We start from the raw sequence: 498,473 nt of genomic DNA, 5'->3' as shown, positions 1-498,473 counted from the left end.
GTTTCACAATAGACCTAATGGCAATGAGAACATTTTACAAAACGAGTAAAGAGATGGAATCTAAAAAATATCCTCTTGAGGTATGAGGAAAATGAGGCTTGCCATTACTTGAAAAGAAAAAAAAAATATACAATGTTCTTGGTCTATCCATGCAACTCTCGTTGCAAAAGTAAGGAACATGAGCAGATGATGGTATGAGTAATTCCAGAATGCATAACCTTTTGATTGTTACAGGGAAAAGGGATGTCAAAAACCTTGTCCACAGAGAATAACACATTTAAAAAATGAGAACTTATGAAGTGAGGCCAAGTAATGAAGTAGGCCAAAAGGGAACTTAGGAAAATCTTTAAATGAGAAAATGCAACCTTCAGCACTTCCAAAATAGTGAGGTACCAGGAGGAAAATTACAGAAATCCAGCACTGAGGGAATGGGCACGCCCAGGTGAACCTCATAGGCTCTTCCCATCTGAAAATGTTGTGCGTGATAAATCAAGGACAGTTCTTGAGCCAAAGCCTATGATTTCAACCTAGATTATAAAAGGTTATTTTATATAGTAAGAAAATTGTGATATCTTGGAAAAGTTCGGGTGAGCAAGGAACATGGAGCCTAATTAGATTGAGTTTATTTGCTGAGGGGAGGAAAAAAGCACATGTAGTTTAAAATATGCCCAAATATTTCAGCAAAGCAGATCTAGGAACATTAAATGTCTTTGGCAAATGAGACAGATTAACACCTTGCATCATGAGCTTGGGCATATCCTTATGTTTTCACTGATGATAATTTTCTTTTAATCTCTGGCTAGTGAAAGTTGCATGTTGACTAGCAACACAAGGAAAAGCTGAAAGGCAGGCCACTGTCTTCCTTCTTGTTGGGCAAGTCCAACTTCTAGCTGTCCTGCAGGTTGGGGCCAACACCAGCCCTGTCACCTTTGATTCAGACTGGACCTGAGCATATAATTTGCCAACCCACAGACAAGGGAAAGACAATACATAACCTTTACTCATCTCCAGGCCAATGACCATAGCATTACAAAATACTTTTAAGTAGTATTTGGTTGGGTAATTTCAGTGCAAAAACTAGTTTTTGCTTCAAAACTCTGTCATATGTTCATGAAAACAGATTAAAAAAAAAAAAGCAAATAACTTGCTGTATTCCTTGGGCCAATTCCTAGCAATAATGAAACTAGAGTATGCCTACGGGTGTTTCCAGTGAGAGGAGGCAGCGTTCCAACTAGCTCTGAGTCATCCCTACTTCCAAGATGAACAGGGAATCTGAGAGCTACTGATAGTTAAATCATATGCTAACAGATCTGATATTGAAATGCTATATTCCAAAACTCAGAAATGATGATTGGAGAAGTGAAAAAGGAGAAAGAGATCATTTTTCCCCCCACCCCATGCAAAGATAATACTTCGTAGCAATTCAAATGTAATTTTTTTCATGTTGTCTAATGCATTTGATTAGGAATCATAAAATCAGGAAGAAATTTAAGGGAACTTTGAAGAAATTCTTGAATAAATAATTTTTATTTCGTATATGTTCATATAGAATAAGTTGGTGCTTTTAACATGATGATAATTTTAAATCTTCTCTTATAAGAACTTGAAATCTCATCATTTATATATTCTTTTCCATGAATCCCTGGTCATTTATCATGAATTAGTATTATAATCTATAATCATACACATTTTTCAAGGTGACCTAAATTTAAACTATAGTGAAATAAGATTACTTTGGTAGAAGAGACCAAAAAAATCTAGCTAGTTCACATCAAAATAGTGACTGTGGAATACATTTCTGTGTGTGATTGAAGTTAACATTCATTTTTGTTCTTATCATGATATATTTTTGTGTCATAATCCAAGATCAGAACTGAAAGTAGTGGCAAAAATAAATGTGTTCATAAAACATCAGATAATAACAGGGTCAACTTGAGACTATTTAAAAATTCTGAACGTGGTAAAAACAGTAAGAGATGCTGAGTTAACCCTTGAACAACACAGGAGTTAGGGATTCCAACCCCCATACAGCGAAAATTCACATATAACTTTTGACTTTCAAAAATTTAACTACTAACAGCCCACTGTTGACAGGAAGCCTTACTGATCACATAAATAGTCGATTAACACAGATTTCATATGTGGTATTCTTATAATATGTAAGAAAGAGAAAGGAAAATGTAATTAAGAAAATCATAAGGAAGAGAAAATACATTTATAGTCCTGTAAAAAAATCCATATATAAGTGGATCCATGCAGTTCAAACCTGTGTTATTCAAGGGTCAATTGTATTTGAAAGCTTATTAAAACAAGACAATTTTTTTTTACAAGATAAACTGATAACATGCCAGGGAAAGACACTTTGGGCTATGAATTTTACTCTTTGGAAAATATACATTTAAACCCAGGGAACATAGAGCAATGTCAATCCTTAATCATCTCTGTCTGTTGACATGTAATCCATTAGGAGTTATTTGCTATTATTTTGCTTTTCAGTGATTTTTGGCAAAATGAAGAATTGGAAGGGGCAGCATGACCATACGAAATGCTATTTTTTTAAAGATTTTTATTTATTTATTTTGACATAGATCACAAGTAGCAGAGAGGCAGGCAGAGAGAGAGAGGAGGAAGCAGACTCCCTGCGGAGCAGAGAGCCCAGTGTGGGGCTCGATCCCAGGACCCTGGGATCATGACCTGAGCGGAAGGCAGAGGCTTTAACCCACTGAGCCACCCAGGTACCCCACAAATGCTATTTTTAAGAGGAATGAAATGATGTGAACAAAACTATGATGTACACCAATATACAGTAAGTGATTTACAGTAATTATGCAGTCTCTGTGGGGGTGAACTATCAGACAAAGCACAAGGAAGACCCTGAAGAAAACCAAGTTAAAGTGAGATATTAAATTAAAAATTGTGGCAACCTGGGGCGCCTGGGTGGCTCAGTGGATTGGGGTTTCTGCCTTCGGCTGGGGTCATGATTCCGGGGTCCTGTGATCGAGCCCCGCTTCGGGCTCTCTGCTCAGCAGGAGCCTGCTTCCCCCTCTCTCTGCCTGCCTCTCTGCCTCCTTGTGATCTCTGTCTGTCGAATAAATAAATAAAATCTTTGGGGGGAAAAAAATTGTGGCAACCTTCAAATCAACTGCAGACTGATATCCTAAAGTCCCTGAGGCATTGCTTAGGGTAACATTACTATCCTACTTAAGAGAGGCCTGTTATGAGAGACGCTTTGTACAGGAAGGCGTATTAAATCCTGCATTTAATTAAGCTTGATTTTGTGCTCTTTGTGGATCACAGTCACTGACAGAGGGAAGGTATCAAGAATGGCTATAATAGCTAATATGTAATAGCTCTTTACCATGTGACAGTAGTATACATCTTACATGTAAATCTCATTCAATTCTCCAATGATCATTTTGGGTAGATACTATTATTATCCCCACAATTTGTCCAAGTTTACACAAATAGAAAGTGGCCGAACCTGGGATTAAACCAAAACATGCCTCATTAAAGACTCATAAACACTACTCTGCAAAGACTCCCCCCCACCACATCTACTATGGAATTGTTTTAGGATAAAATGTACTATTAAACCTGATATGTGAATGGAAGCTATAATTGTGTCTATTTGAATTCTATTGTTTAAAGGCTACTAATTTTTTTTGTTTGTTTTCCTTTCTCTAAAGAGGAAATTTCTAGGGGGGCCCCTGGGTGGCTCAGCAGGTTAAGCCTCTGCCTTCGGCTCAGGTCATGATCTCAGGGTCCTGGGATCCAGCACCGCGTCGGGTTCTCTGCTCAGCAGGGAGCCTGCTTCCCCCTCTCTCTCTCTGCCTACTTATGATTTCTCTCTGTCAAATACAAAAATTTTTTAAAAAGAGGAAAATTCTAGAATCATATTAGAAGTCTTGGAGTAATTGATATGAATGAGAATATTGACATTAATTTTTTTGTAATGCCAACAGGGTTGTATTTTTAGATCATTTTGTCTTACATAACTGATCTCAAATAGCTGAGAGGTTTCTTTTCTTTTTTCCTTTCTTTTCTTTTTTTTCCAAATAACTGAGAGTTTTCTGTATAATAGACCAATTGCCTTAATTCCTTGAGTCCTGGCTTAGTAAATTAATTACTATATATTTTGTTCGGGACCTTATTTTGTGCTTAGTTCTTCAATGAAGATTTTGCATAATTTTAATATCTTCCAGATATTTCCCAAAATTTCCAGATTTCCACAAAGTTGTGAATATGGTAAGTTCATTAAATCAATTTGTTGCTTAGTGAAATCTCTCAAATTATTAGTCAAAATATCTATAGTATGTTCTAAATATCTTAATAACCATCCATAATTATATTACAATATGATCATATACTATAGTATGATATGTGAAGCAAGGTTAAATTCTAAGGTCCCAAATTCAGAGTATCCTATTCTTTATTAGACTAAAGCAAATCCCAGCATTGCCACCAACTAGCTGCATAGTCTTGACAAGTTTAGTTAACCTTTCCCTCACTTAGTTTCTTATCATCTGTAAAATGAGAATAATGATGACTCCTCCCTCATTGGATGGTTGTGAGATTGTGTAATAAATGTGATATAGAAACTTGAAGCACCATTAGTATTGTTTACCCTCATTATTACATTCCAGAAAGATTTTATCAAATTATACATAGATAGTAGGGTGTGAGTATACATGTCCCACCACACCCAAACTGAATGTCTTCCCTCAAAAAAAAAAAAATTTAATCTGCATTTCTTTGTTTACTAGTGGAGTTGAATGTTTTTAATGTTTATTGTCTGCAGGTGTTCCTTCGTGGTATTAACTCTCCACATTTTTATAATAATACTTGAGGCTTTTTTGTTTTTTTATAATTGACAAAGCAGACTCATCTATTAAGGATACTAATTTTTATCAGACTGTATAACATTGTTAAGTTCTCTTTATGATCATCTATCTTTGAAAGTTGAGGAAAGAAGAGCATATGTTACTCTTCGCATGAGGATTTTAAAATGTAGGTAATCAATTATTACTCTTATTTTGAGAAGAGAAAAAATAAGTCTTTGTTTCGTACATATCCTACCACATCCATTAAATAAATCTGTATCTCTTGTTATATGCCTAGAGATAAGAGTGTATCATCATGTTCAACTTTGAACATGAGCTAAGGAAACTTTTTTTCCTTCTGGAGTTTTCCATCTGTTTTTATTGGAACCCCCACGAACAATCTTCCATTTACATTGTGAATCTTGTTCACCAGTTTTGTGATATCATTTACCTTTATTTGATACGTGCTGTGCTAAAATTATATTTTTTAGGAAGAGCAATTTTTTATGCAACTCTGCATTCTCAATACGCCGTATTCAGCAAATGTTTATTTAATGTTAAATAAATATGATAGTTTAGATTATGTGCAATTTTGGTTCATAGTTAAGGTCATGATTAAAGTATTCATTTGCAGAGTCATTCTTCAAGTTTCTGATTGTAATAGAGAGGTTGGTTAGTTCCACCATGTGCTTGTCCATCTCCTAGCTCCCATCAGATGCATAATCGCCATCCAAGTTATAAGCCTGTTGGATTAATTGTTTTCCCTCAATCCTTTCTGACCCAGTTCCTTTATTTTTAAAAAAAATTTGGATCACAGATGCTTATCTTTTTAACCCATTTTCAGCTGTTTTTACAATGGCCTCCTGGGTAATCCCTCTTCTAGTTCCAAGAATCTTTATCATTAATTCACACTTTCCTAGGAAATCTTAACATCTCTCATTCCAACTTAACTTTACTGAATTCTCCCTCAATAAACTCAGGAAAAAACAAAGTAGTTCATTCCCCTAATCACTAAAATCTCAGATCTAGGAAAAGGGATGATATTTTACATGGTCTGTTTACAGACACATGAATACAACTTTCAGCAATCCATCCCACCAAAAATTCAATTCATGCTGATCTAAACAATAGGTTGAGGTCTAGAGCTGGGTTAGGCTTGGGTTCATCCAGTGGCTTCAGGATGTCCTCAGTGACTCAGGTTGTGCCCTATTATGACCCTGGCTGGCTTTGAAGTCTGGTTCTCCTCATGGCTGAAGGATGGGTGCCACTACTTTTCAGTGCTCTCTTGGGTGCTCATGGAGGTAGTTTCTTCCAGAAAAGAAAGCAAAGAGCTTCCCCAGAATCTTTCTCCCAACCCTACCCCCATCACCCCTAAAATCTTGAGTCTCATTGTCCATAATTGTACATCAGAGCATTCCAGAACCAGTCACCAGCAAAGGTCATGTCATTATGTTGATTGCTTAGACTGACCAGGCCCCACACCTGAAGCTGGGATGTACTCAGCTTCTCCTGGGTGAACAGGGCTCTGACAGATACAAATGTCTGAACAAAATCAGTCCCCTTTGGGAAAAGAACAGGTTGTAATTAATTGACTGCTTACTGTGTTCCAGAAGCTGTGTTAAGCTTTAAATGTATTTTAGTCATTTACTAATGAAAACAACTCTAGGAGGTAGGTATTATTATTGTCATCATCTTTGTTTTACTGAGACCTAGAGAGTTTGAGTGACTTGCTCAAGGTTTTGGGGTTTGTAAGAGGCAACACTGAGATTCATACTTGGACATTTAGCTTTAGAGACTCTGTTCTTAACCACTAAGCCAAACAAACTATCTTTATGCTATCTACTACATCATTTTTTTTTTTTGGAAGTCCCTGGTGAAGACTAAGACTTCATAGTTAATATAGTTCCTGAACTAAATCACAGCTCCTTTATATACCAGCTAGGCAATCTTGCGGGGAATGGAAAAAAAAATTTCACCTTTCCAAATATTAATTTTTGTACCTGTAAAATGAGCAAATAATGACTCCTCACAATGACTGTGTGAAGAATAATAAAATAATGCTTATTTCTCTGACACATAGGAAGTATTTAATAAATGACAGCTCTTGTTTTACTCTAAGGAGACTTATCTTAGGGGTTTTGTAAATGTAAAATGTAATACAATCCTAAAATTTTGAGTTATTCTATAAATCATACAATATGTAATCCCTGTTAAAATGCTATGAAATAAAATTCTTTTAAAATGTTTTTCCGAGGAGGGGCACCTGGGCGGCTCAGTGGGTTAAACCCCTGCCTTCGGCTCAGGTCATGATCCCAGGGTTCTGGGATTGAGTCCTGCATGGGGTGGGGTGGGGGGGGTTCTTCCTCAGCAGGGAGCCTGGTTCTCCCTCTTTTTGCTGCTCCCCCCTGCTTGTGCTCTGTCGAATAAATAAATAAAATCTTAAAAAAATTAAATAAAATGTTTTCCCTAAAATCTGACCGACATCAATAAATATGGATAAAACTAAATACTGTGTGCACTATTTCTCAAAAGTGCTGTTTTTCAGTTAAATAGTCTAAAAGAACATTGTAGATTAAAGTGCCTCAACCATTAGATTTCTTTTTGATTTTCTCATTGTTATGAAATTTAACCTGCCCCCGAATGTTGGCATAAAACCAGGTTTTCAAATTAATGTGAGTCATGCCAAAATACTAAGAAATACAAGCCTACAAATCTGGACAACAATCTGGCAGCACTTATGCCCCAGCAAAACCTCTTTCCTGGGAGCCTCTTCCACAGGTTGATCCTGGAAGGTTTGGTGCAGCTTTGTCTGGGGACCAGGGGCTTATGGGAAACCTAGGTGTTCATCTCCAGGAGAGAGAAGGAAAGTGTGGTAGAATTGCCTGTGGGGTCTGCAGTGGACAAAAGCAATGATCCACATATACCTATAGTATATAGCAGGGCTCAAAGCCACACATAGAGGTGAAAAATAACCATAAGCTTATCTGTAGCAGAATACCATTTTTTAAATAAAACCACATACATTCATAAAATAACATACATTTTTCAAGTGTGTAATGTGTGTCTGTGTGTGTGCATGTGTGTGTGTATCCAAAAATATTTATTAAATGCATTAGATCAGGTGACTATGGAAGGAAAGAAATGGCAGAGGGGAGTGGAAATAAAAACAAAAACAGAAACATGAAGGAGGAGGAAGGGAAAAGAAGACAAAAGGAATTGCACAAATTAATGATGATGTTGTATCATGAACCAAGGATTATGATTAATTCAATTCTCTGTTTCCAATGAAAATAGAAGAGAAAAAGAAAAGAAAAGAAAAATAGAATATGGACGACAAGAAATGAAGAGAAGGGGAATGGAGTGGAACGAAGGGGAGGGGAGTCTTGGAAGAGGAAAGAAAAAACCACAGGGAAGACTCACTTCATGCATATCCATTTAACAACTTCTCTTTTAATCTTTTCATAGTAGTTCTAATTCAATTTGCATGCCTGCATATCACTAAAGCATATTTCCCAAAGATGACTGCATTAATTATACCTACTTACAGTAGATTCATATAATGACTACAGAGACATTTAGGTATTAAATTGATTGATTTAATCCATACTTAAATTAAAACCAGGAAAAGCAAAGAGGCTCTCTACCTGACTTTGTCCTCTATTAAGTCTGCTGCACATTTGCTATGAGAGGATAGTTTCATTAGCTATTACCAGTTCTATTTTTCACAGCCAGAGAGAGATCCTAAAAATTATAGAAATTATTTCTCTTTGTTAATTTTTCTACTATGGGTTAGTATAGCTAAATAAAAGGCACACAAAAAACATTAAGAGAAGCTGAGGAAGAAAGAACACAGACATACAGAGTATCCCTCCAGGAGGTAGAGATACCCTAAGCCTCTAAGATCCACTGTAGACCCTGGAGGATTTGGGGGGAAGGGTGAAAGGAGAGAGAATTGCCAAGGTAGAGAATTGGATTCCACACAAATAATGTAAAAGTTAACACTGAACACTGTACCAAGACTTCCTAAATTATCTAACCCTAGTATCCAGCACAGGTATTGGGAAAGAAGTATGGGCATACATCATTTTACTGTGCTTCACAGATAGCTTATTCTCTACTGATTGAAAGTCTGTGGCAACCCTGCACCGAACAAGTCTTTTGGTGCCATTTTTCCAATAGCATTTGCTCATCTCATAGCTCTGCATCAATTTTGATAATTCTCCCATATTTCAAACTTTTTCATTATGACTCGCTGGAAACTCAGATCGTGGTTGGCATTTTTTTGCAATAACGCATTTTTTAATTAAGGTGTGTAGTTTTGTTTTTTTTTTTAAGAAACAATGCTATTGCTCACTTAATGGACTACAGTATATTGTAGACGTAACTTTTATATGCACTGGGAAATAAAAAAATTATTTGACTTTCATTATCATGATACTCACTTTATCACAATGATCTGGAACCAAACTCGCATTATCTCCAAGGTACGTGTGTATTCGGTAAATGATGTTAGGAAAATCACTTGCATATTTGCAATAGAAGTCATTCCAGTTTTGACCAATCTCCATTTGCTTGGGTAAGTCCCACTTGTATTAAATAACTAAATATTGAAATTTCTGGAAATCACTCTGAAAAAAACTAAAGAAAAATCTTATAGGTTTGGCTACATTACTTTTAAAACTTCTGGATATTAATAATAAAATAAAGCAAAAGTAAGTAATAAGTACGCAGGTTATATCTTTAAAAAAATTATTAAATTCCTAACAAAGAAATGAGCAAAGAGCATTTACAGGAAGGACATACAAATAACTAGGAAATAAACAAAAAGGTTGATTTCATTAAGTCAAACACATGCTAAATAGAGGAGCAACAAGGGAATAATATATACCTAACGAATTAACAAAGGTTAATTTGTGACTGAGGATAGATGTCTAGATACCTATGTGTGTTTGTATGTGCAAAGGCCTATGTATTACATCTGTGTGTTCATAGTGAATTTCACATTCCCCGTTGTGGAAAAATATTGCCTTCTTTGAGGATATAAGAATTACTTTGATAAGTTTAATTTTTATCCAAAATTTTATGTAGGCTACACAATGAAAAAGAATCTAATCCACCTACACATATGTGGTCACGTGATTTATTACTAAGTTTACCCTACAGTATGATAGGAAAGGGTGGTCAAGCAAATATGGAGAAGCAAATATCCTGGGCAAGACTAATAGGTGTTTCAAATGCTAGGGGACAGCCCATTTGTGACTCAGTATACCTCAGGGATTGAGAACACAGACTGAGAGCCAGACCACCTGTATTAGTGTCCTAGGACTGTCCCAAGAAACTACCATAAACTGGGTGATTTACAACAGAAGTGTATTTTCTCACAGTTCTGAAGACAGGAAGTCTGAAATCAAAGTGTGGGCAGGATCTGAAGTCTGAAGTCTCTAGGGCAGTTTTCTTCCTTGGTTCTCCCAGATGTGGTAACTTCAGGCAATCCTGGGCTGTGGCTCTACCATGCCAACCTCTGCCTCCATAGTCCCATTGCCTCCTCCTCTTCTCTGTCTTTTCTCTGTGTGTTTCTTAAAAGGACACTGTCATTAGAATTAGGGCCCACCTGTACAATCCAGATAGCCTCATCTCAAGAGGTGTGTGTGTGTGTGTGTGTTTGTGTGTGTTGTTATGAAAATCATTTATTTGAAATACATCAGCAGAGTAAAGTGGAACATTTAAACATGAAACTTATTTCAAGTATTTAACTCTATAGAGTAAATAACTTTGGACCTAATTTCTTTTTATAATTTTGGGCCTAATTTCTAGGGGATTTTTCATCTTTTAATAATATGATATTAAACAAATTTAAAAATCATAGTATAAAAATAATTATGGTTTTCAAAATATTCAATATCTTATATATGGGTAATATTATTTTTATTTTTTCAACATTATGTTGTCTATCAGAGTTGGGTTTTTTTAATGTATTTTTTTATGTTTCAAGTTTTTATTTAATTTCTAGTTAGTTAACATATAGCATAGCATTAGTTTCAGGAACAGAATCTAGCAATTCATCACTTACATACAACACCCGGTGCTCATCACATGCGCCCTCCTTAATGCCCATCCCCCATTTGGCCCACGCCCTACCCACTTCCCCTCATTTCAAGATCCTTAGTTTAAGTACCTTTGCAAACCACCCCCCCTTTATTTTCCAAATAAGGTCATATTTGGAAAGCTTCTGGGTGTTAGGTGTGGATATATATTTTTTGCAAGCCACCATTCAACCATTGTATCACCTTTTTTTTTTTTAAGATTTTATTTATTTATTTGACAGAGATCACAAGTAGGCAGAGTAGCAGGCAGAGAAAGAGGGGGAAGCAGGCTCCCTGCTGAGCAGAGCAGAGAGCCCAATGTGGGGCTTGATCCCAGAACCCTGGGGTCATGACCTGAGCAGAAGGGAGAGGCTTAACACACTGAGCCTCCCAGGCACCCCACCACCTTTTTTTTTCCTTTTTAAAAAGATTTTATTTATTTATTTGAGAGAGAGAGAGAGAGTGCATGTGTGTGTGTGTGAGAGAGAGAGAGAGAGAGATCACAAGGGCAGGGGTAGAAGGAGAAGCACACTCCCTGCTAAGCAGGAACAACCCCCTCCCACAATGTGGGTCTCAATCCCAGGACCCTGGGATTATTACCTGAACTGAAGGCAGAGACTTAACTGACTGAGCCACCCAGGTGCCCTATACCACCTCTTTTTAAATCATGGTTCGGCCATTTCCTAACTATGTCCTGGGGCAGGTCACTTCACTTCCATGTGCCTTATTTTGTTCATACGTAACACAGGGGTTTGTGAGAAGGATATTAGTTGAGTTAGTATATATGTAAAGTGCCTGGCTAATTGTTCTTCTTATGTAACTATTAGTTATTACTCAGTTGTGACAAGAGATGTGGACACCCTTTACAATGGGGAAAACGACATATAAGGGCAAGGTATTACTAAAATACACCTTTCTTCTCTTTTGCAATGGTTTACCTGGACCTCTTGTATTACTTCTGATGACACCCAAACTCTGGGCTTGACCACAGTAAAACATTCTCAAAAAGGCATGGATGGTCATACATCTGCAAAGTGTGTAGTTTTTGTTTTGTCATTTAAAAAGCACTATTATAAAGGCCTCTCTTCTCAAAAAGTGTTCCTTATCAAACAGGTAATCTAAGGATTATTATACATTTGTCTTTTTTATTTTACCAGAGCAACAACAACAGAACTCTCTAGTAAACATCCCAAGGAAAGAAAAAGAGGAGTGGAAAAGCTTTGTAAAGGATTTGTAAGGAAGCATAATATTTACAAACATTAAGTAGTTTTGTCCTAATCTAAATCTGACTTCATTTAAGCCCTGCCATGTGGTTCATTGTCTAGGGAAACATGTATCATCTAAGGTGACAAGAGAGTGGGAATATTTTCAAACTCCCTTGGAAATAAATCCTCAGGACTTGAAACGGCAACCTCCCCTCCCTAGTTTTCCTCTGATTCTGTGCAGTATGAAATGGAGTTAGAGGTGCTCCAAGTGAGAGTTCACAAAAAATCAGATGAGTAGAGAGTTGATAGTGACTGCTACAGAGCAGAATAGGTGACCCTGGGACAGAAACCGCACGGCAGACATGGGGTGGGGTGGACTGAGCATGAACTGTTCTATTTTTTTTTTTTTAAGATTTCATTTATTTATTTGACAGACAGAGATCACAAGTAGGCAGAGAGGCAGGCAGAGAGAGAGCCCGAAATGGGGCTCTATCCCAGGACCCTGGGATCATGACCTGAGCCGAAGGCAGAGGCTTGAACCCACTGAGTCACCCAGGCGCCCCTGTTCTGACTATTTTTAACACTAAAAGGAGCAGAGCCAGAGGGAGGAACATCAAGCCCGAGGATGGCCAATCATTTGGGCTTTTCCTGGGACAGGGCATTTTCGGTTTTAAAACTGGGACAACCCTGAAAAACCCAGAATGAGTTGGTCACCCTACAAGGCTTTAGCTGCGCTAAAATTAGGCCTCAAGAGCCACAGACTCAGGTTTCAATGGCGGGTACCAGCATCATACCCAGAGGGTACCTATGAATCTGAGGCCTATACCCTGCTCTATTTTAACTTGACCTCATAAACTTGATCTCAGAGAGAGATGCCATCTTTGGTAAAAGGAGGAGTGAAGGGAACACTCCCGGGGTGGGGATGGGTTGATGAAGAAACTCTTACTAAACAAAAGCATTTACCTAAAAGACATTAATTTTACCACCCCCACCCCCCACCCAAGATAGTCTATACCAAAAGAAGGTACTTTCCGTGGACAAGCTTACATCCTTCCTCCTTTCAGCGTTGTGTGAGCCAGGCTCAGGAGCAGGAATTCAACTGTAGAACATGGAGGAGCTACAATCTCATGCATCTCTAAGACGGGGTGTATACAGCTTTAAACACTCACCCTGGTGTGGTGGCTTTACCGTGTGTCAATTTAGCTAGGCTGGATTACTGTTTTGAGAATTCCTTTCCCTGCATGGGTCTGCATTAGGCTGGGCCACGAGTGTAACTTGTGCAAACTTTGGAAGGCGGCCATACTTCTGCCGGGAAGTCTCCTGCAGGCTCCCAGGCTGGTGCAGCTCCCCCATGGTGTCCTGGATCTGCTGGCTCAGCTTGTTCACAGCAACAGCTCAGGATCCACAGCTACAGCAGTTCTCACCCCATCCTGTACTGGGCTCCCTGGTTCTGGGATAGTTTCAGGCACCACTCTGTGGCCACTGCTGAACATCATCAAAGGTAGAGGCATAGAGACAGTGAAACATGGATACCAGTGCCAGCGACAGGCAGAAGCAGGGCCCAGGGTGGCCTCATGGACTCCAGCTCATCTCCCTAGGCTCCTTTTTGTCCTTGCTCCCCACACTTCATGTCCCTCTTCCCTTTGCTCTTGGCCTTGCCCATACAGGCACAACTCCAGACACAGGAGCAACACACTCGAACCAACTGCCCAGTCAGCTGCCAAAATCACACGAGGTCTAATCCCTGTAATAAATGTGTTCTAGTTCCCCAGAGTGGATCAGTTTCTGTGTGATCACCTATCCTGGTACTTGATAACAATGTTTCTTTTAATTTTTCCATTGAAGGCATTAACTGACCTTAAATCATGTCACTCCTAAGGGGCATTCTGGGACTTAAGCCCAGGTTTCTCAGGTCCTATAGCGCTCATTCTTTCCTAGTTGGCTTTTATCGATCATTTTGGTCCCTGGACAATCACTTGATCACGTTAGTCATTGCCTATTTATCTGGCAGAATAAAGCAAGGAACTTAGAATAGTGGAGAGTGAGTGCCTCTAGGGATGGCAGGCAAGTTGGAAAACCATGGGGAGGGATTCTGGTTGCCTGAGCCTGAAGGCCCTACTACTAATGTTAACGGTGATAATGGGTTATAACACTTACCCTGAGTCAGGCTTTCCCTAAGTGCTTTACCCTTATTTAAATCATTTAATCCTTATGGCCATTGTAACAGGTAAGTTTTACCATTAATCCCTTTTTACAGATGGACAAGATCACTCAGCTGGCATAGAGCAGGATTCATACTCAGAAAGCTGGCCTAACCAAATTGGATTTTTCTGAACAAAATGGAGCAGATTCCACGAGGGGTGAAGGTTGCTTTTGGAGAGTTTTAGGCTTCACTGAAGAGTAATTTTATCTACTTCACAATTTCGTTGTGTTAACAACCCATCTCAGAAAAATAAAAGCTTCTTCTTCTTCTTTTTTTTTTTTTTTTTGGAGAAAGAAAGAGAAAGCCTGAGTGAAGGTGAGATAGAGGAAAAGGGAGAGAGAGAGAGAATCTTAAGCAGGCTCCATGCCCAGTGTGGAGCCCAATGCAGGGCTTGATCTCATGACCATGAGATCATGACCTGAGATGAAATCAGGAGTCAAACTCTTAACCAAATAAGCCACACAGGCACTCCAAATTTTGTCATTAAAAAAAAAAAAAAGATACAGAAAATCAATAACAAAGTAAAACTTAAGGATTTTCCTCAGATAACAATCTCACACTGTTTACATGATACTAAATTGCTAACAAAGACAAAGTTTTGAGCAATAAAATGCTGAAACCACTATTATTATTTAGCACTACAGTAAATTTTATTAAAGTGATATTCAGGAGAATGAATAGTTTGCATAAGCTGTGGATTGTCCGAAATTCCCCACGTGGGGCACCTGGGTGGCTCTGTTGTTTAAGTGTCTGCCTTTGGCTCAGGTCATGATTCCAGGTTCCTGGGATCGAGCCCCATGTCAGGCTCCCTGCTTCCCCATCTCTCTTTGCCCTCCCCCTACTTGTGCTCTATCTGTCTCTCTAATAAATAATAAATAAATAAATAAATAAATAAATAAATAAAATCTTTTAAAAAGAAAGATAGAAATTCCCTAGATGTCCACAGAAAACTTTTCCACTACCATAGAATTTTTGTCTAGTGGCTTTCTGTAATAAATGATTGATTTTCATGCCTTCCAGTAAATCCATTTAATTATAATTAATTTTGAAAAATTATATCTATAAGAATAAAAGAAAGGTCTTTACTGTTCATCTAGTATCATTAACAGGAGGGAAAAGTGAAGCATGAAGTATTAAGAGGAAGCCAGCTATAAACACAAAGAAAGAAATATGAGGGAGGAAAAAAAAAAAAAGGACATCAGAGGATTTCCAGAGTGTTTACTTTAATTCTTGGAATTAGGACTTTGAAATGAAGTTTAAATATCATTCCATTAGAATGCAATTGGCTCACCCCAAGGCTAAGCCAAGCATCCTAAAGGATCTGTGAAGAGAATTACAATAAGTGTTACTGCTTGACATAGGCACAAGATGTCTTCCTAAAAGTCAGGGGAAATGATCCCACATGTCCTCTGAAAAGCAAAATAGAAAAGGAAGCTAAAGATCAATATTTCTGAACGACAAACATTAATTTGATCTCATTTTGGCTCTTGTTTTTCAAGAGGGGTCACAGGGATGACATTAGAAATAATGTAAACGCTGTTTACATGATACTAAATTGCTAACAAAGACAAAGTTTTGAGCAATTAAATGCTGAAACCACTATTATTATTAAGCACTAAAGTAAATTTTATTACAGTGATATTCAGGAGAATGAATCGTTTGCATAAACTACAAGCTTGTGCAAGCTACGCAGGGGTCACATTAGAAATATGAAATGAGCAAGTGAAAAAAGCTTAAAAAACAAAAAAAATTAATATGTGACTCAAAAATGAATAAATTGCTCTCATTACATTATACTCAATAGCCTTTTATAGATTGAGAACAATGATTTTTTTAAAATTTCTCTAGGACATCAGTGTTAATAAAAACATATTCACATCCTTTATGTCTTTGATCTTTTCTCACATCAACTCCTTGAGGAAGAACAGATATTATTATCAGTCCTGTACAGATGAAAAACCTGAGTCTCAGAACTTTCAATGAATTGTCCAAAGTCAGAGGCTAGAATAAGAACCTTGATCAACTAATTTGAAGATTCGTATGGATTTTTTCTACATTTAAACTATTTAGCTGTTGTCCTTCTTAGTTTTGAAAAGGTTAGCAACAAGAATTGTTGCTTTTTACTTCTTAAACGTCTTTTCAAACTTGAGATTAAACACAAAATATATTTTCAATTACACTTTATAATATCCATAGACCCTACATACAGGTCAACTGAATAAATAAAACCCTTCTTTTTCTCACCATATATTGCACTTTATTTATTTTTTTAAAGATCTTATTCATTTATTTGAGAGAGAGACAGTGAGAGAGAGCATGAGAGGGGAGAAAGTCAGAGGGAAAAGCAGACTCCCTGCTGAGCAGGGAGCCCAATATGGGACTTGATCCCTGGACTCTGGGATCATGACCTGAGCTGAAGGCAGTTGCTTAACCAACTGAGCCACCCAGGCATCCCTCAGCATAATATTTTAAAAACCTTTTCCTCAACATCCAGGTCCTTCTCTAAAATAAGTGCTATGTAAAAAAAAGTCAGCTCAATGGGATAGAAAATTTCAGTGAGAAAATAATTAACTTTTGTTTAATAAAATATACATTTTCTTAATTTAACTCACTCTATAAAAGCTTGCATGAAGATGGAGATTTTTGTCTACTTTTTGCTCTCTGTTGTAACTCTGATGCCCAAAATAGTATCTACCATATGGTAGATGATCTACAAATATTTGTTGAATGAATAAAAGAAATTAATAAACGACATTTTAGTAGGAAAATCAGTTTTCCAACTTCTTTTAAATAACAGGGATATATGTAGGTAGGATTTGGGTTACCAATATACCTTATATAAAATTGATTCCTTATTTTATTCTTCACCCCAACCTTCAACTCTAATGCCTCTACTTATTTGGCCTAATCCTTCTGTCTGCATTCTCAGCAATGTTGGCAAAGTGGGAACAAAGGGTTAAAACCGGTGAAGTAGCCAAGGATGGAATCCTGCCTTGTCCATAGTCTTTCATCTTTTACTTAACTTCCATTTATATTTCTCCACCTCCAATTTTAACTGTCCTCCACTAATCAGATAAATGCTACCATTGACACCTTATTGACTACACACTTACTCTATTACCTTGTACAATAAGTTGGAGCCCCGGTTGGCACAGATCTCTGGAATAACTGCTGATCAAGTTAGTGGCAGTCTTGAGAAAGTTGCAAGGAAATCATCTAAACAGTAAACGATCATAAAATTTGAAAATGAAAAACAATGTGTAACAAAATATTAATCATAAGAAAATGCTTATGACTAAACTTCACATCAACATTTCTTGCTAGCTCTTAGTAATCCCACTTGGTTTAATTTTATCCAACAAATTGTCAAAAATTAATTCCGGCTTTCCTGAAAAATTCTCTTTTCATGTGTATGTTAAAGCCTGCTTCCTGATGAACTTTGGTGTCTAAGTCGCCATAGGTTTTACTCTACTGATAAACTGTAGATATGCACTTCTCCAAATTAATGTTTCCTTAGTTTTTTTCAATGTCTAAATGAATTATGGAAATTTAAAAGAGAAAGAAATTGGTTAAATAGTCACATTAAAATGTGCATTTTAAGCCTTTTTGGGTAAACGTATTTTACATATCTTAACATTCAGAAAATAATCCACTAGAGTAGTTTTAACAGGATAAGTTTTTTTGTCCATTGACTCATAAAATTTCTCAAAGTTAATTGTTCTGTGTTTATTATGGTTGGCAGTATTCAGCCTGAGTTTAGATCCTAATCTAAAAACACTGTCTGAAGTAGATTTACAATAAAGAACCCTTTGAGGGGAGATTTTACTACCACCTCTTTTTCGAATAGATTGCTTTGAGGTGTACACTAATTAATAGCACAATTTTTCTGTGTTGGCATTAAATAGTACTTAAATTTCCATAACTGATGATAATAAAAACAAAATATCAATATCATTATCTATTTGGAAATACATTCCTTTGTTTTATTCTCCAGCTCCAGCATGAACTTTCCTTTCTCTGCCCATGACCTCTGCGTTTTACATCTTTTTCCACCTGCTATATCTGATCACACGGACACAGATTCCTTCCCCCCACCTTTTTTTTTTTTTTTTTAAGATTTTATGTATTTGACAGACAGAGATCACAAGTAGGCAGAAAAGCAGGCAGAGAGAGGAGGGAGCAGGCTCCCTGCTGAGCAGAGAGCCCAATGTGGGGCTTGATCCCAGAACACTGGGATCATGACCTGAGCCAAAGGCAGAGGCTTTAACCCACTGAACCACCCAGGTGCCCACCCCCCGTCTTTTTCAAAGATGTGTTTACTTATTTGAGAGAGAGAGAACAGAGGGGAAGGGCAGAGGAAGAGAGAGAATCCTGAAGTGGACTCCTCTCTGAGCATGGAGCCCTACATGGGGCTCGATCTTATGACCCTGAGATCGTGACCCGAGCTGAAATCAAAAGTTGGTAGTTCAACCAACTGAACCACCCAGGTGCCCCTGTTTTCCTTTACAAATCAATCAATGTGATAGAACAAATTAATATGAGAAGAAAGAAGAACCACATGGCCCTCTCAATCGATGCAGAAAAAGCATTTGACAAAATCCAGCATCCGTTCCAGATTAAAACGCTTCAAAGTATAGGGATAGAGGGAACATTCCTGAACTTCATCAAATCTATCTGTGAAAGACCCACAGCAAATATCACCCTCAATGGGAAAAAGCTTGCAGCCTTCCCGTTGAGATCAGGAACATGACATGGATGCCTACTCTCACCACTCTTGTTCAACATAGTATTAGAAGTCCTAGCAACAGCAATCAGACAGCAAAGAGAAATAAAAGGTATCCAAATTGGCAATGAAGAAGTCAAACTCTCTCTCTTCGCAGATGACATGAGTCTTTATATGGAAAACCCAAAAGACTCCACCCCCAAACTACTAGAACTCACACAGCAATTCAGCAACGTGGCAGGATACAAAGTCAATGTGCAGAAATCAGTGGCCTTCTTATACACTAACAATGAAAATACAGAAAGGGAAATTAGACAATTGATCCCATTTACTATAGCACCAAGAACCATAAGATACCTGGGAATAAACCTAACCAAAGAGGTAAAGGATCTGTATTCAATGAACTACAGAACACTCATGAAAGAAATTGAAGAAGACACAAAAAGATGGAAGACCATTCCATGCTCTTGGACTGGAAAAATAAACATTGTTAAAATGTCTATACTGCCTAGAGCAATCTATACTTTTAATGCCATTCCGATCAAAATTCCACTGGTATTTTTCAAAGAGCTGGAGCAAATAATCCCTTTACTTTCTAAAAGGAGTCATCACTTCCTATGTTATAGTAGACTAATTTAATTTTATAACAGTCATTAATTTTCTCCATTTCTAAAATTCCACTTTAAAATTATGTTTTTAATCAACCTTGCAAACATCCCTAAATAAATCACATCTTAATAAATGCTTAATGTGTTTATTAAAACCAAGAAAATCAACCCAGTGTCCATGATATTTCATATAGCAGAAATAAAATTTCAAATATCTATCAGATGTAAAATAGCAGAGTGAAGGAAATTATAGAGGAATAAGTATTTCAGTCTAATTGAAGAAATTACACAATGAGAGAGCTAGCCTTATAAATAGGAGTTTTTATTTCTTTACTAAATAAGTAAAAAATGTTTTTTGGAGTAAAGTTAAATACAGATAACTTTAGCTATGTGAAGTATTAATCATGACAAAGAATTTTGTTAAATTCATGATCTGACATTATATATTTCGATAACTGTGTTATATTTTCAGTATGCCAATGTCAATTCAAGAAAAATCTGAACTGTATTTCATAATGGTGTTTTATTATTTTAAAACTATCTTATAATGGAATGTGTTGTCACTACTGGTGACTAAAAGGCTTTAAGGAAGTTATGATATTAACATCTTCCATTTATTAGATGTTAGCACTGTGCTAAATATCTTAATATACATTTTTCTCATTATTTAGATGAGGATATTTACCACCAGGTCACATTTACTACCCATATTTCACACTCCTATATTGACAATATAACATGGATTCTTGAAGACAGTTGATGCTGCGATTTGAAACCAAACCTGTCTGTTTCTATACTGCTTATTATCATGAAATATCTCATCTGTTATAAATCTTCTGAGGGTAAGATAAAATATATCTCATTTAATTTTATATATTAAAAAGTGAGCAATGTGTACAGGATTGAACAATAATTAGTTGAACTAGAGAAAAAACTGTATTTCAATATTGGTGCTAAAGCAGTAAAATTTGATATCTCAAGTTACTTAAATAAGGATCTTGCTTATTCTATTTGAAACAATGAGGCTAACTCCTCAAACTCCAGAAGAACAAATTGAACTTACCACTAATCAATTACTAAAGATAAATTAGTAAGACTTTGTTAATCTCCATAGGAATGGTACTTTCAAAGGTCGTCAAAGACCTCCACGTTGGTAAATCCAAAGACCAATTCTCATTCATCATCTTCTTTTTTTGGTTTATCAGCAGCATTTGACTCAGTGTGTCGTGGCTCCCAGGACCACGTACTAACCCAATTTTCTTTCCAACAAGAGTCACCCCTTGCAGCCTCTCCTGTGTTAGTTTCTTCTCTTCTTCCTAATTTCAGTGGGGGAGTGCCCCAGATCTCATTCCTTTAAGTACCAGTTACCTGCCAAAGACAGCCACAGTCTGTCTCTCCCTCCATCTCCAAGATCTCCAGTTGGATATCTGATGGATTTTTCAAGCTCGTATCAGAACTGAGTTCCTTATTTTCTCACCTAAATCTGCTCTATTCCTAACTTTAACTTCATCCTTGTAATTGCTCAGGCTAAAAACCATATACTCATTTTTGATCTCTCTCTCTCTCTCATACTCATTTTAAATACTTCAGAAATCCTGTTGTGCATAGCATACAAATATATTCATAATCAGCCATTTCTCATTATTGCCACAGTTGCCGGTCTGATTTGAGCCCCATTACCTTTCATCCAAATTGCTGTATGCTTCTTCTGAGCATAGCATAATTATATAATTTTATTCTACAGAAGGGATGTTCAGTTCATCATTTTTTTACCTAATGGCTTTTGAAAAGTTATTAACACTTTCTGGACAATAATTCCATATATACTTTTTCTTTTTCTCTCAAACATATACTACATATGTTATAATATGTTATGTTCACCATTTCACATAAAACAAAGACTGTAATTCGGAACAAATTTGGATTGTATGTCATATTTGGATGAACCTAAAAGGTTTTACTTCGCAAATGTACACCAGCAAAGGGGATGAAGAGAGACCATCCTCTACAACTTCTCAGTTTGACTGCATGCTATTTCCATGCTATTTTCCATGTAGGGTTGTTATCAAGCACATGGCATTTATCTTGAAGACCTGCTGAGAGAAGTCAGTTACTTCTGAAGGATGACTCTTCTGAAGGATGACTCCTCTGAAACCCTTTTCCACGAATTCCACCAACCTTAAACCACCACCAAGTATTCCTTTCTTTGGTGAATAAAATAAACTTCAATTACCTTACTTTTGGTGTACAAAATGTATTATTTACATTCAAATTATTTTTAATTTGTATAAATTTATTTTCATTCAACTGACACATTATACTATATATAAGAACTGTTTGAGTACCTTGTGTGGGATGGGATATCCACTAATATTCCCCATTAGGATTAATGGGAATGTTTCTTCATTTAATAACTTTTCACCTAGCAGAAGAGTTTCAGGAACTAATTAAAATTATTAAGCCAAAGATAGGTGTATTTGTATACAGAGCTTGTTTGGAAATAAATGCATAAAAACATGTCCATGTTATTTTAAATGTTACTGCCTGGGTCTGGTTTTCCACTGTTGTTCTCAAATAGTGGTTTAATGTTGTTCAACTTTAATTTAGAATTTTAATGCAGATGTAATTAAGAAAAATGCACTTTTTTTTTTTCAAAATTAAATGGAATGCCTTGGTTTTCATTACACATTATACTCATTTCTCTTTATGGATACCATTATATTCTGTAAATTCATGTATGAGCATGCATTGGATCTATGCCTGGATTACCACTAAAAATATATACCTCTATAGGCATACCAAAATGGGGCTACTGATAGGGTTGAGTCTTAGAATAACTGGCTAATATTTATTTCTTGGCTACTTGTATACTAAGAAGTAAAAGTTAATGATAATAATGCCCAACTGTGGGGTGCCTGTGTGGCTCAGTGGGTTGAAGCCTCTACCTTCAGCTCTGGTCATGGTCTCAAGGTCCTGGGATCGAGCTCTGCATTGGGCTCTCTGCTCAGCAGGAAGCCTGCTTCCCCCTCTCTCTCTGCCTGCCTCTCTGCCCACGTGTGATCTCTGTCTGTCAAATAAATAAGTAAAATCTTTAAAAAAAGTAATGCTCAACTGTATCTGTAAAATATGTTCACTTGTATAGAAAGCATTAAATTAGTTATAGCAGCATGTTAGATTTTATAAATCTGACTTTAAACCTTAACCTTTTTTTTTCTGATGAGTTAGTTTAGGGATTTTAAAAATAGCGACTCTTTAGATAAGAACTTATGGAGTTTATTATTTACCCAGTTTGCTTCAGTTTCCATTAAAAAAGCTCTTCCTTCTTCCCGCATACTTCTATATGTATGTTTATTTTTGAAGCTTAGGATATGTTCTTTCTATCTATCTATATGTTCTTTCTATCTAAATCTGTGTTGAATTTATATTTCCCCATGCCAACTGACAGTTTTGGTAAATATAAAAATGAAGTTGGTTAAGTGGAAAACATCTAAAATTCTTAACTTTAGAGGAAAAACAGAACTGGGCTTATGCCTCAAATGCAGATGATTTTAACAGTCTAATTCCAAAGTAGATGATTCTTCTTATTGATTGCATGTTAATTATAAGTTACTCAGAACATTCAAAAATAGTTTACCCTCTTAGATTATTTCAGTTACTTCTATGCCAATATAGTATCAATCAATCAACATTACAGAGTATGACCTTTTACTAGTACATGGTCATAAAAGTTATTGTTGAATGTATGCCCTAGAATAGCAGTATCAATTATGATCCAATCACGTATACACGGAAAACTGTCTGTGTTAGTGGTAGAGCAATAGTTGGAAATTAAAGTTGGGAATGGAAAACAAGATTGGTACCTAATGAGCTACATATTATTTTGGTATGAGTTATTCAGGGCCTATGTTTTTCATTTATTAATTTCTGAGAAATACCCACCATATTACTTGGCACATAGTAGATACTAAATAAATACTTTTTCCCTTTTTTTAGTACTTGGGGCAAAAACATTGAGGTCTGAATTTACTTCAGTAGAATGTGTTTCAGAAAAGAGGGGAAAAGAAGCTAAGTTAGCAATTCTGGTTTGGCAATGTGAATGCTCCTGGAATCTTGGTATGGAGACATGGATATTTGACTCTGATTCAAAAGTTTTAGGTAAGAAATGAGGCATCAAATAGCTAGATTAAAAGTTGTCAATAAAAATAAATTACTACATTACTACTTAATGATAGATCAGAAACCCTACCAAGATGGCCATGTATGCATGCCTAAAAATGTACTTAACAACATAGATATTTTAAAGAACTTTTTTAAAAAAAGCTTTAAAGAATAATTTATTTTAATCTAGTATTCTTACTGCAGATGACTTGTGGCAGTGAGTGACTATCATTTCTTTCTCTCCTTCTCCCAGCTAGTATGGAAAAACAAATTGCTTGCTATATAAAATAGAGGTTATCAGCAATACTGCTAATTGATGGTGTAGCTGCCAAATACCAAGTCACATTCTGACAAAGAATATGACCTAATGTTACTTAATAACATTTCATCAATCACAAGTCAGAAAATAACCAACAGTCAGTATTTTCTTTGGCTCAGGCATGCAACTTAATAGTGGCAGTTAGCATAATTAAAGGCCAGTAACCAGATTAAAAAAGTCTTAGTTTGTAATTTTTTTTTACTAAGAAAGGATAAGTATTAAATGATGTTTGAATTGAATCCAAAGTATGGGGAAAATCCCACCAATATGATTAAAAAGTTCTCAATGAGTATTTAATGAGTACCTACCCATTGCCCAGTGAAGGACACTCAAGGGGATATAATGGTAGAGGATACAATTTTTGCTACCCATGAATTTACAATATGATTGGGTAAAGAAAGTGAGCAGATTTAAGACAAAAAGCAAAAGCTCAATGGCTAAAAATGAAATGCTATAGGGAATCTGAGAATAAGAACTGTGTGATTTAGAATGATCAGAAAATAATATTGTAGAGAAGGTAAATTTTGAGGGGATGTGCAAAAGGACGGCATTTCCATGGTCCTTCTTGTCCCTACAAACTGATTTCCATACACACCTAGCTAAATAGCCACATAAAAAGGCAACAGCATACCCCACCAATGGTTTAGAACACAAAAGTTTAATGTAATGAAAAGTGATATTAGGTAGTCATGCATTTTGCAGCCATTGGCACTCAAATAGAAGCTGAAATCATGAACATGCAGAAGCTTGTACTGCCTGTAGAGGCAAAAACCAAGAACCAAAGATGGAATCATATGTAAAGTACAGTAATTGAGCTTGACAGATGGAAGAAAATTCTTCATCTTAGACACAAAGAATAGTGAATAAGTAGTTAACAATATCAAGATAGCTTGAGTGAGATAGGAAATTAACATTGGATTAGCAAGAAGTAAGTCATTGGTACCATTTGAAAAAAGGAAACAATGACCAGAATGAGTGGATTCATTGAATAAAAAGCATCATCAATCTATGGAAAAGTTGGATGGGGAAAAGAGAGAGAGAGAGAAGTTTTCATACCATCTAGAACATTCTGAAAGCACTCAACATTATAATCTTTAAAAAATGGTATTTAAAAATATTGATTTAGTTACTATTTTGATGTATCATAATAGAAAAAAAACCCTCCAAAAATTAGAAATACTTTTTCTCCTATTAAAAACTAAAGTTGAACACTAAATATGAGCAATAGGAAACTAGCTGTTTAGCCTTATATAGACTAACAACACATATTCTGATAGTGTTCTTTCATACCATGGGATAGTGTGATGGACGACTAATTTGGTTTGTCAGAACAGAGTGACTCTTCAATGTTAAAAAGAACTTAGGATATCATGTGTTTGTTTTACTGCAACATTTCGGCAAGCAGTCAAACAGTACTCATCCCCCTTGCTAACCTTGTTCTAAAATGAAAAGTTAAAGTTTCTCATAATATTTTAAATAAAGTTCATTTCTAATTTAATGTTGTCATATAAACTATTTCAAGAAAATGAAGAAGCTCTAATTTCTAGAACATGTATGCATTGCTAAGGCAGTCTCTCTGTAGTTAGCTTGAGAGAACTACAAAGGCATTGTACATAATTACATACATACAAGTAAATAAACTGCAAAAAAATATTCGATAAATGGAAATAAAAAATCAGGCTACCTTTGGGAACTCCTACCCAACATTCTTGTTCCCTAGTTCCTACCAGGAGGCTCTTTAAATAATAGAATATAAACCCCTCTATCAGCTCCTTGGAATTCTTGTCTATGATGATCAGTCTGCAACAGGCTCCTGAAGGATATGTCAAGGGGATGAGATGCAACCCAGTAAATCTGCTAGTTCTGGATTTGCTCATCCTAGTACCACCTGTAGAGCTTAAAGGACACACATGCCACCCTTGAGAGACCCTGAGCAAGGCTCCTTGCTGCTCTTTTGTTTGCGTGACAGGCTAGTGATCATAAAATTTATCATCCAAATCAGGACACATTTAAAAGAGAAAAGGGGTGCTATTTAACCATGATAAGGCAACTGGTGTCAACCAAGACTTTTGGGTCTACTGGAAAGTATGGTGATCCTGCCATGGCCCAACCCAGGGTTCATCTGGCCATTCAAGGGCTTAGGAAATCAATATCTCACAGCACATTTGCTGTATTTAAGTCGAAAGTTCAACTCATACTGAAACAGAAAAATTGAGTAAAAGTTGAAAAATAATGGTGAAGCTTTAAGAACAGTGTAGTTCAACATTCACATCACTATAACTGCTTACCTCCTTCCTCTCCCAACTTATGGTGGTAATAGCCTGCACACAACTCAATCACTGTCTGAGAAATCTATCCATTGATGAGTTTTATCCTCATATATACAGAACTTTCAATTAATTTCTTAATATCACCTTTTAAATATTTTGAGTAGATAGGAAAGGTTTCTAGACATTTGCAAATAGATTTTCATATAAAATGTAGAAAGTGACACAAGGAGAAAAAGAGAATATTAGAAGAAACATGAACAAAGCAGGAAACAGGAAAATCATCCACTACAGATATGGTCAGAAGGATAAAATACTTTGTATACTTGAAACAAGAGCATGATGCCTAAAAAGGGGCCTTGAAAGAGAAGGGAACATGCAGAAACAAGCTAGAGTGTGGCTAAAAATAGGATAGCAGAAATAAAATGTCAATGGAGGTGTTGGAAAATAAAGCAGAAGTAATCAGAAAGGACAAGAAATGAGACGTGGAAAATGGCTGGAAAGCAGACAATCAGATATTAAATCAGGAGGTTCCACAGCTTTAACAAAATTAAAAAAAGAGAAAGCAGGGAAGAGAAACTTTTATGAAAGAAATAATACAAGAAAATTTCCTAGGATGGAACAAATGTGAGCCTGGAGATATCACTGAAAGTGCAATGAATGAAAAACAATGACACCATGAGGAATTTCAGGAAAGGAGAGGAAAAAACAGTGACTCTAAAAGCTTACAGAAAGGGAATAAAAACTGGTTACCTGGACAGGATTGGGAATTATCATGGCTTTGGACTTGCCACAATACCAGAAGCTTAAAGATCGTAGAATAATGCTTTCAAAATGCTGAGGGAAAATTATTTCTCAGCTAGAAGTCTATAAATACATGTGGGGGTAGGACGAAGACTTTTTCAGAGTAGGAAGATTCTCAAAGAATTTATCTTCCACATGTGCATTCTTTGGAAGCTACTGTAAGGAGGCATCCCACCAAAATCAGTGAGTGAATAGAGAAACACTTGTTCTCTGTTGCAGGCTGGGGTAAAGGGAACAGCCATGGGTAAGTGGGAGAAGCCCAGAGGCACCTGGGTGAGTCAGTTGGTTAAGCGTCTGCCTTTCCCTCAGGTCATGATCTCAGGGTTGTGAGATGGAGCCCTGACCCACTGGGCTCCCTGCTCAGAGGGGAGCCTGCTTCTCCCTCTGCTTGTTCTCTCTCTCTCTCTCTCTCTTTTCTCTCAAATAAATAAACAACATTAAAAAAAAAAAAAAAAAAAAGGAGAAAAGCCCAGGGGGTTCTCAGGGCAGCTGTGCTTTAGGACAGCAGTGTATTTGAATTCCAGAAGGAAATATCTTTGCTTAAACAACAACAACAAACTGGGACTGGAAGATAATTTCATGTGGGACCATGGGGAATGTAGCGCTTACAGGGTTTGAGAGTTCTGCTGGACAATTTCTGAAGAACTGATCAGAAGGGAATAACAAAAATAAGCAGACAATTTTTAACTCCAAAAACAAAGGTGCTGGGGCACAAGAAAGAAGAGGTGTGTCTATGGTCTCTACAGGAAATAACATTAACATAACTGTCATAAGTTAAATCCTGAATATCAAGTTAACCTAAGAGGTTAAGAGAGTAAAAAGAGAAAACTGGGGAAGGGGAATGTTCAAATACTAAATTCATCTATTTCTTATAAAAAGGTCATTAGATAATACCTGAGATAGAGCTTGTATAAATATCTTTCGTAAACTTTAGAGAAAATGCAGAAGAAAAAGCTAAAGAATTTAAAAGCATTGTGTTTAGGGTGTGGGATTTGATAATGCTGTGACGGGGGTTCCTACTATTAATTATAAGTTTCCCAGAAGTATTTCTTTTTTTTTTTTTAATTAAGAACTCATGTTATTTTGATATAAATGAAAGTAATCCCAATGAATATGGAAGCCATTAGATGGTTATGAATGAGGGAAATATGGTGATTTTAAGTCTGGTTTAGATTTTAAACGTCAATAATATATTACATAGGAAAAAAAAATCAGACCATAAAGGCATATGTACAGAAAGATCTCTTGGAGGATGTACAAAATTGTAGTTAACAGCAGTTAACTCTGGGTGGTAGAATTTTGAGTGATTTAAAAAATAATAATGTATTGTAGTTTATAGTTTTTCACTAACGGACTTTTACTACTTATCAAATATCTGGAAGAAAATGCGTGGAAATCAGAGATCCCCAGACAAGAACTGACCAAACATTGCTTACATTCTGGGGCCATTTATTTGCCTGAAGTGGGCATTTTGATTCATGGTTTTGTTTTCTTTTGCTTAAACAACCCTTATCCCTACACATTGTATAAACTGTACGCCACACAAAACCTAGATCTGCCCCTTAGACATAAGTTCAAATTCCATCTCTGCTACTTACTACTCTGTGATCTCAGGCTCATAACGTAGACAACCTCTTTATCATTTCCTTATTTGGAACATGAACATGTTACACTTCTGATTCAGAGTCATTGCAAGGATTAGATTACATGCTAAAAATAAAGTGACTTTTACTGGGCCTGGCATATCATAGAAACTCTAAATGTTATTTCCTCTCTGTTTAACATAAATTAAAATAACCCAGTTTGAAGATAAATTGTATGTTCCTTGTGATAGCAGAGCAAGCATCAACTCGCTCCTGAAAGCCAAATCAGTGTTTTGTCCTGGACTTCGCAGAAGTCTTTAGTGTCGCTACTCTAGCAGGCTTCAATGGATGGCCTCATGATTCATTTATGCTTCGCTTCTAATTGTATATATTTGGTTTGTTTTGATAGTATTCATGTACTTGGCCTTCTTTATCCATGAATGAGAAAATCTGGTCATCTGTAAAAACCTTATATAACTGCATTAGTTTCTTAGGGCCACTGCAGCAGAGTACCACAAACTGTGTGCCTTTATTTATTTTTATTTATTATTATTTTTAAAATTAACATATAATGTATTATTTGTTTCAAGGGTACAGGTCTGTGAATCCTCAGTCTTACACAATTCACAGCGCTCACCCGTAACACATACCTCCCCAATGTCCAATATCCATCACCCAGCCACCCCATCCCTCCCATCCTCCTCCCCTTCGGCAACCCTCGGTTTATTTCCTAAGATTAAGAGTTCTCTTATGGTTTGTCTCCTTCCCTGGTTTCATCTTGTTCATATTTTCGTCTCTTCTCCTATAGCCCTCTCCTTGTTTCTTAAATCCACATATCAGTGAGATCATAGGATAATTGTCTTTCTCTGATTGACCTATTTCGCTTAGCCTAATACCCTCTAGTTCCATTCACGTCATTGTAAGTGGCAAGATTTCTTTTTTGATGGCTGCCTAATATTCCAGTGTGTGTGTGTGTGTGTGTGTGTGTGTGTGTGTGTGCGCGTGCATACCCCATCTTCTTTATCCATTCATCTGTCAGTGGACATCTAGGCTCTTTCCCCAGTTTGGCTATTGTGGACATTGCTGCTATAAACAATGGGGTCCACGTGCCCCTTCAGATCACTACATTTGTACTTTTGGGGTAAATACCCAGTGTGTCTTTTTACAGTGAAATTTATTCTCTCAGTCTTGGAGGCTGGAAGTCCTGTCAGCAGGGCTGTGCTCTCTCCAAAAGCTCTTGGGAAGAACCCTGCCTGCTTCTTCCTAGCTCCTTGTGGCAGGAGTCATCCTTGGCGAGCCATGGCTCATAGCTGTCACTCTATTTTTTCCCTCCATGATTATCACATGACCTTTTCCTCTGTTGGTGTGTGTCTGTGTCCAAATGTCTCTTTCTCTCTCTCTCTATTTTTTTTTTTTTTTTTACAAAATAACCAGTCAAATTTAGGACTCAGCCTAACTCTGGATGACCTCAACTGAACTTGATTACACCTGCGAACACCCTGTATTTCCAAATCAGTGCACATTCACAGGTGCCTGGTGCTGGGACTTCAGTATATCTTTGGAGGCTACACAATTCACCCAGAATGCATACCAACAATTTTAATCATTTAGTAGATCTTAAATTAGAAGTGCAATGTTCATATTTGATGTTACACTGTTGCACTGAAAACCATGTTACACTGAATAGTCCCTTACGTAATTCAACAATATTTTGTCCCAGATTACCTAAGTAATTGCCTATGGATTTATATCTCTGTTTTACTCTTTAGAACCTCAAAGGAAAAAATAGATATTTTTACGCATATATTCTTTCTGATTTTCAATTTTATATCAATTAACTGCTAGGTGCATGCTTCAAATATAACTAGTATTTATAATTTTTTATCTGTAAAAACACTAAATATCTCCTAATTACCAAATTGAGACATTTTAATCATAATATATTTGGTTGCTCAAAAACTAATCATGTACTGTATGGTGACTAACATAACATAATAAAAAAAATTTAAAAAACTAATAAATATAGGGCCCTCAACCCTTATTTTGCTTTGAATGCCAAGTAGAGGTTAGGATTTCACAAGAAAGGTTTAAGCTCATTGACAGCAGGCACTGCGACCTATTTGTGTCTTCATGCTGAGCATGGTCTGGCACATAGTAGATGGCTGGCGAATATTTTTTTGGTTGAAGGAAAGACCCTGGCATGGTGATAGTGCAATGTTTGCCTGCAGCTGCAAAACACCCTCTTAATTCAGTGAGTTTAGAGTAGAGGTGGGGAGTGGAGGATGTATCTTCTGAGGCATGTACAGACTTGTTCAGAAATGCCCTTGACATGAATTTTAAACCCAGAGTCACCTAGGTACTGCACTACTTTATTTTTTTTTTAAAGATTTTATGTATTATTTGAGAGAAAGAGAGATTGAGCACACAAGCAGGGTTGAGGGGCAGAGGGAGAAGCAGACTCCCTGCTGAGCAGGGAGCCTGATGTGGGGCTCGTACTGGGACTCCAAGATCATGACCCGAGCTGAAGGCAGATGCCCAACGGACTGAGCTGCCCAGATGCCAGGTGCTATAATACTTTAAATATGAAACAATTCTCTTTCAGTCAGGGTCCAGGCAGAAACAAATGGTATATTCCCATGAGGTGATTGGGACAGTTTCCTGAAGAAAGTACTTAGAAAGGTGTGGGCCGCATTGGGAGAATGGAGCAAGGTATGGTGGCTGGGGGTAGGGAGAGGACCACCACCACCTCTAGGCCTCTAAGCAACAATCCCCCAAACCCCAGCAAGCTTTCCAGGGAGGAGCATGGTGCCTTGAACCTGCCCAAAGCGACAGAGTCAGAGAGTCAGGTGAACCAACACCTGGCTTCCATTCCTCCTGGTTCCAGATCTCCTATGTGTGCCTTTCTGGGCCAGCACCAAGGGGAAGCCTGAGGACAAGCCATCAACAAAGGGTCCCCTAACAGGGCGGAAAGGGGAAGAAGGTGAGTCTGGAGAGACAAAGGGTGAAGACCTAGCAGTGTTTTCTTGTTCATTTTATTGTTTGACATAGAGACGAAGCTAAACAATAAAGAAATACTTGTTGGGCACCGCGTACAGGGTATTTATTTAGTGAGCATAGCAGAGGTCTAAAACTTCCCACGGGAGACAGCTTGGCTATTTTCCAGCCTAGAACATATGAAACTGATATTCTCAATAATCCACCCGTTCACTCCTCCCATGGAGAGCGGAAGGCAGGCACTAGGTACTGTGCTGGCCGTCAAAGGACAGGCAGGACATCTGGGCCACTGCCTCTGGGAAGCTCACATTTCAGAGGCTGTGGACAATTGTAACTGGACAGGAAGCAGGAGAATTACAGGTTATCAGGGTCACAAAGCAGATAAATAAGGAAAGAAGATGGGAGAATGACTGAGCCACTTGTGAAGACAACAGGGGAACCTCTGAGATACCCAAAGGCAAAGCAGGACCTTTCCAGTTGATTCAAAGCCTGGAGAGTTGACAAGTGTCCAAACACTGGCAAGAGTGATTTAATGGGTCCAAAACAGCATTTTCTTGTGTATAAGGAGATTACGACTGGTCAGAGTGCCTCACCTGTAGTAAGTGAGAGAGGGCTGGTTCTGTGAAAATCTGCTTTCAGTCACCTGTGCGCCTGCCGTGTACGCATGCCGGGACTTGGATGTAAAACATATTTCTAATGTGGCTCACAGTCCAATGCCGCAGAGGATGATGGGACCCAACCTGTAATCCATCTCCACCCCCCTGATCTCTTCCCTTGCGCCCTTTGGTAATATTTTTTCCTGAACGTTTTCCTTTCTTATCCTCAAGGAATGCTGGCATCTCCTATAGCCCCGGACACCAGGCAAAGCTCAGGAGTGGAAAGTGTTTGTCTTCCCTTCCCTCCACAGACCTCAGGGCTCAGCAAAGGGGAAGGTTCTGTGTGTATCTTTCTTGCTCCCCAATGCTGCTTCCAACTGTCTGCATCCTTCTCATTAAATACGCCAGGCCCTTTGAAGTTTATGCCAACAGACTTCCTCAATTGTTGCCCCTCCTGCTGAGGGTCCTGTGCTGACCTCTGGCCTCTTCCCTTCCATTCAGGACTTTAGTTGTTGCTCCCTTTCTTCTTCACCAGTTCCTCTGGGACAGTTCCTGCTGGCTCCATATCTGCTGGTATTTCTCTCTTCTACCTTGGTTTCTTCTTCTTCTTTTTTTTTTTTTTCAGCATAACAGTATCATTATTTTTGCACCACACCCAGTGCTCCATGCAATCAGTGCCCTCTATAATACCCACCACCTGGTACCCCGACCCCCCCCCCTCCTTCACAACCCTCAGATTGTTTTTCAGAGTCCATAGTCTCTCATGGTTCACCTCCCCTTCCAATTTCCCCCAACTCCCTTCTCCTATCTCCCCATGACCTCCATGCTATTTGTTATGCTCCACAAATAAGTGAAACCATATGACAATTGACTCTCTCTGCTTGACTTATTTCACTCAGCATAATCTCTTCCAGTCCCATCCATGTTGCTACAAAAGTTGGGTATTCATCCGTTCTGATGGAGGCATAGTACTCTACAGTGTATATGGACCACATCTTCCTTATCCATTTGCCCATTGAAGGGCATCTTGGTTCTTTCCACAGTTTGGTGACCGTGGCCATTGCTGCTATAAACAGTGGGGTACAGATGGCCCTTCTTTACACGACATCTGTATCTTTGGGGTAAATACCCAGGAGTGCAATGGCAGGGTCATAAGGAAGTTCTATTTTTAATTTCTTGAGGAATCTCCACACTGTTCTCCAAAGAGGCTGCACCAACTTGCATTCCCACCAACAGTATAAGAGGGTTCCCCTTTCTCCACATCCTCTCCAACACATGTTGTTTCCTGTCTTGCTAATTTTGGTCATTATAACTGGTGTAAGGTGATATCTCAATGTAATTTTAATTTGAATCTCCCTGATGGCTAGTGATGATGAACATTTTTTCATGTGTCTGATAGCCATTTGTATGTCTTTATTGGAGAAGTGTCTGTCCATATCTTCTGCCCATTTTTTGATATGATTGTCTGTTTTGTGTGTGTTGAGTTTGAGGAGTTCATTATAGATCCTGGATATCAACCTTTTGTCTGTACTGTCATTTGCAAATATCTTCTCCCATTCCGTGGGTTGCCTCTTTGTTTTCTTGACTGTTTCCTTGGCTGTGCAGAAGCTCCTACCTTGGTTTCTTAATTTTTTGGTCTCACTTTTTTTTTTTTTTCACTCTCGCACCTCATCTTGTTTACCAACACCCATGGTCTTACCTTTGACATTTATAATAATTAAATATCAATCAAATGTTGCCACAACTTCTGTAATAATCTTGAGAACAACCACTGCCTCCCACCCACTTAACTTACTTATTCTAGTTCTTTTACTCTAGTAATTCTTTGCCCTCTTTGAGACCTCTTATTCTTCACTGTTCTTTTTTTTTCTCTATCAACCATATCCCTCTAATTCTCATTGTTCATGGTTATACAACTTAGATTTTCCAGCCAGTAACTAAAACACTTTCTAAACAAACAAACAAACAAACAAACAATACCTTCTCAATAATTCTATAGCTCCCTCCTTCCTTTGATTCCTGCTCAGGAAGACTCCAAGTCAGGTAAATCCCAGATTTTTCCCTATCAATACTCGAGCAAATTAATGTTGCTGGAAAAACCACAACTGTAGCAGCTGGTCTCAGCTTATGTTCATGACCGCAAGTCTCACGTGAGGATTCATCATGGCCAGGAATCTTACAAACTACTCTAATAAAATGTTTGCTCCCTATTCTCTGAAACAATGATTTCAAACTGCCTTCCTTAGGGCTCCAACACTCCACCTTCTTTCCTTACTCTTAGGTAATGTCCTCAAGGAGAAACTAGGGTCAGGCATGAACTCCCACACTTTTCTATACCCAAATCTACCACTCCCCTAGCATTTGTCCCAGCATCCTGTGCTGATTGTCCTGCTAATAGATGAGGTGTCCCCACTCAACCTGGTCTCACTCTTCCCCTCCTTCCCTTCTCACTCCCATCTCCTAACCCTGTGTCAGGAACCCAACTCCTACGCCACACCTGCGACTATCTCCTCTCTCTCTGGCTGCATTGGTCTCACTGTCTGTAGTGTTTCACTGTTTCATTCTCACAGACACAGGATCACATTGTAGGAATTTGAGTCTTCAGCTCCTCCAGCCTGTTTCTGGTCTTCTTAACAACAGAAACTTGAAAGAATTGTACCAGTCTAATTCCTTCCTTCATTCAAATCATGTCTTATTTTTGCCTCAACTTGCCCCAGTAAGGTTCCTGCCTCCATCACCATCCTGGCACTGATCCTGGCAATGTATCCAAGTCTCCCTCCTCACCAAACCCAAAGGCCTTACCCACGTCCTCATCTTGCTCAACTTCCCAAACTATTCAACATTGTTAAATACTCCTCCCTCCTTGAAACCCTGTCTTCTGGTGGCTTCTGAAATGTCACACTCTGGTGTTTTCCTTCTACTATACTGTCATTCTTTCTCAGTTTTCTTTTTTTTTTTTTTTTTTCTGACTTTTCTCTTTCTCTTAATCTTTAACTGAATTCTTCTACCTATGCTTTTGTCTAGGTAGTATCTTGCAGCTTAAAATGTAACACTACCTGGGCCCCTGGGTGGCTCAGTGGGTTAAGCCGCTGCCTTCGGCTCAGGTCATGATCTCAGGGTCCTGGGATGGAGTCCCGCATCGGGCTCTCTGCTCAGCAGGGAGCCTGCTTCCTCCTCTCTCTCTCTGCCTGCCTCTCTGCCTACTTGTGATCTGTCTCTGTCAAATAAATAAATAAAATCTTAAAAAAAAAAAAAGGTAACACTACCTACACAATAATTAACACCAAATTTATATCTTCACCCCAGGTGGCTCTCCTGGACTGCAGACTCAAATATCTAACTGCCCACAAGCCATATCCACCTGGATGTCCAACAGGCATCTCAAGTTCAGAATCATCAAAACAGAAGCTCTAAATTCACCCCACCAAACCCCACATTTATTACAGTCATACCCATCTCAGAAAATTGCTTCTTCGTCAATTTAATTACTTAATCCCCAAACCTAGAAATCATTCTTGCTCTCTTTTTCTTCCTCCCTCTCATTAGCAAGTCTTCTCCCTATCTCCAAATGTTTTATTTCTTACATTAACATTATTACTAGGCTGGCAGTAGAAGCTTTTCTTCTCCTCTTGAGGTATTTCAGGTTATTAGTGCCCTGGTTTCCTTGCTTTCTTCTTTTTTCACTACAATCAGTTTTGCAAGTGAAAGGGATTTTTCATTTCTTAAATCAGAGGCTATCATTGGCTTACTTAATAATCTTTAGTGACTTATGATTGAATTTAAAATAAAATTCCAAATCTTTAACCTCAAGAAAGGTCCTCCTTCATCTGGCCCCTGCTTCCTCCTCTTTGTGGCCTCTTACTCATCTTGCTTTTCTCACTGAGCTCCAATCATCCGGACCTCTCTGAGTCTTTGACATGCTGTTATGTAATGTTTTTCCTCCTTCAAGTTCAGCTTCAAAGTTTCCTCCCATATCTCCACCATTTTTTCTTGTCACTAAGATCTTAGCTTAGTTACTATCTCCTTATAGAGGCCTTCTCCGAACCCCAATCCAGATTAGTCCCCAAGATACACTTTACTGTGTCCCTTTGATTTACTGCACTGTAGTTTAATTCCTATCTGCTGTTGTTTATTTGTGTTATTTACCTTTTGCATTAAGCTTTTGGCTTCATGAAAATAGCCTGCATTTTTAGTCCTTGCCCTTCAGCTCCCTGAATCGTCACCATATCTCCCATGCTATAATCCCGTAATGCATTTTGATGCATCAGTGAATGAGTCAGGACTCCCTCCGTTCAGTGTGTTCCATTGCTCTCTTCATGGCTTTCTTTGCTTCTTTCTTCCATACAGCAGGTTCACCAGAGAAACTCCCAAGTATAAATTCAAAGGCTAGAAATCCCTTGTTCTATTTCTTTCTTTCTCTATTCAGTCAAATTCTAAACCAGCAGATGGGATGCTTGTTCGTTCACCTTGAATCAGGTAAGCACTCTGGTCTATGGAGCCATAATCAGGAGTGCAGTTACAGGCATCCTTCATAAATATGGCTTCTGGGGGACCGACTAGTATGGGCGGAACTGTCAAGGGAGGGAGATGTTGTTAAAGGGTCCATTGTGAACCAGATAGTTCAAAATTATCTTTGCAACCCAAGCTGAATTCCTTCATGCCTCGTGTCTTTACATCTCTTGTTTTATGTGTCTGGTTTGCCTCTGCTTGACACCACTGCTTCCTTTCCAACTTTGTCCCTACAGTCCTTGTCTGTCCTTAATGACTGATTTCTAACATTCTCACTGAGTCTTATTTGTGTTAGTTGTTCCTATTTCTGGGCCCCCTCTGTAAGCTGTATATACCTAATCATGAGACTAATGGCTTTGCTACAGAATTTTGTTAACATGCTAGTCTTCCCAACTAAACATATTGTGCTTTAAGCTATAGGTCATGGCATAATTTTTGCATAGCCATGGATGGGCAGGGTGCAAGGCCCTAGTTAGCACAATTTCTACGTGTGTGGCAGAGCAAGTAGGCAGGCAGAAAATTAAATTCTAAGTAAGTTTGGTAGAAGTGAATGGAACAGTAGCACCAAGGATGAAATATAAAAGAGGGTGAAGAAAAGGAAGTTTTTGATTTGGGCATGAAAAGATTTGGGGAGCATGACATTGGAACAGAGACTTCATGAGCCAGAAAGAGAAAGAATAAGCTGGATTTACTGAGAGAAGAAAGGGGCATACTGGGGACACAGACATCTTTCTGGCCTGGCAATTCTCTTTCAATATCTCCCCAAAACATCTGAGAGGAAAAAATGTCAGAAATGTGATTAATTTATAAAACTATATGAAATCAGTAATGTAAATTGAGAATTATGTATCATTGTTTTATGTGTTCTTTTCAGTGGAAATAGTTATAAATTATCAACTTATATATGCAACAATGCTCTCATAGAGGCTGAAGGTGAGTTTTTACTACTGACAATGGACAAACTTTCATTTGAAATTTAATGAAAGATATTTTAGAATGAAAAGAAATAAAGATATGTTAATTAAAATAAACAAATAAAATATTTTTAAAAAACAAAGAAAAAAGAAAAAGAGTGTGATCTATATTACCAGCCCCACATGGTCCAATCTTTTAATGCTTTTGGCATGGTGTTTAATGGCTTTGAATCTGGCTGTGACACTTCCTACATGTGAACTGGGATAATTTACTCAACCTTCCTAAGCCTCTCATTTGTAAAATTAGGTTTTTGAGAGGATTAAGTGAGAAAAATTCATCTAAAGATTGTTTTAGGCAAATCTGTTGGGTTGCAAGAAATTCAACAAAAATTAGCCCAATCCAAAAAGGAAAGAAAACACACTGACTCATGTAACTGTAAAGTCCAAGCAGAGCTAGAAAACAATATTACATGGGTTTTTCTATGGGCTTAAATCTCAAGCAGCTTTTTCTGTGTACACAGAGAGGGATGCTGGGAGCCACCACCTTGTACTCTTATACCTTACAACCCAAAAGGAGCTGAGATTCTCTCTTGTAGTTTCCAGAAAGACTCTGATTACCTCAGCCTGGGTCACATGCCTGTGCATATACTAATCACTATATCCCGCGGAGCAGGGAACTGTGGGTGAAGGGCGGTCTTAGAGACATCTCTAGGAATGGGTGAGGCAACATGATTGACAGACCCACCAGCAACATGTGCAGACAGAAAAGATGGCTCCCTGAAGAAAGGAATAAGGGTACACAAAAGCACAGCCCTCGCCACTGATTAAATCACCTTATCTGTGAGAAAAGGCTTGTAAAGATATATAGAGTAAGCAGACAGAAAACGTTACCATTCTTCTCCCTGTCTCCTCTTTCCTTTCTTCCCTCTATTTTACTCTCCAAATTTTCTCTTAATGACTTGAGTCAAACTGCATTTTACTTAGAAATCGTTTTAATTCTGTGTCTCTCTCTGAGGCTGAAACTTCAAAGCCATTCTCATTATGAAGTTATGTGGTGTGATGACTTTCTGTGGTGCATTATCATCTTTGTGTTGGGCAAACAGAAATTAAGTTGTAGGAGCCAAAGTTTAATAAATGGGATTCCTTCTCACAAGAGTCATGGTGTCAATATTTATGAATATTCCTGTTCCAGTGCCATAGGGAGGTGGCAAAACAGAATAATTTATTTCATCTAAAATATTTAGAGACTATTTAGTCTAAAAGACAAAAATAAGAGAAGTGGAAACTGGGACTTGTTCTCTCCTTACTGGTCTAACAGCATGCTATGTGAATTAAGTTAGGCGCCTTCAGTGTGGACCCCAACTGGTAGAATATTAATTGGGGACTTTTTAAACCAAGCAGTAAACTTTCCATTGCACACCCTTCAACCCTTAATTTTAAATCTTTGTAATATGAGCATATATGATAATGTTAAAACGTTTTTCTTGCAGTGTTCCTTTCAAGACAGATTCCCATCATGTTTTATAAACACTAGCTCATTAACTTTCACAAAAGCCCTTTGAGGTAGGCTTTCACATTTTTTTTTCTTGTTGCTTCAACTTTCACATTTTCCCCCAAACTTGAAGAACATTGTTTTCATTTTTTTGTAGGGATTTTTTGAATGAAATATCCTTAAAATAGCCCTTTTAATACAATAAGATGTTAGATGTAGAATTATTTCCTCTACTAAATGGAGGCATGTTTTGGGTATTTTGAAAGATCAGCATGTAGTTTCTTCTAATATTTAAAGAGAAAATAGTGGCAGCTAATGAGAAGAAGGAATTCTAATCTTAAATTTATGTGTGTAGCTGGATGAGACTGGAGTTGGTGGAGGTACAGATGTGTTGTAGGTGACCAGTAAGCACATTGATTTCTTTCTCTTAACCTCCTCTTTAAAAAGACAGACACTGGGGGTGCCTGGGTGGCTCAGTGGGTTAAGCTGCTGCCTTCGGCTCAGGTCGTGATCTCAGGGTCCTGGGATCGAGTCCCGCATCGGGCTCTCTGCTCAGCAGGGAGCCTGCTTCCCTATCTCTCTCTCTCTGGCTGCCTCTCCATCTACTTGTGATTTCTCTCTGTCAAATTAATAAATAAAATCTAAAAAAAAAAAAAAAGACAGACACTGGCAGCCACAAGAAAGAGCCTTAAAATCGAAGGTACGTCAGGGAGAAATGACATATTATATATTATATTATTTTTATTTGCAAATTCTTCCCCATTGTCTCAGTTTAGGTGGGGAACCAGAAAAAGATAATAATAAAAATAAAACCAGCATCACCTCACTCCCTTAGATGGGCAATCTTCACAAAACCTTGTCAGGTGAGGTTTGTGCAAATAAAACCTCCCTGGGACAAGGTTATGAGGTATATTATTTTAATACGGGAATATTACCACAAAATTAGAGAAATATAGCATATAGTTACATGAAAAATTCTGACATTTTAAAAGCACTGTATATAAAAAAGTTAAAGTGCATGATATGGACAACGTTTAAGAAACAGTGTGATTTAATTCGAAATGCATATGACTGGAGCTATGAGCTGGGTAAATCTGACTAACAGGTCTTTAACTCAGGGCAAGTCAAGGCAAACACCTGAAGTGGTCTTTTTCTACAAAGTAAGTGGGTAGCTGTCATGATCCAAGGATGTGCTCTAGCTCCAATATGGGTGGAAAGTTCTAGTGGGCAGATGACTTAGGCTATCCTCTGCGTCTTCATTTGTGAAATGGTGGCCTGAACTGCCGTAAGTGTCTCCCATACTTATTATACAATTAAATAGAGTTATGCATATGAATATCTTTCACAAAAAAGAAATCCATTCAAACTGAAGTTATCATTATTATTAAAGATGAGTGCAATAGATGATTACTCAGAGGGTCACATGCTGGTCTTAGAATGCCTAAGAAACCCACCACTGGGAGTCATCATGTGGAAGTTCATCATATGGAGTATCAGCCACATTCTGTCATTATTGCTTTATCTCTCTGCTCTTAGATTTATCTGCAGTACTTTCTAACTTCTCTACTTTGTACTCTACTGCCCATTCCTTCACTTTTTATCTAGTTACCTATTAGATATCTATCCACTCATTTTTTTTTAAAGCCAATACATCCTGAGCCCTTTCTCTGTGACTGGTAGTATATCCTTTTGTATACTTTGTGTCCACATGAAGCTTTAGGTGTGATCTCTGCAAACTGTTCGTCATATTCACACATTCAAATTTCCATTCTTTCTTCTAATTTTCCATAGTTAATGCTGTTGTGCTCAAGCTATTCTCAACTGAGGCTACCATTTTTCCCTTTCATGTGTTTTCTCTTCATTTCTTTAATTCCTTATGTCTTTTTCTTGTAATCCACTAGATAGATCAAAACATATTTACTGGGTCACCTGGGAGGCTCAGTGGGTTAAAGCCTCTGCCTTCGGCTCAGGTCATGACTCCAGGGTCCTGGGATCAAGCCCCGCATCCGGCTCTCTGCTCAGCAGGGAGCCTGCTTCCTCCTTGCTCTCTGCCTGCCTCTCTGACCACTTGTGATCTCTGTCAATAAATTAAGAAAACAAAAACAAAAACACATTTACCAAGCAACCTACTAAAAGGCTAAGTGTTAACGGCTGGGATGAGAATCCTTGGAGAGCTTCCTCTTTACTCCCTTTGGAGAGCTTACTGGGGATAAGTAAGACAATTCTGATCTATAGCAAAACATAATCAGGCTTTGATAAAAGTGTACTTTAGGTGCAGCAGAAACACAGTGGAACATCAACTCAGTCAGACACATAGATGAAGAGGAGGGTCCTGAAGACAGATACATAAGCTAAGGTTTGAAGGCTGACTAGCATTTGTCAAAACAAGTATGATGGTAAAGGCATTCTAGGGAATTGCAAGTAAAGGCAAAGAACAGTGTCATTCCTTTGAAGGATACACGAGTAGATCAATTAATATAGCCAGGGGGAAATAGGCCAATTTAGGGGGAATATGGGATATGAGTTTCTGGGTGCAAAAACAGCTGGCTTCTTGTGTCCTCACCTAGTCTCTCTCTCTGGGAGGTGCAGACAAGGAGAGAAAGAGCTCTGGTGTTTTTTCCCCTTAGAAGAACACTAGTCCAGCCAGATTAGAGCTCCATCCTTATGACCCATATTTCATCTCAGGTACTCCTTTAAAGACCTTTTTTTCCAAATATAGTTACACTGGGGTTTAGGCCTTCAAGATGTAAATTAGGGGTACACAATTTAGTCACTAACACACAGGATGGCATTAATAGCTCCAAAGAAATCAAAATTATGTAGGTATAGTACTTGCCCTTTTCATTAATAAAGTGGCTGTCTTCTACTCTGCCACATTTAAAAGAGAAGGAAATTCCAAAGACAGAGCTTTATATTGGAAAATCTTTTGGATCACATTGGGGTCCCAGTTTCAACTGGAGGCCCTTGGTAGACTGGTAGAAGACTGATAGCCATATACAAGAGCATGGGGGCAGGGGGAGCTGGTAGAACTTCCCTTGCCATACCTCTACCTCAGTTCTTTCCTATCTCAGTAACATCTTTTTGGCCATCTCTAAGGAGATACTTCCTTGATCATGACACTCACAAGAGCAGTGATTCTTTGTTTGCCTATTCCGATGAGGGTTAAGCATGACAATCACCATGCTATAAACCACACTAAAACGTTAAGGCTCTCCCACTGAGGCAAACAAGAGACCTCTACCTCAAACTTGTTCATACACTTGAAGCTCAGGCTCACTGCTTCTCTGGTACTTGCATAATTCACAAAGCACTTTTATGGACATTATCATTTGAAGCTCATATTATTTCTGTGAGATACATAGAAAAAAAAACCAATTTTTACAAAGAATAAAGAGTTTTCCTAATTAGTGGAGTCAGAATCTAAACCCAGTTCTTCTAATTATAACCTTGGTACTTCTTAGAACTCACTTATGGATATTCTACTGATGCTTTCATTCAGAAGCTTGTTGTTTTTCAATTCCTTTTAACTTTCTACCTAACTCTAAAGGAAAAAAAAATACCATCAAAGGAAAAACAAACACCAGAGAGGTTTTTAAAAATTATAATTATTTAAAAAATAATTGTTATTTATTTTCTAGAAGAAAAGGGGATTCCCAAAATTGAGATCCAGAATTCAGCCAGTCTTCAAGGAGCCTTAATATTCTGACTAACTTTATAGTAACCTTGATAAAATTTCAGGTTTATGGAAATTCTCTGCTTAAAATACTCCTGTGTTGGGCTTCTGGGTGCTCAGTGGGTTAGGCCTCTGCCTTCGGCTCAGGTCATGATTTCAGGGTCCTGGGATTGAGTCCCACATCGGGCTCTCTGCTCAGCAGGGAACCTGCTTCCTCCCCTCTCTCTCTGCCTGCCTCTCTGCCTACTTGTGATCTCGCTCTGTCAAATAAATAAATAAAATATTTAAAATGAAATGAAATAAAATAAAATACTCCTGTGTTTACCCTATATCTACATCTAAAATACAATTCATTCTTATTAGAATGCTAAGCAAAGTGTGACTTTTTTGAGCTCTAACTTTGATGTTATTCTTCAAAGCCAACATGCCTTTTTTTTTTTTTTTTTTTTTTTTAAATATCCCAATACCTATTCATCCTCCAGGAATCAATTCTAACATCACCGTCATTTGAGAAATTCATCCTTGGGTACTTCAAAAGAATTGAATTGTGTTTTCCTCCCTATCCACTTAACACTTTTTTCCTCTCTCACCATGTGAAAAGGCCCATGAGGCTAGACATTCTGTTCTCTGTATTTTTATATTCCAACGCCTTACTTCAGATATGGAGTGATGTTAGTTAAACCAAGGAATGGATGACCTTAACACAGTGATGCAAGTGGGTGTACAGAGGCAACATATTGTCGAGATGTAAAAGAACAGGCTTTAGAACTAGATCTAGATTTGAATCTCACTTTTGATACTGATTAGCTAATACTAACCATGGAAAAATGACCTTACCTGTGTCTGTTTCAGCATCTGTGTCATAGGGATATGCAGGGGAGTCTAAAATGCTAGGCACTGTGCAGAGCACATTAAGTATCCAACATATGTCAGGCACTGTTTCCATTTTAATGACACTGTATTTATTGATAGAATAGTTAACAGAGTACAGTTGGTATACAGCAACTCTTAGCAAGGAGGCTGGACCAAAGACATTCCTTAAGAGCATAGAGTAGGAAGTTTCACGTGGTGTGCCATACTAGAACCCTTTGGGGAACTGGGTCCCAGCAGGCGACCTAGGCTTAATGATGGATGAGGTGGTGGCAGAAAGACCTGAAGTGAAACCAAGCAGCAAATGAAATTGGATTTGTTTTTTAAAAAATGCTATTAATCAGCTCTAATCCAAATCAAAGGGAGACCTGGATAGGATAGCCTTATAGCTGTTGGTCACCTAACGAGCTTTGTCGTTACAACAGCCAACAAAGCTAGTGACTGCAGCTGTTTTATTCTTTCAAACACAAAGTATACAGAGTATTTATTAAGTAAGCGCTCCCCACTCATTCTTTATCATCACTCTCTTATTCACAAAAACCAGTCAGTGAGCCTCTGTCTAGAGGGGAGGGGGGGGATCTATGGAGGATTGTACCCTTTACTAAAGAGTAAGATTTTTTGGAAAGAAAATGAAACACCTCTGAAAGGATATGTAGAGCTGCTTTGTATTTGTCTTTTCTCACTTCCGTTTTACAGAATTAAAATTATTGCTATCAGTGCTAAATAATGTCTTTCATAGTGTTTAAATCTTAGCAATGTAAATACAACACAACTGTCATACAGTTTGTAGTAATTTATGATTGTGGCTCGACTAGTTTTTAACAAACCTTAGCATTTTACTCTTTAAATTTGCTAGCAAACTAATATTACAAATCAAGTATCAGGTTGGAAATCAGACATATTTAAGAGGAGATTGTTCACTAAAGGACACTTGAAATATTCACATATATGATATGTAGTCAGGGGCCATAAACTACATCCCCATCTTCTCAGTATCAGCCTTTGATTACTTTCTGTTCTACTTGGAAAAGCTATTAGACAAACACACCCAGTTAATATCCAGTCTTGGGAAAACAAAATACACAGTTGTACACCTGAAACAGGTGAAATACTTTTTGCACTTTAGATATTATCAGAAAAAAAAATAAAAAACTAAAGTGAATGCTTTTATTTTTATTTAGGTGTTTTTTAAATTGACATATAGTTGACACAAGGTTATATTAGTTTCAGGTGTACAACATAGTGATTCTACAACTCTATACATTGTCCTATGCTCACCAGAAATAATTTGAAGTTATTTGTGGCAGAGACACATTTTAGAGGGCAAGTGGTGTGGAAAAAGAAAGAGAGAAAAGAAAGAAAAAAATTCAATCTCTTGACCTGTTTTAAATAAACTTCCACCCTATTGAAACTGTGCAAAATGGATGTTTATTCATAATGAGAGGTAATATCTAAGTTGTTCTGCCCTCCCTATCAAGGAAAGGATTCCTAACTGCACTCTCACATGTGATTATTTTCCAAGGGGGTGGAATCCCTGATCTGAGGGATCATTCAGCCATGAGTGCTGGCAAGCGGCCTGGTTGGGGGTTCTGAGTGCCTTGCTTGGGTACCCTAAGGCCCTGGAAGTCACTTTGCCCCAAGAACTCCCCTCTCCTTGTCCTTGAAGTGGTTTCTGGACTGTCTCTTCTGTGTGCGTGCATGTGTGTGTGTGTGTGTGTGTATGCTTGTGTGTACACATGTGTATGTATGTAGCTGGAGGTGGCAGATCTCCTTGGCGGGCTCAGACCAGAGCAGCTTTCAGCCCCAGCATATTCCCCACAGGACCTCTTACACAACCAGGCGCCCGGATGCTGGGCAGCTGGGGTATGTGCGGTGGAAAGAAAAAGACAGATGTACACTCCAGTGAATCAACCCAGGTTACTGGTCCGCCTGATTCCTGGTCACAGTTTAAAGGTAAGTGAGAAGACAGCGATGAGTTTGAGATAAGGCTTTTATAACTGGAATAAATTAGAAATCACTGAGAGTTTCTTTAAAAAGGCAAATGACAGTAATAAATCAAGCTTAGAGGGAATGAAGGGGGAACAAAGAGAAAATTAATTCTGATTTGAAGCTCATTTGAAGCTTCTAAAATTGTCAGTTTAAATGTTACTTCACTTTTTAAAATCTCCTTTAAGGACAAGTTACTATATAAGAAACTAGCCTTCCCTGCATTTCTTTTGAAATGGAGATCTTCAGTGGAGTCCTCCCAGGGCTTCGGAGGGCTGATTGGTGGGCTGGGCGGAATGGGGGCAGGGGCTGGGGAAAGCTGGACTCAGCAGGACTCCATCTTACTGGAGTCAGAACCACCACACTTACATGCTTTCTCTGTTGAACTTCCCAGTCAATTTCTGAGGAAAAGGTTACCTGGACAAGAGAAAAAAAGCTGAGTCCAAAGCTGCTATAGGTGTCAGAGAGATGACTCAGATTCGATTAAAAGGTAGATCCCACTACACATTTAAAAAACCTATGAAGCTAAAGAAAGGACTAGGGCAAAATTCATAAAATTAGCAATCCAGGGGCCTTATGAACACTAAAAAGGATCTATATTTGTGGTACTCAGATAGCATACCATGTCATGGTCAAGCATTTTTTAAATACACAATTCAGGAGGAGGAGTCAAGATGGCGGAGAAGTAGCAGGCTGAGACTACTTCAGCTAGCAGGAGATCAGCTAGAGAGCTTATCTAAAGATTGCAAACACCTGCAAATCCATCGGCAGATCGAAGAGAAGAAGAACAGCAATTCTGGAAACAGAAAAACAACCACTTTCTGAAAGGTAGGACTGGCGGAGAAGTGAATCCAAAGCGACGGGAAGATAGACCCCGGGGGGAGGGGCCAGCTCCCGGCAAGCGGCGGAGCAACGGAGCACAAAATCAGGATTTTTAAAAGCCTGTTCCGCTGAGGGACATCGCTCCGGAGGCTAAACCGGGGCCAAGCCCACACGGGGTCGGCGTGACCTCAGGTCTGGCAGGGTCACAGAAGGATCGTGGGTGTCTGAGTGTCTCAGAGCTTGCGGGTATTGGAATGGGAAGCCAGCTACAGAGACAGAGCCGACAGTACGCTCGCAGCTCAGGGTTACCTTGAACCGGCCGCAGGCTCGGTGAGCTCGGAGCGCGGCCGGAGGTCAGGCAGATAAGAATTACTGGGCGCTGTTCTCTGAGGGCGCACTGGGGAGTGGGGCCCCGGCTCTCGGCTCCTCCAGACCGGAGACCAGGAGGCCGCCATTTGTATTCCCGTCCTCTGGAACTCTACGGAAAGCGCTCAGGGAACAAAAGCTCTTGAAAGCAAACCCGAGTGGATTACTCAGCCCGGTCCATGGTAAGGGCAGTGCAATTCTGCCTGGGGCAAAGACACTTGAGAATCACTACACCAGGCCCCTCCCCCAGAAGATCAACAAGAAATCGAGCCAAGACCAAGTTCACCTACCAAGGAGTGCAGTTTCAATACCAAGGAGAGCAGCAGAATTCCAGAGGAGGAGAAAACAAACCACGGAACTCATGGCTTTCTCCCTGTGATTTTTTTAGTCTTGCAGTTAATTTAATATTTTTCTTTTTCATTTTTTTTCTCTTCTTCTGCTAAAATTTTTTTTAACTTTTACCCTTTTCTTTTTTAACGTTTTTTAACTAGTTTATCTAATATATATATTTTCCTTTTTATATTTTTCTTTATTAGTTTTCTTTTTTTAAATTCTTTTCTTTTCTTTTTTTTCTTTCTCTCTTTTTGAACCTCTATTTATCCCCTTTCTCCCCCCTCACGATTTGGGATCTCTTCTGATTTGGTTAAAGCATATTTTCCTGGGGTTGTTGCCACTCTTTTAGTATTTTACTTGCTCCTTCATATACTCTTATCTGGACAAAATGACAAGGCGGAAAAATTCACCACAAAAAAAAGAACAAGAGGCAGTACCGAAGGCCAGGGACCTAATCAATACGGACATTGGTAATATGTCAGATCTAGAGTTCAGAATGACAATTCTCAAGGTTCTAGCCGGGCTCGAAAAAGGCATAGAAGATATTAGAGAAACCCTCTCGGGAGATATAAAAGCCCTCTCTGGAGAAATAAAAGAATTAAAATCTAACCAAGTTGAAATCAAAAAAGCTATTAATGAGGTGCAATAAAAAATGGAGGCTCTCACTGCTAGGATAAATGAGGCAGAAGAAAGAATTAGTGATATAGAAGACCAAATGACAGAGAATAAAGAAGCTGAGCAAAAGAGGGACAAACAGCTACTGGACCGTGAGGAGAGAATTCGAGAGATAAGTGACACCATAAGATGAAACAACATTAGAGTAATTGGGATTCCAGAAGAAGAAGAAAGAGAGAGGGGAGCAGAAGGTATACTGGAGAGAATTATTGGGGAAAATTTCCCCCAATATGGCAAAGGGAACGAACATCAAAATTCAGGAGGCTCAGAGAACGCCCCTCAAAATCAGTAAGAATAGGCCCATACCCCATCACCTAATAGTAAAATTTACAAGTCTTAGTGACAAAGAGAAAATCCTGAAAGCAGCCCGGGAAAAGAAGTCTATAACATACAATGGTAAAAATATTAGATTGGCAGCTGACTTATCCACAGAGACCTGGCAGGCCAGAAAGAGCTGGCATGATATTTTCAGAGCACTAAACGAGAAAAACATGCAGCCAAGAATACTATATCCAACTAGGTTATCATTGAAAATAGAAGGAGAGATAAAAAGCTTCCAGGGGAGGTGAACCATGAGACTATGGACTCTGAAAAACAATCTGAGGGGTTTGAAGTGACGGGGGGGTGGGAGGTTGGGGTACCAGGTGGTGGGTATTATAGAGGGCACAGCTTGCATGGAGCACTGGGTGTGGTGAAAAAATAATGAATACTGTTTTTCTGAAAATAAATAAATTGGGAAAAAATAAAAGCTTCCAGGACAAACAAAAACTGAAAGAATTTGCAAACACCAAACCAGCTCTACAGGAAATATTGAAAGGGGTCCTCTAAGCAAAGAGAGAGCCTACAAGTGGTAGATCAGTAAGGAACAGAGACAATATACAGTAACAGTCACCTTACAGGCAATACAATGGCACTAAATTCATATCTCTCAATAGTTACCCTGAATGTTAATGGGCTAAATGCCCCAATCAAAAGACACAGGGTATCAGAATGGATAAAAAAACAAAACCCATCTATATGTTGCCTCCAAGAAACTCATTTTAAGCCCGAAGACACCTCCAGATTTAAAGTGAGGGGGTGGAAAAGAATTTACCATGCTAATGGACATCAGAAGAAAGCAGGAGTGGCAATCCTTATATCAGATCAATTAGATTTTAAGCCAAAGACTATAATAAGAGAAGAGGAAGGAAACTATATCGTACTCAAAGGGTCTGTCCAACAAGAAGATCTAACAATTTTAAATATCTATGCCCCCAACATGGGAGCAGCCAACTATATAAACCAAGTAATAACAAAATCAAAGAAACACATCAACAATAATACAATAATAGTAGGGGACTTTAACACTCCCCTCACTGAAATGGACAGATCATCCAAGCAAAAGATCAGCAAGGAAATAAAGGCCTTAAACGACACACTGGACCAGATGGACATCACAGATATATTTAGAACATTTCTCCCAAAGCAACAGAATACACATTCTTCTCTAGTGCACATGGAACATTCTCCAGAATAGATCAAATCCTCGGTCCTAAATCAGGACTCAACCGGTATCAAAAGATTGGGATCATTCCCTGCATATTTTCAGACCACAATGCTCTGAAGCTAGAACTCAACCACAAGAGGAAGTTTGGAAAGAACCCAAATACATGGAGACTAAACAGCATCCTTCTAAAGAATGAATGGGTCAACTGGGAAATTAAAGAAGAATTGAAAAAAATCATGGAAACAAATGATAATGAAAATACAACGGTTCAAAATCTGTGGGACACAACAAAAGCAGTCCTGAGAGGAAAATATATAGTGGTACAAGCCTTTCTCAAGAAACAAGAAAGGTCTCAGGTACACAACCTAACCCTACACCTAAAAGAGCTGGAGAAAGAACAACAAAGAAACCCTAAGCCCAGCAGGAGAAGAGAAATCATAAAGATCAGAGCAGAAATCAATGAAATAGAACAAAAAAAATATAGAGCAAATCAACGAAACTAGGAGCTGGTTCTTTGAAAGAATTAATAAAATTGATAAACCCCTGGCCAGACTTATCAAAAAGAAAAGAGAAAGGACCCAAATAAATAGAATCATGAATGAAAGAGGAGAGATCACAACTAACACCAAAGAAATACAAACTATTATAAGAACATACTATGAGCAACTCTACGCCAACAAATTTGACAATCTGGAAGAAATGGATGCATTCCTAGAAACATATAAACTACGACAACTGAACCAGGGAGAAATAGAAAGCCTGAACAGACCCATAACCAGTAAGGAGATTGAAATAGTCATCAAAAATCTCCAAACAAACAAAAGCCCAGGGCCAGACGGCTTCCTGGGGGAATTCTACCAAACATTTAAAGAAGAACTAATTCCTATTCTCCTGAAACAGTTCCAAAAAATAGAAATGGAAGGAAAACTCCCAAACTCATCTTATGAGGCCAGCATCACCTTGATCCCAAAACCAGACAAGGATCCCATCAAAAAAGAGAGCTATAGACCAATATCCTTGATGAACACAGATGCGAAAATTCTCACCAAAATACTAGCAATAGGATTCAACAGTACATTAAAAGGATTATTCACCACGACCAAGTTGGATTTATTCCAGGGCTGCAAGGTTGGTTCAACATCCGCAAATCAGTCAATGTGATACAACACATCAATAAAAGAAAGAACAAGAACCATATGATACTCTCAATAGATGCTGAAAAAGCATTTGACAAAGTACAGCATCCCTTCCTGATCAAAACTCTTCAAAGTGTAGGGATAGAGGGCACATACCTCAATATCATCAAAGCCGTCTATGAAAAACCCACCGCAAATATCATTCTCAATGGAGAAAAACTGAAAGCTTTTCCACTAAGGTCAGGAACACGGCAGGGATGTCCATTATCAACACTGCTATTCAACATAGTACTAGAAGTCCTAGCCTCAGCAATCAGACAACAAAAGGAAATTAAAGGCATCCAAATCGGCAAAGAAGAAGTCAAACGATCACTCTTTGCAGATGATATGATACTATATGTGGAAAAGCCAAAAGACTCCACTCCAAAACTGCTAGAACTTGTACAGGAATTCAGTAAAGTGTCAGGATATAAAATCAATGCACAGAAATCAGTTGCATTTCTCTACACCAACAACAAGACAGAAGAAAGAGAAAATAAGTGGTCAATCCCATTTACAATTGCACCCCAAACCATAAGATACCTAGGATAAACCTAACCAAAGAGGCTAAGAATCTATACTCAGAAAACTATAAAGTACTCATGAAAGAAATTGAGGAAGACACAAAGAAATGGAAAAATGTTCCATGCTCCTGGATTGGAAGAATAAATATTGTGACAATGTCTATGCTACCTAAAGCAATCTACACATTTAATGCAATTCCTATTAAAGTACCATCCATCTTTTTCAAAGAAATGGAACAAATAATTCTAAAATTTATATGGAACCAGAAAAGACCTCGAATAGCCAAAGGGATATTGAAAAAGAAAGCCAATGTTGGTGGCATCACAATTCCAGACTTCAAGCTCTATTACAAAGCTGTCATCATCAAGACAGCATGGTACTGGCACAAAAACAGACACATAGATCAATGGAATAGAATAGAGAGCCCAGAAATAGACACTCAACTCTATGGTCAACTAATCTTCGACAAAGCAGGAAAGAATGTCCAATGGAAAAAAGACAGCCTCTTCAACAAATGGTGTTGGGAAAACTGGACAGCCACATGCAGAAAAATGAAACTGGACCATTTCCTTACACCACACACAAAAATAGACTCAAAATGGATGAAGGACCTCAGTGTGAGAAAGGAATCCATTCAAATCCTTGGGGAGAACACAGGCAGCAACCTCTTCAACCTCAGCCACAGCAGCTTCTTCCTAGGAACATCACCAAAGGCAAGGGAAGCAAGGGCAAAAATGAACTATTGGGATTTCATCAAGATCAAAAGCTTTTGCACGGCAAAGGAAATAGTTAACAAAATCAAAAGGCAACTGACAGAATGGGAGAAGATATTTGCAAATATCAGCAATTCAGGAAATGACAGATGCTGGCGAGGATGCGGAGAAAGGGGAATCCTCCTACACTGTTGGTGGGAATGCAAGCTGGTGCAACCACTCTGGAAAACAGCATGGAGGTTCCTCAAAATGTTGAAAATAGACCTGCTCTATGACCCAGCAATTGCACTACTGGGTATTTACCCTAAAGATACAAACGTAGTGATCCAAAGGGGCACGTGCACCCGAATGTTTATAGCAGCAATGTCCACAATAGCCAAACTATGGAAAGAACCTAGATGTCCATCAACAGATGAATGGATCAAGAAGATGTGGTATATATACACAGTGGAATACTATGCAGCCATCAAAAGAAATGAAATCTTGCCATTTGCGACAACATGGATGGAACTAGAGCGTATCATCCTTAGCGAAATAAGTCAAACAGAGAAAGACAACTACCATATGATCTCCCTGATATGAGGAAGTGGTGATGCAACATGGGGGCTTAAGTGGGTAGGAGAAGAATAAATGAAACAATGGGACTGGGAGGGAGACAAACCATAAGTGACTTTAATCTCACAAAACAAACTGCAGGTTGCTGGGGGGAGGGGGGTTGGGAGAAGGGGGGTTGAGTTATGGACATTGGGGAGGGTATGTGCTTTGGTGAGTGCTTGAAGTGTGTAAACCTGGCGATTCACAGACCTGTACCCCTGGGGATAAAAATATATGTTTATAAAAAATAAAAAATTAAAAAAAATACACAATTCAGAGCTATGTCTGTAGGTAGAAGATTAAGTATTTGAAGATTTAAGGGAAAAATGGGATTAGAAATTATTATTCCTTTTATATATCCAAGTGTATTTTTTTAAATCTTTATTTTTTTATCTTTTCCCACAGTGGTGTCCTTAGAGAAGTACTCTTTATTTGAAACCTAAAATGTTCCCATCTAAGCCATACTCAACTTTCAATGATTATTTTTAATAAAAATGTTATTAAGAGTATAAAGAAAATGAAGAAGACAAGGAGAGGAAATGCAGCTTCAAGAAAAAAACTGTCTTCTAAAAATAATCATCTGTGGCACCGGAAGCAGTTCTGTTGGAAGTCCTACTTCCCACCTAATGTGTTGTAAGCCTCCTCCATTTCTTCATCTGTGAACTAAGGTTAATGATAACATTTAACATGAATGCCAGGTGCTTTTCTAAGCACATAGTATTTATTAATTCAACTCTCACACAACCCCACAAGCTGGTTGTTATTATTACCTCTAGTAGAGGCCCTGTCCATTAAGTAGCTCATCCAAAGTCACACAGCTGATGAATGGGAAAGCTGGGGTCCGAGCCAAACAGCCTGACACGAAGACCACACTTGACAGCTGCCCTGTCTTGGCTGTCTGAGATGCTGAGCCCGCACCCTGTAGGATACAGAATCTTGGCTCTTTACCCTGAGGTCAGTCTCTTATCTAATCGTTCATTCTACAGATGTTTATTTGCATCTATTACAGGTCAGCAACTCTCCTACGTGAAGAAGATAGAGCTGGGAAAAAAAAAAAAGAAGGCAAGCAAAATGGTAACTCTCATGATGCTTCTGCTATGGGTGGGGGTGGGGAAGGGGACAGAACAATCAAACAAAATCTCTATCATGGGAGTGATAATAAGTGTTAAGAAAAATAACTTGGGAAAAGGGACTGGAATGACAGGAGCAGTTCTTATTTAGATAGGTTTATGTAGATAAGGCCTTGATCTCAAAGACTTACTTGACAAGGTGAGGTTTGAACAGAGAAAGGACTAAAATGAGTACCTTTTTTGGAGAGATTATGTGGATTGCATAGGTAAATACCTAAAGTAGGTAAAATACCTAAGAATAGGTAAAATAGGTAAAATACCTAGGACAGTGCCAGCCACATAACAGGGACTGGCTAAATCATACTTTCTTCTCCCCCGAGAGTTAAGAGAGTGAGAGCAGGAAACTGATCCCAGTAGGGAAGAGAACATGTTGAGGAGGAACTTGTTTATTCACACTTTTTTTTTTTACCAACAAAAGAAAGTAAACATGATCACAAGATCCTGAACTTTCTTGAGCATTCAAATGTATAAAAACAAAGGTATTGCTAAAGGAGACAAGAAGTGCCAACCCTGTCTAGCACATGTGTGAGAGAGAAGAAAGACACAGAGAGATCGTGTAAAAGGAATGAAGAAAAGTTGATAGGGACATTCAAAGATTTCAGCAGAAAGTGCTGACAGACTTGTGAGTATTTCAGAGCATGAAGCATGTAATGTGCTAATAAATAATGTTTCTGGCAGGTCCAAATTCCCCACTTCTGTGCAGAGATGGGAAGATGAGTATTTGACTGCTCTGGATTCCATCCAGCTCCATTAATGGCATGTATATCATATGGCTCACCCAGATCCATAAATCACAGGTAAAACTACCACTGTTTTTTTTTTTTTCAATGGTGCCAGGCCTATCACAGTGCCATGCAGAGAAACGGATTCCTTTGGGAAAGTTAGGCGAACACTAAATTTCATAATGACTAACTGGAGCATAAACATGGAAATCGGATAGCTCTAAGCTTCTTTTGATAATATATAACTATATCATATCAAAGCATCTAACTTGCCTGAGTTCACATAGTACATTCAGGGGGACTTCATTTCACGGTTTTGGTATTCAATTAAAGTGAAATTTATAAAAAGGTTCACCCGAAATTTAATACAGACTCCAGGTGCAGGGGTTGTAAAATGGTCTTCATTTTGGCATTCTCAGCATGGATAGGTAGAGGGCTCAGGTTAGTGTGCCCTGATGCTACAGCACTGCCGTTGGTTACACTTTGTGGCCACTTCCCGGCATTCACACCCATCCTGTTGAATCTGGAAATATGTAGTCAACAGATACAATGCAGAGAGGTTTGAGTAATGGAAGTTGATGGATACAAATGTGCTTTTTGTTCCTCAAATGGTAACAAAAGTTCTTTGTAGGAGGCAACAGCTAGGAAACTCTAAGCCTGGAGACTGCTGGCTGTTCCATTTACTTCAGAATCTGATAAAGCTTCTGGCTTCCCCAGTGGTGTTTCTCGCCAGGAAATGGGGAGCTGCAGTGAGACCGCACCCTCCAAGGTCCTGCTCGCTCACCTCTGCCATCTAGTCCTTTCCTTCACACTATATTTTCATCCTTGCTTTTGCAAACCTTCACATGTCATCCACTTCAGCCCAAGCCAAGGTGCTGCTCCAGACCGTTGCTCAGATTATTTTCTCTAGGAAAGGAATTCCCCAAGTTTAAAGTCACATGGCATCTGACATTTTGGTTGAGAACTCTATCTTTCAGTCTGACTTCGTGCCACAGCCATTTAAAATAGATCAGATTAGTGTTGGGACACTGGAAAATGTCAGGAGTGGCATGACAGTCATTTCAGTGCAGAAGCCCCTATTCCTCATCTCCTCTGTGGATTTCTCTAGAAACCAGACCTACATTTGTTTTTGAAAGAGGTGGGAAATACAATGTCCTAGATGGTATTCTGCATAATTACAGAATGGTTTCAGTTTTTGGAAGCATGGTGTCATTTTACTTACTAGGTTAGTAGCAAAATAAAATACAAATAATAAACATAGTCCCTCAATTCTAGCTCTTTAGAACTGATAATTTCTCTGAGAATAGATCCAGCCATGTCTATTTCCAAAAGATGCGATGGCAGGAGACTTGAAAGCAACATGTCTTTCTCATTAACAGAAAAAGTGTAGTAGATGTGGCAGCTTTATTCTTAAAGATACTATTTGGCTTTACATGAATTTCATGCTTCCATAACCAAGTAACATAAAAAAGAGAGTGGCTTAGTGCACCATGCATGATACGGGTGATGGTATTGTAACCATAGAAACAACTTTTGATCAAAAATATTAGTGAGATGCAGAACTTTCCATGAGCATTGTATTCTGTGTTCACACGTTTTCTAGGTGTGGTATGACTTGTTTTCAGTCCTGAAAAATTTGCATGCTAAATATAAATAATGCATACTATGCACATACCACATAGTCTACACTGAAACAGATGGATAGTTGGAATTTCAGGAAGCCACGTCTCTGATTTTAGAGCTGTGGATCCCTAATCCACTGAAGCTATGGGTCACTAATATATTTCAATCATATCTTAACCCTCAAAGGAAACTTATTGAACATCCTATCATAAAACTCAAAAGGGACAATTTATTATTATTCTAAATTCTTTCCTTTATGGTGGTGACTTAAGCCTACAAATTTGACTCAACTAAAGTTTATCTCCACTGATATTCACTGTAATTTTGGAGGTATGAACCTAAGTCTCATAGGCTTTTGTCGAGGGAGATACTCGGCAAGTACGTGAATTTGAATGTGCTATAGAAGTGACTTTGTTGTATTTTCAGACTCTGGATCCATTTCCAGATTTCCTCCTAATCTATTAATTTATCAGTACAGTTGCATTTTGAGGAATCAGCTCCACATGGGAAAAGCAAAACTCCCTGTGCACAATAAAACGTATGTGATGAAATAGAATCAAGTTTAACATTTGTTACATGATACATGATACAATTGGAAAGGGCTAAAAGGATTCACAGGAGGAAACAGGCTGCAAAAATCCTCAGAGACTTCAAGACCTCCTGCTCTTGATGAGTGGGCAAAGAGTGAGGGAGGAAAAGAAGAAAGAAATTTCAGGAGAAAGAGAATGAGCTCAGGGAAAAGGTAGACCTGGTTGAGCATATTCTCCAGAAATGGAAGAGATTGTCCTGACCAGAATTTAATGGAAAATAAATTTAGATTATCTTGAGCAAGGGTACATAATAAAGGACGTCAAAATTCTCAGCTTCTTACAGTGAATTTTTGTGGAATTTTCAGCAGGTACATGGAAACTGAGAGATTTGGACACGATGGATCAGAATGGAGAGAAAATGAGGCCATGGGACCTCAAATCATGTAGAAGATTGTTTCCCCTAATTTTCAGGTAATAACTATAGCAATGTATTAGCTGCCTGTGGATAAATTAGTTGGGAAGCTGTCAAAAGGAAAAGATGGTTATTCTGAACTAATAGTTACAGACTAATGGAAGCATTAAAAAGATCTGCAAAGAGGTGCCTGGATGGCTCAGCCAATTGAGTATCTGATTTAGGCTTGGGTCGGGATCTTGGGCTCCTGGGATTGAGCCCTGAGTGGACTCCCTGCTCAGGGGAGAGTCTGCCTCTCCCTCTCCTTCTCCCTCTGCTGCTCCTCCTGCATGTGCTATCTTGCTCTCTCTCTCTGTATTAAAAAAAAAAAAAAATCTGTAAAGTTTATTAGACCAGCCAGGGAAATGTACAACTTGTCTCCCAGCTGTGGCCCGACTACTTGTTAGCACTACACTGAGGACCCACAGCCCCACGGAGCGCTATTTTGCCTGGAATGCACTTCCTCTTCCTTGCTAACTAGAGCAAGAACACCTGCTATTGACAGAGGGTTTCATACTGCTGACTTTGTGACATGGTTAACTGTGTTGTAAAGTTGGGACTAGAATTAAATTTAAAAAAATAAAAATTTAAAAAAATACAGTTGGGACCAGAAGAAAGCAGTTTATCCATTACATAATCTGAAATAAGATACATGTCATTTAATACCAATTCTAGCCTTTGAGGTCTCACACTGCTGCAAAAAGTAGCCTTCGATGAACCAAAGGATACTATAAAATAGGGAGCTCAACCACGAAATGATTCCTAGGACTTGCTCTTGGATACTGGTGGCTATTCCTAGCTTGACGACAACCCGTCAAATTACGCATGAAGCTCTGTTGAATCTCCGTCCTTTTGTTCAGTCTTTCCTGAAGCAGATTTACGATTTCTACACCTTGCATCTTCCCACTGTGTACGGATAGAAAATTCCCTCATTTCCTCTTTGGCTCTATGCTTGGAGACAAGCACAGTTGAATGACCTCTCAGGGGGTCTAAAATTTGGCTTGAATTTGTGCTGTTTGCACACAGATTCTGTTTTCTGGGCAGAACGCCCAGTTTCATTTACGTTTTTGTTTATTATTTGTTCAGCATTCCACATGCTCTTCAGCCATTTGCTTTGTGAATATGATCACATTTGGCTTGCTGTTCTGTAAAAGGCACAATGTCATTTTAAGACATGGGATGGACCTATATCTGCAATGGGATGAAATTTGTTCAGTCTGAGCCTTTTATGCTGTCCCATTCATCTGCCTATGAGGACATTTCCTGATGGTTCTGGGGTTGCCCTGAGGAAAGGGGCCTTTCTAAGGTTCACACATTGTTATCTTGGCAACACCTTAGAAAAACAAAAATATGGGGAAAATGAGAAAAACGGAATGTCTGGGCAAGCATAACACTAAGCTAGTTATTAACAAGGTTTCAGTTCAATTGGTTTTTTTCAATAATTTGTTGGTAGTGGAATTTGGGGCATGTTTTATATCCTGCTAACATGTTTCCTGTAATAGTCTGAAGTATTGCAGGGGGAGTGATGGGGGGTCCCTTCCATGGTTGTATATACATTACGTAAATAAAAATATGAATTCGGTCCTAAGTGTACAGGGAAAATCTCATGGAACAGTCCCTCTTAGACAAAAGCATCCTCTCTACACTGTGAGAGACACTCCTATGGATGCCAAGATTGGTAGAAGTTCAGTCAGGGCAGGAGGAGATAGGGAGTGACAGTCATGGCGAGCTCACTCTACAGCTGTCATTAAAGCTACACGCACTGGGAAACAGGGGTCTCGTGCTTCTGCGGAGGAGTGGAGAACGGAGAGAGCAGAGACTGATGAAAGTCATAAGCGGGGCACAAACAAGGGAGCATATGGTATGCTATGTAAAAACATTTAGAGACTATTCCGGTCAGTTCTATGTGGGGGTGTGACAGAATGAACCTGTTTCCCCCTCTCAAATTCATACGTTGAAACGTTGCCGCTCTTGGGATGGTTATTAGGCTGTGGGGCCTTGGTGAGGTAATTAGGATTAGCTGAAGCCACACAGCCCTCCTGAGTGGGAAATATGCCCTGTGGGGCTTGGGAGAGAGCTTGCTCCTCTCTGGGCTCTTGCCACGTGAGGATAGAGGGAGAAGTCGGCAGTCTGCCTCCCTGAAGAGGGCTCTCACCAGAACGGGAGCGTAAGGGCCCCCTGAGCTGGGCCTTCCCGCATCCAGAACTGGGAGAAATACAGTTCTATTGTGTGTAAGCCGCCCAGTCCGTGGGGCTTTGTGACAGCAGCCTGAACGAACACAGGCACTGGCACCAAGGTGGCGTTGTAACAGATACCTAAATCTGTGGGGGCAGAGGCTAGGAGAGCTCTGAGGCCCATACTAGAAAAAGCCGACATTGCCACAAACTGTCGGGGACCGCCTCCGGCCGGGAAAGTCCCCACCATTACACGATGGTGCTTGGCTCACTGCCAGCAAAATACGCTGCAAGTGAACACCAAACTTTCTGGTGAAGCCCACCTGAAGGAGGACATAGTCATTGGCTGTTTCAAATTTAATCAGCATAGTAACAGGACTCTCATTGGCTCTCCCCATTGTTTGGCCCCTTATTGGTCACCCTGACACATATAAGCTAAGAAAGTTGTCGAAATAAAGAGACGAAGCATTAACACCATGCCAGGCTGGTTGTCGTTCTTGCGGGCCGAGGGCGACCAATGGTGCCGAGACCCGGGAATAGTTAACGAGTAAGTAAACCTTGCAAGGAGAAAAACCGCAGGTAAGCGGTGAAGGAACCACAATTAAAGTGGTGGCAATCTTGTACAAGACCGCAATAAGAAGCGGGTGGCCATAGAGCCAGGATTTTCTTAAGGGACCACGGTTAAAGTGGTGGCAATCTTGTACAAGACCGCAATAAGAAGCGGGGCGGCCATAGAGCTGGGATTTTCTTCCGCGGTAAAGCGGGGAGTAAAGGTCGACTGAAGTATATGCGTGTAAAAAGTCAATGTGTTGGTTAGTGTCTTTAACGTCTGCGTCTGTTGTCTTTGTGTTCATAATGGGATCTGAAGTATCTAAAGAGTGGTCTTCTTGTGCCTCAGAGGGGGGTAGTTCTAGTGAAGAGGAAGAAGAAATGTCAGGGGAAAAGTTAGACCGTAAAATGTACTCCAAGTTTGAACAGTTGAAACTGTCGACTCCAGCAACGCCTAGTGCCCCTCCGCCATATAATCCTATGGCGTGCCAAGGAGCTTGTAGCTGCTGCACCACATGCGGTAGTGGCAGGGCTTCGAGCTGGAGAGATCATGACCTGACCTCTGCCTTTCCGGTTTTAGAGGACCAAAACAACCAGCGGTATCATCAGCCTCTTGATTTTAAACTAGTTAAGCAATTAAAGGAAGCAGTCATGCAGTATGGCCCTCAGGCAGCCTTTACAGTATCTTTGTTGGAGACCATAGCGGGAATGAACTTAGTCCCTGAAGACTGGGGTAATCTAGCCCGCGCAACCTTGTCAGGAGGGCAATATCTAGTATGGAAAACAGCCTGGCAAGAATACTCACAGGACGCTGCCCGCTGTAATGCAGCGGCTGGAAATCCTCAGTGGGACCTAGATATGTTAATGGGAATGGGACCTTACATGGGAAAGCAGGCCCAAATACAATACAACCCTGCAGTGTATCTGCAAATAGCTGCGGCGGCCACTAAAGCATGGAAAACCATTCAAGGCAGTGGGGATTTACAGGGTCAGCTGTCTAAGGTAATACAAGGACCAAATGAGGCATATGCTGATTTTGTAGCGAGGCTGATGCAAACAGCTGGTCGAATATTTGGGGAGGTAGAGGCAGCCATGCCTTTGATAAAACAGCTGGCTTATGAGCAAGCTAATAAGTGGTGTAAAGAAGCCATCAGACCTTGGAAAAGCAAAGACTTGAGTACATATATTAAAGTTTGCAGGGATATCAATGACAGTGTTATTCAAGGGCAGGTTATGGCTGCAGCTATCACTCAAGGTTTACAAGGATTACAGGGAGCTCAACAATATAAACATAGGGATACTCCTGGAGTTTGTTATTACTGCAAGGAGCCAGGACACCTTAAGCGTGAGTGCCCAGAGATAAAGGTGTCTTATCAGGAGCCTAAAAAACCAGGTATCGATGTTAAAGATTGTTTCTTTTCCATCCCATTGCACCCCGAGGACACCCAATGTTTTGCTTTCACAGTACCTACCATTAATCATTCTAGTCTGGATCAACGCTATGAATGGGTGGTATTGCCTCAGGGCATGGCCAACAGCCCTACAATGTGCCAATTATATGTAGATCAAGCCCTGAAGGAGGTGAGAACACAATTTCCCCCACTCATTGTGTATCATTATATGGATGATATTTTGCTGTGCCATAAAGAAGAACAGTATATTGAGAAGGCCCTTTCCTTTCTTTTCAAACATTTTGAGAGATTCAGATTACACATAGCACCAGAAAAGGTCCAAATGACGCCCATTAAAGAGTATTTGGGAACTAGGTTAGAGAATACTAAAGTCAGACCTTTAAAGATAACCCTGCGGACAGATCACCTAAACACATTAAATGATTTTCAAAAATTGTTAGGAGATATCAATTGGATCAGGCCCTACCTAAAACTCACTGATCAGGAATTGTCACCCTTATTTGAGACACTTAAAGGAGACCCTAACCTCACCTCTCCTCGTCAGTTGACTGAGGGGGCAAAAGCAGCCATCAGTTTGATCCAGAAAAGGCTGGAAGCTGCTCAGATAGACAGAATTGACTATTCCAAACCTTTGCTATTTTGTGTCCTTGCCGAAAAACGAGCTCCCACTGCAGTTTTTTGGCAATCTGGCCCCATATCATGGGTTAGTTTGGCCCACTCTCCAAGGAAGGTCTTGCCTTGGTACCCAAGCGCCGTTGCGCAAATTATACTTAAAGGGATTAAACTTAGTATAGCAGCGTTTGGTAAACAACCAGATACTATAATAACACCATATACGCAGGAACAAATAAAGTGCCTAGCAGCCTGTGATGATGACTGGGCCATTTTGATAACTATAACATGCGCTCAATTTGATAACCACTACCCATCACATCCATGGCTACAGTTCAGTTTATCCAATCCAATCATATACCCTAGGATCACTCACCATAAACCCCTCAGTAATGTAAGGCTTATATTCACTGATGGATCTAAGCAAGGAGTAGGAGCTATAGTTACCAAAGAAGAGAGTTGGACTTTCCTATTTCAAAGCTCCTCTCCCCAAGAAACCGAGCTGCTCACAGTGATAAAAGCATTTCAAATGTTTCATCAAGAACCCTTCAACCTTTTATCAGATAGTAGATATGTGGTGCAAGCTGTCTCTATCATTGAAAATGTGGGTTCTATTAATGCCAGGTCTACTATCTCTAAGGCATTACAAGAAATCCAAACATTAGTTTGGGACAGGAAGGTTCCATTTTATGTTGGCCACATAAGAGCTCATACAACCTTACCAGGCCCCCTGACACAAGGTAATCGGTTAGCAGACTCCTTAACCAGAGGAGAATTTGTCTTTGCCATTGAGGACCCGGTGCAACAGGCGAGACATTATCATAAGCTGTTCCATGTGAATGCTTTAACTCTTCACCTCAAATTTAACATAACAAAAGCACAGGCACGGGACATAGTAGTCTCCTGCAGAAATTGCGTGACTTTACTTCCTGCACCGTCTTTGGGGGTTAATCCTAAGGGTCTGTTACCTAATCATATATGGCAAATGGATGTCACACATGTTTCAGAATTTGGAAAGTTAAGATATGTTCATGTCTCTGTAGATACCTGCTCTGGAATAATTTTTGCCTCAGTGCATACCGGGGGAAAAATCCAGAGATGTTATCACCCATTGCCTACAGGCTTTCGCGGCATGGGGAAAGCCACGCCAGTTAAAGACAGATAATGGTCCAGCCTACACCTCACAACCCTTTAAAGCCTTCCTACAACAACTTGACATTCACTTGATACATGGAATACCCTATAACCCACAAGGACAGAGTGTTGTGGAGCGCGCGCATCTTACAATAAAAGATGCGCTTTATAAACAAAAAGGGGGAATAGGGGACACCTTCAGGTCCCCTAAAGATAAGCTCAACACCATTCTCTTTATTTTGAATTTTTTAACGTTGGACAAAACAGGTAAATCAGCTGAAGACAGACATGCAAGTGCTGTTGCTGCTCCCCCTAAGCCTTTAGTACTTTGGAAGGACATCCTCACAGGAAAGTGGAATGGACCAGATCCAGTGTTAGTATGGAGTAGGGGGTCTGTATGTGTTTTTCCACAGGAAAAAGAGGCTCCAATTTGGATCCCAGAGCGGCTGGTGCGTGCAGCCTTGCCTCCGAACACCAGTCATGATGCTGAAGATGCTGATGATAACGCTGGGGATGCTACACCTCCTGTGGCAGACTCAAGCCAGAGAGCTGTGAGCAGTGGTTAAAGCATGGCTATATCCTTTACCAGTGACTAATTCTTTTCTCATATTCCCTCCTCTCCCTTTGATGCATGGCAGGTCTGTAACTTGTTAGGAGCATGTACTGATATCTCAGCAGTGTCCATGTTAAATGGTGGCAAATTCCTCAGCTGTTCTTATAAACAAAATGACTCTGGTACCTTTGAGACAACAGTTAATGTGTCTTGTCCCAATAATATTATTTAATTGCTATCTTTCCCAGTGCTGGAATGTCACGGCCTTCAAGCTGGCTGTGATTATGCGTATCCCTACCCATGTTCCTATCCCAGTTTTCATTCCAGAGGACAAGTTACTGGTGGTGCTATCCAGAAAGAAGAGAGACCCCCTGTGACAGCATTGGCTATATCTACAGCAGCTGCCACGGCAGCAGCAGTCTCGCTTGCTGCAACTATACCCACTGCGGAAGCTGTGAACACCCTTGCAGCAGGAACGGCAGCAGCCCTTCAAACACAGACCCGGATCAATGCACATCTGCAAGCAGGAATCCTGATAGTCAACCAGAGAGTGGATTTGGTTCAAGAACAAGTGGACATATTGGGGGCCCTATTGGGACTGGGATGTATAGCACCCTTCCTGGCAATTTGTGTAACTCCCATAGCCTATGCTAATATGAGTAACTTACAGAATGTCTCCCGACAGCTCTCCCAGTATTTGCAGGGTGCTTGGTCTGACGATTTTCTGACGATTTTCAAAATTTCACACGAGTACGCGTGTGCAACCAGCTTCCCTCCCAGAGCTATTTCAAACATTCAGCAATATGTTCCAGTTTACCAAACAATGGGCTGGCACAATTGGTCTTCTTGTCCACCTTCTTAATGGCATTCTGCTTCTATTCAGAAAAGTTCGCCAATGGAGAACACAGCAGCGAGAGCAGAGCCGAGCTATAGTACAAGCCCTTTTGTCAATAGAGGCTGGGACATCTCCCTAGATGTGGCTAAGCATGCTAGATCGCTAGTCAAAGACGGGTAAGATCAGTAGAGAAACATACCAACCTAAGACAGGACAGAGATCATCGATATCTTGTGTCTGATGACGGGTAAGGATGTTTTCTGCTACTGACGACCTAAGACAGGCACGATCTCTGCCATAAAACAAAAAAGGGGGAGATGTCGGGGACCGCCTCCGGCCGGGAAAGTCCCCACCATTACACGATGGTGCTTGGCTCACTGCCAGCAAAATACGCTGCAAGTGAACACCAAACTTTCTGGTGAAGCCCACCTGAAGGAGGACATAGTCATTGGCTGTTTCAAATTTAATCAGCATAGTAACAGGACTCTCATTGGCTCTCCCCATTGTTTGGCCCCTTATTGGTCACCCTGACACATATAAGCTAAGAAAGTTGTCGAAATAAAGAGACGAAGCATTAACACCATGCCAGGCTGGTTGTCGTTCTTGCGGGCCGAGGGCGACAACAAACAAAGCTGTAAGGGAGATTCGGAAAGAAAAGAGGAGGACGGCAGAGAAAGCCTCCCTCTTCTCAGAGAATCTCTAAGTAAGCCGAACAGAATATTGGCAGCAATATGGATGGTGAAGGCCATGTTCAGGAGAACTCAGACAGACGTAAGGACCAGGCTATTGGAAACTGGAGGAAAGGAGATCCTGGTTATGAAGTGGCATAGAACTTGGCAGAACTGTGTTCATGTGTCTGTGTTCCATGGAAGGTAGCACTAGCGAGTGACGAAATTGGATATTTAGATGAAGAAATTTCTAAAAGTGTTGCAGGTGCAATTTGGCTTCTGACTACTTAGAGTAAAACGCAAGAAGAGAGAAAGGGCTTCCAGATGGAATTGTTAAGCATGAAGAAAACAGACCTAAAAGGTTTGTAATTCTCAGCTTACTCCTTTTGCTCAAAATGAGAAAGTATGTTCATAAAAGAACACTAAAGGTGTGGCCAAGCATCTCTTTGATAAGATTAGTATGCATGGGCACAATGGACTTAATCAGCTACTCCAGCAGCAAACTGCTGGTTTGAACTACAGAGGGAGCCAGGAATGTATGAAGGAAGGCTGTTGGACTCCTTGGATTTCACAGGGCAAGTTCATAGAGCTCTTCCCTCTGAACTTGCACTATTCTTTAAGACGATTGAAGAACGACTGACCTTAAAGGCAATTAGAAGACCTGCAAGGCTCCCTCCTTTGACTTCAAAATAGGGACACTATTTCCTCAATGTCAGTAAGCCTTGAGGGCAGGGCCACATGACAGAGCCTCAGCGGTGCAAAGCTGCTAGGATGGGACAGTCACCCCAGTAGGCCTGGAAAGCAGAGCATCAGGCCCAAGACTATGATTTCTAATCGATCTAATTAGGTCTAATATAGTTTGCCCTGTGGCTTACTTTTCTATCTCCCCTTCCTGCTTTCTCAAGAATATCCATCCTATGCCAGTCCCACCATGGTATCTTGGAAGAACATAACCTGTTTGGTTTTACAGGTTCATAGCTGGAGAGGAATTTTGCCTCAGGGTGAATGTACCTTGAGTCTCATCCTTGTCTGATTTAAATGAGATTTTTGAACTTCAGACTTTAGAATTGATGCTGGAATGACTCAAAACTTTTGGGGGTTGTTAGGATGGAATGAGTATATTTGCTTGTGGGAAGGACATGGGTTTGGGGGACCAGAGATAGAATATTATGGACTAAATGTCTGTGTCTCCCCAAAATTCAAATGTTGAAACCTTACCTCCAACGTGCTGGTATTAGAGGGTGGGGCCTTTGGGAAGTAGGAAGTTGGGATTAGATGAGAAAGGTAGAACCTTTGTGAAAGGGGTTAGTGCTCTATAAGGGTCTTTCAAGGGCCTGCATCCTCTCTTTGCTCTTGTGAGGTGAGGACAATGAGGGTTCAGTAGTCCGCAACCCTAGGAGGGCTCTCACCAGAACCTGAGCATAATGGCATCCTCATCTTGGACTTTCAGCCTCTAGAAATAAATTTTGGTTGTTTATTACCCTCCCAGTCTATAGCACTTTGTTACAGGAACCTGAACTAAGATGGGGGTAACCATGCTAAACTTCTTATTTAGACCCAGACCATGGTGTTTTGGTTTCTGCATCTTCTTCTCTTCCCCATACCCCACCAACTCTGAAATCATGAGTGGAAGTAGTAGGCAACCCCCTGAATGCTGCCTTTACGGGCAGTCTCACAGTTTGTAAGATGGGGTTCCAGTGCTTAACCACTTCAATTCGTGCATGGATATAATTGACTTTTTTATGCAACAAGATTTCAAACTCCTGGATTCTCAGTCACTTTAGACTGCAGTCCACACACAGTATCTTTCTTAACAAAGCTGTATTACCTTTTGTTTCTGCCTGCAGGCTAATTTATTTTAACATGACTCTACTGCAGATATCTCTCTCTCTCTCTTTTTTTTTTCCCTTTGAGAGAGAGCATGTGCATGCACGCAAGAATGAGGGGGTGTTGGGAAGGGCAAAGGGGGCCCCAACGTGGGGTTCGACTGAGCCACTCAGGCAACCCTACTGCAGAATTTTTTTTAAATAAAATTTTGGGTGCGCCTGGGTGACTTAGTCGTTAAGTGTCTGCCTTCGGCTCAGATCATGATCCCAGGGTCCTGGGATTGAGTCCCACAACAGGCTTTCTGCTCGTCAGGAAGCTTGATTTCTCCCTCTCCCACTCCCCCTGCTTGTGTTCCCTCTCTCCGTATGTCTCTCTCTGTCAAATAAATAAATAAAATCTAAAAAATAAATTTAAAAAATTGTTTACTGGAATTATCAAGAAATAGGCAACACACAACCACACTTTGTTCCCCCCCCCCACTTATTTACTTCTTGACTGGAACTTGACCCACCTTCCAAAGTACAGTAGGCAACATTTTGACCAAATGCTTTGCCATTTCTTAACAAGAGTTAGCGGTTTCCAAAGTCCAATATCTAGATCCTCTCTACCATAGGGGCAAAACATGCTTTAGTTTAATTGGGCACTATAGATCAAGATTGATATTTCATATATTTTGATATGGTAATAATATGAATGAAAATCATTTTAAGAAATAATAAACAAAGTAAAAACAGTGGACATGATTTGTGTTTTATGTAAGAGGCAATTCAATGTTAAAATGCAAAAAAAAAGGATGAAAAAATTAGGACCCATCTCTATTCAATGTGATATTATATAACAAAATAGGAAGACTAAGTTGCCACATGAAGCTCATTATACAGTATTCAGTATAAAACGTCAAAATATAAAATTACATGTGTACAATGATTGCAAACAAGTTGAGTAATGTATGAAAAATTATTAGATGGGATTATAACAAAATGATTGTTGTTGTTCTGTTGGGTGGTGAGATCATGTCGTTCTCCTACAATTTCCAATGTTTTGTCCAGGGAAAATCCCCAAAGATTTATGGTCAATGAACTGACATGACTTACCTTTAAAACATAATGAGGTGAATCTATGTTATTTAATAGATCAATATGGTCATATTGCTGCAATTTGGTGGGTGAAATTCCACATGACATACTATTTTGTTTGTGTTGGGCTTTATACAGAACAGCTCTTTTTATCCCTTTATCCTATAATTGTTTTCTATGATTTACTTATTTAGACCTTTACACGAACTGCCAATAATTCATTTTTTAAAGAAAGGCTTATTAAATTAATTCTTAGCAAATCTCCTCTGCAAGTGTTCAGAATACAGTTTAAAATTTTGTTTCTTTAAAGGTACACACAATCCATAATATTTCTGTAAGTTCTTATAAAATGGTTTTCCATTTAAAATTTTTCCATTTTTAAATTTTTATTTTAAAAACTTTATTTTTCTTATGCTAGATGGCTTCTGTTTCCATAATTCTGCCAAACTACATCTGGAGTATTTAAAAAATCTTTTTTTAACATGTTCACAAGATGGCTTTTTTTTATTGGTAGTGGGAGAGAATGTCAATATGAATTTTGTAGGTAGAAAATCAAAAGCAGAGTGGGTAAAAGAAAAAAAAAAGGCATTTTTGAAACCCACGTATTAATAAATTCCCCTGGTTTGAGACCTATGACCTGAGTGAGTTAGGTCCACAGTCTTATTTTTTCCCCTCTGCACCCTCCGGTATCCACTATATGAGCTTAGTCTTCTCCATCTTCATGTTTTAATAAAAATAATTGTAATTTTTTATGGTGACGCCTGTGTGCCACGAATACTTCTCCTTCCAACTATGTACCTCAAGATAATTTCTTTTTCCCTTGGAATGACTTATACTAGCTTTCCTGGAGGAAGGTCGCCTTTGGTAATTTTGCATGGTAGATTTGGGATTATTTTCTAATAGTTTTTGTAGCTTTCTCAGGAATAACTGTGTTACTTGAGTTCATCTGTCTTTTTCTTCTATCACCCAGAGAGCTTGTTGTCTTTTAGCCACTGATCATCATTGTTACTTGGGTTTTTAGTTAATTTGTTTTGTTTATAAATTTTCCTTCATCCCAGATCTATCTATCACCACTATATTCTCTTATGTGTAATTTTCAGCATCCATACCCACTTTTATCACTGTTTCTGCTCCTTGATCAGGGTCCTTTTCTCTTAAATTAGGGTGTCAATCTGGTTTAAAAACATTGGTAGTACTCTGAATCTTTAGGATACTGGTCCTTTTTTCCTTGTACTGCAATATTGCAAGGTCATTATATGTCTGTAATATTTTTAAACTCATTTTTGGCGTCATAGAGATCATCCAAAAACATGATGTAGGCAAATAACTACAGTCGGTGATTTGCTCTGTTTATTTGGTTTGTGTGGGCTCTTTTATCCTTTAGGTGATGATCACAACTACTCAGATATATTTCTTCTTGATGTGTTTAGTTCCAATCTCCAAACCCAATATCTAATTCAGATCTGAGGACTGAATTGGGAACAAATTGTAATTACTCAACCTGTTACTTTGACATGAAACCAAAGGAAAAAAATGTATTTTAAAAAACTAGCCACTCTTTAAAACATTTCCACATTTTTCTGACATCTACTCTTTCTGCATAATATAACTATGAGGATTCTATTTCCAAAGTTGCAATGTGACATCGCCAATCTCCTTCCTTCTTACCAGTCTCCCTTCAATGACATCACTTCTCTCCACCAAACCCACAAATCAGTCCCCACCACTCCACCCCACCATAGACTTTCTATCAAATACTTTTAGAATTTTAAATCCCTGACTTAATATTGCAAGAAAAGGGAAAATTTAAGGGATGGGAGGAATATAGCACTCAAGAATTAGCACCTAAGAAAACAAAGGTTGTGGCTTACTTTTCTAGTTTATCACTCCACAATTCTTTATTCAACAAATTCTTTATTCAACAAATATTTATTAAGCTTACTTTTCTAGTTTTCACTCCACAATTCTTTATTCAACAAAAATTTATTAAGCTCCTCTATATGCCTTGAGCTAAGGTATGGAAATAGAGTGGTGAGAAAGACCAAACAAATAAATAAATACAAACTATGATCTTTGCATTCATGAACCTAACAGTTTAGGGAGATAAGAATGAATAATCAACATCCATTTTTCTATTCCCCTGGCTTTCTTTTATCTTTAAAGATAAATTGTGGTAAATTTGATGAAGGGAACGTCTGAAGTAAGTTTAGAAAATTGAGTGTTATACAGATAGTAGTTCAGAGGATGATTCTCTGAGGACTGAAGGGCGAAAAGGAGTTAAATATGTGATGAGCATATATGCAATTGTCAGGTGAGAGCAGGTTGGTGAGCAGGAAGAGGAAACACAGCCTGCCAATGTCCTGAGAGAAAAGAACCTGGCACAGATCTCCTTTGTGTGAAATACAACCATGCCATGAAGGAGATATGAAGCATGACTCCCTGTAAATGAACCCGATACATATTGTAGAACCTACAGATAGTAGGTTCTTTTTTTAATGTTATTGAGGAGTTTTTAATCTGTAACAGCATATTTTTAAGTGTTTTTGTTGGTAGACGGCAGAATTTGCAGGAGAGTTTGCTAACCAGCTGATATTTTAAGCATCTATCAAGTGCTCAAACATTCCCCAAAGCGCAGCATGGTGGTAAGAGAACCACAAGTATGAGTACTGAAATTGCCAGGTTGTCTTGCCACCTTTCCATAGATTTGGCCAGTAAGGAGTCAACAATCTCAAACAGATTCAGTTTACAACTTATACAAAAGCAAAGTAAGATCAGCAAGGAGCTAGCTCCCCATATCCCTAGCCCCACATTATGACATTAAACCAGAAGTTCAGATGACAGATGACACAGGTGAAGGGTCACTCTGTCAGCCTCTCAACCACAACTACATAGTTTTATACACTTACATAGAAATCTGAAGCTATACTCTAATGGATGAGGTGAGTTAGACACTCAACTGAAAAGAGGGAGATGGATGGGAATCAGCTTTGTGGTACTGTTCCACAAAGACTGGGATGAGAAACTGCCTCATGGAAATTTCTTACAAGGCTTACCTCTCATCTCTCCTTGCTTCACAGGGAGCCAGAGGACTCTCCAACAAGGCTTGGGTTAGACTATGGTCAAGGTTGAACACAAGGACCATGGTAGTCATGTAAGATCACCAGGGCACCAGAGCAGAGCCATTTCCCCATAGAATGACCACTTATTTTTAATGTTGTTCTAAAATGTGTCCCTGAATCCTTTAAAATCATCAAAAGAAGTCTACTTTCCTGGCTTAGAGGAAAATAGTGTAGACCACTATCATACCAGGCTAAAATGTCAGCTCCCTTTTTCTATAAATAAGCATGTATAAAAAACATTTACTCTAAGTGTTGGTTATTTAAAATGATTAATATGGATCTCTGTCCTCTTATTTAGGAGATGGGAATGATGCCTAAATAATTTTAAGGTTACAGAGTAATATACAGGCAGGAATTATAGAGATTTTCTCCAATATCTATAGCCTAGAGAAGAGAGTCCTTAGCCCTGAGGGAATCAGGAAAATCTTCTAGAAAAATATAATTAAAGAATAGACAAATAGGTCAAAACTCTAGAATATACAACCCAGAGAGAGACCCACATAGATACAGATACCTGATTTATGCAAAAGTTAGCACTTTAGAGAAATGGGGGAAAGAATGGTCTTTCTGATAAAGAGTGTTGAATCAATTGCACAGCTATATCGGCGGGGGGGATGGGATTTCATCATGCCCTATTAAAAATTTTTTTCCAGACATATTTTTAGCTTTTAGACATAAATATGAAAATTAAAACAATGATAAAGATAACAGGAGAATATCTTCATGAGTACTGATTCAAAAACATCTTTTTTAAAAATAAAGCAGAAGTTTCAATCATAAATTCATTAAACTACTTCAAAGTTAAGTAATCTTTATCAAAATACAGCATGTAGGAAAGTTTAAAAAAAAACAAGCTGTGGAGTGGGAGAAGAATGATATTTATATCATTTCATCTATAACACCATCTAAAAATAATATAAAAATCTCCTACCAATTAATGATGATAAAACAGTCCAGCATAGGAAAAAAGGGCAAAAGACCTGAACACACATGTCACAAAAGAATCTCAAGGGTCAATGAACATGTGAAAAGCTATTGGTAATACCAAGGCTTTGCATAGGAAACTAGAAGTCACGTTGTGTATTTTAGGTATGAAGGGCTTTAATACAGAGAATCAGAAACTTCTACAAACTTGTAAACATCTGGGGGAGTAAAGCTCAGAGAAGCTCCCACCGTTTCTCAGGCTGCATCTGGAAAGTGCGTGGTGATCAAAGAACCAACCAAGAAACTACTGACAATACCTAGCTGTCTGTCAGGCTAGCCACAACCTCTTCTAGAGAATATGATCTTTCTTTCCCTTCTTAGAACTACCCCTCAATGTCAGACTCTGACTCAGAATCAAGCTGAGAGGAAGTTCTTGGAAATGTAATCTGGTTTCTCTGTGATGCATAAAATATCTTGGCAGTGATGCCAGCTTGACAACAGATAGTTTAGAGCCATGTCCAACATCATTCCCTCCAGATCCGGAAAATAATACTTATATTTGCAGATGAGTTTTCTAAACACCCACCAGATGGCTAGAAATAAAGAGTGGCAATTCTAAGTGTCAACAAGTAGTGGAGTGACAGCACTTTTCACACATTGTCCATGTAAGTGTACATTGGTTAAAACCACATTGGAAACCCATTTGGCATTGTTTATGAAGTTGAGCATATGAATATCATGTGACTCATTCCACTCCTAAGTGGAAGAAGTTTTCACATGTAAAAGTGTACAAAAAATTTACAGAGGGCCACGTCCAATAATTTCTACAGGTGTATCATTTGTAGTGGGCCAAAACTAAGAACAATTCCATTGTTTATCAACAGTAACATGGCTAAATGATGGTCCATTCAAACACAAACTATTGAATGTCATATAAAGTAAAACAAGCTATACTTATATGCAGCAAGAGGGTGAATTTCACAAATTCTATGTTGCTTTATGGTGCTATGAAATGTTATGCTGTCTAAAAGAAAGCAGAGAGGGGGAGGAGTCAAAATGGCAGAGAAGTAACAGGCTGAGATGACACCATGTAGCAGGAGATCAGCTAGATAGTTTATCAAACCATTGTGAACACCTACAAATCCAACAGGAGATCGAAGAGAAGAGCAACAATTCTAGAAACAAAATTGACAACTTTCTTAAAGGTAGGACTGGCGGAGAAGAGAATCCAAAGCAATGGGAAGATAGACCATGAAGGGAGGGGCCAACTCCCAGCAAGTGGCGGAGCAATGGAGCACAAAATCAGGATTTTTAAAAGTTGGCTCCACTGAGGGACATCACTCCAGAGGCTAAACTGGGGTGAAGCCCACGCGGGGTCAGCGTGGCCCCAAGTCCTGCGGGGTCACAGAAGGATCGGGGTTGTCTGAGTGTCACAGAGCTCTCAGGTATTAGAGAGGGGAAGCCAGCTACAGAGACAGAGCTGAGGAGTGAGGTCTCAACTCGGGGTTACCTTGAACACCAGTCACAGGCTGGGTAAGCTTGAAGCGTAGCTGGAGATGGGAGATGGGAGTGATTGAGCGCTTTTCTCTGAAAGCGCACTGAGGAGTGAGGCCCCGAGCTCTTGGCTCTTCCAGCCGGAGACTGGGAGGCCGCCATTTTCTTTCCCATCCTCCAGAACTCTATGAAAAGCGTTCAGGGAACAAAAGCTCCCAAAAATGAACCCGAGCAGATTACTTAACCTGGCCCCTGGTAAGGGCGGTGCAATTCCACCTTGGGCAAAGACACTTGAGAATCACTACAACAGGCGCCTCCCCCAGAAGATCAACAAGAAATCCACCTAAGACCAAGTTCACTTACCAAGGAGAACAGTGGAATTCCAGAGGAGGAGAAAGCAAAGCATAGATTTCATGGCTTTCTCCCCGTGATTCTTTATTCCTGCAGTTAATTAATTTTTTTCTCTCTTCTACTTAATTTTTTTAAACTTTTACACTTTCCTCTTTTAACTTTTTTTAAACTAGTTTATCTTAACAATACCTTTCATAAAAAAAATAATCTTTTTTGAAACCTCATTATTATAGTCATATTTTATCCTTCATTGTATCTAACTTTATTTTTTGTATACACATAGGGTTTTTCTTCTAAAAAATTTGGGGTACAACTTCTTCTAATAGATCAAAATATACCCTCAATCTAGCTCTGGGCTTGTTGTAGTCTCCAGCCAGAGCAAATTCTCTCCACTTTCTTTTTCTTTATTTTCCCAACCAACTTACTTTATCAACTCCTTTTTTAGAAATTAAAAAAATTTTTTTCATCTTTATAGATATATTCCATTCCTTCATTGTGTTTACCCTTATATATGTTTTTCATTCTTTAAAATTTGGGGAGGTAGTTTCTTCTAAGAGACGAAAATACTCCCCAAATTAAGTGGGTGACCCTGTTCTAGTCACCAGTCTAATTATATATATATATATATTTTTCCTTTTTTATATATTTTTTCTTATTTGTTTTCCTTTTTTATTTTTATTTTTTTTCTGAACTTCTTTTTATCCCCTTTCTCCCTCCCATGATTTGGGGTTTCTTCTGATTTGGTTAAAGCACATTTTCCTGGGGTCTTTGCCACCCTTTTAGTATTTTACTTGCTCCTTCATATATTCTTATCTGAACAAAATGACAAGGCGGAAAAACTCACCACAAAAAAAAGAACAAGAGGCAGTACCAAAGGCTAGGGATCTAATCAATATGGACATTGGTAATATGTCAGATATAGAGTTCAGAATGATGATTCTCAAGGTTCTAGTCAGGCTCAAAAAAAAAAAAAAAAGACATGGAAGATATTAGAGAAACCCTCTCTGGAGAGATAAAAGCCCTTTCTGGAGAAATAAAAGAACTAAACTCTAACCAAACTGAACTAAAAAAAGCTATTAATGAAGTGCAACAAAAAAAAAATGGAGGCTCTTACTGCTAGGATAAATGAAGCAGAAGAAAGAATTAGTGATATAGAAGACCAAATGACAGAGAATAAAGAAGCTGAGCAAAAGAGAGACAAACAAACACTGGACCATGAGGGGAGAATTCAAGAGATAAGTGACACCATAAGATGAAACAACATTAGAATAACTGGGATTTCAGAAGAAGAAGAAAGAGAGGGGAGCAGAAGGTATATTGGAGAAAATTATTGTAGAGAATTTCCCTAATATGGCAAAGGGAACAAGCATCAAAATCCAGGAGGTGCAGAGAACCCCCCTCAAAATCAATAAGAATAGCTACACACCCCGTCACCCAATAGTAACATTTACAAGTCTTAACAACAAAGAGAAAATCCTGAAAGCAGCCAAGGAAAAGAAGTCTGTAACGTACAATGGTAAAAATATTAGATTGGCAGCAGACTTATCCACAGAGACCCGGCAGACCAGAAAGAACTGGCATGATATATTCAGAGCACTAAATGAGAAAAACATGCAACCAAGAATACTATATCCAGCTAGGCTATCATTGAAAATAGAAGGAGAGATAAAAAGTTTCCAGGACAAACCAAAACTGAAAGAATTTGCAAACACCAAACCAGCTCTACAGGAAATACTGAAAGGGGTCCTCTAAGCAAAGGGAGAACCTAAAAGTAGTAGATCAGAAAGGAACAGAGACAATATACAGTCACCTTACAGGCAATACAATGGCACTAAATTCATGTCTCTCAATAGTTACCCTGAATGTAAATGGGCTAAATGCCCCAATCAAAAGACACAGGGTATCAGAATGGATAAAAAAATAAAACCCATCAATATGCTTCCTACAAGAAACTCATTTTAGACTTGAAGACACCACCATATTTAAAGTGAGGGGTTGGAAAACAATGTACCATGTTAACGGACATCAGAAGAAAGCTGGGGTGGCAATCCTTATATCAAATCAATTAGATTTTAAGCCAAAGACTATAATAAGAGAAGAGGAAGGAAACTATATCGTACTCAAAGGGTCTGTCCAACAAGAAGATCTAACAATTTTAAATATCTATGCCCCTAACATGGGAGCAGCCAACTATATAAACCAATTAATAACAAAATCAAAGAAACACATTGACAGTAATACAATAATAGTAGGGGACTTTAACACTCCCCTCACTGAAATGGACAGATCATCCAAGCAAAAGATCAACAAGGAAATAAAGCCCTTAAATGACACACTGGACCAGATGGACATCACAGATATATTCAGAAGATTCCATCCCAAAGCAACAGAATACACATTCTTCTCTAGTGCACATGGAACATTCTCCAGAATAGATCACATCCTGGGTCATAAATCAGGTTTCAACCAGTATCAAAAGATTGGGATCATTCCCTGCATATTTTCAGACTAGAATGCTCTGAAGCTAGAATTCAATCACAAGAGGAAGTTTGGAAAGAACCCAAATACATGGAGACTAAACAGCATCTTCCTAAAGAATGAATGGGTCAACCGGGAAATTAAAGAAGAACTGAAATAATTAATGGAAGCAAATGATAATAAAAACACAACTGTTCAAAATCTGTGGGACACAGCAAAGGCAGTCCTGAGAGGAAAATATATAGCGGTACAAGCCTTTCTCAAGAAACAAGAAAGGTCTCAGGTACACAACCTAACCCTACACCTAAAGGAGCTGGAGAAAGAACAACAAAGAAAGCCTAAACCCAGCAGGAGAAGAGAAATCATAAAGATCAGAGCAGAAATCAATGAAATAGAAACCAAAAAAACAATAGAATAAATCAACTAAACTAGGAGATGGTTCTTTGAAAGAATTAATAAGATTGATAAACCTCTGCCCAGACTTATCAAAAAGAAAAGAGAAAGGACCCAAATAAATAAAATCATGAATGAAAGAGGAGAGATCACAACCAACACCAAAGAAATACAAACAATTATAAGAACATACTATGAGCAACTCTATGCCAACAAATTTGACCGTCTGGAAGAAATGGATGCATTCCTAGAGACATATAAACTACCACAACTGAACCAGGAAGAAATAGAAAACCTGAACAGACCCATAACCAGTAAGGAGATTGAAATAGTCATCAAAAATCTCCAAAGAAACAAAAGCCCAGGGCCAGATGGCTTCCCAGGGGGATTCTACCAAACATTTAAGGAAGAATTAATTCCTATTCTCCTGAACTGTTCCAAAAAATAGAAATGGAAGGAAAACTTCCAAACTCATTTTATGAGGCCAGCATCACCTTGATCCCAAAACCAGACAAGGATCCTATCAAAAAAGAGAACTACAGACCAATATCCTTGATGAACACAGATGCAAAAATTCTTACCAAAATACTAGCCAATAGGATCCAACAGTACATTAAAAGGATTATTCACCATGACCCAGTGGGATTTATTCCTGGACTGCAAGTTTGGTTCAACATCCACAAATCAATCAATGTGATATAATACATTAATAAAAGAAAGAATAAGAACCATAAGATACTCTCAAGAGATGCTGAAAGTACAGCATCCTTTCCTGATCAAAACTCTTCAAAGTGTAGAGACAGAGGGCACATACCTCAATATTATCAAAGACATCTATGAAAAACCCACCACAAATATCATTCTCAATGGAGAAAAAACTGAAAGCATTTCCGCTAAGGTCAGGAACATGACAGGGATGTCCATTATCACCAGTGCTATTCAACATAGTACTAGAAGTCCTAGCCTCAGCAATCAGACAACAAAAAGAAATTAAAGGCATCCAAATTGGCAAAGAAGAAGTCAAACTATCACTCTTTGCAGATGATATGATATTATATGTGGAAAACCCAAAAGATTCCACTCCAAATCTGCTAGAACTTGTACAGGAATTCACTAAAGTGTCAGGATATAAAATCATTGCACAGAAATCAGTTGCATTTCTTTACACCAAAAACAAGACAGAAGAAAGAGAAAATAAGGAGTCAATCCCATTTACAATTGCACCCCAAACCATAAGATACCTAGGAATAAACCTAACCAAAGTGGCAAAGAATCTATACTCAGAAAACTATAAAGTATTCATGAAGGAAATTGAGGGACACAAAGAAATGGAAAAATGTTCCATGCTCCTGGATTGGAAGAACAAATATCGTGAAAATGTCTATGCTACCTAAAGCAATCTATACATCTAATGCAATCCTTATCAAAATCCCATCCATTTTTTTTCAAAGAAATAGAACAAATAATCCTAAAATTTACATAGAACCAGAAAAGACCTCAAATATCCAGAGGAATATTGAAAAAGAAAGCCAAAGTTGGTAGCATCACAATTTCAGACTTCAAGCTCTATTACAAAGCTGTCATCATCAAGACAGTATAGTACTGACACAAAAACAGACACATAGATCAATGGAACAGAATAGAGAGCCCAGAAATAGACTCTCAACTCTATGATCAACTAATCTTTGACAAAGCAGGAAAGAATGTCCAATGGAAAAAAGACAGTCTCTTCAACAAATGGTGTTGGGAAAATCAGCCACATGCAGAAAAATGAAATTTGACCATTTCCTTATACCACACACAAAAATAGACTCAAAATGGATGAAGTACCGCAATGTGAGAAAGGAATCCATCAAAATCCTTGAGGAGAACACAGGCAGCAACCTCTTTGACCTCAGCCGCAGCAACTTCTTCCTAGGAACATTGCCAAAGGCAAGGGAAGCAGGGACAAAAATGAACTATTGGGATTTCATCAGGATCAAAAGTTTTTGCACAGCAAAGGGAACAGTTAACAAAACTAAAAGACAACTGACAGAATAGGAGAAGATATTTTCAAATGACATATCCGATAAAGGGCTAGTATCCAAAATCTATAAAAAGCTTATCAAACTCAACCCCCAAAGAACAAATAATCCAATCAAGATATGGGCAGAGGACATGAACAGATATTTCTGCAAAGAAGACATCCAGATGACCAACAGACACATGAAAAAGTGCTCCACATCACTTGGCATCAGGGAAATACCACAAAACCACAATGAGATACCACTTCACACCAGTATGAATGGCTAAAATTAACAAGGCAGGAAATGACAGATGCTGGCAAGGATGCAGAGAACGGGGAACCCTCCTACACTGTTGGTGGGAATGCAAGCTGGTGCAACCACTCTGGAAAACAGCATGGAGGTTCCTCAAAAAGTTGAAAATAGAGCTGCCCTACGACCCAGCAATTGCATTACTGGGTATTTACCCTAAAGACACAAATGTAGTGATCTGAAGGGGCACGTGCACCCGAATGTTTATAGCAGCAATGTCCACAATAGCCAAACTATGGAAAGAACCTAGATGTCTATCAACAGATGAATGGATAAAGAAGAGGTGGTATATATATACAATGGAATACTATGCAGTCATCAAAGGAAATGAAATCTTGCCATTTGCAATGATGTGGATAGAACTAGAGGGTATTATGTTTAGTGAAATAAGTCATTAAGAGAAAGAAAATATGATCTCCCTCATATGAGGAAGTGGAGATGCAGCGTTGGGGGTTTGGGGGGTAGGAAAAGAATAAATGAAACAAGATGGGATCGGGAGGGAGAAAAACTATCAGAGATTCTTAATCTCACAAAACAAAGTGAGGGTTGCTGGGGGGAGAGAGGTCAGGAGAGGGTGGTGGAGTTATGGACATTGGGGAGGGTAAGTGCTATAGTGAGTGCTGTGAAGTGTGTAAACCTGGCGATTCACAGACCTGTACTCTGGGGCTAAATATACATTATATGTTTATAAAAAAATTTAAAAATAAAAAAAAATAAAAGAAAGCAGAGAAAGTACATATCCTACTATTTCATTCATATAATGTTTAAAAGCAGGCCCAGGTAAACTATTATGTTAGGAGTCAGTATACTGGTTATCCTTTGGAAAGAGTAAGGGATAGTAATCAAAACAAGGAGGAAAAGTACTTCTGGCTCCTGAAAATCATCTGTCTTGGGGGGAAATTATTGACGTGGCAATAAATCAAGAAGTTGTACAATTATATGCTGGGTGTTCCCCATTCCTTATATATCATAATAAAGGTAAAAATCAAAAAGCAAAAGTGCAAACAAACCAACAAACAAAACACAAAATTAGAGGAAAAAAACCCTGCCCAGTGGAAGGGTACGATTAACTATCATTTTTCAAAATGTAATAAAAATTAACAAAATGCTCTCCCATGACTTGGTACAGTTTCTAAACTTATGTAGATTGCCACCCCTCAAGTGTAGTATCAGAAGTCTGAGAAAACTGAGAATTCTTCCTTACATGCTGCAATTTGAAGAGAAGTGGAGTCAGGAGGAAAGTAGGCAGCTTGGAGGAAAACCAATAGAAAACACTTAAATGCCAAAGTTCATACTTACCATTGTTGCACCCTTGCAGAGACAGAGAAATACCTTCCAGGCTCAGTATCTTTAGGGCTTCATGGTGAACTTGAGGAAAGGAAGAGAAAACAGAAAGGAAAAATCCAATTAATGATCTAAGGAAAACATTGAATGTCTTGAAAACAAAGTAGATAAATAGGTTTCCAAAGGATAATTGTTTTTTTTTTTAAACAGAAAACCTCTAAATAAAATGTATTTGAAGATATAAAAAATTCTTTGATATAGGACCTGAATTCATTTCTTAAAAGTTTACATAAAAGATGGAAATATCGAGATATGTCTAAGTTGGAACGTCAAAAATAAATAATTTTTCAGGCTTGAAAGGAGAGACCAAGCTGCTCTCCAATGGTAGTCAGTATCAAGAGATAACAATCATGTTTAATATGTCTTGATGGAAAGAATATCATGTCCAGCCGTTTTTCTGTTTAATGAGCAAGTGTTCTTTGAACATGCTTTAAATTCTCAAAGAATATGGCATTCAGGATCCGTTCCTTCTTGAAAGAAAACCCAACGACTGAAAAATTAAAGCCTGTGAATCAAAAGATGATTGGGAAACAGAAAGGAAAAAGAGAAATGTACTACCTAAAAGGGAGAGGTCTACAGCTTTCAGGTAAAAAGAAAAAAAAATAAAAATTTAAAAAAAATATATATATATATAATCAGTAACTGTTTACCCAGTTATGAGATAAGTTTCTCAAACTTGCAGCAGTTCAGGGAGACCGATCTTTCAAACTGGTCTTGTGAGAAGAAAAGAATCTTACTCATTACTGAAATCTGTGGAAGGTATAATTCCAAGATGGCTCCTGGGATTCCTGGCACAAACCTGTTTCCAGTTATTCAATTAAACACCAGTCTAGGCACTGCTGTGAAGAACTTTTGCAGACATAAGTAAGTTTCCAAATCAGTTGATCTTTAAAGGGGGAAATTATCCAGGTAGGTCAGACCTAATCATACGAACCTTTAAAAATAGCACTTTTTTCCCCAAACAGATTGCAGAATAAAAAAAGTCAGAGATGTGTAGCATGAAAAGAATTTAGTGCAACATTTCTGGCTTGCAGATGGAGGGGGGCACATGGCAAGGAAGGCAAGCAGCTGTCTCCAGTTGATATTTAGCAAGTAAACAGGGACTTAAGTCCTACAACTGTATACAGTTGTATATAGCAAGTCCTGGACATGTTTAGAAGATGGAGCCCTCAAGATTTGTTCGTAGTCTGGATGTGCACTGAGGGAAAAAGAGAGGGCTCAGAAAGACTCCAATTTCCGTGGGCTAAGTGACTGGAATTACAGAGTTACCCACAACCAAGATGGACAAGATTGTGGAAGGAGAAGGTTTTCAGGTCCTAGAGAGCTGGTTGTTGGATGTATGGAGTTTGAGAGGTTTTTTAGGAATTGAAATAGTTACAGAATAGAGTATAAATGATATAAATCTTCTTAATGTAATAAAAACAAAACAAACAAACAAAACCACAAGCATATTAAGTGGTTAGCTATATGGAAGAACAGGAGGCTGGTGGTGGGAGAAATAATTTGAATGTTCATTTCCTCATCTTTATATAAGCACTCAGTTACTACTGCCTGCAACTGAGATATTTGGTTTTTAAAAGGTTTATTATTTATTTTAAAGAGAGAGTGGGGAAGGGCAGAGGCAGAGGGAGAGAGAAACCTTAGCAGACTTGGTGCTGAGCATGGAGCCCAACTCCAAGATCTATCTCAAAACCCTGAGATCAGGCCCTGAGCCAAAACCTAGAGTCAACTGCTTAATTGACTGCAGCACCCAGGAACTCCCTGAGCTATTTAGTTTTTTAAATGATATAACACCTGTAAGTTTTCATGACTATTTTAAATTTCGTTTAGAAAAACATTTTAGATCATAGCATCTTTTTTGATAAACAATACCAAACCTTTAACAATCCATTTAGGTTTTCTTTCTTTCTTTCTTTCTTTTCTTTCTTTCCTTCCTTCCTTCTTCTTTCCTTCCTTCCTTTTCAATTTAGGTAAAAAAATAGAATAAAAAGAATGTAATAATTTTGAAAATGAAAGAAATAAGGGCAGTTCCATTTTAATATTATTATTTTGGTCTCAATCAAGTTATCTGTACTGCCATGTATACGTATGAATAAAGAAATGTCTAGAATTCAGGTCACTGAAAATTTAATAATCATTATTTCTAGGTGATGGAATAGTTAGGTGTTTTTTTAAACTTTATTTTTTATGCCAAATGGCTTGGGTGTCTTTTAAACATGCAGGTTTTATAATCAAATAAATATATTGTTATTATATTTAAGGGTAACAAAGAACAAATTATGAAAGTGTTTTCTACTTCTTCTATGTTAACAAAAGAATTGCATAATAGCAAGCAAATGTCTGAAAGTACTTCTGGGAAACTCATCTCCCAACCAGACTCATGACGGGGCATGCCTATATGTACTACGTTGATGGTGGTAACCTTATAAATAAACACCTCTGTCTACGATGATTAACAGACTATTTTGTTTGAGAAAGTAAGAAGTGCTATAATCACTTTTATGGATGGTAGCTCATCACATTTAATAATGAGACTGGATTATTCATTAGCAGAATGTTTGACATCAAAAAACATCCACAGGTAAGACATAAAATGACCAACTAGTCGTCCATTTGGGGAGCACCTAATTCAGTGTCTTTATTCTTTCTGACCCTGGGGAGCTGAATTGCTTCAGTCAGTTTCACTCTTTCTCCTTCATTAATATTTACCAAGTAATTAGTGGCCCTTTGGCTATTTGAATAGGTAGTCTATAGCTTTGAGCTGTGATGTCCAACATAGCTGCTAGTCACATGAGACTATTTTAATTTGAAAATTTTTTAATTAAATAAAACAGAATTCAGTTTCTCTTTGGACTGGTCCCACTTGCAGTGAATGACTGGTGGGTATGCTTTTGTACAGTGCAGACACTGACTACTTCCATTGTCTCAGAGTGTTCTAAAGGACAGGACTAGTCTAATTTTGTTCCACGAGGAAAGTTTTTTTGAGATATTTCTCTAAAATATTTGTATTATCTATCTTTGGGTCTCTAGGTCAGTTTTTAAAGTCACCTTGTCAAAAAAGAAAGCAAGATAAATTCTGCATTATCCAGTGATTTAACTAATGTAAGAACAGAGAACAAAATAAAAAAATAACTTGTTTTGAGTAGAGATGAAAGTCAACTTCCAAATGATGATGTCATTGTAGACAGAGCTCTGGTCTCAGGGCTGACAAGGATCTGGACTAATCTTCAAATCTTAGTCTTTGAATGAACAAGTGTTAGCCACAGATTTAATTTATAGAGTTAGTTTAACAACAAAGAATCATGTAAGTTCCAATTCAACATAAATGCAAAACCTTTTTTTATTACTTAGATCTGTTTATGAGGCATTTTACAGAGCTTCCAAAAATCTTTATTGGATATGTTGGGATTTCATTCTCAGAAATGTTGGGTCACTTTTTCTGTTTCTGGGAATTTAAATGGTACCTGCATCAACTACCTTTACTGTACCAGGAAGGATGACTTTTTCTTTGGACAAACTTTTCCCTTTAGCAACCCAGGATCTGAGCTAATAATGGCATTGAGCCAACAAATCTCATGGATTAGTGTAAAATATCTCTTGCTTACTAAGCAAAATGTCAAGGCCCTAGATATTAGAGTTTACTTAATTTAATTTCCTCTGCCTAAGAATAATCAACACCTCTTCCCATAACTGGGGAAAAGCATTTATATTAACGAGTTACCCAGTTGATACCCATGTAATACCACTGATTTATATTAATTGCTTTTCAAAAATAATAGTATTTGTGGCTTCTGGTACCACACACAAATCTTATTCAACAGCACTTAAAATGGATTATTGTATGAACTTGGGACTGTTTTCTGCAAACATTCCATGACCTTGTGATGGGATGCATGCTGCAACTAACTATGCTTTATATATTTTGGTTCGGACTGATTCCCTTTCTTCTGCATCATTTCAAGTGTTTGGTTCCATAGCTTTACCAAGTTTTATCATACGTGCTTCTTGAACCTTCTTCTTGAACCATAAAGGATAAAGAGAAATTTTTATGTTGTATGAATGGAAATAAAACTTTCAGTATATTTCTGAAGTTAAGTATTTTCTTAATGTTGTTTATAGATTAAACAAACCATTCATAAAATACAAAAAAATAAATTCAGGGTGTATTAAAAATTAATATTCTCAATTACTGGGTCAAAATATTTGATTGAATGAATACTGCTTTTATTTTCATCATTATGAAGTTTTATGTACACATTTTCTGTCTCTCTTGGTATTTTGAATATTTAATAAATAATAGTTGGCATAAATATTGCATTTATATAATTCTCACCTTAATAGAAATTTAGCACAAAAAGAAAAAAAATCAAGATTTCTTAAAGATCAATGTTCTGCATATTTATGGTTCCTCTTTTTCCAAAGACGTCTTAGAAATTGTGGAGTAAAGTCAGTATGAGATAAGGGTGTTTGCAAGTGCACATGGGTTGTTTAACCTTGGTGGGATTCATGTGTTCTTGAAATTTTGGGGCCCCCAAGGATCAATAATAACCCAGTGGAGGAGGTCTTCTGTGAATTATTATCTCCAACAAGGCCTAAGTGAGGACGGAGCTGAAGACTGAAAGTCTTGGAGTGGACCAGCTCCTCTGTGGAAGTCTTAGGTTAAATCTCCCACTCAGCCCAGTGAATTAGTTCCTCAGCATATTGGAGTATCTGCCTCTATTCTCTAGCTGCCCTAAGCCTAATTATACTGGCCACTTTCAAAAGAACCTATTCTACTGAGCTTAACAGCCATTTCTTTATAAGTTGGGAGATCTATATGCTTGGCAAAAACATAATTGCAATTATCTATATGAAAAAGCATTATGTAAGCAACGTTTAAAAGGAAATAATTGACTAAAAATAGATATGTGACAACATAGAAGAGAAAGAAACAGAATATTCTATCTTGACTATAAGGAAATGACAAAACACAATAGCAAAATAGGGAAAATTTTTAACATCTGCAAAGAGAAAATGCAAGTAACCAAAAACATGGAAAGTTTGCTTATCTTAACTCTGAAGCAGTGGAATGCAAATGAAAACAACTGCCAGATATCTTTTTGATTTTACCAGATTGAGAAAACTTTGGTCATATCCAATGTTGATGAAGAGTTTGAGAAATGAATATTTTCAGAACTGTTGGTTAATTTAAGTGGCTTCTTCTTTAAAACATCTTGTCAGTATTATAGTTATAAATACTAATAATGCTTATTATTAAATATAAATCATAAGTATACATATAATATAAATAAAATTCTGATATTCCTTTGGGAATCTACCCCATTTTTATTGGATAAAATTTTGTTGAAACTACCAAGGTACCACCCTTTCCCAGGGCAAAGAATTAGCATGTGAGTTAAGTAAGGCAGGTCAGGGCCATTCTTGGAATTAGAATCCTGATTAAAAGTACATCAGGACCTAAAATCATTGGAGTGTTAAGAAAGTTGTCCATTTCTAGATTTCTTCAGTCTATAATGCCAGCCACTCAAGATACATCACTTTTAAACAGGTACCTGATTCATAGCTAATGCTTTCTTTCCACTTAGATTTTTTAGATTTAGTAAATGAGATGCTTTACATGTAGTTACAAATACATCTTTGTCACATATAACTCCTGCACTTACAAAGAAAAATTTAAGTAAAATAAATTGACTAAGGTGTACTTAAATCATTTTCATTTTATGACCACTTTTGACTCAGAACCTTCTTGTAAATCACTTTTTGGCTCAGAGTTCTCAGGGTTCTTGAGTCTCTGGGCTAAAGGAGGGTAATTGATGGAGCCCTTTTTAGTCTCAGTATTTTCTTCCCAGTGGCTGATAATCATTGTGCAAATATGGTACTTAGAGCGGTTTCTTCAACAATGAATATTAACTTCACTAATACAAAACTCAGGCACTGCTGCTGCTTTCATACCTTTTGGCATACACAGTAAATTTTAGGTAAATAACTTAGTATAATCAAGATAATTTTAAATGTTATTAAACCAAATATGTGTGGTGCCAACCATGCTCATTACTTAACTGTTGTGAGGACCATATTAACATCACAGTCAAGCTTTCACAGGCTCAGACAAGGTCATCTACTTTAAAAATAGCTCTGCCCAACCACATTCATGAGACTCCATTTTAAAGATGTTAAATTATGAAAAAATGCATAGCTTGGAAACTATTAAATATGATCATTCCAACATAGATAGCTAGTGATGTCATAGTCTCTGTGATTTCTGAGACTTGATTGTTCAGGTCTTCCTTTACTTAGCATTTATTGTATGTTCAGTCACTCTCCTAAGTGCCTTACTTGGATTATCTAATTGGATTTAAGGACACACCATAAGGAGTAACTACTCTGTGTGTGTGTTATGTAATAGTGCATATAAAAAATAAAAAGAATATGTACACACTATAAAAAGCATGTACAAGATTATGTGAAATATAAATTTAGAAATAATCTAAATATGTTCTAGTAAAGTTAAGATTAAACTTTAAAGATTTTGGCATATTAAAAAACTAAATGTTTAAAGTTGCTTGTAGTAAGTCAAAATCTTTATGAAGTAGCTTTCCTTAGTATAAGGTAATGGGCAGCCTGGGGGAAATGTGTACAATGGGAATGCTCATCAAATGCCTTTAGGGGCAGGAAACTAGTTAGTAGTTAAGAAGAGTATGGGTTTGTAGCAACCTTACTAGCTGATGTTCTTTACAAAGGGAGGATGTTTTCAACTCTAGCTGATTATTTCCATGTAGCTTATGACCCATTGTTTCCAGATCTGTCACATTTTCAAGAAAAGCCTTATATCCAATATTTTACAAGAAATTGACAACTTGTGGGGCACCTGGGTGGCTCAGTGGTTTAGGCCTCTGCCTTTGGCTCAGGTCATGATCTCAGGGTCCTGGGATCGAGCTCCACATCGGGCTCTCTGCTCAGCGGGGACCCTGCTTCTCCCCCTCTCTCTCTGCCTGCCTTCTGCCTACTTGTGATCTCTGTCTATCAAATAAATAAATAAAAATCTTAAAAAAAAAAAAAAATTGACAACTTGTGAAAAAGTTTAACAATGCAGGCCAAACAAACATTAGATGCAGGCCAACTCTGGGCTTGGGTAAGGCAGTAAAAGGTCAGATAAAACAGTAAAGCTCTGCCTTCATTTTAGGGTACATGGCCCTCAAAGGAAAAAAGACATTTACCAGCTTCTCTAGGAAGAAGATGAATTTTTATCATCTGGTAGATTTCAGGAAACTTCATTAAAAACAGCTAGGGGGCACCTAGGTGGCTCAGTCTGTTAAATGTCTGACTTTTAATTTTTGGCTCTGGTCATGATCTCAGGGTCTTGAGCTTGAGCGCTGCTCCCTCTTGCACTGGGACGGGAGCCAGCTTAAGATTCCCCCTCTTCCCTCCCCTCCACGTGCCTGCATTCTCTACCTCTTAAACAGACAAACAAAAGAGACAAACAAAAAAAGAGCTGGAACCCTTGTCCTCTTCTTTTTTGCTCCTTTATCCATTTTACTTCCTGGAACTCTCTTAGACCTAGAATGAAGGGCCACAACTTAAGGATAGCAGACTGATAAACTGGAAGTGGCCTAAATTCTTGAAGACTTTGTGGAACAAAACTTACTAAAAGAGCCCTCCACTGCTAACCGCCAGACTTTTCAGGGGAAAGATTATATTCTACATTGTTTAAACCAAAGGTATCTGTGGCTAAAGCTAGTCTTATTTTGAGAAACCAAACTGAAAATCCCAAGTCAGAAGACTGAGAGAACTGTTGGGCTTTAGGAAATAGCTCCTTAAACTGCCTCCTATAGCATCTTAAGTAAAGTGGCTAAGTTTTACGCTACTGAGTAGGAAAATGTCAGAATGAAGCCAAGTGTTGGCTGCCTCTTGGGTTTTTCAGAGGATCTGTACAAGAAAGAGATAAACCTTATTCTGAGCTGTTTTAAGTGAAAACAGAACGGAAAGACCATATGTCCTTGTTTAGCCATTCTTTCAGCCTGTGGCCAGAAACTCGAAAGAGATGAAGATCAGATAATCCTGTTACTCAGTTTGTGAATGGCAAGAACAAAATTATTTGCCTAGTGAAGATTTCGGCAAGCAAAAGTGGAGAGATGAAACAGTGGTGGTAAGTCATAAAAATAGAAATTAGGAGGAACCGTAGAAACTATGTATTACATACAGGAAATGCACTTGAAATATAAAGATGTAAATTGGTAAAAATAAATAAATAAAATGATTCAAGAAGGTATACTATGCAAAAACTAATAAAAAAACTGAGGTGGCTATATTAAGTGTGAGAAAACATAAACTTTAAACAAGGAATATGTCCAGAGATATTAAAGGATATTTTATAAAACTTAAAGGATCCAGTTATCAAAAATATATAAAATCTTAATTGTATGCACCTAATAACTGTGCTTCAAAATATACAAACAAAAACTGTTAGAATTGGAAGAAGTATCTAAATTCATAATTATAATCAAATATTTCAACATTTCTCTTTTAGTAAATCATAGAGCAAGAAAGAAGTTTGGCAGGAAGGTAGAAGACTAGAACAAGACTATCAACCAACTTGTTCAGTGACATTTGTAGAGCATGCTACAATGAAACAGCAGAATACATGTTTATGTCAAATGCACATGGAATATTCACCAAGATGGACCAATGCTAGATTGTCAAATAAGTCTCAATAAATTTGAAGACTGAAATCAACAGAGACCACTGCAATCATAAGTTAATATAAATTTTAAAAAGATACTTAAAAACTTTACAAGTTTGGAAATTGAACAAAGCATTTTTAAGTAACTCATAGTTCAAAGAAATCACAACACAAGTTTGAAATATTTAATCTAAATGACAGTGAAAGTATTTCCTTTTTTAACATTTCTTGAAATGTGGCTGTTGTCTTACTTTGTATGTTGTTTTGGAGAAGACTGAAGTCTAATCCTCTCTTCTTTGTACGTTAATTCCTTAAGAGAAAGTGTGAGGATCGTTTTCTTCACTTATAAAGTTTAGTATTTTTTACCAGATTATGTCTTGGAGTTGGTCATTCCTAGTCCATTTTCTGTACCTGCTGTGTGTTTTCAATGCAAAGATTTAGATTTTCTTTTATTTCTGAAAACTGTTATAGTTTATATATTAATTCTATTATATGGTTTTAATTTTCTTCTACAGAGACACCAGCTGTATGTATGTTGAACATTCTTTTTTTTTTTTTTAAAGATTTTATTTTATTTATTTGAGAGAGAGAGACAGTGAGAGAGAGAATGAGTGAGGAGAAGGTCAGAGAGCAAAGCAGACTCCCCATGGAGCTGGGAGCCTGATGTGGGACTCGATCCCAGGACTCCAGGATCACGCCCTGAGCTGGAGGCAGTCGTTCAACCAACTGCCCCATCCAGGCGTCCCTATGTTGAACATTCTTTGTTTACCATTTTAACCACTTCACTGACAGTACTTTTCTTTTGATGCCTTTTATTTTTTTCTTCATCTCATTTGCACGCTCTTGGTTATTCTACTTTCCTTCAATTACTTTTACTTATTCATAATTTTTAGTAGACTCAGTTCTACCTTCACCCTATGTTGTATTTTATTCTTCATCTATGATATGATTTTTGTCATTGTCTTCTGTTTCTTTGCTAAATTCAATCAATTCTCACTTCAATCTTCCTGTTTTTTCCCCCTCATATCTCCTCTTAATATTTATATTCAGATTCAAGGTACTTTTTTTATATCCTTAACAAAGAGGAATGTTTTGTGTTTTATTTCTTCTATGTTCAGGAGAACTAGGAAACAGTGAGAATAAAATAGTCCTTGAGGTTGATTACCTGGGAAAAGTTAGGTTGTAAATATACTGGTTCAGGAGTAAAATAAATGTTAACAAATAATTTTGCAAAACCGCTTCTCTAGGAAACATCTTTTCAAAAACAGTTTAAAAGATTACCAAATAATTTATAGTATGGTATAACCTTTTAAAGCTTTCGCTATTCCAAATACTAACACAAAGTGTTAACTGTATTAAACCCAAGTTGTTCAGGTGATTTATTTATTGGAGTTATTGCTCCAAGAAGAGAAGCATAAATTGAAGCCCAAGTGGTTTTTGTAGTAACCTGAATAATGGCCCCCCAAATCTCAGATCCTAAACTCTGTAATCCAAATTTGCATTTGTATATGTTAATTTATATGGCAAAGTGGGCCTTCAATACAATCACATGTATCCTTACAAGACGGAGGTAGAAGGAGATCTGACTACAAACAGAAGAGGAAAGGTGATGTAACCATTGGAGGCAGAGACTGGAATGATAAGGACAAAAGCCAAGGAATACAATCAGCTACCAAACTGGAAAGGCAAGGAACAATTCTCTATTAGAACCACCAGAGAGAGGACAGCCCTGGCAGGGCTATGATTTCAGTTCACTGATACTGATTTAGAACTTCTGGCCTCCAGAACTTGAGAGAATAAATTCCTGTTTTGTTTTTTTTCTTAAGCCTCCAAGCTTGGGTAATTTGTTATAGCAGCCACAGGAAACTTACTGTTATCAAAAGGAATAAAGCGATATCAATTTTACCACCTAAGAGATTATGCATTAGAAATCATCTAATGAGCTATTACATTACATGTGGCCTACAAGTATTTATTTCCTGGATACCACTGTTATGGGAGAAGATAAACAGAAATTCACTATGAAAACTAAAATAAGTCTGTATGTAACTTCGTATCTGTTCTAAAACTTTTGAATGAACTTATAGATAATGATTAAAAATCCAACCAAATCCAACCAAATCTGGTAGATTCTTTAAAAAATTAATGAGAAAATATATTTTAAAGGCTTTAAATGGTCTGCATTCCAATATTCAAGTGTGGCACTAAGTGTCCTTCAGCTCATGAGAAGTGTATGGTTTCCATTACTTACCTCTCCACTCTCTTCTGATTTTATGGGTCTGCTTCATAAACCAGGAGAGTCTAATCTCCCATCTTTAAAATTTCCTTTATGAATAGCAATTGCAGGATTTTCTGTTTTAGTTTTTTTAAGTGACTGTGTATTTAAATCACTTATTTACAATTAGAGAAATCCCATAGGAACTCTTCAGAACCCTAAATTCTTTAAAAGTATTATCAGAAGATTTGGGTGAATGAAAGCAATCCAAGGAATAATCGACAAGATGACATTTTCCATAGCAGATTCTAAAGAATGAGCAAAAAGGATTAGCTACTCAGGAACCAAGCCTGAAGGACAACTTGATGTAGAAGCAGATGGACCAGGCTGGAGATTAGAGAGCTTCCTTTTTCTACTTTGGGTACAAACATGTGAAGCAACTCTGATTTGGGGTTTGTCCACCCACCTGGCATTTTATGCCTCTCTAGTGTGGTCACCCAAACCAAATTTTCCTGAGTGCCTGGAGACAGACCGTGTCATGGGAAGAAAAGGAGATGTAACCAAGTTGGTTCTGCTTGTCTTGAAGAGTCATCCCTGATACAAACATTGTTAGATTAATTGGAAGTTTAAAAAAAGAAGAAGAAGAAGTAACGGAAAAGAAAGGAAGAAAAAACAAGAAACTCAATCAGATTCTTAGTGAGAAACTATTTTAGGGCCTTGGAAAGGTCACATTCCTTTTTTGATCATTAATGAACTGAGATTTTTGTACAGTCCTGCAGTAGCCTTGAGGTACAATTCCTCTGGCTGAGGAGTGTTTGATTATGCTAAATAAACAGAAAAATACATTCATTGTTAATCCTGGGGATAGATTCTTTCCTTGGGGGGTGGCAATAAGAGAGAACAGAATGATTTTTTTTTTAAACTTAGATAATAAAAACAGTATTATAAAAATAGTGTGTCTATTTTTCTTCTGTTCTGCAACTGAAGCCCAGAACGAACTTGTTTGTCAATTAGGGCTTAGCACACAGACTGTTAGGATCAACCATGTTGTTTAGGGTGAGATGGAAATACTCTTTATATGATATATGTGGAATCCAACTGAATAATTAAGGGGAGAAATAATGATTTTCTCTTTTGTTTAATATTAATATTATAGATTTTAGGATTTTAGGATGCAGATTGGAAAAAATTTCTTCATCTGCATCATTTAATAGTAGAGTGGTTGAGCTAGTGATTATTTGTGCCAGCTCCTTCTTATTACAGTGAATAAAGGTTAAACCCATAAGACTCGTGTAGCCAACGCATCATCACTAGATCTGACCCTCAAATTTATGGTTTAAGACTCCTAGTAAATTATTTTTTTCACAGAGCTCCTGTGTTTCCCAAGATTTCTCAAATGGTAAAATCCTTCACAAACTGAACCGCTTGGAATATTCCATTTCATAACCGATTAGCGATTTCTATAATATACATTCCAAAATAGAATTATTTAAAGAAAAAAAAGGCATTTCTGCTCAAATCAGAGAAAGTCATGAATATGTAGAATCAATAGTGTCTCTTATGCCAAAATGCCAATCAGTAAATCTTTTTTGAGAGCTGGTTTGCTCAGTTAGTAGGGTAAATAATCTCTCTGGAGACAGAAACTGTTTATTTTAGCAATTTGCCTCTTTACTGTCCTGAGTACTTTAATTCCACAGGAGAAGAGCTGAAGTGAATAGAATAGAACTGCATCTATAATATTTACGCATGTTGCAAACAAAATATTTTAAATATTCAAGTTTTGCTTTATGCTCTTCATCAGACCTGTTTTAATCATTTCATTCTTTCTTCTGTATGATGGCCACTTTGGACTGTTACCTAGTGCCTTCTAATACTTCTTATCATGGCCACCGAAACTTTATGTATGACCATTTCCTAACCCTGTAACTCCAGCCAAAGAGGATTGTCTTTCCATTTCTTTAAAGCTGTAAGCTTCTCAAATTATTTCAAGTTAGGGTGTAAAAAAACATGGTGTGCTATTCTTGACACATATATTTGCATTTAACTCTTGAGTCTTAAGCCACTATTTCTCGACCTGAGGCTGTTCAAAGAAGCTGTTTCTTACACATTCTGAGAATTCTCAAGGACAATTTAAAACTCTTGATCACTTGATGATTACCTTTGGATGGGTATCTTAAAAATAACATAAACGTGTTCTGATCTTCTCAATGACCCCTGAAGAGCTTAATTATTCCCATCATTTTGGTCCTGGAGTTCATGTTGTATTGGTGTCAAGTAGCACTATTTTATTGTCACTGGCTAATAAGAAATAAGCAGACGTGCACTCCATGGTAAGTGATAAGTGTGCACTAAGTGATACCCAAATGTCAGCATCACTGACCAAAAGGCTTCACAGTAATTAGGATTGAGATGCGATAGGAGAATTCAGTCATCTGGTACAGGGCTGAGAGCGGCAAATTAACTTTGGCAAAGCAACATCCATGATCATATTAAATCAATGGTTAATTTCAATATTGCTAGTCTTGCAGCTTTGTCTAATTTTAAGCTGGCTTTGTTATGAGCTTTATGGACAAGAAGTTTATAACTAATTTTATGTTGTATATATTTAGGTACATTTTAATAATAATTACAGTCCCCCTGGATAACTTGTGATTGTTTGGTTGACTTGTTTGGTTTCAGCTGTGCTTTCCTCGAGTTTCAGGACACAAGACCAATAGAGATAATAATGTAAAAATCTAAAATCTTTCAGACAGATGGTCCTTTGGGCAATTCTCAAATCACATGGTACCAGCAATTGTCTTCTCAATATTTGACTCTGGAAATAGCAAATACCTAAGCAGTTAATCAATTGATCACTGTTTTTTGAGCACAGCAGATTGAGGAGGGAAGTGTTAATTTATCTCATTAAAAAATATTCGTTTGACCATGTTCTCAAAAGCAGTCTGAAATCTCTTCATCTATAAACCACAAAAAGGTAGAGAAACTTTTGAGCACTCTGATTTAGTTCTGCTTCCTTAAGGAAGTCATTTTAGCTTTATGAAGATATTTCATACTTTTACTTTACTTCAACAGCTTATATCATGCATTAATCTGTCCTCCTCCAGACATTTTATTATTTTTGCTAGTCATGGGTTTAAGCAATATAAGCATAATATAAATGCTGTTATAAAAATCCAATGCAAATATCTAAACACACTCACAACCATTTCTGAAACTATTTGAAAGCATCAGTTAATTTGTAAGAAAAACAGCTAAACCTGAAACCAGTAAATGCCACTTAACTTTTTACACTTCTTTTACTCACCATATCCAATCGACTTATGAGTTCTCTTGATTTGGTCAATTATGTACCTTTAAAATCTGTCCACTTTTCTTTATTTTTCTCCACCACAAGATTTTGGGCCACCATCCTTTCTCACCTGGATTTTTCTATGTCCTTTTGCAAAATTCCTTATGCAAGAACTAGATGACTGAAGTATGAGGGAGACCTGGGGCAGCACCAACTTGCCCACAAGTCCCCACTGATAGGCAATCTCTAACAGGTGAGAGCCAGCCTCAAGCACGTGAGAAAGCCCAGTTCACAGTAGCAAAGCCATATACCTGACCTGCTGCTGACCCAGGTGTGTGAGTAGTTAATATTTATTGCTATATGCCACTGAGGGATTGTGGGTATTTCTGTAGCAATACAGTGGCAATAAATACCATAGTTCACTTAAAATTCTCTGGGTGTCTTTAGTACTTAATTAGTGCATGCCCCTCCCCATTGATGAATTGGATTCATAGCCTGTGCGAATAAACTTTCCTAATGAATTCTGAAATCCCTTGGGAGTGTGTAACTATACACATTGTTCTCTCTTAGCAATAATGAAAAAAGTGTGAGACCACTTGGCAATGGTGACCCTTCACTTTCATCATTGGGAATGGTATACATTTAAAATGTAAAAAAAGAAAGATTTCCATGCCCACGGGCCTTTCCTCCTATTTTACACTCAGCTACGGCACTCAGTTCAGCTAAATCAGCTCCACCTGATCAGGGAGGAAGTAACTTTCAGCAGAACGTGCATGTGAAACTCTGTGCTCCCTATAAGGAGAGCAATGCAGTTCCCCAATCTAGGAGTTTTAGAGCCCCTCTAAACTGCATGTATCCATTGAAAAGTAATGGTGGTCCTAGTCTCAGTAATCAGACAACAAAAATAAATTAAAGGCATCCAAATCAGCAAAGAAGAAGTAAAACTATCACTCTTTGCAGATGATATGATACTATATATGGAAAACCCAAAAGATTCCACTCCAAATCTGCTAGAACTTGTACAGGAATTCAGTAAAGTGTCAGGATATAAAATCAATGCACAGAAATCAGTTGCATTTCTTTACACCAACAAGACAGAAGAAAGAGAAATTAAGGAGTCAATCCCATTTACAATTGAACCCCAAACCATAAGATACCTAGGAATAAACCTAACCAAAGAGGCAAAGAATCTATACTCAGAAAACTATAAAGTACTTATGAAGGAAATTGAGGAAGATGCAAAGAAATGGGAACATGTTCCATGCTCCTGGATTGGAAGAGCAAATATAGTGAAAATGTCTATGCTACCTAAAGCAATCTATACATCTAATGCAATCCCTATCAAAATCCCAACTATTTTTTTCCAAAGAAATGGAACAAATAATCCAAAAATTTACATAGAACCAGAAAAGACCTCAAATATCCAGAGGAATATTGAAAAAGAAAGCCAAAACTGGTGGCATCACAACTTCAGACTTCAAGCTCTATTACAAAGCTGTCATCATCAAGACAGTATGGTACTGGCACAAAAACAGACACATAGATCAATGGAATAGAATAGAGAGCCCAGAAATAGACCCTCAACTTTATGGTCAACTAATCTTCAACAAAGCAGGAAAGAATGTCCAATGGAAAAAAGACAGCCTCTTCAATAAATGGTGTTGGGAAAACTGGACAGCCACATGCAGAAAAATGAAACTGGACCATTTCCTTACACCACACACAAAAATAGACTCAAAATGGATGAAGGACCTCAGTGTGAGAAAGGAATCCATTCAAATCCTTGGGGAGAACACAGGCAGCAACCTCTTCAACCTCAGCCACAGCGGCTTCTTCCTAGGAACATCACCAAAGGCAAGGGAAGCAAGGGCAAAAATGAACTATTGGGATTTCATCAAGATCAAAAGCTTTTGCACAGCAAAGGAAACAGCCAACAACACCAAAAGACAACAGACAGAATAGGAGAAGATATTTGCAAACAACATAGCAGATAGAGGGCTAGTATCCAAAATCTATAAAGAACTTATCAAACTCAACATCCAAGGAACAAATAATCCAAACAAGAAATGGGCAGAAGACATGAACAGACATTTCTGCAAAGAAGACATCCAGATGGCCAACAGACACATGAAAAAGTGCTCCACATCACTCGGCATCAGGGAGATACAAATCAAAACCACAATGAGATACCACCTCACACCAGTCAGAATAGCTAAAATTAACAAGGCAGGAAATGACAGATGCTGGCAAGGATGCGGAGAAAGGGGAACCCTCCTACACTGTTGGTGGGAATGCAAGCTGGTGCAACCACTCTGGAAAACAGCATGGAGGTTCCTCAAAAAGTTGAAAATAGAGCTGCCCTACGACCCAGCAATTGCATTACTGGGTATTTACCCTAAAGACACAAATGTAGTGATCTGAAGGGGCACGTGCACCCAAATGTTTATAGCAGCAATGTCCACAATAGCCAAACTATGGAAAGAACCTAGATGTCTATCAACAGATGAATGGATAAAGAAGAGGTGGTATAGATATACAATGGAATACATTGCAGCCATCAAAAGAAATGAAATCTTGCCTTTTGCAACTGCGTGGATGGAACTAGAGGGTATTATGCTTAGCGAAATAAGTCAATAAGAGAAAGACAACTGTCATATGATGTGTCATATATGTCCCTGATATAAGGAAGTGGAGATGCAATGTTGGGGGGCTTGGGGGTAGGAAAGAATAAATGAAACAAGATGGGATTGAGGGGGAGACAAACCATAAGAGACTCTGAATCTCACAAAACAAACTGAGGCTTGCCAGGGTGAAGGGGATAGGGAGAGGGTGTTGGGGTTATGGACATTGGGGAGGGTATATGCTATGGTAAGTGCTGTGAAGTGTGTAAACATGACAATTCACAGACCTATACCCCTGGGGCTAATAATACATTATATGTTAATTTAAAAAATTTAAAAAAAAAAGAAAAGTAATGGTGGGAAGGGAGACTTAAGATTTATTGGGCGATTATTATATGTTGGGTATTTTAAGTCTGTTATCTTTTTTTTTTAAGATTTTATTTATTTATTTGACGGACAGAGATCACAGGTAGTCAGAGAGAGAGGAAGAAGCAGGCTCCCTGCTGAGCAGAGAGCCAGATGCAAAGCTCAATCCCAGGACCCTGGGGTCACGACCTGAGCTGAAGGCAGAGGCTTTAACCCATTGAGCCACCCAGACGCCCCCTATTATCTTCTTAAATTTGTATAAATTGACTAGAACTTTAAGAGGAAGTGGAATGGAAAACATTTTTACTATCTAACACTCTTTGGTGGTGGCACCTGCTGACCTTTCTTCACCACACATGGTTCTGGTCCCCCTCCTTGTGTCACCGTGTATTTGCCAACTTCCAGTAATCTAGAAGGGTAGACAGGAGGCCCAAGATGGCTAAATAAAATACACCAAACTCCCAGGGAGAGTCTGAGTCTTTAATGAGATTTGGAAATGTCAGAAAGAGTCTCTATTCCTTTTGGACCACTGACATGGAAGGCGTAAATGGTCAGCATCCAGGATTCCTGCCCCGAGATTAGAAGCATATGCAGAGATGCAGAATCAACAGATAGAGAGTGTTCCCTGGAAACATTATTTAAGTCCTTCTAGCAAGTCCATCTTGTAGGTCCCACTATTTGAGCCAATAAACTCCTTTTTCCCCTTCTGTTTATTTGAGTTGAGTGTCTATCAGTTGAATTGAAAGAATTACGAATGTCTGAGGAGTGTTATCCTCATTTTATGGAAGAGGAAACTTTGCCTCCAAATACCACATTACTTGTCCAAAGTCTCACAAGTGATAACAGATAGAGTTAGAATTTGATCACAAGTCTATCCAATGGCCACGATCCTTTCATAACTGCATTTTTGAAAGTTTAAAAAAAATGTCCATACAGTAAAACTTATATGCTGTAGAGTTTTAACAAATGCATAGATTTGGGTCCCTCCCACTCTTGCCATGGCCTCTAAGAGTTCCCTGACGCTATTCCTAAGTAGTCAGATTCTCTCCCTACTCCTGCTGCTTGGCAACTACGAACCTGTTCTCTGTCTCTGGAGTTTCACTTTTCCCAGAATGTCATATAGATGGAATCCACAAACCTTTTGAAGCTGACTTCTTTCACTTAACACAGTACATTTGAGATTAACTTACTTTGTTGTATGTTGTCAACATGAATGTTTTCTGAAAGTATCCTTACAGCAGCATTTCAGTCATATCCTCATTAGTGTGAGTGGAACATATACAGGTTTTAAAAAGGGAAAAGGAGAAGAATACAGGGTTGCATAACACACTCCTAAGATTTATATCCACCTGGAATCTGTGGCTGTGGTCTGACTTGGATATAGGGACTTTGCAGATGTCATGGAGTTCAGATGAGGCCACGCTGGATTAGGGTCTGGACCTACTCCCATGGCTAACATTCTTAGAAGAAGAAAGAAATCTGGACACAGAGTCACTCAAGAAGAACTCCAGTTGACAATGGAAGCAGAGATGGTGAGATGCAGCTGTAAGCCAAGGAATGCCAAGGACTGCCTGCAACCGTGAGAAACTAGGAGAGAGGCACAGAGCAGATTCTCCCTCAGAGCCAACCGTGCCGGCACCTTGATTTCAGACTTCTAGCTTCCAGAAGTGTGACAGCATAGACTTCTGTTGTTTGAAGCCACGTAATCGTGGTTATGTGTTATGACAGCCCCAGGAAACTATTATAACTAAACCAATGAAGTATTCAGCACTGTTTTCAAGACAGCTTCAATCAAAACAAAGGGGCCTTACTCAGGAGATAGGATAAGTGAAGGCCCAGTTCTTCATCTCACAATTTTGCCTTAGGATGAGCTTGACTCAAATCTACAACCAAATTCGTAATAGCATCATAGGCACTGGTATATGTTACCCCACGTATCAAATTTGTTATTAGTAGCTAAAAAGTGAAACCTGTTTTTAAGATATTATAAAAATGTAGAAAAGTAATCTTGGCCTCCCATCAACTAATTTTAAAGTCATCTCATCCAAAACCACTTTGTTTCTATTCTAAAAAAAAAGTTCAAGTTGTGGAGGGGACACCTTTCATCAATCTTTTTATTAACAACCTTCAGAAGATTATAGACTCAGGAAATTAAGTATTAAAATTTAATTAAGTCACCAAGTGACATGAGAAAAAAAAAAGAGCAAAGGAAATCCACATTCCTTTGGAGAAGAAATCTAAAGTACATTTCAGTCTGCTGCTTGGATTTCAGATATAAATAAATTGGGATATTTTTATTAGACTAAAAGTGTATATAGCATTTTGATACTTAAGATATGTAAATCAAGATAAGAAATTCAGTCATTGGTAAATTAGCATTTCAGAGAGGCCAAGAAAATGTATTTTTTTTCCTTAAGGATCCTTAAAGTATGTACATATGATGTTGCTCTTGTTGACTCGGTTAAAAATATTAGTTAATATAGCTTGTAGTAATCATCAAAGTCTTTGATTCTCAAATCTGGCTCCCTACCAGATACTCCTGAACAACCTAAAATGATACAGATTCCTGTTCCTCACTTTCCAAATTCTGATTTGGTAAGTCTGGACTGGGACCCAGAGACTCTATTTTACTTTTTAAAATTCTCCAGGTGATCCTGATGGGCATCCAGGTTTGAGAACCACTAACATGGAAAACACTCTCACAGAAAGAAGCTTTGATCTCCCAAAGCCTGTGGAATTAGAGCTAGGGCCAATCCAAGGTCAAATACCAAAAGCAAAATATTAGAATGGAAGTAATCTAATACTTAGGACCAAGAAACAGAGTCAGGGTCCAAAAGGGAAACCAGGATCCGGGGTGGAAGAAAATTTCATGAAACAGGAAGGGAGGTTGGAATGCCAAAGATAAATCATAATCAGATCATGGAAGATTGTTAAGGCAGAACACAGGGAGCCCTGGGATTCAGAAGTTTGGGCTTAGTCCAAATCAGGATTCGGAGAAGGCTTTACCTGTACCAGACCTGTCTGTAGAGTCACGCTTTTTTTTTTTTTCCAATTTATTTATTTTCAGAAAAACAGTATTCATTATTTTTTCACCACACCCAGTGCTCCATGCAAGCCGTGCCCTCTATAATACCCACACCTGGTACCCCAACCTCCCACCCCCCCGCCACTTCAAACCCCTCAGACTGTTTTTCAGAGTCCATAGTCTCTCATGGTTCACCTCCCCTTCCAATTTAGAGTCACGCTTTTATGTGAATTCTTCTATTAGAAAACCAGCTCTTTCAAGGTTGAACTAGCTGCTGCTGCTTCTCCTTCTCTTTCTCCTTTTCCTGCTTCTTGAGCATTTAGCAGTTTGCTCTAGTGTCTAGCATTAGACTGAATGATATTTACTGAGATCTTCAAAATTGAAGTTTTCCACCAGGTAATCTTATTTTAATGAAATAACGCCGGTGTGTGTTCACATGTGCACACAGGCAAGCTCAAGTGTGTGTCTCTTTACATCCGTATATTTTTTGCAGAATCTTTCAAACAATTAACTGTTGCTTAAGAAGTAATATTTATTCTGTGCTATTGAACTTATAAAGAAACCTTCTAAAAATGAATTTTCAACTTTAGGTAAATTGAAAGGACAGTTATTATTTCTTGGGTAACAGTAAGACATTTATTTCTTTATAATTTGTTTTCATTCATAAAAAGGACAAAGCACAGTCCTATACTACTCCATTGAAAAAATGATAAAAAATAACTAAAAAAATCAATTCAATATTTATCAGTATCAAATAAAATTACTACCACCTTTCCTGAATTACAAAGAAACAACAGATATGTCTATATCTATATAAAGTTTAATCAAGAATCTTGCGTCTTAAGCAGATGATACATTAGTTAGTTTGACAACAGTTGAAAACTGATGGTCCCAGTCAAATTTGTACAATTGTATGAGGAAATGAAAAGCTTGAGTTATCAGTGTATGAGAGATTTTAATCTACCTTATCTCCGTCACAAATTTAAAATTAAACAACCAACCTCCAAAGTCTGTTTTCTTCTTACCTTTCAGAACCATTTCATGCAAAATCTAACCAGGTTTGCTCTTTATTGCACTACATTAGAAAATAAAAGGCGAGCATGCATTTGGCAAAAGATTTAGTTGTTGTCGATTATATAAAAATGCCCAACATGGGTCACATTGCAAAAGGAAAACCCCAAAGTGTAACAATGAAAACACAAACATTTGTACAGAAGGCTTACAGCATATTCGTTTCCCTAAAGTACGAAGAGATTTTGTTTCCTTTTCAAATAATTAGGTATTTTATGAAATCTGGTAATGATTTTAAGACTGTTGACATACTTCCACTGGGAAATCATCCATTTCACTTATTTTTAAAAAGTTTCATTTTATAACAAAGAGTTGAATGTAAACTAATGAAATATTTATTGATATTTTCATAATGAAAACTCTAAACATTTACACATAGATATATAGTACAAAAATTATACAAATTAAAGAAAGGAGGGGTAAAGTAGTAATAGATCTATTTTGCTTCCTGTAAATATTTTTTTATGAACCTATAAGGTATCCTTTCTAAAAAGATAAACTCTATCTCTAATTAGCTAGCAAGGTTGTGCTAATAAAATAGGATTACACCTCCTGAATCATCAGACATTGCACTATTTCATGAGCCAGCTAATCCTTTATTACTCCATTTCTTTCACATCCACACTCAAATACATTTGCTTACACACCATGGAGAATGAAGAAATGTGCGTCTTCCTTTTTACAACTTATAAAAACCTGAAGCACCAACTCTTGGGAGACACCATTGGACAGACACATTACCTGTCTCCTCCTGGTCTTCCAGTACGCATACTTTCAAGGTACCATTAGTAATATATTGATTTGGTATTTTTAGCCAGTTTTCAGTATTGCATTGAAGTGGGAAATGAGCTTAAAACTAAATTAAAAAAAATAAGGTATATTGTGTTTTTTTTCTGACCTCCAGGTGATTTCTTGAGATCTTCAATAATGCAAGGTTTTACTTAGAAATGAAGCACAGAAACAAAGATACTAGAATATTATTAGATCACACTGATATTCACTTAACTGTCGTTTATTCCTAGCTGTGCAAAGACTGTCACATCTCAATTAAAAAATGGAAGCACTCTACTTTTCAAAATTCATCATCCCATGTATGAATAAATACAGCAATAGGATGATTCTCTAGATAAGAGCTGTGATTTTTGAGGTTTGAAATTGACAAGAAAAGCATAAAATAACTTCAGAACATAATATCAAAGTAAAGAAAAATCTTCATATGGTATGTTAACTTTACTACTAAACAACTAACTTAAAAGTATTACTGATTCTAAAAGACAAATATTTAGAAAACTACTTTCTTCCAAAATAAGAATACTGATAACAAGTTGTAGAATTGGTTTTCAATATTCAGAATCTTTTAACTCATCCAGTAAAATGATCTGGTCATGGAATTTATGTCAAAATGTTTCAGTTATAATCTATCTTTTGTTAAGACAACTCAAAATATCATGAATGATAGGGGCCATTCAAAAATATGCAGGACCCAAAACAGAGAATAGTACAAGAGACTGTATTACTCTTAACATTTACCACATACGATCAACATTTCAACCTCTATTATATTTCACAACTTGTTATTAAGTTTAAAGCACCTGTGTACGGTGATTTTTACTTTCACTCTACAGCCTATAGTATTGAATTGAACACTGTAACTTGTCCCATTGGATTAAATCATGCAACTGTCACAGAATCAGGTTAAGTGGTTTATAAGGCATATTGGAACGAGTTAAAAATTATTTTATATCCATTTAAAAGTTTATTCTTTTGGATGAAAGTGTTCCTGAATGCCTCAGTCATGACGTGTGTTGTAAATCAGTTGGATAGTTTGTTAAAGTGTAATTTATTTGGCTTTGGGCAGAGCCACAGGAATTGGAAGGAACTGTAGTCATCATAGGGATGGAGATGTCCTCTGAGCTGGGCCGGGAACAGCAGCTGTCACACCACGTTCAGATTGCCAAGTAGACAACGATGCCAAGGGCAGGCAGCAGGAAGCCGAGAAGACTTGGTGATAGAGCAGACACGCCTGCAGAGTAAACCAAAAACGGGCATATTATTTCACTGAGAATGGCGCTATTTCTCCTTTACTGCTTGGGGAAAGCCAGAGTAGGCAGGCCTGAAAAACAAATGGTTCCTTTAAAAAAAAAAAAAAAATCTCTGTACATCAGTGATTTAAAGAAAACAAAAACACTTGATCAAGAATTTGATGCATGAGAGCAAGTGGCTGTTTCTATAACACGCTCCTATAAATCATTTCTGATAAAATCACAAGTGTTTATGTTTTCCTGCCAGAAAGTGTTGTCAAGAAACATATGTAAATAAGCAAACAAACAAATGGAAAAAACTCCCACATATGTAAGGTGTTAAAAAATAAGATAAAAAGATATGCTAAAGATACTAATAATGTACCTGGGATAAAAATATCATGGGTATACCGGATAGATTTTGCAAAATTTAATATCCAATGATTTTAAGACATTTAGGTGCTTACACACAATGATTTGAGGAATATATTCTTGATAATAGTAAATCATCTATTCAGATTTTTATCTAAGCAAAAGTTGTCCTGAGATATTGTGTTATGAATTAAAATTAAATATGATGTAATGTACTATGGATTTATATTACATCTTGGGCTAATTACAGCTAGAAGGGCTCCTCCTGTGGTCAAGTTTATGGGTGCAGATCTTGCCCTCACTGGAATTCTTGAGAAAAGGTTAAAAAATGGGATCAAGAAGGCAAACTCTTCCTTTCCACTCCCCACATCTCTTAGGCTTCCTTTAAAGAACACACTGCTGGAACGAATGCTGAGCTAAAAAATACAATCAGCAGCTCGTAAATATAGTAGATCTGTGTCAAGTTGTAGAAGTTAATTTGAAACCTTCAAACCTTATTATCTACCATGTTAACAGTGGCCCCCAAGAGCCCTTTGGATTTCTCTTATACTGGGAAGAGTCAGGGTATTTCTCTTGCATCTCAAGTCATTAAAAGCACATTCATGTTCCGCATGGGGGAAAGACAATCATATCTATTTGCACACCGGTATCTCTCTAGTGCCCTGTCAGCAGCTCTGAGTGCTGCATGGAAACATAAGAGAAGTATGATCATAACCCAGATAAAGAAATAAGCAGCACAGCAAGGGTGGAAAAGTGAAGGCAGAGCAACAAGGGCAATATAAATGGCCCTCAAGAAGCTGCTGATAGAGCACGAATACCACTGCTGCCTAAGAACGTGAGGAAGAGCAATGTTAACACCAATAGAGACTATGGAAGCTACTACTTACCACTCTACAGGCATGAGACAGACACTCTGCTGGACTTTCATATACCTTATGACACTAACCCAACAGCCAATGATGGTGGATCTTAATATCCTGATTTTATAGATTACATAACTCCGATTCGGGTAAGATGACTTGCTTAAAGCCAATGGCCAGTAGAGGGCAGAGCCAGGATTCCATTGCCTATCCACCAGGCTCCAAACGCCAGACTCTTTATCTTTTTGGCACTTTGTATAGACCGCTTTGGAAAAGGACCAGTTCTAGAAATGCATAAGGATACTCCACTCCACACTTACAAAGGCACAGAAAGAAAATTAATGACCTATGAGAAAGCACAGCACCTAAGTTGTTTCAAAAAGAGTCCTTTGTATGCACGTAGTATTTTTTCATTCTCTTTTTCTACATAGATATTTTAAAAATATGCCACAGCCCACATGTTATTTTATTCCGATAAGGTGACCAATAATAAACCTCAATAGCACAGAAAAAGATTAGTTTTCAATATTTGACCTAAGTTAAATGATCTGTCCTGAAGACTTTTGTCTGAGAATGACTGCAGGGTCTGTGCGTGGCTCTGTCCTCTAACCACAAATTACATCAGGGGCGGATACACGTTCATGTACTTGCCTGAATGTGTGGGTTGGCGCATACAAACTGTGGCTGCAGAAAGAAGTTTAGTCAATTGTGGATGCCATTTTGAAGTTTTGGTGTTAGTATGAAAACCAAACCCAATTTCATAATGTGTGGCTTCAACATCAGGATATTTGATTTATTTTAAATAAACTCTTCATGTTTATGTGTGTTATATTTAATTTCTCTAATGGCTCAAGCTTATGTAATTGTGGTCTTCATCTTCAATTCTCTTTCACATTCCAAGCCCAAATTAGAGACCTGACTGAATTACTATTTAAAGTCATTTAAAATGTGGGATCCCTATATTCTTGAAGCATTTTCAATATATATTGGTTTTATATCTAACAAAATGTATACCATAATACTGCTATCAAGTATAATGTCAGTAATGATACGGTATGCAGTAAACAAATTTTGCTCTCACATATTTACTGCACGTCAAACATGAACAAGTCATCAATCTTGAATCATTTTTCCCGACCAGAACAAAGGTAATGCCTATTTAGAATACTATAGCTTTTGCATTGAATTTTCTTGATTTTTTTTAACCTCAACTACCCTGATTTATTATTTCTGTCAGGAAGGATTCCTGCTGGAGAGAGTTATATATTGAGAAGTGAAATCCTAATTAAAAGTTAAATAGTGCTTAACAATCTTTGCAAGTTTTATGATAAGTAGAAAACCATTCTAATCACTTTTTAATACAAATTTCTCTCTCTTTTTAAAAAAAGATTTTATTTATTTATTTGACAGAGAGAGGGAGGGAGAGAGAGAGATCACAAGTAGGCAGAGAGGCAGGCAGAGAGAGAGGAGGGGAAGCAGGCTCCCCACTAAGCAGAGAGCCGGATGCGGGGCTCGATCCCAGGACCCTGAGACCATGACCTGAGCCGAAGGCAGAGGCTTAACCCACTGAGCCACCCAGGTGCCCCACAAATCTCTTTTCTGATGCTTAAATTTGGACACCATGGTCCAATCCAAATTGCTACTGCTGATGATGCTTTAAGACAGAGAGTTCCTTCCTGTGGTGTCACTTTTTGTTTTCACAGTTGTTAATATCTCTAGGTTCTGAACAACTTCAGGACAAGGAATATATCCAAATTGTATTTTCAGCTGTGTTGACAAATACCAAGTGCAGTATATAGTGAGTACTTGACCCATAATGTTATAAATAATTCTTTCAGATTTAAGCCCTGAACCTTTTCTGATGAAGAGCAGAAGATGGGAGAGATAGCAAAAGGGCAGAACAAAGGATAAGTTTTAAGGAAGAAAGCAAAGGAGAACACATGACCTGTAGTGGAACCCTTGGTATTTCTTTATATTTTATGTCCTCTCTGTTGCATAATCTCTCTAACTTTTAGGCACCTGGGGAAAGGAAGGGGGTTGCCCATTCCCATTAATGCTTTTCCTCAGGAAATCACTTTTTCCCCTATTGGAGAGATGATATTAAAAACACATATCAGGGGCGCCTGGATGGCTCAGTCAGTTAAGTGTCTGCCTTCAGTTCAAGTCATGATCTTCAGGTCCTGGGATGGAGCCCTGCATCAGGCTTCCTGCTCAGCAGGGGGTCTGCTTCTCTCTCACACTCTCTCTCTCTCTCTCAAAAAAAAGAAAATCTTAAAAAAAAAAAAAAAACAAAACCCCACATATCAAAAAAGCATTTATTGGGGTGCCTGGCTGGCTCAGTCAGTAGAGCATGTGACTCTTGATCTCAGGGTTGTGAGTTCGAGCCTCACCTTAGGTGTAGAGATGATGTAAAAGTAAAAAATATATATATATTCTTAAAAGGCACTTATTTTACTGTTCTGTCCAGAGATCCTCCAATTTGTCTTTCACTCTTATAATTTGCCCTGGGCTTTGGGAAGGCAAGATGGTTGATTCCCCACTGCCTAGAGGCATGCTTAATATATACTCAGTGTATTAGGTACATGTCAGTAGATGTTTGCTGTTGAAAAGTGTTGAGTTCAACAGAACTGCTGGGATAGCAGCAAGCTTAGAGAAGTGAAAGGGTATAAGTCTATCTGGGACTGAGAGTGAAAAGTCAGCTTGGATGGAAGAACAAAACCACACGTCTTTATTCAGGTTGGTATGACAAATAGAGATAGTGCCAGCTGTAAGCTTAACTGGAGATAAGGTTACGCCACAGCTATAAAACGCCATAATGACCCCCTCATTGAGTGGCGAGTGCTGCGTCACCAGAGATGCCCAGGACTTCACATTCCATCTATAACTGGGAATACTCAGTTGCTCAATCATCCTCCCTTCATGATGGCCCCCAACCTTAGTTAATCCCTGCTTCTCCTCCCTCTGTCAGCCTCATAAAGAGAAGATACACAACTGATCACTATTTCCCTTAAAAGCGCGTCTGAAGTCTGAGCAGGCACTTAAACCTTATGTCAAGAAGGTTCTCTTTCCGGGGCGCCTGGATGGCTCAGAGGGTTAAGGCCGCTGCCTTCGGCTCGGGTCGTGGTCTCGGGGTCCTGGGATCGAGTCCCGCATCGGCCTCTCTGCTCGGCGGGGAGCCTGCTTCCCTCTCTCTCTCTGCCTGCCTCTCTGCCTACTTGTGATCTCTGTCTGTCAAATAGATAAATAAAATCTTTGGGAAAAAAAAAAAAAGAAGAAGAAGAAGGTTCTCTTTCCCACTTGAGTGGTGTTCCACAACTGCTCTAGCCTGTTTCTGGCTGCAGGTTTGTACTTGGTCTTCAGCTGTTCTGGTTTCCACAGCATGAAGAGGCAAACCTGAGGATCAGTGAGCAGGTCACTGTCCTGGTAGGAGCCATGAGTGTACTGGAACAGTAGTGTGTGGCAGTTAACAGTAAGGCCTCTAGGGCCAAGCAAAGTCCAAATCCTGCCTCTGCCTTTCATTGGCTAGGCAATCTTGAGCACATTATTTAATCTTTTAAAGTCTTAGTTCCTTCATTATAAAATGGGCATAATAATATGTCTCATGGCTGTATTCTGAGAACTGAGAAGATGCCTACCGATAGTTTTTAAGTATTTTTAGCAGCATAACCTTTCTTTAGAAACAATCCTACGAAGGGGTGACTGGGTGGCTCAGTTGTTAGGCGTCTGCCTTCATCTCAGGTCATGATCCCAGGGTCCTGAACTCAAACCCCGCATTGGGCTCTCTGCTCAGTGGGAATCCTGCTTCTCCCTCTCCCACTCCCCCTGCTTGTGTTCCCTCTGTGCTGTCTCTCTCTCTCTCTCTCTCACTCTCTCTCTCTGTGTCAAATAAATTTACAAAACCTTAAAAAAAGAAAAAAGGAAAAAAAAGAAACGATTGTATGTAGAAGTTCATTACTGAAGTAGGAGGGAAAGGGATGCCTTTTTCAAAGATGTGAATTTCAGCAGCAGTGATAATTACATAAAGGATGAGCTAAGAAATTTAATAAGCCACTACGGTTGGGTCTATGGAAGATTAGCATTTCTGACCTTATTTATTTGTACCCTCTGGAGCAGACTACCAGCTTTCCCTCCTCCACGTTCATGCTGGTACCTTTACTTCCTCAAGTCCGTCACTCCATACAACATGTGGGGGTCTACTTATCACAGTTTGAAAACAGCTGCCTTATGTAAAGCAGAAAATGCACAGCTAATAGAAAACTCCTGTTTATTATACTATATATGATATATATTATAAATATCACATTATTCTATATTATTATATATGATTATTATATATAATTATTATATTATATTATTTATTCCTATTTTAGTAATTCATACTAAATTTGATGTTTATTTCTTGGTATTGATATCTTGCATTGTATTTTTGGAACAGCAGATCAGTGGAAGGCAAAGCAAAACAATACAAAAAGCAGGTGTCCCCTGCATATAACTTATATTTGAGACACATGTCCACTTGTTATTCCCTAATCACACACATGTCCTTTTAGAGCACAAATATCCTAGAATGTCCTTCCACCTGTCAAGACTGGGCATATTGAACTTTCTTGCAGTGGACCAGCTCAAGTGTTATCTCCTCTGTGGCACTGTAGTTTGGATCTTTGGCTTCAAGTAACAGGAACCCAACTAAAAAGCCAGTGTCATACCGCTTTGGAACAACTAAACCACAGATGTGAACCCCTGTGTCTTCCATGTTTCTGACTTTCATCTCTTCTTCCTTTGCATGTTGTCTCAAATTCTGAGACAGATTTCTCCTCAAGCTAGACAAGAGCTCCAAGCTCACAGCCTTATATTCTCAAGAGCAAAAAAGATGACACCTTTTTACCCAAACTGTAGTGAGAAAACTTTCAAAGAACAATTCTTATTTTTTTCATGGTTTGATGTGCTGTTTGTCCTAGTTAAAATATTTACATTTCATTTTTTTGTTTGTTTGTTTTAAATTAATTATTTTTTTTTCTCACCATAGCACTTACCCTCTCCAGTGCTAACCCGGCAATTGCACTACTGGATATTTACCCTAAAGATACAAATGTAGTGATCCGAAGGGCCACGTGCACCCCGATGTTTATAGCAGCAATGTCCACATAGTCAAACTATGGAAAGAGCCTGGATGTCCTTCAACAGACGAATCAATAAAGGCGATGTGATATATATATATATATATATATATATATATATATATTTATAGATCTCCATCAAAAAGCCAAAACCTTGCCATTTGCAATGATGTGGATGGAACTAGAAGGTATTGTGCTAAGCAAAATAAGTCCATCAGAGAAAGACAATTATCACATGATCTCACTGGTATGAGGAATTTGAGAATCAAGGAAAGATTCAGATTTGCATAGCCTGGGTCACATACCCTCCCCTAGACCAATTACTGTGGCTGAATTAGTGCATTTCTGTGATAGAACTAGCCAGGGAAGCAAGGAGACTTAAATGTCAATGTTCCTTCTGATCTTAGGAGGATTACTACTTACCCCAGTACTGTGGGGATCAAGAAGTAAAGCAGAACCGTAGAAAGCGCTATGGGGATCAAGAAGTAAAGCAGGAGTTCTGACAAAAACAATACACCTCAACTAAAAACTTCAAATGCACACGGAGTCACCAAAAGCAAAATAGAATAATCCTTATCTTCTCCATTTGTTGACTACATAATCTTTTTGTCAAGAAACATGCCACAAGAGTAATATTCTGTCCATAATTTTGGAAAACGTGTTTTGTGGTAATGGGAAAAATATGTTTCAGCCAATTGCTCCCCTCTCTAAACTGCCTTCCTCAACTTTCACATATTTTTCTAATTGCTTGAGGCTAATCAAGATAAGAAAAGCAAGTGATCTATTTAGCTACTGAAGACTTAAGGATCATTTATTTCTGTAAACTAGTGATAGTACAGGAGGCATTTTTATGAGTAATCATTGAAAGCCACTCAGGATAGGTGCAGCATTAGACACTGTAAGCCTGGAAGCTTTTTTTTTTTTTTTGAGGGTTGGAGTACACAATTACATATGGTTATATTTACTTTAAGATCTGGAATTTCAGCAGCGGTGATAATTACATGAAGAATGAGCTAAGAAATTTAATAAACCACTATGGCTGGGTCTTTGTAAGATCACCACTTCTGACCTTAATTTATTTGTACAGGAAGACCTAGAAGGAGTTTGTCGTGTTACAAATTCAATCAACCATAAGGATTTAGTCTGGTTAAGTAGTGGTGAAGCATTTTGTTTTCGGTTAGCCTAACCAGCTAGGAATTCTTCATCTATCTTGTACTAACTATAGACCCTTTAGTTAACTATTTAATAGTATCTGTTTCTCCACTGGATTATCATATAAGGTTGGAAAGTGATGCTTATTTTTTTTAAATTTGTGGCAGAAATGGGTGAAAACAAAGGTTAAAGGAGGAAGAGCTGTTTCTGACTTTGAGATACGGAAATATAACTTAAAGTATAGATGAGTTTTCTTACAAAGATAATTAACACAAAATTTAAGCAACCTAATTTTCTTGTAGGACTGAACACCTGAGCAATATGAAGCCACTGAGGCAAAAGCAAATCATTTCAAAATTTGTCTTGAACATTGATTGGGATTTTATGAAAATTTTGGTTGATTCATTTCTTGAAACTCCACCCTATTTTTCCTTCCTTTTTCTTTTCCTGATTCCCTTATCCCACCACCTTAGGCTCCCACTCTATTCTTCATCTTTTTTTTTTTAAGATTTTTATTTATTTATGTGACAGATCACAAGTAGGCAGAGAGGCAGGCAGAGAGAGAGAGAGAGAGGAGGAAGCAGGCTCCTCGCTGAGCAGAGAGTCCGATCCGGGGCTCAATCCCAGGACCCTGGGATCATGACCCAAGCAGAAAGCAGAGGCTTTAACCCACTGAGCCACCCAGGCGCCCCCCTATTCTTCATCTTGTTTAAACACTATCAATAATGAGAATCTAGAATAGAGCTGAGCTATACCACTGAAATACTTATAGAGCAGGAACGTTTTACTTGCCTGGAAACTGGCATAAAATTTGCAATAAAATGCCTGCAAATTAGTGAGGTTAATATTAAAATTTCCTTAAGGCCGTCTACAAAAATCATTTTTATAAATTGTCTTGTGCTTATTAAAATTAGAGGAGGTGGCTTTTTAGAAAGGTACTTAGTTGGGTTTGCTTCAAATAGGTCTCTGGAGGAAAATGTGAAGACATTTCTCAATTTTAAACCAATTATTTAAGCATTAACTATCTGCCTTTGACAAAATGAAGTAATGGATATTTACCCCAGTTGGTTTTAAGAGTTCCTGGGAAAGAAAATGAAAGAGAAATCAGAAAATAAAACAAAACAGAATTTTTCCACATTTTTTTCATCATTTTCTTTCCTTTAGAGATCTAATTTTTTTATGGTATCTGTGTATATCAGCTTACTTATTTTGCTTTAGATAATTTTCTTTATGTCCCTTTGGACTGGTAAATACTAAGTTATGTGGAGAAGGAGAAAGACAGCCCAAGGCTTACTTCTGTCAATAGCCAGTTGCATAACTTTAGGCAAAATAATATTTGGACTCAAGATGTGGCTCTGAGGTTGGTGTGATCTTTGGCTATTTTACTTGTCAAGGATGTGGATTTTCCTTCTGGAAAATGATAGGGTTCAATGTTATAAGTCCTAAGGTTGCTACTATGGTCATGAGCCTATGATTCTAAGCAAACCATAATATATTTAAGAATATCAAGCAATGAGCCATAAAATTTGCAAACATATTTGACATATTTCCCCTCATTTATAGTAATCAAAGTTGATATTAGTTTATAAAGACACATTAAAATTTTGATCATGTAAGTGATAGTGGTTTTGATGGGTTTTTTCAAACTCATGCAACCTACTAATCTTGCTGCTCCTACTTGTTTGGCAATTTTAAACCCAGATGCCAAGCAAAGTAAGATTTTTTTTTTTTTTTTTTTTGGCATGGGTACATGGTTTGCTGGCAGCTTATCCTGCCAGTGTATTCTTTCCTTACTGTTGACTCTGGCCCTTTTCAGTCAGAATGTTAGATTGCCAGGATGCATTTCCTCTTTGAGAGAGAAACACACATATCCAATACAGCAATGACCAATTCTTTGCTGGGAAATGTAAGAGTAACTTCTAACTGCCTATTGATCAACAAAGATATGTTCAAATAACCAAATAATTTTGGGGCAAGATGAGACTATGAGGATCTTTTAAATTAGCTTACTGACTTCTTTAGAAATGCAAGGTGTTGTTTTCACCAGAGCATGAGACTCTGCATTAGAAAGAACTTTATTGGAGTATATTTGCCCTCAGTGCCCCATTTGAATATATTTGAATTTATTTGCCCGCACAAAGTACTTAAGTGCTCAGAGTCTCCAGTTCCTTATTTGCAAAATAGGAAGTGTAATACATAGCAGGGTATTTGTGCTAATTAAGTGAAAAAAAATGCTAAAAATGCATAGTAAAAGTCATCTGATAATTGTAAATTTGAAATACAAAATATAATTTGTTCATTAAAACAATTCTTTTTTCACGAATTTTTTAATTAATTAATTAGTTTAGAGAGTGGGGGAGGAGCAGAGGAAGAGAAAGAGAATGTCAAGCTGACTCTGTGCTGAGTGTGGAGCCAGATGTGGGTTAGATCTCATGACCTTGAGATCATGACCTGAGCTGAAATCAAGAGTCTGACACTTAACCTACTGAGCCACCCAGGTTCCCCTCATGAATTTTTCATGAGAATATACTGAGCCTGGGGTGAGACAGAGGAGACCAAGACCTCAGTATTTTGGTCCCATTCTACCAAGTGTGCAACATGTGTATAATGGATTTCATGGGTTTATTTTTTTTCAATTTGTATAAAACCTTTAACAAATAGCATTTGAAGTCTTTATTTGTGATTAACTCACAACCAGAGTCAGCTTGTTAGATGATCTTTATGTTTGTCTTTGGAAATAGCTAATAGAACATTCTTGCATGGGTAGCCCTGGTGTTGTGGAAAGTGTTAAACTATTATAAGAATCAGTTTTTCTCGAACTTGATTAAAGTAGAGTCGGCTGCTTAACCGACTAAGTCATCCAGGTGCCCTGAGACTGGGGACTTTAAATGGCTATTTTATTTTGCCATACTCATCAAAACAAATACTAAGTTATCTCCTCCTCTGCCCTGACCTCTCCTTAATCAGTTTTTGAGATAAAAGGACAGAAAGTAAAGTCAGAAAGTGTAAGAATTTGTGTGTGCTCCTTGCCAAGGCTGTTGGTTCCTCTTTAATGGTAGGCTTGGGGAACCCCTTGAGTACATCTGTGGCTAAAACTTTGCAGACACGTTCAGGAATTACAGAAACATGCCTATTGGTTTACTTACAGGGAAAGGAAGGCCCCACAGAAACAGTTGCTTATTCTATAGCTCTGCCTCTTTATGCTTTTGGAAGACCAGCTAGCATTTTGGCTTATTGACGATAAAGAGTAAGGATAAAACCTACTGGTCCATGACAGTCAATTTTCCTTAAACTTATAATTGTATCCAGTCAAAATCCAAACTAAGGGAAGCAGGCAGATATGTCTTCCCATAAAGCCCCCAGAGTTCTTCACAGTTCCTCCTTTACATAAATTTGAGTAAATGATCTGCTGATTTTAATACTCATGTTCAAGGTCAGGGTGAGACACAGTATTTTTTTTTTTTTTTACGTGAGACAATGGAACCCAAAAGTCTTACTCTTATCATGCGGCAGGATGTCATGACTATTCATGCAGTGTCACTTTGTATAGGCATCCCTAAAATTGTGGCAAATATGACATATTTCTAGGAGAAACGCATTTGCATGCCTATTTCAGTACTGATATTTGTGCAACAAATCATTCACCGGTTGTAGGAAAGGCTAGGTATACAGTCTTTTAAATTTGCTTATGATAGCAGGTCCTTCAAAAAGATGAGCACTATGAGGATAACACAGAACACACTCTGTCAGTTCGGGCTATGAGCCCCCAAATGGGAGTTGTGTTCAGTCTCATGTAACTCCTTTGTGGGTCCCTAATTAGTAGCAGTCAGTCAAGTGGTTGGCCTGCCTGGGGATAATTTCCATTTTACCTGGCTAGTTTTATTAATGTATAGGTGCAGATTAATTTCTATTTAAATTTTAGCTCTGCTTTTCTTTTCAATGAAATCATCTAACAATGAGGAAAACTCCAAAATTTAAATCTACAGATAGTGGTGATATGAGAATAAAAAGGAGATTTATTTAATATTATCTCACTGATACCTACATTTTCTGGATAGTCTAGCCCATAACATATTGTCAACAAATAGCCATTCAAAGGATTGTTTTTGTTTTTTATAGTTTATTATGAGCCAGCTTGGTTTGGGGAAGTTTGTAACAGGTTATTTTGCTTAATTCATAGAATACACAGTTGAAGTATGCAATCACCATCCACATCTACAGATAATGGACCTAAGACTCAGAATTGCCCACTTAGTAAAAGTAAAATTGGGTAGTGAACTGACACCTGATTCTAACTCCATTGCTGTTTTCCCCATCCCCTGGATGCTTCACGACTATCTCTTACTGTGGCTAGAGAGTACAGTGATCCAGCCTCCCTAATGTAATATAATGAGCTGAGATTATATGAGTTGGAGATTAATGAGTTGGAGATTAATGAGTTGGAGATCACCACCAATACCTAAACAGCTCCACTGCAAAAATGGTCAAGGATCCTAGTTCTACACTGGTTTCACGTGGTGATTCAGAGATACAACTATCCTGGAAGCTTTTCCAGGGTAAAACTGTGACCAACGTCTGTTTGGTCTTTATTGATTCATCTTTGCTTTGGGGCTATGACAAATAAGCAACTGACCTATTTGAGTTAATACTTTGGTATTTAAGATTCTCTGCCCTAATATGAACCTGAACTCATTTGTTGGTCCAACCTTGGGGCCTCACTGCAGGATTCAATGTCATCCATCTATTAGCAAGGACTAATTGGTGCCTCTCTGTTTTCCACATGCACATCAAGCTCTTCTAAGAAACTGTCAAATTCATTGACTCCCTTCAACTATTACAAGGATTACAGCCAGCCGAGTATTCTCTTAGCACTTCCACAGGAGAAGCAATTCTCAGCTGTTTTATCAGTCTGAAACATAGAAGGAATTACTGGCTGAAACTTACCACTGATGAAAATATTTCTGTTTGTGCTTATTTAGCTTCTCATCCAGAATATATAAAATAATCCAATCACTTTGGATGGTATCTGCATGGATTTTTCATTTTGTTAATACATTTTTCAGAATCCTTTCTCTTTCTGGAAAGCTCATTCTTAGTCTTACTTTCAAGTGCTAAACTCTGAAATTTTAAGTTCTTTTCAAATTCTTTAAGTTCAAAAAAGTGGAAGGAAAAAAGATAGGCTTTCATCACTTCCACAGGGAGTTTATTTTAAAAATCAGCAGAATAGTTACTCCTTGCTAACCACCAGGAATTCTGGGAAATTCTTTAAGAAACCATTTTGTTTCTATTGAACAAGCCAAATTCCCACACAGTGAGTGGAAATTGAAATTCTTTCAACATCTGTTGGTATTCCTACCAGTAGTGCCTATTTTCTTCTAGTCATTTCATTATAAAATTTTTGGAATTATTACTGTCTTTCTTCCCTTAAGACTTGTGCCTTGTGACTTTAAGCCTCTTGACAGCATATTTTATACAGAGGGACTTTTAGACATTGGTTGATAATATACTAATATGTATGGAGTAACACATAATTAATTTTCTTGGTATTGAGACGAATATTATAAAATCTAGAAATAAGTCTGAGACTTATGATTTGCTTTGAAGTAGTATGTCTTACTTTTTTTCACCTGACCTGGTTTTTCCATGTTAGAGTTCTTCAGAGTTTGTCACAGAACTACTTCTCTCTATATATATTCTCACTGTTCCATCATTGTCATTATTCTTATAAAATGTACTTATCCTTCTGAATTTCTGAATTACTTAGCTCAGTCAGTGATGTTGCTATGCATTTATTACTTATAATAGAAAACATAGAGTCATTTATAAAACCCTTTTGCCCTCAATTTGCAATACATCAAGATGGTGTAGTAAAATTAATTGTACAAGTACAATTAATTCTATCTCCAGTACAACTCTAGAAACTCTCTGCTCTGCTCTTTCTACTGCCTCTGCCTTAGGAATTCAGGACCTCATCACCTCTTATTTAAACACAAGAAAAAGTAAAATGTGAAAAAAATAAACCCCACATATTCAATCTGCCCCTTTTTCTTAGTCTGAATATAACCTATACTCCAACTATTTCTACCTTAGCATCCTTTTTGAATGTCACATCCCAGGATGCACTGAAGAGGATATCATTTTTATGTGTTCTCAGGGCCAACATTTGTTTCCTTGGACTGGAACCCCCTTTTAAGCCTGGAAAATTCCCACTAATAAAATAAGATTCATCAAAGGCACATTCTGCTGGGCTATATTTCAAAGATAGTTGCTCAAATGTCAGAGAAGTTATTAACTCAGGAAAATAGTCACAACAGGAACATTTGCTACATGAAATGATGCCTAATATTTGGTTTTAAAACTTGCAATGTTGCATGTATTTAATAAAAATGGCTGAGGACAAGCCATAAAAGACATACTGTTCACTGACTATACAACATATCGGTATAGAAAATGCAATAAACGATGGAGACCAAGTATTTTTAAATTAACACACATAAATGGGAATTTATCAAATTTGCAAAAAGTATCCCATGGTTTGACACTCTCTAAATTGTATACATATACATAAGTACATCTAGAAACTAAAAAATGAGTTTTTTAAATATAACATGGTAATTGATAATAACATAATGTGAAGACATTATACTGTGGGAAGCAAATTATTCATATACTAGCTTGTAGCATTCATTAGTAGCTGCTGCTGATTAAATAAAAAAATTGAGTAACTGCTATGTGCTATTATTAAGTACTATTGCATATATATCAATAGGTTGATTATAAAGACAGAAAGTTTGTTCAAATAAAGTAAGGAAAGAATAACTATTTCTTTCCTTGCCAAAACAGAGACCGTCTCTGATCATAGCCTCACTGTGATTTTTCCATCTTTTGTCTAGCTTTGTCTGATGTTCTGAAAACATATATAATCTAAAATACTAGACATTAATGGCAATTCTTAATTTATAGAAAAATTCTTAAATCAAATATGCCTTAAGAAATACTTATAATTCTGAGTTTAATATTGTCTGTTATATATATTTTTTATTTTTCTTTTAATATCAATGCTGTAACTGCTGGCATTTATTACTTATAAATTATAATTTATATTTCTTAATCTTCAATTTTAGTAAAATAAATAAATAAAATAAAATAAATCTTGCAGGAAGAACAGTAAAGAGATTTTAAAATAATAAATAATTTCAAATAACCACACTATAATAAAAAGCATCCTAATTTGCATTTTATTTTCTTTGAAAACACAATATAGCTTTTCCCCACTCTCAGGAAAGGGAATTAATATATATAACTCAAATATAGAATTATTCCTTTTTTTATTTCCTTTATTTGGTCATAATATATTGATTTTTTAAAATCTCTGAATATGTTTAATGGTTGGTATAGAAAACATTCCTTAAATAATTAGAGAGTAGTAAGACAATAGAGTTATTGGGGCTCTTACCTTAGTGATAAATTATGTTCATTTGAAAATTGAGCAAAAAATGATAAAAATCTGAATAAGAAAATTCTAAGTTAAATTATTACCTTATTTCTTTACCTGAACTTAAAGTTCTATGAAAGTGGTAACTCAACAGATATGAGATACCATCTTTTTTGTAATGATTTTTTAGAAAGACATAAAAAATAGTATATGGCAAAAAAGATTCTGCATTTTTTGAAAAAAAAAAAAGATTTCAACCATTAAAATCATCCTCACAAAGGGCAAAGTAATTAACAAAATCATAAAATAACCAGTGTTCCTAGAAATAAGCAATCTTCTAAAAGACCAACTCTGTGTTATTGGCCGAAAAATATATTGAGTGAAAACAAGAGACAGAAGCTAAATAAATTTTATCTGTGTAGGACTTTATTCTCTATATCAAATCCATGTCAGGTATCAGGTACCCATGACAGTATATTTATATGTTTGGTGGTTAAGCAGCCACTTATAATGACTATATAAAAAGACAGAGTGTCTTTTCATTTATAAAAACCAAAGCTCTCTCCAAAACCTCAGAATATATAAAGTTACTACATTACTTGAGGTATTTGAAAGAATATATATAAGAATTATGATAGCTATATATTTCATATATGGTGGCACCATTTTTTCTATTTCCAGTCTTTCTCTATTAAATTGGTTTGCCTTATGTTTTAGGTTCCTCCTTGGATCATAATTTCTTGGTAATCTTAGAATCATATTGCCAGTTCTACCATGAAAATTATCATACTAAATACATAAGCACTTTTTAATTGTATCAATTTTTCATTTTTAACATTTTCTCTAGATTTTGTTATCACATTTTAGAATATTTTTATTTTATTATTTTTAATTTTTATTTATTACTTTATCTATATATTTCTTTATTACTTTATTTATTTATTTTTATTACTTTCTAAATAGTAATAAAAATAATAACTTTCATTATTTTATTACTTTCTACATTTAAAGAATTCTTTTTACTTTTATTTTAATCATAATGTATATGTTAGAAATTTGATACATGTGTTTTATAGTTCTTGAAGGTCAATACACGCTCTTAAGTCATTTATGATCTGAGTTTTTGAGACATTTTAACACATCATTATTTACTTAGATAACTTTTTTTTGCTAGTTTAGCTGAGAACATAAATATTGAGTCAAATTCCTTTGTCAGGTTTTTTGGAGACTAAAATAAAAATATTTACTTAAAAGTTATAAGCTACCTCATTCTAAAAAGGTTTAAGATAGTTTATGAAGACACATAAATTATGCTGAAGGAAAAATAAGGAAATTGAGAAGAAGGAAAATAAGTTAAGGAAAAATTAGACTAGCTAAGAAGTAATGATACCAAAATAGCAACAACACGCACAATACTACTACTAATACTATGAATATTTAGAAGGAGCTATCTAAAAAGCACTTAATTATAAGCTATATTAAGGTAAGATATAGTTATATATCTCTAACTAAAATATACAATGGTCTATATACTTTGCTAGAAGTTATGTCAGAAATATGGTTCTAAGCTTTGGCCAGGCAACAGAGAACTAGATCTGTCATTAAGTTTGTTATCCAAAAGATTAAAAAACAGGCAATGTGCTCAAGAAAAGCTCTTCTACTTCTGGTCCTGAAACCAGAGGATGAACACAGGTTAAAGGACAGTCCAGCTAGGCAGGTACCTGGGATAGCACACCATCAAGGATGCTTACACAGACTGGAAATGCAACAAATTAGGAAATTATATTTACCAGAGTGGTTGGTTTTCTTCTCCCCTCCCCCACTCCAAGACATTTTCATGGATTGTACTGAAGGAAGATATTGATATTTAGAGTGTGTATGGATAGAACATAAAATTTCTAATAAACATGCTCTAATAAGTAGTATCTAAGTTTCCTACAGAAGAGAATGGATTATTTAACATTATGTATTTTTCTTTTTTGAGTGTATGTTGTGTATGTCAGGGAGGGGGAGTGATGTTGAAGAGATGAATTTTTCTAGAATTTAGACAACAGTAGTCCTCTTTCACATCCATCCTCTAATTAGATCTCACCCTCTCCATTAAATACTGTATAAAGTTTTCAAGATTACTAATTTAATGTTAAATATTAAATTATCTTATTTAAATATTTATTTTTTAGCCTGGCTCAGGTACTCACTCCTCTAGGTTCAGCCCTACCTGAGAACATTTTTAATCACATTTCCCTAAAAGGAGGACACACTGTTTAGCACAGCAAAACATATCCTCTACAATACCATAGTAGATTTTGTGTAATTGCTTTTTGTTTTTGTTTTTTTCTATAATGTTCCTCAGTGTAAGCCAATAGCAAAATACTAAAATACAATTCAATAAAAATTAATCCTATGAAGTACAAAACAATGTCTTCAAAAAACACAATTTACTAAAATTTTGGATTGATGAATTAAAAAAATGAATGCATCTCTTGGGAATGGAAGGAAGGAGGCATCTTCATAGAGCATGCATTATCCACAGGGACAGTATGGTCCCTATGGAGGTGAAAATAATCTTGTGGGGTGAAAAGAACTGAGATATTACAATGGTTTTTGCATCTCCAAGGGACTACTCTACATAAACAGGTATGCAGGATAGCTGTGGTATTAAAATATCATGAGTGGCAACAGTTTCTAGGAAAAAAGGGGCTTATTAGGCAGTAATAGAAAAAGGTTGAGGGGCGCCCAGGTGGTTCAGTCGTTAAGTGTCTGCTCAGGTCATGAAACCAGGGTCCTGGGATCGAGCCCCTTATTGGGCTCCCTGCTAAGCAGGAAGCCTGCTTCTCTCACTCCCACTCTCCCTGCTTGTGTTCTCTCTATGTCTCAAATAAATAAATAAAATCTAAAAAAAAAAAAAACAAAAGAAAAAAACGTTTGAAAAACACTGATACGGAAGATTGTCTCTACCAATCATGCTTTTTTTTTGAAATTGGGTGGCAAAAGTTTAAGGCATGAGAAAACAGGTTTTGCTGTATTCATTTATCACTCGCAGCAATAGTAAGAACCTATTTATCATTTACTATCCACAGTAATGGGTGGTAACACTTTATTCATTACTTATTACTCATATAAAAGGTAGGCATTAAATCCCATTCTACAGATAAAGAATAGACTATGCCTTTGTTAAATAATCTATGCTTATAAGTAATACAAATATATACAAATATATTGGGATATTACTGGCATCTTGATTAGAGGAGTCAATTTTTGCAAGGTATTGGAAAACCAATTAAGAATCTCCCAGAAATAGATTTATGCTTCATGAGCTAGGGACTTAATGGTAATGGCCAAGCTTCACAGAGGTCAGACAAATTACAAATATGAACATGACCTAGATCCATTCTAAGATGTAAAGTCACTGTTTATACATAGGTAAGAGCTGGCATATGTGAAAATGATCACTATGGTCATTCTATTGAGAATAAATTATAGGTTGCTAGCTAAGCACAAAGCACAGAACAGAGATGTCTAGTACAATAATACTGGAGAGAAAGCATGATCACTGAACCATGATGGTGGCAGCAGACTTGGAGGTTTCTAGATCTATTTTAGTGGTAAAACCAATAGGATTTCTTGATGAAATGAATGTTGTATGTAAGAGAAAAAAAGTCAAAGTTGACTTCAAGTATGATTGGAGATATTTTGTAGAGATGGGTAAAAATATAGGAAAAGGCAATACAGTGGGGCAGAGAGAGGTTTACTTTAGATATCTACCTGGAGATAGTGGCTAGTGATTAGGCAGTTGAGTAAATTAGAGACTTCTATTTGAGAGCTTTCAGCATTCAAAGCCTTGAAACTGTATAAGATTACTAAGGGACTAAGAGAGATTATAACTACTGAAGTACTGAATTCTGGGACATTTTAAGTTCAAAAGTTGGGAAGATGATCAGGAGCCAGTAAGGAAACTGAGGACAGCAGCTTGTGAGGAAGGAGGAAAATCAAGAGAAACTGGTGCCCAGCAAGCCAAGGAGGAGAAAGTGATCAACCATATTGATGCCGCTAAGAGATTACATAAGGACTCACTCCGGGAATGAAAACATGAAAGACATCAGTGACCTTGACAAGACCTTTTTGATAGAGTATTGGGATGAAAACCTGATTGAAGCAAATTCAAGACAGAATTTGAAATGGTGAAGATGAACAAATTATTACATTTTGTGCTAAGAAAATCCTAGAAACACACAATAGCTACAAGGAGAGATTTTCCTTTTTTTTTTTTCCCTTAAAGATGGGCACTATTGCTGAATACTTGTATAGTGAGGCAAATTAAAAAAAAAGTCAAGTAGAAAAAAGGAAAATGATGATGAAACAGAAAAAGAAAGAATGGTTGAGGCAAAACTCTTGAATTAACAAGAAGTGTTGGAATCTGGCTCACATGTGGAGAGTGGCTCTTAGATAACAACATGGAGTTCAGGGGCGCCTGGATATCTCAGTGGGTTAAGCGTCTGCCTTCAGCTCAGATCATGGTCTCAGGGTCCTGGGATTGAGCCCTACATTGGGCTCTCTGCTGAGCAGGGAGCCAGTTTATCCCTCTTTCTCTGCTTGCCTCTCTGCCTACTTGTGATCTCTGTCAAATAAATAAATAAAATCTTAAAAAAAAAAAAGAACATGGAGTTCATTCAGGTTATTAGGAAGTACATATTTAGGTGTTGGCTGCTTCTGATTTCTTTAATTTTCTCAGAAAACAGAAGAAAGTTAGTGACGAAAGAAGGAAGATAGGAAAGATATGTTGGAAATTTAAGGAAGGAGAAGAGCAAAATAGCTGTCAAGAAGAGAAAAGTGAAAAGGTATTAGTGGAATGGTCCAACAGCACTGCAGTCCTTCTTGAAGTGAGTGGTCATGAATTCAAGATGGTGTAACCAATCTTAATGCTGGGTATTTTTCTCTACCCACCTTTAGCTTTGAGAGTGTAGGCATAGATGTACGTGGACAGTTGGACTTAACCCATGGTATATCCAAATGAGTGCAATGAAGTAAGATAAGCAAAGAAAATGGGGGTTCTATATACAGGAGTAATAATAAGTAGCTGTCAGATTTAAGCTAGATATGAAGAAATCAAGAAAGAAACAGAAATAGTGGTAACATCAATGGTTTCTCATGGGTCAAAAAAATTTTAGGAATTGGAGTACTAAAAAAAATATTAGAGAAAAGATAGGTGGTTGTCTGAGACTACAGTCTTTGATATTATAAAAAGAGCAATCATGGGGAACCTGGGTGGCTCAGCGGGTTAAAGTCTCTGCCTTCAGCTCAGGTCATGATCCCAGGGTCCTGGGATCGAGCCTCGCGTTGGGCTCTCTGCTCAGCGGGGAGCCTGCTTCCTTCTCTTTCTCTCTGCTTGCCTCTCTGCCTACTTGTGATCTCTGTCTGTCAAATAAATAAATAAAATCTTAAAAAACCCAGCAATAATAAGGTTAAAATAGAACCATAGGAAGGACAACATGAATGAGCCGTGTTTCAAGGAACTGAGAGGACAGGGTAATGTTAGGGTCATCTATATGTATACTGAAGTCAACAAAATATAGACAGAAGTAGTTGTGGAGAAACTGACAGTCACCTGGGCCCTTAACTCCTCAAGGAATGAGTAGAAATGATATAGAAGATTGGTAGAGAACTTTAAAAAGGGAAATGAATGAGAGAGACTGATGATAGGACATTCTAAGCGGGGCTTTTGGGGGCAAGAAAGGAGGAGAATACTATGGAGGCAATAAGAAACTAGAAGGACAACTACCCTACCACCATGTCCAGTGTCCAGGGGTTCTGAACAAACTGCAGGAGAAGCAATAGAGCAAGGTTTCAGATGAATTAAGAAGGGGAAGGAGGGGTGTCTGGGTGGCTCAGTCAGTTAAGTGTTTACCTTCAGCTTAGGTCATGATCCCAGGGTTTTGGGATTGAGCCCCACGTCATGCTCCCTGCTCAGCATGGAATCTGCTTCTCCTTCTGCCCTTCCTCCCCACTTGTGTTGTCTCTCTCTATCTCTCTCAAATAAGTAATAAAATATTTAAAAAAAGAAAGGTAAGGGAATATTCAGTGCAGAGATGGACATTATTGGAGATTTTGCTGATGTCTGGCAATGAATTCTAGAGGGCAGAGTGGGAAGGTTTTTTGAGTTAAGTATTGATAGAAATGGAGTTAGAAAATGGAGCACCCAGAACTGTATTAATCAGGGATTCCTGGACTTCTTTTGGTTAGTGCCATAAATGAGACTTCTGGGCATGATTGCACCTGAGGGTCTGTAGGAAAATAGTGTTGGGGAATGGGTAAATATTAGGGATGGAGATGGGAATGCATAGAGAAATCTTGGCAGGAGCACATAGAGTTCTGCTTGTATTCATGCACATAGTAAAACAGAAATCTGCACTTAGTCTGAGTTGGGACCTGGCCAGGTGAGGAGCATAAAGGGAGAATGAGGCTAAGTATAGATAAGGAAGTAGTTTTAATTATGGGCTGTGGACCTAAGCTATTTAAGGAGGAAACTGAGGACAGGAGTGGAATGAAGGATAAACAAGCAATAGGGGGAATGGAAGGTCTGGGTAGGAGAAGGTAAAAGAAATGGTAGAGCTTGGAGGAGATCTGAAGCAATAAACTAGAAAAATAAGAGTTAGTGGTCAGAAAATACATGTTTAAAATTAAAATTTTATTTTTTGCAGTTATTAGTCATATCAAGAATTGTAAGGATGCTAAGCCTCTTTGTTTATTAAAAATTTGTTCATCTACCTGTTCATAAACACTTTGGCAGACTATAGATCTCTGAGAAAGTTGCAAATAATGCTTTCATATACATAAAATGTAATATATAGAAGTATAATATATAGAATTAAAGGAAAACCAAATGTATTGAAATACACTTATAAAAATATCAAGGAGGTAAATATATGCTTATTAATACATTAAAGTAGTGTGCTTATTAGCCCATTAAAAACAAGAACTAAGATCAGGTCTAATGCCATATTTTTGAAGAAGTGCTATGGTAACAGCTGAGATATTATGAGAATATCTGTGGATGTTATTGGTGATAGTGATTTATTGCTTAAATTCAAATTTGAAGGAATAATGAATTTGATTTAGAAATTAGTGAAAATTACCATGTTATTTTTTTTTCTCATTCAAACTTCAGGGACCACTCAGGTTCTAATTCACATTCAAGTCTGTGAACCCCTCTCTGGGCTGTGATCATCAACAGGTGACAAGATCATCAAGACAGAGGAGCTAAGAGGCCAGGGCATTGAAAGGATCATCTATCTACACAGATGCTGATATCCAAAGAATTCACAACTTTCGGGCACATCTGGACTTTGAAGCATCACGTATGGGTTAAGGGTCTCCAAGAGCTAGTCCTCTTTAACACTCTTCCTGCTTCTATGGCCAGGTGACTAAGGCTGGTGATTTGCTTTAGAGCTGAGAGTCAACTATACAGGCCTGAACTGGTAGGTTATTGAAGAAAGAACTTGGTGGAGAAGTTCCTACTTTTGGAACATGTTTTAAATGATTTAATTCTTCTTGGTATAGCTCATTTTGCAGAAGGTGACTGTAAAAAGTACCTCTGGAATGTCTTTTGCTTCATTGCATTGCTCTCATACTGTGAATAATTTACCAAGGGGCCTGGCTTCTAGCTTTACCTAACTTTGGGAAGTACTTTGAGACCTAAACATTCCTTTCAAAAATCACTAAAGCTGGTCCCTAAGGTAGTATCAAATGGACCATTTTAATATGGTGATATATCACTTTCCAGGTTAAATGCTTTATATTCCTTTTTATTATAGCATTAAAGGTTTCCAGTTCTATTTGTGAGAGATTTCAAGGGATCTGTTTTAACAATGACATACTCACTTTTTGTAAATAGTTTTAAAATTTGTGTTACTGTGGGCAAATATCAAACCTCCAGAGCAAATTTTAAAACTCAACTCTCTTTCTCAGCATAATTATCTTTATATTTACCCAAGAGGTTTTCAAATTTCAATATAGCCTATAATGTTCCAAAGGAAAATTAAATTTGAAATTATGTTTTGATGGTTGATGTGTATATCATTAAAGATAATATAATTATTTTAATTCATTTATTTGTTCTTTTATTTAAGGAGAAAATGTAAAACAATATCCCATGATTTGAGGGGACGTACATCTGTCCTAATATTCCTTCCTTAGGATTATAGAATATTTCTTTCCATTTGTGTGTAGAGAACAGATATCTTAATGTAATTTTTATGCCACTAATGTATCAACATTCAAATGTGCAAAACTGAGCTTACTAATGGCTAAAGGTATACATATAAGATATGCCATTACATAAGATTATTCATTTTCTCATTATCAAGTTATTGATGCACAATATTATGACCCATCATAAAATTTGTTGAAACTTTATATTTCACAAAGCTTGGAATTATGTCAACAAGATGAAAAAATAGATTACTATTTAGTAAAACCAGAATTTTGTTCATATCCAAAATTCAGAAAAATAAAGCTTTTCTTTGAATGAAGGTATCTCTCTTAGAACCATCAGTTCATTTTCTGAAACTTCTCCCGTGTAATTACATCCTTCAAAATTGATAAATTCTTTTCTCCATGAACCCTCAGTTTGTTCTCTATCACTGAGTCTGGGTGGGGGATGGGCTAGATGAGTGATGGATATTAGGAAGCCACTTGTTATAATGAGCATTGGGTGTTGTAAGAGATGAATCACTGAATTCTACTCCTGAAGCCAATATTGAACTGTACATTAACTAATTAGAGTTTAAATAAAAATTTGAAGAAAAAAATGATAGATGAATTCCTTTATTTTTCAACTCTTCTTTTCTAGAGCACTTAACTTTATATAGGAGTCCCTTTTCATGCTAGGTTCCATTAACAATACTCTTTCCAGATTCTACACTCTTAGTATAACTTTCTAAATTTAGAAAACACTACCAAATGCAGCCTTTGAGGGAAAGATTTGAGTATTATGGAGCATCTAACCTAAATACAAAACAAAGCAAAAACATTTAAGTTTTTCCATGATAGTAATTACTTAAACTGTTCCTTAAACATTTCTATTTATCTATTTAAATATTCTTCAACAGTGGTAGTGTTAACTATATATGTTTTTTTTCCCTTTTTAACTATATATATTTAATGATAAACCTGTGTTTACTGACTTTGCATCAGCGTTCCCTCAACGATATAATCCTTGGTAATTGGTTCAACATTATTAATCCTGTTTTAATCTCAAAATCCACATTGATTACCATTCCTTATTCAATAAAAAAAAAACCTGCTAAAATTGTCTGCTCTTGAAGCTAACTCTGTATCTTTCCTGTAACTTTTCATCCCTCTTCTGTACTTTTATGAAGCTGTTCTTTGATTGTTTCCCCTTCTTCATTTTCCCATTTATTTATTTACCTTATTATTCACCTTGTTACATAACTTTTGATATTAAGTAGAAATATTGATATTAAGTAGAAATTGTTTCCTCTTTCCTTGCCAATACACTCTCCAGCTTTTGCTCAGGTGTTCACTCCCCAAAGAAAGTTTTACCAACGCCAGACCTAAACGCCAGACCTAAAATAAATCTTAATCACTTTGAGCAACTATAGAAATGACATTTTACTAGTTTAGTAAACCCAATTCTAAACAACACAGAAAAGATTTTCTGAGAGTCTCTAGTAAAGGTCCTTCATTTTAAGATAAAGCTTGAACAGAGACAGTCCCTTTCTTCCTTGGACATTATAAGGTCTGCATGCAATAACTTCTAGCTCTGCTGTAGCCATATTAGAACCACAGAGAGGATGAGTCTTAAATGAACTTGATTCTGAGACATCTCAGAGTAGAGATGCAGGGGCTTGGGAGGAAGTTCTTGAGATGTTGACTTCACTAAGGCCTAAAGGCCACCTATTTCTTTCCTTCTTTTTTTTTTTTTTAAGATTTTATTTATTTGACAGACAGAGATCACAAGTAGGCAGAGAGGCAGGCAGAGAGAGAGGGGGAAGCAGCCTCCCTGCAGAGCAGAGCAGAGAGCCTGATGCAGGGCTCGATCCCAGGACTCTGGGATCATGACCTGAGCCGAAGGCAGAGGCTTTAACACAGTGAGCCACCCAGGTGCCCTAAGGCCTCCTATTTCTTAAGCAATTTTGAATTGAGGATTTGTTACTGACAGCTGAAAATATTTTATTCGATACAAACTCTCCACTCAGCTATTTTAATTATTCTTTAACTGGAAGTAAAGAATCCTTGTTTTCCTTGATCTCCTATATTAACCGCATAAGCTGCCAACTTGGGGCAACATCAACAACCATCTGCTATTTCTATATCCAGGCTGGTATGAACTGCAGATAGTTACATAATTATGCTACTTGGTTTTCTGACAAATTTGTTATCTGACCTCAGCTGGTTTCAGTTTTGCTAGATGATGATTCTTCTTTTTTTAAATCTATCTCCACCTGGATGACTAATGGACGTAGCATGAACTAGCACGTCAAAATTTGAACTCCACTTCTTATTTTCTCCAATCATCTATTTTTAGTAGGTGATTCTATTAAAATAGATGATTCTGTTGGCCATTTCAGTAGATGATTCTGTTGGTTAATCTAAATTCTTTGAATTATGCCAAGTCCTCTTTCACTATCAAATTATCAGAAAATATTATTGGGTCTTGTTCCGAACAAATCCTGACTATAATTCTCACTTCTACTGTGACCACACTAGTCAAAGCTGACTTCATCTCCTGCTTGGACTGTCACCTTTGGCTTCTAACCACTCTCCCTGTTTCTAGAAATTCATAGAGGTTTTTCTTCCCCCACCATTCATGAGATTTCTACTTCTTACCGATGAATAGATAAAGTAAGACTTATAAAATATAAATCTGATCATGCCATTTCCCATCTTAAAATGCTTCAGTGGCTTCTCATCACATTTAGACTAAAATCCATGTGAGAAAGTAAATTCTATTGTTTGACCACCCAGTCTGTGGTACTTTAGCCATGATCTATAAACTGTGTGATGATTCAGGTTCCATCTATTTCTCTACCCTAATTGTCTCTACTCTCCCCCTGCCTTGCTCAACCCCAGTAACACTGGTCTCCTTGCTGCTCCTTGAACATCTAAACATACTCCTAGAATAGGGTTTTGTATTATTCTAATAGGAGCACTTGTCCTAATAAGAGCACTTGCATGGACCAATCACTCACTTCATTTGATTCTCTTTTCTAGGGTCGTCACATCAGACCAAGCCATTCCTCCCATTTATATTGAAAACAGCCCTGTTCTCTTCCATCACTACTTACTTACCTCCCTTTGCTTTACCTTCTTCTTCAGATAGTTGTTATATATTGAGTAATTGATCTTGCCCCCTCTCTTTAGAATGTAAACTCTATGAGGTTGGCTTAGAAAAATGGGACTTCTACCCACACTCTTTGATGAAGTTTTTCTCTTGAAATTACCAATAACTTTGTTATGGGCTGAATTTAGTCCCTTCAAAATTCTCATGTGGAAGCCCAAACCCCAGTACCTTAGAAGGTTACTGTATTTAGAGATAGTCATTAAAGAGGTAATTAAATTAAAATAAGGTCATTAGGGTCAGCTCTAATCCAGTGTGACTGTTGTACTTATAGGAAGAAAAAATTTGGACACAAACACACACTGAGTAAGGACAGGGAGAAGATGGCCATCTATAATCCAAGGAAAAAGGCCTCAGAAGAAGCCAACCTTACTGACATCTTGATCTCAGACTTCTAACCTCCAGAAATGTGAGAAAGTAAATTCTATTGTTTGACCACCCAGTCTGTGGTACTTCATTATGGTAGCTCTAGCAAGCTAATAGACAGCTGTAAAGTACCCAATACAGCTGTAAAGCTGTACTGAATTTGGTAAAGTACCAAATTCAATAAACTTTCTTACTCCTCAGCTTTTTCAACCCCCTTTTAACTTTTGCAACCTTGAAATAAGTTATATAAATTAGTACCTTAAAAACTATTATATAAATCAACAACCACTACTACAGAACACCAGCCTACTTAGCAGCCAACTAAAGGAATAACATTGTTACCACCTTATGGGCCTTTTTCTGATTGCCCTTTGCCCTCCTCTCAAGGTAATACTGTATGGAATTTTGTGTTAATTACTCTCCTTTTTGAAAAGAATATGTCTTTCATGTCAGAGAACAGAAAACATGTCATATATATACCCCTTGAAACATTGCCTTATTATTTTCTGCTTTGGGACTTCATATAAGCGGACTTAAATTATATCTATTATCCTATGACTTGTTTACGTGCAATAAATATAAGAAGTGTTTTGTAATGAGAATTCATTATTTTACATAAAAATGAACTTTGTTGCTCTAGCATCAACATTGAAATTAAAACTTGAAAAAAATTTGCTGCAAATATGGCATGGCAATGTTAATAACCTTGCTTTATAAAATGATCATAAAATGTTAAGGAAAATTACCAATATTAAACAGAGAAAAGACCATAAGCAGAACTTCAAGACATGAACATATTAGTAGTATTAAATATATTAATATACTCATCTCAATAGTAATTAAAATAATAAAAATTATGAGAGAGTATATTTACCTAATTAACAAAGAATTTTTGAATACCACAATGTTAAAAATTCTTTAATGATAAAATATGGGCATTGCTGTTTGGATACTAATTTGGCAATTACCAAATATGTGCCAAGTCTTTGAAAGGTTTTGTCTTGTAATCCAGTAATTTTACTTCTAGGAAACTTTTCTAAAAAAATTGGAAATTCTGAGAAAAGATTTTATACACTGTTGTCCTTCATGATGTTGTCATAACCCTGAAAAAGAAAATGTGGAGAGTAACTAAATATAGTAGCCACATTGTTATCTGTGATTATTGGTGATCAAGAGTATTAATCATTATTTTCTGTATCTTGGGTAAATCTCCCTTTCAGATATTTTTGTGATATAGCTTCAAGAGTTACAGGTTTTCTTGTCCTGTTACTTTAATGGTGTTTCTAATAATCTGAATTTCTGTGTCATGAAATCATTTTGAAAGTCAAGAGCTATTTTACTAATTTTCTTTAACTTCTTCTAACATTTCTAAAAATCCAGGTTTGGCTGGGTTTTCTTGTTAGTTTTGAAAGCTTCATGTAAACATACTTATTTTTGGAGAAAGTATGCTACATTTCTTCTGGGAATTTCAGCAGCATTTCTTGAGCTTTCACTGTTCTTTTTTCTGTCTCTGAGGTAAAAGGGTGAAAACTATTTCCTAGATGCTCTTGCTATTGAGAGTCAGGGTGGGGAACTAGAAAGGCTTGGAAATGCAGAAGCCACTGCTGCTCTTGAAGTTGGGGACAGGGCTCTGAGTCTATGGGTGTCCCAGGTCCTGGGGGTACCAGTGCCCTCAGGGCTTCTCCTGTGGTCCCTCCACATGGGAGCTGCAAGTAGATGGACCATGGCGGGGGGTGGGTCTTTTCCACTGCAATTTCTAGTTTTTGTAAAAGCCAGCAGACATTCACTCTAGCAATCCTTAAAAAAGGCTTTGTTTTCTCTTTTAAGAATCTAATTCAATACTTGATTAAACTATCTAGATATGTTTCATCTTTCCTGAATGAATGATCTTTCAATGAAAGAGGAGAGAAAAGGAAGAACTTTAGAGAAAGCTATCGGTTGATCCTATGAGCTAGATTTTATCAGAAACTAGTTCAATCACTCCAGAATTGGTCAGTGATCCATAATATATTGACTATTGATAAACCTAAGGGCTACTAGTACAATGGTGAATTCACTCCCCATCACAGACAGTGTTTAAACTGAGGTTGAGAGAACATACGCCATGAATGTCCTGCAGGGAAGTCCAACCTTGGAAAGGAGTCAAACAAAATGATCTAGACATTTTTCTCCAGCAACTTTATTAGTTTGCTTTCCCAATTAATTTTATTACTAAATCTTACATATTTCCATAATTTGTATAAGAAACGTTCCACAATGTATATTTTTCTCTCAGAAGTGTATAAAACGTCTCCCTATCCATTCTTAGTCTTTAGTCCTTGAAAAGGCCTAGTAATTTACTTTGCACATCAGAGCAGTAAAAAACTTAAATTATTCCATAAATAGATCCTTTCTGGAAAGGAACCTGCTCATTCTGATAGGTTCTCCGACTTGCTCTCTTCTTACCAACTCCCCTTTTCCCCACACCAGTGAATTGTCTACACTACACCAAAAATGATTTTCAATTAGGTTGCATCACTCATCCCTGAAAGAATGCTGATGCTTTAGTTCCATCCATGTTGTCGCAAATGGCATTCCCACAGAATGAAGTACAGAGTTCCAATGGAATTCTTCAAGGATGGGGTTAGGGAGAAAGTCGAATGAGAGCGGATAGAATGAAATGAGTCTGAGATGCAATCAGGGCCAGGCCTTTCATGGTTTTCCCCCCTCTCTGCTATCTCCAATGCATCCTGTACCACTATATACTAGTTGCCCTGGCCTCCTTTCAGATTCTTGAACATGATGGGCTCTTTCCTGCACTCCCTGTTCTTATGACTATCATCGCTGCTACTTTTGTGGTAAGGCTGGTTCCTTTCCTTTAAATTTCAGTCCAGACATTGCATACTTAGAGGTTTGACCTGATCATTCTAGTCAAATCAGTCTACTTCTTTTATTCTCTATATTAGCCACTTGCTTTTTTCTTTAATCCTTAAGCCTACTCCTAAAGAGATTTTATTATTTGATGTTAGTTCTTTATTTTTCTGATATTCCCTAGAATGCAAACTTCAGGAGGGTTTGCCGATTTTCCCAATTATTATTTGTAATTAATTATTTGTACATTCTAATACTAAGGTACATCTTCATAGACAAAGATTGTATTTCATAAACTAAAATTATTTTGGTAGTAAGGAAACCTTGGAGGATTACTTTTAATTTTTCCTTCTATTCTTATAATGTATTTCACTGAGAAATTTCCCAATCTAATTGTTTCTGAGTCTAAATAGATGGGATTGTTGGGACTGTTGTGTTAATTTACTAGTAACTAAAAGAATCCTCAGAAAAGATCTAGGTAACCCAAGTTAGTTTAGATGCAGAGGTGCTATCTTTAAGTCAAACTCAGAGATGCACAAAATATTATTTTGTTCAGATAATTTCTCCATGCTTGTTACAAAACTGGAAGTGTTACGTACAGCATTAATGTTGGAAAAGATTTTAAGTGGATAGTCATACTTCAAAGTTAATGAAAGGAATTATATATTTTAGAGGTAATTTTATTTTATTATCTTTATTATTTTAGAAAGGGAGACAGGGAGGGTGGGGAGGGGCAGAGAAGAGAGAATCTTCAGCAGGCTCCATGCCCAAAGGAGAGCCCACTGTGGAGCTCGATCTTACAACCCTGAGATTATGACCTGAGCAGAAATCAAGAGCTGGATACTTAACTCACTGAGCCACCCAAGTACCCCTAGAGATAATTTTAAATGTAAGCTGTTTGTCAGCCTAGAAATATCAGGCTAAATTCATCCACTTGAACTCTCAAATTGATCCCACACAGAACATAGCAAAAGAAAACAAACTATTTGATTACTTCAAAATAGTTGGAGAGGTAACATTTCCTAAATAATAATACTTGATTGTTCCATAATCACAAATACATGTTTTTTAAAAATTATGATGATGGACTTATAAGAATGAGTTAGTATACAAGATTAGATGCTCAAAATAATTTCAGTTTTTGAAATGCTTACAGAGGAAGTATCTGCAAATGTGATGATGTCAATAGAGCATTTTGATGTTATAATGTATGAATTAAATCCAAGCAACCCAACTATCCTCTTGGTCCTTTTATACTGTATTAATTACTTAGGTACTAGAGAAGGGAGCCTGTAAGTAATGGAGTAAACATCTAAGCTTGCACCTAGCAAATCGCTTCCTAGCCCTTTCTCTCCTGCTACGGGGAAGAAAAGGACAGAGTGAAAACATAAAATGTGTTTTTCGCCAGTGTTTAGGTCAGTGGCTTTGGTTATATAGTCTAACTTAATAACCTGGAGTTACCAAAAGTAGTAGGTTAAATGATGAAATTACATCATCTATGGTAACATCGGAATAAATTACAGATTTATTAGAAGCTACAAAATAGACACAATGAATATATAGCAACTTTAAATCAAATGGAAAAGATGTATTCTTCTTTTAGGACCCACCCGAGACTTTACCAATGCCCTCTTTCCAGTCCAGACCATCACTATCTTTTAATCATCCTATAATAATAACCTTGTAGTTCACCTACTTACATCTTTTTCCCTGCTATATATATTTTCCACAATCACCAAAGTGATTTTTCAAGTGCAAACATCTGATCATGTTACTCCTATCACCTTTAAGTTTTCAAATGATTAGGACTTGCCCTAAGAAAGAAGTTTGGCCTCTAAAATGCCCTTAAAAGTCTTCCTTGATTTGACCAAGATATCTGTTGTCTGTTTAAAACTAGAAAGAAAAATAAAAACTCAAAATATGCACATGTATACAAATAATGAACTGCCTGCTTCTTTGTGGATATTTAGTTATGATCACAGATCCTTGATAGTCTAAATTCTAAAATTTGTAGTAATAAGGTAAACTAGCTTATTAAAACTGATATTCAAAATATTTTGTAGTTATTTGTACTTTCTTAATTTAGCTCACATTAATGAATAAAAACAAAAGATTCTTAGAAGACAGTACAGAATTTCTTAGATAGTATATTTCTGATGAAACATTTGCGGTGTTACATTTGCCTAGATGTGAGCTGTAAACATCTGATACCAAATGCTATACTAAGACAGCAGTAATAGTGTTCAGGTCAGAGAAGGATGGAGAGGCAAATTACCACGTCTAATAATTTTCTAGACTATCTCTCATATGAAGTTTCAAGCTTTGTAAGAATCAAATTGTGGATTAGCACGTGGCATAATACAACCCATATGCCTAATGGGGAAGTATATCAACATTCTAGATATATAAACTGTAATTTAAGTTACCCAAACTTTTCTTATAACTAAATTTTATTCCATGCAGAAATCATAACTTCATTTAACAGTTATTTGTTTAAATACTATTGTGTGCCAAATATGTTCACTAGGTATCGGAGATTCAAAGGTTAAAGAAGTCAGACAAGAGCTTGTTCCCATGTAGCTTCTGTTCAAGTTCAAGTAAGGGTGGAGATAGACGATAAGCAGTATAAATTAATAAATAAGATCATTTTGAATAGTTAGAAATATTATGAATAAAATAAAAGAGTGACATAGAATAGGGGGCTTTTTAAAATTGGTGTTCATAAATATCTTCTCTGAGGAGGTGACTTCAGAGCAGAATCAAAAATGACAAGAAGGAATCTGCTATGCCAAAATTCAGAAAATTCTAGGCAGCAGCAAGAACAAGTACAAATAGTTAAAGGTAAGGATAACATTGGTGCATGTTCAAGAAGAGAAGGAAAGTCAATGAACAAAGATGAAATGACTTAATTGAAATAAGAGAGTTAGGCTAAATTACTATAGAGCACTCTAGGCCATGTTAAGGAAATTAGATTTTATCTTATGGGATGTCTTTCTAAGAGGAGAATTGCATGCTTTGATTGATGTATAACAAGATCCCTTTGGCTGCTGCACAGTGAATAGATTGTAGGAGGCCAAAACTAGAAGCCAAGAGAATCATTAGAATTACAGTAGGGCCAGCAAGGGGTAATAGCAATGTGGAGTAGGAGGGATGTGGAAATTTAGGCATTTAATGTACATTTATTGAATGAATAAATAAATAAGCAAATAAATGAACAGCATGATGCTTATTAACATTAAAATTTAGCAATGTACTCTCTTCCTGACTACATATTTAGTTATGAAAATGGAAATAAAGGGAAGTATTAAGTCTTTTAAATTTACAAGGGAGCCTAAAATTTGTTTGCATTTACATGTCTCTCTCATTAAAAATAATTTAAACAATTTGCAAATAAACCCAAGTTAAGAAAATTTTAGAATGGTACTATCCCCTTAACATGTGACCTTTCCTAATGTTAATTGTATAGTTTCTTTGCACAGTCACGGTTAGAATAAGAAATAAGTAATAGAAATTCTGTCTTTGAACAGACATTTCTGCAAAGAAGACATCCAGATGGCCAACAGACACATGAAAAAGTGCTCCACATCACTCAGCATCAGGGAAATACAAATCAAAATCACAATGAGATACCACCTCACACAGTCAGAATGGCTAAAATTAACAAGGCAGGAAATGACAGATGTTGGAGAGGTTGCAGAGAAAGGGGAACCCTCCTACACTGTTGGTGGGAATACAAGCTGGTGCAGCCACTCTGGAAAACAGCATGCAGGTTCCTTAAAAAATTGAAAATTGAATTACCCTATGACCCAGCAATCGCATTACTGGGTATTTATCCTAAAGATACAAATGTAGTGATCCAAAGGGGCATGTGCACCCAAATGTTTATAGCAGCAATGTCCACAATAGCCAAATTATGGAAAGAACCCAGATGTCCATCAACAGATGAATGGATCAAGAAAATGTGGTATACATACACAATGGAATACTATGTAGCCACCAAAAGAAATGAAATCTTGCCATTTGTGATGATGTGGATAGAACTAGAGGGTATTATCCTTAGTGAAATAAGTCAATCAGAGAAAGACAATTATCATATGATCTCTCTGATATGAGGAAGTTGAGAGGCAACATGGGGGGTTTGAGCAGTAGAAAAGAATAAATGAAACAAGATGGGATCAGGAGGGAGACAAACCATAAAAGACTCTTAATGTCACAAAACAAACTGAGGGTTGCTGGGGGGGAAGTGGGGGAGGGACATTGGGGTTATGGACATTGGGGAGGGTATGTACTATGGTGAGTGCTGTGAAGTGTGTAAGCCTGATGATTCACAGACCTGTACCCCTGGGGCTAATAATACATTATATGTTAATAAAAAATTTTTTTAAAATATGTCTTAATAAGAATGTTGTCCATTAGTTGGCAAAAAGGGAACTATTTTGAGTATATTTGAGGTTTCTAAAACAAGCATACTCTGTGCCTTCTGTACACGGGCTATTTCCACTGGGATGTCAGAGGATAATTGTGGTGCTGCAGGTGGTCCCTTCTACCTCCCAACAGCCAACTGCTAATTTTTTTAAGGAAATTTATGAACAAGTTGTTAAAAATCACTGTTACTGAAAGTGAAATTATATAAAATTATTAATTAATGAGGAAGATTAAAACAAAGGCAGAAAATTCTGAAAACTCATCACTTCCTAACTATTTTACTGTGTTTTAATGTTATCAATGCTCTTAAGGTTATGCCTACAACACACCATTACTGCATTAATGTTGTGTTACCCAGCATCTGTTCTTAGCTCCACATTGAGAGACGTCATGTGTGAAGTTTGAAATCAGATATGATGGAAATAGTTACACCACAGAAATTGGCAAATGAAGCCAGGGTTCCCTCTACCCCAGGAGAGTCTATTGTTTCACATTAACTGGCATGTCATTAGTTATACCGATGCGGATGCTCCTGTCACAGATTTGGCATCTCTAGCTACAAACTTCTGAGTCTAAACCCCAGAAACTGGGTTCTGCTCTGTAGTAGGGATGATAAATGAAGATCAAGGAAATCAAGAGAGCAACAGTGGGCAATGACAGACTTCTCGACAGGAAAGTTTTGTTTTCAAAAGCAATTTACTAGGTTATTTTGCACCTCACTGCCCTTGAATTAATGTCCACATTTCCCTCCAATTTCCTTTAGTGGAAGAGCCTAAGTTAAGTGTGTAACTACTGAAAGTGTGTGTTATGAAAGTTCAGAATGTAGAAATTGTTTTAAAAAACATAAAGATGGGGGTGCCTGGGTGGCTCAGTGGGTTAAACCGCTGCCTTCGGCTCAGGTCATGATCTCAGGGTCCTGGGATTGAGCCCCGCATCGGGCTCTCTGCTCAGCAGGGAGCCTGCTTCCCTCTCTCTCTCTGCCTGCCTCTCCATCTACTTGTGATTTCTCTCTGTCAAATAAATAAATAAAATCTTAAAAAAAAACCAAAAAAACATAAAGATGCCATTTTCTTCTATCAAATTAGTAATGGCTAAAAAGAACGAGACTAACATCTGAGTGGTGCAAGTGGAAGGTTAATTTATAAAAAAGTATATTCAAAATAATATTTTATTATAGTGAAAACTGAAATGGGTAGGTAAATTTTGTACATTTGTTTAAGAGAGTAGTCTGTATAATTTTAAATGAAATTCATAAAATTTTGAATGACATGGGGACTGTTCATGGAACATGATTCATGAAAGTGGGATATAACATGATATATTCAATAGAAAAAAAATCAAATTATACATGTATATAAGAGAACTAGAAGTAAATTCCACTGACCATTAATTGTAGCTTATTTAGGATATTTAGAATATGACTGATTTATTTCCTTTCAAATTTTGGTAATTTCCAAATTTTCTAACAAGACATAATAATAATGTCTAAATTAAAAAAAAAAGTAAGATAAATTTATGGGAAAATCTATTTAAACAATTTACAAATAAACCCAAACTTAAATTAAAAAATTCTAGAATGGTGTTATTCACCAAATATTTGACACTTCCTAATGTTAATTCTATAATTTCTTTGTGCAGTTGTGGTCAGACTAAAAATTTTAACATTAAAGAATTAATTATTAGTTAAATATATAATATTTTCATCTATTTGGCTATAAATTAGCATTGTATTATAAATCTGTTATTTTTGTCTTTAATTCAGCATCTCGTAGTATTTCAGAGTCTCATAAAACTCTCAAATTAACATCAATTTTAATTCATTATAGTTAAACTATATCATGTAGGATGAGAAAAAAGTATCAAATTTAAATAATAGAGTTCTATAAATGCCAAAAAGAGAGGAGGTCACTGCTTCAAGTATTTATTTTGGATTTAACCAATGCTATGAAAAATAAAGTTTGCAGAAAAAGAACACATATGCTGAGACACAGAGAGAGATGGTAAAGGAGGGAGCTATCATCTAGTGTTTTTCTATTTTATTACTATATTAATATGTGTAGGACAAAGAAAGGAAGTTAAATGAGTATTAATAGTAGTCCATGAATTTCTTTTTGTTATAAAAGAAGTTTGGGTATTATTACCTAATGGTCTAGTATTATGTAAAACTATAATGCATTATGATATTTTTTAAAAATTTTATTAATTTGAGAGAGAGAAATGGAGAGCAGGAGCATGGGGAGAGATGCAGAGGCAGAGGGAGAAGCAGACTCCCCACTGAGCAGGAAACCTGCTGTGGGGCTTGATCCCAGGACCCTGAGATCATGACCGAGCCAAAGGTAGATGCCTAACCTACTGAGTCACCCAGGTGCCCCCATTATGGTATTTTTAAAATTGAAGTATAGTTGACATACAATGTTACAAGTGTACTACATGGTGATTCAACAAGCGTATGGGTTATGCTATGCTCACCATAAGTATAGCTACTATCTGTTACCATACACTGCTATTACCATACCTGCATCATGGTATTTTAATAATGCTTTGTCATCCAGATAATAAACAAAAAGCATAAGGTATGGTGCAAAGTTACTTTTGTGTCTCATAAGGGAAGAAATACCAAGTTTCAGGACATTCTTAATGTTTCAAGTTTACCTAGGAAAACACTGACATTGGTGTGCATATTGATCCTACCTTACTCTCAGGAGTCTACATTGCCTAAAAACTTACAAGTACTTAATGGAAACGTGTCTCAAATGACTGACTTACCTGAAATTTTGACTTGAGACACTACTCCATCTCCTCCATCACTGTGTGCACGAACCTCTACAACATACTCTCCATCCCTGGGGATGGGGACTTCTATGGAGTGTTTATGAGTGGAATACAGCTTGCCATCGTGCTGGCCATCAGGTCTATAGAGTACCTGAAAAAGTACCAAAATATGTATGTTTAATAAAGTTGACTAATGAGCCAATTCCAAAACACTAAAACTATAATAAAAATTCTTTAGACTTTTATTAATAATAATAAAAAAATTCTAGGAAGCTATGTGTAACACTAGCTGGAAAATTCATGTTATTTTTAATTCACAAAAGTTGATTTCACCTATTTTTTAGGGTGATCCAAGGGACAGTTTCTTAAGCCTTTGACTTTTTTTAAAATATCCTAAAATAAAGAGAGGGAAAAATGTTTGTTTTTTCTTATGGAATAGGTGTAAAATGAGGGCTCTTTCAACATATTGAAGTCATCTTAAAACATTGTCTCACAATTTAATTTTTTCTCATTATTCCTAAAAGTTGGCATCCAATAAAATGTGTGTGATATAGAGATATGGAAATAATCTTTTTTCCTTCTTATGTTCATTTATGGAACATAACTCAATGTATCAGTTTGCCACGCATTAGGCAACACTATCTTAATCATTGCCAAACAAAAATGGATTCTTCCTCCTATTTATGCACTGATCACTTTAACAACTCTATTCCTTAAAGCAGTTATTCTACCTATCTTGTGCACTCGACATAGCATTTTTGCAGGATTCACTCAAGATCCTTTTGCATTTCAAAATTTAACATGTACTATGTCATTTGATTCTAGTGTACAGCTAGAATAAGAAAGCTTAATGGGTTTTGGTGCAACAAATGTCAATCAAGTCCAAATATCAATCACTCTTTGTAAGAATAAAGCCCATGTCTGGAAAAATCCAGTAATCTGTTACATACCTTATATCCTGTCACTGTTGATTCATTTGATAGTGCGACCACATGATCCCAGGTGATTATATAGCGGGAACCAGACCTTACGGAACTGATGATCCTTGGTGGCTGACTTGGAGCTGTGGAAAGTAATAATATGCAAGTGACAGCCACCATATCTGACTTCAGTTCTGCAAACTGCTTCAAGTCAGTGAAAATGATGTGACAACAAGAGCTAATTTTGCCATGCACTAAACTAAGCACTTTATATCCTTAGGCTCATTAATGTACCCATGGCCCTCTGTGATACATAACTATCTTTTATTCTCTTGTCATTATTCCTTATTTGGGTTATTTTTTCATCAGCTTTTTGTAACTGCTATTTTCAAGGTCATCAATCACCTCCAGTTGGCTAAATCTAATGTTACATTTTATTCTTTTCAGATTTAATACCTTTGCAGCATTCCATAAAGTTGACCTTCTAATCACTTTCTGAATCTTGTTCTTTTCTTAAATTCATGTTCTTTTAATATCTGGGTTTCCTCCTGCCTCTCTGGCCACTCTGTCTCATTAACCATGTGGTGATGGTTCCATGTCCTTTGTCTAATTTCTAGATGTTGACATGACCTAGGACTTGATCCTAAGTATCCTTCTTTCCTCTATTTATGAATTTTCTCTAAATCCTGCATCTGGGCCCTTGGCATTAAGAACTTACAACTTTATCTCAGGTCTAATCTTTCTCTTGATTTCTAGATGAATGTGTCCAAGTGCCTCTCTCTACTTAAATGTCTAAATGGCTCCTCAAATGTAATCAAGACGGAACATTTGCCATGTACTCCCAAATCTTCCTCTCGATGGTTCTTTCCCATCTTTGGTAAATGATACAGTTGAATTCCCAGTTTCTGAATAAAAAATCTGATACTTAGTCTTCATTCCACCCATCCCAACATCTAAACCAGCACCTAGATGTCAACTCTTTCTGCAGAAAATTTTCTCTCTCTATCCATTATCCCTTAATTCCAACCACCATCTAAAATCATCCCCCTTTGACTCTTTTATTTTTACTCTTACTCCATCACCACCCATTGTCCATCCAGAACCCAGAATTATTTTTTAAAAAACATGAATTAGATAATCACTCTTTGCCTTAAAATCTTCCAATAGCTCTTATGAGACTTAGAAAAAACTCTAACTCCTAACACGACTGACAACTATGAGACCCTTCATATCTCAGTCTCAGCACACTTCCTCCATCTCACCTCCAGTCTACACCCTGGCCCCACTGCCCTTCTACACTTAAGGCATACCAAATGACTCCCACCTTAAGGTTTTACACTACTTATTTTCCCTACCTGAAATAGTCCTCTTCCTGCCAATCGTCACTCATATCTCATATACTCATATATATGACTCGGATAGTATCTTCTCAAAGAGGCTTTTGCTGACCACTTAATTGGGGTTGAGCTCCCATCCAAGTCATTTTCAATTTTATTATCTATCTATTTATTTTGTTGCCCTGTCATCTGACATTATCATACACACTTATTTGTCAGGTTTTTTCCCTCTGTCCTTCCATTAGATTGTAAATCCTATGAGAAGAAGCTCTGGGTCTTGCTTGATCCCTTCTGTGTCCTCAACCACTAGAATAGTGATGGGGACATAGTATACTTCTGATGAATGAATAAATAGAAAAAGAACATAGGAACGAATGTCCCAGGAATGAATGCTCCTTTTACAAATTAGAAAACAAGTTTAAAGGTGAGAGGTAATTTGTCTATCATCACACATTTAGTAAGTGGCAAAAACAGATCTGAAATCCATGACCGACATCAGAGTCTGGAATCTTACCGCCGTGTTTAGTCGCATTTCCCCCAAGTGGTTTCATAAATTGTCAAACCTAATAGTACTCATGTCTTTAAATTCTTCTAAAACTCCCTAGAGCCTCAAATATAAATCTCTTCTTCTGTACATTCAGTGTGGTTTCAAGAAGGAGATATCAAAGTGAAGCTAGAGAGGCAAGAATGCCTGGAAATTCTAAGCAGGGTAGACAGTCTTGTTATATACTGTTTATATATGTTATATATTTATATATTGTGTATATATGTTACATAAACAATGAGAATATATGGTAATAAGAGAGCAAATAGAATGCTACAACATTTAACTTGCATTTGCACTGTGCAATGACAAAGGCTTACAAAAAAAGAAAATAAGCAGAATTTCAATTTTCTCATGCTATTAATCCAGTCCTATAAAAACAGTATAAAAATAATAACAGAGAGGACAAATTAATTATCTAATGATACAAAGTTTGGGGGTAGTCTTTATGAAGAGAGGTTCTGTAACTGTATTTCTATAGTAGAACATTAAATGCATGAAGGCATTCTGCACATCTTTTCATCATATACAATAACTAACAATGTTTGTTTGTTTGTTTTTATCTCAGGTGATTGTAAAGGACAAAATTGAAAACTGAATGTGCTAAGACTGCCAGGTAGTAAGTTTCTCTCAGATATATCTGCGCCATGATCGAATCAAATTGGTATTTTTTGACAAGTCTAAAACTCACGTGCTTTCTTGGTGAAGGTCTCAATCATGTCACTGGGTGGTCCACACCCTGCACTATTGCAGGCTCTGACTTCTACAAAGTATTGGGTGTCGGGAAGAAGGTTCTCTAGCCTGGCTGAGTACTCTTGACTGGTGACTTGAACTCTGTGTGCCGCCGCTTCTTTGTCATGGGCAGCCCAGTACCGAATCTGCAAACATTTAAACCAAGTGAGATTCTTTCATGATTCAGTTATTTCAATTGTGAAAACCCTTTTCATTTGGTTCTGACACCAGTGATGCTGGCTGAGCGTCATATACTCAAGCCTTACTTATTGCTACTTATACTTCTATTAGTCAGAATACAGCAAGGCACAGAATGTAGATTGATTAAAGATGTCAAAGACAAATCAAAGGCTCACCTCATGGCCTGAAATAGTCTCACACTAATAAGAAAAGAAAAAAACAAAAACAAAAAAACTGCACATGATTTACCTTCAAAATATAACACAGGTCTCTGTTTGGAAGTATTTCCACAATAATTTTTATCATTTATTTCCTGCTTTATTTCTGTTGATATGATACCAAACTTGTTATGAGTCATTGTTAAACAGTTTGACAGGAATAAACCTTGTTTGACAGAAACAGATATTACGTGGCCTGGAACAGGTCAGTGTAATAACTTTCTACTAGGTCATTTTAGAAGTATATATGCAAAATTATTTCCTTTGAACCTATATTGATGCCAGATATCAAAGAAAAATTATGCTTAATAATTAGTTGAGGAACTTATTTATCCTGAAAATAAATTCACTTTTAAAAATGTTATCCATGTTGTGATTAGAATTGATCACTTTTACTGGTATATCAATGATAGCCTTCCTTGTCTCTTAAAGTTTAAGTGAAGGTTGTAAATTATGATTTTCACCCTTCTAATAAGGCTGTTTTGTTGGTCAGAAATCTGTATCTCTAAGGTGTAGATGAAAAGAAGAGGATTGCTTATAAATATACTGGTATTTAATATATTTTAGATTCCCTGTTTATAAAGTAATGGAAATTTAATTTCATAATTAAACAAAGTGCTTAGACAATAATATCTAATATTTATATAATCTTGAATGATTCATTTACATAAAACAAATTAAACCATTATAAAATGGAACTAGATGGCTTGAATTCACTTGTTAAAAAAGTAAGGTTTATATGTAGAATTAGCACATTTCAGAATAAAGGCTAATTACTAAATTGTTAATTGGTTTTCTTCACAATGTTTTTATTTTGTTTACTGGTATTCATTTTTCTCATGTCAAGAATACTCTTCATAATGGTCTTGATAGGATTTCCTTGGCATTCCTTTCATTTGACCAGAAGGATGGCCTCAGAACCAAGGAAGTGGAATTGCACCAAATGTCTCCAGAGGCAGATCTCAGTTGCAGACAAAAGACTTTCAAAGGACGGGAGCCTCTTCGAGAAGGAATGTTTCTGGGTTCTAAAAGTATTCAGGCAGTGAGTACAGTCATCTGAGAAGGAGGTGGCCTACATTTTAGTGGGCATTTGAAATAGATAATACATAGGTCTCTTCTATTGCTTGAATAAAATGAACATTTATATTCTAATGAAATGCCATGCACTAAAGTAGTATTACCCACCCATTATCTTCACAACGAATCTAGAATGTATTATAGCAATCAAAACCGAACTCCTTGAAGTTCATGCACTTTTATATGTATGCTTGTTGACTGAGATATATACCACATTTTAAAATCTTTATTCCAAAAAATAAAATAAAATAAAATCTTTATTCCACTCTAACAACTTTTCTATCCAGTTTAAATAAGTTTTAAACAAGATTAATATAATAAAGACTATTTCTAGAAGGTGCTTTGTACTAAAACGAGGAATTAAAGTGAGAAAACTTTTCTACCTTCTCACTCAAATTTCCATGAGGCATTTTTTGGCAATATGAAAGAAAAGAACAAAGCTTTCCTTAATTTACTATTTGCAGCTATATCTGAAATGAGAAATGACTTTATTCGTCTAAGTTTAGCAAGGATGGTATGGTCAGTCTCAAATAAAATTCACAACAAATCAAAGCAGTGACTTAGCTATGCCTTTGTGACTAGGGAGCAAAAAAGAATGATTATGTGTGCCAAACAGATTTCCTTATTTTAGAATATGAGAGTTTGAAAATTTTCACAGTATAGTTACTCTTTACAAATGAAAGCATCCGAGACAAAATGATTTAGCAATCTGTCCCTCTTTAAAGTATATGTTTACATATAGCTTACAATGTTTTCAAAGTATACTAAAATAAACAGTGGATACATATACGTAATATATGGCATCATCTTTTTTTCCCTGAACTAGCCACTGGTCATGAACTTCATTTCCAAATAGATAATAAATGTGGGCTGTTGTATCTTGATGATCTCACTGAGTTTCTCAATGTGTTGAAAGGCTGACAATAATCTGTGAGAAAATCTCTCAGAGTGAAGGGTACAACCTGTAGTCATGGAGCAGAACACATGTGTTTCTTTTGACTAATCACTAAGGAGACCAAAAGAGAGCCTGGATGAATGAGTAGAAATGGATTATCATGACTAGAAAAGATATACATCCACACATCCAAACAGCAAGTCCTGCTTTATGGATAGTAAACCACTAATTCCTCTTCATCTGTTACAGTAACATACAGTGTATTTATTTCCATTTAATGTTGTGGCATTTTATAATTTTCACTCTTTCTCTACATGTTTCTAAAATTCCCACAGCATCCTTTGTCTATTGTAAACCTGTCATAGTGCTTATTAAACAATTATGAAACTACCTCATGACTTGGCTTTCTCTCCTCCTACTAATTTATTTGAAGACAGGCATGCATCACTTATTTTCAACACTGCGAGCATAGGAATGCATTTGATATATGCTACTCGTTCACTCATTGAACAAATAGTTATCAGGTACCCACTTTGTACCAGTTTATTGGGCTAGGTGCTGGAAACGCAAGGACGACCTAAGCTGACTAATGAGATGCTGACATTAAAAAAAACAAAACAAAACAAAAAAAAACCTCAATGTCTGAAAATATATTGTATAAAAACTATATTATCCAAATCCCAGACTATTTTGATTATTAGCAGAGTCCATGGGAAAGGAATATCAATAATATAAATCATTTAAATAAGTATCCTTACACCTTTTGGGAACTATTCAAAAGTCTTTTATTTTCACCACTGGTGTTGGGACCAACCAATTCTATGTAGGTTTCAATTAGCTTGTTGTAAGGGTTTGCCAAAAAGATAAATCATCTTTGTATCTGAGCTTCCTCTTTTCCTATTCACTCTGCTTTTTCTTCATACTTGTTCCCTGGGATCATATTAAAACAAACCAACAAATAACAACAATAAGACATCACCTTTTCCCACACCCGTGTGTCAGACAATGCTTTGGGGAGATCCAGATGAAGACAGACGCTTTCATCAGAATAAGAAAATGAAGCATTTCCTAAGTATCAGTTTATGCTCACCAAAATGAATTAACCTTTAAAAACATCTGAGTAGATTACTCAGAACTGATAATCTTTTTTTTTTTAAAGATTTTATTTATTTATTTGACACACCGAGAGAGATCACAAGTAGGCAGAGAGAGGGAGGGAAGCAGGCTCCCCACTGAGCAGAGAGTCCCCAGGACCCTGAGATCATGACCCGAGCCGAAGGCAGAGGCTTAACCCACTGAGCCACCCAGGTGCCCCAGGACTGATAATCTTTTAAGACAATGTGAAACCAATCATGAGCATGAATCTCTAATTCAGCTGCTAAGAGTTTTCGCATTCATTATTCCTGATAGCGTATTTCGCTTGTTTTCATGAAGTTAAGTGAATGTTACCTGCTGGGTGAGCACTTCTTACACTCTTCTAGTTCCTCTACACTGCAGGGAAACTTAGTAGTATTAAGGTTAGAAGTGGGGAGCTCTTTAACTAGGCGAGAGGAAAAAAATGAGTAAAACTTAAACACTCTACTGAGATATATTTTAAAACCACAAGGGAAGAGATTATTTTTAAGCTCAATTGCCTACAGTTCTCACTTGAAATATCAGGAAATTAACCTTGAGATGGAGTCAGTCACATAGGAGCTGGGCTTCTCCAGCTTTTTATTTTATTTTCTTAATGTGTTACTTTTCCCTCCCTCTTTTTCTTTGTAACTTAGACCCTGAGTACATTTTTTATAGGAAGTGCACTGGGATATTAGTTTTCTCAATCATCTATCTTGTTAAACGGCCGGCTTCTCCCATCATATTTTAAAATAGAAACAATAACCACATTATACTCAGTTAAGGAATACCCCTCTCCCTTACAGGGGCATTTTCTTAAAGGAGAATAAATGTTACGGATATTTTCTTTTAAGCTTTCATGCTTGTCTCGTCGATATTCAAGGTTCTGTTTCAAAGGCTCAAAAGGTTTTTAAGAAAGAACAAATTGAAACAATAATTTTGTGATTTACTTCCAATATTTTTAATTTATTTGGAGAGCCAGGACCTAGGCTCGAATCTAATTATGCCAATTATTACCCACACAAATGTTTCTAAACTTCAAATTCTTTATCTTTAAAACAGGGATAATAGTAGTGTTGATTCCCTAGGACCATGTAGATTCAATGCAATAAGCTTAACTGTTTATCATAGTAAGGGCTCAACAAATGTTATTATTCTTATCACTAATATTATCATCATTTTCATTACTGTCATAATCACCACTGTCTTCAAATATCCAATGACATAGAATAGGGAAAAGTAGTAAATGCTTTCATTTCATTCCACACAACAGTTCTGTGAGGCATGATTACTCTCTTTCCAGCTTTCCAGGTAAGAAAACCAAAGCTCAGAAATTTCAAATAAGTTTTGCACCAAATTCCTCAGTGATAGAGCTGAGATATCAACCTGTATCTGCTTGGCGAAAGAGCTCAAAAATTTCTACTTACTGCGGAGTTGCAAAATGTCAGCTATCTGTGAAACTAAATTCCTCAATGGCATACATTTTTTTCCTTGAAAATTACCATTTAAGAAAATATTATCTGCTAAAGATTTTTTGCTATCTAATTGAAAATCCTTACTTGATGCTTACTTCCAATAAAAAAAGAGCTGTATTTTGGTTATTATCATTGCTTCCTACCTCATATTTCCTTTGTCCTCTGCTTGTTGGAAGTTATAAAATTGCCAATACACAATTCTTAGACAAAGACAAGGTTTTTTAAAAAAGCAAAACATACATTTATTGTTTTGATTCATGAGTGAGTTATCTATCAAATAATCCTTTTTTCTCTTTTTTATTACTTAAAAATGAATAATATGAAATAAGAAAAAAATACTATGGTCTAAAGGATGACTTTCAAGCTCCAAAATCTGATGTCTTCTCCCAAGAAACCTGGAACTTGTTTATTATAGGGGCTTGTAACAGCTAGTGAATTTCTCTATTTTTCCCATTCTTTTACTACTAGCTGTAAATGTAATTATCAATTAATAACTTATGAATATTGGGTCTTTCCAGTTCATTCTTACCATTCCACTTTTTTCATAATAACTTCACCTTGCAAAGATTATCTGAAGACACTTTAAAATGTACCCAAATCATAACCTACAGTACAAAAAAAAAACGAGCTTCCTGATATTTTACATGTTTAAAACTGAAAACCTTGGGTTGGTTATGTGGTCATATCTCAGAAACATGGCTTTGAGAAGGCCAGATTGTAACACTAGATTTGATCATATTTGAGTATCACTATCAGCCTTCAGTGAGTATCTGTTCAGTGTTTACTCTGGGCCCAGCCCTGTTCTTGGCACTGAAAGGAAAGCAGACAAAATCCTGCCCTAGAGGAGCTAATATTTCATGGACAGATGAAGAAGGGAGAGCACCAGAATTGAGAAGGCTAGCTGATCGGGCCTGCAGCTCACTGCCTGTGGCTTCAGAAGGGCCCTCACTGTCCATTCACTGCCTGAAACAGAGCAGTCTGTGGTTTGGCATAAAGCCCTAAACTGTGAACCAGAAGAGCTGAGTTTTCGGTACTCCTCTGACACTCAGTTTGTGGTGGGGCAAGTCACTGGTTCTCTGGCATCCATTTGCTCATCTGCAAAGATAAGCTGCTGCCAATTTCTCTTAATATTCACTCTTTGTGCTTAAAAATACGAGATGATTTCACTGTCTCTGCATAATCACATCTAAATTTTGCTAGCATCATATTAAAGACCCCTACAATGATCACAGCTTCAGTTTTCCAGGCCTTTTTCCCTTTACTTAACACAAAACTTCCCCCTTCTATCTGGCTATTCCCACTGGTCTTTAAAGACTCAAATCAAGGGAAGTTTTCTTTGGGATATTTTGAACGTTCCCAATTTTCTACCTATAGATCACATATTTGTGATCTTATGAAAGATCCCTTATAAAAATATGTGTCTGTTTTATGAGACACATGTTTGGCCTATCTTATAGTTATTTCTTTTATAGGGACTTTTAGAAATGGAACTATTGAGATAAACAGAATAAACATTGTAAGGATGCTTTCATAAATTACCAAACTGATTTTCAAAATAACTTAAAATTCACTGGCATTTTATGAGAATGTCTGAAGATCTTGTTTAACCATGAGTGTTATTACCCTACTTTTTATTTCAGCTGTTTGTGAATGCATGGGACTCTACAGCTCTCCTAGATAAGCCAGTTGGGAACCTCTACCTTATTCTTGACAATTAGTTCATAAGTGCCTCACATATTAAACACAAGGATTGGATTACAGTATTAGTTGCCACATAAATCAATGGCCAAAGAACACTGAAAACTACAACCTATTTAAAAACCTATACCAATATACTTATGAATAAATGTATGTAGTCTGATAAAAATTAAACTCACCTGATAGCTTTCCACTATTTTTTCTACAACATGCTCCCAATGAACAGATATCTCAGAAGATGATAAGACTTTTACACCTACTTCTGTCGGGGCTTCACTGGGAGCTGAAATTTGATGAGAACATTATATTTTTATGTAAGATGCTTATATAACAAAATTCACAAAGCACCATTTGCTGAATGAATGGATTAAAACTGTATTTTAATATTTTCAAGTAATTTTCATATTGGTAAAATAAAATAAGTCCAATAATTTTATTATCTTTTTCTTTGGTTTTACTAATATTACTTTTTTCATGATTATCAATGATATATGAACACACACAGTCATCTACACATGAATGTTAACATAGACTTATACACATATACATATACACATAATTTTGAAAAATATGGGAGGCTTCGTGGATTTCTCCAGTTATCTGTGAGTAAGAACTGTGTTCTTTTCTGCATTTCTCCCAACTAATCTGCTTAAGAAAGCCCATGGATGCAGATTAAATTATTATATTTAGTTTATCAACATTAAATCATCAAAAATAGGAAATTTGGTATTTATTATGAAACATTGTTTATCACAATTTTCAATTGAAAAGAAATTGAAAGGAAATTTTCAATTTTCCTTTACTTTGTATTTACACAAACTAAAGATACTAGTTAGAGACACTTTCTTCTTTCTCTTTTATGTGTAAGGTTTTTTTTTTTTAAGATCCTTTGAAACAAGTTGTGACATCCACTGCTTCTTGGGCTCAGGAAAGCTTTTATAAGTCTAATCTTCCAACTGGGCATCAAGTCAAGTATGTATCAAAAAGGCCTCTGTTTGGTGAAAAAAAAGTAATTCACATCCCTTTTGAAAATTATACCAAGAAACTAAGGAAATCTTTAAGCAAGAATGATCAATTTTTATTGTCTTTTATTAACAAGCCATAATCCTCTTTTATGTTAAAAATGTCCTGCACAAGAACAGTGTTGCCTTTCTGAATCATGGTAAATGTGTAGCACTATGATTGATTTCTTAGCAGTAAAAGAAAAGATGAACACTTATACAAGTTTCAGCACATGCAAGTTTTATGAGACCCATGAAACATTTAGGAAAGAAATATAATTAAATGCAGATGGCCATGACTAAAGAGATGACAATCATGGCCTTTTGCCTGACTACTTTAGCATCAAATAAAGCAATAAAAAATTGATATTGGGTGAGAAGATAACTTGTAAAATGCTTTTTTACTTTCATTTCCTCTGTGAGATGTACTCATATTGTTCAAACTGGCAACACTGAGTCAAGTTATCATATTTCGGCTGAATCAGAACAAGCACAGAGAATCTAAGATTTATTACTGGGTACTAAAACGTCCTGAACTGATTATAAACTTAAATAATTTCTATTTTTTATTCTTTCTATGTATTTAGTTAACCAACTTAAAAAAGGTGTATATGTACTTACACACATATATATTTATATATATATATCTATGATTCCTTTCATGTTTGCATTGTCAGTAAAGATCATCGAATGACTTGAATTCATACTAAATATTTTTTTAATTTTTAAAAATTTTTTATAAACATATAATGTATTATTAGCCCCAAGGGTACAGGTCTGTGAATAGCCAGGTTTATACACTTCATAGCACTCACCATAACACATACCCTCCCCAATGTCTATAACCCCACCACCCTCTCCCTAACCCCCTCCCCCTGGCCACCCTCAGTTTGTTTTGTGACATTAAGAGTTTCTTAGGGTTTGTCTCTCTCCTGATCCCATCTTGTTTCACTTATTCTTTTCCTACCCCCCAACCCCCCACGTTGCATCTCCACTTCCTCATATCAGGGAGATCATATGATAGTTGTCTTTCTCTGATTGACTTATTTTGCTCAGCATAATACCCTCTAGTTCCATTGGACGCAAATGGCAAGATTTCATTTCTTTTGATGGCTGCATTGTGCATACTAAATTTTTAACAAATATGAAAACTAGTAACTCTATGACTGAAGAGCATTTATGAGTTCTATGGGGCAGCTAATTATTTATTTTGAAGTAAAAATAGTACAAACTATGTAAACAAATAGAGTGTTTTTCCTCTAAGAGATCAGAGGGATATCTTCTAGTTTTAAGTATTTACCCTCTTCCATTTGTGCTTCCGTATATGCGAAAAGAGAACTTGGTAAAGGACAAATGTGTTGGGTTAGAAGCCAATGAAATCCGTATTTGCTTTTCTAGCCAATAATAATTACATAGTGCCTATGATTAGGGAGTTAAAACAAGGAGATCTTTAAAAAAATAAGAAGGCCTAATCTTTCTTCAATTAGGAAAATCATAATAAAAAGTATGGTAGCTTAAATAGGAAATCAGAAATCAATGTCTTTATGTGTAATATAAAATTATATATTTAGCATACCTATAGAGTCCTTTATGAGCATACTCAGATCAGTTAATGTTTCTAGAAAAACAAAGAGAGCCAGTATCTATATATTTATCCCCTAAGTAGTCTTCCAGACAAATTTTTCCTTTCCCAGGAAAGAAGTTCAAGTGCTTTTCTGACTGCTTTGTCATAGAATCATGCTTCGATTTCCTTTAATAAAATTTTAGCACTCTATCATAATGACAGAAAAGTTACACAAATGCTATAATTACACAATTTGGGGGTTAAAAAGGGGCAATTTTACTCCCCCCAAAATATGTTCAGTAATTTATAAGCAGTAAATGTTATGAATATCGACTTACCAAGGTTCCAATCAAGTATAGAGAATTTCTGACCTCAAAATTAGAAGCAAGAGGCCAGGAATAGGGGTCTAACCTGATTATTTTAGTGGGGATTTCCTAACTATCATGGACATGATCTAAAGGATGAAAATGATTTTGGAGGCGTTCTTGTATTTAAGTGGATAGAATGACATTTTAATCTGGATCAAAGTAATACTCATTTACTAAATGCCTAGTACTATGAAAAAAATCTCCCCTCCTTCACCATATTAGTAAGGTCTTTCTTTTACTTACCGTCTTGTGCTGAATTAATGACTGCAGTGAGGCTGTATGGTCCATCTCCTTTGTTGTTAAAGGCCTTAACTTTAACTTGAAATGCAGTGGACGGGCGCATGGTCTCATCTTTATGGACATAGCGGCCAGTATCTGGATTAGTAACTGTAACTTTTTTCCATTCTTCCCCATCAAAGGGCTTAAATGCCACTATGTAACCAAAATTGTTGCCATAGTGGTATTCTCTTGACAGAGGCTACATAGAAATTGAAATATTAAATAGGTTTAAACAATACAGTTAATGGGGGAAAATTCAATGCAAATAACAATAACAATACACAGGGAAGAATGTTCTTTGTAATAATGTACTGAAAAAAAACATGTTCATAAGTTAGTGTTGCCTGAAAATGCCAGGGCAAAAACATGTTCCATGTTCAAACAAGCAATGACTTCACTTACCAAGGATGCTCTTCCTGGAATATCTCAGGGTGGGTGGTGGGGCTCCCACTCTGAGCCTTTTTACATTCAATTCCTTCTGCCTAGGATGCTCTTTCATACAACAGAAGGCCCCTTCCCTCACTTATTGAGGTAAAGATACCTTACTTGTAGTCTGCCCTGGCCACAGAATCTGCCATTTCAGGACTCTTTCCATAATACCTCTAGCCCACCTCCCTGATTTATTTTCTCCTCTTTAACACTACCATGATTGACACTGTACCCTTGACTTATTTATCCACGTCATTTTCTCTCTCAATTATTAGAATGTAAGTTTCATGAGGGCAGAGTTTCTATGAATTTCATTTATCTTTATCCCTAGAACCTAAGAAAAGAGCCTCAAGAAATATTTAAAGAATGAGTAAATTAATTTCTTTAGAGTTGAAAGGCAATGGTAAGAGAGTACGAGACTCCAGATATCTGCCTTATAATCAAACAGTGGAAACTGGACAGAAGGAAAAAGAGAGAAGGTGAAGAAAGAGATGCTACTGCCCTCATCTGTAGGAGGCTGACTATGGGCCCCTGTCTGACACAATATTGAAGAAAGTGCTCTGTCTGGCATTATTTTCTGACTTTCTTATTATCATACATGCCAACTGCCCAATAAAAAAGTTCATGTCAGCTTTAACAATTCATTATTTTTAAATAATGGCAAAGCTAATTCTAATAAATACTCATCATTTGATCTTTTTAGTCAAAAAGATAAATATGCAAGTTGTATATTTACTTTTTCACTGTAAGAATCAAAGTTAAGTTGTCTTGAGGAAAAACCTTGAAGTTAATATACCACAGCTGCTTGAATATACTTATGTTAAACATGATGGCTAGAACTGTAAATCCTAAAGCATGATCTCGAGGATGTACAAACTTACTGTTTTTACATTATTTGAAAATATAATATTTCTACACTCGTTTAAACATTTTTCTTATTAGATAGTTATCTCCCTAGTTTTGGCAATTTACAATATGCCAGAATCAGCTACAAAGTTTTCACATCCTAACAAAAATGGAAAACCTTTTTCAAATTAAAAAACAAAAAGCTCAGTAAAACTGGGGGAAAAAAATAATGATTCTCAGGCTGTATCCCCAGAGACTTGATTTAAAAATTTTTAAGAATAAACTTTCTATCATGAATTTTTGATAAGCTTCCCATCTTATTCTGAAAGATACCCACGGTGTTAAAAAAAAATCAAGCTACATATAAAAGAGTAAAATATTCTAATTTTTCCTAATAGCTATACTTATATATGTTATACTGACACTAAAGCTTATAAATCAAATAACTTGAGATTCAACATCTTATTCCTAAATCTTACTTAAGAATGTAACTTAAATGCCAAGAATAAAATATGACTACACTGCACTGAATGGAGTCAATTTTTGCTGAATATCCACTTATAGAAACCAATTTATTGTTTGCAGAGATTAAAACCTGATATTTTTTCTGCACTTCTCAAAATCCTTTGGAGCCTAGGTTCTGCTCTTTGACTGTCTGCAGTAATTAAACACTAAAAATATTTAATGGGTACGTGGATATATATAAACATGTAACCTACATAAATGTTACCTGCCTAATTCAGACAACTTTGTACTATCACAGCTTTCTCCACCACCAATATCTCTCACTTCAAATATCCTGTTGAAATGCAGTGTTTTTCAGATATTAGTCTCTGATACAGAACTCTTCTACGGGTCATAAAAAATTAACAAAATATTTTGAATGTATCAATAACAAGTCCCTTGAATGATTTCTGAGACAGATTTATCATAACGCATTACACTAGTGATCAAAGTAAGTTTCAAGAGCAAAAGCAAACTCCAATTAAAAAAAAAAATACAGGTACTGAGGGTTTGGGTGGCTCAGATGGTCTGCTGAACCACCAACTCATGATTTCAGTTCAGGTCATGATCTCAGGCTCATGAGATGGAACTGGCAATGGGCTCTGTGCTGGGTGTGGAGCCTGCTTAAGATTCCCTCTCTTTCTCTACCCCTCCCCACCCCCAGCTCCACTCTGCTCTTGCACATTCAGGCATGTGTGTACTCTCTCTCTAAAAAAATAAAAAATAAAAAATAAAATCAGGTGCTCATACAAAAGGTTTTTGTTGTTTTTTTTTTAAGTGTTTGGGGTTTGAATGTCCAGAGAAAATGTTATAAATTAAAATTGGGTTACCATACCACACTGAGTTCAAAATATTTCTGGAATTAGATAGCTGAATATTTGTTTAATCTTTTAGGCCAATGGATCCCGTAACATCCAGGATCTATTTTTGCATAGGAACTGCTTACTAAGCCATAGTAGGCCAGGTAAAATCTGACAGTCATTTTAAAAAAAAATAATTTTGGTAATTTATTATTGCTTGTGCTTTGGGCTTTGATTTTATTCTCTTTCTTTTTCTTTTTTTTTTTTTTTTGCCTTAGGTAAAGTTACATTTTGGATAGAGGATTGTGAAATGAACAATTTCCATAGAAGAAGTCATTATAAGCTTGGCATATACTCCAGAAATAGATGTCTATTAGAAGTGCAAGTTGGATAAAGCTTGCAGTTAAAATTTGTCTTTTGAAAATCAATTACAGATGTCATGAAAATATGTTGAAATGAAAATTAATGTTGTCATATTCCATGCAAACAAAAAATGATAAAATATATTATAATATATAAAATATAACTTAAATAAAAATAATAAAATCTCAAGGAGTCTTTCAAAATTATATGTAAAATAATATTAAATTTAAAAATGCATTATACAAATTTTATGACTTTATACATAGAAGACTAGAAAGACTGCCCCAAAATGTCAAATTGGGTGATTTCTGGGTTGTGTGATCATGGGTAATTTTGTTTACTTTATATTTTAACATTGGAGCTACCAATAAAAATCTGCTGTTTTCTAACTTAAAAAATTATTTTTACAAAAAAAAATTATTTTTACAAAACAAAAAAATAATACTTCTGTGGTAGAGATATTACCACAATAGTGGAAATAGTATTTTGACTCACTGATAATACGCTACTAATGTTAAATAGAAAAGGACTAACTCATCACTTCAGTGTATTGGACAAAAGCAATGCTGAAGAACATTCAGATTCCTTTTGGATAAACCTTTCCCAATTGAATATCCAATTATCTAGTACGTTCCACTGAAAAATGTTTCTTTTCTCCCATTGTATTGCTTTGGTACCTTTTTGAAAATTAGTTGTTTATTTGCGTGTGAGTCTATTTCTGAGCTCACTATTTCATTGATATTTATCAGTCTTTATGCCAGTATCACATTGTCTTAATTGATGTAGGTTTAGAAAGTTTTGAATTCATGTAGTGTAATTCTTGCAACTTTGTTTTTTTTGTTTTGGTTTTAAGTTTTATTAGCAGCAAACCAGTAAATATAAAAGAACAATTGGCTTTAGAATATTGACCAGGTATCCTGCAACATTTTAAAATGTGCTTATTCGCTCTAATAGTTGCTTATAGATTCCCTAGAATTTTGTGTACAAACACACATTGTGCTCTTTATTTCATTTTCTTGACCCATTTCACTGGCTAGGGCCTCCATTACAACATTAAGAGGGATATCTTTGCCCTATGCCCAAACTTAGAAGGAAAATATTAAGCCTGTCATCACTGAGCATTATTATTAACTGTAAGATTTCCACAAATATCCTTTATCAGGTATAAGAAATTCCCTTCTATTTCTATGTACTTAGCCTTTTAAAATCATGAATATGTTTTAATTATGAATGTTGATCTATTGAGATGATCCTATGATTTCATTCCTTTATTCTGCCAATATAATGAGTAATACTGATTGATTTGTTAATGTGAAACCAACTCTGCATTTCTGGGATAAACTCTACTTCATCACAGTGTATCATTCTTTTAGTATTTTGCCGGATTTAATTTGCCAACATTTTTTTAAGTTTTGCATCTATGGTTATAAAGGGTATTCTTCTGTAATTTTCTTTTAAAAAATAAAGTTCACATTTCACTTAGATTAGAATACATTGCAAAAAATTTGTTTCACCAAAAACAACAAAAATGTTTATATTATTCCAACATAAGCCACAAAATTCCCACTTTTCTCCAGGTAGTTATAAAATCAAGAAAAGGTGGAAGATATGGTAATCCAAAGAAAACGAACAACCAATATCTTTGGCTTCTGTTTCTATCTTGACCATGAATAAAAGTGGTCAATGTACACTCATTCACTAGAAAGCTTTTGACTCAGTTAAGATATAAATCAATAAGTGAATGTAAATAACAATCATATGTAGAATAAGAGTAGATTACTTTCCACTTAAACTTCAGTTTCTCTTTACAGTCACTTAAGGAAGAAAAAAAATGTACAATTGGAATCTTTGGTGAACTCACAGTTTCTTCTGCTTGTTGATAATTTCCCTAATGGTCCATTAGAATTTTTCTTATTATATTTAAACAAAACAAAATAAAACATAAACAGTTCATCCTGGGCCATGTCTTTTGTTTCGATTTATTTTGGGAAACAAAATCAATTTGAGATTAAGGGTAGGTAAAGCAGCCTCTGATATATACAACTTATTAATACTTACTACCCATGTTATGGTCAGCTCCCTGTTGCTTCCACCCCCACCTCCGACATCTGAAGGAGCCACGTTAGGCGCTGAAACAAACAAACAAATGAAACAATGAAAAAATGAGGTTATGTAATTTTTTTCAGGCACTAGAGTTCTTATTCACTACAAAAACCATGAATTTTTACTTTCACTAGGAAAGACAAGTTGTATACATGATCTACTCAATTATAATAACAATGCCTCATAGTAACTGTAATACATATCTAATCTATTTTACTGCCAAGACAAACATTGATTTAGTGGCATAGGAAAGTAGGGGTTTTCTTCAGCCAGAGGTAACAAAGCAAATTTGCCCTCCCCCCACACACAGCTGTTTTTTTTTTTTCTCTGTCCTTTTATTTAATATGAATTTGAAAGATTACATCCACTTGGTTGGGAAAATATTTCACAGCTCTTATTTTAAACCCTATGACCTTCTAATAATTTACTGTTGTCATGTTAGTTTTATGCTTTAATCTACAAAGAGCTGTTAAAGAGTGCCTATCCACTAATATCGGATAATGTTACCCCAAAATATCTGGAAATATTAGAAATCTAAAACTGTTTCTGGTACTCTCACTACCCAGTTTCTAAATCTCTTCTAGAATCTTGCCCCATCAGGGACTCCAACTCTCCCACACTCTTATCTTCTTACATCATCCTTCAGTTTTCAATTACTCTATTGGATTAGACTCCGCAGTCTCTCCATCTTTAAAAATTATCTGTAATATTGCCTTCCACTTACTCTCCTTGCCATCAACACTTGTCACTGAACAGCAAAGAACTGATATATGGCTTTTTTTGTACTTCACTCTATAACCTCTTTTTAACAACCCATAACCCCCCTTTTTTTTTATATTACTGAAATCGCTCTCTCAAAAATCACAAAATTGCTTCTAACTGCCAAGTCCAATGGCCTCTTCTTTGGTTTTCTCCCAGTTATTCTCTCTCCCTGAAAGTCCTTTAGGATCATTGCTCTATCATACAATTTATTTTTATTTTATTTATTTATTTGACAGAGAGAGAGGGATCACAATCAGGCAGAGAGGCGGTGGGCGGGGCGGGGGAATGCAGGTTCCCCACCCAGCAGAGAGCCTAATGCAGGGCTCAATCCCAAGACCCTGGGGTCATGACCTGAGCCAAAGGCAGAGGCTCAACCCACTGAGCCACCCAGGTGCTCCTGCATCCTGAATCTTATTGTATGGTATGTCTTCTTGGATTTGCATGTACCTGGAGTTGAACAGGTACACAAAGCCTAGTCTGTCATGCACTGGAGGCACTTAGAGATCAGCTGCTCAGCTACATGGACAGTCTGTTTTTACATAGAACTGCTGTGGTTCAGTCTGAGGCACCATTCCCAGATCTGTCAACATTTTAAAGAACATATGAAAGATGAGTTATTCCTTGAGTCCCCAGATCTTTCCTGGTGGGAAATAGTCACACCTTCCTCAGAGGGCTCAAAGCAATGCATCCGTTTACTAAGCTGCAGATCCCAACAAATAATTGTGATTCAAAATAAATACTTCACAACTTCCCCTATGTTAACCGTGTAAATTCTTTGTTGAATAATGCACATTAATTGCACAGAAACAAACAACATGTATGGTTTTCTTTATGTCTATAGACCACATGATGATTTCCATTTCTGATTAGGAATTAATATATTTGAGAGATTTTATTCTACTATTCAACTGTCACCACATAAGTATTAGAAATAAAAACTGAGTGCACAGAAGTGTTAAAAGATAATTGTAGCACTTTAGATAAAATACATATTGAAGGCGGGATATTAAAATAACTCTTGGAAACCCTTTAAGCCCCATAATTCATATTCTGAAGTTAAAACTCTATATGCTACAAGAAACAAGAAACAAAGAACATGCTGTTTTAAATCAATGAATAAATCAAATTTTGTGTGTTTAACTCTAAGTACAAGTATTGTTGTCACAGGCAAATAATTTCAAAAATAACCTTAGAATAATTTATTATACTGTAATTTGTTGAATCAAATATTGCTTTCATCAGGTCAAGTACTATTTGCCAAAACATTTCACTGTGATCCTTTTTATTATAATCAATATTAGCCTCTTTGTTTAGAATAGAGCTAAAAATGGAATATGTTTATGTTAGATTGAATTTTTTTCCATTTCATAAGGTTTATTTTAAGCTCTTTTAACATGCTTCAATAAGTAAGTCGAGATTGACTTGCTTTTCAAAGATTACTCACTGAGCTCATGGTACTAAAATAAAAGACAGTAATAAAGGTACTGTACCTTCTAACAGAATGTTTTGTATCTTGGGTTGATTATAGACTTAATGTCCTCCATTTAGCTTTCAATGTTCAGTTGTAGCTTTAGGAGCTATGGGACATTTTTTCACAGGTGGCGTTGAAATATAACATACCTATCTGACAAGAATATGAACACCTAGGTCCCCTTCTTCTGCCTTCAACCTTGTGTGAACAGCAATATTTGTGCAAATCATGATTCCTTTCAGGGAAGTAAATCACTCTAAGCACAAGGCAGCTTATTCAACTTTTGGATCCAAAGTAATTTAAGAGTGAACAAACAAAACTTTCTTTTAATATAAATCATTTAAAAGATTTTAATAAACTATTTAGGAAAAAATAGAAAATTATTGAATTAATCATGAATAAACAATATATTATTTTACCATAAAAGGTTAAGAATAGTGAGTTTTTATATTTGTCCTTCTGCCATTCTGTCCTTCTTCAAGTCTAAGTGATTCCTTGAAGAGGTTTAGAAGAGTGCTTCTGTTTTACCAAAATGAATCCTGCTTCAGTTAACTGATCACATGGATGAATCCTGGACCTCTCAAGTTTCCTCCCCCCGGTGGAATGGGGTGCGGGTCTGCGCGCTAACTGTTAGGGTCACTGCAGCGTCCTGCCCTCTAGGCATGAGAACAAGTGAACGCAGCCGCTAGAGCCAGGTTCATTTCCAGCGGTCACACAGTCTGGTCCCTGCCAGCAGGACTCCCCTGCCAGGAGAGAGATGGAAAGAGAGAGCAGGAAGACTGGATAGGGGGCTGGGAGGTCAGACTGAATCTGGTTTTCCCGGTGACCGAGAAGGAAGGGGTTGGTCTGGCTGAGGGTTTGGTGCTACAGTCGGAAGATTTGCAAATGCTAACACATTCCTGTGTGAGGCACATCACCATTTGTCAGTTGTTGTGAATATATGTATTTTAAGCAATAAGATTCCACTGGTCAGACTTTTCTGGGCAGTCTCCGTGATGCATTTCCTGTGCTGTGATTGTTCTGAAGACAGACTGGCTGTAACCACTGTGAGAAGCCCAAATAAAATCGATCCCCTGCCCACCCCCCCCAAAAGAGTGTTTCAATCACAGGACTAAAAATTATTTAAAAAGAAAATTAAGCTGATGTCATAATTATCTTTCAGTTTATTAAAAACAAACTAATGTTGCCAATTTTACTTTTAGATTTTGGAAGCTTAGATAATTTGCATGTAAGTACCTATTTGAGCTTTGGTGTTTTATTTAACAGTATAAAAATTGGTTTACAACTAATCCTAAACTGTGAAAATCATGGAGTATAGGAAGACAGGCCCCTGACTCAAAATAGACTGTTGACTACTTAGTTCTTCTTAATTACTGCTTAACTTGTAGAGCCAGTTTTACAGAAATAATGTTACCATGAGTGTAACTTTCCACTTTAATTTGCATCAAAATCTCATTGTGATTTAAAACTAAGTTTTTTAGGAAGAGATTCAAATGGTTATAAATGTAATGCTCTAGAATCTAGAACACCAAAGGAATTAAAGTACAGATTAACATTTTACCTCTGCTTTTATTCTACTTCTAAATATATATTCTTTCTGATTAGCTGTTAACAAAATCAAATGAATTGTACAATATTTGGATATTCAAACGAGAGTAGTTACTTGTAACTCTTATGATCGATCTCCTGTTCTGCTGGTGGAGCAGACTGCTAACATTCCTAATGCATCTACCCTGTTAAACTGATGTCCTTTCCATAGTCAGTAAAAACAATACAGGGTCTGAGATAGTTCATAAAAATATTAATGTTTTAGGATCTTATCAAGCTGAAATTACAGGCTGTTTATTAATCTAGGCTTTGATCTTAAACAGGAATTTTACACAGGTGGTGCAGAGTAAATTTGTTAATTGCTCAACAGAATGATAATCTAAAAATAAGTCATTGGAGAAAATGCTGGAGGGGAAAAAAGAATGCTACAAACTGAAGTCATCAGAATGCACAGTAAGATTATTATGAAGAACACAAACCAAATATGCACTATTTAAGTTAAGCAAAAGAATTAAAATTCCTAGTTTCTCTCTGTGTATTAAGAACAAAAGCATCTAATGCACATGTGAATTTTGTTTTCAAACAAAACAAATTACAATCGATAATGGGTTCTTCTGAATCGTAGTGTGCTGATATCACCGTGGCTTTGATTGCTTTTTTTCTTGTCTTCCTCTATCAACTTGCAACTGCCAGAACTAGTGTTATGGTTCTTGTTCCTTCCTTTTTCTTCTACAAATACTTTTGTAGCACTAATGATAACAACATAAATAGAATCCGATTCTAGCCTGAAGACGCATTTTCTTTACTATAGTAACAAGTATATATGTACAACCAGTTTTAATCCAATGTGTTATGTATCCACATTTTTTTTTGGTGACAGTTTGCTGAATGAATGAAGGAGCTCTGCTTAATAAAAGATTCATCTAGAACACAGAAATAATTTTTACATACTGTACTTAACTGGATACTCGGATCAGCACTGAGAAATATGTATACAGAGAAGTAACATTATCTTCTTTTTTTTTTTTTTAAGATTTTATTTATTTATTTGACAGAGAGAGATCACGGGCAGGCAGAGAGGCAGGGGGAACTAGGCTCCCTGCTTGGCAGAGAGCCCAATCAGGGACTTGATCCCAGGACCCTGAGATCATGACCTGAGCTGAAGGCAAAAGGTTAACCCACTGAGCCACCCAGGCACCCTGCGTTATCCTCTTTTGACAGGAAAGGCAAATGAATCCCAAAGTTACTGAGCTAGCCAGGTCACACTGCTTACAAATACAGAAGCTATAGCTTTAACACAGGCCTCCTCGTGGCTAAAAAATCTATACATTTTGCTACTTTTTAAAAAAGATTTATTCTTTTATTACTGATGATAGCAACTAAATTTAACAGTACCTTGCTAGCTACAAAATATGTTCTTAGCACCATTTCTCACTTTATCAAATACAGCTAAAAATTAAAAATAAAACTAAATAAAAGAGCAGAGTAGCTTCATTAGTCATGAAATTAAAGCTCTATACAAAGGATGAAAGTGCTGATTCTTGTATTTGTTTTTTTTTTCTCTTTTCCTTCTTAGGTTGATCTGGCATCAGTGAATGCCAAAGCTGTCAAAACAAACCCAAATGCACTGTTTTAGGATATCAACTCACCCACTGCACCTGCAGATCCATTAGCTATGGGGGTATGTCTTAGAATGACACATTACTTTGAAGGATGCTTTTGTTATCTCTTTCTTACAGTCGAAATTAAATGGGCTCCAATGAATTACAAACACATCTTCTAATTCTTCATTTGGGACCATCCATTTTATAATGCACTTGTCTGAATTCAAAGAATATGGGCAACTGTGCAATGCAAACTTAACATTAAGTAATTGGACAGATAAGGGCATGTGCTGCATTAGATAATGTTGTGTCTTTCAATCAGCATAATGAGGAGCAGGGGTAACCTTTCCATCAAATGGGAACCAGCCTTTATTCCACATAACATATGCTGGCATCTCTTACAGAGTTGTTATAATGGTACATGACAAGACAAACATCCCCCTGTTTTAAAAAGTATTTTTATTCTTTTGTAAGAATGAACAATGTAAATGTCCAATTTTATGCCTATCAAATTTTTAAAAAGCAGGATGAAAAGAAAAACAGCATTTGAAGAATTTCCATTGAATTTTATTATTTAATATAATAAATTTAATATAATTCTCCCTCTAAGGTGATGAGAAATTACATGAAATTATGATTCTCTAGGCTTATAAAAAATGGAAATATATTGCCAAGCGATCAATTGCAGAGTAGACAATATTTTCTTACAAGCATACTAAAGTTTAAAATGAGAATTACTAGCGTGATAAATAAATTTTATTCAGGAAATATGCACAAGATAGAACTAACTGCTTTCCTTACATGTTTTTAAATCATAGAATAAATGATTTCCATTTAGAAATGAGAAAACCAAGGCTCAGAGAGGTTAAATAACCTGTCTCTAATCAAAGTACCAAAATTTTACTGAAAGAGTTCTCAACTTTAGTACTGTACACTGTCCTTTTAAGAAGTGGCTTAGGAGCAGAGCTTTCGGAATTAGAAAGTCCTGGATGTGAAGCCAGTTCTGCTTCACATTAGCTAGGTTGTAACATTAACTTCCTTGTCTGTAAAATCAGGAATAATAATACCAGTTTCATAAAGTTACTGGGGAAATTAAGTGGAGCAACGCAAATAGAAAGCTTAGCACCCTGTTTGAAAATACACAGCAAGTGCTAAAAGACTGATAACCATAAAAGTTGATTAACACAAGACCCTACGGTTTTTCTTATGGAAGATTAATGAATGTGTTCGAGGTTGTAGGGGTTATTTTTTCACAATGGAAAGGACTGAATTCTCTCGTATCACTAGAGGGCCGTACCTGGTGGCATTGGGACCAAGACTCTTACTACTTTGTAGATCTCTTTGTTTGTTTTGGCTCTGAAGGCTTTCAAAGGAAGTTATTTTCTAAGCCTGCTAGAGAATTAATTCATTTACAAAATGTCACTTGAGTAAATACAACATAAAAGGCAATGCTTACAAAAGGTGATGTCAAAAATTTGTTAGTTGAACAATCCTTCCAAAATTTTAGGTTTGATACCTAAAGCAAGTTTTTCCCAGCATTTCTAAGGCTGAGAAGACCCTGAGGTTGAAAAGTCTTCAGAGTTACAGGCAAACTTTTGGTGATAATTATATCAAAAGGATCCTGATCTTCTAAATATGATATTAAATATAAATTATATTCATAGACTGAGATTCAAAAATCAGACTGAAATCTTTCTCTTAGACAGTTTTTTTGTTATTCCTAAAAGCATATTTAATCATTTCTACTTTGAGATTTAAAAAAGAAAAAAAGATCTTGAAATTATCTTGAAATAATTCTTTTCAGATGATCAAACTATATATCCCAAATCAGTCACTTTCTGAGATTAAAAAATTAAGATATTGTTTGTATCCGAATTCCTGAGGAGGAGTGGAGAAGGTCTACATCTACCACCAATGCCAGAGTGAGCATTTTCCCTCCCCTATGAAGACTTCTGTACTTCAAAAAATGTGTTCAGATGAAGTCTTAGTTCTAAATCGTGTTAGTTGAGAGATCATGGAAAGCTAATCAAACTCAATGAGGTTTTTAAAAAGGCCTATAGGGTACCTGGGTGACTCAGTCTGTTAAGCGTCTGCCTTCTGCTCAGGTCGTGATCCCAGGGTCTTGGGATCGAGTCCCACATGGAGTTTCCTACTCCGTGGGAAGCCTGCTTCTTCCTCTGCCTCTCATTCTCTCTGTCTCTCATGAATAAATGAATAAAATCTTTTAAAAAATATATTTTAAAAGCCTGTAAGAATGTTATGATTTTTTAACTGAAATAAGTTTACTTAGGCATAGACTTAATCATTAATTTTATTTTTACAATTTTATTTTGAAAATGAATACTTGTTAAATCAAATCAAGTGCAAATCTCTCAGCATGAAATTTTGTAGTTAAAACCACCAGTCAGATCATGACCATGTTCCTTTCTATTTTTGTCTTTCAAGAAAGGGCAACTGTGTTCAGTCCATCATACAGAAGTTTCTATTAAAAACATAAGCGGCTCTAGGGACTAATAATAAAAACTAAACACAAGAATCCTTGCTATCTGGTATGTGTGTTCTATAAAGCCTCAACTTATATTACCTCCTTTTCCTAATGATATTCCTGTGAGGTAGAGAAAAAAGCACAGTTATGTTCATTTGGTGGATGGATATACCAAAGCAAAACAAAACAAAAATTCGTATTTAGTCATATCTGGTTTCATAGTTAAGGAACTATGCTAGAACATATATATAAAGTTTTATATAACTATACATAGTTATATAAAGTTATATATATATAAATATATATCTATATATAATAATTATATGTAACTATACATAGTAACATAAAGTTTTATATAAATAGGCATTATAGAGTCCTGCTTGAGACACCACCTGTACTAGAGAAAGCTCAATATATGACAAGTATCAAACAGATGTGGATTTGAACTAAGTCTCATGAGTAGTTAACATTCATTCAACACTATTTACTGTCTCTGAGTCTACTGCCCATTAATGAGTACTGACTCGTATTACCTACACTAAAATATTATTATAAGAATTAACTGAAATATGTGTGAAAATACTCAGTGCAGACCAGTACTTCAGCATTTATTTTCTTCCTTTATTACAGAATCATCATTTGTACCTGGTAAATAATGTAGTAAACCACACGGAACTTTAAGAGAGCTTATTAATGGCGGTCCTGTAAATAACTTGGCTTTAAAAATGAAGACATTAGAGTTCATCATTCTATTCAGATGTTAGGGCAAGAAATTGAAGATGCCAGAAATGTGGATTAGCGATATTAAGACATCATAGTAGAATTTTAACAGCAGTCTGTCATTCTTTTAAAATCTTTTCTCCCAAATAAAGCGCTGAACTTTGGCAAGGCATAATAAAAACAAACTCAGAGAGTCTACAAAACATTTTCTTTTTCATAGACAAGGAATAATAGTAAAAAAAGAGCTATTATTAGAATCAGAACAATATTTTTGCCTGTTAATGCAGGGGAAAATGAAAATAGAGCTGAGTACTTCTCCTACTAAATACTATTTAAATAGACTTGGTATTTAGCATAAAAATGTGAATCTAAATTAGAAGACCACCCATGGCTGAGCTATGATCAAAGAGCGTGTTTAGAGTCGTACCTCATATTAAAAGAACACATTACAGCTATTTCTTAGAGATGCTATGATTCCCCCAGTGGCAGAGATCTGAGAAGTTCTCATCCCATTCTCTCAACTCCCTACTCACCGTACCTTCCCTGGCCATATCCCATGGCCACTCAGTTATAAATGTCTTTGAGGGACATGCAAAATTGTGAACCTTCTAGATCACAGGACCTGTTTCATTAAGAGTCTGCCTGGTTAACATTCAGAATTTACATGAGAGTTTATATTCTAAATACCAACTTCATTGTAGGGGTCCCTAGTGGAATACGTAGTGAATTCTATTTACCACTCTCCTTACATTAATTATGTAAAAATATTCTCAAACTTCATATTTCCTTTTTGTTTTGTTTTGTTTTTGACTGTCTTGACACAGAGTACGCACACCTGTGTGAAATATATATATATACACATTTTTAGATGAATCACTTACCTCAGAGCATTTTTTAATTCAAAATATATTTGACTATATATTAAACTGTCATTGTATTTATAAACCTCTTAAATTTTAAAAAGTTTCTTCAACATACCAGCACCATCTGTTTTAATTTTGTTTGACGGTATACTGGGCTCTCCTATACCCAATGTATTGGTTGCTACCACACGAAATTCATACTCCATCCATGGGATTAAATCCACTGCTCTTGCTGCCTCCATATTTCCTTCAATGATTGGGGGATCTAAACAAAATAAATATTAAAAAGAGAATATTAGTTGGACAACATCGGTTTTATAATCCTCCATTTTTATTTTACTATTCTGAGAAAATGGCACCTATTCCATTGAGTTGAAACAAAAATACAAACTAGAAATGACGAAATGTTAAACTCAAGGGAGTAAGCAGAAAGCTCATAAATAAATAATAAACTAGAAAAAGTGATATGCATATGAATCATCTATTTCATAAGCCTAGGGTCAGAAGAGTGAAATTCTGCACTTCTTTCAAGCTCCTATGTCATGCTTTTGCTGATAACCCCTGGGCTCCACCTTGAATAGCAAAAGCTATATTCTAAAAGTAGAATCTAGAAAGATTTCCTGAGGCAAGGGAATTGTAATTGGGGCAGCTGAAAATTTTGTGTACTGCCACTGATGTTGTATATGGGTAGTGAATGATTTACTACTAATGTACCTATATGCTTATACCCTTTTTTAGTTGGTTTTGTACATTTTTACCCAAATTGTTTGGGGCAATGATAATACATGTCATGATAGTTTATTAAGATTTATTAAGTACTTCTCAGAATTCATGCTGCTAAGTAATAAAAAGATTATAAATTATAGGTAGGATATGATCCAAGATTGCTTATTGCATTGAGAGATGATAAAACATACAAGGAAGGCAGAACTATCCAGTATTTTAAGCTCTCTTAAAATAACTCCACATGTGTTTTTAATAACTAACCTACACATACATATGCGTGTAAATACTTGCACATCACTTATTTGGAAAATTTGTTCCTTCAGGCTTGCCTATGACTCATCACCTTATTATTTAGGGAATTTTTATCTGTCAGTGTAGACCATGAATATATAGCTTTTCAAGATGCTATACCCATCTCCACAATAATTGCTAAGCGTCTCAGTGTCTAGTTCCTGTCTTTGGACAAATTCCTGTGTGGCTCAGACCATGCCTTACCTCACCCTACCATAATTTTAACTCTCCCGGACACTAATCTTGCCATCTATTCTCTTACTTTGTTATGAACTTGTTCTCTACATTTGACAAATATTTTTGAGTTTCTGATTAAAAGTTAGGTTTTGCCTTCTCATATTTTGATTCTGCCCCTTTATTTCCTAATTCTTCTACCCTTCCCTCGCACCAAATCAGAATTTGCCTTACTTCATATGCTGAGGCACTTCTTTTAAGTAGTTGTAGGAGTGAAAGTGACGTTTTGGTTTGTAAAGGGCTCTTCATAAAGAAAAGGGGAAAACGCAGCTGGATGTTGTGACACTGGGTAGGGTGGCCCCTCTTCCCTTCTAGACACCTTCGAATAATTCCGGGCCTCTTATGAGAAGAGAAGCTTTTAGAGTAGTGGATTGAATTGTGCCTACCAAAAAGTTTTATATGTGCCCACATTACTAGAACCTGCCAATGTAACTTATTGGAAAAACAGTTTTTGTATATAACTTTTCAAGTTTAAGACTGGAATTGTGTTAACGATCTTGGGTTAAAATCATGCTGGATTATCTAGGTGTGCCCCAAATCCAGTGACAAGTGTACTTATAAGAGAAACACAGAAAATAAATATATGTAGCATTTGAGGCTGCAATGTGACCCTAGAGGCAGAAGTTGAAGTGTTGTGGTTGCAAGCCAAGGTACATCTGGAGCCACTGTAAGCTGGGAGAGATAAGGAATGAAATGTTCTCTAGAGCCTTTGGAGAGGGTAGAGACTTGCCAACATCTTGATTCTGGATTCTGGCCTCCAGAACTATGAAAGACTAAATTAAGAAACCAATTTGTTACAGCAGCCCTAGGAAACTAATATAGTATTTTAAAATCAGAAGCTGACAGAACTATTTATGAGTTTGTGACATGAGGTTGGAGGCCTAAGTAAAAACATATGGTAGAAGGCTCAAGGAGGCAGTCCAATCTCTCCCTTCTTTCCTATGCTGCAAAATCCCAGCCCTGTTTAAATGTCTGAAGAATGGAAAGGCTGGAAGCACTCCGAAGGGTCTCTCTTGACAAGGGTGTGGTATTCTCATGATGGTCAAGGCTACCTCAGGCTTTTCCAAGTAGCTTGGCAGTCAACAGGTATGGGCAAGCGTAGGCTGGGTCAAAGCAAGAAGAGCCAAATGGATGTACAGTGGAAGCTGCAGCTGATAGACTGATGTGGAGCCCAAGTAAGGATCCAATATGAAAATAGCCCCAACAAATGGAACCAACAAATGGAAGACCAGGGGTATGTTCAAAGACTAGAAAGTCGTAACTGACCACAGAAAATATTTGGAGGAATTGTGAATGGTAAAGAAGGAGAAATCAAAAGGGATCCTTTGGTGGTGGGCTTTGGATTGCAGGTGATGTTGTCAGGCCCTTGATTTTAATGACTGAGATGAAAAGGAAGAAAGTCATTTATCTAATGACTCAGATAAAGACTGAGATGAAGAATAAGCAAAAACCCTTGGAGTCACTATCATTAGGTAAATGCCAGTGAGAAACCGTTGGCTCAGGGATGCAAACAACTCTGTCAAAGGGGAAGCAAGAAGTGGATGTGGAGAGATGGACTTCTAGAATGTACCTTCTGAATGGTTAGGGAAGAATTTGAAACTGGTAAGTTAAGGATAGAATTCTCTATCAGGATTGCTAAAGGCATGGAAAGTGCTCTTTTTAGAACAAAACCAATTATAATCATTCTTGTTAATATACATTAACATCAGAACTTGTGAGAAAATAAATTTCCAAAACAAATATGTTTAGGTATATATTTATAATACCCTCTAAAGAAAACCACCTATGTAAGAAGTAGGACAGACTTAGCAGAAAAAAAAAAAAGATTAACATTTTCATTTTAGAAAAATGTGTCTAGAATCAAAAGTGGCTCTTCTATCTGGCTTGTTTCACCACATAAAGAGAATAGGATTTAAAAGCTTGCTTTCTCATTAACTTTTTTCCCAGATCCATTGTCAATATAGTCAGCCCACATGAAAAATATTTCTTCTGCCTCCCACTTGCTTGTTCATCTGTGGACATACACATGTTTCTTCTACTTCTTACACATGTTTTGGACTTCCTTGGGTCTAGTACACCTAGCATAGTATTTTGAAAATAGTACTACTTATTAAATATTTGTAACAAACATAAATACAAAAGTTCTGCTTATTTAGAGTAGACAACATCTCAATGCAAGAAGCACAGTCTTGTGTATCACAATCACTTTATAGTCTTCTTCTGAAGACTATATGATATCTCTGAATCATGTGGGCTACTGGTGAAAGATAAGGAGGGCCTTCCTTTACCTTGCCCCACCACAAAATACCCAATACTCTACGGCTTTCATGCCTATATTCAGCCCATAAATTATCTTGTCAGAAAATACACCTTGTCTCAACCCACTTAATCCCTTTCCCACTCTGTGAGTTGATCCTTTCTGCTCCACTGCTACTATTTTATCTCAATTATACATTTTTTATCTGCTTTATTTGGGCACTAAATATCTTTATAAATGGATTTTTACCCCATGCCATCTCCCCCCCTGGTAGGAAGTACTGGATATATTTATTTTTCTAAAACCACCCACACAGAGAATTTGGGAACAGAGTTCAGCTTTGCTTTGGAAGCAGATTCATGCCCAAGCCAAATGGAGAACAGTCTGGAGCAGAGGGACTTTGTGTCCTCTCTCTTCAGCCAAGTTCTCTGCAACCCATTTATTATTCCTAGAGTCAGAAAGAGAGGAGTGCACTTTGCACCACAGAGGCAAGTGCTAGGAATCAGGACTGGGGTCTCAAGTTCCTGAATTTTAAGTGGGTCAGTTTGGAGTCAGGACATTTTTTCTAAAGATAATTTCAATATGGAAAATCAAGTCTTAACTGTAGAAAGGCTGTCAGAGGCTACTCTCTGTCAAACAAACAAACAAACAATATACTGAGGCTCAACCTGATCGTTATTTAAATCTTAGCTTTACTGATGAGTATAAATCTCAATCAAAGGGATATAGAGCAGGAGATGTGCTCCTTACTTTAAATACTCAGATCAAAAGACCCTCTTGAGATGGTCTTATTTTAACAACCAGCCATAAACAGTAATCCATAGATTTATTTGCAAATACTTTGAGTTCATAAGCCTCAGAAAAAAACAATTCTGACTATTCTTTGGAGGAAAAGAGAAGCAAGCCTCATGTATATTCTAAGGCCAATAATTCATACTGCTTTAGTTGCCTGGCAACCATGCTGATGGCATTTTGCCTTCAGACCACAGGGACTAGCTGTTTGAAAAGCTTCAGAAATAGCCAGAACGACCTCAGGACAAAAACAAAACAAAACAAAGCAAGAAACAAACAAAAAAACAAAAACCAACAGAAATTGTTTCAAGAAAACCTGTAGGCAGTGTAATCCTACCTGTTCTAGATTGTTTGAAGTTTCCTAGTAAATCCTGGTATTTCCTTAGAATTAAAATACAGAACCTTTAGCTTCTTCCCTCTCAATCCAAAACCCAAGTACTTAACATTATCCAGAACCCACTCAGAGGTTCTAACTGATAAAGCAGCTCTGTGTTTGAGAATAGAAAAGGGCATTTAAAGACTTCTCACTGGTTCTGTGTTACCTTAGCATCTCTAGACCCAACCCACAGGTCTTCTGGCAGAACTTTGCAAGATGCCATAGATTTGGCAAAGTTCTCTGCCACAAAAGAATCTGGGATCTCTTCTGGCATCCCAGAAGATATGACTCATTGATTCTTCTCTAAGGAAAATTTGAATGTAGCCTCATGAAAACCCAGAAATTCATATTTGAAATAAGAACAACAAAAACTGAAGCTATAGAAAGGCAAAAAAGAAAATAGGGAATTCTAAAAAGTAAGTACTCTACAATGAGCCTGGTGGGGGGTTTTCCCCATTTTTTTAAACCTATCAATGTGGAAAAGAATTTTAAAAATACTAAATAATAAGTAAAGATAGGATAGAAGAGATATTCATATACTAGTGGCAGGATTAAAAACTCTTTCTACCTTTCCACAAGGTAATTTTTTAGTATAGCTAATGGGTTTAAGCATGTTTACACTAAGTAATTATTCTAAAATGTCTATTCTAAGGAAATAATCTGAAGTCCAGAGAAAAACTTATGTGCTAAGATGTTAATTTGTAATTCTAGGCTTCCACACAACAGAATTTTAAATATAAAACCATTTTTCTTCTTCGGTTTAGAGACCATATCCCAACTGATTTCATAGCATGGTTTGTAGCTCTCTTTTTGTTCATTCCCCTTCCATACACATAACCTGCCACCAACAATATTCTATAATTTACCTTCTCTAAGTAGCAGCATATAATCAAACACAACATTCTAAATGTTATCTGTGTATCTTGCAGAACCCTGAGAATGGTATCAAATTTTGGCTGCCTATCCCCTATAAATTCCTAGAGAAGTAATATTTATAGTAGATTGTTTTAAAGCTATACAGTCTATTCTTTCATCTCATTATTCTAAATGTAATCCTTGTACTGCTGAAACTTTATATCTTTTGAAAAATATTTATTGAACACCTTAAATAATTACCTTCATAAAAAGGAGTTTAGTTCCACACTTTCCATTTATAGTAGACACCACTAGAAATAAAGATTGCATTTATTGCAAAAAGTATTTTTCACTTCCACTTAGGATACTGACACAAGAGAACTTTACTTACATAACTAATAAAAAGAACAGGTAAGGCAATCTACAAAATAATCATTTTTCAAAGCCTGTCAGAGAGCTGAGTTTGTGAAGAGATCTAATGAACTAAATTCATCATAGGTAGAGCAATGGGGAGAGGAGGAAATAATCATTCATGTTCATAAGAAGAAAACACTTAAACTTCTCACAGATATTTAAAGACAAAGTATAGGTTGTCATGGCTGCATTGAATTCCCCGGGAACCCCCAAATCAAGGAGCATCTGTACACATGAGCCAATTCTTTCTGGTAGGACTTCACCAAGAGTACTCAAAAAAGTTGCGGACAAGACAAGAGAGCCAAGAGAGACCTCTCTCTGAGGCACAGACATCGCAGATCTGCTCAAGTCTCAGAGCAAAGCAGGAAAATGGAGATCCTGCTTCATGCACTCCAGACCTTCTACTGAATAAGCATGTGAGCATGCGTGGCTAGGTGAGTGGCAGGACAGCAAAGACAGACTGGCTTCCCCTGAGAAAGACGAGTGCTTTGGGTCTGCTGAAGTCTGACTGAACACAGGAGAACTGAGAACATCTCCCACTCCCAAGAACTCTGGGTTTTAGACTAGTTATCAGACAGCAGCTGTCTGGGGCAAAAGAAGGGAAGCTGAAAGAACGAACCCTCCCTGAGAGCCAGGCTAGAAGAGCAAGCTGAAGTCTGATGGTGAGGCTGGAAAACTTACAGATGTAAGATGGTTTTGATCTTGCACTCAAATTTACTCAGCCTCTACTGAACTGAATCTAACCGCAAAGCTCAGATCACTTCAACTACAGATTATATTGACAAAATGACATGCATTTTCCTGGGCATAAGTAATATCCAATTTAGGCTCTACTATTCTTTTTTACACAATGTATATAAAAACATTATCAGGACATGAGAAAACAAAGAAATGCGAATTGTTTTTAACAAAGGAAAAAAAAAGTCAATAGAGCCAGACTTAAAGATGGCCCAGGTGTTAAATGATCAGACAGGGATTACAGAATAACTACTATAAATATGTAAAAGTATCAAGTGGGAAAGATGCACAACTTGTATAAATAAATAAGAAATTTTTATGGAATACCATGTAAACAATATTAAAAGGAACCTACTGTTAGAACAAACAAACAAAAATCCTGGAAATAGAAAGAAACACAAAATCAAAATCATTTAATGAGATTTTCAGCAAACTGAATGTAGTGGAGAAAAGAATCTATGAAAGTGAAAACAGGTCATTAGACACTACCCAAACAGAAATACACATACGCAATAGCCATGATCCGTGGAACACATCAAACAATCTAACATGCATGGCAATAGAGACCAAGAAGAGAAAGAGAATGAGACAGAAGAAATATGAAGATACAATGGCAGAGAATTTCCAAAGTTGAGGAAGATATCAGTTCAAAGGTCCAACTTGCCAGGAAACCCCCATCAGGATAAATATATTTTCATCAAGATGAGAAGCAAAAATGAAAAGAAATCTTGAAAGCAGCTAGAGAAATGGACACATTAAATAAATGTAGGAATAGAAGGTAAAAACAATAATTGACTTCTTATCAGAAACAATGAAAGCAAAAAGATGAAGAAATAATATTTTTTAAAATGCTCAAAAACAACTTAGAACTTATATTAAAAAATTATTACAAATATGAAATGAAAGATATCTAATATACAAGGGCTGAAGGTTTTGGACTCCAGCAACCCGAACACTCAGAACCATTTAAAAGTTTTCTTAGGAAAATTATACTAGATGGAAATTCAGTTGAAATTAAAAAATGGAGAACCCATTCCAAAAAGGAACTAAGTCCTCACTTGCACTTAATCTCTCTTCTTTCTCCAGTAAGTGTTTCTATATTCTACCCAGATGTTAGAGCCAAAATCCCATGAATCATCCTCAATTCTGCCCTTTCCCTCAATCTCCATACCTGATTTGTTATAAAGTTCTGTTTTCCCTTCAAAAATACAGCTCAAACTCACCCACTCCTCTCCATTCCCACTGCTATGCCAGCCAGTAGTCCCAGCCAGTGACATCTCCCACCTGGACATCTTTCACCTGCCATAGGCTCCAACTGTTCTCCATGTTTCTCATTTTGACCCTCCAGAAATTCATTCTCCATACATTAGTGAGTGATTTTTCCCCCCTTCAAATTAGAAGTCAGATTACTGTTCCTTTGTTTAAAAACTCCTTATAGGACCTACAAACCCCTGCACATCTTATCATCCACTACTGCTATTTGCATAATGAACTACAAAATTTGGTGGCTGATATCAACTATCATTTTACTCTGCCTCATGATTTTTATACATAAAATTATTTTTACATGTATTTTATGTATAAAATAAAAAATTTATTGGGCTTACAGCATATAGAAATGTAGAATATTTGATAATATCTAAGCAGACAGATAAAAGCAAAACTGTATTAGAGTAAAGATGATAACTCAAATTCACAGGAACAAATAAGGAGGACCAAAAATGGTAAAGAAAAAGGTTAATATAGGAACATCTATAAATATGTACTTGCTTTCCTTTCTTCTTATAGCTTCTTCAGAAGACATTAACAGAAGAGTAACAGGTTTATAATATATATATGTAATATGTATAAAAATGACACATACCACAAAAGAAGAGATAAGATGCAAAAGAGCTATCTAGGAGTAACATTTCTTTTTTTTTTTTTTTTAATTTTTTTTTAAAGATTTTATTTATTTATTTGAGAGCGACACAGTGAGAGAGAACATGATCGAGGAGAAGGTTAGAGAGAAGCAGACTCCCCATGGAGCTGGGAGCCCGATGCGGGACTCGATCCCGGGACTCCAGGATCACGCCCTGAGCCGAAGGCAGTCGTCCAACCAACCGAGCCACCCAGGCGTCCCTAGGAGTAACATTTCTATATCTCACTGAAATTAAGTTACTAAAATATTAATTATATTCTAAGAAGTCCATACATATCTGGCAAATGCAGGAGTAACCATCAAATAAATAAATATATATTTAAAATTCATTTTATGTATAATATATATAGTAACCATTAACTATATATATATACATTTTTTAATATTAAAATATTACACTAGAAAATATTCACTTAATCCAAAAGAAAACAATAAAGGAGGAATAAAGGAACAAAAACAAGTAAAACATTTAGTAAGCAAAAATACAATGGATGGTTACCACAGGGGAGCTAGGTCGGGGGATGGGTGAAATAGGTGGTAGGGATTAAGGAGTGCTTTCATCATGATGAGCACAGGTGATGTATGGAAGTGCTGAATCACTACATTGTACACCTGAAACTAATATTATACTGTATGTCAACTAACTGGAATTTACATAAAAAATTTTAAAAATTAAAAATTGGAAAAAAATATAATGGCAGATATAAATCCAACTATAAAAATAATAATTCTAAATGTTAATGAATTAAAGAATCCAATCTAAAAGCAGTGGTTGTAAGACTGGATTAAAAAATAAGGTGCAACTATACATTTCAACAGAAAACATACTTTAGATTCAAAGATACAAATAGGCTGAAAAAGATACAATATGTGAACAGGAGCCATGACAAAGTTGGGATGACTATACTAATATCAGAAGCACACTTCCTTTTTTTTTTTTTTTTTTTTAAAGATTTTATTTATTTATTTGACAGAGATCACAAGTAGGCAGAGAGGCAGGCAGAGAGAAAAGGGAGAAGCCGACTCCCTGCTGAGCAGAGAACCCCATGTGGGGCTCAATCCCAGGGTCCTGGGATCATGACCTGAGACAAAGGCAGAGCTTTAACCCACTGAGCCACCCAGATGCCCCAGAAGCACACTTTTTTTTTTTTTTAAGATTTTATTTATTTATTTGACAGAGATCACAAGTAGGCAGAGAGGCAGGCAGAGAGAGAGGAGGAAGCAAGCTCCCTGCGGAGCAGAGAGCCCGATGTGGGGCTCGATCCCAGGACCCTGGGACCATGACCTGAGCCAAAGGCAGAGGCTTTAACCTGCTGAGCCACCCAGGCGCCCAGGAGCACCCTTTCTAAAATGCAATTCCTGCAGCCTAATTCTACTTCTCTAATGTTTCTCTTTAGCACTAATCACCAAAAGACTTACTACACATTTTATTTATTTTTCTTCTTTTCTTTTTTAAATTTTATCTTATTTAAATTCAATTAACATATAGTGTATTATTAGTTTCAGAGGTAGAGTTCAGTGATTCATTATTTGTTCATCATCATCTTTATACTGGAATGTAAATGCTTCAAGGGCAGGATTCGTTGGTGTGTGTGTGTGTGTGTGTGTGTGTTTCTTCTCTCTGTTTTGTTTATGGATGGTCAGGTGTATATCCAGCATCCAGGACTGGTTCTGGCATACAATGGAGGCTCAATGAATATGTGTTTAATAAATGAGCATTAACGGCCCTGATCTAGGAGCTAGGGATAGAGTAGTGAATAAAACAAAATCTCCATCCTCGGGGCGCCTGGGTGGCTTGTGGTTAAGCGTCTGCCTTTGGCTTGGGTCCTGATCCCAGGGTCCTGGGTTAGAGCCCTGCATCCATTGGGCTCCCTGCTCAGCAGGAGGCCTGCTTCTTCCTCTCCCACTCCCCCTGCTTGTGTTCCCTCTCTTGATGTGTCTCTCTGTCAAATAAATAAATAAAATCTTTAAAAAATCTTCATCCTCATGGAATTACTTTCCAGTGGAATATATATGTATTTATTTATGATTTTTAAAATGTGTTCATTTCAGAAAGAAAGAGAGAGAAAAAGAGCATGAGAAGTGGTAGTATTATTAGAAGGAGAAGCAGGATCTCTGCTGAGCAGGGAGCCTGATGCAGGACTTGATCCTGGAATCCCAGGATCACGACCTGAGCCATCCAGGTGCCATATAATGTATATTTTAATGAGAAGTATATTTAATTGAGCTACCAGTAAGCATATATTACATAATTAATGGAAATGATTACAATTATTATTCCTTTATCAAAGCAAAGAAAAATTTTAAATGTGTTTATCACATTTTGTTCTCTAGTATCTATAATCAGTGTCAATTTGTTTAGATATCCAATGTTATTTATAGATTGATCATTATCATTCATTTTCATTGTCTTCAGAGAAATAGAAACTTCCCACCCTTTAGGTTTGTCAAACATCTAAATGGCTTTTTTAGGTAAATTTTCAAATGGTCTGTTTTGCCAAGCATATTTATAGATAATAACTCTTACACTCACCAATATAATATAATAGAAATATTTTACCTATTTCTAACTCATGTGTATTTTATACACTTATGTAGAGAGTCAATTAATACTGGAATATATGTAAGCCCTCATAATAGGCTTCAAGTTTATATTTGGTTCATTTTCCATGAAAACGAAATCTAAATTAAAACCTTTCAGTGATCAATACAAATAAACCCCATTACCTTAAAACACAGCAAAAATGAGAGCAGTTTTGGGATATGCTGGGATTAATCCTTTTTCATTTTTTAAAAAGCATAAATAGGGGCACTTGGGTGACTAAGTCAATTATAAGCTGCTGCCTTTGGCTAAGGTCTTGATTCCAGGATCCCGGGATCAAATCCCACACCTGGCTCCGTGCTCAGCGGGGAGCCTGCTTCTCCCTCTCCCTCTGTCTACCACTCTGCATAATTGCACTCTCTCTCTCTCTCTCAAATAAATAAATAAATAAAATCTTTAAAAAAATAAAAACCATAAACATTTTATTCACTTTTGTCTTTTTTTTCTCCCCTCTGGTGACAACTGAGCACATATTTATATGTCTTCATTATGTATCTAAAAGAAACTCAAGGAACTATAAGCTTGTTTAAAAATAATCTCAAAATGACAAACAGAAGTGGGTTATTTTATCAAAAGGATCACCTATCTTCTTTGATGTTATAAAAGATAAACTGCTATATGATGTTATAGGCTAGTTATGACAAAGGAAAATGGTAATAATTACAGACACAGGAAGGCACTCACTTACTCATTTGTTTTTTTCCTGATCAAATTTTAGAATATCTTAATATAAAAAAAATTAAAATCAAAACTTCCTTGACGATCTATTTTGAGGAGATTTAAAGCAGGTAAGATCAGTTTTTGAAAGTAAGGGTTACAGTAATAAGAACTGGGTGCTTAAATTAATATTTATAATTAAAGTGGCTTTTTAAAAATGCAGAATTATAATACCTGTATAATTGTAAAAAAAAAGGAGATGGTAATAAATAATAAGCTATAGATGTCATTTGCCAAAAAGAGAAGATTTCCTGAAGTTTTTTTTTTCCCCTAATAAATCTTAGAATTGTACAGAGCTCAAATTAGAAAGCCAGGAGGCCTCTCTTTGCTTTCCCATTATAGATACAGACCTGCTGCTTCTTCCCCTGAAGTTTTAAAACATCTAAATTCCTTGTGGTTTCCTTCACTACTAATACACTGGAATACTTAAAAAAAAAAAAGTCTAAAAATAGAAAAGCACTTTAAGGTAGAGGATGAAATCCTTAAGAAGTCCAGATACTCATTTTTGATAAAAGAATTCATTTAAAAATCTGCGCAGATTAATCAGACAAATGAAACTCACCCGTCTTTGCATCTTTCCAGTCATCCGAAAGAATAGTCTTGGTCTGAATGGTATATTTAGATATAGGACTATGATTGTCTGAACCACGGCTCCACGTAAGAGCCACAGAAGTGGCTCGGATATCTTCTATTCGTAGACCGCCTGGAGGGCCTGGAGGGCCTGGAATGAGAATTTTGGTAATGAATCAGTGAATCTCAATTAGTGAATTAAGTGCACATTAGAATACAAAGCATCCTCTTTGAAATTAATCTAAAGAACATTTATACAACATGATCACTGTTACCATGTTCCTTTTAAATATAAACTATAAGAGGTGATAATAAGAGTCTTTATGGTCTTCACTAAATGATTTCATGGTATCTCTTTTTAAGTAAAGAGATAAATACTATCATTTAAAAATGGCATTATTATTCAAGATACATATGACAACTTTGGCTCATAAAATGGATATGCATGAAAATCTTTGACTTATAAAATGTAATTGGCATTAACAGGACCTAGCAGATTGTGGCACAGTGTGGTTTAATAAATGCTTGCCGAATGCATAAATCAGATATGGTAGCACAATTCAGTCCAGATACGAGAATAGTTAGTCACATACTTCACTGTGCCTCCCACAAATGGAACAAATGCTTTTTTATATCCCTCGATGGTTATAGGTAATTTATTTTACTTGGAGTAGAAAATACATATAATCTGGGAATGATTGTATGTATCATTTTGAATGATATATTTCATGTCAGTTATAGTAACAGGGATAAATGATATTAAAAGAAACATTTCTACCTCTATAAAATATAGAAAACATTGTCAACTCGAGGTATACCAGAAATGTTCTGAACCATCAAATAATATATTGAAGAGCCTTAGGACAGAAAATAATGTGTTGCAGAACATAAAACAATGTTAAAAATATGTTTTCATAGACGTTTCCTAACTCAGCATCAATATTATTCAATGAGAGAGCATTGTACCTGATGGTAGAAATAAAAAGAAAAATGAGACATAACTTTTGGGATTTGAAGAGCTCTTTGTCTTGAAAAGGATGAAATGGACCAGAAAATAAATAACTATAATTGGAAGCAATAAATGCCACGATAAAGGCATATGAGATATTTATACTTGGCATCACAGTTTCTTGTTTTCAAGAAGAAAAAAATGTGCTTTAAGTGGTACAGTGGCATCCACTGCTTACAATGCTAAAGAAGTTTCCCAGTTAATAGAGACATCCTTTAAAAGACATGTCAGAAAATACTATCACTTGTTTTCTTTACACCAGAAAGGGTCCATCCCCAATTTAATTAGGCGTATTAAATATAATTACAACTTTGTTAAAATGATATCTTTAGTTTTTCATATTGAATATGTAGTACTAAATAGGACATTTGTTGTTTTTTTTTTCTTTTAGCTAAAAATAAATGCCTTACTATCTAACGATCAAATCAGATGTTCAGCCTACACGGCATCATGGCTTTTTTCCCCTCCAACTGTGTTTTGGTCTTTGCAAAGGTATAGACAGTTGCCTTATGGTTGGTCCCGAGGGGGAAAAGGTGTAGGTAGAGTCACACAACTCTGTTACTGCTAATACTAAAATAACACAAGACACAGCCTATTGATGGTAGTAAATTTTATTATTTGGAGGTATATAACATATAAATAGAAAGATAAATAAATTTTTAAAAATGTATAATTTGTAATAGTGTACTTATACTTCTTGATGTTAATTAAAAGTAAAAAATACATCATCCAGAATAAATGAAAATAGACACATAAGTAATATAGAACACATGCAATATTCAAGGAGAAAAAAACTGCATTTTTCATTACTTCATTACTTCACATAAAGCATCATCCCAAGTTAATGACTAAATTGAATATTTCAGAGTATTAAAATTTAAAAATAGAGGTGAAAAATAAAGGAAATTATTTTTAAAAGGAAGAGACAGTCATGCATTCAGATACTTTTTCTGAGCACAAAGGAATGAAGAAAATGTTAAAGGGAGTTTAGGACAAAAGTGCCATAGGTTAGGTTTTAACCATGCAAGTGTAAATTATTTGCCTGCTGTTACTCTGTGAAGTTCTTGGAGTGGCAAATGAGTACTATTTTAAAAGGTCAGACTAGAGTTTAATGTTATGAACATATTGGTTGGAATACTATATGCATAATAATTTCACTCAGTCATCCATTCAGGGAAGAGTCACATTGTTGAGCAAAACACTGTAATTTCCTTTGTCTCTTTTTTCCCTTTGATATACGCCTGGCCTCTAACGGGTTCTTAATAAGTATTTTGGTGAGTACATAAATGAATTTATCACAATTGAACTTCAGATAGTTCTATAAACATACATGCTCCCTCCTTCCACAATACAAGCTCCTTTCTTCCATTTGCCTTGACTAACAGGATAAAGAGATACGAGAACAAATGGAAAAGTGTTTGCTGATATCCTCCAAACCCTGGTGTGGCAATGTTACTTAGTAATGTGGAGTAGGCCTATCAATCTAGTAATGACTCCAAACAGCTCCTGGGAAATACCTGAGAGAAAAATACTATAAAAGGCAGAAGATATTAGAGTTGAAAATAGGCTTGACTTAAAATTCTGAGGCCTGATTCATCTTGGGCAAGTTTTTCAAGTGTATTAAGTTTCCATTTTCTTATCTGTAAAATGTGAGTAATAAAAATTGATCATATAGCGGTGCCTGGGTGGCTCAGTGGGTTAAAGCCTCTGCCTTCAGCTTAGATCATGATCCCACGGTTCTGGGATAGAGCCCTACATCGGGCTCTCTGCTTAGCGGGGAGCCTGCTTCCTCCTCCCTCTCTCTGCCTACTTTTGATCTCTGTCAAATAAATAAATTAAAATCTTAAAAAAAATGAATAAAATGTTTTAAAAAATTGATCATAGGGGTGCCTGGGTGGCTCAGTGGGTTAAAGCCTCTGCCTTCGGCTCAGGTCATGATCTCAGGGTCCTGGGATCGAGCCCCACATCGGGCTTTCTGCTCAGCAGGGAGCCTGCTTCCTCCTCTCTCTCTGCCTGCCTCTCTGCCTGCTTGTGATCTCTGTCTGTCAAGTAAATAAATAAAATCTTAAAAAAAATGATCATATAGAATTGTTTTTTAGGATTGAAACAGTATCTCTAAAGAATGTAGTGGTAGAAAGCTTTCAGTAAACTTTAGCTACTGAAAGTATTATTGTTATTCCTGCAAGAGATTTCTGGGCATCTGAGCCCAGGAGTAATTATTAGTATTTGTTAATAATTGGGAGAGATCTGTTTGTCTGATTGTTCATTTACCACTTGTTCTGACCAAAAAATAAAGTGTTTTCTGATCAATTTGTTGAAGGTGAGGAAAAATTGGGAATGTGAAGTCCCTTCATTTGCACTAAGAAATCAGGATGTAGCAAAAAACAGAAAAGTGGTACTAAACAGACAAACTTGCACAGCCTGGTAGTTCAACTCAGGGCCTGTCCTGTACTGTCTCTAGGAGGATTTTGAAAGCAGTGTAGCTCATAATGCTTGTTCAATTTTTCTGTTCAAAATGGAGAAAAAAGTGTTATGGTAGAAAATAAAATAATGCAACTACTTGTTCCTCAGCACACACACAAAAAGGCATTAGGAACTGGTCACCCTTGGTAATTCTTCATCAATGGGGAAAAAAAAGCAATATGCATTCTGACTCTAAGAGTTTCTTATTCTTTCCTCCCTCCCTTTCTGCCTTTCTCTCTTTATCTTCTTTCTTTCTTGCTCTTTCTTTTTCTCTGCCTCCTCTTTCCCTCTTTTTCTCTTTTTTTCTGCCTCCTCTCTCCCTCTCTTTAAACTCCTACTGTGGTACAAACACTCCCAAGAAACCTATAAGAATTGAAGCCAGGAAAAATGTAAGCAAATAGACTGTTTCATCCAGCTTATTTCATTATTACTCTATTAATATGTGTTTCCTTTTTCTTAGGTCGTCCTCAGACAGATAGCTAATGGTTCCTAAGAATGTTATTTATACCAAATTTTAATTATAATGAAACAGAGACATTGGTTAGATAAAAAAGGACCTTTGGAATTTGACATGAGTTTTAAATGTCTGGATACATTTGATTAGAAGTTATTTTAGCCTTCCATTTTCTTTCATTCTTTTGTTTTTAATCACTAAAAATTGCAGGTGGGGGTATGGAGAAACAGAGGGATATTTCTCTGACTAGTGCTGACAAAAGTTTTCTTTTGATTTTTCTCACTACCATTGACATTGGCAAGGGTATGTGCTATGGTGAGTGCCGTGAAATGGGTAAGCCTGATGATTCACAGACCTATACCCCTGGGGCAAATAATACATCCGATGTTAATAAAAATAATTTTAAAAATGTAGGAAGCTGGAAAGAGAAGGAAATGAGGGAAAAAATGAGAAAGATTCAGGGGAGGAGAAACAAAGCTATTTAAAGCATACTTCCTGTTTTTGTTTTTTGTAAAGATAGTCTGACCAAATTCTCCTTTTCTAGAATTAATAGTACGAACTTCAGTGTTGATACTCTGCACCTCTTTTTCCTATCACAATCATAGTGCTCTATCACTATCTTTCCAAGAGCTACGTTTCTATACTTCTCCCCATAGAGGCTGCCACTATACTCTTCCTTTGCTAGTTACATTACCCTCTCTCTTACTGTTCTTGTTTTTCACTTACTATGTTTTTTCCCTCTGGCTTAAAATATCCTTCTCAGAGATTTGCTTGTTGAGAAAGCTCCATAAAATCTCACCTACAGGGCATAATTAGCGGTCTACCAAGGTCCTTGTTAGTGTTCTGTTTCTACATTGTAGGTTCTTCAAAGTCAGGCAGGAGTCTACAATTACTGAAATTTGTTTCTATCTTTTTTTTTTTTTTAAGCCTACTGAAAGACTGTAGATATAGCCAGAATGGTCCCCTATCATCTATGGTTCAATGCAGCGTCAGTTTGTAACATCTATATTCTTTCCCTAAATTTCTCTAACTTCTCAATGGTTTAACTATGAAATTATTGATTGCAGGCAAATTCAATATGTAATATAGATCACATACATTTTAGAGCTCACGTAAGCCACTATCTGCACATTTACCAAAGGATGCTGAAATCTAGAAGGGCCATGGCCAGAATCACACGACTAGTCTACAACAGAGTGCAGAATGAATCAGGACAAGAGACTGGGTTTCCCAGAATAACCCACATGAAATGAGAAAGAGCCCATTTGAAAGTTAGATCTGGCTGCCTAATTGTGCCTGTCTACAAAAGACCTCCAAAGAACTACCTGAACACTGACAAGTTTACCCTGTTGTTTTCCTGGACTTGTCTATAATTTTTAAACAAGAATTCATAACAACACCAAATTTACATGACATAAAATGTTATTGAATAAATCTTTTAAAATTTATTTATTTATTTATTTATTTGTCAGAGAAAGAGAGAGAGGAAGAGAGAAGCAGGCAGAGGGAAAAGGAGAAGCAGGCTCCCCGCTGAGCAGAGAGCCTAATGTAGAGCTTGATACCAGGACGTTGGGATCATGGCATGAACTAAAGTCAGATTTTTAACTGACTGAACCACCCAGGTGCCCCAGTGAGTAAAAATTTCATATTGTATATTTTAATAAAAATATTTTTCTTAGTCCTTATCATATTGAAGTAATTGCCAAATCTTTCATAATTCTTACCAATAACCTAATGATGTAGGTGCCATTATTTTCCCTATTTCACAGATGAGGAAACAGAGACATGGATAGATTAAATGACCATAGTCATCCAACTAGCAAATGACAAAGCTAGGATGTAAACCCAACCAATTTGCTAGGAGACCAATTTTTCAATAACTTCAGTACAATTATTTAAAATGGCATTATCAGAGTCAAATTAAAAAATGGTACTGAGCTTTCCATTGGAGACCTTTCTTATTGGGAATCATATGAATTCTTAGGCACAGTTGTATACTGTAGAAAAATGACAAAAATGGTAATACATTGGCCATAACTTTTTAAATCTTTGCTTGATCTCTTAACTCAGATAAATGAAGATAAACATATTACCCAGCTATAAATTCATACTTAGTATATTCCCAATTTTTCTTGATCACCCTAAAGGCATTTGTTACTCTTTCCTGAATTTTGCCAGTGTCTTTAGGAAAAAATATCTACATATGAACAAAATACAGATGTGATTTCCACTCAGCTCTTATTCATATGTAAAGTAACCAGAGGAAAAAATGGGCAAGAACACAATTATTTACCATTTCTGTCATTTCTTCTTTAGGAATGTAGTAACATTCAATGAAAAAGAGGAAAAATAGCAAAAAAAATACTTTCAAAATGATTATTCTCACACTATAGTCTGACCATATTTTCTCAGTCAGTAATTGACATTCTGATAAGTCAAATGGGATAGAAGATTTGAGAGCCTCCAGAATTAAACAAGAGGCATAGCAGGCATGACAACAGCCCAGGCATCACTTGAGCCTATGCTAATACTTAGGCAACACTAAATACAAATGTACTTTCTTCCTCTTAAACCCTGATTTCTAAACAATTGGACCCAAAAGCTCTTGGTCTTTTTGGGACTCCCTTCCACATGCCACATACATTTAATAGAAACCTTCACGTTCCAGAGCAGCCGCAAGCATGAAAGATATCTAGTATCATTCTCTTTCCAGTAAGTAATTAAAGCAAACACCACATGCAAATATTCTGTGGTTCATTGTTTATTTTTAATAAAATAGCAAATTTTAATGAAGAGTTTGAATGTTAAGGAAACAAAAATTTTTCAGAACAAATTATCTCCTCTTTTAAAACAAAATAATCTTAAAATGGCATTACTGAAAGAACATGAGTTATATTAGGACAGGCAACTTCTTCTCTACTAGAATATGTCAGCTGAAGTCCCTTTATTGTTATAGACCTATTTCTATTCTCAAAATTAGTTAAGACAATGGCTCTACCATAAGGTTATGAAATACAGTTCAGTGTTATGTGGTTTTGAAATACAGTTCAGTGTTATGTGGTTTTGTCAATGTTTAAAGCTGTCCCAGGATGACGCTGAAAAGTAAATATCCCTACCATTTAATAGTATGGTAATTTTTTAACCTCTAACATTTATAAAAGTGAGCTTAGATCCATTAGTAATGAGAATAAGGTGAAAAGAAGAGCAATGAATTTGTAGACTCTCTACTTGTCATCAATGCAGTTTATTTAAACAAGAATATTCTCCCTTTCCTGGCTCCAGGAAAGGCATACTTGTCATGTGATTTCCTTCCTAATTTTTAAATTCTTTTCAAAACTATATCCTCATGTGGTCTTGGTGGTATACTTTTAGTTATGAACTATGGAAGAAGATGCCCACAATAATGATTCATGCACATATTTCCAAGATAATATTTATAGGTCCATGAGAATCTAAAATTAATTTTAAATATCTTAGGAACATGGCAATTGATCTGGATCTCTAAACTCTAAGACAGTTCCATCTGTGACAATGACTGAGATGAGAAAATTTTAAAAAATTAAAAAGATGGAAATTAAGCAACATCTTGAGCCAGAGACACTTATTCCTTTATGATGACTAATGAATTATTTTAAAAAGAACACTACATATGTATTTAGGAGTCATATCCATATCCCTCAAAGCTTTCCTGAGAGTTCTTCCAACAACAGATGGAGTTGCTTGAGTTACTAAATGAGAAGTTCATATAATACCCTATACCTAAATAGAAACCTGTTTAAGAGCAAAACTATTTCTGGTGAAACAACAAGAATTTTAAGCATATCTCTTTGCCCAAAGGGGGAAAGTGAAAGTATTTTCAAACAATGAAATTTAAGCAGTTCTAGAAAAAATTATATACACTTCCTTTTTATCCTTCACTTCTGCACAAGTGCTTCCAGTAAAAGTCTCCAACTTCCTGCCCAAATTAAAGATCCAAGAAGGCTGACAGTAGGAGTTAATAAAATTAAATATGCATGCATGTTGTTAATGGCTTGGTATCTTCACTTAAACCTTGCTACAGAGATGACAATTTTCTCCACATGCTGTCCATTTTCACTTCCCAATCCTAGGAATTCTTCCAAAAACCCTACAGAGCCATGGACAGTCTTGAGTTGTTTATTGCTGCTTTTCATCCATTCTAATCAAAGAATATATACAGGATACAAAAGACTACTGGAGTAATGCCCCTTAGCATGTATCCTAATTAAGATGACTCCGTAGTGAATTTGACAATACTGTTCATTACCTGCTTGGCTAAATCACACAGTCCATTTAATGGCAATACTCCTGTATTATAATTCACCAGTTCTTCATATTTTTTTTCAGATAATGAGCTAATTTCTGAGATACGTAATTTCAAAGAAAAACAGGACATGAAAACACAGAAATTTCACTTGGCCATTATAAGATGCACTAGGTTAGTTCACTAGCCATTTTTCATATTAGAGAAGCTATATAATTATATTTTAAAATATCTTTCTGCTCAGAAGTATGTTTAGAAGTTTCAAAGGGGAAAATCCTCTAAGAACTAGATTGGAAGGGAAAGCTGCAGAGACTACAAGATTGAGTTAATTAGTAAAAATCTAGTGTAATACGTTAAAAAAGGAAAAAAAAAAGGCTTTCACACAAATGGTGAGTGTCAACGATCACCAGGTTGGAGGCAGGCTTGCACAGACGGGGAGAAAATGATCCACCATGTTTTTCTCTCCATCTTTTCTGTTTTTACCTGCAAGAGGAAAGATCAGGCTGAAGGGGCAGTGTGGATGCCCAGGTAGGGGCAGGAAGCCATGTATTTTGGGGATTTGCCATGAGTCCTTGATGGGGAAGTTGAAATAAGAGCAAAGAAAAACATCTCCTAGACACTGGAGATGGGAGTCCAAAAGAAAAAGGCTAAAGTGACAAGCTCTGGCCCAATCCAACCTCCCGTCCCCAGTAAGTGACTGCCTTTCTAAACAGCAGGAGCTCCACCTGGATCCCTCCACCCCACCCACCTTAAACAAACAAACAAACACTAGACCACTTCTAATTTCATGCCATATGGTGTAAGTCTACGTACTCAAACATATGCTTAAAGGCTTCTAACTAAGAAAAAAATACAGAGGGTAAATTTAGCAATGATTCCAAAAAAAATAATCAGTGTTTAGGAAAGGGATGTCACAGGAACTTGTGTTATGAGTAATATGGTATTTATTTATTTATTTATTTATTGCATATATATATATATATATATACAATAATAGCACAGGAGGAGGAGGTAAAGGAAGATACTTATAAAAAGTCTCCATGGTCATTGTGTGGATTCTAACTATCATTATTCTCTTTCATAAATGTGGAATCTGAAGCTTATGATGATGAACAGACTAGGTTAAAACCACAGCTTAATCAGTAGGTGAAGCGACTTTTTTTTTTTTTTTTAAGATTTTGTTTATTTATATGACAGAGAGAGACAGTGAGAGAAGGAACACAAGCAAGGGGCAGAGGGAGAGGGAGAAGTAAGCTCTCTGCTGAGCAGGAAGCCTGATTTGAAACTCGATCTCAGGACCCTGGAATCCTAAGAACTGAAAGCAGACACTTAACCAACTGAGCCACCCAGGTGTCCCTGAAGTGGCTTTCCAAGGTATGTTTGCCTAATGCCAAAAGCCATACCTTTTCTATTGTACCATATAGACCTTTTAATGACTGTCTGTGTATATTAAATATATTATTAGAGAAAATCATGGATGATATAATAAGATCATAAGATGATCATCTGCCTCTTTCCCCTAACCGTAACTAAGGATAATTTGATTATTAGAGTTAAACCACTTTATAAACACTATTATATCCCTGGTGATAGCTATTTAAATATGAAAAACAATATCTATGGATATCTATGGATTCTGCTGACTACTTATTGTGAATTTTGTCATTAGGTCACCAAACTCGCCTGTCACTTTAAACACATGAGATTTCTAAGTTTTCAATGAGAAGTGAAATTAATAATTTTGGAATCATTCCATCCATGCCTACCCCGTCCACCTTTAAGTAGTTTCAGTAGTTTCTGCTATATTACCAGAGTTTGCTTCTCTGAAACCTGATGTTTTAAGTCTGGCAAGAGGGTACAACTCACAGTTACACAGTGAGTCTCCCTAAAATGCTGCACTATGGAGTCTCATTTCCTTGATGTAGGCACCTTATCCATCAGCTCACCCAAGAACATATCAGACTGTGGTCTTCCAAGTTGTTTAAAACCAACATCAGACAGATCTGACATACTCCTGTCGTTAATGGTCCCTTGCTCCTGGAGAAATTCTCAGAAATGTGTGGAGCTGCTCAAGCTCTGTTTGTTGACAGCCAGTCAGACCGTCAGGAGCCGAAGCTCGGACGCGTGGTCTTCGGTATGACAGACCCTCGATGACTGAGTGACCCTCACACAAGGGATCACTACATCTTGGCGTATCACCAGTTGCTTGCTACTGATAAATCTGTCCATGACTCCTGTTCTAAAATGAAGTGGATTCAAGGTTGTCCCTGCAATATGTTAACTCTTGTCCACCTGCACTTTCCAACAAAGGACTTGGCACTCCCCCGCTACCCTGGGAAACACACATAAACCACAGCCAACTTCCTCACCTTCTCTTGTGTCCACAGAGTAACCATTACTAACTATGACTATTGGGTAATGAGAAATTAAAATAGAGTTTCTCTTTTAAGGGGAAAAAAAAGCCTTGGGATTTACGCCAGAATGTGCATTGACTTGTGAGTGTATTGTGCAGCCAAACGTGATAATGGAAAGGTGCTGTAGCAGAGGTAAGACAGAACTCACTGCCGTGCTCCTGTAATGGTATGTCCTAAGTCACCTTTAGATAGCACAGGGGGGTTCTGTCACACAAGAACAGGGAAATCTTAGTCACCCTCAAGAGGAAGTGGGGAGGGTGCGAGCAATAGTACGGCTGGGTTTATAGGATACGGGGAGAGTCTAGAGAGTCAGAGAACACTCTTCACATTTCTTCCTTTCTCTTTGAGTATGTCTTAATGAATCCCAGGGATGATGGTAGTGTAAAGGAGCTCTGTGACATGAATTCAAAAGCACTAAAATCTCCTCCCTGCAACTTCTTAAACTGATCATTGGTTTAGAGAGTAAAGCCTTTTTTTTTTTTTTTAAGTTTCTTTTGTTATCATTTGTTTAAGTGTGAAATAAAACCTGTGACGTAATCAAACTCTCAAGGACAGGCCTGGTAAGGTTGGCTGGTGGCAGACAGATGTTGGTGACAGGAAGCCAGTCTGCAAAAGCACTGTCAAGAAAGAATTGGATGTTCCAGAATCTTGAAATGGCAGATTCCACAGAAATTATATGTAAGAATATTGTTCTGCTTAAATGGGATTTTACACCATTAAGTCTTTCCTTGGTCATGTTTTCAGCAATGAAGCTAAGGTGGTTTTGTCTTCTTTTGTTTGATAAAATGAACCCCAATGGGAAGATTTCAAAGTCTAGTTTCAAATACTTAAAAATGTTACTCTACTCTCTAACTTAGAATTATCATCAATGTATCACAGTAATTTGGGTGGGGAATTCAATTAATTTGATAAAATAAACTGAATGCCATCAGTGAAACAGATGTAAAATAAAAATTGTATGATCTGGTTTTTATATTTTGGGAATCAAACATTAAGGAGTAGTAAGAAAAATAAGTAATATAATATATTTGGAGCACTAGTATCTGGCCGCATTCTGACTTTATAAGATGAGAGCTAAAGATGATTTCTCTTGCCCTGTTAAATTTACTTATGAAGTGGGATTACCAGTTCTTACACTGGTAATTGCCTCACAGCAATTTTGTTAAGATGACATGATAAAATTTACATGAAAGTCTTATAGGCATATACATTATAATGTAAAACATTTAAACATTTTGAATGAAATAATTTTAAAGCTAAAGAGCACATTTTAAAATTAAGCTTTAAAACCATGTATTATATTTGTTTTTGCTATTAAAATTATGCAATGTTGAGTAGCTAAAATACACACATTTTAAATTACTATAATTTCCCCTGTTATTAGGCCAGCTGGGCAAAAATATAAGAGCAAAATGTGCATTTGTGACTTTCTACAGAATAAATATTTTTTTCCAATGAAGAAAGAGGCCTACTTTTTAATTTTTCCACATTGACTACTTTATCTCATTAAATATATCAAAATTAGTGTTTGGTTATCTTGTGCTCTGACAATGAGCTTGGATGTTACATCTGGAGTCAGACTGCTTGGATCAAGTCTTGTTCTTCTACTTAGTAGCTGTATGACCTTGGGCTAGTAACTTAGCCTCACTTGGACTTAACTTTCTTATGTGTAAACTGGGGGTAATAATTATATCCATCTCTTAAAATGGTACTTGGTAAGTAATAAGCCTTTAATAAATATTATCTATCTTTGTATGGTATAAAATATAAAATATATGTTATGTAATATGCATTTTTATAATATATATCTGTAATATTTTATTATGTCCTCTATTATACATTGAATTATATAATTATGTATCTTCATTTTTTATTTTATATTCATAATACACATCTTTTCACAGCAGAAAGATTGGACTTGTAAACATGTAATATTTTGCCAATATAAATTGAAATTACTTTTAAAATATGAACTAATTGCCATTTACTTATGCTTATAGAGACTTTTAGATAGCACTATCTGTACTGCTATTGTAATCAGATATAACAGGCATCACTGTTAGATGAATATGGCATTACTGGTAAATACACCAGATGTAGAAAACCTGTAATATAGCACTGCAGTGGAGTGTCTAAAAGCCTACCATGGCTATTAAGTTCTGAAAAGACTCCTCCTTTCTCTCCAGGAATCAGAGTGAGGAGCAGCAAATTGGCTGCTTATTTTTTAAAGGAGCCATGGATACAGACAGACTGCATAGAAAAGGTAAAGTTCTAGTTTACCCAAAGCTGACCAGTTTGATTATGAGACAAGGAGAGGCACGAGCAATTAATTGAAGAAGAGGAGAAGAAATATTCCAAGGAAACTTCTCTCCCTGTACTCCAGTGAGGAAAGAGAAAAAATAATCTAAATTTACATTAATGTATGATTTATCATGTTTCTCATCTACCAGTTTATTATCCTCACAGTTTTAAGTTTTGAATTTATAAAACAAACTGTTAAACTAGATCATTCTCAGGACCCATCTCAAAGCTTAAGATAGGCGACTTATTCTGAATGAATTATGTACTTTGCTGATCTATTTGAAAATTACCTGGAGTTTACATCCATTTACATTGAACTTATATTGATAAATACAATTTCAAATCACTGGTGTACTTTATAACTTCACTAGTAATTGGAAAAGTTGTTATTTTTACTAAAGCTTTAAAAAATAGAAGTACTAATGAGTTCTAACTTTGAAATAATCAAGCTACTTTTTAAATTCTGTATTTGTTAAAAACAGATACACATTCCAGCCGATTATTTCAGCATTAGCATGCCTGTAACAGTTACGGAGAACTGCCCCCAGCAGCTTTTTTAATGTGTTGATCTCAATGGAAAGGAGAAGGCTCACTTTCTGGGTAGGATTCACTATTAATAGCTGTATCCCTGTGGGTTAGTGCCAAGTGGGGTTGAGATACCCCAGGATGGCGCCCAGTCAGTCATTGTTCCAGCCAGTGTGGGCAGCAACGGCCATTTTCCTGTCTCAGTCCTGCGAGGGCTGATGAGATGGAATCTTTAGTCTGTCTCTGTGGCAAACTTTCTTGGACCATGCTAGCGGAAAGTAGAGGCAATTATCCAAGTATCTGAGGTAAATGTGTGTTTTTCTGACCCAAATACTTGAAAAACTACCTCAACTCTTCTTTTTGGTTTGACTATGATGATCTGGACACATCTTTCTGCCTATATAAATGTATCTCTTTTCTGGATCTCTTCACATAAGTCCATGAAATTTGGGGGGGGTGGTAAGGTGTGTGTGTATTGGTATGCCTGTCTAACTTGGTACGTATACTACAGGAAGTTTTTTTTTGTCTGTTCTTCCTAATTTTATGACTAAATTGATTAATTTCAAAGTTTTCTTGAATTCATTCCGACATATCATGTCTTAATAATTTTGAATATAAATCCACAGTTGTGTATTTAATAACAATTTGAATTTTGGACTTTTTAAACACAATGGGAATATCTATGCCAGATACCATGGAACTCTAAATTGCAATTTAACATTAGAAGTTCCACAAATTTTAACACGATGACAGACTTTCTTTCCTTTTGCTTTCACTAATACTCAAGTTCTCTGAGTTAGCCATACAAGTCAAACTCTAAATTATCCAGAAATTAGTAATTTAATCTCTTTTTAGTAACTGTTTATGGCTTTATCTTTTTCCACAATGTTTTAAAACTGTAACTACTTTCCTGGTTCCATACAAATTTTAGGATTGTTTGTTCCAGCACTTTGAAAAACACCAAGAATTGGGGTAAATTCGAGGGGGAGATGAATCATGAGAGACTGTGGACTCTGAGAAAGAAACTGAGGGTTTTGGAGGGGACAGAGGTGGGGGGATGGGTGATCCTGGTGCTGGGTATTAAGGAGGACACATAATTGCATAGAGTACTGGGTCTGGTGCATAAACACGGAAACACTGGAACACGGAAAAATAAAATAAAATTTAAAAAATAAATAAATAAATAAACCTGTAACTACTATTAGCATGTGCCAGACAGTGGAAAGGGAAAGAGAGACGAGCAGAAGCTGCAAGCAGTAAGTTTTACTACTTAGTTCCAGCAGTTCTAGAATGGACTTAATAATCTTTCTGGTACTATATACGAAATTAACTACAGAAAGTTTAAGTGTATTAAAGTGTTAGCTATAGAAGTTTTAGAAATTAACTATCAACTTTATTTATTCATATTTTCTGGGAGAAGCCTAATACAGCGAGAAAACTGGACAGAGTTTCCAAGATGGTTATCACTAAGTACATGGGTAATACGGAGCAAGTCACTCTGACTCCAACTTTACAAAACGAAGAGATAGGAATTATCTAGATAACTTCTTGGGATTAATTCTATATTTAAAATTGTATATTCAAACTTGAACATAAATGCAGAGATTTTGTATAGCTATTGTGAAGAAGTAAGGAGGACACAAGATGCAACTAATGCATGACTTGACAATAATAGGACCAATGAAACCTTTTTATCTTAAAATGCTAATCAATTCCATATTTTTAAAAGAGTATAATTAACCTGGAACAATGATTTCTGAATGGATGCATCAGAACCAATTTTGTCTGGACAGCAGAGAGATGTATGCTCTGGATATGAACTCTGCTAATACACAACAGGTGGGAGTAATAAATACATTTCCTGTAGAAAAGACCACTAGCCAACCATCGATGATTTAAAATATAGCAATATTTTCAGACTTAAATGTATATTGACAGCTTGCATCAGATTATTTACTTGACTGTGTTAAGTTACGCAGCACAGGTATTAAAACTGGGTTAGTCATCAACCAAAATGATCTCTTTAAGAAATAGAGTCTGGTAGCCATGTCATTAGGCTAAGAAAAACTTCAGTGGATTACATCAAAGAAAAATGGCATCTAACTGACATCCATTTCCATTCTGCAACTGTATTTTGGCTTTAGGAATAAAGTGCAAAGCTTCACACACACACACACACACACACACACACCTCATCTAAATAAAAATCTACATAAAACAATATGAATATAAGCTTCTGATAGAAACAGTTCAAACTTGATTTGTGATACAATGATTTGTACAGCTTTTGTGCTACCTGTTCTAATTTCAGCTACTCTCTTTCCAAAATGTTTCCAAATTTCATGTAGCATTTGTTAGGGTTTGAAAATCAGACCAAAAGCAATTTTCAGATAGTGAAAATCTTTTTTTCTTTTTTTTCTAAATTTCAGATTTATATAAAGAAATTTTGTTTAATATGACATATAAGATAAAAAAAGGGGGAGGAAGCATCTGAAATGTTTAGTCTTGATTGTATTTTCTATTTTGGCAATTTTAGTGGCAAACATTCTGTTCAGCTGGTTGTTAGGAAGGTCTTCCCAATAGCTGGTAGCAATGCCAAGAATATTTATAATGCAGCAGAAATACCACAGAAAGTGGTAAAACACGGATGTCAAAGCCTAATTTCTTGCTTTTGTGACCTAATTTTATGGTCCATTTTTGAATGTTGTCCAAAAGTGTACTCATGGAAGAGAATTTAGGTTTGGCAAGCTGCAGAAATATTCCCACAAGTGCTGCCGAATAAATCCTGGAAAACCTTTCCCTCTAAAGGACACTCTTCTAGCTGAAGAGCTTAAGTTCTCCAGAAATGTCTTTTGTTAAAGAACATTCGCACAAGGCTCTTCATGTGTGCCAAAGCTTGCTTGATGAAGCAACATGAAATATGTTTTTATGGGACCTAAGATGTAAAACATTTATTATAACAGTAACAAAAAGGACATTTATATCAATTCTCTTAGTTCGCATTTTTTTAAAGAAGCCTAAAAACAGGGCGCCTGGGTGGCTCCGTGGGTTAAGCCTCTGCTTTCGGCTCAGGTCATGATCTCAGGGTCCCGGGATCGAGCCCTTCATGGGGCCCTCTTGAAAAACTACCTTGAAAAACTACCTCAACTCTTCTTTTTGGTTTGACTATGATGATCTGGACACATCTTTCTGCCTATATAAATGTATCTCTTTTCTGGATCTCTTCACATAAGTCCATGAAATTTGGAGGGGTGGTAAGGTGTGTGTGTATTGGTATGCCTGTCTAACTTGGTACGTATACTACAGGAAGTTTTTTTTTGTCTGTTCTTCCTAATTTTATGACTAAATTGATTAATTTCAAAGTTTTCTTGAATTCATTCCGACATATCATGTCTTAATAATTTTGAATATAAATCCACAGTTGTGTATTTAATAACAATTTGAATTTTGGACTTTTTAAACACAATGGGAATATCTATGCCAGATACCATGGAACTCTAAATTGCAATTTAACATTAGAAGTTCCACAAATTTTAACACGATGACAGACTTTCTTTCCTTTTGCTTTCACTAATACTCAAGTTCTCTGAGTTAGCCATACAAGTCAAACTCTAAATTATCAGGGAGCCTGCTTCCCCTCCTCTCTCTCTGCCTACTTGTGATATGTCTTTCTATCAAATGAATAAATAAAATCTTTTATTAAGAAAAAAAGTCTAAAAACATTTGAAGTTTAATAACTGGTTCTTTTTTTGGAATTAGAATAGTTTTAAATTATAAAGTTTTTTTAGATATAAGGCAATTTACCGTTGTTTGAGTTCTAAATCCTTTTGGCCATATTATACACACATCTATTTTAAAAGGTTAATTCTGAAGATACCTCCTTTACTAATAAACAATATTATTTTTAGTTGAGTTTATATATATGCTCTCTTGGTAGAAAAAAAAACAATCTTTCCCTAAAACCTTCTGTAAGCAATTTTAAATATCCTAATACCAAGAATGGCATTATAATCTCTTGTAAGGTTATCTTAATTTTTATATTAGTGCTTTAGTTGGGGAATGTTTCATTGTATTATGTTTTTGTTTTTTCTTACTGTTGCTACATAGTCATATTGAGTCGCTCTATGACAAACTGTAGAGGTTTTGAAGCTTAATTATCTTACTTTGTGGGACTCAAGCTTTAAGTTCAGCTGTGCTAGAATGATGATGAAGGGGAGGGAAAAACTCATGGACTTAGCTCTTGTCCCCAACTGGGCTGTTTCCCATTCCCATAACACTCATGGGCTTTATATCAGAGCTCCTTTCTGTGGTTTCTGGCAAAACATTAATATCAATTTTTTAATTGTCTGCTGATTGACTTCTATTTGGTTTTGTAGGACATTGGAGGAAAAGAGGATCTTACTATCTTATGAAACATATTTCTAAAGTAATTTATCTCCAAAATACATTTAATAAATAAAACAATATCACTTGCAAACTCTTTTCCATGGATTCCCTAGAACGATAATTCCAAACAATGGTTATAGACCACTTCATTGCAGTCATCTTGGGGCCTTATTAAAAACAAAGATTGGCCAAACCAAACCAGGCTTGAACATTTTGTTATTTTGTAATGTCATATTAATTTTATGTCCTCCATAATCATACTAGAAAAAATATATTTAGTATTTATTTAAAAGAAAGATAGAAATGCATAGGAAAAGAGAGAGAAGATGGGTTCTGGGGAAAAAAGCAGGACACACACACTGCCCTCTGCTGCCTTCAGTAATTCAGCTCTGGTCCCAAAGCTACAAGCTCCACTTGGTTTTTTCCAGGTCTGGATATTAACTGAACCCACTGTCTTAGAAGCTAGTTTGTGGCCATCACTTGCTCAAACATTATCTCTGGCTGTGCTCCGCTTCTTCTTTAATTATACTATTCTCGAAAAAAAGAGCCTGTAAGTACTTTTAAAAAATATTTTTAGTGTATTATATGTTCAGTGATATTTTTAAAACTTTCTGTTTTGAGATAACTGTAGATTCACATGCAATTGTGAAAAATAATGCAGGAAGATCATGTATCTCCTTGACTCATACCTCACCATAACATTTTGTATCACTGAAGTACAACAGCACAATCAGAAAATTTACTTGCTATAATCCATCCACTTTTTTCAGATTTCACTAGTTTTACATGCCTTTGTTTGTGTCTGAATGTTTGTTTAGTCTGTGCAACTTTTAGTTTCATCCATCACAGTCAGAGAATAATTTCATCATAAGGAACCCCTGTGGTATCCTTTCATGGTCACATTTTCTTCCCTTCCTCTGCCCTCTCTAACCCACAACAACTATTAATCTATTTCCCTTCTCTATAATTTTGTCATTTCAAGACTGCTACGCAAATGGAATCATACAGTATCTAACCTTTCAGATTGGCTTTTTTATTTTTTCACTCAGCCTAATTTCCTAGAGATACGTCTAAGTTGTATCAACAGATCATTTATCCTTTATTGCACAGTTGTATTCCATGGTACTGATGTACCACAGTTGAACCATTCACTTATTGAAGGGCATGTTTTTTTTTCCAGGTTTTGGTTATTATGAATATAGCTGCTATGAACATTTAGATACATATTTTTATGTGAACAGATATTCTTACATCTCTGAGATAAATGCCCAAGGTTTTTATCATATGATAAACACAGGATTAAAAACTGCCACATTCATTTCCAGAGTGGCTGTCTCGTTTTACATTTTCATCAGTAGCGTGTGAATGACTCACTTTCTCCACATCACTACTTTTTTTAAAATTTTGGTAATTCTGATAGGTGTATAATGCTATATCATTGTGGTTTTAAATGGTACTTTTCCCTAATTGCCTAGTGATGTTGAACATCATTTATACGTTTATTTCCCATTTGTTTATCTTCTTCATTGAAATTTCTGTTCATGTCTTCTACCATTTGTCATATTGGATTGTTTTAGAGTTTGGGGGATTCTTTATGTATTCTATTCATAAATCTCTTGTTGAACGTGAGGTTTACAAATACTTCCTTCCAGTCTGCAGTCTGTCTCTTCATCATCTTTGCAGAGACTCACAAAGCAAAGTTTCTAATTTTGATGAGGTCCAGTTTATTATTTTTTCATCTTATACATTATGCTTATGGTACCAAGTTTACAAACTCTTATCCTTCTGTCTCCAACCCCAGAGGTAACCACTCTTCTATATTTTATGATTATCATTTTCACACATTACATTTAACCATATAAAATACACACACATGCATATACAAACATATTCAGAGACATATGTCTAACTTGTTATTTTACTAGAAGTCTGAAGTAAAAGTAACTACCAACTTGATCAGAAGGCAAATTATAATTCTCATCAGCCTTCAAATTCAGACCACAGCATAACCTGAAGTCTGGTTTGGCTCAGTTTAGCTTAGGTTAACCCACATGTTTACTAGTTTCTTTGTTCACCATGCTTTCTGACATCTCAGAACTTAATTCTGGGATTATTTTCTCTCTTCCTGAATTTTACCCACTAGACATTCCTTTATACATAACAGTTTCTTGAGGGACAAACCCTGTTACCATTTGTCCAAATATAACTTTATTTTTCCCCATTATGGATGATAATTTGCCTGGATAAACACTTTCGGATGGACAGGTGCCTTTCCTTTAGCATACTGAAGACATTATTACATGGCTGTAGTAGTATCTATGGTTATATAACAAAGTAGACCAAAACCCAGTGGCTTAACACAATAAAAATAATCTTACAGTTTTTGTGGAGTAAGAATTCTTGAATGGCTTAGCTGGAGAGTTCTTGATTTTGGCCAAGGTTACAGTCACATGAAATCTGCTCTCTAGGTGGCTTACTTGAATGACTGGGAAACTGACACTGGTTATCAGAAGGTTGTCTTATCTCCTCATGTAGGCTTCTCTACAAAACTGCTGAAATGCCCTCATGACATGACAGCTAGCTTCCTCCAGACTGAAAGTTCCAAGACCCAAGGGAGCAAAAGTGATGTGACTTAATAACAGTATTCAGCAGTGTTACTTCTGTTGGCACAAATAGCAACTCCCAGTGTAAAAAGGGATTATTCAAGGGTTGTTATACCAGAAAGTAAGATGAGAGGGGGCCATTGTGAAGTCTGGCTCTCCCAGTTACTTTTAGACTTTTTTTTTTTTTAACTTTGTGACTCTTTATTGCTAATGATGAGTAGTCTGTGGTCAGTGTATTGCTGTGCCTTTGCAAAAAAATAGTTTTCCCTTTGCTCTCTCAATAGCAAGCCTAAACCAGTCCCTTCAGGATTCCAACAAATTTAGATAAACTTCTATTGGTTTTTAATGTTCTACAGTTTTATTTTAATTAATTGTCGTGTTTCATTGTGATTTTTAAAAATGAGACACCATATTTTCATTAATTTTCCAAAATTTATAGTCATTATCTTTTTGAAAACTTTTTCTTCTCCTACTTTATCTAATATTTATTCTGGTAACCTGATTTGACAAATACTGTTTTTTTTTCATTAGATCCTTAATATAATTCTCTCATTTTCATAATTTGTCTTTGTTTCTCCATGAGGAAGTATGTTTATTTCCTCATATACTATCTCCTAGATCCCTTATCATTTTCTAATCTGTCTCTAATTGTTGTTTAACCTATTTATTGATTTTTTATTTTCAATAATAGTGTTTATCATTTATAGGTATTACTCTTGTTTTTTTTTCTTCCAAACACTCATTTTTATATCTTATTTACAATTCATTTTTACCACTTTCTCTTTTATTTATTTAAAGATTTGGGCAAGAATATTCTCATTCTTATTCCAATGATTAGAATACACATAGTGCCCTGAACTCAATCACTGCTGTTGTCTATCAATCTAACTCCTGGTTCTCTTTCATTTCAGCTTGTCATTTTGGCATAATTTCATATTTGACTTATTTAAATTTGTTGGAATCCTAAAGGGGATGATTTGAAGTCTTGCTATTTAGAGAGGGTAGGTTTTTTTTGCCTATGAGGAAGAACGTATATTGATTTATCCAAAAATTGTGGTGATTTTAGCGAAAGAGTTTTAGAACAGTGTGAATGGACATATGGCCAGTAAAGTAAACAGTTTTGATTTCTTCCAATCAGTGCAACCTGAATGTTATGTATAGAGCTTCCAGGATAATACTGCTTGAATAAAAATTAATTTTGCAAAAATAATCTCTATACTGTACAAAGATTAGCAGAAATATATAAAAAATGAAGGGATAGAAATAACATTAAAGGCAGCTTTGGAAATCTAAAGTGAAAATTACATGGCCAATATGACTCCAGGATTTGAAATTGTTTACATTATTGGAGGAATGGACAATATGTACCACTTCTATGGTCTAATCCTTGAGCACCTGTGGACTGAATTAGTGGGTAAAAAAATTGAAGTGCTATAGATTTTTAAACATAAACATTTATGGTTGCTACAAATGCAATGACTTATAAATGATTATTGGACGATTTTTTGTAAACTGTTTTTAGTTGACAACATTTGCTATTCTGTTCCTTATTTCTCAATTCTATCACAAATTAAACAGATAAAAGGTGGGAGTTGAGTTTTCTCTGGCTAAAAAGCTCCATGAAATCAGATCCAATATTACATTTTCCTTTGGGTATATTTTTCCTATATTTAATTTCAGTTTTATGTTTAGAAGCACCCAGATTTAACTAATTCCCTGCCTCTATTCTAAACTCAATTTAAAATGATGATGAAAGATATAAGCCTAAAATACACTTTTCTCTCATACAAATCACTTTTATCAAACTTTACACAAATACTCACACTTACCAATCCATGATTATTAACACACACACACACACACAAATGGATAGCAGCAATAATTTTCATTATGTATTCATTCCCTTCAAGATAACATAGGCTAAAAAAAGCCACATTGTCTAAGTTATATCTGAATATTTCCACTTTGATTTCATAGGGTGTGATAGTTTATGCACTAAATTAGTTCTATTGCCCAGAAAGTTTCTCAGTGATCATCAGGAAATTACTTTCCTCTCTAATCTGTTCACTGTCCCACTCGTAGCTCTAATTTCAGAACCTGCCATTTAGGTCACTGACATCTGAATATAAACTAGAATTATTTCATTTCAAATCGGGGAAGTTCTTATAGATATCTAATGTTTAATATGTAACATATTAAATATGTTTTAAGTCAGATATATTCTTGAAAGGCTGAGTGCAAATTGAATTTTTCACAAGCAATTCATAATCTAAATGAGTTATTAGACTTCACTATATAGAACTTATTAGTTTTTTTATTATTACTAGCATGAAATGAATAATAATACTCTAGCTTCTCTCTCTAGAGAGTCTTGATCTAGATGAGGGAAAGAAAAAAAAAGGTTAAGTTTCTTGGCCTTTGGGTCAATTGCTGGCTTTGTGAATCTCATGAAAATTATAAAACCTCTTCTCAGGGTAATGCCCCAAGCACACAAAATTTTGCATACAATTTTAGGAAGTCCATGAACTCCCAGACTGCCCAAGGAACAGATTATGATTTCCTGGACTAGATGAAAAAACAGTTAAGTAGATAAATGGACCAATAATAATATTACTTGAGGTATGCTATATTTTCTTATGTACTACTCATAATTACTATAATAAATACAGAAAATTATTTAAAATTATATCCTATGACTTAAGTATATATAGCATATTTGAAGGTCTAATTTATATACATTTTTGACATAAGCTATGCATATATGTATTTGACTATTTTAATTGCAAATTTCTCTTGACATAAAAGAAATACCTTTTAGATTATTAGAAATAAAGTTTGGAGAATGATTACAACTTGTAGGCTTTTAACGGGGCTTAGTAACACTTTTCATCTACCTGTATAGTTTTTTTTTTAATATCCTGCTATAGTGTAAGGACTTAAAATGTTATACTATAGTTCTACTGAGTACACTTGTCAGGTGACATTGTTTTATAATATTTTTCCTGAAAGTAAAAAGCTTAAAGAAGACATTTAATATTTCCATACAATTCCTCCAATAGTTTCTTTTATTGGTTTTACTTCTGTAAAGAAAAATATGCATTATGATGACTGGTAATTACCTATGTATGTGTGGGTAATACCAATGATGTTCTTTGACTGTGTTTCTCTAACTTTCTCTTCCCTCTGAATACTGGGAATTTACCACATTGTAATTACATGAAAACGCTGCTGTACAAGCATTGTAACATAACCCCTATTGCCTGTTTTTGTTTTGTTTTGTTTTTAGAGAGGGAGAGAGAGAGGGAGAGGACAGGGGATGGGGGGGAGGGAGAGAAAGAATCTTAAGCAGACTCCACACACAGTGCAGAGTCCAACAAGAGGGATTCTATTTCACAACCCCAAGATCATGACCCCAGCTGAAATCAAGGGTTGGGCACTTAACTGACTGAGCCACCCAGGCATCCTAAACATAACCCCTATTGTAACATTAATGTAAATTTTTAAAATATGCAAACAATTTTAATTTAATATATGCATAGGCTATTTCAGAAAATGGCTTAACAGCTAGTAGTCTAATTAGCCAAAAACAGTGAAATAATCCCTCTCTCTGATGACTCTTGAATATAACAGATGTCCCAGATCATAATATACTTTTAATGAAAATATAGAACTTAAATTAACTTTATTCAGTTTAGCATAAGGGATATATGGAATGAATGTCTAGTTGTTCACTTGGATAAAGAAACTTCAGCTGGACCTTTATTACCCTGTTGGAGAATATGTTCAGCTAGAATAAAGGGCTTTTTAGTATTTCCCCAGATGGACGCTTAAGGACTCCATATTACCACTGCTCTAGAGGCAACTGCAGGAGATAAATGAGGTTGGATGAAATTATATTGATTCAGAGGGGTATGAAGATGAACCACAGATATCATCTCATTTACTAATTATTTAACTGTGCAAAAACTGGCTGAAAAACTGTGCAATAAATAAAATCCAGTAAATATTTCTAGTAGATGAAATGTGAAAAAACAAAAATTTTTACATGAAAAAAAGAACAAAATAAAAATTTTAATAGGACATGAAGTGATAGAGCTCTGAAACTACAGAATAGAATTCTTCAGCTCATTTAGGGATTCATAAAAAATGCATATGTGAATTTCACAATCTAGTAGGGAAGGTAACTCATATGCACAGATTGCTATAAAACACATTAAAGAAAGTATTAACTGTTAATAATGTTTCGAAGAAAGGGACACCTATTTAGGACCTCAGGAAAGCACTGATGAATTTGGCAATACTTGAGCCTAGCCTTGAAGGATAGCTAAAGATCTGGGCGACAAACAATGACGATAGGACATGGAAGTAATGCTGTGATTCAAGGAACAGAGACGGAAACCTCAGGATGTCTTTGTGGACTGGCTGGGCAGTGAAGTTGGTTACATGGAATGGTAAAAGATTAAATTTAGACAGGATGAAGTCGATACATGGAGCTTTTCGCTACTTAACTAAAAGGAGTGCTCTTTACTCTGTAGGCAGTGAGTGAAGAGCCAATGAATGATGTTTGGAGCTGGCCACACAGCTACAGAACACAGGTCAGTATCAAGGGGGCTGTACTTCCAATAAGGGGGTATTACAGCTTGACCTCAATTATATGTAAGAAAAAAAGCCCGAGTCTAAAAACCAGCAACAAATAAAAACACGATACATGTATACATTTTTTATTCTAAAATGATAGTGATAAATATGTAACATTTCAAGTTACAGTAAATAGCATCAGTATGTTTTTTCCATGCCAAAAAAAAAAATAAAAAAAATAAAAAGTACAAAAAGAAACAACACTATCCTCAGCACATGAAAAGTATTAGCAGACACTGAGAACTTCTGGTAAATACTAAGTTTAAAAGCACATTTAGTAGGAGGTATGTGGTATAAGTTTCTAGAAGATATGTAGTTAGTAAAACAAACAAAATCAGTGTTGTTTACTACTTGTCTGGCATAAAATCATTCTTGGGCAGGGAGGAGGAGCTGTTCTCAAGGACCAAGACACTAAATATATAAGAATTCATACCAGAGTTACCAGAAGATTATACAATAGTTAGGCAAGTCAAATACCTCTGGTTTCATAATTTTAAAATGTTGAAACTCTTACCTCGAACAACAAGGTCAGCTGAAGCTGAAGAATTGTCCACAATTGTCTGAGCAGTACACGTGTATCTACCAGCATGCTTCAGCTGGGCGTTTCGGATAAGCAGTTCCCCATTGGAATCCAGCTGTTAGCAAAAAGAGCAATCATTCACATCACTACAATCTTTATCAATTATATGGCATTTAGGATACAAGAGGTAAATTTTTCCCCTAACAAAATGAGCACCATTAAAAGGCATTTCCTTTAGACACGTTAATTCTGTCCTGACTTAGGTTACTTCAAGTCTGTCTTTAGTATCTCAAGCAAAAAGTAAAGTGAATGACTTAATTAAGAACCTTTTCAGCTCAAATATCTTTAACGTCCTATTACTTCTATTGTCAGAGGGTCATACAGAGATATACTAAAGGATAAAACTATCTCATCGATAGCTCTTAAAGATAAATGGCAAGGTCTAAAACTCTTCATGCTAAATGTCAATGAGGATAAATAAATGGTATATGGCTAGGAAGGATTTGGTTTTGCAAAGCCAATCTAATTGATTAATTTCAAGACATACTACAGTTAATTAAACAAAGATACTAAAAGTGTGAGAAACTGTCAAAATGGACAATTTTCTGTTTTGGTCAAAACGCAAGCTCCATGTAAGCAAGGATTTTTGTTTTGTTCCCTGTTCTATTCCCAGAGTTTGTTCAATACATGTATTTTTGAAGAAGGCTTGAGGGACTCTTGTTTGTGAGAGATAATGTACCATCTCAATGCAATTTCTAAAAATAACTAATATTTATTGAATGCCTACTCTGAACCAGGCTCTGGGCTATGCAAGTGTGTGTGTGAGTGTGTGTTTGTGTTTGTGTGTGTGTATAATCTCATTCTCTTCTGACAACAGTCCTATAAGATAGGTCCTATTCTGTCCATTTTATTAAAGATAAAAGTGAGATTTAGAATAGCTAAATGATTGAACTAAGCTCATTGAGCTCGTTTGTGAGAGCATCCGAAGTCCATGCTCATTACCTCCAATCTATTCATTTAGAGAAAAATTTGGAAAATTTATTTATTTATTTATTTAAGAACCTGAGAATGAGTGGCAGGGGAAAAGGAGAGGGAGAGAGAATCTCCAGCAGACTCCCCACTGATCATGGAGCCTGAGGCAAAGCTCAATCCAGTGACCCTCAAGATCACAACCTGAGCCAAAACCAAGAGTAGATGCTTAACACAACCACTCAGGCATCCCTGGAAAACTCAATTTTTAAGCAGACATTTTGTTTTCTTTTTTTTTAAAAAGATTTTATTTATTTATTTGACAGACAGAGATCACAAGTAGGCAGAGAGGCAGTCAGAGAGAGAGGAGGAAGCAGGCTCCCTGCTGAGCAGAGAGCCCGATGCAGGGCTCGATCCCAGGACCCCGAGATCATGACCTGAGCCGAAGGCAGCGGCTTAACCCACTGAGCCAGCCAGGCTCCCCCAGACATTTTGTTTTCTTGACAACTAAATATACTGATTTACTATTTTAATCACATATATCCAGCTATATTAAAAGATGAAAAATTAATGGTTAGGTTAATATTTTACATAATAGATGAAGATATTGTTTATGTAATATAATAGACTTACACATTTTTAAATTTTGATTTTTTAACCACTGCATGTGGATTGAATGCTCTGCTTTACCATAGGTTTTGCCAGTGACCCCTTCATATATTAAATTTCCTGCTGGTTTTGCAAAGTGTTCAGGTTTGCCATATTTTTTTAATTAATGTGCTTAAGAATATAGGCATACCTTGAAGATACCATGGGTACAGTTACTGATCACCACAATAGAGCAAGTCAAATCAATTTGTTTTAATTTCCCAGGGCATATAAAAGTTATGTTTGCACCATTATTATAGTCTGCAATGACATTACACTATATTAAAGTATTCAATGGCATTATGCCTAAAAAAGCAATGCACAGGGACTCCTGGGTAGGGAAGTCAGTTGAGCATCTGACTCTTGGTTTTGGCTGAGGTCATGATCTCAGGGTCATGAGATTGAGACCCACATGGGCCTCCCCCTCAGCTTGGAGTCTGCTTTGGATTCTCTCTCCCTCTGCCTCTCCCACTCATGTGCTCACTCTCTCTCTTTCAAATAAAGAAATAAAGCTTTTTTTTTTTTAAAAAAAGCATTGTACATACCTCAATTTAAAAATACTTTATTGCTAAAATATGTTAACCATCATATGAGCTTTTAGCAAGTCAGAATTGTTTGCTGCTGAAGGGCCTTGCCTTGGTGTTGATGGCTATTGGAGATGCGTATGGTGGTTGTTGAAGGCTGAGGTATCTGTGGCAGTTTCTTAAAATAAGACAACAATGAAGCTTGCCCCATTCATTGACTCTTCTTTTCATGAAAGACTTCTCTGTAGCATATGAGGCTGTTTGACAGCATTTTACCCACAACTGAACTTTCAAAATTGGAGTCAATCCTCACAAACCCTGCTGCTGCTTTATCTACTGAGAGGATGTAATATTCTAAATCTTTTGTTGTCACTTCAACAGTCTTCACAGCATCTTCGCCAAGAGCAGATTCCATCCTGAGAAACGACTTTCTTTGCTCATCCATAGGAAGCATCTCTTGATGTGTTCACATTTCATCATGAGATAGCAGCAATCCAAACACATCTTCATATTCCACTTTCAATTCTATTTCTCCTATTATTTTCACTACATTTGCAGTTACTTCCTCTGCTGCAATCTAAACCCCTCACAGTCATCCGTGAAGGTTGGAATCAAATTCTTTTAAATTCCTGTTCATGTTGATATTTTGGACTCCTCTCATGAATCACGAATGTTCCTCATGGCATCTAAAACTGGGAATACTTCCCAGAAATTTTTCAATGTTCCTTGCCCAGATCCATTGGAGAAATCACTATCTATGGCAGCTATAACCTTATGAAATATAATTCTTAAATAATAGGACTTGAGGTGAAAACACTAATTTGAAAAGAAATATTTATCCCCATGTTTATCACAGCTTTCTTTACCGTAGCCACAATATGACAGCAATGCAAGTGTCCATCAACAGACAAATGGATAAGGAACATGTGATACACATATTATACACACACAATGAAAAATTAGACATAAAAATGAAGGAAATATTGCTATTTACTACAGCTTGGATATATTATTTGAGGTGAAATAAGTCACATGGAGAAAGACAAATACCATATAAATTACTGATATATAAAATCTAAAAAACAAAATGAATGAAAAAATTCAACAAAGAAACAGACTTTTAAATACAGAGACCAGTCTGGTGGTTGTCGGAGGGGAGGTTGGAGGGGGAATGGGCAAAATAGAAAAGGGATTTAGAGATACAAATTCCCAGTTACAAAATAAATAAGTCATGGAGATGAAAAGTACTGCATAGAGAATACAGACAATAATATTGTAATAATGTTGTATGGTGACAGGTGGTGACTACATTCACTGTGGTGAACATTGAGTAATGTATAGAATGTGTTGAGTTACTATGTTGTACACCTGAAACTAATATAATATTGTATGTCAGTTGTATTCCAATAATAAATGTAAAACAATAATAAGGCTTGAAAGTTGAAATTCCTCTTTGATCCATGGGCTAGAGAATGGGTGTTTTGTTAGCAGGCATGAAAACAACCTTACTCTAGTTGTACATCTCCATCAGAGCCGTTTAGTGACCAGGTGCATTGTCAACGGACAGCAGTATTTTGAAAGAAATCACTTTTTTCCTGAGCAATAGGTCTCAACAGTAGGCTTAAAATATTTAACAACATTGAATACTTTAAAATGTCTTCAACAGACGTACTGTCATCCAGGCTTTGCTGTTCCATTTATAGAGCACTGACAGAGTAGATTTTGAATAACTGTTAACAGCCCTGGGATTTTCAGAATGGTAAATGAGCATTGGCTTCAACTTAAATTCACCAGCTGCATTAACCCCAAACAAGAAAGCCAGGCAGTCCTTTGAAGTTGTGGAGCCTTGTGTGTGTGTGTGTGTGTGTGTGTGTGTAGACTTAAATAGCTTTGAAAGTCCTAGATAATATCTTCTAATAAAAGATTGGTTTGTCTACTTTGAAAAATCCGTTGTTTCGCATGCCCACCTTCATTAATGATCTCAGCTAGATCTTTTGGGTAACTTGCTACAGCTTCTCCATCAACACTTGCTACTTCACCTTGCGCTGTTATGCTATGGAGACGACTTCTTCCCTTAGACCTCATGGATCAACCTCTGGAAGCCTCACACTTTTCTTCTGCAGCCTCCTCACCCTCTAAGGCTTCATGGAATTGAATAGAGTCAGGGCCTTCCTCTGGATTAGGCTCTGGCTGAAGGGGATGTTTTGGCTGGTTTGATCTTCTATCCAGACCACGAAAACTTTCTCCATACCAGCAATAAGGCTGTTTTGCTTTCTTATTATTCTTCTGTTCACTGGAGTAGCATTTTAATTTCCTTCAAGAATTTTTCCTTTGTATTCATAACTTGGCTAACTGTTCAGTTTAAGAGTCCGAGCTTCAGGCCTATCTTGGCTTTCAACATGCCTTCCTTTCTAAGCGTAATTATTTCTAGCATTTGATTTAAAATGAGAGACGTGAAACTCTTTCTTATACTGGATCACTCTGAGGCCATCATAAGGTTATTGGCCTGATTTCAATATTGTTGTATTTCAGGGAATAGGGAGGGCCAAGGAGAGGAAGAAAGTCAGCAGAGCCGGTCAGTGGAGCAGTGAGAACCCACACAGCATTTATTAGGTTTGCTGTTTCATATGGGTACAGTTCTCGGCACCCGAGAGCAATGACAATAGTAACATCAAAGATCACAGATCTAACAAATATAATAATAATGAAAATTTAAAATATTATAGGAATTACCAAAATATGATCCAGAGACACCAAACAAGTAAATGCTGTTGGAAAAACGGTGCTAATATACTTGCTCAACAATGGGTTGGTAGAAACCTTCAATTTGTAAAAACATATTATCTGCAAAGAGCCATAAAGTGAAATGCAGTAAAACAAGGTATGCCTGTAATTGCTAGTTATAATCTGAGTAGATGGATCCAGTTGGTTGTAATAGAATGCTACCATCTCCATATAAAGAACTGGTCCACGGCCACACATATTGTTCCTTGATATTAACTAGTCTTAGTAAAAATGTAGCTAGAGGTTATACAATTTAATATCAATTGGAGGTCTTCCTGTACCTTGAGGACTAGATTGACTAAAAAATCTGGTTTCCAAGATTTCTACAGATTCCTTGGGTAGGAGAATACCTTCCTTCTGTTCCAATGGTCAGTTATTTCTTTGTCACACAAGTACCAGACAAGAAGGTCAGCCCTTTCCCTGTTTTGTCATAAACCTAATAAGATGAAGTCCTCCCTAGTAAGGTTTACTGAATGGAGGATGATGGAATTGGCTGTATCCCACTAGGCAAGGAAAATCACCATTGAGAATTACCATTCACTGAATATCTTTATTCTTAAATTTCTGTTGGACATATTTATACTAGGGATTTCTCAGTGACTTTTACCTTTCCCAGGGCCCTTCCTGGTACCAGCTCCCATCTCCTACTTCTCTCTGCTCTTCTCGTCTTGCTCTTAGAAACAAAGAACTATTATTATTATTATTATTATTATTATTATTTCCTCATGTTAAGCTGTTTAATTCTATGATGGTTGTTTGGATCAGGTAATAGCTATTCTTCAAAACCTGACTTTCTGTTCTTAGATATATATATTATTCCACTTCTTTATCTCTTACTCCTCAATTCATTTTAATCTGTTCCCGGACCCTTCTTCAACTTATTTTACTTGACTTCTGATAGGATTTGACCTTTTCCCACTTATCCAACTTTATAATTATCTATGACAACATACTTCCCAGAAACTTTGAGGACATTCTCAACCTTCTTATTCTTCTTCTTCAAGCTCCTTATAATTCCATCATAAATTCTTGAATTTATCTATTCCTTCCATCACTCCTGTCTCTTTCCTTTTCTAAGCTACTAACATCCCTCACTGAACTACTATTCTCTATTTGGTCACAACTTCCACCCCTGTTCTACTCTATTCTTTTCTCTACTTAGCATCCAGGGTGACCTTTTAAAAATGCCAATATGACCAAATCACCCCACTTTATAAAAATAAAACTTACTGAAAGCTTTAAAAATTTTCCTCTTCCTGGAACATGGCCAATCTGGCTCCATTTTCTAGATTCTGTTCAATATTCCAACTCAGCTAGTGCCATATCATTTACTTGGCTCTTCAGGAGAACATTCCCGTTATAGGACCTTAAATGTATCTGTTCTCTCCCATCTCTGGTTAACCATGGTATTCCCTCTCCTGGAATGTGATCTCCTTGTATTCTCACACTCTTATCACATTTACCTAAGTAAACACTGTTCACTCACCCATACCAACTCATTTCCTCCAGCAAAACTTTCCATTTTCTCTTGTTATATTTTGTCACTGCACCTTTTACCTTATGTCATATAATATATCTCAGCTGCAATAAAATATTTGACCGCTTATAGGATTAAAGTTGGTCTTCCTAGAGGACTCTAAATTTTATGTGAGGAGGAAACATGCCTGCTTTGTTTATCATTGTATCCCTGTTTTATATGTGTATATAAAGTCGTCTACTAGACTAATTTTTTGAGGAAGGAACTAGGTTTTATTTATTATTACATACAAATTACTTATTGTAATATTGGACATACAGGAGGAATTCAGCAAATAAACATTACACAAGTGAATTAATAAATACCTATTATCTAGAATGTCTATTAATTTCTTTTAGTAATTTTGTATGATTTTTTCAGGTAAGATAATGACAATGTTGTAAGATAAAATAACTGAATTGCGAACAACTATTGGTATCTATATACATGAGATAAACTGCCAATAATAATAAATTTTAAACTATTTATGAACTAATTTCATGAGGAAATAAAAGTTTCAGCAATAATGTGTAAATTTCTAGAAAAAAATACAGTGAACATATAAAAGAATGAAAACCTCTTAAGTTTTCCAGCCACCTGTAATATGTGTTGTAAAGAATTTGACTTTGCCCCAAGAGAGGTCTGTTATTTCCTCAGCTTCTGGAAGATAATCTAAAGTGTGTTTCTTTGCCTGGGTATTGTGGGTCATATTGGATAGTCTAACAACATGATTTAAAGACACTTGTATAGTTTTAGACTTAGGGTCTGAAACCATATAGTGACTTAGGGTAGGGGCTTTGGGTCATGTGGTATCAGTCACTCTAGAGACTGACATTAACCATTTGGGCAATCAATTAATCATGCCTACATGATTAAGCTCCAATAAACTCTTTGAACAACAAAGCTCAGGTTTGAGCTTTCCTGGTTTCCAGTACTCTGCACACATTGCCACACCTAAGCTGATAAAGTAACGCATCTTGACTCTACAGAGACCGAACAATGAAAGCTCTGTATTTGGTACTTCTCCTGGATTCTGCCCTATACACTTCTTTTGCTGGCTGATTTCAATCTGTATGTTTTTCCTGTTGTAAACTGTAACCATAAATATAATAGCTTCCAGGGAGTTCTGAAGTCCCTTCCAGCAAATCAAAACTGAGGGTGGTTTTGGCAACTCCTGAAACTTGTAGTTCATTTCAGAATTGAAGATGGTCTTGGGAATGGTGCCCCTTTGTAGTTGGCCTAACTCCTCATACTGCCTTACTTAATAGAATTCACCCAAGGGAGGTGGTAAAGAAATATTATTTTATTATTTATAACTATTTTTAAAAAATATTTGAGGCAAGGAGAGAATAAATGTGTGTATATGGTGAAGGTAATAATAATTTTTCTTGAGCTGTCATAAAGGCTAATTAGCACATATTTCTGAGTAATTTTCTAGTGAGAAAAAATAAAATAATTTAAACACTGTATATTTTTAAAACACACTGCTTTTAATGTGTCTTCACCTTCTTAATTAGCACTGCATTGTGACACTAAATATTCAGTAATGGAAAGATACTAAGTAAAATCTTTTGAAGTTATTATGACAAAGATAATAAGTTATATTTGAGGAAAATAATGTTTGCATAGAAGTAAAAAGCACTTAGTTCTATTATATGCTTTCATTATGTGAACTCACTTTTTTGGTTGCTTCCTATGTCTAAGTGAAAGATAATCCTGTTGCTAAACTCACACTATTTTAAGGAGTCATGTGATTAGACTGAAATTAAAAAAATAAAACACTTTAGAAATTTAAAATGTTTTTTTAATTCAACTCCTCACAAAAAAAATAATTGAGGGCAGAAAAATAATATAAAAATAAGCAAGTTGTGAGACTGTAATTGCCTTTTATAAAATATCTGCATTCTATACACCTAATATTCTTTTTTCTTAATAAAATTGGTAACTTTCCCCCCCAGACTCTCAGTTTGAAACACATTGCTGTTTACATATTCACTTATTTTATTCTCAGAGGAATAATGTGGTCATGATTTTTATACTTTTCACATGTAATGAAAAACACAAATTATTTTGTCTTAAAATATTATATTAAATTTATACTTATTGAATCTTCCAAATAAACTCTGTAAACTTTTAATTAAACTAGTATAAAAGTTCACTGCTAAAGTACTTTTAAATGTCAGTTCTGCTTTAAACATTAGGACTTAGGTAGGTAATGATGGACTACTTGTGTAAAGTAATAATAAGCAACTTTAACCCTTATTTTCATTTGCTCTATATTTAGTAAAGGTGACACTGAAATATCTCAAGAAGGGAAGCAAAGGAAAAACATACTATATTATTTCCAATAAAGTTGTGTACATATAAAGGCTTTCCTGAAATTTTTATAAATGGTAATAGCTCTTTCCATACCTCAGGAGAAGCTGAGGTTCTCAGTGGTCGACAGAACGCTTACAAAGCAAGTAAAGATCATGGACCTCAGCACATTCTAGCCACAAATTAGATACGAATGCTCTCTATATTTTCACTAAAAAAACCACAGTTTGGCTGAATTACAAAACGCTTCCCTTCATGTGAGGAGAGTTGAATCACATACTGGAAATTGTGATAGCACAGCTCAGGGATGTTCCAAAGTATAGATGTGGTTTACCACTTAGAAATTTCCCAAATTTAAATCAAAAGACTTCCAAAATCTAAATGCCCCTTCCTTTATTCCCCCTCCCCCATGAACTAACTCTACAAATTCATCCCTGCAGTATCAATGGATCTGACTTACCAAGCTGTATTAACAAACTGAATGAATCATAATGAGCAAAGAAATATGTCAGATGCTACATACAAGGTCAAGCTAAAGCTTATGGCTCATAATAGCTATCTATCAACAAAAACTTCTCTTTTGTTCCATTGAAGCTCAGAAGGAAGGGCCAGATATAGAAGGTTGAAGGAAAGAACATCTTACAAAGAAAATATTCTAGAAACTTAGAAGCAAAAGCTATTAAATATGATTGATACATGTTATAACTATGAAAAACAATTTTTTTTTTTTACTTTTGCTTTGTTGGATTAAAGAAGGAATAACTGCAAACTTCACCACCAGCATCACCAACACGATTTACAGCAAATACTTAGCGAGGGTTTCAGAGGTACCAGGGACTATTATAAATAAATATTCTACATGTGCAGACTCACTTGTTCTTAACTGCAGCTCTGCGAGCTAGCTCTGAATCTTATTTTAGGGAGGAGGATGCACTACTACTATTAACAGCAGCCACCCCTGCTGCTAATACTGTTGCTGTTGACAGACTACTTCTGCTGCTAGTAATACTACTATGAAAACTGCTTCTGCTACTTGCATTATTGCTGCTGCCACTGTGGCCACTACTCCCAAACTCCTGGGAATACCTGATCTAATTTATTAGGTTTCTTTTAGATGTCTGGCAATGTGCTAGCTACTTTACCTACATTTTCTTATTCAACTTTTATAATGCTCAGGGAGATACTACTTACGTTTCCCTTTTATTGCATTTTTTATAGATGTATTTATTTATTTGAGAGTAAAGAGAATGCGTGCATGCGAGAGGGGGGAGAGGGAGAACAAGAGGGAGAGAATCTCAAGCAGACTCCTCCCTGGTGTGGAGCCCTCCATATCCCATGACCCTGACCATGACTACATGACCCTGAGATCATGCCCTGACCTTAAATCCAGAATGGGAAGCTCAGCTGACAGGGCCACCCAGCCATCACTGTGTTTCCATTGGAAAGACAAGGAATTGGAGATTTTCAGTGAAGTGGCTGCTGGAAGGCTCCATAGTCAGCACATATTACTGGTTTAACCAGGTTGAACTGTTTCCAAGATACTGTTTCATGAAACAGACAATGGGATTTAAGTTCACAGTTTGGTAGGTAAAGATGGGTAGCTTCTCATAGCAGAAAGAATGCAATGTTATCATTTTACATATCTAATTATTAAATTTGTGATCTATTTAGAGGTTTAAACATAAGAAAATGGGAAAAATAGTAGAATAGTATGGTCACCTGAATAACAGGCATTAGATTAAAAATTTGTAAATTTACCCAGTTTGCTGTATCTAATTAGCTAGCTAGTTAGCTCTATCCTTCCTTGTCTCTATATACAATATGCCCATCTATTATTGAATCCTAGAAAAACAAATTATTGATATTATCATACTTTATTCCTCAAATATTAGAATCTCCCAAAAAGTCCATTCTCTAACATAATCACAAAACCATTTTCACATGTAATGTAATTAACACTAATTTCCCAATATTACCTAATATTCAAGTTAGTGTTATTTTAAGTTATGTTTCAGCATTAAGATTGCCTGAATGTGAAAAATATTTTTAAATGTACAACTCAAAAATATTTTGAAAATGAAGTAATATCATCATAAATATGAAAACTTGGGTAAATTAAGAAAGTGGCCTAGAATTATTATTAAGAGATCACCAAGTATTTGTAGAATCAAAGGAAAAGTTGAATATTCTTAAATTTGGCTATTTTGATGGCTGAGGAGTCCAATTTTGATCATTTGGACAATTTTAAATTAAAGTTCAAAAAGAAGAACATTTTCTGTAATCATTCTGACTGATGGACAAAAACATCAAAGCCTTGGATTTAGAACCAATATTTTAGAATTGAAAGTAAACTTGGATATTAATTCATATGGTTTTTACACGGGTTCCCATTAGCCTTGGGGTTTTGAAGATCTTCAGGGATCACTTGTAAGAGGAAGGGATCAGATGGGAAGTTTTGTGGAACAGGAAGAAACGAGAGGCCTCATAACGGAACACTGGAGTCTCTTACCCATACACACACACACACACACACACACAATTTCTTTACTCGGAGCAACCTCACCTTTTTTACTTATTGGGTTTCTGATTTAAATTCTCTTTGAAGAATGGATTCTGCTGCTAAAATATTGTTCTTTTTATTTTAAAACTTCTGATGTAGCCCAACTTCCTCATATGGTATATGAGAAGCCTAAGCTCAGAATGACTGTCCTGATCAAGGTCATATAATTCATTAAAGGCCAAACCAGAACAATACTCCAGATGTTTAGCTAATGTTCTACTCTTAAAAGCAAAGTGAAAAAATTAGATAGATTTTTTGGAGTATGCCAGCTCATGATGAAATCGTGTATTTCTAGTGATATCATAAATAAAACACCAAAGTCCACATGTAAAATTATAAAATTCTTAAGATACTAAAAGATTACATGTTTATTTTTCCCACTTCTTATTTTAAATATGTCTCATATTTTGCCACAATAATTACTGCAGTGATGTTTGAGTATGGAAGGAGTTCTAGGTACAACAAAGGGGACTTTAACTTTGAATGAATTTTTGGAGATTCTTCCAAACCAATTCATTTCTGAAGAACAAAGACTTGCTGTTCTATGTCCTAATCCATTTACTATCACTGACATCAACGGATGCTTACGTATTATGCTGGATACTTGGGTATTACGCTAGAGAAGAGCCCTTACTGACGTGGTCTGCACATAGGAAGTATGATGATCTAAAAGAAGTCAACAATCAATTACTCATAAGAGAAGAGAAAGGATTTGGCAACAGGTAGAATGCCTTTGTGAGTTTTGTGGAGATCACAGAACTATGCCAGGGGACTCTATATGTTTTACATATTTCTTTCTTCTTCCACTGCCCACCACAATTTGAATCTTAAATTCACAAAACACATGATATCTATCATCCTCTACTACTCACACTATTTTGGAAAATGTTTTAGCCAGCCTCTTAAAAAATTTTTTTTATTGTTGTTCTAAGCACTCTCATCTGCTCAAAACAATGTAATTCCTCTTTGTTTCTAACACATCATGCTTAAAACCTTTCAGTAGCCCGTCTCTTTATTCCCGAGTCTCTCTTTTTTCACCTTCCTTGAGAGTAGCCTTTCTCAACCTTGGTACCATTGACAATGAGGACCAGGTAATCCTCTGTTTGGGGGAACTATCCTCAGCTTCACAGGACGTTTAGCTGCACTTGTGCTAAACAGATGTCCATAATACATAGCCCTCCCCCCACCTCCCCATAGTGGGGAGCAGTCAAACCTGTCTCCACAAATGCCTAAGTCCCCTGGGGAGAAAAGTTGCTCCCAGTTTAGAACCACCATTTTAGGGCTCACATCAACTCACTGTGCTGCTGGTCTTCTGTTCTACTTCCTTAACTCCAATTTGATCCTTGCCTTTGCCTGGATTATGGCCTGAACTTCCTTTTCTTTTCCAACCTCTACTCTATAATTCTGGGCAATCTTCACCTTCTTACTCAGCAGTAACAGAGATCCAATAACATTTTTAGTATTAATAATTTAGTATTATTGTTCCCTCTCCACTCTCTCTCTCATCCTGTCCCTCTACTCTCTCCCTCTGGATGTGCAGAAGCAAACTTTCTGTTCAAATTCCTAATATATTCTAATATGAAATATATATGTCTCAAATTTAAGCACAATTTTGTGATGCATTCCATATAATTACTATTTTATTTTAAAAAGAAAGCCTTAGGGTAAGAGATCTGTCTTCCTTTGTTTTGAATGGTGTTTTCTGTATAGGCAGAACAAAGCATTTCCATGCACCTGCAAACACACACATACGCCTACCCACCTAAAAGAGATCATAAAGAATTTCCTAGAACTAAAGACCACCTGAAACTATGCAGACTTGATTTATAATGTATTGCAAAACTTGCTAATAGTATAAGGAGAATGAAGTAATTTGGACAACCTTGAGTGAACGTAAAAAGTACGTTAAACAAAATAATAGAATAAATTAGGAGTTGAACAGTAGGGTCTTAGAGTGCTTTAAACAATGGGAGGGGGATTATTTAAGCAGACACAGACAGGAGTGCTAACCAGTGCACTAGAAACTAGAGTGGCGAAGGCCTCAGGGTCTGCAGTCAGCCACCTTGGTTTCAAATCTTCCCTGTCACCAACAAGTGGTACTACTACTTTTGGCAAATTACTTAACCTTTCTAACCTTTATTTTCTTCACTTTGAAAATTGAGAAAAATCACTATAACGTGTGTTCTTTAGAAGACTGCTGTGAAGATCAACTGAGAAACACAGGAAAAACATGTAGTCTAATGTTGGCCAAACAGAAAGCACTTAATAAATGTTGACTATCATTACCTCTCCCATTGCTCCTGGCAAGGGAAGACTGGAAATTTTTGTTTCAGATTAGGTACCCAGTGTAGCAGCAGTGCAAGAATTAAAGAAAATTGAGATCTGTAAGCAGAAAAAAAACCAAACCAAACCAAACCAAACCAAACAAAAAACCTATATGCAATAGCCTCTAGAAACTTCAATTGGGAATGATTGCTCTATTATACACCATATTAATAATAACTGCTTACAATCTGCCAGAACTTGTGCCAAGTACTTTATAAGCATTCTCTACTGAATCCTCACCCAAATACTATGAAGCAAGCAGTTTCGCAAACCCAGTGAATCAACCTGAATGAAGTAAGTGAATTATTAATAAAATATTAGAGAGGGAAATCTGAAGTTTAGAAAGGCATAATCACTGGCTCAGTCTCAAAGAAGAAGTGACAAAATGCAGCCCAGAGCCCAGGACTGGTTGTGGCAGAGCCTCTGAACAATTCAGATGCTATTTATGAATTCAAAACCGACACATAAGAACTTCTTTCTCAATTACAATGTTAACATTTGTGTGTGTCAAGATAAAAGGAAAAAAGATATTATAGTGGCAATAATCAGAATTGGAAAGTTTAACTCCTCGTTAACTAAGATAATGGCTCTGACAGGGAGATTGTTATTAAATAGTTGGAAGAAAATGACTCAAAGGAGATGTGAAAAGTTAGTTGGCCACTGAAAAAAAGTAATTTCCACAGATCAGGCATCACCATGGAAGAGGCATAAAATAGTATATTACAAATCTGTAATTTTTGGTGGATAGTCCTAAATCCTATTCAGAATAAAAGGAGTTATAAATTAAATTGATAATTTAAATGATTCTGTCTTTAGTATTGACTCTAAGAAAGTAAAAACCTATCGAGCCAGAAAATCAAAATATAAGCTATTTTGTAGTTGGACTTTAAACCTACTTACTTGAGATAGGAAGAGTTGCTCCTTCTTAGTATTTGCCCCATAACTTTGAGAGATTAAAAGAATGCCAGAAAAACTGCTTATAAGCTTATTGTATCAAAGCTTCAAATTTTAAAATTTATGATGCATATTTATTTATATATATTCTTAATATCCTCCTATGCATAAGTTCAAGTTCAAATGAAACAATTCCTGAAACTGTTTACATAATAATATAACATTAAGTGAATGTTTTTTGACAAAATGGAAGAATAAATGACATAACAGGTAAATTAGATAATTAACTTACTTTTTTCTATAATCAGTATTAAGTGTTTACACATAGATTTAAAATTAGTATCTGCATATTTTTAAGTGATTCATTCAAAAGAGTTTTTTATTAAGGATCACTAAATATAATGACAATACTTTGGGGGAGCTAACTATAAGTCCTTAAAAGAAATGTACCTCTTCGAAAAATATAGTTAGTTTTTTCCTGAAAATTATATGAATAAAATTGAAAAATTAAAAAGTGGAAATTTTTAAGTCACCTATAATCACATATCTTAGACCTAACTATGGGAAAATCTATTTATTTAATTTCATAAAGCTTCCAGTGCCAAGAAGGCCATGCTGTGAAATTTGAAGTCTTATGCAAGGTTGCCACCTGGTGGTCAAAGTCAAGAGTAGCAAGCTAAGATCAAAGCACACCTGACATTGAATAAAATTCATCATTGAAACTAAACTGGAAAACCGAACTTACTTTGTTGAAATGAAAAGCTTGAAAGTTTGATTTATATACTTTTTCTTCATTAATTAGAGCTTCTATTAACTTTTATCAGCTAAACTTATTAAAACCAATGATGATAATGATATCAGTTTTAATAGTTATCAAATTATTTACGTTTGAATTTTATTTTTTTTTAATTTTTTTAAAGATTTTATTTATTTATTTGAGTGAGAGACAGTGAGAGAGCATGAGAGGGGAGAAAGTCAGAGGGAGAAGCAGACTCTCCAAGGAGCAGGGAGCCCGGTGTGGGACTGGATCCCAGGACCCTAGGATCATGACCTGAGCTGAAGGCAGTCGCTTAACCAACTGAGCCACCCAGGCGCCCAACATTTGAATTTCAAAGTCACACAGGACCTCTACTGTGTTCTGGATCAGTGCCTGTGTTTATCTTATTCAGTGTTTTATTCACCCTAGTGCCCGTCACTGTTCCTGCTTGTACTATATGCTCAGTACAATATTTTTAAGATTTTATTGATTTATTTGACAGACAGAGATCACAAGTAGGCAGAGAGGCAGGCAGAGAGAGAGGAGGAAGCAGGCTCCCCGCTGAGCAGAGAGCCCGATGCGGGGCTTAATCCCAAGACCTCGAGATCATGACCTGAGCCAAAGGCAGAGGCTTAACCCTCTGAGCCACCTAGGTACCCCTCAGTACAATATTTTTAAATGAACAAATGATACTCATTAATTGAAATGTTGTCAGGATCAAATAAAATATCAAAACATTATTTAAGAAGTTCCCCCAAATTATGTACTGACACATTTGTCCATGCAATCTGAATAATAGACAAATGAAGTCAGTAATATTCCTTCCTTTGCATTTGCTGTCCTCAGTGCCTGACATTCTCATTGTTTGGATTCATTAAGCTTGAGGTGGGAAGATTTGCTCCTTCTGAGAGAGTGATCTGTTAATGACCCCAACATCAATTATTACTCATTAGGATGATCTACCAAAAGATGGATCAAACACATCCTTTTACTCGAAATTCATGTGGTGCATTTAGCAGTGAAGTCTGACTTTGAAGTTTGCTTTGAAAGAGAAGGAAGATATAAGAGAAGGCTTCAGAGGTCTGAGGTTCAAAAGACAGAATTAAGTTTAATAATATATTTTAAAATAAATTTTTTTCTAGGTTTTTTTTTAACTATTTAGAGAACTGAATCGACTTGTCCATCTAATGTGCTACAAATGTGCATTTGATATTTTTAGTCAATTAAGTTACATATCTAGCCAGTGAGCATGATTTCTACTGCTGATCATTACTTGTTGGACTGAAGCTGAAATGTGAGTTCATGAGGTCAGAGCATGGGCCTGCAATTAGGTTCTGCACTGGATTAGCTGAGGGGCAACTACAGGAACCTCTGGATCTACCAACAGCAAAAGGAGTCCAGTAAGTAATCACCGAAGTCTTTTATGTTTTTTATGACCAATTCAGAAGGGAGGGGCTGGGGGTTGGGTGAGCCTGGTGATACGTATTAAGGAGGCAAGGATTGCACGGAGCACTGGGTGTTACAGGCCGACAATGAGTCATGGAACATTAGATCAAAAACTAATGATGTACTGTATGGTGACTAACATAACATAATAAAAAAGATCCAATTTATTATTTACTTCTTAATTATTATTCCAGTATTTCTTTATTTTCCTCTCTTTTTAAACCATGGGGCTCTTCTTCCTTCTTTTTTTTCCCCCCTCCTTTCCTCCTTTCCTTTTTCTCTCTCTTCCTTTCTTAATTTCTTTCTTTCTTTTTTTTTGGGGGGGGAAATGTTTATTTACATCAACAGATATAACGTAACGATTGTTTTGAAGAACATAAGCTCCACATACGAAGTTTCAAATTAATTTAGGACAATTTATACCCCTAAATCTATTTACATAGACTTTACTGCAGCTGTTAAGTAGCTATTGTATGAACTATGGTTGTGATAATTTTGAAATTACTCAATATATAACACCAAGAAACTAAGCAAATTCAAAAGTCCATTTTTTAAGTACGATCTTTAGCTCAGCTTTCCTTAAAATGAGTAAAAATTAAGTAGTATTTGCTTTACTTGTAAAACAAAACACAATTTGAAGAAATTATTAAAGATACCAGTGTCCATTTTACTAATGTGGGGAACACTTATGATTAAGCATATCAAAATATTTTCAGACATATAAGGAAAAATATCACAGGGTATAATGTTAAAATAGTTCCCTGCCAGTTCTCAGTTGTTATTTTTTTTAAGTGTAAGTTTGGTTTAGAAACTGAAAGATGGTCTAAGGCCATACCACCCTGAATGCGCCCGATTTCGTCTGATCTCGGAAGCTAAGCAGGGTTGGGCCTGGTTAGTACTTGGATGGGAGAAACTGAAAGATGGGGGGACCTGGGTGGCTCAGTTGTTAAGCATCTGCCTTCAGCTCAGATCATGATCCCAGGGTCCTGGGATTGAGTCCCGCATCGGGCTCTCTGCTCAGCGGGGAACCTACTTCTCCCTCTCCCTCTGTCCCCTGCTCATGCTTGCTCTCTCACTCTCTCTCTATCTCAAATAAATAAATAAGATCTTTAAAAAAAAAATGGAAAAACAATCAGCAGATTTGCTGTAAATTTATAGCTATAGCTACATCTGTTAGATTAAAATGAAAGGAACTGAATTTATAGTTAACATGTATAAGGATAAACATTCATTACTGCATGGGTAGTTGTTTTATTGAACTAATAAAAATGTAACAAGAAATGTTTCTATCTAGTTAAAATCAGTCTCACTCAACCTGACTGAAAGCTTATTTTGCCTTTTCAAGCATATAATTCTAGAAAAAAAAAATTAAAGAGCTAGACAATTTGAAAGGATATGATTATTATAGGTACAAATCAATCTTCAGATTTCATAGACTTTAAATATCCTAAATATTCTACTATACTACTATTTTACTGAGTTAATTCAAACTTTTATTTCTATACTAATAATTGACTTCTAAAATTAAAATTAGTTTTCTTCAATAAGCATATGCTCTCAGGTTCCTAACCAATGGCCTTTCTAGAGAACAGGCAGGTAGGAACAGTGGCCAATTTGCCTTTTAAATACAACTAACCCTTGAACAATACAGAGTTTAGGGGCACAGATTCCCTACACAGTTGAAAATGCACTTACAACTTTTGACTCCCCCAAAACTTAACTACTAAGAGCCGTTCTTTTGGAAATTTTAATAATAGTTAAATAGTCAATAAAGACATATTTTGTAAGTTGTATGTACCATACACTGTATTCTTATAAAATATAGCCATTTATGCATTCTAAAAATCACATGGACTAGTTCTCCAAACCCTCCCATATAGGTATTTTGTCTCTTTCTGAACCTCAAAGAATAAGAAAAATGCCTTAAAGTCATCATTATAACAAAGGATAAGTCCTATGCTCTTACCTTATTTAAAATGAATAAGTAGGCACTAGCACCTAGAGTACAGATACAATGAGGGATAGTACACATCAACATAAAAATTATATTATAATTAAGGGAAAAGTAGACCTAAAGCTCAACAAATATTTACTGATTTATATCTCTACCAGAATCCTTATAACGTGCCATTTTTAAAAAGGTTTAGAAGTGCTATGATTGATAAAAGGAAATCCATGAAAAGCTTTTGTGCCTTTTTTTCAGTATCATAAATGATTATAGTAATAGGAGCTGCAGTCACATAGGGTCACTGGAATGTCAATAAGATGAAACTTAAAACACATACCATAAAATTCCGCTGGTAATGAATGTTCTCTTTGTTAAAATCGATCACGTAGCCATTGAAGGACCAAATAAAGGTGAGATCCAGAGCGGGATCAAAGGAAGCAGCACATTGCATGGTGGCATTTTCTCCAACAGTAATATCAGCATTAATTGGGGCCAGTATAATTCTTGTGGGATCTATACAATTAAAAAAAAAGGAAGAAAGCACAATTCAAGGAAATATTAGATACCATATTATCTAGCACGTTACAAGAATAAAAATCAATATGTATTTTTATTTCTCTGAGCAAAGGGAAAAAAAGCTATTCAGACTCAAATTCCAGGAATGATTTCATGAAGCAAGAGATTTGCCCCACAGGCTTTTGAAATGTAAACTTATCCGTATATGAACTGTCTTAGAAGCTTAGTGGTGAATCATATCCTATAGTATATTAGAAACTAAGCACGATTAAACTAGAAAATAACAATATTGATCAAGGCGTTTCTTACCTGTAATAACAAGGGTGCCGGTGTTATTAGCCCTCCCTCTGTTATTTTCTGCAAAGCACGTGTAGATACCGCCATCATTCCTTGTGATGTTATTTATTTCCAAACTGCCATCTTCCCAAATGAGTATTCTATTCAAGTGAAAGAAATACATTCCTCACAAAATTAATCTAGTGAAACATTTTAGTGTTCTTCAGAGTTCAAACACTATCTTTTGATTGTTAAGTTTTACACAAATTACTTGACCATAAGATTTTTTTTAAGATGAAACATCCTAAAGAAAAAAAAAGAGAGAGAGAAAAAGAAAAAAAAAAAAAAGAGGAAGAAAAAAGAAACATCCTGGCCTTGTTTATAATAATTTTTTTTCCCAGCATTGACAAATTGTTTTAGAAAGCCACCTTCACCTTTTTCTTGGTCTACAGCAGTATTTTTTTTTTTTTAAGAGAGAATCTTTTTTTTTTTTTCAAGATTTTATTTATTTATTTGACAGAGATCACAAGGAGGCAGAGAGGCAGGCAGAGAGAGAGGGGAAAGCAGGCTCCCCACTGAGCAGAAAGCCCAATGTGGGGCTCGATCCCAGGACCCTGAGATCATGACCTGAGTCGAAGGCAGAAGAGGCTTAACCCACCGAGCCACCCAGGCGCCCTACTGCAGTAGTTTTTAACTGGCCTCCTGCTTCACCCTTGCCTGTCTATAGTCTCTTTTCTACATAGCAGCCAAACATGAAGACCTAAGTGACATAAGTTACACCATAAGTGTAACAGCTCTCCAGCTGTGACATCAGCTCTCCAGCTCAACTCCCTCCAGGAACTTTCCATTTCACTCAGAGTGAGAGCCACAGTCCTTTGATTCCCTTGGAGGCTGGAAAATTTCACAGGGTTTTGCACCTTCAGCAAAGAGTTGCTAGATAATTCTGGTTAGTATCGTATGCATCCGTGCACACATGTGCACACACAAGGCACAGTGGCTGTCTTGCCACCCTCCACCCCACCCAGCTTCCATGATTTTCTTCCCTAATATGCATTCCATCAGACATACTTTGGTTTTATGGACTAGCCTATCCTTCCATCTTATTTGTTAACTGTGAAAGCATACTAACTCCAGAGAAGAAAAGAATTTTGGAGATACTCTCACATAAAGGGCACAGATAAAGATCACTTCAGAACTGATAATAGACCATTGAATATCAAATGAACAACTACAAAGACATTCTGTTGTAGAAAGTGTATCATTTAGCTCAAAGTAAAATCATACGATTGAGAACCCAATTACAATTCAAGGTTTATGTTTCCTCTCTACTGATTGGAAAAATCGCAAAACCATTTTACAAGGCAATCAAGTGCTTATAGTAACTTTGTGATGCGGAACCATTTTTTTTGTACTTACATTAATCAGAATGAGACTGTAGTCAGGCTTAAAAAGACAGTTATTCAGGTTACTCCTTGGATATTAGTTTTAAACAGAAATATTTTATTTCTCTAAAAATAATTTATTTGTTGAACTTTTCTTTATGTATGCTATTTTACAACATTTAACTTTATTTTTACATGAAATACCATATCTATTATAAAGTGGTGCTTATACGGGTGCCTGGGTGGCTCAGTGGGTTAAGCCTCTGCCTTCAGCTCAGATCGTGATCTCGGGGTCCTGAGATTGAGCCCCATATCCGGCTCTCTGCACAGCAGGGAGCCTGCTTCCCCCTCTCTCTCTGCCTGCCTCTCTGCCTCCTTGTGATCTCTCTCTGTCAAGTAAATAAATAAAAATCTTTAAAAAAATAAATAAAGTGGTTCTTAGAATCTGAATATTAGTGGATTAAAGTAGGGAACAAAAACTGGATTTATAGACTCTTTTGTCAAGAAGTAATGCAATTTGATTCAAAGACTAAAAATATTCTGACAGGATTAAAATAGTAAGATTTTAGGTGCTAAACCTTTCTTTTCCTTTTTTGAACACATGTTGATATTTAGGAAAAACAAGTCCATGAAACATGGTTCTGAGAAAACCCTTGGCTGGAGAGGCTCCTAGCATTCATTGGTCCTCATCAGAGTCAGGGAAGGATTTTATTTTTATTTTTTCATTTAGGGGAGAGAGTTAATGGTGGTGCTAAGGGGGAATGCTGTGCCACAATTTTCTTGCAGGAGTAAGTACCTAGAAATGGGAATACCTTTTGATCATATCTTTGCATTGCTTATTGTCTGATTATTAATGTCTCATCAGAAAATCAAACAAATTAATTCTTCCTTTAACACTGATTCTTCTAGCAACATGTTGCTGATGTCTTAAAAACTTAGTCAAGCATATTCCCTGTAAAAGTTAATCTGTTCAGGGAAATAACTGCTGTTCCTGTGTACTCCCTCTCCCAACCTGTCTTTGTCCAATACACAGCCATACTTGGGATCCACCTAATAAGAGAACCATGTTGGGTTGGGTTCATTCCACAAGTTCAAGGTTCAGTTTGGAGATTATCAATATACTGTCAGAAGGCTACTTTAACCTTTCTAACTTTTAAATACATCCAAATAAAGATGATAATACCTATCTTACCTACTTTTTTGGATTGTTGTGAAGAATATCTCTTACATGCTTGAGCTAGAATATACCTTTAATAGGCAAAATCTACATTTTCCTCCTTTATTTACACCTTTAGACCGATTCCATTACTCAAAGATGAGGTTAAAGCCCCCTAGCAAAAAACATTATTAATGATCTGGATTATTATGTCTCATCCCTTAAAACTCTTCTCCATTCTCCATTCTCCTCTAAGGACAAACCATACTGATTTTAGGTCTTATATTCTTCACCATCCTATATTCTCTGCACCAGGCCCTTTGTACATGCTTCTATCACTGCCTGGAATATTTCCTTCTCCCTCACATTCACATCCCATTTCCTATCCTGACTTTCTTTTCTCCATACTTTAGCATTTTAGTACTATTACCATATCTTCTAAGAAATTTAAAGAAACCATTTGGTGTGGCTTTTAAATAAATACTATACATGTCACATGTTTTATGTTTTATCTTAAAACTACCAATGGTCTACTTGTTAGGAAGTAGTTTAATATTTTATCTCGTGAGGGACGTCAGTTTTATGTTTTATCTTAAAGCGGTTAATGGTGTACTTATTAGAAAGATGAGAAATTCCTGTTAATTTAAAAAGATGGGAAGGAATGATTTATTCTTAAAGTCACCTGTATTAAGTTTTTTCCTATTGAAATACTTAATAGGCTAACTGCATAAAATTAAAACAAATATAAATGGATACAGAAGGCTGGTGGGGTTAATGTAGAGCATAAAATCAACCATAATACCTGGCTTGCTAAATGTAACACAGAGGCTGTGGGGGCGAAGGAAGGTTTCGGAGGAGGGCACGGGTCTTTGGAATGCCAGGCCTGTGTGATCACTCTGCCCTTGGAATGCCTCAGGGAGTTGCCTTTCCTTAGGTTTTCTTAGCCCAAACAGCAGCCCTGTGATCTAAGATGCCCCGTGATCTAAGAGATGTATGAATTGTTTCTTAGGCTACATTTAGCAGAACATGCAGATTAACATATCTTATCTTTCCTGTAAGCAGATCCTCCTAGTTTCAGTAAAACCCCTTGTTGCACATCAAGTGCTTGAGAAATAGTGATAAGGATTTGTGATTATCCAGATAGATCAGTAAAAGCAGAAGCAAAGAAGAGCGAGGGACCTTTCTGAGCTTTGACCCCTGTGCCTTCTCCTCTCATTCACAGCAACTTTCAGACTCATCTTTCATCCATCTGTACAGGGATTGCTGGCCATTGCCAGCAGAATGCCTTGCTGCGAGGGGAGAAGTCAGAGATCATATTTTTTTTCTTAAGATTTTATTATTTATTTAGTTAGTTAGTTGACAGACAGAGATCACAAGTAGGCAGAGAAACAGGCAGAGAGAGAGGGGGAAGCAGGCTCCCTGCTGAGCAGAAAGCCTGATGCAGGACTGGATCCCAGGACCATGAGATCATGACCTGAGCAGAAGGCAGAGGCTTTAACCCACTGAGCCACCCAGGCACCCCCAGAGATCATATTTTATTTGCCATTGTTCATTTTTTTCCTGAGGACTTTGGCAATTTACCAAAAATTTCTGAGTCTCAATTTTCTAAATTCCTTATAAATTACAGAAGCTTAGAAATTGAACCCTGATGATAACAGATAATAAGAGTAAAGGGTAAGCACCTCTGTTTATCTTAGAATTATGATATTTTCTGTGGAGAAAAGTTAGGACAACCAACATTTTCATCAGTCCTCTTAAAACGAATTTTGCTGAACAGTAAATTGCAATCAGATTCCTAGTTTTTGAACTGACCTGCTGCTATTGACAAGCCACTCTGTCCCTTTACTCCATGAAAATTTGGGTTTAGGTGCCGCTTTAGGTTTGCATTCAATTATGACCCTTCCTCCTTTAGCAGCCAAGATCTTCTTCTTCATAGGATTCATTTCAAAAGTTGGAGCCAAAGCTAAAAGGAAATAAATTATTATTCCTCTCTTTTACTAAAAAGGAAAAAAAAATTCTTCTATAGCACCTTTTATTCTTTTGATTAATAATCAACAGAAAAGATTAATCTCACCAAATAGTATCAGATATACTGATAGACATTCCCTACCTAGTATCAATATATTTTCCTTTTATTTAATAACATTATTGATGTATATTTTACTTATAAAATTCACATTTTTAATGTACGAATCTTAGTAATAACGGATTCTAAATTTTAGTTAAAATCAATGCTATATATATATTTACCTTGAGGGTAACATCTAATTTAATTGTTTTGACTCAATTGCACAAGGGAAGTTAAGGGAAATACTGAAGGAATTTGAGCACCATTATTAATACTGACAGATATTCATAATCAATACTTTCAACCACGCTTTCAGTGAACTGTCCCCAGTATACAAATGTGAGAACTGATATCTGTTATGATTATATAATTTGCCAAAGGTACCATGGCAGTATCAGGTAGGATTCACAATTGAATCAATTTTCTTCTGATTTGTAAGCATGCTCTCTTCATTAAACAAAGATTCCTCCTTCACCATGCAATATTTATTGAGCACCAACTGTGTGCAGACACTGAAATACCAAAATAAAAAGATTTCTGCCTTCAGACCTACCTGCAAACAGCTAGGGCAGTGATGGATGCAAATCACTGAGGGAAACAGGCTACCGCTAGAGCTTCCCCTTACATCAAAGCACAGAGCAATAGGTATGAGAATAAGATACAGAGTCTCATAAAAGATTACTTCATTGATGACACACTCTATCTTTCTTAAGGTCTCCTACACCTGCCTCATTTCATAACCTCCTTCTATTTTAGCAGGCTTCAGGGGGAATCCCATCCATTTATGTTTGCACGTCCAATCGTCAGTGTGTAACTGTGTCCTTTGGGGAGGCTTTTCTAGGCTCAAGTGCGTCTTCATCCAGATGTTGACTCTTAATCCTCTAGCCTGTGATTCTCAAATTCTGTTTGTGCATAAAAATAATCGGATGATCTGGATAAAATGTTGATTAAGTAGGCGTGGGATGAACCTGAGATTCAGCACTTCTAACAAGCTCCCAGGTGTTGCTTTTGCTGCTGCTGCTGCTCTGTGGGACACACTTTTTAATGGCAAGGATTTAATTTATCCCATTGTTCCTTTATTCCGAGTTTTGCTGACAACAAATAAATACATAACCAACCAACTTGTGTTGTACACCTAACACAGTGTGTGGTATTTTGTATAGTCTTAATAGATACTTTGGGTGACATACTCCCCATCAAATATGAGAGAAAATCTAATGGGATTTTTTTTTAAATCTAAATTCATCTAGAAATGAGAATTTTTCTTGAGCCAGTTAAGTTTTAATGAAATACCTGATCTGGTACAGTTGTTTAAATGACTTCATACTTAACTAATATTTGAATTTATAGTGACAGAATCTAGACCATGTTCTTACATATTTTAGAAGCAGTAAAAAATAAGGGAATATTTTCCTCCCAACTAAGAAGAGGACATGAATTTTTTTATTTCTTTCATCCTTTACTGTGCCTATTCAAATAATAGTATCTGGTGTAGAAAGTTCCCCAAAAATACTTGGTGGATGAATAAATGAATTATCTAGATAACTTATGAATGAATAACTTATGATGAATAAATGAATTATCTAGATAAATTATCTAGATATCTAAAGAAAAGAGAGAGCGATCAACACTCTTTCTAATGGTAGTAAACAAAAATAGATGGAAACAAATATAAAGATGCCCAGAAACATTGCTCTCAGGCTGAAAATACTGTTTGTTTAATTACTACAGTAATAGTCATTAACTGACTACAAGATTTTATGCTTGAATATGGAGAGATCTTTCAGCCTAAGCAATTTAATTTTTATGTAATTTTTTAATGTATGATGATAAATTTTTATAAAAAACAGAATGTTAATATTGGGGGAAGCATTTAAAGTCACCTAATATCTTGTATGAGTCAAAATGATTTTGTTGCACCTCATACCAAAGTAATATGGCATGAAGCCTAAACCTGAATGTTTGCTTGATACCCAAATAAACTAGGTTAAATATATTAGCAAGGAATATTTACTTTGCGGGGAAGAAATGGAATATGATCCTCAACATTATAATAAGAGGCAGGGAAAATCAAAATTAAGAAGGCCTCAGCTCTCTTTTTATTTTTATTTATTTACTTACAGAGAGAGAGAGAGAGAGAGAGACAGAACTAGCAGGGAGGGGCAGAGGGAGTAGGAAAGAGAATCTCAAGCAGACTCCATATTCAGTGCAGAGCCTGACATGGGGTATGATGTCAGGGCCCTGAGATCATGATCTGGGCAGAAATGAAGAGTCTGACGCCTAACCCAATGATCCACCCAGGTTGCCCCAGCCTTAACTTTTTTCAAAGGTGATTTTTTTTTTAATTTTTTATTTATTTTTAATTTATTTGACAGACAGAGATCACAAGTAGGCAGTGAGGGAGGCAGAGAGAGAGAGAGAAAGCAGGCTCCCTGCTGAGCAGAGATCCCAATGTGGGGCTCGATCCCAGGACCCTGAGATCACGACCTGAGCCGAAGGCAGAGGCCTTAACCCACTGAGCCACCCAGGCGCCCCCTCAAAGGTGATTTTTAAAATATTTTCTTGCAATTATCTCATTCCTTTCATATTCTTTTAGCGGCACTCAGTTTGTAGTGGTAACAATGTTCTAAAGAATTCCCCTTTGGTGTAGCAATAATAAAACAGGCCATACTAAGTCACTGCTTTATCTTTTTTGGTAACATTTTTGGTTGTAAAAGAGAAAGCCTGGGTACCTAGATTCATAGGACTAAAGCTGATGACAGCTACTTTAAATAAAATGAAAGCAACATAATACAGTAAGACCTTAATTAAAGCAGGTGTAATGAAAGTAAGGAGGATGTGAGATTTGTGGAGTAACACTGAGAAATTAGATGTGATAGGAAGAAAGGATGCAGTGTATTCTGTCATTCTATAGAACAGAATTTTTCAGGAGGCCATGTGAATGCGGACGAAAAAGAATGCATTTAGCTTCAGGCTCACTAAACATGGGTTATCTGTGAGGTTACCCAATGAAGATTTCTATTAGGAAGCTTTATGTTGAGCTTAAAGCTGAGGATAAAAACCTGGGCCAGTGATATAAATTAAGGAATCCTTGATAGTTAATGGGAGAAGAAGAAATTATCCAGGATTTTTAAAAATTTGAAAATAATAATAATTTAGGAATAATAATAATATAGAATATGTGAAAAGGGGAGGAAGAGGATAGAATGGAACCAGAGCAGGAACTCTGCAAGAGAGCAAGATTTCTAACTGAGCAGAGGAAGGGATAAAGAGGAGAAAATGACAGTGATTGAGAATAAATCATCTGGGAAGTGTGAAAGCATGGAATCACCAAAGACAAAGGTGCAGAGAATTCAAGAATAAAACATGAAGAAGAAGCAGCATGAGAAATACGAACGCATGTATGCCCATGGAGAAAAGATTCCTGTTCATATCAAGTGAGCGCAAGGGAGAAGAGATGAAGATGGGGCAGAGATAAAGGGGTTACAGGCATCCCTCAAGATATTGTAGGTTAGGTTCCAGACCACCCCCGTAAACGAATATCACAATAAATGAGTAAAATGAGGTTTTTGTTTTTTGTGTTTTTTTGTTGTTTACCAGTACCTGTAAAAGTTATGTTTACACTACTATATAGCCTATTAAGTGTGCAGTGGCTTTATGTCTAAAAAAACCCAACTTACCTACCTTAATTTAAAAATGCTTTACTGCTTAAAAATGTTAACCATCATACGAGATTTCAGCGAGTCATCACTTTTTTGCTGGTAGACGATCTTGCCTCCATGCTGGTGGCTGCTGACTGATCGGGGTGGTGGTAGCTGAAGGTTGGGGTGTCTGTGGCCATTTCTTAAACTAAGATGACTTTGAAGTTTTCCCCATTGATGGATGATTCCTTTCATTAAAGATTTCTCTGCAGCATTTTACCCACAATTGAACTTCTTTCAAAATTGGAGTCGATCCTCCCAAACCCTACTGCTATTTTATAACCGAACTTGATGTGATATTTTAATTCCTTTGTTGTCATTTCAATATCTTGTCATTTCAAAATCTTCACCAAGAATTATGCTACATTTAATCCTCCCATGCTCTGAATGTTTTGTTGCCATCCAGCAAAGCCTGGACAACAGCACATCTGTTGACAACATAGTTCACTGAGTATTTTAAGCCCTCTGTTGAGAAAAACTGCTCAGGAAAAAAAACGCTTTCTTTCAAAATATTCCTGCTCCTTGACACGGCTCCTGGTCACCCAAGAACTCTGACGGAGCCGTGCATGAGATTAATGTTCTTTTCATGGCTGCTAACACAACATTCATTCTGAAACCCATGGATCAAGGAGCAATTTCGACTTTCAAGTTTTATTATTTAAGAACTACATTTCATAAGGCTCTAGGTGTCACAGATGTTGAATTTTGTAATGCATCCAAGCAAAGTAAATTGAAAAACTTCTGAAAATGATTCACTCTTCTAAATACCACTAAGAACATTCATGATTCATGGGAAGATGTGAAAATATGAACATAGGCAGGAATTTCAAAGTGGATTCCAACCCTCATAGATGACTTTGAGGGGTTCAAGTCTTCTGTGGAGGAAGTAACGATAGATTTGGTGGAAATAGCAAGAAAACTAGAATTAGAAGTGGAGCGTGAGGATGTGACTGACTTTCATAAAATTAAAATTAAGAAGGCCTCAGTTATCTTTTGATTTTTATTTATTTTCTTTTAGAGAGAGAGAGAAAGAGAGAGAGAGAGAGAGCCAGCACTAGCAGAAAGATACAGAGTGAGTAGGAAGAATAATTGTCTAAGATTTTATTTATTTAGTTGACAGAGAGCTCACAAGTAGGCAGAGAGGCAGGCAGAGAGAGAGGGGAAGCAGGCTCCCCACTGAGCAAAGAGCCCGATGTGGGGTTTGATCCCTGGACCCTGAGATCATGACCTGAGTGGAAGGCAGAGGCTTAACCCACTGAGTCACCCAGGTGCCCCAGGAAAGAGAATCTTAAGCAGAGTCCACATTCAGAGGGCTTAAAATACTCAGTAAACTGTTGTCAACAGGTGTGCTGTCCTCCAGGCTTTGCTGGATGGCAACAAAACATTCAGAGCACAGGCAGATTAAATGTAGCATAATTCTTAATGGCCCTAGGATTTTCAGAATGGCGAATGAGCACTGGCTTCAACTTAAAGTCACCAGCTGCATTAGCCCCCAACAAGAGCATTAGCCTTTTCTTCTACAGCTTTCTTACCCCTCTCAGCCTTCGCGGAGTTAGAGTTAGAGCCTTGCTTTGGATTAAGCTCTGGTTTAAGGGAATGCTGTGGCTGGACTGATCTCCTCAGACCACTAAACTTTCTCCATATCAGCAGTAAGACTGTTCTGCTTTCTTATCATTCATGTGTTCCCTGGAATAACACTTTAATCCCAAGAACTGTACTTTTGCATTCACAACTTGGCTAACTGGTTACTACCAGGGGCCTAGATTTCAGCCTCTCTAAGCTTTTGATATTCCTTCCTCACTAGCTTAATCATTTCTAGCTTTTGCGTGAGAGTGAGAGATGTCTCTTTCACTTGAACACTTAGAGGGCATTGGACTAAAGTCAATACTGTTGTGCCTCAGAGAACAGGGAGGACCAAGGTGAGGTAGAGAGATGGGGGAAAGGCCGGTTGGTGGGGCAATCAGAACACACACATTTATTGATTAAGTTCACAATCTTATACAAGTGTGGTTCATGGTGACTGAAAACAATTATAGTAATATCAAAGACCAAGGATCATATCAACATACCAAATATGGTAATGAAAACATTTGAAATCTTGTGACACAGAGACACAAGTAAGCAAATGCTGTTGGATATACAGCCTCAATAGACTAGCTTGATGCAGGGTTGGAACAAACTTTTAATTTGTAAAAATGCGGTTCTTTAAAGTGCTGTCATAGGAGGTACGCCTATTTTTGGAAAGGAAATGCTTATTCCTCTGGATGGAGAATATGAAAGGACAAGTGTAGTAAAGATTCAGATACTTGGGAATGAGGGGTGGGAAATTGAAGTATTTTATTTCAAAGGGTTTCAATTTTCATGGAGGAGTAAGAAAGCAATACCAAAGTGGGAGTCGGGTTGGAGTAGAAAGCTTGAGGAAAACTAAATTAAAATTAAAGATTTTAAATAGCAATTTCAGGCCATGAGATCCAAAGAATACGAAAACTGGCAAGTGTTCAAGATCCATCTGAGCCTGGGTCATACGCATTGTGGAAGCATCAATCATGGCAACGTGATTTTCAAGCAGTATTTAAGAGCTCCGACATAGGAGAAACAAGACTTGTAAAAACTGGCATGTGTAAAGTTTGCTTAAAATTTTTTTGAGACTATCGCACTCCATGTTGCCTCTAATTTGTTTGCTGTTCTCTAATGAAAGAAAAAAAAATATATAAAACAGTAATATCATCCCGTCCCAAACCCCATTTCGAAAGTTTTTAACTTTAGTAATTCAAGAAATAATCAAATATGATCTTCAGAAACCCTACGATCATGGTTGAAGGTGTTGCTTTCCTTGTGGAAGTTAACAGAAACTAGGAAGGATACTGACCCAAGATCTTCAGCTCCGCGTTTGCATAAATGGCTCCATGTGTGTTTTCAGCTATGCACTGGTACATGCCAGCATTTTCAAAAGTCACATCATACAGTCTCAATTCCCCTTTATGATACTGAAAAGAACACAAAGTAAAATACATTTCCTTGATACACTTTAATATAAACACTTTATTTAGGTTTGTCCTCATTTGACTTTTCATTTAGATACATTATTTGGCCCCCACTGTTAACTAAGTTGAAGACAGTAGGCTTTTCACGGCATGGGAAAGTAAAACCCACTTACCATGCCCAGTGGCTCTTGTTCTAGTCATCCTACTGAGTTGAGAGTCCACTGTTTCCCTCCTGGCCCAGCTGGGAGATTACAGAGGGAAGGTAGAGAAAGGGCCCACTGCTGCTACTTGTCCCCAGGGCTAAAGGTAGAACCTTCCCTCTTACCTCTGTTTCTGTGGGGTCAGGGAAACAGTGGCCAAAAAAAAGAGGACAATATCAGGTAGTAGAGATGGATGAGTAGGAAGAAGGGTAAAATGTGGAACAAAGGGGAAAATAAGGAGAGAGAAAGAGAGAGAGAAGGTAGACATAAGATCGCAGAAAGTTGATTAAGCTGAAGATAGTTTAACGTGCACTTTTTTGTTTGCCTTCTTCAGAGACTTTTTTTTTTTTTTTTAAATTTCAGGGACCAGGTACCCTTACTCTGTTGAATTTATCCCAGGACCCCTGGAAATGTTGCCTGAACACGGATTTAAGAACTGCACAACAGCCGAACATACATACCGCATATCCATTTTTCAGCCATCGGATCGTAGGGATGGGCTTCCCTGTGGCCACACAAGGCCAGTAGAGATCACTGCCTATATCCACCTCTGTGTCATTGATATGTTCTACCCACTCAGGAAATGCTGAAAAGTAAAGGATATTGTAAATGTCAAATGAAAACCTCAACACTCAAAATAATCTCAAGAATACAAATATTACATTTAGCCGACCTTCTGGAGAATACATCAGATATCACATACGCCATAAAATCAGTATTAGAGCCGAGGTCTGCAGGTAAACTTTATCCTACACTGTTATAACATGAAGTAACTATAACTCAATTCAAAACTTTTTTCTTTGTAAACCATGTTTGTTAGTTAATTCATGAATAACAAAAAAATAATTGATCTTTTTCTTATAACTTAAATTTTCAAAATGACAATTAAGGTTTTGAAGAATTATGTCTTCATTGACTATGACACTATGTCTTCCCCTTTGAATAAAGAATCACATTTTTTTTTCCATTCCCTCAGGTATCCTCCTTTTGATAGAACTTTCATCTAGCAGCCACTGTCACATCTTACTGTAGGATTAGAAAAATGACTTGATCACTTAAGTATTCTTTCAGTATTAGAAACTACATACAGTAGTGTAATTGCTGAAATCTATTGCTTGAGTGAAATCGATAACCTGATTTTCTGGTACCTAAAGAAAAATGCTAGGTATTTCCCAAAAGAAAATATATTTCTGGAGAGCAAGCAAATGAACAATGTGATAATCTTTCTGAGCATTTAAGTTATTTAAGTTAAAATCTTTAAATAAATGCAGGCAAACAAATTAACATAAAATAAAGAAGGAGGTAGGAGGAGAGAATCCTGAGTAGAGGGAGTATTTTATTTTCTTTGAAAAAGAAAACTTTGATATATACGTTTTATGATAAAATAACATATATAACATAGAAAGTAGTGCATATAAATAAAAAGAACATAAAACATTTCTATGATCTCACTGAACCCCATCAACATATGTATATACATACTCATAGTACTATAATCTGATATAGTATATTCTCAGTTATCATTACATTTTTGTAACATGTAGATAGTTATAAAAATTAAATATTGATATGAATACTATGTTAATTGATAGAGGTTTTATTATGTACACAATCTTGGCAATAAAACAGGAATATGAGCACCTTCCCAGCCTTGGCCTCAGGTGACACAAAATATCACATTGAAAAATACAATGAGAAGTCTAAATAATTGAATCCATTTGATACATTCTATCTATGATTTAATGATGCAAACTTCTGGGAGTTTGATTAGACCAAAAGAGAAAAAGTAAGCGCCCTTGATTAGTAAAGGAGAAATAATAGCTCCCTTAATAATATTCCCTTATAAATATCTGCTCTGTCACCTTGTTTCTTCTAAGGAATTAGATATTAGATATTGTTTCTTCTAAGGAATTAGATATTAGATATAGTTTGGAATTCTGTTAAGAACCTGGAATGCAGTTTTCTTAAGATGTATGAATAAAAACAGATTTGTAAGCTCTAGAAACCTGGTAGAGTGACAGCTTTATCTAACAAATGTAAGAGTCTAACCAAAATTTTCCTCACGTAAGGAGGCCATTCATGCATATTCTATATGTACCAAGTGAATTCTATTGGTGTACCTAATGCACTAGTCTGGAGTTCAGAGGAGATGCCTGAGTCAGAATTTTTAGGGTATAGAGCCTAGTTAAAGCCTGGATGATGAATGAAATCCTAAAAGTTGTGAATTAAATCAAGAAGACTTTCAGAGACAAACCCTGATTGTTCCCATGTTTGGAGGGCATGGAATGAGGAGGAAAATGCAAGCAGTATACAAGGACATTAGCAAAGCGTAGGTTCCAGATACCAAGCACAGAAGGTGAATGGTGGAGGAGTACATGGTCCACGGTGGTGACTGCCGCTGTTGGATCAAGTAAGATACAGCTGAGAAGTGCCATCCACTTCAGGATCATGATGTTATTGGGGGTCATGGGAAGAAAGATTCCAGCAGAGAAGTAGGGATGAAAATTAAATAAGAGTGCTTTTAAAAAAGAAGAAAAATGGAAAACAACACTTCTAGAAAGTATAGGTTAAATCTGTCAATATTTCTATTACCTTTTGGGGAGATAAAAAGAAGGGAAATGGAGCAGCAGGCAGAGTTAAGAAGGAAGAACAAGGGCCACTGTACACTGATGGAAATGATCCAGTGAAGAAAAAAGATTGCTTTTGCTGTCAAGACAGGGAATCGCTGGAACAACAGTAAGTGGGAGGGTATAATCAAGCAGAGTGGAGGTGTTGACCTCAGACAGCAGCTGAATCCATAGCAATAAGAGACAGGGTTAAAGATGCCAGTATTGGGATGCCTGGGTGGCGCAGTTGGTTAAACGACTGCCTCCGGCTCAGGGCGTGATCATGGAGTCCCGGGATCGAGTCCCACATCAGGCTCCCAGCTCCATGGGGAGTCTGCTTCGCTCTCTGACCTTCTCCTCGCTCATTCTCTCTCTCACTGTCTCTCTCTCTCAAATAAATAAAATAAATAAATAAATAAATAAAAATAAAAAAATAAAAAAAGATGCCAGTATTGGGTAGATGTGGGGTGGGAGCTTGTGGAAGTTCTAATTTGAACTTTCGTTTTCTCTGTGAAAGAAGAAGCTATGTTATCAGCTGAGCATAAGATTGGAGGTGGAGGTATTAAGGGTTGAACGGAAATTGTGAAAGCATGAGAAGATCATCCAAAAGAGTGGGATCAGTGGACCTAAGTGGACCTTGGGAACTGTAGTATAATTCCTGGGCAACACTAAAGACCCACTTGAAGTTAATGATCATTAATTTAAAATGAACTAATCAGTGTACTAGTGTTTATCTCAAGTCATACTCAAGTTCCTGGGTTCAGGCACTGCTAGGCAGAGAGCTAGATTTTTCCAGGGTTAGCCTTTTACAAAGGTAGTAAGACAAAGTAGAGGCACTGGGATGGTGTGCAGGGGAATAGTAATGACTGATCAGATTTAGAGAAGAGACGAGTAGGGGTCAGTGGACGTGAAGGAAAGTTAAACCATTGGTAGATTAATTGATCTTAGTTCCTGGTAGTCTCAGGGTATTAGAGAAACTGAACTAGAAAGAGAAGAGGTAGAGGTTAGTGAAGAAATATGTGAGATTGAGATTCTAAAGGGATTCTACTTCTTGGTAACAATGAGGTCTAAAGTGTGGTGGTGGGAGCGGGCTGCTGAGGCAGACTGAGGTATCAAGATCCTTAGAGAAGAGGAGAGGCAAAACTACTACTAATGAATACTGTTTTTCTGAAAATAAATAAATTGGAAAAAAAAAACTACTACTAAAAAAATCATAGTCTCAGTTGATTCTGATGTCACGAAGAATGTCAAGAGTAATGTTTTAGTTTGTAAGACCCGCCAAGAGTAAAAACTTTAAAGAAACAAGGGGCGTGGTCCGGATAGATTTTTCACCGGATATTTAAAGGAAAGAAGGTAGATAGCCTAGAAATGGCATGAGGAACAAGAAAAGCCGTTATCTTATAAGCAAAAGGGGATGAGAGCTGTGGAAGAAAAATTAATGACTACTTGAGAGGAAGCATTGTCTCTAAGGGAGAACCATGTTTTAGTTAAGGTGAGAAGTTCAGAGTAGAAGTTATGTAGAAGTGAAGAATATAGGGGATTGTGACAGTGCAAAGGTTTCAGAAATTGGGGATGGGGAAGAGATGGAGACAGAGCAGGACACATGCAGAGCTGTGTGGGTGTTAAAGTCCAGGCAAGGAGGGAGGCCCAGAGGCCGTGTCTTTCTATGCCAAAAGAAACAAACAGGGAAAAGGCGAGATGAGCCTAATCCTGCTGGATACTATGAAATGATGGTGGTGAGGTTGCATCTTGTAGGCCGCTGGAGGCACTTCTTTCCTCCCTGTGTAGACAGAGGCCTGGGCGGCGGCCATAAACTGTCTCCTCATTCTGGTATTCCAGTTTGGCTAGGCATCACCTCCCATTTTTCCTATCATCCATCTTCTCAGTGTGGCTAAAGTATCCCTCACCACTTACTGATATCCTGTGTAAATTTCCATAGTACATTCCCAATTTCTTTATTACTATGTATGTTTGTGTGTGTGCATATGCATGTGTGCGAAAGTGTATCTCATTTCCTGTGTATGCTTGTATAAATTTGGAGGTTTTGTGTAGAGTATGAATACAGTATGAATACCTCAAGGACAGAAAGAATGTTTCTCTTATCTGCTTCTCCTTGTTCCAGTCATAGTGTGTGCCTCTAAGTTGACACTCAGTGTATGCGTAGCCTTTGAATGAATGGTCTTATTGAAACCTTGGACATTTACTCAATTGTGATCTGTAAGTTTTATATTGTGGAACATTATAAAAATTATTTCAGTCTGAAAGGTTTCAAGTATTCCCTGAAAAACAACATTCCACTCTCCTAAATATAAGTTTATTTCAACATGTCTGAGCCAAATATTTGTGTTAAGAAAATTGTGTCCAAAAAAAAAAAAAAAAGTTTCCTTAGAGTGGTGGTTCTCAGAACGTGGATCCTGGTCTGGTAGCATTAGGATCTCCTAGGACCTTATTAGAAATAAAAATCTTGGACCCCAAATAGAATTTGTAACTCAGAAACTCTGGGAACCAACCATCTGTGTTTTAACAAGTCCTCCAGGTGATTTTGAGACACATACAAGTTTGCAAGCCAGTGGCTTGGACCAACTCATAATGCATAGTTTCTTCTACAGATAAAAAGGTATTGAGGGAAAAAAAAAAGAAGAATGAAGGGAATATGCAAGTTACATTAACAGTATTTTCTGAAAATTATCAAGGACACTCCAACAATCCATTGATGCTAGTATGATGGTAATAGTATAAGCCATATTTGAGACTTAATTAGACATAAGATAGATATTTTTTTGTATAATGTACTATACGTCACTGTTTTTAAACTATTATTCATTATATACTCACCTTTCAAGTAATGAAATGGCTACAAGTAAGATACTGATGCAATGTATAAAAATGGAAACAACATGTCTACCTTGAACATAAATTCTTGCCTGGTGTTTATCCTTTCCTCTGTTGTTCTCAGCCTCACATTCATATGTGCCTTCATCTTCCAGCTGAATGTTGAAGATCTTGAGGACAGCCCCAGAGGTGCTGATCTCAGCAGTACTTGGCATTGGTTCTAGGACCTTCCGCCAACGGATATCAGGAACAGGACTTTAAATAGGAAATAACAAAAGCTAAGTGTCCACATTTCAAAGTCAATTACTTTGTTAGTATACGCCTAAACAATTACATCATTTATTTCTTAAAATGGTACAAAAATTAATATATTTCTACATATACTAATAAAAGTATAAGTATACTTACTTGCCAAGTGCAAAACACTCTAATGTCACATTTTGGCCCATCAGTGCATATATGTCCTTGAACTGAACTACGATATCAGCAGGATATGGTTTTGTTGTTCCTAATATTAAGAAAAATACAACCATCCACTAATGATTAGGCAGAATAAATAGAGTTTTTTAAAAATAGTGTGACTTTTATAGAATTACTTCAGTATGCAAAGCATTTCTCTGTATAAGCACTGGAAAATACCTAGTCATAACACAATGCACAGATTTGCTTATGCACAGTATGTATATAGGATAAATTTCATCAAGCATTTCCAATCATATTGGCTCATTCTGACAGTTCTGTAACTAATCTGACTCAATACACCAAAAAAATCCAAGATGTCTCTAGAGAGCATCAAACATGTGTAAAACATTGTGCCAGGTGCTACATGGGACTCAGGATGGAAGAGAAACAAGAAAGCAAATGAGGGAGAAGAAATGAAGGAAGAGAGAAGAGTGGAAAAGAAAGAGGACAGGCAAGAAAAGAAGGAGAATAGAAGATAGATGTGCCTGTGGAAGCACATGCAAAAGGGAAATGAGTTGAAAAGAGGGGAAGAGAAAGGGAAAGAAGAGTGCTTATTCAGACATTACTGGGCTCATCAGTATAGTTCCTTTATTGAGTTCATTGAGCACATCTCTGCTGCAAGGTCTATTTCTCCCTTAATCTTATAGGGGGAAAACGGGCACAGAAAGGTGAAATACATTAAGATTACAGCATGAATAGGTACTTTATACTGTATGATACCTGAGAGACAAATAGATACACCATGTCCTAAAATACAAGCCAAAATGGAAATAAATAGTCTTAAAGAGTGGCAGCTAAGAAAGACTACTGAATATGCAGGGGCTATGGGAATTTCAGGCAAAAAGGGCATGTGACTTTACCAGACCAGCTCAGGCTGAGAAAACAGTATATTATGACAAAGCTCCAGAAGCATGAAGGGGATTTTTTTTTAGGTCTAGGAATTTAAGTGATGTCAAAGTATATGTAGTTGAAGATGACTTGAACCTATTATCTAGAAGGCTTGAAACTATGACATCAAACATTTTGAGGCTGATTTTCTCAGTGAGTAACCACTGGTGGGTTTTGGTAAGAGAAGTAATATGAATATCACCTTTGGTTTAAGTAGAAAGACTTGTCAGAAGTTTCAGAGAATGGGGCATGGAGAAGAGAAATACAGAAGAAAGTCTAAGGGAAGCTAGGTCATTACTTCTTGCAAAGCAGGTGGAGGCTTTGAGCAGTAGGAACAAAAAGGAAAGAACCGATCCAAGTTGACTTTGAGAGGCAGAATCAGCAAGACTGTCCATTGGGTCAATGTTTTCTTGAGGGGTAGATCAAAGATCCAATTCATCAGAATCACCTGGGATGGTTGCTGAACCTACAAATTCCTGGGTCACATTACAGACCGGCTGAATCAGTGTTTCTGGGTTCCAAATTTCTGCAAATTTCCCAAATGCTTAAATACTAACTGGGGACCACTGGATTAGCTGTCTGGAGGATGAGGAGAAGAGAGTATATGATTAAAAATGCTATCCTGAGTTAGAAACATGACAGTATCACCAAATGAGACAAAGAACACCAGAAGTTTTAGAGATGACAGATGTGTCTGGAACATCTTGAGCTTAACATCCTGAGCACCTTCTGTATGACAAGTCCCAGAGGTAGACAGAATTAAGTCTTAAAGAGAAAAGTTTTGGAGATAAGAATGTGGAGTCATCTCCACAGGGATACTGTTGAAAAGGTTTAAGTTGGTGAGAATATCTGGAAAAGGATTAGAGAGAAATATAAGAAGGAAGAAGATGTGGGGAAGGATCCTGAGGCAGGTGGGAGATAAGGGAATGGTAGGAGTTGGGAAAATTAGGAAAAGAAAGAAGAGTTCAAGAGAGGAAGAGGAGATCAACAGTGTCAAAGTTTATAGAGAATCAGAACTGAAAATTGTTCTTTGGATTTAGCAAATAAGAAGTCATCAAGATTGTTTGTATCGAATACAAAAGAATACACAGAGGGAAAGTTATGGAGGAGAGTTTAAAGATTCAGGAAAAAAAGCAGAAAATAAATGATATAGGGAAGTCCATAAATCTATCAAATGTTAAATGAACCAGTGCAACTACAGGAATTAGCTAGAATACGAGGAGAAACTCTGCCTTCACAGAGAAAATAGTAAAAAATAAATAGAAGAGATGAATTTCTCGGGTAGAGTAGGAAAGAAACTTGAGGAAGTTTTACATGATGACTCCCTGTAATTCTATAAAGTAGTGGATGAGAGCATCTCCCAAGGTTGTGGAGAGACAAAAGAGCCAGAAGTCAAAAAATATTTATTGAATTCCAACCACATGACCATAATCGAGGAGAGTAGTAAAAATGGAATCACGGTGGTACGATGACATTTTCCCCACTGTAATCACCTACTTAGAGTGGAGGCAGGAACCAAACCTAACTCTGTGAACAACAAAGCCCAGTATTTCTTCAGTAGCCTGAACCCATTGATGTGAGTGGTAACAGCACTGGCCTCTTGTGATAAAAACAATGTGAAGTAAGCAAATATATTGAAATCTGATTCTCTTAGGAAGAGAATGCATTTAAAAAGGAATGTAGTTCAATTGGAATCTTGGAAGCCATTCAGGCCCGCCAGCGGCCATCAGATATGTTAGCTAACAACATAATAAAAAAAAGATAATAATAAAAAATAAATATAATGAAATAAAACATCTACATAAATGTATAAATAAAAGAATCCTATGAAATACAAAACAAATATGGTACCTATGCTACTTACTCATAGTAGAAAGGCAATTTATATACTTATTTGCTTCATATAAATAGTTCCTTAAAAATATCAAAAGAATACAACTGCATGTGTTTCCCCAATTCTGTAATCACTATAGTTTCTATTGATCTAATCATTTGTTCTCTTTCATGAAGTTACTTTGGATATGGAAAAAAGCAGAGGCCAGTGATTCCCCCTGTAACTAATATATGGATATTTGGCTAATAAATCAGAACCTTATGTATTCTCTGAACTAGAGGAAACCAGTCCAAACTCAACCAACTTGGGTGCTTTTATCATGTAAATCTCTATCAGAAAAAGTAAGGAATGACCAAGACTTTCAAAGTGGATGTCTTCTGTTTGCCCTGACTTAAAAGCTAGCTAGTTTTTCCTCTGGATATTTCTTTTCCTCACTATAAGTGCTCCATGAGCAGACAACCTGCAAAAACACTGTGTAACAAACAAGATACTTACGTTCAGGTAGTGGAATGAGTGGGATAAATTTGCTGAACACGCTCTTTGTAATAGAAGGACTGGATACAAAGCAGGAATAATTGCCTTTGTCTGATGCCTCAACATTTGCAATGTAGAGATTTCCATTTGTCTGAGACACAAATCTTCGTTTATCCATTGTGATAAATACAGGAAATTCATTTAGAAGCCAGCGGTAGCTAAGATCATCTGGGAGGAAACATTGTCTTCTAAATATTAAATTCTTCTTCAAAAGCAAAAAATTTTATTTTCTAGGAACAAGCTAGGGCATAATCTAATCTAGGCTATTGTAGAACAAATGTTGGAAGTAGACCAAGACAAATAGTGCAAATGTTCCAAAAGCTACCATATTTTGAGTAAATATAAGCATGGTGCTAAGCAATTATATTTATCTTTCTCTCTCAATTATTTTATGACCTATTAATATTCTAAATTCCATTTCATTGATAAAACTCAGAGCAGTCAAATGTTTTGCTTAGAATTTTATAATTGGTAAGTAGAATTGGGATTTTTACTCTAGGTCTGATAATTCCCAAACTCATGATCCATTTTCCTTACTGCATTAAAAAAAAAAAAAAAAAAGTTTGCTAGCCACAGTATCTTTATATCTTTTTTCCTTTTATACTCCTATTTTGAATTATAGATTTAGAATTTCCCCAAAGTCTTTCATTAAAACACTAGCCAGACCCATCTTTCCATAACTTAAGCAATGTCGTGTGACTCCTTCTTGTCAAAGCCCTCCAAAGTAAATCTCACTGAAGTTAAAGCCAGTGTAATTACTACGAAATATAAAGCCCTATGTGATATAGCTCTTGGAACTCTCCAGTTTCATTTTCTATTACCTTCTGTCTTATGCACTCTATTCCAGCCCCTCTAGCTCCCTTGGTCTTCCTTGGTAGTTGCATTTCATGCCTTTGTTGCATCTGCCTGCTACGTCTTCCCCTCACACGTCTGCGCTGTTAGTGTCTTCTTTTCCTTCAGGCCTTTATTCAAAGTTACCTTCACAGCTTTGTCCTTGATAAAAGTTCAACCAGCCCTTAACATTGACTCTTCCCCCTTCCCTGCACAAGTTTTTCTTCCTAGTGCTTATCTACCAATATCTAGGCATAATATACCTGTTACCTATGTATCTTGTATATTGGCTGTCTCTGCCAGTAGCAAATCTCTGAGGGCAGGTGGATCTTGTGTATCACTCACTGAGGTATTCTTGTGATACAGACAGTGCTTAATTGGGTAACAAGTGCTCGCAAGAAAATTGTTGAATGAATGAGCGATGAAATGAAGCCCATCTTCATCAAATGGGCTCTGAAGCCCATTTCCTTAGTCTCATTTCCTTTATGTATATTTCTTGAATGTAGTCAAATGTGGTCATCGGCTATTTATGATCATTTATTTCATTTGTGGGAAATGCTGTGGAGATGAGGTGATCTTTCCCCCATAGTTTTAGCAGTTCTTCAAAGAAAAAGACTATTCTCTCACTGAGATGTTGTTGCATCATTTTGAATTCTATGCTTCTCCTATACTTACCATTGAATAGTCCTTCTCCTGTTTTATTGGAGAGAAAATTACTGACATTTGATATATAAACAACCAGAATTTATATACATATAATTTGGAATAGAATACATATAGATGTATGTATATAATTATATACATAAGCATATATTTTATGATATGCATTATACATTTACATATGTTCACCTCTATATATATCATCAATATATTCCATACAAAATGATTTGTAACATCCTGTTCTTTATGGGGTCTTTAAAGTCAAATTTATGACATAATATTAGAACCCTAAGAATATAAAACATTATTTTTTCATTGTGAAAAGTAGTATTTACATATTATTTCAAGAAGATATTTGATAAAACAAGTGAAAATTAATGAACATATATAAGGTGCTTTTTTTTTTAAAAAAGATTTTATCCATTTATCTGACAGACAGAGATCACAAGTAGGCAGAGAGGCAGGCAGAGAGAGAGGAGGAAGGCTCCCTGCTGAGCAGAGAGCCCCATTCCAGAACCCCAGGGCCATGACCTGAGCTGAAGGCAGAGGCTTTAAGGCACTGAGCCACCCAGGCACCCCAGGTACTTATCTTTTAATTAGCACTTCAGTGGCATTTATTTTAGCCATATCAAATTACAGGAAACATATTCAAAGGTGGAACCTTGCTACAGATCACACTTAATTTAACCCCTTTCTAAACTGGATGATTATTCTTGTAGCTAGATGCTCCTAAATAGATTAATAATATATTATGTCTTTATCTTTTTCTAGCATTTTTATAATTCACAGAATATTGTAGGTGTAATAATTTTAATGAAATGATGGACTAATTATATATCACTTCTTGGCACTGTTGTATTCTAAAAATAATTTGTAAAAAATCTATCATATTTTCTCCTGTATAAGAGGAATGTTAATGAGGACACAATCTAACATATATGTTGTTTATAAACCAAAATGATTACAGATTTTTGGAATTAGGGCCAAGTGACTAAAGAGCCTGGAAGTGTCTCTAACCATTTGAAAGCAGTGCGTTACAAGGTTTAAGCAAATCTCGAGTCTTATTTCATCATAAATGTACCATTATTGTTAAGAAAATTAAAATGTAGCCATTCGTTGAATAAATGCATATAGTCACAGAGGAACTTAAATTTACCTGGAAAATGGTATGGAGGATCGCAGAGAAGCACCATTCCCTTCCCTTCCTTCACCCTGACCTCAGGACGCTCCTCAGGTGGGAAAGGGTCAAGATCTAATACGAAGGCCAAAAGGAAAATATTCACTTTCTAGTCAATAGAAAAAGATTTTCATTAAATTTTATCTTTCATCTACTAACTCCCTTTTGGATGTGACACTTCTCAGCTGGTTTGGTGGAACCTATGACAATCAATTCCCTATTTTCACATGGTGACATTTGCATGTACTCCAGGACTTCTGTGGTAAACGCCCCCGATGGATATCGGTAGCAGCCTGCATAAGTATTCTGACAACCTTAAAAATTACAATATCCTCAACGTTTTCTTCAGGTTTAGGAGGAATCTCAGTAAGGGTATCTGGAAATACAATGGGATTAGGCAAAACCAGGAATCTACCAAAGAAGAAAGTAGAGAGGATTGACTGGAGGAACAGACTCATTTGAAAAGTATATTTCTCTTCCTGAGGAATGACTCGAATGTGGTGAAAGAATAAGGATGCAAAGTAGGATCTGACTTTTTTGGGGTGAATATCACCAATTTTTTTCTTCTTTTCAAATTCTGAGTTTTCCTTAGTCTCATTTCCTTTATTCTTGTCTGTTTATTTAGAATTCACTTTTTGCTTGGTTTCATGATACTCTACTATTTGATTCTTCATTTGCTTCACTGGTGCTCACTCTGCTTCAACCCTGCCTTACCTCCTAACTCTTCTCTGTGATCAGTACTCAAATTATAGAATCAGATTTTTACTTCTTTCAATATACTTATATCTCTGAAAAGTCATCATTCTAATTGTTACCTTTTTGCAGAGAGCTTTTCAGATCTCCATCTCTAATCCTGATGCTTCGCTTGAACACCACCCCATACCCAAATACTTGGCTGACATTTCAACAACAATAACTTAATGTCATCATAACCTCTGCATGTGAAGACATCATTTCAGTGCTTCCTCCCAACCTTGAAATTGGTTTTATTTGCTCCCATTCCATTTTTAAAGAGAGCAGAATGTTTCTGCTCTTTCATTCAACTTTCCTTTAAAAAATACTTAGGACCTTTTTTTTTCCTCAGTGCAATGTAATCTATTATTTCTTCAAGGATTGTGTATATTTATTTACATTCACATTGTCACCACATTAATTGAATCTGACTGCTCACTCCTTGCTGGTAATCACTGCCACATGGGTTCTCTTAAAACATCGATTTCATCCTGTAATTCATTTTGCAAAAGATTTAAGTGCTGACTTATAAAATTGCATACGGGAGATCGTCTAGTCCAACTCCTCTTTCAATGCACAATGTTCTTCTAGAATAGCTTCTAACTTTAAGTTTAGCACAAGATTTCTGAAAAAAATTTTTTTAAAGATTTTTATTTATTTATTTGTGAGAGAGAGAGAGAGCGAGAGAGAGGTCACAAGCACACAGAGGCAGAGGGAGAAGCAGGCTCCCACTGAGCAGAGAGCCCAATGTGGGACTTGATCCCAGGACACTGGGATCATGACCTGAGCCAAAGGCAGTGGCTTAACCAACTGAGCCACCCAGGCGTCCCTGGAAAAAAAAAAAAAAAAATATATATATATATATATATATATAGAGAGAGAGAGAGAGAGAGAGAGAGAGAGTCCTGTTTGGGTTCCCAGCTCCGTGGGGAGTCTGCTTCTCCCTCTGACCTTCTCCTCTCTCATGCTTTCTCTCTCACTCTCCCTCAAATAAATAAATAAAATCTTAAAAAAATAAATGCAATTTTATTAGCATTCTCATTATTTTGAGGGTCAACACAAGATAATAAGAGCTTCAAGACTGATAAGTAGAAGGTAAAGTTCCCTGTTGTAACTTTCAGGGTATTGCCATGAATAAGAAATTATCACAGAACATGCCATAAATATATATATATTTTTTTTGACAGCCTTCATAAAAAGAAATTTTAACTTAATTTAAATTTAAAGTAATTTGATTAATTTAATTTATTCCCAATAAGGTAAATTACATACTACGGAGTAAGATTCTGTCAGGTAGAGTCAAGCTCTAGAGATCACAACTGTAATGTTATAATAAAAGAAAAAAGAGAGAGAGAGAGAATGCATGGCTTAGCACTTCCACTGATGCTACTTATTCAAGACCCTTCAGACATGGCCTTAGTTTATTTCCCAATACCCCTCAGGATGCTTTGCTCTCTTGAAATTTTTTCTCCATACAGTTAAGGCCCACTGATCATATAGGACCCACTCCATCTATGGACCTTTTCGCTCGTTTTCTTTTCATCTTGCTTTTTCTTCTTGTTGAATTCTTATGATAACATTTAATTTTTACTTCACTTAGAAACACTGGACCTCTTCAAAGTTACAGTTACTTACATCCAAAGCTCAGAGTTGCTTCCGTGCTTCTGACCATCCCATAGTTATTTGATGCTAAGCAGTAATATATTCCAGCATCTTTCTGTTTGTCAGGATTGTTGATCACAAGGTTTCCACCCACCATGCTGTACCGATCACTGGTCAGATCAATATCCCCATTATTCATTCTCCATCTATGAAAAAGAAAAACAAATGTCATATCAAAGGTCATAGGCCTGCAAGCAGCAATACTGGCCTAATATTATTCTAATATGGGTACAGCTCCATGTGAAATCAGATGATTAAGTAGATGACTCAGTGTGGTATTTCTTCACACCCTATAATTCTGTGTCTCTGGGCTCATGATTTTAATTTAGTTCACGCACAGAAAGGTAAATGTTCAAGTGCATGAAATGTGTTCTCTTTATTCATGAGGCATCGGAAGGGACAAATATTTTGTTGAATTTTGCTACATTGTTTTCTTAGCAGATATACATAGATTATAAATGTATATTTTAGCAGATATACATAGATTATAAATTATAAAACTATGTAAGTACTAGCTAGATTCATGCATATCTAGATGTGTTGCACAATATATTAAAAGCACCACTCTAGCAAAAGTAAAATATAAAATATCAGTACCTGATTTTAAATATCAAAATAAATTCCCAATAAAACTAATTGAAACGAGGATTCTACTCAGTAAATGTCACACTCTGACCACTAGAGGTCGATCACACAATTTGAAAATTCTAACAATAAATTGGATCCTTTGTTTCCATGCCTGCAATATAATGTTGCAGGTATATTTAGAGGGATTATGTTATAAACAAACTGACTAAAAACAGGACAGGAACTTTCTTGCTGAGATAATAAGAAGGATAAATGTAGAAAATAGTTTTCAGTTAAGCTGACCATGTATGTATTATACTCATTCTCTTATCAGGATTCATGTCTTCAGCAATGTTATAGGCAAGAGCCATGATCAAATAGTGGGCTGTGGCCTCATGGTTCATGGCCTTGCACACTTATGATCAGGGTCAGAATCTTACCAAAAGAAGCCTAATGATTTTAGAATATCTTTTATTAAATCAAATTACTGGAACATTTTTAGTTTTAATTTTTATACTATAGGAGGAAATTTAAAAGCAAACACAGAAACTATGCTTTTGCATTTTGAAAACCTACCAAATTCCAATTCCAATGAGTATATCTTCCCCCTTCCCAAATTGATGGCAATATTGGCTCTGCTCAAACAATCCAATGTCAAGTTGCTTAGCATTTGCCAAGGCAATGGGTTTCCCTGTTGAGCAATACCAATTGTTACGTTTTTTTCCCCATTATATTGACTCCAAATTTTTATTTATTGCATTATCTCCTCTCTAGTGGATTTGAGTCTGCCTTTGATGTCATATGATTGAAATTTTGCTGTGTTGGGGTAAGTTCACTGGTTTACTTTGTTTTCAGGAATGTATACCATTGTTGTTACTCCTCTCAGACAGTTTTAAAGGCAATTTTAGTGGCGCCTGGGTGGCTCCGTTGGTTAAGCCACTGCCTTCAGCTCAGGTCATGATCCTAGAGTCCCGGGATCGGGTCCTGTTTGGGCTCCCAGTTCCGTGGGGAGTCTGCTTCTTTTTCTGACCTTCTCCTCTCTCATGCTTTCTCTCTCACTCTCTCTCAAATAAATAAATAAAATCTTAAAAAAATAAATGCAATTTTATTAGCATTCTCATTATTTTAAGGGTCAACACAAGATAATAAAAGCTTCAAGACTGATAAGTAGAAGGTAAAGTTCTCTGTTGTAACTTTCAGGGTATTGCCATGAATAAGAAATTATCACAGAACATGCCATAAATATAAAACTACTGTGTGAATGACACATTGCATGATTACCAAGGTTAGTATGACTTGCTCTGAATATTAAGTAAAGTTTTAAAACTTCAAATGTTCTTTTCCATCAGACAAGCTGCATCATGAGCTGAATTTTTTCCCTTTTTATTTTTTCATCTGTCAAATGCAGATGCCTTCATAACAGAATTAAACATCTACTTCTCCTTTCCAGCTCTGTACATTAATGTGTAGATAGTCAGGCCACCATCTTAGGGACTTCATTGCTGGTTCAACCTATGGGAGGGAGTTAGTGAATGTATTTGTTGGTCAAAGTTTTGCCTTCTTATTTTACATTTTAAATTTTGGTAAGAACACTTAATATGAGAGCACTTATATGAGGTATCTAAAAGAGTCAAACTGTAGAAGCAAAGAATGCAATGATGGTTGCCAGGGACTGGAGAAAAAAGGAAAAAGGGAGCTGCTAATTAATGTGTATAAAATTATAATCATGCAAAACTTTGCTTCTTAATGATTCTGTGGGGTAGATGTCAGGTAGGCACAGCAAGAACATCATTTCTAAAACACTATCTGAAAATAGTCTCTTCTGTTTTGCTGCCTCCATTCCAGGCTGTAGACTGATCTGCTGTTTCCATGTATGAATGTCAAGGGCAAGGTGTCACAAAATAAGTGAGATCACTGAAATAGCTTTTGAGATGTTATCAAGCTATATAGATAGATACAACCTGAAAAAATTACATGTTTCTTTGAAAGCCATAAAACCTGTGCTATGTTTCAGTCCTGGATCTATGATTTACTAACTCTAGAGCAAGTCAATTTCCTTATTCATTATTCAGCTTCCTCTCCTATAAAATTATGTGCTTAGATTAGATCTCCTCCACAAACCCTATTAGTTATACTATCCCATATCCATAACTATGTATATAAATGCCCATACTGTGTGGCTTCAGGGTAGAAACAAGTCCAGCCTAACAAATATTTTCAAAATAAATGTGTTAACTTATAATTAATAAAATATCTACTTATTTTGCATTCCCATGCATGAAACTGAAACAATAAAAATAACTTCAAAGGCACAATGTTTTTATATCTAAATTCATATTTTATTTTAAGAATAATTTTGTAATTTAGCCCAGAGACTCATGAGAGTCTCTTGAACTCAAGAGAAAATGAGTTCGATTAGGATTAAATTTATATATATTATTATAACTTCTTATAAAAATAGAAAGTTGTTTTTCTTTTGAGAAAAAAACACTATGAAAATCAATCTTGTTGAATGACAACCTTCAATTAAGTTAGCTGACATTGACACACTAGAGCTCCAATTTCCCCATCAATCACTTGTGTTGTCTTCATGGAACCATTTCACAGGTGAAATTCAAATTCGTTGGTGTTTGGTTAATTTTTTAATCTTATTCTTTGTATCAGACTAGAAATAGTTAGTATACTTTTCTGAACCATCTGAAGCAGAAAAACCCACTGTTACCTTAAAAGTTATATTTTATATCGTAAATTCCCCAAATAAAACATAACATAAAAAAACACATAAATCCCACAAAAAACTAGAAAGAGATATATTGATATAGATTACCTAATTTTAAGAAATTTGCTATATTACCTGGAATATAGATTTGAGACCACTGGAAAAAAGTGGTGCTTTCTAGAATTATGTATGCAAGCTCTCTGAATGTAGTTGATAGAGGAATATTATCTATAATATGTGAGTATGAGTTATCCAGATTGCTGCATATAAGAACATTTTATCTTCAAATGTATATATTTAAATTGTGCATGATTTTCATATAGCCTTATACATGCTTAATAGCATGATCACTTGTCATTGGACAATTGACCAATTGTCATTGGACAATTTTAAGTAGATAATATGAAATGGCATTGGCATTGTCTGTGCAGGAAAGAGGGAGTGGATTATTTGCATATATTTAAGAAAACTTACTACCAATTTGGACATTAAACAACTCTATTTTAATAACTTACATGCCAATATTTTGTTAACATTCCTGCATTTTGTTAATAACCTTATATTAGAGAATTCTCTATCAGTACAGGGTCACAGATGCTCATCTATAATCTAGTTTGATACTCCATTGTAATAAAAGAGCAGTGAAGTACATTACTTGTAAACTGGGAAAGGGCTGGCTCGTGCCCTACAGTTTAGTGAAACTTTTCCTTCTGGTGATTCCTCTGGATAAATGGTATTGATTGGCTGCTCTTCAAAAATTGGTCCAAATCCTTTATCTTCCTCAGAAACTACAAGAAAAATAAAATTATTTTACAATGTACTCTTTTATAAGTCAAAGAAAATTTGGACACATTTAAAAAGGTTTTGGGAAAATGTTAGAAACATCAAATCTCCATTTCCATTTGAAATAAAGATATTTGCCTCCATAATCCTGAGGAAAACATTCAGGTGCTTTACTCAAAATTCTTTTCTGTCCATCTCTCATTATTTCTCCCAAGGCACCCAGTGTTGTCATGCTTAACTACTTATACACCCTCAAACAAGTCAGGCCTTCATGTCCCTGAGACTTCACAACATAATTTTTCCCCTTTCTGGAATCACCATCTCATTTTTCTTCTCCTCTCAAAGCTCAGTGTTTATGACTCAGCCATGGCTAGATTCTTCAGAAAGCTTCCTCTCACCCCTCCTCACTTTAGCTGGTCCTCATTTGTGTTCTCACGACTTCTCACACAGCTTAGGGTACTTAGCACACCTTCTGGGATTCTTGGTATAATCGTCTGTTCCATGAGACTGTAAGTGCTTGGAACAGGTGGCTGTGTCCATAACCTCCCAGCTAGCTGCCAAGCAGTCTGCAGCACAATAGGTGCTTAATGAGTTTTTTATAAGAGAATGGATGAATTTCTAGAAGCTCTGGGAAATTAGTCTCTTGTTTGTTTTATTTTTTCTAAACATGTAACCGGCATCTGTACTCAGTAACATCTAGGACAGTCAATAAACAAATTATTGGGATCTGACCAACTGGTTCAGAATACATCACAAGCAAACCCAAGTTGGGAAGCAGCTGTTTCTCTGGAAAGGAACAGTGATGCTTCGCAGCGGGATGCAGAGAAGAGAATCACTCGTAGGATATCAGCGCAGCAGCATTTACAGAGAAGAGCTTAGAGCCATATGCCCCACATGAATTAATACTAGCATGTGTGGCTAGGAAGGAGGATATTCCTAATAAGATCATTAAACTGTCTCTGCTATACGTGGTTCACTCCTCCACGTATTTTTTAGGAGAGAGTTCAAGGCAAACACCACAGACGTTTTGTCTGCTCCGACACAACCTTGAAGATGAGAGCTTTGTTTCAGCTTCTATTAATGAACAGTTTCATTATACCATTTAAATCTTGCCTCCGTACTGTTTACAAGGCCTTTGGAAAAATTATTTAACTCTCTAGACCTCAATATCACCCTTTACAAAGTGAGAATAATAATAAAATCTAACCCATTAGACACTGTGAGAATTATTTTGAGGCAATGCATATAAGACGGTAGTGTACCTGGCTCACAGTCAGCATTCAGTAAGTACTGACTATGTCAATGTTCTTTGGAACTTGCCGATCCTTTCAAAATTTGATTTATGTATCTTAAGCCTATCTTATCATATGTATGTATATGTATATTTATATGTATATGTGTATCAACTCATAAAATTTCTAAAAGGAAGAGGCCATGTTTTACTCACTTTTGTTGTTCTGGTGTTATTAGTGTTGTATCGACCCATATTTGTATACATGCAGGTGATCAGTAAAATCCTCAAGTTAGTTTCTTCTAGTACGAAGCATTGATTTTTCTAAACTTGTCTGAAATATTTCAAGGGGAGATGCCTCATTTTTAGTTTGGAATTTGCTGATATTGCCATTCAAGAATTTACAGACCTCAGTTCCTTCCCTATTACCGCCCTATTTCAAAGAGCAAATTGCTGGATCAAAGTCAAAGGAACTGGAGAAACAGATTTAGTTTCACCAATGCACTTCCCCTAACTATTGTTTTATGCAAGCCATTTGTTCTATGTGGAGTCAACATCTAAAAAAAGAAAGGAGCAGGCACACATGCCCTAAGGGCCCACAAGCCCAAGACCACCATAAATAAGATAAAAAATTCGAGGTGTTCACAGAAGCCCTCTGCTAAGGATTTTGAACGTCCTGCTGTGAGCAGTGTCTAGTTCCGTATCCTTCTCAAAATGCATAAAATGTTTTCTGCTTCACTTCTAATAATTTTCCTGATGATGCCCAATATTTCCTGGCCTTTTAAGGATATAACCGCACACCAGGGGAAATGAAGAATGAATCCCAAATCACGGACAACTATAGACTTTCACTTGGATGTCAGCTCTAGATTTTCAATCTCTGAAGGAAATGACCTTGTCCTTATCTATGATAAAAATCATATGCCATTTTTCTTCCCATTTGAACAACTTTATAAGCTCTTCCTTGAGTCTCTCCCAATTGCACAGCTTTTCTGATTGGAACAATTTAGTAACACCTGCTAATCTGGAGATTCTGTTGTTTCTTCCCAATTCACAGGAAAATGTTTAAAAAGACAAGCAGAGAAGTGCAATTTTATCAAAATATTTAGATTCTCTTCTTGAAGACAAGATGACATCTATTCCAACTCTAACCCTGATCAATAACAATGTTAGTGTGAAATTTTTCAATTTTTAAAAACTTAAGTAGACCAGGTATTTAGAGGGTAAAAAACAAATATTATTTAGAGAAGCTTTAAGCTCATAAGTGTCTTCTGAGTACATTGTATTTATATAAAAATCCTGATGATGAGTTCTTAGACACAATACAAAAAGTATGATCCACTAAAGAAAAAAAAGCTGGATTTTATTAAAATCAAAAAATTATGTTCTGTGAAAGACACACTCAAAAGAATCTCAGGTGTTCAAGTTTAGGGGTTTTCCTTTGGGTTATTTCCAACTTGTATTCCACAAGCAGCAAGTTGGAGAGACTTGTAGCTAACAAAATCCCTGTTTTATTTAGTAATAGGGATTTATTAGAGATTGCACACTATTTACAAAATTTGCCCTCATCTCAAAGGTGCAGGGTTGTGTTAGTTAGAACCTCTTTAACATTATTGTATTTCCAATGTAGAAATAGCCAGTCCCAGGATGTCTAGCATCTGCTTCCACAGTGCCCTCTGGCAGTGCCATTAGAGAAGTTGTAATAACCCTAAATTCACAATTTATTATTTCATTAGCTTTCATGAAACAACTACTTTTTTTTTATAAGATTTTGTTTATTTATTTGACACAGAGTTCACAAGTAGGCAGAGAGGCAGGCAGAGAGAGAGAGAGAGAGAGAGAGAGAGGAATAAGTATTATACTGCTCTCTGAGCAGAGAGCCTGATGCAGGGTTCCATCCCAGCACCCTGGGATCATGACCTGAGCTGAAGGAAGAGGCTTTACCCCACTGAGCCACCCAGGCGCCCCAGAAACAACTACTTTTATCACTCTGAAGTAGTTATGTTCATACAAATTGGCCTCATTATTTAAAGTACTGTATTGCACCTTCAAATTCAATGAAGACATAAGCAGACATCTACTTAAGGGTTGAGATTAGATCAGTAAATTTGCATATTTTAATTAAATGTATAGTCTTAAATATTTCATTTCATGGGGTGTCTTTTAATTTTAAGGCATATGCTTTTAAGACAAATGTTGGTCAGCTTTTAGAAGACTGAGGGTGTTTTAAGTAGCTTCTTCAACTTAATCATATGCATTAAAAATAATTTAATTTTTTCTAGAAAAGATAACAGCAATGAAATTTGCCATTGAAAATAATGGAATGTCACATAATAATAATAATGAGACTATATCTTTTGCCAAGCAATACCTCAGGGGGCATATGTAAAGACTTTGTGGGTGCACTGCGTTGACATTTATATGCCAAACTGGGTAATATTAGTGCCCCATGTTATTTTTGTTTCTTATGACAAAAAGTCTTTATAAATTATATGTATATACTTCTTCATACTCCACTTCCATCTGGCCTTTATAGGAACAGACAGTGAAACATTCGGGGGATAAAAATATGAAGCTAATTTCCACCAAAATACTGGATTTATTTTTCACATTGAGAGGACATTGCACTTAAGATAGTTCCCCTGGATCATTCTCTTGGTCAAAAAAGTGGAATAGGACACACTTCACATTACAGTAGTACTTCTCGTTTTATTTCACAAATATGTGTTTTATGCTTTTGTAAAATGGTCTGGCCTAAATAAAACAATGTATTCCATTAGATGGTTTAGCACTTACTCTATATATTTTATTTGGGGAATGTATTTGGACCCTTGAAAGATAAACGACTCAAAAACAAGCATCTGAATTGCATGGGTATGCTCAGTGAACCTCTGAATGTTACCCTCATAACCCCCTTGAAGAGTATCTGAGCTCATCACTCTGTTCTCCGAGCTAGGGCACTCGGGTGAGGGGAAAATAAATTTCTGGGAGAATACAAGGCTCAGAAAAGGATGCATTAATGCAAGCATTATGCTCTCAGCCAAGAGAAAATATATCCTTCTTACTGCTTTTTTCTACAGCTGTGGAAGTAATTAGGTGATAAATTATGGTGCTTTGGATGTATTATGGGGTTACAGGGCACACGAAACAAAAAAATAGGTATTATGCTTCAGAAAAATAAGATTACTTTTTAAATACGTGCCCTTTTTCTTACTGGGTAGATTCTTCTAAAAAGGAGCACAAAATTATAGATGGCTTCTCCAGCTAATTAAAGGCAGCATTTCAAATCACTCTTTCTTTTGATCTGCTTTTAATGCCAATTCACCAGTTTTCTACCACATAATGGTAATCTTTTGGAGATGTAAGTTCATTTCTTAAATTTGATCATGAAGATTAACAAGAAAGGATGAAATCGTATAGGATTATTTGTTGTTAAATTTACAAATGTAAACAATAGGCAAAAACTACTGCTTTTTTCTGTACCATTCTCAATTCCATCAGTAACATAATCAGTTTTATTATTTAAAATTTATTATTTAAAATTATTATGGTATTACTTCACCTTTCACTATGTGGAGATGGTCCACTGTAATCTTGCTATTCTATTTTATTTTTGAAAATTGAAAGTATACTTATGACTTGTACTTGAGAGATTTTTTTATTCATTTTATATCTATTTTGAAACAAATTCTATTTCTCATTCTGTAACATGTCATCTCAATCTGTTATGTTATAAAAACATTATTCTGCATAAGGATGTTATAAGAGTCATCTCAGGAAAAAAACTATTAGAAAAAAACAACAAAAAATTTGAATGGAGTTTAATACTGGGATTTTTACAATATTTACAATGTTACAATAATTATGGGATAGTGAGTGTTAAAAGTCTCTTGAAACACAATAAATTCTCTAAGTCAGACACTATTTAAATTGTCTCAAAGGATCATTTTTCCTCCTGTCTTCTCTGTCAACCATTCCCCACTAATAAGGGAACAGGATGTTTAGGGCTTGGACGTTGAATACACATGTGTTGTGATCCTTTAGGGTCTTGGGTAATAATACATGATTCTGCAGTAATTTTCCATAACTAAAACACAAAGGAATTGGTTTGAAGAACTCATAGCAATCAAATTTCTAGAACAAAAACTGGGGTCATGTTAGCAGAAAGACTGACTACATTTACCCTTGCATGGCTTTACCTGCCCAAGAGCCTATCATCTAGTGGCAGCAACTTCCTTGCCAGAAGGTCCACAGCTAGAGCCTCCAAACACTGTGTTTTCTTTAACTGTCAGGCATCTTGCCACACCGACTTCATGTATACCCCACTATGTGGCATACTCCACTTGAAGGGCCTACTTTTATCACTTCACCTTCTAGGCTATCTCTAGACTCTTTTAATTGATAACAGTGACTGTATCACAAAATAATGATAAGCTAGTGAATGCTATAAAATCATAATTAGAGATAGAAAAATGCTATATGAATGAAAATAATGCTAAGTAATTGAAGGGATCCTAACTGAAAAAAATATCGTGAAAATCTGGGTAAAGTACTATAAGGACACAGGAAATTCTGTATCTGCTCTCTCTTCAGAATTTTAGTTTTCCTTGGTATTTGCTTGAAATATTAGAGTCATATGATAATCCCATTCTATCAATTAATGATTATTTCATCCCCTAATTCCCATAGAATAAGTATTATACTGCTATTTTATCTCTTCCCCTTGTTTTTGTCACTAAATTACAAAGGAATTAAAGAGATATTTTTTTCATTTTAGGTTAGGCTAGGTAAAAATTGGTACTGAGATAGCTGTATCTTATTATTAAAATAAGAAAGACCATAATTGAGAAAACTTCTAAAATAGATATTTACTATCACATACTTAGTTACTAATTAAATACCTGAACATTACATGTTCACTATATGGAACTTAGTTGTATTCATTCTTTTATCTCAATAGGACACAAGTTGATTTCATACAATCCAAAAAATAAAAAAGGAAGAAATTTTTAAGAGACATGGAAAAGAGTTGAGTTAAGGTTTGATGATTTTTTTTAATAATCCTTGGTGTACTTTATTTTTAAAATAAAAATATCTATGTATTTTTAATGCATATATTTTATTTAAAAGCTAGTCACATAGGCTATTATGATTATTCTATAGTAATAGTTAAAAACTATTATATATCCAAGATAATATATTAGATAGAATTCTCCCATGCATAAGTGGGGAAAAAACCCAAAACCTCAATTCCCACTCACTTATGTGATGTGGCAAATACTGTTGCTTGACTCACCAGTGCCAGTCCTCCCCTTCCACCCTGATGATAAAGGTCAGATATGCTCAAGGATCAAAACCTCCCTCACATGACTCAGAAGTACAGGTTGACAGTCATTAATGCCACTATATTACTCCTTCCTATGACAAGCTTGGTGGTAAATTTGCAAGCCAACTCTGGACATTGAGGTGTTCAGAGGTCTATTAAGGAGGTCTCTTGCTTTTAAAAAGAAATAGATATGAGAAAAACATACACCTCTTTTACCTGTAGATGTTATGTCTACACATAATATCTGCAACTACAGCATGATTTGCAATGGGTTGAGTAAAGAGCCTGAGAGTTGACCGCTGGGTTCACAATAGGCACATCACGGTGACATGGACAAGGCATTTTGGTTGAAGGTTGATGTGAAAGTTTGATTGCAGTAGGGTTCAAAGGAAAATATGAGTCAGAGAATTTGAAGACAGAAAGAATAGTCTATTTTGGGGGGAGGTGGTAATACTAATGAAAAGAAGAATAGATAAGAAGGATATTAACTATAAGGTATGGGGTTTGCAGAGAAATGATTTTTTAAATGAGAGAGAATACTAGAGAATGTTTGCATGTTGACAGCAATAATCCAGTAGAGGGAGAATCTGATGATGAGAAGACACAGGGGACAATTGCTGGGGCAATGAACTTAAATAAACCAGATGGGAGAGGATAAGTGTACAAGTATAGGGTTTAGTATGGTGACATCATATATGAAACAAGCAGGAAGACAGAGTGTATGGGCATAGATGTAGGAGGAGAGTAAATGTGGTCGTGTCAACTTATGGAAATTATCTTCAAGTTGTCTCTCATACCTTTGTGTAATAGGAAGCAAAGTAAAGAGGGCAAGAAGCTGTTGGAGTTTTAAAGGGAGGGAAGCAACTATAACATGATCTAGGAAAATGAGAAAATGAATTCACTGGGGAAGTGGATTATATTTGCTGGGAAGTACCAGCTGCTCATTTGAAGTTAGCAGTTATGAATTTAACTTGATGTCAGTCAGCATACATGAGTTTCTTTGTTTTTTGTTTTTTCTTAGTAACAATTAGCTGGGTGGTCAAAAAGTTTTGGAATATTTAGATATTTTAAAACTCTTCTCTCATCAGAGATTCACAATACTTTTCTCTTGGTGTAATATAGTTGTTTGGAATTGTGCCCCCACAAAAAGATATGTTGAAGTCCTAATCCTTGGCAAATCAGAATGGGACATTTGGAAATAGGATGTTTATAGAAGCAATCAAGTTAAAATGAGGTCATAAGTGGGCCCTAATCCAATATGACTGGCAACTTCAAAAAGAGGTAAATTCAGACACAGAGGCAGACATGGGAGGAAAACATACACATGAAGACAGAGGTAGATGTTGGAGTCATGCTGCCGCAAGCCAAGGAATGTCCGAGGCTACTCAAAGCTGGGAGAGGCAAGGAAGAAGCCTTCTCCTACCAGTTACCGAGGCAGCAAGACTTCCTAACACCTTGCTATAGACTTCTAGCTTCCACAACTATGATATAATTCAATTTCTGTTGTTATAAGCCACCCAGTTTGAGGTCCTTTATTCAGCAGTCCAAGGAAGTAATACATGTATTACACTTACTAAATGAGTAGTATAAATACTTATCCCTTAAAGTTAATAATAAGCTATTAAACTTTTATGAATTAGCCTTTCCCAAATTTATTTGACAATAAAGTCCTTTTTAACGTAAATCCTACTAATATCCTGTAGAAGCATTTACTGAAATGCTTGGAGAAATACTGACTTAATACAGCCCACATTTCCTTACCTCTTTACTTTTATTTGTTCCACTTCTTTTATTTGGAAGTAGCTCCATTTCTAAGTTTTTGAAATACTTCAGAACTTCCTTCCTACTACTCCCAACATTAACTATTCCTTAGTTGCTCAAAGTAAATCTTTTAAAATGCTCAGTATATGTTTTCTTATAAATTCGTTGCCTACTTATTTCCTAGTATATGGTAAGCTTCTTGAAGTCAAAGAACCTATCTTTATATAGTGTACGTGCAGTGATCCATAACTCATAGGTGGAAACAGAAGTGGCTTTGGTGGAATTCATGCTAAGACTTTCCTTTCCCATAATCCTCATGGCAACCTAAAAATGGAAATTCTTCTGACCCACACTAGCATGAAGACCCCTGATTTGGCACACAAGTTGTAGCCCTGGTTGCTCAGTAATTCTTTTCAATTTTGCATTCTCCTATTACCCTGCAGTGGCTTTTGTAAGTTTCGAGTCTTAGTATGTTCACTAAGTACCTGTGACATAAATGACTGTTCTAGAAACTCTCATATTCTTTTTTTTTTAGTTCTCACAAGGATCTTGTAATTTTTACATATGGGGAAGTCGAGGCTCATAAAAGGTGAATAATTTGTACAAGATCGCATCACTAGTGAATACCAGGTTGACTATGCAAATCCCAGCTGTTCTTACTCTAGACTATTTTCTCCAGTATCCCATGCTTCCTCTATTTCTGGCAAGAAATGTTCAGTGGTTGAAGTAGAATCTAAATGAGCAGAATTAAGTTATATTTAATAAATCATAAACAATAAATTCTGCAACATCTTTGGAGTCCTAATTAAACTGAATCTTAAGGTTCTGAGGTCACTAAATTTAGATCTATCTTTTCAGCAAAGCAAGAGACATTCAAAATTAAGTTAGGTGTTTACAGTACTTAAAATATTGCTTCAAAATTTAATAGCATAGAATTGTTACAAAGCATGCAAGGAAAAAAATACAGGCCACATGGAATATTTTCTATTGGCTACGATCCTTTAATAACATATTTGTTTGTGGTATATCCACTCAGTTCACTTGGGCAGTCAAACAAGTTGTCTTGTGACCCCAGATAAACCATCTCACAAAATCCCCAAGTGATCTAACATTAACCATTTGCCTTTAAGTTTAGAGAGTTAATAGCTTAAAAGAGAGGTGAAATATGTTTCATTTGAGAAAAGCTATTTTTAAAAACTTACCCTTTCATCAACTTACCTCCATGACCATATCTTCTGTACCACGTAAACTCTAAAAATAAAAGATAAAGCAATTTTAATCCCAAAGCAACTTTCAAGTTGTGGTTTCAAACATTAATCAAATAACTGAGATACTAGTTAATGAAATGACATTAGTGGACCTTTACTATTACAGTTGTTGTATCATCACATGTTTGCAAGTACTTATTTCATGTCTTTGCATCTTATAGTTGCATTAAAATTTGTGGTCTATATATAAATATGCATGTAACTGTGTGGATAATTCCTGTGGCTATAGCAATGTCATTAAAATTCTCAAGCATTGATGAAAATTTATATTTTATGAATTCTGAAGTCATAATAATAAAAAATATTCCCCCCCCAAAAATAGCAATTTTATTGCCTTAATAATAAACAGGAAATGCAGTAGGATGCCTAGCAGGTTCATCACTGAAACAATCAATGAGGACTGATAAATGAAGGATAAAATCCATCTACATCTTGAACTTCATTAACAGCTCAACAAGTATTTACTGAGTTAAGGTTATTGAGATGAAAGTATTAGAAAAATTGATTGTTGAAAACATGCTGCTTCCAGATAAAAATATAATGCATCTCTCCCTGTAAGAAATATTTCTGAATCCTTACTTATCTTTGAAAGATAGAGTTATAGTATTTGTCCTAAAACTAGAGCACTTTCAAAACTGCTTTGTTGTCTTTAATGCCCTTAACACACTGTAGATTATCTTAAAACTGTTTTTCACAAGACTGACCAACAAGTAATGAAAATTAAATTTTATTAACTTATAAATAAATAAATTAAAAACAAAGATAACAAATGTTTAAAACTCATTACTTTCTAATTATTTTACTACATTCTACTTTTATTTATGCTCTTGAGGTTACTTCAATTTACTGTATGTATATGGTGAAAATACAATATAATGGTGAGCTGTTGTATACCTTTTCCAATAGCACATTAAATTATGTTAATTTTTCAAGGTTGGCCATAGTGGGGATATTTACTCCCCAGCAACTGAAGAATGCTACACAGTAGGGTTATTTTTCTCTCCCAGAGGCCCACATTTTAAACATTTACCAGCTTACCACTAAATAAGACTGATTAAATCTTGTGAAATTTTACTTGAAAATAAAAAGAAAAACAGGGTTAACTTTAATATATATTTACACATCTGACACAGATGTCAAAAACATTAATTTTAACTTCATGTATCAGATTTAATAAAGTGAATACACACATATTGATTATATTGACATAATTTATGAGACTACATAAAGGATATTTCTTTTTTTAAAAAACATCTTAATTTCATGTTTTCAGCGTTCCAAGATTCATTGTTTATGCACCACACCCAGTGCTCCATGCAATACATGCCCTCCATAATACCCACCACCAGGCTCCCCAACACCCCACCCCCTTCTCCTCCAAAACCCTGTTTGTTTCTCGGAGTCCAGTCTCTTATGCTTTGTCTTCCCCTCTGATTTACCCCAATTCACTTTTCCTTTCCTTCTCCTAATGTCCTCCATGTTATTCCCAAAGGATATTTCTTACCTGCTAAACAAGCTGTAAAAGATAGTATCACAAGGTGACTGACCAGCAACCACATTTTCATCTTGTATGTATAAATATTTGTTTTTATTTTCTAGAAAAGCTTTAGCTTTATGGTAGCTGGATAATAAACACCTGCATCAAAAACAGAAGAAAAGGGGTGGGGAAAGGAAAGGAAAAGGATAGGATAGAAAGAAAAAAAAAAAAGGAAATGTAAATGCTCATCATTTGGGGTCAACAATATTATCGATTTCATTTTATTTTATGTTTTTTGTTTATAGAATAAGTTTTAGTTTATTTAAATATATTTGTAAGCACATGTTTTATGAAGCAAGTAGACTTGGTATCAGAGGGTTATCACCTGACCCCAGGGTTGACACTGTAGGAACATGAGCAAGTCACTCAATTGGTGTCTTCTACTTTTTAACTCTAACAATTGAGCCTAACAGTACTTTTTGTACAAATGGCATAGTTGTAAACATTTCCAAATCAACCAATTTAATTTGAAGATCAAATTTAACTGAAGGACTGGTAGGAAGAATCAATTAAAGATATTATGGTTGTTTTTCTTTCAAATATTATTACAATTAGTGATAAATTACTAATGTACTAAATAATGAACATCATGTTTTTTTTTAAGATTTTATTTATTTATTTGACAGAGAAAGATCACAAGTAGGCAGAGAGGCAGGCAGAGAGAGAGGAGGAAGCAGGCTCCCTGCTGAGCAGAGAGCCTGATGCAGGGCTCGATCCCACGACCCTGAGATCACAACCCGAGCCAAAGGCAGCGGCTTAACCACTGAGCCACTCAGGCGCCCCACATCATGGTTTTTTGTAGTGGTTCTTCATTTTGTCAAAGTTTTCACAAACAGCACATATAGAAATACCCTGGGTACTTGTCATGAAATGTTTCCCCATTAATGGCAACACTTATACTATCCCAACCATTTTAAAGTGTACATACAGTTCCCTGGTATTGTGTAAATTCATATTGTTGAACCACCATTACCACCACCCAACACCATAGGTTTTTACATCTTTCAAAACTGAATCTCTGTACCTATTATACAATAACTCATCAGATTTCCTCCTCTAAGCCCAATATCTCCTCCTCCAAGTCCCTGGCAACCGACAGTCCGCTCAATTTTTTACCTCCTCTTTTTCCCACATCCCAGCATCTGATAACCTCCATTCTACTCTCTGTTATTATGACTTCAAATTTTCTCATCCATTCTTCAGCTTGCAACTTATGGCAAGTTATTCAATCTCTGACCCTAGTTTCCTTCATGTGTAAAATACGGAAAGAACGACTATTTCATAAGACTATTCTAAGACTTGTGTAATATTGCGCATGTGAAATATTTACTATGAAAACTATTTAATAAATATTAATTTTTTATTCTGCAAGGCCATAAGCCCATAAGGTCAGGGGACATGTCTCTTGTTCATTGTTGCTTTTATAATGCCTGGCACATAGAAGTTCTCGATATACATTTACTGAACTGAATAAATGAAGGAATGAATGGACTACCCAATAACTATTCCAAAGCATTTGCCATAAAAAAACCGAAATTTAACTTTAATTCCTTAAAATAAGGGTAGGATGGTGAAAATAAATAACAAGGAATGCCTTTTATTAGAGTTTTGTTCTTTGTTAGGGATTATTGCTACTTATAAACATAGTCTAAATATAGTTGTCTAACTAGCAATATTTTAAAGCATTTTTTAATATGCACTTCACTGAGTGTCAGAAGTCTGTCTTCTAATCTGAATATTCACGCTTGAGTCAGAAGGAAAAGTTTTCATTATTTTGAGCTTGTCTGTGTCATACCATGCTATCTTTTCCTTCACTCCAAAATATTGCCTATTTCAATAGGACACTGAGTCATCAGCCTGACAGCATGTAATTTATTTCATTTAATGGGTTTCTTGCTGTTCAAATATAAAAGCATCTTTCAGATCTTGTCCACACATTTGTTTTCTGTTAGAGACTTGTTCTATTGTGTCACCAGTTATCCTATCATTTGTGACTCCCTGATCACATCCCCTCAGCAGCGCTGCAGAGGAGAGAGGCAGAGAGGCTGAAACCCACTCCTGCTAATGCAGAAGAAACTGCTCTTCTTCCTTCTCTGGAGGACATACCATTCCGTCATTCACAGCTCACTCCCCAGCCCCCACAGGCCTGAAAGTGCTGCAGCAAATGAAAAAAACAAACAACTCTGACAAAGACGTGCCACTTACAGGAGCAGACCTTTTTCTTCTCAGTGGCTGAAAATACATAATGCTTAAAAGCAGGAACCAAGGGTGCATTCCTGTCCTGAGGCCACACTGTGCTGGCCAGCTCCCTGAACTTGCTGGCCTTGAGCTCTGTGGCTTCTCTACTCGGCAGCAGCATCCCCCAAACCATCACAGATCTCTAGGTGTCTAGTGACTGCTGTAACCCTGACATGGATTAGCACTTCCCTAATTTCCAAGGAAATTCAATTTCTTTTCTCCCCCATCCTTTATTAAATGTCTTAGTCACACATTAAAACAACATGTTACCATAAGACAACACAGTGTGGCACACTATATTCCTTCCTTGCTTTTCCTTCTTTTTTCCCACACTTGTCTTGTTCCCTACTTCTCCCTTTCTAATTTAGACAATGCTAGTGTTCTCCTTTGAGTATTTTGGTCCATATCCAGATATTCAGTTTTCTGTTGTACAGACACTATCTAGCTCTTATGTTTAGTTCTGGCATAGACTAATCCACATGTTATTTTAAAAAGCTTCAACAATACATTGGCAAGCATTTAGCCAACAACAATTATGTGCGAAGTATTCAGTACTGTTATATAATTAAAGGATTATATAATTAAGGTCAATGCAACTAATATTTCATTCAACTGATGGTCATACAATCATTTACTTTGACAGAGAACAAGATTTTACAAATACTGATAAAATATTAACATATATAATCAAATGGTCACATCTCTATTTTAGAAAGGAAAAAAGACATCTTGATCTACCCTCAACACAGTTTATGAAAAGCCATGTCAGGGTGCCTGGGTGGCTCAGTGGGTTAAAGCCTCTGCTTTCAGCTCAGGTCATGATCCCAGGGTCATGGGATGGAGCCCCCAACCTCCAATAGGGCTTTTTGCTCAGCAGGGAGTCTGCTTCCTCCCCTCTCCCTGCTTGCCTCTCTGCCTACTTATGATCACTGTTAAATAAATAAACAAAACAAACAAACAAACAAAAACAAAACAACAAAAAAAAAGAAAAGCCATGTCAAAAAGAATATTTACTTATGGCGTTCATATTATTTCTGAGAAACATTTGCTATAAAGCATTATTTTCAGAAAACAGTTAGATGAACCATGAGAGACTATGGACTCTGAAAAACAGTCTGAGGGGTTTGAAGTGGCGGGGGGGGGGGGTGGGAGGTTGGGGTACCAGGTGGTGGGTATTATAGAGGGCACAACTTGCATGGAGCACTGGGTGTGGTGAAAAAATAATGAATACTGTTTTTCTGAAAATAAATAAATTGGAAAAAAAAAAAGAAAACAGTTAAATGAAGCTTATTGGAATTGAATGCAGATTAATATAAGTGAAAAGACACCAATATCTCCTACTCTACGTTATAAGAGCAGGGGACATTTTATCCTCAGACTCATTTTCTGAAATTCTGCTTCTGCTATACAAGTCACTTAATCTCCCTGAGGAGTCAGTCACCCAGTCTGTATAATGGAAACCCGAGTTTCTTCTTCACAAGATTGTGAATACTAACACGTATATGGCTATGGATACGTGTGTGCATGTACGTGTGTGCGTAAGTAAAAACCCTACAACATATGTACAAAACACAAGTAAATATTAAAGTGGAATAAATTAAATTTTCCAGAAATAAAATTAGCTTTTGAATCTAAAAGACTAAAAGACACCACCCCTTTAGAAAGGGGATATTATATATCTAAAATTTAAGTCCATTAAACATCTTCGTGTCAATATTCTCTATCTCCAATTAATTTTCAGATGAAATCTAACTTAAACATCGGTGACACATCTCCCGCTCACTGAATAACTGCATACTTTAGCCGTTCATCTCCAGCCTCACACTGACTTCTTTAAACTCTGTCATCAAGTTAATATTATCTTCAACAGTTTTCCTGCAAAGTCAGGAACAATATTGTAGCAGCTTCCTGCTATGATCAAATATACTTAGCAAAACTTTCTGAAGAACTTGCTGTTCAAAGCCAAAGACGGAAAGCACGCACTCAAGGAAAATACCCCATTTTCTGAAAATGAAAAGGAAAGAGTACCCTTTCTCAGAACAGTCGTCTATTGTTCCACCAGCAGGTAGGACATAATAGTCTTTACACTGCAACCATCTTAGTCCCTGAAACAGCCCACCACTCGATTTTGTGTGAAGTATATGGAAAAGGAGGAGCGATACAGTAGATTTCAAAACATTTCAATAAATGTAACATCACCAGATTGTGAAACATGACTGAGAGGCTTCTGAGAAAAAAAAAATTTTTTAATTGCTTTGAAGATACAGGTATTAATTGAGTGCTGACAGCACAACCTGCATTGTATAGAACAATTGACTACTCACATTTTTAGATAATTAGATTTATGATTAAGCTAATTATCCATTTATTTTTAAAATCATGTAATACATGCAGAGAGACTTAAAAATAGTCTTAGAACCCCTGCTTGTGATATTTATAGCACATTATTTTTCACAGGCTAATTTAAGCCAACGATGTCATACAAGACTATAATTGACGAAGTCACAGTTATTCATAGAGGTAGTTTCAGGAAATCATCGCTTTTAGGTAGTAAATAGAAAGTCCTACGTATATTTTGTCCCACATTTTAGGAGTGTATGTATATAAGGTTAGGTATCTCTTGAAATCTGAGAAAATGCAGAGAGGCCTTGCTGATTCCAAACTATCCCCCGCCTACCATCCCATGAAAATGACATGGTGCCAATTCTACCCAATTATTTTGCTTGAAATTAGAAGATTGAGATACTAATGGAAAATGGAAATAGTTATCATAAGCAAATCAGGCAATATGATTTTTTAAGTATTTGCAATTCCAGGAATTACTGATTCAGTCAATGAACAAGGGAGGAGCTGTTTTATCAAGCAAGATTTAAAACTCAAACATATATTTATGAGATTCCATTCAACTTCTTTCCTATCAGTGTATTAATAAGAATCTGTTTATTAATCAAGGGCAAATATATATTTTATTATACTTTGAATATAGTGCTACTTTTGGCAAAGAATTACTACTCACAAAAACAGGTGAAAATCAAATAAAAGGTAAAATATTACAGGTGAGTTTTGGTGCAAGTTTGGAAGGATACTGGGAAACAGAACTGATAATTGCTGTGTTGTCGATGATCTGCATAAAGATCAGTGAAAGCAACTGAATGGATCCAAATAATGAGTAGGGATGTTGAAGATAACAAGGAAACCTCAGCTAATGGGTTAGTGCTTCCCAAAATACAGGCTAGGACCTACCTACCTTAACAGCACTTGGATGTACTTGTTAAGAAAATACAATTCTGAGAAACTCCCAAGAGAGTTAGAGTCTCTGGGGAAATAACCCAAGTATTTACATTTTAATCAAGCTTCGCAGGTAATGTGTAGGCACACAAAGTTCAAAAACTATTATAGTAAGTATATTAAGTGAAGGTCAAAATATTTCCAACACTTAAAGAGAACAATCAAAAAAAAAAAAAAGAGAGTGAGAGAGAGAGAGAAAACAATCAAATGTGTGCTGAATTCATTGGGCCACATCTTTAACCAGTCCACTCTAAAAATCAGAAGGTATGCAACATTCAGCAACTCACCTCCTGAAATTATGTCTGCATGGTACTTTGTGTGCCATTTGCTCTGGGTGAGAATGGAATATCCTGTATGTCTACATCTGATTTACTTTATCATGCCATAATGAAAGAGGCATTTTGATATATCTCTTTGACTAATACCTGGAAGTTTTCCTACTAAATGAGAACCTGTTGGACTACAATGACATGACTGAATGCGCTGTTAACTTCTCTTGTTGCCCAACGGCAGTTCAAACTGATCTGAGATAGCTGTACTACTACAAAGAAATGTGTTCCATGATACCTTCCCTGTGATTCATATCTAACAATCCAGAACAGAATTTAAAAAGTCTTTGAGAGCAGAAAAAAAAAAAATTCCCATGCCAGCAAGACAGAACTTTCAAACTTCTTTGCTTTTTGCTCTTAGACATTCACAAAAGAGCAAAACCTGGGAAGGAACCATACCAGATTGAAACACTCACTCAACTTACACTGGGAGTTTTAAAGACTTCCTGGGCTGTAATCTCTCCTTTGTATGACTTTATTCCTTTATAGAGATGGTCATGTCTAATAAAAAGGATTCACTGCTACTGCCACTCAGCTTTCTGAAGCTCCACGTGAAGCCTTTCTCCGTAATGCAGCTGCAAAGGTTCAGTATGTCAGCAGCTGCTTCTTGCTACACAGTATCTGTATGTATTGCATGTAAAAGAGCAGGTATTTATTCTATCCCACCAGTCTAAAGGCACATAAAATTTCCAACTATCTTCTGGCAAGAGTCCCACCCATGATTAAAGAACAAGGCTAATGATCTTATATCTCCTATTAGCTGTTGTTCAGGTTAAGAGAGATATCACACAGAAGGAAAGAGTAGGATAGAACCTTTGACATTCCATTTTTTTAAATAGGAGAGAAGAGTCACTAGCTATAGGTATTGTGTCAGTACTTAAATTGATGAGTGACTCCTACCAAAATAATTTAGGTTCCTATAGGTAGAAACAACATAAGATAGTAATTTTTTAAATGCACTTCATTTCTAGTAAAATTCTAGTAAAACAATTCTAGTAAAACAATTCAACAAGTATTCATTTTTGAAACACATGTAAGAGGGTATGCGAGAATATTTGTGCTATTTAATCAGACATCAGTTTTTATTGCATGCTATTCAAAGACCAAGAAATGTGTTTCATTTTCTTTGAAGATTGTAAAATAATGTAATCAGAAAGATAGCTGGATGGTAATTTTTAATTATTCATTCACCCCATACATATTTATGAAGCACCTACCACGTTGCAACATTTTGTAGCAGCCGCAAACATAGTAATAGTAAATCAAAGATGTACATACAATGAGAGACTTTCTATATTTAAATGTCTCAACAGCAGTTTGGCTCATTCCACTTTCTATACCCTATCTGCCTAATGCAAAGCCTTACACATTGAAGGCACTCATTTAATGTCTGTTGAATACATTTATGGAGTAATTACTAAAAGCAAAGCATTGGTAGATATTTGATAGGCAGATCTATGCAAGGAGAAGAAAGTGGCAATAGTAAAAGCATGAAGGAGGAAAGTAAAGGTTAAATTCAGACAACTCTGTAGAGTTTGATATGACCAGAGCATGAACTCATGGAAGACAGCATTAGAAAAAATAAGTGGGAAGAAGAGTGTAATCAAATTATGGAACCTTAAATGCCAAGTGCTGAACTTTTGGTTCCTTCCACAGCAGTGAGTGAGTTTTCCTTGCTGAATTGTTCTGCAAGAAAATATCATCATTCTCTTTAGTCCCAAGTGCTTTGGTTGATGAGCACTCTGTTCTTGTCTACTTTCCATGGTTCTATTGACAGAAGAGTTACTGGGGAAGAAGCTCCCTGACTCCTACATTTTGATGACCTTATGTGGAGGTTTCAGATTTACAACAGCAACACGGTCTTGAGCTGTACAAAGCACCTTATCCCTTTTTACTCAAATTTTTATTAAATATTAATGTATTAAATATTAATTAAGTTTCCAATAAGATAAGAGTGGATACATCCTTCCATTTATATGTAATTTCAGAACAAATATGTGGCTGATGCGAAAACTGAAATCTAAAAGAAAGGGATTCCATAGTTTCTGTTAATAACTTCAGTCTCTCACAATATAAGTAGTTATTTCTTTGTATCGAACATAAGTCTTATCAAAAAGTATCTATTGAGCACCTACTATATGAAAGAGCCAAGACGAACCCCAGCTGGCAATAGAAATGGAAGCAAATTCTCAAACTTCAGAAACTTAAAGACTAGTTAGGCACAAGGATCAGAGCACTCTCACTGAATCTATACCCAATCCCTGTTACCAGGACTAACCTGTGCCATAAGTTTATTTTTTTAATGAACATGTATACATATATCTGAAGCTCAGTGAATAATACAAAATTTAATTTGATCTTCAAAAAAGTTAACTCTCTTGTACTCTCTGCCTTAAAATTTGTCAATAATACACCATCATTTCATAATTCATTCAACAAATATCTATGGAGTATTTTATATGTTATACTATCTATTATACTAGGTTATAGAAATTACAATTATTATATTGTATATTTTATACTTTATAATAATATCATATATTCTATAATTACCACTAGAAATATCATAGAAATTAAAAATTAATTAAATAGTCTTTAGTTTAATAGTTAACAGAAAAACACACTCCATCATCTCTCAACTGGAAAGCCAGGCTCTGTTCTAGAAGCTTAAGTATTAAGTAATATTCATATGAACCAATCATGTAGTTATTATTATTAACCTCAGTTTATGGAGGAGAAAACAAATCTCTTCTATATTTCAAGACGTAGATCAAGATTTATCTTTATAGGAAAGTCTATCCTCTGGTAAACTCATATGAGGTTTTCCCCATTTTCTAAAATCATTAAGTGAGGGGTCCCTGGGTGGCTCAATCAGTTATGTATCTGCCTTTGACTCAGGTTGTGATCCCAGAGTCCTGGATCGGGTACTGCATCGGGCCCCCTGCTAGGTGGGGAGCCTGGTTCTCCCTCTGCCTGCTCTGCCTGTTTGTGTTCCCTCTCTTGTGCTCTTTCTCTCTGTCAAATAAGTAAAGAAAATTCTTAAAAATAAATAAATAAAATCAAGGAGTGATTTGTTTGACTCACTCATGGATTCCTTATTAAAAGGTTCTTGCTTATCTTTCAAATGCAAAGCCAATTTCAACTGAATATAGGGACACTTTATTACAAAACGTGTTTGAAGACAATTTCAGGGGTTTGGAAAAAAATTATTTTGGAGACTTGGTTTCTTTGCCAAAATTTGGTATTTTGACAGGTCTTGATGGCTTATGAGGGAAAGTACAGCAGAACATCTGATTATAAAACTGTCCTGGAAAGTCTGGGTCTGGGCATATGGTAAGAGCATTTTAAGATATTTATATTATCAAAAGGCAATGAGATTAAAATACAAAAGTCTAGATGTAGTCAGAATTCTTTCATATGACTATTTCATTTGGCAAGTTATCTCTGCAATTGGCAAATGGGAATACTAATATGTACTTGTAAGAATTATATGAAAAATGTACACAAGACACCTGTATTAGTTCTTTTTTTTTTTTAAGATTTTATTTATTTGACAGACAGACATCACAGGTAAGCAGAGAGGCAGGCAGAGAGAGCAAGGGAAGCAGGCTTTCTGCTTCACAGAGAGCCCGATGCAGGGCTCGATCCCAGGACCCTGGGACCATAACCTGAGCCGACGGCAGAGGCTTTAACCCACTGAGCCACCCAGGCGCCCTGTATTAGTTCTTCTTCACCCCTATCTAGATTAGAAGTTATTGAGGAAAAAGAACATGACTTATACATATTTTCATATTTCTATGGGGGTTTAAATACTTTGCACCCTATATGATCAATAAATACATGTGTGTGCATGTGAGTGGGGGTATATGTACTTAATCCCATGGAAGATATGTCATAGAAAAAAATTGATAATTAAAAGAAAAAGCACCACATCTGTGAAAGGCTATGTAACTGCCTTCAGTTAGAAGCCTTTAAGCACAAGATTCACTATTAAACAGTTAACACTGGTTTAGCATAATTCCATGCATTTCTGCAAATAGGAGAAATGATACAACACCATTTCTCTTCAAAGATCTAATGGATTCTCTAACATTCTGCAGTTGCCAGTAGAATTTGCACTATAGATACATAAAATGAGTAATTTAGTTAGCAAACGTAGAAACGGTTATATAGTAAATTTCATTTGTTTAAAAATATTTAAGGGTCTATCTTATACCCTGTGTTAGGTCCTTAGAGATTCAACAAACCCAAGATCTATGGTTCTTAGTTTCAAGGGGACTCTGGACCTGTGAGGAATAAACTCTGCTTGAAAACTGGAGGGGAGGAAAAGGAGGGAGGTCAGGGCTGAGTTCTCACCTCTTGGCTTGCCCATTGCCCATTTGGAAGACACTGCCACTTGGCAAAGGGGAAGCAGGGTTTTGGTGAAAAAGCAAGTTGACTAGAGATTTAGTTTTGAATATATAATAGGTTTCAGTTTCCTATTATGTATCCAAGCAGAGCTACCAAGTAAACATCTGAAAAAATGAGACCAGAATATGGAAGGTGTTGGGGTTGGGAATAGGTATCTGAAAGCCTGCATAGAGATAGCATTTGAAGCTTGGTAACAGGTGTAACTCCCAAGTCAGTTTGTTTTATGCAATGGAAAAATGAAAAGGAAATTTAAAAAAAATAGCATAAATACAAACCTGAAATGATTTTTCCCCTATCATGGTCCGCTCACTAACTAAAAACCTAAAACAAGGGAAGAAAGCAGTGACAGCTGTATCTATTGGCAGGGGCCCTGCAGACTTTTGCTTAATTGCCAGAATTATTTACTTTATTCAAGTTTCTATGAGTTTAGAAGAAATACTTTTGGCTTTTGCTCAAAAATTCTTGCTGAATTAAAACAAATTTTTAAAAATCTTGCTTGGTGTTTCAAAGATTTAAGGACTATCACTACTGTAGTTTCAGTTTCTTAAAGTTGTTAGAAAGTCATAGGTTTGAGAATGCAGTAACTCAGCCTCTCTTATTTTTATGAGCTAATTTTGAATGCATAAGACTTATTAAGGTTATTAAAAGACTTTTAGTCTTATTCAATAAAGTATCAGGGTTGAATTCAATACATCCATATTTCTATCCCCAAATCCTAAATCATCATTGATATTTTAAGCAATTTTTATTTAGCTTGAAAATTAAATTCCTTTCATGACTATACAGAAATGATATAAAGACCTCCACAGTTGGGGCGCCTGGGTGGCTCAGCGGGTTAATAAGTCTCTGCCTTCAGCTCAGGTCATGATCTCAGGGTCCTGGGATCGAGCCCTGCATTGGCTCTTTGCTTGGCAGGGAGCCTGCTTCCTCCTCTCTCTGCTTGCCTGCTTGTGATCTCGCTATCTCTCTCTCAAATAAATAAATAAAATCTTAAAAAAAAAAAAAAAAGGTTAGGCAATTAATTACCCCCTCCCTTCTGTAACCCTCAGTTTGTTTCCAGGAAACATATATATTATTTTATAAAGCTGAAAACCCCCATTGATCACAGCATCTTTAGGGCATACATAGTGGCATAGTTTTTTTAACCTATAAGCTCAGCTACATTGTAGTTATGTCCTTCCTGCCACCTTCTACTAATTGCATCTGTCTAATCTTTGCATCCTTTATCTTCAGACAGGCCTAATGCGAAGAGGCAACTTCTCAGTGTTACATCTTTAACTTTATCAGCCAGCTGGTTTTTTGACTAGGACTAAGCAGCAGATAGAGGACAAACTCTTGAGATATGGCTACGGTATGGAAGAGTTCAATTTATTCTTTCATTAAACAAGTATTTTAGCAAATTTTCTTTTTTTAAAGATCTTATTTATTTATTTGAGAGGGAGAGAGGATGAGTTGGGGGAGAGGCAGAGGAAGAGGGAGAAGCAGACTCACTGCTGACAGTGAGCCCGACGTGGGGCTCGATCCCAGCACCTGGGATCATGACCTGAGCCGAAGGCAAACATTTAACTGACAGAGCCACCCAAACATCTTTAGCAAATTTTCATGCAAAGCTGAAAAGGTAGAAGATTCAACATTGTCAAGATACCAGTTCTTCCCAACTTGATCAATAGATTCAATACAATCCCAATCAAATTCCCAGCAAGTTATCTATGTTATTTTGTTGTTGACAAAGCGTTTCTAAAGTTTAGATGGAGAGGTAACAGAACCAGAATCAACAACACAATATTAAAGGAGAATAACAAAGGCAGAGGGCTGACACTACTTGACTTCAAGACTTACTATAATGCTATAGTAAACAAGATAGAGTGAATTTGGCAAAAGAAAAATAGATCAATGGAACAGAATAGAGAGCTCAAAAATAGATCTACTTAAATATAGTCAACTGATCTTTGACAAAGGAGCAAAGGCAGTACAATGGAGCAAAGATCATCTTTTCAACAAATGTTCCTGGAACAAATATGACTTTAGACATGGGCTTTACACTCTTCAGAAAATAGATCACAAATCTAAATGTAATGTAAAACTACAAAACTAGAAAGTAATATAGGAAAAACCTAGGTGACATTGTGTACATACAACACCAAAAGTATAAAGGCACATTCCGTGGAGAAAATAATTCATAAACTGGACTTCATTAAAATTAAAAGCTCCTGCTCTGCAAAGACTGTATCAAGAAAACTAAAAAGCAAGTCACAGAATGGGAGAAAACATCTGCAAAAGATATATTTGAGGGACACCTGGGTGGCTCAGTGGGTTAAGCCGCTGCCTTCAGCTCAGGTCATGATCTCAGGGTCCTGGGATCGAGTCCCGCATCGGGCTCTCTGCTCAGTGGGGAGCCCGCTTTTCTCTCTCTCTCTCTGCCTGCCTCTCTGCCTACTTGTGATCTTTCTCTGTCAAATAAATAAATAAAATCTTAAAAAAAAAGATATATTTGATAAAGAACTAGTATCTAAAATATACAAAAAACTCTTAAAACTCAACAAGAAAACAACCCAATTAAAAAACGGCAAAAGATGTGAATAGACACATCGTCAATGAAGATATACAGATGGCAAATAAGCATATGAAAAGACGTTCAACATCACATGTCACTGGGGAATTGCAAACCAAAACAAAAAATATCACTGCACATCTATTAGAATGGCTCAAATCCAGAACACTGGCAACACCAAACGCTGGTGAGGAGCCTGGAACAACTGGAAATCTTCTTCAGTACTCGTGGGAATGCAAAAATGGTAGAGCTACTTCCAAAGACAGGTTGATAATTTCTTACAAAATTAAACATACCTATAGCATCTGATCCAGCCATCACTCTCCTAACAAATGACTTCAGGATTAGTCCGGGATCTTTATCACTCTTAGAATTTACAATGGATATATTTGTATTTGACTTTTATTGATAATTTTTGTGAAGTTTTAGGGGTTGATATCCTGTGAGTAGTACTCCCATAAAAGAAATTACTTATTTGTTGAACACCTACTACATTCCAGATACTGGACAGATATATTTTACCTTCAAAATAACCAGAGGTAACTGTTTTTCATCTCAATCAACAAATCAAGAAAATGAAGTTAAGCAGTTAACACTACTTGCCAATGATAATTTATGATGGTCCTTGGATCATTGGTCCATTGGTCATTGGAATATACGTATAACAGTTCAACTCTGCCAGGGTATCTGTCAAGCTCTTTTCATGAATTCCCTCTCCTAATACCGTCATAACGCACTGCAATGGTTAATATAATTATCCACGTGAGGGCATATTTTCAGAGAGATTGAGTATATTTCTTTTGTTATTGTGGTAAAATATGTACATCACAATATTTACCATTTTAACCATTTTTAACTTCATAGTTCCGTGGCATTAAGAATACTCACATTGTTGTGCAATCATCACCACTATTCATCTCAGATCTTTTCAATATTCCCAAACTGAAGTTACAGTGCCTTTTAATATTAGGAATATGATATGGTCCTCCTCTATTTATGGCCAACTAAATTTAAAATAATAATAATAATAATAAAATGTGTTATTATGGTCCACAAGGTTCTGCTTTGTCTAATTCCTGCTTGCCTATCACATGCTTTTCTATGTCTGACTCATGTATTTCTCAGAGTGGAACCTAAACATTCCTTAGAGAAGCTGTCTCTCAATCCACAAGTGAAATAATGATTTTCCTATTGCACTTTCATAGTTCCCTGTGCCTTTCCTTCATTGTAAGTATTTCATTTTATGGTTAAATAATTATCAATGCATGATGCCCCCATTGGTCTTTAAGCTTCAAAAGGGAAAACTCCAGAATCTATCACATGCATTTATACAGGAAATGTTGAATGAACACTTTTTAAATCCTTGAATGGATAAATTAACAAATGCCTTGAGAGTATAATTATTTCATTGACCTAAAAATAATAATTATGTAATATTGTACCATACATGAAGAGATAAACTGAAGAGACTGAATAAAGAAGGAAGAACATACCTGTTGCCCTGTTCCCTTTCCTCAGTCACATTCTAATTGTACAGTCATATTTAACTGTCTTGGTAATTTCATTTTGTTTTAAATCACTCATGGCATCCACTATCTGTCTTTTCCTCTTCACATTGTGACTAAAATCCACTCAATGAGGTCAGTGATTCTAATTACAAGTCTAGCCACTTCTCACCAACTTTTTAACCAATTTTTAAAGAATTTCCCTAGTTTATTTGTAAATAAATTACGTGAACAGATGGAAAGTGAATTTGCTGAGATAGCAGATTGAACCTTTACAGATAATAACTTGAGAAGGGAATGTTCAATGCTTTAAGTTTTTACAGCTCCATTCAAAATACTTTTAGGGATTTGCAATGACTGGCTCCATGAAGCAACTACTTTGCTGCTCCAGGACTGTATACTTACAGGCATGCTATTGTGGGGTAAAGTGAGAGGCAGTTGGGGGAGTGAGGCTTGTTGTTTGTCCACAAGAGTGGGCATCTCTCACATTGTTCAACTTTGCTTTGTTTGTACAGAGCTAGCCATCTGGCCAGACTCCTACTCTGTATACTGAACTGATAAAGTGCTCCTGTAGACATTGTACTTGCTGTCTTCCCTAACAGTAAAGAAATAGAAATGTGCAAAGAAAATTGCTGGCAAAAGAACAAATAAACAAACATACACAAGCATATTTGTTTATTTTTCATTTAAGCACATTTCTTTAAATATCTAATCTTTAGTCTACAATAAATAATCACAAGTTAAGATAGCAAACCATGACCCAATCTATTCCTATGTTTCTTAGAAACCATGGATGACTAAGTTGCAACTTGAATTGTGTCTTCAATATTGTCTTTTAACACTCAAAATACTGTTTTCTAAAACTTAAACTAATGTATCTATAAAGAGTCTTTTTTTATAATGTGTAGTTATTTAACAGATTCCTATGGAAAAGTAATAACTGATTTTTTTGAATGTGGATTCTTTTAAAAATATGAATACATTAAGGAAATTGATAAAACAACCACATTGTTTTCAAATATAAAAAGTCTATAATAGAGAATAAAAACATTTAAGTCATTATGAAGTAAAGTTAATCAGAATATAAATAAGGCTTAAATTTGTCACCACGAATTGGGACTGATGATTCCAACCTTTTATGGCTATAAACTCTTTCTGATAATCTAATGAAAGCTATTTAACATCGTCTCCAAATAATGCAAACTCACACACAACATTTGATAGATACTATGTGAAGACTATGAACTAGTTTTAAAGTTCTGTATGGACAGTGCCCATGGCTGTGCCGTCCCAGTTTATCAAGTGCTTATCAAGTGCTTTCCATGGAACCTGAAATATGGAAAACAGCCACCAAATATCTCTTAAATACACAAATTCAGCATTACTCTGGAGGCTTAAGTAAATACAGTACAAAATGAAATAAAAACTCAGATTTTAAACAATTAGGAAAGAGGAGGCAAAACTATTATAAGCTTACTATGTGGTTATATACAAGAATAGGAAAGAAAATGGATTTAAATAAAATATGAGAATTAAGAGCAAAGTGGCTATACAGAAGATAAATATAAACCAAAACAATGGTTTTCTTGTGTATTAACAATAAATACTTAAAAATAAGAAAAATAAAGCCCTTATGTACAACATTAAACACAATTGCTGAGTAGTACTCTGAATAGTGTGAAAAAATTTTTTAAACTTTAATTATTTACTGATATATCTAAAAGCAGAATTGAAAAATTGGAGAAATACAGCTTTTTCCTTGGTAAAAAGACTCAATATTATTAATTTTTCAAAGCATCATACTTGCAATCAAAATAGAAATGTGATCTCTCTAAACTTGACAGAATAGGTCTCAATTTCATTTGAGGATAAAAATTGGTGAAAATGACATTAAGAACATTTTGAAACAAATAATAGCTCATGATAGCAACACACTTATCACTAACTACTTTACATGTATTTAATCCTCACAGTAAACCTCTGAGCCAAATGACATAAATATCTCAATTTTATAGATAAATTAAAAAACAAATATGTAAAGCAATTTTACCCAAGGTCATATAGTTAATTAGTTTGGATGCTGAGATTTATACCCAAACAGTTCAGCGCTAGAGTTCAGGTGCTTGAATACTGTGCCAAATTCTTTTTTTTTTTTTTCAATTTATTTATTTTCAGAAAAACAGTATTCATTATTTTTTCACCACACCCAGTGCTCCATGCAAGCCGTGCCCTCTATAATACCCACCACCTGGTACCCCAACCTCCCACCTCCCGCCACTTCAAACCCCTCAGATTGTTTTTCAGAGTCCATAGTCTCTCGTGGTTCACCTCCCCACTGTGCCAAATTCTTTCCCAAGACTAATAAAATGAGAAAAATCCCAGAAGATAGAAAACTATAAAATAAAGCTCCATAAATTAAAGTGTGATGCTTGGGGCACCTGGGTGGCTCAGTCATTAGGCATCTGCCTTTGACTCAGGTCATGATCCCAGGATTCTGGGATCCAACTGCATCAGGCTCCCTGCTCAGCAGGAAGCCTGCTTCTCCTTCTCCCACTCCCTCTGCTTGGGTTCGCTCTCTCGCTGGGTCTCTCTCTGTCAAGTAAATAAATAAGATCTTTCCAAAAATAAATAAAGTGTGATGTTCTTCCAAGAATAAACAGATTCAATAATAGGTAACATTTCCTGGGCATTTACTATGTGTCATACACTTCAGATATATATTATGTTGTTTACCCCTCACAATTATCCTGTGATACAGACTCTTTCTTTGTGTTCATTTCAGAAATGACATAACTGAGGCACATAGATTAAGCAACTTGCCAAAGATAAGGATGTTATTACAAAGGGGAGCTAAGATTTGAACCCAATCAATATAAACTGAGATGAATTAAAGGTTGAAATGTAAAAAATCAAACCCACTAAAGAAAAACAAATAGGAAAAGGAAAAAACATAAACCAATCTTTGAATAAAAGAAAACACAAAGGAGAATTTTTAAATTGCATATCCTAAAAATTATTAGTGAATTTAAAATTTAAAATATAAACTGGGGAAACTTCAAAAAGATTATAGACATAGCTATACAGAGCTTGGAGCAACAGATGTGAAGAAATACTAAGATCACAATAGATAAATTGATAAAAGACATGATTAGATACATGAAAGAAAAAAATTAATGATTAAAAAATAAACCAAAAAATGCAAGTTTTAAGAAATACTTAAGAAATTTTAACAAAATAGCATTTTAAGAAATGGTATTGATTTTTACAGCATTAAAATTAATATTCATTGCCAGTATGGATGCAATGATTAATATTTTCTAATATCACTACAAGTAGCAGTAACCAAGACAATCTTTTGAGAAAATAATTTGGTAATATGTATTAGAGGTTTTTAAAAAGCTCAGATATTTTGATACAGTGATTCTCCATAAGAATGCTATTCTAATAAAATAACTGTAGTTATTTATATTATAATTAAGTAAAATAAAAAATTATCAGGGAGGCTTTAATATTATGCATCATAATAATCAAAATCATAATCACAAAAAACTTTACTTTTATGTAAAAAAGCAGGACTAAATATAATAGACTATAACCTCAAAAATGCAAGGTATACAATAGGTTCTCAACTGAATAGAAGGTAGGAAGGGATAGAGAAGAGGGAAAAAAATATTGGCAGTAAAACTTTAAGACAAAGTTTTAGAAATACATCAAGGTTTACAATAAATTACAATAAATATAAATGGGTCAAACTAATTTATCTTCTAGAGGACAGAATTTCAGAACTGAAAAAAAAAAACTTTACAAATTTTTAGGTATCATTACTGAGTATTTAGAAGAAATAAAATTGTGAAGTAATAATACCAAATTATTATTTGGTATAGATTTGGTAAATATATTTGGTAAATATAGATTATTTCTGTGTGGCATTATGGGTGATCTCTGTTATCTTCTTTATATTTTCTATAATCCAAATTGTCCTGTGATTAAAGATACATTAATAGAAAGTAATTAAAGCAAAAATTAAGATGATTTTATTTTTATGTTTTTGTGTATTTTATAAAGTGATTATTTTGACAAAATATCATTATAGGTTTACAATTTTATCCTTGCCAAAATAAATAACAGAATATGTAGAAGTATCAGTGCAACATAAATAAAGCTGTTTTTAAAATTAAACTCTATAAGTGACCCAATAACAGATTACCTTTGGGTAAAGCTTTAATAGATTATTTCCTATTTTCTACATCAGAACATGCTACTGCTACACTTTTTTGTTGCAGGATAGAAGATAGCTTTGTAGGGGATTTCATCCTCAAACCGTGTTTCACAGTGGCATCCTTAAAGCCAGAGTATTTTTTTGTATCTGTGGAGAATGCTTAAAAACATCTTTCTTCACTTGTGAAGAAACAGTGTGAATTGGGCCAGCAGGCAGTTGCAAAGGAAGAAAAGGAATATCAATTCTATAATCACTAGAATTCTCTTATTTGCTTTGGAACACTATGATGTCTATGCTTTAAGTTTGGGGAAATGTATTTGCATTTTTTTCAGTCATATGATTTCAGTAATACTTTTAATTGTCAAGATTTGAACTGGAAAAGAACAGATACTATAACTGTATCATCCTTATTTTCTCAAGACCAGAAATAATTAGCAAGTGAATCTAAGAATACCTCTAACTTAGAAGATCAGACTTCTCATTAGATGAGTCATTCTCTACCTTGATGAAAATACCTGGACTCTTTTAAAACACACCCATGTCCAGGTTGAAAACCCCAGTTATTCTGTCTGGAGTGATGATTAAAAACTCCTCAGGTGATGGTAACTTATGGCCTGAATTGAAAACCATTGCATTGTTAGTGTTCCCTGTACTATCTTTGTTTCCCTCACAGTATTGTAGCAAGTATGCAGTAAGTGATAGCTAAAGTTTCTGGAATAAATTAATAAAAGATGATCTTCAGGAATATCTTTTTTTAAAAAGATTTTATTTATTTATTTGACACAAGGAGAGAGATTACAAGTAGGCAAGAGAGGCAGGCAGGGAGAGGGGAGGAAGAAGGCTCTCCGCGGAGCAGAGAGCCCGATGTGGGGCTCGATCCCAGGACCCTGGGATCATGACCTGAGCCGAAGGCAGAGGCTTTAACCCACTGAGCCACCCAGGGGCCCCAATCTTCAGGAATATCTTAAATATACTAATTTATATATCAGTTTGCTATAATGAGTCAAATGTAAAGTTTAAATAATGATACCATACAAACCCAAAATGAAAAGTCAAAACCTTTAAAATGAATTTTACTATAAACTATGGTACTTATACTAAATAATGACTTTGTTAAAAAGGATTTTATATGTACAGGTGTGTTGATATTTATATTTCCTTCAGAAAGGTGTGTATATCACATGGGCTTATTGAAGGCAGAATACTATTTTGAGCTATAACATACCATGAAAGTGACACAGACCTGAAGGGTGAGCAACAGGTAAAAAAAATCACATAAGTATGTGTCCTTTAAAAGGGCTGTCCCTATGGTCATAGAAGAGGGAATAAATAGTTTTCATATCACTCAGTTTTCTGTGTTACACATTCCAGACAGTATATAAAGAATTCTCTGAGATCCAAAAGCAAAAATAATCTCGGACATATACCATCTATTTTCAGTCTTCACAGCTTTCCAATTATCTACTTTAATTATTCTTAATGACATGATTCTTCTTGTCTGTAATGTCTTCATTGTTTTTTGTTTAAAGATTTTATTTATTTGAGGGGTGCCTGGGTGGCTCAGTTGGTTAAGCGACTGCCTTCAGCTCAGGTCATGATCCTGGAGTCCCAGGATCCAATCCCGCATCAGGCTCCTAGCTCCATTGGGAATCTGCGTCTCCCTCTGACCTTCTCCTCGCTCATGTTGTCTTTCACAGTCTCTCTCTCAAACAAATAAATAAAATCTTAAAAAAAAGATTTTATTTATTTGAGAGATTAAAGATTTTATTTATTTATTTGAGAGGGAGCACAGAGGCAGAGTGAGATAGAGTAGCAAACTCCCTGCTATGTAGGGAAGCCCGATGCCAGGCTCCGTCTCAGGAGCCTGAGACCATGACCAGAGCTGAAGGCAGATACTTAACTGACTGAGCCACCCAGGCACCCTCTGTGTAACAGTCTTTGAATCAAATTTTAAAAAGGCACAAATAAACTGATGAGATTCATCTAACCCATATGTCTAAAGTAATCAGAACGAATCACTAATAGAATTTAAATTATTTCAAAATGCTTGCTTGTTCAACTTTTTCTGTAAGTATCTGTCTGTATGTCTACTTGCCTGATACTTAGTTCTTTTGTTACTTATCCAATCATAATCAAGGTTAATTCTTGGAAAGTTGAGAAGTGATCCAAATTTATCTTGGAAATGTTTATCTTATTTTTGCTCTACTTATATGTATCTTTCTTGTCCCTGTGCCCTTTCTCTCTTACCACCCAATGCCAATTGTAATAAGTCTCCTATCTCCTATCTTTCTCTCCCCCCCAAATTATTTTATAATCATTCACAGTAAGTTATAAATGCCATAAAAATCATTTTACAGAGCGGTGTGAACAAGAAGGGGCAAGAATGTCCCCTGACCAGCTAAAGCCCATGCACCACTGCACAACCCGTCCAGGGCTTAAGTCCTGCTGCTGTTGCCCAAGAGTAAGGCTGAAGGGGATGCTAAAGGAGGTAAAACTAAGATGAAGGATGAGCCATTAAGAAGATCTGCAAGGTTATCTGCTAAACATGTTCCTCCAAAGCAAAAGTCCTGCAAAGAAGGGTGAGAAGGCACCCAAAGGGAGAAAGGGGAAAGTTGATGCTGGCGAGGATGGGAATAACCCTGCAGGAAACAGAGATGCCACAACAGACCAAGCAGAGAAAGCTGAAGGAGCTGAAGGTGCTGGAGATGCCAAGTGAAGTGTGTGCATTTTTGATAACTGTGTACTTCTGGTGACTGTATACTTCAAAATACTGTTTTTAATCATTTATAATCATTTATAAAAAATGCAGAATTTTGCTTTACTTCTTTTTAAGGTATGTTTCTTAGCACACAGAGTACTTCATTGTTTTGGGGGAAATGGCGTATGTCACTAATAGAACATTTTCAAAGCTAGAATGATACAAGGGAAAAATACCTTTCCCTTCTAGTTTTGAGAAACTTCCTCTTGGTTCTCAGGAGGAGGGATTCCTTAGCTACCTTGGCACAAACACTTTGGTGGTGTGGAAAAACTAAAATTCATTTTTATATATCCTCTTTTCTCTGCCTTCAACAGAGACTTGACTCCCTTAAACCCAAAGGCCTGCTGGAGCCTGATCCCAAGAAATAGTTCCCAGTATGTCAGGCAATCTGGACTTTACAGAGTCACCACTGAGATGGTGTTTCTCAAAAGAGTTCCTTTTTTAGCTCGTGGATTTTCAGATTGATAATTCTGCCATTTTCATTTCATTTCCTGAAAGCCAGAGTCAGGTCATGAAAGGTTGTTAAACAACAGGCTAAATGTGAAATATCAACCCTCACTCTAAACTTCTCCCTGTTCAGAGCACCACATGAAGACTTCATTGGGTTTTATACCAGCTTTCTAATGTTGGTAGTCCATTGAAGAAGGGAGTTTGAGTGTTGTATGCTGTTAACAATCATCTGCCCATGTACTGCCTAAAATACCATGATTGTTTATGAAAAGTATCTTTAAAAAGCTAGATACAGTTTGGCTCGGGAAAAAATCATTTCACATATCCAAAAATAAATAACATTTTACAAAGGAGGCAAATGGTCTAAATTGAATATACAGAACACAATTCCATTTTTCCCCAACTACAAATGCCTGATATGTGAAATTAGGTTCCTCAAATTTTATTTTCAGATCAAACCCCATTAATCAGAATTCAAATTGGGCAAAATTTGGACAACATGGTATATAATAATCACCTACACAAGATCTATATGAATGAATGTGGTAACATCTATACACAATGCTACCAAACTAGTAACTGTGAAATTCTTAGTTATTTTTGATTTTCTGATTACCCTTTTTAAAAAAATTAACATACAATGTATTATTTGTTCCAGGGGTACAGGACTGTGATTCATCAGTCTTACATAATTCACAGCACTCACCATAGCACATACCTTCCCCAATGTCCATCACCTGGCCACCTCGTCTCTCCCACCCTCTTCACCTCCAGCAAACCTCAGTTTGTTCCCTCAGATTAAGTCTCTTACTATTCGTCTCCCTCTCTGGTTTCATCTTGTTTCATTTTTCCCTCCCTTCCCCTAGGATCCTCTGTCTTATTTCTTAAATTCCTCATATCAGTGCAATCATATGATAATTGTGTTTCTCTAACTTATTTCACTTAGCATAATACCCTCTAGTTCCATCCACATTATTGCAAAGGGCAAGATTTCATTTTTTGATGGCTGCATAGCATTCCATTGTGTATATATACCTCATCTTCTTTATCTACTCATCTGTTGATGGACATCTAGGCTCTTACCATAGTTGGACTATTGTGGACATTGCTGCTATAAACATTCAGGTGCACGTGCCCTTTTGGACCACTACATTTGTATCTTTAGGGTAAATACCCAGCAGTGCAACTGCTGGGTGGTAGGATAGCTCTATTAATGACCCATTTTTGTAAGAAAATGGCTATAGCCATGGTTTACAAAATAGAGGTCCCATAGGGTGTTTAAAAATGTATAAGTGAAACCCAACCACATTATTTCTCAGACTTAAGTACATATTAAATAGATCTGTTAGGTATTTACTTTGGTGTAGGGGTGCCATGAATAAAACTGACTGAGATATTAAGGGTGATATAATTTGAAAAAGTTTGGGAACCTCTGGGCCATAGTATAACTCTAAATCATGTGTAACCATGAAAATATCTAATACTGAAATAGCTAATGGATCATCAAGCTCATCATCATCATCATCATCATCATCATCACCAACAACAACAACAACAATAGCTAATTAATCAACAAGTTCTACCAAGTTAAAAATTGAAAAAAATTGTTCTTTCCATTTCAATTTATATAGATCAAGTTCATACAATTTATAGCTACAGTATTTGGTCTTCCTGTCACCAGGCTTTCTTTCTTCCAATCCATTTCTATACTGCTGTCATATAACAATCTTAAATAAATGTTTGGATTGATTTTATCTTCCAAAACCCACATTGCACTTGGTGTACTCTGTCTTTCTTTCTCTCCACATAATACAAAAAAATTTCATTTGGAAAACAACCCTTCATCAGTTCTTATTTATATGGATATGGGGAATAATACATAGGTTCTATGCCCAGCCAGTCATAAATTTAAATTATTGAATTATTTTATCAATAAGAGTTATGATTCAGGGATAGATTTATGATCCACACCTGATAAATCTGTATAATTTTTTTAGCCACATAATTGGCTCAATTTCAAGCACAAAATATAGTACCATTATTTGGAATCAACAGAAATTTGTCTCTTTTTTCCTGGACATAATCCTAGGAGGATATAAGCCTAGAACTGAGGGAAAGTAACATATGGAGCCTAGGATTAAAAACAGAGTTCAGAGGAAGATAAAAACCAATTCCTTATATCATTTGTACTCCTGAGATATTCCCAAAGCCCTCTTTACTAAACTTTTCAGTGATTACTTTCTTCAGTCAGCAATAGTTGGGCTATCTGAAAATGATCAGCAAAGGAGTTTTTAAGTGAGGCACAATCTTTCACTATGTCATTTACTTGCTTAAGAGTAAATTCTTTTTTGCCCAGAACACCAATTGCAAATATCCTGTCTAGTGACTAAAATCTGTCTTTTCCAAAACTTTCACTTCTATATCATTTAAACAAAAATCTGTTTGTACCCTACATTCAAACCAGGAGATTTAACACTACTGAGAAGATGGCTGTGCTTTACTTAATAAATTTATTTGTTTCTACTTAGGAAGAAAGGAAGAAATCTATCTATCCATAGAAACTCAGCAAAAGAGAATCCTCTTTCTAAAAAAAAAAACTTAAATCATTGAACTCACAATGACCTTTCAACCTCTAAAGAACTTGTTTGTACTAGATTTCTTGATACTCAATAAAGAGCTACTGAATGAATACGTATTCTTAGTATGTATCAGCTAAATAATTAGCCTTTTCTTTATTGCTACTCTGTCATATTTCTGTTTATAATATTTTGTTTATATTTATCACCCCAAGCAAACTGTCCCCAAAAGAACACTTTGTATTATAATACTCTGTAGAGTAATATATTCCTTATAACAATCAACACAAAATTCCCTTAAACAAAGTATTATTATAGATATTTTTGTAATTTATATTTAGCTTACTCAATGTTAATTATTTTCATATAGCATATGATTATCATTAAGAACTACTTGCTTCTAAAGAGTTACCTATTTTTTACTTGCCACAAATCTGTAAGTGTACAACAAACTATGAAATAAAGTTGTACTCAATCTAAAAGTCACAATATATGTAGGATTGATTATAGTGAAAAACTTATGTATCTCTATGATCTTCTTATCCTCTCTTATTACAGAAGATTGGATTTTACTCCTATACATTGGAAATCAAGAACAAGACTAGGAGGATTTTCTTATTCCAGACTTCAGTAAGTTTTTCAATTTCCTTCCTTGTTTCCTGACATGTCTTGCTATTTTTGTGGTGATAATATTAGTCCCTTCTTCAATCCTAATATTCTCACTTCTTTCCTGATTTCACTCTTGTTCCTAACCTCTATCACTTGATTCATTTTGCATAGTACGTAAGAAAGGACAGAGAAAAAAATGACCATTTTGGGTTCAGTTTAAAATGCTTCTATTAATTTCTTCTTGGGACTCACATGTCTTGTATTTCTTCAAGCAGCAAGATCTTTGTTGTTTTCTGATTTTTTTTTAAACTAAGTTAAGGGATTCTAGAGAACATATACCAAAGAAATGGACTTTGCTTTATTATAGGAAGGATATAGGAAAGTCTTCTGGAGTACTAGTAAATAAAATACTGATTAGATAATTACTCTTCCAAAAGAGATGCTGATGAATATTCTGTAAGGAAAAGACAAAGTGGGCTGTGTATAATATGTGATAAATGATTTAATATATGTAATTGAGGTCATCATAATACTCAAAATCTCAACTTGAAGAACCATGACATTGATTTAGCTCTTGCACATGATCCACCTCCAAGGCACAGCTTAGTTACTAATCAATCTCTTAATAAACCAAGGCAGGGAGATCTGACCTCACTGCCCTTCAGACTCCCCAGTCATGTTGACTTTATTTGCATAATATTATTAATTTTACATGGAATTCAAAAATTAGTCCAAAACATCTCACGAGAATCTAAAGAGTATAAACAAATCTAATTAACACTTGGAAAGTGCACTAAGCATGTCAACCTCCTGAAGATTAAGATGATCCTTTCCATTGAAAAGAAACATTTTCAAATATGTTTAGGTTCCTAACTTTGATTCTTTCACACACACAAAAATTCTGGAGCAAAGACCAATGTTAAATGAAATTTTACTTAAAAAATTACTACAAGATGTTGTGGATACATTTGTTAATTCACCATGAGCCTATGTAATTGACCATACATACCATTTGGGGTGTTAACCTAGAACAATTATTGAATGCACAGTAGCAATTGCAAAACTCAAGGTATAAACTTTAAAAGTTGATGTAGAAAATGCTTACTAAATATCCCTGACAGAAGAGATAAGATGGCAGAGGAGTATTTGTCTTGTCACCCAAATATAGCTAGATAATTATCAAAGCAATGGTTTGAGAATCCCTCTGGTTCATAAGAACAGATTGTGTCTAAATGCTGCACTGTTCCCAAGAATAGGAGCATGGAAGATGGCTGGTAACAGTAAGTCTAGGTGCCAGCTTTTTGCTCTGTTGCCATAAACTGAGAACTGCTGTGGGGTTGTGCAACTGCTTTGCTAGGAGGGGTTCGACAAATATCAGAAGCATGGTGAGACACTCCCTGGTAGGAAAGGTGGGGGTCCATGCTACCGCAGTCCCTAAAATTTGGAATTTTAAAACTCAGTCATGTGCCTGACATAAAAAAGCTAGAACATGGGCAGGATTAATACAGGGTTCTGATAGAAACTGGGGAGACAAGAGTGATTGAATGCTCTTCTGTGAAGACTCACTGAAGAATGGAGGGCACAAACTTTCAGCTCCAGGGCCAGAGAGAAGGATACAGCCATATTCATCCCATCCATCAGTGTTAAAAGCTTTCAGGGAGCAACCTAGTGGAATCCAGAGCCATTTATACCAAACCTGCTTCCCTGTACACTGGAGGCACATATCCACTAGAGCAGATCCTTCCCCCAGACCAGCACAAACAACTCACTTGCACCAAGTTTATTAACCAGAGAGGGCTACAAAGCTTTAGCTCTAGGAGAGAATAGTAGCTAACATCCTTTGTACTTTTATTCTTTATTTTTTATTATTTTTTCTTCACTTTCTTTTTTTCAATTTTTTATTGTTTTTTAAAATTTTTATTTTTTATACATTTTAATTTTTATTATAAATATATGTATATATATGTAATTTTTTTTCCTTTCTTTCTTATTTTGGGATCTGTTTTTTTTTTTAAAACAAGCAGACCAAAACACACCTGGGATCTAATTTTTTGTTGTTGCTGTTATTATTGTCATTGTTATTGGTTTTTTGTTTGTTTTCTTTTTCTTTCTTCTTTTCTTTTCTGGACAAAATAACAAGATGGAGAAATTCATCCAAAACAAAATATAGAAGACAGTACTCTCAGCGATGGATTTAATCAATACAGATATAAGTGAGATGTATGACTAGAATTTAGAACCCAATTTTAAAGACACTAGCTGGTCTTGAAAAAGCATAGAATACTTTAGAGAATCATTTGCTGTAGAAAGAAAAGAACTAAAATCTAGTCAGACCAAAATTAAACATGCTACAATCAAGAGGCAGTTCCAAGGAGGCCACAAAAATGAGGATGGATAAAGCCAAGGAGTGAATCAGTGGTATAAAAGATAAAATTATGTAAAATAATGTAAAAATTATGTAAAATAATGAAGCTGAAAAGAAGAAGTAAAGAAAGTTATTAGAACACAAAGGTAGACTTAGGGAAATCTGAGATTCCATACAAAGAAATAATATCCGAATCATAGGAGTCCCAGAAGACGAAGAGCAGGAAAAGGGGGCAGAAGGTTTATTTTAACAAATAATAGGTAAGAATTCCCTAATCTGGGAACGGAAACAGACATTCAAGTACAAGAGGCAGAGAGAACGCCCCTCAAAATCAACAAAAACAGGTCAACATCGTGACATAACATAGTGAAACTTGAAAAATACAAAGATAAAGAGAGAATTCTGAAAGCATCTCAGGAGAAAAGGTGTTTAACCTGAAAGGGTAGACACATAAGGCTAGCAGCAGACATGTCTACAGAGACCTGGCAGGCCACACAGGACTGGCATGATATAGTCAACACACTAAATGGGAAAAACATGCATCTAAGAAGACTTTACCCAGCAAGGTTATCATTCAGAATAGAAGGAGAGATAGAGAGTTTCTAAGACAAACAAAAACGGAAGTTGTTCATAAACACTAAAACTCTTTACAAGAAATATTGACTTTGAGCAGAAAGTGTGGCCAAAAGTAACAAAGACTAGAAAGAAAGAGAGACGATATACGGAAACAGTGACTTCACAGGCAATACAATGGTAGTAAATTCATATCCTTCAATAATTACTCTGAATGTTAATGGACTAAATGCTCCAATCAAAAGACATAAGACATCAGAATGGATTAAAAAAAAAAAAAAGAAGACCCACTGATATGCTACCTAAAAAAGACTCATTTTAGACCCAAAGACACCTCCAGACTAAAAGTGAGGGAGAGGTGAAGAACAACTTATCATGCTAATGGACATCAAAAGACAACCGGAGTAGCCATCCTTACATCAGACAAACTAGATATTATAAAATAGACACTATAATAAGAGATGAAGGAGGAATTATATCACAATAAAGGGGTCTATCTAACAAGAAGAGCCAACAATTTTAAGTATTTATGACCCTAATTTGGAAGCAGCCAAATTTATAAATCAGTTAATAACAAAATTAAAGAAACTCTTTGATAATATTACAATAATAGGAGGGGACTTTAACACTCCACTCATAGCAATAGACAGATCATCTAAACAGAAGATCAAGGAAATAAGGGCTTTGAATTACACACTGGACCAGATGTACTTAACAGAAATATTCAGAGCATTTCATCTGAAAGCAGCAGAAAGGACATTCTTTTGAAGTGCATATGGAACATTCTCCAGAAGAGATCACATACTGGTTCACAAATCAGGACTCAACTGGTACAAAAAGACTGAGATCATACCATGCATATTTTCAGACCACAATATTATGAAACTTGAAGTCAACCACAAGAAAATATTTAGGAGGACCATAAATACAAGGAGGTTAAAGAATATCCTACTAAAGAATGAATGGGTCACCAGGAAACTAAAGAAGAATTTAAAAAACATATGGAAGCAAATGAAAATGAAAACACAATAGTCCGAAACCTTTGGGATGTAGCAAAGGTAGTCCTAAGAGGGGCCATACAACCTCAAAAAGCAAGAAAATTCTCAAATACTGAACCTAATCTTATACCTAAAGAGCTGGAAAAAGAACAGTAAATAAAGACTAAATCCAGCAAAAAAAGGGAAATAATAAAGAGTAGTACAAAATTCAATGATGCAGAAATTTTTAAAAAAGGTAAAACAGATAAACAAAACTAGTAGCTGGTTCTTTGAAATAATTAACAAGACTGATAACCTCCTAGTCAAACTTATCAAAAAGAAAAAAGAAAGGACCTGATAAATAAAATCATGAATGAAAGAGATCACAACCAACATTGCAGAAATATAATTATAAGAAAATTATTATGAGCAATTATATGCCAACAAATTAGGAAAACTGGGAAGAAATGTATAAATTCCTAGAAATATATAAACTACCAAAACTGAAACAGGAAGAAACAGAAAATCTGCACAGGCCCATAACCAGCAAAGAAATTGAAGCTGTAATCAAAAATCTCCCAGCAAAGAGTCCAGGGCTGGATGGCTTCTCAGAAGAATTCTACCAAACATTTTTTTTTAAAATAAAGATTTTATTTTTGTATTTGTCAGAGAGAGTAAGAGAGCACAAGCAGGGAAAATGGTAGGCAGAGGGAGAAGCGGGCTTCTTGCTCCATAGCCCCAATGCAGAACTTGATGCCAGGGTCCTGGCATCATGACCTGAGCCAACGGCAGACACTTAACTGACTAAGCTACCCAGGCATCCCAACTACAAAACATTTAAATAAGAAATAGTGTCTCTTCTGAAATTGTTCCAAAATCAGAAATGGAAGAAAAACTTACAAACTCATTCTATGAGGCCAGCATTACCTTGATTCTCAAACCAGACAGACACCATTAAAAACAAGAATTACAGGTCACAGATGCAAAAATTCTCAACAACACACTAGATAATCGAATCCAACAGTATAGTAAAAGGATCACTGGGGTGTCTGTGTGGCTCAGTTGAGCATCTGCCTTTGGCTCAGGTCATGATTGCCAGGTTCTGGGATCGAGCGCCATGTTGGGCTCCCAGCTCAGCAGGGAGTCTGCTTCTCCCTCTTCCTCTGCCTCTCCCCCCACTTGTGTATTCTCTTTCTTTCTAATAAACATATAAAGTCTTTAAAAAAATAAAAGGATTATTTACAACAACCACATGGGATTTATTCCTCAGCTACAAATGTAGTTCAGCATCTGTAAATCAATCAACATGATACATCACATTAATAAAAGAAAGGATAAGAACCATATGACCCTCTCAATAGATGCATAAAAAGCATTTGACAAAAAAATCAGTCTTTCTTGATAAAAACCCCCAACAAAGTAGGAGTAGAGGGAACATATTTCAATATCCAAAAGGCATATAGGGAAGACACACAGGTAAGATGATCCTCAGTGGGGAAAAACAGACATTTTCCCCTAAGATCAGGAACATGAAAGGGATGTACATTCTTACCACTGTTGTTCAACATAGTACTGGAAGTTCTAGCTCAACAATCAGAACCCCCCCAAAAGAAAAAGAATAGAGAAAAAGAAAAAGAAAAAAAGAGGCATCTAAAACAGCAAAGAAGTCAAACTTTCATTCTTCACAGACAACATGATACTCTATGTAGAAAACCCAAAAGACTCCACTGAAAAATGGCTAGAATTGATACAAAAATTCAGCAAAGTATCAGGATATAAAATCAACACACAGAAGTCTGTTGTATTTCTATACACTGATAATAAAGCAACAGAAAGAGAAATCAAGTAATGAATCCCATTTACAATTGCATCGAAATCCATAAGATACCTAAAAATAAACCTAACCAAAAAGGTAAAAGACCTGTACTCTGGAAACTATAAATACCTTATGAAAGAAGTTGAAGAGGACACAAATGGAAAAACATTCCATACTCATGGATTGGAAGAAAAAATATTGTTAAAATGTCTATACTACCCAAAAAAACCTACATATTCCAAGTAATCCTTATCAAAATACCACCAGCGCTTTCCACAGAGCTAGAGAAAACAATCCTGAAATTTGTGTGGAACCACAAAAGTCTCCAAATAGCCAAAGCAATTCTGAAAAAGCAAAGCTGAAGGCATCACAATTCCAGACTTCAAGCTACATTTCAAAGCTGTAGTCCTCAAGACAATAGGTACTCTCACAAAAACAGACACATAGATCAATGGAACAGAATAGAGAGCCCAGAAATGGACCCTCAACTCTATGGTCAGCTAATCTTCCACAAAGCAGGAAAGAATATCCAATGGAAAAAAGACAGCCTCTTCAACAAATAGTGTTGGGAAAATTGGACAGCTACATGCAGAAGAATGGAACTAGACCACTTTCTTATATCATACAGAAAAATAAATTCAAAATGCATGAAAGACCTAAATGTGAGACAGGAATCCATCAAAATTCTAGAGAAGGACACAGGCAACAACCTTTGTGACCTTGGCCACAGCACCTTCTTGATAGACACATTTCCAGAAGCAAGGGAAACAAAAGCAAAAATGAACTATTGGGATTTCATCAGGATAAAAGGCTTCTGCACAGCAAAGGAAAGAGTCAACAAAACTAAAAGGCAACCTTTGGAATGGGAGAAATATTTGCAAATGACATATCTGTAAAGAGTTAATATATAAAATCTGTAAAGAATTTATTAAACTCAACACTCCAAAAATAAAAAATCCAATTAAGAAATGGGCAGAATACATGAGCAGACATTTCTTCAAAGAAAACATCCAAATGGCCAACAGACACATAAGAAAAATACTCAACATCACTCAGCATCAGAGAAAAACAAGTCAAAACCACAATGAGTTATTAACTCATACCTGTCAGAATGCCTAAAATAACAACATGGGGAACAACAGATGTTGGCAAGGATGCAGAGAAAGGTGAACGCTCTTACACTGTTGGTGGGAATGAAAACTAATGCAGGCACTCTGTAAAACAGTATGGAGGCTCTTCAAAAAATTAAAAATAAAACTACTCTGTGATCTAGCAATAGCACTACTAGGTATTTATCCAAAGCATATAAAGATAGTGATTCAAAGGGACACATGCACCCCAATGTTTATAGTAGCAATGTCCACAATAGCCAAAGTATGGAAAGAGCCCAGATGTCCATTAATGGATGAATAGATAATGAAGATATGGTATACATATGTATATCCACAATGGAATATTACTCAGCCATCAAAAAGACTAAAATCTTGCCACTTGCAGTGACATGAATAGAACTGAAGTATATTATGCTAAGCGAAATAAGTCAGTCAGAGAAAGAAAAATACCATATGATTTCACTCATATGTAGAATTTTAGAAACAAAACAGATGAATATAGGTGAAGGGAAGGAAAAATAAAGTAAAATAAAAACAAAAGGGAGGAAAACCATAAGAGACTTTTAACTATAGGGAACAAACAGTGTTACTGGAGGGGTATGGAGTCGGGGGATGGAGTAACTGGGTAATGGAGCAACTGGGCATTAAGGAATGAGTAATGAGCAGTGGGTATTATACACTACTGATGAATCACTAAATTCTAGCCCGAAAATAATAATACACTATACGTTAACTAACTTGAATTTAATAAAGTAAAACAAAATGAAACAAATAAAATAATAAAATAAAAATCCCTGAACTTCAGTGAGTCCACTGTGGGAGAATTACATGTAAGTGTTATGCTAGACATAATGACAGATTGGCAGTGGTGAAGGCTGTTGAAGAGAAAACATGCCAAGATGTTCAGAGAAGAAGGTCACAAAGTAAGAAAGCTCACATTCACAATTATTTTGGTGAAATTCAGTTTTTACAGCAAATCAAAAGCAGATGACTAATCATGATAGAAAATGAAAGCACACTTGAATTTTAGGTTTCAAAACATTTTACACAGTTCAAATTTATCCAGGCTAAATTTTAAAGAAAATAATGGATAGAGGCAAACATATTGGATTTACAAGTTCCTTTATAAATATACTAAACTCATGAAAATGATATTATCATAAAGGTCTTTTATCAGAATTTGTTAAAAGAAGAAAATGATATGTATCCTACAGCTATACAATTATACTCCTGTCTTGAGGAAGCAGAAAAATCTCTCATTGCAGCAGGTGGGAAAAAAGAAAAGCTGATAACTAACATGTTCAGCATACATAGTGAATAGAAAATATTTTGGTATACAAATAAACTTAAAATATAATAATAACCATATTGGAGTTTTTTTACTTCTGTGATGATAATTATATTTGCCTTACAAAAGCATTATGCAGTGTTAAAAAACTTTGAAAATAAAGGTGGCCACATTGATAGTTTAGTTCCACTTCTAGTAAAGAAGACACATTATTCTAGGATGTGAATATCATTCAATACTAGTTAATTAAAATTTCCATGACATTCTATAAAGTTTAAATGTAACTTTACATCCAGTTTACTCTACAAAGTGGCTTTTTTTTTTCAAAACACTTTTGTTACTTTGATTTCAAGTCAATGGACCTATCATTACTAAAATATACTTTTTAAAATTTGGTTCCAGAAGACTACAAAAATGCTTAAGCATTAGAGTTTTTTTTTTTCCCCTTTCACGTGCTGTGTCTAAAAAACAAAGCTAATAAAATGGATGCATAGTGCAATCAATCTTAGAAAACTTGTATGCATCGAAGATTAGAAAACCTTAAACAATAAGTTTGTTTTTGTGAAATAATGTTAGCAATATTTAACTGCGGCTATTTCATGTTTTCCAAAGTCTTAGTAATAACATTCATATCGTCAATAACATCAATAACAAGTGACACCTCGGTGGCTCTGCTGATTGTGTCTGCCTTTGACTTAAGTCATGATCCCAGGGTCCTGGGATTGAGTCCCTATTCTGGCTCCTTGCTCAGCACGGAGTCTGCTTCTCCCTCTGCCTGCTGCTTCCCCTGCTTGTGCTCTCTCTCTCTCTCTGACAAATAAATAAAATAAAACCTTTAAAAAAGAAATAAAGAAGGAACTTTTACACCCAAAATTAAAAATTTGGTGATAAAAATCATCACTAGCCTAAAAAAATATGTATTTTTACCCCGAGAGAGACATTTTTACCTTCAAGTTCGATCATAGGAAGAGGTATTGTTAACATAATTTCCTTAAAATTCAAGAATAAGAATGTCTGCTTCTACTCTTTCTATTCAATATTATACTTGAACCCTGTACAACAAGGTCGGAAAAATTAATATAAAGAACAGAAAAATTTCACTATGAAATTTCACAGACAATATGATTGCCTAAACAGAAAACATAAAAGACAAATCACAAATTAAAGCTATTAATAGCACAGCAATTTTCTTCATATAAGGAACACCTGGGTGACTCAGTCAGTTAAGCCTCAATCTGCTGTCAGCTCAGATCATGACCCCAGGATCCTGGAATCAAGCCCGGTCGGTATCAGGCTCCCTGTTCAGTGAGAGTCTGCTTCTCTCTCTGCCTGCCACTCACTCTGCTTGTGTTCTCTCTTTCTCTCTCTGAAAAATAAATAAATAAAAATCTTAGGGCACCTGGGTGGCTCAGACCTCTGCCTTCAGCTCAGGTCATGATCTCAGGGTCCTGATATCGAGGCCTACATCGGGCTCTCTGCTTGGCAGGTAGCCTGCTTCCCCCTCTCTCTCTGCCTGCCTCTCTGCCTACTTGTGATCTCTCTCTCTCTGTCAAATAAATAAATAAAATCTTTTTAAAAATCTTTATTAAAATTTTTTCCTCATATAAGATTAATTCTAAAAATCAGTTGCAGTCCTACAACAAGGAGAAAACAGTTAAAATATGATTTTAAAAATATCTACATTAGCAACAAAACTATTAGACATTTAGGAAAATTTTTCATAAAAGTAGTACGAAACCCTTCTGAAGAAAATTGCAAAATTTATAAGACTTTGAAGAACTGCTAATTAAATTAAGATATATTGTTAAATGTCCAAGAATAAGAAAACTCAATATATTAAAGATTTCAGTTTGCTCCCAAATTGATCTATAAACCAATACAATTCCTGTCAAAATACCAACAGAGTTTGATAGGGAATTTAATAAGATGATTTTAAAACTTATGCTGAAGAGCAAATAACCAAGAATAATCAAGACAATTTAAAAAAAGAAATAGGTGGGGTCCTTACTTCAGCAGATCCATGATTTATTATAATATTACAATAATGAAGACAGTTTAATAACAATGCAGGTTGGAACAACAAATCACTGGATCAATATAGAAAGTCTAGAAACAGACCCACCATACAAGGAGACCAGATAAATGATAGAAATAGCCCTGTAAGTACTAGGGGAGGATCGATTATTTAATAAGTGGAAGCTGGAACAACTGATTATCCAACCAGAAATGACTCTGCCCTCACATTAATTTTAAGTTTAGTAAAGAAAATAATTTGTGGCCCAAAACTTTTAGAAAAAAAAAGAAATATATTTATGGCATCATTATGGGAAATAATTTCTTCAAAAAATAAAAGCACAAATTACAATGGGAAGGGTTTACAAATTTGGCTATATTTTAAAAAACCTTCTTATTCATCAAAAGACACCATAAACAAAGTAAAACATCAAACTACAACTCAAGGGAACCTATTTGTGATTCACATAACTACCAAAGTTTTATGTCCAGAATATGATGAAAAAAAGCCACACTAGTCAATAAAGAAAAAGACGAAAGAGGAAAAAATTAGAAAAGTAAGCAGAGATTTTGACCAGGCAACTGAAAGATGGAAAGTTCAAGGTCGATCAATGTTTAGAAAGTTGATTAATCTCCCTGGTAAATAGGAACAAGTAAAACAAAACCATAATAAAATGTCCTTAAACACCCATCAATTTGCAAACATTTAAAGATTTTTAAAATACTAAGTGATGGTGAGAAAAGAGCAACACACTCACTTAGGAAACTAAATTGTTCCTGATTTTATAAGCCAGTTTGCCAAAAATCTGTTGAAGTTGAAAATTCATATGCCGTATGTCCTAGAACTGCCACTCCTTGGTATAAACCCTAGCACTATGATACTTAAATTATAAGGGCTCTAAAAATACAGGAAGTTAAAAAACTAAACATGCAACTACAATATGACCCAGCAGTTGCCTTCCTGGACATATGTCCCAGAGAAATACAAACACAATTTCAAACAAACACTTAAAAATAAATATTCATAGCAGTTTTATATGTAATAGCCAAAAAAGTGGAAATAGTCAAAATATCCTTCTGCAGGTGAATTATGAAGCAAACTGTGGTACATCTATACCATGAAATATCACTAGCGATAAAAAGGAACAAACTATTTATACATACAACTTAGATGAATCTTCAGAGAATTATGCTAAATGAAAAAAGTCAATCCCCTAAATTTACATACCATAGAAGTCCATTTACATAATATTCTTGAAATGACAAAATTATAAAAATGGAAAAGAGATTAGTGATTGCCAGAGTTTGAGAAGAGAATCAGTGGGAGGGAAATGGATGTGGGTATAGGAGGAATCCTTGTGGTGATGGAAATGTTCTGTATCTTGACTATATTAATGTTGATCCTGGTTGTGGTATTGTATTATGGTTTTGCAAGACATTATCACTGGGAGAAAATGGGTAAATGGGACTGCTCTGTATTATTTTTTGCAACTGCATGTCAATTTAAAATCGCCTCAAGGGCGCCTGGGTGGCTCAGTGGGTTAAGCCGCTACCTTCGGCTCAGGTCATGATCTCAGGGTCCTGGGATCGAGTCCCGCATCGGGCTCTCATCGGGCTCTCTGCTCAGCAGGGAGCCTGCTTCCTCCTCTCTCTCTCTGCCTGCCTCTCTGCCTACTTGTGATCTCTCTCTGTCAAATAGATAAATAAAATCTTTTTTTAAAAAATCGCCTCAAAATAAAAAGTTTAATTAAAAACAAGATTGGGGTGCCTGGGTTGTTCAGTTGCCTAAGCACATTTGTAGAGGACAGAGAAGAGTAGAAAAATTTGAAGGACTAAATTTAGGTTTTAGTTTTGTACAGGCATAGCATTTAAAAACATACTGGTATATTTTTAAATTGTATTATGTTTTTAAAGCTAGAGTCTTGGCCAAATATCCTAGAATCCACAAAGATAGAGTGATTTATATAATCATATAGGTCCTTTGACCTAAAACACCAAAATTTAGCATGGATGTTTGGTAGCAGCAAGGACAAACTGCTAAGTTTTCTGTGTTCTGGTTTAAAAAATATTCTTAGAATCAAGCCAAATTAGAGAGTTTGCAACATATTTTAAAGTACATGCATTATAATGGAAGCTTAACCAAGAAAAGTCCTATCAAAGTTGCGTTTAATAAATTAGAGGATTCTAGTAATCTAGATGTTAGGTAACACTTGGAAATTTATCTTCCCTCTCAGAGTAAGTTTATGCATCTGTTAAAAAGAGACAACAGTACCAGACTCATAAAGTTGTTGAGAGGATGCATTAAGACAATGCATATAAAATCCCTAGTGCACATAACATTAACTATATTATATTATTATTACCATTATTATTTCCTAACTGCCTACTAAACATCAGATAAATTTCACCAATATCACTAAGACGTCTGTATAATCGGAAATACTCAAGATAGAACAAAAGAGTCATAATGGATGATATCTGAGGTAACTTCAAGAAATGGCCCCAGACAAACTGAAGATACTTTTTCACTATTCCATCTCAAAAAGTATCCAACCATAATCAGTGATGGACAAAGAACAAACACAAATACACAATACAAAAAAAGAAAAATACTTTTTATCTATAGGAAGTCCCTCATTAAACCATATTTTTTCTATGTCTGAATTTTTGCTCCTCCTGGGTGGCAAAAGAAATGCTTGAAATTTCTGTGTTAATCCACCATCAACAACCCCCAGGCAAAAAAAATAGTGGATGAGCATTCGGATTATTTTAGAACGATGTAAGTTGGTCTGACTCCGTCCATTAAACTCAATCATTTTCACCAAACTGATTCTATTCTGTTTTGGCAATATAAAATGTAAAACATCACCTTAAAATTTTACATAAAATATTTTAACTTCTCACTCCTCCCTTATTGGGGATCACTCATAGAATGGAATTATCATTCACTCAGTTGATCAAACATAAAAACTAGAGATTATTATTGATTACCTCCCACTCTTTGATATTTTCTCTCCAAGTCTTCAGACTCTAGCTTCAGAATATCCTAAATACAACATTTTGCCCCTTATCTTCTGCTAAGATCCTTATCCAACTCCCTCCCTTAACTGGCTCCCCTGTGGTTACTCTCCATAATATTGCTAGGGTAATCTTTTCAAAAAAGGTAAGCAAAGGGGCACCTGGGTGGCTCAGTCATTAATTAAGTGTTTGCCTTTGGCTCAGGGTCCTGAGATCTATCCCTGCATTGGGCTCTCTGCTCTGTGGGAAGCCTGCTTCTTCCTCTCCCACTCCCCCTACTTGTCTTCCCTCTCTGTCAAATAAATAAATAAAATCGAGAAAGAAAAAAAAAAGGTAAGCAAAAATTAACTAATTAATTAGCTAATTAATTAATTTTAAAAGGTAAGCTGTATTCCTCCCTCCCTAGAATCAGACAACAAATGTTCATCTCAACTAGGCTTCCTATAAGGCTCAGAGGATTCAACCTATCTTAGCTCTAATCTATTCCCAGAACAGATCACTTAACATCTTCCCCTGTGTCCTTATGCTCCAGCTTCTCTTCCTCCCTTGGACAGATCCAAGTGCTTCCTTAGGGTCTTCCCACTAGTATGTAACCTACTCCTAGTAAAGAATTGTCTTTTATGGTAACAAGTAGAAATATGAGTGAAGATTAATCAGTCAAGACTATAAACGATTGTGAGACCTTGCTTTATGCTTTGTGGCTTCCCAGGATCCTTGCTTTACTACTTCCCCCTGAGAGACTGACCACAAATTTTAGGTGTGCCTCAGTAAGTGGTTGTGCATCTACTCACCTGGACCCTTAGCTGCTTGTTTGCTAGTTCTGTGTAACCTAACACAAAAATATCCCTAAACCCAGAATGTCATAGTTCTCTTTATGCATTCGACTCAGAACAACCCCTTATAATCTGACCAAGCTCAATGATATTAAGCTGTTTACTTATGTTTGTGTGTGGGTGTATCATCTATACCACCAGCTAATGAGCTTTTTTGGATCAGGAATTGTGTCTCAAAAACTCAGGCATTCTTTCACCCGTTGTATCCCTGCTATAGCCTCCATCACAGTATGTTCTCAATACATACTGACAAAAATTTGATTTATTAATTTACTACCCTTCAAAAATGATGCCCAGAATCTAGAAATACTAGTTTTACAAATGCCCATCTATGATCTTTCGAATTGATTGTGGAACAATAATTACCTTACACCTACCTACATGACAAAGAATCAAAAACCCAGACTGCCTTGAGAAATGGAAGTTGAAAGACATTTCAACATTTCATGATTGGAGGGCCAACCTTAAGAACTTCAACTAATTCCAAATTCTTTTAGACTGAAAATTAAATCAATGTGCATATTACACTATTATGCTCTAAGAATTGAGAAAAGAATCTCTAGTGAAGTAGCATGTTAGACAAAGTGTAATCATTTTTGCTATAATAAAGGGATTCTGCCTTGTATAGTTCCTTCTGTCTGTAATGTTGTCATTTTATTTTAATTTCTTTTTGTTTTATTCCTTGGATAATTACAATGGAATATGAATATTTTATATGAGAAAAAAATAACCATTGTCTTCAAAGCATATATTAGTATTTGCAGTTCAAGATAATGACCTTTCCATTCCAGTATCTTCCCTAAGGAACAAAATAATTAGTGGTAATTCATTTTTATTAAGTTTGAAAACCATGATAACAGTATGAAATGAATAACCAGTATAGGTTTTTCAATAGTTTAGAATAATAATAAACATCACTAATTAAGAAACTATACAAAATATTTTCTAGAAATATATTTCTATGATTCATTCTGATTAATTATAATAATGTAAGTATATGCAAATGCAATGCAATGGTAGATTTAATTTTAATATTCTCTTATTAGATTTTTTCAATATTTGAATGTCCCAAGATCAAATCTTATAGAATGTCACTTAAATTATGCATTATATAAAATACTCATAAAATCAGCAGGGAGCCTGGTTCCCTCTCTCTCTGCCTGCCTGTCTACTTGTGATCTCTCTCTGTAAAATAAATAAATAAAATCTTTAAAAAATACTCATAAAATATAACATCATATTCAAAATTATCTAAAATCATAAATTTAATCAGAAAGCTTTTTGATTAACCAGTCAATCAGTCAATCAAGGGTTTTTTTTTTTTTAACATAATATGTACCTTAATGTTTTTGGGAGGAATCTAAAATAAACAATGATACATTAGTAGTAAAACCTCTAAATAATAAGTAATCTCAAGATCTACAACCAAACAAAACTGTGAATTGGTTTGAGTTTTTTTCATTTGGCAACTTTTTCTTTTGTTAAATATTTTGTCTCTTTATTTCAGGAAGAGAAAGAGTACAAGCAGAGGGGAGAAGCAGGCTCCCCACAGAGCAAGGGGCCCTACACAGGATTCGATCCCCGGACCCCAAGATCACGACCCAGGCCGAAGGTAAACTCTTAACTGACTGAGCCACCCAGGTATCGCTTGGCAACTTTTTCTTAAGCATTCCAAAATAAAACTAGTAGTGGACGTTCATGAGATTCCAGCTGCTGGTAAAAGACAACACATTTGCTCTCAATCCATATGGAATCTATAATCTACTGAGATGTACAGACAGATAAATGACAACAACCAACACCACATGTGTAGGCTACAAGGCATGAAATGCAGCCAGTGGAGACCAGTGGCAGCATAAAAATAAAACAGACAAGAACATGTACAAAAGCATCACAAGAAGCAAAGTACACAAATTATAGGGAGGTGAAAATAGTTCCAAGAGGGTGACTCAGAGTGCAGTCCTGGTAGGGACTGGAGATGAGGAGTAGAGATGCTACCCCAGAGGTCAGTGCTTGTTTTCAGCATCTTTATACTACCCTTTTTGTGGGTTTTATACAAAGTGTCATGGTCATTGTACTTTAGGCAGTCTGGGTTTTTGATTCTTTGTCATGTAGGTAGGTATCCATTCAACTTAAACATCTGCTATCATTTTTCAGTATTGTCCAACTGCACAGTGATTTCCAACCTATGGAATGTGGGCCATGAGAGTAACAGAGATAACTGTAATACAACCAAGACTCAACATGAATATCAAACTGTACTATAAACTAAAGAAATAAAAGTAAAATTTTCATCATAAAAGTAGGCTTAAACTTTTCTTCATATGGCCAAAGAATTTATGTCACTGTTTTTCTCTTCCCTGTATACTCATTTCTAATGAAAATATAATGATTTATGTTCCATTCTTCAGAACTTGTGGGGATGCAGGCTAGTACTCACCTGTGCTCTTGTGATAACAGATCATGATGGTTTCAATGACTATTATTTCCACTTGGCATCTTAAGATTTGAACAGAGGTTTTCAAGACAAAATTACTTAACTAAAAACAGTGACCTAGTAAATGTGAAATTGGAACACAGCTAAAGATATATGGGAGACACAATAACCTAAAACAAAAACTCTATTAAGTAAATGGCTACCTTTTTATTCTGCCATAGCTTATAAAACTTTTTAAGGTCAGATATGGCCATTCATATGGGTAGATCCCTCATACCTAGCATAGTGCTTTATGCAAAGAGACTCAAAGAATCAATTAATAGGTCCGATTATAAACAGCCAATGACATAATTCCAGTTAGATAAATTATTTTATAATTCACTTACTATCTTTTTGAGAATTCACTAGTACTAATAATAAACATTCACTAAGATCCAAGTTTTCTACATAATTCACTTTTTTAAAAAGATTTTATTTATTTATTTTTCAGAGATTTTATTTATTTTTCAGATTTTATTTATTTATTTTTATTTATTTATTATAAATAAATACATACTTATTTATTTATTTAAAATTTATTTTTATTCTCTCTCTATCAGAGAGATAGAGAGAGTACAAGCAGGCAGAGTGGCAGGTGGAGGCAGAGGGAGAAGCAGGATCCCTGTGGAGCAAGGAGCCCAATGTGGGACTCGATCCCAGGACCCTGAGATCATGACCTGAGCTGAAGGCAGCTGCTTAACCCACTGAGCCACCCAGGCATCCTCATAATTAACTTTCTTAATCCTTACAACAAATGAACAAGAAAGAGAGTATGATCCTTTAGAAGATATTAATGCTGGGGATAAAGGGATAACAAAACATTTGCTCTAGAAGCATGTAACAAATAATACAAACCAGAGAAAAGTCAAAAAGTCTAACCAGTAAAAATACATGAATATATTTATAATTTCATTGACATTTCTTAATTTGATAGATTTTAAAAAATTCTACTGAAAGTAATGACATGCTCCATGTAGTTGGTTACTCAGTCCTCACACTTGGGTTTTCACTTATACAACATTTCCATTCTCCCTGAATTTTACTTTACCCTGATATATTTTAGAAATTAGATTTAAACCATCAATTTTTTAAAAGCAGGTCAATTTTTGGCTACTTGAATACCCTCTGGCCTATTAATTATATGAATTAAATCATAGATTTCTCGGGGAGATGAACCATGAGAGACTATGGACTCTGAAAAACAATCTGAGGGGTTTGAAGTGGCGGGGGGGTGGGAGGTTGGGGTACCAGGTGGTGGGTATTATAGAGGGCACAGCTTGCATGGAGCACTGGGTGTGGTGAAAAAATAATGAATACTGTTTTTCTGAAAATAAATAAATTGAAAAAAAAATCATAGATTTCTCAATATTGATTTATTCTTCCTAACTTTAAGAAATAAATTTGAATTAGATGTGGTTAGAAATGGTCCACATATTCTGTTTTGATTGACTGATATGTGGACATATCTCCACGTGTACTGGCATATTTATGAGTCAAAGCACAGAAAATATTGAATCAGTTGAATTGTTTTAAAATATTTAGAGAGAGATGGTATCTGTCCATTTGGGCTGCTGTAACAATAGCATAGAGTAGTTAGCTTTTATTTTATTTTATTATTTTTTAAAATTTTTTTAAAAGATTTTATTTATTTTACTTGACAGGCAGATATTATAAGAGAGGCAGGCAGAGAGGGAGGGGAAAGCAGGCTCCCTGCTGAGCAGAGAGCCCAATGTGGGATTTGATTCCAGGACCCTAGAATCATGAACTGAACTGAAGGCAGAGGCTTTAACCCACTGAGCCACCCAGGGGCCCCAACTAGTTAGCTTTTAAACAATAGAGATATACTTCTCATAATTCTGGAGGATGGAAAGTCCAATATTGGAGCACTGGAAGATTTGGTGTCTAGTGAAGGACCATTTCCTGGTTCATCGATATAGGTCTTAGTGTGTCCTCACATGGGAGAAGGGTGAAGTAAGTTTTCTGAGGCCTCTTTTCTATGGGCATTAATCCCATAAGGGCCCTAACACTGAAACCTAATAATCTACCAAAGGCCCCACCTCCAAATACCATCACATTGGGCGTTAGATTTTTTTTTTTTTTTAAAGATTTTATTTATTTATTTGACAGAGAGAAATCACAAGTAGATGGAGAGGCAGGCAGAGAGAGAGAGGGAAGCAGGCTCCCCGTTGAGCAGAGAGCCCGATGTGGGACTCGATCCCAGGACCCTGAGATCATGACCTGAGCTGAAGGCAGCGGCTTAACCCACTGAGCCACCCAGGCGCCCCTGGGCGTTAGATTTTAACATACGAATTTTGAAAGGAAACAAACATTCAGTCGATAGCAGATAGATTATCACATGAGAGAAAAGGAAAGGTTTTAAAAAGATACCTTAACTTTTCCATATATAAGTTACATACTCTACACAAAGGAAATACAATTTCTAATTGATTTTTTCATGGCTCAGCATGTCAGCAATAGTTGCTAAAGCCTATATAGCCTTGTGATAATAGAGATTAAAAAACATTTATGTCAGTAAGCACCTGCGTATAATCAGGGGGCTCTAAGTAAGACATTACTATGAGAGGAAGTTGGGGTAGGTAACTTTTAACATTCTTTCAAAGAGCAGTAATCATAGAAATAGACATACTTATAATCCTGTTTCATAAACTGGATCACAAGCAGGGTGCCTGGGTGGTTCAGTCAATTAAACATCTCACTCTTGATTTCAGCTCAGGTCATGATCAGTGTCTTGAGGTCCAGCCCAGAGTCAAGCTCTCCACTCAGCGTGAAGTCTGCTTGAGATTCCCTCTCTTCCTCTGCCTCTTCCCTTCCCCCACTGCTTGCAATAAATAAATAAATAAAATATTTTTTTTTAAAAAAGCAGAATCATAGGCTTTGTTTTGAAACATACTTATAGATTGCAAATGTCTGTCCCAATTAAAATCCTCATGGCTTCTGTATTAAGGAAAGTTAGCATTCAAATCGCAACCTAGTTCTAATAAAAACAATTTCCATGGGGATGATTACTTTCATTTATTGAGATAAAGATCTTATGTACTATGAGAAAGGAATCACATGAGACATGAAAACAAAGAGGAGCCATTGTTGCAAGAAGAAATAGAATCTAAAAAAAATCTTAGTAAGTTGTGGCTTTTTATCAATGAAACTTTTAATTTCTCAAAGCAAATGTTTTTTCCAATAGTTTTCAACAAAAGCAAAATTACAAATTATAACAGGTCCCATAGTAATATCCAAAGCTAAGATGTAATTTAAAGGTGTTTTCATTCATACTAAAGCAAACATAAAAGTACCACCAAAGATATCACCAAAAAAAAAAAATTATAATAAATAAATAAAAAATGAATCCAGAAAGCCCAATTCTATTCTTCTCTCCCTTTACATAAAGGAACAAGCAGTCATCAATTTTATATTTTAAATATTTAACAAAGTAAAGAACAATCATATAAATTAGAAGAAAATAAATCCTGAGTATACTGATCTTAAGTACTAGCTAACTCTTGATCCTTTTAAAACCTATATTTCCATAGGCTCTAATCAAGGTGACCTGGGAAATTCATGTAAGGCTTACAGGGTAATTATAATTAGATGCATGGAATTGCTGTTGGGTATAGGTCGTTTATACTGTTCAGTCAAAGACCTCATCCATGCAGGAATAAAATTTAAAATAAAATTTAGCTTGATTTATTGTTTTTAAATCTATGTATAATTCTTTTCACTCTGGAAGGCCATTATTCCTTCTCTTTCTAGCAAAGCAGGATTCATGTGTCATTCCCTTTGACTCTGAGAATTAAGATCTGAACTTCTGTGACTGCCCAAGGCAGAGTTAAACACTGTTCCTCCTTGTATCCCTCTAGTGTTTTGGTAACAGCATACAGAGTACATTGCCTTCTGATTATTCACAATTTTGTATCCAGTATGTCTTTGTTTTCTAAGTTTTTCTACTATTCTAAGCACATCACATGCATTGAATACATATTATTTGAATAAAAGCATTAATAACTGAATAGATCAGAAAGCCAGCATTGGTTGACAGTGCCAGGATATGAAAGGCAGCTTTGGTAAAATAGTAGATTCATATTGATTTTATTATTATGAAATATTTTAATGATTGGCAGAAACTAAAGGTGTTGTCTTTCTGCTCTTCTGCATTTATAAGGTTGGAGCCTTACGACTGCTCGAGCCAATGGCATGTGGATAGAAATGGCAGAAGGCATTTTTCTAAGGCTGACCCTTAAAATTCTCCAGCCACCTCTTTCCAGTACAGTAGCTTTGTAGGCTACACATTCCAAATGGCAACGCCACAGATGTGATGGGAAGAAACTAGCCGTGCAAGCTATAAGGCCCTATGAAAAGCACAAGTGGCCTCTGGGACCTGACAGTAAGCAATAAAATGGGGACCTTGGTCCTTAGTGGCAAAGAACTGAATTCTGCCAACAACCAGAAGAGAATCCCAAGCTCCAGAAAGAAAGACGGCCAGCTGAACTTGACCGAAGTCTAATGAGTCTCTGAACTGAGGACCCAACTGAGGACCCAACTGAATCTGAGATAATCAGGTTTAAGATTAAATTAAAATTAAATTTAAGACACTAAATATGCAGTGGTTTGTATGCATAACAGAAAAAAGTAATATTCCGTTACCACCACAAAAGACAGGAAAACAAAACAACCCACAAAGGATCTCTTTGAGCCAGGGAGCAGGGAGTCTGGCTATATCATTTATGATTACGAATTACATCAGGAACTGAAGAGACCTGTATCTACAGAGCTCAGGCTTTTGTACCTGAAACTCAGTAGTGACTAACATTTTTGTTCTTTATATAAATGCATGAGATTTACCCATTTGGAATAGTTGGATTCATCAAATTTATACTATTTTGCTTTAAGGCTTCAGAGTTCTGATTTTATGTTTTCTACAGTAAGCAACTCCAGATCATTATTAGAGGAATACCATGGCTCTGCCTACTTTCTGTGACCTCATCTGCTTTCAGATCATTAATTACCTGTGAATGATTTAAATATATAAATGTTTCTAGCCCCAGGCCTGCTTCCCCATCAACTTTCCGTAAGGACTCACATGGCGTTTCCAGCGTGAACAAATTGCTCCAAGCCATAATGTAATAAAAAGAAATGTATGAAATTCTTTTCCACTAGAAGAAGTAGTACTTCTCCACATTCCCTCCATTATTTTCTACAGCTATAACAATCTCTTAAAATGGGTCACTGAATGAGCAAGTTTGGAATATACAGTCATGCAGTTCTTTAGAAAATTTACATAGATTAGTCATTAATTTTTTTCTCTAAGACTATCACTGCAATGATATCATATCGTATGTTACCCAGCATCTAGATTTACAATCATCCTGCCTCAATCTCTGCTCTTAATTTCAAATACTTCATTTCAGTGGTCTTCAAACAAAGTTTTTGCCTATGAATTCCCTAAAATAAGTTAGAAAAAGCAATATAACCAATTATATATTTTTAATTGGTATCTCAGCTTTTATTGAAATATATATATTTTGAAAGAATATCATTTTTGGTGTATCTAATGTATATTTTATAGTTGCTTTAAACATATTTTTTAAACCTTGGAAACCATCAACAAAATAAAAATGCAATCTACTGAATGGGAGAAGATATTTGCAAGTGATCAACTGATAAGGGGCTAATATCCAAAATTATGATACTAATCAAACAAGAATAATAAATACAATGTGGTATTCTGCATTGGCTCCTAAAACAGAAAAAGGACATGTGTGGGTAAACGGGTAAACTCTGAATAAAATCAGTAATATAGATAATACATATAATATTTATTATTAATATATATTTATAAAATATATATTTATTATATATTATATGATATATACATATGTGTGTATATATATAATCATACATATATGTCATATGATGTGTATATATATATCATATAATTTAATATCAAAGAAACAAACAATTCAATTAAGATGATGGGCATAAGGCCTGAAGACATATTTCCCCAAAGAAGACATACAAATAGCCAATAGACACATGAAAAGATGCTCAGCACCACTAATCATCAGGGAAATTCAAATCAAAACCACAATGAAATATCACCTCACACTTGTCCCAATGGCTAGTATCAAAAAGATAAGAAAGTGCTGGTAAGAATGCAGAGAAAAGAGAAACTTTGCGAGTTGTTAGTGGGAATGCAAAAATGGTGCAGCCACTATGGAAGTAAGGAGATTCCTCAGAAAATTAAAAATAGAACTACCACACGATCCAGTAATTCCACTCTGAGTATTTATCTGAAGAAAACAAAAACACTAGTTAAAAAAAAAATACATGTATCTTCACTGCAGCATTATTTACAATAGTCAAGATATGGAAGCAACCTTAGTGTCTATCAATAGATAAACGGATAAAGAAGATGTGATACACACATACATACATGCATGCACACACACATACACATAATGGAATATCAATCAGTCATAAAAAAGAATGAATTCTTGGGGCACCTGGGTGGCTCAGTAGGTTAAAGCCTCTGCCTTCAGCTCAGGTCATGATCCCGGGGTCCTGGGATCAAGCCCCACATCGGGCTCTCTGCTCGGCAGGGAGCCTGCTTCCTCCTCTCTCTCTGCCTGCCTTTCTGCCTACTTGTGATCTCTGTCTGTCAAATAAATAAATAAAATATTTTAAAAAAAGAATGAATTCTTGCCATTTGTAACAACATGGATGGACCAAAATGGTATTGTGCTGAGTGATATTATTAAAATGGTATTATTCCTTCAGAGGAAGCCAAATACCATGATTTCAGTTATTTGAGGAATCTAAGAAACAAAACAGCAAACAAAACAAAATGTAAACAGCAAAAACCAGCAAACAAAACAAAATGTAAACAGACTCATAGATGCAGAAAACAATCTGGTGGTTACCAGAGGGGAGGGTCTAGGGCTATAGGCAAAATAGGGGGAAGGTGATTGAAAAGCACAAACTTCCAGTAACAAAATAAATAAGGCACAGAGATGCAACGTACAGCATAGGGAATATAGTTAATAATATTGTAACAACATTGCCTGGTGACAGATGGTAGCTAGATTTATTGTGGGCATCACTTCATAATATATAAATGTTGAATCACTATGTTGTATACCTAAAACTAATATTTTATTTCAACTATTCTTCAATTAAAAAAATGTTGGAGAAAGATTAAATACTTGGCTAGATTAGAATGTTCTATAAACTTGTCTCCTGAATGAAATAACATGCCACCCTGATTATTTCTTATGGTAAGTAATCTCAAGAAATTCTTCCTTATGAACTATGTATTCTTACATTATCTTGGATATGTGTTGCCTTAAAGTTACTCTAGGAGCAACTCCCAGGCCTCCTGCCTCTAGGGTTTTCTCAAGTTCATCTGCATCCCTAACATACTTTGACAGGTCTCCCTGTACAATTAAATGTACAATTGGCTCTTGAATAACATAGATTTAAACTGCACAGGTTCACCTAATGCCAATTACTTTTCATAAATACAGTACACTGATGTAAATGGATTTTCTTTTCCTTATGCTTTGCCTAATAACATTTTCTTTTCTCTTGCTTACTTTAGTATGAGTATAACATATAATATATATACAAAGTCTGTGTGAATCAACTGTCTACATTATTGGTAAAGCCTCCAGTCAACATTTGGCTATTAGTAATTAATTTTGGAAGGGGAGTTAAAAGTTATACATAACTGACAGTGAGAGGGGTCAGCACCTCAACCCCCACAATGTCCTAGGGTCAACTCTATATTCCTTTTTCTGCATATACTTTTACTTTATTCTTTCTAGAGAAGTGAAGCTACTTTCTCAAGTCATCAATTCTATTCTTTTTTTTTTTTTTTTGATCTCAACATAACAAAGGCTTTTTTCCCCTCATGTAACTCCCCTCAGTAGATGTGTAGGTCAATGGAGCTGAGCTCTCCTCTACCTGGAATCTTCCATCTTAATAATTCACATCCATCCCATATCCCTCAAAACCAACTTCCTGAAATTATCATGAAAAGCCCTCAGCCTATGCCTTGTCTGTACCTTCACACTGGTGGCTAATGACGTTTAAAAAAAAAAAAATTACACAGTTTTGCTGATCAGTGACCTATAAACTTGTTATCTCCAGTTATCAGACAATTTGTTTCATGTTTCTCTGGTCAATTCTCCTCCATGCTCTATAGGAATTTTTTTTTTTAAGATTTTATTTATTTATTTGACAGGGGGAGACACAGCAAGAGGGAACACAACCAGAGGAAGTGGGAGAGGGAGAAGCAGTCTTCCAGCTGAGCAGGGACCCTGATGTGGGGCTTGATTCCAGGACTCTGGGATCATGACCTGAGCTGAAGGCAGATGCTTAATGACTGAGCCACCCAGACGCCACTTTATAGGAATATTTTAAATGTACTCCACCTTCTCAAATTGTAGAAATTCTACATATGCACTGAATCCAATATACCACCAAAACTTACTGATTTTTTTCCACCTCATCTTTCTATTTGTTCCTATTGCTTTTTTCTTTTTTCCACAACCACTATTACTGCCCTAATCTAGGTTAGTAGTCTTTAAACTGTATATACATATTCTTGAGAGTACAAAACAAAAACACAATTCTATTTTTTAAAGATTTTATTTATTTATTTGACAGAGAGAGAGAGCACAAGCAGGGGGAGAGGCATAGGGAAAGGGAGAAGCAGGCTCCCTGCAGAGCAGGGGAAGCCTGACATGGGACTTGATACCAGGACTCTGGGATCATGACCTGAGCAAAAGGCAGTGGCTTTTTGACCAATTGACCCACCCAGGTGCCCCCAAAACACAATTCTTACCCATCCAGAATTTTGTTCATTAACACAGCATGTAAATCTTCTAGAGGCACCAAACAAAAGGACACCAGAAGTCAGTGTTAAGAAGTACTAGTGTTACTATTGAGAAAATAAATGACTGGCAAAGAAATTATCTGGTAAATCCAATTTTTTGTGTTCCACAAAATTAATGGATTGCCAAAGATAAATTTTGGTAATGGATCACCATGTAATTCTCTACAAATAATCAGAAAGAGTTCAGAATTGAATGGCCCTGTTATAACTTGACTCTTCATCTCTAGTTCACATCTATAAAAGTGAAAAGTCAAAATAGAATTAATACTAAATTCTCTTATTTTGGCAATAAGTAACATTGTTCCAAAAGTAGAGGAATTAAAAGAAGTCCATCTGTCACATTCAACACTGCATTTCTAATAAAGCTGAATTTTTTATCACTAACAATTTTTTCAAAATTTGAATACAGATACATAGTTTTGGCCAATTGTGCATTAGTAAAAACCATGTTGACTAATTCTAGAAGGAAAAAAATTAACCTTTAAACCTTACAGCTATAAGAACTTGAGAAATCAAATTATAAGTTTATTTTATAACTAAAAATATGATAGGGTAATGAATTAAATACTTCCAAGCATAAGTTATATAATAATAGGATAAATTTCCATGGGAATACAAATATGAATTCAAAAGAAATAAGAATGACATAAAAATTTTTAAAGTTCAGGGTGCCTGGGTGGCTCAGTGGGTTAAAGCCTCTCTCATGATCTCTGGATCCTGGGATCAGTCAAGCCCCTGCATTGGGCTCTCTGCACAGCAGGGAGCCTGCTTCCTCCTCTCTCTGCCTGCCTCTCTACCTACTTGTGATCTCTCTCAAATAAATAAAATCTTTTTTAAAAATTTTTTTAAAGTTCTACAGAAGCTATTTCAAATATTTTTAAGTGGATAACAATGACCATGGAATCTCAATACTATTCAGACTCTAAAGGATATATTTAACAGTTATATAACAGATGTATTTAAAATGTCAAAATGTGCAATATGCTGAAAACTACATCATTTGCAGCTATTTAAAATTTTGATGAATTTGTATGTCGATTCATAAGTATATATGAGGATATGCAATTTTTAAAAATTCTTTTGGAGATTTTTAAGAAAAAGTGTTTGAAAACTACTAGTTTAGGCCATCATCTTCTCTCACAGTTACTGTAATACCTTCTATATTCTTCCCGCTTGGCATTCATGCCCTACTCAAAAATGTTTTCAGAACTGCTGCCAGAGTGATCTTTCTTAAATGCAAAAATTCCTTCGAGTCTCTTCTCTACTTAATATAAAGCAATGGCTTCTCATTGTCTTTCCTTGTGTACCTTTCCATCAACTGTTGTCATGGTTGGTCTTTATCACCATTCCATGGAAACTGAGCTACAACACTTTCTAGCCTCATGCCTCTGAGCCTTTACTCAAGTTTCTCTCCCTTTCTGTCTCATCCTCACTGCCCCCCTCCAGTTCTCCTTCCACCATCTGCCCTTCTAATTAGCTTTTACTCATCACTCAGGCCTCAATTCTGAAGGCCATTGTTTCAGAAATATCCCTTGGCCCTCCAATTCAAGTTAGAAATCCCCTGAATTTATGTGGTCATAGCACATTACTTCAGATTTAGAAACATAAATTATAGGGGAAACTGAAAGCTTTCTCTTTTTTTAAGATTTTATTTATTTATTTGAGAGAGAGAGAGAGGGCAAGAGCAGAAGCAGGTAAGTGTTAGAGGGAGAGAGAGAAGCAAACTCCCTGCTGAGCAGGGATCCTGATGCAGGACTTGATCCCAGGACCCCGGGATCCTGGCCTGGGCCAAAGGCAGTCGCTTAACCAACTGAGCCACCCAGGCACCCCTGGAAGCAAAAAGATTTCTTGTGACTCATCCTGCTTTGGCTCCTTGACTCCTCATATTTTAAATGGTTAGATGCTTGCATGACAGTCTTTTTTGTTTTCTTATTTCTCCAGCTAATTTATGATCCAGGTTTATAGGTATATAAACAAGTAATTTACATTTTCATAGAACAAGATGAAATATGTAAATCTAGAAATATGGGATGAGGAGAAACTACTTTCTGAGTATTTCCTTGTGCTCTTAGATAAATCTTTATCCTTCAGGATTCAAAATAAACCATACTTCCACCAAGAGTCTTTCTACCGTCCTACAAATTAGCTCTCACTCACTTTCACCTGACATGGAAATTCGATACTTCTATAAACTCCTTCTTAGTATTTATAACAAGCTGACGATCTAAAAACAGATCGTATATCTATTGTTTACCATTGACCTTCCAATGCCCAACATAGCATCTCACGTATGACAAGCATTCAATAAATAGATGCTGAACGAGTGAATGAAACTATACCAAGACAATAAACAAATGAGTAGCTGTTTGACTAATTATTAAAAATAGTTTTGATGTCATTGGTCTAATATAAATGGGTCTTGCATTGAGACTTCCCATGAGTTTCCCACTAACCTTTACTCATGACAAGGATCCGGCCTCAGTTTCCTGTTCTATACTTTAATTTGCCACACAAAATGGAGCCATTCTTTCGAGCTTAAATGAACATAATCCTTTGGAATGCTATCTATCTCTGCATTTCCCTTAACTCTTAGGGTCAATGGTTTGGAGAGTTTAATTTTTTTCAACTTCAACTTTCACTTTGTTCAAGTCCTGTCATCCCAGGTTAAAAACAAACAAACAAACAAACAAACAAACAAATAAAACCTGCACAAGTTAAGGCAAAGGTAGGAGAGTTCATCGAGAAGTTCTAAAACTCAATTTTTCACATATATTTTTTTTCATTAAGTTGAAAAAGTACTGGGGAGATGTCATGAAATATAGGTAAGTTTGAAGACAGAGTAATGTTTACATTAAAACAATGCAGAAAAGATGCACCAATAAACCAGGTTGTTATTGAAACACTTCAGTAACTATTTAGTAAGAACATTGAAAAACTCATAGATATTAGATAAAATTCCCTCAGAAAACTATACAATGAAAATTATCTTCTTAGGAGGAAACGAACTTCAAAAAAGACGTTTATGAGATTAGGAAAGTTAATAAAGGGAGATTTGCCAGTGGTTTGAGGCAATTATAAGAACAGAAATAATGAAATAGGATTTTAATCCTTACATAAAGTTTACATATAAAAGCAGAGAATTTTTTCCAGGGAGAAGAGAATTCAAAGATATATATCAATGTAATAAATTTTCTTTTTTTTTTAAAAAGATTTTATTTATTTATTTGACAGACAGAAATCATAAGTAGGCAGAGAGGCAGGCACAGAGAGAGGAGGAAGCAGGCTCCCCGCTGAGCAGAGAGCCCGATGCGGGGCTCGATCCCAGAACCCTGGGATCATGACCTGAGCCGAAGGCAGAGGCTTTAACCCACTGAGCCACCCAGGCATCCCTCAATGTAATAAATATTCTAAACATAGGGATGGAATGTGTGCCTTCTCAGTTCTATTACTTTTGTTTTATCAATTTAATTTCAGATTTATAAAAATGTCATTGTGGCATTAATTTTTGTGACATCTTAATTTTAATAACATTAAATTGAGGGAATTTTGCAATTTAGAATGGAAAAAATATGCTGCTAAAAAAAGAAGACAAATGTAATTCATAAAATATTAATAATTTTGGATAAATAATATGAAATCTAAGGAATCTGGTAAAAAGCTTGAAAGCAAAGCCACAATCATATCATGTACAGAAAGAACAAGGGTCCCAGAGAGAGTTAGTCTAGATTAAAATTAAGTATTGCTGCTCAACCTGTTGGTGAAATTTGACATGGAGCCAAATTTTCTGAATCTTGCCTCATTTATAAAATGGTAATAGAAATATCTTTCATACTATCCTTAAGAATAAGAAATTATTATGGGAGGGTAAGTTGTTTAACAACTTTGCAAATTAATGTTTGATTTACAAAAAAAAAAAGCATATAGTTCTATAGCAGGATTAATTCAAGAGAGCCCAAAATGTGAATGGTTGAAAGATCCCAGGGGGCTCCCAAAATGTTGATGGAACTTCCTCTTTGACTCTATATCTCATATGAAATATCTATTCCTTTGTGAAATATGATTTAAAGCACAGGGGCATGCATGCACGTGTATATAAGCACATACATATGTATCCATATTTAACCTATATACATACATACACATATTTAGCCACGGCTTTCATTTTTAATGTACTAGAAAAAAACCAAAAACCAAAAAACAAAGAGCACAAGAAAGAAAACATGAAAAAAAATACTCAGACTAAAGACAGAGTCCTCCTTACTCCTAAGGTCTGTTTTTACTAAAGTACTTTTTGATCCTCTGAGCACATGGGGGAGTTCAGTCAATATCTGTGATGAAGAACACGATCCCAAGAGTCCCCATTTCCACCAGAAGTCTACTCGAAGGCTATGGAAAAGACTTTGTAGCAAATCAAAGATTCATGCATGGCAATAGAATCCCAAACTGAATCCCAGCAGGAATATTTCCATTTTATGTGCTAAACTCTAAAAGCGATGTACATGAATAATCTAGATTTTTTTTTTAAAGAACTAAATGGACAAAATCATTAACACTGATCATTTTATCATCCTTATGGCAAAAAATGGGGGGTATTTTCATCCTCAAAATGAAAAAGAATAAAATGGAGTCTGCATATTTCATAATTGGTTTAGGTTTAGTATGATAATAATTGCACAGATGAGGAAATAGCCTCATTTACAACTCCCATTAATAATTTAAAAAACAGTCTCGAATCAATTGGTATGCATCTGAACCAACCAAAATCTCAGAGACAGCTGAAGAATACAAAAGCGATCTATGCTTATTCATCTAGACATGCATGTCACTCAAGACTAGCTCATATTTTGATATCATCACTTTGGATAATTTTGATTATGTCAGCTGAAATAGGAACAATAATGGACTCAAACTCTGGCTGCAGCTTCTGAAAGCTTTTTCTAAAATTCAAAGCATGATCAAGAAATAGGCTGGAGGCTTTAACAATTCCATTTTGTTTTATGGCAAGGAACAAAGTTTTCAGTAACTGCTCACTCCTCTTACTCCGCTCCTTCTGGATAGCCCCCACAGGACATTGTTTGGAATGCATCTAACAGAGCAGTTGAAACGTAATGAATAAATTCATACTCTTGTCTGAAAAATCAAGAAAAAGAAAAATAATAATTTTGGCCCAATCCTTCGAAGATCCAGGCTAAATGACTGCAAACTGACTGCTCAAAAATGTGAAGTGAACAAAATCGGATTTTTTATGAGGTAATTTCATAATGAACAATATAGATATATTTGCAAGGTATAATCTGTTGTAAGAGAGTTCAGAAAAAATAAACAAATTGTCAGGTGTATAAAACACGATTTAATTTAAATAGAAATCTACAAGCAGTTCTTTTAATGCTAAAGATATAAGCATTAACAAATATATTATTTAAATATCATAATCTCAAGAGTTGATTAATTGAGTGGTTCTTTACTGGATTCATATATATCTCTCACTAAGGTAGTATTCTGTGTCTCACAGGGAAAAAAATAAAGAAGCTTTTCCTAATTTGAGTTTATTTTGTTTTAGCTGCATGTGACATGGCTAAGAAATTGTTTGAAAATATTTTAATAATACCAACCAATATTAGATATTAACAATTTTTACAAAAGTACCATAGAAGGTGTTGTTAGCATTCTATATTTTGTGAATACTCAGTCTCCCTAGTAGAAATTCTTCAGAATACAGGAGAATAAATCAATGATTCTAGAATAATGTCTAGCACTGGTTAATTCTGTTTCTCCACATGTTTCTCCACTGTTTCCGAACCAAGTTTCATTATTTGGAACAAGAGAATAGATGGAGAGATTGGATTGGAGCACAATTGTTTGGGTCAGTTTTGCAGAAAATGGTTCAAAGACTGTTAGTTTTGGGGTTAATCATTAATACAGTTTTTGCATTGTTCATGTTTTACTTTCCCTGAATGAATGACTTTCTTTCATTTGTTCATTCATTTATTCTTTGTTTCTATTTATACATGATATAAAATTTACCTTTTTAATCAAGATATGATGGTTGAACTGTTCATATTAATATTTTTTTTCTTTTTTTAAGTCTTTATACCTTTTTTCAGAGGTGTAAATGTTATTAATGGTTCCATGAATGCTTTATCTGTACTTCACAAGCAGTTTGAGAGTTGGTGAAGTCAGATATTACTAATCCTCGTTTTAAAGATTAGTAACCTGAAGCTTAAAGGGCTTAAGCCATTTGTCTAAAATCTCAAGGGATAAATCTCAAAGTTTTCTGCTTCTTAGTTCAGTAGTTTGATGACACTACTCCACTAATATTTATTGATCTTTCTAATTGTGTAAGTATGTTTTATTTTGATACTTCATTATGTATTGCTTAGGAATATGAATCTATTATGAAACTATTATACATTCTATCACATTACAGTTCTATATTATATTAGATTATTTTGTCTAAGAAGGCAATTCATGGAGCAAGAAGTGACATTTCTCCTTTATAATCTTAATGCCTTTTTTTTTCCCAATAAAAAAGTTGATGGTTTAGGTTCCATCTGTACTAAACCGTATAATGTATCATTCCACAAAGTGTAACTTCAGTAGGAGTTTCATCTTTGAGAAGGCCTAAAGACTAGGCTCCAGCTGCCAGACATATGGCAAACATTCTTGAAAGGCCTTGAAAAAATCATTAAACAGGATAGCTTTAGAAGTATCATTTCTCCATTTTATTGTATCTGCATTTCTTTTTTTTTTTCAATTTATTTATTTTCAGAAAAACAGTATTCATTATGTATCTGCATTTCTTTTTTTTTTTTAAAGATTTTATTTATTTATTTGAGAGAGAGAGAGACAGTGAGAGAGAGCACGAGCGAGGAGAAGGTCAGAGAGCGAAGCAGACTCCCCATGGAGCTGGGAGCCTGATGCGGGACTCGATCCCGGGGCTCCAGGATCACGCCCTGAGCCGAAGGCAGTCGTCCAACCAACTGCGCCACCCAGGCGTCCCTGTATCTGCATTTCTTTTAGAGATAAATGGATGTGGTCAAATTAGTGTTTATCATAAATACAAAATAGCATTTGATCTTTTGACTCATCAAAACGGGTGATGGTCTAGAAGGTAACTCAAATTATTCACCTATTTGTTTGTTCATTATATACACTAATACTTCCAAAAAGAATTTGTGACAGCTTACATCATCAATAAAGCTTTCGACATAGTGATGAAAGAATGAGACTCCAGCATGAAGGGGACCAAGTAACCTAGCGTAGGGCACATTACTTATTAATTGAATAGAAAATCTAACTGTCTATGTAAAGTAAAATAAAGGGCAATAAATTATATAGCTCATATTGAATAAAAGAGATCAGAATAATTTTAATTAAATTAAAACATTTTCCCAGAATTAAACACTAAGAGAAATTTTGAATTTAGATAAATGTCACTGGGAAAAAAAACCAATTTAAAGGAAAGATTCAAATGAATATCAGGTGTATTCTTCACAAATTCTTGTGTTAATTCTGATATCAAATTGTAGCCTTTACAATCTGTTCTATGTAGGCATAAAGTTTACTGTTCCTACAACAATGTATGTATAACAGTTTAGAAACTCTAGAGGAACAACTCACTCCTTCCTGCTGAACTAACACTATTGCCCCTTATTTCAGCATGTGCCTGTTAATAACTAGTAGGATATAGTTCCAAATGCTATCCACATTATCAATTCATTGCTTTCCAGCTTTTCTCTTAAGATCTTTGAAAATAATAAAATTCAAATACTTTTCAGCTCACATTTTTTGTTGTCATAAATAGGCCAGACAATGTTTGAAAGTGACACAAATTGAAAGAAGGAGTAACCATTAGGGAATTCAATTCTTTTCTCTGAAACATGCATGTAAAAAAAAATAGCTCTGGCTAATTTGAGTCACTTTGTTACAGATACTGGAAAAGAAAAACTGCTCTATGGGTGATGATGCATAGGAAAAAATGAAATGAATACTTAGGTGTGCAGGAGACTTCATGGAAACATTTGAGTTCTTAATACTCTGACTTCCCCCACACCCCCCACCATGACCAACGATGCCATCTTTTTTTTCTCAATTACAGATAGATTTGCTCTAGGGTGCCTGGTTGGCTCAGTTGGTTAAGTATCTGACCCTTGATTTCCAGGTCACTGTTTCGGGATTGTGGGATTGAGCCCCAACTCTGGCTCTGCCCTGGGCCTGGAGTGATTCAGGATTCTCTCTCCCTCTCCTTCTACACCTCCAGTACCACACCCCAATTTCACACTCTCTCTTTCTTACAAAAAAAAGAAGAAGAAGAAGAAGAAGGAAAAATTTTGCTCTATTTCTTTTCATATCAATTGTCTATATGAGTTTACTGTTTGTCTCTAACATTTACTGAAATGCCATTGCTAAAGTAATTTTTCCTATCACGTATAAATTGAAACTTTTTCATTTATTTGTTTGCTGAATTTGTTTTATTTTTTTTAAATTTTATTTATTTATTTAAGATATATATAGAGAGAGAGCAAGCAAGAGAACAGGAGAAGAGGAGCAGAGGGAAAGGGAGAAGCAGGCTCCCCACCGAGCAGGGAGCCCTCCATCCCAGGACCCCGAGATCATGACCTGAGCTGACAGCAGATACTTAACAAACTGAGCCATCCTGGTGCCTCTTGCTGAATTCATTTTAGATCAGGATCTAAAGTCACCACATGATTCTGTTTCCCCAATTTACTCAATCTGCATATAATCATCTTTACAGCCTAGATGAAATATTTAATTTTCATTCTACTTATATGCATTTTTTTACTCATATGCATTTTTCTTATTTTTCTTTATAGCTTGAACTTAATCAGTCCATTCTTAAGTAAATAATGAACAAATAGAAGGCTATATTTCCTTGTAATTGATCTCATATGCAATTATAAAATGATTTATAAAGACTAAGTACTAAATTATCTTTAAATAAGTAATCACATATATGATGCATATATGTCAAAAATATCATTTCCTAGACAAAATTAATATATTAAGTTTTATTAACACAATAAAACATGTTTATTGTTACTCCAGCAACAGCATTTAAATAAATTTGCAAAACAGTTACACTGCCTAGCACAAAGTATAAAATGAATAAATGTTGGTGTACCCATTTCTACCTTTAAATAGTGGTTTATTATGTCAACAAAACAGAGTAATTTTGCTGTGACACAGATAATAACATCTTTGGACAATTAATTTAATTCCTATTATTCATTATCTTTATTTTATCAATTGCTAGGCAGTATAATCATCATAGTTCTTCTGTAGTATCTATTGTATATCTACACTTTGTTGCACTGTTTTAATCCTAATCAGTCTTCCATATGAGAAACAGAGATTTATACAACCTCCTCCATTTAATCTTTAATACTCTGTTTCTTTCTAAATTACAAGCTACTGAAATTTTTTATATATATATAACCAAAGTGTTTATTTTTAGAATGTTGATTGACACATGACTAGCTCTTTTAAAGAAGAACTAAGTTTATACTGACACTAAGTATGTCTAAATTAGTACCCATTTCCAATACCATGCTCATGAGTTTCTTCTAACATTATACTTCTGTAGTTAAAATCTAAGAATTTTACATGTTTTGAATCCCAGAGGAATGATTTTCTTTCATTGAAGTTTCTTTTCTCTTCTTAAGAATTTCTCAAAACAGATAATTTAGAGAAGCAAAAGAGTTCATTAAAGAACATTTTCCCTTAAACTAAGAAATTAATTATATGAAGAACATTAAATCTCAATCAAGAATCTTACAGTTAAGGAAAAAATTACTGCAATTTTTATATTATTATTCAACTTCTAACAAGTATGCTTTGAAACTTCTTTTCTGTATGTAGGTATGCCTAAATAGTAGATCCTTAGATAATAAGCCTCAATCATCAGAAACTCTGATTCCACATGTAAAAATTAAAGATTAGTCACATTTTTATATGACACCTTCCAACTCTAAGATATCATTTTATTCTTGATGAGGGACTAGATAGACAAATTCTAAAAAATCTTTCTCTTGGATTACCAAAAATATTTTTCTCACTACTGTATGAAACATCAGTTTAAGTTCAATTTAAATGAAAGGAGAGGTTCACTTAAAGGCACTAATATTTCTGTGAGTGGGAACCACATGCTATAGCAATGAAGAACACAGAAAATCATCATATTTGTATATTATATGATATTTCATAACCTCAAAACAGTCATGGTGCCAAAGAATTTTCTTTTTTCCTACAAAGTGATTTATTTAAAAATCAACAATATTTGGCACTTATGCTCCCCTGCAAAGGTCTCATCCAAATATATCTTTGTACACAGTTGGCTATGTTTCTTCTCTTCTAATTGAGTATTCTGGCACAAATAATCATGTCTTTCAATAACTTTATTATTATTTATGGTTATTTCTACTCCCATCATGAATGTAACATCTTCAATAAGTTTCAAAGACACAATGTACTATTTCAAGTCATCCTCAACAACATGAGACAACCCCAGACTCAATAAGACACGTTCTTTATGGCCTAGATCTCTGTTTATCTTGCAGGCCATTTATTCCTGAACATATTGTTTTATATAATTTGTCATTTAGCTATGACTAGGTCGCAGTAGGCAATATATTCACCATTTTTAATACTTTCCTAACAATGTTACTGCCTCATTGTGATCTATGTGATTATAACTAGTATGAATTGATTACACAAGCCAACAAGACCTTATTATCATAAATTGATGACAAATATTTACCAACTATATACAATATATCAAGCAATGTGCTAAATGCTGAAGATATGTACAAAAACAGAATGATAATTGTGCCTATGTAGTCTGAAAGCATTTTGAATGTTACTTAAAATAGTTGAATTATTTTCATTTCTGCTATTAACATAACTTCTACCTAACACATGGTTTTTCTTTATTAAAATATCCACAATATTTTCTGGATAGAATATCTACTTGCATTTCAAATCACCAAATCCTTTACATTAATTTTCTAATCAATAATGTAAAAAAAAACAAAAAACCACACTGTATATTCATCTCAATCACCTGAACTTGCCATTTACAACATAATCCTTGTGAAAACTCTCACAAAATATACTTATGGGTCAAGGTGGTAGGAAAGAGGGTTCTTCAAGACAGAAAGATATCTAAATCTTGGTTGCCAAGCATTTTCCATAAAGCAGAGCAAAGTTTGTGCTCATTGAGATTGAAGACCACACTCATAAAGAAACTAATATTGTTGACTTGATATTCAGATGTCCAGGTACAGGTGTACATTAGATCAAAATAGATTTTTGTTGTTAAAAAAAAAATCCTACTACAAGATTCATTTTACATTTGGTATGTACATTTACATAATAACTGTGCTCACCAAAGTCTATTAATTTAATGGTGTGACTTAAAATTAATGTCTTCAAATTAATAAAATATGATAACATTAGTTCATGTGACCATTCACTTTTCACATATTTATTGAACACCTACTTTGCTCACGGCATTGTTTTAGACACTGGCAATGCAATGATAAATAAAACAAAAATGATACTCTATTATTCAATTATATGTAGGAAACTTGCCTGGTTAATATCACATTTTCTCCTTGAAGGGGTTAAGAAGGAAAAAAGCTTCTAAAAGTACCTTCTCAGGGAAAAGCACTATAAAATTATTCTTATCACTAATTCACATTTTAGAGGAAACAGTAATAAACTCATTAACATAAATTTGTTGAAAACTCATTACCCATCAATCTACTCAATGATATTTAAGCTGGTCCATATATTGGACATCTTGTTAAATGTATTTCCTCATGTGTCATTTTGTTCCTTATCCATCAGTCAAACTTTCCACACTTGAGCAAAGTGACCTTTTATTTTTAGAGGATGTTTATGGATGGTTAATTTTTCAAATCATACTTGACTTTCTTCTAATTACAAATCTCTTAATAAAAATTAACTTGTAACTTTGCACATTTTTCATTATATGCATTTTAGTTAAATAAATGATAGATGAACAAACCTATGAACATTGCAGTCCAAGATCTCATTGAATTATCATGCTTTGATATTTGAAGTTTCTTGCAAAATGCCAAAAAAAAAAAAAGAAAGAAAGAAAGAAAAAATACTAACCTTATGGGGATATAGCAGAGAGATTTTAATTTCCTAATCCTGGACCTAGAGTTTTAGTAACAGTATAAACTTAATCTCAGTTTTCTAATTTTTAAAGTGAAAATCTCATAGTCTTCTAAAAAGGATTAAAAGAATATGCATTAAAGCAATTATCTCAGCATCAAACACAAAACTTGCCTCCTTTATCCTTTCAAGCTGTGTTCATTAACCACCTTTTTTTAGTGTGAGCCTCTAAGTTTTCTAGTGAACACCATTTATTTTATAACTATATTTAATGAACCATTATACAACTATTTAAAAACCATTGTAACTATCCTTTGATTGCTGCCTCCAAGAAATTATTCTTGATGCTTTCCCCTACTTTTGGCTAAAGCCCAATTTATATGCACTTATTGTACCTGGTTTACATCTTGTCAAAAATTATCTTTGTCCAATAAACTTTCTGTTTGCTCCAGTCTCTTTTTCAAGAGACTGAACTTCCTAAACTTCCCCTTGCATAGCCATTATGCAGAGAAGGGGCTTAATAAACATTTCCTGAATTAACAAATTAGTATGTTCCATGACCTCAAGAGAGTCACAACTATGTAGGGTAGTATACTAATCTTTTATCCATGGATATAACATCATTTCCTCTATTAAACTGTGCTATAGTATTTAGTGTATATAAATCTGTTTATTCCACTAGAATATAAACTCTTTGATGGAAAGATTCATGTTTTATTCATTCTGTATCCCCAAAGTCTGGCACAGTGTCTGGCATATGTGTAGCATTTGCCAAATATGGTTCCCCAACTCAAGAGAATTACTTAGAACTTGGAAGCTATTGCTGCTAGCCTTGTGTTCAAAAGTTTAATCCAGAGGATTAAAATTGCAACTACACACATCACTTGAAAATAATAGTCAAACATCCCAGATAAACATGACAGATCATCCTAGCTTCTGTTATGTGGGATTAATTGAAATGCAGATATTTTATTTTTTTAAAGTCAGCTCTATGCCCAACATGGAGCTTGAACTCATGACCCTGACATCAAGAGTCGATGCTCTACCGACTGAGTCAGCCAGGTGCTCCAGAATGCAGATATTTTAGAAGTGATCACACTGGCAATAAAGATCAAAGTTTCAGGCAGTTTGGCACAAGGAGGTTGGCTAGCAAAGTAGATAGAAATGGACAGACCTGAGAAATATTGTTGTTGTATCAAAAAAAATATGTTTATAGTTTAGATGGGAGAACAAAACAAAGAGTGGTATTAAATCTAAGTTTATATATGGGACAAATAGAAGTTAGAACCCACATATCTATCTGAAGGTGAATCAGAATAGCCATAAAGCTGGAGGGCCTGGGTGGCTCAGTTGGCTGAGTTGGACTCTTGGTTTCAGCTCAGGTCATGATCTTATGGGTCATGGGATCATGTTCTAAACTTAGTAGGGAGTCTGCTTGAAGATTATCTCCCTCTGACCCTCTCCCCTACATTCCCCACCATGTGCATGCCTACTTTCTCTCCCTAAAATAAATAAAACTTTTTAAAAATATGGCCATAAAGCCAGCACCTCCATACAAACATTACTCTGCCTGGCACGTTTTTTATGATGACAATTATCATGCAAAAAGTACTTAACTATGTTAAATAATTCTACTTAATGTTTGGAAGCATAAATAATTATCTAAGAAATAGTAATTTAAAGGTAGGTAAGTCTGAAGACAGGAGAAAGACTAGAAGACTTGTAATCGTCTGTATGTTTACTGAGGCACTGCTATCACCACTTTTAACAGATAATACAATATAAGAAATTTTTCTAAAGAGACAATTATATTCAAATTTTCCATAGACTGGCAAATTTTCTTTTTGGTAGGGGTTAAAGTTCTTATTCTCTACTTATATTATTCCTCGGTATTATTTTTCATCCAAATCCTCAAATATTAGCTAAGCCTGGGCCAGAATTCAAATATAGAAAACATAAAATTAGGAAATAAAAATACATTTCCTGCTCATGATCATTTTACAGAATAAAATTCCTCAGCGGTATGTGCCTTTGAATTTTCTACTAAAATTTTCCCTCCGTAGATCATCACTATGGATCATAATTTCAAAGCACTTTAAAAAATCATTAACAAAAGTCATTCCCTAGGTTCACGTAAAGGCAAAAATTGCAGTTGTTTTCCACTATTCTTGCCTATTTCTTCTGTAACTTGGGTGCCCTCATACTGACCTATTTTGTTTATTACTGGTCTATCCAATTCACCTCTTGGCTGCTTACTCATCCAGTTCTTCAAGAGATACTCCTGTTTGTCACCCAGCTTTTCTTTTTGCCAACTAATATATCATCTTCCATCTGTTTAAATTCCTATGTTCTTTCTGGCACAGTTCTGCCTCCAGATTCCCTCTCAGCCACCTACCTTGCTGCCCTTCCATCTGCTAGCATGACTAGTGTCTTTTCTAACCTATTCTCCATCTAAATCATCTTCAATTTTCCCCTTGAATTTCTTTCTCAAAAGTTCATGTCTTAAAGGGCTACTGTGATTGCATTCATTACATATACAATCTTGGTGTAGAAAGGGAAGTTAAAAACCATTAAGTTCAAACATGCATTTAATTTTTTAATTCTTCTACACTTCAAAGTCATTTACAGTTCTCTATTTCTTTCAGTGATGGTGTTTTGAAACAATACAGTGTACTACTGAAAGATATCAATGCTGTCTTTTTGTATATATACTTCACAGCACTACCTCTGTGTGGCTCAATTCTTGTTAGTCTTGTGGTTATGTTAGGTTCATTGTTCCAATATTTGGCATTTGTTGATTAGCAACAACCTTTTCTTGGACACCACATTTTTAAGACAATTCAATTCAATTTTGTAGACTTAATGTAGCAGAAATATTTCTTAATTAGGACGTGTGCTGCTTACTGGATACCAAAGACATTATATAAACAAACAAAGCTAGCATTTGTTAATTACATTTTCAGTATTTGATATTTTAGGAGCATAAGGTGGCATTTTCCCTTGACATTGATGTAGATGCTTGTTTTTATAAAGCAGATATGCTACAAGTTAAAACAGACTCAGAAAAAATGATTAAACTTTAGACCTATGTAGCTTGCCATTATACTGAAAACTTCTAATTGTCCATTCATATTTCTGGAGGATATACCCTCCCTCCCTCTACTAACCACAACTTAGGAAAGAGTTAAGCTTATGTTTATAAGAGGTTCACTTAGGATTTACCCTTAAATCTGAATATAGCTGTTCAATAAAACAGTAATGATTTTTTAAAAAAGACTTGACTGATTTATTTTAAATACTGGGAATATTATTAACCTTTCCATTGATGTTAATTGGTGTTAAAGATATTAAGACCTTCTCATGTTTGTTTTAATATAGGTTTTATTATTATATAGGTTTCATCATTATTATGGTATGGTAAAGCCAATAGATCTGATGATGTCTGCCATTGAAAAGGCAGTTGTTACACTCGCAGATCCTAAGAGAAGGGGACATACAATGACTGGGGCCACACAGGGAATTTGGGGGATCTATGGCCAATCAGGAGGTAGAAGGAGGGAGAAAAGTATGAGCAAAAGCCTTTATGATGCTTTTCTCAGGAAGGAGGCAGAATAAGTGGATTTAGAATTGGCTAGTTTGAATTACTTCAGGAAGCTCTGGGGGCACTGGAGCTGTCCCTAGTTGTCTGGTACTTGTCCCTGGGGTGATGAGGGTAAGAAGAAATTGGCCAGAGCATAAGAACACTGATAAAGAAGGAAGTTTAAGGTGCGGGCTCCTGGTTGCTTGCTTTGCATTTGAAAAGTGAATTCAAGGGTAATTAGTTCACTAAGTCTAGTAATTGGCTATACTCGGGAGGGGCAGTCCCTCCAGGGGCAGCAAAGCAAAGCATGAGAATACAGACTAAGAGGCAAGATTATTATAATAATTAATATCAAACTAACAATCACCAAAAAATGTTCAGCATTCATCTGATTCAAGGGTCCGAAAATTTTTGAGCCTTAAATTTTCCTCCAAAGGAATTAAATAACATATGTGAGTGTCCAATGACTATAGAACCAAGTCTAAATTCTTACCTGCTCCCACCCTATTTATTCTCAACTATCCCTATCCAATTCCTCTATTTCAGTCCTGACACTAGAATATAAAGTATTAAGTTTAGGTTCCATGCCTTTATGTATGTATATTCTTCTGTTGGACTTCATTCAAAATTTTTGAATATGGTTTATTGTCTTATGATTATTAAACTTTTTATACCAAATATTTTGAATGCTGCTATATTGTACTTTTTTCCTACATTGGATTATTTGTTCTATGGAAAGCACTTCCCCTTATCTTTTTTCTTATCTAGGAAGCCAGAATACCTAGCAAAAGCACACAGGAAGATCCTTAAATCAGTATTTCTTCATTATACTGAATTGTCTTAGGAGAGGAAAGTGATTAAAAACAATGAAAAACAGAGTGAAATTTATATTTATAATCAGAGGAAAGAGATTGCTGAAACATGTATGAAGCTGTGTTAAAATGAAACAACCTCAGAGTCAAATTTTAGGAGCATTTTTGAAAGGAAAATATTTCAAAAACTAATTTCTTAGGGAATATATTTTAAGGTGGAACTAATTTTATTATTTTTTCCTATGACAGAAAAGAGAAGATGTAATTTCTTGGTATCATTCTTCAGTATAAATTCATATTTGAAAAGCTTTCTGTGAATCTTACAAAGCTTATAACTCATCAGAACTATTTACTAAAAAATACAGCAGACGGATGTAGCCTGGGTGGCTCCGTCAGTTAAGTATCCAACAACTTGGTTTCAGCTCAGGTCATGATCTCAGAGTCCTGAGACTGAGCCCAGTGTGGGGCTCCATGCTTAACAGGCCTGCTTGAGACTCTCTCTTCCTCTCTCACTGCCCTTCCCCCCCCACACCTTCTCTCTCTCTCAAATAAATAAATCTTAAAAAAAATACAGGGGAGACGTCCTTGTCCTAAAAATATAAACTCAGATTTAATCAATTTGTATGTATGTTTCAAGTTTGGAAAATGGACATACTATCTCTCTTCAAATGCTTTTACTCCTTACTCTTCCAATAAATGACTCCTAACTTTTTTATAATCTTAGTTTATGGCTAATGCTGAAAACAGGACATATAGAGATATACAGAGTTTTACATATAGATAGGTTTCTACTTAGATTCATTATCACATAGGTGCTAACATTAATATAAATATTTATACTAAAAAGAAAATTGATGGCTTACCATTTTAAAATGTTCAACTGATTTCTCACTCTATTAAGTCACCTTTAAAATTCATGTTTAAATTAAATTACTAAGCTTTATCTTAGTGAATCATAATATTTCAGAATTCTTAGAAATTGATTTTAAGGTACATTAATAATATGTATCAACTATTCATTAAGTACATTTTTCTTTCAAAATCCCATGTTTAATATTTCACTGCTATATGGGTTTCTCATTCCATTTCCTCTTTTCTTTTGTTATATTCTTTTTTGGATCTTCAGTCTCCTTCCTAACTGCATCTAATACGACTATGCTTTGCCATAATAATCATTATCTAACTTCATTTTGGTGTCTCACCTCATATATTGTGGTTAATATTCAAATATCCTCATTAATCTCTTGTTAATTTCTCCCAACTGACGATCTATAAAAATTAATTACAACTACTGTGGGAATTGGGAACTGAGAGCATCTCATTCCAGATTTCCCTCACCTGATCCTGGAAATATTCCTTCACCATCACGTATTTTCAGTGGTATTGAGAAGTGGCTCGGGTTAAGTTTGAGACTAGAACGATGGCAGAGAGGAAGAACAAGTACAGTATTATGTAGACCCCTTTGTTCATACAGTCTCACCATGTTAACTTATTAATTTTACTGCTCTGATCTTGTCATCAGCATGGGGGGCTTTTCTTCTCCTACTGTCACTTCAGCCAGTCCAGTGAGTAGAGCTGCGATTATACTCATTGTACTCAGAATTTAGTATGCGGCTAAGCAATAAATATCTTTAAGTTTCTGCCCCTTCCATTCTTTTCCATTTTCCTTCCAATTCCATTTTACCAGCTGTTAAGGGGCCACCTCAGCCAGGAGGTATTTGAGCAGAACTGAACACCATGACTCAGCATCAGGAGAACTTGAACGTGTATAGGCAGTTACTTCTCCTTCCTATCCTCTCCCCCGCCCCCCAGGAAAAACACAACGTGTGAGTTTCCTCCTTTAGCTAAACTAGCTCAGTTTTGCAGATTCAAACATGTTCTACAGTGTGAGTTCTGTGCCATCATACTACTAGGCAGCTGAAAGGAAACTCGATAGAATAATATTGCAGCAGAATTGAAATACATTGTGAAATGTTTGAAAAGTAGTTTTCCTGTGCTCTTATTATCATTGTTCGATATTTCTTTCCCTTTTTCTTTTAATACGTGATACCTATTTCAGAAAGCATACTTATCATTATCTATTACTGGTTCTTGATAGATTATTTAACAAACACTTAAAAAAACTTAGCATCATACTTGAGGACGTACATATACATACATGTTATATTACACATATTATATTTTGCAAATTACATATTATAATGTATATAGGTGTGTATAAACATGTGTACATATATGCATGTGTGTATATATACTAATAGTGTATACATATATTAATAGTATATATTTACTGTTTAAAATCATCTTTGAAACACTTTACTATATCAAATTTCTTACTAAATGTTTTTTAATGCTATTTTCCCACCCTAAAGAGAGGTTGAGGAATTCATATCATACTGCATATCATTTACATATTTATTAGCTATTTGCCATGATATTGAAGCAAGCAGCTTTAATTCACAAAGACTGGCAAATATAGTAATATATTATTATTACTACTTTTCACTTTTTCAGAGTTTTTGTGAATTTTGTTCGGCTTTTATACAGTAGGTTCTACAATTATACAAACTTAATTTTTAAAACATCAAGAAAAATAAAACTTTTTTTGGTGTAAATTTCAGGATATAACATCTATCCACTCTTTTTTTTGTAGTAAGTCACACTGGACAGGAGGAAAGAAAACAAAACACTCCAGGTAGAATTCAAACTGCTTTCTGACAACAAGGTCTTCCTTCAAGGACACACTATTCCAAATTATTTCAATTCCATCTGTTCAATTTGTATGCAACACAGTATTTGAATTTGAGTACCTCAGTGCTATCCTCTACTTCTGGAAAAAGAACTAAACATTTTGGGTGTCTACCAACATCTTTCACCATAACCTGAAAATGTTGACATAAAGGAAATAATCTGAGCCAAAGGAATACCACAGCCCTGCTCAAACTTCTCCAGAAGATGATAATTCTTTTATTGATTCAGCTCACGCTCAGTGCTGCCCCTCCCCAATTTGCAGGCTCTATCTATCCATAACACATACATCTAAGCTCTTGTACATTCTTGAAAAGCTTTTGCATGCAAATAAAATACCTTATGGTACCACACTGTCAAAAATATAAAAAAAAAAAATCACCTTTCAATTAACAAAACAATTCAGAACCCTGACGCTGCATCGCAATACTGAGGTCTGAGTCAACCTTACTAATACTGACTGCATCACCGTTATCCTAACTCAGCACATTCTCACTTACAATGACCTAACCCAGAGAAAAACCTTGCACTTACCTGATATGCTGAGTTGTCTGTTGTTCTGAGTATTGTATTTATTGCAAAATGTCCATTTCAACAAATGCAGCGATAGTTATACCACAACACGCCTCTCTCCTGCAGCAGAAAGCAAGTTAAAAGGACTTCAAGCTGTGACCTCAGAGGCAGGCACAGCCGCTCCCATCCTTCAGCCAACCTTCTGGGGAGAGCAGGTTAGATGACAGTGAAGCTGGCTCCCTACATAGCAATACTTTCAAATAAAGCATTCTGTGCTGGGAGCTGGGGGATTTACATCTTCCAAATTCGGCTGGCCCGAGTCAATGCTGCTTCTATGCCTGAAAATATTAAGCATTTCACTGCAGTCACTTAATGCAAGAAACTATCTGAGGCGACTTCACAAACCCTGTCATTCTGTTCGGAGACTAAAGAATGAGCACGGCATGCATAATTCATGCATTAAAATCTTCAATGCACTTCCTGTAGCCGCTGTTCTATCCAGTAATGGGCTATTGATCACCTCATCGCTAAAACAATTGAAGCTTTGCAATTGGTTTATTTCCACAAATAAAATTACAACCTAAATCACAGGCAGAAGGCTCCAACCCTGCAACATCCACGCGGGTAAAAGACTCACATAGATGAGATAACATTTGCATGCTGCAGAATGTTTAAACTGGACTCTCTGGCAGAAACACTGTAGTATCTGTCTTCTTTTATTCAAAAGACATACTTTTGAAGATTTAGACTGAATATTTTACATTATAAGTGAGATATACGGAGTTCGTTTTTTTCCCTGCCTTTTTCTGAAAAATCAACAGGCTAAACTGAAAATTAAGAAAAAAATAAATAAATAAAGAGAGAGATGTGTGCTACAAATCATAGGAGGTTTTTACCCGGATTCATATGGACAATCTTTCTAGAAGATTTTAATTAATTTTTCATTTGACTAATGTGGAAGAGATTTTTTTAAACATCATATGTTCATCATTGTTAAGTATTTTGGATGGTAAGCACCTTTTTTTTCTGGGAGTGTCAGTAATTCTGAGGGTCCTTTCTTTTAGGATTTAAGCTTCTAAGAACATACTATGGTTTGTTTCTGTTACTCTTTTTTCACTGCCTCAAAAAAGTGGGCTTTAAAACAAAATATGCAATTCATTATGCTAGAGGGATAACACAGGTAGCATTTTAAAATGTTGTAATAATTTCTGTAAAAAATACCAAGGTGGGAAAGCCATGTAAGATGGCAAATGTATATAAATTCTTGTCTATTTCCCAAAGTATCTTCAGGGTAAAAATTAACTAAGCTTTATTTATCCACCAAAAGAGGACTAAATACAATGTTATCAAGGTCATTTAGAAACTAATATTGTGTCTTTCCAAAGCCTCTTTTCATATCCATATAGGTACCACATACATTCACACACACAGTTATCATAGTTCTATGTTGTCACACCTGACTATTTATAAGACCCAAGTGAAACCTTCAAGTTCATAGCTTGGGGCTATACTTGAGAAAATCTGTCAGAATATAGCCCAGGTTTCCAACGGTTATACTGTACAGGGAGCAATTCAGCCTTGGAGGAAGCATGATTACAGTAACTTCCAGTCAATAAACCAGTAGCAAGTGAGATCAGCCTGAGAGGGTAATAGAGGAGTGCTGACGACAACAGGGATGGAGCTCAGGGATGTTCAGAGAAATATTTCTTCTTTACAAAGCTTGGAAGAGTATGCCTCTAGGTCATAGAGGAGATAATTTCATTTACTTGATCAAGATTATGCTAAAATATTCTAAATAGCCATTTGAGAAATTAACCATTCAATTACTATATATATTATATATCAATTATATATATTATATATTCAATTGAATATATATTATATATATTCAATTACTATATATATTATATATATTCCATAATATTTTGTTCTACCCTGTGAAGATTCTATTTGAACATTTGTATATATTGCCTCTAACTTAATATAATTCAAGTGAACTACATAGACCTTATTTTATAATATTTATCTGAGTAATGTTCTTTTTTTTTTAAGATTTTATGTATTTATGTATTTATCTGACAGATATCACAAGCAGGCAGAGAGGCAGGTGGCGGGGGCTGCGGGGGACAAGGCTCCCCGCTCAGCAGAGAACCCAATGGGGGCTCGATCCCAGGACCCTGAGATCATGACTGAGCCGAAGCCAGAGGCTCAACCCACTGAGCCACCCAGGTGCCCCCCTGAGTAATATTGTTTATTCTTTAAACAGAAGATTGAGGACCTCAAACATTTAAAAAATTACAGAAGTTATAGCTAAGGATTAATATCCTGCCAAGAGTTTTATCAGTTTAGTCATCTACAATAGCAATTTTACATGAAGATAACACCTCATTTAAAAATAGAAAATACGAAAACATTACAATGTTACTTATCAGGTGTGGGCATATAGAGTACAATCATTAGGATATAAATTGTTGACATAAACTAAAATAATGATACTTATAAACATTAGAAATTTAACCTCTCTGAAATGATATGATTGAATAATGCATAACGAGGTGGATAGGAAGAACTTAATTTAACTATCCTGCAGTGAGTAAGAAATCACTATCTTTTCTTTGATACAAATATCTCAGACCCAAGTCTAAAATGAAGATAGCAACTTTGTATCTACTTGGTGAATTTTTAAATTCAATTGTCTTAAAGATGCGGATAAACATGAGAAACACACACAAACACCTCATGGACCTAAGGTCTGCAAAAAAATATGGTATAAGAAAAGCTGTAGGGGTGGTAAATCCCTAAAACATCAGAGAGGAAGCTGCAAGCAAGCCTTGAATGGGAACAACTGGGGGGAAAGTAGTCAATTATACTCTTAGGTAAAACAAAGCCAAAGACTATAATAAGAACCAATTTCTACTTTCCAGAAGCCTGGCTATGCCTAAGAAACACACTTAACCGATCTTTTCAAATGGATGGAAAACAGAGATGGTGATTTTAGATGAATTTGATCTCTTTGCAGATAAAGAGGTTTTTCCAATATTTTGAATTTATAATTCATGTAGAATATGAAGTAAACTCTGTAATGTACAATGGGGTCAATAAAATGAATCCAAATTTGCAAATAAATCAAAGCATATTTAGTCGGCTAAATTTGTGATATCTATTAAGATATATAACTAGACTATCTGACTACTGCCATTTGGAAAAATGCATAATTTATATCCATTATAAGAAAACATAATGCCGAGGTGCCTGGGTGGCTCAGTGGATTAAGCCACTGCCTTAAGCTCAGGTCATGATCCCAGGGTCCTGGGATGGAGCCCCGCATCGGGCTCTCTGCTCTGCGGGGAGCCTGCTTCCTCCTCTCTCTCTGCCTGCTCTCACCGACTTGTGATCTCTGTCAAATAAATAAATAAAATAAATCTTTAAAAAAAAAAAGAAAAGAAAACATAATGCCATGTAGCCTTAGGAAAATAATTCAGCCTTCCAAAGTTTCTATTCTGAACTCAAGGGATGTAGGAGGAGACTGCTTTTGTTCTCTAAGACTCAAGACATCCCTTCTTCTTTTCTTGCTCTGTCCTACTAATACTATAATCATCCCATAATCATAACACATTTATTTAATTAAACACATTTATTATATACCTTCTACAAGAAAGAAATTTTGCTAGATGCTAGGAAAATAAATATGTACTGATCAGTGGCTGCCTCCAAAGTAGTCATACTTTAGTGGTGAAAACAGGTAAACACATAGACACAGAGTGATGAATATAAACAATTTGATATATAGTAAGATATGCAAATGAGATAATTACTAAAGGGCACTATGCCTCTATGCCAAATGACTTATAGGTAAGTATTAATTCTTACTTTTACTCCACTAAATGAGGCATAGTAAGAAAAAATACTGGCATTACCAACTGCCCATAGTGTATTTAGGAAATGATTCATGGAGGTGATATTTAAGAAACTGAGTGGTATGATGGAACTAATATGGTTTTTAATTGATAAATTTGAAAATAAATTCAGGCTTCACTGAATTTATATAACCTTGGCGTGTGTTATCCACACTCCATGAATATCAGCTTTATATCATCTGGATAATATAGAAATCAAATTAAGTATCTTTCTCTAGCTTCCTGTGAGAATTAAATAAATAATTTAGAGCACAATGGTTACAGGATAGTTTTTGTAGTCATCCAGATGAGAGTTTAAACTCTGCCTTAATTTCCTCACCTTTAAAATGGGGATGATATGAACATCTTAGAATTATTAGGAAATTCAAATATTACAATGCCTTTATATCACTTAACAGAGTTCTTGACACAGTAAGAACCTTAGAAACATTAATTCATTCCTTCCCAAAGCTCAATCTTGAAGAAAAGTCTTGAAGGAAAAGTCATTTTGAGTAACAAGAATAATGTGCATTTGTAGGGAAGCAGGATATCACATAATACGCTTGAGAAACTAAATTTTGTGTATTATGAGAATTTGGATAAATAGACACTTTGTCAGGGGATAGGGAAAAGTTATATAAAATCTGATTTACATAAGAAATGTAAAATTTTTAAAAACTTTTAAGAATTCTGTTCAAATTCTGATTCTATAGAACATTTTTTACACTGTTAAGGAGTCTGAAGCTATTCTATACAGCGAGATATTTTAAAATTTCCCCAAGAGAATCCTATAACTAGATTTGGTAGCTGAAAGACAGACTGGGAGCAGTAAACAAATGAAAAAAATAAGTTTAATAGAAGACCATTTGTAATCCACCAGAAGAGATGAGGACCTAAACAAGGCAGACATAGGGATGTGGATATATGGGAAATATTCTAGAGATATTTAAACATTAGAGTCAGTAGGACTAAGTAGTATGACGAGGTTGGGAGGAATCATGGAGGACTTCAGGACTTGGTAATTCAGTGTTCTTCTATCACTCCTATCCAAAGGAAGAAAGAACTATTGATATTAAAAGAAGATGGTGAGTTGAGATTATAATACTGCACACAGCAAGGGAGGGGTTGGTAAAGAATTGGATATTTACAGAATTTCCAAAAGACATTTTGATAATGTAGCTGTAACACACTTAGGTGTTTGGAGAGTGACCAGAATTATTTAAGGTATGGAAGTCAAAGAAGTGACTCAGGTTGAAAGAGTGTAACGAAAAGTAGATGGAGGATGAAACCCCGAGATGTAGATAACAAAATGAACTGAAAACACTGTCTCAACTAGCTATCTTGATGTCATTTATAAATTGATTGCAAAATGTAAAACTTCTAATGTATATTAGAACATATATTTACTTTAATCTTCAAGAAATAAATTCAGTGACATAAGGAGGAAGAAAAAAGCTATAGGGAATAGGTATCCTAATATGTCCCAAAAACTTGAGGTACTTCTACATTGTCCCTGTAACATTAGATTCCTGAGTTCCATTAAAATATCCACCATTCTCTCAATAATCAGCTTACAGATATCAGTATACTGCCATGACTTCCCAGGTATCATAAAAATGACCCAATTGTAGTTCAGTATCTATATAAAAGGAAGATACTAAGAATCCTACTAATGGTTATCAATATAATTGAAAAATATAATTTAAAGCTTTTTAAGTTTATGAAGGAATTATTTTAATCCTTACCTAATCCTAATGTACTTTTAGTTATTTTAAGAGAAGCCTGTGTTTTTGAAGTTTTTATTTAAGTTCTAATTAGTTAACATACAGTGTATTAATAGTTTCAGGTGTACAACGTAGTGACTCAACACATGCATACATCACCTGGGGCTCATCACAAGTGCATTCCTTTATCCCCATCATATGTTGATGGTAGTTTTTCTTTTTAAGTGACTAAATGCTCTTGAAGGAAGGCATTTTTAACTTCAAGTCAATAGATATCAGCAACCAGGGCGCCTGGGTGGCTCAGTGGGTTGGGCCGCTGCCTTCGGCTCAGGTCATGATCTCAGGGTCCTGGGATCAAGTCCTGCATCGGGCTCTGTGCTCAGCAGGGAGCCTGCTTCTTCCTCTCTCTCTCTCTGCCTGCCTCTCTGCCTACTTGTGATCTCTCTCTGTCGAATAAATAAATAAAATCTTTAAAAAAAAAAAAAGATATCAGCAACCAGTTCTACCCCATGAAATTCACTGAACAGCTCTAGGTATATGCTGATCTGTCTCTAGATACACATTAGGAAAGAGTTTAAAAATTATATCCCGCTTGTCTTCTCTAGTAACAAATTTAAATATTTGCAAAACAGTTTGCTCCAAATATATTTCTGGCCTCAAGATAATTTAGGCTTGCCTCACTATGTCTCAATTTTTTTTTTTTTTTTATTGAACAGAAGTTTGTACCTTCTTAGGTCTTTTAGGATTTTTAAGCTTTTGAAAAGAATGATTCAACCCATGATTCACTTCTTCAATAAGCTTTAATGGGGAAACAAAGATTTATCATATGAACTTACGAATGAATAAATGCCAACAACAAAATAGAGGATACATTAATTACCATATTTGATTGCATAATGCCTTAAAAGTACAAACACCTTTTACAGACTTTATACAAGTGTTAGCCTCACTACCACTAAAAAGGCACTTAATTAAAAACTTCTAAATACATGTATTTTTAAAATAACCACATCAGGATTATAGGGCACAAGTACATATTATGTGCATTTATGTGGGATGTGCATATGTGCACAAATATTTTAACATTTTGAATTATACAATATTTCACTTTAGGGTACAGAGTAACTATACAACTTGCTGAATTTCCACAAACTGACACAGCTATGCCACCGGCACCCTGATCAACAGACAATATATTATTAGAGGCCCAGAGGCCCTGTATTCTCTCCTCCATCCCCCACCACCCACCCAAAGCCACTGTTCTGACTGCTAACAACATAAATTAGATTTTTTTTTTTTACACAACCAACTTGTGGTGTTGCAGAATTCTACAGATACAGAACTATTTCAAAAATAAATTTGCACAAGCATTTCCTATTCACATGTTCTCATTCGTATTTGGCCACAGTTTCAACATGTAAAATCTGTTATACTTTCATTTAACAAAGCAATTTTGTGCAAGTTCTTTTTGAGATGAATACTTTAGAACACATTTTATTTTCTACCAAAAGCTAGGTCTTAAAGCAGGATATTAATGTACGACCTTTTGTGAAAAATTTGTTTTTGAGGAGTTATTATATAAGGCAATCAACTTTGCTTTTTCATAAGGAGTTTTATCTTTAAATTTGCAACAGTAATTTCCTGGATAAGATTTCATCACAGATGTTTGTCCTGTGAAATTAAAGAGCCACTCATAAAAGGAGGTGGAAGTAGGGATCTTAAGGAAAAAAAGTGATACTTTACTGAAATGCATGATGATTTAAATTAAAAATAGATAAGTGATTTAAAGTAGGGACTACAAGCTCAAATTCATAAGGATAACATATGATCTAGACTGCCTTCTTAGTGCAGAACTATCAGATGCAAAACTCTTGGTTACGGAGCCCAGATTAGCCAGTAATAATTATGTTTGGAAAATAATCCCAATTAGTGACACAAAGGAAAACAGGTTTATGAAATGGAGGGGATAGAAAAATGAGTTCGAAGCATGCAAGTGTGAATGAAAAAAAATACCTGGTTTTCTTCTGATCCAGCTGATATTGACTTGAGCCCTTTCTTTTCACAAACATTCACTGATGTGGACTATGGATCAAAATCCAGCTTAGTACTGGGAATTTAACTGTCCTTATCCCAAAAGGTTTGAATCAGTGGTCTATTGAAGCTAGCCCATCTGAGCTTTTAAAAGTCTATTTTAATTTTCAAGAAATTTTCAAGCCAATTATTAAACACAGTTATTATTTATAATTAGATCATATGAATTTACATTTAAAGAAATTACATTTTAAAAAGACAAATACTAAAAATACATTTCCTATACAATTTACTATTATCAATGTTTAAGAGATTGTTTATACCTATTCTGTCTGTATGGTGGAAATGCTATATAATAGTGTGCTACTGAGCCCCTCTACCTCCATATTCAATAAAATCATTTACTAGCTTGAAACCAACCATGGTGAAAATAGTTACAGGGCCAAAATCAGCAAATGTGAAAAACCAAGGCCTTTTCTTTTCCCCTGGACAGCCAGTTGTTAAGCATTTACCAGCATACCCCAGCTTGGATTTCAATGTCTAGAAAGTGGTAAAAGCAATTAACCTTAACCAATTCCAACAACACGGTTTTCCAATTTTTATTTTAGCACTATTCCCTCAAAATTCCAACTAATGTTACCAGTATGGACAGGCAAAAGTTGAGTTGTAGCAAATTCTCTTGGCCTGTGAACAATGATTGAACTCAAAGTAATGTCTGAGAATATTTATCCTAAAAATCTGTACTTTTTGTCTATTAAGAACAAAGGAAAGGAGCACCCGGGTGGCTCAGTTGGTTACACATCTGCCTTCAGCTTGGGTCATGATTCCAGGGTCCTGGGATCAAGTTCCCCTGGGCTCCCTGCTCAGCGGGGAGCCTGCTTCTTCCTCTCCTTCTGCCGCTCCTCTTGCTTGTGTTTTCTTACTCTCTCTCTCTCTTAAATAAATAAGTAAATAAAATCTTAAAAGAAAAAAGAACTGGGAAAAAAAGTCATGATATCTTCAGAGGCGGACAAATCATCCAGGTAAATAGAGGTTAGAAAAAAATATTGAGGTTAACATCCCTTCATCATATCATAGAAAAATGTTATGTAGCATTAGCTATAAATATGTTTTTAACTATCTTATTGTCCTTCCTTCTTCCACAAAAATATTAAAAGAATTTTTAAATGGTAAAGCAATTACAAATATACAGTCAGTCCCAGGTGTGCATTTTTGCTATAGTTGAATAGGTTAGTAAGGTGACCACCTAAAAATATAGAACAATAATTTAAGAATAATGCAATGGTTTAAGAGAGTAAGATAGAAAGTAAGTATTACAGATTCCACTTGAAAAAAAATACAGGAACATAGAATGATAATGAGATTCTGCCAATATATGAGAAGGATGCTGGGAGATCTACTCCTAGTCACTCTTATTTAGGATCTTCAAATCCCTCCAAATTTGGAACACCAATAGGACTACCTCAGAATCTTTAAAATCAATAGGCTTTGATTTGGGTGCAGCAGAAAGCTTCAACTTGAGAAGAGGGTGCTACTAGCTTTTGGACATACTAGAACCATCCTTAGGTTTTCTTAAGCTAGCTCTTTGAAAATGTCTAACATCTGAGCTCTGTTGGAGCTCTGTATACTCCTATCTTATGTGCTACTAAAGTTAGTCTTCTTCTTACCCTTTAAAACATCTGAAATTAGTTGTGAATTAGACTTCCTCCAGATCTACTTTAAATCACATTGACTCAGATGTCCAGACTAAAAGAAGGAGCATGCTTTATTCTGGTGATAAATATTATTACTTTAGTCTCTATTGTCCTTTCACACACAATCTACTGTGTACAACAAAAAAATACTGCAGGATATGAAAAAGAACAAGAAACTGTATCCCATATCAAGAGCATAAATAGTAAATAGAAACAGATCCGATAATACATGGACAAAGATATTTTAGGACTGGACAATATCTGAGGAGATGAGGCTTTAAAATGTATATTGTAGTCACCTAAAACGTAGGGAGGTGGTGTTTGACTGGCTTACTCAGTAAAGTATGTGGTTCTTGATCTCCAGGTCCAGAGTTCAAGACCCACACTGGGAGTAGAGGTTACTTAAATAAATAAATATTTATGTATACTGTAGTCAAATGGTGAAAAAAAACAGACTCTGAAAGGAGAAATTGATCGTAAGCATAAAGAGGCAAGAAGAGATCAAAGAGTTTTCTGAGGTAGAATTGATAAGTATGTGGGGGATAGTAGAACCATTGTTTGCAATACCAAGATTTCTACCTTGAAAAATCAGTGATGGTGACAACAACAACTAAAACCAATTATCTAAAAGTTAGAATAAATATAAAATGATAGAAGACAGTGAACTGTTTATGTCTACTTCACCTACTCTTTCTTGACTTTTCAGTGTTCTCTCCAAACTCTAATAGCCAGAACATTTATTTATTTGAATCCTGAGATACTCTCCTGGTTACTTCCTTGCTTCTCTGGCATTTCTCACTTGTAACAGCTCATTTGTTTTATTTCCACTTAAATATCTGTAATCCTAAAGATTTCTCTCTCTTGTCCCATCCTGCCCTCTCCTATCCTCTCTTTTTCTCACTTTGTGCTAAATACTCTCATCCACTCTCATAACTCAACAGATTACATGTAATGAATTTAAACTTGTATCTCTAATTAAGATACTCCTTCTGAACTCCAGATCCATCATCCCTCATATGCTTAATGTTTATACTTTGGTATCTCACAAGCATCTCAAACTCAGGCAGCTCACAAATGAACTCAACTTATTTCTGCCTAAATTTGGTTTTCCTCTTTACCTCTCTATGCTAGGTAATAGTACCCTTATCCATTCAACTGCTCATGCCAGAAGCTAAGATATCATCTTGTATACTTGAAAGATCATATATACACTCATGAACTCAAACTTATTCTCTAGGCAAGATCTCTTTTCTGAAGTCTAGACATATCAACTTCATACTCCCACTTAGTGATCTCACTTTGAGATAACTGAATTCTCAATATTTTTCCCCCTTCACTCCCTCCTATCTTGGTGAATGGCACCACCTACACCATGTATTCATGCCTAAAGTCTAGGTCTATGAATCTCTTTTCTATCTCCTAATTACATAATGAATTTATCTGCTTTTTTCTATCTTTACTGTCAATAACCAAAATTCAAGCTCTCATCATCTCTAGCTTAGACTACTGAAATAGCTTTATAGGTGATCTCTCCAGATCCACTCTTGTGCCTGCTATTCCATACAAAATACCATATGAGAACACCTAAAAGAATCTTTTAAAAATGCAAATGCCGTTATATTGTTTACTGGCATAAAAATGTTCAGTGTTTTTCCACTACAATTAAGATAATAGTAAAAATCTTCAACATTGCATATAATGTCCTATAGTCCCCAAACGAATGCTCTAGCTTCACTGTGTTCCAGCCACACTGGTCAGCACTCTGTTTCTTCCTATCTTTAAGTTAGGAATGCTTTTTTTCCAAATATTTGGTTTGCTAATTGACTCATCTTTCAGGTTCTATTCTTTATTTAACCCCTTGCAAACTGGGGTAGTTCTTTCTGTGATTCATTCTCAAAATACTCAGTAACTTTCCTTTACAGCTGATCCAAATTGTAATTAATTATTCATTGAATCCCTAACTTTCCACTATAGTGTAATTTTCACTACAGCAGAGACCATATTTGTCTATTTGCCTTTCATTTATTATAGGTCTGGTCTTTATCACTGTGACTGGCACATAGATGATATTTGCTGAATGCATGGACAAATGAATCAATGGCACACTGTGTGCTTGTATCAGAAGATCTGATACTTTAGGTTTAAATTATCAGTCACTGTGATAGAGTTGACCAGATAGAACTGAGCTGCCTGCCTTTGAATAAATGGTTCAATTCCAAACTTCAGACCTTTGGCTAAGAATAGCTGTGTATCAAGCGTTCCTCAAAAAATCACTACTTGTCTCTGTCTCAGGATATTCCCTCCCTAGCTTGTCAAACCTCTACAGGTCGGTAGACTTTGACCTGTTGTTATCCGTGCTAGACAATCTGCTCTGATTCTGGGTCCAAACTCATTTATTCTTAAGTGGGAAAGTTTTATTCTCTCCACAACCCTACCTATACCCTGACCTACTTGAATTCTCAGTTGTCTTATATTCCCACTTAGGTTCAGTCTAAGACAGAACACTGATTAACTGTTATTAATTCTAATAACTCTAGCTATTATCTTCACTTGGCTTTCTCTGGGGAGATTCTCTTCAGCACTTTGAGAATTTTCCTAACTGTTTCCTAAATTTCCAGCAGTTTAAAGCTAATGCGTTCAAATCTGGTGTGGAGATGATTGCCAGAGATGTTGCAAAGACCTGATGTCTTTAACTTTTCTAACTTCTGGTTTCCAGGGTGTGATCTATTTATGTACTTTCAATAATTAAACTGTCACTTTCCTTCTTCATCAAAAGCAGGAAACCTCAATTGGTAAATAAGCTTTTAGTAATTTTTTAAATATAATAATTTCACAAATAATGCTTAACAGTATTAAGGGTATTTTTCTCCTAACTCTATTCATATTTCCAGTTATATCTTCCTTGACTTCCCAATGAATTATTAAGACAGAGAGGCAGTGTATCTAACAGGTGAAAGAATAAGTTTTCATTTCTTACATCCTGGTGTTTAGTATTTGTCTTACACTACTATTTGTCCATAACCAAATTACTTAACCTCCTAAAATCTAAATATCTTTTTAAAGTGGAAATATTAGTAACAATAATAATACTTTCATCATAAAAATACTGTGAGGACTGATTAAATGCAAGAACGTGAAAAAAAAAAAAAAACCACAAACTTACTTGGCATGGGGCCTTAACATGGTGAGAGTTAAAAATTACTAGCTACTATTATTTCATGCACTCCCTGAAAGCTAACACCATGCTTTATGCTGCTGGGTCATATATTCTAGCACAGGGCTTGCATAAAATAGGTTTATAATAAATGTTTATTGGTTGATCAATAAATTCAACCAGATTTTCTGAGTACTTTTGTTTTGCCAGGTCTTAATGAGTCAGAAAATACCACCTCCCACTAGGAAAATCATTCATAGTAACACAAGTGTTACTTTCTGCCAGAAAATGACACAAACACATTTTTTAAGTGTTTGTTGATTTAAAGCAGATTTTGTTTGTTTGTTTGTTTTTTACTAACTCCTTAAGACTCAGGGAAAAAAACCTTCTCAGCAGGGATTTAAAGTAATTTAAATATTGAACATAGTATGACCCTATTTTAATACTCCAGCATGGCAAAACAAATCTTAATTTAAATTCTAAGGAATAGATTTTATTATACATAGGTTATTAAGTAACTATAGAACAATAGATTTAATGTGTATACAAATACCAATTATTTATAAGACATCAAATAATAGATCTTATTACAGGTAACAGATTTGATTATATATTCATTATCAAATAACAATAGCTTACAAACACTGACATTTACTTGTGCCAGGCATTTTCTCAAGTACTTTATGTGATTTATCAAATCTAGTAATTCCTACAACCAGCCCCCATGGACTTCTTATAATAATACTCCAATAACCTCAGACATACATTAATTTAATTTACTGATACTTATTTATAAACACATAAAAAGTTAGAAAGTAGGTTAGAATGACACTTGGGTTTATGTTCATATACTGTTTTCAGCTGCTGATTTGAAAGTACTATGGATAGAATGTGGGCTTTAGTATTCTGGGCTTCTGCACTGCACAGCTCCAGTGAACACCATCTGGTAACATTTGCCTTCTGCCTGAAGAACTTCCTAGCCATTATTTATGGTGCAGGTCTAATAGCAATAAATCTCTTTAGCTTTAGATTATTTGAAGAAAAGTATTAATCTGCATTTTTGAGAGATTTTTTTGCTAGGTATAGAATTTTAGATTAATAGGGATTTTCCCCCGTTTTCTTTCAGTATTTTAAAGCTGCTAAAGATGCAGGTTTTATGTGGGAGTTAGAGAGATGTTAAAAATGATACTGAGGAGGGCACCTGGGTGGCTCAGTGGGTTGAAGCCTTTGGCTCGGGTCATGATCCCAGGACCCTGGGATCAAGCCCCGCATTGGGCTCTCTGCTCAGTGGGAAGCCTGCTTCTCCCTCTCCCACTCCCCCTGCTTGTGTTCCCTCTCTGGCTGTGTCCTTCTGTCAAATAAATAAATAAATGAAATCTTTAAAAAGAAAAAAAGAATGACACTGAGGTTTCTGACTTCAAAAATTATCGGTAGGTGTGGATAGAATAATTGAAATTAACTAAAAAAGTACAATCAATATACAAAAATAGAGGATAGAGAATTGGTCAGTCCCTTGCACTTCATTCTTTTTAGCACATTGGCTCTCTGTCACACACTTACTGATTCCTAACTCAGACATTTTTCCATCTTGTTTCTGGGACACAAATTTATTGCCTTTGCCTCTTGCTTCTCTCTTCATTCCTTTTCAGTCTCCCTTGCCAGTGCAACATTTTTATTATCATCTTTAAAAGATTAAAATATAACAAATCTCTTCCCCTTTGATTCTCTCCTCCTAGGTATTTTTATACCCTCTAATAACTTGATCTATCATGTATAATGATTCCAAACTTACATCTTCAGGCAAAATGTCTTTTCTGAGTTCCAGACCATCAGTCTAATGCTATACCCTAAATTTACACTTAGGTAACTAACAGGCATCTCAAACTCAGGCAGTCCACAATTGAATTCATGACTTTTCTCTCAAAATTTATTTCCTCCAATTTTCCCTCTTCTGGTTAATGGTACCAGTCTCTATGTACACCAGAAACCTAGATGTGATATCTTATATTTTCTTCTTCTACGACCACTAGTTTATTGGTCTGTACTTGAAAAATATACACTGAATATATCTATTCCTTTCTCTCGTCACTGCCATTAACCTAATCCAAACCATCATGATCCCTTTCTTGATGTTTTACAGTAACTTCCTAAACAGATTTCCTTACATAATCCCTATCAAATGCCCTAGAAGGATATTTTTTTAGTGAAATTGTCATCCTATTATTTACAGGTTTAAAATCCTCCAGGGTTTTCCCACTTCAACCAGGATGCTATTCTGTATCTTCAACAGGGACATAGCAGCTCTGTCTCATCTCATATTATTCTGCCTTCATTCACTACATTCTAGTCACTCTGGTCCCCTTCCTGTTCTGTCTTAATGTACACACTCTGCACAGACTGCTCTCTTGGGCTAGAATGTTTTTCCCCCACCTCTTCACCAACTTCATCTCATCTTTGAGGTTGTACCTTAAAATGTACTTCCCTGGGAAATGTTCCTCTGGGAAATCATCCTCCTAACCCTCCTCCTTTCAGGCGAGGTTAGGTACCTTGTGATTCATTCTCATAATACCTGCACTTTTTCTGGGTAGCATGTATGGCAATCATAATTACTTACTTGTATAATTGCTTATTTAATGCCTAACTCTCCTGATGTCAGAGATCACATTTCTCTCACATTTTATCTCTGCTTATTTATCATTATATTTGGCATATAGAGGATACAAAAAATATTTTTTGAAATGATGAATGAATGAATCAGTGACACAATTTGTGACTGTATTAGCTACTAATTAATTGTACTAGCTATTAAGACCTGATTCTTTAGGATGGAGGATTGGCAAATATTATAAGGTTGGCCAAATATATCTGGTCTTCCCTCTTCCAAATAGTTTATATTCAACTTCATACCTTTGACTATGGATTCTTACATCTTTAGTTTCTCTCTAAAATAAGCTGTTCCTTTGTCCCAGTATTTTCCCCTCCTTGCCTTACCAAGTCTGCCCTAATCTTTCATTCTACTTTGATTCTTGATGTTTATCATCCTGACCTCTTTCACTAATGTTATGTCACCTGTTCTGGCTTTGTGTCCAAACACATCTTCACTTGAAGGAGAGCTTCATCTTCTCCATGTCCCTACTTAAATTCTTTCCCTCCTGAATTTATTTTTGTCTCAGATACTCATCATGCATCTGAGCCCAAGTCAGAACATTAATCAGCCATTATTAATTCTAATTAATTCTAGCTTGATTTCTTCATTCTACTTTCCTGGAGAAGCTTACCTCGGCATCACAAAACTCTTCCTTGATGGTCTCTGTTGCTGTAGTGCAGTTCTTTTCAAACTTTACATGACATGGATGTCTTGGAAAGCTCTTTTATTATTTTTTTTAATTTTTATTTATTTATTTGACAGAGAGATCACAAGTAGGCAGAGAGAGAGGGGGAAGCAGGCTCGCCGCTGAGCAGAGAGCCCGACGCGGGGCCGAAACCATGACCTGAGCCAAAGGTAGAGGCTTTAACCCACTGAGCCACCCAGGCGACTCTTGGAAAGCTCTTTTAAAACACAGTCTCCAGGTCCCACTTGAGAAATTCTGATATATAAAATATGGGGTAAAGCCCCCAAATTTGCATTTCTAGCAAGCTACTAGGTCATGCAGATGCTGGGAGTCTTGGAATCAAACTTTGAATAACACTACTGTAATAGTGTGAGACAAGTTTGTTAAAATCTGGTGGAAGTTGCCCGTCAGGTTTTGAAAACGCCATGATTGCTTTAACTTTTCTGCAATCTGATTATCACCATCTAAGCTGCCTTTCTACATTTACTGTTTAAGCCAACAGCCTCCTTCTACAACTCATGAATGCTCCTCTGTTTAAAGAGTTTTTCTATAACAAACATAACTGTTTGTTATCTTTTATGAGTAATTAAAAGCACAGTTTTATTCTGTTCGCTGATCATTGACCACAGTCAAATTGCTTTATGTTAGAAGATATGCATTTTAGTGACCTAATATACAATGTTTCATGTACTGCAGCCTGGGGTTTGGATGTGGGCCTCACATTTAATAGCTAAAATTTCAGTTTATTCATCTGTCAAATTAGAAATATAGTAATAGCCACACTAATAATACCTATCTCAGAGGAATGTTGCATTGATCAGCTAAATGAAATAATTTGGGGGAAAAAAAACCCCGCACAATTGCATGCCTCACAAGAGCACAGAAAAATCACTAAAACTGGCATTATGTTTTATGCTTTGTTTTACTCCATAGCATGTAGCAAAAACCTGGCATAAATTGGTGTTCAATAAAAGCTTAAAATTATAAGACTTAATGAGTGCCACAAAAGCTATAAACCCAGGTTGTTTAAAAATTTTAGTAACTCCTGATTCAATCAGGGTGCTCCAGAGAAACAAAAGTACCAAATATATATATGTGTATATATATACATATATGTACACACCTACACATACATATGTATGACATGTGTGTATGTACAACATACAGTATATGATATGACATATAAACTCATATGTATAATATATAGAATATGTGTATGTATGTACATTTAAAGAGATTTATTTTAAGGAATTGGCTCACATGATTATGGGTGTAGAGTAGGCAAGTAAGAAACCCCTAGGGTAGGCCAGAAGGCTAGAAACTTGGCAGGAGTTGATTCTGCAGACATAAAACAGAATTTTTTCTCTGGGAAACTTCAATGTTTTTTTCTTAAGACCTTAAAACTGATTGGATAAAATCTCTGACATTAGGATGGTAATCTGCTTTACTTAAAGTTAACTGATTTTAGATGCTAACCACATCTATAAAACACCTTCTCAACAACACATAGATTAGTATTTGATTAGGTAACTGGGCACTACAGCTTAGTCAATTGACACATAAAAAATAACCATTACAACTCCTTTCTATCTATAGAAAAAAATATTCTCTCTTGGTAGTTAGGGATTTCCATGATCTAATCCATTTCTCTCTTCAAATTCCTCCCTCCTCATTTGTGAGACTCATTTTTCAAGTTCCATCATTTTGTGAAGCCAATTATTCATCTCCATGGGAAGTACTTTCTCTTCCCTGTTCTCATAGTCATTGTAACTTTCCTGTATCCTTCTGTATCATAATCCTCTATACATGAAATAATTTTTCTGTTTGTTAAGAGCGCCTTGATTATGGGCATTATGCTTTCTTTTTATTTTTATCCCCCATGGAGACTTTTCATATGGTACTCAAAAGATGAGTGTTGCATTTATTAAATTATCTCCCAGCAAAAACTTTCAAATAGGCTTTATCAATGATGTAAAATTTAATTCACTTCATCTGAAGGAACAACATTTTAATAGTGTAACACACCAGCACACTGTGCATTCCCATTTTAAATAATGTCATGATTTATTAAAAAGTAAAACATTCTATAGATATGACATTTAATATTTTGGTAATATATCATGAGGATAAAATACCAGGTGGATATATTTTTTAATGACAATATTATGAGTTCAATTTAATTTAAATTATATATTTTCTCACTCTCCATTCAAGAAAAAAAAGGCAGTTATTCATTTTCAAATTCAAGGGGCAGAGTATAAAACAGCAGGAACTCAGGCAATTCAGCAATCCATCTATCTTGAGAGGAATAAAACACTATTCCACTCTGTACTGGCTGGCACAACTCTTCACCAACAATCCCCCATTTAGATATAAAAACAAACTGGCCTTTGTATTTGGTTTATGCTGTCACCGGGGCATTGCTCTCAAAGCACTTCAGCAATACAAACATAATGTCGCTGTCTCTCACAGGCAAAGCTAAAAAATACTCATAAACAGTGCTGCTCAAAGAGCATATTTATTTCCGTTGATTTTTTGATTGTTCAGTGATACAGATATGAAACTAAATTGTTTATTTTTGTCAAGACACTGAATATTTTTCTCATTTTACGTACCTCTAGGCAAAATCCTGAATTGCAGAATAGTTATTAGATATGTATAAGGGAAATTATCTAAATTTACCCACATGAAGGTACTCCTTCCCCTTCCCCCTTTCAGTATTTAAATTGCTAAGCTAGTAAAGGAGAGATGTGAACAGAAGCAATAATGTAGTATAGGTGCAATGATAAGAATAAGTACTGAGTTCAGAGGAAGCAGAAAAGAGAAACTAGTATAATCCACTTGAGGAGGTAGGGAGGAAGAAGCTCAGGAAAGATTTCATTCAGTTGAGCACAGGGACAAGAGTAGGTATTTCCAAATGGATAAGATGGAGGACAGAGGAGTTATTCCAGGAAGAGGAGGTCACTGAAAAGCATTAAGGAATGACACAGTGTGGCTCACGCTGTTTAAAGTACCACTGAGCATGGCGTATTCCTGAGAGTGGATTTGATACTGAGCCCATCAGTATCAAAATTTGATGTCCAGGGGTGCCTGGGTGGCTCAGTGGGTTAAAGCCTCTGTCTCTGCCTTCAGCTCAGGTCATGATCCCAGGGTCCTGGGATTGAGCCCGCATCAGGCTCTCTGCTCGGCAGGGAGCCTGCTTCCTCCTCTCTCTCTCTCTCTCTCTCTCTGCCTGCTTCTCTGCCTGCTTGTGATCTCTGTGTGTCAAATGGATGGATGAAATCTTTTAAAAAAAATTTGATGTCCAAGTCCAACATGCTTCATGATCTGGTTTCATGTTATCTATACAACCTGAATCTATTCACACAGTAGGTGCTGAATAAATATTTACTTAATGAATATACCAATGAATAACATTTTCTAAGGATCAATAAGCAAGAAACTTTGCCAAAGTTTATGGAGAATAAAAACAAACAACTACAACTGAAAAAAATAGCAAAAAACGTGGTCAAGACCTCATAGTAAGAAATATGACAATTCAAAAATGACAATGACAAAATCAATATAGTTTCATAGGTAAGCCTGTTTCCCCAATGCTGTCAGTGCTTATGCTGTTCATGCCTACTTTGTGCTTTGGTTCACAGTATTTCCCTTCTCTGCCTTCTTGAATACTTCCAAGTTCCTTCCTTTACATATCCACATCTTAGCTATCTCAAAGAAAAGAGGAAAAACAGAAATAATAGTGATTGAATGTGTTTTTTTCTTCATTGCCAAGCATTCTAAGTGTTTTATATAAAACATCTTATTTAATCCTCACAGCTTTTGAAGTGAGTAGACATGGTCTCCTTGTTTCAGCATGATAGATAACCAATGCATAATTCAAACAGGTTAAGTAATATGCCCCCCAAAATATAAAGAGTGAGTGGAGGGGCTAAGAGCTGAGCCCGGCTGTATCTCCTCTTTCAAAAACTCGTCTCACCTGTAATTTTCTGGAGGAATCACTCTCTTAGGACACATCCTCTGAACTCCGTAGGTCAGCATGCTGTTACACCCTAACTGTTAATGTTTTTCTAATTAATTCTTCAGGTTAATTCTATTCCCGTCTATGGATTATAAGATCTTGATGAACTGAACCACATTTTATGTTCTTATGCATCACCGGTGAAGCTCCAACAGTGCTGATCCCATAGCAAATGACTTGCAGTATCTGAGGGTTGATGAGGCTGCATATTCGGGGGTTTTATCCCTTATGTCACGTTAAGTACAACCCTCCCCTTCCCATAATGACTCATCAACTATTGCCTGTGCTCAGTGGGGAGATACAGGTAGGTCATTTTCTGATATGTAGTGTTCCATCAGTCAATTCTTGTATATCTTAACAAAGTGATTTCTGTATTACCTTATAGTTTTGGTACTAATGCTCTATTAGCCTGCACAAGCTACCTATTTCACAAGGATTTTGTGAAGATAAAGAATGATTGTGTGTGTAAATAAATGCTACAGACTTTAGAGTAATGAAATACAGGTTTATGTTTATAATACTTAAGGAAATAATCTATTTGTGTTTCTTAGTTCTTATCAAATTTATCCCTGAATTAATATGATAATTGAATCAATGTCCATTTCAAATGAAAAGCAAACCAACAACAACAACAAAACATTTATGGTAAAACAAGAGATTTATACTGCCCTCTCCTCCTCTGTTGTGTCTGGGGGCAGGAGAGGTAGACAGAAAATCCTGAGATTTGCAAGTGATTTTGAATGTGAGATGATGGTTCTGCTCTTCTGCTTACAGGTTACTGAGCAGCAAAATCCCAGCTATTTCCAGTGCTGCCAGGGCCTGTGGACTGACCTGCTGTGAGATGGCCAAGAGGCACAAATAAGGGAGAAAAGGGCAAAGTCTGCTCTGGTTTTCTATGGGAATTAGAGATGCACAGAGAGAATGGTGAGTTTTGGGTTAGGTTAGGTAGTCCACAGACCATGACTGGAAGCTCTAACTAGGGATCAAATCTTATAAAAGGCATCCTGGCAGAATGAAGGGATAGCACTGTAATGTAATAGCAGCTCACTTGACAAAAGAAGGGAATGTGGCCTCCTATCCAGTAAGACTGTCTTCCTCAAAAAGCTGCGAGGGAGACTCCCTAGCTTGACCATGACTCTTAGAGGATCATGTTCCCTGTGACCCTTAGAGGCAGCAAAGGGCGTCAGCTGGATGTCAAGTGCCAAAGACAAACCAAATGTGGGCCTCAACAGCAGAAACCATACGTGTTGTACGAGTCTTTTCATGAACTCTATTTCCAGCTATGAAAGAACCTCAGAAACAAGGTGAGAAAAATGCCATTCCTATTTTGTTTTTTGAACACAATGTGATACCAGCTTCCTTAGCAGCTGATGCCCTGTGGTAGCGTGTGTAACACTTCCCAAACATACAACTGGTGTCCAGTCAGATCATTACCACCCAAATTTATAGAATTGTATTTTCAAGTGTAAATGAGGACATTTTGTATTTATTTCTTTGAAATTTTTTACCTTGTTGGTTTGAGCTCAGCGTGATCATTGTAATGAGCTTGAATGCTGATTCTGCCATCTAAAATATTAGCTACTATTATATTATCACATTGTATCATCACAATTTCTTGTTACATTTAACTTTCCCTTTCCCAGGTTTGCACTGCCCTCTGTAGGAGCCACTGAGCTACCATTGCCATTGTATAAAGTACAGCTCTGACACCGAATCTAACAAAGGACAAAAAGGAAAAAATACAGATGTAGTCATAGGCGCTAAATAAATAAAACCCTAGCAACTCCAGCTCCAAAATGACTTAACTTAATGGTCTTTTGGGTAAAAGGATGAATCAATGTTAGGAAATCTATGGATGCGATTAAAGTGCACCATGGAGCAGAGAGAACAATTAAGCTGAGTACTGGGTGGGTCACGCATACAGTAGACTCATGCAATAGATAAAATATGTGCTACTGACAACAGCCTTGGGAAGCACTCAAGGGTGAACCTCCCCAAAATATTAGCTGCATACAAGTCATGGGTGTGTAGAGGTATCTCAGGTTTAGATGGATCTAGAAATGTTAAGGTAGAAAATATCAAGGGTATAAATATAAAAAGTAAGAATCTCATTAAGTTTTCATAGTTTATATTCTGGGAAAATATACACAAATGTGGGAATAGTACAAAGCTATTGCAATAAACATTATTTCTAAATGAAACATTAGAAAAATAACTTATGTAGCCATGAGAATTGGCCAAATTATAAAAGGTATGACTTTAAAATAATGTTTTTGAAAAATCTGTGACATGGAAAGTTTCAAAATTAACACAATGTAAGATGTAGTGTTAAAATTATGTATATATGACTTCAAAATATCTAAAGACGTTAATAAAGCTTATTTCGGAGATGCAAGATTATGAGTTCTCTTGTTTTTCAATTTTTTCAAAGTAAATGAATTCTTTAACTTAAAGCACTCCTATTATAGACATATTTTCTGTAATTGTTATAAAAATCTTTTCATTATCTCTTTTGTCATATGAGGAGCATAAATGGCTTGACTATACTCTTACAGGTGTCAGTGGAGACCTAAAATTCAAATTTAAGTTTCTTTAGGTTTTGGGCGATACATACAAATGCATTCTTGCCTCACCATTTCTGAGAAGGAAACCCATCATTTCAAGTGTTTATGAAAATTTCTAAGCAATTTAAGTATTATTGACTGATAGGTGATTCAGTAATCAAAATGCAAATATATAGATTAGAATTTTATCTCCTCTCTTTGCCAATCTTCTGCTCAAAATGATATTAGTATGATAGCAGAAAATCATACCAGGATATTTTAAAAGCAGATTATGTTATCTACATATGGAAAAATTAATCTTAATCACTAAATCAATAATTATATAGCAACTGATATTTATCTATAGGGCATTATGCTGAATAATCTGTGGAGGTTTGAAAGATGCAAAAGACAGAACTCTCTTACCTTATAGGTTTTATAATCTCACTTGGGATACACACACACACACACACATATATATATATCCTATATATATGAAATATATATCCTATATCATATGATTATATATAATATATCATATATATGAAAAAGAAAATAATAAAGGTTTAGAATAAAATTAAGAATACAGGACAAAAGGGGAAATTAAAATGTATTAAGTCTGTACTAGGCAGTGGGTACTGATCAGTGATTCATATGTGTCACTCTGATGAGGCAGAACCTAAAAGGAAGAGGAGAAGCTTCTCTAGTGAACTTAAAAAGTCATCTAGAAAGAACTTCTTTTTATTTTTTTATTTCTTTTATTGGCATATATTATTTGTTTCAGAGGTACAGATCTGTGATTCATCAGTCTTACACAATTCACAGTGCTCCACCATAGCACACAGAGAGAGTCATTTCATTTGTCTATCCTAACCTAGTAGGCACCTATTTCCCTAAGGAAGGATAACAATAGCACCTTTTATGACCTGCTGAGCAGATTTTCTAAGAGGTAATTTGGGGTCAGAGAATGATCCTTTTGTTACTTAAGGTTATTGGAACCTCTTTGAAGGATTTCTGTTCTTGGCTGAGGTTGTTGGCAGGAGAGGATACCAGGAGCCTCAAAGGGATCACCATGAGGCAAGGGAGAGCATGGCCATAACCCAAGCTCAGAACCATGGTTTAGAGAATCCCAAGGAAAAGCTGAGGCTAGCAGTCTTTCTCCCGTCCTGGCCCACAGTATGACAGTGGACATTACGGGAACAATGGATGAGCATCATCTAGATGACAGATGGAATTACGAAGCCCACAAGTGTGCAGGGATTTATTTTAATCAGGACATTCCAGTAGCAGTGCAAAATCATCAGTTAGTATGTGCTGGGGAACCAGTTTTCCACAGTAGCTCCATGTGTACTGACAGAAAGCAACAGATGGACTTCCTTCTGTCTGCTTGGGATTTAGGAAGCGGGTAGCCCATATCTGAAGGAATAGGCCTCTGGGAATCTTGGGCAATGAAAGTGGACATAGAGAAAACTTCAAGATAGAAACTTTGGTTTCCTGCTAATACAGGCATGCTAATTCAAAGTTATATTAAAAAAAAAAAAGAAAGAAAGAAAGAAAAGAAAAGAAAGGAAGAAAGAAAGAAACTGCAGTTGAATTCCAGTTGTTTTTATTTTTTTATGGTGAGTAAAAGCTCAGAGATTTATGCATTGTCTGAGGAAATGTAGCTGGTATTGCAAAGCAAGGATTCAAACCAATTCTGTTTGACACTAATATTCTATCTCTACAAAAGAGATGTCACAAGAAAATTATATATTTTCCAGATAAAATTATATATATAGTAAGACCTAGTAAATTATTATTCACTAATAATTAGTAAAATGTTTTCTTAAACTCCAGATAAATATCACTGTGCAACTCTGAAAGAATATAAAGCTTATTTCATTATGGAAAGTTACAGTCATTTTATTTTATTCTTCACTGAATCTCAGACAGTAAATCCCCTGTGCTGTCTTGGATTCCCTTTTATTGAATAAGGAATTCTTGTTCTGATGAAATGGAATAAAAAGTCATGAGATTTTCTTACATTAGTCATGCCTGAAAAAGAAAGCAATAGCTTTTAATATTTATTCTATAATTCATTCTAATTGATGAGGAACTCAACTTATTAAACATCCAAAATAATTCAATTATGTAACAGAAATAACAAGAGTTTGCCAAGACTTACTATCATAAATAGGCTTTAATGACACTGCAAGATACACTAGGTCTGTAATGCTTTTCCCAGTGTTTGGAAAGTGCCAAACAGAATAGTGAGCACAAATTTGGTGCTAAACAAATTACTTTTATTTGATGATAGCTGCCAAGTCCTATATAAACTGTAGCATTTAGGAGAGTCCATGGAATTATTGAAAAAGTCATATAAGATACAAGTTACAGAGATATAAAGGTTTTTAAGTGACAAACAAATGAGAGATGTCATCTTACAAATAAGATTAAAGGTATGACATTAGGGAGGGTATGTGCTATAGTGAGTGCTGTGAAATGTGTAAGCCTGATGATTCACAGACCTATACCCCTGGGGCAAATAATACATTATATGTGAATGAAAAAAAAAAGATTAAAGGTTGACTACACTTACAAATTCCAACTGATGAAAGAATGATATAAATAGATACCAATACAGAAGAATAGTTTTTTTATATATCCCCAATGCCTGGAATACAATGTGGGGTATATTGAACAACACGGTGAACTGACAATGGTTATTTGCTAAATAAATAGATACTTAAATATATTATACATTTACTTATGTTCATATTTGTAAGATATTAGAAATGTCACATTGTATTTAAAAGTTGAGTGAAAAAAATACAAATAAGACCTTCACAATAATGCATAATCAGAAGAGAAAAGTGAGTGGAATGAGGTAGAAGCTATTGACAGAGAAAGGGAATCTTCCAGATAGATCCCATATCCCCAAAACTTCTGGCTTCTATTTGAGATATTTAGAAGTCAACCATTAATCTAATTGCCCTTAGCAGAGCAGAGTCTTATTTTTCTAGCTTCTGCCAGTTCCTTATTATTGGGATTCTGCAGTTTCATTTTTATGTGTTTGGATGTAATTTTCTTGTAATTTATCCTGTTTCCGTTTCCTTGTCTACCAGGATATGACAATTAGGTATTTTTCAACAATTCTAGAAAATTCTCTGCAATTACTTCTTCAAATATTTCCTTATTTCTATTTTCTCCATTTAGAACACTAATTGCACACATTATATCTTCATTCTGTTCATCTGTTCCTTGATCCATCCATATTTTCTCTGGTAATTTCTACTTTTTTTTCTCCCTATGATGTATCTCTCTTTGATGCCTATTTCTTTGGATCACAAATTATCTCTTTAGCTGGGTCAATTCTACTAAACTGTCCTTTAAGTTTGTAGTTTTGATTGTGATATGTTTCATCTCTATTAGATTCTTTTCCAAAACTTCTCATTTTTACACTCCCTAGTTCCTTGCTCATATTTTCAAACTTTTTTTCTTTAAATATATTTGGGTAGTTAGAATAATGCCCCCCCATCCTCCTCACTCACCCACCCCACCCCCCACAGGATGCCTATTACCTAATCTTCCAAATCTGTGAGTATGTTACTTAACAAAGCAAATAGGACTTCAGAGATGTGATCAAGGTAAGCTCACTTGAGATGGTGAGATTATCCTGCATTGTCTGGATGGGCCCTGTCTAATCACATGAGTTCTTAAAAACAGAAGAGAAAGGCAGAAGAATGCGATAGTGAGATGAAATGTAAAAAGAACTGGACTACTCTTGTTGGCTTTAGAAAGAGAAGGATGGGGCCATGAGCCAAGAAATGCAGCAGGCTCTAAGCTCTGAGAACAAACTCCAGTTTATAGTCAGCAAGAAAATGGAGACTCCAGTCCTTAACAACCATAAGAAATTGAACTCAGTCAATAATTTGAATAAGCAGGAAACTGATACTCCCTTGGAGCATCCAGAAAGGATATAATCTGCAACTCTTAGTTTTAGTCTGATGTTAATGATACTGGAATTGTAATCTATAGAACTGTAAAATAATAATTTTGTATGGTTTTAAACTATTCAGTTTATAACAATTTATTAGCAGCAGTGGAAAACTGTTCTTCAGTATCAGAAGTGAGCTGTTGCTGTAACAAATATCTACAAATTAGAATTGATTTTGCTATTAGGCAGCAGGCATAGACTAGAATTCTGAGAAACATGAAAAAAAGTCAAGATTTCTTTGAATAGACTGTTAACAGAAATATGGGTGTTAAAGACTGTCCAAGAGCGCTCTGAAGGAAATGAGAACATGTTATTGGAAACCAGAAGAAAAGGGATTTTTTTTTTTAATAGTGGCAGAAAACTTAGCAGGACTGTGTCATGCAATTATGTGGAAAGCAAGGCTTGTAAGCAATGAATCTCACTATTTAGCTGAAAAGATATCCAAGGAAAAAAAGGTACAGACTGATTTTTTCTTTCTCCTTAGAGTAAAATGTGAGAGAAGAGAGATAAATTGATGAAGGAGCTGTTAAACAAAAAGAAACAAGGACTTGATGATTTTGGAAATTCTTAACCTACCTGTATTACAAAGAGGCTAAAATTAAGAAATTATTTTGAATTTAATTTTTATTTAAAATTAAGAGATTAGTTTTCTAAGACTCTTCAGAAAGATCAAAAGATCAGAGTGTTTAGTAGCAAAAAAGACTCTTTGAAGAGATTAAGGAAGGGATCCTAGATCTTAGATCCCCTTAGCCACCTCAGCAGAAGCCAAAAATAGTGTGGAAACTTCTTTGGAAAGATCTCTTGGTGAGCCTCCTATCTGATGGAGTGAATCTTGTGACATCCATGGAAGACCTACAGAGTTCTTAAGAATTTTCTACAACCAGAGATACTGCTAACTTGAACTGGAAGGGGTCAGAGAGGTATGATGTGAGAAAGCCTGCAATTGCTGCTTTGAAGTGGGGCAGGGTAGAGTGGGAGGAACAAAAGCCAAGGCATGTGGTAGCCAACTGGAAGCTAGAAGAAATCCTTAGCTTAGAGCCAGCAACAAAGCAAGGAAACAGTCCTACAACCGTAAGGAACTGAGTTCTTCCCAGAGGCCAAATGAATAGGAAACTGATCCAATTCTCCTCTGGAGTCTCCAGAATGAAATGTATCCTACCAGCAACTTGACTGTATCTCGTGACACTTGTACTATTACTAACCAATAGAAAGGTAAGGTGATATATCCAGTTGTTTTACAACACTAAGTATGTGGTAATTCACTACAGAACAATAGAAAATTAATACAATATTAAACATACTTCTTTTTTTCCAAATCTGATCATTCCAGTATAATATACCTTTGTAAAACTATATTTCCTATCCTTTTTCCAGCCTTCTTTTAAGTCCATTTTTATCTATATGCTTTGTAATTTTTGAATTAACTAATTTAGTTCAAAATTTATCTTCAAAACATTGAATTTAGATTCATACAGCAACTTATTTCTTTTGCTCCTTCCCACTAACTGTGAATCTGGATCCATTCTAAATAAATGGATGGAGTGTGTTGGATCAGATGAATTCTACAACCAAATCTCAATGAAGGCTGGCCCAAAGTTCTGAACTGAAAGAGCAAATCTGTGTCACTTCACTCAGTGTCAAAGTCTAGATAAGCATGCTTTCTGATACACCTTCATAGTGGCAGGTTTATTTCTTGGACACCCTTACTCTTAGAATGTTGTCCTTAAGGATCCTGGTTTTCTGAGACATTCTTCTATTAGACTTGGGCTAGTCCTAGGCTTTGCCTTCTGTCTCCAGCTTTGGCCTTTGTTACTTCTCAGATTTGCTGCTTTTGCTTCATTTTTATCTTCTTTAGAGTCTTTATTTTCCTACCATCTCAGAAATGCATTTAAAAAGAATTGTTTTATAGTCATGTTTTTAGTTTTTCATTCAACAACTGCAAGGAAAGGAACTCTCTCTATATTCTTTAAAACCCACCTAAATTTATTTTTATAAATTAAAATAATACATTTCATTGCCTGTATAACATTGGTTTTATTACCTTAAGTAAAACTGTTAACAAAGTGATAGGTTTTCTAATCAACTTCTTAATATATTTAACAAGTAACATTCTTTTTTTCCCTAAAGATTTTATTTATTTATTTGAAGGAGAGAAAGAGGGCAAGGAGGAAGGGCAGAGAAGGAGACTCTCCACGGAGCAGGGAACTCACCATCAGGCTCCCATGAGTTGGGGGAGGCCCAATCTCAGGACCCTGGGATCATGACCTGAGCAGAAGGCAGACACCTAACCAACTGAGCTACCCAGGCACCTCAATAAGTGATATTCTTGATGGTACTGATGTCAGATAAATGGCAAATCAGAGTCAATATGTTTCAAATTTTGAATTCTTACTTGCTAAAAATAGATTGATAGCACATTATGTGAAGACCCTCCTCCAGACTCAAAATGAAGAAAAAAAAATCACATCTTTTGAGAATCAAATTCTGAGAAATCTAAAGCCTACTGTTAGTCTTTGTACTAACTTTATATTTTTCAAAAATACTAATTAAGCTTAAATCTAAATTTAGAAAGTATATCTTCTTTTAGGTTTATAAAGATCTGTATTCCCTTATTGATATTTATGAGCAGTCCTGATCCACTGAATCAGAAGTAATCCTATACTTTGTGCTTCTACAGCAAGTAATTATACTACGCTATAATAACTTGTTTACACATTTTTTAACTAGACTATGATCCTCTTGAAAAGAAAAACTGTATCTATTAAAAATATTGTGGTAGGTCCAGAATTTAGCACTGAATTATGTACTGAATAAATATCTGACGAATTTAATTTGAATGAAAATGTTTAGCAAAAGCAAGAAGTTTATAATCCTGTGGTACACATCATTTCAACTTGTACTTTTTTAACTAATTCTAAGACAAAACTCTTACAGTATTATAAAAAATATTATAGTATTATAAGCCAGCCTTAATGGGACATTGCTCCAAATGAATTAACTGGGGAGTTTCCTTTCTTTCTTTCTCCACCTGTTTGTCATCTAATTCATGTGTTTTATTACACAAGGAATGAAGTTTCTATTCTGAAATAAAAAGTGATTTTAAATTGTATTTTATCTGAAACATTGTTAACAAGATAATACCCAATAAAAGAAGATCAGTATTTTCAGCATTTAAAATAAATGTTTTATAGAGGTGAGTTTAAAGCAATTTGCATTTACTTTCCTTAAAAAAAAACTTAAGATTATATTGACAAAGAAATAAATCTCAAACAAACAAAAACTTTGAGAGTTTAGAGAATTTGGGAAGTTTAGAGAGACTACTATTCAGGTTGCATCATCTTACATACATTTTTCAGGCTTCCATAACTATATTTTATTTTTAAAATGTTTAACTAAAAATGGTGTTTCAAATATGAGCCCCTAAAAGGCAACCAAATTGGTAAGTGAGAAGTAAAACTTTCACTCTTTGTCAATAACACAATACTATATTTATAAAATCCTAAAGACTCCACCAAAAAACTACTAGAACATCAGTAAAATGAATTCAGTAAAATCTCAGGCTACAAAATCAATGTACAGAAATCTGTTGCAGGACTATACACTATTAGCAGAAGCAGCAGAAAGAGAAATTAAGAAAATCACATTCAAAATTGCACCAAGAAAATAAAATGCTAAGAAATAAATTTAACCAATCTCTACTCTCAAAATTATGAAACACTAATGAAAGAAATTGAAAATGACAGAAAAAAATAGAAAGACATTCCATGCTCATGGATTAGAAGACCAAATATTGTTAAAATGTCTATGATACCCAAAGCAACCTACACATTTAACGTAATCACTATCAAAATACCAAAAGCATTCTTCACAGAACTAGAACAAACAATCCTAAAACTTGTATAGAACCACAAAAGACCTTGAATAGTCAAAGCAATCCTGAAAAGGAAAAGCAAAACTGGAGGCATCACAATTCCAGATTTTAAGTTATATTACAAATCTGTAGTAAGCAAAACAGACACAAAAACAAACACATAGATCAGTGGAACAGAATAGAAAACCCAGAAATATTAATTATATGGTCAATTAATTTTTGATAAAAAAGGAAAAAATATTCAATAGGAGAAAGTCTCTTCAACAAGTACTGTTGGGAAAACTGGACGGCTACATGCAAAAGAATGAAATTGGACCACTTTCTTACACCACACACAAAAATAAGTTCAAAGTGGGTTAAAGACCTAAATATGAGACTTGAACCCAAAACAGCCCTAGAAGAGAGCACAGGCAGTAATTTCTCTGACATCAGCCTGAGCAACTTTTTTCTAGATCTCTCCTGAGGCAAAGAAAATAAAAGCTAAATAAAGTTATTGGAACAACATCTAAATAAACAGCTTCTGCCAACAAAGGAAACAATCAACAAAACTAAAAGGCAACTTATGGAATGGGAGAAGATATTTTCAAATGACATATCTCACAAAGTACTAGTATCCAAAATACACAAAGAACTTACACAACTCAAAACCAAAAAAAAAAAAAAACCAAAAAACAAAAAAAAAAACCAACAAAACAAAAAAACCAAAACCCAAATAATCCAAATAAAACTGGGCAGAAGACATGAACAGACATTTTTCCAAAGAAGACATATAGATATCTGGCCAAAAGACCCATGAAAAGATGTTCATCAGGGAAACACAAATCAAAACTACAGTAAGATGTCACTTCACACCTGTCAGAATGGCTAAAATAAAAAATACATAACAATCAAAAATGCATAACAATCAAAAAGACATAACAAGTGTTGGAAAGAATGTGGAGAAAAAGGAACCCTCATTCACTATGGTAGAAATATAAACTGGAGCAACCACTGTGGAAACAGTATGAAGGTTCCTGAAAGAGCTAAAAATAAAACTACCCTATGATCCAATAATAGCAGTACTAGTTTTTCACCCCCAAAACACAAAAACATGAATTCAAAGGGATACATGGCACCCCTATGTTTATTGCACATTATTTACAATACACAAATTATGGAAGCAGCCCAAGTGTCCATCGATAGATGAATAGATAAAGAAGATATATAATGGAATATTATTTTTTTATAATGGAATATTATTCCATAAAAGAGTTTTATTTATTTATTTTATTCCATAAAAAAGAATGCAATCTTACCATTTGCGAGGACATGGATGGAAGTAGATGGAGTAGTTGCTAAGTGAAGTCAGTCAGTCAGAGAAAGATAAATGCCACATTATTTCACTCACACGCAGAATTTCAGAAACAAATCAAACAAGCAATGGAAAAAAAAGGGAAAAATAGAAAACAAAACAAAACAAAACAAGAAACACTCCTAACTATAGAGAACAAACCAAGGGTTACTAGGTGTGGGGGCAGGGAATGGGTAAAATAGGTGATGGAGAGTAAGAGTATATTTATCATGGTTAGTCCTGAATACTGTATAGAATTCTTGAATCATATATTGTACACCTGAAACTAATATAATGCTGTATATTAACCATACTGGAATTAAAATTAAAAACTTAAAAAAAAAGAAAAAATTTTAAAAAACACCCCATGTGCTTCTATTTTTATACTAATCCTTCCATTGTTATCACACCCTCTAAAGACTTTTTTAAAAATACATTTAATGAAATTGGAGCCCAATCTTCAACTTTTTTCTTCATGTAAGCTTTTATGTCCTATAAGGTATGTGAATGTGGGGCCTCATTGATATTTCAGGTGCAAAAAAGAAAAACCAAACTTACTCTGTTCTCTAATAATATTCCCCTTTCATCAGTTTTGCAATTTTCTTTTTTGCTGTAAGAATAAACTTGAAACCATCTCTGCTCTTCCTTCCCCTTTATTTTTTTATCTAACCTATCATGAGACCTGTCATATTTGTTTGCTTTCATGTCTTCTTGTAATAGCATGCCTCTCTATTTCCACTGCCTCTATGAGGATTAGGTAGTCATTTCATGCCTTGAAAGGACTACATAATTTTCCATGATCCCTCCTAATTCTAGGATTTTATTGCTAATTGTTCTTTTTTTAACTTGTTACTCTGACCAGATTATGGATTATTGTACTCAACTACAACAGTAAAAATCCAGCTTAGTATTTTTTAACTAGAGGACAATAGAGATGAAACTGGAATAATCACTTAGTATTATCCACCAAAATAGGTCTATAACCTCCATCTGCTCTGGCTGCACAACTTTTATTACATTTTCCTCAAATACTCTTCATTCCAACTTGTCACTTGAGCATAGTGTATATCTAGATCATCTTTCACAATTTTGTTAAGTGGTCTCAATACTGCAAAAAATCCCCTTCTCATTGTCCTATCAATCCAAAATTCACAAAATGCTGTTTAACTCTTACATTCTCTAGGCATTTTATATAGTGGGAGGAAACCAAAACTTGGTGTTGGATAGACCTCAGCTCGTGACCATGCCACTCACTATCACATGACTTTAGATAGGCCTTAGGTTTCTCATTATAAAATGAGATTTATAATAATGACAAGAATAATAATACTTTGGCTACAAGAATTTGTGAGGATTGTATAACATAAAGCATTTCATAAAGTGTTTAGTAGAGTGCCTAGACTATAATGCTAAGTAAACAGTATTATTATTGTTGTTATTATTATTAACTCCATGATATGTCCCCATTACTCAGCTCACATTTGATAACTCATTCCAACATCTGTTAACTCAGCAACATTGAGCACTACACTATTTGGTATTAATTTTTCTCTAATTGTTTTGTATGTTTGCACAGTGATTTACTCATATGGGTATTAGCAGAAAGGACATTTATTAAGTAGTCATCAAGCAATTTATCATATGTTTTGATGTTTTTTAATTTCAATTAATTCAATTTAACTAATTTCAGTTAGTTAACATATAGTGTAATATTGGTTTCGGAGTAGAACTTAGTGATTCATCACTTACATATAATATCCAGGGCGCATCACAACTGCCCTCTTTAATACCCATCACCGATATTTCCGTCCTCTGCCTCCAGCAACCTCAGTTTGTTCTCTATAGTTAAAAGTCTCCTATGGTATGTCTCCCTCTCTTTCTTTTTTCTTTTTTTTTTTAATTTTTTAAAATTGAGAAATATTACAGAAAGTTAAAACAGAACCAATATCATTATCAATATCATTATTTTTATTCTTTAAAACACACACACACACACACACATACATACTCTAAACAGCTTACCTTAAGATTGCTCTGAATTCAGCTTCAGAAATGATCCCAGTTGGATATCTATAAATCAATAATTATGAAATTACAGTTAATTAGCTTGAAGGTAAAGATATTTTTACCTTATATAATTTTTAACATTTTTAACAAAAAAAATAGATGCCTTTAATCCTCTACAAGTTTTTGTTTGTTGCTTTGACCAGTGCAGTCAAGTTTTAGCATATTTGTAAAATACATTTATAGAATCAGCAAACACTTTTAACTGAAAGGGATTCAAATTTTGTTATTGTTTGCAAAGCCAATTGATAGTTCATAGCCAAAATATCCTCTTATTCACCATTACTAAACTGAACTAAAAATTAACATTTTAAATAAAACAGAGTAAGAACTGCTGAATTGGTCCCACTTTATTATACTAAACACTAAACTGGAATTTATTTTGGAGAAGCCTGTATATATACCATATCCAACATACATATACTGTGTATGTGTGTAATGTATATCTCATAATATGTATACATATTGGTAGATGGCACACTAATACTTATACAAACACAAATTTAAGGAGAAAAAACAGGTATAGCTAAACATTTCATTGAGGAAGCTTAGTACCTGGGTAAAATCAAATGGATTAAATCCAACCTAGCTTGGGTTTTAAATAAACTGATGTTTTGGTTATTTTAATAAAAGTAATAGCAACAAAAGTTGTGTGTTAAGTTTGATAGTTTATAGAATACTTTTTCACATTCTTGTTCAGGTCTTTTGTTGTTGTTGTTCTTTTTTTTTTTAATTTTTGTTCAGGTCTTTAATAACCCTCATATAATAACTCAATACATAACTGTATACCATATTAAATGTCATGAAGAAGGCTCATATGGTACTTTGAGTGCAATGGAGATCCTGAATTAGTCTGAGGGAATAAGGAGAGGAATAAAATTTGAGCTGAGAATCACTGGGTAAGACGGAGCAGGCAGAGGAGAGAATTTCCACTTAGAAGGACTGGCAACTGCAAGGTGCTGATGCAGGAAGGGGTGTGGCACTATTGAGAAGCAGGAAGAAGGCTCTAAGATTAAAACACAGAAATGGAATGTTGTGTAGGTGTGTGTAAAGCTGGTGAGGTTAGGCAGGGCCATAGCAGGTTAAGGAAGGTTATTTTTTATCTTATACATTACGGGAGGTTAATGCAAGGTTTATGCAGAGCAATGAGGTAGTTAGATCTCCTTGATGGTAGCTCTGGTGAGGAAAGAGAAAGTAGAGGAAGAATATAGGAACCCAGCCAGGGGCTATTGCTCTAGTTCAAGAAGGAAGGATAGTGGCTTTGACTAGGTTATTTGCAAAAGAAATTGACAAAATTGGTTTGCTTCAGTAAGTTTTGGAAGATAGCTTATAATCAGCCTCTCTCACTTGATGGTAAGCTACAGGAGGGAAGAGTTTTAATGCATGTTTTAATGATCATTCCCACAATACTTTGCACGCAGTAAATACTCCAAAAAAGTTTTTTTTTTTCATGAATGGATGGTAGGAAAAGAAGAAGAAATTGGTAAGTGTAAGAAAATTCATGAAGGGGCACTATTTACTATGATAAGAATTACTAGACAGGATCATGTTTGCAAGTGAAATCATGTGTTTAGTTTTGACAAATTGTATTTAGATTGCTTATTAGATATACAAGTGGAGATATGACTTAGGAAATTATAATGGTCTAAAGTTCAGAACAGATACCTTGAGTAGAGATATAAATTTGGAAGAAATATCGATAACATAGATGCAGTATCTACTCCCATGGCATCAATGTGAGTAGATGGGGAAAAATAGCTTAATAATGATAACTAAATTTTTACAGACTCTATGTATCAGTCACTGTTCTAATCATTTTATATGTTGCAATCCAGTTAATTCTTACAATAACCCCATAAAGAGTACTGTTTATTATCTCACTTTAAAGATGAGAAAACCAAGGCACAAAGAAATTATATAATTTGCCCAAACTCACACACCTAGTAAATGCCAGAACTAGGGTATGGAAGGCAGAATTCGAAGAAGGCCTCCAACATGTCTAACTCCTGGTGTTCACACCTTGTATAATCCCTCTTCTGTGGGGGGGAACCTGTAAATGTGATGGGAAAGAACTCCCATGGTTTAGTTTTTAATAAGTTGACTTTGAACTATTCAAAATCAAAAGGGAGATCCTTGTGGACCTGGCCTAATCAATTGACCCCTTTGATGGAGATTGGGCCCTCCCTGACATCGATTAAGACTGAAAGTGTGAGAAGGCCTAGGCAGAGGCCCACATGGTAGAGCATTGAGAGCAGCTTCTAAGAGTTGAAAATAGTCGTTGGCCAATAGCCATCAAGAAAATGAGGAATTCAGTCCTACAACCACAAGCTGAATCCTGCCAACACCAGTGAGATTAGAAGAGGACCTCAAGCCTCAAGTGAGACTTCAGTCCTAGCTGACAGCCTGATCTCAGCCTGTTGAGACCCTGAGCAGAGGACCCAGATGAAATTCACCCAGACTTCTGACCTAACAGAACTGTGACATACTAATGAGTATTGTCTTAATTTCCCTAAGTTTGTGGTAATTTGTTACACAGCGATAGAAAACTAATAACACATAGCCTGCACTGCTAAAGTCTGGGTTAAATTGCAGAAGGCAAAGGGGTGGGAAAATGAGAAGAGAGACTAATAACGACAGAACCCTGAGGAACATAGGCATTTAAGAAATGGGCTGTGGAAAATGAACCAATGGGGGAGACAAAGACTTTGTCTTTGAAGACAAAGAAACCAGGAAGGTCCAAGAGAGTATGGTGTTAGAGAAGCCAAGAAGAAGGATTGTGTGGAAGGAGAGAGACTAAGTGTACAGTGCAAATCAGATGAGGACTGGAGAACATTCACCAGATTCAGTAAGATGGAAGAGGAGAATACTGGCTTTCCTCTGGTCAATTAAAAAAGCAGAGTTGGCATTTTAGAACCCCTTTCGTTTTTTGTTTTTGTTTTTGTTGTTGTTGTTGTTGTTTTTAATTAAGGAGGAAAACCATGTGAAGGGCTGGGGAGAAAAAAAGTGTTTTCCAGACATATTTTTATTGTTCAATATTTTCATGCAGAAGCATTATAAACCTCTTCCTCAAGGATTAGACATATTTTGTTAATTGCAGCAGGCTTGAAAAGTAAATCAATTAAGATGTTTTGTCACAAAGTTGAACTTCAAGGATTAATAATTTCTTAAGTGACAAGGCAAAATTGTACCCAAGTAGTATTCTAAAGAATATTTAATCTCATGAGATGATTAATGAAAAATAGTAGAAAGAGATCACAAAAGCAAGCATTCAATTTCCAAAACTCATTTATTTTAATCATTTGTACCACTACTCTACCATTTATACTATACTATTACACCATTTATACCACTATTCTAAGGGAAATTTATTCTTTTCTCTAAAAAAATATGAAATCAGATGAAGAAGCCAAAATGTAAGTAGGCATTAAACAAATCAATAAAGATCCATTTTTGACTATAAGAGAGTACAACTGAGAAGACAATGTGTACACACAGAGATAATTAAATTTATGACTTTTTATGCTGCTATATTTACCCATTGATGTTGCTTTTGGGTTCTCTTGTACCAGTACTTCACTTTGGTGACAAATTTTATGGGAGGCAGGAATAACAATGACAACCCTCCCCTTATCCCATATAAAATAACAAAATAACAAAATTCAAACTACCTTGTTATTTCTATATAGGGGTATATACTTGTCTCCAGTGGCACCCTCAGGAAAGGAAAGGAGAGTTTATCCAGGATCTCTGACACATAGTCAACAAAGTAATGCATCGATATTCAATGGCTCAGTCTGAACTGAGATTTAAATTTTCTGTTTTGAATAATCAAGACAGATGTACAATGGGATAGAGACCCAAGTGTGGGAGTATAGTTTTAGTGTGTCTTTTGGTAGCTTACGTGAAATTTTTCCTCCCTTTGTTTCATCCGAGGCTTTTATCCCAGATATGGTTGTGAATTCACCTGTTCTTAACACTTTACTCATGTACTGGCCTAAGAGGCCTAATACAGTCATTGCTTATATCTCAAAGTTACTATTTGCTTTTCTGTTCCCTTTACATTTTAAGAATCTTGAATTTGTTTCACATCCAACTTATTTTCATGTATTTGGCCCCTACCTTTAATTGTTTATGAACAAGCCAGCTCTTAATAACAGAGGTAACCTTACTAGTGAGCATATGATTGTTTTCTAGTGTAAGATAAAGCTTGATTCCTTAATGAGTCACACCATTTCATAAAGAAAAGTGACTTTTATTATTCTGGCATAAAATTCTTTAAAAAAGAAAATTTCACTCATATGTGGAATTTAAGGAACAAAACAAATGAGCAAAGGGGGGAAAAAAAAGAAAGAGGCAAACCAAGAAACAGATTATTAATTATAGAGAACAAACTGATAATTACCAGAGCAAAGGTCAGTGGAGGAATGGGTTAAATAGGTGATGGGAATTAAGGAGTACACGTGTGATAGGGTATTATGTAGGGTATTACATTGAAGTGTTGAATCACACGTTGTATACCTGAAACTGATATTAAACTGTATGTTAACTAACTGGAATTTAAATAAGAATGTTAAGAAGAAAAGAAAAGTCTACCCATTAGTGTGATCAATCAGTCATTCCAGGAAGTAGGTCACATATTCCTAATCTATGAGTCCTGAACCTCTAAGCAAAACAAGAAGCTTGAATAGAGTGCTTATTTTCTTTACGGCCCTTCTCTTTCAATTCATGGAATTTTGAGATGAACGTTAAAATGAGGATTGGTCATTATTTTTCTCAAAAAATGAAACAAAACACCACTCTCAATGAAAATATAAGACAAAGATAAATATGAGAAATCTTCTCAAGTTCTACTTTATATGTTGGTTATCTTAGAATCATATTGTAGTTTCCCACAGAATTGAGAACTAAATAAATTCTTGGCTAATATTTCAGAATTTTCATCTCAAACATTTCAAATCCCTAGTGGCCTTAAACTTCAAAGCCTAATTATTCAGTTGATTCATTATCACTTTTCCCAACTGAATGTGCATGCAACAAATCCTTCCAGTAGTTCCGTCTTACACAAACTGTGAGATAAGTGGCTCCTCATGATCTTGTCCAACCCTCACTTCCTATAATTTTTCCCAAACCATGTTTTTCAAATCAGGCTATATTTACTCTATGTAAGTACCCCACCCTAGCTTCCAATTACTTCAAATTCTTTATGTATGTATATATATATATATAGAGAGAGAGAGAGAGAGAGAGAGATTCTACTAGATACTTTTTTTTTTTAAGATTTTATTTTATTTATTTACTTGAGAGAGAGGGAACAAGCAAGGGGAACAGCAGGCAGAGGGAGAAGCAGACTTCCCCCTGAGCAGGGAGACTGATATGGACTTGATCCCAGGATCCTGGGATCATGACCTGAGCCAAAGGCAGAGGCAGACACTCAACCACTGAGCCACCAGGTGTCCCTACTTCAAATTCTGGTATACTTGAATATGCCATTCGTTTTGGTGAGCAGAGCTCCTGGTATAATAAGAGTACAGAGCATCTCTTGTACTGATATCCATGTCCCTGTACTGATAAACAATAGTCCCCAGAGTAAGTAACTTTAAAGCTTCACAAGATTATGGGTCTACAATAGGATATAAAATGCAGACTACACTTTCATCTGAAGCCTTTTCAGAAGAAAGATATATGATCCAGATTTGAGGAATCCAGACAAAATTCTAACTTTAAACTCCTTATATTTGATCCAAAACTACAATGACTTTAGGGAGATTTAGATTTCTAGTTAAAATAAGCCCTCATAACAATGACAGGGGCAGAAACCAGAACTAGATTGCTTTAAACTATGCTTGTATCCTGTTGTACTTTGATTGTAGTTCTGTTTTGATATCAATGGAAATGATACATTTTAAAATCAGTTTCTGGGGCACCTGGGTGGCTCAGTGGGTTAAAGCCTCTGTTTTCAGCTCAGGTCATGATCCCAGGGTCCTGGGATCGAGCCCCACATCGGGCTCTCTGCTCAGCGGGGAGCCTGCTTCTTCCTCTCTCTGCCTGCCTCTCTGCCTACTTCTGATCTCTCTCTGTCAAATAAATAAATAAAATCTTTAAAAAAAAACTTTTAAAATCAGTTTCTTCTTCTAAAAAGGGATTTCACTTCTGCTCCCATTTTCACTTAACTTTGGGGATCTACTGTATTGGATCCCAAAGAATTTCTTAACTGCTTCACCATTAATAATAATGGAAAAACTTAACTTTCATGACTTGACTTTAAAACATTACAGGGCCACCAGGGCGACTCAGTCAGTTAAGTGTCTGCCTTCAGCTCGGTTCATGATCCCTGAGTCCTGGGATAGAGCCCCACATTAGGCTTCTTGGTGGGGAGCCTGCTCCTCCCTCTTCCTCTGCTTGCTGCTCACCCTACTTGTGCATTCTCTCTCTCAAATAAATAAATAAAATATTTTTAAAAAAATAAAACACATTACAAAGAATGTCTTGAGAGATGGCAAACTTCTTAGAGAATGTACTTATAATTGAGGTCCAATCCATAGCTATTGGTATTAAGGACATCGGAAACCTTGACCAAAAAAAACATAATAAATTTCTAAAACGTTGCTATATATTTTTGTGTTTCATAAATAATTATACCTTCACTTATGTCTACATATCCAAACACCACCAGACAACTAGCTTTTAAATTGTAAATCTCCTTGGTGGAATTCTTTTAAGTGGCAGGTGAAAAAGGTGAGGAGGGTTAAATTTTTATTCATTTTAAAGAATGAGAAGTAACACACAGAAGGAATTAAGTAATTTAAAAGAAACAGGTGGGAAATTGAGTATTAAATAGAATTTCTGAAGGATAAGTTGAATTAATTTGATATATTTTAATTAATGAACTTAATCTTTATAATAAAAGTGAGAGCTACTATTAATTGAGAAACACTTACTTACCAACTTTTTAACATACATTATTACATCAGGAATATTGCAAAATAGGGATTATTTTCCCATGTGAAAGGTATGGTTTCAACCACTTGCTTTAATGAAAATAGGTACGAATAGAATTCCCCAGTTCCAATCCAAATTTGTTTTCGACAAGAAACTGAGTCACTATGTCATCGAGTAGATGGTTCTTCTAACTATTAAATGGGATTTTCCCCACCATCACATTTTGATGTCAAAAGAAGGGAAAAGATCAGTTCTTAAAAGCTTACTTCTTACAGGAAACATTTTCTAGGTAATGCCAGTAAAATCTGGTGAAAATGAACAGGCTGTTTTGCCTTAGGGTTTTTTCATTTGTCTTGTTTTGTCTTTAATAAAAACCTAAGGAACTGTATGTGTTTAAGGCAGTATACTGCAAGTAGCTTCATTAATAAAATGTTCATTGTTCATTAATAAAAGATATTTTGGAAGAAAAAATAAGACTCACCATACTCCAGATCAATACAATCTTTGTTGTTTTTTTTCTATGAATAGAATTGAGCAAAGTGGGAGTTCAAGTGAATTAATATTTTACAATGTTGAAAAGGCAGGGGTCAGAAAACTTTATCTGTAAAGGGCCAGATGGTAAATATCTTATGCTTGATGGACCAATAGGTGTCTGACAACTACACAATTCTACCATTAGTCGGTAGATTGGGAAAGCAGCCTAGAAAGTACATAAATGAGTGAGTATGGCTGTGTCCCAATAAAACTTTATTTACAAAAACTGTACCTGGACTGGACATGGCCCAGTCTAGTAGTTTGCTAACTCTGAAACAGGAGAATAATAAAATATAATCATAACATGGAAATAGTGAAGTCCAGACATTTTCTCATAGTGAGTTAAAAGCCTTCTCCTGTTTTAACCAAATAGCTAGCAGCAACATTCAGATATAAACATTAGGTTCTAGGTTAGACCTTTAGATTGGAAAAATAGGGCAACTATTCCTTTAGTTCTTTTGGAATATTCTCAATGAAATATTCTCAAAGACAATTTTTTAAAATTAATTTATTTATTTGACAGAAATCACAAATAGGCAGAGAGGCAGGCAGAGAGAGAGGGAAGCAGGCTCCCTGCTGAGCAGAGAGCCCAATGTGTGGCTCGATCCCAGGACCCTGAGATCATGACCTGAGCCGAAGGCAGAGGCTTTACTCCAGGCACCCCCCAAAGACAAAATTTTTAATGACTTATAGTAAGCTGTTAAAACCAACAGTATTTTCATCTCCTCTTTAGTGTAAAGAATTTCACAATCTGGCATCTTATAAACTATGCAAGCCTTTGAAGGAACAGACTTAGAACAAATGCAGGTAAATTTGAAGTTTCTAATTATATATAATTTTTCCATACTTACCCTTGCTAAAAACTCTCTGAAAGAGATGGTGTTATAAGTCACCTTTTATAGGTCATGGATATGAAGTTTAAGGTGATGTGGTATATTACCAAGGTTATACAGATACCAAACTGTAAGGCCAGGATTTGAACACTGTATCATATATCTAGAGCTATTATTCATGGCTGTGCAATTTATGTGCCCCTTAAAACATATAAGAGCATAGATAGTATAAATTTGTATGTTTATTATAGAAATTTTACACAGGTAACAGTAAATTTTGTCTTACAAAATCAGTATTGTGACTCTTTAATGAAAGGATATATATTTTGGAAGCAACTTTTTGTAATTCACAATGATGTGCCGTATATGAAAGCTCCAATCCTAGGTTGACTCTAAAGACCTTGTTTGTTTACATTATACCAAAGAAGTCTGTGCCAGGACAGCCACCTGGAACATTACAAAGGTCTTGAGGGAACTCTGTGCTCCTATGCTGCATATGTAACGTTAGCCATTTCTCTGCATTTAAGTCCTGGGAATAGTTTATTACCATGATAATAAATATAGAGAATGAAAAAGGAGATAGGAATTAAAGACACTCTGAATATTAGAGCATGACTGACTAGATGTATCAATATATTATTGATTAAGATTGGGAGATAGTGTCTGGGGGAAGAAGGGAGATTACTTATTTTTAAGGTTCAAAGGATACAGATGATGGAGAAATCAAAAAGGAGCCGAAAATATGTCCCCAAAGCTAAGAGAGTGGTCAAAGCTAGAGTTAGGGATTTGGATGTCATTTCTACGGAGATGTAAGAGCTAAAGCCAAGAGAATGAGAGAATATACAGGTGGGAAGAATCTAGGACTGGGAGAAGTGGAAACTACAAGATGAGCCAAAATTTAAAAGATAGAAAACTTGTGATCAGAGAAGGGATAATGATATGTTAAAAACAGGATCACTAAAGCCAAAAACAAATAAAACATGTGTTAATGAAGAGTTTCATAAGAGTGTCTCCTACTTCTGGGGTGTCTGGGGGGCTCAGGCAGTTAAATGCTTGTCTTCAGCTTGGGTCATTATTCCAGGGTCCTAGAATCAAGCCCTGAGTTGGGCTCCCTGCTCAGGGGGGAACCTGCTTCTCCCTCTGCTTCCCTCTCCCTGCTTGTGTGCTCTCTCTCTCTCTGTGAAATAAATCAATAAAATCTTTTTTAAAAATTTAAAAATAAAAAAAGGAATGTCTCCTATTTCAAAGAGTTTCAGGAAGATAAGAACTGTGCAGAAATCACTTCGGCTGGCAATTCAAGAGTAACAGGTGAATTCTGCAAAGTAAGTCTCAACCCAGTAGTAAAGGAAGGGGCTAGAATAGGTGCAGGGACAAAGATGTAGAAATAGAGTGTATAGACTATTTTTTTAAATCTAAACTCTAGAAGAAAGCAGAAAAAGAAGAAGAAAGGACAAAAACTTGTTTCATTTTTTTTTTAAATAATGGAAGCTCATTGGAAATTTTTGAAGTTGGGAAATATAAAAGTTGGGGGATAAATAAGTGACACCATGGTATGTTACAGAAGACCCAAGAGTCCCAAGTCACAAATCACTAGTGACTGCAAGTAAAATCCTGTCCTGGTTCTATCTATTTTTTTAAGCAGCTTTACTGAGATACAGTTTATATGCCATAATATTGACCCATTTAAAGTGTAAATTCAATGATTTGTAGTATATTTGCAGAGATTTTGATCTCACATGTCTAGTAATTGACATATCATAAGAATGCTTAGTCTTATCTGTCTTAGAGTGTTGTAAGAACACAGAACCTATCATAAGGATAGAAATATAGGGGCGCCTGGGTGGCTTAGTGGGTTAAGCCTCTGCCTTCGGCTCAGGTTATGATCTCAGGGTCCTGGGATCTAGCCCTGCGTCAGGCTTTCTGCTCAGCAGGGAGCCTGCTTACCCCTCTGTTCTCTGCCTGCCTCTCTGCCTACTTGTGCTTTCTCTCTCTGTCAAATAAATAATAAAAATCTTTATTAAAATAAAGAATAGAAATATAAAACAAAATAATACAGAAACATCAGTGTGATGAGCTGAAATAAGATTATAGCTCATCATGCAGAATGAGGCAAATGCCCTAAATAGTTGCTTTTGTAGCCTTTACAATAGATAATTAATAGGCCACATTCTATGAATCAAGTAAGCTTTTGTTTTATAACATTAAGAATCTATCTAGATTCATACTTGACTCATAAAGTAACTATGTAGCAATATATTACTTATAGTACATTTTTACCTCATATTGACCTCTAAGATTTTTTTTAAATTTGCTCACTTGCTTGTTTTTGGTCATACCTCCCAAAGCAATTTCATACCATTTAAAGTAGCCATTCTGTTAGTTCTTTGTGTTTAACCTCATTCTTGGGTTATGAAAACTTGCCTACAAATAACAAACATCATGTAACGATCTCTTTCTGTAGTCTTTTGTGATATTCATGAATTTAGATATTTGCACACTTGGTTTCTGAATGATTTCCAGACTTACAGCATATTCATGTTTTACCTAAATTGAGAGAAAAGGCTCTTCAAATATGTAAAAAGTAAACAGTACATAAATGAAGATTAACCCTGGTTCATTCATAACATACTTACATACGTTACCCCTCATCAGGATATCAGATTATAGAGATGTAATATATACTTATTTTAATTAAAAATGTAACAGAAAAAAAAAATTGCAGAGCTGAATCGAAACTGCCCAAGTTTCTAAGTAATTATACCTCCCACCTAAAAACTACCCCAAGGTAATAGAGATCCAAAGGGGCACATGTACCTGAATATTTATAGCAGCAATGTCCACAATAGCCAAACCGTGGAAAGAACCTAGATGTCCATCAACAGATGAATGGATAGAGAAGATGTGGTATATATATATACACAATGGAATACTATGCAGCCATCAAAAGAAATGAATTCTTGCCATTTGTAACGACATGAATGGAACTAGAGGGTATTTCATGGAGCAAAATAAGACAATCAGAGAAAGACAATTATAATCTCTCTGATATGAGGAATTTGAGAGGCAGGGCTGGGGGTTGCAGGAGGTAAGGAAGGAAAAAATGAAACAAGATGGGATTGGGAGGGAGACAAACCATAAAAGACTCTTAATCTCACAAAACAAACTGAGGGCTGCTAAAGGGGTAGGGGGGTAGGGATAGGGTGGCTGGTTATGGACATTGGGGAGGGTATGTACTATGGTGAGTGCTATGAAACGTGTAAGCCTGATGATTCCAGACCTGTACCCTGGGGCAAATAATACATTATAAGTTAATAAAAATTTAAAAATAAATAAATAAAAATTTCCCCAAGTTAAGATCTAGAGAAGGAAACCTACCTAAAGAAATATATATTATAATTATAAAATTATTATAATTATAATTATAATATAAAATCATAACTTAATATAATAATACATATTATTAAACCATTCAATTGAATCCTTCATTTGAATGAAGGAATGAATGTTAGCCCTTTTTCAAAAATAGTATGTAAAGTTATTAAAATAAATCTCTCCTTCATATAGTAGACAGTCCATAGTAGACAATGTTCATATAGTAGACAAAGAAAAATAACCACTTTCTATTAAATATTAGAAAGAAATACGTAAGACTCACTTTGCCTTAACCTGTTTCTCATAAATTTTAGTAAACATTGATTTTTTAAAAAAGCTAAAGAAAGGTTAAAAAGGAAAGCTTAAAACTAGGAAAGTATAAATCTAATTTAAATGTTTCTATAACAAAAAATTAAATAATAACTAAATTATATGTTGAGATGGACTGAAATGTGTGATTTCTGTAAGTATTCATGAAATTAAGCTAGGTAGGAAGAGGTGAAGTACTTTTTCAAAGCACTGATTTTACCACCTTTTAGTTTCTGTAAAAATTTTCACAGGAGCTGACAATCACCATTAGTTTTTTCCTCCATGGAAGGAGATTATTACTAGCTCAAATGCATTTTCTGTAATCATTATTCCACTATATGCTGTCCTGTGAGATTGCAGATTTTCCCAGGGACGATAAAACTACTGACAGATCCATTTCTTCCCTTAATCATCCAAAAATGAATTCTGGTCTTTGAAATTCTCCTGACACAATAACCATTAATACCTTCTCACAGTGCCATTCTAACCACACAAAGCCCATACTACCTTGGACTCTTTCAAACAACCCTTTCAAAAGTAATCTCACTTCCATCAACAATCCTCACTTTCAGATATAGTTTCGAAGGAAATTATCCCATGTCCAAGTTGTTTTCTACTCACCTCTTTTTACTGATCAACTCAACCCACCTACATCAGTCAAGTGATTTGTCTTACAGTTCTACTGGTTTGCAATTCTGTGGTTTTGCTCATGAGACTCTTGCTGCCTTCTGTAAAGTAATATCAACTACTAGTTTTCAATTACATTCATACAGGATAGGGAGGTCATGGTTTTAAAATCAAGCAAAGAAAAAACAAAAATATGCAAATCTCAATTGATCAAGTTGACTATGAGTCAACACTAAGGAGAGAGATGAAAGGAGAATGCACAATAAAATGTCATCAGTAACGACAGAATAAGAATTTATGTTACAGATAATAAAAATCATTTACAGAAGTTTATTCAGCTCATTCTATGTTCCAGACACTTCTGGGTATTGCAAATACAGTGATAACCAATAAGAACACATCAAACACATCTTTGTTCCCATTGATCTTAAATTTTAGGGAAAGGAGATATGAAATGTGCTGATAAAAATAAGTGCTCTGGGTGGCTCAGTTGGTTAAGCATTTGCCTTCTGCTCAAGTCTTGATACCGATGAAGTCCTATATCGTGCTTCTTGCTTAGCGGGGATCCTGCTTCTCTCTCTGCCTCTGGGTGCCACTCTGCCTGCTCTCTCTCTCTCTGACAAACAAACAAGCAAATAAATAAATAAAATCTTAAAAAAAATAAGTGTTATGAAGATTGCCTTTGATCAGGACCATATCTGGAGTCCAGTGTCCAATACTGGACACATGCTTCTGACAATTACATTGTAAGGGCCTATTCAGCCAGAGCAGCCCCACCCCAGTTGAACTGCCATTTTGCTGTAAAGCTCAAATTGACCTTGCCCCCCTCCCCCAGGGGAACTTATTTAAAAGCCAGTCCGGGAAACCAGTCCCAGGTAACAAAGTCCAAATACAAGGGTGGGTCAGGCCAGGTGGAGGTATTCAATCAGTGGGGGCACACACTATCTCCTAGCTACCAAGAAGTGTGGGTGCCGCCCTTTAGGCACCTTTTGGGCGCCAATTCTGAACTAGGTGTTAGGCTGGTTCAAATGTCTACTAGGGTAAATTGTAATTCAATTGGTCACCTAGCATCACTGTGGAGTTTCCTGTGTGTGTTACAATCTCATTGGCCACCTGTTTGTGGCCAGACCCAGCCACATGGTCTTTGCTCTATAAAAGTTAGTCTGGAAAGCAGAGAGGGGTTGTCCTCTCTGTAGGGGCGGCCCCTATCGGTCTGTTTGACAGTCGGTCTGATTCCTGATGCTTGGAGCGAATTAAAGCTTTGCTTGACCTTCGCTTTGTATCAGTCTCGCTCCTTTAATCACGGACCCTTATTGGAGTACCCAATTTTGGGGGGATCCAACAATATATAAAATATAAATCATGTAACCTAATATCTGCTGATAAGTAATTATTTGAATTTGTTTGATATTGTAATTGTTCTCTTTCTTGGGGGCACAATTTGTTTCTTGAGAATTTGGAAGGGGAGACAAACCATGAGAGACTGTGGACTCTGAGAAACAAACTGAGGGTTTTGGAGGGGAGAGAGGTGGGGGGGATGGGTGAGCCTGATGGTAGGAATTATGGAGGGCATGTATTGCATGGAGCACTGGGTGTGGTGCATAAACAATGAATCTTGGAACACTAAAAAGAAATAAAATAAAATGGGGGGAAAAAAAGAAATGGGATAAAAAAAGAACAGAGATCTGTGTCTAACACCACAAAGTACTTAGAACAGCAACATCAATAGAGCAGAGGTCAGAAAAAAAAAAAATTTTTTTTTTTAAATAAAGAGTCCAGAGAACTATCATAAAGCAACCATCTTTTGTTTCATTTTCATTTCAATTTTGGTTTTCAAAGTCTATGTAGCTTCCCACTATGCACAACAGCACATTTTTTTAAGGGAGAGTTGTTAACTTTATTATGGACATTATTTCACAAATATATATGTGTATTAAATTGTTACATGGGACACCTTGAACTCACACAATGTTATATGTTAACTGTCTCTCAATAAAGACAGGAATAATAATTTCAAGATGATAACAGCAGAGCCTAAAACCAAACATGGGCTTTTCTGAGCAAATGACTTTGTGTGATCACACTGATGTCACACTTGTGAAGCTGGCCCTGGTTTTACCTACAAAAACAAATCTGAAATCTGACCACCTGTCACCACCTCCTCTAACAACCTGGCCTGTGCTAATACCTGGGTTACTACAATAGGCTTTCAAGTGAAATCCCAGCACAAACTTAACTTTCTGAAAGTCAATAAAGTATATAATAAAATTATTTTCTAGGTTTAACATATATTCTTATCTTTTAAACAAATACAGCTTTTCGGCATGTGAAAGGATGGAAAAATATCTGAATCACCACTGTTCCAAGGGATGAATTTAAAAGGAAAAATTAAGCACACTTATCCGTACTACCATTTTTTCTCACATAGCAAGTGCCAAGTCAGTCACTATCAAAAGGAAATAGGCTACAAGTTTACATAGTGTTTTATCAGAAGTTTGTTTCATGTAAGTCTGGAAATCAGTTTTCTTAAATTCAGGTATTAATTTTCATGGAGTGAAATTTTTACTTTATATAAACATTAATATCAGAGTCAAGAGATACGGTGGCTGTAAGGACCTATTTAGCCAGAGTGCTTCCACATCCCTTAAACAATAACCTTGTTGTTTAACCTTTAAACTGTCCCTGCTCCTCTTCCCCAGGGGACTTAATTAAAAACAAGTCCTGGAAACCAGCCCCAGGTAACAAAGCCCAAACACAAGGGTGGGTCAGGCCAGGTGGAGACATCCAATCAGTGTGTGTGGGGGGGTGCATACTGTCTCCCTAGTTACCAAGGAGTATGGGCCCTGCCCTTTGGGAGCCTTTTGGGTGCCAATTCTGACCAAGGTAATAGGCTAGGTCAAATGTCTACTATAGGGTAGATTGTAATTCATTTGGTCACTTATGTGTGACCTGGCATGACTGTAGAGCTTTCTCTGTGTGTTACAATCTCATTGGCCACCTGTGCGTGGCCAGGCCCAAACATATGGCCTTTGCCCTTAAAAGCTAGTCTGTGAAACAGAGAGGGGTTGCCCTCTCTGTAGGAGGCGCAGCCCCAAATGTTCGGTCTTATTCTTGATGCTTGGCGTGGAATAAAGCTTTGCTTGACCTTCGCTTTATATCAGTCTCACTCCTTTAATCACGAACCCATTATTGGGGGACCTAACAGTGGCTACATTGTAATAATCTTTAAAAGAGTTGATACTGCCACAGGGTAATGGGTAATGCACATTTGCCTAAAGAGATCAATTTCCAATAGCTTATGCTACCATATAAACACACACACACACACACACACACACACATATACAAATTGATATAGATTCAGATAAAAGTATAGATACAGGATCTGTTTTGTTGTTAAATATTTTGAATATCACTCAGATTATATATATACATATATATTCTTAAGGAAGAGGAATCATTTAAGGCATAAAAATATCTATTTGGCACTGGAAGGTTTTTCTTAAACTACATAATTAACTTTGAATAAACTGTGATTTAAAATCCCACAAGAAGAATACTTTTAGAACCTTGTATCTGGGGGGGAAGAAAGACAAAATATTCTGGCCTGTTTTGGCTAAGAAGAACATAAGGAAAGTGAGAAAACAATCAAAGAAAGGAAGGACTACTGAAGCAGGAAATGTGAGGTTTATCTGATAGCAAGATCATGAGGGAGAACAATGACTTACAATGCTTCTTCTCAATCCTGTCCACAACTTTGAATAACAGAGAAAACCAAAAATACAGATAATGTTTAGGACTCTGCTCCTCATCTACATTTAAGTCACTCCATATAACAGGAGTCAATTTAGATAAAGTCTGGAGGATATACTATAATAATATAAATTTCTAGCTTCTGAAAGGAGGAGCTTGAGCTTTGCCTTCTATTTCAGTCTTGTATTACTCTCCCCTTCCACCTGCCTTGCTACCCCATCACATTATTGGACTCTAAGATCTCACATACACTCTACTCCTTAACACTGGAGATGGCTCCCTTTTTCCTCTCAGCTCTGAAAGTTTTCTCATTAAGGTCGATTGCCTAATGACAAGTAAACTCAAAAAACATTTATTTGTAGTTCTGATCTTATTTAGCCTTTATGCAGCTTTATTATCTTTTATGCCTCTTTCCATTTGGTAACGCTTTCTTCATTCAAGCCACACCATACTCTCCGTGTTTTGTCATTCTTGGGTTTCCTCCATGAGCTCCTTTACCCATCCTTTAATGCAGACACTCTTCAGAAATCTGTCTTGGGTTTTATTTTCTTCTATGCATATTTCCTATGGAAAATTTTACTCACTGCCATGGTTTTAATGGCCAACTCTAGGCTGATAAACCCAAATCTCGACATTGCTAGTTCAAGTCTCTTTTTGAATTCCAGATTTAACTACTATACTCTGCTAATCAGTTTTACTGATGGTCCATTGAGATATCAAATTTAACACATCTAAAACTGAATTCATAGCTGTATCATTACCTCTCCCCAAATTAATTCCCTTTTTAGGATTTCTGGTTTAGTTGTTGGCATTAAGTTTCATCCTGTTACTCAAGCAAGAAACCTTGAGCTCCATCTGGCCCCTTCCTCCCTCTCAACCTCACACATCCAATAACCAAGTCATATTAACACTTCAGTCTTTAAAATCCAGATATTTGAAGGCAATTTAGAAACAAGCCTATTAGAATCACTTGAGTAAATCACAGTTCTATGTAACATCTACATTATATTATTTTGCAGATAAAACAGAAATAGAAATATGCTTACAAGGAAAGTCAGAGGTAAAGCCAAAGTTAACATTCTAATTTCTGGCTATTCATTCATGTTTCTTGCCAGGCAAGTTTACTTTGACATGTAAATGTATATGGGGTGCCTGGGTGGCTCAGTGGGTTAAAGACTCTGCCTTCGGCTCAGGTCATGATCCCAGGGTCCTGGGATCAAGCCCCACATTGGGCTCTCTGCTCTGCGGGGAGCCTGCTTCCTCCTCTCTCTCTCTCTCTGCCTGCCTCTCTGCCTGCTTGTGATCTCTGTCAAATAAATAATTAAAAAACCTTTAAAAAAAAAATTTAACATGTAAATGTATAAACATGATTTCCTGAGGAAGTTAAGAAATCAGGAGGGCTTCAAGACTTAGGTGATAGTCTTCCTCTGACTTTTATGGTGTGTTTCCATCTAAATTGTGTGTATGTCCCATATTTTCTTATTCAGAAAACAATCTACTCCTTCAGCATTACTGCAAAAGTGTTGACAAGACCAACACAATGTGTACAATATAGTCTAAGATAAAGGAGAAAAGCCTCAAATGAAGAAGGAAACATTTAGTTATTTTCCAAAGGAATTTCATTGTTTTCTCTCCTACTACTAACATAAACTTTCCTGGTGCTGTAGAGGTCACTCTCAAAAGGAGACTCCCCTCCACCAACCACCACCGCCATTTCCACACTCCTATTGTTCCTCTGCTTAATCAGCCAGAGAGCAAATGGAGGAGATAAGGAACATTTAAATTGTTTTTGCAACAACTAAAAATCTTTATACAATTTTATACAGTTGGTATAATTAAGCACTTGGTGTTATCAAATAATAACAACAGACTCTATATTTTATTTTCAGTCAGCTATGTTACAAATCCACCATTTGCCCTAAGCCAACTTTGATTTTATAATTGGGCATTCTCCTCCCAGATAATGCTATAAGTAACCACAGCCCATAGTTGCCCATCATATATGTTAACTCTGTAGCTCAAGTGTTCATAAAAATAGCAATACAAAATTTTCTCATTTATTAATATTACCTTAATTAGTCCTAAACTGAGGACTAATTCTGCACCAACGACTAGTTCTGCACCAGCATAGGTTAAATATTCTTAGGTTTCCTAATTCTGAACGACCTATACTAGGGCATATCCTCTTAAATATATAATTTCCCATCTCTAGCAGAGTATTTGCAAGAATAGCATTATAAAAGAAATAACACTAGACATTGACTTCAATTGAAAATTAAGCTGCTCTGTAAATCACCCTCAAGCCAGTGTGGGAAAAAATGTGCATACTGACCGCTCAAGGAAAGACTACAGAGAGTCAGGCTGGTGTAGAAGAAAAACATCTGGTTTGTAATCCATAGAGAAGTGGTTTTAATCTAAATTCTAATATGTTCTGTGATTCTAAATAAGTTAACAAGATTTCACAGATGTCACTTTTTATTCTTTTTTTTTTCTTTTAGATATAGTACAACGAGATTTATTCCTAATGTAATTTCCTATTGAAATAACATATATATCTGTGGGTTTCATGAGACCCTATTGGATTTCTTTCCCAGGTTTTCCTTAGAGAAGTCTTCTCTACTAAGTACAGAAAATACTTTAACAACAAATGGAAAGGTACTGAGGCTTGTAGCTTGATAAGCAAAGTAAGATCCAACTCATGGGATTGGAAAACAATTAATTAAAATTGCAATCCTAATAAGGACATTTCCAAATCACAGTTTCATAACGTACCTGCCTCTGCTTCTTTCACTGTCACTAGTAAAATTTAATTGCTTCATATTTCATATTTATTATTTTACATATAGTATCTGTTTCAGATTAGAAAAAGTAATAGAAAAAACATTAAGCAAGCCAGGCCAGTCTCAATCATTTTTTGTATGGTTTCTGAGCATACATTTGCTCCTTTACACACACATTTGAGAAATTCTTGTGGTTATATTTTTGTTAATTATATGTTATCTCTTAAGCCTTCCACACACCTTATGGTAGCATCTAACCTCTAAAATTCCAATTTGAACCTTAATATGCAAATTACTATTAACTATAAAAGACCATCTTTAAACATTATTTTCATGGTCTCAATGCCCAAAGCTCTAAAATAAACACATATAAATAGTCAATAAAATCTGAAGACAATATTTAAACAAATTTGAAACAAAATTTTTGTTTTCATTTTTATATACTTTTTTAGTACAAATTTAATTCTTATAGCACTAGTTTTTTTCCCAGTTCCAAATAATATGACACATAAATGGCTCTTTAGAAAAAGCTTATCAGGATCTTAATTACTTCCTCTGAAAATTTTCTGAATGAAACACTGGTCTTGAGAGCTATTCTCTTTCCAGATGGTCAATTTGGTCAATCTGCCTTTCCAGAATAACACAGATTTTGAGGACTGCCAATTTGTTATGTAAAGGACCTTCTCTCCAGGTAACATTGGCATCCATTGGGGTGCTCAAGTAATCTGATTGCATCAAAAGAAGGATTTGGTAATATTTATTGAAATACAAAGCTTGGCATAACTAAGGTGGTTTCTTCAAACTTGATGGGATTATACTCTCAGTTTCCTGACCTCTGAACAGCAGTGTACCAGAGTGCAAATCAGTCTAGAAGAACACTTTTCTCACATTTCAGCATTGTAGTCCTGAAGCCCTTGTATTTTCTCCCCTCAATATACACTTCTCTCTCTTCTGTTTCCCTACAACTGCTTAAGATAATGGGCAAAAAAAGAGGTATATTTCCACAAATAGTGCAATTCATTATTGCCCTAAAAATATCTAAACATGGTGTGGGGCCAGGCCCATGATGATAATAAAAAGGCACTTGACAGAAAGGCAAAATTTAAGTGCAACCTGCAAATTCATTAATCAGGATAAGTAATATCTTAATGGAATATTCTAAAATATATAAATTAATGCAAAACCTCTGGTGAATGAAATATTAAAAATTTAAATAAAGAAAAGATATTATATATTATATCTAGTTTTTTTTTTAAAGATTTTATTTATTTATTTGAGAGAGAGAATGAAAGAGAAGGAGCATGAGGGGGAGAGGTCAGAGGGAGAAGCAGACTCCCCATGAAGTAGGGAGCCCGATGTGGGACTTGATTCCGGGGCTTCAGAATTACGACCTGAACCAAAAGCAGTTGCTCAACCAACTGAGCCACCCAGGTGCCCCTACTATATCCAGTTAAATAAGTCTTCAGATTTAACATTTGTTTTGTCTTGCATTAGTTAATTATAGAGTAATTATATTTCAACTCATAAAGTGCAGTATAAATATCATTAAACACTAAATCTATAATTGTATTGTTTTTCCATACTTACAATTTTACTTGTTGGCCATGGACACTCATGAGATGCACTTTATATTCAATTGCTATTTCAAAAGAATTTTAAGGAGGTCCAATTTAATATAATGTTATTCTTTTCCCCTTCTCAGTAATAATTAAATTGTTCATGTGTTTCAGATAAAGATATTATTACAACTAATGTCACTTGATAGAATTATTCCACCTAATAAGGTTTTTAAAACAGAATTTGAATCCACAGATAAAAATAACAATAATAAATTCTTTATACTTCCCTACAGAAGACTATAGTGTAACTGTGTAATTTACAATAACAAATTAAAAAAAAAAAAAGAATTACAACTGGAAGACAACTAACTATCTGCTTTCAGACCTTTTGCTGATGCTGCTTCTAGAGGAGTAGCTCACAGCACACTGCTTTGGGGAAGACCACCAGAGTTTGAGTAACTATGTATTAAGAAAAATTGGTGCTTATATACAATAAAATAAAAATAAGCAGACCTTAAATCTTAAAAAAAAAAAAATTAAATAAGCAGACCTTAATTGCAATAAGCATGAAGGTTTCAATTATTTAAAATTTGAAAAGTGTAGATTACAGGTACCACAGAGCTAATCTCCTACTGAAGCCCCCCACTCTTCCCTTCCTTGTCTACCTTTATCATTTTGCATTAGAACAGAGAGGGCAAACTTTCAGCTGACCTAATGAAACACTGTTGCAAAAATAAGAGGCCAACCTGTGTGCAATTGCAGTTCAGCCAGAAAGAATGCTAATTCTTGGCTTCAGTGCTTTCTTTAAAGAAATTATTCAAGCTTTTCTGTGGCATGGAACACTGTGACCAGCCAGGAACTGTTAGAGATGAAAATAACCTTTCTTTGTTATAACCCCCAAAATGTAGTATTTGTTTCAGTTTCATAGGAGATTCTTGTACCTAGTTTTTTTTAAAAAGTGAGGGGTAGGATGGGGAGTGAAATTAGTCATGCCCTAGTCATTTTCCATAAACTATAATTTACTAACTTAGAATGCGTTCCCAAGGGACCTGTAAGAAGAGTACAAAAATATGATACCATTTTGAAATTGCTCAAGTAAGGTCAAAGAACACGGGATATAGAGGAGGAGCTGATCAAGGGTCCTTTCCACCCTTACTAGCTGTAGGACACTGAATTATGATTAGAAATATCCTTTTCCATAAAACCCATGTCACAGAATTGTTATAAGAATTAAGTAATATGACAACTATAAATAATCCATAAATTATGAACCATTACACCAATGTCATGAAGGATTTTAAAAGATAACAAAATATAATAAGAATATAAATTAGGATTGTAAAACCAATCTCCACTATTACTGGAAATAAAATAAATTTTTAAATTCCTGCTATCAGTCTATGGGGGTAAAAGCTAATAAATTGAGATTTACAATGAAATACTTTCTTACATAAAGAATTTTCCCTTTTAGGGGAGACTGGGTGGCTCAGTGGTTAAGTGTCTGCCTTCAGCTCAGGTCATGATCCCAGGGCCCTGGGATCAAGCCCCACATGGGGCTCCCTGCTTAGTGGGAGCCCTGCTTCTCCCTTTCCCACCATCCCTGCTTGTGTTCCTTTTCTCAGTGTCTCTCTCTCTGTCAAATAAATAAACAACATTTTTTTTAAAAAAAAAAAGAATTTTTCTTTTTAGAAACATGAATTCAAAAACTGAAGAAATATTAATTATTCTTTCAATTTTTATTAACTTAGGAAAGCCAATTAATTTTTAAAAGACATTTTAAAAGTTATTCTCACTTAGAAAAAAAAAGAAAAAAATTAGAAAAGTATTTGGAAAATTACCTTGGTTTAAGAACTTTGCAAGTGGTTTTTAAGTAACATAAAAATAATGGATACTAAAAATAAGACAATTCCATTATGAGGGAATAATTGAAGAGTAAAAATTTTACTTCATAGTGCTATTTGACTACTAGTAATAACCAGAGTAAGTTGGAAATTTTCAAATACTCTTACCAGGTATATTAAAAATGTATAGTTTCTTGAATTGTTACATTTGATTTCCTTAAGATAACTTTATAAAACACAGGTGTATTTTGTACGACAAAAGAATTTTGAATAAAGCATATAAAAGTCTTTTTCTTTTTATCTTGATCAATTTCTCCTTTCTCTTTATTCTACTAACTTTTCTTGAGAGATGTTACCCACTCTGGATTTTCATTACTAGTAACATATGATTCTCAAATCTATTTCCATTCCCAAGTTCTGTTCTAAAGGCCACAGTTCTGTTTTCAGTTATCTACCAGCCATGATACCTGAATATTTCCCATGGATTCCTTAACCCCTTCAAAAACAAACTCAACATCTTCCACCCTCTGACATCCTCTTCTGTCCCTATATTTCTCTCTGATTAAGAAGAACTGCTACCCACAAAATATGCATTTTTCCAACAGCAACTTCAGAGGCAGTAATCAAAAATTACTGAATCATACAATTTAGAAATAGTTTACTAAAACTTTACAAGGGGAAGAAAAGAAAACTGCAAAGTAAAGAATAGAAGTACTCTAGTGAGTATTTTTTTTTAAAGATTTTATTTATTTATTTGACAGAGATCACAAGTAGGCAGAGAGGCAGCCAGAGAGAGAGGAGGAGGCAGGCTCCCCACCGAGCAGAGAGCCCAATGTGGGGCTCGATCCCAGGACCCTAAGATCATGACCTGAGCCAAAGGCAGAGGCCCAAACCACTGAGCCACCCAGTCTAGTGAGTATTGAGTAAAGAACAAAACTTGTCATAATTCCCGAAGTCAAAGATACTTTAAAAAGATAGATTCTACTATCTTATGAGAAAATTAAGTGCTGCATAAATAAAAGGAAGTGTTACTACACTAATATAAAGAGTATATTTTTCTAGGAATTGATACAAATGGGAAATATTAAAAATTTGAATGTGTTTTGTTAAATCTGTTGATAGTTTCATAGTAAATGTATTAAGTCAATATCTTCCAAATTGTATTTCACTTAGAGATGTTAATGTGTTTATTTGCAGAAAGGTTAGCTATCAAATACATTTGTAAAATGCTGCATGTAATTTTCTCTGAAGATTATAATGCATATTTCCAATAAACCTGTTCAATTTGACTAATTCAATTTTTTTTCCTAAACTTATTTGACAAGAGTTATTATTTTTCCATAGAAACAATTCAGTGTTCTGGAGCTTACAGCTTGTATAAAGCTGAATTCAGGGAAGCCAAGTCACAGAACACATCGCTAGCCTTTAACTATGAGATCAAAAAGGAAATGCTATGTAACATACCTTTAATACAACTGACCAGCATTTTGGCCAAAACTGACCCCATGTAGTAAAACTTATATTAGTGATTATTAATTGAATAATTTGAAGTGGAGCTCATTTATATCCTTATAAAATAAAAACAAAACACAGAACAAGTATCAAAAGCTACAGTGTAAAAACATTTCCTGAATAAAGGAAAAAAAATTGAACCTATATTTTGGAAAGGTCATACTGCATACCTTGGAAAATAATCCACCCCACAGCAAAACACTTCCTAGTAAAATTATCAGACTTTAAAGAAAATAAAAAAAAAATCTTTCAGTAGCCATATACAATGGTAAGTCACTTATTAGAGAAAGAAAATCAGACTATCATTTCAATAGCACCTCTTAACTGCATGTATATAGATATAGATATAGATATAAATATAGATATATAGAAATATATGGCCTACCTATGATGCCATTCATCTACTAAAATATACAGACATATATTTTTAAGACAATGTAGGCATAAACTTTTTTTTTAAGATTTATTCATTTATTCTAGAGAAAGAGACAGAGAAAATGCACATGCAAGTTGGGGGAATGACAGGAGGAGAGACTCTTCGAGCAGACTCCCTGCTGAGCATCGAGCCTGACACCTGGTTCAATGTCAGGACTCACGAGATCATGACCTGAGCTGAAACCAAGAGTTGGACACTCAACCACCTGAGCCACCCAGGTGCCCTAAACTATTTTTTAATCAATAAGTGGATGAACAGAAGAGAGTGCAGGACATGAACTATAAACTAGATTTTTTAAAGACTGTATTTATTTATTTGAGAGAGAGACACAGAGAGAGAGCATGAGTGGGGTGAGGGCAGAGGGAGAAGCAGACTCCCTGATGATCAGGGACCCTGATGTGGGGCTTGATCCCAGAACCCCAGGATCATGACTGGAGCCGTAGGCAGACACTTAACTGACTGAGTCACCCAGGGGCTCCAACAAACTAATTTTTTAAAAAATGTAATTTCTTTTCTATTTTTGTCACTGAACCATGTAAATATTTCAGTTAATTATAAAACAGAATCAATTTTTAAAAAGGAGATCCTAAAATTAAAATGTAAAGCAAAACCAATGAATCTAAATGTGAACCCAGTTGGTGGCTTACCACACTGAGAGGAACCAACGAGGAACTGCTAATCAACAGGCATAAAGTCTCAATTATGCAAGATGAATAAGTTCTAGAGCCAGCTATTACATAGTTAAGTTTTGCATTGCATATAGAAACTGTCCCCATAGTTAAGTTTTGCATTGCATATAGAAACTTATTACGAAGATTTAAATCTTGTGTTCTTACCACACATGCACACAAATTAAATACACATACACAGAGTGATTGGACTGCAGATTCCTAGTGAGCTAGTCAATGGGCAAAAGGAATTAAAAAAAAATTACCTGTTATCAGTAATAATAATATTGGTGGTAGTGTTTTTATTGCATACATTGTTGTATGTATAATGTTGGATGAAATAAATGTGTGATTTTGGGGATAATATAATTTTATCATTCCTGATTTTCCCGATATAGGATTCTTGGCAAGGGAGAAAAGAGATAGCGATGCAAAATGGGAGGAATTAACTAAAATTTCTGAAAGCTTGAATTTTAATTATAAAAATCAGTATGAACTAGCAATGTGTCTGCTCAAAATCAAAACAAATCATTTTTCCTTTCAACAAAACAAATGAAAAACCCAATAATCAACTCAATAGCCATAAGAGATATCTTAGCAACAAAATTAAAGACATGAAATACTAAAGGAATCCTACAACTTGGAAAAAAAACTGGTGATTCCAGACCAGAGGCAAGTTATGTACAGTACATGGGTTATAGAAAAAAACACATTCATCTTGAGTTGGTAACTATTGGAAGTGGGTAGTGGGTTCATTAAGAATTCATTAGACTTTTCAGTCTAGTTTTGTACATATAAGAAATTGTTCATAATATACACAAAACAAAACAAAAAGAAACTTGTCCCATAGTCTACTTGGGTGCAAAATTTTATAATGCAGAGTGTCCATAAATGTTTTATAATCTATATAAAACACAATTTTATAGATGCTATAAAGGGTCACATTCCAAAGAAAATCTAAAATGATGGTAACCTCTTGCAATTATGGTCTCATTTTTACTTCAAAAGAGCTGCATGTATTTCTTAGCTCAAAGTCAGCTATGGACTGAACTGGGTCTTTCCAAATTCAAATGTAAGTCCTAACTCCCAAAGTGATTGTATTTGAAGATGGGGCCTTTGGGAGGGAATTAGCTTCAGATGAGGTCCTAAGATTGGAGTCTTCATAATGGAATTAATGCCTTCATAAGAGACCCTAGAGAGTTTGATCTCTTCTCTCTCTGCCGTTGTGAGGACACAATGATAAAGTGCCCATCTGCAGCGTAGGAAGAGAGTTCTCAACAGAACCCAACCATGGTCTTGGACTTCTCAGCATACAGAACCATGACAAATAAATTTCTATTGTTTAAACTATCTACTTTTATGGTATTTTGTTATGGCAGCCCAAGCTGGCTGATACAGGGCCTTTCACTTTGTAATGCTCAATAAATGGTGGAATTTAAAATGGTAGATTTCTGGGACGCCTGGGTGGCTCAGTTGGTTAAGCAGCTGCCTTCGGCTCAGGTCATGATCCCAGCGTCCTGGGATCGAGTCCCACATCGGGCTCCTTGCTCGGCGGGGAGCCTGCTTCTCCCTCTGTCTCTGCCTGCCATTCTGTCTGCCTGTGCTCGCTCTCTCTCTCTCTCTCTCTCTCTGACAAATAAATAAAATCTTTAAAAAAAAAAAAATGGTAGATTTCTAAGTTGCCTTTAAAATTCTCAAAACACCAAAAGAACATTTTGTTTTAAAGTTGAAATATTCTTAGTATACAGACATAAATCGACTACTCTGTAAAATATTCATAGTACCAGAGGCTTAAAAATGTAAATGATTAGAAACATTAAATCACCAATCTGATTACAGAATGGTACTTCATAAAAATAGAGCAGCAACAATTAGAATCATGCTACATAATAACCATCTACAATGTAGAAAAAATTTCTTGCCTTGGGCATCAAATTAAGGTGATAGTTTTATTGTGTGTAAGAAGATGAATAACTCATATCTGGTCTGTTAGAGAGAAAAAAGGGGAAACTAATTTACATTTGTTATCTTAATTAATCCTTGACAACACCAAGGGCTCATGCTACTATACCATACTATATCTAGTTTTCAACATACAAACTAAATAGCATGTTAACTAGTCATGTAACATTTCTACTTATTGCTAAAATGTAAGAACATAAATTTATCTGCTTTCTATTTAGAACAAAAATAAAAAGATTTGTTTTTATATTTAAAAAACACTGAATACAGCTAAATCATTTTATTTTTACTTTTTTTCTGATGAATAGATTTTCAACTTATCTTTAATCTGCTGTCAAAACAAGTAAGCAAAGGGTATAGGCATATGGAGAGGGGATTCAAGTTTACAGTTGTGGGGTACTACTCTGTGAGAAGCTGACTATTGGCTAAGCATAACAGGAGAGTGATAATTGAAACCAATTAATCAGGAGATAACTGTACTTCAAGTTCATTATCTTACTGGTGAGAATTTTCTGAAGTAATGAGTGACAGCATCTTTGAGTCCTAACTAATAACTACATTAGGCAAACAGAGCAACTTTATACCTTTTCCTACTGCATTACTAATTCACCATTCTTGAGGAGAAGGTTGTTAATAGCAATTCTTATAAGAAAAATGGATGCTTCGAGTTGGGAAATTCCTTTAAAAAGTATATTTGGATTTTGGAAGAAGTCACAGGAAAGTGGGAGAGAATAATTATCTTATAAATATTCATTCATTCATTCATTCAACAATGAGTTATTGGCTGCCTACTATGTGTCAGTTAATCATAAATCTGGGAAATCAGCCACAAACAAGACATGCTAAATCACTATTTTCAAAATACTTACATTCTATAAGAGAACCAGTGTATAAAAACAAGTAAATAAACAAGATATGTTGTTAGTTATAAATACTCTTTAAGGGGCGCCTGGGTGGCTCAGTGGGTTAAGCCTCTGCCTTCAGCTCGGGTCATGATCCCAGGGTCTTGGGATCGAGCCCCACATCGGGTTCTCTGCCCAGCAGGGAGCCTGCTTCTCCCTCTCTATCTGTCTGCCTCTCTGCCTACTTCTGCCTACTTGTGATTTCTCTCTCTGTCAAATGAATAAATAAATAATCTTTAAAAAAATTAAAAAAAAAAAAGAAATACTCTTTAAATATAAAACAAGTAAAATACACAGTAGAGCCATGCCTTAGGGAGTGTTTTAGATTGGATGATGGGGCAAAGCCTCTTGAAGGCAGTGACAGGTAAACAACTAATCAACGAGAAGGAAAAACTATTGGGGGGCCTGGTGGAAAATAGTGTAGGCCTAGAGAACATCTAGCACATAGGCTCTCTAGATCAACCCTCAGTTTTGAATATTATATTAGATTGCACCATAGATACCTCTTCCTATTATAGTCACCTACCCAATTTTCAGAAATCTTTGCTTATTGTCAAAACCTCCAACACTAATCTCATCTCAGTTTGGGGTGGTTTCAGTATCTATAGGAATGACTCCTTCAACACTCTGGCCTCTAGATTCTTTGACTACTTCTCATTCGGTGATCTTGTCATCAACACTACCTCAGCTCCTCTGGTCATATCAATAAGAAAACCCCTCCATAATCTCAGTTTCTAACACGACACTCCCTGACAACTAAACATCCTTTCTTCTCAGTTCACTCACCATGAGCACCCTGACTGCAATGATTTTCCTATCCCCACAGGACCTACAATCCTTGGATTTACCACCTGTTCCCTGTCATTCATCCCCAACTTGTCCTTACTATACAATAATGCTGAATGGTTTTGCCTTACATTCATGAACAGTATCCTGAAAAGGGCTGTTAAAACAGACCATTCACTCTCACACTGACCTAGATTATGGTTTTATACTTACTCTTCTCTCCTTAAACTGTGAACATTTCCTCCCCCATTCCATCCTTACTGAATAAACATCAGGTAAGTGTTATTCTACAAAACCACAACCTTCACTTGTACATCAGATTCCATCCCTCTTGCCCGCTGGCATCACTTTGGTAAACCCCCCCTTGTCTTCTTGTATCAACAGTTTCTTTCTACACCCATTGTTCATTTCTGCCAGTGTACAAACTTGCTGTGACTTCTCTTTTCCCAGATAAATTTCTTTAGAAGAGTAAGCAAATAAGAAATAGAAAATCTTTTCTGGAAGAATAAATGGTAAGACTAACTAAGCAATTTTTTAAATTTACAGAACTGATGAAGCTGTGTTTATATTTAAAATATTAGAACATATTGTGAAATTTATGTGGTGAAAACTTACGTGATGAAAACTGCACATGGTTGAAAAATTTTTAAAAAAATGTAGAGATAGCTAGTAACATATGAAGAATATTTAGCTTTATATTTAATGATATAAAACAAAAGATATGACAGTATTCTTGCTTATATTTAAATGTGTGCATTGTAGTTTATCATATGTGTCTATATATGTACATGTGTATCTGTATTTCTACCTATCTGTATATGTAGTGTTCCCAGTATTGAGAAACATGAAAGAAAGTAAGTATTCTCATACTAGTTGGGATATCAGTTGACAGCTTGCTGAAGGTAACTTAGCAATATACAGCCTAAGTCTAAAAAAATTGGTTATTTTATAACAGCAAAAAGTTAAAAATAATATGGATTCCCAACAGTAGGAGATTAAATAAATTATAATATAGCCTTATGTTAGAATGTGATAGGGAAATTAAAAATCATAATCTTGAAGAATGTGTAAGGATATCTGACATTGCCCCAGGCACACTGCTATATCCTACAAAACAGTGTAAAATAAATGGCTTTGTTTTTCTAAAATATTCATTGTCATATTTATTATAAATAGTATAGCTAATTGCATTATAAGTATATTATATTATAAATAACTATATTTATAATATAATGCAAATATATTAATATAAATATAAATTATAATATAAATAATTATAAATAATACACCTAATATACCAATTATAAATAATATACCAGTATATTCAGTCTAGTTTTGTAATAAATATACCATTTATATTATTATAAGTAACATACCATGAATAATGAATAATCATACCAAAAATGACAAGATAGCAAAGTATTAGGAGTAGCTATTCTGAGTAATGGAGCTATAGGTAATTGCAATTTTTTTCAGTCTTTTCTAACTTTTTTAATAGCAGTAAATTTGGAAAGTTAAAAAAGCAACAAATATTGGGGCATCTGGGTGGCTCAGTGAGTTAAGCCTCTGCCTTTGGCTCAGGTAATGATCTCAGGGTCTTGGGATCAAGCCCTGCATCGAGCTCTCTGCTCAGTGGGGAGCCTACTTCCCCCCTCTCTCTGCCTGCCTCTCTGCCTACCTGTGATCTCTCTCTGTTAAATAAATTAACAAAATCTTTTAAAAAACAACTATTGAAGATGAAGAGGATGAAAAGCAAAGCGGAAGGTTTGGATAAAGTTTTCTTCCCTACACTTTTTTTAGTGGGAATGGGTCAGAATCACTAGAGCCTCAGGATAGGCAGGAAAAATTACCTCATTGTAGGGTCTTCACTACCACTACCACCACTGTATTTGCAGATACTTAAATATGAAAACCACCGAGGGCAATGATACAATGATGGGAGATTCCATACTCTTTATTTCAATCATGTAGATTGGGCAGTCAGAGAATATTTCTGAACGTCAGTTTTAATTATAAAATAAATGGACTGATTTTCACGATGGGTTTGCCACCACAAACACAGGTGTCATGAAAACCACCACTAAACCAGAACGAAAATGGGAAAGGAATAGATTCATTTCAACATTGACATCATTGGACATATAGATTAGAGCAAGTCTACCACTACTGGTCATCTGATCTATAAATGTGGTAGGATCAACAAAAGAACTACGGAAAATTTTGAGAAGAAGGCTGAGATGGGAAATGGCTCACTCAAGTATGCCTCAGTCTGGGATAAACTGAAAGTGAATGTGAAAGTGGTATCACCCTTGATAATCTCCCTGTGGAAATTTAAGACCAACAAGTATTATGTGACCATCGCTGATGCCCCAGGACATGGAGACTTTTTCAAAAACATAACAGACACATCTCAGGTTGACTGCTATCCTGATTTTTGTTGCCGGTGTTGGTGAATTTGTAGCCCTAAGAATGGGCAGACCCGTGAGCATGCCCTTCTGGCTTACACACTGGGTATGAAACACCTAATTGTTGGTGTTAACAATATGGATTCCTCTGAGCCACCCTACAACCAGAATAGATACCAGGAAATCATTAAGGAAGTCAGTACCTACATTAAGAAAATTGGCCACAACCCCAACAAAGTAGCATTTGTGCCAATTTCTGATTGGAAAACTGACAGCATCCTGGAGCCAAGTGCTAACATGCCTTGGTTCAGGGATGGAAAATCATCTGTGAAGATGACAATGCCAGTGGAACCACACTGCTTGAAGCTCTGGATTGCATTCTGCCACCAACTCATCCAACTCACCAACTCAGCCCTTGCGTCTGCTGCTCCAGGATGTCTACAAAATTTGTAGTATTGATACTGTCCCTGTGTTCCAGGTGGAGACGTGTGTTCTTAAATCTGGAATGGTGGTCACCTTTACTTCACTCAGTGTTACAACTGAACTAAAGTCTGTTGGAATGTACCATGAAGCTTTGAGTAGGCTCTTCATGGGGGCAATGTGGACTTCAGTGTCAAGAATGTATCTGCTGGGGCACCTGGGTGGCTCAGTGGGTTAAAGCCTCTGCCTTCAGCTCGGGTCATGATCCCAGGGTCCTGGGATCAAGCCCCACATCGGGCTCTCTGCTCAGCAGGGAGCCTGCTTTCTCCACTCTCTCTCTGCCTGCCTCTCTGCCTGCTGGTGATCTCTGTCTGTCAAGTAAATAAATAAAATCTTTAAAAAAAAAAAGAATGTATCTGCCAAAGATGTTCATCACAGCAATGTGGCCAATGACAGCGAAAATGGCCCACCAATGAAGGCAGCTGGCTTTATGGCTCAGGTGATTATTCTGAGCCATCCAGGCCAAATAAGTGCTGGCTATGCACCTGTGCTGGATTGTCACAGAGCTCGTATTGCTTGCAAGTTTGTTGGGCTGAGGGAGAAGATTGATCATCATTCTGGAAAAAAGCTGGAAGATGGTCCCAAGTTCTTGAAATCTGGTAATGCTGTCATCATTTATATGGTTCCTGGCAAGCCCAGGTGTGTTATCCTCCTCTGGACTGCTTTGCTGTTTACGAAATGAGACACATAGTTGCTGTGGGTGTCATCAAAGCAGTGGACAAGAAAGCAGCTGGAACTGGCAAGATTACCAACTCTGCCCACAAAGCTCAGAAGGCTAAATGAATATTATCACCAATATCACCAATGCCTGCCACCCAACTCTTAATTAGGGGTGGAAGAACAGTCTCAGAACTGTTCGAGTCAACTGGCCATTGAAATTTAATAGTAAAAGACTGGTTAATGCATTGTAAAACCTTCAAAAGAAAAGGAGAATATTTTGTGAACCATTTGCTTCTTTTTGGTGGGAAGCAGGTTTTTTTTTTTTTCCCCCAAGGATTTTATTTGTTTATTTGACAGACAGAGATCACAAGTAGGCAGACAGGCAGGCAGAGAGAGGAGGAAGCAGGCTCCCTGCTGAGCAGAGAGCCCAATGTGTGGCTCAATCCCAGGACCCTGGGATCATGACCTGAGCAGAAGGCAGAGGCTTTAACCCACTGAGCCACCCAGGTGCCCCAGTGGGGGGCAGTTATAAATTAGTTTTTAAAATCGGAACTGTTTTTTTTTAAGATTTTATTTATTTATTTGACAGACAGATCATAAGTAGGCAGAGAGGCAGGCAGAGAGAGAGGAGGAAGCAGGCTCCCTGCTGAGCAGAGAGCCCAGTGCAGGGCTCCCCAGGACCCTGAGACCATAACCGGAGTTGAAGGCAGAGACTTTAACCCATTGAGCCACGCAGGCACCCCCAGAACTTTTTAATGGAAAAAACTTGACCAAAAATCTGTCACAGAATTTTGAGATTAAAACAAAAGTTTAATGAGAAAAAAAGAACGGGTTGAATGAGATACCCTCTTTACCTTAGTATTTTAATTACTTATTTGTTTGATTTAGTAATACAGAAGAGAATAAGGGAAAACATAGTATTATTGTTTTTATAAATCAGATGCTACTCTATAGAGTTTAACACATTATACACTTCAAATTTTTGTCTTTAACTTTTGTGATATTTTAAAATATTAAATAATAGTCTTCAAAATTATTGGGAACTCTTGGCAACAGAGATTAGAATACGAACAATTTAACATACCATAAAATTGTCTTATTTGGAATTAAATAAAATAACCACAAATTGAAATCTATACTTGGCTCTCAGTCATTAATGCTAGCAGCAAGATGTAGGATGGGAGACAAGCCTGATCCCATACAGATAACATAAAGCAGATATTTTTCAAAATTGTATCATATAAAGGGTCCACTGTTGGGCTGGCAGAAAGGGCTACTTAAGATGGCGAAAGTTCCCACCACAAGACCTGAGCTCGGACAGGAGAACAAAGGCCCAAGCAGGAATCTGAGACCCTCCCGCCCCGGGCTCCAGTGGACCAATGGGATCCCGACGAGCAGGCGAAATATCCAAATAAGGGAAACTTGCCAAAAGACTCCTGAGCTCTCCCCTCAAGACCCCTTAAAAGCCCCCTCCTCCCTGCCTTGGGCACGACTTCTGCCATTCTGCTTTCCAGAGTCGCAGAACCTCGCCCAAGGCTGCCCACCTCCTCCCGGTGCAACTTTCCTGGCTCCCCTTCTCCTGAGCCCTGAAACTTTGCCGGAGAGCATTTTTAATAAATCTTGCCTTGCACCCCCTTTGCCTGGTGTTGTGTTTATCTTGCCGGAAAAAAACTTTACATTCACCATTTGAAATATTTTAATTGTTTTTACATATTTCAATATTTTAACAGAAGCTTCTAGACTTTATAAGGAAAAGGACCTGAGAAGTTCTAAGGTTATTGTCTGGACTCAAGTAAGCGAGTATCATTCATAGGACAATGAATGTGCTACACACATTGTAGCTCTGAAACAGTGAATTTAGGACAAGTTCAATTGCACTAAGGCATGGGCTAATAAACCTCAAACAAAGCAGTCATTGTAAGCCAAGTCTCATCTATTATAAACATGTGATCACACAGGGCATACTAAAGTCTTTGTTCTTGTGTTAGCGCACAGTGGTCAAAAGCAATTATACGTTCTATATTTTGTTAAGTTGCTCATAAAAAAAATCAGGGATTTTATAAATATAAATATATTTTTACAAATACAAAATAAAAATGTGAAATAAAAAGATGTAGTTTCACTCCAAACTAACAATAATTATAAAATAATTGGATTTTAAGAACCACAAAATATGGATCACAAGATTTTGCAGATGTGCCCTAGCTATTGCCATTTTCTTATAAAAAGTTCTTTGATTCATAAGGCTCTTTAGAGGATATATAATCTCATCTGTTCAATGGAATAACATCCTGCACAGAAGAAATACCTTTAATCTACACATGAAGAAGCTATAACTCCTGAAGGCTCTTTCCTTTGCTGATATACCTAGTCAACTTGTGTATATAGAACCACAATCTTCTGAAATCTATTATATTGTTCTTTTCATTGAACCATAGTGTTTTGTACAAAATCCTTGTCCACCATAAACTGAAAATTAAGGAGGCCTGTCTGATATTTTGTCATGGTTTCCTCTTGTGATATTAAGTGATACCACGTTCTTCCCTTGGCTCTGCCATGCCCAAGAGCCACACCTGTTCTTTTCCTCTCTCCTTTGACTTTCTCCTGATAATAAAACTTCTCAATGGTCCAGTCCTCCTAGGCTAAAAGAAACAGCTTAAAGAGACAACCTAAACTAGAATATAAAATATTAAGGATTGGGATTTTTGTCAATTTTGTTCATAATGTCCACTTTGTTTAAGCCTACCTGGAATAGTGTCTGATCTAAAGGAGATACTTAGTAAACTTTTATTAAAATATGAAAGTTCCCTTGGTATACTTCACTTAAAAGCCACTAACCTCTCGTAAGGTGTCCTTTTGTTCTCATGGTCAAATATCTTGAAACTTCAGTTCACAAACCTAACACTCTTCATAAGCAATTCAGAGGTAATCAATAACCTTCTAACAATCAAAAGGTAATGGCATCTTTTTAGTTATCTTCCTATTGGAACTCATTTACAAACTGAGCACTCTTATGTTATTCTAATCACTATTATTCCTATTTAATCTTAGTTTTCTCTGTCCCTTTCTGGTTTTTTTCTCCTTTGCTGGCATTGTTTCCCTTACCTAAATAAATAATAAAATTCTTTACTTATGACCTTGGCAGCCTCTCCTCACTTTGCTAGTTCTCCCTGGCCGTATCTTTTACATCATGGTTTAAATTACCGTAACTCTACCATTAATATCCAAAATTGTTTGTGAACCTCATCTCCTGACTGAGCAAAAAGATGGCACATCCTGTTCTTGAATGACCCACAGGATCTCAAACATAATATCTCCAAAATAAACATTTTTTTCTTTATAATCCTCTTCCACCAAACTGAGTTTTTGCACCTCCATTCCCTCACTGGTGTAGTTCTTTTTTTCTGGTTCTCAGCTGATGTCTACGCTTTCTATTTCTTTGAAAAGAAAGATGCAACCAAAAGAGAAATTCTAAATATTGCCAATGCCACACCCACCAACTTGCATTCATCTGTGTCCCTAAACCACATATTTTCTTCTGTTAATACGCAAAAACTGTCCTACTACCACCTAGAGCTACTCCCTCCTTGTGTGCTTGGAACCTATCCATACCTTTTTAGCTACTCAAAGATAATACTCAAAAATCTGTCCTCACCCCACCTGCCTCTCTGTTTTTTTCTACCAAAGTATTCCCAATATCACAGAAAATAGATTAAAAAATTTTTTCCATCTTAAAAAATGACAACGAACTCTTTTGATCCACATCTGCATCCAACCACTATTTGATTTCTCTGCTCGCATTTACTCCAAGGCTCAAAAGAGATATAAATACTATTTCGCCGCCTTCTCCTCCCGTCCTCTCAAACTAGTTCAGTTAGGCTTATATTCTCTCAGATCTATCCAATAGCTCTTGTCAAGGTCCCAGTGACTGCTGCACCACCAAATTAATGGCCAATCCTCAATTCTCTTTCAAATAAACTAGTAGGAGTATTTGACAAGGTATAGCACTCCTTCCTTCTCGAGAGTCTCAAGACTTCCCCAGCCAAATATATAAAAGAGGGAACATCTTGTCCACAACTTTCCAGACCTCGATGTCCCTTCTTGTCCACCCCTCTTCTCTCCCTTAGCTAGCTTTACTGAAGCTCTCCATAGTACCAGTTACTATCTGACACACAGTCACTTTTTGTGAAATATAGGCTCGATGACAGCAAGGACTTGTGTTTCTAACAGGTCCAGTACATGTTAAGCACTCACTAAAAATCAGTTTTTACTATTTGCACTCACTAAAAATTTCACATGTATAGGACTGAGCATAATCACTAAAAGAATTTTTTTTTCAGTAAAAATATCACTGAGTTGCAGTGGGTTAAACTGAAAGGTGGACAATGGAGATATAGGCTGTCTATTTTACATATACCATATATCTATTTTGCTACAATACCTGGTTCACTATGTGAAGACAATAAATATTAATTTATATTAATGTACCTTAAATCCTTAAAAAAGGACAGCTCTATGTAACTATCATATAGCTTAGTTCTTAAACTGTTCTTACAAAATGGAATAGAATCCAGAAATAATAAAGTACTGGTGCTCTTTATTAGCACTAATAAATCAGAACACCAAGTTAATCATTCCTGTGACAGCTGAAAGAATTGAAATAATTCATTAATGTCAAGAATGCTATGCTATAAGACCAAGTATAAGAATCTAAGAGGTGTTTTATTTGTTTTCAGGCTTAACATATTGTAATTTTAACTTGGCAAGAAAAGATGGATTAAAACTACATGTTGCACCTATAATTTTAAATTACTATTTATTAGAAAAGCATTTTCTCTTCTGCTAAGTTGTTTCTTACATTAATTCCTCTGACTTTATCCCACTCTTTTTTCTTATGCTTGGTGGTTTCCACTTAGACTTGTAGATAGATAAATAGCTGATTGAATCAGTAATGAAATATTTGTAATAAAACATCTAATAATTAAGACATTAGAAACCAATATATTAATGTAATTTTTGTTATTAAACTGACAATAAATGCCACAATTCTATTTACACACAGTTTACATTTTGTATTTTTTTTAAATATCTTGAGTACAACATTTATAAATAAGCACAATTTTCAAGTATAACAACTATTCCAATATGAAAATAAATATCTTAAGAATAGATTACTATATGCATGCACAGCCAATCTTTTGAAACCTTAGATTATTTCAGAACACTTTGGGGATAGCGTTCTGCAATTTACCTGGGTTTAAAATGCCATCTGACACTCACTAGCTGTGAGAATTTTGCAAGCTTCTATGCCCTGAGTACTTTAGCTTCTTCATCTGTAAAGTAAGAATATTACCTACCTCATCAGTTTGTTGCAGAGACGAAGAGTGATATGTATCTTTTGTGTAAACCTTGGAGTTACTTTTCATTCTTCCTTCTCCTTCAACTTTGGAAAGACTTTCCAATGTCTCTCACCTAATAATTAACACTAAACCTGGCCTCTGCCCGGGTGCTCACCTTATATTCCACCTTTGCTAATCCTGAAGACCGTCTTACACCCAAGAGTAGCTCCTCAAAAAGTACTACAAACCACTACCAAACTGTACATTCCACTGTCCCCTTCAAATATCTGTAATGACTCCGGCTGCCTACAAAATGATGTACAAATTCCCAAGTATTTTATGCCATCCACAATCTGGGTGTCTTGCCTCCACAGCTTTATAGCCTAATATTCTCCTTCATGAATACTCCATTTCATTCAACTAGTACTACTGGTTGCCTAGAAAGAAGTAATACAAATTCAAACCACCTTTTTCAAAACAGTTCTCCATTGCCTGCAATAGACTCACCCTTCTCTGTATTACATCTTCCTATTACGGAATATTTCCTTAATAACAAAACACAATCAAGTCCATTAATGGTCATTATTACTATTTTTCTAACAATTTTTGTATTGTTATTTATGCCATCATTTTACAGCAATAACCTCCTAACTGGTGTATTTTTTTTTCTTCTGCACTCCAAAATACATTCTCCATATAGCAGCCAAACAGATATTTTAAAATAGGAAATCATATCAGGTCACAGCACTGCCGAGAGCTTCTACTGGGCTCCTATACTCAGAAGAAAAGACAAAGCATCAGGCATCCCTCTGTAGTTGCCTGCCCTGTCTCCTCGTTTCTGCTCTGGGATTTATCACTCTGCCCTCGCTCACTAAGCTCCTGAAACCCTCCACTTTTATCCCTTTTTGTCTATGTAATTCTTCTCATACATCTCTGCATGGCTTCCTTCTCTGACAAGACCTTCTGTGACTACCTCTTCCAAAGATTCACCAAAACAATCACATGTATGTGTGCCCGGACACATAAACACACACATACACGCTCACACGTGATTACTCTATCCTTTCCCTTCCTTTGTTGTCTTCTTAGAATTTATCATCATCTGTACTTATTTACTAATTTCTGATGTTATCATCTTCCCAACTCTTCAGATGGAATGTAAACTCAACAGAGCAGAGATAATCTTCTTTACAGCTGTATCCCTAATTCACAATATTAGAAATACTTGGTAAACATTTGTTCAATTACTAAATTAATCCTCCTGCTAAAAAGCATATAATCTGTTTCCTTAACCAGAATATAAACTCCTTAAGGAAAGAGATTTGTCTGAATGCTCTAATATTCTTGAATTCAGTAGAGTTGCTTAAATATGATAGGTGCTCAAATATTTGTGTGTTTTTTTTTAAAATCAATAGAATGACAGTTTAGAGTAAAATGCACGCTAAGCATTACATGCAAAGTAGAATTTCCAAAGTGAAACAGAAAAAAGAACATCAAATAAAATGATCTTTCTACCCTTTTTATTAAATATCTGGCTTCTTATTTAATGTGCTATGAAAAACTCCTTTACACAGAGATTTATTGCCCAAAATCATCTGCAAAATTATTTTGTACAGAATTTTACCTCTTTTGAAATCAAACTAAATTACTAGACTTTCCAAATCCTAAATAAATTGAATTCCTTGATTCCAGGTCCCACAAAGCCCACAGTGGGCTTTCTGTTCAGTCGAGTGTATATTTCTAAAATCAGGACAATGATTTCTAAGGTTTTTTCCTTAGTGTTGCCAAATTTCTCTTTATGATAATATAGATAGGTAGCATAAATCAATAAAACCAAAAGAACTTAAAACTGCTAAGGAACATAATAATTCACACCAAAATATTTTTGAAATCTAACAGCAAACTGTTTTGCTCAGCAAATAGTTTTTTCCATCTCTCTACTCAACCCTCAATGCTGAAGTTTACAGTGAAAAGTTTAAAGAAGCAGGCAAGGGTAGGTAAGCAAAATGCCTGGCACATAGTTATCACTCACTATTTTTAAGCAAATAGATAAAACAATATAAAAAACCCTCAATAAGGAACATGACAAAATACCTGGCCCCAAAATATTATTATAATATTAGTATAATTGCCAACCAGTTTTAAAAAGTGAGACAGAAATGCAGTATATGTTCATTTCACTTGTAAAAGATAGACCCATTGAGACAAAAGGAATTGTTAATTTTTTCAATTGGAAGTTAAATAATAGAGACAGAATGGGTTTTCATATTAACTTATATCATTCAGTTAATTTCCTCGATTATGGAAAACATTTAGCTTATACTCATATACATAACTTTCACAGTTTCTTCTTTAATTAATAATGAATAAAGAACTAATTTCTTTAAAAATTTTTGGAATATCCAAGACTATTTGAAACAGTATTTTTAATAATTCAAAATGTTATAAAATTAAATATCATTTGGTAATGGTAGACTGGCCAACATTTTAAAAAGTGAAGCATCTGATGCCAATACCCATACCTTGATTGAAAATGACCGTTAACAATGAAGGGACTGAAGATGTCAATGATAATTGAGTTATGTGAATAATAATTGTTGAAAAGTTAAGCATGTAGTTCTTTGTAAAAATAAATAACATCTGTTGAGTAGGCATTTTGCAATCAGTGTTCAGTCTCATACACAGCACTACCTAAGAAAAAATGGAAAATTTAGAAAAAGTTTTAAGTCTTAGGATATTTGCCTGAACAATGGGTGTCTGGGTAGCTCAGCTGGTTAAGCGACTGCCTTCAGCTCAGGTAATAATCCTGGAGTCCTGGGATTGAGTCCAACATCGGGCTCCCTGCTCAGTAGGGAGTCTGCTTCTCCTGCTGAACTCTCTCCTCTCATTCTCTCTCTCAAATAAATAAATATCTTTTTAAAAAAAGGTATTTTCCTGAACAAAATAAATCAATAAATAAAATTGTGTATCTCCTGATATTGCATATCATATTGTACCATAAATCAATATGGTACAATTCAACATGGACTATTTTAAAGCAGCTAAACATAGCGATTATAATTATGTGGCAATATGGATCACATTAAATGTCAAGTGAATGAAGCAGTTTGCAAATTGTTATACTCCAATCACAAATATATAAAGAAATGTTTGGGCACCTGGGTGGCTCAGTTGGTTAAGCGACTGCCTTCAACTCAGGTCATGATCCTGGAGTCCTGGGATCGAGTCCCACATCAGGCTCCCTGCTCGGCAGGGAGTCTGCTTCTCCCTCTGGCCCTCCCCCTTCTCATGCTCTCTCTCTCATTCTCTCTCAAATAAATAAATAAATAAATAAATAAAATCTTTAAAAAAAATGTTTGTTTAAGAAATAAAAGTTAAAGGGTGGGAGGTTGGGGTACCAGGTGGTGGGTATTATAGAGGGCACAGCTTGCATGGAGCACTGGGTGTGGTGAAAAAATAATGAATACTATTTTTCTGAAAATAAATAAATTGGAAAAAAAAAGAAATAAAAGTTAAAAATAAATATAAAATGATAATCATGGATGTGACTGTAAGAAGATATTCTAATGTTCTCTAAGAATTTTCAAATATAACCCACTAATATTACATGTGTGTTATGCTTCCATGTAAGAGTCTCTGTCCTCAAACATCTCCCTTCCCAGTAAATCCATGAATCTATTATTAGAGAATTCTTCTCTGTCCATTCTTAAAACTGGGGGACCTCAGAGGTTCTTTCTACTTCTTCCTACATTCACCCTCAAAGGCTTTAACAACCACTTTTATTCCACTAAATCTCAAGTCTCTCCCACTTAGTACCTCTTTTCTAAGTTCCTGCCTTATTGTTTTTTAACAGGAACTGAATGTACATTTTCTTTAAAGATTTTGTACAAAAGTATTAACCAGAGTTTCTTTTATCACCTCTGGCCTCCTGCACATGGTTTCATGTTATCATACCTGTTTTTCAAGTTGGAAACCTTAACAGCTAACTTCACTTCTTTCTCTATGTCTCCCATCATGAATAACAAGTCCCCAGCTACCAGCTCTTCCACTGTAGAAGCCTCCTCAATGTGACCCAACTTCTCAAGTCTCACTTTACCCATGCATTCATCTCTGGTGTGCTTTTCTTTCTTTTCTGAACACACATTCCAAAACCTTGGTCCGGATCACTGTATTTAATCTTTACACCAATCATCTACATTAACACCATTTTACAGACAAAACTGATGCACAAAAGGTAAGTAATGGGATAGCATGGCTTGTGAGTGGCAGAGCTGGCCCCTTGTACTACTGCAACAATCTCCTATCTCTATGCCACTCCTTCTAATGATTGTTTTTCAAATATTGTTTTGCCTGTCATTGTCCACATAACAATTCAACTTATTAGCATCTCAAAGAAACTTCTTGAAAGTCTACAGCAAGTGTAATTGTCCAAACTTACCTCCCGACACTCCCTACTCCACACCATGTGTTCCTGCCAAACTGAACAGAATGAAACTCAGAACATGCTGGATCATTTCTCAACCCCATCATTTTGTGCAACTGCTCAGAAAACTGTCCCAATCCCCTCCCCCTCAAAATACCTTAAAACCAGACAAAAAGCCTTATTCTTCCATGAAGCCTCTCCTCTATCACCAGATTACAGAATAACCTTGTTCTGCTCTCTGGATTTCTGTAACACTATATTCACACAGCTGACACATTCTCTACTGTAAGTTAAAAGAATTCAGTTATTGGCTAGTCTATCTTCCTTCCTAAATTATAATCTCCTAAAAAGTCAGAGATTGTATCATTTTCTCATCCAATTATAATAGTTGCGTATCTACCACATGATAATACTTAACTCAATGCTTGGCTCATAGTAGCCATTCAATAAATGGTGGATGCAAAATATAATCAGAGCACCATAATACACAGCAGATATTCATGGAAAGGGTAAAATCTTATTAGATAGCCTTCAAGATCAAGGAGACTTATAAGAGAACTAATACAAAAGCCTGAAAGACCTCTAGGGATAAAAGGCAAAGAACATGAAAGGGGATGATATATAGAAATGACAGAAGAGTTCTAAAGCAGCAAAGAAGTAAAAAAAAAAAAAAAAAAAAATCACTCCTTTGAAGAAAATTTTGTCATTTCTGAAAAATTAAATAATCAAATGCGGGTTGATTTGGATAGAATTCTCCGCAACAAAGACAAAGCATTTTCCTTTCGCCTTCTTTGTGTAAACTCTTGGTTCAGCTACTGACCAGTGGAGCTATTATGGTGAAATACCACTCCACTAAATGCTTTCAGTTTTAGCCCATTTAAGCTATAAAACTCAACTTGGCAGTCACCTTGCTCCACAGTGAAAGAGCAGGATAAATGAAACTTCCCTGAAGCTCTCTTTATCTTCAAACAGTAGGAGAACATTATTGGCTTCCTCCAGTTGTGGCTAGGTTACACGGGTTATATTTTAAACATTTCAGGCCAAACTCCCACTGTAATGTGATATCATTGGGCCAGTTTGTCTAACTTGAGAGAAAGCCCTATTATTATAAGTAGACATAGTTTTGCTTCAATTTTTGGGAGTATACATAAAACACTTGGAAAGGTTAGAAATCTAGATTTTTTTTTTCCTTTTTGAGTAAATGGGAAAACAAGAAAAGAAATTCATTCTGAGTAAATTTAAAAAGTAACAAGTTCAAATGTGTTTAATTAGTAATGATAATATATTATAAATTCACTGCTAGAATTTTCCATTTTTCCATTAAAATTCAATTAATCTAATAGTTATTTATAAATATCTAACACAAAAGATAAATGAAAACAAGACCATAGTTGTAACCAAGGAAAATAAGTCTGAGGTAAAATCAATGAGTCTACTTTGCTTCTCTGAGAGTTGATTTCATTACATTGAAAAATTTACCTCACCACTCAATGTAACATTTCGTCATCTATAAAATAAAAATAATATGCAAATGCACTCGTTGTTTCTTTTTTTAAAAGATTTTATTTATTTATTTGACAGAGAGAGACACAGCGAGAGAGGGAACACAGCAGAGGAGAAGCAGGCTTCCCATGGAGCGGAGAGCCCATGTGGGATTCAATCCCAGGACCCTGGCATCATGACCTGAGCCGAAGGCAGACGCTGAACAACTGAGCCATCCAGGTGCCCTGCGCTGGTTGTTTCAAGTAGTCAGTCGAAATTTATAATACTTGGTACAAATATGGTACAAATAGGTGATCAATATATGTCAATTGAAATGAAATTTAAATTTCATTTAAATTTAAAATTTTAATTTAAATAATTAAATTTAAATTTTTAATTTTAATGAAATTTAAAATCTAAATTTAATAAAACTCAGTCTCTCATGGAGGGGATTGCTCAATAGCCTTTAATTAAAGCTAAATAGCCAGATTACTGCTAATTAGATTCATTTTTTTAGTTCATCATTCTTATATCTTTTTGTGGCAAAGTATATGATACGTTATAGAGCATACATAGGGAGAAAGAAGAATGGACCATAAAAAAGAGGGCTTTCATTGGGGGCTTTCTTAGACCACATTTGGAAAATTAAAAAATGGGGGCGCCTGGGTGGCTCAGTGGGTTAAAGCCTCTCCCTTCGGCTCAGGTCATGATCCCAGGTTCTGGGATCCAGCCCCGCGTCAGGCTGTCTGCTTAGCAGGGAACCTGCTTCCTCCTCTCTCTGCCTGCCTCTCTGCCTACTTGTGATCTCTGTCAAATAAATAAAATCTTTTTTAAAAAATGTGGATTATGGTTTATTTATTTAATTTATAAGTTTAACTGAAGTCAAAATTTTTAAAGCTGATTTAAAGTGAAGTAAACAAATAGAGGTAAGGACATAGCCTATAAAATGAGAAATACTCCTGACATTTAGAAATATTCTAGGAATTTTAGTGTATTTGCCTGCTTGTTTGTGTGAGATATCAGTTGAACATGTCTGTGCTAGTTAACTGAAAGGATTTCAATTGACATTTGACAAAACACTTCAATATTTATTAACCATTGATTATGTATACAGCATGCTGGGAACTAAGTGCAAAAAGATAAATGAAACTCTGTCCCCAGGACTGCACTGAGTGTAACTGTCCAAACTTTTGGACAATGGGAAAGACTGGCATATAACTTAAAAATTGCAAGATTTACTTGTGAGATTCACTTGTGAGCTATAAAATTCATACTTACAGGGAGATATCTGGAGGTGGTATACTTCGTCCATTCCACCAGGAAGGGGCAGATACAGTAGCTGAATTACTTTTTTAGGTTGAATAAAAATTGGCCAGGTGAACAAAATTAACAAAACAGGAAACAACATGTGTTGGAGAGGATGTGGAGAAAGGGGAACCCTCTTACACTGTTGGTGGGAATGCAAGTTGGTGCAGCCTCTTTGGAGAACAGTGTGGAGATTCCTCAAGAAATTAAAAATAGAGCTTCCCTATGACCCTGCAATTGCACTCCTGGGTATTTACCCCAAAGACACAGATGTCGTGAAAAGAAGGGCCATCTGTACCCCAATGTTTATAGCAGCAATGGCCACGGTCGCCAAACTATGGAAAGAACCAAGATGCCCTTCAACGGATGAATGGATAAGGAAGATGTGGTCCATATACACTATGGAGTATTATGCCTCCATCAGAAAGGATGAATACCCAACTTTTGTAGCAACATGGATGGGACTGGAAGAGATTATGCTTAGTGAAATAAGTCAAGCAGAGAGAGTCAATTATCATATGGTTTCACTTATTTGTGGAGCATAACAAATAGCATGGAGGACAAGGGGCATTAGAGAGGAGAAGGGAATTTGGGTAAATTGGAAGGCGAGGTGAACCATGAGAGACTATGGACTCTGAAAAACAATCTGAGGGGTTTGAAGTGGCGGGGGGGTGGGAGGTTGGGGTACCAGGTGGTGGGTGTTATAGAGGGCACGGCTTGCATGGAGCACTGGGTGTGGTAAAAAAATAATGAATAATGTTTTTCTGAAAATAAATAAATTGGAAAAAAAAAAATTGGCCAGGTGAAGTAAGTTGAAAGGAAATTCCAGACAGAGAAAAATGTCCCAGTGTGCAGGAGGGGATGGGGAGAAGCTTTTAGAGTTATTAGAGTGCTGAAGACAGTGCTGAAAAGGTAAGCAGGGCTGAGCCCCAGAGTGTCCTTCATTCCTTGCTAATGGGATTAACATTTGCTTAGTATGGAGTTAAGAGGAACTATTTTATGTAAGGAAGCTAACACATTACGTGTATTTGCCATACATCATTTTCACTGAGGTAGAAGGAAAGACTTGAAAAATACTGCCAGTATGAAGAGCAATTAAAGAACTATAATTGCCAGATGAAATGGAGAACTGAACTAGGGCAAAAAGGAAAAAAAAAAAAAAAAAGAGGAACATGCTGGTAAAGACTCAAAAGTAGATTGAGGGTAAATCCACATTATTCAATGACAGTCACAATTTTAGTTATATGAACATCTAATGTGTTAAGACAGGACACAACAGCAGCTCAAATGTAATATCATAATTACATTTATTTATAATGTACTTTATTACAAGGTTGGGTTATCCCCTTTATCAATCATCATTCTAAAATTTATCTGCAGTTCTTGCAAATTTATTTATCCTTACGGACTTTAAAATCAATTATGTTGTCTAGTTCACAAAAATTTATATTGAGTTCTTTTTACAGAAATTGATTATATTTATTTATTAACATGAAAAGTGCAGCTTTTATTTTCTTTAGATTTTATTTATTTATTTGACAGAGAAAGAAATCACAAGCAGGCAGAGAGGTAAGCAGAGAGAGGGGGAAGCAGGCTCTCCGCTGAGCAGAGAGTCCGCTACAGGGCTCAATCCAGGAGGCTTAACCCACTGAGCCACCCAGGCACCCCTGAAAAGCACAGGTCTCTTTACATCATAAGTTTTCCTATACAAAAATAAAATATAGCATATCTTTCTGTCTGTGCATATCTTCTTTTCTAACCCTCAATAGTGTAGTATGTTTACTTCATATGAATCTCAGATTTATTGATAAGTTTATGTCAAGATAGCTTTTCATTTGTGTTACTACCAGTGTGGTCTGTCCACCCATTATGTTTCCTTTAAAGTTATTTTTACAATAGTAAATAAGATTATAAAATGAATACCCTTATACTAAACATCAACCTCTGCATATTCTAGCATTTGACTATATTTGCTTCAGATTTTTTCTTAAAGAAATCAAACATTACAGATGTGACTGGTATCTCTTGTTTTCCTTTCTACATCCCCTCTGCAGGGGGGATGTGATAGAAAATTCAGGATTCCTGGTTGAACTTGCATATTGGACAAACAATGACTCAATTTTTAATATACCTCATGCAATAGGCAATTTGAATGCATTTTTATTTCTAAATCTGACAACCTTACCTCTTCACATACAGAAATATCCCAATTTTTTAAAATCATTCTTAAATATTTCAAAACTCAACTGCTATACATTATGTGATCTTAAACATTTAACAACATTGTTTTGCATGTCTTCAAAACTTATGTAAATAGTTCCAACATGTTTTTTCTGTTGGCTCAAACCAAGGATTGTTGCCTTTTCTCTTTCAAATATTCCAATGGTCTCAATAATGTTTGTGTTTAGCTAGCTATGTCTGATACAATGTAACTGCATATGTCCTCTGTCAGTATTTTCTTGTATCTGGATGGATATTTATTCCATTTGACAATGCTTCATCTTAAACTGTAATTCAAGAGTACAGATATTCTTAGTTTTGTCAAAAACATGGTTTATATATATATATTTTTGCTATTTTTGTTTCAGTGATTTCAGAGTACAGAAAGGAAATGTCTTTTCTCTTCCTTCTTACAATTGGAATTCTCTTGTGCCTTTGAAAATTATTGATGCCTAAGCAGCATTCTAAACTAATGGGATCAGAATCTTCAAGGGTCAGTCTAGCAGCTGTGTAAGTTGATAAACTCCACAGGTGATTTCTTTTTGGGAGCGAGACCTATAGTCTTAGCTAAACAATGATAGATTTTAGCAATATTTAAAAGATTCTACTTAATTTTATTGTCTTTATATGAAACTAATGTACAGGGGCACCTGGGTGGCTCAATTGGTTAAGCAACTGTCTTTGGCTAAGGTTACGATCCTGGAGTCCTAGGACTGAGTCCTGCATCAGGGTCCCTGCTCAGCGGAGTCACTTCTCCCTCTGACCCTACCCACTCTCATGCTTTCTCTCTCTCTCTCTCTCAAATAAACAAATAAAATCTTTAAAAACAATAAATAAATAAATAAATTTTAAAAAATAAATGAATGTACATTTTTAACCATGTTGTTATACCTTTTTAAGATTCTTACTACTTCTTCACAATATAGTACTAATTGACTTCCACAAAAGCTACCGTTTTAAACTCCAAAAGTTTATAAAGAGCTTTAATTACTAACTACAAGTTAACTCTGATTTTATAGGAAGGTTGAGTCTGGGTTCTGTTAGATTCCTGATGTTGGAATATGTTAGCCTCAAAAGTGAACGAAGTATCCTTTGGAACTCTGAACGATCTCTTATGATTTCAATATAGTCAATCTACAATATCCAGCCTTTCCTTGCAGTATAATCTTTTCATTACATAAGTTTATGATCTAGTAAAATGATGGCTTTCCTGTTCCTCAATTATACTTCATTCTTTCCCTGCTGCGTGATCTTGCTTATACTCGTTAACTGAAAGAGATATCCTCACCTTAGTTGATAAATTATACTGCCTTTATGAAGAACATTTTCAAAATCAATTTCTCCTCTTCCTTCAAGTTCTCCAACCCAGATGTTCATTCTTTATTTCTGAAACCTTAGGGGAATTAATTTGTATATTTCTTGAAATGCTTATTATATGATAATAATTTGTGTACTTGATTTTTTCTATAGAATGATATGAATATCATAAATACATATAGAATTATGATAGATCATAATTGATAATAGAATTATGTGATAATTATGTAGCATCTACTAAATCTCAGGCAATGGATTAAGGTTATTTGCTTTAATCCTTAAATATATGCATTTATAAAATTGTTTTTCTATTTTCTTAATGAGAAAATATGGACATAAGGAAGCTTAGTTCTCCCAAAATCACACGACTAGAAAGTGGGTATTTGAACATGTCTCACTGCAGAGGCGGCATTTTTTTTTTAAGATTTATTTATTTATTTATTTGACAGAGAGAGAGAGAGAGATCACAAGTAGGCAAAGAGGCAGGCAGAGAGAGGGGGAAGCAGACTCCCTGCCGAGCAGAGAGCCTAATGCGGGTCTCAGTCCCACGACCCTGAGATCATGACCTGACCTAAAGGCAGAGGCTTAACCCACTGAGCCACCCAGGCACCCCAAGAGGCAGTATTCTTTTTTTCTTTTTTTAAGATTTATTTATTTATTTATTTGACAGATCTCAAGTAGGCAGAGAGGCAGGCAGAGAGAAAGGAGGAAGCAGTCTCCCCGCGGAGCAGAGAGCCCGATGTAGGGCTCGATCCCAGGATCCTGGGATCATGACTGGAGAGGAAGCCAGAGGCTTAACCCACGGAGCCACCCAGGCACCCCAAGAGGAAGCATTCTGAATCACAATGCCCTGCAGCGCTGCAGGTGATCTACTGCTTTTTAGTAACTTTCATATGGTAAACCCTAGGATATTTATTCCATTGAATCTCATTATTTAACCCCTACCATCCGTTTGATCTATTTAGGTTGCTTTTATACAATTATAAATGTAGGGATCTCAGGTCAACATTTTTGAATGTTTCTGTTTCCTCATTATACTTCAGAATTCTAATTAGAATATGTTCTCAGTTAGAGAACATGGCCTAATCACTAGTTCTGATGCTTTCTCCTCCCTTTTAGTGGACTCCAATTGTTTTGTAGATCTGAATTGACAGCCATTACATAAAGCAGCCAGAAGATGATTAGCCAGGAAAGCTGAATTTTGTCAAGTTAATTACCAGTGGTACACATTGACTTTGATTCATGAATATGGCTTTTAGCAGAACTCTTCAAGTGAGATGTTAATCAGTCAACACTAATTTTTTATGGTTTAATGGAAATGTCAAACAGAGGGCTGCAGGAAAAGCCCAGGCAAGAGAGACCCTGGTGTGCACTGAAAAAAATCACCAAATATAAAAGAAGCATTCATTTTATTTATTTATTTATGATTTTATTTATTCATGATTTTATTTATTTATTTGACAGAGAGACAGAGAGAGCATAAGTAGGGGGAGCAGCAGAGGAAGAGGGAGAAGCAGGCTTTCTTCTGAGCAGAGAGCCCAATGTGGGGCTGGATCCCATGACCCCTGAGATCATGACCTGAGCTGAAGGCAAGGTCTTAACTGACTGAGCTACCCAGGCGCCCAAGAAGCATTCATTTTAAAGATATGTTTTCAAGCTACTTGGTCATGAAATGAACACTCCTCTGATTGCTACAGCTGCAATCAAATCAATCATCAGTGCTCTTGATAAACCCACAGATCAACTGAGACACTGTGCTCTGTTTTTCAGGTACAAACATTCCAAATCAAATGGAACTGAGTGGTACTAAGAGAGAATGCAGAAAGATAGGACAAAGAAAAAATGTTGTCTTTATCAAATATAAAATATTTAAAATTTATTGTATACTTTGTGATCAAATTGAAAATATTCTGCAATCTCTTCCTAGTTCAATACTGAACAAATATCATTAGGGATAAAGCATCCTCACAGTCAACCTAAGTCATTCATGCTGCTTTTTAAACTTATTGAGTTTCTTTGTCTCAGGCTGATAAAAATCTCTTGGACTTCTTCCTCTCAGGGGGGAAAAAGATCTCCTTACCTGAACACTTCTGAAAATGACTGCATGATAGGAAAATATAAACTTTGTGTTTTGCTGCCAAATTTTGCTACTAAATACATATTTCAATTTCTGGGGGAAAAAAAATCTAAGTTTTATGGTATATAAGACATCCAAATTTTGAAGGTATATTCTAGCTTTTGTTTTTAAACTTTTTTTTTTTTTTTTTTAATGACCAAGAGAAAACAATACTGGAAAATAAATGGAGCCTCATTTAAATTAAATAAATGGAGAAACCACACACTAAGGATATAGTGGGAAGGAGAAAAGAGCAGAGATAGGTAAGGATATCCTGGAGTTGGTGCATAGATCTAAGCTGTCTACTTCTAGACTTTTTGTTTCATGAGAAAAATAAAGCCTTTGCTTTACTTAAGCCAACCTTCACCAGACTTTTCCCCTTCTTTAAGCCCAAATTCGTCTTAACTGAAAGTGTGGCTGCTGTAGATGCTCTTAACTGAAAGTGTGGCTGCTGTAGATGCTCTCTGTCTCCCCACCTCCCCCTCCTTTATTGGTCAGTCCACATGTTCCCCAGCTATAATAAACTCATAGCTATACTCCTCCTCTGAAATATTGTCTGGGACTAAGAAGAGCTATTTAGGGATAAGGCAATATCAAAGCCTGGCTTCTCTTGCCTCAAGGTGGGATACTTCCATGGAGTCATACTCTCCAGTTGCTACTGGGAGTGATTGAGGCTAGATTTTAATCCTCCCCACCCCCATCCTATTCCAATTCCCCCCACTTTCTTATACATTTTTCTACCTTACACTCTATTGAGCAATCACTTTCATCTAGAAAATTCTATCTGATTCAGTGGGTATTTTCATGTCATTGTTTAAAAGAACACGTTGTTTTATTAAACTATGAATAAAGGATATAGCATATAGAGCTTTTGCTTCTTGTAATTTTTAATTAATTAATTAATTTTAAGAAAGAGCTCATGCATGTACACAGGCACACACTCACACATGTGTGTGGAAGTTGAGAAGAGAGCCAGAGTGCGAGAGGGAGGGAGGGAGGGAGGGAGAGAGAGAGAGAGAGAGAGAGAGGAAATTTTAATCTCTATCTCATGACCCTGAGATCATGATCTAAGCCAAAATCAAGAGTTGGACACTTAACTAACTGAACCATCTAGTCACCCCTAATTTTTTTTTTAATTTTTTAGAGAGAGAGACTTCTTGTCTTTAATTTTTAAATAATTTTAAGTAATTTCTCTATGACCTAATATAGGAAGGATTTTGTTCAGATGCATGGATAATTGGGGGGGGTTTCCTTTAAGTTACCAAATTCGGTATATAAATTAATCTTATGAGTTACATCACTTAAATCTAGTATGTTCATACTTACTTGTGATTTGACTTCCTTTGTATTTATACCAGTTTTTCTTTTTTAAAAATTGCATGTCAGGATACCCGCATGGCTCAGACAGTTAAGCTTTTGCCCTGGACTCAGGTCCTGATCTCAGGGTCCTGGGATCGAGTACTATACAGGGCTCCCTGCTCAGCAGGGAGCCTGCTTCTCCCTCTGTTTGCTGCTCCCCCTGCTTGTGCTCTCTCTCTCTCTGGTATATAAATAAATACCATCTTAAAAAAAAAAAAAAAACAGAACAAAACAAAACTGCTTGTGTTTTCTGATTCATTCAGGTAGACATCTGTCTTATCTGTGACAAATTTTCTTGTTATCAATAAATCAATCTCTATTCATTTTATGCTCTTTGCTTTGAATTCTGTTGAATATGTCAGTATTGTCACTTTGCTTTTCAATTGTTATTGTATTTTCATGACATATTTTTCAATATAGTTTAAACCTTCATATTTTGTATATGACTTTAAAACTTCTTTTCTAAATAGCGTGTGTTAGAATTGTATTTTTGTCCCAATCTTAGAGCCTTTGTTTTTTTCCTTTTCTTTCTTATTTTTAAACTTCGTCTTTACAGAGGTATTGTTAGCCATTCACATTAATTAAGATATGTCACAGATTTTCTTTTAAGTGTTTTCCTTATTTTGTCGCCGCCTTAGCGCAGTGGGCAGTACGTCATTCTCATAAGTGTTTCCTTATTTTCCTTTTTATTGTTAGGATTTGTTTGTGTGTTTATTTTGACTTATTTTTCTTTATTGTTTGTCTGGTGGTTTTGAAGGTATATATTTTTATTCCAAGAGAATTTTTTTTTAATTTTAACACTTTTTACATCTTTTCTTGGTACTATTAATCCAAAAGTAAAAGTGTCTATTGTCTTGGTAAAACTCATTTACTAAGTTTCTGCATATATAACAATATTTCAAATCTAGAGTGGGATTATTGCATTGTTTTAATATTTTTATTTTTCCAAAGTATTTTGACATTTTTATTACTATTCAATCACATCAATAATAATAAAGAATAGGAGTGCTCAGTACCTTAAGCATCTGACTCTTGATTTCAGCTCTGATCATGATCTCAGGGTCATGAATGAGATCAAGTCCCATATTAGGTTCTGCACTTGGGCAGGGAGCCTGGTTAAGATTCTTTCTCTCCCCCTGCCCTTCCCTCCTCCTACCCAACTCACACTCACTCTTTCTCTAAAAAAAATTAAAAATAATAAAATAAAAAATAAAGTATAATTACTGATGTTCTAATTTAGAGGTTGTTTGCCATCTTCCTCCCCCTTATTGTTGTCATAACAATTTTTATTATCATTGAAATGGAGGCTATCTTACATTTACATTACCATATCTGTTTATTTCTTTTCATTCGTTGTTCCTGTACTTTTTTTTTTTTTTAGTCATTTTAATTTGCTGACTCAAGATTTCCTTGAATTCATGAAATTTTCTTCCATTGTCATAAATGATTGCTTTTTCTGTTTGTTCTGGTCTTTTTTTTTTTTAACTATTATTACTGAATGCCTCTTAAACACTAGTTGAATCTCTAAAGATCTCCTCTTGATTAGAAAGAGTGAGATTGCACTGGACAAACTTAAACAAGCAAGGAAGACTTTATTAAAAAAAAATACAATAGGGGAAAGAATATTGAACTTTGAAATTGAAAGAATTTTTCACTGAAAAAATAAGGCAGAAGTTTTAAGAGTTGGGGCGAGCTAGTGGAAAAGTACAGAGAGACATGATCAGGGATGGTCAGTGTGATTAGGCCATCTATGTATGCTAATTGTTGCATATGTAAGTTTCTACCCTCCCACAGAAACTAGGCTCTGGGAGTGCTATCTTTCTTGATAATTACATTTGAAAGGATGGCTCCAGGTCCTGAAAAAGACATTCCTGGATTTCAAAACTGGCTAGAGGCTGAAGAATGATTCATATACATTTCATGGGGGCAGAGGAAAAAATTGCAATCACAAGTTTTCTGAAGTAAATCCTTCAAGAAAAGGGATATCTGGGACCTAGAGTCAGGAGCAAGCCTGACCCTTAGTCAAGCTGAGGGGAACTTTAAGGCAGGTTTGGTTACATGTCACTAATCTTTTGTTATTTGGGTTTCTTCATACTTTTTGTGACTTCCAGAATCTCTTGAACTTGCCATTTGCATTGCTGATTTGGTGCACTTCCATCAGTGGTCTCTGTTTTCATTTGGGTCTTAACTTGGCAATTGTGTTTTTCACTCCTGGCAATTTTTCTTGGTTAAGATTATCCTCTCATCTTAATTACTACAAAAGTCTGATTTACTTTATTTGATCAAAATCAAAAGTTGACTTTTTTATATCAAACTAACATATTCTAAAATTTTCTATTGTGTTGTAATAACCAATGCACAAGAATGTGCTTGACTCTATTTTTCAAACGTCATTGTCTTGAATCCATGTAAGTATTCTTTTGTTTGCTCCTGCTAATGGAGGACAGTTTGTGCTTTCTTCAGTATTAAACATTGGGAAGGGTTCTGCCAAAAACCTGTGTGAATCTACTTCCAAATCTTCTAAGTGTAAATGAAAGAAAAGAGTAGCTTTCAATTATTTTACTTTCATTTTGCTAAGCAGGAGCTCCAGTAGTCTGAAATGCTTGGTGGTGATAGAAGTTAGGATACGGTCTGTCAGTCTATGTTGAAGAGCAGTTTGTTTGTTTGTTTATTTATTTATTTATTTATTTATTTATTTATTCTTTGTTGGAGGAACCAGTAGTTGGCTGGGCCATGCCTCCATTTGTATGCCTATAAAATGCACTTCTAGAAATCCAGGTATTGCATTGATTGTCCTCCCTTCCTCCCCTAAATATGCTAACATATCTTCAAACTTGCTTCTTAAGAGGAAGGATTACTGAAATTCTACTGGCATTCAAGGTCAGTTTTAACCATTAGGCACTGTAGGCACAATGCCTAGGATCCCTATTACTTTCAGGTGTTTGCAAAAATGTTTTTAGTTTGTTTTAAATAAAATAAGGATAAATATAGTAGTAGTGTATATATAATAGTAAATCTAGCTGGGATTATACTCCTCTTTATATAAGACAGTTGTGAAACATAATTTTTAATTACTTTTTAAGGAGGAAGGGGCCCACAAAAGTAGAAGTGCCTAGGATTTATGAAAATCACAATGTGGCCCTGCTATTGACTCTTCCACTTCCTCTTCAGATGAGTCTTTTTAATATATATAGAGATTCGTGGTCCCATTAGTAGTTCCTTCATTCTAGTATAGCTTCACTATATCTATCAGAAACATAGCAGAGTATCCAGTTGTGAATTTCATCCATTGCCATCCTCCCAGTTTATTTCCCCCAGTTGTTTATTTCATAAGATTCCTATAGGACAGAGGGTGTGATCACCTTATATTGAATGATTTAGCTATTTTTTTTAATGTTTAATTTTTTTTTCGTGTTACATTAGGTCACCATACAATACATCATTAGTTCTTGATACAGTGTTCTATGCTTCACTGTTTGCTTATAATACCCGGTGTTCCATGAAATCTGTGCCCCCCTTAATACCCATAAACTAGGAGTCACCAGGAGTAATCCCATAAAAAAAACATCAAATGTTTCATAAGACACCTCGCAGTTTCTATATCCTTCGCTTCCTAGAAAAATTCCCCAAGTTGTATCAAAACGTCTCATGTGAGTCAGCCAAGAGGCCTCCAATATTGTGGTGGCTCAGTCATTGAGCTGCTTCCTTCGGCTCAGGTCATGATCCCAGGGTCCTGGGATGGAGCCCCACATCGGGCTCCCTGCTAGGCGGAAGCCTGCTTCTCCTTCTCTCACTCCCCCTGCTTATGCTCCCTCTCTCACTGTGTCTCTCATTGTCAAATAAATAAATAAAATCTTAAAAAAAAAAAAAAACGAAAAGAAACAAAAACAAAAGAGGCCTTCAATACTAAAAATGAAGGCCTAAAGATTCTGAAGATGGTTTCTTCACCTAATAATTGCTTTGGTTATTAGATAGGAAATCTTAAAAGAGAATTGATTTCCTTTTGTTTCTAACAAAAGGAAATCTAATATGCAATGATGATAACTCTCTTGAATAGCTAAGAGTTAATTATGTAGAATTCTATGCCCCAAGATTGTCTTCATCCACTGGGCCTGGATGAGAACAACTTCATAATAAGCAGCATTGACCATGTGCTTCCTATGTTCCAGGCCTCTTCCAATACATGCACGGCCTAATGCAATCCTCTAGCAACCCGGTAGGATGCCTACTTTTACTATTAATATTTTACAAATAATAGAGCAGGCTTAAAGATTTTAAGTAACTTACCTAAAATCATATCTAGTAAGGAAAGAAGTAAAAGTCAACTAAATTCTATTTGGTTCTTTGCTGAAAAGCTTTTCAACTGATATATCCTCAAAACCCCTTTCTATTACATGGAAAGAGAAACACATTTGCTGGAGGGTTTTCATGCATTAAAGTTTTACTGCCTTTCTGCTTTTTCTTTTAGTGTACAGAGGTTTCCTTGCCAACTGTGGTTTCTTTAATTAAAAAACTAACTGAAAAATGGATAAGAAAAGAGAAAAGTCATACTACTCTCTGAAACCTTGTACATCACTAGACTTATTCTAAACTACACTACTTTTCTCCTATAATGCCAAGTTAACATTATATAAATTATAGTTATATAATATAAACTATATTATATGAGTTTATATTATATGTGTATACATACACGTGTATGTATGTATGTACCAACAAGTAGACTTTCAGTTAACTATTTGTTGATTGTTTGTGGGCAATGTTTCCCATTACACACCTCAACAAACCACAAACTCTTTGAGGGGAAGACAGTACTTAATAGAAACTTACAACCCCTTTCTCAAAACCTATGGCATTAAATATGTTTTGGATGGAGATATATTTTGGAATTTTGGAAGGACATATACTTTTCTAGAGTAGCAACGTGTAATGTAAAACATCAACATCTCTCGAGGAAAAATTGTGAATATTTATACCAGAAAAAAGATGAATGGCCTCAAATAAGTTCAGAATATGTTTTGCTACCAAATTAGGTCAAGATGAGGCTTCGTTACCAATGAGTTACAGAGACTGCCTGTTTAGAGCTTTTTTAAGTTCCAGAATTATAGGAAAGGAAATGTTGACCTGTACATTGTAATACATGATAGGTAGCCATAGTACCCATGTAGCTGTGGTACATGATGGGTCACTCCTTCAGCTTCTTAGTTAATGGAGAGTTCTGTCATCCTCTGTAGCTCAAATTCATGTGATATGCTCCAGTTTACCAAACAGCATCCTTCGATGGAAATTATAAAAATGAACATTAAGGGGTAGCTGGGTGGCTCAGTGGGTTATGTATCTGCCTTCAGCTTAGGTCATGATCCCCCGGGTCCTAGGACTGAGCTCCACATCAGGCTCCCTGCTCAGGGAGGGGCCTGCTTCTTCCTCTGCCTGCTGCCTCCTGCTTGTGCATGTGCGTGCTCTCTCTCTCTCTTTCTCAATCAGATAAATAAATAAATAAATAGATAAATAAATAAATAAAATCTTTTAAAAAGTTGCTAGAAGCTTCATCAAAAGGACCGTAAGTCGGAGCGCCTGGGTAGCTCAATGGGTTAAAGCCTCTGCCTTCAGCTCAGGTAATGATCTCAGGGTTCTGGGATCAAGTTCCGCATTGGGCTTTCTGCTCAACAGGGAGCCTGCTTCCTCCTCTCTCTCTCCCTCTGCCTGCCTCTCTGCCTACCTGTGATCTCTGCCTGTCAAATAAATAAATAAAATCTTTTTTTAAGAAATGTTAAGTTCTGAGATTGAGTATCAAAGTCAAATGGGTATTACTCTGCAGTAAAAATGAGATAATTTTTTTTAATTTTTTTAATTTTTTAAAAAGATTTTATTTATTTATTTGACAGAGAAAGAGGGAGAGAGTACAAGCAGGGGGAGCAGCAGGCAGAGGAAGAGGGAGACATAGGCTCCCTGCTGAGCAAGGAGCTCCACACAGGCTCCATCCCAAGACCCTGGGATCATGCCCTGAGCCAAAAATAGACACTTAACTGACTGAGCCACCCAGGCAGACTGAGATAACTTTTTCAGAGTCCTTAATATAGCAGAGAATTTTAAAGCTTAGACAAAAGATCCAACATGAAAGAAAAAACAGGAGCTGGGCCAGAGTGTGTTTATGGCAGTCATCCCTCTAGCTCATTTTATTGACTTCTTTGGCAGAGGATAAGATAAGAAGGGTGACAATCAAAGCACTCGGGATTACTATAAAGGAGGACTGATACAAAATATCGCATCCTTTATATGAGTATCATGGTCTGAAAGATAATTCTGATAAATGAGGACATTTTTATGAACTATGATGCTTGGGGTTTGGAAAAAGGAGAGGATCAACTAATTTCTCAAAAGGCAAAAAACCTGTATTTTCCTCGCTTTCTATTTTATACAACCATAACTAGGAAAAATGTTGAACTACACAAAAGAAATATTTTGGTTATAGTTAATTTTTCAGAGATTGAAAACAAGGTTCAATTATCTAGCAACCATATTACCTTTGCATTTCGAATAAAATTTAATTCCCAAAATACAAAATAAACAGCTGCATAAACTAAACATTATTTGACTGTGTGTTCTAATCATTTTTTATGCTTCTCTACTTTCCTGTCTACACACACACACACACACACACAGATACATCCTTTAAGATGGGTAACCATTACTTAGAGATCTATCTATAGCATTTAACAATTTAAAAAAGGCATACTCTGAACTAAAATTTCAAAAGCTAGAATTTAAAAGACCAAATAATTGCAAAGGAACATGATCGTCTAACCTTATCTTTTTTGTAAATATTTTGTTTATTTTAGAGAGAGAGCGAGCACTCATGCACTGTGGGAGCAGGGATAGGGGAAAGGGGAGGGAGGGGACAGCGGGAAGGAGAGGGAAGGGGAGAGAATCTCAAGCAAACTCTGTGCTGAGTATGGAGCACAGACAAGGTTTAGTCTCATGACCTGAGATCATGACCTGGGCCCAAACCAAGAGTGTGAAGGTTAACCAACTGAGCCCCCCAAGGCACCCCTAAACTTTTCCTTTTTGACTCTGACATAGTTTAGGACATCTGAATGAAAATTATATAGAATAAATTCATAAGCAGGTTAATTTTAAAAAGCCACATTGTTGAATATTAAAGTATTAGGCCAACAGGATAGATCTTTTAACAATATTCTACCCTTTCAACTTAAGCATGGTATTGACACAAGGTAAATACTTAATAAATACTTACTTTGTTGTCAAAGAGCCCTTGTAGTTATGTAGCAAAGCATATTATATACTTCCTCTGAACCATGCAAGAGTACATTAAGCAAATAAGAATGATTTATTTTATTGACCACATAAGCACAATGAGATAAGGTTAGTTCCACAATTTTGTATGAAATATAGTCAAGGCTTTGGACCTGATTCAAGGTTTATTGCTTTTTTTCAATAAAAGCTACTATACTTCCTTTCTTTTGGCCGTTATATTTAGTTACTCTATTCTACATTCCAGATGGTCAGGTTAAGGAGGACTGCTATTTAGAAGCTGCTTATAAAATAGCTTAGAAATTACATAGCAAATTCTTGAGGTTAAAAAAAAAATCATGATAACTAAAAAGATCTATGTGCAAAGCCTCCCTAAATACTATACTCTAAAAATATAACTATCCTCAGTTTTTAAATCAAAGTGACTATTACTTCATCTTTCCATTGTGTTCACATATTACTGATTTAGGTGTCTTCCTATGAAAAAATCCATAAATGTGCATTATTCCATAAGATGAATCAGCAACTCCTAACTTTTCCATCTTGAGCACATTATTTCCAACTGAATGAGTAACACTTCTGTCCTCAAGGCACAAATAACTATATAATTAACTTTAAATGTCCAATGTTTAAAAAGGCTTGTACTTTAATAATATGCAGGTAATCAAGCAGTAGAGAGCTCAGATAACTTCCCTTAAAAGCTTTAACACTTCACACCAGCTAAGGTGAAAGGAAATAAAATTCAATGATGCTATTTACCTAAGGGACACCTTTGGAATATGCTTTGATGGAAAGAAATCCTAAATTTTCATCAATGGACAGCTAGGGCCCAAAATGCATAAAACAGTCTGTTAAAATAAAGATAAATGGTAGAGCCAAAGAAAACCTTGAAGGATACCTACAAAGTCTATCAGGTATGAGTTCAAATCCTAGCCTATGACTTATAACTCTAAGTATATAACCTCACTTGGCCTCAGTTTCTTCATCTGTAAAAAGAGGATAATTTCTGCCCTATAGAGCCATGTAAGTAATCTATTCAATTTCACTGCTCCAGCATGTGGGGCGCTTACAAGGCTTCAGCCATTGCCCCAGAGGCTTCTTTTTGCCTACTGGAAGAGAAGCAGACTAATGGGCACTACAGACAAGACTGAGTCCACCGAAACCAACTCTGAGTGTCGACTGGTCACCTCCTGGGTAATTCATTAGAGAAGGCACTAAAAAATGTTCATAATCCTGAAGAATATCTTTAAAACCATCCAGTATATTCTTGGTTTCAAATGAAAATGCATATTGCTTTAAAAAGAGATATCCATCAGGTGGGATAAAGGAAGTATATTATAGACTCCTGATTTCACATGAAAACATAAAAAGCAGAGAAAGAAAATTAAAACAATCTACTGCTCTCATAAGTCAGTCAATGAAAAATTTAGAAAGTTTCTTCTTGAAAGACAAGGTATGTAACCCATTGCCAAAGAAATCCCCAGTTTACTTTAGTAGCTTTAAAGCTCATTAAAGAATGAATAATTTCAGACCTAGTTATGATAAACCTAATTTTACAAGAATTCATAGGCACAATTCCTTTATAAGAGGCCCCTATTTTGCTTGAGAAACACTAAAAGTGATTCCTCCAACCTACTAGCTTACTACTTCCTACAACCCCCATGCTTAAAGGAGTGATTGTATCCAATAGTGACTATAATGCTGGCTTCAATTTAAACCAAAGCAAGAAAAATAAAACCATGTTTTCATATAGAGCTGTGAAACATTTTCCTCATGAAGCTACAGGACATCTTCAGGGAAAGAGCAGAATTGACTTGACACAAGAGAAATGAAGTATATTTGAAGATGATTTGGTATTTACTAATATTGACACCCACTTGATAAGCAGAAATTCTCTCATTTTAAATATTAATTTAGCTTACTAGATGAAACTTAAGTACTTAAACCAAGAATTGTTTTTAAGCTGGAAAGCCAATGTGTAAAAGAATAGCATGTATAATATGAAGAGTATGATTACATACCAAATGACATTGTTCTAAGCTCTTTACATGAGAAACAGTTCAATATTCATTTTAGTTTAACCTAATGAATTTACCATTATTTTAGCCTCCTGAATATCCTTTATTGATTTTTATTGTCCTTATAACCCTGTGAAGAGATCCAGTTGGTTTTCAGCTATGATTACACTAATAATTGTTGCCAGATTCTGAATTTAGGCTATCTACCTATCTCTTTTCACTATAGGTTAAGCCTATGAATTCCAGACATGCTTGGGAAATACAGTCAGATTTTCTATATCCAGACAGTCGTATTTGCCTACATCTAACAGCAAGGTCCTATAGGTAAAGCTTTTACTCATCATATATACTGAGCCTATATTCCAAAGGAAACATTGCTCAACACGTTATACTCTAATCTTTCAACATTTATATTAGAGTTTGTCTCTTATTCCAAGCTGTTTAGATTTGTAGTAGAAGTAGAACTACAGATAAAGAAGAGAAAGAAGAAGAAAGAAAAAGGCATCTAGTATCTCTACAAGGAAATGGAGAAGGATGACACTGGAGCCACCGCAATACGGGTTCCAATGACCAGTCCCCTACTTAGTAAATAACCTCTTGTCATAGGAAAGTTATTTTATTCCTATATTCAAATCTCTTTCCTTAGACTTTAAAAAAATGGTTTTTACTTAATACTTATCTTTTGAGTTTATATGAAGTTTAGGGGGCAATATTGATAAAATAACTTATGTAATGCTTAACATCTGGAAAGTAGGTTCCAAGAAATGGTAGTTGGCTGTTTTGCCTGCCCTTCCCTCCTTGATCATTTTCCTCTAACCATTTTCCTATGTCAAGACAGGAACCAAATCAATTAAATCTGAATATCTGAATGGTGGGGCCCAGGCATCAGTATTGCTAAAGTTACCTAGGTGATTTTAATATCTAGCATAGATTGTAAAATAGTCTTATCATTCTGACTTTCAAACTATTAGAAATACCTGTGGAATTTAATCCTTAATCTCAAGGGTACATTTACTAGTTACTTGTCATGGAAAATTACATTCAGACCCATATTCTCTAACTGGTAGACTAAAAAAAGCTTGAAATTACTCGGTCATGAGAAAGCATCAGGGGTATCCCATTGCTTTCCCCCAGACTCAATTGTAATAAAAACTTGAGACGCTATCAGATTTATTTCTTAAAAGCAACAGGAATGTCATTTTTTTCTTTAACACAAGTCATAAATTCAGGCCCTGGAAGATTATTTGTGTTATTTTTTGATAGTAAGGAAAAAATGTGTTAGGAATGTTAAATTAAGGAAAAAGAATCCTGCTAATGCACATCATATTATACAATAAGTTAAGCTGCTTTGTTGTTTTCTTCCATTAGCTAATACTGTTGATGTGGCTATTATTTTCTGAAAGTGTTACCAGTTAGTAAAAAAAACAAACAAACAAACAAACAAAAAAAAACAGTACTACTCAAAGGGTGGTTCTCAGAAAGGCAACATCAGCACCACCTGAGAGTTTGTGAAAATGCAAATTAGCCAAACCCACTCCAGACTATTGAACCAGAATCTTGGAGAGCATCTGTTTTAACAAGCTATCCCAGTGATATCTGACACATATTTATGCTTGAGAATCACAGTCTTAGAGGATGTCTAAAGCAAATAAAATTCAGTTCATAATTTAATCATGTTATCTATTTTCATCACATTCCTTTTTTCATCCATTTTTCCTTTCTCTACACACACAAAAAAATGCTTACAAAATAATTTTCACCCAGAGGGAATTAGTTCATTCAGCTATGGAATGACCATGAGAATTTTGGTGAGGTTCTGGGCTAAAAGGATCAATATTTATTTTTTTGTAAGAAACTAAGCATTTGTAGTCCCTTTTTTAGTGAGTGGATTGCATGCAGAGCAGAGAGCTTAATATTGGTCATATTCTATTTGAGCAGGTCCTGAAGAAATCAGAATCACCAGGAGCTGGATAGTATAAAGCCTCAAGTTGAACAAGCTGCAGAGAGTTAACGTGATATACTGACTTTTAGCTCACTGAAATAAAATCTTGCATTTTGGTGACTCTGTGATGAGTGCCTACATATGTGTTCATAAAATAATTTATATCATATAGAGTTGTAGACAACAATTACATCTTATTATGTAACTAGTTCAGAATTGAATAAATGAAAGTCTGCAGGAAAGCCAATTCAAAGTATCATTTCTTAAAGCAAAGAATAAATAATATTGTCCAGCAACATTTGTTTCTAAGACTATACAATAGAAGATAGCATCTCAATGATAAAGGATTAGCAATTCAATATGCTACTGTATCTTTTCCCTTTCTACTTAAGATGAACAAGATAACTTCATTATTGATAAATATTTTAATCATGTCTGAAATGAAGAGTTGTAGGAGATATATTTCAGTAATAAGGGATCCTTCGAGTGAGATTTTACAACGCTACCCTCGAACCTATTAATTCCAGAAGTATCCCATACGACCACTCTGGAAATCTCCACTTTCATTAGTTACACAAATTGCATGAACTTCCTGGGTTTAGTAATGCTTCAGATGAACATCTAGTACTTGAAATTCTGAAAATCATTAATGTGTCTATTAGTGGAGATTTTCAAACAAATGAGATGCCTAAGTCAACTTTCAGTTATCCTTATAACTTTCAGTTATCCTTATAATTACAGAATACCTATATATAGAAAATCCAAGATAAAAACTTACAATTTTAAAATTTTATTTTGATTTTTATATTTTATATTGATTACAATATTATTTTTTATAATAGACTGCAAATTTACATTCATTAAATGGTTGTCTAATTTTTTTTTAAGTTAGTAGCCCAAATTCTAACAAGAGAATAGAATGAGGCCATAATTAATCATCCCATCTCTTACCACTTAGGTAGTCAAAGAGAAAGACATCTTGGAGTGGTCAGAAGAATCCTAATTACCACCCAGGGAGGTCACTTGACTTCTTCTTGCTCCTCTAAAGCAGTGAGAAATAGAGCAGAGTGTAATCTGAAAAAAAGGGGGTCAGGGGGAGGGGTATTCTGCCATTTAAAATAATACATTAAACTAAAGCACTAAATATGGAAAAGACATGACTTTACTTCCCAGTGGTTCTCGGGCAACAAAGCACAGAGTTTCTGGTTGGACATTTAACTTACTTTTTCATTTATTTTTTTATGTACATAACTCCTCAGTACCCTCCCTGAGTACTAACTTTCTTCTCTTCAGCCTGCATGACACTTTTTTTTTTTAACATGATAGGACTTTAAAAAAATAATATTTACAGCATGATTTCCCCACCACTTCCCTTATCAAATGCTTCTTTTGTGAAAAAGTGTGCTAAACAATTTACATGTGTCATGCCATTTCATAAATTAAAAAAATCTGTCTATGAAAATATACTGCATAATCAAGAGGTTATTAGCATAAGGAAATAGAAATCACTGAGTAACCCAATTCTACTTTTTCTTTCACGTACTTTAGTTTAGTACAATATAAACAAGTATGATGAAGACCTTGACAAATAAGCTTCTTGAGATTGCAGCTTTGATTTTGGTTAACTTCAAGTTTATTTAAATTTATGCTAAATAAATAAATCATTCCTATAATGACTTCCATGAATTATATGAACTCATGATTTGAGGGAGAGGGATATTTCTCTAGATGTTATATCACTTCAATGATATTTTTCTGAAAGCAGTAAAAGAAAAAGCAAGGATATGGGGTTAAAAATAGAAGATTCAGTTCATTTAACAACTCTTCAATGAGTGTACTTGATGTTGAAATGAACAGAAAATAGGCTGATCAGACCGTCTTTGTGTTTAAGAGAGAGCTTAAAAAGTTGGAATATTAAGCTATTAAAGTAATGTAGAAGAATTACCTTTTTAAAGATTTTATTTATTTATTTGATGGAAAGAGAGATCACAAGTAGGCAGAGAGGCAGACAGAGAGGGAGGAGGAAGCAGGCTCCCTGTTGAGCAGAGAACCCCGTGTGGGGCTTGATCCCAGAAACCTGAGACCATGACCTGAGCCAAAGCAGAGGCTTCACCCATTGAGCCACCCAGGCACCCAAGAATAACCTTTTAGTAATATTTTACTTGCACAGTTCCAACTATGTTGAAAATTCCTATGAGGTACGTACTAATTATATATAGTGTGAAAACTTCCATATGATTAAGATCAATGCCTTATAGATAACTTGTAATGAATGTTTGCCGATCTGATTAGAGAAAAAATATTTAGGAACTAATAGGAACCAGTGTCATTGGAAATAATCCGGGAATCATTTATAGAAGACTGAAGCTTCAAATGAATAAATTTGGTCCTTAAATTTGGAATTTAAATAAGCAGACAACAATTTTTTTCTGACATACTTTTTGATTTTTTTTTGTTTGTTTATTAGCTGAAACTTATTTAAATTCATGTGGTACACATTTTTCTAAAGAGCCCTTCCAGTTAGTGGAGAATATTCAAACAGGTTATTTCTGTATCAGTGATCCTGGTACATCCATAGTATATGGACATTGGGTCATACAGAGTAGTATTTGATCTAGTTCAGCCCCTTCCTAGCCACTGATCACAGGTTATTTGATTTCTATGTCCCTCATCTGCAAAGGAGGTAATAATAATATGTAAAGCACAGAGATGTTTTGACAATTAAGACAAATAATTCTTTTTTTTTTTGACAAGTAATTCATTTAATGGCATAAAGCAAAAATGCAATAAGTCATAACCCTCATTCTAATTTTTGAAATGGTGCCAATAATACAGAAGTGTTTTAAATTGTTTCTTCCCTGTGATTGAATATGAAATAGATCGTGGAGAGAAGCAGTGTTCAGGAAATGGAATTTAGTGAGCTTATGAAACCACAAAGTGGAGATAGCCAGTGCATTTTTGACAAGATCTGCCTAATATATAGGTCAAATTGAAGGTAATGATTTAGAAGTTAGCATATAGATAGCAATCAAAACCATCACTGGATATAATACCTCATAGTAAGTGTATTTAAATTGAGGTAATGCGTTTAGGGCAAAAGCCTCAGGAACTCTGAGGCTTAAAAGCAAGGTAAAGGAAGAAAAGACTACAAAGTTTACAAAGGTTTCTGAGGCTTAAAAGAAAAACCAGATGATGGTTTCATGAAACCCCAAGGAACTGAGATACATCAATCAGCTATTGACCAATAGTGCTGCAAAACAAACACTCCAAAATTGTAACGAGATGTTTTTTTCTTGCTCACGGGTCCACAACTTGACTGAACCAGATGCTTTAGGATGCAAGGGTGACTGCACTTGGCTCCAAGCTTTGTAGTAACTGCATGTCTGCTCACATGTTTCCACATCCACTTAGAACGAGCAGGTTCTCAGCATTTGCGCTTCTCACAGCAGACTGCAGGGTGTAAGAACTAAGCCAAACTACAGATGCATAAGGTCGGCTTAGTTCACACCCACTACTATTCCACTGCACAGAGAAGGTCACCCCATTGAGCACATCAACTGTTGTAACCCTAAGCTCTATCAACAATGGGAATGGGAAAATAAATGAAAAAAAAATTTTTAAGATTTATTTATTTATTTGTCGGAGAGATTGGGAGAGAGAGCCCAAGCAGGGGGAGCAGCAGGCAGAGGGAATGAGAGAAGTAGGCTCCCGCTGACTCCCTCCCAGGATGACCTGTGCCGAAGGCAGACTCTTAATCAACTGAGCCACCCTGGCGCCCTTGTAACCCTTCTTTAAACCTCTGAGAGTGATCTTTTCTTTTTCCTAATTCCAATACCTCTACTTATTAAGTACTGGCTCTCGATTTTCCACAACATGAGAAAAAAATTAGCTCTCATCTTTATATGCTTATGAAATTCCATTCTTTCCTTCTCAACTCCCTAATTTTTCCCCATGTCCAAACTTTTCAGTTGTGTTTTTCTGCTAACTTCTCTAGCTATGTTTTTATTTTCATCTTTTCCTCTTTCTTATTTTAGAATTACTAGTCTGTAGTTTCTAAATATATGACCTAAGCTATAGTAACATTCTCCTTCCATTTTTAATTCATTGTAATGTAATAGGAAAGCCAATTTCTGCCTACACGTGTTCTCTTTTTAGGTTCTGGATTAAATCTTCCCACATTTTTAGGGTCATCATTATATCCATTATTACCTCTTTCTTGATCTTCAACCTTGACTTCTCTGCTGGCTTCCCAGCATCAGCATTTAAGCATGTTTACTTCTCTTCCATCTTAGAAATGATACAGACAAAATTAAACAGAATCCTTCATTGAACTCCTGCCCACCCCCCCCCCAAGCCACTGCAGTCATTTTTCCCTTTTCTCTCCCACAGACAAATTTCTGTGAACTTTCATCTATGTTCACTTTACTATTTTTCATCTTCAATTTATTCTTTAACCTCTGAAACCTGTTTCTTATACCAAACATTTCAGTAAAACCACAATTCACAAGGTTACCCAAATACTTCTTCATTCCTAAATCCTATGGGTACCTTTCAAATATCACCTACTTGACCCTTTAACAGAAATTACACTGCTGAATTTTCTTTTTGCTTAAGATCTTTTGGTAGTTTGGATTTATTGTTAAGAAATTGTCATTTTTTGGGGATGCCTGGGTGGCTCAGTTGGCTCAGTGTAAAGCATTCCACTATACACTGATATTTTTAGTAACATATGTTTTAGTGTCATCTTCCAGAATATGTTCCAGAGGAGTTGTGGAGGAAAGCTGGGTTTAAAATTCAAAAACAGAAATAACTAGGTTATGTGTGAATTACACTAAGAAACCTAAAAAGATAAATAAAATGGTTTCTGAGTCCAGCAAGATTGTCTCTTTACCTACATATTAGCAAAAACCTAAAAGAAATTCCTTTGTTCTTCAGTTTTCTTTTAAAAAATAGAAGGCAGTATGAATAAACATGATTTGTTGTAACATCTGTAACATTGTTTCTTGGTTGGTTTTTAAGAAGTGTTTTATCAATAAGCAGTCATAGTCATATCTACCACCTTAAATCAGACAACTTTCAGTGGAAATTTTCTAGTATTTATCAGAAACCAATAATTAATGGAAAATGTGAATAGAAAATCTTAGTGATATAATTCTGATTTCTAAAATAAAAGCATAGGGGTCCTGGGTGGCTCAGTGGGTTAAGCCTCTGCCTTCAGCTCAGGTCATGATCTCAGGGTCCTGGGATCAAGCCCTGCATCATCGGGCTCTCTGCTCGGCAGGGAGCCTGCTTCCCTCTGTCTCTCTCTCTGCCTGCCTCTCTGCCTACTTGTGATCTCTTTCTGTCAAATAAATAAATAAAAGCTTAAAAAAATAATAAAATAAAAGCATAACCAAAAGTTATATGCCATTATTTCTCTCAAATATAAAGCCAGGGGCACCAGGGTGGTTCAGTTGGTTAAGCATCTGCCTTTGGCTTGGGTCGTGATCCCAGGGTGGTAGGATGGAATACTGCATTGAGCTCCCTCCTCAGCAGGGAGTCTGCTTCTTGTTCTCCCTCTGCCACTCCCCCTCTTCCTGTGCTCTTTTGCTTTCTCTCTCTTTCTCTGTCAAATAAATAGATAAATCTTATTTTTAAAAAATCAAATATGAAACCAAAGAAATGGGAGAAAAACATAAACTTCAAATTAAACTCAAAATCCTACTACATAATACAGTTTACACTGGAGAAAGGCACTCAGGAATAAAAAGTCACTGGGAAAGTTATTATAAAATAATGCATCAGTTTTATTAATATTTATATAAGAATTAGAGCAGTGATCTTTGCTCTGAGTTTGTAAATAAATTATTCATGGTTCCCAACCACCTTGAGAATTTGGCAAGCTACAAAATCTTATTGTAATAATCTTAGCAACCCAGAAACTATCCCTTCAAAGGTCACCCAGGAAACTGAAGATTCCAAAATATCATTCCTTCTTTATATTTCTTTCTCTTCCTCATCCAATAAAACACTTTTTTGGTGGAAAAAAACCCATCACCCATGATTGATCATAAAAAATAAAAAGGTATGGCCCAACACAACAGAAGACCCAAAAATTATTTTATGCACTGAAAGAGGTTAGTATCTAACATGAAGGAAAGGAAGCCCTGACTGAGTAGTGATGTTCATGATAAGTCCTCTTTTGATAACAATGAAAAGAAATAATAGAAAAGAAAGAGGAAGAGGAGAAAAGCAGTGAACAAAATTATAAAAAGAAATAATGGGATCCTTAATCCCTAAGGTATTTAAAAGCAAACCTTTGAGGTTTAGTCTGGGATGCTCTGTGTGTGTGTTTATATGTATGCATTTTTGGGATATGAGCACTGGTTCCATCTAGGTTAACTGAAATTTTCACTTTTCAAATGCAGTCTGAGGAGTACCAGAGATGCTGTTAGAAATGCTGACTTCCAGGGATCCCTGGGTGGCTCATTCAGTTAAGCATCTGCTTTTAGCTCAGGCCATGATCCAGGGTCCTGGGTTTGAGTCCTACAGGGGCTCCATGTTCAGTGGGGAGCCTGCTTCTCCCTCTCCCTCTGCAGCTCCCCCTGCTTGTGCTCACTCCCTCATTCTTTCTCTCTCTGTCAAATAAATAAATAAAATCTTTTAAAAAATTATAATGTTTCTAAAATATTTTATTAGTTTACTAAAATAAAAAAGACATATTATTTATTTATTTATTTATATTTTTTGAGAGAGAGAGGGTGCGGTAAGGGGCAGAGGGTGAGGGAGAGAGAACCTCAAGTGGGCTCCCCAATAAGAGCAGAGCCCAATGTCAGGCTTAACTTCACAATTGTAAGGTCATGAGCTGAGCCCGAAATCAAAAGTTGGACACCTAACTGCCTGAGCCACCCAGGCGCCTCAAGAGGGTGGGAAACTTAAAAGATGTTGCTAGTGACTCCTTTAGGCATTATGGATACAAACCCAGTTTGCAGGAAAGCTACAGGATTGAAGCAGATGCGCAGAGGAGAAGTCAAAGAGAAGAGGGAGGCAGAGAGAGAATGGGCTTCTGCATGTCTTATGGTGTCCAGTCCCCAGCTCTAATCCGTTCTGGAATTCCAGTTTAAAAGGATAGTGGTAGTTCATGTTTATGGAACCCCTGATGTGTGCCTGGCATAATCCTCACAAAGATCCCATGGCCCTTACTGTTCTAACCCTTGTTTTACACAGGCCTGTTTATATGGCCTGTTGAGTAACTCTAAATGTGAGGCACTGTTCTAGGTACTGTAAATTCAAAACAAAACAAAACCTGAGAAGACAAGTATAATTTAGTAAAGAAAGGAAGACATGGATACGAGTATGGATAATGAGGGGCCTCTGGCAGAAGTCTGTAAGGGTGCACTGGAGACATAAACAAGAAAGGTGCTGATCTAACTGGGAGAAGTTAGGTTAGGAGAAGCTGCCGGAATGAGGAGGCATAGAGTAATCTGAAAGATGATGGGAGGCTTGCTAGATACAAACGGAGACACAAGAAACACTGCCTACCTTGGTTCAGCACCAAAGATACTTAAAAAAAAAAAAAAAAAAAAAAAAAAGATGTTGCTTTCACTCAGAATTCTGCCTGAAGTCCATTATTAAGAAATGTTAAAGAAAAGTATGATCTACGGGGCGCCTGGGTGGCTCAGTGGGTTAAAGCCTCTGACTTCAGCTCAGGTCATGATCCCAGAGTCCTGGGATTGAGCTCCGCATCAGGCTCTCTGCTCTGCTCTGCAGGGAACCTGCTTCCGCCCCCTCCTCATCCCCCGCCCCCTCCCCATCCCCCGCCCCCTCCCCATCCCCCCGCCACCGCCCCCCACCCCCCCACCCCCCACCCCACCCCACCCACCCCCCGTCTCTCTCTGCCTGCCTCTCTGCCTACTTGTGATCTCTGTCTGTCAAATAAATAAAATCTTTAAAAAAAAAAAAGTATGATCTGGTATAAATAAAATAATTCTCCGTTACTATCCACCATCCACAGCACTTGCCCCATCTCAAATATAAGCCAGTTTAGGATAAATAAACAGATAAGCATATGACAGTTGAACAGAAGGGCCATGACAATAATGAAGCAGAAATAATAAATCAAGACTCAACTAGCAGTATCAAATCAAAGAACCATTGTAGGCAATTGTGAAGGAAAGTATTCTCCGGATGAAACAAAATCCTCTTGGGGAAAGGCTTCTTTAAATTTTAATCCTCTAATGAATCAACTTATTTGCAATAACCTGCTTTGAAAAGTACATTAATTTTTGGACATTCAGAAAGTGCCCAGTATTGCCAATATATCCCAGAATAACTCTTACCTGAACAAGAACAGCATTAAAAGGAGACAGAGAGTAAATAAACAAATAAGAAATTATGTACAATTACAAAACATCGCTTATTTATTGTGACTTCTCAGTATAAAATTTTAGCAGGTTATCCAAACATATAAGAATTTTTATTACAAGTATAAGCTTTTCACGTGCCAAGGACTCATTCTTCAAGCACATTGTACTCTGACTAATAAAATTATTTAGGTCAGTAATAATGGTAATTTTTCCTCCTTACAACTAGCCATTTAACCACAGTAAAAATAAATAAGGAAAAAATCTGCAGTCTAGTGAGATCAAACATCTCACTAAAAAAAAAACCCTGTTTCAAATATCTCTAAAAATCTCATTACTACTAGACATCTTTCTTTAGTGATTTAGTCATGTTATAAATGACTATTTTATATCCCAATATAACAAATATAATTGTATGCAAACCAGAAACTGATGTGTTTATGAAATACGCATGGTGGTGTTCTGGTGTTCTCAGTCATGGCTGGGGATAAAATCTAAAGTTCTGTACACCTGTAGACGTCTGCGACTTTTAAAAACACAGGTATTTCTTAGCAGAAATGTAGCTCTCAAAGAGGCTACAAAAAAAATTAAGATGAAAATATATGACTCAGTGCCTTTATTAAATCTTTTCCTTAATTATTCAAAGGGAGTTTTTATAACATTCTAATAACAAGATGAAGTAAAAAATGAAATTATTATTACAAATAATAATTAAAATCATCTCTCATTAAAAGAGATGATTTAGAGAGTATAGGCCTGCCAATTTTGGAGCAAGACTTCTTATTAAGAATTGATATGCTGTGGACGCCTGGGTGGCTCAGTCGGTTAAGCTGCTACCTTCAACTCAGGTGATAATCCCAGGGTCCTGGGATTGAGTCCTGCATTGGGCTCCCAGCTCAGCCTGGAGCCTGCTTCTCTCTTCACCTCTGCCTGCCTCTCTGCCTACCTGTGATCCCTCTCTCTCTCTCTCTCTCTCTGACAAATAAATAAATAAATAAAATGTTAAAAAAAAAAAAAGAATTGATACGCTGCTTCAAATCTAGAGTAAGTTTCCTTAACATTTTTGAAATCACGAAGTCCCCTAATAACTAATACCTTTCTTTTAATTCATTAACTCCTGAAAAAACATTTTAAGGGGTGCCTAGGTGGCTCAGTCATTAAGCGTCTGCCTTTGGCTTGGGTCATGATCCCAGGGTCCTGGGATTGAGCCTCACATTGGGCTCTCTGCTCAGTGGGAAGCCTGCTTCTCCCTCTTCCACTCCCCCTGCTTTTGTTCCCTCTCTCGGTGTGTCTCTCTCTGCCAAAAAAATAAATAAAATTTTTAAGAAAATAAAACAAAACAAATTTTGAGATATCAAATCACTGCCTTACTTGGAACAAAGAATTTTCTTTAAAAGAACTTTCTTGATCTACTATTTTCTCCTCTTCAACCATATATTTTACTACTTTATAGTTTATGCTCTTTCATATATTAGATTTCTTTCAGTTATTTGAATCAGTCATGTTCTGCTAAATGTCCCTGACATAGACATTCACCTAACACATTGATTCTCCTTGTATTAAAGCACTCATCACAGTTTGGGGTTATCTTTTTATCTATTTTTCCCACTTAGCTTAGAAGCCTCTGAAGGCAGGAAAAAGTCTGACTTTTTTACTGCTACTCTATTTCTAAGCCCCAATGCAATGTCTACCTCACAGTGGATCTGTATTTCTGAGCATTCTTGTGTGCCCTCTCTCTGTCTCTCCACCCCTCCCTCTTTCCCTCCCTCCCCTTACAAATACAATGTACAACAAACGAAGAAGAAAAAGTATTATTCACATTATTTCTTTCAGGACCTACTTTGTAGATTACTCATGGGAAACAGATCATTTGCCACATTTGAAAACTGACATTTTGGGGCACCTGGGTGGCTCAGTTGGTTAAGCATCTGCCTTCGGCTCAGGTCATGGTCCCAGGGTCCTGGGATCAAGCCCCACATCAGGCTCCCTGCTCAATAGGGAGACTGCTTCTCCCTCTCTCACTCCTTGCTTGTGCACCCTCTCTCTCTTTGTGGAATAAATCTTTTAAAAAGAAAGAAAGAAAACTGACGTTTTTGTTTTCCTTGAATAACAAGCACCTTTGAGAGGGTCATAAATAGTTATGTGAAAGAGAAGAGGCACCTGCCTAAGCCAATCACCTAAATCAAACCTAGAGAACACTCAGCCAGAAAATACAGCAAACTTACTTTCCTATCTACTTTCTCTGCTTTAGGAAATGAAGCCACACAGAGTTATAGAAGTTGAGTAGATTTCCCCAAGAATTCATATCTACTAAGTGCCAGAACATTGATTTAAATCTACGTCTATTGAATAGCTAGTATTATACTCTTTCCTACATGAGCAGTCATATATTATACTGAAAGTTTATGACCCTAAAATGACAATGATAGTGGGGGAGTTTCTTAGTGCTTGAATTTTATAAAAACAATTTAGGATCCATTTTAACAAAATATTTTAAAATTTCAACAATAATTAAAATATTTTATGTATAAAATAACAAAACTTGATCTACAGCAAAAAAGTATGATGTCATCAGCACATAATTATATTTCATTAATACTATTTCTTAAGTTTATGCTTAATTTGGCAAGACATCTTTCAAGTGTTTGAAAAATTGACAATTTTTAAAAAAGATTTTATTTATTTATTTGACAGACAGAGATCACAAGCAGCAGAGAGGCAGGCAGGGAGAGGGAGGAAGCAGGCTCCCTGCAGAGCAGAGCAGAGAGCCCGATGCGGGGCTCAATCCCAGGACCCTGGGATCATGACCTGAGTCCAAGGCAGAGGCCTAACCCACTGAGCCACCCAGGTGCCCCGAAAAATTGACAATATTAAGCACTGGAGAGAATGTGCAAAAGTAAACTTTCTTTCTTTTTTTTTAAATCTTTTTTTTTTTTAAGATTTTATTTATTTATCAGAGAGAGAGAGGGAGAGAGCGAGCACAGGCAGACAGAATGGCAAGCAGAGGCAGAGGGAGAAGCAGGCTCCCTGCTGAGCAAGGAGCCCGATGCGGGACTCAATCCCAGGACGCTGGGATCATGACCTGAGCCGAAGGCAGCTGCTTAACCAACTGAGCCACCCAGGTGCCCCGAAAAATTGACAATATTAAGCACTGGAGAGAATGTGCAAAAGTAAACTTTCTTTCTTTTTTTTTTTAAGATTTTAGTATTAGAGAGAGAGAGAGACAGTGGTGGAGGGACAGAGGAGTAGGGAGAAACAGACTCCCCACAGGGAGAAGGGAGCAGGGAGCAGGAAGCCCAACATGGGGCTTGATCCCAGCACCCCTGAGATCGTGACCCAAGCTGAAGTAAGATGCTAGACCAACTGAGCCACCCAGGTGCCTCTAAAAGCAAATATTCTTATTCATGTTAATAGGATTATAGATTACTGCAATCTCTTGGAAGAACCATTTGGAAACACCAATAATCTGTAAAGGACGTTCCTTTTGCCAGCTATTTCATTCTAGAAATGTATTTTACAGAAATATTTCCAGAAATGTGCAAAAGTACATGTAGAACAATGTTGTGCATTTTTTAAAATATTTTATTTCTTTTTTTGACAGAGAGAGAGACAAGCGAGAGAGAGAGAGAGAGAGAGTGCACACAAGCAATGGGAGCAGCAGAGGGAGAGGGAGAAGTAGGCTCCCCGCTGATCAAGGAGCTCAATGCAGAGCTCAGTCCCAGGACCCTGAGATCATGACCTGAGCTGAAGGCAGATGCTTAACCAACTGAGCCATCCTGGCATCCCAATGATGTGCATTCTTAAAAAAAAAAAAATGGGAAATAACCCAAAGATCCAATGATGGGACATAAATTAGGTTCCATTGCAAAGGGATACTTGGCAAATGCTTAAAAGAATATGTGAGGACTATAATGTGTGGAAATAAAAGCTGGCCAAGATTGAAAAAAAGTAACAGAACATTACATATAGTATACATCATACTATATTTTGATGGTAATAATAATAAATTTAAAACTATAGCCTTTGGGAGCACCTGAGTGGCTCAGTTGTTTAAGCAACTGCCTTCAGCTCAGGTCATGATCCTGGAGTCCTGGGATTCAGTCCTGCATGGGGCTCCCAGCTCCATGGGGAGTCTACTTCTCCCTCTGACCTTCTCCCCTCTCATGCTCTCTCAAATAAATAAATAAATAGTTTTTTAAAGAGCTGTGTTTAAAAAACAAAAAAACTATAGCCTTTGGGCACCCGGGTAGCTCAGTTGGTTAAGTGCCTGCTTTTGGCTCAGGTCATGATCCTGGAATCCCAGGATCAAGTCTCACATCAGGGTCCGTACTCAGCAGGGTGTCTGCTTCTTCCTCTCTGCTCTTCCCCCTACCTCATGTTCTTTCTCACTCACTCACTCTCTCTCTCAAGTAAACTAATAATCTTTAAAATAAATAAATAGGGGAGCCTGGGTGGCTCTGTGGATTAAGCCTTTGCCTTGGACTCAGGTCATGATCTTAGGGTCCGGGGATCGAGCCCCCATCAGGCTCTCTGCTCAACAGGGAGCCTGCTTCCCCCCCTCTCTCTGCCTGCCTCTCTGCCGACTTGTAATCACTCTCTCTGTCAAATAAATAAAATCTTTAAAAATAAATAAATAAAACAAAATTAATAAAACTATATGCATAAAATATTTTAAAAACATATATAAAAAGTCAGTAATAGCTGTTGTTGAATTTAAATGAATGAAGTTATTAAAATTTTTATAGCTATTAAAAATAGTATGAGATTATTTTGAAAAATATTATTGAATATCTTTGAAAATTTAGACGAATAAGTCCTAGAAAAAATAACACACCAAAAAAGATTAAGTAATAATTAAGAAAAATAAATGCATAATTCATAAGATGATTATTTCACTTAAAATTGTGCCACACACACACACAAAAAATGACCAAATGGCTTTACTGGTGGATTCTATAAAATATTTAAGAAAGAAGTTAACACAGGGAGGCTTGGGTGGCTCAGTTGGTTAAGCAGCTGCCTTCCACTCTGGTCATAATCCCAGGGTCCTGGGATCAAGTCCCACATCGGGCTCCTTGCTCAGCAGGGAGCCTGCTTCTCCCTCTGCCTCTGCCTGCCACACTGCCTGCTTGTGCTCTCTCTCTGACAAATAAATAAATTTTAAAAATAAAATAAAATAAATTTTAAAAAGAATGAAATTAACATAAGCATCCAGACTCTTACCAAAATAGTCAATCTATTCCAAATCATTTCAGGAGTTTAACCAACATAAACCTAACAACAAAATGTGACCAAATAAAATTACAAAAGTTGAAAAAAATAGCTTAAAAAAATCCTAAATAAAACATTATCAACCCCAACCCAGTAATATACACAATGAGTAATAGGCAGATCATGAGTAAGTTAAATTTATTCCAGAAATTTATTCCAGGTTTAACATCTGAGAATCAGTTAGTGTTATCCATTGCATTAATCTAGCATAAGAGAAAAATCATATGGTCATCTAAATAAGTTTAAAATTATTAATATATGAAACAAACAGAAATAGGAGGGCATTTCCTTAACCCAATAAAAGTTATCTACGAAATGGTGAAATATGGAGAAATTTTCTTATGAGATCAAAGAATGAGAAAAAAGTTGTGAGTTATCACCACTTTTACTCAACATTGCACTAGAGATCCTAGCCAACACAAAAAGGTAAAATTTTAATAAGTTATAAAGTATGGATAAGAAGAAATAAGCTCATTATTCTCTAGATACAACTGAGTGTCTAGAAAATTAAAAGGAATCAACAGAAAAATTAATACTGGTTGGTGAGCTTTATAAGTCTATAAAAGGTCAACATAAAATTTACTATACACTTTTTATTATTAAAAAAGCGTTAGAAAATGAAATTTAGAAATTAGAGTGCTTATGATGGCATAAAAAATCAAATACTTGGAATAAATAGAGCAAAAGATGTGCAAGATTTTCACACTGAAAACTTTAGGCATCATTTAAAGAAATTTTAAAAGATCTAGAAAAAGTGATACATATTTAGGCCATGATCATAAATGAAAAGACTCAATTTTTTTTATCGTGTCAATTACACTCAAATTGACTTCTAGATTAAATGTCATTCTAATCAAATTCCAACAAGGATTTTATAGTACTAACAAGCAGATTGCAGATGTATCTAGCAAGGCAAAGAGTCATTAGCAGTCAAGACAAACTTACTCAAAGAATAACCAAGCTGGAGGAGCTACTCTAGCAAATACTAAAACATATTTTAAATCCACAGTAATTAAGACTGTGTCTGTGGGCATAATAACAGACAAATAACCCAGTGGAATGGAATAGAAAGTCCAAGAACAAATCTGCGCATACATGGAACACTTGATTTATGACAAACACTTGATTTACTGCCAAACTTTGGGGAAAGGAGAGCCTTTTCAATAAATGTTTCTGGACGAATTTTTTATCCATAAAAGTAAGAAAGCAAGCCACACACAAAAATCAATTTCAGATGAAATGTAAAACAGTATAGGGTCTTGAACACAATACAAAAAAAATCTCCATAACTTGTAGTAAGGAAAGATTTATTAAACAAGACAAAAAAAAAAATACTAACTCTAGACTACGTCAAAGCTGAGAACATCCATGGACAAAACATAGCATGAAAAGAATGGCAAAGCAAATCACAGAGTGGGAGAAGATACTGGAAAATATTTTCTAAGGGCTCAAATTCAGAATATATAAGGAACTTCCTCTGACTCAAGAAGGAAAAGACAGATAATTCAATAGCAAAATGGACAAAGCTTCTGAATAACACTTCAAAACAGCATATTCAAATGGCCAAAACATATAAAGGTGTTCAACCTCTAATTAATAAAAAAAATGCACATTAAAACCATACTTAGATACCCATCTCCACTAGATAGTTTTAAGTTAAAAACACTATTAATACCAAGAGTTGGCAAGCTAAGCAGCAACTTGAAATCTCATACACCATGGGATGGACTGCAAATTGGCTCAACCACTTGGGAAAAGCAAACAATACCTACTAAGTATTGGATTATGACTTACAACTCAGCAATTTTAATCTTACCTCAATCTTAGCAAAAATGGATACACATACATGTACTATAAAAGACACAGACAATGACAAATGTTCATAGGAGAACTATTGGTAATAACAAAACTGGAAACTACCTAGATGCCCAACAAGTGGAACAGATATATATTTTTTGGAATATTCATACAAAATTCTATAGAGGAATAAAAATGAACTACTATACGCAAGAACATAGATATTTCTATCCAAAAGGTTGAGCAAAATAAGTTGCATGCAAAAAAAAGTGCACAATATATGATTCCATTTATGTTAATTTCAAAAACAGGCAAAACTATTCAAAGGTCTTAAAGTCAGAATAGTTGCTACCTTTGGGAAAGAGCAAGGTAGTAGTGATTGGGAGGGGCCAGAAGAGGAGTTCTTGGGTACAGATAAGTTCTTTCTCCTGAACTGAGTGTTCATTCCATGGGTATAAGTACTTTGTTAAAGTTCAATGAATTGACACTTTTCTATGCATTTTTCTGGATTTCTGTTACTTTTTAATTAAAGAGAGAAAAAATAAAGGCAGTACAATGTTTTACTGAAAGCAGATGCCTTATTTTCATCCCCATTCAACTTGTGCATAAATCAAAATTCAAAAATTACTTTCTTTGGAAAAACTCAGTAATGTTCTAGTACCAAAAGAGTTGTTATGATCTCTAAATATATGCAGACAAGAAGAAAAATACAGTCAATCAGACAGTAGATATTTTTAAAGATTTTTAATTAAGGGGCTCCTAGGTAGCTTAGCCAGTTAAGTGTCTGCCTTCAGCTCAGGCCATGACCCCAGAGCCCTGGGACCCAGTCCCATATCAGGCTCCCTGCTCACCAGGGGGTCTGCTTCTCCCTCTTCCCGTGCCCCTCCCCTTCTGTTCTTGCTCTGTCTCTTGATTTATCTCTCAAATAAATAAATAAAATCTTCAAAAATTTTTCAATTAAAATACAATATTATATTTAATGTATAAAAATATTATAAAATGGGAATTTTTATCTGATATAAACTTCTGTTATATTAAATAAGTTGAATCCCAAACTGGAATATTATAAATGTTATTTATAATATTTTAGCTGGCAATCTTGTCTGTTAACTTTCAGTACTTACATGGTACTTTCAGTAACCATGACAATTAAATACTATAAGATCAGATGTCTTAAGATAGAATTACTGTTTATGGTTTGTGGTGTTAGGAAGCAAAATTAGGGCAGAAAAGCAAAAAAATTTCTGATGCTCATTCCAAGGTAAAATAATGAATTTTTAAATAGTACATTGCAATTGTTTAATTCATGTTTGAGAAACTGCCCCATGTAAATCACTGTAGTAGAAGACCACTTCGTTTATAAGATATCCATAAATAAAACATGTATAAATTTAAAATGTTTTGATCTCTTGTATGGATACTAAGTTTATTTGGGATAGATACCAGTCACCAAAAAGAAGAAAATTTAAAATGTGATTCACAGAAAACTAAAACTGGATGTCATGTAAAGGCATTAAGCTTGATAACTTAGATTCACGAGTAAGATAACCTGCAGATAAATTCTAGCTTCTGTAATCATTAGCTTTTTAACAGCTCTACTTTTCCTCATCTGTAAAATAGTAAAAAATAATAAATAAAATCACTTGCTGGATTTGGTTAAATTATGAGATATCACATCAAACACATTTAAAACAATGCCCAATACACAGTGAATGCTCAATAAATGATTGTTGTCAATAATTGAGAATATAGATATAAGACAGAGGAGAAATTATAGTTAACATATTGTTTTCAGTATTTTTAATATTCAAACTAGGCCAGATCAGTGCTATAGGTAAGTATCCATCTATTTTTCATGTCTTCTTAAACATTATTTCTGAAAAAATATTTGACTCCTCAGAAACCCTTAAGACTGTACAGACAATATACTAAACCAAGCTGGAAAGGTAAATATTGTCTACTTAATTAAGACAATATTGGAAGGTACTTTAATAATTCTAGTAAAAACATGAGTGAAAGAGTATTATACTTGTTGCCAGAAATTTTAAAAAATACACTCTGAAGTAATAAAGGTTATAACATGTACTCACACACACATACACACATATATAGTGTAAATAATGAAACACAAGATTTTGAAATGTTTAACACAATATTGCTATCACTGGGTTTCATAGATAATTAAAAAAACAAACTAAAAATTACATGTAGGTACTACTGCAGTGAATTTTTACTGGATTGTTCAGGAGTCTCAGTAGATTATCAAGACCAATGTCCTTGACCTGGACAGAATGGTGGCTGGCTAAGATGTTTTGGCTAAGCCTAACACACCAAACGTGCAACTATAAGTAAGATTACCTTACTTCTTATCCAGATTTGCCACTAACATGATTTCAGGCAAACTACTTATTTCTCTGAGCTTGTTTCCTTATCTCTAGGTGTGGATAATCATGCTTTCTATCTAACTTTTATGATTGTTGCAAAGAATCAAACACAGTTATGCATGTAACCATGTTTTGTAAACTTCTGGAGATCACACCAATGGAAGACCTCTTATTAAATGAAGAAAAGAGAGATGAATTTTGTCAATATTAATTCCAACACAGCTAAATGTATATATGTATATTATCCTGAAACTATACACTTCTTACTCTTTCTAAAATGTAAAAATATTTAAAAGGGAGTTGCCTAATGGTCTAGCATTGGGAATTATTCAATGTCTTAGCCATAAATTTTCATTAAAAATTGCTTATTAAGGGGCGTCTGGGTGGCTCAGTAGGTTAAGCCTCTGCCTTCAGCTCAGGTCATGATCTCAGGATCCTGGGATCGAGCCCCACATCGGGCTCTCTGCTCAGCAGGGAGCCTGCTTCCCCCTCTCTCTCTGCCTACTTGTGATCTCTCTCTGTCTATCAAATAAATAAATAAATAAAAATTGCTTATTAACGGACTCTCTTCTATGAATCTCATATAAACCAATAGAATCAGGAAGTTAATTCTTAAAAAATAAAGTGAAAATTGATATGGCTTCTAGTTTTTATTTGCTTATTTCCAAGGTAGAGATATAAATCCTTTATTCCTTGAAATTTGAAAAAAAAAGTTTAATTTTAACCTTTCTTTATTCATTTCTTCCAAAAATATTTATTAATTATCAGCTATATGTCAGAGCCTTCACTGGACACAAGAGGAAAAAGGTTTCTATTTTGATGGGTTTTCAGTGGGTATAACAGACGAGTATACAATTAGTGACAATTTAGTATAGTATGTGTTATGGATGGGATACCTATGTATTGTTATGGAAGCACTAAATAAGGACTCCAAACTCAGCCTTCAAGTTTAGGGAAGTCCTCCTAGAGAATGTGGCAGTTCACCTGAGCCTTGAAGACATTACGCAAACTCAGTTATATTGCAGAAAGGAGAAAGGTCATTTATGGCAGAGAAGAGAATATGGAGGGGAAGTGAAGTTCGGGGGAAAAGAAGAGAAAACATGATATATTAGGAGAAATGCAAACAATTCTGTGTGATTGGCATTATGGGAGACTGGAAATATAAGAGACTACAGCAATAAAAAATGGAGTCAGAGAATTAATCATGGGCCATTTAATACCAACTTTAGGTGAAATGCAAAGAACTCCAGGCATCTTATTTTTAGTAGAAGACACACTAGATGACATTGGTTTTAGAGAGAGAACTTTGATTACGATGTGGAGAATGTGCTTGAGAAGAAGACTGTAAGAGGGCGACTGATGTAAAGACTCTTAACTCTGAATATCCTCATTTCCTACATGAGAAACAAAGACTTAAAGAGATTAGGTAACTTGCCAAATATCAGGGTTTGTAACTGTGAGCTGGGTTTCCTGCAAAGCTCTGCATAACTCTTAACACGTGTGTTCTTTAAGGACCAAGGAAACTGCTTCCCATAAAAGAAATGAATGTGGCTAACCCTCAGTATTAGAGACTAGTAGCAAATTAAACTGTGTAGGAAAAGCAACAACAGTCAGGTCCACATCATCAAAATCAAGTACAGGGGTGAACAATTACCCAGTGAATTAAGGACCATCTGGATAATCCCAGCCAAAGCAGATTTAGTGCCGGAGTCATTCAGATAATGTGCAAACAATGCGTGTTGCTCTGGCTGAGTAACCTGGTCATTAATATCTTCCATAGTATGTTTTGCCCTGTGGCACTTTTGAAATGGACAAAAGTAGTTCACAAAGAATTAAGATACTATTCACTTCATGGGAAAACCACGTAAATAATAATGGGATCCTAATAGACAGAGAGCGTATTTTATATGACCCCAGGAGCCATTTCACACAGTGATATATACACAATATAGATAAGCCAAATCCCACTTCAAAGAATAAAAGAAGTTCAGCAATTGCACCCTCAAATATGTGTTTTTTATATTCAATTCTTTGTCAGGTGAAGAAAGTTTTCTGAGCATTAAAGCAATGAAAAATGTTACTACAAATAGACTTAATAGGTTAAGCTACAGCAAGGTTATGAATTTCTGTATGTCCAAAAAAATATTAAAAGATAAAAGACAAAAAAAGTGAAGAAAATTTTCACAGTATACAATGGATTTTTCTATTAAGTAAGTTAAGAAACCATAACTCAATAAAGATTCAAATGAAATCCACAAATTAAGAAATACAAAAAGCCAGTAAATATGAAAACATTTTTCAATATCATCAAAAACTCACAGAAACACAATTCAAAAGAATAATCAGATACACAATTTCTATTATCAAAATAGTCCATTTTTAAACCACAATATCAAATATTGAGACTATTGCCCAATTGGTTTATACTGAGTATTAATTTGTGCCTAAACTTTTTGCTAGAGCAATTTGGAAACAAGCATTAGGAGTCTGAAAATACTTAAAGGTATGACCCAGTAATATCTATGAAGTTATTATAAGGAAATGGTCAGAAATGCAAAGACTAATGTATAATCATGTTCATTTCCATAAATGTGAAAAAACAGGAAACAATCTAAGGACTCTATCTATATGAGAGAATAGGTGGCAGCGGTAAAAAAAATACATGGTTAGTAATAATATTAAATGCAATGATAAACTAATGTTTATGGCATGGTAAAAATTATCAAATCAAAGCGGGGGAAAGTAAAATATAAAAATGAATATTCACTCTAATTTCAAATTTGCATGTTTAAAATACCTATGTATATTCATAGAAATAAAATTGGGAGGTTGAGAGTGGATCTCTCTGCATGGTGGAATTTTATTTCACTTTCACCTTTTCTTGAAAGATCCCATATTTCCTTATAATTATAAAATATTATTTAAATATAATATTAAATGTATATACTTCTGAATGCCATTTTATACAATAGGTCATTCATACAACCATCATGAAATAATGACCTATCTTCCTCCTGTTTCATTTCTAGTTATCTAACTAGTAAATTCTATTCTCAGGATTTTAACCCAAGTGTTCTTGCTCCAAAGTTAGCACTGTGGATATGAAAGTATGAAGTAAATCACAGTAAATGTTTTAAATAAAGAAAGAAAATTAAAAATGTATTATATCAGTAGTATGTGGCATGTTAGATTAAAGCAGAAAGACATACATTGGGAGATTTGAAAAACTGTCTACTGTACTAATCCAAGACATGTAACGACATATACACTTGTATTGGGGAAAACATATGATGAAAATTAGAGATCAGAATCAAAATGGATAATTTAATTACTGAATAGATGGTGGGTACTTGGAGATAGAAGTCTGGAAAAAAAAATAATCACAAACCAGAAGCCTGGAAAACTGTTGTATCCTTTGCTAAAAGCCAGTATTGGGGTGGAGGGGAGTTTTTACTATCTCCTATTTCTAGCTATTACTTGTAAGTAAGGAATACAACCAAGCCCTATTTAAATATGTTACGTGGATTATTTTATTTAATACTAAAAAAAAAAAAAAAAAAAAGAAAAGAAAAAGAAAAAAAAAAACACAAAAAGCTCTGAGGTAAGTGCTATTATAACCCCCAGCTGACTTACTGACATTCACTTACATGCATAATGATATATAGATATTAACACACGGAGGCTTCCGTCCAAAGCCTATGCTCTTAGCCACCATGTTAGTAATTTGGAATGGCTAATAGAGGAAAGATTAGGAAAGACATGAAGAAGGAGAATTTTGTTTCCAATAGAATAAACTGCATCAATTGGAGGAATTCACTTGAAAACCTGAAGCAGGAAGAGAAGGTAAGAGGGAGGCAAAGAAGAGACGTTTAGAAGAATTTAAGAGGAAAATTATAACATCAGATCATTTCAGTATCAAAAAGTAAAATCTCAAGGAGGAGATGGAGAATATGGAAAATGGCAGTTCAAAGGGAAAGAAAAATGAATAATAACATTAATTTAAAAAAACAATAATTGAATTTAAAGAAGAACTTACTGATAACATAGAATGGGTTCTTTGTTATGATGTAAACCATGGTCAATGTATATAGAAATAGATGGTGATGGGAAATAGATAGATGTTGTTGTTTTCTTTTTAAATAAAGATATACATGGCATGTTTTATATAGAAAAGTATAAATCATCTATCCTTCAACTTGGTCTCTAGTTGGTCTCAAGGGGCACAGATAAGAGACATACAGAATAACATGTACAGAGCCATAACCCCTACTGGAAAACTGAATCATTCCTTGAAAGGAAACAGAAACACCTATGTCTTTTATTACTCCTCTTGGAGAAGTTATCTTGGAGAGGATAACAGAATCTTAAAGCCTATTGGAACTGTGTTCAGTGTGGTGGAGTATACAAAAATATAGGGCATGGTCTTTTTCTGCAAAGTGCTTCTTTGCCTAATTTAGAAGACAAATCAGGATATATATATATATATATACACATATATAGATATAAATATATTTTATATATATCAAATAAAGAAATAAGAATATATATGTATATAAATAAAGAAATAAGACTGAACATCTGAATAACTGGTATTGTTACTGGTGTAACATTGACCAAATTTTGTTATCAATATCAAAAATCACTTGAATCTGAAGGATTCTATTTGAGGAGAAACTGCTACGGAATATAATTCATAGTAGCTTGTTGAAATATTAGGGTTGAAATAGTGGAATTTTAGAAGGCTTTAAGCAAATTTCTTGTACCCTCTAAATCTTAGTTTTTTCACCTAAGAAAATGAAAAAGTTACCATCTGGATTAAATAACTTCAGGCAATGGGAAAAATAAATACACATACATCTATAAAAGATAGTCCATGTATTGCAAATAGATAGGATATGAAAAAGCAGCACATATTTAAATATTGGGTCCACAAGTAAAATTTGTACAAAGAAATAGGTTAAAACTACCTTCAAAGGTTCTAAAAGTCTCTTAGTTTTACATCTTGCAAGGTGGGTGGATCTCCCCCCCCCATCTCCAAATGCTACTAGCTATAAGTTACCACCCAAATAAATTTACAACCCACCAACGAAGGTAGGGCATACACAAACCATTATGCTCTGATGACTTTAATAAAATATCCCCAATATGACATGCATTTATTTGCTATGTGTGTTACATTTCAGGCTGGGAAGGTACATACATATATTGCAAGGCTGAAAAATTCGGGGAAATGGATGAAGATCAAATAACACTCTAAGAATGTACTCAAAATAATATCCAGAAATACCGATATTCGTGTGCGTTACAGAGACATTATTCCATGCAGGGTTCCGTCAATCTGAACACATCTTCTCTGGCTTTTCCCCCAATGGAGAATTCGATTCCCTTTTGCCCCTCCCACTCAGTGCTTCCAGATTGCTTCAGAAGGCCCAGGCAGCCTGCTCAGCAGCAGGCAAACAGGGCTGGGTGTGCAGGAGCTATATATAGCTCCACCTTGGAGATGTGCACACACAAGCACACATACAAATGCCCATGCTGGATTTGGCATGAGCAAATGAGAAAAGGTTTCAGCCTCCCCTTTTCCTTTTTCCTCATCACCCCAATTTTTCAATAATTTCCAAAGCAGGGTGTCTTCGGTTCCCTAGAGTGATGCAGTCTCTAATTTCTCTGCAATTCTTCTGCTTACTGCTTCCAGCAATGTGACTCCTGCAGGAAGCGGCATTGGGCCAACACCTACTACCCAGATGCGGTCACCCAGGGAGGGTGTCTTGCAGCCGCCGGGAGCCCATCCGGGCACAATTACTTGACTCTCTGGGAATCCCCGAGGATAAACCCGTTTTTTTAGAAACTAGGCGAAAAGGTGGTTCCCATTAGACAACACCAGGCTTAGGAGAGCAGACGCGAAACCTTCCCTGCCTCTCCCCTCCTCCGTCTGCAGCAGATAGGGGAGAAGCGCCCAGGTCTTCTCAATGGAGACATAATTAATCTGTAAATGCCCTTAGAGTTGAGGGATTTCTTCCCCACCCCCCCTCCTGAAGGGAGCCAGTTCTTAACAGAAGAGCCAGGGAACAAACAAGTGCCTTCCTCCGCACGGCCCCGTCATTCCCAGTTTTTGCAGGGATGCGCTTGCTAGGCTAGACGCAAGGTACGGGGGTAAAGGAGTAGGTGCGGACAGGCGTGGGGAGGAGCAGAAGCTCCTCTCGGTTTAAGAAGACCTGCGGGTTCCCGGCTGCTGACATGTCTGCTCCCCCATACCCTCCCCTGCGGGTGGACATGGCATTCCTTGGGCGCGTCACCGGCCGCGGCGGCCGAAGCCTCTGAGAGGAAAGTTGACGAGACATGGATGGAGGCTCGGTCCCTTCTCGTAGGGCACTGCCGACCTGCCCCGCCCGTCACCAGGGCTCCCGCACTCCTCCTTCCCAGCACCCAGACGACCTCTATCCCAGCCCTTCCAGCCGCACTTCGCGACGAGAGCTGCGGCGACCACATCAGATTTGGGGGTGACGAGGGCGGGGCGGGGCTGGGGGAAGGGGAAGGGAGGCAACAGTAGCATGAAAATACGCATGCTTTTTTTCTATCTGCAAAGAAGAAAAAGTCCTGCCCCCTACCTGTTCTCTGCTCCTGCTCCCCTCGGCGCGGCACAGCTGGACCATAACCTACAGGTTTCCCACTTCCGCTGCAAACACCTGGGAGCGCATCTCCACACCCGGTGCCCCTCCTAGCCTCGGCGGAGCCCTGCCTTGCTACTTGACAGCAGAAGCCGGGCCTTTTAGAGCGGTCATTGGGGCCGCGGGGAAAGGGGGCGGGCACCGGAGGGAAACCCGCGTCTCTCATTGGATAGAAGGAATGCCACTCTCACCCCAGACCAGGGCTCGCTGCGGACTGAGGTTTGCTGCTAAAGCTAACCGCAAAGGGTCTCTGCAGTCCCTGGCACCAAACCCTCCTGCCACTGGATCAGGGACCCCTAAGAGGAGAGAAACCGGTTTGATGACTTGTCATATGAGACCCCCGAGAGGGAGGGAAGGGCCGGGCATAACCAGACAAGCAGCACTTTCCAGAGCTTCCCTGAAGGGACCATCTGCTCTGGGAGACTGGACAGGAGAAAATATCAGGAGCAGTGCCTTGCTAGAGAAGCACGAACTTCAGTACAGAACCGTTGAAGATACAGAAATACATACACTTAAGTGAAAAAAAAAGAATCACAAGAAATAAAAAAGACATGAGGGTTTGGGTTGTTTCAAGTTTCCATTTTTGCCTAAATGTAGCATGCCAGTTTTCCTGTGGAGTAAAGGTTGAACTGTTTGTTCTGTGCTGCAGAGAAACTCCAAAATATCCCCTGGTAGGAACAGTGCCTTAAATGGGAAAGCTTTGCAGTAATAACCTCACCAGAAACAGTAAAGGAAGGAAAGTAAGGCCAGACTGCATAATGGACTTGCCTTGGAGGGTTCATTTGGTAGTAGAAGTCTTTAAATAATCACCACCAGACTACCTGGTGATCAGTTTCTTTTCTACTGATATTAGTTCCTCATTCCTTTTGTGCTCAGACCCTGAAGCTGCACAGGATGTATAAGTCAAGGTGATCCCTAGATGATCTCAAGCCTGCTTTTTAGGTGAAGGGGCCAAGGACAAAACAACTTTGTTCCCATCTTTCAACTCTGCCTTTTGTCCAGTGGAATCAGGAAGATACTTCTCAAATGGAGGAAAATGATAGAAAGATTACCAGTAGAATTGGAGGAAGGGAAGTATATTATTTTAGTGCCATATAAAGAAACAATCTTCTCACTTGCAGGCTGCCTCGTTTCTGCAAATAGCCAAGTTCTTCATCCACCTAAATTAAGTAGTCATCTTAACTAGTGCTGAGTATGACACAGCTCACTGGACGACTGTTGGAGAGATGGCATAGTTATTAAATGTTAAATAATTGTAGGCTCTTAACGTAGTGCTTATGGTTGTCATGACTCTTGGCCAGGCTCTTCATAAAATGTTCTCTTTATAAAACTAGATGATTCAAATTAATATATTTGGAAGTGGGAATGGACCCTAAAGATAATTTACAGAGAACAATACATAGGGCTTCTATGCTGGAAACTCATTTAACCACTGAATGGGAATAACTAAAAATGTTATGGCAAGTTTCAAAACCAGAAATGTTTCTACATAAGGTGCCATTAGTCTTGTATCTCCATTCCAGCGACCCACACAAATTGTTCCACTGAACTGGACAAATCACACATTATTTAATGTATTTACTGAGCACTTACTCCGTGCCACAACCTGTGTTAGGTGCTAGGGAACTAAACAAGAATAAGACATAGAAAGTGTTGAAGAGGGACTAGGAAGCAATGAAGATAATAAAATATTATAGTAAGGAATATGTATTTCCAATGTTAACATTCTTTTGATTCCTAAATTTAAATTATTTTGAGTAACAATAAACGCTAGCAGACCCTCCCCTAGATTTAAGGAGTGAGAAGGTGAAGTAACAAGGAAAGGAACTGAAATTGAGGTTACTACAAAAGTTGAAACTGGAAATGAAAAGAATACTAAAGAAATGTCTGCTATCCTCATTCTTTCATTCCTTTTTTCAGCAAAAATTGCTGCTATAAATATAGTGATGAATAAGGTAGGCAAGCTCTCATGAAGTATATTTGTTTTTCAAACAGACGTTACTTTAGTTACTGATATAATAATAAAGTATATATATAATTAGATAATATTTACTGATATAATTATAGCTCTGCATGCTTGACTATGTGTGCGCATACATACACACATAATTTGAAAGGAGTATTATGATAATTATAATTTCTATCTGGGCATCAGTCACCTCACATATTTTCAGATAAAACAGACCATCTCTCCAGTTATTATCTCAGAGAGCAAAACCTGCACATCTGTTCCCAGAATACATATATTCTTATATATATGAGTGTATAAAAGTATCTGCTACAGTGCATTTTACATTTTTCAAATCACTTTCAGATAAAATCCTCCCTTTTTTCTTAAGTAAGCAGGAGCGTCATTATTAACTCTATTTCACAATTGAAGAAATTGAAATAGCCAAAGAAATCTATTCCTTTGAAATTAAAGGTAATTTAAAAATAGTTATGTATATAACGGTTGGTGTATACAAGACATTCAGTACTTAAAGGTGAATATATGATTTATAAAATGTGAGAATTTAAAGAACTTTAGAAACTCTCAGTTTCCACTGTGAAAGAATCAATTATTATAATTTTTTAAAAGATTTTATTTATTTATTTGACAGACGGAGATCACAAGTAGGCAGAGAAGCAGGCAGAGAGAGAGAGGAGGAAGCAGGCTCCCTGCTGAGCAAAGAGCCCGATGCGGGGCTTGATCCCAGGACCCTGGGATCATGACCTGAGCTGAAGGCAGAGGCTTTAACCCACTGAGCCACCCAGGCGCTCCTCAATTATTATAATTTGCTCAGGATTATTTACCTACTTAGAAGCCAAGGTGAGTCTGGAATCCAGATCTCAGTGCTACTCCATTATTTTTTCACCACCGTGAACAATAACGTGGGTATCTCTTCCAGCGGAGTTCTTGCCCTTTTTCCTCCCTGATCCACCCAACCTTCTGAAATTCTAAAGACCAATGCAACAGTGTACTCATTTTCCTGCATCTCTAAAAATATAGGAGAGCATGCCACTTTAACTGGCAATTAAGCAAGATGTGATCAGTAGCTGTGATAAGTTTGCTTGTCAGTTGTGGTTTTGCCCCATAATACGGGGATCAGAGTAAGTGGGGCTGGTATTTAGGTATAAAGGAAGTTGATGGAAATGGGTGGCTAGCTAGGCAGATTGCCTCTGGCACATACTGTCCCTAAAGTCCAAAAGAGGAGAACTGCCGAAACAATAGTCTGGATCCTTGCTATTTGACAGCCTTGTATAGAACCTGTTTGCAAATCTCTAAAAGAAACAGTAGGGAAATTTTGCCTGGTTCTCTGGTTGGCTCTAATTCCCTAGTCACTCTCAGAGTTCCACAGCACAATTGATTGGGTATTATTACATGGCTAAACTTCCCTTGGCCCTATTATTGAATTCTCCTACCATCCATCCTCTCCTTCTCCCACCCTGCACTGTCCCTCTTTCTGGAATCATTCCAATTTCCTCTAACTAGGGATTACATCTTGGTGAGAGGAAAGGAAACTACAGCAGCCTTACAGCTTGCCACTGTATGCATTCCTTTTCTTTCTCCTCTGCTCCACCTGCCTTTCCTCATTCTGAAGCTTCCCAGAACAGTTGCTAGCATAGCCTCTGGTGGCAAAGAAAGGGGAGAATAACAATAAAGGGAAATTTCCAATCAAAATTTCTAATGAAACTCAACAGAGCAGAAAGACAACAGAGGCTCTGCCCACTAGTACGAAGAGAGTCAGGCTAAACCCAGTATGCAGCATCTCAAAGATCATATCAGCCCACTGACCTAGCTTTTACATAGCCAATAGGGAATGATTGCAAAGGGATGTACACACACACACACACACACACACACACACACACACACACCCCCATACCATGTGGCTTGTAGAAGACAGGGAAGATAATTTTCAAATAGTAAATACTGGAAATACAGTTGACAAGAGTAGTTTGCTACTCACCCCGGGCCACTGCAATATTTTCGGAGGTTATTAGTAAGATCAAAATTCTTTTTATTTTGTCAGTGACTGCTCTACACCAAAAGGGGAGATTTATAGAAAAGCCACTGATATTACTGATATTGTGAGGATATTTTCACACAGATTCTATTGTTTCACAGTAGAATCTACTATTTTTCCTTAATGTCACTTCATTTGCATAACAGGAATCAATGTGTGATATAACAAAAAGGCATGTTACTGCTTAGGCAGCCAATATGTCCTCCAAATTCAACTTGTGAAACTCATGGGGAGGAACAATGCTCAATTCAATTGTTAAATTGTAGCTTGGTTTCTGTTATTCAGGGAGAGTAGGCAGTCAGTTATCGTTAGTGAACTCCACTGTCAACCTTAATTAATATGTCCTTTCCCTTTCCTAACAGCCACCTATAAACACTGAAAATTTCATTTTCTGAGTACATTCTTGAAATGATGAATACCTTCACATCTGGAGTGGACATGAGATGAGACATTAGAAGACTTAGTTCTGTTCCGATCTAGTAAATAGTGGAGAGGCTAGGGATAGCATTCTAATACTCAGTTCCTTATGCCATAAAATGAGGGGCAGAATGACACAAAGCTATTTGCTAATAATATAGTACCAGTATCTTTATAAAAGGCCATCTATCTAAATATGCATCCTCCTTCCCAAAACAACCAAAAGAAGCGAAGGGAGAGGTACAGAGGAAAGAATTTTCCACTTCACCGAAATTTTCAAGTTTATTGGCCTAAAGTTACTCATAAAATCTCCTTTTTTGTGTGTTTAATATCTAGTAGATCTGTGTTTATGATCCAATTAGCATATTCAATGTTGATAAATTGTGGGGTTTTCCCCTTACTAGCTTTCCAGGGTTTAGAAATTTTATTAATCATTTCAAATATCAATTTGGACTTTTTAAGTTTTTCTGTAATATGTATGTGTTTTCTATTTTATTGATTTCTTCTCTTAACTCCATTATTTCCTTCCTCTTACTTCACTTAGTTTGGATCTGTTCTTTTTCTCTGTTCTTGAAGTGGAAATTAATGTCATTGATGTTTCATCTTTTTAAAATATTACCTCTAACGGTTTAATATTTTCTCAAAGCAGAGCTTGTGTATATCTGACAAGATTGAATATGTTATCTTTATTATCATTCAGTTTAAAAATGTTCTAATCTCTGCTTTTCTTTTTCAATCCAAAGATAACTTGGATTGAATTTATAGTCACTTAGGGATTTTTTACTTTTTTTGTTTGTTTGAATCAAAATTTTACTTTTATTTCTCTCAGAAAAAATAAAAAGATTCAACTTTTGGCAGTATGTTGAGGCTTTGTTTACAGTGGAAAATTTGCATTTTTGGTAAATGCTCCCTGTAATTTTTTTTAAAGATTTTATTTATTTATTTGACAGAGAGAGAGAGATCACAAGTAGGCAGAGCAGCAGGCAGAGAAAGAGGGGGAAGCAGGCTCCCCGCTGAGCCAGGAGCCCAATGATGGGCTCGCTACCAGGACCCTGAGATCATGACCTGAGATGAAGGCAGAGGCCCAACCCACTGAGCCACTCAGGTGCCCCTGCTCCCTATACTCTCAAAAACAATATGAAATTCAGTTTCCAGTAATAAAGAAGTAGCTATTGTTGAACCATCCACACACCTATAAGCTCTGGGTGGGAAAAAAAAAAAAAAAAAAAGCACACCAAACTATTCGAGTGCATTAGATAATAACCATAAGAAGGCAGAAGCTGAAGAGACATCTATAAATGAAAAAATGAAATTGCAAAGTGTGAGTTTCCCATTTTATACAGCTTTGGTCTTGAGGAAAGGTCTTCATAGGGTCCCAAGAGGATGATTAAATCTGAAAAAAAAAAAAAAAAAAAAAAAGAATCTTTCTGGTTTGAAGAACAGGAATGTCCCAGGAAAGAGATATCCAGAAAGGGAGAATTGTCAGTTCAGAGTATAAATTCCACCCAAATTTTAAACTGACTCCTAAACTATATATACACAGGACAGACTCCGCAGTACAGATAAAGTTAAAAGAATTGTAATAGGATAAGAAATTGTCCCTTACTCTCTGGAACCTGTGAATGTTACCTTATACGGCAAAGTCTCTGCAGAAGTGATTAAAGATTTGGGATTGGGAGATTATCCTGGATTATCTAGCTAGGTACTAAATGAGATCACATGTATCCTTATAAGAGGGAGCCAGAGAGAGCTTTTACTATACACAGAGCAGATGGTGATGTGAAGACAGAGCAGGGAGAGATTTGAGGATGCTGGTCTTGAAAATTAGAGTGATGCAGCCATATGCCAAGGAACCCCTGCAGCTACCAGAATCTGGAGGAAGCAAGAAAATGATTCTCCCTAGGGCTTTTGCTGGGCCACCTTGATTATGGCACAGTGATACTGATTTGGACATTCTGAACACTAGAACTGTAAGAGAATATTTTTGTGTGTGTGTTATTTTAAGACTTTTTGTTGATTTAAGTGAAAGGATAAATTTAGTTGTTTTGTTGTGGTGGTAATCTGTTAACAGCAGCCATAAGAAACTAGCACAAGAATTGAACAGAGATTTCAACTGCTTCCAGCCACAGGGGAGACAGACTTTAGAATCTGAGTACATCCAAGTTAACCACCTTCTAAATGAACAAATGAAACATATTCATACTCTTCAAGAAGACAACAGAATCCGTAAGTGCTACAATGCATCATTGCAATGTCCAGGATATAATCTAAAATTACTATACATACATGCCTCCCCCAACTACTGCCTGCCTCTTGAAATAAAAATAAAAACAAAAACAGAAAATGAGATTCATACTTAAGAGTAAAGACAGATATGATAGGAGACAAGAATTTTAAAAACGGCTATTAAAGTTGTGTTCAAGGGCAAAAAGGAGAATTTGTCTACAATGGGATATTTCCCCTAGTAAATTGGAAATCAACAAATCTTCATTCTAGAGTCTGTTTCCTAGGTTACTAAACACAATTTAACAAATCATACATGCTCATTCTATAACATACTAAAAAAACTAGAAGATACTAGTTGGAAAGAAATCTACCCAGAAACTGGTAAATTATTGTTTGATATTATTAGTTTACTAATAAACTATTAGTTTACTAATCTTTTGTAACCATAAATTTTCTCTGAATTTTCATGGATGTTCCTATAAAAGCTGACTAGTTTTAGCAACAACCAAATATAATGGGTTTTTTAAACCTTTCTCCTCCTGTCTCCTTTCAGCAATTATTGTTTATATCTCCTATATTTTCAACACCCATTTTTCTAGATTTGCCCTTATTATAAATGTAGTTCAAATCTCCCTTACAGAAAATTACTCTGATCCTGAATTTTCCTCTAATTATTAATTACAAGACCTTGAGAACTAAAAATTTTCCACTGTAGCCTTCACATGTCCTTATCAATTTTCAATTCTCTCCTGGGTTTCTTTCTAGATCTGTAAGAACTCTAAAGCTCCTTCCCCAAATTCTCTTTCTCTGAATCTTTCTCCTTCTCTCTCTCAATGTTAATTTTGTGTAGAATCGTGCTGATTCTTAATTCTCATCACTTTATATTTTCTCCTATATATTATAAACTCTTTTGGTTCCAACTTCTTATATTTTTAAAATAAGTCTCCATCTCCAACCTTGGATCTACACTGCACTGCAGACTCATAAGTCCATTTCTGTACTTGGATGATTCAAAATCATATCAAACTCAAAGTGTCCAAAACTAACATAATCACCTTGGTACAAGTTACAAAGGAAAATTATAAAAAAAAAAAAAAGAGCCTTAACATATCTGGGAGACAAAAAGAAGATAGAGATGATGTTTAGGTATATTCTTCTAGGAAGAATTATCAGTATTTAGAACTTAAGACAACATTCCTAATTAGAACAAACTGTGAAAGATATAATGTAAAATAGCAAGGCTTTTGGGATAGATTGGGATATGGTTATGGTTAAAGCATTAACGTAAAGAGAATGAAAAACAGACTGGAAAGTACATTGGCTTCTTCGCTATTCCCCAGCTGAGACACACTCAATCATAGGGCTTTTATTCTTGCTGTTCTCCCTTCCTGAAATACTCTCCCTCAATTCCTGTGTGAATATTTTTTAAAGATTTTTATTAAAATGTTACCTTCTCAATCAGCCCACCCCGATCCTCTCAGTTAAAATTGACACCCTCCCAGTGCAGAACTCTGATTTCTTTTTCTTCCTCCTTATTTCTCCATAGTGCTTTTTATCAACTACAATACAGTACATTCTTTCTGCATTTATTTGATTTATTGACTATCTTGTAGAAAATGACTACCTTCTTTTTCCTTTGGAATTTGAGTTCCAGTATGGCTTAAATTGACTCGCTCGTGTTCATTTCTGAATGCTTATTTGATAAGACAAATAGTCCATGGGGGCACAGTAAGTACTCACTAAACATTTGTTGACCGTGAAAAAGAAAGGATTGAAGAGTTAGGAACCCAAACAACACAGAGTACTCATAATGCCATGCCTTTTGCTTGACTCCGACTTCACGTGCTGTTCTCTGAACCTGGGATCTATTCACTCCTCTGCCTTACCCAGACTGTTTTCACCCAGGTAAACTCTTGTTTATCCTCTAAAATAGTGCTAGCTGGTATTTGTTTTGTGACATTCAAACTCTCCTCTCACACCCACACCCAGATAGTCATCACTACTTCTGTACTATATTTTACACAAATTTATTACTCTACTGTTACATTTTATTTATGCATTTTTTGGTATATCTTTCTCTTAAAAAAAAAGTTTTATTTATTTATTTGGCAGAGAGATAGACTGAGCCAGAGGGCACAATGGAAGGAATGAATGACAAGTGGAGGGAGAGGGAGAAGCAGGCTCTGCACTGAGCAGGGAGCCTAATACTGGGGTAGATCTCAGGCCCATGGGATCCTGACCTGAGCCGAAGGCAGATGCTTAACCATCTGAGCCACCCAGGCACCCCTTGGTATATTTTTCTTTGTTACAAATAAAAAGTTCCTTGAAGACAAAGATTATATTTTGTTGGTTGGGAATTCTGGTGAGAACTAAAAAATCTGTTACTGCCCTTTCCTTCTTATTACATATTATCTTAGAAGTGTTCAGAGAAGGTGACATATGATTTAGATCTTTAAAAACAAATAAATTTAGCTAGAAAAAGGGTAAGGGATAGCATAGATATAGTTTCATTCATGAGAGTTAGAAATTACATGACTTTTTTTTTTTTTTAAAGATTTTATTTATTTATTTGACAGAGAGATCACAAGTAGGCAGAGAGGCAGGCAGAGAGAGAGAGAGAGGAGGAAGCGGGCTCCCTGCTGAGCAGAGAGCCCGATGCAGGACTCGATCCCAGGACCCTGAGATCAAGACCTGAGCCGAAGGCAGCAGCTTAACCCACTGAGCCACCCAGGCGCCCGAAATTACATGACTTTTTAAGTTTACTCATATTTGAAAGGGAAAGCATAGATTGTGAGGATCAGGTTAAGCAGTTACTATGGAAAGAGTATCTATCACTTTTTACCTTAACGAGGTATTAACTTGAAGGTTCATTATGAGAAATAATGAAAACTTACTAATAAAAAACATGGAAAATTATAAATCCACTGGAAGAACTAGAGATATGTAAAATTCAAATTTGGGGACTCTGAGATCTTGCTTGTTTCTGAAGTAAAGGAGGTCAGAAATGCTATCCCATAGTTTCATTGCCCTTCCTTTGAGTATTCAGTACTCAGAGGAACATGCAGCACAAATACCTCAGTACATAAGGAGTGCACAAAGCACAGTTTAAGAAGAAAGCATTACCTACTTACAGTAAATCTGAGCTTGATGCTGCCATCCAATTATCAGATTAGAAGCAATCTATAAAAGAAAATTTATTTTAACCTTTATATGGGCATAGTCATTCATTTAAAACAAATCTGTACAATTTGACATTGCAATAAAATTGGCTCAAAACCTGGATTCCTCTCAGCTCCTTGTCTACCTGAAGAAAGTTTATACACTTATTTTTTATATATATGTCAATCAGGTATACATGACTAGAAACTGCTTACCCTACCTTTTCAGTTTAGCTGAATGCCTGATTTTTTTCTGTGTTGCTATTGCTGTTACAACTTTATTAGTCATTCTAGCTTAAGTGGGTATTTCTTATACTATCAAGAATTCTTTTGTTGAGTAGCAAATTCCCCATGTGAATGCAAAGAAATAGGACATGGGCCAGGTCAGTTACAAAAGGAAAAAGAGACTGCAGTGGTTCATTTGGGTTGTGAGCTTGAAAACGATAGGAAAGCCTGGAGTTTCTCATGTGTTGCGCAATTCTTTGGAGAGGATATTTGCAGAGGTCAACAGGATTGATAGGAAATACAAAGCTGTTGACACAAGGATTATTCCATTCTGGGATGGTCTCCCACTCTGAAAAAAAATCTGAAACTCCTCCTGTTTAAATCTCCCCCCAATTTAAAATTCTCTAATAGGGATGCCTGGGTGACTGAGTCAATTAAGTGTCTGACTCTTGATTTTGGCTCATGTCATGATCTCAGTGTTCTGGGATCGAGCCCTGCCCATGTGGAGCCCTAAGTGGAACTCCATGCTCAGCATGGAGTCTGCTTGAGATTCTTTCTCTCCCTCTGCCTCTACCCCACCTCAAATAAATAAATCAATCTTGAAATAAAATAAAATTCTCTAATGGCCTTTCATTATAGTCCAACGCTTTCCATTATAAGTGATCTGGCTCCTACCTACCTCTCCAACCTTACTTCAAACCACTCAGCTCCCCACTCACTGTGCTTCAGCCAAAATTATCCTCAATTCTGAACCTTGAATGCCAAACTCAGCACTGTTCCACTGTTCCTTTTTTCTTTCTTTCTTTGTTTCTTCTTCTTCTTCTTCTTCTTCTTTTTTTTTCTTTTTTTGGTTTTGTTTTTAAGATTTTATTTATTTATTTGACAGAGAGGGCCAGAGAAGGAACACAAGCAGGGGGAGTGGGAGAGGGAGAAGCAGGCTTCCCACCGAGCAGGGAGCCTGAGATCATGACCTGAGCCAAAGGCAGATGCTTAATGACTGAGCCACCCAGGCACCCCAGTGCTGTTTCTTTTTTCTAGAGGGCTCTTCTCCTGGCTCATTAATAATTATACTTCTAAGATTTTTCAAGTCTAATCTTACCCACTACCTCTCATAGAAGACTTGGTGATGACATGACTGGGCATATTACAGTAGGAACAACTGCTCTTGAGCCATCAGCTGAATCCTGACAACTCTTTGAAATTAAACCATAAATTCAATCAAGTGCAACAAAAGAAAATAGAAACTTCCTACCAGTCCCCTGTTTAGTTTTTTTCATTCCTCCTTCCTCCTTTTGTGATCATGCTACAGTGTATCAGCAACAATAAGTGCCAATTTGTTTGGATTATTTTCCCAACATTCAACTAGATGCTCAATTCCAAAATGTAGATGTCGTCCTCCATTCTTCCCTTTCCCTCACTCAGTGATTTGATCTATTAATCATTCATATTAACCATCCTCCAAATCACATTCTAATGTATCACAGTCCTGCCATTATGATCAAAGCTACCATTACCTTTTTCTAAGCCTAGTGCAATAACCTGAACCTTGGTTCACCCACTGTTAAATCAATCATTTAAGAACAGGAATCAGTTTAGATGACTCACCCATCAAATATTTTGCAAAGACTTTACATTACAGTTTGAATGTCCAGTTTTTCCACTACAAATAGTCTGTCTCCTCCCCACCTCTCTGACCTCATTTCAAGCCACTTAACTCTTTGTATACTAAGTTTCCAGACACTCTGGCCTTGATTCTTGTTTTTCAAATGTGCCAAACTCAGTCTGTTGCTCCTTTTTCCTTTCTTTCTTTTTTTTCCTTCCACTCAGACTACGTCCTCTTACTTCTGGAAGGAGGAGAAGAAGGATCATCAGTGGCAATAGACGGTTGTGGAAGCAGCACCGAGAGCCAGCTTCATGCTGAGGAGAAAGCCCCGCGCCTCCTCCTCATGGTTTCAGGGATTCTACATTCAGAGAAACTTCTCCAGTAACAAACCATAGACATGATCCCTGAAAGCATGGTTTTTGCTGTTCCTTTTTTCTAAAACTCTTCTGGCTCTTCATATGATTGGCTTTCTGTGGCTTTTAATCTTAAGTGTTACCTCTCAGAGAAGACTCCTGTGACAACACTCCTAACCTATCTCCCCCAACTCAGATTCTCTATCATATTACAATATTGCTTTTACTTCAGAGCACTTCACTGTGAAACATAATATTTGTCATTTAGATGTTTGTCTGTATATGTTTTTTTTTTCTCTCTCTCTATAGAATGCAGGCTCCATGAGGACAAGGACCTGGGCTGTCTTATTAACTACTATCTCCCCACTGCTAGAACAGCACACGGCACATTGTACTGGTCAACAAACATTTCAACAAATATTTTAGAAAAACTAAACAACAATTATGGCAGGTGAGTTCTTCTTTCTTCTTCTTCTCCTTCTACTACTACTTCTTCTTCTCCTCCTCCTCTTTATCCTCCTTCTCCTTCTCCTCCTTCCTCTTCTTCTCCTTCTCCTTTTTCTTTTTCTTCCTCCTCCTCCTCCCCTTCTCCTCCTCCTCCTCCCCCTCCTCCTCCTCCCCCTCCTCCTCCTCCCCCTCCTCCTCCTTCTTCTTCTTCTTCTTCTTCTTCTTCTTCTTCTTCTTTAATATCCATGGCAGGCCATATAATGATCTGTGAACACTGCTGGTGAGCACTCACACAGTCCAGACTGACAATTTCCTCTGGACGGACTGTCCTGTAGGGTTGGCCATCTGAACTTTCCAGAGCAGGCTGCTTGGTTTTGTGACTTGAGCAGTCCGTGGGCTCCAGAGACTTAGTACTCCATTGCTACAGTATATCTAAGAGAAGCTTTCTGACATTTTTATATCAAAAAACCTGGTGTCTTATTTACCAGTGGTGATCTTTCCTCATTCCTTCAAATAATTGAAATTGCCTCATAATTTCTGATTATGTCCCCCCAACTTTCACTCCCCCTACATAGACTAAATTTCCCAAAACTTGGAGTAAACATAAGCTTTACACCAAAGGGAAGAAAGGAAGAGCTAAAAATCTACTCTATTAAACCATAAATAGACCTATAAGGCAGTACAATCATAAGGCTGAGTCCAGAGATTCTAACTCTAATTTATTTCTGTTATAAATTTATGAAAAACATTTCTTGAAACCTACTTTTTCAGAGAAAGATTCATTCCTAGGAGAATAAAATGATATTGCTACACTACGAAGGAATGGAAATTTCCAGAATATAAACCTGCAGAGTGAGAGGCTTGTCTTGCTAGGACAGTACACATGGAGACTTTGAAATGTATTTTTTAATATAGTTTCAGTTTCAAAACATCTCTACAGATAAAACTTCATGTATAGAGGATAATAATGATTACCTAAATGTAAATCTCTTCAACCCTTACCTCCCCAAACATAAGAGCAATAAGGAAGACAAATAAAGCCACATGTGACCCAAATCTTCAGCATTACTAGAAGAGAGAAAATATCAAATTCATATTACTTGTAATAAATAAATAAATACCAAATTCCATAGTTCTCACTGCTGCTGCCTGCCTGTGTTGTGTCTGAAGAGTAAGCAAAGGGAGGATAAAAGATTCCTTGGGGAACAGTACACAGATGAGATACAGGAAAAGCACCCTAGGAAAAAAAGAATTCAGCACCAAAATCCAAATAGTGGTCTGAATCTAGAAATTCACAGCACCAAGCATCTGGAAGCTACTTGAAAATGAGAAGGTGGTAGGCTTAGAGAATTATTGCTGGGAGAGAAAGGCAACCAGAGAAAATCAGTGCCTCTTGGGAATATGTAGTAGTAAAGAAGGGAAAAAAAAAGAGTCAAAAGGTGTGAGAGAGAAGTAACAATCTTACAGAAACAAAGAACTAAAACAACTTGGCCCGCACCACCATCACCAAAAGAAAACAATAGTATCCTTTAATTAGACTATAGTTTGACAAACTGAAAGAGATCACTCTCAAACAAGGAATCTTGTCCATCAGGTGTTCTGAAATAGAAAAAAGTCAAACTTCATATATTGCTATTGAAAGAAGAAAACACAAACTGTGAAAGAAAGATACCAGCTGAGAAAATTCTCCTCAACCACACGCACATGCACACACACACACACACACACACACACTTGGAGAGAACTGCAACACCACACTTGAATTAGAATTTTAAATCCTCAATTGAGAATTTAAAGGTTTTTTTTTTTGTTTGTTTGTTTGTTTAAGTAAGAATCAGGAATGCCTGGGTGGCTCAGTCAGCCTGCTGCCTGCCTTTGGCTCAGGTCATGATCCCAAGGTCCTGGGATCTAGTCCTGCGACTAGCTCTCTGCTCATCTGGGAATCTGCTTCTCCCTCTCTGCCCACCCCTCCCCCCACTCCCACTTGTCTCTCTCTCAAATAAATAAATAAAATCCTTTAACAAAAATAAATAAATAAAAATTAAGAACAGAAATGGTCCCCAAAACAACAACAAAACTCTCATAGAAGAGAGCAATAAGAGTTTAGTTAGCTAAAAAGTATATAAACAAAGATATAAACTATTTTTAAAAAAGAATAATTTACAAAATGCTCAAGATATCCAAGTGAAAATTTAATGAGGCCATTGAAGAAAAGAAGAAAAACAATCAAGAAAACAAAATGAGATGAAGAAATAAAAATGACTGAAGGGAGGGGGGTTGGAAGAAGGGGGGTAGGGTTATGGACATTGGGGAGGGTATGTGCTTTTGGGTAAATTGGAAGGGGAGATGAACCATGAGAGACTATGGACTCTGAAAAACAATCTGAGGGGTTTGAAGTGGCGGGGGGGTGGGAGGTTGGGGTACCAGGTGATGGGTATTATAGAGGGCACAGCTTGCATGGAACACTGGGTGTGGTGAAAAAATAATGAATACTGTTTTTCTGAAAATAAATAAATTGGAAAAAAGAAAAAAAAATGACTGAAGAGATGGTAAATGAAACAGAAGGCAAGCCAGGAACGCCCAGCGTGCATATAACTAGAGATTCTAAAGAAAAGCAAAACAATCTAATAGCAGTAATATTTAAAACTGTAATCTAACAAAGCTTTCAAAACACAGCTAAATTTACATACTGAAAAGGCCCCTGGTGTACCCTGGAAAGCTGACCCAGAACAATAAATTCTCAAAATCTTAGTAAAACTATTAGTCTTTAAAGACAAAAACAAAATCATCAGGATTCCTGGACAAAAACATTAAATTATAAAAATTTAAAAACTTACACTGCTGCCAGACTTTTCAAGAGCAAGACCAAAGAGTAGCAGCATTTCAAAAAATCTAAGAAAAGTCTGAGCCAAGGATTTTATACTCAACAAGCGTCAAGCCTATAAAAATGAACAACTTTGAATGAGAAGCAACTCAAGATACACTGTAACCAGGAGCTCTTCATGAAACTTCTACTGTACTATGAGCACAATGGAAAACAAAGAACTGGGAAGCTTCTACAAAAGGACCAAAGATGAACATTTCACATCCTTAACTGTAGAACTAATACAGGGTGGGTTTTGATGTATGAAGGGAAATAGTATGTAAACATCATATATTTTGTCAAAAAAAAATAAGACAACTAATGGAAGGAGAAAATGGGAAAAAATGGAATAAGAGCATTGGCTGTTGTAAATATAATAGGTGGGAAGAATGAAACATTAAGTAAGAAATAAGGTGATTAAAGGCACTATAAAAGGTATACATTAATAAGTATACATGAATAAAACATAAGACAAAACTCCTTCAATATCAAAAGAAATGTTAAATAAAGGAAAGGAGGCTTAATACATACAGAACAAGGTAAATACAGACAGAGGTACAGTAAATATAATACACTAGATACAGTAATTATAAAATAACATTACAAAAGCAACATATCAGTCATAAAAATAAATATGAACAGGCTTTACTTACATACGAGAGGAAAATATTTTCAGATTGGCTCCTAGAGCAAACCCAGCTCTGCTGTGTATAAGAGACACACTTAAAACAGTAACTCAAAAGTTTGAAACATAAAAGCAAGGGCAAAGACATACTAGGCAAATGGGAACATTAAGGAAGCAGGGCTTGTGTTTCTGATATCAAAGTAAAATTCAAGCCAAGAAACATTAAATGAGAACAAAAAGGGCATTTTAAAATGCTAGAAGCCATAATTCACAAGGAGAAAATAAGTTATTTCTATGCACCAAATAATACTGTAACTATTTATTAAAAACAAACCATAAGAGATATAAGATGAAATAGTAACATTAAAAATAGAAGATTTTGAAGCATTATTTTCAGCTCAAGACAAATAAAATTTTAAAATTCGGGCTAGAGAAGATCTAAATAACATAGTCAGCAATATAAAATGTGGAGGGATATATCAAACACTATACAGCAGTATGGAGAATACGTTTTCTTCTCAAATGCACATAGAATATTCCCCCCAGATTTATATTAGGTCACAAAAAAAGGATCTGTAATTTCCATGTTATAAGCAACTACAACAACACTCTGATCACAATTCAAAACAACTGAAAATTAAAAAAGAAATTTCACATGGAAATTAAAATGGAAGAGGAAATATAAGTTACAAAACTTCTAAAAAAAGAAAGATAACTAAAACAATAGAATCTGTGGGGTATATTTAAAGTAATGATCGGGGAAATTTCAGTTTTAAACATCTATATCAGGGGTCAGAAAACTAGTCCCTGGAGCAAACCCATCTCAATGCCTGTTTTGTATGACCTGCAAACCCAGTCCAGCTTATTTATTTACGTATGTCTTATGGCTGCTTTTGCACTGCAACTGCAGAGTTGGTGAGCTGTGGCAGAGATTATATGGCTCACAAAACCTAAAATTTATACTATTTATAAGCCCTTTACAAAAAAAAAGTTTGCTGCTTCTCAATCCATAGCAATAGAGAGATAAACATTAAATAAATCCTCAGCTTAAAAAATAGAAAACAAGTAAGCCAAAATAAGCACAATGAAGAAAATAACAGAGATAAACACAGAGATTAATTAGGTATGGAAAAGAAAATAGTCTAGTAAATTAAATCAAAATTTTAGGGCACCTGGGTGGCTCAGTTGCTTAAGCACCTGCCTTCAGCTCAGATCATGATCCCAGGGTCCTGGGATGGAGTCCTGTGTCCAGCTCCCTGATCTTTGAAGAGTCTCTCCTCTGTCTTCCTCTGTCCCACTCCTGGCTTGTGTTCTCTGCTATCTCACTCACTCTCTTTCTCAAATAAGTAAATAAAGTCTTAAATTAATTAATTATTAATTAAATCAACATTTTAATCTTAAAAAGGGTAAAAAAAATAGCTAACAAAATGTTAACTAAATGAATATATATTTTTTTTTAAAGGGAGAAGAAGGGGCACCTGGATGGCTCAGTGGGTTAAAGCCTTTGCCTTCAGCTCAGGTCCTGATCCCAGGGTGCTGGGCCCCACATCTTGCTCTCTGCTCAGCAGGGAGCCTGCTTCCCTTCCTCTCCCTCTGTCTGCCTCTGCCTACCTGTGCTCTCTGTCAAATAAATAAATAAAATCTTTAAAAAAAAATAAAAAGGGAGAAGAAGTACATGAAGAAATAACTACTGATACAGAGGGAAAAATCTATACTATATTATATATGTAATACAAGATAATTAGAAATAAATTTTGCACACCTGCATAAAAAATGAAAAGCATAGATAAGATCAATAATTAATAATTCATTAGAAAAATAAAATCTGTCAAAATTGTCTGGTAGACAACAGAATAATTTCTGTAAAAGGTATAATGAAAGATCAAATTCAAAAAAAACTAAAACAAATAAGGAGAAATTTTTTTGCAACATATATCAACAGACAAAAGGATACTATACCTAGTATATAAAGAAGTATTTTTTTAATCTAAGTAAAGAAAAAAATTCAACACTCTATAGAAAAAGTGACAAAAGACATGAATATAGACAAAATCACAAAGAGCATGTGATCTTTAAACACATGAAATGGCATTCAACGTTATTTATAATAAAGGAGATTTAAATTAGAATCTCACTAAGTTACCATTTGTCACTATAGATTGATAGAAATTCAAAAACTTAATAATGCACTCTGCTGGCAAGGCTGTAGGGAAACAGGCACTCTCATACATTGCTGTGAGAATGCAAAATGGTACAACTATTCTGGAGAATTTGGCAATATCTAATAAAATTATATATGCATTTACATTCTGTATCAGAAATCCCATCTCTAAGAAGGTATGTTTGGAACAGTATGAAAATATATTTTGCACATTATTTGTGATGACAAAATATTGCAAATTACCTAAGTGCCCAAATAGAAGTCTTGGTCTACTAAACTACACCCACATAGTGGCACACTACCAAGTTATAAAAAGAATGAGGAAGACTTCTATAAATAGATATGGGGTGATTTTTAGGATATATTTATAAGAAAAGCACAGTGCATATCAGTATATGATATACTTCCTGTGTGTGGTATATGTGTTGTGTGTGTATGTGTGTGTGCTTACTTTTGCAAAAGTAAATATGAAAGATGCCAAAAAACAATGCAATTGGTTACTGGCAAGGGTACAGGGGAGCAGGAGTCAGAAAATAATGCCACTGAGAGTGATACATGTCTGGTTTACATTTTTGTGTAGTTTGATTTTAGAAGCATATTAATGTTCTCCATATTAAAATACTAAAATGAAAGGAAAAAATTAAAACCTTAGGCAATCAAAAACAAATGAACCCCGAAGAATTACATAATCATACTGAAGTGGTATAGGGAGACCTAACCCAAGTAACTTTTAAACAGAATACCTTGACTACATATCCCCAATCTATTAAAAAAGAAAAAGAAATCAAATCAAATCTTACAGGCATTTTAGTAAATATATTACTCATAACTGTATCAATTATTTCTGTTTGTTTTGGTTTTGGTTTTATTGAGGTATAACTGGCATATAGCATTATAGTAGTTTCTGATGTATAATATAATGACTCTATATTTATATACACAGCACATGATCACCATAATAAGTCTGGTTACCATCTGTCACCATACAAAATTATAATTTATTTTTCTTGTGATGAAAACTTTTAGAATTACTCTTTTGGCAACTATCAAGTGTGTACTACAATATTACTGACCACAGCCACCATGCTGTATATAGTATTACAGTCAAATATTTATTTTATAATTAGAAATTTGTACCTGTTAACCCATTTCATTCATCCCCAAACTCCTTCTCTGCTACCAACCACTGTTCTGTTCTTTGCATCTTTGAGTTTTACTTTGTTTTGTGTTCTTGTTTTTTTGGTTCCACATGTCATTGAAATTGTATAGTACTTGTCTTTCTTTTTCTGCCTTATAAGCATAAGCATCAAGATCCATCTATGTTATTAAAAATGACAAGATTTTATTCGTTATTTAAGACTGAATAGTATTCCATTTTATAGATATATATACCACATTTTCTTAATCCATTCATTCATTGGTGGTTATTTAAGTCATTTCCATATCTTGGTTATTATAAATAATGCATGGAAGTGCATATATCTTTTCAAATTAGAATTTTGTTTCTTCAGATAAATATCTAGTACTAGAATCACTGGATCATATAATTTTTAAATTTTTTAGGAAACTCCATACTGTTTTCTCTAGTGGTTGTACCAATTTACATTCCCACCAACAGTGTGTTCAAGTTTTCATTCCCCCACATCCTTCCCAACACTTCTTTTTTTCTTTTTTTGGATAATAACTATTGTAATAAATATGAAGTTGTTATCTTATTGTGGTTTGATTCACTTTCCTCTGATGATTAGAGATGTTGAGCATCTTTTCCTGTGCCTGTTGGCCAACTGTACTTCTTCTTTGGAAAAATATCTATTCAGGTCTTCTACCCATTGTTTGATTGTATGGTTTCTTGCTATTGAGTTCTATGTATCCTTTATATATTTTGGATATTAACCTTTCATTGGATACATAATTTACAAATATTTTCTCTCATTCAGTGGTTGTCTTTTCATTTTGTTGATGGTGTCCTTTGCTTAGCAAAAGCTTTTTAGTTTGATATAATCTCATTTGTTTATTTTTGTTTTTGTAGTTACGTCCAAAAAATCACTGCTGAGACTGAAGTCAAAATATTTTTCACTTAAGTTTTTTTCTAGGAGTTTTATGGCTTCCGGTCATTCAAATCTTTAAGTTGAGTTTTGTGATTGGTTAAGATGATAATCTAGTTTCATTTTTTTGCTCGTAGCTGTCCAGTTTTCTCCACCTGGCCCTGGCGGCCTCGAACAGACTGTTTTTGGCTACTTGCCACTGACAAAATCCAAAGGCTGAGAGACTGGTGGTGAAACAAGAAAGGAATTTATTCAATGAGGCCAGCACCAGGGAGACAGTGGACTAATGTCTCAAAGACTGTCTCCAAAGTGCCAAAAATACTTCAGGTTTGTAAAGGGAAAATGTAGGACAAAAGTAGGTGGTCATATGCCAGTGGGAAGTGAAGGTTAAATTGATCATTGTCCTAGAGTCATAGGGTCTTGTGGGCTCAGGGCATTCCTCATTGCTTGAGGGGTCATTTTGGTTCCCATTAAGGGATGTTTTGCCCACAGTGTCCCTTGCTTGAATTAAGAGATAGCTGGAAAGAAGAACATAATCAATTAGAAAGTTTAAGGTCAAAATGGAGGGAGTTGAAGTTCTCTTTTACTTAAAACTGACCCTCCTGTGGGAATGTTGAGCAAAACGCACTTTCCAAGGACAGGAAAGGGGGTGAGGAGCTTTTGATTGCCCAAGCCAGGTTGGGGGTCAACAGGTAGTCAAATGCTCTTGATGACCTCCTCCAGCATCACCTTACAGACAGAATATTAGAAATCCTAGAAATTTTAAGTATCAACATATAACTATAATTTGAAAAAAAATCTTCAATTTTATAATTATTTTTATTTGTTTTTAATCAGAGTATACCACTTATTTAAAAAAGACAGTAGATATTTGATGTTCCTCGAAAATATATCCGTGTAACAAATATTTTAAAACTGGGAAAAAACCTGTTATAAAATATCTGACAGTGAACACAAAGGTATCTAAAACAGGCATCAGGTAATAGGAAAAAAAGTAACAGAAGTCAACAGCTTTAAACACTGATCATTAAATAAAATCAATTGAAAATTTTCAATGTATAGGCCACCACCAAAGGCATAAAACAGTATGTATACTGTCCAAATCTTTAGGAGAGCCCTCTAGGAAAAGAAGAGAGAGAAAAATAAATCTACAGCTCATTCCATCTACTTCCTTTTGTCTTGTCTCAAAATTACTTTGAAGCATATTGCTGAATATTTAAGCCAAACATTCAAAAATAAGAAAATACAGCAAAGCCAGGCAACTTGGAATAAAGGAACAAGGAGTTCTCAGATTCAACTACTTTTTTTGGAATAACTCGTATGTGCTCATTCCTTCTGAGGCAGTATTTCAACACAAATCTTTAAGATGGGCATCATTATCCTCATTTTTATGAATGAGAAAAAGGAAACTCAGAGAGAGCAAGTAGCTCACCCAAGGCCATAAATCGAATGAGCATCCATGTTGTGATTCAAATCCAGATATTTGCATCCAGATTCCACCCTCCTCTGAATGTTTCATGTTGCTTCCCTACAGCTTACTCAAGTTCAGCAGTGCTCAAGTTCAGCAAGTCAACAATTGCTTTCTCTTTCCTCTTTTGTTGTGCTGACTTTCCTGCTCTCATCATTTATGCAAAGAATCAAATCAACACAATAACATATGCATTGTGCCTAAGTAAACAGGATGTTCCCACTTACAAGATGGAATAGCACGAATTTGTATTCTATCCAGCCTCAGGCATCAATCTCAACAAAAGTGAAAAGGAGGGCAACTCTGGCTGCTTCTAAATTTCCCTTACATTCTAGGAGCTGTGCCAAGTGAAATCTTGCAGCTTATACTTTAAAAAAAAAAAAAAAAATCCAAAACCAAACAAAAAAGAAAACCTTTGTGCATTCATTCTAGTAAGCAAGCACAGACATACAAACTCTTATTTATAACTATTCCCAATGGTAGCCAAGTAATTTCCCATTTTATTCTAAACATCCCAGTTACATAAATTTTGCATAATTTCCCAAACCCTGAAAACTAAAGATAAATATTCACTTCCCTCTCAAAAGATTAAATATTTAAAAAGGTATCTGTCAAATTGTTAGTACATAGGTGTTTCTCCAAGTAGACTCCAAGTTTCTGTGTAGTCACTGGTTTCGAGGCAGGAAAAATTTTACTTTAATAGATGCACCCACCCTCCCTCTAACTGATCCAACCGAACACCCTCAATAAAAGGTTGGGATATTTGGACAAAATGGGTACTTGAAGAATTGAGGTTATCGCTGTTCTGTTGGGAACATTAATTTTTAACTCTAATGAGGAATTTAGACCAAAAAAATTATATACTGTATACTTATTATATTGGGGGAATTCAAAACTGCCAAATTTACCACAACTGAAGAGGGGAGCTATATTGATTTGCTGCCAAGTAATTATGCATAATATCTAAAGACTTATGGTAGAGATGTCATCCTGTTTCATTAATGCTTTTCCATTTATATGCTAAAGTACTTACATTTTCAGAAAATTCACAAGTCTCTCAAGTCATTTACCCAACAAGATGGCTAATGCAAATAATTCTTTATGTGTATGATTTAGGAAAAATAAAGACAAAAACACGTACATAAAGGCATGTAAAAACTACGCCGTTGTAACTTCATCTGCCTCTGTAACTTTCTTAGTGTTAAGGAGTCCATTTTCTTTCTTTTCCTCAGAGAAAGAGAGAAAGGAAAGCTCAATTGATGACAAACAACTGTTCTCAAGCCTATTGCAGAAATGCTCACTAGTACAATACACTGCCCTTTGAAGTTTTCCCTTGTGTTAGTAATTACCAAATCAGAAAGGCCATAAAATAATAATTTCAAAGACCAAATTCCAGTTTTTATGTAGCAAAAATGCTCTCTTGCCAGTTGCATGCTTTATGAAACATATATTTTAAAATACAGCATATCCTCAATCCTAGCATTTCTTACCACCCCTTCTCCTCACTACTACTTCAACCAGAGCTAGTCGGTTCTGGCTTGATAACTGTCCTTGGCTGCCTGCCTCTTGTTGGCCCTCTGCCATCATATCACCACTCAGCAGTGGACAGAATGATACTTTCATATCATGCCATCCTTATTCTCAAAAACTCTCTAATAACTTTCTAGCTCTCAGAACGAAAAACTAATTTTTTCCTCCATGACTTGAAAGACCTTAAGTTATCTGGCTTCAGCCTCTCTCTCAGGAACGTAAAGAAGAGATGCACATGACCAGGCATAGGGGATAGCCATCTTCCCAGGAAACAGGCCTATGGGAGAAATTAGGGCTGCAGTTTTGATAGTCAATCTGATTCTCTAAGAATAAGAGAGAAAAAAGTAGTTTCAAAAAAAAGAGAAAAGAAAAAATAAAGAGTGTATTTCCAAGAAGAGATCAGAAACTTTAATGTACATATGACTGAAATTAACCAACCTTCAGAGGGTTGGTTAAAGAAAAACTGGTGGGTTTATTTGGAAATAACTTTATCTTTTCATAATTTCGATGCAAGCTTGTTTGTCCATTGCAAGACGAAAAAGAAAAAAAAAACCTACTTTGTTGTCATTGAAAGAGTTGCAAAGAGTACTGGCCTCCATTTTGTATTTACATTTTCCACGGGCTTAATGTTTTAAAGTTTTAAAATGACTTTAAAAGTCAATTATCCTCCAATGAAAAATAAATAAACATTTTTTAACTAAAGGAGATTATTCCAGAGAACTATATATCAAAATTTGGAAATTAAAATATTAGTTGAACAATTTTAGAAAATTTAAATATATCTAGAGTGTCCCTAAGAGTCCAACTAGTTCAAGAAGCAAATCTCTGCCCAGTATAGGAATACTTTCTTTTACAGCTTTGAACACATGGTCATCTAATTTCCAGTTGAAAATTTCCCATGACAAAGGACTTTTCACCTTAAGATTTCTTCCATTACAATTCTAATGAATGGAGAAGTCTTTACATTGAGTCAACTACCTCTTTACAGTTTTCACTTATTGATTCTAGATTTGTCTTCAGTGTAGAATAAATCTAAGTTTTCATTGACCTAATGTTGTAATATTTGATTACAACTGGTATTTCTTTTGCACTTGCTATCTTCCACGATCTAAAATGCCCAGATCTGGGGCACCTGGGTGGCTCAGTTGTTAAACCTCTACCTTTGGCTCAGGTCAGGTCCTGGGGTGGAGTCCCCGCATCAGACTCCCTGTTCAGCGGGAAGCCTGCTTCACCCTCTCCCACTCCCCTTGCTTGTGTTCCCTCTCTCTGTCTCTCTCTCTCTGTCAAATAAATAAATAAAATCTTTAAAAATTAAAAAATAAATAAAATTCCCAGATCTTTTGATGCTTCCTCACATTGGATGGTTTCCATTCTTCCTACTGAATCAATTTCATTCCTTTGGAGATACCATTGTTTGCAAATATTTCCATTAAAATATTATATCAAGTACAGATCTTCCTCAAATTATGACAGGGTTATATCCAAAAAAACCCACAATTTAATTGAAAAGACTGTAAGTTGAAAATGCATTTAACACACCTAACCTACTAAATACTGAATATTATATCTTACCCTAGCCTACCCTGAATGTTCTTAGAACACTTACATTAGAGAGGTACCTGTGTGGCTCAGTTGTTGGGTGTCTGCCTTCAGCTTGGATTGTGATCCCAGAGTCCTGGGATTGAGCCCCATATCAGGCTCCCTGCTCAGTGGGAGCTTCTCCCTCTCCAGCTCCCCTGTGCTTGTATTCTCTCTCTTGCTATCTCTCCATGTCATAAATAAATAAAATCTAAAAAAAAAAAAAAAGAACACTTACATTAGCCTACAGTTGGACAAAATCAGATAACACAAACTCTATTCTATGGTAAAGTGTTGAATATCTCACATGATTTTTTGAATACTGAGCTGAAAGTGAAAAACAACAGTTGTATGGGTACAGAGTGGTTATATCAATTGTTTCCCCTCATGATACGCACATACACACATATAAACACCACTGACTGGGAGCTGTGGCCCACTGCCACTGACCAAATCATACAAGACTATTGTACTATTTATCACCAGCCCAGGAAAAGATCTAAATTCAAAATTCCAAGTACGGTTTTTACAGAATGTATATTACCTTCACATCATCGTAAATTTAAATAACTGTTTAAGAGGAAATATTGTAAGTTGGGGACTATCTGTACTAAACATAATACCCCAGATGTATCATGACCACTGAAGATGAAAATTATATTGCCTTTATCTATATGATATTTTTAAGAGTCATGAGATATTTACACTGTTAGCTCATTAAAACTCTCTTGACTTTTTTTTCACATATATGTCTAAGAAACCAGGTACCTCCCAACTTATATTTTATTTTTTTAATTAAAAACCATTTTATTCAAACGTTAAACTTTAATCTTCCTTAATTGTAAGTGTTAGTTGCAGTCCCTTTAGACTGCTGAGTTCTTGGACAATTCCCTGGAATCTTAATTGTATTATAATCTCGATTGTATTACCTTTCTCTTCCAGTTTTGTTTAATTAACAGATTTGGAAAGATAACTTGTGTCACTATGTTCATGATACAGTGCTAAATAGAAGAAAATCCCTTAAGGTATATCTTACTAGAATATATTTGGAAACAATTATTCATCTATTTTTAAAATTTTCCTATCTGTATTGTCATCCAATACACATTGCTCTAGGGATAGTCATCAACAATAACTTGAGACATTTTGTTAAAAATTTTGATGAAAGTGGTACACAGTAATATATATAATTTCACTGACATAACAATCTATTTATACAAACTCCCTGAAGAGAGCCTAATTTAGGTTAATTTACACTTACTGAAGCCATTTTCTAAGTAAATAACACTTTTCATTCTAAGTTATCACAAACCAATTGTTCTGAATTCCCTGTTCTTTTGCTGGAAGTCTTACTTCAGCCTAATTATTAGCAGAAGACAGAGTGTGTGTGTATGTGTGTGTGTGTGTGTGTGTGTGTGTGTGCCTGCTTGCATATGTATGAGTTATTTGAATCTATTCACACCATTTCAAACACCACGCTTCAATCTAGAAAGCTTGAGTATACCTCCTGCTTTAAGAACTACATCAGGGTGGGGAGCCTAGGTGGCTCAGTTGGCTGTGTTTGACCCTCGATTTTGGCTCAGGTCATGATCTCAGTGTCCTAGTCTCAGGGCCATGATCTAAGGGTTGTGAGATCGAGCCCCTCATGGACCCCTGTGGGGCTCACTACACTCAGTGCTGGGATTCTGCTTAAGATTCTCTCCCTCTGCCCTTCCCCACTCTGCTCCCATTCCCTCTCTCCCTGGGAAAAGACAAAAAAGAAGAAGAACTACTTCAGAATCAATAATATAATTGAGTCCACATTCCTGTGGGTAAAAAGATAAAAAGACACCAAAAAGAGTTCTTTTAGGTGACTGGACTGTTGAAGTATGCACTGAAAGTCTCTGTAGAGCAAACAGCATTACAGCAAGTTTTTGACACCAGTAAAGACCAAAGTTAAAAGAATCATTGCTAAATAGAATCAATTTAACAGCTTTCACAGATGTATGTGTGAAATTTTTAGAAGTTTTCAAAGTAAAGTTTTAGTATTACACAGGAAAAATATGGTTTAAACAATAATTAAGATATTTTTAGACTGTGAAACTCTTCATTCTCAACATCATCTACTCTCATTTTTAGTACAAGTTCTAAACAAAAGACAAAACAGATTTTTTTTTTCTCTCCAGGGAAGTATCAGTTTGGCAATGACAGATTGGGTCAGGCTGCTTTGAAAAACCGCTTCCAAAACTTCTAAGTCATAACTGACCTGATAATTGATTAGCATTCAGTTTAAAATTGAACTCAGCTATACTGAGACCCACCACGAAGCAGGACAGCATCGTCACACAAACGGAATCACGAATACCCTAAAAGTAACACTGCTCGGCACAGGGGAAGTCCGTGGGATTGTGGGGTAGGACGAGTACTGATCCAGAAGCAGCAGCCCCAAGAGTAATGACTCCTGCATTCAGGTGAGAGCCATTCAGTTGTTGCCATCCCTTCTCCCCACCATCTTCACCCTCACCAGAATCCTCTTCAGCAGACTTGCAGGAGGAAGTGAAAAGAGCCAGAGTGGTATCCACAGGTTGGGAATTTGATCACAGAACCCTATCTCCAGTCTCCAAAGCCTAAGCCAAACACCCAGGGTTTAACCTCCTCAAAGGTGGGCTTTTTGTCTCCTTTGATCCCTGCTGTGTCCTCACAGCCTGTTCCATGCCTGGCACAGAGGATGTGCCCATGACATAAGCGTTGGTCGTGAACGTATCAGTTGGGGTACCTTCAAGCTATATTAACAAGCATTCCAAATAGTAGTCCATGTTTATCATCTTCTTTATTTCTTCCTATTCTAATTCTAAATTTCCTATTCTAATTTTCCTTTAATTCATACTATTAATACTAGTAGCTACTGTTTGTTGAGTGCTATGGGCCAAATACTGTTGTAAGCACTTTACGGGAGTTAAATGCTTCTACAGAAGCAAATTAAGGAAACATTCTTAGCTCTCCCTCCACTGCGTACTTTACAATCACATTTCACTCTCAGATGTTGCTGCTCTGACCAGAAGATGTCCTCCACTGTAAAGTACTTCAATTTGTCCAACTTCCCACTTAGGACTGAAACCAGCCACCCGGAAATCTGGCAGAGCTGATAGTTCTAGCACTAACAACTGTCTTTTTTTTTTTTAATTGTGTCAATACTGAGTGAGTCATACCCAAATTCAGAAGAGGATCAAAAGGACCGCCAACCAGAACGGATTTTGTTTGTAAGTATGTTGTTTATATATTTCAGGTTTTGAATATAAGAAGTGGCCATCAAAAGGAACCACACTTGCTCAGGGTAAATCCCAGGTTTTTAAATGATTTATGCAAAGCATATCATGGTCTGGGCTATGCCTTCTAATCAGTCTCATTCCCTGACACTTTCGATTCCTGAACACACCATGGTCCTTCATGTCCCCATGTCCCCTTAGCTGTTGTATTGCCAATTGTGCCCTAAACTGGAGTCCTTGACAACCTCCTCAGACCATAGCACGCTAATGCATGCCTGGTATTCATAAATTTCCATTAGATGAATGGGGGAATGGATAAAGGAGAGTAATTGCTGGAGAATGATGAACTTTTTCTAATCCTATTAGCATTAATGCTAACAACATGTCTTACCAGACAGGTTACCATACTTTTGTTGGTGCAACAAAAAACCTCCTCAGCTTTAACATTATTGTTGTTGTTTTTTTTTTTACAAGAACTCTCTAGAGGCAGCTTTTCAATCCCATCTTCCCTCCACTCTCTTAATTTTCCAAAGGCAAGATCAGTTAAACTGTTCAACATGGAAAGGGTTTGGAGAGAAAAGAAATAATACCAAGTATGTTCCCAAGAAACTGTATAAATGCCTTCCTCACTCTCGACCACTGCCCAAATGTGGTGGGTTCTGCGCTTTCCAAGGAATGCTCTAGACGCAGCCCCCTGCAACCTTACTAAGCGTATGTGTGACACAAGAGAGAAAAAAGGCAGATTGCTTTTTTTCTCTCACTTCTAAGCTTTTATCACATTATTGCAATATACTTGCAAATACCAGCAGGAAACTTTCGTGTAGTAAACATTGCAAAACATCTGGAATAGTTTTGCCTTAATAACTTACATAAGCCCGGATAAACATTACATGCAGACTCTTAAAGGTCAAACTATTTTCCTCATGTAAAATGCATTAATAATAGCTGTACGACCAATTTCAAGAGCCAGCTGTTAGCATGTCAATTCCGCCCCCCCCCCCCGCCCCGAATTTTTTCATCATCTTCCTCTGTCCCAGCCTTACCTTCTCCACACCACCAAACAGGCTGACTTCCGAAGCACAGCTCTGATCGCTCGCTTCCTGGCTCAAAAGCCTTTGGTAGAACCTCATTATTCTGAAATAAGGTATGAGCACGGCCGTGTGTTACTCAGAGGCCTCCAAGTTCAGCTCAACGCATCTTACACCTGCATGTGCCGTTTTTCCAGTCCAGTTGTTTCCCTGACTATTCCTAACTCTGTCTTTATTCTCTGCCCAGAGTGGCTGTCTTCGGAACAGCCCAATCATTTTCTGCCTTTCCTTATTGTACGTATCCCGTGTTAGCATATTTAAGTCTTGCGTGCATGCATGGGTATGTGTATGTGCGCAATGTGGATAAACTGTTAGCTTTCTGCAGGCATGATTTCTTGTCTATAGCCTCCATGATTCAGAACTTTACAAATGGTAAGTACTCAAAAATGTGCATTGAATTAAAAAAGTAAATGGTAATATTTCTTTGTAAAACCACCATTCTGGTTAGACGTTCAGATTTTTCAATCTCACAGTTTCATGCACACATCAGTTGTCTTGCCACCTGTTGCTTGTTGCATACAGGTCAGCCAGAAATTACACAAACCATGATGGGGGGAGGAGGGTTGGGGGGTGGGCAGGAGGGCGGGAGTGGAGTGGGGTGGGGAAGAATCCCCTCTCTCTTGGAGAGTAGCGCCATCTTCCGACGTTGCATCTCGACTATGCTGTTCTTTCAATTCAGTGTGACTACTCCAGCTCTCAGGAAAGGAAGCATTATTGTCACATATTTTCATAATTATATCAATGTGGAACTATGGCAAAATAGACCCTTTGAAAACATAGACTCTGGTAATTCAGTTTCTGCTCCACAGACTTCTAATTCATGGCAATTTTAGAAATGGCCCACAGAAAGGATTGGAGATCCAATTGTGCCAGTCATTTGCTCCTTACACTCACAGCGATATATTTGCATATTTGAAAGTCAGGATCATTCTTAGAGAGAACAAAAGTGTATTCATGAAAATGAGAAAGTACATTCCACTCTCCTGCATCCCCAGAGAGGTTTAAGTTTTATATTTTCATTTCCAAAATGCAATTCATCATCTTAAAGTATATTTACTGACTTCTCCTCTTAAATAGTGTTTTCAGGACAAACTACTACTTTGCATGTTGCTTTTGATACAGAAGCACAATTGATCCCTTCAGGAAGATCACATATGTAACTTAATGTGGACTGAGAGACTCTTAAACAAGGTCTTTTAGATGTGAAACTGTAAAGTTGATCCTATTCTAGAAAATAATTTTTGTGTATTGAAGTGCTAAATGGTCTGCATGATATTGTTTGAGGTTCTGTGTGCAGACTCTTGAGTAAGAAAGTCCTAATGGAAAGGAACATGGTCATGGAAGAGAAATTGATCCCTGCAACTGAGTGGCAAGTCTGGGGCCCAGGACAGTGATGGCAGATCTCCAGAGGATCTCTAGAGGAGTACGGCACATGGATTCTAGCAACAATTATATCTATTATCTGGTATGAGTGGAATGGTGGAATTTCCATGCCTCCTTTCCCCAGTCTACATTGTAACTTTTTCTATTCTCAGGCCTTTGAGTAAAACTTTGTGAAGCGGTAAACTTTAAGAAATTATTGGATGGATGTGTTCTCATACTTAAGAAAGTTCCAGAGTCCTGGAGAAATAATATTGACCTGACGGGCAGTGATCTCTATAGAAACTAAGAGAAGCAGCTTGAATGGAAGATGCCAAGTGACATACAGGAAACAACTGTGGAACAAGAAAATGTTCCTGAAAGTTACCAAGAAATATTTGAGGAAGGAGACTTCATTAAAGACACTATTTCCTAACTATCAAAAAAGAGAGAGAAATGCAAACTTCTACTATTTGGGTTTTAAAGAGAGGAGTGACGCAGAAGACTGCAGAATTTAGGGACATTAAATTCTTAAAAGAACTGTGAAGTGTGTAAACCTGGCGATTCACAGACCTGTACCCCTGGGGAAAAATATATTATATGTTTATAAAAAATTAAAAAATAATAAATAAACAAACAAACAAAAATTCTTAAAAGAATAAGACATAAACAAAATGATTCACAATAAGAATTCATGGTCAGTAACACTTTATCATTAATGTTTATTTTCAGTAGCTCCTCATTATTTAGAGAAATTCAGTTTGGCTTCCAGAACTGAACCATATCTAATTAATGCTACATGCAATATGTGTTTTCCCTCCCTGTTAGATAGAAATAATAGTTCAAAGGAAAGTGTACATGACCAGTGAATAACCCCAAACCTGATCTTTCTCTTCTCCTACTCCAGATGTCTTTGTCTCCTACACTGAAAGAGAAATATCCCTTAATTAACTGTAAGAGGCAATATGTAAAAATAGAAGGAGGCAAAGAAAATATAAACTATAATGAATTATACAGGAAATATAGAAGATAGTTCTATAATTATAATTTAAAAATTGGGCTGTAGGTAAATGGTAAATCATTATTAATAACTGAGAGGGTCTGTATTTTATTTTCATTTTTAAGCTGTAAAATATATTTTCACTAACTATACTGAAAATCCATAATTATGACATTTCTCTGACATCTTAAGTTTGGCTAGTTTTAAATTAATATTTCATGTTGGGGGAGCATATTTTTACCTGCCATTCATGTAAAAGACAAATAAAAAGTGGTACACAATTCATCTGTTTTTTGAGAATTGCTCTTTTATCTTTAGTATGATGTTATTCAATTATTGCTTTTTACTGATACATACTCTAGGGAAAAATAAATATTACAGTGGCGTACTGTCCATTCTTCACTAATATCTTTATCATCTCTGGGCATTCCTAACATGTATAAAGAATTCATTTTTCTTCCCTCACATAAAAAAAGCAGAGTAAACAGTGAGGGAGAAGAGATAGAGATGAGGTTAAAATGTTGGGTAGAGGAAGGAGGGCTCTAGCAACTTTGGTTGTTACTCTGAGTTGGGAAGTCATAGGATGGTTGATCAGTAATGTTAATAGGATCTGACCTTACATTTCTGAAAAAGGTCATTCTAGTTGCTACATAGTAATTAGACTAAATATTGAAGCAGGTGTGGCAATAGAAAGACTAGTTAATAGCTTATTATTATTATTATTACAAAGCAAATAAGATTACAGTGGCTTGGACAATGGTGATAATGGGAGAATGGATCAGAAGTAGTGAGATTGTAGATATATTTTGCATGTACATAAAGTAGGATTAATTAATACATTGAATATGGTAGAAGAGAAAAGAAATTGTAATGTTTTGTCCTGAGCAATAAACAGTTGGGTATATGATCTGAAGATACCAGACACCTGAGGTAGAGATACAAATTTGAAACTGACAACATGTTGAAAGCCATGAATCCGAGATCACCTAAGTGGTGTTGGACGATGTCTAAGTACTGAGTGATGGAGCCCTCCAATTTAGAGTTAGGAGAGATAAGTAAGAACCTGCAAAGGAAATTGTGAGGGAATAGCTAATGAAGAAAAGTGGGGAGGTGAAGGGAGAGACAAAGAGAGAGAGAGATGGGGGCATGGGAGGAGATGGAGAGAGGGATTGATTGATTCCAGAAGCCACATAAGGAAAGTAAGAATGAGGAAATGTTTAATTTCATTAAATATTGGATGAGAATAACTCCATTAAATATGAGATGAGAACAGAGAATTGACCATTGTACTTGAAAATGAAAAGTTGTTGGGACCTTGAAAAGCTATGTTTCAGTGAATTAAAAGCCTAATTAGCATGGATTCAGAAAAAGATTAAAAGAGAAGAATAGAGACAACAAACATAGACAACATTTTCAAAAAGTTTTACTGGAAAGGGGATTGCAAAATGGGACAGAAGTGAGAAAGTCATAGATTAGGGATTTTTTTTTAAAAGATTTTATTTTTATTTATTTGAAACAGAGAGAAAGAGAGAGATCACAAGTATGCAGAGAGGCAGGCATAGAGAAAGAGAGAGAAAGCAGGCTCCCCACTGAGCAGAGAGCCTGATGCAGGCCTCGATCCCAGAACCCTGAGACCATGACCCGAGCTGAAAGCAGAGGCCTAACCCACTGAGCCACCCAGATGCCCTAGATTAGGGATTTTTTAGCATAATGGTATGATGTTGAGTAAGATCCAGTTAAAAGGGGAAATTGATGATGCCATAGAGAGGAGATTGGGTGAATTAATGTACTAGTATTGGCATGAAATATTGGGATCCAATGTCCAAATGAACGGGTTGACTTTAGATAGGATAGTATATATTTCATCCATAGTGATGAGAGAAAGGCAATTTACCAGTAGGTTTCTAGGGATGGTGTGCAAAGGATGTGAAATTTTTCCATGTGATTTCTTCTATTTTCTGTGGAGGAAGAAAAGCCAACAGTTGAGATTGGAAAGAAAAAAGGGGATATCGATGATTGGAGAAGAGAAATGAAGAAATGAAGACATGAAATAGTCACATATGGCAGGCAATAAGTGAATTTACTAAGGAAACATAGTAGGTAACAATGAGGTTTCTCTTGAGAATGAAGGTTAAGTTAGCAGAAGAAAAAGGGGGCAAGAGTATGCAAGAGAATGGTTAAATCAATGTGTTCCAGCACTGTCATGAGGTACATATTGTCCACACTAACCCAACTTTAGTGAGGACCACAGAAATTTAGCAGGAATGCAGAAAGAAATAACATAAAATATTAGACTTTTCTTCCAAGGGGTTTTTTTGCAAGGCGGGGCAGGGGGGGGGCGCGGGGAGATGGGCAGTGTGGTTCAAACCGGAAAACATGGGGCATGAGTTAAAAATGGGGCAAGAGGCAAATCCAGATGAGTAGCCAAGGTGGCATCCACAATGGAAAGGTGCAAGGGACAGAGCAGGAACCAAAATGACCTTCAATATAGGATGTGGGGCAGGAAGAGAGTCTGGTTAGTAACTGAGAGTAGAGCTTATGAGGGAATACAACTGGGCATAGGGAACAAAATAAAAAAGAAAGCAATATAAGAAACAATGAAACCCTGGGGTGCAAAGCTAGTTGTATCTGGTCCAGGAATGTGGAGGTTAATTATAAAGGAAAGTATTTCTCCACAATGACATTCTTCCCTCTTAGAAACAACAGTATTCTCTATCTTAAAAGTGATTGAGGGGAAACAGCAGCCATCAAAGAAGGATTTCTCCATCGGTACATTCTAACAATTTGATGGATGCCAAAGGCTCCTTGAATTGCCTGCCCTGATTCCCACATTGTGGATTCCACAGTTAAAGCACACTCTACGTGGTTTGGAGCCAAAACACCAAGGTCCCTTTGGAGATTTAAGCTTTGAATGGAAAATGAGCATCTCTAGGACTTAAATCCACTTCACTGAGCAATGATTAGTCATTTAAATGCAAGAAGATTAATCTTTATGATTTCAAAAGGATGAATTTGAGAGCATGGAAAATGAATGAGCCTAACAGTCAAAATGAATTTGAATCCCAGCTTCAGGTTAATTTTTCATGGGTCTCAGTTTCTACATCTATATAAATGGGATAATAATATTTATCAAGAAAATTATTTTAAAGATTAGATCAAATGATATATCTGAAAGCACGAATCATGTGCCTAAGAATAGTAAGCCTTCAGAAAACGGTTCATTTTCTTTGCTTTCCCCTTTCCTTTTCTCATCTTCCTCCCTCTCTCTTCCCTCATTCTTAAACCATTCTCTCCCTTTCCTCTTTTTCTCTCTTTTCCTTTTCAGGCACTAAACCTGATTACCATGAGGCGTTGACAAGGAACATTTTATTTCAATAAACAGCTTTTTCCTTTCCCCCATGTATCAGTAGAAAGTGTGATAAATTCATGCACTTATGGGAAACACAAGTCTACTATTTGTCACAGAATCCCACGCTTTAATTCTGACTTGCATTTGAAATTCCTTAACTACGCGTATTTTATAGTCTCTCTGCCCCTGAGATTTAGTATGACCTCCCAGAAAGTTCACTATTGACCCTGTTTTTCTTAAGTATTATCATGAATTGGGTGGAGTTAGAATGAATTTCCTCAATATATCAGGTTACTTTCTTTTAAAATAACAGGAGCTTTTTGGGGTAATATGGTTATTATATTTTTTGTATATTGTTTTATAAATGTAAGATTTTGTATATTGTTTTATAAATGTAAGATTTACATGTAAATGTAAAATATCTCAAGTCTGGGAAAAAAAATAGCTAGCTGCCTTTAGGCAACTACTCTGAAAGTAGACTCAGTCTTCCCTTCCCATCTACAAGACACATATTATTTTTGCTTGAACAAAAAATTCTTGAACTCTTAACAGCCACATCAGATTTCTCATCCACCTGGCCTTCCATCATCTCCGAAACATCTCAAGGCTGTGAAATTACCTCTTGCAACAGGATGATGAATGGCTTCTGTTGTTGACTCCCATATAAATCGTCAAGTTCTCCTTGCTGATTATCTCCACATTTTCTGTACTTAGCTTGATGCAAATGATTTTATTCAAGATTATGAACCATCTCAAACTTAATGAAGTATTTTGTAATATTCTTACCCATGGCTTAGGCAGTTTAGTTATTTTAATTAAAAAATGTGAAACAAAATATTATAGGTGACTTTTGCCTTCTTCAAGGCAATGAGTAAAATACAGCCTTGCAATTTCATAGCTATTCCTAAGAAAGCATGCATTGCTGTTTTACAGGGAGAATACAAAATTAAATTATATGTAAAAATATAAAATTATATTACATTAACATTTTATCAATTTTGTAAATGATTCTTCTACAAGGAGTTGGTTTTTATAGCCGTGTAGCCATGGAATGGAAATATGGAGAATATTGAGACTCTTTAAAAAAAACAGATGAGGGGAGGGGGAAATGGGGAGCTGTTGATCTATCAGGTTTATAGTTTAGTTATACAAGATGAGTACATTCTAGAGATCTGGCTGCTGTACAAAATAGTGACCATAGTTAACAATATGCTATTGTGCACTTCAAAATTTGTTGAGGGTAATTCTCGTGTTCAGTGTTCATACCACAAAACACACCCCTCACACACACAAACAAGAACACAAGGAGATCTTTGGAGGCGATGGACATGTTTACCTTCACTGTGCTGATGGTGTCCCAGGTGTACACATATGTCCAAACTCATCAAAATTTATACATTAAATATATACAGAAAAGAAAATAGACCATAAAATCCAAAGATCTGTACTCAATTTTATGAGAAGCCATCAATTATTCAAATAATATGAAGTAACACAGGAAAAAATAAAATGCAATATCAAATAGTGATAAATGAGATTTTATAATATAGTTCTAAAAATCTGTAGATAATATAAACTACTATGGAAGAAGAGACATTAACCTTAATTTTAGGGAATATTGTTTTAAGATCCAATCAGAATTAGCACTAGAAAATATGAAATCCAAAGCTATAGAATTTTAAGATAAGGGTCTGGAGTTGGCAGAAGTACTGCTGTTTCCTAGAGACCTCAATTCAAGGGCTCTGTTGTTGAAGAAAAGGAAAAGAAAGTGATTGGAAAACAAGGGAATGAAATACCAGAGGAAAATTTCTCCCACTTTCTTTATGACAAAGATGGCAATGGCTTATAAGCTGGTGATGGTGTGTGATTCCAAGAGTACAGACATGCTCATTCAGGCAAACTGCCCTCCTATAGAAGCCATATGGCTGGCTTTAGATTTTGATCATGTACAAGAAATATTAGCCGTGTCCAAGGTTTAGTCTCTGTTGCCAATCTTTTTTAGACTTTCATCCTTAGTTTTTTTTCTGAACTGAAGTTTAAATTAGCCAGCCATTCTAGGAATGATTAAAATATGTTTAAGGATGTTAAAATATGTTTTCTACCAAAAAAAAATAGTGCTTTTCCTTTGGGAAAAGACTAAATTAGAAAAAAATCTCTTTTATAAAATCTAAAACTTTTACCTGCTAGGAAACATCACCATTATCCCCAGAAAGAGAGAGATCTTGTATGCCACATTGCTTCCCATTTAAATCAATAACTTTAAAAGCTGACAGTTTGTGCCAATTTTTCTACCTTTAAGCATTCTGTTTGAAATAACCTTAAACAAGTAAGAATAATTGTAGGATTTTACAAAAGGTTTTGACATTCTATTCCCTAAGAAAGTAAACCTTGTCAAAAAGCCAAAGTTATTAAATTTGTTGAAGGCACATAAAATATTAGTTTCTGATGCCAACATAATGTGGATTTGTTTGTCCAGTCGATCCATTAGGGAATTAAAATGGATAAGAAGCCTAGGGGAGGAGATGGACTGACATCAGGAAACCTGTCAGTGTTAATTCCCTGGAAGTCAGTGGAGGGAGCTTGGCAACAGGATTTCTTTCATCCATGTGTTCTTCAGTGCACAAAGTCTCCTTGGCTGTGCAATATTTCTCTCAGACATGGAAGAGAGAGTAGCCATCACATTTGGTGGTCCATTCACTTTGGAGAAATAGGTGATTTATTCTAGTCCATGTATGTGATCTTAAAATATCTGTAAAACATAATAACACTTGGCCTGTTCTGAATGTTCTCTGAAAATCAGGGTTTAAAACTTAATTCTGCTTAAAACCTTTCCCAACAGACCTCATTACAAGTTCATGATTGCTTGGATATCATTACATATCAGGGATAAGCTTTATTTTTCAACCAAACACGACAAAGACCAAACAAATGCATGACCAGCAGGTGTCACGAAGTCTGGAATAGATTGGGCAATCAACCATTTATTTATACTACTTTTTTTTTCTTTAAATTTATTTTAATGAAACTACGATTTAGTCCAACATTAATTTAAATGCTAAGAGATTTTAAAGTTCTTCATTGATTGTAAATTGTGTTTTATATTCTATGATCATTCAGTTGCCAGATTTGGTAAGGTTCCCTTTTTAAAATCTTATTATGTTTAGTTAGCCATTGTATAGTACATCAAAAGAGAGAGAGCACAAGCAGGGGGAGCGGGAAATGCAGGCTCCCTGCTTGATCAGGACTCCATCCCAGGACCCCAGGATCATGACCTGAGCCAAAGGCAGATGCTTAACCAACTGAGCTGCCCAGGCACTCTGATAATGTTTCATAGGACAGTTTGGGTTAGATTCTGCCATTATAAAGTTTATCCCTATACTTTACATACTAGACCATTTCTCCCACCATCTACTGAGGCACACACAATTTTTCTTGGCCAAGAGAAGCCAAGGTATTTGGTATCTCTATCCCCAGTATCTCAGTTGTCTCTTTTCAGGATGGTCTTAAATAGGTTTGACTGAGTAATTATCATTTTTTTTATAGCGTCGGGGACAGGAAGCTCATGCTGCCAAAATGCAATGCCTGGCATAGATATCTTCTTTACTGGCCAGCTAAAAATCTTAAATATTTTTTATTAGATGATGGGCCCTACATAAATACAAATATATTACAATGTTTTTAACCAGCTGCTTGTTAGCATAGACAACACTCTATGTATACCCCCCCCCAACACACACGGTCAGATACACACTCCCTACATACATAGCTGGTATCAGGTACTCTCCATTCTTGACTTTATGTTCATGAAAGATTTTGTGGGGGCAAGGTTTACTCTGATAGAGAAAAGACATTGGGAACTTAAATTAGAACATTAAAACCCTGAGAGGGACAGTGAGGACTTTCTTTCCCCAGGTATTTGAGACTGGTTTTCAGCCCATGGAGAGTTAAGACCAAAGCTTCTAGCCCTACCTACGGGAGTTGTGAGACTCTGAACACAAAGAGAGCTACGTTGGCATCCTAGGTGGAAAAGTAAGGCTCAGGGCTGCATGGGGACACCCCCACCCCTTCCACGTGGAGCTTGTCTCTGCAGGGAGCCCTGCACTGTTCAGATACTGGGATGCTGAAAGCTGTGGTAGCATGCAGAGTCCGCATTCTTGGCATGGAAACTGGTGATCTTATGATGGACAGTCCTGGCACACTGAGGCTTCGACAAAGGATTTAGGATTGTCAATATTTTAGAGCAGAGGTTGGCAAACTTTTTCTGTAAGAAACCAGATGGTAAATATTTTTGGTTTTCATATCACATGCTATCTCTGTCACATTGTGTCCCCTTTTCCCACCATCCTCCTTCTTGTCCTCCTTCTCCTCATCTTCCCCCTCCTCCTCTTCCTTTTCCCTTTTTAAGTAAACTATTTTTTTAAATTAAATACATTTTTAGATGGCAGGCTGTATAAAAACAGGCCATGGGGAGATTTGATCAACAGTCTGTAGATTCCCAAACTCCTCCCTAAAGGGTAAGTTAGGAATGGACAAATGGTCTTTAAAGATAGCACCATATTTCTCAAAATACTCTAACTTGTGCTGTAAACAAATCCTGAATCCTATGACTTAACAAAATAAATTACTTTTAACTCCCAACTAGGTCCAATGTGGAGATTTGTTGGTGTGGAGCCAGTGGGAAGTAGATTGACCTGCCAGACATGGTCTTCCAGGCACCCAGATTCCTTCTATCAAATCACTCTGTCATGAGGGCTTCCATATCTGGCTCACAGAGAAGGGAGGAGCAAGAGAAAGGGGACCCTGAAAGAGATTTTATGGGTGAAGCTTATAAATGTTGTATATAATTGAACTCAGCCTCATTGCCGTACCTGTGAAAGGGGCTGGACCATGTAATGCAGGAGTGACAATGGGAAGTAGAAGCAAATACAGGGGGCGCCTGGGTGGCTCAGTGGTTTAAAGCCTTGGCCTTCGACTCAGGTCATGATCCCAGGGTTCTGGGATCAAGCCTCGCCTCGGGCTCTCTGCTCAACAGGGAGCCTGCTTCCCCCTGCGTCTCTGCCTGCCTCTCTGCCTACTTGTGATCTCTCTCTGTCAAATAAATAAATAAAATCTTTAAAAAAAAAAAAAAGGAAGCAAATACAGTTGTTAGAAACTACTAGAATCTCTAGGAAGCAATGGCAAATAGACTGACTGTGACAGTATGCAAAACTCTGTAGGTATGGGAGGTGGGAGAGAGGAGGAGAGGTAGGAAAGCCTACTGAAAGGACAGGACTGAAAATAAATCAAATAAATCACTACCTATTTAGCAATCTGTCTACAGACTGTGTACAAAATATCACTAAGGAATTTGAAATGTTAGTCAAATTAGATGCCTACTGAAGTCAAATTAGATGCCTACTGAAGTCAAAAAGTTAGCAAGTAATATTCTCCAACTTGACAGTTTCCATCAGCATCTGTCCAATGCAGAATGGGAGATGGAGTCAAGTTGAAATAAACAATCTCTAATATTATTTCATTTTAATCAGGGCATTTATGAGAGTTTAATTCTTTTTCTTTTTTTAAAGATTTTATTTTTTAGGTAATCTCTAAATCCAACATGGGGCTCAAACTTATACCCCCAGATCAAGAGTCACATGCTCTACCAACTAGGCCAGCCAGGTCCCCTCATTATTTTTTTTAATATTTAAAGTATATTTCTTCTTCCACTCATCACCTTAACCAGTGGCTAGGATATTTTGTTTAAAAACCTTGTTTGTGTCATTGCACATGACTAT

General features: G+C 35.9%; 1 protein-coding gene and 2 pseudogenes across 2 annotated transcripts; 1 reads left to right on the top strand and 2 right to left on the bottom strand.

The window, feature by feature from the left end:
• Positions 1-101,019: 101,019 nt before the first annotated feature.
• On the bottom strand, positions 101,020-458,049 carry CNTN1 (contactin 1). 2 transcript variants are annotated; one of them, XM_044227281.1, is made up of 26 exons: positions 457,893-458,049; positions 370,298-370,345; positions 336,725-336,823; positions 266,541-266,672; positions 264,987-265,019; positions 255,323-255,455; positions 251,355-251,527; positions 248,967-249,062; positions 246,281-246,487; positions 243,010-243,109; positions 242,675-242,856; positions 237,625-237,749; positions 236,849-236,966; positions 230,023-230,173; positions 225,706-225,833; positions 225,218-225,393; positions 206,188-206,308; positions 180,591-180,749; positions 168,221-168,370; positions 158,608-158,678; positions 153,572-153,806; positions 150,575-150,678; positions 143,699-143,885; positions 141,157-141,269; positions 140,201-140,357; positions 101,020-103,500 (listed from the first exon to the last, which is right to left on the bottom strand). In XM_044227281.1, the coding sequence occupies exons 4-26, from the start codon at positions 266,599-266,601 to the stop codon at positions 103,424-103,426; spliced, it is 3,057 nt and encodes a 1,018-aa protein (XP_044083216.1). In that variant the 5' UTR covers positions 266,602-266,672; positions 336,725-336,823; positions 370,298-370,345; positions 457,893-458,049; the 3' UTR covers positions 101,020-103,423. The 2 variants fall into 2 exon arrangements, with proteins under 2 accessions (XP_044083216.1, XP_044083215.1); XM_044227280.1 differs by lacking the exons at positions 101,020-103,500; positions 140,201-140,357; positions 141,157-141,269; ... (4 more) ...; positions 168,221-168,370; positions 180,591-180,749 and adding an exon at positions 186,985-189,289.
• LOC122890939 lies at positions 271,286-287,865 on the top strand (annotated as a pseudogene).
• Positions 458,050-469,803: 11,754 nt separating the features above from the next.
• LOC122892717 lies at positions 469,804-470,008 on the bottom strand (annotated as a pseudogene).
• Positions 470,009-498,473: the final 28,465 nt, after the last annotated feature.

This window comes from Neovison vison, chromosome 12 (genome assembly GCF_020171115.1).
Source record: "Neovison vison isolate M4711 chromosome 12, ASM_NN_V1, whole genome shotgun sequence".
NCBI classification, from domain to species: domain Eukaryota; kingdom Metazoa; phylum Chordata; class Mammalia; order Carnivora; family Mustelidae; genus Neogale; species Neogale vison.
The sequence above is the reverse complement of the archived record's forward strand: the minus strand, read 5'-3'. Positions and strand labels throughout refer to the sequence as shown.

Excerpts from the sequence above, each read along its gene's own strand:
- CNTN1 (XM_044227281.1), bottom strand. The coding sequence starts at position 266,601 with ATGAAAATGTGGTTGCTGGTCAGTCACCTTGTGATACTATCTTTTACA. Across the intron at positions 150,679-153,571 it reads CATTAATTCAGCACAAGACG|CTCCCAGTGAAGCCCCGACA; the intron begins GTAAGTAAAAGA and ends ATCAAATTTCAG. Across the intron at positions 143,886-150,574 it reads AAATAGTGGAAAGCTATCAG|ATTCGGTACTGGGCTGCCCA; the intron begins GTGAGTTTAATT and ends AAATGTTTGCAG.